The 441,908-nt window shown below is 40.7% G+C and overlaps 9 protein-coding genes, 1 long non-coding RNA gene and 7 other non-coding genes across 40 annotated transcripts; 12 read left to right on the plus strand and 5 right to left on the minus strand.

The window, feature by feature from the left end:
* Nucleotides 1–878: 878 nt before the first annotated feature.
* On the plus strand, nt 879–3,747 carry MRPS14 (mitochondrial ribosomal protein S14). The gene is made up of 3 exons (XM_062003834.1): nt 879–948; nt 1,369–1,527; nt 3,300–3,747. Exons 1-3 carry the CDS (start codon nt 904–906, stop codon nt 3,480–3,482), a joined length of 387 nt encoding a protein of 128 aa, XP_061859818.1. The 5' UTR covers nt 879–903; the 3' UTR covers nt 3,483–3,747.
* Nucleotides 3,748–4,944: 1,197 nt separating this feature from the next.
* CACYBP (calcyclin binding protein) lies at nt 4,945–10,534 on the minus strand. 2 transcript variants are annotated; one of them, XM_062003833.1, is made up of 6 exons: nt 10,443–10,534; nt 9,760–9,952; nt 8,997–9,093; nt 8,355–8,454; nt 6,981–7,075; nt 4,945–5,258 (listed from the first exon to the last, which is right to left on the minus strand). In XM_062003833.1, the coding sequence occupies exons 1-6, from the start codon at nt 10,461–10,463 to the stop codon at nt 5,099–5,101; spliced, it is 666 nt and encodes a 221-aa protein (XP_061859817.1). In that variant the 5' UTR covers nt 10,464–10,534; the 3' UTR covers nt 4,945–5,098. The 2 variants fall into 2 exon arrangements, with proteins under 2 accessions (XP_061859817.1, XP_010198456.1); XM_010200154.2 differs by lacking the exon at nt 10,443–10,534 and adding an exon at nt 10,076–10,254.
* Nucleotides 10,535–16,002: 5,468 nt separating this feature from the next.
* Nucleotides 16,003–273,391, minus strand: RABGAP1L (RAB GTPase activating protein 1 like). 11 transcript variants are annotated; one of them, XM_062004315.1, is made up of 28 exons: nt 273,119–273,391; nt 270,877–270,951; nt 266,988–267,094; nt 243,615–243,782; nt 242,155–242,347; nt 240,149–240,359; nt 238,347–238,521; nt 237,395–237,555; nt 236,482–236,592; nt 230,423–230,489; nt 228,963–229,065; nt 227,173–227,339; nt 222,698–222,842; nt 208,437–208,530; nt 202,887–203,037; nt 126,383–126,496; nt 115,837–115,911; nt 112,439–112,564; nt 110,982–111,125; nt 96,288–96,329; nt 75,236–75,364; nt 32,318–32,410; nt 25,109–25,219; nt 22,661–22,765; nt 20,024–20,107; nt 19,476–19,547; nt 17,954–18,151; nt 16,003–17,625 (listed from the first exon to the last, which is right to left on the minus strand). In XM_062004315.1, the coding sequence occupies exons 4-28, from the start codon at nt 243,747–243,749 to the stop codon at nt 17,476–17,478; spliced, it is 3,156 nt and encodes a 1,051-aa protein (XP_061860299.1). In that variant the 5' UTR covers nt 243,750–243,782; nt 266,988–267,094; nt 270,877–270,951; nt 273,119–273,391; the 3' UTR covers nt 16,003–17,475. The 11 variants fall into 11 exon arrangements, with proteins under 11 accessions (XP_061860299.1, XP_061860296.1, XP_061860297.1 ...); XM_062004312.1 differs by having other exon boundaries at nt 273,063–273,391; XM_062004313.1 differs by having other exon boundaries at nt 273,058–273,391.
* On the minus strand, nt 177,834–178,919 carry GPR52 (G protein-coupled receptor 52). The gene has a single exon (XM_010199793.2). The coding sequence runs from the start codon at nt 178,917–178,919 to the stop codon at nt 177,834–177,836; it is 1,086 nt and encodes a 361-aa protein (XP_010198095.1).
* On the plus strand, nt 273,178–348,497 carry RC3H1 (ring finger and CCCH-type domains 1). 2 transcript variants are annotated; one of them, XM_062004323.1, is made up of 25 exons: nt 273,178–273,366; nt 295,962–296,329; nt 303,214–303,334; nt 304,721–304,960; nt 305,937–306,112; nt 306,908–307,108; nt 308,274–308,406; nt 310,504–310,622; nt 312,612–312,724; nt 316,628–316,909; nt 317,273–317,484; nt 318,860–319,236; nt 320,227–320,358; nt 320,961–321,131; nt 323,431–323,641; nt 324,704–324,794; nt 324,911–325,046; nt 327,026–327,196; nt 327,793–327,908; nt 343,942–344,314; nt 346,294–346,509; nt 346,823–346,960; nt 347,045–347,438; nt 347,743–347,807; nt 348,018–348,497. In XM_062004323.1, the coding sequence occupies exons 2-25, from the start codon at nt 296,099–296,101 to the stop codon at nt 348,189–348,191; spliced, it is 4,593 nt and encodes a 1,530-aa protein (XP_061860307.1). In that variant the 5' UTR covers nt 273,178–273,366; nt 295,962–296,098; the 3' UTR covers nt 348,192–348,497. The 2 variants fall into 2 exon arrangements, with proteins under 2 accessions (XP_061860307.1, XP_010198844.1); XM_010200542.2 differs by lacking the exons at nt 273,178–273,366; nt 295,962–296,329; nt 303,214–303,334; ... (14 more) ...; nt 327,026–327,196; nt 327,793–327,908 and adding an exon at nt 340,745–340,771 and having other exon boundaries at nt 343,936–344,314.
* Nucleotides 348,498–350,098: 1,601 nt separating this feature from the next.
* Nucleotides 350,099–372,212, minus strand: ZBTB37 (zinc finger and BTB domain containing 37). 2 transcript variants are annotated; one of them, XM_062003271.1, is made up of 5 exons: nt 372,114–372,212; nt 369,958–370,071; nt 367,516–368,468; nt 366,027–366,126; nt 350,099–363,746 (listed from the first exon to the last, which is right to left on the minus strand). In XM_062003271.1, the coding sequence occupies exons 3-5, from the start codon at nt 368,436–368,438 to the stop codon at nt 363,258–363,260; spliced, it is 1,512 nt and encodes a 503-aa protein (XP_061859255.1). In that variant the 5' UTR covers nt 368,439–368,468; nt 369,958–370,071; nt 372,114–372,212; the 3' UTR covers nt 350,099–363,257. The 2 variants fall into 2 exon arrangements, with proteins under 2 accessions (XP_061859255.1, XP_061859256.1); XM_062003272.1 differs by lacking the exon at nt 372,114–372,212 and adding an exon at nt 371,784–371,832.
* Nucleotides 372,213–372,353: 141 nt separating this feature from the next.
* LOC133626240 (uncharacterized) lies at nt 372,354–379,464 on the plus strand. Of its 2 annotated transcripts, none has more exons than XR_009819378.1 (12): nt 372,354–372,442; nt 374,178–374,223; nt 374,763–374,800; nt 375,055–375,100; nt 375,491–375,522; nt 375,942–376,031; nt 376,624–376,649; nt 377,104–377,153; nt 377,878–377,925; nt 378,255–378,934; nt 379,132–379,175; nt 379,343–379,464. It is a non-coding gene; the product is annotated as an uncharacterized LOC133626240 (long non-coding RNA). The 2 variants fall into 2 exon arrangements; XR_009819377.1 differs by having other exon boundaries at nt 378,904–378,934.
* On the plus strand, nt 373,784–373,861 carry LOC133626323 (small nucleolar RNA SNORD74). The gene has a single exon (XR_009819411.1). It is a non-coding gene; the product is annotated as a small nucleolar RNA SNORD74 (small nucleolar RNA).
* LOC133626328 (small nucleolar RNA SNORD75) lies at nt 374,616–374,682 on the plus strand. Its single transcript, XR_009819416.1, has one exon. It is a non-coding gene; the product is annotated as a small nucleolar RNA SNORD75 (small nucleolar RNA).
* LOC133626314 (small nucleolar RNA SNORD24) lies at nt 374,904–374,985 on the plus strand. Its single transcript, XR_009819402.1, has one exon. It is a non-coding gene; the product is annotated as a small nucleolar RNA SNORD24 (small nucleolar RNA).
* LOC133626324 (small nucleolar RNA snR60/Z15/Z230/Z193/J17) lies at nt 375,328–375,408 on the plus strand. Its single transcript, XR_009819412.1, has one exon. It is a non-coding gene; the product is annotated as a small nucleolar RNA snR60/Z15/Z230/Z193/J17 (small nucleolar RNA).
* On the plus strand, nt 375,580–375,665 carry LOC133626325 (small nucleolar RNA snR60/Z15/Z230/Z193/J17). Its single transcript, XR_009819413.1, has one exon. It is a non-coding gene; the product is annotated as a small nucleolar RNA snR60/Z15/Z230/Z193/J17 (small nucleolar RNA).
* On the plus strand, nt 377,737–377,810 carry LOC133626315 (small nucleolar RNA SNORD79). Its single transcript, XR_009819403.1, has one exon. It is a non-coding gene; the product is annotated as a small nucleolar RNA SNORD79 (small nucleolar RNA).
* On the minus strand, nt 378,209–384,297 carry HEBP2 (heme binding protein 2). The gene is made up of 5 exons (XM_010204388.2): nt 384,237–384,297; nt 382,059–382,143; nt 381,601–381,736; nt 381,168–381,333; nt 378,209–380,624 (listed from the first exon to the last, which is right to left on the minus strand). The coding sequence occupies exons 2-5, from the start codon at nt 382,131–382,133 to the stop codon at nt 380,450–380,452; spliced, it is 552 nt and encodes a 183-aa protein (XP_010202690.1). The 5' UTR covers nt 382,134–382,143; nt 384,237–384,297; the 3' UTR covers nt 378,209–380,449.
* LOC133626321 (small nucleolar RNA SNORD47) lies at nt 378,986–379,061 on the plus strand. Its single transcript, XR_009819409.1, has one exon. It is a non-coding gene; the product is annotated as a small nucleolar RNA SNORD47 (small nucleolar RNA).
* A 6,150-nt stretch (nt 384,298–390,447) lies between the features above and the next one.
* NPL (N-acetylneuraminate pyruvate lyase) lies at nt 390,448–403,517 on the plus strand. Of its 9 annotated transcripts, none has more exons than XM_062004198.1 (12): nt 390,448–390,824; nt 392,805–392,873; nt 394,393–394,466; nt 395,571–395,658; nt 396,724–396,781; nt 396,867–396,942; nt 398,217–398,309; nt 399,103–399,251; nt 399,460–399,506; nt 400,295–400,379; nt 401,213–401,252; nt 402,619–403,517. In XM_062004198.1, the coding sequence occupies exons 2-12, from the start codon at nt 392,809–392,811 to the stop codon at nt 402,768–402,770; spliced, it is 927 nt and encodes a 308-aa protein (XP_061860182.1). In that variant the 5' UTR covers nt 390,448–390,824; nt 392,805–392,808; the 3' UTR covers nt 402,771–403,517. The 9 variants fall into 9 exon arrangements, with proteins under 9 accessions (XP_061860182.1, XP_061860179.1, XP_061860183.1 ...); XM_062004195.1 differs by lacking the exon at nt 390,448–390,824 and adding an exon at nt 391,603–391,667; XM_062004199.1 differs by lacking the exons at nt 390,448–390,824; nt 402,619–403,517 and adding exons at nt 391,603–391,667; nt 401,951–402,611.
* Nucleotides 403,518–405,602: 2,085 nt separating this feature from the next.
* On the plus strand, nt 405,603–436,462 carry DHX9 (DExH-box helicase 9). Of its 2 annotated transcripts, XM_062003953.1 has the most exons (28): nt 405,603–405,799; nt 407,595–407,735; nt 408,943–409,054; nt 409,324–409,436; nt 409,821–409,966; nt 413,280–413,326; nt 413,961–414,091; nt 414,669–414,758; nt 414,853–415,014; nt 416,288–416,365; nt 416,657–416,848; nt 417,545–417,686; nt 418,166–418,248; nt 419,478–419,634; nt 420,295–420,395; nt 421,150–421,363; nt 421,564–421,658; nt 421,824–421,897; nt 422,552–422,704; nt 424,336–424,496; nt 426,364–426,475; nt 426,922–427,083; nt 427,236–427,363; nt 428,463–428,692; nt 431,060–431,175; nt 432,020–432,220; nt 433,250–433,395; nt 436,248–436,462. In XM_062003953.1, exons 1-28 carry the CDS (start codon nt 405,689–405,691, stop codon nt 436,268–436,270), a joined length of 3,621 nt encoding a protein of 1,206 aa, XP_061859937.1. In that variant the 5' UTR covers nt 405,603–405,688; the 3' UTR covers nt 436,271–436,462. The 2 variants fall into 2 exon arrangements, with proteins under 2 accessions (XP_061859937.1, XP_061859938.1); XM_062003954.1 differs by lacking the exons at nt 405,603–405,799; nt 407,595–407,735; nt 408,943–409,054; nt 409,324–409,436; nt 409,821–409,966 and adding an exon at nt 412,198–412,284.
* The last annotated feature ends 5,446 nt before the right edge of the window (nt 436,463–441,908 follow it).

The following is a 441,908-nucleotide window of genomic DNA, read 5'->3' on the forward strand; positions in this document are numbered from 1 at the left end:
CTGCCTGGAGCAGTCTGGCAAGGCAGGCTTTGTCAAGGGAAGGAAGCTCAGCAGGACGCTTCCCAGCCCCGCCAGCCCCTATCTTGATCCCATCATCATGAACATAGATGTGGGAAGTGAAATGCTGAGGCCTGAGCAACAGGTCCCAAACCAAAGTTCACCTCTGGATGAATCTCTCAACCAGACGTTATATAAAAGCAGTAGCTGATCATTAGGGAAAGATACAGCTTAGATAAAGTATAATCATTAGCTAGGATACAGTTTCCAATCATTAGTGAAGGACGTCTATGCAAATGTGTAGAAATGGACTGTCATAGGCTTATTGTTGTGACTGGATGTGTTATCTCGTTTTCTGTAACAGTTTAAAGTAGACAATAAAGTAAAATCAATCCTTTCATTGGTGTCTGCATCCTTTCTGCCACCCCACAGGCACTCGGCAAAACATTAATTGGTGTCACAGACACCAATTCAAACAAAATGCCTTTTCTTAAATCTCAATGTGATAATAATATAAACCTCAGCTCAGGTGAAAATTCGCTGTGTTGGGAGTCACAAGAGGTGTGCTGCCTGCCAGGAGCCAAGGTCAGAGATGGGTTTCATGGGATATGATTCTAGAAGACAGAAGTGCCCATGAGAGCTGGTCAGTCTTCAAACACCACTTCCTTCAAGTCCAGGATCAGTGTGTCCCAATGCGCAAGAAAGGACGAAAAGGCGGAATTTACTGAGGGTGCACTCAATATCCTCATCTAGATCATTGACAAAGACCCCGGTCCCGCCCCGCAGCAGCTCCCGGCCGCACTAACGGGACGCTGCCCGAGCCCGGTCCCGCCCCGCAGCAGCTCCCGGCCGCGCCTCCCGGCAGGCCTAGGCGCATGCGCGGCCGCGCCGAGGCGCAGAGGCAAGATGTCGGCGTCCCTGCTGGCCTGGGCGGTGCGGGCCGCTCGGCAGGTGAACCCGGTTCCCTCCCGCCTCTCTTCCCCGTCGGGGCGCGTTCTGGCCGGCCGAGGCGGCGGGGAGCGGGCAGGGCCCGCCGGACGGGCTGTGGGGTTCGTCAGAACGCTGGCGGCGGCCGGCTCGGCCCGGCCTTAGCCCACACCCGAATGCCGCGTGAGCCCTCGGGGCCGCCGGCGGCGGGAAGAAGGCGGGTGTGGGGGTGTAAGGTCGGGTTGTTTGTACCTCCGATAGCCTGAATTCCCCGCTGTCTCCCTTTAACCTCGCTGGAGCCCAGGGTACAGTGAGCAGGAGCTACACTGCAAGGAAGTAATTTGAAACAGTCTGACAAAGACATTACGGGAAAGAATTCATACTTGAATTGGGCAAACTTTGCCTGTACATGGGCGTGTTATAAACGAATGTTTTTATAATTAGGTTCTGCCCTCACCCTGCACAAGGCAGGTGCGGAGCTACTATGTGGACTGGAGGATGCTGAGGGATGTCAAGAGAAGAAAGTTGGCATATGAGTATGCAGACGAGAGGCTGCGGATCAACGCCATCCGGAAGAACTCTCTCCTTCCCAAGGAGCTGCAGGTATGAGGCAGCTGTCCCCCAACGAGGACCAGGGCAGGGTTGGGTTGGAAGATCCTTAAAGGTCATCTCATTATAACCCCCTGCCATGGACAGGGACACCTTTCACTAGACCAGGTTGCCCCAAGCACCATCTAACCTGGCCCCAAACACTTCCAGGGATGGAGCATCCACAGCCTCTCTGGGTGGACTGTGCTAGTACTTCACCACCCTCACAGGGAAGAACTTCTAACATCTAATCTAAATCAAGTGTCTTTCAGTTTGAAGCCATTACCCCTTGTCCTGTTTTTGATGCTATCGGATATTTATAGTTTCCTAAATAAACTTTAGATTTTTTTTTCTTGTTTAAAAACCTGGAAGCCTGACCCAGCCAAAGCCACTGATTTGCTCAGTTCAAAATACACAATTTGATTCATTGCCTGAGCTACAAGCATGTAAAGGCTACATCAGATCTGAGTGTTAGAGCATTTCTTAAAAATGCAGATTCACTGCTGTGCTCTCAAGCCTTCCTTACTAAGCATGAAAAATATTTGCAAATGTCAGAAATATTGTTGTATGCATTTGATCTGACCATGCCTACTTGTCGCGAGATCTTGAAAGAAAGTGTACAAATCTGCTTTTACATACCAACTTTAACGTTCTTTTGGCAAGTCTAGTCTGTTTTGGATGTCCTTACACACACACACAAAAGAATATTGGCGTTGCTTTTAGTATTCCTCAGCTGCTTTTGTGAGCTTTTGAAGTCACTAAGTCATGGCAGCAGTTAGAATGAAGAAAGATTCCAGGAAAGTTCCTCCCCTACAAAATGTTATTTTGACTCCAAATGTAAAATCCTAAATATTAAGTTATGAGTTTTCTCTAAAAGCACAGGCTACTTTTGGAATAAAATCCTAGGAATTAAATAGGTCACAACATAGTACAAGTGTTTGGCTGTGCTAGGTAGAGGTACAGACAGAGCTACATACACAGATAAGACGTGCAACTGGACAAAAGAAATAACTGAAATAGATTTTGAAATCCTACTGACCTTGCTGTTAGGAAGCTTGAAGTCCTACTGCTGCTGTCTCAACACTGTCTTCCTTTGAAGGTGACCGTCCCTTTAGCAGATAGCCTTACGCTATTTTCAGCACTCTTGCAGCATCAGGGGAGTTTTTATTGTCCAGCCTTAGACCTTTTACTTTCCACTGTGATTTGCTGCCATGGCTAACACAGGATTCTAAGCCATTCTGTCCTTCAGAAAATATCATATTAGGAATGCTGCTGTGAGGGATGCTTAGCTGGCCTCAAGCGACTTCCTTCAGGCTCAGCTCACTCAGTCTTCTGACATTTCAATTGCTGCTGCCTGCTGCTTCCTGAAAACTGTTGAGCTCTCACATGTGGAAAGCCCTTTCCTAAGACTTCTCATTAGAACACAGATACTTTGTCATGTCCATCCCTTTCACTGGATGTGACCTGGGAAGGCAGTTAATAAGGAGCATCTATTTACATTCAGCTTAAAGGGCCAGCCCAGACCAAGTCAAGCAGCTTTTGACTAGCTGTAATTATTGTCTTTACGTTGTTCAGTCTCTGTAATGAGGTTAACTTTGGGGTCTCCCTGTGGATCATTTCACATTCACTAATAGGATGCCCAGAAAGAAAGCAGCAAGTTCCCTAGCAGATAGCAAAGCACACTCATGGGTGGTAGAGAGAAGCTTGCGATGGTCTACAAAAAACTAAGCCCCCCTCAAAATCCTGGGCAACAGAGATAAACTCTATGCTGAGGTCTTCTGTTTTAGGAAGTGGCTGATAAAGAGATTGCCAGCTTGCCCCGGGACAGCTGCCCTGTGAGGATCCGCAATCGCTGCATCCTGACGTCCCGCCCTCGAGGGGTGAAGCGGCGCTGGCGGCTCAGCAGGATCGTCTTCCGCCACTTCGCTGACCATGCTCAGATGTCTGGGATCCAAAGGGCCATGTGGTAGATGGCCACGTGGATATACATTCAGGCAGAAAAACAAAACTTGTGTGTTTGAGTAATTAAAGCTGTCTAGGAGTCCAGCAGCAGTATCAGACTCATAAGGGAAGGATGAGGAACCACACAACTTGCTTACTGGATTGTGAGTGCACTAAACTGCTCTGTGTGAAAGAAGTTCTGTTTTGAGGGGAAAAAAAAGTTACTACTTGATGGTTGCAGAACTGAGCTTTGTGATGTGGGCAACATTATAAATAAAGACATACAGCACAAGGCTCATTTAAGCAGTTTTTTTGCCACCGTGGTAATCCAGGTAAAAGCATAAATGAAATTGCACAACAGGGCAAAGCAGTATTCTGCCATGAACAAGGGTGAACATGAACTGAAAATAAGACAGCATCAAGTTTAGATACTTTTGCTATGCAAAATTAATATATGTACATTAACAAGCAGACCAAGTGGATAAAGGACTGATTAGAAAGTACAACGTGCTATTATTTATCTCCTACTTATAGTGCAGTGCTTAAAGAACAAGGTAGCAAGTAATTTCCTAGTTCAGACCGTAATGGGAGAGTAATGGAAGTCCTAAGGAAACATCAAACAGATCTGTCCTTGGGAAACACACAGGAGGAAGCAGGAAGGAAACACCAACACGCCTGCTGCTAAGCTCATGTTTGCCCTGCACTCTTCTTCACAGCAGGGCAGCAAAGGGGAAATGGCTGTTCTGTTCCCTCCATGGCTGAGGGGCTGCAGTGAACAGGCCATGTGAAACCATGCTACTTATCACCTGAGGGAAGGCACATGGGCAGCCAGCTTACAGCAGTACATTACCTCACATTGAGTCAAACTTGGGTATTGGGTATAGGCTGTCTCAATATACTTCTGTTACCTTAAAACCCTTCTAAGTTGGTAGGAAAAGTCTGAGTTCGTCTGTCTTTTCCTCATAAACTGCTAAAGCCAGGGCAAACTCCCTGTCCAGCGTCAGCAGCTTGTTGCCCTCCTGCAAATGATGCCACCTCAAAGACACCCCAAGAAGATCACAGTCACCATAGGCACTAAAGAACAGTTTTCCTTTGCAAAATTCCCAAGAGCTTAAACAGCCAGTAATTAATTTGTGAGAGTAATCATTAAATTTTAATACCACAGGATTAACACCACATTGTTTCTGCTAAGCTATGGAGTGCTTGAGATAATGGCTCCACATTCTTCATCCTTTGTCCCTTTGTGTTCAACACACTTCCCCACATCTCATCAAAAATCCACACCCTAAATTGAGAGCACATTAGCCCCAGCACCCAGATGGGTATGGCTGTCACTTGCAGCAGAGGTGTCTAGCTTAGCATTCCTTTTCTGTTAGAGTCTGTTCTCAGTTTCACAACACTGCATTCAACTGAGATGCTTTTTCAAGGAGGGGTAAGGATATACCTAAGCTCCACCCTTCAGGGAATGGTGAACCACTTGACTGAAGGAAATGCTTTACAAGCTATATTTTATTTAAATATTTTCTCCAACCTGAAATGGAAAGTGACCATCTTTACTTGGAAGAAGGTGGTGTAAACAATGATCTTTGCAGCACAGCGTGTCTCACATGGAAGATCAGTATTAAGGCGGCCCTTAAGAGTGCTTTCAAATATCCATTGGTATGTCCCCTTTGGATTGCTTTTCTCTGCTTTCAACCCAGGCCTTGTTGATGGTGCGCTTCATTTCATCATCCCCTTCTGCATACATCTTTTTTAAAAGGTTCATAAGCCCTTCACTAGGATCTGAGGTGTCGTAGGCAGCCTTCCTGCAAGTGAGACACACGAGAAGATCTGGTATAGCAAACAATTCTGTGCCAAAAAAATAAATACTAGCATTTGTTTCAAACATCCTGGTAACTGAGAATTTTGCTTTGGCAGAGTCTTCTGGCCCTGACAGTCTTTAGTCACATCTCAGTCAGCTCTGATGAGGGAGAATCTTAAAAGTAGTACGCTCAGACTAAGTGCAAGAAGTGTAGTATACGTAGAGCTGTCCCTCTAATGGTGATGGGAAGCATTCAGCAGTAAACGTGACCCTGGAAGCACCACCCAAAATTCATTTTAGGAAGGAGGAGTGGAATATAATAGACCTGGAAAGTGCCAGGATCTACTGCAAAGAGTGAATCAAAAGAGAAACACAGCCACACTGAGCTCTTTGAAATGGCTGCATTCACAACCTAAAAGGCATTTTCTGCTTCCCGTTTTTCACTTTATCCCCGAGCTTATCTCATTTTCAACACCTTCCATTACAAAGCAGTTTTGTCAATTGAAGTCAACTGACCACACGGGAAGCACCTGGGTACGAAGTGCCCCACATATCAGACCATACGTGACGTCCTCTCTGGCAAAACTGCCTCTCTGTCCTGTTCTCTCAATTCCTCTAGACAGTTCTGAAAAACATGCAGAGCAAAACAGATCGGCAGAGGGAGCAAGTTCCCCAAGCACGGAGCCAACCACTGGTCTCACAGCATGAGATGTAGCTCTGAAAGACCTTTTTTTTTTTTTCTGTCATCCTGTTAAATCGTCCACACTTGGAATATGGCAGCAATACTAATCCTGCCAGGCTGGGCAGTGTGCAGGACTTCTCTGCAACCTGTAGTAGTAAAGTCACCTTCTCTTCAACTCCAGTAATGTTATTTAAGAGAAGGTACTTTTGCTCTAAATTCAGGTATGGTGAGTTAGGGCTAATCAGGTTTAGGAAATCAACCTATAAGCCTACACAAAATGAACAGTTGTTGGCAGGCCTAACTTTCTCAGAAGTGTTCCTGCGCTTCAAGGCAGATATACACATTCTCTTCTGGATAAGAATGTACATGTGTATTGTTAAATAACAGAAAATTACTGTATGCTATACTTCATTTTACAGACACACACAGATGTCTCTTGTCCTCAGGCGTTTCCTGCTGCTATCTACCACCCTTACATATGCAGGGCCTAAGCTGCTTGTAAAATTGCTCCTAAGCACTTGAAATGCTATAAATTAGCTTGACACTTTGTCTAATGACCTGTTTTGCCAAAAGGACAGTGGGATTTTTGTGCAGGCATCTCACACACAGGTGACAAAGCAATAATTATTTCAACCAACACAGCTGCAGGGAATACATGTATTTCTGTATCATGGACACTTAAATAAAAAGTCAACCTCAGTACTGCAGTTTTTGCAGTAATTAGATAATTACTTTTAGCACTCTCACTGCAGGTCTTACCTATCTCATTTCCTATGATGCAGCCTTCCTCGCTTGCAATAGGACAGTAGAAGAGTGGCAAACAGCTACTCAAAGTTCATCTCTCTCTTCCACTACCAGTCCTACTAGTACTAAAAAAATCCCAACCTAATGATGCTCAAACACTTTAAGGGCTTGTCCCCAGCACAGTGATTCTCAGTCTGACTGCACAGTCGGTACCGTACAGATCTGAGCCTCCCAGCAGTGCAAATGTAATCTGGAGAACATGACATGAAAAATGAGAAGGGAGGTTGCAGAGATACTTACTCTTTTTCTTTGCTTTCTTTTTCCACTTGAGTGAGACAGTCCCATTTTTCCTCCCGCTTCTTCCTGCACATCACAAGGACCGTGTCTGTCTTGATCTGCATGGAGAACAGCAAGGCATGAATTCAGAATACTTCATAAAGGGATGCTAGTCACAACCACAATGAATAAGGTTAGCTGACAACCCAAACCTCTTTCTATACTTGCCAATTCCTGAAACATTTATCTCTGCTATTGATTATGACGTAGCATATAGAAATTATAGTATGTACTCAGCTTTGAGGTACAAAGTATTAACTTTGTTGTGGACAATTTAAGAGGCCTGATAACCATATCACTACTCCCATCTAGAGTACCAATGCAGAACATAGTACTGCAGTAACACTCTTCAGTGATTATCAAGAGGCTGAAAGTACCCAGGACTGTCGGGTAAAGGGTGGCTCTATTTACTCCTTCATGAACATCACATTCCAATAGCAACTCTCCCAATTTATTTCTCCAAGGAAAAAGAAACTAGTTTTAGGGCATTGCTTAATCTTGCAATATGTTTGCCAGTTATGAGAAAAGCCTGTTTAATTGCAACCCTGACCTAAATTTCGCAAAGAACTTCTGTGTGCCACAGCAGACAAGTGTCTGCTGGAACTTTGGCTTTGCTTAGCATGTGACCACTGCTTGCTCTTATGCTGTATTAAATCATCAGACCATCACCCTCATTTATTTCAGTTGTTTTAATTTTTCACTGTCCTAGTTTTAGAGCAATATCAGATTGAACCACCATTTCTTTACCTCTTATGTCACCAAGCACAATGCACAACTGCCCAGAACGCACACAAGGTATGTGAGACATCCCTAAGCCCAGAAAGGTGCTACAAGCAGCAGAGGATGGACACTACCACCAGTCACAGCCATCAGCAGTAAAGTGTCACTAGTGTTCAGTTGAGAAGCAATGCACTCCTATGAAAACAGAGCCTGTTCCAGACTTTGCTTTGGGTATTATGCCAACCTTACTCCCACGATTTTGGTCTGCTGACAAGTCTCTCAGACCTTAAAACTGCAAAGAATTTCTCAGAGGTATCTGAAAGAACAAGGATGCCAACGGATGTCTAGTGGAATTTTCTGGTTAATTACTTCTGAAATCCTCTTGGAGAGCTCTCAAAAAAAGCATACAATATCCAGACATGATCGTTCAAAATAGAAGCCTGTGGGTTCCAGATAAAAACTCCACAATTACAGATTAGTAAGAATCACACTCACAGTGAAAACAATTTACAGACAGAAAGTGAAAACTGAGGACCAAGTCTCTTGAATTAGAGTCAGGCAATGCACATGGTACTTTGTGAGGGACATACATCTCTCTAACAGCCACGGTGCACTGACCTTTCTAGAGCTGCCTTCCACAGAGATAGGTTTCAGGAGGTTGTTGAAGGTCATGGTGTAGTTCTTCCCATTCAGATTCTTCACTAGCAGATCAAACGACCTGGAACCACAAAGAGCAGGGAGAAAGGACACAAATATTTCAACAATTTTAAGACTACTGTGCCTCGAGACCCACAACATCTGAAAGGCTTTAGCAGGCATATTTCTTGCGAAAGCACGTCAACAGGCTTCAATTAGTTTCTTCCCAGGGCTCTCAAATCTTCAGTTGGATTTACTATTGAGGACTTATACTACTCACACTTCACAACAAATCTTTAGGGTTCCTTCTGTCTCCCTGATCTCCTACCACCTTGGACAGGCATCTTTACCTACGTACACTTCAGTTCTATCACCATCAAAAAATGGAGTTAACGTCCTGTCAAGCGTGAATGAAATGCAACAAGCACCAATATGTCTAAGGAGAACTACACTTAAGGGCACATGCTAAGTGCTACTGAAACCTAATACTGCTCAAGTTTAAAGAAAGAAAAAAAGGGGTGTTGAGTAAGGGCTGATCCAGAATAGAATTCAACACATTCCTGCATTTCAGATTGTTCTTCACACATCTCTGCGTTGTGGCATGGTGTCAACAAGATGACTCACCTCTCTGTGAAATTCACCTGCACGTTCTCGGGTGGAAGCTTCTGGACTCCACTTAAGGAGATGTAAATCTTAATAAACTTATCTGACTGATCCCAACCTGCAAGTGGGGAAAAAAAAAGATACAAAGTTTTTGCTTTCCTCCACAAACTTCATGCATTCTGATCCAGCTCCCTCTGCAAATCCCCTAGCAAATGAAGCAACCTTCAGAGGGATAAGGGAAAGGCATGAATTATTCAGGAATAACTTGAGAGCAACAGGAGGTCCTCAGATACAGCCCTGTTCCCCAGTTCCTGCAAATTCTGACACAAGCTGCATATCAGCTTGGGTAAAAAGCTACCCTGTCTGTGCAGAGGGAGTCAGAGGTAACCATCAACTTTTGCTGCAGTTTCCTTGACCCACTTTTTCCCCTATTCCCTACAACAACAAGTATAATTCCCTTGCCTTTCACCTATGTGGCAAGCAGAGAAACCAAATATCTCTCTCATGCCCATTAAGCACTAGGCAATGGAAAAACACTAGTTGTTACACCAGGGACCATTCATGCATCCCAGCAATACTGTCACACACACAGAATTAATGCACACTGTGGTTGGGGCTGCACAGTAGGCATTTAGTAGCTTTTAAAGTGGAGTCTCCAACACAAAACAAACACTTGAGAAGCCTTCTCTATAATACCAAATGGCAACCGTAACACTAATGCCATCTTGCCTTCTCTTCAGAGAGATGCCCGAATTCCAGTAACCATTCAGAAAAGGAATCCTACCATAATTGTTTATTTTCACCGTGTACCCTCCAAGGGACAACTTTTCTTCCTCTGCCACATCTTTTGGTTTTGGCGGAGGCTGATTCTTGATTTCTAGCTCTAGCTTTTGTTTCTCTGTCATCAGGACATCGCGAAGTCGCTTCCTCGTGGCTTTTGCAAGCAACTCTTTAACCTCCTCCAAATCTTTCTGTAACTGATTCAAAAACAGAAGACCACATGTACATATTAGACACAGTTCTTTTCATGCAAGGTTCACAGCCAAGCTCTTTCACTTATGATACTTTCAAATGTCCCAATGCAGCAGTTTCAGGTTTACCAAGTCGGTCATTTCCTTTCCCTCTACAGCCGGTGAAGCACGAAGCCGACTGTTCCTCCCTCCCAGGACGCCCATGTTTTACACTTCTCGACCCGTACAGATATCAAGGTCTAGGCTTCCATCTATTAAAACACAAGGGACGCCGACAAACGCCGGGCCGCTGGCACAGCTCCCGGCAGGTTCCGGTCGGTGCTAGGAGTGCAGAGCATCACGTCAGGCAGAAACACCCAAGCCTTCAGCAAACACTCCGGCGGCGCCCCCCGCCCCGCCCTGCCCTGCCCTGCCCCGCCCCGCCCCGCCGTGCCGTGCCCGGCCCGGCCGCGCTGGCCGAAGGCAGGGCTGCAGTGGGGGCCGCGGGGCCGCTCACCTCCTCGCGCGCGCCGGCCATGTCGCGTGCGGCGGCCCCGCCGGTCGCTCAGCGCCTCTCGCGGCCCGTCTCGAACCTTCCGGCCGCGCGCCCCGCCCACGCGCCGCGCCGCCGCGCGCCGCGGAAGTGACGTCACGCCGCCGCGCGTCGCCAGCGGAACGGCTGGTCGCGCGCGGCCCCCGGGGGCACCGGCGGCGTTGCTATGGCGACGCGCGGCCGCCGCTCGCCCTGCCGGGCCCAGCGCCGGCGCCGCGGGCTCTCCCGTCTCCCGTGGCGTCTGGGAGCCCGTGGCCTAGGCAGGCAGGTCTCCTGTGCCACCAGATTCCTTCGTATCGTGTTCTGGGCTCCCCAGTTCAAGAGAGACAGGGAACTTGTGCAGTGCAGGGCCACCAAGATGATCAGGGGACTGGAGCAGCTCCCTGATGAGGAGAGGCTGTGGGACCTGGGGCTGTTTAGCCTCGAAAAGAGAAGGCTCGGGAGGAGCTCATCAGCACATGTAAGTACCTAAAGGCCAGGTGTCAAGAGGTTGAGGTGGCAGTTTTTTCTGCAGTGCCCAGTGACAGGACAGGGGCTAAGGAGCACAAGAAGTTCCACTTTAACACAAAGGAAAACTTCATTCCTGTTCAGGTGAGGGAATCCTGGCTCTCCTCTGGAGGCTTCCAAACCTGCTTGGATGTATTCCTGTGCAACATTGACGGAGGTGAACTTGCTTTAGCAGGGGGTTGGACTGGATGATTTCTAGAGGTCCCTTCCAACCCTGACCGTTCTGTGGCTGCAATCATTACTCTTTTTATAAAGCAGTTGATTACTTTTGGCCACTGTAAATTCTGTTCAGTCTTATTCTTGCCAAGCTATGCTTAGTCATGAACGAGTTTCCAGTTTCTTACTTTTCCTTCTGCTCCCTGTTCCTTCAGGCACGCCGACTCAAGGCTCATTGCCATATTTCTCTTGTGTGCCCTAGGCAGACATGAAGTTCTCAACAATTGCTGTTGCCCTATTGCTATAGATCAACAATCTTTAAGAAAAACAGACTGGCACATGGAGCAGAGGATGAGCGTGACCCCTTAGCTCTCTAGCACAGCGCCTGCCTGTCAGGCTTGTGCAGGACAGGTTCCTCCTGGGGAACAAGGACACTGCCCTAACGAAGGGGCTGCAATTAGCAATGTGCATATTTTGGACAGCTAGTCTGTCAAGCCACAGTGTCCTAGTGCAGAAATGCTGCTTGAAAATTACCTGTCTCAGAAAACTTTGCACAGCAGCTGTTCAGCCTTGCCAACAGGTTTAAGCTGCTGCTTAAGTAAATGGCTTACATGAAAATAAGCACCTTATTCCCTTTTTGTTTGCATTTCCATTTATTTTACAAGGCATTGCTCACACAACAGTAACAAGGTACTGATCCAAACAATTCTGTAACAATTAAAAAAAGTAAACATTTGTTGTGACCATGTACATTGAATTGCACTTTTAAGAACAAGCATGACTCTTATATTTCCGTATTATACTTTACATAACACATGGATTTGTTACACAAGTATTGACAGTACCAAATTGTTCTCAGTTAAAATGTTACGTGACACACTTTTTTTTCCTGCCTCTTTGAGGATTTGCCAACGTGGGACACCAACCAGGTTAACAAATGCAACTCCAAATCTGGAAAACTTCATTGCAATGGAGTCAGCACTTTGAGGCTGCTCGATGTTTCCAATGTGCTGAAGTTAACCCACCTTGAGTGGCAGACACTGAGGGGTCTGGATCATGCTTGGTTAGACCCTTTTCTTCATTCATGTACCATCTTTCCCCAGTTCAGAGAAGCCAGAAAATCATCTTCCATGGGAAAACAACAATTCCCAAAGCTCGAGGGTGCTCCTGGTACAGCTTTTGAGGGTGGCAGCAGCAGCAGTGCAAAACCAGGGACTACTGGAAGGAGGGAACTGGGATCTGGAGAAAAATCTGAGAACACCCACTCTTGTTTGCATTGGTAGTACCATCCATATATTATATAAAATATGTAAATCTGAGAAACTGAAAGGAAATTAGTACAGTCCAGGATTCTGTTGGCATCAAATCACAAATTAAATTTATGATACCAAATCCTTTTGGTGTATTTATCCCCTTGTGATTCAGTTTCTTATATATTATTCTATATACAAGATAGAGTTTTCCAAAGATACATATATATTCCTTTACAGGTTAAATAAAAGCAAGCCCCACTGAATAAGAAAATAAGAGGAAGTAATGTCTTAATTCTCTACCCATATCTCTTTTTTTTTCCTTCTTTTTTTTTCAGGTAAAAACAGCATGAAATACATTCAGTAGCAAAGCAGTTGGAATCCAGGAGAAATGGAGAGCCCTCTATTCCTGGAGGATTTGCCTGTACGTGTTAAGTCACAATCCTGAAATAAATTATGTAGACTTCTGACTTGGGAAAGATAGGATCTTGATCAATGTCGAGCATTAGTTATCCACGTGCTAATTCTTTGGCTTTCCCCAAACCTATCTGTGGATTAGCCCACTTTTACAGGCTGCTGCGATGTAACGGAACTTGAGAGGTCTAACTCGAGCGCTTCCTTCCGCCTCCTCTTAATGTTATTACTCGGGAGGAGGTAATGGGACAGCGCTCGGTAGGATATTGGCATAACACAGGGAAATGTTATCGTTCAGGCCTTTGTGTTTGCAAGAACAACAGTGCCGCCTGCTGCCGCCTGCTCTCAGCGCCCCGGCGCGACCTGCCGGCTGCAGCCCGCGGCTTGTGCAAGAGCCCCCATCGCGGGTCCGGCCGGAGCAGAGGCGTCCCTGTCACCCACTGTCACCCAGAATAGGCCCTCGGAGGAATATCTCAGCCCTCACCTTCACGTGCTAAGGTTGTTCTCTCTAGCAGTTGGAAGAAAGCGTTGTAAGATAAGAGTGTTTCTGTTTGCAATGCCAAAGGCATTTGGGTTTATTAGATTATGCAGAAGAATGCCAATTATCCCTGAGTCTCACAGTGAATCAAAAGAAGAGGTATACATACTTCTCCCACACGTACAAGTAGTTTTATGGATTTCACTGCAACTATTTAATAGAAGGGAACAGCCCTACCTTTATCCTGTGGAGAAAGCATGACTTACATAGCTTCCAAGTTTTGATACTTCAGCACCAATAAATTCATATGTTTACTCCTGAATTGCCACATTCAGTCAGTGAGCAACATCACGACTCTGAAGGCACTGGGATGCCCTGTGCTTTGTCAGGGGGGCTGAACTCTTGCTGTTCTTGACTTTCTATCTCCCTCTCCCCTTCCAAATAGCTGGTTTTGAGTTGATGAAACAGATGAAAGCATCTATCTTAAATTTCAAGGGCCAATCAAGAGAAGTCCTTTCAAATGTCTAGCAAAGAATATGGGTGTAAGCTGCTTAAGGTAGCTGTAGCAGTGTAACTCAGCTGTCACCTGTGGTAACTAATGTTGCAAATAGGAATTAACAGGCAGGACAAGGATGTGCTTGGTGGCTGGCAGTACGGACTGTGTGGCTGACTACCTTTCCTGAGACTAGTTGTACTCAACATTAATGTCTACGGACTTTGGGGATTAATGCCACACATTGTATTTTCTATTTTATAGTTTTAAATTATCTCCAGGTACATTGAGATTTTGTTAAACTAAGTGAAATAACTCCTTTTACTTTAGAATACTGTTTAATTCACAAAGATAATACAAGACTAGTTCACAGATGTACCATCTAACTAAATCAGCCTTGCTTCATTTATCCTGTAAAGTGTAACAGTCAGAGCAAACCAACTTCTTTTTAAGGTGAAAAAACTACTTTTTTCTTCATTTTGGAAATCAGAATCCAACAAGAGAAAACAGTTGTACAAAAAAAGTTCTTTGGAGGCTTGTCCCTAACCAAAGTAGCAGCTTTATTTCAGAACTGTTCATTCTCAATGAAATTAAAAAACAAGATTTAGCTCCACGTATACAGTTATAAAATCCAAATTACTTTTAATGTGTTTGATGTGGCCACATAGTCTAATGCTGACTCAGGGGAAAAAATACGAATCACTCCAAACTCGGGAGCTGAGTTATCTGTTCCAGCACCACGTGAAAATAACAGCATCAGTGAGACTTCCATGAGGTCTCCTGCTGAAAGGCTCCAGGAGGAAGCAGCTTATCCCTGACAGGTCATTCCCTCTGGGGTATGTGTGTGCATAGCTCTGCCACACGCTGCTGAAAGGGCTAATGAAACCCCAAGTTTGTTTGCTCCCGGGAAGCCAAGTTTCCCCAACACCCTGTATGGCCAGCAGGTAGAATTTTAGCTTGCCTGGTTTAATCCTGCAGCCTGTCTCTGAAGGTAACTGTGCTTATGCACCGAGATAATCACACACAGCTATTTTCTTACTCTTTCAGTGCTTTTGAGAAGACAGAGTTTCCACATAAATATTACTTTTCCAAATGCCACAGGTACAATACCACCTTGGATCTACAGATGGAAGGTGAAAATTACTTACTGCCTTTATCTCATTGCCGAGATAGTGCTGCCATTGCCTTCTGAAGCATTTTTTTTCAGATATAAGCCAGCTTCCACCCTAGAAGGTTTCAAAATCATCACAGCTAGCAGACAGCAAACATGTTTTTGTCACAGAATCTCAACTTCCAAAGTCAAGAGAGCTGCCACACTGTGAAAGATGATGTGTCAGAGCTAGTTCCATGGCACGGGGTGAGCTTATTTAACAGTTCCTTTCTAATGAACTGGGAGAGTCCCATTTCCATGATCTGTTTGCACTCATCAGACCTTTGAGGTAATTGAACTCATTCACTTGGCAAAAGACTAACCTGGCTCAAGGGAATCCACCCACATTTTTCTTTTTTTGTTTTTAATCATCTCCAGCAAGTGCCATAACAAGGACAAGGGATATGACTGTACAACGGGGAGCTGGAGGGGTGAGATCTTTAAGCACCAGCTGTTACATCAACTCAGCTGCCCAGGCAATCAGACTCTTACCCAGTTTTTATTATTACTGCAGTTTTTCAATAAAGGGTTTAAATCCATTCTAAGTATGATTTAAGATAAATGAAATGAGAAATTTGGACACTCATCAAACCATCAGTGTCTTTCATTGACACAGCTCTCCCAAGTGTAACAATTCACCAGCTACTCTCAAATGTCACTTCCACTTCCTCTGTTGAATGTGAAGCAGATCTGGTAAGAGATTGACTAATGCTGGGTTTAGACAGCAGAGAGAATGGAAACATTTATGCAAATATTACTAAGCAAGAAAGTGACCCGAGAAAAAGATATCTGTTAATATTTGCAAAATAAATTCCTTCTGCTTCTCCACCCTCCTCTCACTGGATTAGTATTTCCAGACAATCACTGTTCTTGCAGGTACATTTTAAAATATTCTCATTTTTTCTTGCCCCTTAATCTTAGAAGAGAAAATTTTGTTGTCAGGACAGCGATTATAATTTGATCTCTACTTCAAATAGCTGTCTGCCTTTCAGGTTCATTCCTTTGGCACAGGTAACATTACATTTGTACTAGGCTGTTTAAAATAATTCACAATTATGCTTGACCACAAAGCACAAGAAGGGTATCATTAAATTTTATTGTACAAAACTGACAAGGTATGGCATTCCTTAGAATTAAAAACAAACCAAAAAGCAGAACTAGTATCCCTGGAACAATTTTGTCAATGGAACAATTAATACACAACCTTTAGTCCAGCAATGACATTTACCTGCAAGACCATCTTTAGACACGACAGGTGTGGTTAAAAAAATATTTCATCAGTTCAAGCAATAGTTTTAATTTTCCATGAAATAAGTATTTCTAAAAACATTTTATGTTCAATCAAAACAAAATGCTTTTGAATTCTTACCTTAAGAGATACAAAACAACCAGACAGGTCTGGGAATCATCAGAGAAGTGTACCCCACACGAGAGTCTAGGTTTTGTATTCAACTCCAAAATGCTTGTTTTTATAAAAATAAGTAATACCAATGTGGTGTTTCCTAACCAAATGCTCCTAGCAAACAGATCTTGCTTCTGTGATGTTTTATTCATCAGTGCAGCACAAGCCTTTGGGGTTTTTTGATGCCTCATTTCCGTGTCAAATCCCGACTCTGAATATAGACCCAGGGAAAGGTTTTCATTACTTTTATTCATAAAACCTACCCTTTTATTGCACAGGATTTACAAAAGGTCAAAACTATGCAAGGTCTTCACTTTGCTGCTCAGCAAAACCATCAAATAAATGCTGAATGGTCTTCCCTTTCTCCCAGTGGAAGGAATTATTTCTTGGAATTTGTAGCGGAAAGATGAAATTAAAAAAGAGAACTAGGTAACTTTATGTTAAATTCCAGTTCAGCCTTGAAACAACACTGCTACAAAGAACTGCACTACCTGCATTTCTGAAGGAAAAACAGAACTACGAGATTCTCAGGGAAGCTCACAAATTGTGCTGAGAGAGCACAAGCCGGTCTTTGCTCTGGCCTAAGCTTTACAGAAAGTGCTTCTCTGCAGGACACAGTCCTGAGATAAACTGTGATAAACTTCTGAGATGGTCCTGGGGCGGAAGTTATCCTAAACACCCGCACACACACACTAGTACTTATGACACTGTGCTTTCTACAAAGAGATTACGCTTTAGTATTTTACAGTTTCCATTCTCTCTCTTCCTCCAGAAGAAGAAAAAAACCTTCTATGCAAGATAAAAATAATTATGACTAATTAGTCATGTATTAAAGACCTAGTTTTGAAGTATTTATTTAACATCTAGTCATATAAAATAAAGTGTAAAAGTATGAAGGTATCAGAACGTGGCTTTCGGCAAGGCAGTTTGGGGAGTCAGAATTCAACATAAACCAGGAATTGCTTTTTCCCCCACCCCACCCCTTGGAAAAGGGTCACATCAGAATGAATGAAAAACACTGAAGAATTTCACTTCAAGCCTGCACTCCTGCCTTTTGTCCTTTCCCCAGGAGGAGAGATCACCGTGAGCACCCTGCCGGGTTTGAGCTGAGGTGGCGTTTGTGCTCGTGCAGCGGCTCTGGCCGGAGCTATGTGCTGCCCTCCTTGGCCGGCGGCGGCGGCTGCTGCGGCGGCTGCGTGCCTGTGGCCGTTTTGATAGAGTTCAGCGTTTTGCTAAACCAAGAGTTTTTGGCAGCTTGGATTTCATTCATAAGGGCTCCTCTCTGGTGCTCCAGCTCCTAAGAAAGCAGAATAGTCAGAACTGATGAATAACCACAATTCATTAAGAAAGCAAGCACCTTCAAACTCAGTCCCTGCGAACTGGCGTGTTCCTTGTAACTCCCCAGGCGCTGGGGAGAGAAGACACTGAGGAAACAGCAGAAGACATTTTGATATACAGATACAAACCTGTTTTCATTTTTTAGCACAGAAAATAATCCTGCAGGTTCCCACATACACAACTGGAAAGGTACAAACTCCATGGCAAACACTTTTCTTGGCATGATTTGGAATTATTTTGCACTGAGGTTAAGGAGCTTGTCCTGCTGTACTTGAGATTCCACGTACCTGAATTTTGCACTTGGCTTCCACGAGCTGCAGTTTGGTCTGTGCAAGTTCCAGCTCCATCTCTCTCAGCTGCTTCTTCAGTGCATCCTTCTCTTCATCTATTTCTACGCCTTTATTCTCTGTGCTCACAGCTGGCAGCTTCAGTGCCCCCTCCTTACTGAAAATCTCACTGCAGTGTTTGCAGGCCATCACTTTACCCTGAAATACCCAAAAAGCTCATTTTTAATCCACATTACAGGAGTTACTGGGCTTCCTGGAAGAGCCATTTTAATATTAGACTGCCTTTTGGTCACTAATCTCAAACTGCCTAGTATGGCAGTTTTCATATTTGACATGAAAAGAATTTGAGAGCTTCATGAACAATTTCCAGGGTATATTAATCGGTAAAAAATGCCTCAAATCTACTTAGTATGCTCTAAGCACAGAGACGTTTCACCTAGATCTGAATTACTCTAGCTCTCTTGGTACTAAAGCTTTGTAATATTTCACAGTATTTATGCCAGCACAATTCAGAAGAGTAAATGACACTCCAGGGACTTTTCATCTTTCATAAAAGCACTTGACCAAATTAATACAGATTGTCACATTTTAAAGAATGCCAGACAGCTTTTCTGTATTTCCAGCAGTGAGCAAGCAGCCTGTGCTCACTAGGAGGGGCCAACACTGGCCTCTGGGGCTTCTGAGCATGTAGGGGGTGGCTCTTTTTGGCAGCAAGGCCCGACACCCAAAATGAAGGTTCTCATGCTACCTGGAAAGGTTGGACAGTTACGCATGGCTGAAAATGTAGCACATCTGGTCTGGCTTGCACAAACTGAACAGGGATATTGAGTATTTTAGCAGATTATAGAAACATCAATCCTTTTTTCTTTTTTGTCAGTAACGTAAGAAGACACAGAAAGCAACAAATGTGTTTCAGTTTGAGTACTAAAGAAACAACTAGAAGCTACAGCAGAGGGAAAATCATGCTGCCTACTCAGTAATGACAAAAGCAGAGGGACAGAATTATTGACTGATTGGGAAAATTTCCCTCTAGTGCACATGTTCCTTGTGCTGGGGTTTAGAGGAGGGAGAGGAACTGCTCTGGAAGTGCTGGGGATGATGGCCCAAGCTGTGCCAATTAAACCAATTTTGCTTAAATTACAGAAACCTAAATACACACATACTGGGTCCAACATGGCCAGTTCTGACCCACCCCCACTGTGCACACTGGAGAAGGAACACATTTTCTCTTCTGGAGGGCCTGGGTTTGGGGTGGGTTTTGTTCATTTAACTGAAACATCGAAGTAAACAGTGTCTCTATATATGCACTTTGAGAGTTCCACCCTCTCTGATATAAAGAACTGTGAAAGGAAACAAACCCTTTTTGTTGTTCACATCTGATGAAAAAGGCATGTGGGGGTAATCAGTGCAGCTGGGTGGGCACAGCTGCTGTTACATTAAACTGCAATTCACATTTTGTTCTGTACCCCTGGCATTTGGCAGTACTTGTGTTAGAAACATCCCCTAGAGGCACCGTTCTCACCTTCACAACTTCCAGTTCATCTTTACTGGCTGCTTGTTGTTTTTCCAGCCTGGTACTCAGCTGGGAACAAATCTGGAGCAGAGAAAACAGTCTCTTAGCTAAAGTTTACTACACTAAAATATAATCTTTGCTTTTTAACAATCTTTTTTCTAGAGCCAACATTACTGCCTCACTCGGGTATATGCATTCCCCCTCAACTGCTGCTGCTAACGAGACTGAAGAAATGGCAGTGTTCAATACAGAACCTGCACACAGAGACTGGAACATTTTATGAGTTAATTGCTTTATATTGTTTACACTGCATCACGTCACAGAGTAAAGTACCCCACAGTACTACAGTTAGCTGAAAGACAGGTTACTCCTGATCCCTTAAATTAGGAGACTATTACAAAAACCAAATTTGGAAATCCAAAAAGATTTATGACAAATTGCAATGCTTGCTCTCCGAAAGCCTGAAAGGGTATTATAATAGTGTATCTTACTGTGAAAACTGAGCTCTCAGAACAGGCTGAAAGAAGAAACATGCAGAAGTGTCTCTAGAACAGTACCTGTTTGTACTCTGCAATAATGGCTGTGGTTTTCTTGATCTCAGATTCTGCCTTCTCTAGCTGCTTCCTGAAAACTTCCTTCAGCTAGGAATGGAAGGACAGGAGTTACACAGTACACTGAAAAAAGTTCTCAAAAGGGGTCACCAGACTGTTCTCTCAAAGCCATCCTGTGTTTACAACAGTTGTACAGCTGCTTCTTACCGAATTCCTGTTCTTCAGACAAGCACCTGATTTACTCAGTATACAAATACTGATCATACCTGGCTACAATCAAAAAGTCCATATTGCCATACAACATATCCCTGCTCAGAGTACTGTCCTGCAGGGCAACTCTCTTTCTCTGCATTAAATGACAGTACAATGTGGTCCAGAGAACATAAAGCAAGAGCATTGCTATTAAGTGAGTTTTACTGATTTTGGTTTTATATTACTACACATTGTCACAGTGGGTTTGGGCCGACAGATTTGTTTGGAGATGGAACAGGAAGAAGGATCTCTCAGCACCACTCTTGTCTCAGTAACACGAGAAAAAAAAGATCTATTTGGTCTGTGGCACTGCATTACAATACAGCCAACCCGTTCCTCTGTTGTTCAGAACCACTAAATTGTGAGAGCCTCCACTGCCAGTGGAGGAAAATGTCTCCACTGCTTTGTTTAGAGGAAAGAGAGAACTAGGCAACCTCCATTTTAGAGACACACAGAGAATTACTGTTCAATTCTTCTTCTGAAAAAGAGTATCTATAGATCATGAAAGGAAGGGATGGCCATTTGGGATGAATATAGGGCTGTTGCCAGAGGATGTAGGGAGGCAACCAGGAAAGCTAAAGCCTCATTGGAGTTGTAGCTTGCAAGGGAGGTCAAGGACAACAGGAAGGGCTTCTTCAAATACATCAAAGACAAAACTAACACTAGAGGCAACGTAGGCCCACTGCTGAATGAGACAGGTGCTCTGGTGACAGAGGCTACAGAGAAGGCAGAGTTACTGAATGCCTTCTTTGCCTCTGTCTATACTGCTGGAGACTGTCCTCAGGAGCCCCAGACTCCAGAGGAGGTCAGGTTAAAGAAGGACTTTTGTTTGGTTGATGAGGACTGGATTAAGAATCAGCTGAGCAGTATGGATGTACATAAATCCATGGGCCCCCATGGGATGCACCCACAAGTGCTAAGGGAGCTGGGGGAAGCCTATTATGGAGACGTAACCAGGTGGATAGATGGTGGTAGTGCAGTGGATGTGGTTTATCTTAATTTCAGTAAAGCATTTGACACCATCTCCCACAGCATCCTTGCAGCCAAACTGAGAAAGAGTGGGCTGGATGATCGGGTAGTGAGGTGGACTGTGAACTGGTTGAAGGGAAGAAGGCAGAGAGTTGTAATCAATGGGGCAGAGTAGTGTAGGGGAAAGTGACCTGGGGGTCTTGGTGGTCAGCAGGATGACCATGACACAGCAATGTGCCCTCATGGCCAAGAAGGCCAATGGCATCCTGGGGTGTATTAGAAGGGCTGTGGGCAGTAGGTTGAGAGAGGTTCTGCTCTTCCTCTACTCTGCCCTGGTGAGACCACATCTGGAATATTGTGTCCAGTTCTGGGCCCCTCAGTTCCAGAAGGTCAGGGAGCTGCTGCAGAGAGTTCAGCACAGGGCCACAAAGGTGATGAAGGGAGTGGAGCATCTCCCTTATGATGAAAGGCTGAGGGAGCTGGGGCTCTTCTTGGAGGAGACTGAGAGGTGATCTCATTAATGTTTACAAATACATAAAGGGTGGGTGTGAGGAGGATAGAGCCAGGCTGTCCTCAGTGATGGCCAATGATAGGACAAGGGGCAACAGGTACAAGCTGGAACACAAGAGGTTTCAAAGAAATACAAGGAAGAATTTCTTCCCTGTTCAGGTGAGGGAGCACTGGGACAGGCTGTCCAGATGGGTTGTAATGTCTCTTCTCTGGAGACATTCAAAACTCACCCAGAGAAGTTCTTGTGTGACCTACTGTGGCAGGGGGATTGGACTGGATGATCTTTTGAGGTCCTTTCCAACCCTTAAAATTCTGTGATTCAGTTGTCACACTCACAGTTATCAAATGGCACAAATAAAAATCAGAGTGTTGCTTTTGAAACATACTTTCATGTGTCAGCATCCAGCACATTGGATTAAAAAACTACAACTGATCACTCTGCAAAGGAGTATGAGACCAGGTCTAATCAGCAACATTCTCCCATCCCACAACTCTGCTCTGCTGTTGGTTCTGCCCTCAGACAGGAATGGTCATGGCTTTATTTCAGAGAACCAGAAGCTGGATCCAGAGTGGCCTCTGACAGGCAACAACTCTTCCAGCTCCTTGTTCAGGTAATTTAAAGAGGTCTGATCATGTCTCCTTAGTTACAATTGATCACCACCACTGAAAATTATTATTACAATACTGGAAAGAGGATAAGGTATGAAAAACTGAATATTCAGAGTTCAAGTAACGGAAAACACCAAAAAACACGCTTCTGTAAAAAAAAATTACCCTGGCACTGTAAATTTCTAATTGCTATGGCATTTTAAAGATAAAATCCTTTCTGAAGTGGCAACACATTCATGCTTTTCTGTATATCCTTTTGCTTGCATTTCCTTGCTCAATGGGAAAAGCTGCAGAATGCCTTACCTGAGCAGTTTCCTCTTCCTGCTTACGTTTCTCTTCCTCAGTCTCCACGAGCTTCTGTTTGGTCAGGAGAAGTTCCTTGTTCAAAACATCTGCTTTATCTTCAGCCTACAATTAGAAACTAGTGTAAAGCTGATGTTATCTCTGCCAGTACAAATGTATTGGTACACACAGGCTAGTGTTAATGCTGCAGATTCCGGTTCTGGCAGTGCCTTTTCCTGCCCTCTGATGGCTCACCTAACCTATTTTTTTAAATATGAAATTCCCTTTTCAAGTAGCTGTTTTCTAAGTTATTTCACTATGCTTCAACAACTGTGCAAAAGGACCCTTTTGCCAAACACCTACCTATGCCCAGATGGCAAGAAAGCACAGAGACCAATACAAGCCTGGCACCAACAGTGAGGTACAGACTATTTTTGCTGGGAACAATATCAGTCTAAGCAAGGGCAGCACAATTTAGCTCCTGTGTGACTTTAGATGACTCATTCTGGTTTTGTATGTGGAAATGGGAAACGTTAGGGGCCCACACTGTACCTTACACAGTGTTGGGGCAAAGACAAGAAGAGAGACAAATGGCATGACCACCAGATAAAATGGTTTATCAGTGCAAATGAGCATTGCCTGGAGAAACCTGATGCCCTTGTGTGCACTGGAGAATATGAATTGTCTCCTTTCTTGGAAGGGCTGAGCTTATGGTGAAACATGCCAGGAACATTTTGTTTTTGTGAGCACTGTCGGAGTGCCGGATCCCCAGGAGAGGAATGTATTTCCCAGCGCCTCGATACATTCCACTGACCTGCCCAGCTGGGAGACACATACTCCAGCCCAGCACAGCACCACACTTTCTGTGCAGTAAGGAGGGGATGCAACAGGCAAGGGCTGTGGTCAAAGAATACTTAGCTTGCTGAAAATACAACAACAGATAACAGACAGAACTCATCTCCCAGGTGCAGTTTGGTTTTTATTAGCCTGTCTGCCACAGCATTCATTATTAATGAGGGTGTTAGTGGCAACTGTGGGTAGCAGAAGCAGCTCCACAGGGCCACGACTGAAGAGGTGGATTGAGGGTTCCTGCATTGCTTAGTGTGTATGTGGCTGTATGGGAGAAAGGAAAACAAGCAGTGAAAGAATGGAAATTTTTTAAGATTGACATCTTGGAACAAAAGAACTGGAGGGTGAAAAGAATATTTTTGATGAAAGACCTGTTTAAGATATGCTATGAGAGAACTACAAATCTTTCCACCCTTTATGTGTTCTGTTTGTGTTCATTCCAGGTCCTCCAGGGGGCTGCAAGCAGTGTAAGGTATCTATCACCTGTGCTTGCAGATGAGGAGTGCAGTAGCACAGAGCTTTTGTTTCAGTGCCAGTGAACTAAGGTGGGGCTTGAGAGAACTTCACGGAGCCACCCTTGTCTACAGAAGGGCTGCTGAAATGCAGGAGGGCAAGGAATAGCACTGGAAAGGTATGTGAGTGGCAGCTTTGTCATCATACTTGAGAAAAAATAGGCAAGGGCAGCAGCAGACATAAAGCTGCTTTACATACAGCTACTCCCAGGAAAGAAAGCACCTCAACACATTGCTTCTGGCCTTCACACCAGGTTGCCTCTCTGTCATGTGAAGTGCATCTCTGCCAGTGTTTGCTCACCAAGGCGGCTCAGGTTTTTAGGATCCATTGGTCCAAATCAGCAGAGCCTGTCAAGGATCTGCCTACACAGAAATACAAGCTGCACAAATGTGGTCAATGATTTACAATTCTGAGGTTAGATAAAACCAAGTAACTGTGGGAAATCAAACCTGACAGTCCCTTTAAGGAAAAGATTTTACATTATAAAAGGGGCTGATCATGAGAGAGTATGGCCCTCCTTTATTCAGCACCTTAATAACAGCTGTTTCAGCATTCATTAATAGTACATAAAACACTCTAGAAAGAAGAGGGTTGGATGCATAGCTCTCCAACAGTCATCCCTGAGACAAAGGGCTCTGGATGCTGCTGCCCTCCATATTCCAGTCAAAAGCATCCAGAAGCCCTTCTAATTTTTGGTACCATGACACTTCATTATCTCTAAATTTTGCTGGCTGTTGCGAGAAACTGATCTGTGTAAAGTTGTAGATGTACTGCAAGGCAACTAACCTTGAAGTTACCCTTTTGAGGAGCATGTTGATACCTTTTTCAAGTAAATCTTTGTTACCTGCCTAAAGATTATGCCTTACATTTTCTAAACCAATCCACAGCAGAGAAGGTGCAGTGTAAGACACTCCTGTGAACCTGACAGTTGCATGCACGTGGAAATCCAGCTTTCTGACTGCAATTAAGAGCAAGGTTGTCAGGAAAATAAAAGCACAAATAATTACACTTCCCACGTTGTGTTCATGCTGGCACTTTAACACAAAGCAGGGCTCCTAGAACTGCCGTTACCAAGCCTGAGCTGGGACCCGTTTCTGCCAGCGTTACCTGGTCCAGGTCATTCCGTAAGGCAATTTTGCTTGTTACAAGCTCATGGGCGAGGTCATCGTTCTCCTGCTCCAGCCGCATGCTTGCTTCTTGCAGCCTGCGGTTCTCCCTCTGCAGACAGAAAGGAACAACCACAACAGGAAGTTAATCCTTATCAATATTAAAGAGCAATAAGAGAGTATATTGTGTGTGTAAGACACCAAGTAGGCAAGAGTGCACATTAAGACAGGACTGCTGCTCTGGGAAATAACAGTGAATTAAGCCAGCAGTGCAAATGCAGCGATTCCACTCACATCCCAATGGCTGGTTGTGATTTTAGGGTTTCTCTTTCAGAAATAAACACAGACCTCTCCACAAATGCACCTGGTTTCTGCTTGCTCATTGTCAAAAGAAATCAGGCAGATAAAACCCACCAGCAGCAGTGAACAGGGACCAACCAATTCAGAGACACTCATAGTAATGTTTCCAATTGAAAGTAGAAAGCTGTCCTGCTCCATTTCACAAAATTTTGTCTGCAGGAATCCATAAAATATTCTATTTTGTCCATGATGCAGTGCCAGCTTCCCACCTTCTGCAGGACCAGTAAAGAACAGCATTTAGCAGGGAATTCCCTCAGCCCATATGATCTGTATTTGTGCACTCTCGCTGCAACTTGTGCCCGTTGCACAAGACACCTGCTAGAAAGAAATGCCAGGTGGAGAGGGGCCTTCACTCCCTGAGCACAGGCCCAGGACTGGGCAGCACACGGCAGCACAGAAGGCAGAAGGTGGAGGCCTTGGGGCCAGGCCCACGCCGCACTGCGCTCCTGGCCCAGAGTGTTCCACCAGCAGGAACGACATGGAGAGTGCAGACTGGAGCACATAAGTACACAGGAGCAGGATGAACAATCATAATTCATGCCTTTTAAAAATCAGTTTCAGTGACTGTTCTAGGGCTGCAAAACAGAATCGCATTCAAAAGATGTATGTGGGTCAGTCCAAGAGTCCACCTCAAATACACATCTTCATCTTCAGAACACAGCCAGGTGGGACAGATAGAGATGCCCTCTATGGATTTTAAAAGAGTAAAAAACGTGCTGGCCCTCAGTCACACAATGGCCATATATCTTTCACAACAGAAAAGGCTGCAAAGGGACTCTGCACGCTATGGAAGCTGAAGGAAAAATATGTAATTCATACAGAAACTCATGGGTAGATGTAACAATAACCTACACGCTGAGACTTCACAAAGGACTTATGCTGACTAGAAAGCTATGTCCTGTTCTCCAAGAAAAAAAAAAAGGTGAATAAATATCTGCATTTAAGCCAGCAAAAAAATTCCACAAGTTGTTCCATGGATGCCCTCCTACAAAATGTGGTTTCTTTGCATAAGCATATTATCCACTCGCCTTCACTTCCACCTGCTCACCAGTTACACTCAGACATTTTTTTCTCTCCAAACTCACCACCATGAAACTGCAATTTTAATTTCTTTTGCAAGATCTTGCACTCTTGTCTTAAACAACAACAAAAAAAGAACTGCTACAGCTCTAAGAGGATGCTGAAAAAAGGCTCTTCTGTGTGGGAGCTTCCTCTGTGGCAGGAAGTAGAAGGTCTGCAAATACTCCCTCCTTAACATGACCCCATTGTGCAACTAGACTATGCACTGCCCTGCACAGGAAAATACATTTGTTTCCTTTCCAAAAGATTGTACTTTAAATAACTTGTTTTGTTACCGAAACTGTTAAGTAAAATACTTCTGTTTTAACATAGTTAAAACAACCACTGTCAAAAGACACATAACTCTGAGGATGTTTTTGATTTCAGCTGCACTCTATTCTGTCTGGGACAAGGAATCTTTAAAAGTAACATTCTTCTGTAAGGATAATATAAACTTTAAAGGGTAACATCAAATTGCAGTCTTTCATAATACTAATTTTTTAAGGCTCTAATGTGTCTTTACTTCTGTATTTTGCCTAGACTACCTTGAAAATGCTGATTTTTTTACAGACACAGCTCTGCCAGCCAGCAGCTGTGAGAAAGTGACCGGAGTTCACCTAAGAACTGGGACCAGCTCAGGACAGTATTGCTGTCAATACCTTCTCATAGGGATGCCGCTTAGAGGGAGAAACAAGCAAGTTCTTAAGACTTCCACAAAAGAAAGTTTGCTTTAACATTTTTGCTCTGCTTTTGCCAAAAGCTTCAGTGTCTGCAAAGCAAGCCACACAAGGTGAAGTTCAAGTTCCTGCTTTGCATTCGCAGGCAGGTGGGCAAGCAAGCCTGGTGGTTGGAAATGCGCTATCCTCCTCTTAAACTATGATTTACATGCCATGGATTAGGAAGTTAAAGATCTCTTACCTTGGTCATCCAGTCAATAGCTAAGAGCTGTTTTTATCTCATTCATCACACTTAATTTTGAGCTGAAAGTCTCCTACAGGGCCACCTGTACTCTTCCTTCCCACAGGGCAGTGTGCTCGATTAGGCAGTTTGTCTTCTCCAGCTCCTCCCCCCAGTCCTAGCAGTGACAAACTGCCTCCTTCCCCGGGAGGAAACTCTCACCCTGCTTCAGTCTAAATAAAACCTAACGTTACATAGTAAAAACAAAAATAGCAAATGGTGCTTTTCATATGCAGCAAGCTCAGCTCAAGGGCTCTGAAATACTCCCAGGGTTTTATAAAATACCACTTACAATGGTATGAAGTTCAACAGATGGAGCTGGTTTGCTGCAGCAGGACTCACACCACAAACAGCATTTTGTAACCTGGCATAAGCCAACTCGTCAGACCTGCTTGTTGCCCTTGTTGTAAATAGACAGCTTCCTGCTTTTTCTCTACACCATTGACACTGTACTGACTATGACAACAATTTCCTTCTCTCCAGCACTGCTCAGTGTCTATAGTCCCAAATTCCTCCTGGTTACAAAAGGCAGCTGGTGAACCCTAGTTAGCTTTTAAAAGGAGGATACTGCATTTCCAAAAGGGACAAACACTGCTGAAACATACAGACACAAATAAACTTACCTCCTGTAAAGTCACAGACCAAATACTGCTTTCAACCATGGGTGTACAGACAGTGAAAACAGGATATAAAATAATTTTTAATACCAGCAAAGACAGCTCCTCCCCTGGAAAAAATGTTTCTGATTCTTCAGTGGATTTTTGGTTCTGAGTTTTAAAGGGGATAAAATCCAGCTTCCATCACACACAGGACAGGAAGAAAAAGGCAAATGTGAAAGCCTCAGCTCAGGAAGGCTGAACTCCACCCCCTGCTCCCTTCCAGCGGGCCCCAAGGAGCAACTCCTACCAAGATTAGTGGTGATGATGCATCCTCTCTGTGCTGCTACTCAAGTGGGGTGGGACGAGTCACAAACCTTGTTAAGCAATTCAGCATCACATTTTCTGATGAGCCAACACCCAAACCCCAGATCTCTGGGCACAAACAGATCCTCAAGGGTGGAATGAAAACATGGGTTAAAATTCACTTTTCTGGATGTGAGTAAACCAAAGTCTTCCTAAGCCCCTCAGAAAGGGCTCTTGATTGCAGAGGAGCACCGAAGGAAACCCTGTGAACCTCCACCCAGAAACCCAAAAGGCTTTTACAGCAAACTATCCCAGAAAACCTCATATGGGAAGCATGGCAGATGCTCCTGGAGGTGGTCTGTGTTTTCTGTCTGTTGACTCTGACGAAGCATTCCCAAAAGCACCCCAGCACACTTTTAAAGAACGTACAAACAAACAACGACCCACGTCAAGCGTTATCTTACAGTTTTTCTCATGACAGTTACCATTCAGTTACCACAACTCTGAGTAAAAATTACCAGTGTGTTAATTTTTGCTTCCACTTCAAACATTCAAAAGGCTATTATGTCCAAATGAAACATTTATTCAGAGAGACAACTTTGTTGCACAATCAGGCCTACACAGGAAAAGGCCTTTCTACCCTCAGAACCCAACTATGTGTACAAGCAGGGTCTGCTTGTGGAACACCAGCCTTCCTTCCTCTGCTTATATCCTCTTTATGTTAGGCCAAGCAGTCCCAAACCCAACTGCAGCATTTTCTCAGCAAGTCAGCTGAAATCCTGTTACATGAGGTGTTCTCAAACACAGGAAAAACCCTCATAATATACATATATATAAAATATATAGAAAAATATCGATCTGAACTACATTGCTATTTTTTCTGCACATGCAACTCACTCTTCTGCCTGGCTTCTCTAGGGAATTTGTAATTTAACCAAGTCATGACGCTTAGTGATAAACAGCAATTTAGAACATACTTTTGTACTTGACAAAAATGTGAGTGATAATGTTACATGCAATGGAAAAAAGCAAATGAAAGGTGCCCATAAAAAAATCCACTTTTCCTAAATAATACTTGTAAATATAGAAGGAAAAAAAACCCCATTCACTATAATGGCACTATTTAATGCTGTCCTTTTGGCAAGTTGAACCACCATCAACACGTAAAACAGGGGCTGGGCTGGAACTCCAGTGGCACGGGAATTTAACCTGTCAAGTGAGTGGTTAAGGCAGGGCAGCCACTGCAAAGCCAGCCCTTGTCTGGAGGCTACAGAGGGTCCGTGGGTGCCTGGCTGCCCTTTGTCCTGGTGATGATGCACAGGGGCTTCATGCTGGGCAGCACACTAGGCCTCAGTGCTGGGGAGGACAGGCAGAAGTGTGCCATGTCCTCACGCTGCCCTGGCTGGGTCCTGGGCTCCACTGGATGCCCAGGAGGTTAGATCCACAGGCAATAGCTGGGCCCGCTCCCCTGAGCCGCCTCTGCACTGAGTGGACTGGGAGGAGGAGGAGGCAGTGCACTACAGCTGCTCCCACCCCAGCACAATGCACAGCATGTCTCCTACTCTCAACAGTCCATCAGGACAGCTCTACTGAGGGCCAGGTTACAGGCAGGTTACAAGCCATCCTTCATCACTGCCAACACAGTGTCTCTGTGGTGCTGACAAATTCCTGTTGGGATTAAAAACTGCAACACATTGCAAACAACAAAAACCCTAACACCTGTAACTAAAAACTATCAACAGACTGAAAGCCTTCTTGACCTAAAAGAGGAAGATTCTGCAGGGATCCCCAGTCCAGCGATCCCATCCAAAAAACACCCCACTCCTGGGCAGTAACCAAGATTTCATTTTATTCTGGGAAGGGAAACTGTAAAAATGCCAATGATGCAGGTCTTCAGGGCACAGCCCCCCTGGAGAACACACGGGGCTGGAGGGAGCTAACAACCACACTACAACACTGGTCAGCAGTGTAGCCACAGCCCTTTCCCAGACCAAGCACCGCTAGGCAGAGTCTAGCACTGATGCTGCCCAAATAAAACACATTTCTAAACACACAGGCTGCAACATGATCACTTAAGGGACAAGCGAAGTTAGCTGTCCTATTTCTGCCCATGAGGATCCACAGTTTGTGTCTCATGCTGCCCTTTGGAAACACTCTCGAAATGTTGATTCCTACCAGCCTCAGCTTGACACATCAATAACATCCAATAAGCAAGACAAGGAACAGAGAGCACTCACAAGCACTTCTCCAGGACACCCATCAGCTGAAGAATGTTTATAAACTTTGAACTCAATGTGCAACTAACCAGTTACAGGGACTCTAATCCCAGCATTACTAAGAGGATCAGACTCAATCGGGTTTAATAACAGCCAATCACACAGTGCATTGCAAAAACACAACCCAAAACCCCAGTCTGTGATCTCACTGTGATAGCGACTCACATAAACAGTGGCCAGAGAGTCACTTCCTATATCCTCACTTGCAGCTTGGAGATTGTGCTCTTCTCTGTCCATCGCCCAAGATTAACCAGTTAATATGCTTCTGCAAAGCTTTAAAGGGACCTTACTTATTTGCTAAGTCTATTTTAATTCCACAGTACTGTAAGTGCACCACTGGAAACATTTAGTCAGAAGGAAGTTGTGGGGTTTTTAAAATAGGTCATACTCACCAGTGGTTCTTGGCTGCCACAGCAGGCCCAGCTCTCACAAATAATCAAATCTGCGCCCTTTGACATTTCAAAATGCAACTTTTCACAGGTAAATACTTTTTCTTTAAAAAAACCTAAAAGTTTTCCTTCATCTGTACCCGTAACTCCATCTGGGCATAGTCTGTCACCACATTTTCATACTGTGGCTTTCTGGACATGCTGCACCTCCAGCTTTCCTTATGGACCACACAAACCTGTTGTACCCTGTGTGATTAACTACTACTCCACACTCCTAGGAGACTCCACACCAACTTAACATATGAAGGTACAATGAAGAACAGCAGAATAGGAATATGTAACAGTGTCAGTTCCCAGGTAACCCGGGCAATGGGCACCCAAGTGTTTCATCTCTGGCAGCTTCACCTAAAGAAAACTGGATTTTTCAAAACAGAGTAAGCAATAAATGGATCCTGAACGCTACGTGAAATATATTTCTAGAGGCAGAGCCTCCACCACACAAAAATCTATGGCAACAGAATGTAGCAGTGACAATAAAAGCAAATACACTGGAAAGACAAGCAACGGTGATCCAAAATGTTCTTTTTTGGTGAACTATCAAGCTGTCGTATCCATAACTGAACCTTCACTTCTCTGCTGCTTTGAAGCAGGATATTTATCACTATTAATTCTATTGCAGTAGTACCTTGGGGGCCGCAGGACGGCTCTGGGCCCAACCACAGTAGGCATTATATTATCAAAAAACTACTAACACTCGGTATAGACAGAGATGAATAACAAGGATCGTATCAGTCAAGGAAGAGTTCATCTTCCAAAAGTCTCTGTGGATGCCACTGCACACAGCTCGTGCTAGAACAATGTGTATTTTCTCCTTTTTGTGTCTGTAGCTGAGAATCACCCTTTGTTTCTGCGTCTCATGAAGATCTCCCGTAAAAGTGCAACAGCAGGAGAGTTACCTACAAACATATAAACTGAAAGAAGAAAAATATTACATGTAGCTACTTGCAGATGTCTTGAGAGTTACAATTTGTGACTGAAATATTCCTGGCAAAAACACTTAGTCCACATGTTCAAAGTGCTTGTCTGCGAACGGGGATGAATGTCACCTGCCACTTTGCTTGTCTGAGAAAGGGGATGAGTGTCACCTGCCACTTCACTTCCCTACAGTCAGCTCTGGCACATCCCTGAGTGGTGAGTGCTGCACTGTAACTGGCTCACTCCTCAAGGCCCTTGGGTAAAGAAACAGGCTCCTATATACCTCCCGTACCTTGTATCTGTCCATAGGGTCCTCCTGCTGCAGCTGACTCTCCCGCATGGTTTGGTACTCTCTCTCATATTTCTTCAGCTTTTTTGTTGGCACCTGTGGAACAGATTTGGAAAACATGCATTTAGAGATTAGAGGAACAGCGCAAAGGCTGACTGAAAACTCTCCTTGCAAACAGGAAGCCAAGCAAGCGCTGGAAAGCTGCTGCCAAATGAAGTCACTCCCTGTTGCCCCCCTTTTCCCTACTCAGCAAGCCATGTCAATTGCTTACTGACACACTGCACATCAACAGAAATCTGTGCCTACTGCTGTTAATTATTCAAATGTTTAAAGGAAAATAAAGTGAAGCAAAGACATTTCATTACGAGTAACATCAAGCAAAAAATAAAAAATCATGAGTAACAAGAAGTGAGAGAATGGGAGAGAGGAAAATGTGCTTTGATAGGTAGGATTCACCAGAACAGGAAATTGTTACAAGTGAGACTGGAAGACAGGAATGTTCATACGAAAGGACCAAACGATTCCTCTGAGTAATGGTTTTTATTACTAGAAGGGTATGAATGTCTAAATTACAGCTTGTGACCACCGCTCTCGTGCAGCCTGGCATCAGACTGCTCCTAGGCAAAAGTGGAGACGCTGCAGTGCTCGCTTCCAGCCGCAGCAGGGAAACAGTGAGGCAGCCACACAGGAACCACAAGCAGATCCGGTAAACAACCACACAGAAAGGTCAAGTCCCAGTCACCTCCATTCTGGCAAAATGCCGCTTCAACTTAAAAGATGGTACCCAAAAACCACTCGCGTGCTTTCAAAAAGCATGTGGAGACCCTCTGCTTTACTGTCACCTTTAAGTGGGCTCACAGTGCTATAGGAGTGATCCAGTCCTTCTCTGGAGACCTGTGATGGCACTGCTCTGCCCTCACAGCCCTGCTGAGTGCCTGCCAGGGAAACCCCTAACACCAGGTATCAGGAAATGTAGGCAGTCCCTGGGCTCATTACCTCTCTGTCCATTCCTCTGCCTGTATTTATTGTGTCTAGCTGGCTCTTGGTGTGAGGACGTGCCACTGTCACCTTGCCTTAGGGTGAAAAATTGCTGCCACTGAGCAGAGATATGTGTTTGCATGTAGTTTGGTGTTGTTTTCCCTTTATTGGTTTTCAGACCAGTACCACCTCCCTCTGCAGGATGAGAAGGGATCAAGCATGTCCTCACTGTCACTGCAGAGGCCGCTGGGAGGTGCAGGGAGAAAACGTGCAACTCAATCTGCAAAGCACAGATTTGCCCCCTGCAAAACACAGGAAGCGCTAACAAAGCAGCCCTAATGCCCACAACTACTGGTGAAATCTTAAACCAATCCCCATAAAGGAAGGAAAGAGAATAGGGTAAACACAAAAGCATGAGGCCCTTTGGACAAACATACAAGAGAATTTTGGTTGGATGACAGTAGTGCAAAACACAGAACAACACCCAGGATGCAAACCCAGCCCACTTGGTCTTCGCTCGTGGCTTGAAACTGTTACGACTACTTAATATTCAAGAATAAGAAATCATTTTCCTACAGTATCCTAAAAGAAGCAAAGCAATCCCAGAGTGAAAGCCTGGTCTGTTCCCTCCCTCCACGATGCTTACTGGGACCTATTCCAAGAAACAGAGCAAGGCTCCAAGGCTGGGTGCTGGGAGGACACCCTCCAAACCCAGTTCTGTGCTGTTGGAGGGTTTAGTGTGCTGGGAGGACACCCTCCAAACCCAGTTCTGTGCTGTTGCAGGGTTTAGTGTGCTGGGAGGACACCCTCCAAACCCAGTTCTGTGCTGTTGCAGGGTTTAGTGTGCTGGGAGGACACCCTCCAAACCCAGTTCTGTGCTGTTGCAGGGTTTTGTGCTCCGATACCAGCAGAAAATGAAGATAAATATGAGGGAGACATTTTGGTACAGTACAGAAAAAAGGTGTAACATAGGCATAACTTAGAAGATTATCTATTCAACCAAAGACTGTCCTGAATTTTTATGCTTTTCACCGAAACCTTTCAAGTACACCTAAGAACCAAGCCTCCCATCCACAGAGCCATGAGTACTTCAGTGAGAACCCCGCTGTCTGAAGGAACAGGAGACACAAGATAGATGTTTGTGTGTGTTAATAGGGAAAAAAAAAGAGTGGAAATCAAAGGTAAAAATTAGAGCGCCACAATCCTTTTTCCCCCTGAGCAGTTCCCTCACATGCAGGAGGGGCCCTTGTGCTAACACAAGTGGTGCTGGGGACAGCTCTGCTGACCACTACAGCAACCCACCAGCAGCTTCAGCATTTATCCCCCTTTTCCCTTCAAGCACAAGATTTGCTCAAATGATTTGTGAACAAAAATCGTACTTCTCTCTATGATCCAGAGAGAGGCAAAATAGAGCATAATGACCTGAGAGATCAAATGGGATCTAAAGCACCACTGTGACCCAAATGCCTACACCCAGCACTGTGCCACAGCTCTCCCTCCCCAGGCTGAGGCAGTGTGTGAAGAGATGACTGCTGCTCCTTAGCAACACAACCTCACGTGCCACAGCCAGCAGCACGCAGCTCTCCTTGCTCGGTTTTCAAACGGGGATTTTTTAAGCTGCCCAAGAACAGCTTTGTTCCTTTGGTTTCACCTTCTATTCTCTCTCGAGATGAGACAGAGTTTAACTTGCACAGAATCTATTTGGCCCTTAAGCAGTTGCCTCAAAAACACTAGAAACTAATCTGAATACATCAGATTAAGAACTGTATTATGGGCAGGGGAGAACAACAGTCAGTCATTTCATTTAACTCTGCCCTCCACTGTCTCCACAATCCCTGTTTCCAGTTGCTGACAATTCACAAACATTTCTTAATGTCTGGTTACTCTTCCACCAACTGTTCTTAGCTCCACCTTCTCCTTAACTTTCTTAAATGTTAATTCAAGGCTTGAGTAGGAGCACTCTTGGGTCCTCTGTGGCCCCCTCTCACCACTGCAGAGGCTCTCCATGGCCATGGATGAAGGGTAGTCCATGTGCCTGACATGCTCTCCAACAAGCAAGCACTTTCTTAGCAATATTGACAGCAAACAACACGTGCAACAGGGACGAATCACAAAGGATATAAGCATCAGGGTGTAAGAATTCTGTTGTAACACAGAAAGCAGTTTCTGCACTTTCTGAAAGAATATGGGCACTTGTGTGTGTTGGAATCTATTTATGTTACAACCCTGTCTTAATTGGAAAGCAGGACCTAAATGCAGTGGAAGTCTATCTCAAGGGGCTGGGGGGAGGAATTGCTAGTAAAAAAACCAGTCCATACTAATCCACTTATAAAATGGAAACCTAAGCAGGTATGCTTAGGAATTTTGGCAGGGACTATGCTTCACTGTTACTGTCTGTTCAGCCATGTTACTCAACAGAGCTGCAACATTTATTACAGCACTTTCTTTTTCCACATTAATAAGTGGGAAAAAAAATAAAGCCCATTTCCATATTCCCCAATTTAATTCCTCGGAACAGTTTGTAAATTCAACGTGAGAGTTCTCTGTAAGCCCTTTCATAAGCAAGCGCATAGTGCTAGCTGTGCTTTAGTCTTCATGTACTGCTCCTGAACAAAGCATTCTCATAAATCTCTGTTAAAGCTTCTGCAATATTGAGGAGCTCTTTCTTTAGCACCATGAAGTCTATGGGCTAGAACAGATGGCTATCAGATTTGGTAGACTCTTATGGTTTACAAACATTTCTCATCTGTTTATCTCAGTATCTTATCCCCTTGTTTTATTTTACTGCGTTCCAGCATAAAATCACATCACAACTAGTTGTACGTAGAGGAAAAGCCACACAGTGTCATAATAAAACACCTGTGCAGAACACAACAAGCAGAACCTTCTGAAAAAATCCAACCGACTGCTGCACTGAATGCCCGAAGGACTGATGGCAGCAGGGTGTATGTGGCAGGTGAGAAACAGAAATACTTTGCTTTTAGCTGCCCCACTGTTCAGACAGGACTGGGAAGATCTGCTTCACCTTCTCTGTCAGTCCTGGGCAGGGGCAGCCTGCTGAGCATGAGCAGCCACTCAGTTCCAGGAGACTTCTCCCTCATTCTGCCATTTCTTTAGCTCTTTACAGTCAGTTCAGCCTGACCTTGCTGGATTAATAAATCACATGTCTATGACTCCTTCCTCTGAAATGTTTTATTGCTCTAATGAAGCACACTCAGAGGAGGTAGCTATCATTATGTTCATTTGACAGCCAAGGAAATGGAAGCAGAGATGTAAAGTGATTTCCTGAATGTACTGAAGAGCTGATCCAGACAGAAAAAATCCTATTACCCAATTTGTAATTTCCAGCACCGCCATTAGATTCAGCAGAGTATCTCTTTCCCAGATTTCTACTTCGTTTCTCTATCTAGCACTGCATAAACACTCCAAAAACATACTGTCTCGTGACACTAACGATATAACCAACATTCTGTGATCTCTACACTCTTTAATGTTTTTTCCTTTCTAGTTCACACCTCAACAGGGAAGGAAAAAAAGGAAAAAAACCCATTAACAAAATGTGCAATGCTTTCCTTTTCCACTCTGAGGCAGGTGACTTAATTTTCCACTTCACTGGTGAGGGATTTGCTTAGTATTTCATGACCGAGGTGAAGGATTTGGATCCCTCCAAGTTACCCTCTGTGCTGATGACTGATCAGGGAGACTCCCAAGCTGGCTCTGGGCGAGCAGCGAAAGCAACCACAGCCACTGGCTGCAGCCCAGCTTCCCTTCCACCCATCCATCACGCACATCTCAGACTGCAACCCTCATCTTAGGCCCAGACTTTCCCCCTGCTGCAAAGCAGAACCATTCCCAAGCAGACAGGATAGCTATGAGTGCATCCTGGTGCTGAGGGGAGCAGCCGGAGCCCACTCAGCTGGGCTCAGCCCTTTGCCCAGCCAGTGGCACCAGCTGTGGGAGGCCCTCACAAACACCTCCACCTCTGCTCCTCTTGAGGTGATCCCATTTACGTTTCTGTGTACTTAATTTTCTTCACATTATGATTCAAAACAATATTAAAAGCAAGTTAATCTCAAAAGGCCACATGAAGACTGTAAGCTTGCAACAACTTTAGCAGAGTAGTGGCAACAAATTCCAGGCCACATGCATTGTTTTAGGTCACACTCAAAGCTGGGGTACCAAATTGTTCTAGGTAATACTTCATATGTGAAAGCCACTTTATCTGGGTTCAAGGAAGGATAATATAGCATCATTTAAACACTTTACTAGGCCAAATTAAGGCTTTAATGTAACAAAAACATAGAAAGAAATGAACTCAGTGCTCCACTGGTCTGTGCAGTCATTATTATGCATAACTGTATTGTGCTTTTCTTAAAATGCAGCTGTCAAAAGGCACAAAGATGAATCTTGCACTGTCTGTCACTGGGAATAAGATTCAGAAGGAGATAAGCAGTTCATTTTTCCTTTGAGAGGATGCAGTGATGGAAAAGAAAGAACACAACCCACAGGAACATGTTGACACAACAGACTGATCTCTCGGATTAGGCTTCAAAGGGAGCGAGTGGGATGTCCTATCTAGGTATTATGCAATACAATCTGAAAAACTGTATCTCCAATGACACATTAGCCACAAGTAGGAAAGCTGAGAGGGAAAAGGACAAATCAGAATTTCTCACAGAAGCCTATTTGTGCTGAATAGTCTGAAGAAAATGTGGCATTCATTTGCAGAAAAAAAAATGTGTCAGCTGCTACCTAAAATTCACAGGCTGGAACATGCATGAAGAATCCCTATGTCACCTTCTGTCACCACGTGGTGAAGGGATCGCTGATAACAACCAGTTTCTCCACGAGTTTGAAATCAAGGGGAACGGCCCTTACGAGTGTTTCACCGAGCTACAGCATCACATTCTGGACCCAGACATTCTCCCACTCTCCTCATCACTGCCTGGCTTTTGGGCAAGTGTGCGGCACAAAGCCCACGGTGCTTGGGCTGATGAGCCACCTTTCAGCTTTGTGGATAAAGGGAGGTCCTTAGTGCCATTGCTGTGCCAGAGCTCACATGTTGTATGCAGCACAGTGAAATCCCTGAATGTCAGATGCTATTTCATCCTCTTCAACAGGAAGGAGATGTTCCCTCAAATTCCTTGGAAACGTATGCTGTGTTGGAGAGGTTGTCTGCTTAATGCATGCCTGTCTGAATGTCTGCTGCAGAGCAGAATGTCTCTCCACCTGGTGTCTGGAAAAAATAACTCAGAAATGCTCTTTTTACATCAGCAAGGAAGCTTTCTCTGCACTAGCACACCCAAGTATCCCTTCCTTGCAGAGGCAGATTTTTTTTTCCTTCTACAAGTCACCTCGTTGCCAGCTCTGTAGGTGTAAGATCTCCTGAAGAGTCTTCATAACACCACCGATCCAATTTGAAAGCCAACTAGAGGCAAAGAAAACCAGTTTCACTGTGAAGTTATATTTTTATTGAATATTTCCACATCAGTCCATTATCAAAATATGAGACCCACAGAGGAATCTGTAACAAGAAGCGAAAGGCAGGTTGCAGCACTTATGAAGCATCTGCACAATTCACTGTGATTCAGAGTGGCAGTGGCCCGAGTCAGTGACGCTGGATGATTTCCAACACCAGATCCTTCTGTCAGATTTTAATCTCTACATTTCCATTCATCTAAACCCGCTGAGCCAGGCATAACATCTTATCCTTCCATAGCCCTGCTGTTTAAAGATCTGCTCAGTTAGCAATGCAGTTAACTAAGTATAAAAGAGTGAGCTGAGAACAAGAGATATTCAGTAAGCCTGAATATCACTGAATATCATCTAGCAAAACAGCAGCAACACAGGAAGAGAGAATAAAATCCAGATTCTCTGAACTGTATTCATCTGAATACCATACATGTACTTTTGCACTCACCACAGTGCTTGTGTTAGAGAAGCACATACATTGACTGCAGCAGAACCTGCACCTAGGATGTTCAAGGAAAGGACGCTCTTCCTTGTGGCAGACATTCTTCAGTCTTCCAAATTACTTTTCAGCATTCAAAAATTCATTTTCACTTGAGCTGTGGAGGGCTTATTATCCACTTCAACTCTTACTTGTTTCAACAAACAAAATAGAGGCATCCTGAGTGGCTTAAAAGCTGTGCTTGGAAATGGCTGGTTATTTTATACTCTTGCAGCTGATGTCTAGCACCTTATCCAGACAAAAAAACACATCCTCTCCCGTACACTGAGATGCACATTGAAAAGAAATTGCTATATCCCCTTTGTCAGCAAGCCTCCATTTTGCATTTCAGTTGTCTCTGGTCAACAGCAATACTGTGGTTAGGGATACCAATATGTGCAATATTCTAGATAGAAAGTACCTGCATAAAAGTTATTTTTATTATCCAACATAGAGGATGCCTGAACAATGAGAACTGCTACCAAAAAACTTTATATAGGCTAAATGAAACTACATATACATTCCAAGGCTACAAATTAAGATCCAGTAACTGGGGGAAACCAACACTGACCAGCCTTCTGGGACAAAGCCCTGCTGTGGATAACACAGTTACTGCACACAGCAGCAGAATTTACACATTGGTTTGTACTTCGTAACATTAACAGTTCCTAGTGATCTTGTCTGTCATACATATGTACACCTCTTGGTATACAGCATGTGGGGCTAAAGGCTTTATACAGCTGCTTGATGACTATGTAAAACCCCACCCTCAGCTCTCCCCCACTCAGGTCCATCGTTTATTTTGATCAGGATTGAACCTCTGCCCACAACAATCTTAGAGCTTTGGTTGCATTTCTTGACATCACAGCAAGAGGGGAGAGAAGGGCAAGCAGGAAGAAAAATACAGTCTTCACCACCATTCCCCCCAGTGATTTTCTTGCATCATTAGCAAAAATAAACAGGTTCTAGCTACACTGTGTTGGGGTTTGCTTTCCAACCTTGTTTATCCAGAAACTAACACAGACCTATCACATGATCACTCTCAAGGAAAATTGCCCACACAAGGCTAGCAGCTGATTGGTAACCATGTCAGAAATACTGGCATTATCAAGGCTGTAAAACCTGGCACATTGAACATATTTAGTCCACAGAGTCCACAGCTTTCAGCTAAAAAATCCCCTTCTGATACCTGCCACGGGACTGGTGAAAGCAGCTTTTTATCACATCATCTTCTGATTCTGCCGACATACTGAGCCACATCTCTCCTGTCCCAACGCGTACCCAGCATGAGATGAGAAAAAACTTCTGTTGTCCAAGATGGAGGCTGAGTGCACGTGAGGGATCACAGCTCTGACCACGTGCCTACGTAATCTATACTCCTCAGTAAAGAACCTGGCAGTATTCTTTGAGTTCTGGGTGTTAATGTTATTTTAGATCAATTCTGTGTCACAGTATCAAGAAAACTGCAATGCTGTCACACTTGAAATTGGCATCTTTAAAATCACTGTCAGGCTCCTCTGATGTGTGGTGAGGTCCTTCATGCTAAACCACCTTTCATTACATTTATAAATATTTCAAACCCAGCAGCTGCTCAGAGCAATTACTTTTTAGCGTGTTACTCCACTAGCAGAAAATAGTACCTCTTCTATATTAAAATTGAACCATTATATACTTAGATTTAGAGCTCCACAATCCCTGCTGTTATATCAAATACTTTTACCTGTATTTCAACAACTAACACAACATTTACCACATCTTTCCCAAAACTTTGCCTTTTTTTTCTCCTTGCTCCACAAAGACAACCGCTAAAACCCTAAACCAAAAATTCTTTAAAACATGCTTCAAGACTCCTTCAGCCCTTTGAAAATGCAAAAGGGACATTGCTTGCTTCTGAGGTATCAGAATGCTCCTGGAAGCACAGTACAGCATTTCAGTGCAGTAACTAATCCTTGCCCTGCTCTGTTCCCTCTCCAATCCTTCATCTGCTGAGGATTCCTCCATGCCTTTAATGAGGCTTCAGGTCTGGCCCCATTTGCACCTTTCAGCCTCTGTGGTACCTGCAAAATGCCCTGGCATGGAGCTGGCAGGTAACTGGAGGAAAGGCAGGCCAGGAGAGTTTGAAAGCACCACTCAGCTCACCACATTAGTGTGGTGTAAGCAGTTGCTGGAGAGTATCCATGGGGATGGGAAGGCACAGCAGCACTGCATGTCAGCCCCAGGAGATGGAAAGCAGGCGTACCAATTTGCAATCCTGAATACATGAGGCTGCTTTGGGATTGTTTTTTTTAAGCTTTCTGCAGTTTTCACAGCTCTGGTCCCACCATCACCACCAGCACTACCAGCTGAGTCTAACACTTCACCCATGTGCAAACCTGTGCCCATCCACGATTTCTAGGTGAGCCCTCATCAGGCTCATCAACTAATCTCAAGAGCACCTTAGGGCACTGATAAAGCAAGAAGTTTGCATCAGACAGGAGGGGTTGAGGGTAGATTTAATTTGGCCTTGCTGCCAACTTCAGCTGAGAAGCCAAGAGAAAGAGCTCCCACAGAGGGAGAACCACCAATTCTTGTGGAAAAGGAAGCCAGTTAATACTGGCAGCAACATCTGTCTCCCACCATTTTCACCCTCCAGAAGAAGCAATAGCACAGCAGCAGTAGAATACCAGCAAGCCTCTTTTTTACCCCCTAGGCTCTCTGTGCCAGGTCTGTCTATTCCACTTTCCACACAACAAGACTCTTAGTTTTGGGATAACTGAGTTCCTGTTAACCTGTTCCCATGTTGCCTGACCTGCTCTGGAAGCTCAGTCTGAGCATGGACAATCTGTGTGTGCATGTTGTTGCCTATGCACTTAGTATCTGTGATCTCTGAGGTTAAGGACAGACAAATGTGATATCTTACTTACACCACGATATCCTAACTTGGAATTACTTTGGTGTCTCTACCTTGTACCAAGAGTACAACACCTCATATTCGCCCAGAGCTTTGTCTTGACATAGCTAACATGCTACTCTGAAATCAAACCACATGGATTTGCCTTTGCACAAAAACCAAGCCTACAGCTTTAAAGATTCAGCCACCAGTGTAACCAGTGTTCCTGTCAACAAGAGGGATGGGTTTTTTTTGGTAAGTTCATGTTGACACAGCTAGAAGGAAGCAATAAAGAAAAAAATGGTACATTGAATGGTGCATGAAAGCACAAACTGAACAAGATAACAAACACTGAATTACAGTTTCCAACCTTGGCACTGTCTTTACACTAAATTCTTCTGAGAATTGGATTTAAAAAGAATTAAAATGTTGTAGGTAAAAAAGAGAGAACATTTTTAACTAATGTATTCACCTACACAAACTCTCTAATACATCTATTAATCAAGAAATCTGGCTTCTATGAAGAGATTATCTGCCCTTTCATCAAGATTTAACACTCCTTTCAAAGTTAATGAACATATTGACCCTGGAGACACCAATAGAACACCAATACAGATGCATACTTTGCACCTGCTATGATGACACATACAGCTATGGGGTTTGTGTATAGCTTTACTAAAATGTAATGTATTGTATTAATGGCAAGCTACAAGAAAAGACAAGAAAGCTGAAGGCTCAGGAATCAGATCTTTCATTTGACCCACTTCACTTTCTCATCTTAATATGACGACTACAGTATCTAACAGACTTGAAGGGGTTGCTTTAATCTCACCTGACCTACCTCACCTGTGGGGAGAGAAATAAATATTGCTTTATTGTAATTTAACCATTTCTGCAGTTAAATGTTGAAATATGGCCTTACAAAGTAACTCATCTTCTTTAATTGCAAAGGTTCACACTTATATCCAACACATTCAAGGTCATCAAAACTAAGGACCTAATGAAACAATAAAGTCAAGAAATTTACTTCCAATTTGTTCTCCCAAATGGGGTTGTAGTAATGACAGAAGCAGAGTTTCTCCAGTGCCCAGAAAAACCTCTATCAATTTTCCTGGAATTATTCTTAAGGAGAATAATGAGGAAGCTCCAAAATACTGAAGTGTATCATATTTTGAATGTCTCATCACAAAAATTCTGTTCTTATTTCTAACATGTCTATTTGAGACATTGCTTAAAAAATTCCTTCTTAATCCAATAGCAATAAGAGGGCAGCAAGAAGAAATGTTTTTAAGTGTGAAGAAAAGAGAAAATAAACAGAAAATAATACAGGTTGTTAATTAGGAACAAAGACAACAAGAACTAAAGTTAGTTGTAGGAGAAAGAAGTTTTAATACTTTCTTGAGCTTTGTTAGGCTGGAGTTGATTCCAGAGCATATTGAAAACAAGAGGATACCTAAGTGTTGTTCTTATGCATTAATAATTAGAGCTTAAAAATAATTACAGTGAGTCATAATTGTCCAGAAAATGGCTCAGCTCTGTTGGAAACAAGGCTGCAGATTTTTATGCAGAGCAGAAGTACCGACATAGCAAGCAGATGAGATCTCTGGTCCACCAGTGGTAATGTTCAATAAATCAAACAACAGAGATTCATTTAGACAAGAAAACATCCTGTATTACCAACATTTAAGAACCAAAGGCAAAACATCTGGATGACTTTGGTTAGCTGAAATCTAGAAACACCCACAAACACTCTGTAGAGCTGACAAGGATCTAACCAGTAACCAGTGTAGGAATGTAACTGGTTCCACATCAACACAACTTCATAAACTAAGCATCCCATCTTACTCTTTATTTGCAGGCCTGATTGATAAAAGTAGCTTTACAATTTTAACAGTCTCCTCTAGCACTGGATTCACCAGCACATGATAGAACTCCCTGCAGAGTATCTGATAGCCATAAAACATGAATTAACAAGCTTAGGAAATGGGTCAAAAAGCCATTGTCAAAGGGAATCATTATTCAATGACATTTTTCATTCGTCGTTAGTGACATTCTAAAGGGCATCTTCTGGGACTCATAAAAGCTTCAGCACTATCAAACCTTACATCAGTGCCTGGAAGTAAAAAATACAGTCCTGCTAATAAAATTTGCAGATGACACATGGATAGAAAGAGCAGTAACGATGACAGGCTTTAACCCTGGATTGTCACTGAGGCCAATTCTAGATACTGCATCCAGTCCTGGGAGATGCAGCTGTAGGATAAAAAAGTGAAGAGAATGCAGAGCAGAGCCACTGAACTGTTTTGTGCAGGGTGTAAATGCTTCAGAGCAGGAGGTATAAGAGCTCAAGCTCCAAATTTTGTACAAGAGGGCACATAGAGCTAAGCTGGTCACAGCATGTAAATAATTTCATGGGGATAAAATAAGCCAAGGCACAGGATGCTGTACTCTGGCATAAAACTCCATGCCAGATTCAAGACGGGAAGTTGACACCAGGATGAATCTGAATGAAAAATTAGAAACATATTTTGAACAGTGTCAGATTAGCAGATTGCCATGGAAAATGGTACCTTTCCCATCCCATTACATACAAATGAGAGCTGGATGCTTTTCCTGAAGAGCATGTAATAGTTTCTAATTTAAAAAATATGCTACTGCAATGAAGTTGGATGAAAGAGGATGCTTAGATAATTAAAAGATGAAGATCTGCCTAGCCTTAATCTCTGTAGGCAGTATGAACCACCTCTCCCACCCCTGTGCAACTGAGCCTCGTTGCCAAACACGGGCTACGCAGCAATGCTGCCAAACACAAAGCATTGAACAGCAACAGAAGCATGAGACCAACTGGCAGTGATGCAATACCCGAGAGCAGGGCTGGGTACATCAGCAGTACACCCAGGGAAAAACGGTCTTCAGAAGCTCAAATGCTGCCAGCTCTCCCTCACTGCAAGACTCTACATGAGGCAGAATTAAAAACTCATAGTGACTCAAATGTAGATTGGAAGGGCTCTCCAGTGAGTATATAGACCAACCTGCTGCCTCAACGTGCTGCTCATGGATGGAGATGGCAGGGCCTCCCTGGGCAGAATAGCTTTCCCTCATGCTGAGGCAGAATTCACTTTGCTGCACATCATGACCATTCCTTCCTGCCTTGTCACTCTGCACCTCTGAGCAGAGTTTGGCTCCATCCTCTCTAGGACCTTCTTCTAGGTGGCAGAAGACTGCAAATACATCCTTCCTGAGCTTTCTCTTCAGGCTAAGCTGTCCCCACACTCTCACCCCCCTCTCATGCCATTGACCTCCTGCCTTCCAGCAGCCCTCTGTTGGACTTGCTCTTGGCTCTGAATATCCCTTTCATCTGGGAGTGGGGGATCAAAACAGGACCCAGTGTGTGAGATGCAGCCTCAACACTGCTGGATGGAAGGGAACAGCCATTTCACCCAACATGCTGGCTGGGCTCCTGGCAACACCACCTCACGCACAGCCAGCCCTTGGCACTACAGGGGCACACTGCTCCCTCCTCTTGTCATCCACGACTCCCAGCTCCCTTTTTGCATTGATGCCATCAGAGATTTCATTCCCAGTCTGCACAGATGATGGAGTTATTCCTACACACAGGGAGGAACCCAAGGTTTTGCATTTGCCTTTGCTGACCCTCAGGAAGTTCTTATCAGCCCACCCCAGCTGATATTTCTCTGATCAGCAGACCTGCTTTCCCATACATCCACCACTTCTCCTCCTCTTTTTGCCACCTGAAAAACAGGTTGCATGCTCTTCTGGTGTGTAGGACTGAAGATGCTCAATAGTATCAACCTCACTATCAGTCCTCAAAAAACATTTAGTCTGCTGCCAGTCAGAAATCAACCCATTGAACACTATGCCCTGTGCTCCTGTCAGGCACTCCGTTTTTTACCCACTTTGCAGGTCACTGTCCTCTCTGGACCTCCTCAGTTTGGTTCCAACGGGAAATCAAGAGCCTAGAAATCATCATGGCAGAGTCTGCCAGTGTGTAACCAGAAATTACTTCTATGGAATGGCTGCTAATTCCTCCAACAGAGAGCTAAACACAACAAGGCAGGCAGGCAAATGAAAACACAATGAAGCTTTCCAGAAGAATGTCCTTCAGCTCTGGATTAAGAGGATTATACCACTCAGTATGCCATTTTTATAAGCCTTTGGGTCCAAGCTTTCTGCAGATAAGTTGAGAACTGAAATTCCTTAGAGGAAAGCTCCTGAATTCTTGCACAAACTACCCTGCAGTTCACTTTTATATGCTGCTTTGCATGCCTGGGAAAAGTAGTTCCTGAATAACTTAAAATCTCAAAAAGCAAGACCACACAGCAAAACAACCATGTGTCATGGTCACACTGCAATGTGACTAATTTTATTAAAATATATGCTGGAGGATTGCTGTTGTAGAGTGTCGCTTCAGAGCATATTTAACAAAACCTTATCTCACATCACGTGCATCCTGTTGAATTGTCCAGCCTTTCTGTGCACCAAAGCCACGCTACAGAAACACTGCTATGCTTTGCACTGCAAAAGTCACCTTTTCCATTGAAAGATACGACTAGAATTGATTGGACCTGCACAACAGTGGATAATTCTGATTCTCCTCATGAAGTTCATTACCTGTGTGGCACTGCACATGTCAGAAGGTTATGCAGGGCTGACTTTAAGCATCAGCAACCCACAAGGCTATCACCCAGGCCTGGTTTGGTTTCAGTATTAACCAGAGAGACTCCTGTGCGCCCTGACCTACTGCACAACACAAAGGAACTATAATGAGTTACCAGTTGCCAGACTCCTGGCAACTATAACAAAGTCATCCTGCCATCCAAACAGCAGCACAGGATGAAAGCCTTTAAAGAATTACTTTAAAACCTTTTCTCTGCACCCAGAGCAGCACACTAGAAACTCCTTTAAAAATACAAGAAACCCGGATTTTGCAAACAGAGGAATCACAGATTGCAAAAATACTTGTGCTAGTAACAGGAACCCTTAGAATAAACAAAAACTCTGTAAATTCCTTCTGCAGAATGTTACTTTATGTACAGTGTGTACCTTTGTGTAATCTGGTAAAATGACCGGTACAAAGTCTATAAGATTTGCCCCAACTTATTCTGATTGGCAGCATGTCCCAGGATTAAACACAGCAACAGGAGAACTGAAAGAAACCTTCTGAGTCATCAGGTCCCATTCTTTCATAGTGCAGGCTCCCACGCACTGTCTAATCCTATCATAAGCCTGGTAAGCTTCATCTCAAACCTCCTCAGGTTGTTTGCACCAACATTTGCTTAGATAATATACTTCAAACCCATTTAAAAGAGTAGTTAAGTATTTCTTATGCAAATCCTGCAAAAGCCACCTTTCCTAACTTATTTACTAGTACATAATGCAGTGGAACATGTTCATATTCTCTGATTCAGGAAAAAGCAGTTGGTAAGATCATGTGTTACATTCAAGTCAATCATTCAGATCTTATAAATAACAGTAATAATGATTTTCCTCCCACAGCTGTTGCACGTCTCTCTCTTTACCAGGAGATAAGCACGCACTTCATAGAGAATGTCGCTTCACGCTTTTTTTAATGTTATTTCATCTTATTTTCAGAGTGGTAAAAATCAGCTGGAGCTGTAATGTGCTGCTCCTGACACCAGTTTCTCCCCCCTCCAGTCACTCCCAGGTGATATGGAGGAATCTGGAGATACTTAACACACTGTTACTGTCACTCTGAAGCTATAGAAAAGTAAGAGTCCATCTCTCAGCCCATTTAAGCAGCACTTTTCAAATATTTGAATTGTAGAGTAAGCCATTCATGAAATGTTTTCTTATCACATGTATTTGACTTTAAACAACTGTAGTACTTGATGTAGAATATGCAAGCAGTTCAGGACAGGAGGCAGCCAGGACACCCCATTGTCATCATCATTTGCTTGGGAAAATTCAATAGAAGGGCCTCTCCCAGCTCCTCCTGGCAGGTACCTTCTCCATGGGCACCTGGCTACTGCAACACAGGTAACTGTCTGAAGTAAAGCTACTACTCTAGGCTTCTAGTTGAATTAATAAATGGTGCCATAGCAACCAGCTAAAGCAGAAAAAGAGGAAAAGTTGTGGCTGGACAACAAATTAATGTACATATTTAAATTATCCATCATGGAAATAAGATGCAACTCCGAATATGCTGGTGAAGTTGAAGCCTATTTGGAGCCCAATCTCCAATCAGATAATATAAAATAACATTGTTTTGTCTATACTAAATGTCCAGATTTATTAACTATGCTAATGGGCCTTGTAAATTCTAGCCTACAGAAGGCCAGGGACAGAAAAAGGCATCGTAATAAAGGGGCTTGGTTTAGATCCAGAGGTCTATGGGAGATGCAGAAGATGGATTCATGCCCCTGAGATTTCCTGAGTATGGTCAGGCAGAAAAACCCAAGCAGGAAACATGTGCAGAGGGGTTTTACATAAGATAACAATAAATTAAATTCCTCCTCTTCTTAGAACACCTCCTTTTGTCACAGCTTAGCAACTTACCTGGATACAAATACATGTACAGACAAAATCTGCAAACACAAATGCCTCATTAGATGGCTAAATCATTAGCCTGATTCACGTTCGGACTGAAACTTCACCTGTATTTTCTTTCAAGTTTAGCTCAACACCTCTATGTGCATTTTAATTTTCAGAGACTTCTTTTGACTGTTTCTCAGTGTCAGTGGACTGGCTCACATATGGGCTCATCTGTACGATGTGAACCCAAAGATGATCTTTGGCACCGAACTTCAGTCAAATGCAGCTCCTTCCAAGTGCTGGGAGCACCCTCCCATGAGGGAGGGAGATGACCACACTATACATGTCACTGACAAAGACACATGCTATTTATGAAAGTAGAAAGCAGTCATGGACCCAAAAAGTTTTTACAGATATTTATGCTGGTTTCAGAAGAACATATTGAAGCATTAGATCACCATTCCCACGAAAGAGGCAGATTGTTTCAGGTTTGGTGATGACAGTGACCTGCACCCCAGCTCCTTGGCATATGCTGAGCATCTGGCCTGAACTGAAAAGTGACATGCTAAGTCACAGAAAGCATTTACATCACTTAGTGCCCATTCCATGGTTAGACAAGTTCACTCATTTGCTGGTTCGATGATGATTGCAATATTATTTCAAATCTCTTGTTGTAACTATTATCTTACCGAGCAAATCACGTTCCTCTAAACTTAACAGTATCCCAGAACGATATTATTTTAATCATATCTTCTGAAATATGTTATTTTAATTTTGATGATGCATGACAGCAAATTCGTGGGAAAAAAAAGAAGTAGTAAAGAGAGAAACTAAATAAGAAACAGCTTTCAGTAGAAGGACTTAACTACAGGGCAGAGTATACCTTTAAGCATTACCAGCAAAGGAGCAAAAGCAACACCTACCACAGATTTGGGCTTGCTGACTGCCACCAGGTTGGCCAGAAAGTCTTCATCGCACAGCTGGCTAAAAACATGGGCATCGTAAGCCACCATTATGGAGATTTCTTCCATCATTTTGCCAGCAAGCTGCCGTTAGCGGCCAGAGCAGGTCGGCAACCCAAGGCTGAACCCTGGCTCAGTTCCGTGTCAGTTGTTCACACCCACTTGAAGAAACTAATGAGGAAGGAGTGTCCCGAGAGAATATACGACCCAGCAGATCGGCTGCCGTGGGGGTTTTCCTCTCCAGGGTGCCTTTTATTACCAGGAAACAGGTATGAAACACCTGCTCACACTCCCCAACACCTCGCTTGCAAAAGGTATTTGCTGAAGTTTGGTGAAAGCCAGGGAACCTGTTTGAATTCCAGTATTAAGGTGGAAGATGAAAAAGCAATAGCCAAACCAGATTAGTATTAAGCAAGAAAAGATCCGTCAGCGCTTGACAGCAGGATTGCAATCACTGTTTTCAAACTTTGTAGCAATTGTTTATTCTTTATATCCACTCTTCTCACACAAAAGCTGATATTCTTGTTAGCAGAGACTCACTTTCCAATGGATTGCTTCTTCAGGCTTATTTATAAATTCCCAGAGACAGATGTAATGATAATTTCTTTCAGCCAATACTTGGAATCTTCCACGAGTTTCTAAATCTCTCCTTTAAAATCTCTAAAACCACTCACTTTCGCTTTTACACAGACCTCAATTGCATTTGGTGCCAGGTAGATGCTTTGATTTTAGCAGGAAGAGGATAACATCAATCTTCCAACAAGAGTCCTTCAGTTTCCATTTGTAATACAGGGTACAACAGCCATGCACAATGTCATGAAGGCTCTAAGCTCTTCCTTGAATAAACTCACACCTCAACAAGTGAAATAAAATCTATTTATGCAATGGAAACTTTCCACAGTAGAGGGGTTTTTTAACCTGAATCTGGGACTAGTTTGCTTTTAATCAAGAAGTGATATGGTATCTCTTGTCTGCAAGTCAGCAGAGCTGCCTTCCAAATTGCTCCAGTTCCTTTATAGAGAAAAAAAGAACATAAGGAAAAAAATTGCAAAAATCATTAAAAAAAATCAATATCCTCAAAACTGCAAATCCAGAAAATAAGTGATCTGAAGAAACAAACTAAATATGCCATAAAGAAACTCCTTGCAGGAGGCTCAGGCAAGGTAAAACTCCTAACCAAATCAGCATTTCTGCATAGACTTATCCTCTGCATTTCTGTTTTCTCTGGAAGCCTTTTGTTCTTCCTGGTGGAAAACCATATCTGTTCAAGAAACATAAATTGTTTCAGCTGAGCATTCACCTCCAAAAAGAGCGTGTCCTGGATGCTGCAAATCTGGCAGATACTTCCAGTTCAGGTTGCCAGTATCATATGCTTATGCTCTCGCTTTCCAGAATAAACAGGGTCAGACCCACCTTGCTTCTCTCCTCTTCCTGTACTTCTCCTGGAGTATATTTATCAAAGATTATACAGGTATCTAAATAGCACCAGGTGCTACCTGAATTTGAATAGGAAACTTGAGCAACAGCAGTAGCGTATAGGATTAAACCCCCACATCTCTCTTGCACTTAAATAGGGAGGAAAATCGCATGTTATAGCTAGGAAACAGAGAGAGTTCTAATAGGCTTATGGCAAACAGAAAATGCAGCACTTGAGGTTAAATCCTTGAGACTAAAGCAGATTCTGATCACGCTTAACCCTTGCAGGAGAGATTTTTTTTTTCCCCTTGAAATGCACCTTTAGTGCAGTTTTAAAATGTTTTCTTCAAAGGCTTGCAGATTTTTCCCAACCAGTTCCCAGGGCAGAGATACTTCACATTCCGATCCTGAAGCGATATCCAGCTCACCAGCTCGCTCCCCTTGGCACCTCTACAAAAGCCATACCTTCTGTGCTAAATCCCGCTCAGGTTTGTTCCAAAGTGCTTTAAATGAGCGCTCCCCTCCTCGCTTTCGTGGCCTCACGGGCTGAGGTGGGTGGGTGGGTTTTTCTCTTGCAGCAAAAGTTCCAAGCGAGAGGCGAGGAGCGGCTGGCTGCTCCTTGGCTGCCTCGCAGGTGTGCTGACAAAGGCACCTGTTGTAAGAGGTGAAGGAAGGCCCTTCCCACAAGCCCTCCCGCCCCGCTGGCACCTGCTGCGGAGGCTCCCAACAGGGGCTGACATTACAGCAGTCCTGCAGGGGGAGAACAGGTGAGGTAACAACAAACCTTCACACGTTAGTGAGAGACCAACAATGCTGCAATAAGAGCAGGAGGGGGAGAATGCAAGTTATCAGACATACTCTGCAGCTGCAGCTCTCTGAATCCCTCCCCTGATTTAGCCAACAGGCATTTCTATTCATAAGGAATTATGGACCAGAACCTATACTGCATTCTCCTTTTTTTCATCTTAAACAGAAAGGTTATGCTGATTTAACAGCACTAAATCTACATATTACAGTAGCATTATTGGCTGAATAATTCTTCTCATATCGGTTCTTAACAGAGGGCTTGTCATTTTGGCATGTTCTAACTAGCAATTGCAAGAACCAACAATGGATTTTTGATGTTGGCTAACGTGTATCTTTCAAAAGGATGGTTTTCAGCCGTTGTTTCATGCTAATGGAACTGAACTGTCCACAAATCCCTATGAACCTGCCTTCTACATCCTTGTTAACAGTCCGAACCAGCACACAAAATTATGAGTATCAAGCCAGACTCAGGCAAATGCATTCACCCAGAGACAGTGGCAGCGTGCTCACAGCAGAGGAGATGGAAGGGAAAAGGCTGAGAGATGCCCTCCACCACCTCCTCAGGCCACACTACACACTCCTCCCATTATTTCAATACAGAGCATCCCCTCAGCCAGGGTTTCTGAGTGCTGAAGCAATGAATAACCCATCAAAAGACAATAAAGCCCTTGTAGTGCAGCTTCATATTTCTTTAAAGCAAACAGCGCTTCTCTGTGTAACGCCACATCTACCTTGCAGCAGCCTTCCTCAAACAACAGGAACACAGTCCCCTCCACAGCACAGTTTTGAAAGCATACCTCCAAAGCAGGAATTTTTGGAGAAGTAGTTCAACCAAGCAGTCAGGGTGACAGAAGAGAGACAGCAGAAGGACAGGTGAGCTGCAGAACACTGTTAACTAATTAAGGTAAGTAGCCCTAATTACGGTTGTTGGATGGATAATGCTGGTGGATAATAGAGGTGAATGGAAAATTCCTGAACTGAGCAAACCAGCTAGCTTAGCAAAGCAAAAAAATCCTGTTTGCTCCCAAGATAAATTCCCTCTCACTCCACCCCCAGGAATGTCTTGCTGCTATCTGACGGGGATAGGATCTTCTGATAGACAGGAAAGCGTTATGTATGTGAGGTATGCACAGCATCTTCCCCAGCAAAGCTCCCCCCCTGCCACCACATTTCTGAAACATAAAGGCTTTTTCTGTGATTTGCCTTTCAAGTATTAATGAATCTGGGAAGATCACAGCAGTCTTCAGATAAGGAAAGATAAAACTCCTTTCAGAGTATTTGGAATGGCATTTGGCAGCTTTCAAGATAAGTTTACAGGGTTTTTTCCCCCCAAATGGGAACAAATAACAGTAGTATTGAACTCTTTTCACAATTCCCTTACCCAGTAATGACCTGTAAGAACTGTTTGGTACACAACCAGCAAGTGAGAAACACCTGGTTAAGTGCTGTGAATCCCAAAGCATACCCCTTCTCACCCAAAAAAGGACATGGGGACTATCAGAACAGATGTTCCCCCTGCACAGCTGTGCCCAGCACTCATGGCCCTGCTGCTGCTCATCATAGAATCAGAGAATCATAGAATGGTAGGGGTTGGAAGGGACCTTTAGGGATCATCTAGTCCCTCTGCAGAAGCAGATCAACCTAGATTAAGTCACATAGGAACACGTCCAGGCGGGTCTTGAAGACCTCCAAGGAAGGAGACTCCACAACCCCTTTGGACAGCCTGTGCCAGGGCTCTCTCACCCCCACAGTAAAGTAGTTTTTCCTTATATTTAAATGGAACTTTTTGTGTTCCAGCTTCATCCCAAAACCATCCCTCAGGTTATCCCAGTGAAATAAGGAGCAAAGCACTTACTGCTGTGCTGCTGTTGCAGCCTTTGAGAAGGCTGCGATTTTAGTCATATCTCTGTTCCAGTTTCAGATGACAGAAGGTGAACATCTTTAGGTGTCGTTTTGGATTCCAAGTAGGTGCTGAATGCTAAGCCAGTGCTGGTAGGACTGTCCCATGGCATTTGAGAAAGGCAGTTGCCAGACTCTGGCTCATCTATGCTTCAGCAATTGCTCCTCCAAGTTTTATTTTTATTATTTAAAATGTCAAATAACATGGCCCTATTTTTTTTCCTTCCCCATATAAGTGGGTGTATGCACCTGTGTTTCTCCTAAAAATAATCCTCCAAATGTGTGGAAAAATCTGGGCTTGATGTGCTTTACAGCACATGTACTTATATGGGTAAATCCTCCCAGGGCACAGCATTCCCCTGATTTGAAAGAAGAGTGTAAACTCATTTATGCCATGCTGCTGGAGAAAGGGGAGGTTTCTCTGCCAGCGGTAGCAGAGGTCAGAGGGACAGGAATTGCTGAGGCAGAGGCATTCTGGTGACGCTGCTATCTGCTCCCCCTCCCTGTAAATGTGTAGCCCACCGTATGGGAAAGACTTCATTTTAAGGTGCCAGCTCTGCCTCTTGAATTATTTACTGTAAGCACAAATAATAGAGGATGGCAGTACTATTGCCCTGCTCTCCAAGTCTTATGGGAAAGCACGAACAGCAAAGTTGCTGCAAAAGCAGGTGGAACTTTCGCAAATGTATTCAGTGCTTTGTTATGGAATAAAAAGAAATTAGCAGAAAATACTTGAATTCCCCTCTTCCAGCCCCTGCCAAATCAGCTGCATGCCAGATAAAAAGCTAATCATGCTCCTGTGCAACAACTGCTGCGTAAGGATTTTCTTCCACAAAGTTCTTAGATGATCTTTAAAGCTCATGAAAAGAAGTTAAAACTTATTTATTAGCCTCACCTCTAAAACTATCAAGGGTCAAGAGCAGGCCAGCCAATAGCTCCTCAACCTGCGGAATGCCACTCCCTGTATCTTTAAAAGCATATTCCCAATTCATTTTGTTCCATGTATTTGTTCTGTTTCTCAAAGAGATGGTTATTAATGCCTACAATATTAAAGGGTTTGGGTTGAGTTTGCATTTCATTTCAGCTTTTACATTGCACTTGAAACTACAGCTAAAGAAGGGCACAAAGCTGCCTAAAACAATTCCACCCATTTTGATTTCTGAACACCATGTGAACCTGAAAAAGACTAAACAGCAGCACAGCTGGGATGCCAGCCTACAGGTACACATTCATTATTACTCACCTCACTCCATTCCGGATTATTTTGCAGCCTTTTAAATTAACTCACGACTCTCTCTTGCTGTGCTGTGCTGGCGCCACGGCAAAGCCCAAGAAAGGTCTGTGGCCACTCCCTCCACGTGAAGCCCCTGACAGAAGCCTCATGGAAAAAGTGAGACTTTTCCATGTGTAAACAGCACAACAGCAATGGCATTATTCCCAAAACAAAAACTAAATCCATGGTCTGATTGCTTGGAAGATGAGATAACATTTAATGAAGACTGAAAGGATGCAGGTGAATAGGAAATGGCAGACGGAGTCAGCTCAACTGGGATAAACCAGATGGATTAGTCCAAGTGTCCCAGTGGTTGGGGCTGAGAAGTTTTACTACCAGCTGCAGTTGAGAGTGAGGTATGCCTGAAATCACATTACTTCATACATTACACACTAAAAGTACAAACTTCTGATACTTTTCAGGAGAGCAGTGCATCCCACAATGCTGGAGTTACAAAGGAAAGCATTCACTTGGAGGTCAGAGCACTGTATGCAACCAAACATGTCCAGAAAACACCACTTGCTGGTATACGTTTATATCAAAGGTGATTAACAACAATCCGATACAGAAAGCATTTGACATGTGATCCATTTGCTGTGAAAGAGGGAAGGCAGCAAAGTCTCAATACCCCCCTAGACAAATTCGCCTGGAATCGGTACAGGTCAGCTTCAGAGAAGGGAAGCAGCTCAGGACTGTGCAAGCTGATCAGCCATACAAGACCACCAGCAGCAACCACTAATCTAAGCTTCACATAATCCTTTGCTGCCAAATCCCTGTTCAGCATCAGACAGTACAGTGAAAGGGAAATTCTGTTCTTGGAAGATGATTTGGGAGACAAACTATTTTAGTGCTTAACTGTGCTGATCTAGCCTCCTACTGTGAAAACTTTCATCCATGTTTAATGCTTCAATATACCACAATGAGAAAAGCTTCTGTATTTACAGATAATTTAAAGATTAACCTGTCTTGATTTGGCTGTTAATAAGCTTATTTTAAGAGCTTGAACGGTACGTGTGGAGAGGGAGAGAAAGTAAGTCCTTCCACGAGTTATCAAAGAGCTCTCTGTGAAAATGAGACCTGAGACCTGAGATATTTTCATATACTCTTCTATGCTCCTCATTTATCTTATTTGAACTTTATCTTGTATTTAAAATCTGAACCAGAGGTCTATTATTATATCTATGCAACTAAAAGAAGCGAGACATTCCTTAAAAAAAATAAAACCAAACAGAAAATGATCAGGAATTGGTGCAGCTTAGCACAGATGTCCACAGGGAAAGGGAACATTTTCTCCTGGTATCCGTGTGCTCAGGCTGGGCACAATGTGCTGCTCAAGCTGAAGTCAGGAGTTCTGCCATGTAAGGGCTGCGCTTCCTTGGAAGCTCCCTCCCTCCCTTCAACTGCTCCTGTTGACCCTCTCAAAGGGGTCCAAAAAAAGGGCTGTATTTAGAGAAACCTGAGCTGGAACTTCTAATATTTTCTTGATTCTTTTAGATAGGGGAAGTGTTTAATGCAAAAATTCCTTCTGCAAAGAATGCAAGGGAAATGCCTGCAGTGAATGAGAGATAATTTTTGCTTGATTTGAAGGAAAAAAACCTCACAACAGCAAACAAAGTAAAACAGAGGATGCAATAAAATTTAGGATGATTTGTAAAAAAACAGAAGCGTTTAAAAAGAGGTTTTTACCACCATCAAATTTGTCAACGTCTTTCCAAATCACACCTTTAATATTATCAACATAAATATTTTCGCTGTTTGGAAATTCAAACTCCTGAGCAAAGAAAGGGGAAAAAATATAGGAAAGTTGGCTTTATAACTATGAAAAAGTAAATATCACTCTTTTGCTTCTCAGTTTTAATGTTGGTCATGAATGACAAGGCAGGAGTTTCAGCTGACCATCCATCAATGTTTAGAAAACATAACATCTATCAAATTTCAGCTCTGTGTTTACAGTGCAAATTAATACAGGGGAAATCAGTGTCTGCATTTGTTCACACATTTGGAGACTACCAGAATAAGCCCTGGGGGTTCACTCTTTAGCCTACAACAACAGTGACCTGCACCATGGGTGCAAGCAAGATGCTGATCTGAAAATGAAGAAAAATAAACCAACTCAAAGTAATAACATGAAAAAGAAAAGCTATACTGCTGTCTACATGTGGATATTATATGTAATATTAATCCAGGTGACCCATGTAATGGTTTTAAAGGTTGTAGATATCCTTTTCCGATGCGTTTGTGGGAGAATAACTCAGTTTCTAACTACTCTTGTGACAGATTTGATCACCTTTCTCAGCCATATGATGGTTGTTCCTTGGAATGCCATGCAGTATTTTATTTTGATAGACAGATCTCACTGCGGAACTTTACAATAACCTGGAGAGCTAAACGTGGACTTAGCAGTACCTAAAGTGGAGTACCCCCAGTTCTAAGGGAGAGCAAAGTGAGTCACACAGGTGATTCTTGTAGTACAGTGTACCCCCGATGTTGCACAGTACTGACAGCTTGGGACTGAGACAGGCAGGATTGACCTGTCTTGGGAGGAAAAACTAAAACCAAAGGATAGGTTCCTTACCACTACTTAGGACTATGAAACTGAGAAAGACCAGAAACATGGGTTGGATTTTTCTTATCTCTCATAATGAAGAAAAGCAGCAGCAATGGAAAAGCTGGCTGTGAGCTAAAGCTGGAGCACCCGAACCATCTCAGTGCTTTTGGCCATCTGTTATCTGCAGTATGCTGCAAAACACTCAGGTTATTTTGTTGGGCAATACTGTATTTTTATTGGGTTTTTTTTTACATTTTTCTCCTGAGAATGTACAAACTGTGCTCCCTTTATCAGTACTGTTTGCATTCTTGTGCTCTCCTTGGATCTTTCAGAGTTAGGAAATTTCAAGGTGCAGACAGCTGTCTGGGTGCAACACCACAGCAGAGAGGACAAGAGGCAGGAGCACTAAGTAGTGAGCACGCATGGCCATAGGGCACTTAAGTCTCCTGCGATGCCTTTAGTAGCTCAGCTATACTGTATCTTTTCTCAGCACTGCAGACCCCCCAACATCTTGCCAGAGCTCTGAAACTTCAAGACCAAAAGCAGAGCACATCAGGTGGGTAGAGCCACAACATGAAGCACAGAGATCCTCACCCAGGCTAGCCATTTGCCTGCTTCTGGGTGTAGTTCAAGATGTTAATCACTATCTTCCACTTCCTAAACACCTGCAATCTTCCCATATGAAAGATCTTTTTCCTATCTTCAATCAATGAAATTAAGATCTGTTGACTCACTCTTGTTAAAAGGACTGGAAACAACTTCTCAGAGCAGTAGAAGTTAGCTCTGGGCATTTGAGCTGGTCCAAAGTCATATCTGTTTTGTTCCTACCTCAGCTGAAAGAATGCTTGAGATAACTTGACTACTCACCTGAGCTCTCTGTGAATAACAGCACCAAAATGTACACAATTAGCACAGACAGCACAGCTTGGCTCGTGAAATCTCAATCTGATATTAAATGTGCATGGAGCCCCAGGTCAGCAGAGATTTGACAAACAGCAGTCCTCTGGATGTACATAAAAACAGACATCTCAGTGACAGGTGTGTGTCATAAATGACAAAAAGACCAAGAGTTCATTTTCCAAACATTAGAACACAGAATGAGTGTGCCAAACCACTCTCAGAAATGTTTTAGTTTTCCAAAAGGATAATTGAATGCTTAAAGCAAATAAAGGGAACATTCAATTTGGACTTAAAACATCACCTTCCTCATCTCACTTTGATGGGAAAAAAATTCCATTTGGCCTTATGCACAACCCTCGTGCTGCAGGACTGCATGTACAAAACAAAGCACTGACGTGCTTCTCTGTTCTTCTCCAGAGAGGCTCAGGTAATGAATGGATCATCAAAGCAGACAAATGGCTTTTCTACCAAAAAGAAGTCTACAAAGGGAATTACAGCAGATAGACAAAAAAGTTGTCAGTCAGTAAAGCCAAAGGCAGTAAGGCAGGACCAAAAGGCTGTGGGAGAAGTAAGATGCTGAGACAGCTCATGAATATTTTGTCACTGCTTGCTGAAACAAAAAGGAAAGACATATAATAAGAAAAAGGGAGAAAAATAGTTTGGTACCTGTTTGTTCCAAATAAGTCTCTCCAGGATTCATCCCCCTCTTTCTCAAGCTATAGTATTCTGCTGGAGTAAAGATGCAAAGTACCCGAGCATGTGAGAGCATCTGGATTGCTTCTGAAGCCTTTATTGATGCGGGTGGCAATGCTTTCATCAAAGTTATCATTGCAGTCTAACACTGATGCTGACATGACCAACGCTAGGAGTGACTCAAATCAGTGGTCCTGATTTTTGCTTGGTCAGGAAGTTCTCTGGGTGACATGGCATGTAGCAGTGCACACAAAACACTTCCACCTTCCCTCATTTTGGGTGCACATCTAGAACAAATGGCACGGTAACAGCTTCACTATGCTTCTCCTCTAGCCACATGCAGCCACTACGAACACACTGCCAGTTTATCTATACATCAAACACTCCATAAGCAACCTGTTTCACTTGTTGATATAACTGAAGGCAAATCTGTGGCCTGGCTGGATCCCAACCCCACCCTATAAAAATGCAGTTGTTCCTGTAGAACTGCCTCCACAGCAGAGCTTTTCCCAGCACTGCTGGGCAGGTGAAGGGTAACTGTCTTTCCACTCTTTGCAGGTCTAGTTGGGCTACAAGAAGCGTGGAATGTGGACATAGCTGAAGTTAAAGCAGCCAGAAATGAAGTAAGCAGAAAAATGGCTTAAAACCCTTCTGTCCCTTTTTTCTCTTCCATCAAGGACTGTTGGGACCAAATAGATTCTGAGCTGCTCTCTCACACAGGGTACAGCAGTCCATGGCCAGCTACGCCTTGAAAATATACTTTCAGTGCACTTCTGTATGCCACTCCAGCTCAACAAATATCATGAGGAGTTTGCTGAGCTGGTGAACAGGAACACCAGTAAACACAGGGTAGAAGATGGTGTTGGAGAGAAGACAAACAGCTATGCAAGTAAAAAAACCCTGCTGCAACTTGCCTCTGCTTCTACATTATGGAAGAAATCTGTTTATCTACAGAAATAAATAAGATGTATAAGAAAATAAATAAGAAGAAGGGTGGGCTGCAGGAAAGCAGCTAGACATGGCCCCTTCAGTATTTTGGAGGTTGCTTAGCAACAGGCTGGCTGCTTCAGGGCTAAAGTAGCATGAAATTAGCGGCTTTTCAGCAAAAGACAAATTGAATGTAAAAACTAGGGAGGTGGCCTTTGAGTGGCAGCAAGGAGAACAGCATTAACTGGTGAATCTGATACGGTGGGCATCTCTCAGGAGCATTTCCTGAGTGCGGAGGCTGGAGGCAGGGAATCTTTAATTAGTGTGGCCACGGGGCTTTGTCCTGCCTGGGTACTAATAAATTCCACAGTGTGCCTGGCAAGTTAATAATTCAATCTTGACTAAAATTACTTCATGGGTTAATTACTTATTAACGATCTTAAATAGCTGAAACCCAATCATATCAGACTGCTCTTGCTATATTAGTGCCAGCTGACTATACACGATGTTTTCAGTTCAGAGTTATCTAACATATTTGCCTGTCATTTCAGGTCTAGGTTGTCTCAATGCCACTTCTGCATTCATTTAAGGAATTCGGTCTCTGTGACTCCTTCGAGTAACTGAATCTCAACAGCATATATCCCCTTGCTCTGGCCAAATAATTGCTCTACATCATATTACTTCTCTAGCCTTCTGGAACAGAATACAGAATCATTATATAGACAGCAGCTACAAGAGAGAACTGAGTCATGAGAACAGCAAGAACAACATGTGTACAGCTTGCATGGAAGACTTAAATGAGAGCTTTAAATGAAAGATTTTTTTCTGGGGCCACATTGTACCAGTGAATTGTTTTCCACTGCTAAATGTGTGTGGAGCTTGTCCCTGGCAGGCAGACACAAGCAGGGACCTGACCCGTATGGCACATAATCCATTGGAAGGTGGTGTAGGATGGTGGTCAGGTTGGGAGATGCTAAGTGGCTTGTCCTGGCATGAAAGCTGACAAGGAAAGGGTCCCTTTCCCTGCTTTTTTACATGCACACAGAGCAGCGATAACTTATCTTACTCCTTATTCACATAGCATCTTATATTTGTGTGGCACTTCAGAAACAGTGTAAGACCTAACCATAGACCTACATGTGAACCAAAGCTGCCTGGAGCAGGGAAACTTCTCACCTGCCTTTCATCCTCCTTTGTGCCCCAACACAGCTCTTAACCCTTCCTGTGACTGGGGTGGAGCATATACCAATTCCCTAGGCAGTAAATGATGTATCACAGAGAAGGTTGGCTTTTTTCAACCCTTATAATTTTCAAAATGATTTCTAGGTCCTTGGGGGCTTCACACAGAGATGACTTTGGCAATGGTTTGTTTTCCTGTTTGTCTGGGATTGAAAAGAAGCCAATCGAGGCTCATTGATGTGGCAAACACTTAGGCCAGATGCCCTCCATTTCCCTAATGAGCCCACTAAGTGAATCTATCAAAGGTGTAGCAAGAAGTCTTAGAGAAAAAGAGAGATAACTGCCTGTCCTGAGATAGTCCCCTACATGAACACATGAAAACAACCTACAGGCTACAACAGTTGATGCAGAACATTGTGATCCTGTTGCTGGAGAAGTCCATCCATCTAAAATACCTTGACATTTGTCCTTTTTTGCATGGCCAGAGCCAGCTGTGCCTGAGCATCCAGCTTCATTGTCTGCTTCAGCGTCTCCTCATCTGAACTGGAGATGATAAAATCCTGCTTTACAGACCTGCTGTGAGACATTCATCCCTGGGGTATTTGGAGAGTCAAGTGTCTGGTGAAACTGTAAGTGCTCCTTGTACTGAAGCAAAAGGAGTGACTGTAGGGCGATTGCCTTGGTTTAGGTCACAAGAACAACAGACTGTTATTGAAACAACAAAGACATTTTATTCCCTGTTATCCTACATGAGTCCTTGCAGGTGTGCATCCCAGGATTTAATGTCCCCAAAGAGATTTTAAAACACTGTTATATTAACCAAAATGTACTGGTAACAAACAGCAACTGGCTCACATCACTCTCCGCCACACCTTTTATTTCAAAGGTTAACTAGGACCCAATCCTGAACATTTTCCAGTGCTCAGCCCCATTTTATGGGGAAGTGGTATTGCTTAGAGGCTGGTATCTGTGTGCATTGCCCATTGAAGCTGGCTCACTAGTATATGCTGGGCTAAAGGTTCTGCAACACTGACAGGGCTACAGGCCTGGCACCATCAGTACCAGCAGCACAGGTCAGAAAGGTAAGTTACAGAGGGATTCATGCACAAGTGCTTCCTACCCTTCAGAAGACAGATAGTGGGGCAACTGCTTGGCAGTGACACAAACCAAGCACAGATGTAGAGCCAGGGGACATCATAAGTACTGGAAATTACCAGGGAGAAGAGATTTAATATGTGAAGGTGCAGACAGGCCTGAATCTTGTGTTCTGATCATGTATTAAGAATAGAAAAGGGAAGCTGGAAGAGCAAATTGCATCAGCAATACTTAGGAGGCTAAAAGAGAAAAAGTACTAAAGCACATGCTTATTTATCTTAAAATGTCACTCTCTGTCATCTGTCATAGCTTCCAGACTTTCAGAATTGAATTATACTGTAATTACTTCCTATTTGGACAAGGTCACAAAAACAAAAGCCCAATACTTTCCTGCATTACAGTCTGCTGTATGTTCTTTGCACTCCTGTAGCAGCCAAGTCTCCTTTATCTAATGTCAACAAATTTGCCTTCAGAATAAAGCGCTGGTTGAGGTCCATTAGTGTAGTGTGAGGCACATTAAAAAGTTAAGAGCCATCATTACTGATCTTTCTGAGAAGCCTCCCAGAGCACAGATGTCTTTATCCTCTTGCTAATCCTTAAAATTCACTTCGTATCATGAAAACAACAAAAAGGAAAACAAATACATAACTCAGACTCGCGTACCCTTCTGACGGGTGCTTGTTCTATCTGTGCTCTCATCATTGAGTAAGGACATATGAAATCCCTTACACTAGGGACTCAAAACCACTCCTCATTTTTTTCCACCTCTCCCCCAGCCTGCAAACTCCCATGCTGGTATATAATCTTGTGTAACATTCCTGCATGATGGATCAAAGGTTGAAAATCCACAAGGCATATAGGTAAACAGTTCCCTTGTTTATTCAGGCAGCCTGTCTGGAAGCACTGCTTGTGACCAAGTCCTTCTGCAAGACACTGTTGCTACTGACATTTTGTGGATGTTACAATAGAGAAATATGGCAGGAAAATAAAGAGGGACTCTGCTGTTCCAGGGGAGCTCTGGTTCCCAAGGAGACCCCATGTGAGCTCTCAGCCCAGGGCTGGATCTATAAATGTGCTGCTCATTTCCTGCTTGTTTCAGCCATTAGGGCCTCGGCCTGAGTCCGGAGGCGAAGCTCTTGATGGAGAGAGATGAATGGGGATGAGCAGAGCACAGCACAGTCTCTGGCAAGGCCCACAACCACCCAGCCTCCTAGTTCGCCTCAGCAGTTAGTGCTGTGCCTGTGATGACCCCTTTCACCTCAGGCTAGGAGACTTTCTGCTGTCAGAGGAGCAAGAGGATGTTTCCAAGGGCTGCCAAATCCCCTTCGCAGCCCTGCCCCTGAGCAGGAGTATTTTTGGCAATGTCCTGCAGTGCTTGGGTTTCCCGTGTTGGCTGAAGAAGATGGTTCAGAGCAAGAAATCACACTGTAAAACCAGATTTACCAGGGCTACAGAGACACTGCCTTTGCAAGAATTCCTTGACAAAACATGCTGCCCAAAAACACAAACTGGCCCAAGCAAGATGCTGCTTTCTTACTGCTTATTCTTCCTCCTCAGAAAGGAACACACCCTACTGCATGTTGAGCTTAGAAAAGGAAAAAAAAAAAACCAAACAAGTATTTTTGGAGGAAGTTCCTTGCAACAGAAACCTAAATTTCACTCTGTGTTACAAGAGCAAGAAGGGCCAACTCTGCCTCTGAGCTTCCTGTGCTATTAAAAGCAAACGGTAGATTGCAAAGTCACCAAAACCAACAGCCTGGCAATAATTTTTTTGGTGTCACTGACGGTGGGAAAAGAGCCCAAAGGGGGAAAATAGTTTCTCAGAAGGCGCAGGCGCTGTTGAAGGCAGCAGCTTGCACCAGGCTGCCTTTGGGAGAGCAGGAGTGCGTGAGCAAGCAGAACAAAGCACTCTCATTAGGCACTTAGGAATCAAAGCCCTGATCCATTTCCAATTTCTTCCACTGCTCTTGACTAGCTGAAGTATAATCAATATTCCCTACTGTGTAAAGATGGAGCATCCCAGGTGGCACAATCAGGTGGCTTACTCAGACTGCCATGAAATTGTTCCTCATGAGGACGGACGATAAGGTCATTGATCTTGTGCTCTAAGCTACGAGTTAACAAAAGGATTTCTGAGATTAAAAAGGAGCTGGCTCAGACTACCACTTGACTCTCCTAAGAGCTTTAGCTACAGTTTAATTTTTTCTTTTGGAAGTCAAAGCCTTAACCTCTGAGCCTCTCCAAGCCACACCATATTCACATTAGTGAAAGCAAAACTGTCTCTCTCCTGTGGGAAATGAGGGATGAGGATCCCCTCCATGCTGTTGCAGCTGGGCTTGAGGTCTGCTGATGCTGGAGAGTTTGCAGGTTTGTTGTCACAGCCTGTCTTTGGGCCTGAGCTGGGCACACACAATGGATTCATGCCTGTACTTCCAGATTTAAGAGAATATTTGTTATCCTAATTAATTACTCAGAGATGAGAGTTTCTGTTTTTTCATGGCTTTTGACTAACTTCACTTGCAGAATCAAGTTTTGGTCGAGAATTATTGTCAAGGAAATTTCATTAATTAAGCAAGAGAAGTTGAAAGAATAATAAACAGATACAATAACAAAATGAGGACTCAATCTTCATCTGATACTTGAACAATGGGATAGAAAAATGAGATACATGGTCAAGACTTTCCAGCAATCAGCCCCACAATTACACTTTTTACCTTTTTCCTATCCTTTTAATTTTTGTTGCAGAGAAAAGGAACATAAGGAAGTGAGAACAAAGAGGAGATGGAGCCTGGCATCCTTCTCACAGCTGCCACAGCTCATCGGTCTACTGTGGGGCTGCAGGTACACATCTGAAACAGCCATAAGTGTGACAGCAATGAACTGCAGACACAGGCTGACTGATGTGGCAATAGGTTGACACCTCTCTGCCCAGATGTTCAGAGTATTGCACGAAAAACAATCACTTACAGAGGAATTATTTCAGACTTAACAAACATGACACAGCCAAACACCACAGCACTACTGAAACATTTGTGAAAGAGTAAACTGGCACATTGTCATTCTTAAATAAAATGAAACACCTTTACAAATGGAGATAAATATACTAGGACATGAAACATACTAGGACATTTCTATATAGCACTTAACTGAATTGTCCAAAGCCTCTGGCATACAGCCATTCACATCTATTTGTGAGGCTGATGCAAATACAAACAAATTAAACAACATAAACAATTTAACCTTATGTTTACTACACTACTTGCTCTCCACAGGAGAAACAAAGCAATTAACTGCAGGAAGCAAGAGAATCCTGAAGCAAAGCAACAAGAAGAGCCTAGAAATGTGAATATAAAGCACCCAGCTAACCTTCTCCATCAGCTACATATTGCTCAGATAATAGTCAACTGCTCACTGAATTTAACTTTGAACAGTATCAATAATGGTTTGCAATGGAAAGTTATTAATAGGGACTTCACTTTTAAAAGCTACTGGCACTGCAGAGCTCTGCATTTCTAAATTGCATACAGCCATCTTTCTATACTTAGTTTTGTTTGTTCACTTATTTTCGAAGCAGAGAGATTCAACTGCAGGTGCCTGAGAAATCAGCCACCAGCAAAAAAACCAGGCATGAAGACACTGTCCCCAGTGTAATTTCTTTGTTTATTTGCAAAAGCTCTGGGAGTAGAAAACGGAACATTTTTTCCTTCTCCTCTCCTGTTACCTTTAACAGGTTAGCTTTAGGTATCAGTGTAGCATGGTGCTTCAGAATTTGTCACCTCATTTTATCTGTCAAAAAACAAATGAAATGAAACAAATGTCTGTTCCCAGCTGTTCTATGCACTACACAGAACAAGTCACTGTTTTTTCCCCAAGCCACTGTATGAAGTAGCCATTGCCTTTGGATTACCTGAGCTTTCTGTAATGTAGTCAGGATTTGTTTCCAATAAGTTAAGCTTTAAATTCTGTACATCTGTTGAAATGAAAAATCCACAGCATTTCTGAGAAAGGCACATATCAGAAAAGCTCATCAAATATGACACAAGGCAGTCTGATTTTTTTTTCCCAAATACAATCTCTTCCAAATGCATGTACTACAAGATTTCTAGGTGTAAGAATAAAATACCGTTCTCTTTGTATGCACTCAACTCCCAGGAGACAACAGAGCTTCTTACCCCACTGTTCAGAAGGAAGAAGACGGAGTTTCTTTCGTCACAGGAATTGATCTCTAAAGAAAACTGATGACACAATATTCTTCAGAGACATGCAGCTTCAAAAAGAGTACTCACAGTCAACAAAAAGCCTTAGGCTAGCAAGGGCTGCATCATCTTGGCCCCATGATCTTCTGCATGTAAAGAAACAGATTTCCTCCAAATTATTGCTATGCTACTTACTGCTGAGATGATGCCTGCTTGCTCACATCTGACTGCTTGAAAGAGGTCCAAGAGAAGCATAGATGAATTTTCACCTCCAGGGAAACTGGCTCCATCTTAAGCCTGAACACTTTTGTTGATGCTGAGGATAATATGAAGGAACGCTTCCTAGCCTACATTAACGTGGGACACAGAGCTCATTTCTACACATTTCTGCATCTGTACTTTTACCTACATGTCCTCCACAAAATGTGAAAGCCTGTGGTTTTGATTCTTTTAATTGTGGTCTGTTGATCCTGGGATACATTTATTCTTCCTCTACAGTGTCTTTTGCATCACAGAAGTGTATTCAATAGTGTATCATCTTACTGTGAGAACAAGAATTACTGCAAACCTGCCAGGCACCATCATCACAGTTTTCCTTCATAATTGAACTCAAGGCAATTCCTCAGAAAAATCAGTTACAAATTATTGGGTTTCTGTCCTTCAAAGGAAAACAAAGTTTAGACTTTCTCTTCTAAAGAACAGCTAAGATGACTACTATGCTGACAACAGTAACTATAGACATTCTGCTAGTGCTTGACATAACAGACCACAGGAGGTAGAAAACTCTCCATAGAATATTTCAAGATGCCACCTTACAGAAGGTTAGTCAATCCTCCAGCCAACCTGCATTTGAGATTCACAAGTGTCCAGCTCATCTTAGGAAAAATGTTCACTTCCTCTTGCTCACAGAGATGAGTTATTTTAGACATATCATTGCAAAAGATGGCAAAAGACAGAACTGTCAAACAGTGTGATTCCTTTACTCCTTCATCTATTGCTCTCTGCACTATTTTCAGAATCAAGGATGGAAAGGAGCTGTTTTTCATCCAGGAGGAAAGAGACAGATTTACAAAGCTTAAGCCAAAAGACCTTCCAAGTACATCTTCCTTCTTCCGTTCTGAACGGGAAAACATCTGTCGTCCTGGAAAGCTGTGACTCCTATGGCATGATGGTGAACAACACAGATTTACATGGTCTGCTGGACCACAGAGGAGTTTTCAGCTTCTTACCTTACCTTTCAGATCCTTCAGATCCCTCACTTTACTGAATGAAACCATTAACACGTTGGGCAAATTTCTTCATGATATATGCTGCAATACAATGGCTGGGGATACAAACAATGAATATTTCTATCCACTTTTCCACCTCAAACTTTTATAGTTCTTTAAAGATCCTTACCTTCAGCACCATTTTTGTGCTTCCATGAGTAAAAGTACATACACCAACTAATGGCTACTACAAGGACACTAATACATTTGCAACCACTCAGTTTGCAGACCTACTTTAGATGGTTAAAATGTGATTATATTTAACTTTTAATAATAAAAACCTATTCCTTCCCTGTGGATAAAAATTAACAATGTATCATTTCATTTACAATGCCAACTCAGCACAAATTGTAAAAATAACTTAAAAAGCCCCCCAAACCGAAAAGTTTTACTAATGCTTAAACTCTATGAAAATACAACCTCACTACTGTGCAACGTCTTCTCACTGAAAAGCCAGATGTGCAGAGTTCAAACAAATGCATATTTGTCCTTGCATAACAAGGACAAGTACGGGTCCTGCATCTGGGAAGGAACAACCCCATGCACCAGTACAGGCTGGGGGTCAAACTGCTGAAGAGCAGCTCTGCAGAGAGACCTGGGAGTGCTGGTTGATAATAAACTAAACATGAGCCAGCAATGTGCCCTCGTGGCCAAGAAGGCCAATGGCATCCTGGGATGCATCAAGAAGAGTGTGGCCAGCAGGTCAAGGGAGGTTCTGCTCCCCCTCTACTCTGCCTCTGCCCTGTCCATTTCTGGGCTCCTCAGCTCAAGAGGGACAGAGAACTGCTGGAGAGAGTCCAGCACAGGGCCACCAAGATGATCAAGGGTATGGAACATCTTTCATACAAGGAAAGGCTGCGGGAACTGGGGCTGTTTGGTCTGGAGAAGAGGAGACTGAGGGGAGATCTTATTAACATTTATAAATATCTAAAGGGTGGGTGTCAGGAGGTTGGGACATCCCTCTTTTCTATAGTAGCTAGTAACAGGACAAGGGGTAATGGGATAAAGCTGGAACACAAAAAGTTCCACTTAAACATAAGAAAAAACTATTTGACTGTTGAGGTGAGGGAGCCCTGGCACAGGCTGCCCAGAGGGGTTGTGGAGGCTCCTTCCTTGGAGGTCTTCAAGACCCACCTGGACATGTTCCTATGTGACCTGATCTAGGTGACCCTGCTTCTGCAGGGGGGTTGCACTAGATGATCTCTAAAGGTCCCTTTCAACCCCTACCATTCTGTGATTCTATGATTTCACAGCTGAAACTGCTTTTATAAATGCATGAAACCTTCTTCTACATTGTTAACACTTATTACCAAGATTATAATAATACTTAATGTCCAATTTCATTGTAGGCACTTTAATCTGATTTTCAGGTGCCAATTCTCTATGCTGCACTATAGCACAAAGCCAAACAGAACGAAGGAAGCTGAAGCTGAAAACAGAACAGGCATTAAAAAACATGACACTCCTTACAAGGACAATCGGATCCTGCACTTCAGAGATAACGGGGCAGACAGAATAAGAGGAATTGATCATTGGCTTTTAATAAGAAATCTCATACAGGCATGGCAGGGTTTTCTATGGATCTAAACACAATTTTTTTTCAATTTGGTTTGGTCTTTTGTTGAGAATTTGATAAATGAGCATTTTTTTCATGTCATATTGGAAGATTAACTAGATACATCATTGGTAGAAGCAAATGAACAAAAGGCTTGTGCAGCTTTGGGGCCTTTCTGTAGATATTTCCTTTGCTTTTCTGTTGCATTTGTGTTTGCCTTATCCCCTCTCATAATAGCACAAAACCCCAAGTATATGTATATAAGTACACATATATACATATAAACACAAAGAAAGAGAATGCCCTAGAGACAGGAGAGAGCAAGCAAGCTACCTTATTCCTTTCCATTGAAATACACATAAATCAATATATAATTCCCTGTTAAACCATGCCTGCAAAAAATTACTTCCAGATAAAACAGCAGCAGAAGTGTAAGTAACTCACATCAACAAGGTGTGAGCTTTAAAATAATGGCTTGAATTAAAAACATTTAAATAGTGACATTATTAAAGGAAACAGGTTTTAAAACTACACAAAGAACAATTCAGAAATGAGAAAAAGCTTAGCACAGCTCCTCCTACTTTGGTGTTTTCTTTTTGGCTGCGCTCTCCATGAGCCATACAAGGGGCTTCATGCAGGTCACAGCCGTGGGTGTCCCCAGGAGGGATCAGTACAGTGAGAGGAGACAAAAATCATGAGATCATTTAGCTTGGAAAAGACCATCACGTTCATCAAGTTCAACCGTTGATTAGCACTGCCGAGTTCACCACTAAACCACTTCTCTAAGCACCACATCTACACATTTTAAATACCCCAAGGTATGGTGTGTGTTTGCTTTGCATTGAAAAAGGCACAATTTTTTTCCCCAAGGACTTTTGCTCCTGTCACCTAAGGTGCTGAGAGCGGCAACCCTGTAAGACTGCTGGATCTGCTGGGATGCCTCATTCCCTCCAAGGAGGGCAGAGATTTACATGGTTAGGAAGAAGCTTCTCTCAAAAGAACTTCGATATACCAAGTCTTTCCTGCTAATGATGATGATGAAAGATGAGACAAGGAGTTGATTCCATTTTTACAGCTGTAATTGTTACTGTATACTCTAGGAGGAACATGCCCCTCTGTCCATAAAGGCCATTGCAAAATGAAAAGTATGGTCATTACAGACTAGAAAACTAACAAGAAACAAAGGAAGACAACTAGCTCTAAATTTTAGCTTTTTACTACATTTCATTAACCCTTAAATTAGCATCTGACACCCTGCCCCAAAAATTTATGTCTTTCTCTTCTGTTTGACTGCTTCGGAGCTGGGAAATTCGTGCAATGTTGGGCTTTATGTGTCCTAAGAGTCTCAGCAGGTGCCTTCATAGAGTCCGTCTCTTCCATCTGAATATATCTTCTACTCTACAGATTTTGGCTGTAATCCATCGGCCAGGTATTAACAGGACCCTAACTTTCAATACCTGCATGTAACATGCATATGACAAAACCAAAGGAAAGTTTCTTAAGCTGTATAATTTCATAGTACAAATTAGTTCAAAACATTCCTAGACCTTGGAACACTACCCAACAATCACCTGCTGGAAAACGTCACTATTATTTCTAATTCCACTGACTTTACTCACAGTGGTTTTTTTAACAGGGAAGTGACCGAAATTCAGAGCTGGTGAGTAATCACCATGGATAATCCTTCACTGAATGAGACATTCTCTACCACAGTTTATACATAATTTTCAATTAATAGGAGCTTTTTCCCCCCTTTCTATTTGTATTTGCAGAGCTGTTCTTGAGAGATTGATGCTAATTATTTTTTTTGTTGAAACCAGGATAATAAAACTATTTTCAATGCAGCATCTTCAAAATTGAAGGGTTAGATCCTGAACTTATGTGTTACACTTAAAAGATGTGAAATTGAGGAGAAAAAACATCAAGTACATTTTCATTTGCCTTCTCTAGAACAATGTCAGCTAGAGCTCAAGGGAGAAGCAGGAGTAACTAGAGATGTATTTTTATTACACATTAAACCCTTTGTTTGTTTTGCAGTAATGTGGGAACAACAACAACAAAAAGAAATACTGGAAAATATATAGTCAGACTATGAAACCTGGCCACATCATGATTCTATTGTCATGGTTTTATGCCCAAGTAATTAGCTTAGAAATCTAAAGGATAAACACCCTGGCACTTACTGTGGTATACTTACTCTAAAAACATCTCTAAAACTTTGACAGAAGTGAGAAGCAGCTGAAAGACACAGTGCCTCATTCATACAACAGAGAAAACCATGTTTAAGGGTTTTGTTTGGGTTTTTGTGAACAGAATAAGTTTTGCTGTGTTCAACAAGACAGACAACTGCTCTTCAGATAATCTCTGCACTCCCTGGACATTCTTCTAGTGATGATTATCAAGACTATAATTTCCTATTTGAGCATGTCAACTCCAGCAATTACTAGCTGGAGTTGTTTATAAATAAATACCATGACTGTAATATCTAATTATAGAATCATGAAACAGTTGAGGTTGGAAACTGACCTCTGGAAAACTTGTCTAAACCACTCCCTCGAAGCAGGGTTGCCCACAGCAGGGGGCACAGGGCCAGTTGCATTTTGAATATCTCCACAGATGGAGACTCCACAACCTCCCTGGGCAACCTGTCCTGTCTGATCACCCCTGAAGTTAATAAATAAATAAATAGTGTTTAAATAAATAAGTACTTTTATTTCCCTTCCTGTCTACTGCTTCTTATCTGTTCACTGGACATCACTGTGAAAAGCCTGGCTCCTTATTCTTTAGTTCCTCCCTTCAGGTATTTATATACATTGCTAAGATCCTCCCAAGTCTTCTCTGCTCCAGGCTGAACAGCTCCAGCTCTCTCAGCCTTTCCTCATGGGAGAGATGCTGCAGTCCCTTCACCATCTTCATGGCCCTTCACTGGATTTTCACCATTGTAGTTATGTCTTCTTCTTCTGGGCACACCAGGCATGAACAGGATCTCACCAGTGCTGAGTAGAGGTGAGGGATCACCTTCTTGCTCACCACACTCCTCCCAGTGCAGCCCAGGATATCCCTAGCCTTCTCTGCAAATAAAGGCTCACTATTGGCTCATGTTCAACCTGGTGCTCACCAGGACTCCCAGGTCCTTTTCTGCCAAGCAGGTGCAGGACTTCTCACTTTCCTCTGCTGAACTTCATAAGATTCTTGCTGGCCTGTTTCTCCAGCCTGTTGAGGTCCCTCTGGAGAGCTGCACACCCATCTGATACATGATCCACTCCTCCCAGCCCTGTGTCATCTGCAGGCTTTCTGACGGTGCTCCCCTCTCCATCATTTAGGTCATTAATAAAGAGACTAAGCAGCATCAGTCACAGTATCAGCCTCTGAGGTACCACACTAATGAGTGGCCTCCAGTTGGACGTTATACTGCTGATCACAACCATCTGAACCAGTAATTCAGACAGATTCCAATCCACTCACTGTCCGTTTATCTAGTCCATATTCATCATTTTGTCTAGAATGATGTCACAGGAGACAGTGTCTGTACTTGCTAGACTTGAGATAACATTCTCAGCTCTCCCCTCATCCACCAAGACAGTCATCTCATCAAAGAAGACTATTAGGTTGGCTAAGCATGATTTACCTTTCCTTAAGCCATGTTGATGACTTCTGATCACTTTCTTCATTACAAGGTAATTTTCTCTTCTGCTATCAAATATTTAATGCAGCATCTCCAGCCAGAGGTTACATTCCTGTGATTTAGATTTGGCTCTCAAAGGACATTCTAGTTGGCAAGAGTGAGAAAAGTTGATCCAAAGAAATAAAAACTGTGACTGTGAAGTCAGTTCAACAGTGTTTTCCCATCCTTGACAACCTCAGTTTCGGCCCTGAATTCTTCTCTCCCTCCACTCCAGTAATTCCTACTGGAATGGCTGTGGGAACTGGGGCTGTTTAGTCTGGAGGAGAACGAGGGGGGATCTCATTAATAGTTACAAATATCTAAATGATGAGTGTCAGGAGGTTGGGACGGCACTTTCTTCTATGGTATCTAGCAACAGGACAAGGGGTAATGGGATGAAGCTGGAACACAAAAAGTTCAACTTAAACATAAGAAAAAACTATTTCACAGTGAGGGTGAGGGAGCCCTGGCACAGGCTGCCCAGGGGAGCGTGGAGTCTCCTTCCTTGGAGGAGTTCAAGACCCACCTGGACATGTTCCTGTGCGACCTGATCTAGGTGACCCTGCTTCTGCAGGGGGGTTGGACTAGATGATCTCTAAAGGTCCCTTCCAACACCTACCATTCTATGATTCTAGGATTCTACAAGACCCCATGTACTTCTGTAAGATGCAGGAGAGTGCTTTGACGATGTCTGCTGCCCTCATCTGTGCTGGAATCCATAATATGTGAAATCCTGTGTATGCAGTGCGTTTGCTAGCAAATCCTTCAGCTGCCTTCCCATTCACATTGACAAACAGCTCAGAATTTTATTATCTGCTGTTAAAAGTCCCCATGTGTTGAACCCATAGGAGGCACTAAGTACTGAACATCTGCCCCAAATGCATTTCAAAATACTTTCCCAACAAGACACATTGTACACATAGACACCCAACACAAACCGAATAATTAATGAAAAATATCATCATGTGGCACACAAGACATTACAGAAGAAAACGAGAAAGGTAGGCCCAAGAAAACTCATAAATATTTCCTCCAAAAAGTACCACAAGGACTTCTAATCTCTCATCAGGAAAATACACACTGAGTAAACAATACAAAGATAATTTTATTGTACTTTGTGAGTCCATCAATTATTCAATTTCAAGAACTGAGCAAAAGACTAAACACTAAATATATTTTAGTGCCAAATGCCCTCTTTTGGTAGCAGAGCTCAGATCTCAAGTCCAATTTTAATAACACATTTGCACAGATCTTTTTTTCTGTCTGGAATAAATATTAGTGCAGCAAGCCCCACTCTTTCAAAGATCAAAGTTTCAACCAGTATGAGAAAAGACCTCCCTTAAAAAACTATTAAAATTGAGAAGCACAAAGTAGATTAATAAATGGATTGAGTGGTAGTTAGAGAAGTATTCTTTCTGATGGGATGTTCTCAGCTCAACACTGAGCCACATGAAACACACATTTCCCATCAGTGCTCCCACTGAAAAAAAATAACAAAAGCACTTTTTTTTCAAGATCAAATGATAAGCTCATCTATAGCCACACATACTCTAACAAAAAAACCCAGAGAAAACAGCAGACTTTTCAAATGAGAGTTTTATGAACCTCTGCAGCCTTTTTTGACAGACAGTTTCCATCCTCAAAAGTCAGGCTCCTCTAATTTGCCATCATTTGTTACAAGCCCAATACTTGTGCTCCAGACATTCAAAGCAGCCTGCCTTTTGACAGTACAGTCTTGGATAGGACAGAATATAAGAAGATGTTCTGCCTTGGTAAGCTTGATATACAAATAAAATGAAGTTTCTAACCCAATACAATTGTATCATCCACCGGTGCTCAGCAAACAAGTATCTTCAAGTTAAATAATACCTGAAATTTGGTTGTGAATCATACATTGGATTAACTGGTTTAGTGTCATCACTGTTCATAAATCAATGAATGAATTAGTGAGTTCTGTTAATTCAGTTTGTTAGATCATGCGTCAGTTTTCTATTTTAATTATTAGCTTGTACCAAAGCCAAAAAGAGGGAAAAGAGAAGCAATTTAATATAAAAGATGCATGTGTATAAATATAAAACAAAAAGTAAATTACAAAATTACAATTAGTTAATTACAAAAAGTAATTAACTAATGATTTCATTACTTTACTTTCCACACTCTACCAGCATCATACCTTGCTTTTCCCATAAAAGCCTTGGGTGAATGAAAGGAAATGAAGATTGTCCTTACCTTTATGTTGCAAGCTTGTTCCATCAGTCTTCTGGCGTTCTCTTCAGCTCTGTACCTCTTGGGCAACTGAACCCTGAAGAATTTTAAAGCTCCTTCAAAATCAGCTTGTAGAAGGTCTTCTTTTGAGGTCTGCAATTAAACACAGGGAATTACCGTAAACACCGAGACCATGCACTCATGCTCTTTTACTGGATTTGTCATTTACTGAGTGTATTCCAAACCACCAATATTACCATTAGTGCAAAAACATCCTCCTTGAAATCAGCTCTCTAACCCGCACCTCATAAAACAAAACCAAGGCTACAGCATGTCCAAGGGATCCCAGGCAGAGTGGCACAATCAGAAGACTGTAACACATTGATGTATGTGATCCCTCTACATCTGCAGGGTAAGAAAGGGATTCTGGTTCAGCCTGTCAGGATGTCACTCAGTGAGGTGAAAATCAAAACCCAAGCAAACAACAAAAGCCTATGAGAATTAATAATATTTTCTAGAGAGCTTGTGCATGAGACCATTGCAGATTTTCATATTGCTGCCCTAAAAAAGACAATGTATATATAGATACAAATGGCTGCAGACACGAATGGCAGAAGCAGAAATGTGTATGACTCATAAGAGGCATCAGCAAGTCAATGTGCAGAAGTCTGTAACACAATTTCTCAAGGAACACTGTGCCAGAAGATGTTTTACATGCTTATTTCTATATCTCGCATAATACTATATCTCTCAGCCTGGTATCAAGCCTAACAGGTCAGGGAACGTTAAACATTCAACATTAATCCAGTTCTGCTACTGATGGAGTAATGTGACTCACACGGACAAATGTATTCATCTCCAGATTCACCGAGAACCACACCACGAGATTTCACAGCTATGAAATACCAAGTCTTGGGATAGTACAAGTACCATCACCAGCATTTTCATGTCTGCATCTTCTTTCTCATGAGTAACACCCTTTGTCATTTTTGGCCTTGCTATATGCAGTAGGTATATTATCTATATATAGCTTCAAAGTTTGAGTCTTAACTATATTGTCATCCACTCTTTGTTGTCTCCAATTTCAGACATCTTTCCAGACAACACAATACAGCTAAACACATGAGATTTGGCTCTACACAGAGAGAACTGGGAGAAGCTGTGCAGTCTTTGATGTATTAGAGGTGAGGCTTGACTTCTCTTTGGTGTGAAACTGGTTTTAAATAAATAAAATGGAATATAATTATCACTACTGTGCTGAGAAAAAAAAAAAGACTTTTATTTAGGAATCCTCTCTACACACCATAGTAAGCAGCATCACTGTCCATCATGAGGAAAGGCTGTGGGACCTGGGACTATTTAGCCTAGAAAAGAGAAGACTAAGGGGGAACCTCAATAATTATTTAGAAGTACTTAAAGGGTGCATGTCACGATGATGGGGTGACACTTTTTTATGTTGTCTCCAGTGACAGGACAAGGGGTAAGGTGCACAAGCTGGAACACAAAAAGTTCCACTTAAACATGAGGAGAAACCTCATTGCTGCTCAGGTGAGGGAGCCCTGACACAGGCTGCCCAGGGAGGGTGTGGAGGCTCCTCTGGAAGTTTTCAAAGCCATCTGCATGTGTTCCTGTGTGACCTGATAGAGGGGAACCTGCTTTAGCAGGGTGCCGGGCTGGACGAGCTCTAGAGGTCCATTCCAACCCCCACCATTCTGTGGTTCTGTGATCACTAGCTCATTTACATGAAAATAATTACACCTTCTTTGTAAAAGCCTTTCTTGAAAGTATAAGATTTTGTTTCTCAAAGCAAACTGAACCTGAATATGGTGCTGCAGATACGAAACGGTACTGCTCAAACCTAGCTCAACATCTTCCCGATTTCTGCTGACAATGCTAGAGCTGCCTACCTGGAGGCTCTATCAAAACCAGCAATTTACTCAAACATTCTTTGGAAAGGAGGAAGCGAGAAAGGTTTTTGAAGGTATTTTAACCTGTGTACCAAACTTAGAATGACAACAGAAGTTAAGGGGGTATTTTCATGGTTACCTAGATTGAGCTCACACCAGGGGTGTGCCATCGATAACCTTCACTGCTCTGTGCCCAGTCTTTCACTCTGAAAACAGGCATGGCAATATCTCCTTTCATTTCCTCATTCTAAGCCTACAAGGACAAAATCTACATTGTCTGTACATGTCTACCTATCACTATATGTATTTTTGAGACTATTATACCGTATACCCTAATGGACACTTTGTAGCAGCAAAAGAGTGAGAAAACTCCAAATACAACTGGAGAGGCTTCAGTGGCTTCACTTCCCCATGACTGCAGCATTTTTAAAGCAGATAACTTTCTGACATTAAAATCCTTAGAGCTCTCTCAAGACCTAGTTGATTATTCCTTCATTGACAGCCAAGGAAGCTGCAGGGACACCAGAAAAGCTGCTGTAAGGATGCTGATGAGAAATGTTCAGCTTTATAAACGATCACATCTGATTCTGTACAGAAAATTTGGCAGGAGGACTGTTTGGCTGAGACTCAATCAGACAAGACCGATGTAGTGTCGACACAAAGCTGGTATAGTTGGGTATCTATCATGAATGGGAATCAGGCCCACTCATGATTGCAGCTATGGCCAATGCATCTTTGTCTTCTTCTTAACATCATATTTCTCCTGCTTGAGTTTTACTGAGGTTAGATATGCTTTTGCCACGCCTGAGACATGACCACCATTTCATATGCACAATGGGCCATACCTAAGCTTACCTGCAAGCTGCAGAGCGAGGTGGGAGCAGTCTGTCGCACAGGCAGCCCACAGCATCGCTGCCAAAACCTGTGCTGGCATCCCAGCCCCTCCTGGACAGAGTTCTGCTGGGTAATGTTAATCAAAGAGCAGTAAGTGGTTTGAAAACCAGCTTCCTTGAAAGCAACTTCTGTCCTTTTCTCTTGGTGATGTTGACAGTTGTGATCACTATACAATCAAAATCGATTTCCTGATTACACTGGAAATTTGCCTTCTCAGGAGAAAGCCTCTTCTGCCTCTCCAACCCCTTCCATTTCCTCACACTGTGTCCACTGCTCCCATCCTCTGAAACCTGGCCATAAACACAACTCCAACAACTTTAAAGGCACAGCAATCAAACTGTAAAACCCATTGTGCTGCTGTTCTTGGTTTTACACAGAAATTGCTCATAAATGGCAGTGCTGAAGGAGTAATCTCAAAGAGATGCTGGCTGGTGTATGCATCCAACAGAGTGGGAGGGTGTTTGCAATTCATTCTCCTGGACAGTTGCTCTCAGCACAAAACAAACATCAAATAAACTTTTTGCCAAAGTTTTAGTGTTCTCTAGGAGCTGAGCTATCCTAATTTGAAGCAAGTATTCTTCCTACAGGTCCTGAATCTACATAATAATTGATTTTGTATTTGTTATTCTTAAATTCACACAATGCAGTGAGAGCTTTGAATTATCTTTATTTTGAAAATCGGAGGAGGAAAAAAACCTAAAAAAGGCTCATAGTCAACAACTGAATTACCCTGCCAAACTTCAGAAAAGCACATGTGCCTACCCTTTTATGTCATTTAAAAACAAATAGGAAAAGACAGAGGCAAATACACCAGAAAAACAGCAATCACGTGTAAAACATTTAAAGTCATATTTAATTCCCCTAGACTTCCACTTGAACCACTATTGTAATCATACTTCATCAGCTCCTGAACAAATTACTCTTATCAAATTGTAATTTTTGAGAATTTTGAGTTCTGAACCCTGAAAAATCTTTAGCCAATGAAAATCCTGTAATAATAACGGTGAATCATGGATGTAACTTTCCTGACAGTTTGCCAAACTAAGCTTATAGTTACAAAAACTGACAAACCACCAAGTTGTATAGTTTGAGAAAATGAGTAGCAGATCCTACGTTTACTATGCTAAATATTGCAATGCCATTAATCTGATCAAAAAGTTACTTTCTTTACTGATTAAAAATAGGAACTAACAGAAAATCCATGTGTGTCTATATATATATATATGCAGATAAAAAAAAGTATATAGCACTGTTGGTATCATATGATTCACATTTCTTGACATTTTCTGATTTTAATCAATAAATCATAAGGACACCTCATGAACCTTTTGGCAGCTGTTTGACAGCAGAGGTTTGTAAATTCATTGCTTTATGTTACTCGACTTGTGGAACTCATCAACAACTTATTTCCCTAAACCATCTGGAAGAATAACGAGCCAATAATTACAGTTTGGCCAGTGCATTGCCATGACTGTGCAGTCAGGGACTCCAGGGCATTTTTTATTATTCTAGATGTTATTTTCAAATAATCATATTTAAAAAAAAAAAAAAAAAAAAAAATTACAAGCTAGCCAAAAGAGAGAAGTCATTAAGAGCTATGATCAAAAACCTCAATTTGCCTTTCAGGGTTTGACTAAATACAAGCAATTTCCCTCAGCAAGTTGGCTGATGACACCAAACTGGGAGGACTGGCTGATTCCCCAGAGGCTGTGCTGCCATTCAGCGGGGTCTTGACCGGCTTGAGAGTTGGGCAGAGAGGAACCTCACGAGGTTCAACAAGGACAAGTGCAGAGTCCTGCGTCTGGGAAGGAACAACCCCATGCACCAGTACAGGCTGGGAGTCGAACTGCTGAAGAGCAGCTCTGCAGAGAGACCTGGGAGTGCTGGTTGATAATAAACTAAACATGAGCCAGCAATGTGCCCTCGTGGCCAAGAAGGCCAATGGCATCCTGGGATGCATCAAGAAGAGTGTGGCCAGCAGGTCAAGGGAGGTTCTGCTCCCCCTCTACTCTGCCTCTGCCCTGTCCATTTCTGGGCTCCTCAGCTCAAGAGGGACAGGGAAGTGCTGGAGAGAGTCCAGCACAGGGCCACCAAGATGATCAAGGGTATAGAACATCTTTTATACGAGGAAAGGCTGCGGGAACTGGGGCTGTTTGGTCTGGAGAAGAGGAGACTGAGGGGAGATCTTATTAACATTTATAAATCTAAAGGGTGGGTGTCAGGAGGTTGGGACATCCCTCTTTTCTATAGTAGCTAGTAACAGGACAGAGGTAATGGGATGAAGCTGGAACACAAAAAGTTCCACTTAAACATAAGAAAAAACTGTTTCCCTGTGAGGTGAGGGAGCCCTGGCACAGGCTGCCCAGGGAGGGTGTGGAGGCTCCTTCCTTGGAGGTCTTCAAGACCCACCTGGACATGTTCCTATGTGACCTGATCTAGGTGACCCTGCTTCTGCAGGGGGGTTGCACTAGATGATCTCTAAAGGTCCCTTCTAACCCCTGCCATTCTATGAGTCTATGATTCTATGAAATAGGCCCTCAAATGTCCTTCCCACATCACTTAAGTATTTCAATATATTCATAAAATCTTCTAACATGGATTAGTTGGAACTAAGGGAAGCCCTTTCCCACAAGTATTAGGGAAGTTTTTAAATCTAAAGGTGAAGTTCTGGAAAACTGCAAATGCTCAAAAACCAGGAACTGAATTTGAGACTTAACTGATGTTAATTGTGATGTTAGTAGTACTTTCCCCAAAATATTTAGGGAAATGTGATTAAGGTAAAGGACAAAACCTTGGCTTTTTTTCTTTAATTTAATTTCTCTGTCTTCAATTATTAATTTTGCAGTCTCATTTATTACTGACTACATCAACTACAACTCCTGTTCCCACCTGGGAACTAATATAGCAGAAGAAATTTTGGGTCGGACACATTATACTTCCTTAATTTGATTTCTCTTCCTTCACAGAAAAAGATAAAAATTACTGATTTCCATATCATTCTATGACTACAACATATATATTTAGAATTTCAACAAAATGTCATTGAGCATAAACTGCCTGTTTTACACTTCAATAGACAAGTGTCAGGAACAAGGCTGAAAGGAATGTGGCCATGGTCTACTCCACTATTTTATTTGTTAATGGTAAATTCAAAATATTTACAAGTATCCTCACACTAATTTTTCAGAACCTTATATTTAATCTATAATACACATAGCTGTGGTTTTAAGATCTTCGAAGAAGATCCACACAGCAAAATCGAAGTACACAAGCTTTTTTTCCTAACCTCTTCCCCGGTAGCAACCAGACCGCAACACTGCGTGTTGCATGACCATGCAATGTGCTGCCCTGAAACCTGATAGGAGTTCAAGGACTCCAGCAGGATCACGTTGACCTTCTGTGGTGCCACAGAGCATGAGGGTGGGCAGACTTGGAATCTAGGCCTTGGAAAGCTACACTGCTACTGTTGTACTGGCACACACACTTCTAGCACAATACATCAAGACTCCTTTTACTGGCATTGCTTATGCCCAGTTCTTTACCATGAAAGCCATACTATCAAAACCATTTTTTTCCTAAATAAGATCTGTGCTTCTGCAAGACACTGTTGGGTACAAAAATGCTATGAAAAAAAATATAGCTTTGGTTTTGTGTGCCACAGGTTGGCATCCATAAATATGGCAATGATCCATATCGTTACTACACCCAGTAGTATCCCTCTGCTCAAAATCTCCCCACTGCTTTATATGCAGCTCTTGGCTTACAAAGGGAATGTTTGTTCAGCCACATAAAACACTGAGGAATGTGGACAAGCACAAACACACAATCTACTAGCTTCATCCACCCATAGTCATCCCAAGGAGGATAAGCCCACACAGGATTAGTGCTGTTTCACTTGCCCATTATTGCAGTTAGCTGATGCAGTGAGCAGGTGAGCTGAATTTTTCTAAGGCTGTAATAAAGGTTATAGATTATATTTCAGAACACTAGAATGGCACATATCCTGCCCATCCTAGGCATTTTTCCAAAAACCACATCCAAGGGAGAAGCTTATGCATGTAAAAAACAATCTAGTTCTTAATCTTATGAAAAATGGAGGTTTTGAAGTGTCTTCGGTTCTGAACCGTGTACAAATTCTTGGTCCTCAGAGATTTCTCATTTTACAGAAATCATCAGAAACACATCCTCTCCTCTATGGAAGTGGCATGTGTCAAAAGGGATAACTGTCAGAAGAGGAATATTTAGCTAATAAAACCTGACAGGAAATCGCATTGTCTCCACAACTCAAGAGTCTCTAATAACACCAGCATTATTTGTATTGGTTTGCCTCTTTTCCCCTTTGTCTTTCTTTTAAAATAAACAATATTAAGTCATTCAGCAAAGCTAAGCTACCTGGGTGATGAACTATGCTGAATTTCCTGGTATTCTCCATCTGGAGGGCCAAAGCCCAATGAAGTCATGTGAAAAAGAGCTTAGTGGTTCTGTCTCTGCTTTCCTTAGAGCTCGTCATAACACAATTCCAAATGATTTGGGAGTCCTTGCCCAAGAGAGGGTCAGCAGGATGGGATGGAGGACTGATAAGATACACTTGGAGATAAACTGGAATAATGCTTTCACACACAACAGGTTCAATCACACATCAACAGTCACTATACCCAGTTCTACTAGTGACTGCAGGAATGCAAATTCATCTGCACTTTACTAGCAATCAGAGACTTGGTGACTTGTTTTTACTTTTATTTAAAGCCTCACAGTGCAGGGACACACTGCTGCAATTAGTCTTTTTAAACACCAAACACCTTACAATATGCAGAGCATATGCACTTCTGTGAGTGTACTGCAGAACATGCAGACAGGTTTCAGTAGCCCAAAGAAAATGCTAGACAGGTCACTGCATGTAGCTACAATATGGGACCGAGCAGGGCATGGAAATAAAGGCATGGCACCATCCCACTAGAAAATGGGATGGAATCAGCAAAGAACTCTCTTCATATTCATCACATAAAAATGACATTCTGGAGTACAAGGCCATTGCTCTGTGTACATTTGAGATGCAGCCAGGTTTAATTACAATACCCCAGAGCAGACTCAGCCAGGATTAGGTACCAACTTCTGGATTTGCCACTATTTTGTGGGTATGAGTCTGCTTTGTACAGCAGCAGAAATGACAAAAGTGTACTTCTCTGTATTCTAACAGGCCACACCAATTTCAGGCCATTTCACATACAGACATGATTTCCTATGACAGATAAAAACAGCTTTAACTATTTCTTTCCCAGACAATTCTAACCATGCATTTTGAACTTTTCTACATTCTGCCAACTGCCTTTTGAAAATCAAACACATAAGCTGCAGAAAGCAAAAATACTTCAACATAGTTTGATTTTTTATGAATGCTTAAAACTAATCTTTGATGTCACGAGGATAAAATTTGAAATACCGAGTACTACAGCACTTTCCATCAGTATTTAGAAGCAGACCAGGCATGCTGTTTATTTGGAATCTTTACAGGAAGAACAAAAGCATTCATGGCTTTAGGAAAGATTTTTTTGTGAGGCAACCCTGTTTGTGAACCCTTTGGGGTAGGTAAGGAGTGGCACCAATGACTGTTAGCAGGACTAGTGTCCAGCCCTCCCGAGCTAACAGGAAAAAGAATGACTCTGTGCTTAAGAGATGGATTATGATTAGCCAAGAGGAAAAAAATAAGAGACCTCTCCTATCTCCATTCAGTGTCAAAAATCGGAGGGGGAGAGGGGGAGGGGGAGCAGGTTTGGGGAAGAAGATGGGAAATTCACAGTGAATTGATTTGAAGGAAATGTGATCTCACCGCAAGCAGCCGAGGCACAAACAGGCGATGCCCCATCCCCAGAAGTTCCAGCACCCGACATGCATACTCATTCACCAGCTTGCTCCTCTCGTCATGCATGTCCTGGGACTTTTTGACAGGTGGTGTGAGCTTGGCAGCTGGGGTTTTGCAAGGTACCCCTTCTTCCATGAGCAGTAAGTAGTAAGTATCCAGAGTGAGAAGAACAGGCTTTGAACCGCAATTTCAAGAGGTGCTAGCTGAGGAGAGCCAGGCTCAGGTCCTTGCAATGGGCTCGGCTGGCCGCCTACAGCAACGCCCCTCGCTTGCTCAGAAACAGAAAAGCATCTCTGCTAAGAATCAAGGAAAAATATGCTCCACCGTGCTGACTCAGCCAGAGTCCAAAGTAGATTTGAAAAACAAACCAGAGAAAACATGGATCTAAAAATACACCTAAAAAGCAAGGAAAATGGCAGAAAATGAGTGCAGGAAAGCTCGGACGGGAGAAAAGCAATGGAGAGCTTTCAGGACTCAGTGCCTGGAGATGTGTGTACCAGCAGACAGCAGCAGCAATAAGAGCAATAAAGCCAGGGCAGTCCTGAAGCTGCAAAGAGAAAAGGATGAGCTCATTGCAATCTCTGATTCGTGACAAGCGTGGCGGCTGCCGCTGCTGCCTCTCGCTGTGAATCAGTAATGAAGGGGTAGGCAAGGAGGGGGCTGGGAAGAGGAGGAGGGGGGTGAATGAGCATGCAGAGAGCCTCTCAGGGGAGAATGCCGTAATAAGAAGCCAATAGTGAGCGGCTGGACAACTGAGCTCCCCCCTTCCCCATCCACCTTAAATCAATTCAGCTGTGAGGGGCTTGGCTGTTGAATCTCAGGCTCATGGTATATGAACTGCATCCTCTAACAGTGGAGGGTTAGAAAGAAACTGGCCTGCCAGCCGATACAATGACTTGTATTCAGCTCTGCCCCTGAATGATGCAGATACAAAGTCAGCGCAACCCAGAGACAGGCAGGAGACCCTCAGCCCTCCTGGATGATAAATGGGAGAGGGGCAAGACGTCGTGATGGACTGCTGGTGAGGAGAGAGCAGCAGGCAGCTTCTGAGAAGCTAAGAAGCCATGGTCCATCTTTGCACAGCTTGTGCAGGATTGAATTAAATAATTTAAACAATGATAATTTCCAGTGCTGTGTTCTCAGGAGGCATTTCTAAATCTGGAAATGATGGACAGGAAGGGATTGATGTCAGAAGACGCATTTGAGTTGTTTCCAGAAATGAACTGCACATTTGTGAAGAGAATGCTATGATGTCACACCTTAAATTGCCTCGCATGGCTCCTATGCAGGCAAGAGGCCAGGTGCCTCTGCCATCTGGGTATGGCTTCATTTCAGAGGTCTGTGTTTTAGAAAGCACAGGGTTTATGCTGCTTTGTTTTTGAACTGCCGAATTCTAAAATGGGCTCTGTAATAGAACACTACATGTTTCTGATCAGAGTGGACAGTAATATTCCACACATAGAATAGAAATTTAAATTGGTGGTAATCTGAAATACTGTGAGGATCTCCATGGATCTAAAACACATTAATTGCAAATACTTCTGCCAACGCATATTGAAGCTCTAAAAATTGTCATGAAAAAACCATACTTACCTAATACACTAACGGCATGTAAAAATCTGTAGCATTATTACATTGACTTGAAATAATAAACACGTTCGTGAGCAGTTAATCTATTAAAATCATCTTAGGCTACCATGAACAAGCCTTGATAAGTGATGCAAAAAGCAGAGAAAATTAGAAAAATAAGTTTCTTGTATTCAGTCTGATACATGAACCATAGTGGACAGGATATTATTACCAAAAGTAGCCCCATCCACATGGGTCACCTTGGCTCACGGTGACACAGAAGCAGGTGAGGAAACAGTTAAAGCAGAACCAGCAGAAGTCATAGGTGAAAGATGACAGATGACAACGAGGCCTCAAGGATTAATCCTCTGGCGATATGGGGTTTAAATCAAGGACCAGCACATTTTGTGCAATGGTGATTAAGGTATTTAATACAGGTGATCTTCTGAAAGATGATTTAAGACCTGAGCTTGTGAAACACTTTCGCAGATGAAAATCTTCAGTATGGTCTGAAGAGTAGGGTTCTAAAGAGGCAGAGGCTACAGAATTTCTGTCTAGGCTGAGATTAGGGGGTTTACTGAGGTCCTTTTCAAGACAAGCCATGATTCACTTACCAAATAAGAAACTATAACCAACACATGTTGCATTCTAGTTTGTGATGATAGTGAAGACTGTGGTAAGAACTCGCCGATACTTTCCAAACTCCCTTTGCATGCAGTTCCAGAGATTCTGGTTTATTATCTAGTTTGTTTTTATGTCTATAAGTAGCCACCATAATGCCATGGATAACAGTTATCCATCACAGGTTAAATTATCATCCTACCAGACTGTATTGTAGGTTGAAAGGGTTTAAAGGAAAGGAAGTAGCTTTTCAATTTTTGTCCTGATTGTTTTAAAGACTTTCCATCTCATTTAAACACACACTGGTAAACGTGACATGCTACAAACATTAGGTTCAAACTCCTCCACGTGATTAAAAACCTTGCTCAAAACATTGAAGATGAAGAAAGAAGAGCATTTTAATGTGTGTATTGGGAAGCAAGTTACAGAACAGCCTAGAAGCACAGAGGTGAATGGGCAGAGTCATGGGTGACTTGTGGACTCCGTGTTTTTATACAGAGGATGGGTAATTCAGAGCACTGTCAGGTAAAAAGCCTTAAGTTCTTCCTTGCATAAATCAGGCTTATGCTAATAATAAGAGATAATTAATAAACAAATTGTGTTTCAAAGACTGTTCCTTCTCACTCTGGATACTTACTGCTCATGGAAGAAGTACCTTGCAAAACCCCAGCTGCCAATTATCTCTCATAATAAAATATGCTAAATAGCTAACTCTTATCCTTACAGAAATTCAGGCTTGGTTCATTTTGCTTAAGATGTAGACTCATGAAAAATGAAGTGATTATTACATAAGGTCTTTAATTCTAGAAAGCCATAATGGCTTATCTGTGCCATCAGATTACTGTCTTGCATTCTCCAGAACAGCCTGAAGTCAACTTAAAAACTCAAAATGGCCCAAAAGGTAGTAAGTTGCACACTAAGTAGGATGGCGTAGGGTAAACACATATTACTCATGCTTTGATTTCCATGTCGTAGACTGTCCGGTCTGTAAGTACATTTACATTCTGTTTCTGGCCTTTCTAGCTACGAAATGTCTGTTTGTTCACGTGGTACTGATGCAGTTCAGACCTGCTCAGAAGTGTACAGCTGAGGTCCACTGAGCTCATAAGTGGCTAATGGTAAAATATTCTCTAAGCAGACAAAACCATATGGAATATGACTTATTTCATCATCTATATTTTCTCAATTCTGTAGCTAGATACCAAGGACTTTGATGGGGAGTCCTTTGTCAGTCTCTGCATTTTAAAATAGACCACATTAGAAGAACATATGGAACAGTACAGAACATTAATATACATATGTATACACACACACACACACGTGTATATAAAAACTGTATGTAATATTTGGGAAAGGCTCATGGACATCCCTTTTTTCTATAGTAGACAGTAACAGGACAAGGGGTAATGGGATGAAGCTGGAACACAAAAAGTTCCACTTAAACATAAGAAAAAACTGTTTCACTGTGAGGTGAGGGAGCCCTGGCACAGGCTGCCCAGGGAGGGTGTGGAGGCTCCTTCCTTGGAGGTCTTCAAGACCCACCTGGACATGTTTCTATGCAACCTGATCTAGGTGACCCTGCTTCTGCCAGGGGATTGGATTAGATGATCTCTAAACGTCTCTTCCAACCCTACCATTCTATGATTCTATGCTTATATGGTTTTATGACAATCAAAGTGGGAGCTTTGTGCTTCTTAAACTGTTTTCCATGGGGAAAAAAAGAAATGTATCATCATGACTACTGTAGCTTCTATTTTTAGTATTTTGCCAAGCATGCATAAAACCTTAACACAAAGGCATTAGCTTTAGGTGTTCATACTGGTTTAGATCCCAGGTAACAGTGTTCCCACTTCTATGTTTAGCAAGGCATGACATTTTGCTGTAAAAACTGGCAACCTGACCACCCTGCATAATTTCAGAATTCTGACCCTATGTGAGCACTACAGATTTCTTTCTCCCTCTCTGCCTGCCCACGTTCTCCCTGTGTGAGAAGCCCAGCCTCCTGTGTCCTCCCTCTCCCCCAGGTCTTCCGGTGAAGCCCTTTGTCTTGTCTTCTATCCCATGCTTTGTGTTGACAAGAATAACAAATTTTTACAAGAATGTACTGAAAGGTCAGTACAGAGATAAACTAAACACTTTCATAATTGCTATATCACTTGCTGATTGATCAATGCCTATTTATGATGAACATCTCTTTCTTCTGTGTCAACTGTTACAAAATAAAAAGGGACTAAACTGCCTTTAACATTTTTAGTGGTAAAAATTACTGACTTTGAAAAACTAAATTCACTCTAATACTAGAGGAACAAAAAAGAAAGTTCTCTTTCAAGTTTATTCCTATAAAAGGGTAAGACAAATTCTGTACCAGAACAGTACTGAAAATTACATCGTGCCCACAATAAGAACGTCACCTCTTACCTTATCAGAAATTACTTAGTTCTTTCTGATCTTCAGGTCTAATTACAAGGGTGTAATCTGTATCTAGTGAAGTGTACATCTTTACCATCATTAGAAAGAACATGAGAAAACAATTAATTTCCATAGTAAGTTCCATCAGTGATCTGTGTTGGGTTATGTGCTGTCTGGCCTATTCTTAAATGGCTTGGGAAAAAGGGTGAATCATGAGGTGACAATATTTGCAAACACTACTCAATTATTCAGTTTTCCAGACAGGGGCTTACAGTAAAGAATTGCAGAAGGACTGTTAAGAGATTGAATGACTGGGCAACAGTATAGTAAATGAAAGTCAATGTGGATAAACATAAATTGATGCATATGGAGAAGAGTATCAATTTTAAATACAAATAATAGACTATGAGCTGACAATTGCTACTCAGAAATGAATCTTGGAGTCATTGTGGAAAATAGCAGCTCAGTGCACAGCAGAGGTCAACAAAATAAATCAAATGGTAGGAATTAATAGGAAAGGAATAGATACCTAAACAGAGAATGCTGTTATTCTACAGTATAACTCCATGATGCGTTTTCATCTTTGATATTATTCCTTACTTGGGGTCCTCCCATCTAAAAACGGAGATAATAGTATTTACAGAGAGAATAAACCTCATCTGAGTTTCCACATGAAGAGACAAAAAAAAGACTAAGATTACTATGTCTGGAAAATAGACAGTCAATGAAAGATATGTAGACTTGTAAAATCATGAGTTCTGTAGATAAAGTGAAGAGCTACCAATCGTCCAAAATGCCTTCTAAGACAGGAACTAGGGGCCTCACATGAAACTCATATGTGAGTTTCATCTTTCATCTTCAAAAAGACACCAGACAAACCCATGAAACAACAATTTGTACAGTATTATTAAATATTAGACACCACTTATTTCTCAGTCTCCAAGACACAAATTACCAGAGCAAAAGCCCAAAATGACTGCCCTGTTTTTACAGTCTTTCCCACGTATCCACTGTTGGTAATGAGATATTGAGGTACACAAGCCTACAAGTCTGATGTGGAATGACTTTTTATGGTTTTTATTTACATTAATTACATACTTAAGAAAAAAATTTCCCATAGAATCACGAGATCTGCTAGGTACACAAGACATTTACAGTACATTTAAATAGTAATAATAAAATAATAGTATCAAATAGCACCATACGTAGTCCTGGAAACAACATCTTCAGTTTCCAACATCCAGAAATTATGAACAGACAATATAATAGGGAGGTGTCATTGATCTATAAATCAAGGTTTAGTGCTGCTAAAAGAAATGCTTTCAGTCTTCTATTCCTTTAAAGAGAAAACATGTCTCCTCTTTCAAATTTCAAAACTTACAGTGAACATTCACCTAAGGGAAATTTAACTGATTTTAGGTGTGAGGAGAGGATCAAATGTGCTAAGAAAGTATCTCGTCAGGACAGGATAGATTTTTAGCATGAAGATAAATGGAGATACTCAAAAATAGAAAATTGCTTCTATTAAGGCTGGAAAATCAGTAGTCTGGAAGTTGAATGATTTTGGACATTTTCAGGTATGGATTTCTCTTTCTAAAGAGATAATCCCCAAGTTACCAAGTACTGAGTTTTTCGGTAGGAGGGAGTGGGTGGAATTCTTCAGCCCAGTAAAACCTACAGTTTAAGGACATTATCACTTTGGGAACTAGAAATATTATAACAATGATCCAAGAGCCTCTCAAAAACTGAATCTCTTGTCCTCTGCCAAATGGAGAAAAACTTGAAAACAGAACAGTTGATTCTGATCTCTAGCACCAAAGACTTAGGATGCTCATCTCTACCAGAAGCTTCAGCTTTTATCCTGGGATCAGTTACATAAAAAAGCTATTAAAAAAATGGAATAAAGAGTGCCTATGTTTGTTTAGATTTTATTTATGGACACTTCTGATTTTTCTTGAAAAGTGCCTTTTGAAGATTTAATGCATTTACAGAGTGGACTAAACCGGAACAACCAAACTCCAAACCACTTTATGTTGGAAAAGAACCTTTTATGCCACTTCATCCAAACTTTAGCTTAAAGCAGTGCCAAATTAAAAATCAGTTCAGGTTCCTCAAGCCATTGCAAAGTCTTGAGTGTTTTTATGCAGAGAGAGAATGAAATAGCCGTTTTATCTCTTGGATGCACTCAGTGCGCTTTCATGTGATACCTTTCAAAAGAATTGCCACAATTCATTGGTTAATTACCTACATTGACAATGTGAAAGTTTCACCTATAACAAGCACCTGTCCAGTTGTCATTGACATCCTCACAAGTTTAGCCACCAAGATTATACAAAATTTCAGTATCTTATTTTAGTAACATAGGGAGGAATTTGGTTGCTCATCTTAACTGTTCCCCTTCCACTGCTTGCATTCATCTGACAGATAACATTTATTTCATTACTTGCCATTATGACTTGAATCCTTTGGCTTTTCTTTTCTTTGTTTTCTCAAAAGGCTACACTACTTTTTAAACACTAACGCCCCAGGCTAGATAGTGGCAAGTGATAAAGGGAGCCACAATCTCAAGGCATGTCACACCAGTCACTTAGGTTTACACTGCAAGCCACGCAGCTCCCTGCAGGAACAGGTATAACTTACCTGTGAATCGCAGGATCTAAGGTGCACAAAAATGGATGACTGCTCTGGCTACCTTTGAGTATGTCTTCTTCTCATAAGAACAAATTTTTGAGCTACGTCTTTATCACAAAACAAAATTTCAGACCTGATTTTAAAGTTCTGGGTTGTTGCAAGTGGTAATTCAGAACATAAATGATGGACAAAATCTGAGACAGGTGTTGTGTAACCATGACACAGGTTAGGTCTGATGCCTATCCAAGAAAGATAATGTCTTGAAAGTAAAAAAAGACAATTCACTGTATGCTCATTAACAAGTAAGATGTTAATGCATACAGAAGTGCAGCATAATTTGATTAAAAATTTGTGCTCTTACATAAATCCATATCTATGGTACTTGAGGAACCCTCTGGTTAGTCATGAATAGTACTTCATATGAACATAAGAGAATAATATAACCTTCCTAGTTATCAGGTAAAGTAGATTTTTTTAGAAAAGAAATCAAACTACCAACAAACAAAACCTCACATTAATACAGAAAAAATGGAGAGATGTCTCTTAAAGATCCAGTCATTCACATGTTAAAAGACTGATAAAAAACTCAGATGTGGAAGAGAACTTCTAAGATGCTCTAGAGTTTAAGAATATTACTAATATTGGTTTATTGAATAAACAATATGAATGGTACCTATAAATAGGTACTATTAATAGGTATAGGTATAATAGGTATATAAATAGTACCTACTCGAAGGTGACAAATGTTAGTGTTGGTGCTGCTGGAGTGGGACTATTTAAGGTAATGGATAATGCTGATGACAAGAGCAGATGAGTGTAAAATGATCAGTAATACATTTAAACTGGAAAAGGAGCATTTTTTTGGGCTCCGGAGGTCCTTTTCAGTCCTGATACAGAGTGAAATAAAGGTAACAACCCTCCTGATCCAAGGTCATTTTTATCTTTTTTTCTCTGCAATCTAGGGAGCATCTGTATCAACTGCTTGAATTAACAGCATCATCTGCTCTCCCTGACATTGTAACTGGCATGCTTCTTCCTAAGCTTTTGAGCACAGACTGACATGACAAGTGTTGAGACCAAAAGGCAGCAACAGAAATAACCGAGAAATACAACTGTCTGGTTTATGGAATACAGTTATCACTCGATGACATGTAGTGAGAAGCAGTGTAAGAACTCAGAAGCACCATTAGGAATGCGGCTCGCATTTGCCTGTGTTGAAGGACGATAGGTAAAAGCACTGTTTTTAAGGTAATAGGTGTACTGAAGGGATTCTCTGCAAGATAATAATGCACTGGCTGGGAAACACAAGCACTAACAAACACATTGTTTCTCACTATCTTCTACCACTATACATTTCATTATACACCTTTCTGATCAAAACTCTGGCTTCCCTCTTGCCTTAAGCGACATGTTTTTGATGGTCACACAGATGAAAGCTCAACAATCTAAGTGTTGACCTTAAGTGCTGTTACAGAACAACAGAATCTCTGAATCATTTTGGTTGGAAAACATCTTTAAGATCAAGTCCAACCACTAACCTAACACTGCCAAGCCCATCACTAAACCATGGAGTAAATCCCACTCCATGAGCAGATGAACCCTCAAAAAGAAAGTTAGGATACTGTTTTAAAACCCTGTGGTTCACTGCTGTGTTTCTCATTAGCCTGTGCTCTTCCCTGCCTTTTCAGCACTTTATCTAGAGCCTCATTTCCCCGCAATCTGTAGTTTAATACTTGTCTCAGTTTGCTAATTCCAAAATAAAGAATACATTTACCTGTTTTTTTGTTAAAGTAGAAAAAGCACAAAAAGAAGATTAAGGAAATAACTGCTAAAATATTAAAATATGAAAGAAAGCTTATTATTCATCAGTGAAGATTTTGATGTTTAATTTGCAATTTCCAACAAGAAACTAACTAGTTGATGACCAAAGGGATCAGAAAATATGCTAGCACTGCAATGGTACATTTTCCTCTGTCATTCTCAATTAATGGTTTTCACTGGCATTTTTACAATGAAAATACTGTTGTTGTTTGATGAGTTGTTCCAAACCAGTTTTCTGCACTGCTTTTCAACACTAGGGTTCTTTTCACACCCCAGTGCTTCACTATATTTTCTGCTGCTCAGAAAATGAAAGGCAAGGGATTTGATTTTCTATCAGCTCAGCTTATTCAAGGTATTTCAGGTGCAGTCTCTGCGTGATGTAACTAAATGATTAATGTCAAACTATAAGACAGTGCCACCAGCTGGAGATGGGATGGCTGAGCACACTGTGGAGTGCACCAAAGGCACTGACAGGCCTTAGAAAGCATAACATTTGGATGCTGCAAAAATAAAAACCCAGACCCCATGATTTTCCTTTGATAAGACATCAGATTAATGCCCTATTACAAACTATGGCTTCCATAGCTAAGGAGATTTAATTCACTGGCTTTTCATTACTACAATCATAGAGCGTGGGAGAAGGAAAAGGAAAGGATTCCCCTTATGTCTTAAATACATGGTTTTTTTCCAAAGACTACCGCATCAAGATGGCTCGGGTAATTGGTCACAGAAGTAATCCTGACATTTCGAAACTAACAAGCGTTAACTCTGAATATTAGCAGCTGGTTGGAACAGTGAGAAACTGCAGTGAGTAAATGGCAGTTCAAGAGAAGGGCTTCTATTCTGGTGGTATTTAATGAGGGACTGTGAGGCACATGCTTCACAAAGAAGTAAGGAAAATGCCATTTACACAATAAAGACTCTGATATTTCACTGATGAAGGATTCCCTCATCCAAATAAAAAATAATCCAAAAGATTGCAGATGAGAAAACCATTACTTTGTTTTAAAAAGAACAAATTCTTAAGAGTTGTTTTCATTGGCTTCGGAATGGAAGTGAAGCAAGACCATAGAAACATACAGTTTTTAAAGTGGTTGTTCTGCAGCACACACACATTCAAGTTTCTGTAATTTAAAAAGACCAGTATACTAAACCACTTTGTTCCTAATGATTAGGAGAGATTATGAACACACTTGAATAGGAAAAAAATTACTTCACGTCTCAAAGTACAAAATTATTTTCTTCCCTAACAGAACTGCAAGCCCAGATAAAGCAAATCACATGCTAATTCAACTGTATATAACCATCAGCCCCATCTTGGTATCACTGTGGAACTGTGCTCTTATGTGTTTCTAACTTAGAATCCTACCCCACTCACCTATGTTTTCTTTGTACTTTACAGGTTTTGGCTGCAATACAGAATACTTTCTCAAGATAACACCTTCCTGACCATTTAGAGCCCCTTACTGCCAGAACAGGCAGAAACAGCGTACCATGGATATATGTAAGAAGAACTGCTATAAGCAGAATTAAAACCAATTGTGAAAACTCTTAAACTCAGAAAACAATTCTAGTGAGACTGACAAAATACTTTCTTGAATTTTCCATTTTCTGGAACTGCCAAAGGGAAATGTTCAGTTGTATCAGCAGCAGGCTGTGGATTATGTATCAAATGAAAAGACTGAGCACTTCCTGTTAAAATAAATGGGCTAATTATTCAACATCCCCCAAAAAATCCTTATTTGCAGTGTGATATCTGTGAGTTAAGGTTTTTAGTCCTGTCCAATGTTATCACATTTGCTGAACAGCTGTTCTGCTGCTAACTTCAGTTAAAGCACTCCCACTAGCAGCAGCAGGAAATATAAGGAAAACAGCCTGCTGGATGTATACCTATGGCCTCAAACACATCCTACATAACCAAACCAAACAAAGTTCTCATTTCCTGGAAACCCTGACAGTCATTTTCAGCTCAGTGCAACTCCTCCTCCTCTTTCTTCTTCAGTTTTAAGATCTACAAGCTTGTATCTCTACCTCTTTCTAGAACCTGTTCCCATTGCTACAGCAGCATACCTGTTGGGTGGCACTTGGATGCTTCCTTTCACTTCTCTACTATCTATTATGCCATAACCTACTAGATTTCCCTTTATTCATACTGGCCTTAAAAAACAGAAAATTAACAAGCCCCCACAGTTGCAAATAAAACATGAAACAGGAAGAAAAGTGCACACACTTCCCTCCCTGCTTTTTACAGATTTAGATTTGTGTAGGAGCACTTCCTTGGAAACGTACATTAAACAAATATTCTGTTTATAGGCGACTTCATTTAATACATATACTCACGTAGAAAGTCACACCACCATTTGACACATTAAGTGTGTAGGTGTAAAACAGAAGTTATTTTGGTCATTTCCTTACCATCATGCCACATACTATCTCATACTTACATTGCAGTACTTCACAAAAGTTACTTGACTTCAAGTGCAAACACAGGTTTTGAAATTTCCCACAGCTCTGTTCACAGCACCATATATATATATATATATATATTTTCCTGATGTGAGGCACTTTTGCTGTAGGACTTTGTGCCAGAGAAGTTGAATCTCTAATTATTCTTCCTTGAATAACTCAACTAGTAGCCGTTTGCCCTTTCTAGGTAAATGGTAAGGAGAAGATCCCAGAGAACTAGCAACAGTGTAATGATACTAGCCTGTGTCCACCTTATGGGGTGGTGGTGTTAGGAGTGACAGGCTGTTCTGAGTATTATTTGATGGGAATAGAATTTGAATTCAAAGGTGGCATTTCCACACCACGTGCCTGTATGTGGACTAGATTTGAACTAGTGACCTTGTGAAGGTCAGTCTGAGTTATATTACAGGCCAATGCCTTACTTCCAGGTTCATGTGTTTGTTTAGGTAAACTCTGCATCCAAGACAAAGATGGAACTTGCTCATGTTACAAAAGACTTCTGTTCCCCTCTTGATGTTACAAATACATTTGGTACCAAATAATATTCAATTGTATATTCCTTGAATATTTACATGAAAGAAGCCAGCCACAAAGTAAATACACTGTGAAATGAATCAGAACTGTTTTCTTAATAGTAATTATATGAGACATTTAAATCCTTATACTGCAGTCCTTGTTCCAGGAACTTTTTGACATGATTAAGTTTAGTACAACCAGATCTACCTTAAGTACAATTCCAAAGACACCTCTACCTCTACCCAAAGGAATGATATTTCTTCTCCAATCCCTTCTCCAGAAGTCCCACTATTATTGTCCATTAGATATGATACATTAAGCTACGAAAACATTCCAGACAGTTTAATATCATTTTTTTAAAGCCTTCTAATCAATGACTTACCTTTAAGAGAGCCAAGGCTACATGGAAGATTATGTTCATACCCTGAAAATAAGAAGAAAAAGGCTTCAATCAGTTCCACCACACAAATCTCTCTTCCCTGTTACTTATCATTATGTAGCGTCATAACTAGATGCTGCAGGTCTCTAGAGAATGCTTCCCTTTTCCCTGCTACACTTCAAAGTTCATCACAAAAGCTCCAAGGCACAATTTACAAACTCCTGGCTAGGGAAGATGACAGCTCGTTGGAGCTTTTGGAATTTCACTGTTCGATTTGTCAGGTGCTCCAGATGTGACAGGATATGCCTCAATCGTTTCAGTACCTGTCAGTGCTGGTTTTCATGAACAGCACAGAATATTGTGACGAGCAAGGCATCAAGAAAATGTAATAAATAATCTAGTTGATAGGATTTTTGCCAAGTAACTGAGTTTAGCTGTGATTATTGAGTACAATCTTTCATGCTCAATCTGTGAAAAACCTCAAAATAAACTAAAACCAACACCATAAGTACAAAATACACCAAAAGTCAAAACTATTTCAAAGGTAAGCAAACTGATATCTGTATCAAACAGTTGCTTTCTGGTTTGCAAAAGCTGGAAATAAAAGCACACAGAAATGTATTCAGTGAAAAATATAATGACAATATCCAATTATTCAAAAGAGCAAAGAAAGTAAACCCCACTCCCCTGACTGACGACAGAGGGGTAAAAAAGGCTGCATTTCTACTTATGCTGTATACAGAAAATAAGTATCATTCCTCCAGTTTTGTTCATGACCTTTTTAGTTCAATAACCAAGAGCTTGAGATTTTCACAGGGGGAAGGGGAACACATACCCTGAATGAGGCTGCCTTGGAGCAGCCAAACTGACGTTACTCCTGGGGTCCTGCTTGGAAAACTATCCAGGGGCAGCCCAGGCTAGAGGATACAAGACGACAGCCTTGCTAGCAGTGCACACATTGCCTCTCCCAATGGAAGAGGCTCTTCTGGCTGTAGCCTACATATCTTGATTATTTAAGATTATAGGTAGCTTTGTGTTCATCCAAATAGGAAAAATACCATATGCAATTCTCATTTGCTGTACTTTGTGTTCAGAGATTATATTTTGCTTGCTTGTTTAATGGTATGATAAATCTTTTCTTATAATGTCTTTCAGAGCTGCTGTCTAAAAATGTCTCAACAGATCTGCACACTGGTAATACTGTCACTGCAATACATACTGTTATGGGATAACAACAGGACTTTTTGTGAGGGAATCTCCTCAAATAAATTTCTGCTTCTACAATTGAGCATTTTTTCAGGCCTCTTCCCAAAACCTTAAGACCATGTTTCTACAAAAACTAGCTTTTATAAAAATCTGCAGAGACTGATTTTCAGAGACATTCTGAGGAAGAAATTGTGGGGTTTTTACATGGATACTATAGTGCCTTGAAGAGATGTTACCATTATGGGTCTTGGGAATGCTGTAACTTCAGATATAATGAATATTGCAACACTGTGAATTAACAATTCGATGCATAATCATTATGGTAACAAACTGATTCTTTCCACTAGAGGTCACAATTGTAGCAGAACTGAACCTTGCTTCATTATAGGAAACTCCTTCCAAACCAGATAACAAATACTCGAAGTACAACAACAGTTATTTTGCTTTTAATATTTCTTTTTAATGGAAAAAATGTCAGGCTGTGAATTTCAGTCTTGACACTGATAATACTAGAGCACCAACAGCAGTAAAATAAGTTCACTGTATTCTCAGTTTTATTCCAAATATCCATCTGAAGTGAACAGCAATTCCACACAGTCAAAACATAAAGGACTTTTATTTCCTAAGATTGGATTTGGTACGAACATACAAGCTACAAATGAGAGGTGCAACTAACAAGCCATCACAAACATTGTGTTTTCTTCTTAACTAACCGGTTGATCGGATTTTGTCGTGTTACAAGCAGGACTGTTATATGCCACTGTTGGATTACTGAGGGCTCAGTGTCCCTTGTGTTTTCTGATACTAACAAAAAAAAAAACCCACAAAAAGAAAAACAAACCAGCTTCATTCATTGTCGAAACATCTTCTTTTCTGACCTGCCTGAAACAATTTCCTGAATACAAACTGGTCAAACTCGCTCCTGGTACACCTCTTACATGCTACTCTTTCCATGGATAGCAAACGCAGAAGAAATAGATTTCCTCCTGCCTAGCTCTTTTCTAGCCCCCCCAGCCAAGGGGTGGCTCACAAGACTCTCCCATGTTACTTGAGATAAGCTGTTCAATGCACAAGGCACTGTAAAATCATAACACCTAAAGGATTTAAACCTTTGTATACAGCTGTTCTGAGCAGCATTGCACTACTCCTGGCAAGAGAAAAAAACCTGCACCCTTTCCTCAAAGGCAGAGGTAACTCCCAAACCAAGGCAGTATTTTAGACCTGTGGCATAAATCGCTGCAGTTTCACACTGAACTCTTCGGACCTGCTGGACTTGATGGATGAATATACCTCTTGACACCCGAGTGAATTGTAGATGGCATCCAGCAACCCACAATAAAGCTTCTACTCACGTTTGGATTTACAGGGAGATGCTTCAGATCTCAAATGTGGTGCTGTACCCACCCATTTTGGCAACACATTTTGTAATCACTGATCTAGACATTTTTTCCTAACTCATGCAAGGCTATTCTGACAAAGCCAAGTTTAATGATAATGATTATGAAAAAGAAAGCTCAGCTCATTTTTCCACAATCTCTTATTTAAAATCCTACTTCATTTACCGCACACTGATTTATAACATTCAGCTTAAACTTCTCTATCTATTCTGCAAGATGGACCAAAAATACCCGTGCACACCAGACATATAAATCACTGCTAGCAGTATCCCTCTAGTGACTTTGTAATGGAAACATGAAAGTACATGCAAATCACCCACAGGGGGAAAGAGAAGGGAGCCCATGTTAAATAAGCTTTGGATAATTACTTTTAAAAAGCAAAGGTCATATGATTAACTAGGCATTTGGAAATAAATATCATGCTTTAACATCCTGCAGATCTCAATGCTTAAAAGCAATTACAAATGTGAAAGTTGTTCATAATTACCTGAACACTTCTCCTTTTTAATATCCAATGGCCAAAACTTAAAATACTCACCATTAGTATACAAGAACTGTTGTAAGAGCATATGAATGGTTAGAGGCCTATCATCATGTCGTATTGCTTGTCAATTAATGTGGCTATTCTTTTGTTTTTCAATCTGAGAGGCTTTACTGCTAGTGAGTACATGAAGGAGGAGTGTGCAGACTGCACAGGTCACAGACATTAAGCTCACAGGCAAGGATCCCAGAAATGAAGCATGTGAATATTAACTACCCTTTCACAGAAGGCCAGCAGCTTCTGTGGCAGCCTGGCTCATCTGCACAGTTAAGCAGCTGCACAGCAAGTTATTTAAGAACCCTCTAAAGCTTGCGTAGAGGCCTAGAGTATTTTAAGAGACCTCATTAAACTCAGGAGTTTTGCAGTAGTAAGAAGACCATCTCAAAGCAGACAGCTCTTGACTATGTTGCAGTCAAGATGGTAAGATAAGGGTCAGGAGAGCTAAAATTTGAGAGTTTGTGCTATTGTACAGCCTCCTTACAGCTCCTGCTGACTGCCACACTGACCATTCTCTGCTTTGTGTGGCCAGCAGGTCAAGGGAGGTTCTGCTCACACTCTACTCTGCCCTGGTGAGGCCTCATCTGGAGTCCTGTGTCCAGTTCTGGGCTCCTCAGCTCAAAAGGGACAGGGAAGTGCTGGAGAGAGTCCAGCACAGGGCCACCAAGATGATCAGGGGTATAGAACATCTTTCATACAAGGAAAGGCTGCGGGAACTGGGGCTGTTTCGTCTGGAGAAGAGGAGACTGAGGGGAGATCTTATTGACACTTACAAATATCTAAAGGGTGGGTGTCAGGAGGTTGGGGCATCCCTTTTTTCTATAGTAGCCAGCAACAGGACAAGGGGTAATGGGATGAAGCTGGAACACAAAAAGTTCCATTTAAACATAAGAGAAAACTATTTGACTGTTGAGGTGAGGGAGCCCTGGCACAGGCTGCCCAGAGGGGTTGTGGAGGCTCCTTCCTTGGAGGTCTTCAAGACCCACCTGGACATGTTCCTATGTGACCTGATCTAGGTGACCCTGCTTCTGCAGGGGGGTTGGGCTAGATGATCTCTAAAGGTCCCTTCCAACCCCTACCATTCTATGATAGCACTTCCTCAAGAAGAAAAAGCACAGTTTCGCAGAAGAACACTTCATACCTAATACGATGATAATGCTGGGATGAACACTGACCATCTGGTAGGTCTCCATTTAACACATTGAGATTAAGTTTCATAGAATATTCTGCTGATCTGAATTATATGTCAAAAGATTGTGACTTTTTACAGAGATTGTAGGTAACATTATCATGGGCAGTAAAACTGTAAGTTTTGGATCCCACACTACAAGAAAACATGAGGTCCTGGAGCATATCCAAAGAAGGGAAATGAAGCTGGTGAAGGGTCTAGAGCACAAGTCCTTTGAGGAGTTGCTGAAGGAACTCCTTTAACCTGGAGAAAAGGAGACTGGGAGGAGACCTTATCAGCCTCTGCAATTACCTGAAAGGAAGCTGTAGTAAAGTGGGGATTGGTCTCTTCTCCCAAGTAAAAAGAAATAAGTCAAGAGGAAACGGCCTCGTTGCACCAGGGGAGGTTTGGATTGGATATTAAAAAAAAGACCTTCACTGAGAGGGGTGTTAGACGCTGTCCCAGGCTGCCCCAGGAGGTGGTGGAGTCCCTATCCCCAGAAATATTTAAAAGCCATGGAACTGAGGTGCTGAGGGACATGGTTTAGTGATGGGCTTGGCAGTGTGAGGTGAGTGGTTGGACTTGGTGATCTTGAAGGTCTTTTCCAACTGAAACAATTCTATGATTCTGTATCTCATGAGATTGTAAAAATGAAGCATTTAAACTGCAAATGATACACGTGCGGTGAAATGAAGACTGGCTTAAAGTAAGGAGAAATCTTATGTTAACTGTCTTCTAGCAAGAGATTTTCACAGCTCTTTAACTCTCTCTGAGGCCAAGATTCCTGCTGAAGACAGAAGCCTTCTTTGAGGTGTTCTCACGTTGGGTCCCTCTGCACTCTGAAACCAGATAACTTTTGACAGGGAAAGAGAATTGGGAATCAAGTAAAAACAGCCATGGCAAAGATCCAATTTTGTGGGATCCAGTTTGTATTCAATTAGATCTCTGTGACAGAAAGGATGTTTGTGGCTTCCTTTAAAAGGAAGGAGGCTCATCTGTCCATGTGCCCATTGAATCTACCCCAAGACCAGAGAAATGGAAGTTAAGGGGGGAACAAATTAACACTTGCTACTAGGCAAAGGTCAACAGGCATGTGTGAAGCTGATAGAAGGGTTAGGCCAAACAATTTAACCAGGCAGTTACTGGGCAACATTTGCATAGGGAACAACTTTGGAATTTATTTCCTGTTTTAAAGGTTCTCTTCAATGACAGGTGCCTTGAGAGAAGGTAGGCTGTATTAAATACTAGCATCTGTCCTTCTCCAACCCAGGCCACCTGACAGACTTTCCTCTAGTCACATGGCAATACCCTCTGTGTCATTTTCACAAACAATAGGAAGTGGATCTCTTTAAAAAAATAGGGATTTTTTTTTTTTATCAGTTTTATGGGCTTGTTCCTGGATATGCATGACATGGAGGAGGAAACAGTGAAGACACTGATACAATCTCCCCTAAGTTCAGCATGAGGTACAGAAGATAAATGTGAAAGTCAGCTGAGCACCTCCTTAAGCCAGAGAAGTCTCAAGCCGTGGGGAGATGGCATGCCACCAGGAGAACCAGTTAACCTGTGCCAGCTTTCTAATAACTGAATTTTACTTTTTTTTTTTAAAAAACAAAAACAAAGAGATTAGCTATTCAAATGAAATTAATTTGACATTGTTTTGTAATTCCAAAATGTTTCATAATTACGTGTTCAGTTGCACACTCTTTCAAAGGAGCTACAGAGGGTAATTGGGGTTACAAACTCTTAAAGGCAAATTAAAATTCTATTTATGTTTTGGATTGCTTCCAGAAAAACATTTGTTTGGCAACTCTAATATGTTGAGAATGCACAATACATTTTAGGAATGTTACAAACGTGTTTATTTTGCTGACAACATAAATATATGGTCTGAAGCTCAAATTTCTCTCTGTAACACAGACTTGGAGCATGCTCTGCAGGAATATGCACATTAACAGTTTTTCCTCTGATACAGTTTGTATTGCCTGTACATCTTGCCTGTACATTTATTCTAGCTCAATGACAACTGAGGGAAAGAAAGGTTAACTCTCATTCAAGTAAGGCACAGTATAAACCAGCAAGTTTTGATGAAAGCAACAGATGCAGCTTTTTTACTAAACAGTTACACTAGAGAGAAAAACAAAGAAAAAACCAAACTGCATAGAGATCTTACTGCTAATGTATGAGGTGCAGTCAACCTCTCACGCTGGGTTTCCCCCAGTGTCAACATATACGTTGCTTACCACAGTAACTCCCAACAGGGAACACTGTAACATGAGACAGAAGAAAAGAAATCTTCATCCTGATACTATGATGCTGTGAATAATAAATAAACACAATTAAAAAACACTTGACTGAATTATTAGATAAGCAGGAACCAAGGAGATGGTTAAAAGGGCACCATAGGATTCAGCATTTATTGTGCCACTTTTCTGTATTTTGCAGCATGAAAAGGTACATGATAAATACTATCAGGCAACCAGGAACCTGCATTAGTGTGATTTTGCATGAATGGTTGCTTGCTTGCTTGCTTTTAACAGAAATGAATGGGATCTAGAAGTGCTAAATATTTACATCTTTTGGGTGATTTTCACACAATTTGCTGCTTAGATGTTGCTATGGCTGAAGGTAAAGATTGCTATGAAATAAGCACTTTTTTCTCTTCAGCTTCTGTGACTGTTTTCAAAGAACAGAAATTACAGGCATGGAATTTTAAGTCATTTCCATGTATCATATTGGTCCCTGACACTGGTTATTTCTACAGTGGCATGTTGCTAATTCCCAGGCATCTAGTTATGGGCTGACAACACGCTTTGTCCATTTGCTTGACGAAGGTACGCATTAACAGTACTTTGCTGGTTTTCTGGGGTTTAGAGTGTTTTTAGACTTTCCCTCTTTCTGATCCTGATTAATATGAGGACAAAGAAAGGGGCCTGAATCTACACTAGGCATCAAGGGCCTTATCACATGTATGTAACAAGGAATCAACAGAGTCCTCATATCTCCGTAGGTAAGGCAGGTCTCTACTTCTCATATAGAAACAGGGAAGGCTGTTAGACATTCTCAGAGGAGCAGGAATCTTCAAGACATTAATCTTCTTGAGACAAGACAAGATGAGGAGTTCACAACATCTCTTTAAGGAGAGCTGTGTCTCCTTCCCCCTCTACATGTGGTCACACAATACAAAGACAAATGCATGCCCACATTACATCCATGTCCTGCTTTCCTGCACTCTATCTGATCTCCTTCCCAGCCTTCATTCATCTTCTTCCTTTCTCTGACACAACCCAGTCCTGGTCCTTGCCTCTGTACACCTTGACATTCATTTTCCCTTTCCAACAACTATTTGAATGCAAAGCTCATGTTTTGATTTCATGTACTTAGAAAATTCAGTACAGCCTGAAGTAAAGGGAAGTTTTTTGGCACAAGCAGACTGCGCTACCCTCCTCTTTAAAAACAGTCCCCAAATTAGCTTAGCTCCCTGGCTTTGTTCATGGAATAACACTGTCACATTTGTGATACTTTCCTTCAGTTATCTCTGAAACGTTTCTAAGGATTGCCAAGACTGCTTAGAATATGCTGCTATTCAAATACAGCAGATGGCACTGGTGTGAAGTAAGCACTTATGGAAATGTACTGTATTCCTAGAAAAACCAACCAAGTGAACATCAACTAGTAAGTGGCTAAAATATTTCATTAGCAATGGGGAAAGTAATTCAGAGACATATTGTGAAGTGGCATTAGATGTCGGTTCCCTCTATGGCACAAACTAGGTCATTCCATTAGGTCTCCGACTTTTGGTAACTTTCCACCTGCATTTTAGAACATCTGAAACAGAAACAGTCTCAACATTTTAGGACCACAACATTTATCAACATCACTGAAAAGGTACCTTCTGTTCACATAAGTTATCTTGAATTGCAGACTGTTGTGAGACTGTTCTTCCTTTGCTAATGCTGAGCATTTATCACCAGCCTTGTTATTCTGGGGATAAACAAGCTGCAGCTATGAATGGAAGATACATAAATTATGGATGTTCACAGGAACAGCTGGACAACATAGAGTAAAGGGTTATGCTAAACCCTGTGGCTCTTCAAGAACCAATTAGATGTACTCTATTAAAATACTCTTCTCCTCAGTCCAAGCTTGAATCACTGTATGTTCTGTGTAGCTTTAGAAGTGAATAAAATGTTTTGTCTTCCCCTGTCTCTGTGACAATACAAAACACGGTATTACATACCTCGAATATTTCCGCTGTTGATCGAATTTTTATACCCAAATATCTAATACGTCTTAAGACCTTCACTTTGAAGAGAATTTAAAATCACTGTCATCTGAACATTTTAAACACATATAAAAATTTTTTAAGTCCCTCATGCATCAAACACATAATCAAATACTACATCCTTTTATTTTCTTTCTACTTTAATTTCTGCTCTAGTAGTGAGAAAACCCCATAGTGGAATACAGCTGTAGTACATGAATTACACTGAAATTACTTTTAGCATAGATTTAAATAATTCATCTAATTACATAAAGCTAAACATCCAAGACAAAAAAACCTGAGCTAACTCCATTACAGACCTTGAGTTTTTGCAACATAAAAAGATTATGATGGCTGACATGTCAACAAAGGCTTGAATGTTGCAAACAAACAAACAAACGTTATCGCTGGACATGAATGTTCAAATTCTAGTCTTCTGCTTGGAGTTTGAGAGACAACGTATTCTCTCTCTTCTTCCATTAATTAAAAGCCCATTATAGCAGTCTCAGAAAAAAACTCTCTCCAGTCCTTTTACATGAAATAGCAGTGGCTGATAAAGACTGCAGAAAAGAGACCTAGCTCTCTAGCAGGCATCATGTGAAGAGCAATGGACAGGAGCGAAGAGACAGTCTAAATGTCAATGTCTCACCACCTGTATCCATAAGAAGGAAAATAAAGACACAGCCTCCCCCAGCCTTTCCCTACTCACAAGTAGGGAATTGACTTTACTTTTCTAAATAGTAGTGAAATAATCTAGGCAATTTCAGCACAGATCTAAACTTATTTAGAATTTAAGCCTAGCTTTTAATATGCTGTTACTAAAGGAGACTTTATGTCTATCAAGCCCAGTCTGCAGTTTCACAAGACTTATTAAAATATTCGTAACTGGAAGGGTTAACAAATGTAGATAACGTGTCAACAACAAATAATTCCAAAAAGTTCAATTCTTCTGCCCCTATAGATCTACAGAAGATAAACAACAGTGCATAATGTTTTATTTAATCCACATTTCACCTGAGTGCAGATTTACAGGGGAAGTGAGTTTGTTCCTGACTCAATTCCTGAGGAAGTTTAATAAATGAAAATGTTAATCTGTTCTTTCTCAACTCTGTTGAAGGAATCACAGAGGTACCTGACAGTGACAGATAAAAAATAGCAGGCTATTATGGTATCTACTACTCAGCTAGTACTAACACACAGAGACGACTGGTCTTATCATCTGAGTGATACCATACGGCGCAGTGTTTCCTGGAACATCCATTCTTCAGCAAGGCACATGTATAAGATAGAAATACAGATTCTTCTAAGATTTTCATTATTTAGATATGAAGCAGTGCTCCCAGGAATCACACCTGCACAACATGGTACCACCTTTTTCCTATCAATAGATGCGCATTCACAGAATCAGAAAAAAGCAGAGGTTGGACGGGACCTCTAGAGATCATCTATTCCAACCCACTACCAAAGCAGGTTCCCCTCAATCAAGGGGCACAGGAACATATCCAGGTGGGTTTGAAAACCTCTAGAGAAGAAGCCACCACACCCTCCCTGGGCAGCCTGTGCCAGGGCTCCCTCACCTCAACACCAAAGATGTTTCTCCTTATGTTCTAGTGGAACTTCCCGTGTTGCAGCTTGTGCCTGTTACCCCTTGTCCTGTCACTGGGCACCACAGAACAAAGACTGGCCCCATCCTCTCAACATTCACCCCTTAGGTATCTATAAGCATTGAGAAGGTCCCCTTTCAGTCTTCTCCAGGCTAACAGCATTACGCATTCACATTTTAGAAGATTTGTAAAAACATTCCTCAGTCTTCATTATCACAGATCATTTCTCAAAATTGATTATAAAAGCTATTTTATACAAAGTTCTGAAAGCAACAGTTGATATATAAATGCCAAGGAATGACGATATCTAGCTCTCAACTCCCACTCCTTCCACTGTGCTGCTGTGTGGTCCTGTGAAAGGCAGTTTCACTTCTTTGTTATCTGTGTTGGAAAGGACTACATTATTTCACATTCAAAACAGATAATCAGTTGCATCCCTTTCTGTTCAGTCTTGATTATGGAACAGTAGCACAGTAGTCAAACTATTAATTTTTCTAGCAAGATCACATAAGTGCCTAACAAGTGTTTAGCATCTAACATGACACTAAAATAAATATCTGTACCAGCCCAGAAAAGGCAGCATGTAGAAAGGTTTTTTGTATAGTCCATAAACAAAGAGAAGCATAATCCTTAAGTACTTCATATGCCCCAAAACTGCACATTAAAATACCCTGATTGATTTAAAATGGAGGTCTCCATCGGAGTTTCAAAATTCTAGGTTAATAATGGAATGACAGCTTGAGGTGTGACCCTCCTTTAGTTTTGGCAGTATGGTATATATCATAACCAGCTAAAGCATTTTCTTTTTTAAGCAGAAAAAAAGAAGAACATTTTTAAAATGCTTCTAAATTGCCTGCCAACTCGTCTGTTTGGGGTTTTTTTTCCTCTTCCAAATGTCTAATTAAGGTCACTGATTTGTTGCTTTTAAACCCCATATTTTAATTTTAAATTGAACATTTTAAAATATAAAATGAAGCTAAACATCAGCTCTTTGATATCCAATAGCATAACCCAGGTGCAGTTGTTGCACTGGGGACAGGTCTATGGAAGCAACACATGCTTTAGGTGAGTTGCTATCTCTGAGCATGACTTTAAAGAAATCATTTAAAACGGAACAAAAAAGAAACAGCAAAACAGAGACGGTTCACAAAGTGTTCAATAATAATACAATGTCATATTTGATAGATAAGACTGACAAGTCCAAATACAACTCTGAATTTCATCAAAGTTGCCCTTCAACGCAAACAAGAATAGCAAAAGGGGCAGAGACAAGTGAAGGTTGAAACAGGCAGCTGAACGGAATGTTGTAGGAAGATCTTCAGCTGATGCTGGCGTGTTAAAATATATCTACATAGCCAGGCTCAAAAACATGCAGTTTGCTCTTAAAAACATAAAAGCTTTCAACCAGATTAAGAAGGGTTTATGTGTTTATTACAGGCAGTCAAATGATTAAGCTTTCTAACATGTATCAAGGTACCTTGCCTGCAAACTCAAAATCTTCAAGTTACTGTCGTAGAAAAAACATTCCAAAATATTTCATTTCTAGATGAGGATGGGTGACAGGTTCTGTCCCAGAGTTATTGAGGCAATATTCTAATGTCACTGGAAATTTAGGCAATTTGGGGGTTGAATCATATCCTCAACAGCTGGGAGACAACTTTACTTTTAAAAAAAAGTCCTAAGAAAACAACAGGATAAAAGAACTCGATCACATGGCAAGTCCCCCGTTCACATGAATTTAAATGAAACAGTTTTTTCCATCAAGTCATATTTAATGTAAGAATGAAAAAAAGACCTCAACTGTAATGGCACTCACTTTGATGGGGTTTAAAAAAAATCTCCATAAAGCTGAATTCCCATCACAATTTCAGCTGCTTTTCCATAGGATATGGTCTTGTCCAGGAGCTCGACTCCCCAGCTCGTGCCACGGTTCCACCATGAATGCAAGGCAAGGAAATATGCCTCCCTGGTTAGCTGCAAACCTACAGGATTTCCAACAGGTATTTTTCCTTTCTAGATTGAGAGTTTAAGAATATCTATCCAGTCAGAGATAAAACCTAAAAAAAACCCCAATCTCATACAAATCCTCTTGACTGATGCATCTTTTTCATCCATAATTGAGACGTTTTCATGGGGACCAGAGACAGTCCCATGGAATATCAGCAGCACCATTCAGCAATGGCTTGAACTGGTTTTCTTCCTCAAATATTTTTATTTCATAAAAGAGTTGCACAGGATGTAAACATTTTGTCAATGACAGACAGAGATTTGGAGAAAGCACAGTAAGAAAGGAAGTCGAAGGCTATTTAAATTTCTTCTATATCTCTAACAAATTAATGAGAAAGCCAGAAGCTTGTTTGTAAAAACACTACACAGTTCGCTTCAAAGGCTTCTTCATTTTTTGAGGATTTTTATTTTTTGCAGAAGAGTATGTTCCACTGTTAGCAGCTGCAACTGGTTTTTTTTCCTTCCAGTTGCTGGAATTATGGGCATGCTGTTTCTTCAGAGATAAAGAACAATTTAATGCAGCCAAAACTTACTTTCTGACTGCTCCATTCCTCCTTCTGGAGGCTGACTGGACAGACAGCTTCACAAAATGATTTCAGCCCTTCATTAAAGAACAGTTTCTTATTCTGTCTATGGCCATATGTCTTCAGATTTTACTTTACTTCTATGATGGCCAACTAGACTTTTATTTTAATATTGTTTTAAATCTCTGCTCCTCCCACAAGTTCTCAGAAGTGCCTTTTACTTTAGACCGGTTGACTCATGAATCTTAGGAGCAGTTTTCTGATAGTCTATGCTGTTGCCTCAGTATGTTGCCCACACACTGCCCCACTGTTTCTCAAGATGTCTGTATGTATCTTTGCACTTGAAATAAGTTTCCTTACCATTTCTGGTTTATTTTTAGCTGTTGTAAAAGAGGCTTCTTTAGCTTTATGTGATTGCCCTCCACAAATGCTAACAAGCTTCCCTTTCTCTAGCAGTCTCAAGTGTTGCACTCTCTTGCTTTCTCCTTGGATTCTTTCACATTTTTTCCCAGAGTAATTCTTTCAGACAGTGTTGAGATAAACACTGACAGATGTGAGATGAATGCAAATGTTTTAAGATATGGGGTTTTTTTCATTCTGAATGTTAAACTTATGTTAACCATGAATAAAAGACTTCTTCAGCATATTTTATCATCAAGCTTAATATAATTAAAACCACAGGAACATCAGACAGGATGTAACTGTGCTGCTATCACAATAATCACCACCATGAAATGTACTTCTTGACAAATGATCTCTTAAAATGGTTATTTCTGAGTGCAGCACTACATCAAGATCAGAACGAAGTAATAAGCTGTACTGACAATGATCAAATCTACATCAGAAGCTCATTCTGAAAATTAACTCACTAACAGTTCAAAAGTCAACAAGGGATTGTGTTCATCTACTGCATGACCACAGAAGAGGAACAGAGAGCAGAATAAAATTGCAACCTTTGTGCTTTTTCTATTTGCTTACTTAAAGGAATCAAGACACCATGAAAGAAATAAAGCTCATATACTTATATGGAAATGTGAAATGACTTCACCATTATTACCTTTTGTACTCACTTGGATATCTGGCAGTATTAACCTACTTCTTTTTGATAAGTGAACACCAACATGCAGAAAAAATTATACTCTTAAGGAAAAAATACCGAGTTATGAGTCATGGACAATATCTGTTTAATAATGAATGCTATCAAGGCATGTGCAACAAGTCTGAAAATTCACAAGTAAAATATTTCACTTTGCATTTCAATTTCAATTTTATTTATCTTTTTTACATTTGTGACTCATTTAAATCAGAGAGGAAATCAGTGGCAGGTTCAAAACCAGGTTTAATTCCACAGATGCCCTGACTTCCCAGTGACAAAAGGAAGTACCAATGTTTTAACAAAATAAACATTCCAGACTATCCGTTCTGCCTGGGTTTTTTAGGGAAACTGCAGATTTATCTACAGTACAGAAACATACCATTTTATACCCAGAGTAAAGTATTCCTTATTAGAGTAAAAATGAAAAGAAAGAGCTTCATTTAATTGTGTTGTTTGGCACTTCTCATTATTTGTTAAATATCTGTCAGGTCATCAACACGACATGCAATATCCTTACTGTCTTCGGCACTTTCAACCAGACCATTAGGAGAGCTTTCCCTAAAAGCCTGCTAGGCTTTTACTACTAGGTATCTTCAAGAAATTAGAATTCCTATCTTTGAATAAATTATTTAACAATTTAAAATGAAGAACAGATGTGTGCATCAGATATTCTCAGTTAGATTGCTTACCAAAGAATGAGGCAATCCACAATTCTAATTTTAAAACCAAACCAGTGTTTTGCTGAACATCTTCTCTTCAATATAATGATGGTTTCTACATAATGTAGTTACACACATTTTGAGATTAAACAGCAAGTGACTCCAACAAAACAAAACAAAAGAAGAAACATTATTGGAGTGGAGGAAGGGTTTTCTGATTCAAGGGGTTTTTACCTCACAAAGTAGTAAGTCAATGATGTGGAAGACCATGCAGAGTGGAAACTTGGCAGTAAAAAGAGTGAGGAACCACTGGGATGCATACATATGAGCTTCCAAATTGAGGTCTGAGAAATGGCTATATAAGTCTGGTAACTGCTCCTAGAGTAAAGGAAAAAATAAACCGCTTCAGTATTACCCATTAATAGGAGTTCTACATCTACTCTGACAGTAAGTATCAGGTTGCTAAACACCAAAAAATACAACAAAGTGAAATCCTGGCTTATTCTGAGCAATAGAAATATATTTCTTCATAAATTTCAGTGCTCATGGTTACAGTTGTTAGTAGGATATGCACTGTGGATTCTATCACAGTATCAGGTAATGTACTGAGACTATGCTGAGACATTACAAAATCTTCAACAGTCGAAAGGCAAAGCAATTGTGAAATTGATGTCATGCACGGTGTATATTTTTAAGTTATTCTTTTGCTGTGTCTTACTTTAAACACTTCTGCTATAAAACCCAATGGAACAAGATCACCTTGCAGAGCTTGAAAGCAACAAAGCCTGCAACTCCATCAGACAAGTTTTCTAACTAGGACCACGTATATGCAACACAGAATAAGCACTGCTAATCTTACTGTACACTGATGATATATTCATGTCCAGGTAGTGAAGTAAATATCTTTGTTAACATATATAAATATTGAGAAGATCACATGCCAAAGCACCAAATTAATTAGTATGCAATTGTACTCTGTCAAGTAGGAAATATATACAATTTGACATCTGAAAAAAAAGATCATTAAATTAACGGTAGTCTGTTTGATCTCCCTCACAGAGGTATTAACTGACTTCATCAGCTATCTTCCTCTATGCTAACAGAAGCACAGGTCGAAGCTTAATGAACTGTTAGTAGCTCCTTATTAGTCAGAAAAACAATGTGCAAAACTTGCAGCTGTTTATTTACGTACAATTCCATCTGTTTATTGAAAACAGCAACATTTACAAAATTACCTAGACTCAATTTGTATTTCATAAGCACCAGGATGTCCTGATTGGCCTGACCTCTTATCATCAACACAATTCATAGAAAGTAGGACACCAGTGGTGGCAGTCCAAAAGATACTCTGGCCTTAACAGAACAGAGACACTCTCTCTAAGAAACATCACAAAAGAGGGAAGAGAGAGAGTAAGCAAACAGAGAAATAAAACCTCTCCAGATACCTGCTGCTCTGCTTGGATACAAACATTAGCAGCCAGACTGGTTTATGAAAGACAAAAGAAATGAGACATACATTTGACTCATGATGTTCAGATCCAGATAGTAAGCTTCCCTGCTTTGGTTCTATCCCAGCTCTAAAAGGAGAGGGATTTTATTGTCCAGTAGCTTACAGAAGCAAAGCTTTAATCTTTTCTTCATGCCAGTATTTCCATTTCTGAAAATTCAAGTATTTGTTACTCTGAGCCCACCTGTATTAACTTCTCCAGCTGGAAAAACTTGCAATGGAGATCTTCAAAGTTATTTCTGTAGAGGTCCCTCAAGCCATAGTCATACATTATTTTCACAAATACACAGAATGCCTGCTCCTCTGGCATCTGTTTGGAGAAACACACAAACATGATTTTAAAAACTGAGCTGAGGCTGGAAATGCCTTACACAAATACACACACTTAAATACCTTATGCATGATGAATTCAGAATCTGGGGTACATTAGAATTGTCAACAAAGCACTCAATGTAGAATTAAGCAACTAAAATCTCAAGGGGACTATCTTCCTTGTTGAGCACCTAGATTTGGCTCTGTAAGACCTTCTTAAAAGAAAATGTGAGATCATATCATAGGTAAGTAAACGTGAAAAAAAGGAAAGGAAAAGACATCTACTCACAATAGTGTTGTCTTTGTGAGAACAATGCCTACCTACACCATCCAAGCCCCAGGACATCAAACTCTCTGAAGTCAGCTTTCCCACGATGTATAAGGAAATTACAAATTCTGCCTTAAGAACCTACTTGTGAGCTCAGGAGGGCACATCTCATCTGTTAATATTGTGACTTTTTCAGGAGCCCTATCTCCATAATCTCTATTTCATTTTGACCAAAGTTTCTCATCCAACAAAGTTTTTGAGGTGGTATTAAAAAACAAACTATGTGAGTCACTCTAAGGTTACAGTGGTTGGCTTGAGCACACTAACTGGTGAATATGTGGGAAGCCCTGTGTTGTGAAACCTCCACTGACATCTCCCCCAGTCCCTCCATGCCTTCAGATAAAATAAAGATAAGATAGGCACAGAGTCACTGCAGACCCCAAATCACGTTTCAAATTGCATTAAAACCAATCTCTATTTTACAGGCACCAGATTGTAACAAATGAAAACAATAATTGAGTATCAAGAATGACCTTTTAGTATATCCATTCATTCAGCCACTTGCCAATACCTTATCAAATAGATGAAAGCTCAATATTTTCTTCAAAGAGAATTTTAGTGTCTTGATAGTTACCTCCAGGGCTTCATCTTTTATATTCAGCCTATGACTATGGCCTGTCTCCAAGGCCATGGGTAGACACTTTCACACATGATAAAGTAACCAGTTAGCATTGAGAACTGCCAGATCAGCTGCTAGGTACTTGTCCAGGCAAGTTTTGCCTAGGACAAGCTCTTAGGCATCTCAAAGCTCTTGATCACAATTTTATCTGGACAGAATGATCTCCAGTGACAGCAGATAAAAGCTGCAGACAAATTAAAGGGAAGAAACAGTTTTATCCTGACCAAAAGGTCTGAATCTGCTCTATAATAAGATCACTGCAAATTCCTTTTTTTTTTTTCTTTTTGATAAAGTAACAATTATTTCTAATAAAATGACAGATGCTCATGCACAAGCACACCTACCTTGCATGCTCAATCAGACACACGTGCACTGACAATCATTCCTCCCCCGAGACAGAGAGAGGGAGTGGGAACAGAAGTAAGTACTAGATCAAAGTCACTTGCTCTCAGTGGCTACAGGTTCTCCAATATTACCAACCCCAAGTATTTAAAATAAAAAAATCAAGTTTTCATTTCTGATTTTATTTAAGAAAATGACATATTTTTAGAATCTCCATTCTGATTTTTAGCATTTAGAGATTCATCCATTATTTTCTTTTCTTTGGAATAAAAAACCCCAGAAATTTATCATTTTTTACAGTGAAATGTTGGTTTTTCACATGGCAATGGCCCCAAAAAGCAGACATCAAGTAAAAACGAAGTCAAATACTGTGAGACTTACAGTAAAACAATAAGAGTTGGCAACACTGTCTCCCTGTGATTAGAAATTAATTGCTTGCCTTTGATGGGAATTTCATCAAAGCAGCAAAGTCACAAAAATCCAGGGTGGAGGTTCAGGCTACCCAACCATGCCTGAAAGATATCTACAATGAAGAGAAAGGATACCTTGTCCCGGAAAAAAAGGGAAAGGAAGTGGTCTAGAAATCCATGCAAAGGGGGAAGAGTTAGAGAGGGTCTTACAAGCATTCACGGCATACAGATTGGTTGGAGAATTTAAGAAAAACAAGAGTTGGAGGACATCCTGGGAAGCTCCCAACTTACATGAGCTCATTCAGACTGCTTCCCTTCCCCCCTTTTTCTGATTATTTCAGTTTAATATCCTATTATGAAAGCAAACGTTATTAAGGGCATATTAAAATGAGTGTAATTGCCATTTAGTATTCCCTGTGTACAGGGTAATTTCTTCTAACTCCAGAAACAACAGAAGAAGAGTTGAATCTCTAAAGTAATGACAGCATACAACTTAGTAAGAGGAGCTCAAGTATTAGTCAAATGTTAAGAATGTAACTCCCACTCATTTCTAAACAATTCTGGTACTGAAAATGGCTTATTCTTCCAGTGGAACTTAAAAATTCTTTGTTGGATAAAAAGTTAATTGCAAAATAACTCTTAGAGAATCTAATTTACAGTGTATATGGGACTGCAATAATGTGACTAATTCAGGTTTATCCTTAAAAACTCTAAAGCTTGTCTGTAACACTGTCACTTCGTATCATACTGCTTAAGTTTTCAAGGAGTCACAAATCTCACTAGGAATTACAAGTTAGATTAATTTGAATTTGAGTTCTAGATGTCTTAGGAAGCGTATGTGTAAAATACACACCACCAGTAATTGACTCAAAACCACAGTCTGAAATGTCTCACAACCATGATTAATAATTTACTAATTAAAGCCTGACAAAGCAGGGAAGAGCCTGAGTAAGGGTTGTTGTTGGGGTTTTGGGTAGTTCATTCAGATATTCTTTATGATACCCACACTACTTGAATCTGCTTGTTTTCCACTGATATATTAAAATCAAAACATCTTGCAAATATAAAAATTGTGCATCTATCTCTATACACACACATGTGCATATTTGCACAGTTTGTAGAGTATTTTGTTACAAGCTAAATTATTCAGCTTTGACTCAAAAGACAGTATAAAATACCCCTAGGAGAAAAAGTCTACTCAAAATAATGAGACTGCTTGTTCTGGTTAGCTGCTCTGAGAATATCTCCCAAAGTTAAATTACCCATAAACACAAAGGCAGTTCACCTACGTGACAACTAAATTAAAAGAAAAATCTTAATATGTAACAAATCAGTTTCAGGTTTTGACATAGAAGTACTTGACAATTTAATGGATTTCTCGTAGATAAAGGAAATCTACATTCATAAAGATTGAAGCTATTAGTCACTATTTGCCAAAAAGCAAAAAGAGGAAAATGAATACAGACAAATAAACAACAGTAAATATCTGTCAAATAGCATGTTACAGTACCACTGATTTTAATGCTGCTTTGGTTTGAAGGATCAAAGCTTTCATTTTGCAATTAACTCACATGAAGCAGAAGTACAGCTGCAAGGAAAGACTGTCCCTGGCAATAGCCAATGTCTTCATCGTAGACAGAGTATGCCTAGAAAAAATAAAAGTCAACATATATTTAAGATGCATGCTGGCATTTTGGAAACGTGATATCATCGTGCAGGATATGCTATACTATGAAGACTAAAATAATAAAGGGAGTGAAATAGCAACTGTTCTTGCACAGGCTTTCAGGGCACTGAAGAAAACCTCTAATCTTCCACAGATGCTGCATTTATAACATTTTTATTTTTTCAAACAGCATGAAAAGAGTTGGATGCAATTTCCCTTCACCTAAATCAAGAATAATTCTACTGAGGTCAGTAATGGTGTAACTCCAAGGATGTAATAAATATGCTATAAAAACCCAGTTAGTTTATGTTGTGGGGAGGGAGTTTGGTTGGTTTCGGAAAAACAAGTTCTGCCATAATGAAAATACAGAACACGAGACTAGTTGTTAGACAACCATCAAGAACTACCCTAGCCTGAAAGAACAGTTTTTCCATGTTATCATTCTCCTACGGTATGACTGATACACTACTTTTTCCTTATTCAAAAAAACCAAAACTAAAATAACCAACCTTTATTTCTCCCTTTTCTGAGACAAGAAGACAGATACTGTTTTTCAAGAGATGTCAGAGGATGTTAAGAATCTGAGGAAACTTGAGAAAGTATGAGCAGTAGGAAGGTTGATATGTGAGGGAGAGACATCCTGAGTAAATAAGCAAGGTACTAAGGTCACAGTCAGGGAAAAGAAAAGCACAAAGTTAGAGCTACGGGGAGGAAAAAAGTCACATGAATCAGAAACCCATTTTGCCCCCACACCGCCTCCAAGGCTGTTTACAGATGAGAACTGGAACACCATGCTTATCTCCTTTTTTTAAGTCTTGAATGAAATCAAGATTGCAGATTCACTGAAGAGAAGCACAGTGAGACTGCAAATAAACACCATCAGGTATCCTGGGGAACACAACCCACCTATCTCAATCCCACAATATTTTAAAAATGTCTGTCTCTTCAAAAGGTAATTTCTATGTGTAAAAAATCAGGTAAAGTAGGTAAGATGCCTGCATGGATGAAAGAACTTCTGGAACAACTGAAATGAAAGGAGGAAGGCGATGGAATGTGGAAAAAGAGCCTGGTCACTTAGAAAGAGTATAGGAACTTTGTCAGAGTATGTAGGGATGTAACAAGGAAAGCTAAGGCCACCTGGCAAGGGATGTAGAGGACAAGAAGGTCTTCAAGTATATATACAGCAAAAAGGAAGACCAGAGAGAATGTGAGCCTGCCACTGAACAAAGAGGGTGCCTTGGTAATGAAGGACGCAGAAAAGGCAGAGCTCCTGAATGCCTTCTTTGCTTCAGTCTTTACTGCTAAGGCCAGCCCTCAAGAAGTCCAGTTTATGGAAGACAAAAGTCCAACGAAAGGAAGACCTTCCCTTGGTTGAGGAGGGTTTAGTTAGGAATCTACTAGGCAAGTGGGACACCCACGAATCCATGGATCCTGATGGGATACACCCACGAGTGCTGAGGGAGCTGCTGATGTTATTGCTAAGCCACTCTCCATCATTTTTGAAGCACAAAGGAGGGGCCTGAGGACTGGAGAAAGGCCAGTGTCACTCCAGTCTTCAAAAAGGGCAGGAAGGAGGACCTTAGAAATTATGTAGAAATTGACACAGTCTCCTATAACATCCTAATAGGAAAGCTCAGGAAGGGATCCTTCTCTGGAGACATTCAAAACCTACCTGGATGAGTTCCTGTGTGACCTACTCTAGGTGGCTCTGCTCTGGCAGGGTGTTGGACTAGACAACCTTTTGAGGTCCCTCCCAACCCTTAAGATTCTGTCATTCTGTGAGTGGACTGAGAACTGGCTGAATAACAGAGCCCAGAGGGTAGTGATCAATGGCACAGAATCAACAGTATTAACACAATTGCAGATAATTTATCCCAGAAACATCAAAATGGACTCCAAAACATACTTAAAGTCTTAAAATCACCTTTCCTATTTCATTATGATTGCAAAAAACTAAACAAGAAATATTTATAAAGAATCCTGTACTGATTCCAGAAGCATTCTGTAAAGAATATAACCAAAGTATTCCATTAAGAATCACTGTTTATAAACAACTCATTCACACATTTCCTAATACATACATAGCTTTGTGAAAACCAGAACTGTGACTTACAGCTCTTTGCCATTTGTCTATAGTGCTTACCATTCTTTCAAAGTATGTTAGAAGGGATGAGTTAGAATCTGAGTGAAAATAATCCAAATACATTGCTCAGTTTTAGAGGCCAAGCAAATATAGGAAGACTAGTCCCATAAAGTATTGAAAAAAAAATTAACAAACCATTCCAATCTGCTTACTGGTTTAAAGTAGCCTTAGCCATAAAGGTAAAATAGAAAAAAATCACTCCAGAAGTGTACAATAGCAGATACAAAACTTTGAATAGGAAAAACCCCATGTTTTCTTAGAAAAAGTTAATGTAAAATTACTCTTTTGCTACTAAGCACTCGATTAACAGAAATTATTTTCAGTACTTAATGTAATATTGCATATGACTAATTAGAACCATCCACTGGTTAATCATCATCATCATGAGTCTTTATGCATTTGTTCCCCAAATCTATAGATGCTTTGTATTTTATTTCTATAGCATTCCTAAAAGAAGTATTATTTCTGCTTTTGAAAGGCCAGCCCTGCTTAAACAGATATGTAGAATTACAAGTAATAAATTTGATTTCTCTTTCCTTCATACTATATAACAACAGTTCTACTTTAACTTTAAAAAATCCAGACTGAAAAATCAATAGTAGATTATAAACGTGTGGGAACTCTGCTGGGAGAAGCATTATTAGCAATACAGCTAATAGTTTGCTGAAAACAGCAACAAATAAATCCAAACCAATCTAAAAATAACTAATGAGAAACCAACACACTGGAACAAACAAACTTCCTCCAAAACTAACAGAGATTAAAAAAAAAAATAAGGAAAGTTATAAGAAATAAAGAGATGCTCCTTTTGAGATTGTGAAAGAAGGTGAAATTATGGGAAAAGAGGGAAAACAGAGTTGCAAAAACATCCTCATTCTGCATGTTAAACATAAAAACATGAAAGAAAACCAAGAAATGTGCTATACTCAATCTCCTAAAGACATTAAAACTTGTAATAAATCTGTTTCAAACACATCCAGAGCAGGAAGTCAAAGCCTCTACTTGGAAAATATATGATCAAGGTAGAAAAGTTATATATAAACTATAGCAGAAAATCCACATGAAACTTTCCTTGTGTCTGCTTTATTACAGGAGAATCACAGGGGTTGTCATCCTGCTGGAATAATTTCTAACAGGGGATATGTGTTGAAGGATCTCTCTTCAACTGGATATTGGAAGAGATGATGGAAGGAATACAATGATTTTTTTTTAAGAACAGACAGTATTCACCCAAAAAAGCTTGGTGCAGTGGTGGGTAAACTGGTAAACAAATAGTTGACTGACTAAATCAAAAGAATAGATTACAAACTTGAAACATTTGCAAGAAGAGGTGATCCACAGGAACTTCACAAGAAGTACTGGATAATTTGTGTTTTTAAAAACAACAAAAAAGTGGACACAGATGTACAGAGGATATACAAGAGAAAAATGTCTCATAGTCCCAGTAAAATGATGTCATCTTTAACAATTCCTTGAAGCAACCAATAACTCTTAAAAAAACATACTAACTGCTCAGTCTGTTTGCTTTTTAAAATTAATTTCTACTCATTCCTTTCCCAAAATCTGATCTTCACGAGCAGCTGTTACTGGATACTTGGACATTCACTCAGTTCTGCGTGAGAATTAGATCAAACTGAGGAAGATTATGTTTTTAAGTCAAAGCATCATAATCTTGGCAAGTAAAGATTTATTTTTTAATGAAGTCTCTAAAAATCTACAAGATTTCATTGCATTTGCCCAAAGCAAAGAGATTTTTTTTTAAGCTTTATGCATATTACATTTCCAATTATACTTCTTTAGTTTTAAGTAAGCTATGGGACTTGATATTGCTGAAATATGATGTAATTAACCAAAATAACCTCAAAAATAAAGATGTTGCCTCCAGATACCACCATAGTAGATCTAAGATTAATTATTTAAGAAATATCCTTTTAAGGGACTGGGAACCGTTAAATTTTTCCACATGAAGTACAAAAGCAAAGTAAAATCCCAACCCTCTTATTGCCACTGCAGTCATTGTGACTTTGTAATTTAAGAGAATGGGATTTTTCCCATGACAGCCTGTGACAATGCTGCAGTCTTTTAAGTTATTGTTTTCTTAAGCTCTTGGGGAACTTCCAATCACAATTCTCCCGTTAACTGAGATTTTAAATATTCACTGTCTCATAAGTAGGACTTAATGAAGATTCTGACTTGAAGCTTATTTTCACTTTTTTTAACTAAATGAAGACCTCACCTGCAGAATTCAAACATCTTTTTAGTAGTTATCTGTCTTCTGAAGAACTGCTATGAAGATATTAGCACAATATCATTAGAAAGTAAATAATACGGAAGCAAGAGAGTCTCCTCAAATAAAGTCAGTGATAGAGAACCACCTGCACATTGGTGAAGCGAATGAAGAATCCAGAGATGGACAGAAATTCCTCTCTAAAATAATTAATGGAAGAAGTTCTCCCAAGATCACAATCTTGAGTAGACAAAAAGAAATCCAAGTAAGTAGTATTCAGAAGGCAAACAGAAAGGTTGCTGGTTTGAATTTAGAACTTCAGATCTGGGATTTCTGTAACTACTGTGCATGAGCCCCAGTAGTTTTAAAAAAAGAAGAATAGAGAGCGTGTCTCAAATTCCAGAATAAAATGGTTTTCACCATTTTGCATCCTAAGCATTAAAATGATTGCTTATCCTTGGTGAAGGTTCAAATGTACTTAACAAAATGCAAAGCACTAACTAGCACATACCAGCTTACATCACACTGCCAATTTGCCTTTTCCATAGTAACTCAATGACATTACATCAGAAACTAAAGAAAGCTCATAAAAAAATATTTCTTGAGCGTCTGCCGCATACGAAGACCTTACATTTCCAGAGCTTTCATTCCACTCCCAACACTCCACAGCAATGCAGAGGGAAAGGTATGAGCAGAGGCTCTACACATCTCCATCTCTCATCTGCAATAACGGTACATCTCCTGTTAGTAATAATGTTTCCTGGCACAGGAAACATTCGGTTCTCTGAGAAGCGACAGGCACGGTGGCACAATGCTTGTTAACAGCTCTATGAGATACTGGCACCTGTGTCCCAGGAAAAAATAATGTTCACAGGAACCAAATGCAAGGGGTTTTTTATGGGAGAAATAGAGGTTTGGTTTGCTCCCATAACTTACCTTTGTGTCACTACCAAAAGGATAGAAAAGATCAAGGGAATGTGCTAAATATTTGATATGGACATAGCTCTGTGCTGAAGTCTGTTTTAAGCAGAGTTAAAAGACCTAGTGTCTGAAAAACAGACTCTCTCGGGAAAACATTCACACTTTGATGCAGACTTCTCACGTAACAAAGTTTTTCTGACATGATTGATTGCTGAACAATTGTAGCGATAGTGTAATTTAAAACTCCATACCTAAATTTATTATAAGGCTAACAGTCTGAAAGTAATAATATTCCTATGACTGCAGCATTTAGGATGTATCACATTATACAAGGAACTTCTGTCTTAACTGAAAACTCTATTTTTAGAAATTAGTTACTCATTTGCCAAGTACCAGGGAGAGGCACGTGTACGTTATACAATATGCCTCCCCCAGAGCTATAAGGGCTGAGAGAATAAAGAAATCTTCATATTTATTCAGGCAGGCCTCCTTACTCTCTTTCCAGAATTCAAGATTCACAGTCCTGACCTTTTCACTAGTACAGTCTCAGCAGAAACCCCATATGCAAGAACAGTACTACTGCTTCCTCACTGAGTGAAGATGCACAGAGAAAGAACCTTATTAATATGGAAATGGCAGAAGGCAAGATAACAAAAATCCTTTGTATGAAATAAGACAACAATATTTACTAAAATTGCTCTTCAACCCAGGAGCAAAGAAAATAAACAACCAAAACTAGATGAAAAATAATTCTTAATTGATTCTGTTTGTGCTCCTGTGTTTACTCTAAAATTGGCAAATGGAATCCTATAGGAAGAAAGAGATTTGCTCTAAGACAAATAATTAAACCAAAGCGGACAAATATTGAAACTTCCCATTTGTCAATTTGAGAAGATACAAAGGACTGAAAAATGTGCAAAACTACGTGTAATCTGAGAAGAGTTGATCGTCTGAAAAAAAATGCTGCAATGAAATTGAAATGTAAAGAAAGAATGAAAGTTAGACAATCAGCTTACATGATGGCACCAAGCAGCAGTTCTGCCATGCTGAAGGATGAACCAAAGAGTAATCCATCATTTGCAGCTTATCACAGTACAGAAGCTACTGGTCACAAAAGAGCAACTCAAAGACATTTTCACTTTTCAATTACACAGAAAAGAAAGCCAAAACAACCATATTGGAGCTCACTCAGTATTAGCTTTGCTAGAAAAACTGTTTATCATTCCTCTACTAATGTGAGTACCAACAAACAGACAGACATTGGAACAGAGTGTTTTGTTTCAAAGTAATCCAGCTATCACACGAATCCTGCACAGAAAACCTTCCAGAAAATATGATTGGGATTAGGAAAAAATTACAAATTTAATCAATTAAGGAGATAAAATATTTAGCAACAAGATATATCACAATACAAATGACACACGTCATTCCATAATGCCTTTGTTTACTGGAAAATATTAACATCAACTTTGAACCTCTGAAAAGGAATTCAACCACTCTCAGAAAAACAGGGAAGCACTGTGTCTATTTTTCCAGTTTGCCCAGTAAGAACAGCCATCTAGCTAACCAAACTGATTTCTCTGCAACATATTCCTTTTCTCCTATTTAAAGTCACAGTGGCTGGCTGTCAAACAGGAGTTACTTTAATCAGAAAATTAGTGCAAACACATCTCATGTTCAGTTCTGCACTGCGTACACTCCAAACAGTTTAGAGGACTGTTTCTGCCAAGTGCTTTGATTCCCTGGAGCATTGAGCTGTTAACTACATATGCACGCATGGAAGTAGGTCGAGAGTACTATTCTGTCATGCATTGTAACACAGAGAATCAGCTCTTCAAATAGAGCTGGAATTCACACCGTATTTCAACAGAAAGCATGTAAGAAACAGAACTATTTCCCCAAAGATGTTTGCTCTGTGCAAATCTAGCTACTCTATGCAATGTCCTCAAGTGAAATCTCTGGTCTAGAATCAAGAACTCTTTTCATTCCTTATCACCATTGTCAGCCTTAAAGTTTATTTTTAGATACTTTGTCACATAAATGTTCTGCAACTGAAAAAGTTTCCATCTTTCCTGATTTCCTACTGTTCCGAAGGAGAGATTAAGAGATGGAACTAAAACTGACAGACCCGTTAAAATGAGGCAGTGAGCTTTTAATGGTTTTCCTTTTTATCTGACAGCTCAAATCATCTCTCATTTCAGTGGGGAATGAATAAAATGCTCTTCAGCCTTTTACCCTCCCACTTGAGGACAGACTTCTCTAGCCTTATTCAATAATCTCATTCTTCAAATATCTTGCCTTCATATTAGAAGAAGGGCATGAGTGCACAGGACCTCTCATGAAAGTTATTCTAGTACTATAAAGTAGCCATAATATTTCTTTCAATGTAGATTTTTTTCCCCCAATGGAATGATAAGTTTATAAGCAAATTAATTAGCTTTTAACAATATTTCTCTAAAATCCACCACATCAATCATAAACTCAAGGTCCAGTAAGACCCAAGAATAGACAGGTCAGCTGTAGAAGGGAGCTGGTTATTAAGAAAACAGTGCAAGGATGAAGGAAAAGTTGCTGCCTAGAAATCTACATAGCAGTTGCATCTGATCTCAATACTGGCAAGTAGGTAGAAACTGTCAAGAATAAAATCAGTACACTTATGAATAATTCATCATTGGAGATTGGATATGGCTGTTCTACCAGGAAAGGATGCTTCCCAAATCCTCCTCTGAACCCACGAGCACATAAAAGAATAAGGCAGTCAATAGAGTCTACTGAGATTTTTAGAAAACTTTCAGCAAGATCCCTTCCTAAAAGTTACTTAGGGAACTAAGCTGCCACAGAAGGTCCTCTTATGCATTCAAATAACTGATTAAAGGATAGAAATCAAAAGGTAGAAATAAACAGTCAGTTCTCACTCACAGAATGAAAGTGAGGTCACTCACTGAACCTTACAGAAAGACATACTAGGGCTGATGCTGTTGAAATTATTCACAAACCATACAGAAGGCATATAAATAGCACAGTAACAAAAGACTGCTGATGAGACAAAGCTGTTTGGAGCAGTAAATTTAAGGTAGGCTGCAAAGATGCTATGCAGAACGTGTTCTGATCAAGAGCAAGTAGTGAAATGGCAGAGGTCATTCAACTGTAGATAAATTCAAAATGCTTCACAGGAAAAGCAGTCTTCAACTTGATGTACACACTGACCAGTCTCTGATCTAGATGCTCCAAGAAAAGTGGATGAACTGTCTTTGCAGGAGCAGCAGAGGCCCTGAGAGCAGGGATGGCTCCTAGCTTTGGAAGACAAACAGATTTCTTTGCTTTTACTACAGAAAAGTTGTCAAGGTTTGACATAGCTTTCTCTGTGTAGCACCCTGCTAGACAGAGGATTCCTCTAAGTTGCTCCTAGTTCAGACAGATTCATTCTTTTACCTTCTCTTTATTAAATAGACTGAGATACTTATTCATGAAAAAGCTTTTCTTTAAAAAATATGTTCCCAAATCCTTTCATCAACCTCATGGAACTTACACAGATTCTTTCCAATATACAAGTAGTCACCTTTAATTCCAGATACAACAATCAAAAGTAGATGCAGCACTGTAAAATACTGAATTATTCCTTCTGGTCATTGTAGTCCTACACTGGTTCCACCTATCTATCCATCCATTAACACCTGGTTATTTACCATTCCTTTTTTTGCCTGTGTCATCAAAGTGTCTTTGTCAGAAATGATTTTTCTGTTTTCTTTTAGGTCACTAACCAGTGTCCAAGGATTTTTGTGATGCCTTGTTTGAAATATATTTATTCAGTGCTGATGCTCATTAATCTCCTAGCTAGACAGTTTTTAATTCTTTCATGTGAACCTTGTTCATGTTCTAACTTGTGCAGCATTTAAACATTTTTTGCCTGGGAGACTACAGAACTGCAATAAAATTACCTTCACCAATGAAAGCTGGATTTTTATTTTCTCCATTAGCTTGTCAAGATCTGCTTTCAGTAAACTCCTAGGCATTCATTATAATATACTTCTCACATTTAATTCTGGATAAGCTGAATGCTATTCCATCATTTTTCACTTAACTGATTGCAAACTGACAAGCCCACAATCACTTCCATTGTCCTAGTTATTCTTTTCAAAGACTGGCACGGGAGCTGTTTTCTTGTAGTCCTCTAGAGCTCCCTGAGATTAGTGAGAAATCAATATAATTGGCTCAAAGTTCTCTTTGCTTCTTTATTTTATTTTTTACTCCGAATTACTCATGACAATGAACTTCAATATATGTAACCTAAGCAGCTATATTTAACAGTCATCCAAATTATTGTTTGAATAGGAGTCTGTATCACCACAGAATCTGTCTGGAGAACAGGAATATGTATCATTATACCCCAAAGGCAGGACACTCTTTTCTACTTGTTATGACAACTCTATCGTTTCTGTCTATTAATCAACTGGAGGTGGAGTAACAAGGAAAAGGAAGTGGAAATGGCTTTGTCTAAGGCAATGATTTATTCTATATGTGGAAAACCAACTGCCAGAAACACAATAAAATCGGCAACTGATAGCCAGAGAACTACATATGTAGCTGCAATATTCTATATTTTGGATCTCTCTGGAGAAGTCTGTCCATACAAGCTGGACAAATCTGTGCATTTAGTACCTCAACTCCTCAACAATTTGGAAAAGAGTTTTCTTTGATCAGAGGCAATCCACGTAACGAGAGTGAGTAAAAAGCTATCCATACACATTGCTTGTGGAGAAGTCAGCTAACTTGCTCTTTAATTATCTACAGATATTCTTGCTTAAACTCATAGCAGAGCTTGCTCTGAGGGTTTCTCTTCGTCTGCAAACCTCTTTACTAGCAGAGCCAAAAAAGTTCTACTACACCACGTAGGTCTGAAGTGGACCTCTGATATCAAACTGCCCATGAGTAAAACTGGCTTCAGCCTCACTCTTCTCATGTGCACCTTAGGAGATATAAAATGTATGGTTATAAAAAGTACTTCAGGCTATCCAGTATTGCTACACTCTGCACAAGCAATCTAAATAAGGCTTTAAAATCTTATTGATTAGTGCCTTGGATCAGAACAGGGTTAGCAGGGTACAATACAATCACAGCAAAATATGGAACATACTTTAGAATTCAGAGTACTGACTGTACCTTACAGATTTTGTATAGAGATTCCTGGCCGTCTCCTTCTGTATCTTTGAAATAATCATGTGCTGGAAATGTACGATGAATATCTCGTGTAATGACACTTTCTTGAGCAGAATCCTGTTAAAAAAAAAAAAGAGAGAGAAAAATCCCAATGTATTAGCCCGATAACTGTGTAATTAAACATAACAGAATATAAAATTCAATGTGCTGTCAATGTGGATACATTAGATAACTGCTTCACTGACTCATCCTCCAAAAATGCTTTGAGAAGAAACTGAAAATCCTCCAGTCTCATATGCAGTAATAATTTGACAATTTAACAAGAGCAACGTGGCATGTTTTCTGTCCTTCAGGCTTACAGTTCAACTTTAAAATTCATAGAAAATGACTACTTATTTAATTGTAGGTGCATTTTCACCACAGAACATACACTTACTGTATTTCTCTGGGAGTAAAAAAAGAAAATTAGACTGTCTCTCTCGAAAGCTCAGAGGTATTAATTTGAAATGTATATCAATCTACCATAAAACCAGTGTTAATTACAAATCAAATTTATTACTCAGAAACATTCAAAGTTCACCAGTAAGTGGTCTTTAAAAGAACAAAACCAGATGAAGTACCAGAAAATGTTTTACTTTCAGGTAAATCTCCTATCTTTCCCGCTACCATTTCCAATCCAATTACAATTTTTACATTGACTAGAAACTAAGAATAGGTTGAGGTGCGTAAACACTGGTGTCAGATGCCATTTTAGAAGCCCAAAGATAATCTTGCCTGGTTTAGCAGCTGCTACTGCAGAAGGATACAAGTCTGCTGTAAGTGCTGCATCATCTCTGCAAGCTCCATGTGGATGATCTGCACATACAGAGGCAGCTAAAATGATACCAAATGCCCATGTTTAGGCAATTGAGTTGTTCCCTAGGCAAGTCTAGCTCTGTAACTAAAGAAACAATTCCTTACGATATTGCATTTCTATAAAAAGATTGAAATCACAGCAATCGGACCTGTGAAACAGCACTGCGTGTATGAGGAAGTGGTATCAAAATGTCAGAGCTGGAACTACAATAGTTAATCAATTATAGCCAGGTTCCAGTTACTCTCAGTGTGAGACACTATCTTTAGGTGGGCAATATCAAACAGTGCTTTTCTATATTACCATTGTAATCCTAAAGGAAAAAATATGGAATCCTCACCTGTGATTTAGAAAATAAGTTCTTTATAAATACTTCTACCTTGAAAACAAAATAAATAGAAAAGCTTCTAAACCCTCATATTGCATTTTGTAATCCAGGACTCTCTGTAGAAAGCTTCTTTACACCTTTGCTGGAGGTAGCAACCAGGTAATCTCCCGAATTTAGGTAAAATTTCAGTTTAGGCCCATAAAGTCCCTACAGTGAGTCTATGCCATGCAGTAATGCAGCTGTCTGCCTTAGGTGGAGGGGGTTGAGTCGCAAACCTGCAGCAATTCCCAGCTCCAGTTTCTTTTTGTGACCATCCATAAACAGTACACACAAAGACATCACCATGGGCTGTATCAGGCTATCCTAGAGAGCCAAATCCATCATTACAGTTCTACATTCACTTGCATAGCAGATAAGAAAATATCTATAGTCAAATTGTGCATAAACATGACTTTAATATGTTTTCTAACATCACTCGAGTACCACAAGGTAAGAAAGATGAAAAAAGGTTGTGTGGGATTGTTTTTCTTTAAATCTATCTTCTGTTTTCACCTGTTTTCTCATATCCTTCTCCCCATCCCTCCCTGCACCTGGCACAACCTTCCACCTTTTGAACACAGAAGTCTTTTTCCTCTCTCAAAACACTCCCTGAAGTTCATGGATTCTCCAAATTTTTGCTATCATTACTTTATCCATTTACTGTGTCATAATGTCCAGTGGTATCAACTGTTGCCTTCCCTTTGCTTGACAAAATCTTCTTTAGTATAAGACAGTAACATGATGAGTATTTTGTAAACAACACAGGCATATTGTTATGTGTTAAGAAAAGGAAACCTTAAAAAGTGAGGTGATTCTTTTATTATGCTAACTGTTACTGCTGGAGAAAATAAACCCCTCTTTGATGCTTTTACTCAGTTATCATTCTGATTTTTAGGACATCTAAGTATTGTGCACCTATTAGCAATCCAAACTAACCACATAGTCTAAATCACATGCAACAAAACACAAAATAATAATAAAAATCTAATAATAAGCAGTTCTCTAGTCAGATTTATTTAATGACTGTTTTCATTTACTTGGCTTTCAAACACAAGACAGGCTAAATAATTGCAGTATACCTCCCCAACTGACCTTACAATTTCATTATCTTGTGCCTTAAACAGCATTTAAGATCTACCCTTACAGGCAGCTAAAGAGTCCGTTATAAAAATGTTACTTTTTCAGCACAAATTTGAAAAGATCCAGACATTTTAAAGGAAGTTACAGGAAGGCCACCATGTCCAGCACATACATCACTTTTCTGTCAACCAGGGAGATAGATTGTGTTTGACTTCCCTGTATTTCTGTCTTTTCTTGAACTGAGGCCACCGTATGACTGAGCACGTAGAAGTTGACAAGGTAGATGTCTGAGGTAGGATCAAAAAAAATTTGTGTAAAGGCCTAAATGCAAGGTCACTTTTACTGAATTATAAGAGGCCTGAAGCAGAGTCTTTAAAAAACTAGAAGAAAATAATTAAATAGACCCCAAATAGAATTTAGGCTGAAAAGCAGGAGAATTAACTCCTTCTCAAAAGACAATATTCATCTGAAAGACACTAAATCCATAACTTGAAACAAGGAATTAGTCTAGAGTGAAGATCACTGTAGAACTATTCATAGAATCACAGAATGGAGGGGGTTGGAAGGGACCTCTAAAGATCATCTAGTCCAACTCCCTGCTAAAGCAGGTTCACCTAGATCAGGTCACACAGGAATATGTCCAGATGGGCTTGGAAACCTCCAGAGAATGAGACTCCACACCCTCCCTGAGCAGCCTGTACCAGGGCTCTCTGACCCCTACAGCAAAGAAGCTTTTCCTTGGGTTTAAGTGGAACTTTCCTGTGGTCCAGCTTGTGCCCGTTACCCCTTGTCCTGTCACTAGATACAACAATCGTTTCTTAAACATATATTAAAAACCCTTTGGTTTAAGCTTCTACCTTTTTCCAGATAAAGTTTGTTGATACCACAGTTCTCAGGAGTATCACAACAGAGAGGCTTACAGTTATCCTAATTTAGGTTTTCAGAGGATTTTTATTCTTCTGAAAGTCATGATTAGTTAACTTATTAGGAAAAAGAGCTAAGGTGAGAGGACTATCAAAGTCTTCAGAGTTCTAATGATCTTTCCCACTTCTGATAATAATTTCTATGCTGCCAACTAAGAGAAACAGTATTCTACTGAGGGAAAGAATTATCTTCCTATGTCAACTGTATGACAGCTGACATCTTACTGAACAAGCTCTCTACTTTGAGCCGTCTCCCTTTTAAAACAGCTAAACTTCTGCAGCTGTGAAGCAACTGTATTGGAAAACTGACTCCTTGACATTGCTGCCATTTTCAGCTATTAATATGCTGCCGAACGTGAACAATTGATGCTGGAAGGCAGATTGACATTGAAATATAGAAGAGAACAGAAAACTGTACATGTTAAACAGGTGTTAGCAGAAAATCAAGAGTACATAGGCACTCAAAATTAAGAAATAAAATATAGGGCAACCTTTCTGCATGGACATTAGGATTTTTTTTTTCAATTAGGAACACTTCACACACACTCCAGAAAGCATCTCTACTCATTTGTTGTCATGAGTGTATCCTTCAGGTGGTAAATTATGCATAGGGAATAGAAGAAGTTCCTGTAGGTAGAGCCTTGCTTCCTTTGTTGCAAGAACTGGAGGATAAGTATGATGAACCAGAAGAATGTATAAAGAAAGAAAACTCTTGAGGCATGACAGTACAATGCTCTGTTAAGGCTCATATCCTTTCCTCACTTCTGACTAAATTTTTTTACATGAAACCAGGCACATCTGTGACACAAAAAATCCCACGAGTAGTCATCTGAGTTTTCCTTACCATACAGCTGCCTGTATTACAGCTGTTGACTCAGTATGGAGAAACATAGAGTTACAGTTGCAACTAAAGGAATTCAAGAGTTTTATGTGAACACTAAACAAATAATAAACCAGGACACGGGTGTCTTAAATCTGGCATTCCAACTGAGCAGTACTCCTGACCTCCATCTCCTTGTGTTCCATTTCCCTGGTTAATAATAATTCCCCATCTCAGTAGGGTGTTATGAAAATCAATTAACATCTGAAGCACTGAAATACTATAGTGATGAGTCCTACAGAAATGCCAAAGAGGAAAACAGTAACTTCATCCTCAAATCCTGATCTGAATGCTATATAGTGAGGCACTATTCCTTACATACAGAACATCAAGAACACATCATTATGCATATGAGTAGGCAGTTTTCATATTGCACCAAACTTCCAAAGGCCTATCGTTAATCTTAAAGTCCTTCAAGTTTGGTTTTATCACGTTATCATGGCTTCGGCCCAGCTGGGCTCAAGGACAATTAGCCATTTGCTCACTCTCTCCCTCCACTGCCCATGGTGGGCTGGGGAAGAGAAAAGGTAACTGAGGGCCTCATGAAGATCTCCAAGGACAGGGAGGGCTCACTCACCATTTGTGGTCCTGGGCAAAACAGACAAGACTAAACTTGAGGAAGAAAAGGTATTAATCTGCCACCAACCGAAAGCATAACAAACAGAACACAACACACAGTGATGGCACAATGATGAAAACCATGACTAGCCCTTTCAGACCACCTTCTTCCCATCCCTTCCCTCTTCCTGGGCTGAGGCACCTGATTCTGGTATCTTTACCTTCTCCTTCCCTCAGTGGTGCAGGGGGTAGGGAATGGGGTTGCAGTCAGTCCTGTTTCAATGGCTCCTGCCACTCATTTCTCCTCAGGGGAGAAGGACTCCTCACCATCCCCCTGCTCTAGGATGGGTTTCTCACACAGCAGGCAGTCTTGCACAGACCTCTCAGCTGTTGGTCTGTCCTGAGGGCTGCAGCTCCTCACTAGCTCCTCTGTGCTGGTCTGCCCTGCAGCCGGCCCTCTTTTCAGCTCAGGCTGCACCATGGTTGCCTCCCCACAGAGTCTCTGGCTCCTCTGGGCACAGTCACCCCTCGACCATGGGGTCCTCCCGGAGCTCTTGGCAACTATCAGTCCTGTCATTGCCCTCCATAGGTTGCAGGGGCACAACTGCTCCCTCACCACAGGTGTTCCTCTTTCCATCCTCCTTCTCTGACTGTGGGGTCCACATGGCCACCTCCATCTTGTCCCACTCCTTATACCAGCTCCTCTTCCACTGCGGATTCCCCTTCTTAAACAGCGATCGCAGAGGCACCAGACTAGTCCAGCCAGGGACAGAGATGGGTCTAACTCAGAGCTGGGGGATGTTTCAAGATGTCCTTATGAGGGCAGCCCCCATCAGCCAGTATTAAGCAAGAGCAGCTCCACACAAACCCAAGACACACGTATGTTCATGTACAAAGCCAATATGATTTGTATGTGTTTGAGACTTGGTACATGTTCACCTGACTAGATCCATTTAAAAGGACTGCATCTCTGATCAGGTTGAAACAGCTAATTTTGCACCAAATTGTCCTGACCATGCTTCCTGTCTTCACTAGCTAAAAATAGGTAGAATCTAGAGTTCCAACAAAAGTATGAAAAGGAAGGAAAAAAAAATTCAGAACAGGCTTTCAACATCTAAAATTACTATGCCCTGGAAATCTGGTGTGTCATGCTCTTTCAGCATTAGATACTGAAACTTTTCTACACATTGTATGAAACGCAAAAGCTCCCAGTCTGCCACAGGTGTTCATCACTCTTGTTTAGCCAGAGATGTATGACTTGAAAACACACCACCTGATGACAGTACAAGTTAGAGGTGCCCTCATTAAATCCATGTCCCTTAACCTGAAGAGCTGTGAATTTCAATATTGACTTGCCAAGTGCATAGTATTTGACATTATGATATTGTTTCATTACCCTAAACATTTTGCTGAAGGAGTGGATTTTTTACATATTGCTTATTTTGTTCCTTAAAGTTCTTTGGGTCCTGTACAGTTCCACACATGGCAATATAAACAACAACTTTAAATTGTCTAAAACGCAATCACAAAAAAGGAGCAAATACAAAACACACAAAACACATGAAGTCGGTCAGTATGAGTTTGAAATGACATGCCTAACTGGCACGTAGCTTTGTCCCTTGTTATCAGTGATGTCCTCTCAAAGTCACACTTACAGTGAAACCTTACATCATGTTATGCCAGCATGATCAACCCCTTTCCTCTCATCATATTCTGCATGCATTATAACTCTCCAAGTGGAATATATGATCCAAGAAAATCCTCCCAATCAGTATTTGGGGAAAAAAAAGTCCTAAATCAATAGCTCTTCCTTTTAAAAATATTGAATAAAAGATGTTTGGCTTATGCTCAGTTCCTCTGTAGCACTTTTGTTACACATACCTTGTAGTTCGGCTCTTTTCTATAAATAGATTTTCTTTCAATCATCATCAGCTTTTATTCAGCTGAGAGCATGTAATACTCAAAGAGCACTAATTAAGAGAGAAATAGGAACTGAGAAAAAAACAGGATTATCCTTCAGAGACTTTTTTTTTAACAGTTACATATCAAGATATATAAAGAGACTATAATGTTTAGGTTAGTTCAGTAAATACACTGGTCAACTGAACTTTGCAAATTCTGGCTCACTATCATCTATATTTATTGCTGCTTGGGTAAAACTGCTTTCCACAAGCAGAAAGAAAGAACAGTCCCACTGGAGATGAGGCCAAACCAATAGTTCAAACCTGAGCTGTCCTGAGCTTCTGGCAGATCAAGCCTGAATCTAAATTTAGTGCCAAAGGCTCTCTTCTCTCACCAGCATAGTGTTTTGGATTACTAATATAGCTTTGTCCATGGAAGCAGACATCTTCTTTTATTAAATTATCTCCCGTTCTTCTCAATTTGTGCTTGATAAGATAGTGGGCAGCTGCTCATGCCTCAAATTTTGAGAATTCTCAAGACGGGATCATCAAGAAAGCATCTACAATATACCCCTTTGAGATGTGGAACACAAAATTACCAATTACTTTGAAATACACAATTCTCTAATTGTGAAAAAGCTTGCGGGCTGGGCCTCTAATGCTTTTAGTTACAGTACCACTGGGACTGGATTGATCAAGAGCTTGTTACAAACTGTTCTATTATTATGTATATGATCACCCATATGAGAGTCAAGGAAACGGAGAAGGATGCTCATTTTGAAAGGCTGTCCTTGCATTTCTTTCAACACTTAAGTCAATCTTAAGACTCCTTAGGACGAGGAGTCCTGGTAAAGACACACTGACAAACTGCCCAGCATGAGATTTTTAACCCTTCTAGAAGCTGGTGTTGATAGTTTTCAGCTGCAAGATGCTCCACAAGGTAGATCTGGATGACAGTGAATGACAACTCCAGGATTCTTGAAGAATGCATTGAAGAAAAAGGTAGTATTAGAATAATAAAAATACCTATGGAAATATCACTCAGTATGTAGCTATAAAAAATAAAGTGACATTGTTGCAGTCACTAGGTAAGGCAGAAACAACTCAGATGTTAACAGGGTTGAGCCATCAACCAGAAACAGAGCAGATGACGCTGTAAGAAATCACAGCGAAACTAGACTAGTCACAAAATGCTCAATTCTGCATCCACTCTTTTGTTCTGAAAAACAAAAATATCCATGATTTAACTATCTTGGTGGTTTCTTCTTTTCCTGTTCTGCACACCTTTCCTCTCTTATATGCTACTGACACATAATTTATTCTCCTTACTCTGCCATATCCCTTCTGAAAGATGTTGTCGAAAGAAAGACGCTGTTCGTGCTACTGGGCAAGAGATCAACTTTTGAATGCAATTTTTTGCCGTTGGCAATGTACACCGTGAATTCAGAGTTACTCTTAAACACTATCTTGAAGGCTCCTTGATCTCCCACAAGAGACAAGGCGCTCTGCACACAAGCAGATGGGGTTTGGCTTGGGTTTATTTTTCCGTATGATGTATAGTTGGCATGAAGGGCCTCACACATCTGTTTGCAGGTATCACTGTATTTCAATTTCCATTTTGTTGTGTTTGGGGCTTTACTTGGGTCACACCATCTTTAGCAGATATGATATGCAGCATTCCTTTAGTATACATTAGAGAATTTTTTAAGCATTAGTTTTTGGTCTCAGTTTTCTTCTTGTTTTTAATTCCTATTACTTCAGAAGGTTGACCTCTCCAGAGGGCATGAAGATACATTGGGTGAGGTAAAAAGCATGTTATTCAGTTTTACTCATCATCATTTCAACATTTTTTCTCTGAAATATGTATAGGCACTATCTCATAAACATGTAAATAAAAAGGTATTCCACAGACTTAACCATGTGGTGAGTTAATTTTGTCCAAGTTACTTCTGGTTTCCTAATTTTTAGGCTAGGTTTCTGATTATGTCTCCTTTGTTTAAGACACAACTGCATTTTGTAAAGGGTAGAAAAAATTATTTTTGTGATTAATCTGTACTTTGAAATTCAAATATTTCTGACTCTACCACTAACTCAATGTGAAATTGTTTACAGAAAATAGAAAAGGTGGTGTATTTGAATCCTTGACTCCTATTTACCTATTCTACAAAACTTACATTTGGAAAAAGTGCCTAGAAAGCTACACTACAAGAAGCAAAAGAGAAAAAATAGTTACTGCTTTTAAAAAATCTTTAAAAAGCTAACTTTTCTAAAAACCTGCATCTCAAAGGATTAGTCCCTGCAGCATCACTGATGAGGCAGTTTGTCCATTCAATGTTTCTTTCAATATATTTTTTCAAATTCTGAAATGAAATCTGCTTTTGGCAATCAAAAGATGACACGATCGAAGTAATCGGTTATTATGTTAGACAAGGTGTTGCTTTCCAGAGCTGGTTGACTTCTCCCAAGCTGCAAGTAACAGGACAAGAGATAACAGTCTCAAGTTGCACCAAGAGTGGTTAGATTAGATAATAGGAGAAATTTCTTCACACACAAGCTTGCTCAGGGAAGTGGTGGAGTTCCTGTCCCTGGAGGAACTCCAAAGCCATATATCTGTGGTGCTGAGGGACATGGTTTAGCAGTGGGCTTGGCAGTGCTGGACTAACAGTTAGACTCAATGATCTTAAGGGTCTTTTCCAACCTAAACAATTCTGTGGTTCTGTGACTGTTTGCCAGACAAGTGACTCCAGGTCTAAGAAAGTATTGTAACAAAATTCATAGGTACATAGGGCCTCCTAACACAATCTAACATTTAGCATCATTTTTTGGATGCTGGCAAAATGTTAATCTAAAGAGAAAATGCTTTAATATCATGTAAGCTTATCTGGTTCAGTGATGCTGATTTTTATCAAGAAGGAAATGCCCTGCAGCACTATACAGATAAAGATTTGTCAATACAATGATTTTAAAAGCTCCTTAAAGCCTCTAGTTGTTGAAATGCGCAGATTGTTTCTTCAAAAAGGAAACTTATATCCCTTGTTTTCTTAAACAATGGAGTTCTTCCAATAATCCAGACAGAAACACTTCAGCAAGACCTATGGTCAGCCGTAATGTTTATGGTAAGTGAAAAACACTAACTCAGTTACCTCCGAGATCCGCTCCCTGACAACAGTTACATTAAATCAAGCAATTGTTTGATATCCTGGCTGCTTTCGTTTTAGTACTTACCATGACAACATTGCCTTTACATTTTCTTTACTGTGAAGGCACCCTGTGATTTGGAACTATGTACCTTCTCGAACCACTCATCTTCCAGAACTACTAAGATCAACAAGCCCATTATAAAATAATCTTCTCTGTTCTTCATATAAGGAATCCAAAATCTGATAGGTTTTGTTGACTCTACAGCCCACAATATCACTCAGCACTGACATCAGACTGTAAGACCAAAGATTGTAACTTGTTAGAAGTCTGTACAGTAAAATCACTTTTCAAGATCTACAAGATCTTGAAGTCTTTACTTCAGCACCGGGAAATAGTGTATTGTAGAAGACAAAGGCTGGACATATGGTTATAGAAAAGGATAGAAACACAAGCACGTTGTTTTCACGCCTGCCTCAATTGTGGATGTAATGAACAGTGTGTATAATTTCTCGGCATCAAGTCCTTCATGGGTAAATCTAGAGTGATAATGTCCATGAATAAGCAATTAATGTGTGTCAAACACTTTTATAGCTAACATAGAAGTAATTATGGAGATGCTATAACATTGTATGAAAAGGAAAAGTTATATAAGGCTGGTATATCATTGCCCACAGTGTTTCAGTCTATTTTGTTGCTGTTTTTTAAATAAATTTATGAAACAAGTTCCATTTATCTATGATTTGGAAAACACTTGGTGTACATTTCCTCACTGGATCCTTCAGAGTGTATGAGACATTAAAGACAGCTGCTGAAACTGCAGTCATCCAGGTCTCTCTGAGCAACCATCACTGCCACTACAGGTGGCACGTACTGTGAATGCAGCTCTGGAATTTGCTGTAAGATAAATTGTAAACAGAAGCAATTTAGACATGTTGATATGGAGACACTACAAGGCTCCCTTAACCCTTTCCTCAAATCTTCTCCTTGTTACAAGAAGCAAAAGGGACTCTCACCTCCTAAAAATATTACCTATAGCTAAAAGTAGGCTTAAGCAGATGCTGCCTAGCCTTATGAGTTGTTGATACCTGAGCTGATTACTCAAAGTCTTTAATTAGATTAACTAATGAGGAAAAACACTGAAAGGAAGAGAATCACAAATATTTGAGGTGGGAAGGGACTTCTGTAGATCATCTGGTCCAACCTGCCTGCTCAAGCAGGACCACCTAGAGCTGTTTGCCCTGGACCATGCCCAGACAGCTTTTGGATGTCTCTAAGAGTGAAGAGTCCACAATCTCCGTCTCATCAGTATGTCTACCTCACACTGGGGAGCTCAGAATTCCCAGTACTCCAGATGTGGCCTCATCAGTGCTGAGCAAAGATCCCCTCCATCAGCCTGCTGGCAGCCCCCCTCCTAAGTTAGGAGGATGATGCCATTGCTTTCAATGCAGCAAGGGCTCAAGGTTGTCTCACAGTCAACCTTGTGTCCCCTAGACTCCCAGGCCTTTTTCTACAAAGCTGCATTCCAGACATTCAGTTTCTAGAGCAGTAGAAAGTCACACGTCAACAAGCTCATTATAGTGTCTCTGATTCTCAAGCAAAACCAGCATTTTCAGTATACAGAGATTTCTTATTTCAGTCTAACCTCTGAAGTCTCCCTCTTCCCAGCAGAGAGGCAGCAGTGTCACTGCAGCGTATGACAAAGGAAGGGCTGTGCTACAGAGCTCTGCATATAATTGGGACCTATGGGGTTGTCTGTGAATCATCAAAAGATGTTCAGTTTTTAGCTTTTGCCTATTGATCGAGTTTATTCCTGATGTTGAAAAACTGAGAGTCACCTTAAGTTTGGTGCCTCTTAGGATTCTGATCTACTACTACTACTCACATTAATAAGTACCTATCTAGTCAAGAGTACAGTCTGGTCAAGAGAGTGCAAAGACAGCACAATGCACAAAAATAAGCCTTAGTTTCAAATGTTAACAGCTTTCTATATGTTACTTTTTAGTGTATCTGGACATTTCTCAAGCACTACATACAGGCACTGTATAAGAATATATAGGCATTTCATATAAGAATAAACAGACTTCAGGGATAGTTCTCTCCTTCTCTCTCCTTGGAAGAAACCAAGGGAGCCTATGTTCACATCTCATTTAACGATTAGATTCAGTTATTCCAATTATTCTGATTCTGATGAGGAGGTTACAGATAATACTGTTGCTTCTCAACAATATCTTACCGAATGCTTTAATTTTCAAAAGTAACATACCAACAGAATTTCTGTCAATGTCTACGTCTACATTCTCCACGACAAAAGAAAAGTGATCTGTTTAAATATGCTAATTCTAAATGAACTGCCCTTCTTGGCACCCCTGGCATTTATGCCAATGAGCAATTCAAATGGGAAAATTGATGATATCCCATGCCATAAGAAACAAGAAATAATCATGAGACACATGAAAACAGCCACTTTCATCATCATAAGATGCAATTAACTTAGTTCATTATAAACCCTCAGGCATGGGAGAATAAAACAAAGTTACAATGATGAAATGAAAATAAACCATAGAGAAATTATAATCCTTTTATATAAAAGATATTACTGAAAAAATACCAGGAGAGAGCACTTGTTTTTAATGCTACAGAGGTACCTTTCACACATTTGCAGTCATAAGATGTCTCAGTTATGTTAAGGTTGACATTAAAAGCCAGAAACCATGTAACGTTTAAGTAAACCTAAACTGGTGAAGTTTGAACAACCACCACCCCCCAAGAAAACCCGCTGGACTGCACTCAAGTATATCTTCTTACAACATCTTCCAAGTGTCATCATCAATTAAACAGAATTTTGTAATTTGGAGGCTTTGTTTACCATGTTATTAGGTCATTACACTTAACACAAACATTACACTTAACACATTTTTAAAATAAGGTTGGATACACAGACAGTTAATTCTCACACACCAAGCTCTACTGCAAAGTGCCAAAACTCACCTACGAAAAACACAGATAATTAAACTGACTTAGTAACTTCTCTGTCACCATAATCTTTTCACCTCCAAGAACATCTAAAAAGATACTGTCAGAAGGCAGAAGCAGTAATCAAATGGGCATCCTGTAACCAGGTATGACAGAAAACTGGAAAGACACAAAAGGTGCCTCCCATAGGGCTCAGCAGGTCTGGCTGGAAAGGAAGGTATTTCAGACTTTGGAGGCCTTCTCAAAACTGCCAACAAAAATTACTCCTCATAAATCAAAACAGACTGAAGGAAGCTGCTATCTGCAAAGGCATCCCTGTGCAACTGCAAGCATGCTTTTGCTGTTTAAAGAAGGAAAACATATAGAGGCACAGTTACAGTAAAGTTATAACCTTGATTTAGCTTTTCCACCTCCTTTTGTTTTCCCTCTTTCCACACAAAATAGTTTTCACTATTGTTTTTTACTTCATCACATGTACATTTGCCCCAGTTGAAGAAGAGGCTCCAACTTGTAAAGTATCTGAGGTGGTTTAACCACAAATGTGGTTACAATAGGCTAGTCACCGGCAAAACAGGAAAAAAGTTCCATCAGACTCTCAGCATGCAAAAGGTTCAATGGACAATCAGCAGCAAGCAGTGACTGAAATAAAGGAGAGAGAAAAATCTAAAGTATGAGAAAGGGAAACAGAATTAATCAGAAGGCACAGAAATGATGACAAAAAGAGGTGGTGAAATGGAGAGGATAAAGAAGAAATAAAACAAGATTGCTTTTAGTTCTCATCGACTCATAAAAGGAAGCTATAAATCAAATATCTTATCTTAATTTAAATCCATGAAAATCAGTTTAAAAGAAAATCCAAATTAAGTTTTCTACTATGCAGGCTAAGGAATTCTATAAAATCTAGTTATGGCTGTCAGACAGATGAAAAGGGTTTCTTCCTTTTTGAGTATTAGCAGCACATACTAGACTATTAAAATGCTCTTAATGTCTCAAGAATTCTTGAACTTCCACAATACATAACTGATTTAGACTAAAATTGAAACTTCTTAAAGTAAAATTGCTTATATACTTTGGGCTTATTTAAGTGGATATTTGTTTTTTTAGATACTGCCATTCACTTCTTGTATTTAATTATCACAGCTAGAGAGAAAGACTGAAGGAAACATCACAGCTGCTGCAATACTCCCTAATCTGGATACATACAAGTATTACTGAAAAGAATATAGATAACAAGTGCCCAGTCTTGTTTCAGCACTCTTTCTAACAAGCATTACTGGATCTTGCATTATACTTCACCATCGTGACTCTTAATCGACACTTTCCAATCTCACTTATGTGTGATATCTTATCTGAGTGATAAGCTCACTCCTGCTCAACCTACAGTGCTGTAAGAGCATATTTACCACCATGTACAATTGTTAGCTTGCAAATGGAAGGAAATACTAATTGAAATATCTACTTAAAAGTGTATTAATGTGTATCAGAGATTATTGCAAATAAAGATAGCTTCTTACTACTTCCGAGTCTACCTTTCTATAATACCATGAATTCACTTATACATCCATTTCCATCTATTTATATGCAATATCCTTATTTCTATGTAGGTGATTTAAGAGTCACATAATACTAATATTTAATTCTATTTTAAGAGGGCATTTCTTCTAGAACACTTAGTAGCCTTTAGGTACTTATGGGTTTACAAATTAATACTCCACCATTTCTTCAGATCATATCGCTCATAAAATTAGATTCATCCCAGTTCTAGAGTGTTCAACATGGACAGATTGATCTAGAAGGTAAAAAGCAAATTATTACCCTTTCTTTTTTTTTTGCAAACTGGTATGTTTACTGTTTTAAAACTAAGTGCCATAGATGTTTATAAAAATTTTATGCACATAACATGGTCATAAGGTTGAAGAACATCACATGCTTCTCAAATACATTTCTTTTCAAAGTAAGAACTAAACAATAAGGACTAAATAATTTTATAAAGGTCTTCTTATTGCTGACAAATATAAACAATTTTGTATTAAAAAAAGAAGTACCATCAAACAAGACAGCTGATACCCTTTCCTTAAAATATGATGTGCATCTAAATTTAGAAAAAGCAGTTCCGTGTACCAAATTTGCAAAAACCAGATTCTTCTGACAGAGGTGATGGCAGAGAGAGTAAACCTTATCTTAGAAGTGCCTTCACTTCAGGTCAGGCAAAACCTGCAGAGGAGTTCAGATCAGTAGAGGAAGAACTCTGTCCTCAGTCAAGGAGGTCTCATGTTTAATATTGGCTTACTGAAGACAGCCAGTCTTGCTAACAGCTGCTAAAACTTTAGTTCATGTCTGTATATGTATTTTAAAACCCCAAATAATGGTAATAAGTCATTGTAAGAATCATAGAATCTTAAGGGTTAAAAGGGACGTCAAAAGATCATCTTGTCCAACTCCCCTGCCAGAGTAGGACCCCCTAGAGTAGGTCACACAGGAACTCATCCAGGTGGGTTTTGAATGTCTCCAGAGAAGGAGACTCCACAACTCATCTGGGCAGCCTGTTCCAGTGCTCTGACACCCTCACAGTAAAGAAGTTTTTCCTTGTGCTTCTTTGGAATCTCTTATGTTCCAGCTTATACCCATTGCCCCGTGTCCTCTCACTGGACATCACTGAGAATAGCCTGGCTCCATCCTCCTGACACCTGCCCTTTATGTATTTGTAAACATTAATGAGGTCACCTCTCAGTCTTCTCTTCCTCAAGCTCAAGAGCCTCAGCTCCCTCAGCCTTTCATCAGAAGGGAGATGCTCCACTCCATTCTCCATCTTTATGGCCTTGTGCTGAACTCTCTCAACAGCCACAACACAGCTATCCTACTACACTGCTGCAGCAAAATCTGAGATCTGGAGCCGAAGACTGATAAAGCTGCACAACCCTTTGTGAATAGCATCTGATTTTGCTGCCTCACTGAGGTATCTAGTGCTTTTGATGGTAAAAAGAGCATTCAGACAATGCCCTTAAGAATATACTTTAACTTTTGGTCAGCCTTGAAGGATGTTGGACTATATGACCATTGCAGGTTCCTTCCATGAGAACTACTCTATTGCATTTTATTATAAAACTTCAAAAACCTCCACTCCTCCCTCCTATCTCACAATTCTGGTCTAATATCTTAAGTATAGCAAATAGGCTTCCAAACCACAGAAAGCTATTGGAGGGCACATAGGCCATTACAAGCTCAGAGCAGTGTCAGAGAGACATTTTTATCAGCTTAGTGGAACACAAACTAACTCCCATTTAGAAAAAGAAAAAAAATTAGCATTTTTCTTTTGGGACATGCTAACTAGCATGGGGCAGCATTATGGGGAACATGCTTAATGTGGATTTTGGCATTGTAAAACCCCCTACACTGCTTTATAACTGTGGTCTAAAAGCCAGATGTACTTTATTTAGCAATCCATCTAAACAACTTTATTCATATTAAAAAAAAAAAAAAGATGAATTATCTTAACAGGCAGAACAAATGTTGATGAAGGCTTCAGCAATATTGAGTGTTACCAGAACATTCACCTTCTCAGAATCAAGACAGAAAAGTAAATCTGCTGTTACAGAAAAGTGGGTTACAGCCTCTCACGGAGAGACTAAGCAGAGGAAAAAATTAACATCCCACTACATAAATGTCTACCAAGATAGAATATAAAAGATGGAAATAATTGAAAATATATAAAACCAGATCTAAGCCTAAACAGAACATGGTACAAAGTTTTCCATGAAGTACCTGCAGCTTTCTCTGCAAAGAATCAGTAAGGGTAAACACAGATTGCTATTTATAGGCAAACGAAAAATGTGTGTTCAGGAAACACCTGGATTCTCTCACTTTTCAGTTCTGCTTACTAGTCTTCTACATGACAGCTGCCATTTTTCCAAGTTTTCTCATAATTGGAAATTATTTTATCTCCAAAGATTGCAGAAGTATTTGACTTGAGCATATTTTCTTGCAGAGCTATCAGAAAACTATGGTATCCTATTAATAATGAAAACAAACAGATTACAATGTATGTCTCAGAATAACGTAGGGAGCTATTCATATAAGAGATAATATTAGTTTGAAAATGGAAATAGCTTTTATCTGACTTTTTTTTAACCCCATTCAATCTCTCTGCACATTGTTGGTCTCAAAAACATGCAGTGTAACAGTGGCTTGACCAGCAGTTAAGAACATTAACGTTCACAGCCCACTATTCAGCTTTCCTTTGTGTTATATAGGAAAAGAGAAAATACAGAAGGTCAGCCTGAATATACATTTAAAAAATTATCTCTACAGTCTTCCTGCAGCTAAATTTGCTGTGTCCAATAGAGCAGTAAATAAATGACCTAAAGGTTCTGCCCAATCTGAGAAGCAGTGTCAGCTACATATCAAAAAAGAGAAATGTAAGTAACAGGAATTTTTAATAAAATGTGTGGGGAAGGTAAGGTTCCAGGTTTAAAACTCAAGGGAGTTATAAAACCTAATATATCATTATTGTAATTTTTAAGTCATCTCACGTTACTTCACAGACTCTACTGTTTAAAGAGCTCATCACAATCAAAGTGATGGGGAGAAAGAGAAAAGGTATGACACACATTAGCACTCCTGATTTCAGTCTCAAGGATAACAGAATCATAGTTGGAAAAGACCTTTAAGATCACCAAATCCAACCACTAACCTAACTCAACCACTAACTTGACTCAAGCTCAGAGAAGGGTAGATGGTCTTTCCACCTTTGATAGCACACACAAATATTGCAGGTTCACAACAACCAGGAGACACATTTACTCCACATATTTCCCAGATGACTTAACGATTATTCTTTCCTCTGCAAAGCACCAAAAACCAAACCATGATGATACAGTCATGAAGCAAAACTTTGGTTTTGAAGAAAAAGGACTGCAATGTGATAGCACCAATTGTTCCTAACTCTCAGGGCCATCATAAAATTAATCAATACACATTTTAGATTGTAATTACATTTGTGAGAAAATATTACTTACTGCAGGGAAAGTAAGTCAATCATAACTTAAAACATAAAAGTGCACATTATAAAAGTAAAGTATTTCTTTTCCAGACTGAAGGATGTTTTTACTTTCTCTTGCTTGTATGTCCTTTAACATATAAAACCAAACTAATATATAAAATACTAACTTAAAAGAAGTATTTGTCATTCTATTTGCAAATCACACAATCATCTATAATTTTTAGTCATCCTAGTTATGTCACGTATTGTAGCTTCATAGAAGAAATATACATAATGCATAAAACTTCAAACAAAATAGCTTTTGCTTTGGATTGTTTTTCCCAGTGCACCATTCCAAGAATGCAATCTAACACACTACAAAAGGGCAATACATTAAATTTGCAGAGGGGTCTTTTATTTGTCTTTGAAATTATTCATTATGAACAAATGCTCCAAGAGCAGATCGCCATCAATAATTGACAAATCATAGAAGGAAAGTTACAAGAGAGAAATAAATAGTACTGAGAAACCGCTGAAGAAAGATAAGGAAGAAAACACAAATGACACTGGTTTGGGTTTAGACAACGTTCCCTCTCCTCAATGACACTGTGATACTCACTGGGCGAAGAAATAAACCAGGCATGGTGTTGAGAGTTGGTAGAGGTCTCTACGTTCGTGAAATAGCAACAAACTGATAACTGACACAAAAATGTTGCAAAGTACACTGAACATACACTTTGAATACCAACTGAAGTGCATTATTTTCACTGCAGGTGCAAAGGAAATGCATTTATCAAAGGTATTTTTCACACTTATTTCCTAGTGGATTACCTAGAAACACATCAATGAGTTGTGGAGTCTTTTTTTGAGACGACAAGCACGTCTTTCTGGATCTTTGGAAAAAAAACCAACAAAATCCACCAAACAACAAAACTCCAAACTCTGAAGTATTTAATTGTTAAATCTGTGAGCCAATAATACTTCATGCTTCATTAGGCTTACTACTTATTTTACAGCTGGATCCCAGAGAGAGGCGAGAGAATCTCTTATTAATGGCCAGGCAGCAATTACAGCTTGAGCACTGTGAATACACAAGACTGCACAGCAGTTACCACCCATCACTTCAAAAGAGAAAGGGTGAAAACCAAGTAACAGATTTACACCAGCTAGCCAAAATAAAATGGAAGCAATAGCTTTTTTTGAGTCCAGGAATGGTCTAAAACAATTGTTTTTACCACTCGAGAGATACACCAAGGGACAATTTGAAGTCACTAAAGATATTGCTTGGGTTCTGTTGTTACTTTTTGTCAGCAAAACTACTAAATTTTTCCAATACTTCAAGGGATGTATGTAGCATTAATGGTGAAAAGTAATCTTTTTAGTTATAATTATATAATTGCCATTACAGACAGGTGGTGCATATCCAGCCTGTGTGGCCACTCACAAAGATTAGGGTCAATAACCTGTAGAAGCCTGTTTCATACCTCAGAACCAATTTTTTAAGGCCAAGTGACAGCAATTTAACCTTAAAAAGAAATTATAACCCCATTTGAAATTAAGGGTATCAAACACATTGAGCATCCCTTCAAGTCAAAGGGCATGTTAACCTCTACCTCAATTAATTATCCACTTCTAAACCAGTGTACCCCGGTATTACAGCAAACTAATCATACTGTGTGTGGCTTATGGCTGCAAGAGCTGTGTGCTGCTCCTCCCCCTTCAGCTATGCAGCCCCACACGCTCCCTTCAGCCAGCATTAGCACTTATCTGATCATATACCGAACTAATCTAGGCCACAGCTACCCCAGAGAAAAAGATATCATTAATTTCCATCCAGGTCAGCTCCCTGATGTCTCTTCCTGGCTGCTCGTTTGAGCTCCAGTGGCAGTGGAAAAGCAGAGGAGGTAGGAACGGTCAACTGGGGCAGGTGAGAGGTCAGGACTGCAGCTGCCCCGATTTACATCAGCTTAAGCTATCAAGGAACTCCCTTATCTATCAGCTTTTTGAAAATATTTCATGTAGGACAAAGTTTAAAGCTCCTTTGCAACTGGAAGCATTGGAAAGAACACTTAGCACAGAAGCTGCTTTTCGAAATGAGAAGTCTGGCAGGATCTGGCATGATTCATTAATAGGTTTGACAGAGAATCTCCCAGATTACTGCTGTATCTGTTATGTTCCTGTCTGTCACTTAAAAAATATAATCCAAAAAATTCCATTTTAAGAAGCCCTGTAGGAATGGACATCTGTAAACACTAGAGATCAGGTTTGCCTGCTGCTGATTACATCTAGTAAAAGTTGGTAACAAGTTTTACCTTCACCCACTGTTACCTGTAACAGCTCCTCTTTCACTAGTTCGCTCTTTACTCAGGAAAGTTGTCTACATCTCTAGCAATCAATACATTTTATTTTCTCCCTTTAAATAGTTTTGTATATATTTCACTACTATCTCAGACAGCGGTATTTCTAACGTATTTCTAAACGTAGTGGTAACATACTGTGGCATTTCTTAATTTTGAAAACACAGTGAAACCAACAACACACTTCAAGCTTTAAAAAATATTTACACGGTAACCAGATAGGCACGTAAGATCAAAACTTGTCCCAAAGACACTACTGCCAGGTAGCTGAAGCCAAAAATGAAAAGCTCAGCTACAAAGAAATGGAATCCAGCCAAGTTAATTTTGTATGAAACTACACAAAATAAGAGGGCAATACACCATGAGAGAATTGGATTTAAAATCTCTTATCTTTTCGGTGAAAGATGTACGATACTGACAGCACAGATGGCAGCGACTCAGTCCTGATCAAAACTAATGAAGTTGAACTTGATACACAACCCTTTAATGAGCGGAATGTATTTTGCTTTTCCCATCCCTTTGAAAGCTACTACACAGCAATGAAATCATTAAGCCAGCCCACTAAATGCACAATGTATTGTAATAGAGGTACTATTTTGTGAACACCTGAGGAAGCAGCAGCAAATTATGACATATATGGATATAATTTAATAGCAGGTGGTTTTTCTGTCCCAATATAAAGTCTAATTGGTATCATATACTACTAATCTTTAAAGGAAAGAGTCTTGTTCAGTTTTGTTATTTTGAAAAGAAACTTCACACAACAACATACACAAAAATATCCACTCATTAGCATTTAAACTCTTATATTCCACGTTCCCAGTAAAAATCATGGTAATGAATTAGATGACATTTCCCTTTACTAGCAGCTACAGCATTAAAATCTTGATGCTGGGTCAGGGAGAAACAAAGAAAACGTATGGAACAACTAAACAGACTTACCACATCTAGAGCACTGCGTCAGTGCTGCATTTAATTCAAAACTAAAATGTCTCTGCAATTATTGGGTTGTCTTTTGAACATAAAAATATAAAATACATCATAGCAAACAGTATTAACTACTCATAAGAAGACAGAATTAGTGTATGGCTTACAGTAAAAAACCCAAATGAAACCATACAAGAGATTTTGTCAGTTATGATGAAGAAAGAAAATCCACCTCCAGCACAGATCATACCCAGTGCATTATGCCTCCATTTCGAGTTATCGACAGTACCGTGACTCGAGTTCTGTTATTCTATGCAAACATGGCTGTCCTGTACGACGCACTGAGGGGGGATAAGTGAGGCTCTGGTGTGTGCTGTGTGGTCACAGCAGCACAGGGCCTGCACTGAGCCCCTAGCAAACATTTGTGTACCACCACGAAAACAGCAGTAACTAGAAGGTAAGTTTCCTTGGAAATTAAAAAACTCAAAATAATCTCTCCTTATTCTTCCTTTTCACAGATTCCTGTCAGCCCAAAGCCTGGATTTTCAGTATCACATGCATCTGATTGCACAAGTTCCACTGCTTCACTACAAAACATTGTCTACAGCTTTTGGTGTGAATGCCTTCAAACCCCTAACAACCATACATCTCTAAGTTAAGCACTGAAAAAACAATGTTTCACCCCATTTGATTAAAAAGAAATAAAGAAAAATCAAAAAATCAAATCAAACTTCATGATAAAAACCAGTAAAATGAGTAATATTTTTAAATCCTGCCCCACTGAATTCCTTCTGTGGAAAAAACACAAAGGTGGGAAATGCAGTACAAAAGATATTGCTGATATAATAAAATCATCCCTGTTTGCATTTTTATTAATTATTATCATAAACATATATTGTGCCTTGCAATTAAAATTCCGTGTGCCCGAGTTGCCATGGCAGCACAACTTCCACTGAACAATAAATTCTTCCAGCTCAGCCCCAACCAGTGCTACAAGGCTGCGAGGAAAGCTGCATTTGGAAGGTTTTGCAGGGCGACTGCTGGAGATGGGGCAGAAATCAAGAGGGGAAAAATAGCTTTCATTGTTTAGCAAATGCAGAAATCAATATGAAATGAGACTTCTGCATTTCCAGGGTGGCTGCTGTTGAATTCAAATTCTGAGGTGGTTTTTTGATTCCCCCTCCCTCCCTCAATTGTCTTCCTGGGCCCCTAATAGCTGAAAACAATCCTGTTAGACTATTTCAGCAGCGCTCACCTCGGGCAGCTTGGCCGAGGCTATAAATAGTGCCTGCTGCCATCTGCCATTCTATTCCTGTGCCGCCGGCGCTGCTGGCAGGGGCTCACGCCGCGCTGCCAGGCCTGCGGCTGGGGAGCCGGCAGCCGCGCGGAAGCAGAGTGCAAGACGCAGATAATGAGGTGAGGAATAAAAATGGTACCGCTGTAATTAACTGCTGGTTTGATATTCATTACTATAAAGAAATCAAATGAATGCTAAGAGAACCTTAGAAAGTATAATTAATAATACTGTGTACAGTCTGTCGGCACTTACTGTAACATTCAGACACAGTTCCTCACAGTAACAACATTCTTGCTTTCAGTTTCATTGAAATAGACAAAAATAAACCTCAAATATCAACTGCAATAGCCAAAAATAATCCAGCTGGGGAGCCAAATCAAACTTTCTGAATGAGTCAGCATCAAGAATGTGGAGTTAAGAGACTGGGGTTCGTACTTCCCTCCCAGACCCTCCATTCTGCCCAGCATGAGCAGACCAGTGCACAGGCACCACGCATAGACCCTATCAGTGCTGTTCCAAGACAGAAGAGCAACAAGAATTCACCTTTTAACTTCCAGAGTAATCCAGACAGCTCAGATTTTCAGAAGTGAAACATCATACTACTATTTTACTATTTTGTGTGAAAGTTGTTGAACTTTCACACAATGCCCACCACATGGCATGATGTAACCTCCATGAACACACATTACCAATGTGGTTGATAAATACCTGCTTTTCCCACAAAATAGATTTCAATGAAGTTGACTGCAAAATTGTTGTCTGGCACTGCCAAATAATGTTGCTAATTTGGGAAAGACATGGCATTGAATTTTTTTTTTCCTGACTAAATGCTCTAGGGCTTGATTCTGCTTTCACTCCGGTCAGAAGAACTGTTGCTGATCCGGCAGTGCTATGGCTTCATTGTTCTAAAATAAAAGTTATCTCTACATAAAGACTTTAACATCACTATTCAGAAGTTGTACACAATTCAGCAATGTTTCATATATTTATAAATATATACTTGTAGAGTTGTCATCAATAGACTGAGCCAACACATTTTGCTTATTTTTTTAAACAGTGTATTCTTGAGTACATTTGTTATATCCCACATATTTCGTTTCCCAGTACTATTAATGCTTTCAAAATAGAGCTCTTCTTTCCCTGCCTCTTCATGTGTATGTTGCATACAGCAGATCAAAGGAAGTGATCATTATTTTTCTGTACTCAGCACTTGTGAAACTGCATCTTGAATACTGTGTGTCCTGTGTCAAGCCTGTCAATACAAGTAAGGAGTGGAGAAGTCCACCAAGATGGCTTGAGGGCTGAACAACCTGACATGAGAAGAGGCCAGGGCTGCCTAGTTTAACCTGAGAAGGGGAAGGCTGAAGTGTAAGCTAATTGCAGTCTATTGAGAGGGAGGTTACAGGGAAGATGGAGGCAGATCACTACATTTTCCTATGATGTTCTGTATTCTATACTTTTAAAATAGCAAGGTCATTTCAGTCAAGAACTTTTTTTCTACAATGAGAGCATGCATTATTTGTATTAGTACACTGGTATTTCCTGTCATACAGCACGTTTTATTTGTCTATCTTTTTTTAATACAAAAATGGTTTGATATAAACCCTAACTGCATAGTCTTGTAATTTAGAAAAATATAACATAAACTGATAAGCTTATTTTGTTTACTAAGTCAAGATCTTTGAAGAGTTGAGTAATTTTATAGCCTGTATATAAAAGCCTCTAGCACTGCTCAAACCTACTTGTTAAGTGTTCTGCCATAAAATTAAGTAAAATTGTTACTAATATTATCCTAAAAAATCATGCTAATTGCATCATTTTATGACAATGCATGATAAACTCAATTTACCCTGCAATCTTACAGCTTTTTGGAATCTCTTTAGTTCTAAATGAAAGCTAGATTTCCAATATCTATAAAATTTATCAGATGCAGAATGATATTGGGAATTGGAAGCTTTGGACCTGTCCATGCTGGGACTCAAGTGCCAGATAAGTTACCATGAATTGCCAGCACACAAGGTATTGACACCAGCAACTTCTTGGTCACGGTTATGCTAACAGCACTGCCATGTCTCTCTAGGAAAGACAGGTGAGAATAAGGAAAGCTTACTTACTTCTCACTACTTTTCTTCGAGATGTGTTCTATATGCGTACACCCAGGCTATAACTTGATGGGACACTAGGAAGGCAGGGCACCAGGACAACAGGTTACCCAGACAGAATACAGAATCCCCTCTTGGAGGTGTCTAAGTCTTTGCTAGACCAAACTGTAATTGCCTTTGATTTAGTGATACCAACAGTCTTGCTCTGAGAGAAAGGTTTGACTAGACATCCCCTCCGCACTTCTGGCTGTTTCCTGGCTGGACCATTCAGGCATACAATGTGGCTTTTCCTGTCTCTGTTTCTATTTAGGATCTCTGTTATAAGGATTAGAGTTCTGCAAGAAGACTTGGAGAAGGGAAGAAGAAATTGGTAAATGAAGGTCCCACTCAGGAATTGGCTCCCATTTCTGGCTGAAAAATCACCTGCTGTGGTGACAATTTGTCCCACCTCAGCTATCTGGTTCAGAAGGATGGTATCTGGAGATCAATATTCTTTTACCTGACAGCAGCCATGAACTTACAAAGTTTTCCTGTTTCCATTGTGTGAGCATACACGAAGCCCGCTTCCATGCAAAGGAGCTTAGTTTGTGAGTGGAGTGAGGGACCTAGCAAATAGCAGTCACTTTAGTATCTACAGAGGAAGTCAGTAGGAGAAGACAGCAAATATTCACATTTACTTTTTACAAGGTAATCTTTCTGACAAGGTAATCTCTAATGTACTTTACCCCACGTACTGTTAACTTGTACACTCTTTGACACTTTAAATATCTACTTTTGCTTCACATGGGAATTCGCCTCAGCAGAGGAGCCAGTGAAAACAGGAACATTCATTCCTTCTTTCCAGGCAGATAGTTGAATTTTAGTTTCTCATAAGTGACTCCATCAATGATTTTGTTTCAATTATATGTTCAGACTGCCAAATTGGATAAAATGCATCCTTTGTGACATTTTCATCTCATCCCTGAAAAGATAAATTCACCTGCCTGAATAAGCAAAAAAAGAACAGAAGAGGTTTCTTCTAAGCACACAGAAATACTAATCCATGGCAAACCTGAGGCGCAATCAACATAACTTTAAAAAGATTCTTGGCGCTACAGAAATATACAGCCAAATTCTCCTGCAATTTTACAGTTCTTTGACTAAAACAGAATACAGAGTTGTTAAGCTCCTAATCTCTCCTTGAATGACCGATTATCTTTGTGCCCTGTGCTGGACTCACTTCAATATGCCCATGTCTCCCTTGTCCTGGGAGTCCAGCATTGGACACTGTGCCTTACAGGGAAGGATCTCCTCCATTTATCTGCCTAGAAGGTGAATCAGTCCTCAGTACTACTTGTAGACCTTCACAGTTACAGCTGGTTACCAATGCCTCCATAAAAGAATATCCATGTAGTGAGCTACAATAACCAGGAAAACATACACTTTCTTAGCCACTAATATTACAAGTATATACAGGAGCAGTTAATAAAGAGTCACTATTATTAACACATCACTCACTCTGGACAGTACATCTTCCAGAAATGCAACATTGCTATGAATGGTTAAAAGAGATCAAGCTCATAAACCAATACTCTTTGAAATAGCACATTCCTTTAGTAGTGTATATATTTAGAGGAGATTAGCAAAATTTCTTCCATTTCTGCAGCAGACAAGTTTCCATCACAGTGAAGATTCCAGGCCAGAAACTATGGTTTTGATTGTAAAACATTAAGCCTGAAGCACTACAGAAAAGCAGCAGAACAAAAGGTTTTTCTCACAACTCCTCATGCCTTAATTACCTTTATCAAATATCATCTGAGACAAGCTATTTTTAAATCCCTTCACTGATTCTGTAATTATACTAACTTAACACAGATTTTATTCTTCCCTACTTACACAGCTTTATCCTAAATAAAACTTAATATATTTATGTAGAAAGTACCATAGGACATTTACACACCAATCAATCTGAAAACAGTAACTTCCAGACAGAACTCTAGATTAAAGTTGTCAGTTAAACACAAATGCTATAGAAAGGCATCAGAAGTGATACACTGAAAAGATTTAGCACTACAAAACACTTCAAGTAACAGAGACAAGTGTTCCTTAAAAGGCTTGCTCTTCTGAGGTGGAAATACAATTTGTGACAATTTAACTACAAATTGACACGGTGTCATTTATTATTACTTATATGGTATCAGTTTTAATGCATCCATTGGGAGAAGAAAAACGAAAATCCCTGTTTATTTCTTACCATCACATTTTAAAAACATAGAAAATTGAATACTTTTACTGGATCATAATTATTAATAGTAAAACTTTCATTTTTACTTATCATCAATTTCTTAAGCAAGCTTCTTTACCTTTAGCTAAATCTAAATTGCGTTAAACAGTAGGCAAGCCTTTCTAGAGGCCCTACTCAAAAGGTGTCCAACACTGAAATAATTTCACTGAACTGATGAAAGAAATTTAGACCAATAAAAACCCACAAACCTCCACAAAAGGCAGGATGGATAGGCAAACTGTACACTTGGAAACTAATAAAATGTAGGAAAACAGCTCACTGGAAGAAAAGTTGCCCACTGACAACTGTGAGAAGCCCAGCAAAAAACTGACGTACCGGTTACATCAAACACTTCAAAAACTAATGCAGAGTAACTAGGCATACAGAGGGGAAATTATGATATTGCCGTGGAACATACACAAACAGCACTCTGAATTGGAACAGGAGTCAAAAATGTCTTTCCAAAATGTCCTTTTTCAGGAAAAAAATGACAAGGCTTCAGAGCCATGTTCGGGCTGGCTATAGCAAGGGAGGCAGAGCACACCCATCTTACATCTGCTGTCTGCCTTAAAGCTGGGACCTTGAGACATGAGAAAAATCTATTTAAATCCTTCTTAAACCAAGGACAAAATTTAATCTAATTCTTCCACCTTCTCCCCAGCCAGCATTCAAAGGGAGCTCTCTATAAGCTCTTTCTCAAACATTCAAAGAAAGCGAACTATCATCACAAGAGTGGTCAAATCATTGACATAGTAAGGGGCACTCCTCCAACAGAGGGAAAAAAAAATCAATATATAACCATGAAAAACTATTCATAATAAATCAAAATCTTGGTAGAAAGTCTATTAACACAAGGTTAAAAGGTGAAGAATACAAAGAAGGAGCAAAGATCTCCAAATACAGAAAATTCATGCTGTTTGATTTAAAAGGCTTCTCTTACACATTTTGAGGTACATCAATAAATGCTTTTTAGGAATATTCTTAGTATTGTGTAACTTTCACATATGTGTCAAGTCAAAATATAATGCATCTCTCCATTGTTCTGGAAGGAATGCTAAGTTTAGCTCAAATCCTGACAATATTTTTTAAAATACCTATTTTGTTCATTCTGTGTTCTTCTGCTTTGATAATAATTTCTTTTCATCTCTCCCTGACTCACACACTGAGGCGACCAAAGGAGAATGAACAAATAGAGGTGGGAGGAGAGTTGAGAAGTGGCATGGACTTGAAAAGCTTTGAATGCCTTCAATCATCTGGAAAATCACAAGTACCAACCTTTTAACTTCTGTAATTAAAGACTCATGACATGTAGTACTGAGCAGCTTTCAGCAGTTCACTACTTGGTACAATTACATTTTAATGTCTTTTCCTCATTTTTATGCTGCTTTGAGTTTCTAACAAAATATGTAAACAACTGTACTTTGAATTTCAGACTGGAAAATAGAACCTAACTTGCAGTTGTGAAGGGCAAGAAAAAACTGAAGGGAGGCATTAGAGAGAAGCCAGAGCTCTGCCACTCTTCAGCCTTGCTGACTTAAGACATTTACCTATTAGCTCCTGATGTAAAACTACATCTTGATTTTATACATGGAAGAAGTGACAGAAAAAACGATGTTGACACTTTCAAACAAAACAGAGCAGAAGTTGCATTTTACCCACAGAGAAGCCCAATGCATCAGCAGTGGCAGCATCCTTCGACACTGCCTCTAGGGCTGCCAATAGCTAGGTTCTTCTTCCAACAAAACATTGTGAAAGTACTGCAGCACTCATTCAGAACTTATTCACCTTGATCATCTCTTTAAAATACCATCAGAAAACAACATAATTTCTATTTTTATTAATCTTAGAACTATACTCTTAATGTTTTTTTAAAAAATAAAATTCCTGAGTGCATGTAGACTTGTAAAATATTGCTAGAATGCCCCCATGATAGGGGGTAGAAGCCATGAGCAGACAGAATCTTAACAAGGAGGAAAAGGAATATTCACCAATATGTCCACCATATTAAGTTCTTAACTGGTATTTGTTTCCAAATCTGTGGCAAGTACGATTTTAAGTTCTTGCTTCAAATATCTTTATACTCTCAATATTCTCACTAATTTTGGTAGCTATTGTCAGTGGGTATTTTAGAAGTACAATACATACTCCTCAGAAGGGAGATTACACGTCACCACTTGCTGTGACATATTCCATGCAAACCCACACCCACAAAGAATTGTATTAAATAATTGGTCACATTTCAAGAATAAGAACCTGATTTTGTAAGAACTAAAAATTGTTGAGCAGTCCCTACAATTAAAAGACAATAGCACGTACAATATCTGTATTTCAAACCTAAATTTAGATAAATATAAATTGGTATCTCCAAATCCAACACAGAAAATCTTAAAGAAATTATATGTCTCAAAGATACAATTTTTTTTTAAGAGAAAGAAGCAAAATACAAATTGGAAAAAAAATTGTTGAAGTTGAAATGCAGGAAAATAACATCATGTAGACAGAAGGCAAGGCTGGAAAATAAGGAGCTTGCAGGCTCCTTTTCTTCCAGGCTCTCTTTCTTCAAGGAGAAAGAGCAGTAATTATATCGCTGCTCAGGCCCAGGAGATGGGAATCAGGACAAAGAGAATGCATTTGAAAGTAATCCATGTCAGACCTGTTAATACCACAACATACATCTCTCTGACATTAAGAGAGACCAACAGACACAAATAAAGTGTGGACGGGAGATAATCTGTTTATATTTCTACTCTGCTTTTTAGTTAAGATTGGATTTTGTGACATGAAAGGGTTTACTGAAAGCTATATGCAAAGTTCTGCTATTTTTCAGTAATTATTTAAGACTTGTTGCAATTAAAGAGACAAAAATAGTGACTGATTATTTCTCCTGAAGAAGGCAGCATCCCTGTTGCTGTGAGCAAGGTTCCCCACCACTAAATGTTTAATCCTGTTTATCCTATGCAGATATGTTTAAGAAAATCAAATAGCTATTCACTTTTAACTTCAAAACCACCAATTTTATCAAGGTCTTATCAGTAAAAGTGTTCTTAAATGCTGAGACCTTGTGATTTCAAGGTCTTCTGTTATTTAATAAGAGTATCGTGTCCAGAATTGGTTTGGCTTGTAGATATAGCAAAATAACATCTCCATAGTCAGTTTGTACCTATTGAAATGAGTATGCAAATAAATTTATCCTTCCTGAAAAAACCCCCAAAACACTATTTCTACCTAAAAATCCAATAGCAGAAACAGCAAAAAGCCCTGTTCAAAGGACTGTAGACATGGAATTAGCTCTAGTAAATCCCACCAAGACAGATTTTTCCCACTCCCACACTAGGCATGAGGCTGACAAGTGGGATGAATTTTTTTTCAAAACAGTGAGGAGAGGAAAAAAGGTATTTTATAAGACTAAACAAACAAAACCAAAGGTCATTTTGTATCCTAACTCTGACCCGAATCTTGTCCTGCTGCTTCCCACCCCTTCCCTGCCTTTTTGGTTTTTTTAGGTTTGCGCCTCCTTGAAGGTTTCTAAACTTTTAAGTTTCAGTAATTTCTACCAATACTACCTCTCAGAAAATATAAATTTTAGAAAATCTATGGATTTTCTTAAAATCTAAGGAGTAAGGCAAGAGCCTGGGCTGGTAAGGAAGTTGTATGAAGTATATTAATTACATTTATTAGTACCTGTATGGTCTGGGAACTATGATATATACACTCAAGCAACAGAGACTGAATATGCAATGACTTGTACAGATGTAACTCAATTGATCTTTCACAAAAAAATAGAACAAATAGTTGGGGCTGAACATAAATATCGATGTTTAAACAGCAACGCTATGGTCCATGTTGGGTACTGTAACTGAGCAGATTATTGACCAAGAAAATATAGGTCTACATTTAGAAAACTGAAAAAAGTATCTGAAATTTTTCAGAACAGAAAATAATACTCAACTCAGTAACATCCATCATTATGTAAAGATTCAGGTTCAAGACACCTCTTACTTTAAACAGCAACCAAATCAACATGTTGTTATAATATACTATATAATATGACAAAATCATTTGCCTGTTTCTGTCCAGCTACTGAAAAACACTCAGTTTTAGACAGTCCATTACTCAAAAGCCACTTGCTTGCTATATGAAGTCTACTTCTTGTCTATCAAGGAGGCTCACTGAAATATTCTTGTGTTTCTGAATCCCCTATGTCAGTAATAAAAGAATCCTGACATTAGTAAATGCTATCTAGATCACAACTTATTCACACACAACATCAAGTAGGCAAAATTTAAGAAAAAAACCTACCAGAGCTTGCTGTATAAGCAACACTTCATACCTCCATCACAACAATCCTACTTCCACTCACCAATCAATTAATTTAAAAGTTTCCTTTCCTCACTGTTCCATATGAATCCCATTGCCAAACACCAATCCCCTCTGAGTAATGTAAATTCGCTTAGAACTGAGCCATGCACTTGGCAGGGCAGGGTTGATGCTGAGGTGGATGGCTGCAGGGTAAGAAGGAGGTGTAGGGCCAAGGAAGGACCACTGCCAGCCACAGCCTGGTGATGGGATTTCTGCCCCATTTACTGGACTCTGTGCGAGCAGCACAATCCTAAATGGAGCTCTGACTCATATAATCCCATTTATTGCATCCAGTTCTGGGCTCTCTCATTCAAGAGAGATAGGGAACTTCAGGAGAGAGTCCAGCACAAGGCTGTCAAGATGATCAGGGGACTGGAACATTTCTCTCAGGTGGAAAGGGGGCCTGTTCTATTTAACATCTTTATCAATGATCTGGATGAAATGCACCCTTCAGTAAGTTTGCTAATGACAACGAGCTGGGCAGGTGTGGAGATCTGCTTGAGGGCAGGAAGGCTCTTCAGAGGGACCTGGACAGGCTGTATAGATGGGCTGAGGCCAATTGTATGAGGTTCAACAAGGCCAAGTGCTGGGTCACACACTTGGGTCACAACAGCCCCACAGGCCTGGGGATGTGTAGCTGGAAAGCTGCCTGGAGGAAAAGGACCTGGGGGTGTTGATGAACAGCAGCTGAATGTGAGCCAGCAGTGTGCCCAGGTGGCCAAAAAGGCCAATGGCATCCTGGCTTGTATCAGAAATAGTGTGGCCAGCAAGTCAAGGAAGTGATTATTCCCCTAAACTCAGCACTGGTGAGACTGCATCTCCAGTACTGTGTTCAGTTCTGGGGCCCTCACTACAAGAAGGACACAGAGGTGCAAGAGCATGCCCAAAAATGGGCAACAAATCTGGTGAAGGGTCTGAAGAACAAATCTAATGAGGAGTGGCTGAGGGAACTGGGGTGTTTAGTCTGCAGAAGAGGAGGCTGAGGTGGTCACTCTCTACAACTACCTGAAAGGGAGCTGTAGTAAAGTGAGGTTCTGTCTCTTCTTTCCAGCAATGAATGACAGGACAAGAGAAAGTGGGCTCAAGTTGTGCCAGGGAAGGTTTAGGTTGGAGGCTGGGAGGAACTTCTTCACCAAGAGGGTTATTAAGCATGGGAACAGGCTGCCCAGGAAGGTGGTGAAGTCACCATCCCTGGGGATATTTATAAAGCTGAGGTGCTGAGGGATGTGGTTTAGTGATGGGCTTGGCAGTGTTAGGTTAGTGGTTGGGCTCAATGACCTTAAACATCATTTCCAATCAAGACAATTCTATGATTCTGTGAAAAGTTGAGACCTGGGGCTGTTTAGCCTGAAGAAGACCAAGAAGGAAGCTTATCAACACTTATAAATACCTAAAGGGCAAGTGTCGAGAGGATGGGTCCAGTCTTCTCCTGTGAGAAGGAGTCCTGGCACAGGCTGCCCTGTTAGGGTATGGAGTCTCCTTATCTGTAGGTTTTCAAATCTCCTTGGACACACTTTTGTGCAACCTGATCAAGGTGAACGTACTTTAGCAGAAGGATGGACTAGATAAACTAGTCCCTTCCAACCCCTACCATTGTGGGATTCTGTGCGATTCTGTGATTTCAGCGTCAATATGCTCAGCATAGACACATTAAGTTGTGCTCTAAGTCATCATTACTCTTGCATTTTGCCTTTTGGTTTTGATTTTAACACAAAATGCAGTTACTTTGCTAAGAAAAAAACCCCGGTCTTCCATGCAGCCGTCACAAAATATTTCCCTTGCTTCTTGGCATGATGGGAAACCAGAACTATAAAAAGAGCCATAGAACAAGGCTGGGAAGCAACTCAGTGAACATACAAGTAAAGGTTTTGACATAAATGGGAAATATGATGCTAACATCTATTAAGATATATGCAATCGTTTAACATTTAAGTTGTATATGTATATATATCACATTAGACACTAAAGGAAACTGCATAGCCTAAAAATTAAAAAGTAAACTATATTAACATTTCACTTCTGAGAAGAAAATGACTGACTTCAATTAAAACAAACTAGCACACTACATACCCACTTAGCATACAGAACATTATATATTGTCACTGGATTTGGAACATTTTATAGTAAAACCTTTCTTAAAAGCAGACAGGTGTCACTTCCACATAACTGTTGCTAAATCTCTTTGCAATAAGTACATGCATTAAATATGACCAATGGTAACTAGAATGAGTGTTACTTTTTTTAGATGGTGGCATCCAGAAGAAATAACTTTGTCTAATTCGCTTTTGCCTACACAGCACCTACACTGTTGAAAATTACAGAGGCAAAGAAACACTCCTGCCACACGGTACACCTGCAATCTAGACAAGAAATGAAGACAATAGACACTTCAGAGTCTGCTGACACTCTTATGGTGTAAATTGTAAACCGGTTTCTGATGAAAAATGAAGTTACTTTTAACAGTTAGTAAGGCGAAGTAATGAAATTAAGTAAGATAAGTTGAAATTGATTATTTTTGTTTTCCTGTCCCTCCTTAAGAAAATCAACTCTATACTACGCAAGCTTTTCCTTGTATTTTCTGGGCCAAACTACCTTGGATAAAGCACAGCCATCTATAGCCATCACCATGCCCTCCCTGTCTGTAGCAGCAGCGAGTCGAGTGCCCAGCACAGCTCAGCAGTATCCCAGATCAATCCATTGTCGTTGTAAAAAGGGAAAAGCGTGTGATGAGTGTGATAAAGGAGGCAGAGTCAACCAAACGATCTCACCAACTCCTTCAGACCTATCATCTATCAGGTATTTCCCCTTCACAGAACGACAAAATCAGGCTTTTGTAACATGAAGAACTATCAGATGGTTTGGGCTGTGCCTGTGCCTCCTCTTCTGCCTTCAGTCCCATGATTTTTTAAAACTGAAGGCATAATATGATCTAAATTTCTGTTCTGTATACTGTAAACCACTGCATCCAATGTTAAGACAGTAACATCCAGAGGGCAAGAAAATCCTTACATACTGCTTCAGACAAACACAGTCTATTAAACACTCCACTTCAAATACCTTTATTATCCTCATTCTACGTTTCTCAAACATGATGTTGAATTGGTTGACCAGGCTTTACCAAACTTCGCCTACCTACTCAAAACATGTTCTGTTTCAGTATCTTCAATACCTCTGACTAAACACTAGCACTGATAAAATTCATACACCATCTTGTCATTAAAAGCGTTCATGTGTATTGTTTCCATTTTAAATCTGCTTTTAAAAGTCTCATCACCATTCTGCAACCTCTTCTTTATCTTGTCATTTCTCCAGTATTTGTTGCAACAAATAACAAGCCCTGCTTTCAGTACCCAATTACAGGAACAATGTTATCCTGTAACTGCACACGACAGCTTTTCATTAAACTTGCTCTCACCAATACATCACTACTAGTGATGCATTAAAATGTATTTTTAGCCTCATTTCTTATGGAAATGAATCTTCCCCAACTTAACCCTGGGTTCCAGCTTTCCCTCAGTTTCTAACTCCTTTCAATATCCACAGGGACGGGTAACAGGAGGGGATTTTCACAGACACAAAAAGGAAAGGCACTTGATGCTTTTGTTACCTACATCATTATTTGTAGACAAACTGTTTCTGACCTGTAGGTCAGAAACAGAAATTACATCTAAACTAGCATTTTCATAAATCACGTTGTACAAATCGATACTGCCCAGCAGCAATTGCAAAGGTGTTGTATCTGTAAATAACCAGCTAGTTACAAAAAATACTTTAGTATTTCTTAAAGGTATTTGGGGGTTTTTAGGGGGCTGATCCTGAAGGCTTGAACAGAACAAGATTGAGAGATTAACATCCTTCAAAGAAATCTCTCATTTTAAATATTGGCCAAAGCATTCATTATTATGCAGACTTTTTTTTTAATATTTAGGTAACTCTGAACAAGTTGTTCTCACATAAACTACTTCTCTGTTGTTCACTTTGAGAAAAAGGATGTTTTTTCTTCTAAGATTGAAATTAGTTACACAAATAACACCTCAGTTTCTGCCACAAAGAGGACCACAACTGCACTTGATCCCCTGTCCAAAGATTTGTACTTTTTCTTTACTTTTGGGGTCAGCTCTGTTTTAATCATAATTTTTTAAAAAATCTGTTTGTCTCTTCCCTTGATAGTATCAAGCATTGGGTTGTTCTTTTGGGGAGGGAGGGACAGGCTGAGACCTTTGCTTCTACACAAATATAGAGGACAGTAAGATGTATGTAAGGGTATGTGATAACCGATTCTAAAAAATACAGCTTCATCTAGCTATGATGAAGAACCACACTTTTAGTTTCCCTGAAAAAAGCCTTCATTACACTATCGGTTTCAACTCCGTATGAGCTAGGAAAATAATAATACCGATTCTAGCAAAGCCCCTTTTCACCTAGTGCCCCATTAAACAAAGCACGTAACTCAGAGCTCACACAAAGGTTTCAGATTGTGTAGCTGGTGGGGACAATTTTAAGAACTGCAGTTCTAAAACATTTTTTTCTAAAATGTATTATTCATCTCAACAAAATCACATCCCTGGCCCGCTGAAGGCATTAGTTCATTCCTCAGACAATGGATACTGCTAACCACTGGTGCAATTTTGCCTTGCACTAAGAATTACCAGGAGTCAAGCAAATGAGGTGTTCCCAAACAAGTGCTTCAGCTGTTACTTTTCTAAATTAATTTTACAGTTATTAATGCCTAAATCAAGACAGTATATACAAACATAACATGGCCAGCTTCCAAGAAAATGCTTCTAACGTAATTGCTTTGTTACACAAACTATGGAACTGGAAAAAACCCACAGTGAAGGAATGGATGTTGTCTTCTTATTGGCATTAACATGGTAAAAAAAATTCTCTACTGGATGATGGAAAGCTATAGAAAACACAAACACCATTGATTCCAGCAGAAGAGAAATGTGATTTATTCTTACCCACTTGCTACTACCTAGCAGTATTTTAGAAAAACCTGATCTATCTCTTAGATGAAGAACAGCATAAGACACCCATTCTATCACCCATTCTGCCCACCGGTGATTCTTCACCAGAAGGATTGTTAAATACTGGCACAGGCTGCTCAGGGAGGTGGTAGAGTCACCATCCCTGGAGATATTTAAAAGATGCACAGATGAGGTGCTGAGGGACATGGTTTAGTGGTGGGCTTGGCAGTGTTAGCCTAGAGGTTGGACTCAATGTTCTTAAACATCTTTTCCAACCAAAATGGGTCTATGATTCTCTAATTCTACGGACAGAAGTGTGACTGTCAAGTTTAAGAGAGTAGCCCACCTCAAAAACAAATCTGACTGAAACACAGCCCAGCAAGATCACACTGTAGCAAGCATGCAATGGATGCTACCCACTGTGAAAGCAAAGGAAAACACAGACTGAAGCAAGTCGTTGTTTCATTTAATTTGTCCACACACTGTCCAACCTCTCATCTAAGTCTTTTACACAGTTAAAATCAAGGGTTTGAAGTACAACTCTGAATCTTTGAAATATGTTTTGATCAACAAAAACTTGGTTTGTAACTGCTCTCTATTAATCCATTAAATTTAACTCAGTATTTCCAACAGTGATATAACAATCAATTCCAGGAAGACAACTCAGCAATCAGAAACAAAGATGACCTAGGCTAAATATCTGTAATCCCTCACTTGGCTCAAAAAAAATATCCTAATGTAATAGGAATTAGAAGAAAAAAATCAAATTTCAAGTCTCAGTAAGTTTTCAGACTGTCTGTAGGGATTACTTACTTGTTTTAGTAACAAATTCACAGTTGTTGAGTTGCTTTACTAGGATTTTGGGTTGCTCAGCAATTCTGAAAAATCATAGGCCACAAATGAGTATTTAGGAACTTAACTTTAAATGTCCAAATTTTCAAGTCCCATTCTATCTCTTTCTCTTACACCTCAAAAAAGATCAAAATATGCAAAGCTCTAAAAGCCATGAGATGTAATTTTTGCTTCAAAAAGTCCTAGCTATTCTTGATTATTTGTTGTCTAATAGCAGTTTGAAAATGACCTTTAAATTTAAAGATTTTACCCTGTGGGTATCTACTGTATAATATTGAGATTTGGAAGATGGAGCACATGACAAGGAAACACTGATTTGTGGCTGGGTAGGAGCCTGAGAGCCTCCATTCAGTACACCATGGCTCACTCTAACAACTTCTCGGAGCAAGTATGATCATTGAAACTTAAAAAAAGAGTCCAAGTAGAAATCTGAATTAGTTTTGGACACAATGTATTAGAAATGGAGAGGATTGAGGATACTGATCAGTCAGGAAAAGGGAACCTCAGAAAGGCTGAGATAAACAAGGATATCAAAAAGTGTAAAATTAGCTAGAATTCATCTGAAGAGCTTCTGGTCCTATCTTAATAACTTCAACAGGGGCTTGTAGTGCTTAAAAAGAGTATTTTATAGAATATTTACACCTGGTGTCAGGATTGAATTAATATTACTTGCAGTTTAGGCAATATGAAGAGAACATAGATTTGAGAAAGTGAGAACACACTGGAACAGATGGAATTTGGACCACGGGTATTTTTTTAAAATAAAAAAGATAATGATGTGTAACTATGAGAAAAAGTAGCTGCTTAAGACCTCCACCATGATGGTGGTGAGGCACTGGCAGAGGTTACTCAGAAAGGCTGTGGATTCCCCATCCCTGAAAGTGTTCATGGCCAGACTGGATGGGGCTTAGACTAGCCTGGTCTAGTGGAAGGTGTCCCTGCCCATGGCAGAGGGGGTTGAACTATATGATGTATAAGGTCCCTTCCACCTGAAACCATTCCATGATTCTAAGAAAAGGAATTTTTAAAATGTTTTTTTGCTTTTCTAAGTAGTATTCCAGTTCATAGGTCTAAGAAAATGATTTTTGATAGAAAAAAAAAGAAATCAAAACTAGCAAAGCTAAGGATGGCCAACTAAGCTTCTTCCCTTTTACTTTACGTTCAGTCCTACTGAGAGAAAGAAATCAACTAATCAAATGTGTGAAAAAACATTGCTCCAGAAGAAAATATTTGATAACAACACAAGAAGAAACATCATCAAAAATAAGGCATAAGGTTTCAGGCAAAACCTTCTTAAAACACTTGCACTTTTCCAAAACTTCCCACACTGACTGCAGGAAATTAATGCTTTGTAGTATCATGCACATAAAAAATCACTGTCGCTGAATCCATCAGTGTTGAAGAAAGGCTTTGTTTGGCTCTGTTTGCTTCAAGGTTGCTGTAACATTTACTGGATTAGTTCCAAGTCTGGTCTGGAGTCCATCTCATAGACCCAGATGGTATCTCTGCATGTGACAGGGTGGGGAGGAAGAACATCCTTCTTGAATCTCAGCTGAGGAGCAGCTCAGATTTTATGTAAGATCAACACCAACTCTACACAGAATGCTTCACTCAAACAAACAAACAAACAAGCAACGGAATGACAGTGCCTTCAGGCCCATTCTCTGATCCGGGGAGAGTATTTAGGCCCATTTATAATCACATACCATATCACCAAAATATGTTTGGACTGTAACACAGGTAGTTTCTGCCTTGCTGGTAAGAAATTTAGTGTGTGGGCTCAAACAGTCGAGCATTCTCTAAGGGAATGTAACTCACAAGTATACACAGACTTCAGGCAATAATTTCATGAGCTCTGGGATGAGTTTTAGATTTGAAATGTCTAAACCCAGTACCGCAGAATGTCAAGTCAAAAAGACCTCAGAATGGATTCATGTCTTTTCCTAGACATAATTTCACCTCCTGTGGTATTATCTAACTAAAAATTAAATGAGTGTGAATTGAAAGCTGCCCATTTTACAGCCTGTAACTATACCTTTAACAAAAATGCAAGTCTTTAAAAACAAGAGACCAAGACAAAAATTAAAAGCAAAAAATATCTTTTCTATCACTGTCAGAAGTAAACTTATAATCAAGCTGGTTATCAAGCTACTAATCCATTATGAGAAGTAAACAACTGAGTCTAAACTTAATGTTAGGTACATTTTTCTAAGTGTTAACACTAAAATTAATATAAATATGTATTATTAGGGTTCAGATCCAAGATTTTGCTACCAATCTTGTCAGTCCCTTCTAAGAGGTTATAGTAGTTACTAAGACAGGATACAAATGCACTGGTAGAAAATATTAAATTCGCATTCTAAATTGAACTGTGAATTCATGGAACTCCAAAAATACTGAAATCTAAATATAACACAATGTATGCTAATAGTGCCCTCATTTGGAAAAAAAAACCAATTAATAAGAAAGCAGGTCAACTCAAGCACTGCTAGAGATGCTGTTGTGAAGAACCAGAAAGAACTGAAGAGACTGAATTGAGATAAATCATTTAGTCCAGTTATAACAGTATGAGACATAACCTGAACTTGATTGGTATGCCTGAGATTGTTGTGTTGCAGACAATGAAGTCTGAAGTGTGACTAACAACCTTCTGTGATGCAGAAAGTTTTCACAGGATGAACAAAGGCTTCTTGTAGCAGCAGTCAAGGAATCGTGGTCAGTATGTAACAGAAGTGCTACATAATGGTAAACAGCGAGACAGCCTGTTTTTGAAAGATTGCAGTCTTGCATAAATAGAAAAATATGGCTTTATTTAAATCAACCTGCAACAAACAAAACATACACACTCCCTACAGCACTTGAGATTTCAACTTTAATTTTGAATGTTTTAACACTGTCCAGTTTTTGTCCAGAATAACAGATGAGAGCAGCAAAAAGATTTAATCTTGATTCAACCTTAACCTTTAATCTAATCATAGAATGTTTTAATGCAAAAAATATTTACCTTCAAGGAAAAATGACCAATGCACTGTTAAATTAAAAAACCAAGAGCAATATAAACAGTGGGCAAGGGTGAAGCTCAACAAAGAAATTATAACAAAATTTAGCCAACTCTGTGGAGTTCAGAAACAGAAGTTCTCCAATAATATCCTTAAGTTACACTTTTTAAACTGTCGTGTGTCTGCCACAGCAATCTCTATTTAATGATTTTTAATAATGTAAACTAATACAGCATAATATTCTGATGAGTATTTTTACATACATGGAAAAACAATAAATCCTACCTGTCAATTTATTTATTTGGAAAACAGATTGAAAATATGAACTGTAACAGAGCAAACTGGAGCTAAGCATTCCTTCCCTTTTCTCTTTCTTGGTCTATGCTTTTTTAGCAGTATTTCTTAACAGAGATGGGAAATGTTTTCTGAACATATGGTAACATATTGTCTTCAGTTCAGCACACAAACACAGACTCATTTCATGTGAGCCTTCTTTCTTCATTAGTAATGCTTCTGCTGCAATGGAGATACTCATGAGTCACATAATGTACTTGCTGAAAAAAAACTTGCTTTCCTTATCACTGATATAGAAAACCGAGCTAAACTTCTTTAAAATTCCAAGGTTCCCCTGAAGTCAATGGGAATTCTGCTTGTAGCAAGGACGAATCAAAATGTATAAAATTAATAATACTAATGAACTACCATATTTAAAGGTTAAAAAAGGTCTTTTTGATTAAAATACTGTAAAGTTTTGACGACTTCTAGACTGCAAACATTGTTAAGAGGCATGTCTGAAATGCCTGCTAGTGCCCACACCTTCATTTTCCAGTATTTTAAATTACCAATGTAACATTTCCAATAACAGAAAAATAACCCAACCAAACTCACAGTAACCAAATATCCAATTGCAATTTCAGAATCTTCTGTACAAGCATATAGTTTTTTTAATAATAATTACTTTGTAAGGAAGAAAAATTAAAATACCCATAGTCTTGCTGGTTTCTGCAAGTTCACCTAAATTCTGCTGTAAGAAAATGAATAAGACATATTCAGTCATGAAAATAACTGAAATGCTGACATGCAAAGCTAAGGTTTTGTCTGACATTTCCCCATCTTTTCCACATGTAGAATCCATGACCAAGAGGAAAGGGTCTCAAGCTAGTGTGAAAATGCCATAGTGCATGGGACTGCAACACAGGAACATAAACTTGAGGACAGAGAATCCACTTCATGATTTAGCCACTTAAATACAAGGCCCAAGTACCTGGCAAAGGACCAGAATGCATCTTAAAGATTGTATTTTATTTACAGAACATAACTACTGATACTAGCTTTTAAAAAAATGAGAAAATGTTTAGAGGCAAACCAGTGTTAACTGATCTAATTGCAAAATGAACGGAGTGGCATTGGAACAGCTTTCCTCTGTAAAAAAAACTAACAAGAATATAGAGTTTTGGAGATGTACTGACAGGCAGAGCAAGCTACACATCCCTTCCAACTCTATAAATACATCAACCCCAGTTCTATGGAGATCTAGTTTGAATTCTGGTTTTATTTCTCAACAGATAACACATTATTTCAGAAAATATGTAACATGCTTCTGCTGAGTGGAACAACACAGATATACTCAATATTCATCACGGCTCATGAAGATACTTGCTTTGTTCAGTATGGGACATTGTTGTTAGCAGTTCCCAACAACTAACTGGTATTTTCTCAAGTATTTCTGCAATCACTAAGTTAAAAGAAAAGCTAAGTATGCTGTCAACCATAACAGGCTATCAGGAACATTTTCTCAAGGATTTAGTCTCTTCTTGAATACAATATTGCAGTCTCTGCAACTATTAGTGACCTCTGTATCTTTTATCCTCTCAGTATGACACTATAAGTTTGGACCTCTGCTGAACCAGCCGCATCTTGGGAGGGGGATCTGTCTTAGCCATGTATAGTGTAGGTACCCACACCTTTCCAGCATCACTTTTTATTAAAAAAAACCCCAAACATGGTATTTTAACAGGCTTAAGAAGCCTTTTTTGTTGTGGACTGCCTATAACAGCTTAGCTCTTAACTACTATAATTATTGGAAAAAAAGTTTATCTCCTAATAATTAATATCAGAACTAGCAATACAGTCTCCTTTGTTTGCGCTCTTCCAGAAGGCATTTTGCCTCAGTTGTGAGAAAAACTGAGCCCAGTTGATCATACTGACACTTCTGCTCTCACAGCCACTTTCTACACACACACACAAAAACACAGCCACAGACATTCATTTTCACTCACAATTTTATTCAGGAAAAAACTAATGAAGTAAATCATGCATTCTTTTCCTGACACACCAAATATGAAAAGAAATATCCAGAGTTAGTATATGAAAAGTAATAAAGATATGACAATTTAACAGAGCAGGAAGGTAAGAGCAGATGCTTTCAGTTGGCCCTTACTTCCTCCAGCATCGATACTGTCTGCAACAGCAACTAGTAACTAATGCCAAAGGGCAGGTGCAAGAACAGGACAAACATACTGTGACAATTCCTCCATCACATTCTCCCAGCCTCTAATAATGTGCAGTATACGGACTCCCAAACCAGAAGCATGATGACGGCATTTAATACACTATTGCTCTTTGAATTTCTCTGAGTTTATAACCTATGTCAGCTTTTGACATCCAGAATGTCTTTTGTCAATGGATTCCACAATTCACTATATGTGGCTACCTTGATTTTAATTCTTTTACACTGGAAAATTAACCATGAATAATTATATCCAATTCTCTCCATAACATTCATGAGCTTATAGACCTCTCATACTCCCTTGGACTTTAATCCTTTATTTTCTAGGTTGGAAAATCCTAGAGACTTCAATTCTCCCTTAGGAAAGAGCAGTTCCTTTGTCATTCCACAGAACTCCTTCTACCCATGCAGCTATGGACCATTCACTCTCAGGATTCAAGGTCCAGGCACATCATGTGATGTTAGTGATGCTTCCCAATAGTTTTCTTTATTTTTTATATAATTACTAATATCTTAATACTTCATGGTAATCCATGGCTCATTAAACTACTTTTGCCATAAGGTGACTCACAGTAACCCAAAATCAGCTTCCTGAAGGGAAACAGATACAATTAATTTTGTTATTGTATGAAAACTAAGGGCTGCTTTACTTCAGAATCAATATTTAGATTTAATCTCTTGAATTTCATCTACCACTTGAAATCCAAATCTTCCCCAAAAGAAATTATCAACAGCTATTCCTCACCTACATCACATTTCAAATCTCTTTTAACCAATGTAAAAACTTCTGTCTTGCTATAACTTCAAACAAAATCAATACCATCATCACAAGAGCACTTTGCTATGACTTTTATTTTTAAAATGCAGGCATTACTAATGCAGTGAAATTCATAAAATAAGATAATAATTGAAGCACAATCATATCAATCACCAACCATCACAGACATACTTTTCGCCTAGAAAACTTCTCAAGCCACAAAAAAACAGAAAAAAGGAGCTGCAAATGCACAGGGATACCACAGACAAAACTTCCAGTTGTACTTCAGCTATAACCCTCATACACTGCTGTTAGTGACAAAGGAAATACAATTGAGAGATAAGGTATCTCCATCAATCTCACCCAAAATACTGACTCACCAGCAAAACAGAAAGTCTTTAGTTAGCCACATTTACAAATAAAATCAGTGGCAAAATAACATTTCAGTCTAACAGAAAAGGTTGAAGAATCTGTCATCTGTCAATAAGGATTGTTGCCAAGACACCTGAAATCTAGTAAATAAGGTACAGAGACAGTTTGTTTTAGATACAATGAAATGCAGCCAAAATAGATGTAAGACTAGATGTAGTCCCCTTCAAGGACATTCAAGGTCTTTCTAATAGTCTCATAAAGGTTTTTACATGAGTCAAGTGGAAAACACATCTATGTAACAGCAAAATTGAATTTCAAATTGAAATTTCAAACCAAACTTTAAGGAAAAAAAAACCCAAAGTCAGAGATCAAGTAAAGCACAGCGAGCAAAGGCAAACAATCAATTGATTGCGAATTCCCAAGGTAAGAGATCACAGAAAAGATGGTCTCTGAAAGTCCTGAGTTGAAAAATGAAAATATCTTTAAAATCATTTAACTATGATAGCATGCAGTTACGCTTGTATTTATTACATTTCTTGCTTTTCTGTAGGTCATCTTCATATCACCTGGATGATACTATGTAGACAAGATTACAGAGAAAGTAGTTTTGGATAAAGGTTTTTCACGTATAGCCTGCATTTACCGGTTTGGCTTCAGCAATTTTAGCACACACTTCACACTTATCCAACTTCGGCCACAAAGTGGTCCCCAAAGCCCTTGGAGAAAAAGCTGCCACTGAAACCTTGCCGTTATACGACTGTTTACAATCCTTATGTGCTTATAGTTGCATTAACATTCACCATAAAAATTGTAGTGTCCAAAATCTATCTCATTATAATAAAATTCTCTTAGGAAGATCTTGTTCATCTATTGAGGGCATAGATAAAAACCAGATTAACCCACTCTTGACCTCACAAGTATTCATTATTTGTAGTATACAGATCTCTCTTCTTTTACTTACAACAAATTTCCTTACCATTAAAAACCCTAATAAATGAAGCTCTGCAAAAATCTTGCTGAGGCAGTTGAAGGCCTTATTGCTTTCAGCAGTCTATGCTACCCTTCTGTGGAGGATTAACTCCATGTAGTAAAGGTATAGGCAGAGGACATGCATATGCTTCAGCCACATCAGAATACTCTGCCGTGCAGCCCTAATCCATTGCTGAAAATGGGTTTGTGCTAAACTGCCACACTGACCTGAAACAACCAGGGGAAGAGGAGGTGAGGCAAGGCGCAAGCATGTTTCATTCTGCTGCTGGAACGGTAACAATTCAAACCACCACGGGTTTAGTCAGAGAACGTGAATCAGAGGATTAAATGGCACACTGTACCAAGAGAGAACTACACGAATCTCAGCAGGAAACAGGGGAGATGCATATATTCCAAAGGGACACAAAGGTTTTATATTTGAGAATCCTCATTTAAGCACAGATGGAAACAAGAAGATTGAGTAACACAGTGGCATTAAGGTAAATGACCAAAATAAGTAAATAGAGGCTACATGCTCGCAGTGTTTGCCCCCTGCAAAGCCACAACATCACCTAGGCTCAGCTGATAAAATAATTTCACGCAAAAGATGAGGAGCAGTTCATTTGAGGAACAGACAGCTCTTCTGCCTCACTACATAGTCCTATACTTGTTTTCCCACAATAAAACACCTGATGAGAACTGTATGTATGCTTTGATCACCTAAACCACCAAAACACTGTATGTTCAGCAAGCATCTTTTGTAGGTCAGGACAAATTTGCCTGATTACAGAAAATATCACTTGTCCATTCACAATTCTAAATTTAGATGTCACACAGTAAGAACTTTTAAATAATACATGCACAAGCACAAACAACACTGGAGAGACCATACAAAGTCTGGAAACTCTCACTTGGTACAATAATTTGAAGACTTTCCTGTCTATATCGTGTGGAGTTCAAAGTAGCACGTCCCACAAGTAACACATTTTTTGTTTGCTACTGGAGACATGCTATCAATTCTTTCCCAAACCACTATTCGTCATTTAAATATCTCATAAAACTGACGTATTGCATGACGAAAAATAAATTGTGTTTATTCAAATAACTCACAGAAGAAGGAAAAAAAGAGACAACAGGCAATACTTATTTAATTTAAAGAAAATAACAAAACAAAAAGCAATGCTGTCAAAATACAGAAGTGTCCTCACATGATTATCACTGACATCTCCGAGCTTCCCCTTCTCAAAACCTTGTGTTTTGTTGCTTTTTCTAATACTGCCAGTTTGTAAAATTGAGACTGTGAGCTTTGAGGCAGGGAGGAACATTGAATTAAAAAGCGAAACTCTTCTCCCTGGCAATCACTGCACTTAAAGTTTCATTATGGTCCAAATCACCTTTTCTTTGCTCAGATCAAGTCACACGATGACTAAAACGAACAGCCTTCAGCATTGCTGTCACATTCTTCTCAAGAGGGTTAAGTTTTGCAGCAGTTGGCATAAGACTGTGATCAAATCCTGAAGAGCTTCAGGCATTTTTACTGCCTGAAATTGCTTTTCCTAGCCTCCTGTCAGCAGAGCTGAAAGCACTAAGGTTTCCTTAGATTCATCCTAACTTTCACAGTATTTGGTCAAAGGAAAAATACTCAGAAATTATTCAGTATTGTCTCGAGGCTGCGCTGGGGTACAGAGTCATTAACAGCTTCTTCTGCATTCACATATTGTTCCTTTAGTAGCTAAATCTCATGGAACTCAGAGGCTTTTCTTAATATCAGATCAAGAAGGATTCATTTCATTTAAGAATGACTAGAAAAAATTGTGAGCAGGAAGCTAGTGTTAAATACCCTTCTAAAATGTTTTCACTCCACTAAGCTAAAACAATAGCATAGACTTTTGTTAACAATTACAAATGCTGATGGCTTGCAGAGATCTATGTATAAATTCTGTACCTTCTTTAAAAAAATACTTAAATATGTCTGTGTTTGGGGGGGGGGGATATTTTACTTGAACTTCATATTTGCTTTAGCAAAAGTCATGTAACCTTCAGCAAATAGTCTCTTTAAGCAATGTTCCAGGCAATGCTGCAAGTGATGGGAAAACACTACCTCAGTGATGCTTCCATTTCTGGAAAGCCCTAACATCTACTTAACAAAGTAATGTCTGCTTTTGCCATTCAGATGATATAAAGTATTTTAATCCAAAAAACACCTCAAAAATAAAGCTAATGAAGTTCTTATGTAGAACCATGCACCATACCATCCATAAAGCAGCCAAGGGAGATGGAGATAACGGGACAGGGACAAGGTCACAGGCTTCAGCTTAGCCTTTTGGTGACGGACAATAAAACTGAAAGAACTGCACATTAGTTGACCCAGAGGACAGGTGGGGAGGTCACTGCCACCGTCACTGGCATTCTGTCCCCCACCACTGCTGCCCTTGAGAACTTCTGGCACTACTCCTTGGCAAAGACACCTCCAGGAGCATCATGTTGCTAGGCATGTGGCAACTGGGTTTGAGATTTGTTAGAGGGATATTCTCCCCAAAAGCAGTGTCTTGGATTGACAGACACTGATTCAAACATCAGCATTTAAAAAAAACGTAATTTAAAAAGTAATGTATTTATTTGTTTGGCTAAAACTGTAATGTGCAAAGATAAAATAGCTTCACGTTGAGAATTGACTGTGAGACAGTATTAGATCTGATGCATTTCCTATCAACTCAATATCCTCTTGCAACAACTACATTTCATTTAAACTTATTTTTTCATATGCAAGATGAAACAGCTAATGAAATGACTAATCATTACATTGATATACTTTTCTCAATAGTCAATTTCTAATATTGACTGGTAAGTTATTTTAGCAAAAAAAAGGACACTATTAGTTTTGCCACTTGTGAAAATTAAGTATGTTTATGGGTATTCAGTTGTGAAACACTAATGAATTTTTAAAAAATCATAAAACCAGTATAAATGCTATTTTTAAAAAGAGGAGCTTCTAGCTCTTCATAAACTCTATGAAAGGTGACTCAATAAAACACTCCAGATTTGTCAGTAGAGGAAGCACAAAGATTCTGCACAAAAATAAACCTATCATGGTACCTCATGCCAAGTACATTTTTAAAAATGGATTCTTAAGCACAAACACAGGAGGGAGGAAAACTTACTATAGGAAAATAAGTAAACTTCTAAAAGACAGCATTGTGCTTCTCATCACTACAGTTTACTTTCCCTTTAAAAAACAGTGTTTTAAGAAGAAATTCATTTAGTTATTCCAGAAAATAAGTAAACACATAGAATTTAGTAAAAAAAAAAAAAAATTCCGGTAGTGCTTTTGCTGTCATTACACAGCTTTTTTAAACTTTTCCTTAGGCTGAAGAGGTTCCAATTACAGTAAGGCAATGACCTTGACATAGCCCTATTACACGACAAGCCTAAGTATTCAAGAGAAATGTAATGGCGCAACATAATCTACCTGCACAAAGGAGCTTTCTATATATTTATATAAATGTGTGTATATATATATGTTTATTATTGTTTTGCTTACCTATTAGACCTCTCTTCACTTTAAGCTTTTTATTCAGTACTTACATATGTTTTCTTCTCATAGCTATATTTTGGTTTTGTTTAGAAAAGGAACCTTAAGTTTTAGCAACTCCCTCAAGGTAACTGTATTTTCAGAGACTTTATTATTACCTGTATTATCAACAATTATGTCTTTCACGTTCTTTAATGCCTGGTTGCCAATCTACGAGGCATTACACAAATAATAAGAAACTTTAGGCATATAAAAGTGGGATATGTCCTCCAGGTGCCAACTTTAAAAGTCTCACTCATCAGATTTTCATATAAGAACATGAGACTTTATATAATGACAGAATGAAAATCAGAAGTGAGAGATTGGGTGACTGCAATTTCTATTGAATCTTTTTTAATCTATTAAAACATCCAGTCTTATAATTTTGGAGGAGAATGTAGCACCAGCTGGAATCCTGACAGCATTAGCAAAACAATAACAAACCTCCTTCAAATAAAAGTTTAAAGCATGTGTTTAGAAAACACTTTCAAAGAAATGAAACATACTTACTAAATTTAAAAATTCATGTGACTGACCACCAAGTCAAATTGTGCCATCTGGGAAACAGTAAGAAGAAATGCAGTATTTAACTCTTCTGAGGATGTTGAATTTGACAGATTCAGACTTCAATTTACAGAGAACAGGCTGACACGTGACTTGATGGCAGCTGACATTCAGTTTAGCTAATTAGCGTTCTTGCACCAACAGCTTTAAGCCAATGTTGCTGAAACAATCCAAAAAATCAAAAGGGTGAAGAACCTAGGAATCTACAATTTGCTTGCAAAGTACTGGATTTTTGCTATATCCTCTCTCTCCTATAACAGCCTGAGTAAAAATGAAGCCTTCAGTTCCACGTTACAACTCCATGAGCTTAACACCACACTAGAGAGAAAAGTATTGCTAACTCTGCCCTTCAGGGCAAGAAGCCAGTGGGCTGGTGAGTAAACCTGGTGCAGTAGCCTCTAAAGTGAAGCTCCCTTTCTGACCTACCGTTTGCAGGCAGCAAAGGTTCAAGTCACTGTACATCAGCTTCATTTGCTGAGGTTATACAAGCTGGGTTCAACTAAGGCACTACCAATACAAATGAGTTAGCTTGTGTATTTCTACATATTTGTAGTTACAGTACCGTACTAACAATATATCTACTGCCTCCAAACTATGTTTAGTAAAAATTAGTTCAACTTCAATCATTTTCTCGAATTTCAATGTTTCCTAAATTTTAGGAGGTCTCATAGAAACTTGCGACCAGGAATGCTAACAAAAACGAGTAAGCAGCCAGCTCTGGAGTACAAATATAAAACTACTTTATTGGTATGAAACCAGCCCTGTGAGTTGTGAGAAACAAGATATTTCATTGCTCTTCGTCTCTGTCTTGCATGCTGAGGATCTACTAAGCAGAAAACAATGATAAAATAATGACAAACCAAAATTAATCCAAGTCACGTTTGTAAGAACATGACAGGGTTATACAGCCTTATAAAACAGCACTCAGTCAAAAAGAGTCTTCTCAAAGAGCAATGTTTCAAAAGAAGGCAGTAGACACATTCCCGTAGACATGTAGCATTATGAGATATGTGCAAAGAATACAACTCATTTTTCCAGAGTATCTATTGGGGCTAATTGTCAGCAACAGCTCAGGTTAGCTGGAAGAATGTTTCAAGTCATATTTTGATATGCTTTAAAGATTGTGCAATGCTAGAAACCTGTATATAAATGTTTGAGACTCATCAGCTTTACAGTTTGGTTTTAAATTGTTCATTCTTGAGTCCTAACCCAAAGGAACTTTCACAGAGAACAGAGAATAACATCAGGGAACTAAAGCCAAGGCTGGTTTTGATATACATAATACTACTTTATTCCATTGTTTCAACTTTCTTACAGGTTTAAAAAGTGTACAGGGGTTCAGAACCACCTCAACAGAACAAGGAATACATAATTATGGGAGATCTAGGGTCAAACCACAAATGTGCAAGCGTGGTTGGCTTCCATTACAAAAGGTAATAGGCACAGTCTTTACATATGCATTTTGGTGAAAGAAGGAATAATAGTGCAGTGTTAAAAGGCACCAATAATCAATAATTGGGCCTTTTTTAAAAGCCAATAACCATCTAAGAAAATTACATTTGGTTCAAAATAATGATTTAAATATTTTATTGATTGGCATGCATCTGAACCCCTGGCAAGTTATTACAGAAACCTAATGTGCATCCTTGCCAAATAAAAAAGATTTCATCAGTGGACCTGAAAATCTGTTCAGTACAAAAAGGAAATACTGAAGCTCTTTGCCTGTATTTAACACTAAACAGTCTTGTTCACCTCCTCTGAGAACACTTGTCTAACAAACAGCTATTTAAAAAATGCACAGGAGTATTTCTCTGAAAGCAAGTGTCACTTTTAAAATCCTGTAGCATTGTCCTATTCCATGTGCTATGAAAAAACATTAGGCACAGACCACAATTTACGTTTTGTCTTAAAAAAATACAGTATGTGCAAGCTTGGTTCACACAACGGATTGACAGCTACAACAGTAAGCTATTTGGACTTCCCAAAGAAAAGGGCTAGTTCATTTTAATTTTCTAAGCAGTGATGCACACTGCTGTGTGCGGTTATCGTATTTGCATTAGGATTATCTGTGTAGCCAAGAAAGGAAAAGCTTTAGTACACCCTAAAGGACACTACATCGATACTGTGTGCTAATTCAACAGGATCAAGAGAATGAAAGATTGAAGAGGTCATTGTCCACAGGCAGCTGCAGTTGCGCAGCCAGCCAGGAAGGGCTATTGCTTTCTGCAGGAAGAATGGTGTGAAACTCAGTTTACCCCTTAGATGCCCTCAAACTAAACCACTGGGATGCAATGGAATCTAGTGATGTGCGGCATGGGGAAAAAAAGGGAAAGGAGAGGGAGAGTTTCTGTGAAAGTTGTACCAAAATGTGCCACTTTGTCCAAAAGCATCATGCCCAGTGTAGGTTTTATGCATTGCAGATCGGTTGTACAACTGAAAATTGTACAAGTTGTGAGCAGAGATAGAGCTGATTATTAATCTGCAGTATCTACTATAGTCCTCAGGTATATAATTTACGGATAGCCACTTACTGTGTTGTTGATGGTTTTCTCTTAAATATACATAAATTCAGAAGGCTACTGTATATTCTGACACAAAGTTAGTATGACAACTTTTCTACAAGGGGAAAAATATAAGGTAGTAACTAATTTATTTCAGGAGGAACCTCCTCTGACGTGGTAGTTATTTCATGCCCTTTGGAAGATTTTTAGTCCTGACTTTCTCCATCGTTTCTGTCGAAACATTCTCACAATTAATTGCACAAGAGCTATATTCAAGTTCAGTCATCCCTCTTCTAGCAGCCTTTTCCACAACCACTTTTAAACTCTAACATCCCAGCAAATTATTCAAGTAAACATTTCTCTCCTGGCAAGTTTCCTTACACAGCAAATACTATCAAAACTCCATGTTGGACGCCATGCGTCAGTTTTCTTTAAATGGAGCAGGAATTAGCCCGTTTTCTTGGTTTAGGGTCCCGCACATCCCTGTCTTTTAAACACATACAAGATGAACATATTGTCTCTGACAGTCTCCGCAGTCCCAGCCTGAAAACGCTGTTGGAGAGGCTATATATCACACAGTTGCAGAAACTATTGCTTATAGCAAGCCATGTTGTTAAGAAGGAAAGCGCTGGGTTCTCCAACACCCTAGAGCTCTCCAGCAGAAAGTACATGATATAGGGGAGCCACAGCACGTAGAACACACTGGTTATCCGAAACAAAACCATGGCATAGCGGCGATCGGGGCTGTGCCCAGTCTCCCCAGCAGCATCCACTTCGTGGCTAGGAAATCGAGCTCTCCGGTCATTTATCTCTTTGGTGTGCTGCCGGCAAATTTTGAAGATGTGGAAATAGGTGAAACATATGACAAAGGCAGCGGGAGCGTATAGTAAGCACACGATAAAGCCAGTAAAATAGGCATTAGTTAGCCAGGAGGTAGCACACCATTCAAAAATATCTCCATGGTAACCAGGTTTTCCCCAACCAAAAAAGGAAGGCAAGAAGATCAGACAAGAGTATATCCAGATCAAAATGATGCAGATTCTCAAACGACAAGGTGTGACCAGTTGGTTATAGGAGAGAGGCTTTGTTATAGCGAGATAGCGATCCACACTGATGCAAGCAAGACATGCCATAGATACGCTTTTTAGCACAGAGATGATATATCCAAAAACTTGACAAGTCAAGGACTCGTGGACACCTGTCGAGTAGTGGAGCAGTGACAAAGTAGGAACCAAGCAGCTAACTCCAACAAAGAGATCAGCATAGGCCATAGTCTGAATAAAATAGCTGGTGGTATAATGATGCAGAAGTGGAGCACAGTGAAAAACAAATATCACAGTTAAGTTACCCGCAATAATTAAAAACGTTAGCAAGACAATAACAACTGTCTCAAGGATACAGATGTCAACTGCATTGTAGTGACCAAATCCAAGAGGGCAGGACAGATGCTCAGATATGTTCATAACACTACTGCTCATATTCAGAGTCCTCCATTCAATCCATCGGGACTGGTTCATGTTTTGTGATTAGGGAACACTGCAAACTGAGCCTTAACGAGCAGATGACCTGCTCAATGGCAGCTAAACTCTGCTTCAGCGTCTCCCGTTCTCTCTTTGTAGATACGGCCAGTGCTTACATTTGGGAGGATTACAGTCCCATAGCTGTTGATGCCTCCTCAGCATCAGTGCATCACCTCTGGCACACCTTAGCTTTAAAGAAAGAAAGAAAGAAAGAAAGAAAGAAAGAAAGAAAAGAAAGAAAAAAAAAAAGCCAGAAAGAGAAAGGCCACTGATCAGCTCCTCCAGTGCTCTGGACCAATCTTTAGTAAACACAAGGCACTTCTAAAACAAGCAGGTACTGTGAAATACCAAAATAAAAAAGTGACAAAAGAGATACGTTCATTTATCTGGGAAGGAGAAGGGGGACTCTTTGACTGCTTATTTTCCTGAGAAGTCATTTACTTTGTAATATACTAGGTGATGGAGAAGATGGGAAGGAGGACCCTCAGTACAGCTCAGGTTTCCCAGCAGTTACTGGAGAGAATCTTTTTAATGTCTCAATTTAAATCACAGACTGACTGGAGAGTAAAGGAAAAAGTTCATCATCTAATGCTGTCTTTTTCTGGCTCCGTTCAGGAGACAGTGTTCCGTCTTATTCGTGCTATCCATTGGAAAAGTAAGGTAAAGATTTTTTTCAAGGTTAATTCCAATAGACTCACCACTGTTTGGGTATGAATAATGAATTTTATTTGGAGGGAGACGGTGGAGGAGGGACAAGGCAGATTTGTCCTCTGACTCCCAAGAAAGAAAACATACATCTCATACAATGAGGAAGATTGTATCTATTCAATAAAAATGAAAATAATTTAAGAATAGAATTTGGAGACTTATGTCAATATTAACAATTTCTTCAAACAGTTATAGTCCATTACAATTATTAATGCCAGAAGCATAATTCAAGGTTCCCACAGACAAAATAAATCCTCTTGAATTTAATTTCAGCCATGGTAATTTAAAATAATAATCTTTCGAAACTCTACCACATCTGCTACAGTGGATCAGCACCCAGAGTTCATAGGTATATCCATGATATTGCTCACCTCTGTAGCAACACCTGAATCATTTCACAAACCCCCATACAACGAGCACAGAAACTTCCATCTGCATTCTGCTGTGAAGCTAATGAAACGCTGATTTGACTAGAAAAGCTGCCATTATTTACTACTCCATTATTCTGTTATTCGGCTTTGTCTTCTATGTAGTTTTAGGGTTTCTATATGTATTAGATGGCCAGCATAATAAACAGTTGCTTTCTAAAATGTTCTTCTAATTGCAGGACGTTACCTTGTTCATTTTATTCGGAGTTACGGAGAATGCAAATGTTAAATGACAGCATCTTCTATGTTCAGTTTTAAGTAAATGCTTGATTAGTTCAGGAATCATTAGGCAGGTAATTAATTGTATACAATCTTGGTTTCTGAAAGGCCCCTAAAATGACAAAATCATCTTTAATCCTAGAGTTCCTGAGACTAGAAGACTGGCAGTGAGAATTAATGAATCCACAGAAAATGATCTCCAAGGTCATTCAGCTATTATGCTGGCATTTGCCTTAAGTCTCTTTAAAAGTACCAGAACCTCTTTGATGGTTTGAATAGTCCTTGCTGTTGTCTTCAGGAACTAGAAAAGAATTGTCAATGCTGGTGCAGCAGTTTGAGAGAAAGCATTCTTTCTGGAGTTAATTTCCTGCCGTTCATCGCCACGCCATACAGAAAGTCCTTCTGATTTTATAACATTCCAGAATATTTCCGGCTATTCGCTCCCTTCATCTATAAGCAACAGATCACGTATAAAATTAGAACTTTCCCTAATTCTTTGTTAAAGCAATATAGCAATCTGTCTCACCTACACGCATCCTTATCAGCCGCTACGGTGAACTGCTTGACAAGCCAGTCCTAGTTACTGTGGTGCAGCTACAGCGTCTGTCGCTACTGCTCTCCTTCCCCTTGAAATGAGTGCTTGCACCTGAGCCCGCTCCTCCTCCTCCTCCTCCCCCCCTCCCCTCCCCTCCCTTCTCCTCCTCCTCCTCCTCCCCCCGGCCGCTGCAGACGAGCCGGGCGCTGGAAAGGTGACTGGCTGCCCCGGCCCCCAGCCAATGGCCGCGCCGCGCCGCTGTCACTAGGTAACGGCGGCCGGGCCGGGCCGGGCCGGCGGCGCCCCCCGCAGCGCGGCGAGGAAGCCGAACGGAGCCCGAGCGGCGGGCAGCGGCGGCGCTGCGGCAGGGCCGCGGGGAGCGGCGGCGAGCGGCGGCGAGGCGCGGGCGGCCGCCCCGCCACGGCCCGCGGCTGCAGGGGCACAGCGGCGCAGGCGGAGAAGCCCCGGGAGCTGCTGCGGGGAGATGGCGCGGTCCGGGTCGGGACGGACATATGGCGCTGGAGACCGACGCGTTTAACGGCGGCCGGCTCCCGGATACGCGCCCAAAGCCCCGAACGTTTACAGCGGGTCCACCCAACTCATCCTTTACTGCGAGAAACAGATATAAATTTAGAAACCACCACCATCGTCGCCTAACTAAAAATGTTTAGTAAAAGTTCTTCTCAGATGACTAATTTTGCATGCATCTTTCATAAAGCGTCTGGAAATGTTTAGCTCGGTAAAATAGATGCTGTGGCTCAACACAAATTTTCCTGGTTTCCTTAAAAGAGAAAATTACAGTCTCTTAAAAATTAATTATTTGTCTACTTAAGGAAGATTTCTTTTCAAACTCATCTGCAACTGGTTTCAATACTGTACCAGCTTTTAATTGCTTCAAACGACTGCAAACAGTTTAAATACAAATACTGTGAATAACAATTTTTCCAAGCACAGACTTTCTAATGCAATTAAGAGACCTCTCTATCCATGCAAATGGATGCTGTTATTCCTCAATTAAGGACTCAGAACTTTGTTTACTTCATGCTTCCTAAAAATAAACCCAGTAGTAGAAAAGTACAATCAGCAAAGTTCTCTTCCATGGATATTCCATACACCCTTAGAGAAACAGCAAATTTAGATACCAAAAGACCAATCATAACACAGTATTTTGAGCTACAAATCAGAAAGACGTGTCAAGAATGTTATCATCTTAAATGACTTTTTAAGAAAGTCATTAGAAACTATGACTTTAATGCAGGACAAATGACAGGCAAGATTTTAAGAAGCTACTCTTAGGTTAACATCTCATATGTTGAGTACAGCCTGGAGCAGATATTCCAGGATGGATGACAAGTCTGTAGAAATGGGAAGCAGCATAAACTGCTGCAGTATGAGTGGTTTGTGATCATTCCAAATCTTCCCATCGAAGAACCGATGAAAAAATTAAAACCACTCCAATACCTCAGAACTGTACGGTTGTGACAACAGATTTAATGACTAAATTTAGTTCCCTTTAGTCTCCAAATACAGCTTTAAGCCACAGTTATCCATACCAAGGGCGAAACAATAGGAAGCAATGTTTATTCCTCCTCTCCCCACTCCTCTGGCGTGGGAAGAGAACAAACAGCGGTGTGCAGAGACATGGCAGCAACCAGTACTTCTCCCTCCCCTGCCTGGGCCGGTTCTTTGGTGGGCACCCGTGAAACAAAGGGCCAAAACATCTTAAAATGCATATTAGAAAGCCTCAAAGACACAAGCAGCACGTTAGAGAAGCAAAGGTAAAGCTTAAAATTAAATGACTCACAGAAACTATATGCTCAGTGCATCCTGCTCAATAGAGGTAACTACTGTAGCTTCCAAATGTTACAGTGACCACAGTTACCTCACTTGCAGGTCAAATGCAGCTGACACAAAACCACTGTGTGTGCAGAGCACTGAACTCAGCCAAATATTTCAGGTTCTGTGCAAAAAATGTGGATACTGCTAAGCAGGTAAGAGGCAACAGAAAAATCAATGGCAACCTCTGCTGGTTGGTTTTCAATGCAGGTAACATATTTCCTGTCAGAAATGATAATTAAAGGGATTTAGTGATTCAAAAGTAAAGAAGTTCGATTTCTTTCTTTCTGGAAATAAGAGCAGGGTTCCTTTTTTACCAAAAAAAAAAAAAAAAACAAAAAAAACCAAACAACCAAGCCAAAGGCACACTGCACACTGCCAGTGGCTTTATCACTTCAGCTCCTCCTGGAGCACAACACCCGGTGGCATTTTCTAAGCAGCAGCAGCACAAACTGCACGAGCCTGTGGCACAGACTAGGACTGTATTTTACGTACATTTGGAGGTAAGTGAAAATTAAAGCAGTAATCAGCCATGCTATTACAGACAGAGTTTTCTAACATGTGGCAATACTGGGATGGTACATCAGAGGCGGCATGTTAGAATGCTATACAGACAAAGTTTTCTGTCTGTAGATTAGAGAGATTCTGGCACAGTTTTAAACAAAATAGATTCAGGCTTTTTTAATTATTATTACTATTTGCATATAAAGAAAAGGAAGTGACCACAGCAGTATTGTACATGATGCGTAAACTTCGTAGCTGGTTACATACAACAGAAGGACTGAGCAGTCTTCTTCCAGCTGGATAGAAGGGGCCAGGTTGTGCTGGCTCCTGCCTGAGTGGTGAATATCTCCAGGGATGCAGTTTTCACAGTTGTGCGGGCTCCTGCTCAAACATTTGACCACTCTCACTGTAACTCCTATCAGATCAGAATTTTTCTAGTTGCTGTTTATCTTCGTTGTCACCACAGCTAAACACCCTTGGGCCAGTGGTAAAACCCCAAAAGTATTAGTTCTCAAGAAAACTACAGTATCTTGCAGCAAGTTTAAACCTATGAATATATATACCCTACCACTCTATGAAGATTTCTCCACCTGATACTCTGATTTATTAGTTTTGCTATCACAGATCATTTTCCTTCTCCCACCACGTGATCATGAAGGACACCATAAATCATTCTACAGTGCTATGGCTCACAGACCCCTGTGACTGCTAAAAAGATCAATTGTTACAAGTTACACAGCCATTTTTGAAATGCAGCTGCCCTTGTGGAGCACTTAACTCACTGTTACAAGACAAAATTATCCCCAGAGCCTACCTAATAATTTTCCACATTAGAGGCGAAACTGACTTTGATGGCAGCAACAGAGTAGACTTTGTAAAGTGGAGAAGATAGAAGGGGACAGTACAATTTGGAGTGGCATATGGGAGGAGTTCAGGTAAGAGGCTGGAAGGAAACAGCAGCTTTCTAAAAGGTCAAGGTATGTGAGGGATGTGGAAGAGAACTAATGATCCCTTTTCTTTTTACTGCTACTCCAGCAGACTCTGTTACAGTCTGCTCCTCTGCTGGACACACAGCCCCAGTTCTTTCCCAGTACTGTTTCTAGTAAAGCAAATATTAGCCAGTATCATAGAAACATTAGGTAATTAAGATGCTGCAATGCAGAAAAAGAAGTTGGCCACCACAGAAGAAATGGACATTCACAATTGCAAGTTTATTGTGCAGTACTTTCATGCTGTTATTTAACAATTTCACTGTTTGAAGTTTGAAACTTTTAAATCAGTTACTAACGTTATTCATGTATTTAATAAACATTAAGCAAGTCTTCAGAGTAAACAGCTACAATCTCCCTTTTAAAATTACTACCTGTGATATCATGGATTAAATAGTTGCTTTTCTGAAATTTACATTAAAGGACATTTTTCTTCAGGCAAGATTATATTGATGCTCCTATGACAAATGGAATTCACTTCACAAACTCAATTCAAAGCGACAAATACCATCCAACTTCTGTGCCTCAAATCAATAGAAATAAAACACCATGCAAGAAACTATCAAGAAGTGAATTTACTTCAGGGACATGCTGTGAAGTCTAATAAATGGTGATAATTAGCACTCTTCATTAATTAAACATAGCATTTGCTTTAAACAAACAACACTTAAACTACAGAAGGATGCTATTTACTAAATGACCACATACAATAGCAAATGCTCCAAAATGAATTACAATGGACAGTGGAAAAACAGGAAAAGTGTCTTAGGATCGTATTAAAAGCAAAAATTCAACACACGCTCTCAGACAATTTCAGGCATTTGCCACTGAAACTAATGGACCTGCTCTCAAACCAGCATGTTAAAAAAAAAAGTGTGTTGGCAAAAAAATGGAGACTTACTACCTGTCACTGCTCCAGGCATCACTCTGGAGGGCCCTGTTGTTTGCATTGCTTTTCCTTTAGCTCCTGCTTCTGATTAGGTGACTGATGTTTAGTTAGCAGTTTGTGAAAACATATAGACAGTCTAAAAAAACCATACGTTTTGTTGAAAATTGTCCCTCTACATTTTAAGTACCATAATAAACATATGTCCTATCCATGCAGCTGTGCTAACATAAAACACAGTCTCTATGCATGGAAGGACCATAGAGGGAACAGAAAGGAACAACCCATTAATGACACTGCTTTCAAGAGATTATTAGAATTTTCACCTGTCAAATCACAGGGCAAAAGACAGCAATCAAGAGAACTGCAAATGAAGAAACACTGAAATGCAGAGAAGAGTGTGAACAGTGAAGGCAGTATGACCCTTTCTTTTCCCCTGGGAATAATTTCTCATATTTTAACATAATACTTAAAATATCATTCTAATACTGCATTAATTTAAACTTTTTAAAGGCATGTTTTGACATAGTTGTGTTCTTCCTAATACTTTTGTCTATGTCAAGCCAGGAACTACAGTCCATAGACATAGGTATTCTAAAAGCATATCACAACTGGGCACCAAGGAAGTATATGTTCAAAAGGGTTCCTGCTGGCTTGGCAGGAGAATAAGCTCAGTCAGTATGAGTAATAATTCCATTGCAGCAGAGCTAGAATAATAGATTTACAGGCTACTCAGAAAAAAAAGCCAACTCCAAACACTACTTTGATTTTTCATATACTTGAAGCCAAAGAGTTCTCTGAAACTTCAGCATGATCTTTTAAAAGGCAACCAATTTTGATCTAATGAGTTTGAGTGATGAATAATTTATAGTCACCTTGATTAAGAAGCCAACTTCTAAGATCCATGCAAAAGCAACTACTAAGATACGAACAAAAGGATCAAAACCAAGTACATCTGCCAGTCTTTCAAAATCACGTTTGGATGCATCAAAGTGTAAAGTTTAAGTGCATGCAAAAGTAGCTTTAATTTTTCATTGCCTTTTAAAAGCAAAGAAAAGTGGTGTCCGATGTTAACTCTTTGAATCTACCCAAGATGATCACTCTTGTTTTATTGTCAAAGCATTCCTACTACTGTAGGACCAACCCTGAATGCACTTGCAAATCTATCTCCCTCTCAGCACCACACTTCTGAGCACAACAGCAAACTTGTACAGCAAAAATTCCTCACTGTAACCTTTGGCAATTTACTTTTAATCTGTGCTGACAGCTACAATACAGAGAGCCTTTGTGTGAGTAATTTATCTTTATCTCAGAAATACTTTAATATCTTCAGAATTACCTACTCCAACTGTCTTCCCTAAAAATTGTGAACTGGCACCTGCTCTTACCAAAAAAAAAAAAAAAAGACACCTGTCAGATGTGGACTCAAATCTACTTTTCATGGATGCACCTTAGGTTAAATGGCCACAGTCCATTCTCCCAGAGCATCTAGCCTAATCTGGATGGGCTGCCTGGAAACTCATGCCTAGTCACAGGGACAATTTAAGTTTCAATTTACATACAAAGGGCACATTCCACCATAAATTGTTTCTTTAGTAGATTGTTTTAAATAGGGCTTCCTCCAGATAAAAAGTGGCTCAGAAAACAACCAGACAACTAGGATCAATTAGAAGAAAAAAGTCATAGCTTCAAATGTTGCTGTAAATAATCAGGTAAGGACTACAGAGTCATTATTTTGGTACAAGATCTACTGAGGAGCTCGTGGTACTGAGCCCACATTTCAGATAGCAAATTCAACTCCATTATTGAGAACAGTAAAGCTGAAAACAATGAAAGCAAATTGGGAATTTTAGAAGACAAACAGTTTTAAACAAACCGTTACTCAGTATTACTATTCTACCACTTTTATGAAAAAATCCAAAACGGGAACATGGAAAAGATATGGCACAAAAACTATTTATAAACTCAAGCGTGGCACAATTTCTTTTTATGGATATTAAGCTCAGTTTCATTTAGACCAAATTTTTCTCCCAGCTGTAACTGCTGAAGAGGTATCACTTATATCCTCTTACAGCATGGAGTCTATATAGCACACACTTGCATCAATAACCATATATGAGAAAGGACCAGGAATAGCTTCCTACCATGAATGGCCTAGAGAGAAAATGTTGCAAATAGCAGCAGTTTAAGTAGACTTCTGGCTAACTCATAGACATGGAATCTGGCAATGATCAATGTCTGGAAAATGACACTGAGATCAGGAATTATCAATTTTTATTTTTTCTGCCCCAGAGTTAAAAATCAGCTAATTAAAATATATAAAATCATTTCACATCTGCTAGCTATCTTTCAAGATTAATAATATCTTAATACATTCAACTTCCAATAACTAGCGAGTTTTGTCTTAAATTACTTTGATTGTATTAGATAATGAGGACATTTATATTTATAGTTAGAAATTGGCACATGTAAAATGTTATGTGAACTGAGAAATTATGTTCTTTATTCAAAAAGAAATACCAAATCTGACATTATTTGCCATCTCTAAGAAAAAACTTTTAACAAACACATACCTTATCATACATTAAATAGAGAGATCTTCAAGTCCTTTTGGAAAGGACACTACCAGGGAATATGGAAGTCAATTCTATAGATTAAACTTCAGTCAAAGAATCACAGAATGATAGGGGTTGGAAGAGACCTCTAAAGATCATCATGTCCAACCCCTCCCCTCAGGTCCACCTAGACCAGGTCACACTAGAATACATCCAGGTGGGTTTTGAAAACCTCCACAGATTGAGACTACACATCCTCCCTGAGCAGCCTGTTCCAACTTCTTCCACCAATATTAAATTCACACATTTACCTTTCCCCTCTGCTCAAAATTATGGCTCAAAGCTAAATGTCATTCTCTTTATTCACATGCTTTTAAGAGACATCCCATGTAACTGCCCAAACTCAGCATATCACACACTGAACTAAAGACTGGCCTCTAACTAATTTGGCAGTATGTTTGGGAAGGGCCATTCATGTTACATGTGCATAGGATGCTGGTGGCTATAATTTTTATATGGCCACTAGAATGAATTTGGCTTGAAAAGGTACACAGCATGTTTCTTCCCAGCATGTCTGTAATGTCTGCTGCAGGAACAAACTGAGCATAATTTGTTCTCCTACTTTTAACAGAAGATAAAGAATGACATGACAAAAATGGAATTACTTGCTGCAAAACTTAAACAGGAATCTTTAAAGCAATCCTACAGTAAGGAAAAAGAAAACATCCAAACAAACAGAAAGAGGACAGCTTTCAATAGCATAAAGAAAAATGTTTCCCGTAGCAGCAGCAGTTGCCTGTATCTTATTTATAGTCATTCCATGTAACAAAATAAAGATATTGGAAATTACTCTCTAACAGCTATCATTTTCTAATACATTAACTATAACACATAAAAATGAAATCCCAACAGCAATTTTCTACAAAGGAAAGGCTTTAGACAGTGATTTGCATTCCTTTTTCTGCATAAGTTATGAAAACACTAGTAAAAAAACTGTCATGGAAGTGGAATAAGGTTAGCTTAAAAAATATATATTTCTTAGCTTATGTTCTAACTGAAGTGCTCACAGGGAAGCAGCTTTGCTACAATTCCTTTCCCTTCCCAAGAAGGTTCTTTATAAAACAAACTAAAAAAAAAAAAGTAAAAAAATGGTTGCATTCAAAAAGCTATATTTTATTGTTATGGCAACTGATGTGCTAAAAATAAAGAAATAAAGTTGTTATGGCAACTAGAATTTTAAAGGCAGTCAAAAGTAGAATAATCAAACATTCTGCTGGCTTAAAATGTAACGTCTATGACTCAATTTTCAGAAAGAGCTTCAGAGACAAGTAGCAGTTGGGGTGGATTTTTTTTTTTTGATTCTGCTTTGGAGATCACAATCAGTACAAGTTTCAGAGAACTCCACAGAGTACAAGGGAGGAAATCAAGGTGAACACAAAATTAGTCATGCATAATTCTCACGGTCAGTAGGAAGAAAACACATACCTTATGCCACTTAAAATATACCAACTTATTATTTAACAGGAATCGGACAGTATTCATGTCAGTCATCACAGTGATTGAAAGACATTATGTAACAAAACTACTTAATGATTAACTACTGAAAAGTTGGAGAATATCAAAATTAATTTGACTATAGCAGCAGAGTTCTGCCCCTGTATATGTAATGAATTATAAAGACAACTATAACTACAAGACCATAAGATGTTTAAATTTCTGATACATGCTTGATCATCATTACAGGGCTCCTAGCTACATAAGCACTTCCACAACAGTCTTACAGAACTCACTGTATCTCAGCCAACACTTCTTAAATTGTCAAAATTGCTACTTCTATTAAAAAAAAAAATAACAGAACTACATGCACTGTGATGTGACTAAATGCTCCAAAGCCCATACCCAGATAAGCCTTAATTAATACTAAGCAAAGTATTTAACAGATACTTCAGAGTATTATGACTAGAAACAGTAACTTATACTGGAAATATTTGCATTGCAACCATGTACATAGTATGTGCTAGCAACTCAGTGAAAGCTAATATTTCAGCACAGCGTGTCCCTTCTATTTTGTCTTCACTACAGTCAATCAAGGTTCCTACTACTGTTACTCATAATTCTTTTCTGATCCATATGGAAAGTCTCTCAGGCCAGCCCTGCCTTAAGGATGCAGGAGTAGGATGGTCACATATACAGATCAAAGTCAGGTTCCTCCTGTATTTGTGCTAAAGGGGAAAGAATCAGTTTAACTCCTTATCACAGCACAAAAAAATAAACAGATTTTTGGAAATTCAAACATTACATAGGAAAGTGCAGCAAGGTTAAACAAACAAATGTAAGTGTATTTTTGTAGTTTTGCTTCCCCAGCCTCAGTATTAATCCTTAAGGCTAGATAACACAGTCAATTCATTCCCTGTCAAGCATCACATGAAGTCACATGTATTTCTAGAGATGCAAATGATTTAGGGAAATTTGAACTAATGAATCTCTGACAAAGTCAACAGCTTCTGCAAACTAAACTCCATATAAACAGTCACTATATATAACTTTTCATCAGTCAGGATAAATCTAAAGACATAGGAATATCAAGGCTTTAAATGAAAGTTCTAGAAGTATTCTGTCTAATGCTTAGGGTAAAGGAGTCAGGCTGTGTATTTTCAAGGTTTGTTGCTGACTCAACCAGCTATTGGAAACCAAAGACATGCTGTTCTGAGCTTTCTATGAAATTAGCTCCCTCATTGTAGAATATTTTAAACTTAATCAAGTGTATGTTTTCCTGAAATGCAAGTCTTCAAGTTCAAAGAAAATGTGCAGCAATCCAAATATCATTCCACTTAAATGACAGCTATGTAAATCTACTGCTTATGTTCAACATCCAGGGGTCACATTTCTTGTTATATCGGGTTGAGTATTTCTGCACTGAATATGTATATTACAATATATATATATATAAAAATATTGTAAGAGTATCCCAAATGAATCTTTATTGTAACATTTGCAGACACATTTTATCCCAAACATAAGTTTATCTATTTTTGATTTTCCATAAAAGAAAAATTTGAGAGCAAGCATTTGCATAGAAAGGCAAAGGAAATCCTGGAAGGTGTGACAACAAAAACCAAAAGTGCTTTCTGAAATTATACTTACAAATTCATGAAAGAAAGGTGGCATCATTCTCAAAAGTACCTCCAAGTCCTTTGCCACACAGGTAACAAGAAGCAGATTTAATTAGACTGCAATATTACATTAATCTAACTAAGGCTATGTGAAGGCTGCCTCAAAAATGGTTTTACCCATCCCTCTTGCCCTACTCAAGCTACATGTCCCCCCCTCTCACACCACACTTATACATCTCATTGCTCTAACAGAGATTGGAGGAAGTAAGTTTTCTAAATAAAAATCTGCAAGTTACTATGAAGGATCAGCCCTGCAATCACTAGATAGAGTATACAAAAGAGATGGAATGCACAGTAAAAGAAACCTCTTCTGGCAACCACACAGCCTGAAACTGCACCCCTGGTATACGATGATTCCGGCTGGATATTGTACTATCTAGTAAAAAAAAAGTTGCATTTTGAAAGTGGATTGTTTTGACAGAATCTAGCTAAATGAAGTGAAAGCCCACATCGGCAATATTCGGTTGCCAGTTTTTAAAACAACTAATGAAAATTTACAATAAGAAAAAAAATTCTTAGCTGCCAAAATATTTGAGTATGTCCACAGAAACCTACAGAAAATATTATTAGAGTATATACACTAGCAGACTGCAACTGATCTCCTTTTAGTTAGCTTACTTCAGCAGCTGCAAATCTGCTTGATGATAAAGGAAATTACTCTTAATTGGTATGAACATACTCAACACTACAAAGGGAAAGAAAAATGTTTAGTATATATAGGTTGTACAGAAGGTCTACGGATGTCTCATCTCTTCTGAAGTGATTATTGTCAAATGTACTAAATCCTAGCTCGGTCCCTTAGAATATCACAAAGAACATATGGATATCATTGTCATTTGGGGTTTTAGCATAAAGAAGTCATACCTAAATTCAGGTAGCAAAAGGTATCAGAATTCACCCCTTCATTAAATTCCAGTTTGAACTTCAGTGATCTTTCATCTAAAATTCTCTTCTTCCTAACTGGCCTCTGCTTTCAAACAAAGGTTACATAACTGGCATTCAAGAGGCTGCAGTACTTAAGGGCTGGTGCTGTGAAGGTGAGAGGAAGAGATAAAACACTGTGCTTTGTATGTGACTGTAATAGAGCAGTTCGTATGATAGGAATTAGGTGATACTATCTGCATAGTGTCCAGGTTCTGGATATCAGAAGACTGCACTCAAAATCAGAGTAATTGGATTTTAAATGCCTTGCTTGTAAGGCTGACTAATTTCTGTTATTGCATGTGTAAATAAACCTTGAAGTTAATCTTTAAAAAGATTTCAGGCCACCTTCATTCTGATTTAGAAGTTGGAAGGCCATTTGTGCATCACTGAGTTGCCGAACTGCCACATTGGCATGGGCAAGAGGCTTGCATATGCAAATGGAATGACTATGTCTCTTGAAAATCTGAATGACTAGCTGTAATTTGTATTTAGCATGGTTTGTGTCTGAATTAAAGCTGAGGGCAGCTTCCTTGTAGATTCTGTTGTGTAATTTTGAAAGGTTGCTTCACACTGTCAGGAACTGCTCTCCCTAAAAGCCCAGTCTGGGGTCCTATACTTGCTTACACAGAAAACAAAGCACAAGGCAGTTTGTAAAATAAACAATATTTCCTGTGAGTATTTTATGAAAGGTAAAGAAAGAAATTTAAGAAATCATGAATACACTTATTTAAGGGAGCAAACCACCTTTTCCTGACTGTTAATTGCCGGTTTCAGTATGTTCATGTTTGAAGCTGGAAGAATTAAATTAAAAACGAGCTCTAAATGCTTAGAGAGGAACACTTAAGAATCAAAGGATCCCAAAGTATACTTCATATATAGCTTTTGAAAATTTCTCCCAAGAGCCACAGCTGGTGTTTAAAGTCTCTTAAAATGCCTTTGTTAACAACAGTACTGGTGATCAACATTTTTATTAAAGCACGTTTTACCATAGGAATGTGCAGCTAGGAATGGGCTTTGTTTGAAAGCAGAGGCCAGTCAGGAAGAAGAGAGTTTCGGATGAAAGAATATCAACAGAAGGTTGATTTTTACAAAAATAATAAAATAAACTCTCAGGAATTGCAGTTCTCTTACAGTGGCTCATATACATCACAATTTGCTTCATCTAACTAGTGTCCTATGCTGCAAGAGGGAGATGCATACACACAATGAATATGCATTACAGACAACACATGCTGCAGAGAACTTCAGAAATAGTCCAGTGTTACTCAGTGGAGCAGAATAAAGTTGTTTAAAACATTACCGTGGCTGCTGTTTCAGCCTTGACATCATTACTGGTACAAGAAAAATCAACACCTACTAACAAACCAATATTTAAATTCAACCAGGATACCTATTAATGTTTACCTAGGAAGGAGTATCATGGATTTTATGACAAGCTCTAAGGGTTCCAAGCACTTACCAGAACTATCAGCTACTACTGCACACTCTATTGTAAAGAAATAGCAAGGCACTGAGACATCCTCACTCCATCCTAACAAGCACTTTTAATTTGCATCAATATACATCTATCTGAAGGCTATGAGACTATTGAATTTTAACATCAATTCTGCCAGTAACCACCATTTAAACCTATTGAAGCCACAATACTTGTATTATCCACGGTTTTCTCATTTTGCTTGAAATGATGGGCAAGGACACTCCTCTGTTTTTTGCAGAAAATAGATTATCGATTCACAGTCAAAACAGAGGGTGGTCTCCAAGAGGGCAAATGCAAATCCTTCAGAAAAAATGTGTCAATTTATGTGACTTTTAGAGACAGTAGGTCATACAGTGCCCCAAGAGGTGTTGTGTTGTAAGTGTCATTTTACTTGCTAAAGTAAGTAGAGAGTATGGAGAAGAAATAGCAGGAAATCTCTTCATGTGGCAGAATTTCTTATAATTCTATGCAAGCCCTGAAAAAAATATTATTGGCGTTACTTTCCAGCTCAAATAACATACACAAAAATACAAATTAAGATGACATAAAAATAACTAATGGATGCTACTCCTTTTTTCCTGAAAAGAGCTGTCATTAAATTGAATTTATTCAAAGATGAAGAGTGAGCACAAGATTTTCCCTTTTGTGCACACAAAACTGAAAGATTTTCTCCAGACAAGCTCTAAATGAATCAAAACTTGACAAATTAAATTCACCTTAGGGACATTTTATTCTCGAGTTTGTAAGAGTAATATTAACATTTACTATGAAACTAGGTACCCTGGCACATTCATAATAAACTACACCTTTTATCTGAAGTCTGAATTTAATAAAGCTATTGAAAGAATTAAAATTTTGTCAACTTCTGCTCTTCAGGGGCAATATTTTTTCACTGATGTCTAATAAGTATTTTCAGTTCATATATACTTTATTATTCCACAGTATGCAGAGCCACTAAAACAGTTTAAACAAGGGGAAGACTAACTGTCAGCACTAACAGTTCAACTTATACCAAAAATGAGGCATCTCATCAGTCCAAACAGCATATGATCTAATTTTTCTCTACAAACAGTATTAAATTCCAAAAATATCAAGAATCTGCTTGGCATGAAATGAATTATCTCAGTTTAGCAGAAAAGTTAAGTAACAGTCACAGTCTCCTCACCCTTTGAGAAAAGGTAGAGAAAAGTAAAACTGAAGGCATTACCTATAGATACTGAATTTAAAAGAAATACAATACTGGAAAAGTTGTATATGCATCTCAAATTGATCAGTTCATCTAGAACTATTTTGCTTAATAACTATCCCATTCAGAAAGCAATAAAAGAGTTATCTCTCTTTTTAGTGGATCCTTATAAAATAGGATGTTTTACAATGGATAAGCATATAGCTATGCCATTATTAACATTTAATCTCTCTAAAAGTTAAGGGAGACTATTCTTAATTAGTAGACAGAACAAATGACAAGAAAACCACTAGAATGACAAAAATATAACAGACCAGCATTTCTGCAACTTTTAAACTATTATTGCTGTCAAATTTGTTCCGTGAGAAAAGGAATACTGTGTTTTGAATATTTGGAAGAACAAACTAGACAATACACCTTCTTCAAAGATTTCAGGATGCTTTCCTGCAAAAGGAGAGATCTTTATAATTTTCAGTAGACTACTGTGCCATAAGCACGTGACAGAAGAAAAGTCGACAGTCATACTGGTTTTGGCTGTGGCCCAGGCCAGAGGTGTATTTGGAAATAGGAGATTGCTTCAATGCATAGACACATTTTTTAAGAACTACTGCAAGAAGAAACCAGTTATGTTGCAGCCTGCTCTCAATGCTCTTGCACTGACTGTGACCACAGTGCTTACCAGAGAGAGCTCTGATGAAATGAGTTGCCTCCTACTATACTGGGCAGAGAATGTAGAAGTTATTCTTCACTATGTAAAAACATAAACTCCCTCATTTCAGTTAAACAAATGCAGCATTTTGAACACAAATATTTGCTACAGAAATACTCTAATGTTTCAGTCCATTAACCAACCTGCTATGGCAGCTGGTGAACAGTCATCTTTTTAATTAGACACTCTTACTGATTAATTAGTCTCAGAACACTGAGCAATGGAACCCTGCATAATGCCATTGGGACAAAAAATATTCCTTTTCCTACTGCTAACTTAATATCCTTTTGTATTGCTGCAAATAACAAGCTTGATTAATTTTCTACTCAAACTAAAATAGCCTTTCTAAATGTAGTGACTTTGTCCAGGTCAGGTTTTGGTAGTGGAGGGGCTACAGGGTTGGCTCCTTTAAACAAAGAGTTGCCAGAAGCTTCCTTTGTAACTGATAGGGCTAAGGCCAGTCAACTCTAAGGTGGTCCCACAGCTGACCAAGGCCTGGCCAACCAGTGATTGAGGTAACACCTCTGTGAACAATGTATTTGAGAAGGGGAAGAAGTTGCTGCACAGATGCTAAATGGCAGCGGCAGCAGCAGCAGAAGGGAGTGAGAATGTGAGAACAACATCTCTGGCGACAACAAGGTCAGTGAAGAAGGAAGAGGAAGAGGTGCTCAGGCACTGGAAGAAAGATTCCCCTTTGAACTGTGGTGAAGACCACAGTGAGGCATCTGTGCCCCTGCAGTCCACAGAGGCCACAGTGGAGGAGAGACCCACTCGCAGCCCATGGAGGAGCCCATGCCAATGCAAGTAAATGCTTGAAGGAGGCTGTGACTCCATGGGAAAGCCCACACTGGAGCAAGTCAAGGACCTGGGAGCCTGTGGGGTGAGAAGAGCCCCCGCCAGAGTAGATTCGCTGTCACGACTTGCGATCCTGTGAAGAACCCAGTAGTAAGTAGTAAGGACTGTTTTCACCATGGATGATCCACGCTGGGGCAGGGTGTGAAGAGCTGTCCCCGTGGGAGACACAGCTGAACTGTTTCAATCCATTTCACACAAAAACAAATTTTAAAAAAACTCAAACCCAAGAAGCATGGCATCAGGGCACCAGTTTCAAAGTCAACTGCACTTAATGCTATTTGCATAGATACAGTGGCTCATTTCTAACCTCCTCCACTTTCCTCTTACTATGTAAGCAAACCAGTGATAAAAATTAAAAAGCCAACTAAATATTAAGTGTGATGCAAAGAAGCAAATACCTTTTCTTGCTTGAGCACTTTTGATAATTTGAAAGCTTAAAAAGTAAATATATTTCTACATTAGGTTTACATAAAAGTCTGTTTTCAGTCTTTTGAGATGAGTTTGCAGACAGATGAACCAAGCAAAACAGATAATTAAAGTTAATTTAATGCATTGAAAACTGTGCTTAAAGCAGATGATGAAACTTCAACAATGGTACTTTCTATTTTTAGCTCCCTATTTCTAACTTTTAATTTTGGACAAGAGATTACATTTTTGGGGGAAGAGAGGATACAGACATTCATTTGTGGAACTACTCCTATGAAAAAGTGTCTGTTCCTGGAAAGTGCATATATTATTAGAGCTGTTAAAGAATTCAAGAGATTTTTTTGCTACTGCAGCTCCACTTTTTTCCGTAGCGGTTCATAGCAGAAGTGTTAAGACTGAGCTGATGACCAGCCAGTCAGAGACCTCAGGCAAAGCTACAGCACATCACCTCTGCCAACAGAAAACCAGGCTGGAAGCCAGAAACTCACTAACAATCAGGAAAGAGAGACAAAGGATAGCAATGACAGGCTGAAGATACTGAGCTTCTGTGAGAAAAGCCCACACCATGAAAACTGTTTGACTCCTAGAGAGTATCAAAAACTTCTGAAAAAACCCAGTTTGTTGTCACTGAGAGAAACCCAAGAAAAGCAGAGGTGACTTTGTAGCTAGAATCCCCTGTCGTCCACATCACACACAATTGAATCTGGCCAAGGCAGCTGGACACACGCACTGTAGGGCTTGTGACCACAAGGATACAAGAAAATTAATGGAAGACATGTATAAAGTGTAATTCCATCAGTGTGCACAGACTGCTTCCATTTGTCAACATTTACTGTTCTTTTCAGCAAACAAGTACTAAAGTTTAATTTTATATCCAGGCTGGCAAAACTTCAGAGGTCTCCAGAAATTTTAAACCTTAGCTTCAAGGTTTTTACCTTTTTGCTTTACAATGAGAGGATTGTCTTGTAGGAATCAGAAATAATACTACTGGTCCAAACAATGGATAAACTATGTATTATTAGCTCTAAAAAGATTAGCTTTCATCCATCCCAAACCCCAACACATTTGCTCTATCTTTTGCAGCAACTGAATGTACTTCCACGTAACTGGTCCCTACTGCTTGGGAATTATACCTCTGAGTGATTAATGCCAATTTCAAATTATATTACTGAGATCAACTGTTTTCATGATATGGCAGTATTTAATCCCCAAATCAATGCCTCTCATATTTGTTTCAGACTTTAGAAGAATTCTTCAGATTTTCACTCTTCGGTAGAGTGGCTTGAAATGTTATTGGTCCAGATGCAAAACACCATTACAGTCAGCAGACAGTGCTGTTTTTTGGCCAACTCTTCTGAAGTCTGACCCTTTAATTAGTTATTATCTCTAACTGTTATCGGCACATGCTCATACTGCCAAAAGAAATTACGAAAATAAACAATCTCTTTTTTTTTTCTCTTACAAGTTATTTAGAAGGACAACCATGTACTCTTTTTTTAAGACCTTCAACTCAGTTGCCAGCCATTTCAAAAATGGGCCTTCACATTCATATGCAAATTTTCAATGCTCTTGAGTAACATAATATTCCCAACAACTATCTGCAAGCAAGTTTCTTTTTCTGGTCATACTTGAAAAAGTAAGAAATCTAATTCAAGTTTTGTTTCCTTAAACCACAGCAGCAGCATTTAAGGGTAGTCTGCTGTTAAAATGAACTTTCTACATGGAGCTCATTTCTCAATGGAAATCACATTGTCAATTCCAAGTCTTTCATGAAGAAATGATACATGTAACAATCATAAATCCTACCTTAAAATGGTCCATCCAAAAGTTTTCAAACTACACAATGTGAATGATTGCTTTCTTTTTCTGCTTTCATTATTTTACTTATATAACTACATACAACCCCAGCAGGTGTTACTTTCTAAACGTAGAAAAAAAGACTAAAGTGTAATTTCAAGAGTAATTACTAACAGCACTACAAAACAGACACCCAGTCCATACTGCTGAAAAAGACAGGAAGAATCATCGCCCTACAAATTCACAAGTGAAAACACATACAAGAATGAGCAGAAAAACAGAACAGAAAAGCAAAATGTTCATACTAGGGAGCATAAGATGTAATAAATAAAACATCTGTCCCAATTCAGATGCAACTAGTATTCTACAGTAAGTGGCTTTAACTGCTGTCAAGCGACAGCAGATTTCTAACTTGCACATTGACATTGCCTGACACCTATTCTGACAGGGACAGAGAGGGGCAAGATGATGCATAATTATTGCTGAAGACAATTATTGGACACCTCAGTTGTAAACAGGGTAAACTGTGTCTTGCCACTGGTCAGTTTATTGGAGCTATAAATATATCTCATGATGGAAAAATTCATCTGAGTCTCTTAAGAGGAACCAGTGAAGCTGAACATGAAATAATGAATGAAGTGACCCCAGTCTGTGTATGTTTTTCTGTACTTATTCTTTGAACAAACTTACCTGACACGCTTTTGCAAAATCTCTGTATACAACACCAGTATTACCTCTTCATTAGCACCACATAAGCAGATTTTTCTCAGTGCTATTTGCCTTTGTCTTTTCCTTAAAATAAATAAATAAAAATAAATACACATTTATCCCTGCTGATGTATGTTTTATTTTCCCTTTCCTGCACTGTGCCCCATGCAGCAAGGCCAAAAGCTTATGGCATATGTGCCAAAAAGGTACAAAGAGATATTTTGATTGTCACACAGTACAGATTTACATGTATGTCAGGAACAAAGCAGCTGCCAAATCATACTCCTACTCTCTAAAATTGTATGCAAGACCTACTATTGTGCTCCAGTAAAAATTTTCTGAGAGGCTCACAGTAATCACCAAGATGGAACGCAGTGGGAGACATTAAGATAGCAAGATAGTGCTTGTCAGTAAGGAAGTATTTGTGAGAGCAAAAGTATTTTTTTTTTCTCTCCCTTCCCTCCTGGAACTCCAAATTCACATAGAGATGGGAAACATATTGACATATGAGTGCTCTGAAAAGGGAAAGGAAATACAGTTCACTATATCATTCTTGACAGACTACTGACCTCAAGTGCAGAGGACTAGAGGACATGCCTTTTGGAGAAAAAAAGTATGGCATTGATTTTTCTAAATAAGAAACAGATTTTACTTTCCTTTCTGTGATGAACTGAAACACTAAAACAAGCCCAAAATTATTCTCTCCTACAAACACATTGAATAAAACATTCCTCTAACTGAAAAACACTGCAGCAGATTTCAGAGCTCTGCATACAGATGGTTATATAGAGCGCAACATGCATATCAGATCCATTAAATTATGTGAATAATAGTGGGCCAATCTAACTTACTACTCCTGAACAAACTGCATGCAACTGGCACAGAACAACAAATGTGCCTATATCATGGCCTCTGAAGTAAATGGAAATGTTCAAAGTCTGCTATCATTCAGTTCATCACAAGGAACGTGGTTTTAGCCTGCCAATGATACAATTCCCAAACACTAGAAAGCACAGTTTTACCAGGAGTTAACAGGTAACACCATAGTAGTTTTAAAACTCCACTATTTAACATATTTAACTGTTTCCCAGAAGAGATAGTAATAAGTTAGGTATCATATGTTCAGCACTATTAATTCCAGCTATCGGGTTCACCTTTCAAGCTATGATACTAAAACGACAGTTTTCAAGATCTGTTCCTCAAGCTAAGCCTCTCAAATTTCCTTTAAACAAAATTTCCTTTATATCTTACACAACCAAAGAAAACACAAATGTCAAAGATGCTTTTAAAGTCAAGACTCATTCAAGAAAACTGTCTGTCATTTCTTACATTACTGGTAAATACTGGCTAACACTACATTAATTACTGCAGTACTCTATAGCATTGCTAGTTGAGCCGTATCACCAGACAACTACACCTATATAAATTACTTTTGTACAAATCCCTGGGTGCAGAGGCTTTTCCAGTGTGCCCTTGTTTTCACTGAGGTACTACAACTGGCAGTTTAGCCAGAGCGTGCAGGTAAGGCTGGATCACTGAAAAGGGGAAAGGCTGTTGCAGGCTCCTACGAAGGAGCTCGGAGACAGAGCAGCACGGGACAGTGTTTTGAAAGGTTCGAGGGACCTGAGCAGTAATAGTAAGCTGTTGAAGGGAGAGAGCTGTATCAGGGGGGAGAGTTTTACGAGGAGTTAAGTAGGCAGTGGGTCAAGTTCACAGATGTTACTACCACTTCCCAGTTCTTGTATCTCACAACACTGCCAACTCTAACCATCTGGCAATATCTTTGAGAAATAGAGTCAGGAATACACATGCTTACAGAATATTCTACTGCAGTAGTCAAGGCATCCACAAAAATGTCCAGCTTCCCAAAGTATCCTTAACCAAGAGAGAAATGTGAATCAGAATGACCAAAGTAGAAGGAGATAATGTATCTATGTAAACATATACATAAACTGAGTCAAGATGAAAGCTATGTATTTGATGAGAAGAATAAATAATTATGGAAACAATAAAGTACATGTGGTTGATACATTGCAATGGTAGTGTACGAACACCACCAGAAAAAGAAATCAGTTCTGCTTTTTCATACAGAAGATGCAAGTGAATAATCATTAATATGCAAATACCTTTGAAGCTTAACAGCCATATTATTATTGGCATACACACTACATAAAGCTTTCAAGATTCAGCGAATAAAATATACATGCCTTTATTGCACTCTCTCTTTCTCCAAAAATTAGCTTAATTCACATTGCCAACACACCAATATGAAACACAAAGAAGTTCTGTTCACAGACATGAGTATGAGATAAGAGGTCATTAAAAAAATTAGTTTACCGGTTTTTCCGGAGCACCCAATATTAACTGTTCCTAAAAATCACAGGATCTTAAGGGTTGGGACTTGGAAAGATCATCTAATCTAACACCACTGCCAGAGTAGGACCACCACTAGGTCACAAATGGGCCTTAACTTTGGTTTGGCAAAGACTCTCTCCCGTTCATTTATTTTTATGAATCCTTTCATACAATGTATGCCAAATGATGTGATCACCAGTAGTTATATACAGTTAGAAAGTTTGGAATTTCAGAATAAAAGTGATTTCATAAAATATAAATTCTGTAAATATAGATATATAAATTGTGTAATTGTATAAATTCTTCAGTTCAGAATAGTTTCATTTTCTAATCTATAATAGTGTAATATTTCATATGAACTACTGTATGCAATATCATCTTCCAAAATACCTGTCACTGAAATATTTTGTATCATGAAAAGGCCAAACGCAGCAAGGTATTTTTAAAGCACGAGGCCCCAGCGTCAAGATAAAGCTTGCATTTTAGAAGTTCTCCACTCCCTCCTCCGCTGTGAAACAAACATCTTCCCCGCTTTTGGAAAGCAAGAGCAAAATAATGGAGGTGGTTTTGATGCAACATACAGCTGACAGATGTCCTGTGAATGGTTTCTAAGGAAAATATAATCAAACTAAAACGTCAAAAAAAAAATTTACACTATCAAAACATCCTCGGTTATTAGTAAAGGAAGAAGGACATGAGGACAGCTCTGGCTCTGGGCACGCTTTTAAACTTTACAAACACAGTAGCTAGGTCAAATTAAGAGGACAAGTATCAAAAAGGTGCGACAGCATTATGAAAGGAAACTTCTACCAACATCATCTACCTCAGAACTTTTGTATGGACAGATGATTCATTCCCCAGATAACAAATTCAACACTTTGCATGAGCAACATAAAAATAATCTTGATCCATTTCTGCCATTATGACCATTTTTGAGACTGCCGTTTTCCTCAGAGTGTGTAACTGCCCCACAGTGGCAGGAATTGTAGGACCCCCAATGGTAATTCTACCTCCTGACACTGCACAGACTTTTTGCTACTACAACATTGTGGTTCTCAGTGTTTCAGTCACAACTACCGGCAGTCTGGAACATCTATGCAGACAACTTCTTAGAATGTTTACTGATTGCACTGGTGTCATTACGATATGGAATGGGAAAAGATTCCCAAAAGGATTCTCCTCTCAAATCCTCCATACAGTAAGACTGGCTGCCTGCTAGGTAAAAATGTTTTTAACATTCTTTTTTTTAAAAACAATCAATCAACCAACCAAACAACAAAATAAGAAATGACCAACTTTGTGAGGTTTCATTTGCTTTTCTTTTTTGAACTAAGAAAACAGACACTGTTGAAAAAACAAAGAGATGAATTTGAGTTTATATCCAAAAACCCAAACAGTTGAACAACAAGCTGATGTGCTTATTATCATCACAGCAAGCAAACAGAAAGCTAAATGTCAAGCATTACTACAGATATAGGTCAGTAATTTCTATTGTTAATGCCATTCAGCAGGTACCCGTGGCAGGAGGTAAAGACACCAAATCACAATTTCAGTTACTTAAAACAAGTCAAACTGTTTCGCTCTTTTGCTACTTTGCCACTGAATTAAACTACTGCTCAGCAGAATTCATTTCAACCAAAGAAAGATTAAAAAAATAAATAACAATAATAATAAAGTAAAAAAGAATCACTTACCATTGTGATGAGAACTCTGTATTTATCCAGCATGGCCTGGTTGTCATGGCATCCTGCCAGCAACTGCCAAACTTCTGCCCTTAGAGCTTCTGGAACACCACGTTTCACCAGGGTAGATAATCCATTTGGTCTCACAACAAGATTATTATGCCTGAGAAGTAGACAATTATTTGCCTATTACACTTCAACAGCAGGAGTAGAAATCAAGACGAAAAACGTTAAAAAGTTTGTAAATTTTCCAACATTATTCCGAAAAGCAGGGTCAGCAACTGGAAACAGCAACTTTTCTTCCACTGGTTAAGCTAATTAGCATTTGCCAGATAAGAAGCAAAAATTCTGAGAGGATTTACAGCAAGAACCAGTGACAAAATGTAATGATATCCAGATTCTCTAGGTGTAGAGAAATTAGTGAAAATTAAAGCAATGACCAATTGCAGAAATTGAACTAAACTGGCTAATGAAGAACAATTTGAAATGAAAGAGAAAACTATGCCACCCGTGGAGACAATTCAGTTTAAATACTTGTTCAACATATACATTCAGCTTAGGCTGAGAAGAGGAAATTAAAAAAAAACCTAAGCTGTACACAGAAATACATTTTGGAAGACACATAAAAGCCAGTTTCAAGAGTATCAGCATGAAGACTGAAGTTCCAGGCTTGCACTTCATGCCAAGAGCATGCTGCAAGTCCCACAAAGCAGTAATACATACCTTGGTAAAATCCCACCATTCCAAATAAATCTACCTATTAGCATGAGCTGGTTTTTTATTACTTGTAGACACACTAAGACATGTTGGAAGACACTTGCAGGAAGACTTTTTTTTTGTTTTCCAAAACTACCTAATGATGGCTACACAAGATGGTATATCAAACTATGAAAAGGCTATATTCTATGAAAAGGCTGGATACTGAAGGTGTGGTTTTCAAAATGAAGTGCCAAGGCCTGAGCAATAGGGCCCAAACCAAAGTGAGTCTCTAGATGAATCTCCCTGCCAAACGTTATTTTGTATAACATTTGTAGCTATTTAGCAGTAGTAGCTGATGATTAGTGAAAGATGCATGATCATTAGCAAGAGATGTAGCTTAGACAAAGTATAATTATTGAGGATAAAGTTTCTGATTGTTAGTGAAGCTAAAACGACTATGAGAATGTATTTATCGCTTTGATGTATCTACTTCTGCTTGTACAGAGGCTGGTGTTCAAGGCTCAGAAACCAGATGTTCAGTCTTTGTTGGAAGTACATGAAGAAGAACCAAGTAGATAAGGAATCTCCCTTGATTACATCTGGGGCCTTGGCCAAACTCCAGGTTGTATCTCAACAGAGAATGAAACCAGATGTTCTGCCAATGAAGTTATGTAAGATTGTTTATTCAACAATTTAAAAAGCAGGACCCTCTTGCACAACTTAGAAGACCTACCCTACGAGTGGATGCATTGCTGAGACAGGCTCTCCAAACCCTTGCTGCACCAGGGGCTACCCAGCAACTGCGGGTCTGGATGATGGTAATGTATCAATAAGGCAATTAGTGGTGTATCTTTCTTAATCACTACCATTGTAGTAATGATTAGGTACATTACCTTGCTTATGCTCTTTACTGCTTAGAAATAAGAGTACCATGAGCTTATTGTTGTAACTGAATGTATTATCTTATTTTCTGTAACATTTTAACGTAGACAGCAAAGTAAAATTAATCCTTTCATTGGTGTCTGGGTCCTGTCCATCACCCCTCATCATTTGGCAAAACACAAAACTACTCCGGTCACTGAGCCCATACATTCAGGATTAAAAAAAAACCCAACTGGACATGCACACTATTGAAAACTCTGCAATCACAGATGTTTAAAAATCCTTTTTGAGATAGTGTTTACTGATTAAACGTCACTGTGACTTATTATGGCAACTTTCATAGCAATGCAGGAGGAAGACTGTGTGAATTAACTTGTTACTCTTTCTAATGTAGGATGTGCTTTGCTTTGACCATTGTTCATTTGTTTTGACCATCGTTCTGTTTTTCATCTCTACTAGTACAAGAACAGTAAGAGTGGCAGTTTAGCCAAATGCTAGCAAGCTGTGATTAAATTAAATAACCTGCAATTTGACCCTCCACTTTAAGTAAATGTTTAGAGTACTTATTCTTTGAAACAGGTCATTAAGATGTGAGCAGTTTACCACTACTGCTTAAATTTAAAAGGTGTTCCAAATAAATTTCTTTTTCCTATTCTCTGAGGATGGTATCTCCATTTTTCCAAATAACTTCAGAATTTTTTTAAAAAGGTGTGATTATAAAATGCCCTTATTCTTTTAAACACAATAATTATTTTGACTTTTAAATAATGTAGTGCAATGTAAGTCATTCAGCCAAATTAAAACCCAACTAGTCCCTTTTCTCCTTTTCAGCACATTTTGCAGCAAGCCACATTAGACTAATGGTCTTGTGATGGGAAAAAGCCAGAAAGAACTATCAATATTTGCAGAAATATTAAAAGAACTAGACACCAGCAGCTACAATATTATGAAATGTACATCCAGGAATAAATAATGAACACACAAAAATCTTCAAGTTCAAGTGGAAATTAAGTGTTTATAGTCTACTTCAGATTAGTTTGGTTACTACATGGTTTTGGTCACATGTTATATGAGAAACACAGAAGGCTGCCTCTGAGGGCTTAGCAAGCAGATAAAAACTGCTGAAAAGGTTGATTCCCATAGAAACAGAACATGGATTTTTTTCAGCAATACCAAGAACATAATACGAATAGCTTATGGCAATAACTAACAGAGATTAACACCCTGTGCTGTAACACCATCCTTACTACTGAACATACTCATAATTGAGAACTAAGCAAGCTACAGAACACCAGATTTTACTGGAGTTTTCATATGTTTAGATAATTTTATGGTAGAGGTAATACCTCAGAGCAACATTAGTCTATGCAGTAAAGCATAACTTTTTAATTTATAATTTCTCTGTTTCTGAATATGTTTGGGAAACAGCTTCCCCATTAATAATCCTTGCTCTGTACTCTACAGTAATGAACAAATACATATTTTCTCCTTTCCATGGGTAGAAGTCCAAGCACCAGACACTCCTAAACGCTGACACCTGCTTGACCCTTCTATAACAGAAACATGTATAAGATGCAGGCTTGTCTTGTTCTACCCTCAGCCTTCAGCACTTGGGGAAAATGGGTCATTCATGGATGTAACAAATTAAAGATGTCATCAAAGTGCTCTAATTCTCCTGCATGAAGTTTTAAGTAATAATTTTAAAACATCAAAGAGCAAGGACACAGAACACTGATGCATAGACTTGACAAGTATTTCTCATCAAGGACTGTTATTGACCCTTACCACTTCTTCAGAAATAGTTAGGTACTCAGCTAAATTAACTCAGCTTGTAAAAAAACCTCCAATGTTAAGGATGTGATAAATAGTAAAATAAAAGATACTACATTACTTTTCACTTTTATTGTACCTTTTTAGTGAATTACCTTATTCCTGTTTATATATTTAAAAGGGATTCTTAGAGCAATGTTTCTGCTGGCTCAGTCCATTAGGTTACAGTGACATTTTAATGAAACGACAAGAAACAATTAAAGAAATGTTTCACCTAAGAGACAAATTGACATATCAGTTCTGCAAGGAGAAATGTTAATTTTTGTTTGTTTACTGTTTTTACAAGTGCACAGATTTTCCACTAGCATATGCTGCAGTTCTCAACACACTGAAAGATTTTATTTAAATCTACTTTTAGTTTTCAATTTGTTAACATTTTTCATCTGTTATTCTTTCCAAGTTTTGTTCTCAAGATGTAACATAATATTTTGAAGAATTCAAATATTTTATACACTTGAATTGATCTCGAAAGGTAACATTGCTTGAGACCTTACTAAAAAAATGTTTGTTATTGCTAGTCTTCAAGCTGGCTGGGATCTCTCATTTCTCATCCCATTTTTAAGTCATTTTAACTAAGGCGTTTTACCTACTAAATGATTCTCTGAGTTAAGGACTTAAGGATTCTCTGGTGAGGACTTCAAAAGCCTTAAAGAAGTAACAGTTGGTCACATAAAACTTGACAGAATGAGCTGTGGGCGGTTCTTTACTTCTGCACAGTTATCCAGGGGAGTCCAGGTATTCATCAAGGGTAAAAGTTAAAACTAAAAGAATCAATTGACAGATGACTTTAAAAAAAAAAAAAAAAGTAGTATCTTGCAACCCAAATACAGCATGGATTGAAACAAACCTGCCACACAGCTCTTTAAAGGCTCGGGATGGGCCTCCTCATTGGCCCTGAGGTGCCAGCTATAAACCTGCAAACCGCTTATGATTTCTCTCTTGAGATGTCCTGTAAAACCAGCAATAAAAGTGCTAAATAATTGTAGAGTAGATGTGGTTAAAGCCTTTTCAGGTGAGGAAAACACACTTGGCTATAGGGATCAACTGGCTTACACACATTTCCTCAGTATTTTTTTATTCAAAGGGTCCGTAGCCAGAATATTTGTCCAATCATTTCATTAAATATCTGTGCTTTCACGGAAACATCTTGCATTAAGATTAGCAACTTGGACAACCAAATAGTTAAAAACAAGCAGGAGGGAAGAGTTCCATTAAACTCCATAGTTGTGATGTCTCATTCAGTAACCTTTGCATGAAGTCTCCATTAAAGATAAGGCCAGCAGTAAGACATGGTATTTCTCTAAAGCTACAAAGTGGCTAAGTAAAGGAGGGAATTGCCTGAAAAATCCTCAAAAATGTTTTTCAGTTCTCTTTTTGCAGTTTGGAAATGGAAAGTGCCAATTCCAGATGAAGGGTGTCTGATTACTTTCATCTCAGGCAGCAGGAGCTATTACAAAAAGCAAATCAAGTACGTGGTTCTGGCATTTGCTCATATTACCAGTCTCTCAAAGGTAGCAAATACACAGACTTTTTTCCTCTCTTGTCAAAGTATCCACTGCTACTGAAGCACTTAATTAAACCACAGAAATAATGCTGTTGAGAATACAAGGTTACAAACATTCTTCACTCTCCAACAGAAACAGTTTCAGTGAGGATGAGTCTTTCTACAACTGCTTTTTGGGCGCTTACATACAGCAAAAGGGAAAAAAAAAAAAGCAAAATAAAGAAAAAAGAATGCTTCTAAACAAATCAATCGAATGTATGCCAGCAAGCACATATGCTTAGATGGGACAGATTGGAGTTGCTCTCTCTTCCATTCTAGCACTGAGAGGCACTGAGTTTTTTAAGAGCTTAACATTCAGCCCCAAGGAACATAGGCAGCCATAAAGCTCTTCATTTGAAGATTCACACCCACAGTGTGAGCATACACGTATCTCAAACACTGAGCAAGGCAAGGCTTTTGCCAATGCTGAGGAACTACAAGTTAAAATAAGAGGAATTATATAGGTTTAAAAAACACACCTCAATGTGTTTTGTATTTTAAACTGTGTAAGGTGAAGAATATCAAACCTCCTGCTCAAGAGCATATCATCTCACAAAACAAAGAAAAGATCGGTATTTAAAATCTAAATTAAAGAAATGAAGCATTACCATCTCCCCAGTAATTCTCCCCAGGAATACAAAATCTTCTCAGGACAATCCTTTGACACATCACCAGTGCCACTGGAGAGTTCATTATCACTCTCTGCAAAGAAAAAAAAAGAAAAAAAAAGAACAAAACAAGAAAACAAAAGCATGCACAGATTTACCAAAGAGAACAGACGTTAAGGGAGCATACATATAGGTCTCAGACAAATTCTTCTCACATATCAGTTTGAAAACCACAAAAAGACATAGAAAATATTAGTGGTACCATAAAGAATATTTAGCAGATTTGACAAAACACGTGTATTAATAAGTTATCATAAAATTTAAGAGAACAAGCCTAGGGAATAATTCATGGCACCGCTAGGAGAAAAAGGGCTGGGATACAGAAAAGCATTGTGTCAGAAACCATTCAGAGCTGTCAACTATCCATTTAACGAAACTTCACAAAGCAGTATCATCTAAAGTCACATCCACTCCAGACTTCCCACTAAAACCACTCTCTTTTAAAGCATAGCAGGTAACACTACTTCATGACACTGTATCCCTTAGGTACCATTCTGCTCTCATCTGCTATTCTGAGCTCCAGAAGCCTACTCAGAGCCACAAAATCATTTTTTTAACTGAATACAAGTTCATGGAAGAGCAGCAAAAATAACACTGATATTAAAGGTCATATTGCATGGAATGAAAAAAAACCTGCTTGAAATGGAAAAGAAACCTCATGAGTATGAAGAATAAATGACTTATGGAGAGATACATATCATTAAATGACCAATACATAAAACCAGAAGGGATAATGTGAGCCTAGGATAGTGTGCTCAAGTAACCATCCAATCCACATAACCATACATTTTCCAAGCATCTTCTGGATCTAAGCAAGCTGAACAGTCTAACTCTTTGGAGCAGCTCTGCATGTGACATGGTTCTGCAATTACTTGGACTTTTTCCAGTTGTATCTGAATAAAGTCCTGTCAAAAGTTAAGCATGAGTATAATTTCAGCCATCACAAACGTTGGCAGAGCTCAAATTCTCAGCACCTTTACTACGAAAGACATCCTGAAAAGAGATACTCCAACAGCCCCATTACCCTTAGAAGCCTCTGAAGCTATGGACTGTTTAGATGTAGAAAGGTCTCTGAGGTTGCTCTTTCCTATGAGGTGAGTCATCTCAAAGAAGGACTAAACCTGTATCTGCTCCTAAAACTCTTCGATACTCTCTTCAGCATAGCTCAGTCATATCTGGTTGCTGACCCAGTATCTTTAATTCCTCCGATGTATTAAGCACTTGACATCCAAATCCATGTAGACAACAGTAGTAGTTCAGGTAGAGGAGGACCTTAACTACTTCAACACAAGTACAAATATCCTCTTGAGTCTTCATCTTTGTCATTCTTACTGAAATTACATGTTTCTAATTTCAGCAACTGCCAAATACAAGTCATAAGTAAAAATATCATCAGCGTTTGAATTTGACAATGAACCGGGAGGACAAAGACTAGCATATACTGTACTTCAAAGATGAGTAGCAGCAAAAATGCTGTCCTGACAGAAGAGAAGCATATTCAAAATCTCTTTGTATTTCCAAATGAAGTTTAGAATAGTTAAACTCCTCACCTTGGAACCTGCTTGAACAGCTCTATAGATCTCCACCAAAGAAGACCAACCTGCTTGTAAATACTTGCCCTTAGAATTTTTAAAAAACAATTAACTTACGATAAATCTAAAGAAAACTTGATTTTAAGATTTCCCAACCTCTTGTACATATTCACTACATCTAGAGATGGAAATATGAAGATTTAAAAACCCCAAATTTATAATTTTAAATAAAATTAGATATCACTGTAAATGGTTTCCCAGTAATGGCAGGAACCCATTAAGTTCCAGTGAGAAAAATGCATTTGAAGACTCAAGTTTCCTTTCATTTTAAAATTACCACAAATATTGTAAAGGCAAATCTCTTCATTTACCACCCAGGTCTAGAAAGAAATAAAAAAGATTAAGTTAAAAAATAAAATGCATCACATTTTTTAAATTCTCTCCTCTCCTGATTTGCCTAACTGGATCAAAAAGATCGGTTATATCTGTTGCTCTCTGCTTCCTGGGGAAACAAGGAAAAAAAACTGCAATTGAGCATGTACTCTCTCTGAGTACATTGGCCATTCAGAGACACAAGGTGCATCTTAATGGTATTGGTACCTATGAAGAATCTCGAGAAACTTGGCTCACACCAGAAATCTATCATAAAGCACAATTTCAGAAAGGTTTCACACATTCAAGGTAAAGCAAGACAATTTGCTTTACACAAAATTCTGAAAGGAGAAACTGGAATTACTTTGGAGAGAATTAAGAGTTACAGGGTATCTCTAGAAGAGCTACTGATGAAAGCAAACAAATCTTGCAGTCTGAAACAAAATCTGATAAAGATGAATAAACCAAATCCCCAATCAGACTAAAACATTTAAAACTGAAGCTACACTGAATACTTCCAGGAACACAGCACAGTAATTATGCGATCCAAACCTGAGCTTGCCAAGGAATACTAACATCAGACAAAAGAAACAAACCCCTTCTTTTCTCATTGCACTGGTATTCTCTGCAAAATTCTTCGAAGGTCTTAAGGAGATCAGTGTTCCATAGCATATGTATTCCAGCAAGATGTATCACAAAGCTACAGTGCTTCAGCCCTGAAAATTCTTTCATCTAGAAAGCTTAACAGTATTTGGAATGTATTATTCAGTTATATGTCAAAAAATCACAGGCCTTAATTAGAAATGCCATATGCTTCCTTTCAAAAAACGCTAACGTCAAACTTCAAAATAGAACAGGGCAAAGGAGAGAGAATAAACAGCTTTCAAAATCTCTACTTTGCTTCCACTCTAAAGACTATTTAGATACTCCAACCTGTATAAGCACTTAATTTATACCTAAGAAAATAAAAAAGGCATGGAAGGGATATTTAACTAGAGATGTTCTTGGAGCGAGCTTTCATATACATTTTTTTCTATATTCTACAGCATCTATACACCAGTAACATTAGCCACACCATTATTTCATCCATCCTTATTCTGCAGGGAATGCTACATATCTCTGCTCTAAATGAACTGTGTACCTCTCCCTTCCTCTTTTATTTGCCCTCACCTCTCAGAGCCTCTCATCTGGACAATAAAATTGATGCCTCACCAGAATGGGAGAAGGTTGAGAGATGTCTCAAGGGAGCAAATGCAAGGAGCTGGATTGTAAATGTGCATATACACAAACAGCTTTTATGAATACCAACAAATAACAGTAAGCCTCTCCTTTTTTTGCCTGTTTTTCTTTCTACCTGCAGTGAGATTCACAAAATTCACAGAAACCCCACATTCTGTGTTTAAAGCAAGACTGAAGGATTATACTTCCACAGCAAACATGGCTCCGCATGGCTCATACATTCACAGAATACTTGGGGCTGGAAGAGAGCTCTGGAGATTATCTAGTCTGACCTCCCACTTCAAGTAGCTCTTGTTAGATCTGGTCAGGACTTGAGTGGGAAGGTAAGAATCCTGAACACTTTCAAGAAAGAAGGCTGCAGAATCTCTGTAGATAAACTACTTGGCCATACTCATAGTTTAAAACAAATTCACACATCAAAATCATCCTTTATCTAACCACAATTTCCCATGTTCCAACTTCTGTCTGGTGTCTGTTGCTTCCCAGTCTGTTATTATGCATCTCTGAGAAAAGAGTCTGACTCCATCTTCTGCGAGTCCTCCGATGTAGTAGTTGTAGACAGCAATAAGATTCTTCTCTGCACATTTTCCTCTGCAGCCTGAATCCAATTCTGTTCTCGTCCAACATGTGCTCCTGTCATCTGGCCAGTTGGGTGGCCTCTGCTGGACTTGCTCTGCTGTATTAACATCAGTCTTGTACCAGGGAGCCCCTAACTGGACCCAGTACTCCAAATGCTGTCTCACAGGTGCTGAACACAGGGGATGTATCACTTTCCTGGACCTGCTGGCTAGACTCCTGCTAATAAAGCCTGGAGTGTGTTTGGCTCTTTCCTGCAACTCACTTTTCACTGCTGACTCATTTTCAACTTTTTATCTGCTGGGATCTCCAGGTACATTTCTACAAAAGCCGCTTTCTATCTGGCTACTGTCCAAGCCTGTCTTTTCACACACAGTTATCGTATTACAGATACAGGACTTGGCATTTGCCTTTGTTGAACTTCATGAGGTCCTTGCCAGTGCATTTCTCCAGCCTGCCCAGGACCCTTTGAGTAGTCTGCCCTCCATCACTATCAACCACTTCCCCCAACTTGCTGTTGTCCACAAATCTGCTGAGACTGCACTTGGCCCTATAACACAGATAATTAACATAAAAAGAACACTTATCCCAATACAGATCCCTGAAAGATAATGCTACTTGCTGGTCACCAGCTGGACATTGCATTGTTGGTTGATTCTTTCATTTCATCAGTCCAGCAAGCCTTCCAAACACATTATTTTTCATTTATCTAGTCCCTATCTCATTGATTTAATGATAAGGCCACTATGGGACATGATGTTGGAGTCTCTCCTAAAAATCAAGGTACACAGCATCCACAGCCCATCCCTTGTCCACAGCAACAGTCACCTTGTCACAGAAAGTAATGAGTTTGGTCACAACAATTTGTCTTTCATAAATCTACGCTGGCTGTTTCCAGCAACCTTGTTTGTCCTTCACGTGTTTAGAAACTACTTTTGGGAGTACTTGTTCAATAATCAGTCCCATAGATTGAGGTTAGACTGACCTGGATCTTCCTTCTGGAGCAATGACATTTGCTTTCCTTCTTTTGGACATTTACCATTTGTATGAGAGAAACTTGGAAGCCTGTACAGATATCACTCAGGTTGGGGAAGGATTTCCTGATGACAGATTTTGCATACAGTCTGCTTTGTAAGCAAATCTACAGACAAACCTAAACATGTATAAAAAATGGTCTCTTTCAAAATTCTGTAGGGATATTCAAGAACAAATTAAAAAATGATTAATCTAACTGAGGACTGGCAGCCTATTGGATAGGTATAATTTTGTGCCTACTCCATTTAGAAACAGCCACTACAGAAATTTTGTGTTTCGTTTCGAGCAGACCATTCCGAATAGGTCACAGAGTTGTAATTTAAGTGCCCCAGCACTAACAGTTATTATGCAGCAACACTCAATCATAACTTTCCCTCCCTCCTTTAAAAATAGATGGCAACATACAAAAATATAATTGTTGGTACGAAAGACCCCTTAAAGCTTTAGCAGTAACTTGATCATGAAGTCTTTGTAACTGCTGAAATGCCAGACAACCACTCTATGCAGTAAAATGGCTGTACACGTTTGGAGCGCTTTAAAAACCCAAGAGGCTTGGACTGTCTCCCAGCATAGCAAAGAGAGTGATTAAGGTGAGCCTTATGACACAGCTTCACTAAGTTACCCAAGTTCGTTCTTTCTGAACCTCACTGAAGAGAACACAGATCTTAATCAGACAGACTCCTGCAGATATTTGTCTAACCTAACCCTATGAAAATTCAGTTAATTTTCTAAACAGTTCATTCCAACGACTTCATTACACTCGCTCTTGGACTGTATCTCTCAGTTGAAACCTAATCTTTCAACCTGCAAATTATCAATTACTTTTCTCCTAAACAAGAGTTGAGATGGAAAACAATTTTAGCATATCTTATTTCCAACATAATCTTTGTCTCTATTCTTTCTTCTCTGAAAACCTCTGTTTCTTTCCTCAAAGGACACATTCCCTACTCATTTCTGATTTTTTCCTCCAGCTGGTCTATATTTTTTCTTGATGAGCAGTGTTCAAACAAAATACTGAGGCATCAAGTGTTCCAAATAGAGTAATTACGCTCTCAGTAACTCTTTACTGTAAGTAAACACATCACAGGAAAAAAAATAAAACCAAACCACATACACACAGACATAAAATCTTGGCCTTTCTTCCCCCTCATTTATTTTGACAGCACAAGGCTTTTGAGTCCACAGAACAGAGAGCGCCCTTAGAGGATAACTCTAGCATCCACATCAGCACTGACAAGCTGTGCAAAGACTGTAACAAAATACTGTGAGAAAACAACTTAGAATAAAGTCAAATAACACAGATGTTCCTCTCTCTGATCAGGTACTTAATAGACTTTCAAACAAAAATAATCAGCTATGTTTATTGGTATTTTTCATTTTTGGCTTGAGGAAAGTTAGGAACTCTTACTCATGATAATAAAATTTAAGGTATTAAATATGTTTGCATCCTTTTAATCTCCTTGTTTTTCTAGGGAAAGAGGAGTGGGTTTTTTTTGTTTTGGGGTGGGTTATTTTCTTTAAAAATGGGCTTTTTTTTTACATCTTAAAAAAACTTCCTTTAAATAATACTCCCCTCATGCACCTTTAACACCAATTAGAGCACCATGGAGCTACTTTTCCAATAGGATCAGTTTTCTTTACAGGAACGTACTACATCACAAGGAATAGGACAATCCCTTAGAAGTCAAACTCATTTGCCAGTTAACAAAAAAAGTCAAATACGGCAGAAAACTGTATTGCTGTTTCTGAGAGTTTCAGCATTAAAGTAAATAAGTAAACTACATCCTAAAATGAGTAGAAATGTATGAATACAGCAGATAAAAATGAGCAGGTGGAATTTCAGGACTAATGTGAAGAGGGGAAAAAAGATTTTTAATGACTTTTAATTGAGAAGCTGTTACAAGTTAAATAAAGAGTAGGTGGAACTGCAAAATAATGTAGTTGGAGCAGCCTTAAGAAGAAGGAAATTAGGTCATGCAGATAGGTGGGAATAGAATTGGAACACTTCAAAAATGAAAAGTTTGATTTTATGTAGGAGAAGAACAAAAATGAAGGGGGAGCTGAAGTTGGCAGCATATTATCAGGGCAACAAGATATAGATGTTACTGACATGGAATCATTCCATACATGCTAGATAAAAGAGGATCGTGAGAAAGGCCGAAAAAAAAAAAAAAGGTAAGTTTCCTTTTATAAGGTAACAGGAAATTAGAGAGCATGAACTATAGTTTTGCAAGGAAAGGCAAGAGTGAAACAAAGTTTAGGCCGTTAAATTCATTCTAGTATTAAATAAGGTAGATTTTCAGAAAGTTCCAACGTTTTGGTGCATTACAAAGCATTTTGATAAACACAAAAAGATTTCAAAATGCCTTCCAAATGATGTATTTATGAAATTGAAATCCTTGGTGTATTTTCTAATTTTGAGGGAAAAGTAATTACCAGGAGTAGAAAAACAGGGATTTAGGAATATGAACAAAGATGACTTGCATTGAATTCGTGCTCACAAGAACCTTCTGTTTGTAAGTTACATACGTAACTTGAAGAAAAAATAATTTGGCAGCTACTGAAGTACATATAAAGACTGCAAAAACAAAAAAGAAAGATGCCTGAGTTTTTCACTAAATCAGTAATAGCAAGAAATAGTATTTTTATTCTTATTCCCTTTAAGAATTAGAAGATACACATTTTTAATTTTGAAACTTCGAGGAAAAGCCAATGCTGACAAATCTCAAAATACCTTGCAAACAGTTTGCAAACTGAAATTCCTTCTCTGTGTGACAGAAAATGTAGATCCCCAAAACCCCTACATTTGATAAACACTGAGAGAGAGCAGAATGGCAGGGGATTAGATGACGTCTTTCACTCACTGCATATGGTAATTGTTTTCACACATTATAAAGAAGTCTGTGCAAAATATCTCACAGGACCCATACTCCTACTTTGAAACAATCCTATTGGTTGTGCAAAATGGCTAGATAAATTGACTTTTTAATATAACAAAAGTTCTGCATTTAAAAGCATGTTTTACATCACAGAGTTCCTGCACAGGCCCTGCGTTACTGCCATATCCAAAAATAGTATTTTTTTTAACAGAATAATTTTATTTGAAGTCACAAAAATTGTAACTGTGCCTCCAAAGCTGAGTTTATAAACATGCATAAAGAGAGGATTCAGGATTCTACCCTTTTGTAGTGAACATACAAGTGAGACACCATGACATATCCAAATCTGATGTACAAATGCTTAAAGCTGAATAAAAGAGTGGAGAAAAATTATCGCCTTGGTTCGGTAGTTTTGCTCCCACACAGATGACAAAGCCAGCTAAATGCTGCAAAGTGGAGGTATTCTTGTAAATATAAACATCTTCCACATGTACTTGTGCTGCTGAAAACTGACATCTTTGAGAATACACAAAAAAATGAAATTTGAGATGTTGTCACAATTCTAAGCCAATGCAATTCTACACTCACTGTTGGGAAACTACAAATTCATAGATTAGTATCTACTGCCGTATTTGATATAATCAAATGCCAAAAAAACCCTAACTTTATAAACACATAACAATTATATATTGCCTGGCATTTACTTAGAGTGCCAAGGCAGTATGCAAGGCATTTTGAATATAAAATACTAAGTTTTAGCAAAATACTAGAAAGCTAAGGATCAAATCTAAAAGACACGAACCTCACTTTGAGGTTAAGAATTATTTGTCAAAAGTCAGTCTCCTCATAAATGTCTTTGTAATCAGTTTTATATAAAGGTGGTTAAAAAAGATTTTTTTTTTAATGCTATGAAATGTGAAATTATACAAGCATAGCAGTGGCAGCTTGAGGTCATACAGAACCATGGCACTCATGATTGAATCTGAGAAGATCTTCTAGCAATAGGAAGCTCTAATTCCCAAGAAGGCAACATGATTGTAAATGCTTTTTCAAAATTAACTTTCAAACTACCATACTGTTTATAGACAGACAAGGAAAAGACAACCACTACTACAATAAAACATCTAAAACATTCAAAATTATCAGAAATTCCTTCTAGACAAGATGCAAACAGCAATTTATGCTCATTTAATACTGAAAAATGTGTCTTTTGAACCACAATCTGAACTGATTTTATGGACGTTATATAAAGGACTGAAACCCAAAAAACAGATTTCACCTATGTACCCAAGGAACTGAAAACTCCCTTAATTTGAAACTAATTTTTCCTGTCATTCTGCAAGAATGAACCAAAATCATTGAGAGATTTCCTTGGAGTATTCATGAGCCACAGGCCAGAGTTACAGAATTCTATTTTGCCTTAACGTTCACCAAGTCAGCCTAAGCAACAGATTTTATCAAAGAATGAATCCCTACCTACAATGTGTTCCCAGATGCACCTTGCAAGAGTGTCTTGTGGACACTGGAGAGGAAGAGAGGTCTACAACAGGTCAGAGTAAGTCACAATCATTTCCTGAGGGTCTTGCCTGCAAATCTAGCTGACAAATGAACTCCAGCAGCAATCTGGGTTACAGGACAGAAATGAAGTTAAACCCCAGGCAGGGGACTTTCGCTACACTTCCATCTCCCTATAAAACCGGAACAGAAACAATCTCAAAATTCTCCAATTTTCCTTTTTACTTACAAGCCTGCAATTTCATTAAACATCTGCAACCCACAGAAGTGCTTTAGATTTAAAATATTTCAAACACTTGCCTTTTAACTGAAAGGCTATATTTGAATGAATCAATTTAAATAGAACTATAACAACAAGAACTGCAACCATTCAGGGACTATTAAAAAACAGCTTTCTGCACTCAGGATGGTTTTTTTAATATACAAAGGAAGGGATCGTGTTCCTTCTGGCAGCACAACAATAGCTGCACAAGTCAAATGAGTCCATTTATTCGATGATTTTATTATTTTTAGTAAGAAACATTAACTTGTATATATTAAAATAATTCAATGCAAAAGAATGGATAGCAGAGTTGATAGAATGACATCAGGCTCATCATGAATATCTTCTTTTCATCTGGAAGCTATAGGTCTGCCCTCTTCACAAGTGCTTCACTCATCTTTTACAGAACTGCAGCAAAGGTGTTCTTGTCTGAAGACTGACATTAGCCAAATGATCTCATAAATTTAGGATTTATTAAGTTTTAGTTCATTTGTGTGGACGTAGCAAAAAGTCTCCAGTACAGATTAGGACCGATCAACACTTCTTCTGTCTTGGATAAATATAACAAATAGTTCTTTTGAATTACATAAAGCTATTTTTAATTTGGATAAAAATGTAGAATTGACTATTTCCACACTACTAATGTCATTCTTCTAACTCAGTCATCCTCATTTGTTCCCACTATCCCTCATCGTTAAACCCCTATTTTATCACAAAATACTCTCAATAGCTCTACTGGCTCCTAAAACACCACCTCCTCTAGTCCTTTGCTTTTCTGAATCCTGAAAACAGCCTCTATCCTCCCACAACATTTGACACAGTGTCCTAATTTAGTCTGGCTGATCATCTCCGACCATTTAGTATTGCCCACTCATCTACTGTACGCACAACCTTTTTCTGATGTCTAATACATCACACTCAGATTTCTTTCAGGGTCCTCTATCCTTTCACTTCTTTTTTCATTGCCAAATTGCACCATTTCCACACTGGATTTCCATATCTCTTACATTAATTTTTCTATTGCATAATAGAATACTGCAACTAGAAGGAACACAGAAATAAAAATTTACCCTCTTGTTTTTTCTTCTCCTTTGCTGCTCTTTCTTTGTATTTGCATATAATTTCTTTTTTATAACTGCCAATAACTAAACACATTTCAGTGAAATTCTTTTTTGTTGAAGCCCACTGTTTCTTTGGATCAGTACCTACTACACTGTCAACTGCATCCCTGCTCACTTCCCAGGTGTCAGAAAAGTAGTGATCTAAACTATCAAGAAATCTATTGTTGTGGCAAACAAAACCACAAATCCAAACAGTACGTTCCTGCAAGTCATTTGAGAGCATTATAGAGGCAAACTACAACTTGCACTCAGAAACCGGGAAGGGGAGGGGGGGGAGTTGCATTTTGGTAGGCATGTTATCTTTTACCTATCATGAACTACCTGTTTCAGGGTGTCTGCTAAACATCTGTTGCCTACTCTGCAGGCATTTATGGTCTGGAAAAGGAGCTAGTAACCAGACACCTGGGATCACAGAAAACATTTAAAAAAAAAAAAAATCTTCAACCTAGGCACAATCAGTTTATTTTCTGTTTTTAAACCGAAGTGCTCACACTCACAGTGATCCTTAAGCTCCTAACAATATTCTGATTCAAGAAGAAACTCAAATGCAGTTATTTAGTATTCTCCTGAAGGGTTATACTACAGTTGAAATCTTCTTTTTATAAAATATTAGAGCCAAAGGAATTTCATATTTTCACGTGCATTCTAAGGACTGCTGCTAAAAGAAGCCAGTTTATTCTTTCTCTCATCTCCTTTCTTATTTGTTTCTAGAACTGCATTCACCTTGCAAATGCTTCTGGTGGAAAGCAATTTTCTCCAACTCTTATGCTCAGAAATGCAGTCAGACACTTCACCCTACCATAAAACAGCACTACAGTAAAAACGCTTTGTACAGCTTCATCTTTTCTGAATGCAGTATACAAACCATCGCTTCCATACACATTCTCTCGCAACGCTCCAAAAAGGAGAAAGATTAGTTCAACCAATTTTTCTCTGCACCTTGTTAGAAAGTTATACTCAAAATTCACAGTGAACTTTTCAGATTGATAAAAATTGATACTTAAATCCACTTGATTTGAAATCTTTCCAGAAAGTGTAAGAATTTACTCATAATATATTTTAATCTTTTCAAATTATATTCTGAATTTCATAGAAAACTTATCATGAAGTGTACTGTACATTCTTGGTTTTGACAAGAAATCATTCCTATTAATTATATTTTTTAAATTATTATCTCCAAAACAAGGAACCTCAGCTAACTGAGTAGACAGAAATTTCTATTACAATCTTATTTTTTTGAAAACTAACGTTGATGTGAAAGATCTCTAAAGAGCTGTTGCACAATCTTTGCAAAGATCTTAATTTGTTTATATAGCAGCTCCAATTAAAAATAAAGCTAAAATGAGAAAACAATATTAAAAGTTAAGAATGTTAATCAGGGAACAGAGATCTCAATTTTCTATACGCAGTTGCTCTATATGGAAAGGGACTATGCCCAACAGCAGTATAATAATTATTTGAAATCATTACGGTGGGGGAAGTAATGTTTGGCCCTTCATTAAAACAAAAAGAACACGAGTACTGAAAAAAATGCTGTCTTTGTTATGAACATCTTTATTCATATACTCATGACATGAGACATCTCACTGAGCTGTGTGTGCACACACAGAGTACACAGAATCAGGTAAGGTGCAAATGAGGCATGCATTCTTATACAAATCTAACTGCAATGTAGAGTGCTTTTGTAAACATTCTGTGAGCATGTAGGATATATATGAGGATATAGAAAAAAAATAATCCTCATTCTCTGCAATAGGAACACCAGCCTCTGGCCTATAAAAAAAGTAAAGTCCTTACAATGCCCTAGTCAGGTTGCAAGCAGAAAAAACTATATGGCCAGGTAGCTACCATCATTAACAAAGAAAAAAAAAAGCCTTCTTCCAAGGCTAAGACAAGACAATGTAAACTCAAGGGGTTTTTTTTTCCATCATCATAATTAGTACCCTGAAAAGAAAAAGAAAGAAAAAGAATGAAGAGATTTATTTAGAACAACTGCAAATGACTCATTTAACCTGAAGATCCACTAGGATAGATAACTTCTAGGCAGATAACTCTAAATGCAGTTTCCATGAGAACAGAGTCACATCATGATATTTTTAATGTCTTCTCTTCGGAAGTAATCTACATTTAAAATACGGAAACTAGCAATAAGAAGCTGAACCAAAGTTAAACTTCGGTTCATATCCCAGTGGAATACTTTTTAGTCTATAATAAAACAAAGTCATTCTATAATAGTACCAAGAGGACAATATCCACATTATTATTTCTGCTACATTAATCAAATTCTGTAACACTGCTTTACTTTTCCTAGTAAAAAGTAATATTAAAAAAATCAAAAAGTATTCAAGTAATTACTTAAATCGGATCCTATCAAACAAGCCCAGGAAACATTCTGGCTATACAACTCAAACATCCAGGAAGGAAAAGAACACCCAGAGATGTTGAACTATGCTACACTGAACCACGAGATACAAAGGTCAAATCTGGAATAATTCTTGCTATGAACAGTAAAGCAATCCCAAATACCAATTAAACTGAAAAACATCTTTGGAGGAAATAGTATTTTTACTATTTAGAAATGGTACTTGATACAAAGGAGGGAGAATAACAGTGATAATCAACTCCCACCCCACTCCCACCCAGGAATCAGATGGTTTTTCAGTTCACCAAAGAGCACTAGGTCATGGGTTCTACAAGCCTGGTGTCACCTGGGCTATGTGGGGCTATGCCTTTGCAACTGGAAGAGAGTATCCATGTAACTGCACCCGTCTGCTCCCAGCTGTTAATTCAGTATAACTCAGAACCCTGTGATTAACTAATATGCAACTACTTACCTATAAGTAAGAAGCAGGATGGAATTTTTCTGCTGTAGTGAGACTTTTAATAGTATTGACAGAACAGTGCCAGAAATCTGAACAATAACTTTGTGAAATGACTACAAGCTCTGGTAAGTCAGCTATCCAGATCAAAAAAGTCACACAGAAAGCCTATCCTGAATGCTTAACCCTCACAGTACAAAGAAACAATATTAGTCCAAGGGCCTTCAAGAAAATAACCAAAAACTGAACAAAAAAACACCAGTGGGAAAGACACTGAGGTACTGTTAGCTTTGGAAAGGCATGGAAATATAACGGATCTGTGAACAGCAGTATGATCCCCAACTGAATCAGGAGGTATTTTGATAGGCCCTAGTTATAAACAAGAAAAAACACACACAGCAGTTTGAGGGCAGGCAAATTCCAGGTATGAATCTATTTGGGATTTTTTATCTTTACAAACAGGCATTTAAAGCCCACCATTTCAAAGCCTATTTCAATATGCTGTCCTTTAGCAGCATATTCAAGACAAATGGCTTCTGATAGAAAAATAGTCTTCTAGAAAATGATTTCTATCTCGTTAGCAGAGCACAAGTGCATCAGCAACACATTCTGAAGCACACAGAAAACTGGACACGTGTTGCTTGCTGCTGCTCCTGAAAAAACTGCAAATAATGAGTTAGTAAAAATGCCAATACTAAACAATTGCTGCTAGTAGAACATTACGTGTAATCTTTTTGTCCAAAACAGTTGCATTTCTAACAGACACAAATAGGAAGAATGAAACGAGTAAATTAACAGCAGAAATATAATAGTACAATCTATGGGAATCGTAAGCGCTCATTTATTGTTACCTTCTTCTGCTTCATCCTCCAGGGATGACATAGGCCCTCCTCCACTTGTTGGGCTGACCAACTCTTCCTCTCTTGCAGATTCTCTTTGTAGACTAACAACTTCATAAATAGCATCCCCAGCACTTGCATGGTTTTTTCCTTCAGACTAAAGCAAAATACACCAATGAATTAGGTTCCCATTGTTGATAACCACAGTTCTAATAGTATGCCAAAATCAAAATCAAACACGTATAAACAAACTTCCTATCAGGGCTAAACAACAGTTTGGGTAAGACTCCCTCAGACTCCTTTGCAATGGTACATGTACACTGGCTGTAATTGACAGCTCTGTTTCTCTTTAAGTTTTATAGGTAGAACATATAAATAAAGCTGCCTTATTTCCCAAGCTGCCACTTAACAACCATTTGAGTATTGTTCAGAATGGCGATAAGAACCAGCTTGCCCATTTAAATAGCAATAGAAAGATGAGGTCAAAGAGAAACCACAGCAAAAGAAAACATAACTAACAGGAAAATATTGGAGTAACTGACATCACAGAAGCAAGAATTGAATGCCTGGAGGGGGGGAAATAATGGTAAGGGTTTTTAGTATGCAAAGACAACAGTAAAAAAGAAACAAAATCTCATGCTTTTTGAAAGCTGTGAATTGTGTAGTGTTTTACTCATTTAAAAAAAACAGCAAAAAATAATCTTTCTTCCAGTAAGCGGAATTTGTAATACACTCAAGAGAAAAATGTATTAGCAGACTAAGTGTTACTTATTTCTTACTTTCATATATGTGCATGTGTGTTTGTGTGTGCACATGTGTACAAATCATGAATATCTGTCAATCTATCAGTTTAATTAACTGGGAAATTTGAGTGTGGTATTTGTAATTATATATATTTGAGGTCAGAATATTTTCAGTGGTAATCATTTTGTTTTGTAAAAGCAGTTTTTCTTCCAAATCCATCCCTTTAGGAATCTGATAACTTGCAAAGCAAATTACCTCAAAGGTTGGAGGGCAGGGAGAAATTGTTTAATTTTCTTTTTATTTCAAGCTGGAAAAGTTCAGAGTTTAAAATAAGTCTTTTAACATTCAATGGATTTTTTACATGCGTAAAAGTTGCTTACATTTCAGGCACTGGACAGAAGATTACAAGTTTGAAAATAAAAGGAACGGTAGTTTCTCTTCTGAATTAAGAGTCGTGAACACAATTATTATTCAGTGACATGTAGTGATTAATATACTTGTGAGGAACTGTATAAAACCACAAACTAATGATTACATTAAATGAACCAGCCTAAAATGCTGTGCTATTTTGTCCTTTGTGCATCTTGCCTGATCAGTTAAAATAAGATTTTTTTTTTAACTTATTAAAAACATTAAATTAACCATGAAAAAGAAAATCACTGCAGTTACAGAATATTCAATTTGTTTAAAAAACATAATTATGATCAAGTCGGAAGACTCTGCAACACTTTGAAAGAGACAACACTTGAACTGCTGACCAGCATTTGCAATTTCAGCAAGCTGGTGAAATTATGCCAATGGGTAGCTTAAACGGGGACTTTTTGGACTGATATAGATGACTTTACTGAGAAAACTTTGCTCATGCATTTTAGATTAATCATTTAGATCCACTTCCTTTAAAGGTGATACTCCCTGGAAGCAGTGGCTCCACTTATCAGCCAGTTTTGCTGACTGAACTTCTCATGAAGTCAGCTTAATGAACTTCGGAGTGTGGGCATTAACACTGTACCCATGTTTTATAATGTTTAGCAAGATATTAGAGTCATTCTCCCTGGTTTATTCTCAGAGAATATCATTATCAAGTAATTATAAAGTACTCGCTTAAATCAATCAAGTATTGATGCACAAAGCATTATTAAGTATCGCTACTGACAGCTTTTATTTTTGAGGGAATAAGGCATGAGGTACTATGTAAGCTACAAAAATTACAAGGAAGTACAGATGGAAGGATCAAGATGTTAAATCACACAGCAACTCGCATTTATGCCATTCCATGTATCATACAACATCTCAGTCACCTCAGTTCAGACTCTTAAATTTGTCTGAATCATTCCTCGGAAGAGTTCTGCTTTTTTTCTGCCAATAGAGACCGGTCCCATCCACCCCTTGCAGGAAAAAGTAATTTCGTTCCTTGCTTCTTTTTGGAAGGTCAGTAATTGATGCTCCCTTACCAGAATGGGCACCTTGCTGAGTTAGTCCAAGTTTCCTGTTAAGGGCTCTGCATGCAAGTACTTAGAACTGGGCAGACTATGCATGAATTTCTTACCCACAGCCCCACACGCTGTATTTGCACAATGAATGACAGCATTACTGTCGTGATTTTACATCAGTGGGAAATTATATCACAGGGTTCATTGTCCCGCACAGAGAAGTTGTCTATTTTTGGAGCTCAGGCTTTTGATATTAACTTGTTGTAACGATTCCTAGAATCTACTTACACTCGACTGCTTTACCCAAAAGCTCACAAATGGCTGATCCAAATGCCACCTACAAAGTTATTTTCCAAGGAATAAGAGTGCCCTGAGGTACAATATCTTTTGCAAGTACTGTCATGAACAGCTATCGTAATACAAACTGTTCAACTGATAACTGGCTAAATAAAGACTTGCTATGAGTCAAACAGAGAGATCCTGTTATCAATAATGAGGACCTAATTTTGTAGTAAGATGACAAAAAATAAAAGAATTTCTTTCCCAAAAAATCTCCTCAGAATTCTACAGCAGGAAAAAATACATGTGTTTCTTCAGTTTGTCACATTATAAGGGGTGAGAAAGAAAAAAGAAAGTACTCATATTACATATTACAAATGATACAGCTGTAAGTGATTTGAAAGGAAAGCTTAACTGATTATAGATAAGTATCAAACAGCTGAGAATGTATTTTCAAATATATTTACTTCAAATTTAAAATGTAGATATTTTCAACATTTGCATATATCAGTTGGTTATCTCAGATTTTCTCAAATTTTAAGTTGCTATGCTAATCTCTAAAAGAAATACAGAAACAGCATTGCATGAGATTTATTTACTCACTACGTGTTAAACACAGTGGTACTTTTGCCATGTAATATCAACATAGGTGGTTTTTTTTCCCCAAGACCTATTACTGTACCATGTAGGAAGATGCCAACTCAAATATTCACATTAGGCTTAATAAAATTAAATTGGTGCTCTTTGTTTTCATTAGTCAAAGCCGATGGACCACTATATGCCAATGCAAATGGTACAGTTACCCTCTGCTATTTGCTTTTTGAACAAATACTGCAACATAGATCTTTAGGGGAAAACAACAGTCACTGCAGGAGGACGCTGCTGTGCATCATCCTGTAATGATAATGGGTAGACAGACATGCTCTCTGTACCTCACCCAGTGTCAAAAACAGCAGAGTATTTTGCTCAGTTTAGCATTCTGCTCAGTAGAGAACTACTCAACAAACATTACCAGATGAGACGGATTTCTCATCTCTCTGTGCTTGCTTGAAGAAAAGAGAAATGCACAGTAACCACATAAGCATGGACTGGAAAAGCTAACAGAGGGAATACACAGTAAACTTCAGTAAACTTCACCTTAACCACTTCTCCCACTCTGTAGAATCGAGCAATGTTTGTACAACTTGACTTAAAGACAAAGTCAACGGACTGCCAAATTGAAATACTTCAAAGAGTTGGCTTAAAATGGTTACTTCTTTACTGCTGTTTGAACATTTTACAAGATTACAATCACCATAAAGAAATCACACAAGCAATGCTGATTTAATAAATCACTGCAACAATAATGCTTTTAGCCTCACATTTCATAAAGGCCTGAGGCAGCAAAGGACAAGAACATAGTTCATTTTACAACATCATTAGCAACTACAAGGGTGAAAACATGGCAGCTTCTTCATGCAGCAGAACTTATTTCTCCAGACAATCTTCTTCCAAACTTCTTTTTTTGAAAACATGGAGAAATCCACTTTCTCATATACTTCAAAAAATCAATTGCAATACCCTAACTCTTTTCAAGTTTTGCATTAGGTCTTTGCTTTTAATGGATTATACTCTTACAGTCATCTACCTTCACATTTTGAACCTCAGCAGTCAGGATTTCCCTTTGTTATGTATCAGTTGATTTTACAGTGTCATTAATTTATTAAAGAGTCGTGTCCTGGTTTTACCAGTCAAATAGAGTTGCTTTAGATGTCCGCACTCAGGTTCAAATGGATGAAATTACAGAAAATTCAAGAGGTAGGTTCAGAATTGTTTCAGACCACAACCAATGACTCAGAAGTTGTTCTGATTCAGGTTACAAAGGAACTGAATGTTTATATATGCTACTCAACCATTATGCCTTTAAGTGTCTCAGAAACGAAAAGTTAGAAGAAACTGAGGTGCAAGTGCCATGCTACCTTTATAAAGGCTAAATTAAGACAAAACAAATGCTCCCAGCATCAACTTTTCTTTAAAGAAACAAAGATGTGTTACCGGTTTTAGCTTCATGTAAAACGTTTCTGTGAAGGTTTTCCTGCTGAAGTACCAGAAGCGTTCGTTGGCAGGGTACACACGCACAACAGTCTCCAGCAAAAAACGGACTGGCTCTACTACTTCAGTAACAACCATATCTACTGCCACAGTCATGAACACACGCTTATCTAAAACAGAAAAAGTCAGAGGCACAAAAATTAATCCAAGTTCAAATTTCTCAAAACAATCAACAGCAGAAGCAGACTTGTTCAAATTTAAATCCCCTTATTTATAATTACTGATTCTATTGCACCTATTTTACTTATCAGAGCTCTACACCCTACATAGAATGAGAGTACACATTAACCAGTGAACCAAGTTACTCTGATTTTTACAACAGAGACAGTATGTCTTTCTTTTAAAGACAGGAGCAAGATGTCATGCGAAGAAAATAGCATTACAATACATAATCCCTGTAAGAGAAAGGGAACGTGCACAGGATAAGGTCACATTTTAAAATGTAAACTTACTGCTGAGTGAATATATGCCCATATAGCAAATCAGTGTCAAGGATCTCCTACAGTATTCTTTTCTCTAAAACCTCTTGTAACACTAAGAAACACTCCAGATAATTTTTTTATGTCTATGCTCACACTCTCTCAGTTAAATGGACTCAAAACTTTTTACCCCTCCCTGTCTCACTCTCCGGGTCAGGCAGTCCTCACAGGAGCAGAATATATTTTTAAAGTAAAGTATAGATCAGTGATCTTAAACTGTAATAGCTACATCTGCCTGATATTGAAACATAACTCCAACTTTTTCAAGTAGAAGAGAATGCAGGATCAATTCAACAGTGAATGAGACTGAAAGAGTCCAAGGGTATCCTGCAGTTTTACAGTGCAAGAAAAGGTATGCTGCTTCTGGAAACATTCATCAGAGAGAAAGGCGGTAACTCTCATGTTGCATCACAATTGATATTTTTCTTGCAGAAAGCAGAGACATTTTTAAAATAACATTTAGAATCAGACATTATGGATCCCTAGGTTCCCTCGTCTTATTAGATCAGAGAGATGAGTGGGCATTTTAAAAAGTAAAAATCATAAATCCACAAATAACCCCAAAAAGCATCATAAACACCAAAGCCCCAAAACATGAAGTCATACTGTAAAACAGAAACCATGTCGAGCTGCACCGCTTAAGTTTTACCTATATGCTACTAGAAACAATGTGGTTTGAAAAATTCATCAGCCAGAACAGTCTCACTGGCAACATGTACTTGGATATGCCTTTAATCAACTGATGTGAGCTCTGCCTTGGCATAGGAAACAAACTCCAGATTTGCATTCAAACCTTTAACATCACATTAAAGAATATAAACTCTAGCAATAACTGTGCTATGTAATTAAGCAGTTCACCGCATCCCTTCCAGATGCCCCAAGATGAAGGGGATGTAATCAACCCACCTCAAAACTGAAAGAAAGAGATAAGCAATGTCTACTCTTCATACTGCTTTGCTGAGTACAGGAGGTGGAAAACAGTTTCTGTATGCTCAGCACTGAAAAGTCCCTATAACCAGGGAACAGGCACATAAGCCCTAAACACTGATTTCATGTCTCAAAATCAGCAACATGGAGTTCTGTGAACAACTATAAACATATTCAACATAGAAATACAAATATAGAGAAGTTCCTAGCCACAGACTCTTAGATCATGATGTATGTACTCAGACATGGCACCATGATTCCCAGAAGAAAATACATGAGCCAAACACCATGTTGGTTAAAACAAATTTACAAATCAGATTAAACTACCTTTAGGAGTTTCCTCATTAAGTACCAGAAACATGGGTGCATTAGGATTCCACATTCCAGTAATTACATACGCCTTCCCATCAGAACTCTTTCCCATGGATTCCTAAAAATAAAACCAAACAGGATTCTATTAAGAGTCATGGTTTGAGATCAAAGAGATTGAGCGTGGGGAGCAGTTCTAAGAACTGCAGAGTAAGACACTGTTCATTCTAGAGAATCTAAATAAACCTAAATACATAATGTAAATAAAGACTATTAAATAATGGATTAAGACATGTTTTAGGGAAAGGCGAGAGAAAGAAACATTAGGAGAAAAGAGAAACATTACATGAGAAACTGAAGACAAGACAGTTTATCAATGGGTTTTTTTAATGCTTATCATAAGCATGAAATAAGGGTGGGATGTCTGCCACTATTTTCTGAGCAGGTAAGATGGTTGTTAGGAGAGGATGAGTTACAAGACACTTCATAAAATTAAACTACTCAGACAGTATACAGAGAAATGATCCAGGAAAAAAAAAAAAACAACTAAAGAAAGCCAAAAAACAAAACAAAGCCAAAAAACCTTAACAGAGTAAGACAATTCCAGCCCAAGAGTCAGTCTGATTTTTCCCAATCCATCATTGTAGCCCTGACAGATTTTTCTGGCACAGACTTACATTCTCAGTATGCCAATGGACTGGAATTCCAGTCCATAGGAACTTGAGATTTTAAGAGCCAAATTTCAGGACAATATATAAATAAAGTCAAAGCAGACAAATATGATAAAATTACTACTAACAGCAGTGCCTCTGTATCTGGTCTTATGCTATACATTTGTTTCTTCTACAAATATAAAATAGAAAATTAAAATGAATGTTAACAAACCCAGAAAGAATGAGATAGTAGATACCAACAGGCAAGTAAAAGAGTCTGACAAGAGAACTAAATACCAATTCCAATCATCAACATAAGAGGAGAAATAGTATAGGCACAATTGGGAAAACTCTATAGCCACAGAATATCTGATTGGTTTAACTCAAGTGCTTCTTGACTGGAAAATCATTGTACCCTTATTCGTAGCATGAAATAAAATTGGTATCACAAAACATCGTGTTATTTGTAGTTCTCTTAGAAGCAACTCATAAGAAATTAAGATTGTAGAAGACAAAGTGAATCTTTCACTCTTAGCAAGAAATTTAATTAAAATGAAGCAAAGGCAAAATTTCCAGCACCTTGGAAAAATAAGACAAGTTCCCCAATGCAAATAATACAAAAAATTATATTCTCTTAAGTTTTTAGGCTACATACTTAATACAGAAAGCTTAGTTTTAACAGTTAGCTGTCAGTTAACAGATGCTTCACCAACTGAACAAAAACCAAAAACCAAACCAAACAGATAAAAGGTTGGTTTTGTTGAGTTGTTTTTTTCTTTTAATGATCTCTAGCTTACTAAACAGATTATTAGAGTTGAGTATTACCATATCTAGTAAATGCATATCACTGTTCTTCACATTTCGTCCAGGGCTTAGTAGCATTCCAAAGCATCTGCAAGGTTTATTTTAAAAAAAAAAAGAAAAGAAAAATATATTACATTTTCAAAAGACAAAAGTATTATCCTGAACATAATGGCACAGCCACCTACTGTTTCTAATTTAAAGAAAATCTTTCTTAGCAATTTTTTATTAGTGTTATGGCAACGCTCAGGAAATATCACAATACATATTATAGAAATAACAATGAAACTATTTTCCAGAATGAAGATGACAAAAATTACTGTCTGACCTGTGAGCATTCAATTATTCTTAAAGACAATTTTGAGTTTAAAGATACCAAAGATTCCTATCCATTAGAGATGGAGATTGGCAAGAAGAAATTCAGTCTCTCCTCAGTCCTCTCTAAAAATTGTTTTCATACAGTCATACAAAAAGTTACAAATTCATTCATTCTATCACTGGTGTAAAATAACATGCAGCATTATGGGCCCTTAAAAACATCATAATTTCCTCAATTTGTAGACTGACTTTAATCACAGAATCATAGAATCATAGAATAGTAGTGGTTGGAAAAGACCTTTAGAGACCATCCAGACCAACTCCCAGCTAAAGTAGGTCCATCTAGATCAGGTCACATAGGAATGTGTCCAGGCGGGTCTGAAAACTGCCAGAGAAGGAGCCTCCACACCCTCCCTGGGCAGCCTGTGCCAGGGCTCCCTCACCTCAACAGTGAAATAGTTTTTTCTTATGTTTAAACGGAGCTTTTTGTGTTCCAGCTTCATCCCATCAGCCCTTGTTCTGTCATCAGATACAACAAAAAAAAGTGATGCCCCAATCTCCTGACACCCACTATTCAGGTACGTGTAAGTATTCCCCTGCAGCCTCCTCTTCTCTAGACTAAACAGCCTCAGTTCCCACAGTCTTTCCTCATAAGGAAGAAGTTCTAGTCCCCTGATCATCTTGGTGGCCCTGTGCTGGACTCTCTCCAGAACTTCTCTGTCCCTCTTCAGCTGAGGAGCCCAGAACTGGACACAGGACTCCAGATGAGGCCTCACCAGGGCAGAGTAGAGGGGGAGCAGAACCTCCCTTGACCTGCTGGCCACACTGTTCTAGACGCATCCCAGGATGCCATTGGCCTTCTTGGCCACGAGGGCACATTGCTGGCTCATATTTAGTTTATTATCAATCAGGGCTCCCAGGTCTCTCTCTGCAGAGCTGCTCTTCAGCAGTTCGATCCCCAGCCTGTACTGGTGCATGGGGTGTTTCCTTCCCAGCTGCAGGACTCTGCACTTGTCCTTGTTGAACCTCATGAGGTTCCTCTCTGCCCAACTCTACAGTTGATTGAGATCCCGCTGAATGGCATCACAGCCTTCTGGGGAATCAGCCAGTCTTCCCAGTTTGGTGTCATCAGCCAACTTGCTGAGGGCACACTCTGTTCCCTCATCCAGGCTGTTGATGAAGATGTTGAACAAGACTGGCCCCAGAACCCATCCCTCTGGGCTCTGTCACTCAGCCAGCTCTTGATCCACCTCACTGTCCACTCATCCAAGCCACACTGTCTGAGCTTTCTGATGAGAATGTTATGGGAGACGGTGTCTAAAACTTTGCTGAAGTCAAGGTAGATGACATCTGCTGCTCTCCAGCCCGTTATATGCTCATAGAAGGCTATCAGTTTGGTCAAACAGGATTTCCCCTTGGTGAATCCATGTTGACTCTGCCTGATAATCATCTTTTCCTTCCTATGTTCAGTAATGACATTGAGGATTTATTTTTCAGAACTGAACTTCTGTATTATCCAGGGCCTTGAATTCCAGAATTCATGTCCCATCATTTAACAAGAAAGTGTTATTGATATTTTTAAGACTAAAAAAATAAAAAGTATTTTTAAAACATTCAGACTCTCAAACTTTCTGAATATTGAAGGCATAAATCCAGGTCTGAAGTTTCTGCAAATCATCTTTTATCTTTTTCTCCTTTGAACATACTCCAATATGAATAAAAAAAACCCCAAGCCCGAACAGAATTATGTGTTTGTAATGTAAAGCTGCAAGCTGTTCTGCACAGACTTTTAAAAATGCTACATCTCAAATGAGAAAAAAACCACCAAAACCCAAACACCTTAAAGGCAGTTGCATTATGAAAAATTATGGAAAATTGGGGTCATATTTCTGAGGGTTTTGCTTTGAGAATTTTTCTTCTGTACAGCTCAATTCTGTAATAATCAGACATACCACTTTTTATCACTGACTCCTAGAACAGGCTAAACTAGATGCAATCTCTATAAGCAATCTGATCCAAACCTCTACTCAAAAGAGGACCGAAGGCTTTGCCAAGTTCTGCACATCTCCAAGAACAGAGAATGAATCACCTCTTTTGGGAACGTGTTCCAAGCTCAGTTCCTTTTGTATTGACAACCACTGGTCTAGAAGCATAGAATGGTAGGGGTTGGAAGGGACCTTTAGAGATCATCTAGTCCAACCCTCTGCAGAAGCAGGGTCACCTAGATAAGGTCACATAGGAACATGTCCAGGTGGGTTTTGAAGACCTCCAAGGAAGGAGACTCCACAACCCTTCTGGGCAGCCTGTGCCAGGGCTCCCTCACTCTGACAGTGAAATAGTTTTTTCTTATGTTTAAGTGGAACTTTTTGTGTTCCAGTTTCATCCCACTACCCCTTGTCCTGTTACTATCTACTACCGAAAAAAGGGATGTCCCAACAGAACGTCCAGTGGAGTACGCTGTGTGCACTGACTAATCTGATTCATCTGACTCTGCATCTCCAAGAAAAGCCAGGTTCCATCTCCTCCGTACCCTTCCACCAAATACTTGAGTGTCACAGGAAGCATCCACAATTCCCATGTTCCCTAAATCTGAACAAAAATAGTTCTGCATCTGGGCAATCCACTTGTCCAAATGAAAATTTAGATTTTTCAGCAAATATAAATTGTAAGAGATAATTTGAACATACACAGGTTAGCAATGAAGACAGAATAGTTACCAGTTTTGAAGCAAACACACTGTATCCTGAACAGAGATATAACACTGTTAACTGTAAAAGTCTTGAGATACACAATTACTATACCATCTCACAAGCTTGCCTCTATTATGTTTGGGTATACAATTTTCATTCTTCATCTCATTACACTTAACTAGTAACTTACATCCACAATTGGATTTTTTCTTCTCCATACTTTTTCACTACTAGACTCTCAAAGTCCAAGTGGCAAATACAACAGTAGACAACAATTTTGATTTCTCTATGTAGTCATAATGCAGCATCACGTGAAGCAACCAAGGTAGTTAAAGTGCTAGGACTTGGACTTAACCACACCAGTAGGCTTCTCCATGGGACTAGGCAGAATATTACAGTAGACTGTTTTACTTTTTCTTCCTGGGGTAGAAATAACACTGTGAGGGCTATAATTTGCAGTAGTGCAGAGGTCACTAGCTTCTGGTATATCTGCTAAAGGAAACTGTAAAGCTGAGATTCAGAGGCAGGCAAAACACCTATGTTTTTCAAAGACAACAGCTCATAGATGCTAGCTTGTGCTGTGCATCTCTCAGATATACACAAGTTCTGACATGTGTCAGTACAAATTTTTTCAAAGTATGCTTCCAAAACAGTAGGAGTGACCTCTGCCTCTCACAGAAGCAGATACTTACGATGACTGGCAGCATCCTGCTACTAGAACAGTCAGGGCTTCTCACTAAGTTCAAAGAGCAGAATGAGTTCAGATGAGTTCAGAATCTTCACTTGCAGAGGAGCTAGATTTTATGCAAACAGTTGTCAACACATTCAGCCTCTGATTTGAGGAAGATGAACCCCATACCCAGGATTCAAAACGACCTTCATAGACTGGGCCTCAGTTTTGCCACTTTTGACATGCTGGGTTTCTTGCACTTAAAGCTGGCTAGCAAGAGCCTACGTGCAGGTACACCACTGTTTAAATTCAATCAGTTTCTAGACCTACAAAAAAACTCTGAAATTATTCTCATATTTATTTACATTTATATAAATACAAATGCTACGCACACGAGGCTGATAGTTAACATGATAACATGATAGTTAACATGATAACGTGATCTTTTAAGAGTTTCCAGTACTTCTGAGCAACCAATCAATATTCCATATATCAGTTCTAAGGACATCAGTCTAGATTTCAGCCTAAGCTATACCTGCATAACTTGGTATTTAACTGTTCCAGATGACTGGCAGCATGCTAGATTTAAATACTACTGTAATGAGAACAGAATAAATGATTTCTCAGAATGAAAGGCTATTCCACTCTTCGGAACAACTTGAACTGTGTATGTAACCGAGACTTGGTATCCAACACTGTGCCACTGAACCTATGCAGTGCTACACGACTCAAACCCGAGACGGGAACAAATATTATTTCTTTATCTGCTTTAGCCTAGATAAAACCAGGCAAAACCCTGGTCAAACAGGCCACAAAGGTAGAAGGAAAGGACGAAGGAACTCAACTGAGAGTAACTTACTCTATGAACCTCACCCAGTCATAGGCGCTATTTGAACACCAGAAGGTGGCAAATTTCTCGGAGTGACACCAGAGTTACTCTTCCCAGACCATGGAGAAAGATTCTTGAACTCTTTAAGATCAGAGACTAAATTTCTTGAGCAATAACATGTTTTCATATTACAATTTTCACCTAGACATACTTTTGAAGACATATTAAATTGCTTAGAAGCTTGCTGTCTGATGTAACCGGAATTGATCATTTATATCAGCTTTGAATTTTAATATCATGTACATAAAATGCCTTACAAGCCTGTGTGTGTCATGGCAACTAAAAAACTTTTAAGAGCAAAACTTCTGTTGATACAAGTAACATCCTAATTGAATATCCTAAACAACATCAAAATAAAACCTAATTTCTAAGGAAGGTATTTTGGGGTAAAAAAAACCAACAAATGCTGTCAAGAAATGCTTAAAAGATTTAATCATTTATTAACCAAATTCTGAAGCCAAAACTACTTAAATTCATTAAAAATATAGTATTTTTTTAAGCCAATAAGCAGAAAAAGCACAATTTTACAAAACAAAATAGTGATGATAACAAACTCTGCTATATATTCCTTATTTAAAAATCAAAATAAATTTTTAGACAAGAGCTTGAAAGCAAGCCAGGACATCAATCTGAGGGTTTGCGAGGGTTGTGGGGTTTTTCCCTTGATTCTTCTGTTGACCTGAATTCCCTTTTCACTAAAATTCAGTTCTGCTATTGTTACTCTTTTGGTAAGATTGCCATCTGGTGGTGTACACTATGTTTAAAAGTTGAGCTATTGAGAAGGAATTTCTTAACTTAATACTGTATCTACTACTACTGTAGTAATAAGAGTCTACTGTTAGCAAACATATTAACTACTGGTCATTCTTCACATGCATGTTTCTTCTGCAAATACTTTGTATAATAGTCAGGTTATGCTGTTCAAAAGAGATTCCCATCATGTAATTGCCAGGAAGAACAACACAGGTCATTAACCATTCCTGAGCTCTTCATCATCACTTGAAGATAAACATTAGAATCGTGTCGTAATAAAACTACAAAGGAATCCTACTCATCTTGAAGACTCTTCTAATGAGCATTCCAGTACCTTGACCTAACAGATTAATATGCTCTAAGGTTTAATATCACTCAGTCAACCTAACTTGATTACTTTTACAAACACTGAGATGCCAGTAGTGCAGAATTATAACAAACGCGTGCTTTTGCACTAATTCAGAACAACATAAAGCAAGCTCAAAAGCATTTGAATGTCAAAAACGCAATTAAAAGGCAAAAACCCACAAAAGTGTAGGCTGTTTCTTGGTTTCGCCTAAAAAAAAAAAAAAAAAAATCACACAAACACTTCAAAAGAAATTTAAAACCAAACTGCATACCTCTAAATTAATTATATTGTGTCACAATACTTTGTGTTATTGTTTTATTTCTTTCTGTCACATAACTTGCAAAGCCAGAGAAAATACACTAAATACTATTGTCTAAAAAAACCTAACCTGTGTGATTTTTATAAGAAACTTACCTTTCAATGGCCAATTCTTTGTTGGACAGTTGCTGAACTGTAATCACCACTTTCTTCTCAATTCCCTGTTTAAGCTTGAAATACAATTTCTCTCTGTCCTTTGGCACAGGGCTAAAGGAATAAAGAAATAAATTTTTGAGCAGAGCTATAGAACATTAACTGATAATACAGAAAAGAGAGGAGCAGCCCACTTAAATTGTTCATGGCCCAACTCATTTGAGAGACCTTCTCTTCCTTTATTCACAAAGTAATAAACCATCACTGAAAAAAACAGACTACAAGCTCACACTTAGTGTGTCAACTGTCTGAAGGATTTATCAGATAAACATCCAAAAATGCACAGAGTATTATTTTGGGTTTTTAAATGATATAAAATGATATAAAATATGCTATTATACTGCCTACAAAGCAAAAAAGAAATAGGACATTTTCACAAAATTAGCTTTTATTATCAATTCTTTCTTCCATTCAAAAAAGATCATGTAATCAATTGCTAGGCAAAGAATATCCTGTTCTCCTGTTCCCTGTAATGCTAGAGAACTTTAAATTTTCTAAATCTTCAATAAATTTTGAATTCTCTAGCTTATTTTCAAAAAAAAGAGACCACTAATTTTAACTGACGTTTTCAACAGATTTAGTATCTTTTCCATTTACACAGGCCTACCTTGATCACCCCTACCAGAAATCGTGTATTTTAAAGAAACTAACTTGAAAAAGATATCCTGATTTTTAATCTTTTTACAGAAAAGATACAGAGAAGAAAACTGTAAAAGCAAAGCAACAGCTTTATGAAAGTCTACTTATTAGAAGAGGTCAAATCAATTTTATTGCAACACAGTAGCTGTGCATTCTGTAAGCAGAGCTATGCTTTTTTTCAATAAGATTTCTACTCTTCCCTTTCCATTCAAATTACCTAAAATTTCCTTTTCCATCATCTTCTTTGACTTCTAAGGAAACACTGAAAGTGTACACATCACTATCTGGAGTTGGAAGAACAAAGTCCTTAACGTGATCAGATGCTTGCTTGGAAGAACGTTTGAATGCTGTGGAGAAACTATATAAAATTCGGCTGACCTGCAGAAAAGCAAAAGAATTAAAAGCTCCATCAAAAATAAATGAGAATTTTTAATGGAATATTGTGATGTGTTTTTGAAGGTCATAAAATTACTGTTACTTGCCTGCCTGCTATACTGAAAACAAAGTATGCCTCATGTAACACAAAACATTCAAATCTGGTGATTAATAACCAAGCAAATTCAGTAACAGCATCTCCTATTTCCATTCATAGCACATTCACTACTCATGTAATGTTCAGTAAACTGGAATATATTACAAGATTAGGAATCCAACTCATTAGAGGATCTGAATAATGTACTTTTCTGGTTGTGTATTTAACAACAAAACTTACAGCTTGTTTCTGCAGATGATTAAAAAAAAAATTTCTTCTTTTTCAACCTCTATTTTCCACCCTAGAAAACCCTTTTCTCACAAACTATCCCATAGTTCTTCCTAAAACATCTAAGGCAGTGTTTGTACAACAATTCTTCCTAACTCACAAGGTCTACACTGCAACTTTAGTCTGAAACGTACCCAAATGAGGCCTGAAAAACAGAATACTTGTCTTAACTTAGGTTTTCTAAATCTTCCCACTACAGTATTTTCTTTTATATATATATATAAAAAATATCTATAATAATAAATATATATATAATATATATAAAATTATTCATGTATGACTAGTTGCACATTCCATGAAACTCAGGTGTTGCCATATTTTTCAAGGCACTATTTTGACGTCTGAAATAACGTCTTAAAACACCATTTATGCCCTTTGTACTAGTCACTGAACAACATTTAATACTTACTGCCTCTTTAATCTCACAGGAGAAAACATGAAGCTGGAACTCTTCTGTTCCACAGCTGCTTTCAGTAAATGCAAAACAGTCACTCTCTGAAGTTCCATTTTGTCCACGCACACAAAACAACACCTTATAGATTGGAAAAGAGGCTATCTCCACATTGTTCAATTGATTAATTATTCTGTCAAGGAAAGGAATAGGGAAGATCAAAGGAAAAGGTCAGTAAAACAGGCAGGCCTACCTAAAAGGCTTTTCTGCAATTAGATAAACAAATAGCTAAACTGTAATTACTATTAAACTGAAGTACACAAGATGGGCAGTAGGGACAGAAATGTCAGGTTTTCCAAATTTAAGATCAGACATTTCTGTTTGTAACACTGGCTTAATTTCTTTTATATGCCATAATACAGACAAATAGAGCGCCTCTGAATTGTGCAATAACAATGACCAATGGTGCTCTGCAACTGTTTGCAAAAAACACAAGAGTAGAAACGTAAAAACAAGAGTAGTCATAAAAGTTCAACACTATTAAAACTTAAATTTCTGATTAAGAACACATTAAGAAACCATTACTATTCAGAATCTACAGGACTATTTGGTTTAGCAAATGCTGCTCAGAGCTGCTTGTGGCTCTCAGTCCTGCTTTTGCCCTCCACGGGTTGCAGGAGCACAGTCTGTGTTCTTGCTACGGGTTGCAGAGGGGTCTCCAGTCCAGCACTCCTCCTTCCTTCCTCCTTCTCTGACTGTGGGCTCCAGATGGTCATCTCCATCTTGTACCACTCTTACACCTCCTCCGAAGCACTTCAAATTCCCGTCCTCAATAGGAATTGCACTGGCAACAGATTGGCCCGGCTGGGCCAGAGGTGAGTCCGAACCTCAGAGCAAGGGGAAAGTCTGAGAATTCTTTATAGGGCCTACACTGTAGCCCTCTCTCCCTGTTACCAAGCAAAAGCAGCTCCTTGCAAAATCATGACATTATCATAAAAGTATGCAGTGTAATTTCCTTATTCAAATATTGCCATAATGTCAGATAAAATCTTAAACTTCATTCAAAGAGCAAAATTGAAGAAAATAATATGTGTTCAAAGATTCCTCTGTCTTTCTGTGTCAGATGACTGTCAATGTATAGGTGAAGCACAGGAAAGGAAATGTAATCATATCCTTCAGATATTTTCTGATCAGTTTCAATATAAAAATCAAAATCTTGAATATTGAGATAGTCTCAAATCTAGAAGTAGAGACTGATAGAGCTGCACCTTTAGTGTACCCTGATTAAGAACCCTCATTCTCTCATCACTAATTAAAAGACTCTTCTCACATGGGGCAAGGAAATGTTTTCCAGTATCTAGTATCCAGACACTATCAACATATGCATCATGAGGCAGACACAGGTGAGACTTGGCTTTAGCACAGCAATGTCTGCAGAGGCTAGCATCTCAAGTCCTCAACATATATGGAAGAGTCTAAACCTGAAACTTCTTCAGCTAACCCAAAGCCAGTAGGATTACAGATACAACAGACACATTGTTTTCCCTTTGCAATTTATCTCCTACTATCATATTTGGACAGAGATGCAGGCAGAAAAATCAGCTTTTATTGACACTACATGGTAGCTGCTACCACCAATAGTATGCAGTGGTGCATACTGCCTGTTAAATCTGACCATGCATTCTGTTGTTCAGAGGAATTCCTCAAAAATAGCTGTCTCCAGCAAGAACTTTAGGCACAAATACAGCAATTCTACTTCCCTGTCAGAATCTACCTTTTATGTATGTGTGCAAATAACAAAATAAATATTTGCACATTACCTTACAGAACCTTCTGGAATGTTCGGAACATAAAGCGTTACAGGTAAAGGGGCTTGACTGGAGGACTTCATGTTTGCCATAGCATGGAGAGCTTCCAGTTCATTTCGAGGGGCAGACACCTTTGTACAACCTAAATAAGTCAGTTTGTTAAACAGCACACTATCCTCTTCCAAAGGTTGACTGGCAGACAATGGCCTTGGTGCAGAGACTTCTGAAAAAGAAGAAATCACTTCTTTAACAATTTCTTTTTATTTTTACACATTGTTTTCTCAATGAGTTCCATGAAAAAATCTCCCACTTCTTCTGAGAACGGACATGGGAGTCAAAAGTACAACTCCAATAGTAAGGAATCCATTTGTCAGCTTTACAGTAAGTGTACTCTGTTCTAATGCCTACCTCCAAGTATGGCACAGGGACATACTATCTTTTGATTCTTCTTAGCAGTGCTAGAATACAATTTCTCTTTAAGCCCCAACTCCCAGATGTTCTTTAGTTTGTAGATGCTTCCTCCTAATTAGTACTCCATTCTGAATAAAGATGCTGCTAATTTTTGTCTCATATGTCTTTGCTGCTTGTGTATAATTACTAAATGTGGTTCACATCGCTAGGACAGGTACAATAACTGCATGAAACCATTAGAGAGCTGAAGAAAATAAAAAGACTATCTGCTTGTGTCTTTACTCAGCAGAAAAGTGTTCTTTTTCCACTGTCCCACTACTATGGACAGATTTGATCTTGAGGGAGCTTTGGGTACTTTTGCTATTATTGTTGGGTTTTTTTTTTTCCCCAAGGCATTTTGACATTTGAGAAATGAGAAGACAGCTGGAAGAAAATCTTAAGCATGGAGTCAGAATAACCTAGGTTGGAAAAGACCTCTAAAGGTCACCTTGCTTTAACTCCTGCTCAAAACCAGATCAAGTTAGATTAGGCCTAGTTTCAAAACTTGATCAGTTTACTCAGGGCCATGTCCAGCTGAGTTTTGCTGTCTCCAAAGAGACATTCCAGACCTCTCTAAGAAATCTGCCCTGTTATTTCTACTACTTATTACTATAGCTAATATTTCCATAATACTGAAACCATAAAGGTTGGAAAACAGAATTATTCCAGGAAGTGAATTCCAGCAGTTCTTTGTTCATTCCTGCTAAAGGTTCTGTTCTGTTTGAATCACGTCAAACTGGAAGCCAGTAAGGTAAGTTTCTCAAAAATACAACACACGTGTATATAAGAGAAGGCTGTTTCCATTATGCATAAACTGTCTGCCTTATTCTACCATAACAACTTTCTTTTTTTAAAAAACGGCTTCCCAAACAGATGCTGTGGGAATTATCTGCCACAATGGCACAGGAGTGCTCTGTGTACTACTGAAGGGAAAAATAATTCTTCTTCAAGGCCCACAAAAATAGCCACATTTTATTCCTAACATATATCTAAAACATACAATTAAACACATACAATATATTTTACATAAAATAGATACAGTTCATATTAGCTTTCATACACACAAAGCTTCTGGGTCTCCCTTTTTCCCCAAAAACTCAAATATCAGAATCATTCCCAGCAAATACCAAATCTAAAGCTGTCCTCACTGACACCTGGTGATAGAATCAGAGCTGAAAAGTTTATCCATTTGCTCAGAGTGTATTTCATTTGCAGGTAGTACTGTCAACGAACACTGCCCTGAAACTTCTCATACGCCATCAACAGCATCTCTATCTTAACTATACTCCATTCATCAAGTTATACAATACTTCAGACTAACTCATCTAGGGCTGGAGACAAAATGAAAACTATCTTGACCAAAATACAGCAGCACAGGGTATCAATCTGATGATAATCTCTTCCTGTCTATAATCATCAACTAACCAGAATAGGAGAGGAGGCCCCAGAGTATTCTTCGGTATGTAGTTTTGGAATGGAGCTTTATATTCATTTTAAGTTTAACTTGAAACTGCATAAAGAAAAAAGTTGCCACACAGGATTGAGGGGGGGAAGCACTTCAGCAATACCTGTAGTAGAAGGGTCTAAAACAAGGTGCAAAGATGGCTGAGTTGTTTGACCTGCTGTCATATCTCTAGCTGCCTGGCTGCTTGCATCACTGGAACCCTCTTGGAGAACAGTGAAATTGTTCTGGTCTTTTTCAGAATCCCTCAGTATCTCTTCCATTGCCTTCTCCAGCTGATCATCTCCATTTGAAAACACCTGTAAGTAGAAGGAGATGACACTTTTTTAAAGGTACTTCTGGTTTTACTTTCAGTATTCTTTTTCAAACACATAGTCTTATTGCAGAAGTTAAGAAACTTTGCTGAACAAGACAATACACTAAGAATCATCAAAATTAAAGAATCTATAATCCATATAATGGATGTATTCTCACTGCTACTCCAACAACTACCCATCTATAAACTACAGACTTCTCATTAAATAACAGGTTTGTGTGTTTAGATCCTCCATTCAGAACAAGGATCAACAGACTTTGTTGTGGATTAGTCTCACAGTTTACTCTATTGGTCATATCCAATCCCTTTCAGTTGTTTCACCAATTGTCCCACCCAGAGGAGACGTGCAAGTCTAAGGAAACAGCAAGAAAATGGCAAGACACATTCCCTAAGGGAAAAAAAAAAAAAAACACATAACCAAAACAGCCTTTTGAAAGCATTAGCTTTTGAGACAAAAAAAAAAAAAATCCCATGGTCAACAATAAAGTTGCATTATGGATTCTACTTCCAGTTTACCTTTCTCTTTACAGTTATTGTACTGGGTTACTGCTTGGACTCGATGATTTCCAAGGTCTTTTCCAACCTTTATAATTCTGTGATTCTATAATTACTAAAGATGCAGCTAGTGTTTAATACAGACAGAAATAACGGGTTGTAAATAACTTCTGAACAAGTATGCAAAGACAGACTAAGAAGTTACTGTTATTTCAAGGGGAACAAGTTCCTATTGTTGCAAACAGACTAAAAACCAGTAAATCAGCTACTGCAACTCAACTTGCAATTCACCAATTGGTTGTTGCGCAAATACTAAAATATTCTGCCACTTAGAGGTGGAAAGTTTTCAGAAAAGGTCTTAGTCATGCCTAAAGTAGCATTAAACAGGAAAACTAAATGAACAACCAATACCATCCATGGCTCATTTCCCTACAGCCTAATTACATTATTTTAAGACAACAACATTCAGAGTCTCTGATCTATAAATAAATAATATTTCCCAAGCTTTAAGCTGAAGCTCATTCTCTGAAATGAGCTTTAGTCTTCTACTAATGTATAAAAGGACAGAATATTAACAAACCTGATCCCTGAAGAAGTTATTAAAAGAAAAACTGAACTGCCACTTTTGGACGGATTTGCTTAAATTGAGCTCTAAGAGTCTTCTCATGCATATACAAGTATAATTCAATACTGAAAAGAAGTTGCAGTCTTTTGATCAATACAAATCATATTACACATTTAAAGTAAATGTAAACCTTTAGCTGAGGTTTTTCTTCTTTTCCAGGGGTGTCCTCAGATTGCTGATGAACCAGGACAAATTCTTTATTTATTAACGTGGATACAGTTTCAGGAATCCTGCTGCCTTTGCTAAATGATGATCTGACTTCCATCTCAAGTCAGTATTCCCCTCCTGCCACAAGAACCTAGCAAAGAAGGAAAAACATTAAAGAAATAGTTTGGAAGCTTTAAATAATATGCTAATAGGTGTAGTATGAAGTTACTAATCTTCCCTTGCCCAACAGCAAAAAGTAACACTAGAAACAAAAAAGATGGGTAAAATAATGGTCAGTGTCTATATTACAACTTGATAAAAAAACTACAGAATAAAAACTATTCCAAGCACTTCAGAATGAGGACAGCTGCTGTAGGTAGACATCAAATAAAGACAGTATCACCTGCATGAATTCAGAATGTCTTCCCCCATTCCTAAAGGAATGAAGAGCTAGAATAAAAATCACTGTATATTAGACATTTTATATTTTAAATGGATCTATGTTTTCTATTGTTTGTGTCTGAAAACAGATTTTTTTTCATACAGACTTTATCAACAGTGTACATCTCCAGTTATGGTTTCTTTCCATTTCAGTTTACTGAAAAATTTCTGTCTGATTGCTGGGATTTCCTGCCCTTAAAACTCAGAGTTCGGAAATGTCACGTATAGCACAGGGGAAACAAATTGCTACTGTCATCTTTGCAAGTCTGGGAAGTGCCCAAAGAGGAGTAGCTGGAGCCAACAGCTATGGTGGCTGGTAAACAAGGACAAGTTTAGCTTGACAGCAGTACCAAGGTGCAGAATCTCACCACACTTGCTTCTCAAGCAAAGCTCCAAAGCAATAAGTGATCAAGAAAAGAATGCAAATTTAGGTCTAGCTTTAAGGAACCACAAAAACGGAACTAAAAAAAACCCAAGACATGCATGTCCTCCACTGTTCTGCACAGGTGTTACTTAACATGCCAGCCACAAGAGGCAGGTCAGTAACCTTGGACAGAAGAAAAAAAAAAAAACAAGTGTGAGAACTAAACTATTACCAATACAAAAATACTTTGTATGCCTTTTGAAACAGTCATTATGGTTTTGCTCTTTCAAAGACTTGGCTTATCATAACCCTTTATACATGCAACACCTGAAAACAATTTTCCTTCTCCCTGACCTAGACATCATTTTACACATCAACTTGGTGAGACTATTATCTATAGAAATCCCAAAGTAACTAACAAACTCAAGTTCTTCAGAGAACTCCATAAAAACTTGTTAGAATATTCACATATTCACATTACAAAAAAGCCACTAAACAACAGTCATAACATTCAGACAGCAATTACAAATTTGGATTAGCATCTTAGTGCTCTCTGTTCTCTTTCTCCATACTAAGCACAAACACATAGGCATGAGTATTTTTCAGACAGATTATGTAATCTGAGCCCCACCCTAGCCTAGTTAATGGATTCACTGCTAGAATAAGTTCTGTTTCTTTTTTTTCATCATTACTTTCAAGACCTTTCTGGCAAAAGAAAGGTAAAGTTCTAATATACAAGGTTTTTCATATGTTACAAACAGTTTATTAACTTTATGTATTTTTTAACAAATGTCATGTTGTAAAAATGTTCCTGAAGAGTTTGTGTGTTACTTGCAACAAACAGCTCAAGTCTAGCTCAAAATTAATTTCAAAGTAAATTCTCAATATAAAAGTGAAGGACACGTTCCTGTGCAGCCTGATCTAGAGGGATTTGCTTTGGCAGGGGGGTTGGACTAGATGATCTCCATAGGTCCCTTCCAATCCCTACCATCCTATGATTCTATCACTATGGAACTCTTTGAAGGCAAAGAAAGGAGATAAAATCATGCTCCCCAAGTACAGCATATTATGAGTAATCATTATCTCTGCAGTTACACCATCATGGATGACTGTCAGCCACAGCAGAAGCAAAGATCTCGTCTATCAAAAGCTTCTCTGTACCACTCCATATCTACTAGTGCGAGGCTTACTGAAGATGGCAAAGATGAAGCTCCACCACTTCTTCTAGCACATTTACAGAAGAAAGGGAGAGATCATAAGATATGCCATTTTGAGTAACTTCTGTGGTTTAGTCTACGTTTATTTTTTGTGCTTACTTACCAAAAAATAACACAAGAACTCCAACATGAAATGGTTCTACTCTACTAATTTAATAATTAATATAATAATAATTAATAATTAAGACAAATGCAAGTTGCTAACATTGGCATATCAACAGCTCTTTTGGCAGCAAAGAAATGACAGGCACATTGTGAACTAGGAAAAGGGATTTTGTAGCAATATTTTAATAATAAAACCAGGGAAAATGTAACATTTGTAAAGTCAGAGAAAATTACAATAATGCAGCTAGAAAAACATACTGATGGACAAAATATCTGTTCTTGCCCTGTGTGGATAAAGGCAGCTTAACAGAAATCCTACTTCCCGAAATTTTATCTGAAATTTTATAAACATTAGAAGTCTACAAGCAGCTTTTTATTCAGATGAGACACTTGAAAGCATACCACATACATTCTTGCAATTACATTTGAGTTGCAAGGCCTTTAATGTCCGTAAGAGTATACTCCAAGCTGGTCTTTACAAGCAGCTTAAAGCACCACGTTCCGCGCAGACACATACCTTTCTCCATACCTTCTATGTTAGTTGATAAATTACCATTCCAGTCTTTCATTATAATCTACTCCAACATGCTGTCAGTGTTATCCACATGAATGCCCTCTATTCCATTTCAGTCAAAACAATGCCACATTAGTTTCAGTTTAGTAGCAAAACACAAGTGCGAACAGGTCCAACACGAATCAAATGCAGTTCTACACTCTCTTGCTCACGCAGATACAGACACAAGAACAAGTCTACAAACTGCTCAGATCTTCTGCTAAGACTACCTAATTAATAGCAGTGCTCTACATTGTTCCTGGAAAATCTGTATTAAAAATGAAATCACCAAGTGAACAGACTGTTCATTTCCTCTCCCATTCTAGACACATGCTATTTAGAAAACAAAAGCTTTATACTGGCACTGGCTGCCTAGATGAGTAGTGGAGTCTCCTTCTCTGGAGGTCTTGAAAATCCACTTGGACACGTTCCTGTGCGACCTGATCTAGGTGGATATGCTTTGGCAGAGAGGTTGGACTAAATGATCTCTCAAGGTCCCTTCCAACACCTACTGTTCTATGATTCAATGACCTTACGAATATTTTATGATAAATCTTTGAATTTAATGCCAGAGAGAAACAAAGGAGCAAAAATCATGTTCAAATAATTTTTTCCAATTCAACAACTTCAGTAAAGTTCATGTCAGAGTTTAAGAACTGAGTCTCATGAAGACCATTGAGTTTTACACCATCTGAAGTACTAAGCTATTCAGAGCTTAGGGGAAAAAGTTTCTTTTTTTACACTATAAAGTCACATAACCTAATACTTCAGATGAGCATTTATGAAGAAAAACAATAAAAATAATAAAAACTTACTCTAAAAGAATCATGCATTAAGGTTATTTGGAGAAGGGAAGAAGTAGAACATCTGAAGGAGGTTTTTTTCTATGCTTTAATAACAAGAAGTCACCTGCATTCTGGACTTTCCAGTCACCTCCAGTCAGTAGATGGTTATGCCATGTATGTTTTGACATGACCTTTAGTCCTATTGAGGACTTACTCTTTTTACTTTTTGTAGGAAAAAGGGGAGTTCAAGTGTTTAAGTCCATGAGTAAAGAGCCAATGACACTACCATCCAGTAGAGATGTACAAAAAATAAGAACAGGTCCCTTCTACTAAACTCTTACATAAGTCTCATTTACTTGATTGTCCTTTTTGGATGAAAAGTTTAAAGTAAAGAATACCAGAATTTACTCTTGACTGCATTAGAGCATACAGACAGTTGTACAGTCTACAATCAGGTTAAGCTTACTTCTTGAAGTTAAGAGCAAACTGAATGCTGGCTCACAATAGTGACAAAGGAGCTTTAGCTTTATCAGTTTAAAGGATCCTGGGTAGTCACCAGCAGAGAGGGGCTGACAGGAAAGTCATCAAATACAATGCACTTCAGCTACTTTTGCTTGAGTCCAGCAGCTTTAAGCTGCTAGTGCAGTTTAGCTCCAAATAAGCAAATATGGCAAAGGTGTGAATAACACCTTCTGTTTCAGCCAACACTGCTCCAAAGACTGAAACTTCAGACCAGATGGTAACTTCTCAAACTACCAGAGCAAAGAGCTCTTCCAATGAAGCCTTCAGAAAAATGACAACAAATGCTGCTTTGAAACTTCTCTTCAAAGTAAGAAACATTGGGAAGTATCTACTACTACTGCTAGGGAGTAATTTCTACAAAAGTATCTCGAACATGCACGCTTTTTCCTACAGAGAAGATAATTTTTCCTCCACATTCGGGTGACTAATAAAACACACATACCCCAAATAAGACACTGGGAAATACTACCCATTTTCAGACCTACAGCTCCTCAAGGGCATCTTGCAACTTTTATGAAAGAGAAGGTCCAATACAGCTATGTAGAGATTCACTATCTGCTAACACGCATCTGATGTACAAACGCATACTGAAAAGCATGGTTTATTCCAATTTTTTTGAGCTGCACAATATAGTGCATGACAGTAAAAAGAGCATTAAGTTAACCAAACTTGAAACCACAGGCACAGGGTGACTCATATTTCTAGTTGACTGAAGTGATGTGGTCAGATTCCAACTGGACAGACATCGACATGAACATATGTATCATGGAATGTCTTGATCACAGCATCTTACTTTCCAGAACATGTCAAAGTGATGTGTTACCATAGTTCTCAATCTGATGCACTTGCTAACATTGAGTCATACCTTCCACATAAAACTAATAAATGTTTCACATACACAAAGCTTTCAATGAAAAAGCATTGAAAAGGTAAAGAGTCTTTAAAAATTCCTTATAATACTGTATGCTGAAGCAGTACAAAATCCTTCCATCAAATTCCTTTAGCTATTGATTGAGTGGACATATATGAAAAAAAAAAATACCAGATGTCATGAAATTTATTTGTTTACATCTCACTGACAACAACAGCACTTCAATTTTATCCTTAATCTCAACTGCTCTTTGAGTAACATTTATATAAGAAGCTAAGTCTCTGTATTCATGCTAACTACTGTTTTATTACCCATACATTGCTTCCCTATGTCTTATCTCTGGCAGTGAAAGACTATTTAAAGCACATATAGAAAAAACAATTTCCTGGAAAGCAATGTTAAGGTCAAAAGTATTTCCAAAGGAAAAGAAACACTTTTTTTTTTTTTTTTTTAATCCCACAACTAGAAAGAAGTAACCACATATTTTGGCAACACTGTCTCCTCTGTGAAAGCAAACATCTATTATGCAGGCAATAGCAAATAATTAGTCTGCTCATGGACAACAACTGTTTCTAATTGTTGTACCAAGTGCCTAGATACGGAGGTTTTGCAGACTGTTTTTACACGTCAATCTGATAAATTATTGTTTCTTGGTTAAGAAAACAGAATCAAAAGAGAACTAGGTAAACAAGAAAATATTTGTCATCCTTCAAAAATATACTACATCCATATTTTCTCAGATAAATTCTAACATCACATTATTATTACTGAGACATTTGTTACAAAGGAGAGAAAATACCTTTCCTGGTTTGAATCTCCGGATACACATAAATCTCTGAACGACTTAAATACTACAAAGACTCATAGCTTGGAGTCACTCAGGGAAAAATACTGGGTTTATCTTAACTTCAAGATGATCAGAGTGAAGAACCCTTCTAGAAAAATGGTAGGCATGTGGTTGGTCCTTAACTGGAATGTGACTTGGGCAAGGAAACTGCTGACATATACAGCCAAGCAAAGAACCACCATCTCTCCTTTTCAGCAGAAATCATCGCACGAAGTCAAAAACATGAAAATGACAAGTAAATTTAAAAACAGAACAAATCCTCATCTGAGCCCCTAGAGTTTACATATTTGGTGGAAGAAGCATTGCGAACACTAGATGAAGTATCCATCCAGCTAAGGCCATCAGGTAAGCTACTTGCTACAAAGATAGTCTCCTACCAAGCTGAGTACTATGATTTTTTTTTTTTTTCAGTTTTAGCAAACGGGAGTCATGGAGGACAAACAACACCCTAGACAACACACAGTTAAAAGGTTGGAGGATTTTAACAATTTAGCATTTTAATATTTAAACAAGTATTCGGGCCTGTGATTTGTCCAAACACAGAAGTCAGTGTGTAAAAGACATCAGCTGAAGAACAGATTACACTAGCATGCATGTCTCTTGGTGATACATACTAATTGAGGCTCTTTACAAGTACTATCAACATGAGAAAAAAAAAAAAAAGCAGCCAACCCACCACAAAAACCAAATCACACTTATATGTAAAGTTCTGGCAAACAAGTTTACTTGTTAGCTTACCAGAACCTCAACTAGCTTAAGAGCAGTAGCTTTCTGCCTCAAGGAAAAAGCAAATAATGCAAATAAAGCAACTCTAGTGTACCTTCATGTTAGTTTCCTGTCATCAACTAAACACCAACACTTGAGCTTCTTCAACCAGTAATTATTTTTTAACCTTGGAAAATATAAAGTAGCAACAAAGAATATCCAGTTTGTAATAGCTGGAGTCTGACAAACATGAGTTTCCTTTTTTTTTTTCTCCTCACTGCTACATGATGTTTGGAGTCAGTATTCAAACCGAAACCCAGCATCAGCAGATTACTGACCCTTACGGGCCATTGAACAAAAATACAACCACCTATACTTTGGAGGAAAGCAGTAGCATAAGACTATCATTGTTTTCAAGAGATTATTTCATGGTTTATTCCTTAATAGCAAAAATAACAGTGTTGGTCTAATTTGGAACACACTCTCTGCATTAAATACATTGAATATTTCAACCAGGTATTTTCTCCGCAAGCTATTATTTCCAGTAAGAACGACACTATGTAAAACGAAAGACCATCTGGAAGAGCAGTGTGATACAATGGAGCAGTGATTCTGCATGCCAACCCTTCCCCTTGCCAAACCAGTGCCTTATACAGTGTCACTTCTGACATTCACCAAGCATAAAAGGAATCTTGAGTCATACCCACTGAATCACAGAATGGTAGGGGTTGGAAGGGACCTTTAGAGATCATCTGGTCCAACTCTCAGCTAAAGCAGGTCCACCTAGATCAGGTCACATAGGACGCACGCAGGCAGGTTTTGAAGACCTCCATGGAAAGAGCCTCCACACCCTCCCTGGGCAGCCTGGCCAGGGGCTCCCTCATCTCAACAGTCAAATAGTTTTTTCTTATGTTTAAATGGAACTTTTTGTCTTCCAGCTTCATCCCATTACCCCTTGTCCTGTTGCTAGATACCATTGCAAAAAGGAATTCCCCAACCTCCTGACACTCATCATTTAGATACTTCATAGAATCATAGAGAATCATAGAATGGCAGGGGTTGGAATATTTGTAAACATTAACGAGATCTCCTCTCAGTCTCCTCTTTTCTAGATTAAACAGCCCCAGTTCCTGCAGCTTTTCCTCATATTAAAGATGCTCCATTCCCCTGATCATCTTCATGGCCCTGCACTGGCCTCTCTCCAGCAGTTCCCTGTCCCTCTTCAGCTGAGGAGCCCAGAACTGGACACAGGACTCCAGATGAGGCCTCACTAGGGCAGAGTAGAGGGGGAGCAGAACCTCCCTCGACCTGCTGCCCACACTCTTCTAGATGCATCCCAGGATGCCATTGGCCTTCTTGGCCACGAGGGCACACTGCTGGCTCATGTTCAGTTTATTATCAACCAGGACTCCCAGGTCTCTCTCTGCAGAGCTGCTCTCCAGCAGGTCAATCCCTACTGCCTTCAGAGTTAGGAAAAGCTTTGTTCCTCATAGCAAGAATTATAAGTTGGGACAACTGTTATCTTGAGATTTTCAAGATGCATTTTCGGAATACCAGATTTTGTAGATCTAACATGAAATCACAATGTTTTGTTCTTAACCACAGAAGCTACCTTCTGTGTTACCACCACTGACAGTGAGATTTCAATTCCTTGTATCTCTCAAAAGCTGTTAAACTGCAGTCAGTCCAGCACAGGACTGTGGTATGGACAAAATGATGTTTCATACTTTCTTCTGATCTCGTTTGTGTTAGATATTTCTCTTAACCTTAAATTCTTCATTCCAGTAGTTGTCAAAGGCAATCTTGAGTTGTAAGGGAACAACCATACCAGGCTTTTTTTTTAATTATACAGTTGCAGATTTTACAAAATTGCAAGACTGTGAGTTTTGATTTCTACTGATTTTGTAGCTAAATCATACAGTTTCAACAGCGCACCTGATACTTTATGAGGAAGTAAAATATCCCAAGCCAAGATCTTCAAACGGCACTTAAAAATTTAAATATTTAGATGTAACATGAAAATGCCAAGAGATAAATACCAGATATTTAAAAGGCCAAGACTAACTGAAAGTGAAACCTCCCGAACGTAAACTACTTGAAACTGAGAAATATAGAAAAGTAGACATGACAATTAAAAGCCCCAGAAAATTACTCTCTTTTTAAGTATTATCTCTCCTATGCATGATGATATGCAGTGGTTCATCTAGCATTCTAATTTTTATTTGAGTAGTAAATTCTGAACACCCTCTGCATGCCAGAACTAATCTGTTGGTACTCCACATTCCTAGAGCAAGTTTTTATAACTCTATTCCACAATACAGCTCTGTTGCTAATTTCAAAGGCCTTGACAGGTTTTAGTAAACAGAGAATGGAAATTTGTAAAAGATGATAAAGCTGTTTCCTTAATAGAAAAATGAAGAACAGGTTGATAAGAACAAGTCAGTATGTAATCAGATATACCTGCTGCTAATACATCAACCAATACCCCCTAATCAGTTTAGAATAAAAAATGTTAAGACTTTCCTTCACTTTCTGCTTTTTCCATTTCAAGTCTGAAGAATAAAAGCAATTTGCTCATCTCATCAATCAAGAGGAGAAAAACAAGGTTTGCCCTTGACATGTGTATCACAAGTTTTCCGCAAACAGGGAGGACACCAAGGAATAATGCATGTCTTCCTTAACTGTAATAGAACTTTGGTTTTTTTAATGGCAGTATGTTCTTTAAGAAGATCTCTCTGCATGATCAACTCCACTAATCAATTCCAAATCCATAATGTAATTCAAGGAAGAACTATGGCTTGGAAAGGCAGTACAAAAACATCAACTAACCCCTATACAAAAGCCTGTTCATTCAGTTAAATTACTAAGAATATTTTATAGATCTCACAAAAAAAAAAAAAAAACAACCTGACATAAAGGAAATATCCTTAAAAGCTGTAAGATCAAATATGTGGAAAAGAAACCTACACAAAACTGCTTCTGTTGCATTACCTGAAGTTACCTTCAAATTCCAACCCAAGAACAGCACACATGTGTTTATGTGTACAAATAATCTCAAACTGGCAGATTTCATCTGACTTTGGTTTTCAGAAGATGCTCTGCTTAATATTCCTCCAAAACATTTTTTCACATCAAGCCCTGGAAAGCTTAAGTACTTCTTAAGCTCACTATCACCTCCACAGAGTGCCTGAAAAGGGGAATGGGAAAGAGAACAGACGTGTTCCTTTTCCGAGACACATTTTCCCTTCCTTTCATTCCAGACATTCAGTATAATCAGAACTTATGTTTCCTACCAAAGGATAAAACAAAACCCCTAACTTACAAAACAAAAAATAATTCAAGTCTATGTAATCAAAAGAGAGGTAGGATCTTTTGATCACTCTGTTTTACATTCTTTTTAGATCCTTGTTATGGTGAAACTATCACTGGGCTCAAAGAAAAAAAAAAAAAAAGATTTGTAAAAAATAAATAAATTCAGCCTCTTGCACAGATCTTGTGCACCTTGTTTATTAAATTACTCTGATTATTTTTGGTTGCAGTCAGCTAATCTAAAATATAAAATTCTCAGAAACATGACGTATGAAAGGCCATGTTCTACTAAGCAGCTTTATAAGCACATCCTTTTCACAACAGTATCTTCAGCACAGTGCCTTGGTCTCCATTAAGGGTGAATGTTTAGCTATAAAGTCCCTAAACACAGGTCGAGGCACCAAAATGCAAAACACACCACGGCTACCCCAACCAGCCACAGAATCACAAAGTTATAATGGGTGACACTGGTACTCCCAGAGGCAAATCCCGGAAGAATCAATCCCTTTACAATACAGGGAATCCAAACTCAAAATACAAAGTGCAACCTAGAAGAGTCCCAGCACTTCATCACACATCCAGGTCTAAGATAAGTCTTCAACAAGTCCAACAATGCACCTCAGCCCTAACTGTGCAAAACTGAAAGTCAGCTGTTCAGAAGGTCCAGTAAAACAGATAGTAACAGACACACATTGACATAGTGTAAGAATGTCATTATGGCTCCTCACGTGAATTTTCTAGGAAACGCACAGAATGCACAGTATCTTATTTAAGTATAAAAACAACCCTACAAAGTACTTTTGCAAGCTTCTTTTAAGAGAGTTCATACTTTTGTAAAGTATAAATGTAACTCCACTTGAATACTCTACTACTGTAGTAGAAATCCTCTCAGAACTCCTAATTATGATAAAAAACTCGTTTCTTGTCCAAATGGATACCAAAAATCTATTTACACAGAAAAGCTAGACAGCACCTGAGCCTGTAACAGAGGCTTTATCTTAGTTGAGTCCACTGAAGTGTACTGGCAGGTATTGCCACACTTACACCAGACACCAGTTAAGACTGCAGGTGTCAAGCACCGGCAGAGAAAGCACTTAGGAACTTTGTTTCTAACTGTTTGGAAAGACTATAACTCAACAACTCCCTCACTTTTTTTTCTTGAATAACTGATACACATAGAACCCAAAGAAAACTGAATCAAATGAATGCATGAAATAAATGACTCCCTCACTACTCACTAAAAATGGTTCAACTTCCAAAATTTTGGTTTATTCCTCTGATTTCTAAAACAGATTTATGCGTCAACAGAAAAACATAAATTCCAACTGAAAGCACCTATGTACATTGTGTTAAATATTTATTCAACTATCTTGCTGCTAGATATCAACATCTTTTTATCTACAATGCACAGAAAAGGGAAAGGCATACGTTGAAGATACACATTTGTACACACATATAATTATTTTAGTTAGAAAAAAAAAATAGAGGAGTGGTCCATTTTTCTCATTGTTGTGTCTCCTCGACACCACAGTACAAATTGCACTCTACATTTTAGACAGAACTACTTACTCTCTTATCACAAGAGCTTGGCAGTGCTTACCGTTCGGTTATGAGGAACTGAAATCTTTCATTCAGACTTCTCCTTCTGAGGTTAGAATCATTTACTAATTAAGATTTCAAAAAAGTTATTTTCAAAGTTTTACAGATTTCTAGATATGAAAGAGTAAAAGGAAACAGTTTTGATCAGGAACACAGAGAAGCAGGGAGAGGCTGCCCACGATGAACACAGAGACACAGCCTGTACATCTAAGGATGGCATTAGGAAAAATCAATACCCCACTGGAGCTAAAACTTAGAAGGAATGAAAGGCAACAAGGACGGACTCCTCCGTCAGCAGTAAAAGAAGGGCTAAGGAAGAAGTGCACTCTCTGCTCAGTGGGACTGCATATCTGGTAACAAATTACATGGCAAACGTTGACGCGCTTGATACCTTTCTGCCCCAGTTTTCACTGGTATGGTCTGCCCTCAAATCTTCAGACCACTGAGACCAGTAGCAGAGTCTGATGAAGTAAAAAATTGCCTCCTAAAGAGGGAGATGGAGTTTAGAAGCACTTCAGAAAATTGGAAACACAAAAGTCTGTGAGACCAGATGGGATACATCAGAGTCCCAAGTGAGCTGGCCAATGTCACTGAGATGCCAGAGTTTACCACTTTTTGAAAGGCCATGAGACTGGAGGAGGCTTTTTATGACTAGAAAAAAAGGCAAATATCACACCTAACTTCAAGAAGAGCAAGGAGAATCCAGGCAACAACAGATCAGACAGCCTAACTAACCTAAGTCCATGAGAGGATTACAGAGCGCAGGGCCTTACTCATCTTTCAGAGTAATCTATTTACCTAGGCAGGTTTTGGAAACCAATATATTAATTTAGGTACTGTTTTCAGTCACACATACACACCTACCAAACTAGCTTCACAAAGTCCCTTCTTGGAACATTTTTTATACCAAAATCAAATAAACAGCTTTAAAACCACAGAAGTACTTTTTAAAAATCTATACAAAGATCTTATTTATTTTTAAAGTTAAGAATACAGAAAAAGGGGAAATACACTGATTCAAATTTTCAGATATATCAGGCTTTGCTTATGAATCAGGACTCTGACAGAGAAGAAAGAATCCCTTTAACAATCTGAGTGACAATAATGGCTCCTTTAACAGCTGTACCAGTGTAACAAAGCCAGATGGAGGCTGGAACAAACTGCCTAAGATATGAATTTAAAAAAAAAACACCTTATGAAAACACACTTGAAAACACCTCAATCTCTACTAAAAGGATGCCTCTATGAAGCTTGATGTTAATACTTGAAATGTACATTTTAATATCCACTTAGAAGGTCAAGGTTAAAATTCATGTGGACAAACTGAGAGCTGTTACAGGAAAGATAGTACAGCTAATGATCAAAAGAGAAAAGAAATATTCAGTGTTGCACTTCTCCACATTGTTGCATCCATTTGTTTGAGTGCTGCTGCTTTCAATATCAAGATAAAAAAAAACCAATATAATGTATTCTGCAGGGAGGTTGGACTAGATGATCTCTAAACGTCCCTTCCAACCCTACCATTCTATGATTCTATGATCAGTCCATCAGGTATATAAAAAAGGTATATTCCAAACACAAATCAAACTGGAAATCAGATGGTGTGTAACTACTAGGTTCAGTCAAGTTTGAAATAGCCTTCCAATTATAGCAAAGTTAATAACAATATCCAAATTGATTATTTTTAAATCAGAGATTTACAAAAGTCCCTCTCTAACAATATCCAGATTGTTTCTTGAAATGAACGAATAAAAAAAAAATGTTTAGAGTAAAGGAAGGATGAGCAAAAGATAACACAGGATAAAAAGCACAGCTACTTCTGTGGACACATGAAAGAAAAATGGAGATGGAGGGGTGGCTCTTAAAAAGCAGCAGTCCATTTAATGTTGTTGAAAGTAAATTAAAGTGACAAATGACATCATGGCTTTATAAGTTATGTCAGGCACTACTAACAGAAGAAAAAGCTTCTTCCACTCTTACTATCATTTGCTACCTTCACCACAAGTAGCATAAGCCAATCAAAAGCACAGGGTACCTCATTTTAAGCAGTAGTGCCTTTTTATATTAATGCAGTGATCATAAAATCATGACCCAGACAAGTGCATCACCCATCACAACTTATGTGAGTTGATCAAGACTGCAGTTACACTCTCCTCCCTACCAACACACTTTTTCCTCCTCTGGACTGAGGCAACGTTTGTATGACCAGGTCAAAGAGCTCGTTCGGGAAGTTGTTCTAACCAAAAAATAACTGACGGAAGACAAAAAGAAATAAAGTCCCATTGATGACACAGGGGAAGGAGCAGTCATCATCTTCAAATGCTAGGCTGCAGACACCTGGTACTTGTTTCCACAGAAAGATGCATTATGGCCTGGATCTCTTTGCAAACCCCTTACTAACATTAATAAATCTTAATCTGAGAATCACTTTTTAAAAGGCTGAATGTTATTTTTAACCCAGCAATGCATTTTACTGCAACCATCTTAAAGAACACAGTACAGAGTACTTACTATAATGCTCCAATTTAGCCTCAGCTCTTACAACACTGCAGTTAACTTGTTCTTACTGTAACTGCATTTTCTCTTCAACTTTAAACTGCAAAATAACTTCTTAATTAGTATCATTGATATCATCTAACCCACATAAACACTACTGGCTACAATCCTACTTAAAACCTAGACAATGGCATATCTTGCAGAACTAATCTTATATCTCCGGTAAATCTTCCTAAGACCTGGAATATGAGTCCATCTGAGGAGCACTCAGCAATTTGGTCAAATAAAGCCATAGTACCTTTCCTGAACTTAAAGGGATAAGAAAATGTTTCCTGTAACATCACTGAGATCTCTCTTTGGAGACAAAAAAGAGCAGCTGCCCTTCTCCAAAGTTTTATTTGAAGTCACTTACATGGATGCAAGACTGCAGCTTGACTGTGAAAGAGAAAATCAGCACTTACTGGAGCAACCTATTCATTGCTGGATTTGTTTCTGTTCTTCTAAAGAAATCTTTTCATTTCCCTCTTACACAAAAGAACAGATGCATGTATACAGCTATGAAATGTGGCAAGTTTTTATTTATTTACAACACTATCAAAACCAAGCAATCTTAACAACACAGCTTTGTGAGACAGACAGTAAGAGCAAAGTATAAGCCATCCTTCAGAAATGTTCAAATGAGCAGAGCTGCTAAGTCCATTTCGTTCAGAATCCCATACCTACTTCAGATGGTTTCAGCAGGTTTTGAAGTACTCTATCTAAAAACAATGATTTTTGTACTGGATTACAGTTAAAGAGGTCTTAAGTGCGAAAAGAGGTGTGGAAAAATAAATTTTAAAAGAGAAAATTTATTAAACAAAAAAATCAAACAAAACCCCCAAACACACATAGAAACAAAACAAACAAACAAAACAACGAGAATCAACCTAAGCCATGTAGACAGCAGGGGTTCAGGACAGTAGCTTACTAGTTTTGACTCGTGGGAAGTGACTTCACTCTTCCCAAGGAGAAGGAAGATTAACACTTCCACAGCCTTCTCCCTTCTCTCAGCTCGAAAACAACTTTATTACTAAATCCCCCCCGTTTCCTTCAGCTCTGCTCCTCTCCAAGCGGCATTACCCCAGCGCCCAACCGCGCACAGGAATTCCCCTTCACATACACACAAGCACAAGAAAATACGAAGAAGCGGCCCCATGCCCCGATCAGACACGCACCCCGTGCCTCCTCTTTCCTCCGCCGCCGGGAGGGGCCGGGGCAGGCGGCTCCAGGGGCCGCGTACCCGGCCCAGAGGAGGCGGCCGTGCCGACGGGGCCCGCCGAAGGAGGAAGCCACCTCGGGTCACAGAGCACTGTCAGCCCGTGACACGAAACGGTGGGGCGGGCCGGTGCGTTTCTTCCCCCCTCCCTCGCTGTTTCTCTTCAGGGAGCTACGACGTTTCCCACCTTTCCCCCCTCCACCATCCCCTCAGATCGGCGAAGGAGGCCCAAGACAACGACCCCTCTCTCACCGGTGGCAGCCGGGCCGTCCTCCCCGCTCTGACGCTTTCTCCAGCCCGTCCTCCGCCACCGGCGCCCTGCGCAGAGGAGCGGGAGGCCGGGCGAGAAGGACTCAGCGGGCCGCGCAGACGCCTCAGGGCCGGGCCAGCGTCGTCCACATTCCGGCGGCGGGTGGATGGCGGAGCGGGCGGGGGCGCGCGCGCGCACCGCTCCCCGCCCCCTGCCCGCTGACACGGCGCGAGCGCCGGCACGGAGGGTGGCCGGGCGCTGCGCGGGGCGCCCCCGGCCGATCCCTGCTGCCACCGCAGCCCCTCCGGCGGCAGCTCGGGCCAGGCTGCCGGCATGGGAGAGGGGTCTGATGGCTGAGAGGCACTCGGCGTGCGAGCGGCGGCGGGTGCGAGCTGCCCTGAATGAGGCCGCCTGTGCCGGTCCCGCGGCCGGCCTCAGGGCGCTGGCTGGTCGTCGAGGTTCGAAGTCAGCCCTCGGGTTCAGAACGGGTACGCGGCTGGAAAACGCTTCTCTTCAGCTCTTCAGAAACAAGCCTGCGCGCCAAAAGGCTGACGCCAAAACCTGTCAAAACTCTTCACCGTAGCTGAAGAGCAATGGAAGTGACCTACAAATCGTGGTAGTCTTAAAAATAAATAAAACACACCCCACACACAAAAAACACAACCAAACTTTTTTACGTTTGCCTTTTGATTTTGTACCCGTCTCACCAAACGGTAGTTGTGTTTGATTATCAACAGTGGTTTTGTATAATTAAAACAAATATTTAATATTTAAACAGTAAATAAATGTGTACGTTTAAGTAAATACCAGCATTGTTTGTGTTTAAATAAAATGTGTTTAAATAATAAGAGGTTGTCATGTTGGTTTCTTTTTTTTGTCTTATATGTGAAACAAATTACATTTAAATTAACCACAAAATTTATACAGCTTCTCTTTTCTTTCCATTTCAGATGTGGATCAGGAAAACCAGGAATGTCAGACCACAGCCATCAATCAAATTGCATTGCTGTAGAAAAGTCAGCAGGCCGTGTCTAGCTCTCATCACCGGGGTCAAGAGCTATTGTACATTGTGCACCTCACACTGACAGCAAGAGAGCAGGTCTGCTCCCCCAGCTTACAGCTAGTTGAAGGACAATTCCTTGTAGCAGCAAATCCACAGAAGTCTGAGATTGGAGATCTTTTCAACGTACTGTAAGAGCACAGCTACTGCAAGTCGATACGTCCAAGTGTTTAATTTCCTGTAACGTTCATTTGTATGCTGTAAGAAAAGCAAGGGGTATTCTGACTATGGGAACTGGCAGAGGGATGGTTTATTTGTTACATGGGCTTTCTGCATTGCAATGCTGTAACAGACCAATCTCCAAGCTGGCAAGGGGAGCAGAGACAAAGGAGCATTTCCCAGAGAAAAGAAAAGCAGGAGTATTGGGCCAGTTGTGTGCTGTGCCAGTCCCCCACTTTGTTGTTGGTACTATTACATATCTTCCCTAGTTGTCTGCAGCTGGTGTAAATTAATTTATCTTCAGATTATTTTTAGCACACCATAGGGTTCAGATGAACCACAAAAGCGTGGGGAAAGAAGAAAAATTAAGGAGGAGGAGTGGAACTGAATATTTTACTGAACATTACAATAGAGGAATAATAAGAAAGAAGTTTCCTCGGCATCGTACTCAGCTGCTGCATGTTTATGTAAGTATATGGATAATAACCACCAGGAACTGTAAATTGTAAATAAACTGGTGATTATTATGGAAATGTATACCTTGTTCAGGGAACACAGGTAGGAGAGAAGAATGTAAGGTATAGAGCTAGTAAAAATATTTGAATAATGGCAAAAAGGCAAAGAAGAGTGTCACAGCAGAGACCCATTAGCAACCCACAGACAAAAAAGATCAAGGATATGGTACTTCAATTTGAATGGAATCATCCAAAGCACAGAATCCGGTGATAGCACGACTTGCAAAATACCTGCTTGGAAAGGGATTTGTGAGACAGCGGTCATTAAGTAAGCTAATGACTCTTCCAAGATGGAAAACCAAACCACCAGACTTCTACAAAACAGGTTTCAGTAAACACACCATGTGAATGCCAAACCACCCTGTAGCCACTCTAAGTAAGAGTGCATGCTGCTAAGTTTGCTGTTTCCTACAGAATCAACATGAAGGGTGCAACCAGACCATCAAAGCTGTAGAAGGCCAGTTAGAAAGAGAAGAGGCTGGCTAAACCAGCCATTGTAATGGCTCACACCTTTTGGAAAAAAAAGCAGAATCTAGGTTAAATGATTAAAACTGACAACAAAGTGATTGTTGTGATGTGCAGGGAAAATCTCAAAAGGCTAACATAAAAAGTGAGCTAAAACCATCAAAGAGCAATAGAGCATACCAACAAAAAGATGTTGTGAAAGATCACTAGGGAAAAACTGACTTGCATTTGAGTGGGTGAGAAAACTGTTAGCAACTCAAGTAAGGAAGACAGAAGCCTAATTTTTTTTTTTGCTTTGTTAACCATAATGTCAGCTACTGTCACGTGGCTTACGTAGTCAACATTAGCAATGTAAAAACAAATGATGAAGCTAAACTAAGGAAAAAAGCAGAATCTGTTCAAGTAAGATGCTTACAAAGGTCATGCACCAGAAAAGTTTCAGGCAACATATTTAGTGAAATGGCTACACAATCTCAAAGCTATTAGCAACTACCTTTAAGAGCTCAGAGGATCTAGGAGACAAGGAAAAAGGAAATAGTACCTATGTTAAAAAATAAAGATAAGGATCGGCATTGGATGCTAGTCAGCATTACTTTGCATCAGACAAATACTGGAAAAAATTAAGGCCTTGGATAATAAAAGTAGTAATAATCAACAGTAACACCTCCAAACCAAATAATAGAATCTTGACTTCAGCCAGGCTTCTGGTGCTATACCATCTAATAATTCTCATAAGGAGGACAGAGGAGCATTGGCTACACAAAACTTATGTGAAATGGCTAGAAAATGGCACTTGAAAGTAGTGTCAAGTGATTCACAATCACATTTATAGCAAGATCTCCAGATGCTTACAGCCTGAGTCCTGAACTGCCTCTATGATGCAATAGGACAGAGAATATTTTTATCATATTTGTGGAGGTTACACTATTTGATGAGAGCTGCAAACATTTAGGAAGATGTAATTAGAATTGAACAAATCATGACGAGTTGTAACAAAGACCTGAAGTAAATTGAATGGAATTCAGAAAGGTGAGCAACTATGATGTATAGCTGGGAACAATTGACTGCAAAAATGTAATCTGGAGACAAGCTGGCTAAGCAGTTAACTTTAGTCTTGGTTCATAGCAGTTCACGAATCGAAAATGAACCAACAGCAATCTGGTGTTGCAAAAAGTCTGACTGCTTTTCTGAAATGTAGAAAGAGACTGTCATACAAAGAGCAAAATAATCCTCTCACCCCAGTGATCTCAAAAAGGCTTTTGGTGAAGAACAGGTCTCAGTTTTGGGCATCTCCTTTCAATTAGAGATCTCCCTCTATAGAGAATTTGACCTCAAGTCATCCTCAAGTATGACTTACAGAAATTCAATTGCACATCTGAAAAGTCAGAGATATAAAATATGAGGATTTGTGTAAAGAAAGCAGTCCGTATGGATACAAGAGAAATGAATGCACATACCAGCCCATCTGTTTGAGAATGGATTTTTTTTTCTGCATAATGAGCTTTGAAGCTAAAATACAACATGAGGGGTTTTTTTGTATCTCTAAATCCTTGTATCCTTAGTATCTTAAAGTGTGATAAAAATCCTTAAGATACAAAACATCACACATTGGGAAATAAAAATACCTTCTTCTAAAATCCACTAAGAAAAAAGATCAGTGCCAGGCCTCTCCTTCATTATCCACTACGGGGAGCTGAAGTGTAATATTGCCGATGATGATAAAGGAATACAGTTATGCACTTAATTGGAGCTATAAAGTCCACATGTATTAATTTCCACAACCTGACCTCTATAGAGCTCACATATAAATATTTGTCTTGATAAAGGGAATTTCACTTAACCTTCTCTGAGGGATAATGGAAAGCCAAGGTCATCCAGTCTGTGCTCAGAATGGGCATCTCTCCCAATCAGACACCTGTCTGTATCAGAAACCAGGGAACTACTGGGTCTGTGGGAGAGGTCTGAAAACAAGCTGGAGGAATAATTCCTATTTAGGAGATAATTGGGCCTATCTCCATAAACTGTAGGAACAAAGTAAATAGTTCAAAATAAAAAGACCAAAATTGGGGGCAGAAATGCTAGGAAAACATATTTACACATCTATTTCAGAATATACTACCGTGCAACTTTTATGGATGGAACGGTCCCAGCAATGTTTGGTATGTTTGTATCATTCTTGTTTAATCAGAATTTCCAAAATATAAATTAAACTTTAATGGCTGTCTGTAACTGATCCTGCTGTGGCCTCTCTAGCTCACAGCTTGGGTGCTAGTGTTATCCCAGGGACCTTGCCTCAGGTCTTTACAGTACGATTAAACCTGATATATTGATCTTACTGCTGGAATAAGCTTTAAAATCCAGAAAAGCAAGTGACTTTTTGCAGCTTTAGAACTAACAGCACTAGAAGGAAATCCTTAGGAACGGCTCATGCAGTGACACTTCACTAGGGAGGTTTGATGCCCTTAAAATCATAGTGCTAGTGCACAAATGCCCTTCAACAAGTAATTAATCAGTACCTAAGCTTCATGGGAAGCATTTAGGTTTTTTGAATACTTATAGAGACTTTCTAGATAAACTGTGGTGAAGTTTGATGCATTAAAGACGTTCAGCACATTTCAAATACTCTAGTTAAAGTGACACAGCTCTAAACAAACACACTGTTCACATGACCAAGAACACAATATAGATAATGTATTTTATAATGTGATCGTTAGTTTCCCATATTTGGTCGTTCAATAGTACAGAAATGAGTTTAGAAGTTATTTCTGACAGAGCAAATCGATAAGAATCTGACAATGGCTGCAACTGAAGCAGTAGCTTATTTTTAGGAGTGTTAAGTGGGAGAAAATACAGAAAATTTTGTTTCTAGTTTTTAAGATGAATATGTGGCCTTTGTGTTAGGTTACAGCTATAAACTGAATTTCCAAATTCTTTCACCTCTAGCTGCCTCAAAAACGGTATTATTCTATTTTACAGAAACGAAACTGACATCTATACTACCCACAGTCACTCGGAAGTGAGAAGTAATAGAATTTAGTCTTAGATTCCTAATGAACAACTACAAACTATCTTGACATTTTAATGAGATAGTACATAAGTGCACAAGCACAAAAATAAATTTTAAGTAAAAGTGAGATTCATTGTTACTCTTCTTATTAGTGCTATATTTCAATGGGATTTGGTACGGTCCTTTTGTATGTTGCCGATTTACAAATTTAGGGCTTAATTTACATTTTGCATGCTTCATGTAGCAAACAATGCAGTTACTCTTTAGAACATTAATACATCATAGACTTGATATGAGAACAGAAATATCAAAACCTACGAGCAATTATTGACAAAAGACCTCTGTAACTTTATTAAATTATTAATCCAGAGAAGCAATAGGAGGAAATGAGACAGCTTAAATGAGAAAGAGCATTATATCAATTTTGTGAATTTAGATACAGTTGAGTGGTTGAGAACCATTTGAAAACGCTACCTAGAAGGACTCCTGTGGTATAAAACTGCAGAATTCTATAATTTTTGTTACGAGTGCAAAATCCTTTCTGCTGAGATTCTAAAAGTTAAAATAAGAGCAACAATCCTTCGTAGCTACACTTTTCGGAGCTGTGATCTGTAGTGTGCATGACATAGCTGAAGACATCTGCAGAACACCATGAACATATACAAACCTTTTGCTGCCTGTCAACATGTCCTGTGCCAGTGTGATGAGAAACAATCTCCATCTCTCACTAGGCTGCACAGAAGATTGTTGTAGCTGTTGGGTTCCAAGTGGGAATAAGGTTTCCTCTCACTTTTAAATTTCTCATAATTAATTTATTCTTTTACTGTCTTTCATCCAATTGTAGAAATGTATGTCTACATATAGGACTGCAAGCATGCACAGGCAGGGTGCCAGTCCTTTCTGTGGTTTGCAAAAGAGCGACTGCGCTGCTCATGGCCTACTTGGCCCTGTAATGTCTGAACTGATGGCCAGGCTTCAAACGGCATTTATCAGCTGGGGAGCTCAGCTCAGTACATGGTTGGTAAAAGGAAAGATGCATCCTTTGCCTTTTTTTGTAGTGAGGAATGGAACAGAATAAATACCAAGGAAAAAGAATTTGATGAGCTCAGATTTGATAGCAGAATCTGAGATAAAGGGTCATTTTTACACTTTAAAGTATCTCAGGGTGTGTTTTTCTGAAATGGGGCTGGAAAAAATTAGGTCATTTAAATGCAAAAGCTGATAAGGATTATATTGAACTTCTATAGACCTGCTGTGCCACCTAAGTTATCACATCACTGTGTATGCAAGACAAATTCACTTGACAATGTAGGTTTTACAGAGCTTTTATCACTATGACTTTCCATCTTTCTCTGTGTATGGCATTATGAAAAAAACCAATTGGGTTTAAATCTGTATCAAAATTACCAAGTCATTAAACAGAGTAGGAGGAAGCAAGATTAATTTTCTTTATCTATTTTGGGTAAATGTTGCATGCGTTACACATAGTGCACAACTGAACACCAGAGGTGCTCACTCACATACTGTAACCACTTACATATTAGTCAATTAATGTTGAGTATAGTTGCACTTTCCTTGAGTTGCTCAAGTGATTATAGCTCTCTATCAAAAAAATTAAAATCTTTTACAAGGTTCGGTACTTAGAATAGTTCAAATACTCACATTTCATGCTGCTGAGTTAGAAGACCTTTATCTTGATTTAGGTATAAGAAACAGAAATGGTAAGTGCAAAAATGTGTCACAGGAAATGCTACCATCCCCTCACCAAGTTCACAGACGTACACTGAATGTATCTATACATATTCATATATATTAAAACATACAGCCATACCCATATAAACACTCTCTATATTGCACACATTCTCTGATCCAGATATCTAGAACACCTCTGTTGCTACATCTATGCTCTCCTGCTTTTAAAACCAAGTATGCCAAAGTCCCTGTGCTTTGATCTCTTTCAAAAATGCAAGATGTGCCTAAAAGCTGATTTAAAACACTGCTTCCATGACTTAACCTTAGCAAAGCTTCTGTAACTTCAGGCCCTTCACTGGTAAACTGCAATTGGTAGGGAAGCCCTACAAAAGTGGAAGGACTGAAAAGGAAATCCGTCTTTACACAGTGCAAAAGGCAGAAGGGAAATAAAGCCTTCCTTATTGCCATCACATCTCTACTGAACTGTGTTTGTATCTATTATGGGAACTTCTGACCTTCAAAGCAATCACATCATCTGCAAGTTCTGAAGAATAAGAAAACTGGAAGTTGTACAAAACACTGTTTTCTGTGGAAAATATCCATCACTTGGCTGTTAGTAAGATCTGATGCCTAAACAGACAGCTGGGCAGCATTGGCTATGGGATTCAGGGTTAACAGGGTGCAGATCTCCTTCAGGCTTCAGAGAGAAGCTGAAAAATTAAAAGCAACTCAGTAGTTCTAGTTTGATGAAATAATAGATTACTGTGATAGAGAACTTGCTAAAATGTGACACACAATAATTTACTATGCTAAACTTCAGCTCAGTATTTAATAACCATGTAGAATTACAAGGATTGGTCACAGACTTCAGGTGGGTGTGGTGGCTGCAACTCAATTTTCTTTCCACCTTGACCGATGAGAAAGGTTAACAATAATAGAAATGGTCCCTCTCACTGAGGAGTTAAATTATCCTTTCATGTAACTTTACCCAGAAGTAACTCCATAGGCTGAAGGGGTGCAGAGCCCCTTCTCAAGTTACTGGTTGTATAAACTGTATCTAGGGCCAATTGCCTGTTCATAATCTTATGAATTTGTAAAATAGACTAGGTTATGGTTTTATCTCCTGCTAATAAACTTACTTGGGCTGACACATCAGTTCCAGGGAGTGGCATTCGTCTCTGAACAGTATTTTGTAAGGAGACAGTTTGGGTGGTGAGGTCTTTGCCAAGATTCATGAAGGCTAAAGCTAGAGAGTGCAAGACACAGTTATTTATTTGGTGGTGGCATAAATTCCTGGTGCAAACCAATTCTTCAACACTGTCTGGGCTAGCACAGCAGTACCAAAATGTTCTGTGTTTCCTGCAGCAACTGAATTGCTGGAATGGTATCTAACAGCTTTTTAAGACTACAGTAAGGAAACAGAGGAAACTTAGAATATGGTGCTGAAAAGAAATTTAGAAGTGGAAGAGGAAAATCTCAGCAAAAGCATATGTTTTGCATGTGTGAGGATTAGCCTATTGACATAGACATGATACGCTGAACTTGGTAAAAGAATAAAATAAATTACCATACAGCTATGATCTCTGACAAGTAACAGTCTACTTAAATGTAATATGTTTCCATTGAAAATGATCTTCCTGTAAACTGCTTGTAAAGCACATACTGCTATATACATGTTATAAAACCAATTTTTGTTTACACATCTCATCTCAATAAACACCGAGGATGAAGTGTAACAACGCCCCTCTGCAATTACCTCAACAATAGACTTTTTAAAAACTACCAGGATTGAGATCTGAATAAGCAGCAGCTACTTGAGAGCAACATTAACATAAAACCACCTAAACCTGCTTTATGCAGTTATTCATATGCTAGGATTAGCTAAGGCTGGTTCTTTACTTTTATTTTCCTTTGGGAACCAATCATCCCATTTGTTGGACGATTCACTGAGGAAGTCTTGCATCAGGTGTTCCCAAACTGAGGCAGTACAAAACTTTGAGTCTTTACAGGTGATACTAAGCAAGGATAACTCCAGGAAATCATCAGCATGTTTTCTTTTACTGCAGAAATGTGACATGACTATAGAGATGTAAGACCCACTTCTTACTTGTAGTAAGAATGCTCTACCTGAGAAACTTGGATAGTGACCCAGATAGCAGTTTAGTCATAATGCAATTACTGTAACTTGCACAAGTGTGGAGGATGCATAAGGCCTAGTGGTTGGAACAGGAGATTAGACCATGAGGTTTATTCCACTGTTTGCTATGTGAACCTAAAAAGTTGCTTAATCTCTACAGTTTAGCTTCCCCTGCAAAGTGAGAGTAAAGCTGTGGTTTTGCGAGAAGCTAAACAAAGGTACTGACTTGCTGCAGAAAACCCTTGCTGACTCTATTGCTCTGTCTTTTCATTTCCCCACAGTTTTACAGTACATGAGGAAATCTGCCAGAAAAGAACAAACTACATTGCTAATTTGGGTGAGTCTCAGTTTTGTGTAGGCATAAAAGCTGAAATTCTTATTAAATGCCATTTTCTTAATTCTTTATCATCTCAACTCGTATATTACTAAGTGCAATAAAAGGCTGTTGTAAAATGTAGTGCAATGATGTTATGAAGGAAAAGAACAAATTTCAACATAAGTACTACTGGAGGAAGGAAAGTAGATACAGGGTTGTACTTCCTGTTAAGAGACAACAGAAGAGGAAATAAATCAAGAAAGTGCAGTGCAAGATAAAGATGTGGCAGCATATGGCACTTGACAAAGGGGTTCGGGACTCTTCTGAAAGGGGATTCAGAAGCCAAACAGATGGTTATTGCAGCAGAGGGCACCAGAACAACAAGTATGTGGTAGTGACTTCAACTTGCTTTACCCAGTGAGTCCACACACTTGTTCTGCTGAAAATTCTTGTACTTGGTAACACTGGAAAACTTATGTCACGCTTAGAGAAGCTGCTGAAGGACACTGGAAGATCTGTGAGTAAAGCAAACCAAGCAATAACAGGTAACCAACAAAGCAGTCAGGACAATTGGTAGCACATGCTACTAAGCATGTTGCATCTCAAAATGTCAGTGGGACAGAAGGATAATGGGATGGCACAGTTAAGTGAAACTTCTACTGAGAAATTATCAAAGGCAAGTTTCTTACTTATCATTTCTTCTTTTTTTTTCACAGCAGCTGAAGCCATGGGGTATATTTAGGTAGATTTTTTGCATTTCTATTAGCCTGGAAACACAGACTCTAAAAACCACACTGATATTCCACATATCTACTGTGTATGGCATCAAAAAGCTGCAAAAACTTTTACAAGTATTTAAACTAAAGTGATAATATTTGGTGGGTTATATAGTATTGCTTGCTTGTGCAAAATGAATGGTTGAGAGAAAAGCATTAATGGAGGCTACTAATTTTATATTTCTGCTCTTTCACATTCCTGTATACCACTCAGGTTTCTGTTGTATTGAGGAAATCTGAACCTTAGATGTTGTGTTTGAGATACTGAGCATATCCTTCCACAGTAGAAAGCTTTGTTTTGCTATCATATTATTATTATTTTAAAATAAGCATATATAACCAAACTAAAATAAAAATCTCATCTGAATTACGCTTGCTTGTATGATATTCAACACACTCATTTTAATAAGTATTGGGGTTTTCTGCAATCATTATGTTGGGCAGATATGCTTCAGTCTTCTGATTTTGTCAGTGGAATTTTATCTAAGTGCAAGAAGTTTAGGTTCTGTTAACATGATGGTCAAGCACCAGCATGTTAGCTAAAGGTTTAGCGCGAAAGTGCTAAAGGTTTTCTTTTTTGCTATCTTTGGGTTTCTATGATATATGCAAGAATCTTTACTTGTGAAATAACAAGGAAATTTTTTTTAAATGCTTGCAGCCAGTTGGAAAATCTATTTAATTCTTACCTTTCATTCTGATATCACAGGTTTCAAAATGAGAAATTTTCCATTATTATCAGCTTTACAGGTCACATAGATAACTAAAATAGCAAACTGAAACATTGTCAACATGTTAAAAAAATCTTTTTATGAAGACAGTTGCCTGTTACCACAGTTTTAGATGAGTTTATAGAATGAGTAATATAAAATTTGAATAATCAGATGATTATACACTGATATTTTACTTATTTTTCTCAGTTTTATGGGCTAATATAGGGCTTATTTTCTAATGTATAATCTGAAGAGCATTACTAGGGTAAATCCTAGAACCATGCCTACCCATTATCCCCTTTTGGAAGGCAAAAATAGAGAAAGAAGGAATGGAAAATCAAGACAATATGTTGTAAAGCCGACCTAATTCCTGTGGGTTTTTAAGGATGTAAAAAAGAGAACAATATAATTAACTGGAAACAAATTACAGCAGATTTGATGACACATAAAAACAGTGATCTTAAAAGCAAATACCATTTTGTGTTTCATATGCTAATGCAGTGTGTCATGCAGGAAGAAATGCTGGATAACTGGAAAGATAAGACATTAAAAACAATCTAGGTACCTAGTGGGATTAGTTCTCAAAGAGAGAACAAGCTCATCTGCAGATCTCAGAAATTCTACAATCCAGAATATAGAATAGTCATAAGAAGAGTTTCACTCTGATGGACATCTAAAATGGCTTTTGAGATTTAGTCATCCTTACAATATTACTTAATAGGAACCATAGGTCATTTCAGATCCCACTTCTTTAAATTTAAACAATGTGTTTCACTGTGGTAAAGCTACAATGTCATACTGAAAATTGTTGTTAACAAGTAAATGCTAACAGAATTAAATGCTGAGGGAAAACATAAGCCACCTGAAAATGCAAACCTTTCAACAATATAGGAACCATGTATAGGAACCAAGTATAGAAAGTAGTAAAAGTCTCCAGATTGGAGAATTAAAAACCAGCCTGAACAAGACACAAGAGTGATGTACTGTGTATAATCACCTGCCATAAACAAGGAAGTAAGACAATGTGCTCAAGCCTTGACCATTTTGACTTTCCCATCACTTCAAACAAAGGTTTCAGAGAACACTTACCATTTTAGCTTCTGTGTCTGAACAGACTAAAAACTTCAATAAGTTTCAGATTTCTAGCAGAGCATTTTGGAGAATCTGAAAAAAAAAAAAAGCAATTGCTCATTGAAAAACTTTCTGTGGTATGTACAGTTCTAAATTAGAATAATAAGATTAATATGGTAATTAAATTCATCTAGAATAACGTGCAGAGATATTACTTAGCAGTTCATTTCCAAGACGCAGGACTAATTAGATAGGAGTATAATGATTTAGATTGGGTTTGGTTTTTTTTTTTTAAACAAACTATGGTGCAATTTGCCAATTGGTTTTAAGAAAGATTGTTTCAGGACACAGATTCTTACATAATTTATACAGTCATTAAGAACAAGTGGTATTTATGTTCCACTGAGGCATTGTAGGAAGTATTACAATGCTGATACAATGATGAAAATACAATAATGTACTAATCTGTGAGCATCCCCAATTTCCGAATCTGTTATTCTTGACTAAATCATTCATAGATATTTTTCTTCTGTAATGACTGTACTAAGGATTCTGACACTTACAAACATTGATTTAGCTTTCTGTTTGTACACTTCCAAATCCTTCCTGTCAATCTCCTCAGAAATAACAATAAACCATCCATAATGGTTTTGCACTTTCATGCTAAACTTCCTAGAGTTCTTTTGTAATGTCTCTGTAAATATTTTAGCCTTGACATAAGATCCCAAATGCCCATGAATATGGCAAGAAAATTGTTTTCAGAAATTTATTTAATAACTGTACATAATATTATTTTATTCAAGCACTAATCCTTGATAAGCATTAAGCTTAATTGTTCTGGTGGAAAAGACTAAATAGCAGAGACTTATGTATTTATTTATAGCAAAACTGAGAGAAATAATACATGTAGCTACTATCACATTTCTTGTAAAGGTAACATGAAAATCTGTCTGTAATCAATACAAGAATCGAAAATAGGAGCTGAAGGTTAAACTCTTCCTATGTAGACTTTTATCTCATGTTCACAAGTTCAGCATTGTTATTTGTTTCCATGTTTCTCTCTGCATATTGTGACCCAGCTTCCTTTTGCAGCTTGCTGTCTCAAGCCCCTGGCTCAGAGCCTGGTTCCTTCTGACCTGACATCAGATAGTTTTAAAGGTATGTCAAGGTCATGTAGCCCTCTGCAGTTCGGATGTTGAACTGATAAAACCATGCATACCTCTTATAGTGTTACAAAGTATTTAGAAATGCAGTGAGTCTGTAAGTGGTATCCTGTGGAATGGCCTCACACCAGCATTGATCCTGCAGAGCCTCTGGGCATACATGGGATAAAATATCTGGGGACCACCAAATGCAATTTTTGTTAGTAAATTTGGATACTTTTCATAGTATTTTAACACCATAGTTCATGCTTTCATATAATGGGAGTCAATTCAATGCACCTTTGAAATATCCTGATACTAAATTAATAGTTCTTAAAGCATTTAAAAACTATCAGTATATGCTAACTAAATGCAGCAAGTCACCATGAATACTTGATATGACTTTAAGATTTCTTCCTGCAGTTCAGATAGTGTGATACATGAAGGCTTGGTGGGGCCTCAAAACATCCTATCTGTAGCGCTGGTTGAGGCTGAGGATGAATTGTGTCCTGCAGCAAAGCAAGCTACAGATGAAGCTTCTCCAGCAGCAAGCCCATCTTTCTGTTTTCCCATGGGTCTGGTGGGCCAACTAATAAAGTCTTTGCCCTGCACAGCAACCTAAGATGAACCAGCATTCGTGTTCTTTTCCTTCAAAGTAAGAAAATAAATCACCCCCAAAGCATTAAGGTTTGATGGCATAAAGCAATCACAGTGGGGAAGAAAAAAGGAACCTCAGTATACCCCGAACAGAGGAAGGCGCAGCTGCCGTGGGCACTGCAGGGGACAGAAAATGGCGGGCTACGGCCTTGCTTGGGAGGCTCCGAGCACGCAGAGGCCTCGGGCTATACTTTGCGTAAGAAGCGCCACAACCTCGACCCCGCAAGACTCGCTGCGGCTGCTACAACGGCTGACGACGACAGGATTAGATACGAGAGCAAAAATGCCCACCGAAAAGGCAAGGGAGAGTAACAGGGAGCTGTTCCACCCCTGACAAAAACAAATGACACCCTCCCTGCCGTGGATGCCAGCACCCCCGCCCATCAACTCAGCTCCTCACCCTACCGAGCTTCTACGATCCTGGGGGCCGTGACTCGGCTTTTTCCCTTAGTCCTGCCCACCTTGGCCGGGAGGGCGGGTGCAGGAAGGGGCGGGCGGTAGCGGCGAGGCGGTGCAGGCAGGGAAGCGGTGAGGGGAGGCAGCCGACGCACAAGATGGCCGCTGCTGCAGCGGCGGCGGAGGGGTGGCCGGTGACGGCAGTTAGGGGGCCCCGAGGCCTGCGGAGGCTAGAGAAGCAGGGCGCTGTGGCTGCCCCCGTGTGCCGTAGCTGAGGGGGCCGGTGGCCGCTGCGGGGAGCCCGGCCCGTTTGGTGAGTACGCTTTCTTCTCTGTCCTCCGCTGCTGGGCTCAGTTGTGGGAAGCAGAGAGCCTAGGGTGCGGGGAACAATGGGGCTGGCCTCAGGGGCGCGGGTGTAGGCAGGAGGGCCTTGTCGTCGTCCCCCCTACTTCCTGGGGAAGGGAGGCGGAGGGGGGCGGGCGCTGCGCTTTCCCGTGGGGCCTCTGCCGCTGTCTGCCTACCTAGGCCTTAGGCTCCTGCCGGGCTCGATTTCCGAGCGCCCCGGGTAGAGAGGGAGGGAAGGATTGAACTGCGGAGGCCGCCGTTCCCGGTGCGAGGGTAGCGGAGGGGGCGGGTAGGGCCCAGAGATTGTGTCTGGCCTGGGGGGTGGGGAGAGTCGGCATCGCCTCGGGCTACGACGGCGAAGGGACAAACGGCTTTTGTGTGTGGCCTGCGTCTGTTGTTGTTTTTCCAGGGGCTCTGCGTGCCTGGAAAGAAGAGAAAATTCATCCTTGTGTCGCACTCGACACAATTAAGCGCACAACAGTGTGTGTGCGGGAGGAAATAAGGCTAGAGTCCCCCGCGTCTTCCCGCAGTCGGTGTGGGGGGACACCGGGTTGTCGCTCTTTTGTCTGTGGTGCCTGAGGGAAGAGCGAGGTGGCCCCTATCCTCCCTGTGCGTGGAGACAAACCGTGTTAAAACCGAACAGAAACTTCGCTTACTTTCACTAGTTTCGTACCCAGGCGTTGAGTGAGCTGACGGATTAAGAGGGCGAGGATGGGTAGGGTTTCTCGTCGGGAGTGTGGTGTTGGTACAGCTGCATTTTAATGTGCTTTGGTGTTTGGGAATGCTCTGGTGTCAGTTTTTGTCCACAAAAGCCTTTGTGACGCCTTTGCTGTTTTAAGACAGGGAATTAGTGCTTTTTGATTTTGTTTTTTCCAGGAACTGGGAATGTTCCATTTTCTCTTTAATGTATGTATGCCTTTTTTCCTCAGAGTAGCTCTCTTTTTAAAAAAATCAGTAAAGTATGTCTGAAAAATCTTCTGTCTCTCTGGTGATACTTGTTGGTTTCTGTGTGTTTCTACTATATTGAAAATGGCCAAAGTGGAATTAAAAAAAAAAAAAGGCAAAAATAATTACAAGGTTCAAAGTAACCTGGACGGACTGTTGCAGAGCTGCTTTAATCATTGTAACTGGTTTAGCAATGCTATCCTCTAATGACTCTACTTGGAAGAGAAATGCAGTTTTAAAATTCAGCATTTATCTATTCGTGTCATAGCTATAGAGTTGTTAGATAACATAGCAATGCTGTGAAGCAGAAATCAGTGTCTTCCTAAACTTGCCATTTTTACCTCTTTCAGGCTTATAAAGATGTGGAGAGCATTAATTTTGTCAACTCTAAATGTCTGTATTTCTGTGTTTGAAGTCAGTGAAGCTAATGAGAGACTTCATAGTTGTATAAATAACTCACTGTTCCTAGGAGGGGAATGTGACTTATTAATGGTTTCTAAGCTCCAGCAGTAGTACCGTAGGTTTTTCAGTCCATTAATACACAATACCGATATGCGATTGTGGTTTCCACTGACATAAATAGAAGCAGACGTTATCAGTTAGACACCTTTTCTTTTCCTGAAATAGTTTATTGCTTTACCTTCCTGTCCTAGAAAAGGTCTTGTCAAAACAGACAACTTGACAGGCTGCTTTGAGGGAAATATAGAAAGGCAAGTACCATCAGTGCAGTCTGTTTTGACAACCAGTTACTTGAGTGGTGTGCTTGTCAATCACTTCTGAGCAGCAGTAACCTTAATGGAGATGAGTGGGAAGTTACTTGTATGTTTTCTGTTGTTTTTTGGGGGAGATTTTTTTTATTTTTTGTCAGTTTGGTATCCAAACTACCTTAGTTTAAAGCAAACTATTTTTGAAAATAACAATGAGATTACTGTAGGCTGGTAATGATTTTTAAAACAAATGTTCCAATGAGCAGATGAATGTATGAATCCAGAAATTGCATATGTTAGTATGTCAGGGTTTAAGTTAGAGACATTTTAAGGCATGTGTATTATTATATAAAAGTTATCATGCTAAAACAGAGGAACAAAAATTGACAGGATTGCTTTTGGAAACTTCTGCCATGTTGCCAGTGATTCACTGGCAATCTGGGTGGAAACTGTTACCAATCTTGTTGAATTAAACTTTGCAGAAGCTGACATTTAGTGAACACATATATTAAAATATTGACTTAATTTCTTTATATGTTGTTCAGAGGTCTTGGATGATGGTGGTCACATGGTCACCTTTAACTATGATGGCAAAGATTTCTTGTACCATTTTACTTGGGGTCTATATCTCATAACTAAGCAGTGGTGTAAAAGGGTGTTTCATGATACTTAGAGAACTCACTCTTCCCATTGTGTAATATGTAATAATGGGAAGGATAATTATCTTTCTTTATTCCACCCAAGAAATCATGTGGTTTACATGCTGTTTATCTGGAAAAAAAGATGCTTCATCCATTTTAAAGGACTTGAAGAATTGTAGTTTTCAAACAGTATGAATGTAAAGCTGATGTAGAAGGAAATAACTTGCTAGTGTTTACACTCCAAAACACCCTGTGTGTCTCAACATGGCTATACAGCAGCCACTGTAAGGTACATTTTAAGCAGGTGACTTTTTACAAAACTTTTTACTTGTTTGCAAAACATGCTTATTATTTGGTTTTGTTTTCCCAGTGGATAATTTTGCAGATGAAGCTGTGGTTTTGTGGTTCTTCTTGCACCCTGCAGTAAGTGTGGTTGTTTGCTTGAACATCCCAAGTAATATTGTATGTTGGGCCAAACTCCCACCCCCCTGATTCAAAATACAGGAGAGAGAATGTGTAGGGGAATCTGTAGTTTGAAGTTAATGCCTTGGGCTGTACTTGGCAATGAATATGAAACCATTCTCATCCAGGAATAAAGACATAATACCTTTTTTATTATATAAGTGTCCTGCACCAGCTGAAATTTCAGTGTGACCTTCAGGATTCTGCGTAGACTGTTACAGTAATGCAGTCTGAAGTCTATGGACTCATGATAACTGAGAAAGAAAACCACAAATATTTACTTACATTGCGTTACTTTCCTTTCTGTACAGAGATATTCTGCAGTGCATGCTGAATTAAGTGCAGTTCCCATCACTTAATTTGACCACTTGTTTTTCTTGAGAAGTGTGTTTCTTGATGGTTATCTTTTACATCAGTTTCATTTTCTTTCTTATCAATACGGTAAAAGTTGAAATGATACTGGATTTCAAAGGGCTAGCTAATTAATTTCTAATGACTTTTTTAATTTGTGGAAATGCATAATGAACAAGAAGGTACTACAGTCCTATAATCTTACTGTAAATAGATTTTTCTGAAAAAAGACATCTTGGTTAGAGTGCTTGAGGAAATTGCTATCAGGCACTAATGGTAAAGCTACATGTGCACTACTAGCTGTGGAAAGCAGATACATACGTGATAAAAATAGAAAAATGTCTAGATAATTTTTGCAAGTACGGTATGAAGCCGTACTGATGTGCAGTGCTCTATGTTGGAATTTGTGGAGGAGTATGTTTCTCATTGTGGTGAGAAGGAAGGCAGCTACATGTGGTCTGGGGCAACTTTCAGCAGGTGGAGATGACTTACATACAAAAAAGCAACATACTGCAGAAATCTTATGCAGCCAGACCTTGAACAATTTGCGGAAGGATAAGCAGAGTAACTATGAGTAGGTATTACTGTTACATTTAAGAAAGTAACCCCTTGGCTCTGGCTCAAGCTGGAACTTGATGTGAGACATTGTTGCATTATGCAGATGAAAAATGCCATGTTGTCTATTTAGCAGCATCTCCTGAGCACCAGCCATTGTCATTTGGAAAATCTAAATACTTTAACATTCATTCACATAGGAAAAGGACATGGACAACCTTTGCAGACTTTGTTACATTAAAGATTCAGTTTAGCATGCTGTTTGTCTGGTTTTTCAAAAAGAGAAAAGAATAAAAAAGGGGATGGGTCAGAGGGAAAGGATCTCAGAAAGCATAAAGACCACATGTAGAATAATATTGAAAATCTATCATTTAATTGTGTGCTTTTACCTATTTTGTACAATCACAGAATATTAAGGGTTGAAAGGGACCTTGAAAGATCATCTTCCAGCCCCCTTGCCAGAGTAGGACCACCTAGAGTAGTTCACACAGGAACTCCTTCAGGTGGGTCTTGAATGCTTCCAGAGAAGGAGACTCCACAACCCACTGGGCAGCTATGTTGTTTAAAAAAATAACATTTTCAGGAACATGGAGAAAAATCTTTGTGTTGGGAGATGGCTGGGAGAAGGAGAGAGGAGGCAAGGGAAGAGGATTGTTTCAACAGGCAAAAGAATTAAATTTTTTCCTGATTTGCATAGTAAGAAATGGAGGGGCTGCAGTTAAACTGAGAATAGTGCGAGTTTGGCTGAAGGAAGAAACAGATCTCTCATTTACTTCCCTTAGGTTGTGGCAGAGGTTGCTATGTAATTTGAGACAAAGAATGCAGAAGAGAGTAATTGTGTCAGAGAAGTAATACTGTGGTAAGGTGATTCTGGAGTTCAGCATTACAAAAGCTGGAGGATTTATTGACAGTTACTCATTCCAACCTTGAAGTCAATACAATAGCCTTGACACTTTCATCTTGTATAGATCCCTCTTAGAACTTGTTTCTTTAAAGAAGACTTGCAAACCTTTTTTTTTTTTAAATCCTTCCCATTAAGCATTATTTCTCTTTTGCACAAATGTTTTGGAGTTTTAGGGGTGCATTATACGTTAATCTAAGGCTTTTGTGGTACTGCTTAATCTATAAGCAACTGAAGAAACAAAGCATATGGAGTAGCTCAAGTAACTGCAAAGTGCTAATCTAGGAGTATCTAGATCTTGCAAGTGGTTCCTAATTTCTTTTGGCTCGTTTTTTATTTTAACAATGAGACTCTGGTTTGTCTTATCCCTCTACTATGTCAGTTTAATGAATGTTTTTAAAATAGTCTAATTAGCTACTGTTTAAAAGCAGACTTATTTTTAACATAAAATCTGGGCATGTCACAGTTTTTCATGCTGTGTCCATGTTTATCAGACTCTTTCGGGGTAAGCTTTGAAGATTGAGATATGGTGGTAATAATTTTTAGCAATTACTTTGTTGAAATGCTGAGCAAGTTGGAAGGTTTTTCAATTACAACTTTTAACTTTCCTACTATTTTGAAAGGAGATTTCTACTAGTGTAGCAGGAATCTCATCTCTTTACTATGTATTGAAAGTCTTCAGGAACCTGCAACTGATTATTTTTCATAAATTGCGGTAGATATTGTTCGTGTCTAACTCCAATTGCCATCTTTTGAGCAAAGGGAATGAGGTTCAGGGAAGGTATTACAAAGGGAATGTAAATGAAATTCATATTGATGGGGGTGATCTCAATTACCTGCTTATTAATAAACCAGTTTCTGTGGAATACTCCCAGTGTTCAGTAGCATTTCACCTTCTCTGTGCTTTGTTTTTGTAGTAAACATTCATACTGACATAGCACAGTACTTTTTGTAGCAGTTTGACTTGAATGAGTCGATCTTCCATGTTTTGCTGTAGTGACTGTGTAATACAAATGCCCTTCAGAAGTGAGCAAAATAAAACTTTACTGTCAACTTCAAAAAGTCAACTTTACTGTTGACTTTTCTTGTCACATTCTATCAGTTTGTTCTCCCCCTTCTGGCTTTTGTTATCAGTTTAGAATGCGAGTCCTTCAGGTACTTATTTTACGATAGGAACTGTACAAACAAATGAAAGTGTTAAGACTTATCCATTGTTTATATCTGCTGAATCTGGTACTCACAGTACAGTAAGACTAGAAGTGGTTTGTGTCCTTTCTAATTTGATGCCAAGGTGCAAGAATCGAAGGAGAGACCTTGAAGTTAATGGCCACTAAATTTGAAAGAAATACTAGAAAGGGAGTCTGATTGGCTTATGTGGTATTCTGAAATTATAATGTGCTGCATAAGTATGACCTTATGACCATTAATAATTTTGGCAATTGTGCAGGCCTAATGACAATTGAATCTCATGTTTCTGAGTGGAAGCTGTTTTCTGGGAGGCTCAGTACAAAATTTTACCCTGCTTTTACAAGTGAACATTGTGCAGATGAAGTATTGAAAAGTATGCTCATGAGTGAAGTGAAGCAATCGTCCCTGTTCATGATGTTTCTCAATTTAAAATTTACGTTTAATTTTACAAAAGACAAACCTGGGTTTTGTGCCATGGTGAAGTGTTCCCAGTGGTTTGAGGAGATACAAAACAGCAAAATGCTGTATTGCTTTAGAGAGGAAGAATGGAAGAAAGAGAAGGGTACTGTGAAGCAAGTCTCAACCTTCAACCCTGTATAAATGAAAAATCTTAATTTATATATACCTTACTTTTTATTTCTTGAGGTCTTCTAGAGTAGTGAAGAAGTCTATATTTTACATGGTGTTTGGGGAATTGTTTTAGCTATGTCTGACAAGCAAGGTGTTTGCATGGAAGGTGCCAAATTGACAAAGTACATTGTTGTAAACTACCAATTAATCAGATTCACAAGATCTGGATAAATATTTTTTATTATAATACTGAAATTGTTATTGATCACCTACATTGTTACTTATTAGTGTAAGAATAAACATTAATATTCCAAAATGTTTGAAAGTTGGAAAAGGACTATCTCTTAGCAGCTCCAGAAGAACAGTAAGTCTTACATTGTAAAGAAAATGTGGATTTTGTTTCAAAAATAGATCAAAACAGAGCTATTTCTCATGAACTACTAAAGCAATTACAAAGAAAATACCTCTCTTCTATGTATCTTTCCAGACTTTAAATTACTTTTCTGTAAGCAGTCTTTATTTCTTTGCTAGCTAAAATGCACTGTTTTCTTGTAAGCTGTTTTTTTTTCCCTGGTTCGCTGTGTATCTTTCACCTCTCCCGTTCCCTTTAATGACACCTCTCCTGTTCTCTTTAATGGTCTTTTGTTCTCTGGTATTAGCTACTTTCCTTCTAACTTTTTTGGGATTGGTTTGTTTCTTTGTTTTTAATTTTAACATTGCTCTCGTATGAGCCAAACTCAATTCAACTAGCTGATGCAGATAACAGAAGGCATATTGCCTATTAATTTCATTGCTTTGACAAATCAGACCTGCAGGATGGGTTGTTTGGGTAATGTAGCAACTGTGGGACTCTTTGTTCTTGGAGTTTACTGGGGATTATCAAAATGTCACTGCTTCCTCTGGAACTGGTGAGAAGTTAGGGAGCATTGTTCATAGTGCACTCCCTTGTGACTACTTTGGCCGTTGTTGCAAATTTGAGAAGAGAAAGATAAAAATAATTTGGGCTAAACTGGCTTTATGGAATGGACCGGGTAAGTTAAACCAGAGGCTACGAATCAGACTGTTCTTCCTGTTTATGACTCATTCTCCTGTTTAACTGCGTGAAAAGGCCTCCTGTAGAATTAATTAAAAACTAGATCTTGGTAGTGCTAGAAAATTCTTAGTTAAAATAGTGAGGTTTAATTTTAATCTTCCTTATTAAACCAGGCCTTAGTGATGGAAGACAGGATATTGTAAATTTATTGTAAACAATTTGTACAGCTAAATGGAAGGAAAATGTAATTCAGCAAAGTGAGAATTAGTTAAACTTTGGTTGCTTGGAATAGTCCAGACTATTTTAAACTATTTTGTTGCCAGCTGTTGTTGGGTTCCACAGAAAACATGTGAGCTGTCAGAGTTGTCTTGTGGACTTACTAATGCTTGTGTGCATTGTTAGTCTCTTGTGTTTGTGTTATTCATTAAATCATGTTGTAACTTATGTCTGAAGACATTGATTCTGTGATACCTCTTTATGCTTTTTATGTACTGTGTTATACTTTGTTGTACTTTTTTTTTCCTAACTTGAAGATGACCTCATGATACCCTCTGTTTTTATCTTCTCATTCATCTATTCTGTTTGTCAAGTTTAAGTATGTATTTTAAGGGAAACAAATAATTTGTTTTGCCTTGGTAATTGTGACTCCATGCAGAGAAAAAGTGCTCAAAGCAAGGATTGATGTGGCGTGTTTGGAAATTCTTTAAATCCTTTGATGTCGTTACTTACCCTGAGTAAGAGGCTGCCTATTGGTAACAGCAGGTGACTGGAGGTATCTGGAAAAATCTTGATCTGACTTGTGTCAGAATGTGTTGGGAAATGTAGCTTTTCAGTTTTGTCTTCAGTGATGCTGCATAGCATTTTACTGATGGCTTGATGCAGTCATGAAAGTTCGGTCAGAATCTAAGATACTTCTTATTTGTATTAATAAAGCAATAAAGTGAAAATCTGTGGATAGAGCTCTCCTAAATACCAGAAAGCAAAAAGGCAAAGCACAGTTGTGACTTCCCAAACTTAAGTACCTGTAATGTACCATTATTCTTTCAGCCTCAGCAGATTTCTGGTTAGAGCAAAAGAGATCTTGGTAGTGGAGACTTGCCAGCTTTGTGGCTGAAAAGCAAAACAAATTTCACAGGTTATACTTTTACTAAATTTATTCCTTTTCTCTAATTATTACCAGAGTGAAGAAAACTTCTTACTAAGCACTGTAATTTTTGCAGAATATATTCCTGTGGGAGGAAAAAATAATACTTGGCAAAATATTAATCTCTCCTAAATGTGTGATGTTATGTCTCTTTTCTGTAACATTTGTGAAAAGGAATGAATAAAAATAGGACTAACAAGATGACATAAAAACTGACAAATTCTTTTCAGGGTCCTTTTTTTAAGCACATATCAGGTGTATTGGCAAATAATCAGTGGTTATTCCACAATAAGTGTCAAAGTCACTGCACTGTATTTTGTAGAAATCAAATATTTCTCCCTGGTTTCCTGATTTTGAAGATTTACGTGACTTTCTGCAAGCAGAGAGATCTGTACTTAGCTTTTCTGGTCACTCCTTTATGTCAAACGTTTTGAAGAAAATAGCACAAACAAGGATTGGGTGGGGATGTCTCTAGGTGTGTTTCTGATGAGGAATTACATGATGGTAGGCATTTTTATGTGGGTTTTCAGCTTTGTTAAACCAGTTTAGAACAACTTGGGCTCTCTCAAGCTGAAGTTTTGACATGATGTAGGTGGTTTCAGGATATATCAGGAAGAAAAGTGTCCACAGAAATAGTTGGTATCGGTAAGGTAAATGATACATTGGTATTTGAGGATGTAATGGTTTGGCTATCACATTAGGCATTGCACTGTGAGAACGGGGTGTGGTGTCAGTATTACTCACTAGGTATTAAAACAATAATAGGCATATTCTCTTTTATGTAAAATCTGAAGGGAAAAAAACCCCCACGTTCTACTGTGTCTTCTGTGTGTAATATATTAATGCACCTGATACATAAAAATGTTCAGGTCCCCCTTTCCTAGGACAGGGGAAAAAGAAAACCTTAGACCAGTTCATTTGCAAGTTCATATGACAGTGTTTGGGAGCCTTCAGGAAGGGGAAAGGACAGGAGTCCTTTCATTCAAGCATATCTGATAGGTTCAGAAGTTAACTTAATTAGTACAGCTTTTGAGAAGTGGGAATAAAATCCATCATGGTGATGTGACAAACTGGTATGTGAGGTGTCATTACAGAGTGAAAACTGACTATAAACTGGTGAAAATCCAATCACTGCAGTAAATACAGTTAAAAACTTTCTTCCTGTTACATTTTGTATCTTAAATAAAATAATGCCTAATGCATTCATGAAGGCTTCAATAGTGCTGTTACAGGTGGCTTTGGCTTACAGATGTTAAGAAATTTCTTAAGTGCTTGTCGTTCAGTTTTACCTGCCATTGCTTTTATTCCAGAAATGGTGTGGCAAAATAAAGGAATGTGGAAAGGGATATTAACTGAACGGATGGTATTTCAGTGCCTAGTTTTTCATTGCTATGCCTTATCATAGCTTTAGACACCTGCTATTTTATCAGAAACTTACACAATGCAAGACAGAGGGAATTTAAGTGGTAGTCTTGCTGTTGCCTATACAAGACTTGCCTGTCACTTACCCTGGCTTGATCTACAGCAATGGAGTTGTGATTGTCAGCTAAGTACATCCATTCTATTTCAAGATTCTGGAAGAAGGAAATTTGAGAGATTTAGCTTTATGTAGTCCAGATCTGTAATATTTAAAACATATATCAGATTTACTGGAATAGGTAGTATTGTAGTCGGGGTGCATGAAGGGTCAAATGCTTGTAGTCTCATAGCGGTCTGTGATGGTGTGCCTGTTAAAAACTCTTGGTGGACTGTGACTACTTCAAGAAGGCAATTGTTAATGGAAGTTAAAGCACCCAATTAAATAAAAAGCTACTTGACTGTGCAACTACTCTTGTTTTTTTTCTGAATATCATCCAGTGCTTTGTTTTTCAATAGTGAGGCCTAATCTTGTGTGAGTAAGGTTTGTTAACAGAAGTTTACCCTTGTGAAATTGTAGTGTACGTCAGCATACTGTGAGGAACTAGGTACTTTTTACTAATAAAACTCTAGCAATAGAGGTTCTCCAATGCGTTTTTTACTTTTCATTGTTTGTTGCAGATACTGCTATAATAGTTGTAATGATTAACTGTTAAGACTTGCATTAATAACTGACAAGAATTTTCTTCATGGACTGCTCCACGTAGAAAAAGTTTAATGCAAAGTAAGCAGTAAATAAGAACTTTCTTTGAGAAGACAATATGTCATGTCTGGAATAGAACTGTTTCTTAAAAGACTGGAGAAGCAAAATTCATCCAATTGATAGTGAATTTTCAATAGGTAACTTCCTGGGATTATGTTTTTCCTTCTTGCTTGGATGAGTTTCAAGTTACGTAACTTTAAACTTGTATAACTACAATTCTAATTCAAAACCTGATGTAAAATACTTTCTCATTTGAGCTTGTGCTTCTGACAGAAATAAATATACCTCTTATCCATTACAGGTAGGAGGATCAATGGGATATTGGAGGTTTTAATTTTTTTCTTGTACACAACTGTCTTGCATTATTTGCTATAGTAATAATAAAAAATAATAAATAAAACAGCTTTCATTTTTGTGGTTAAGCTCTGAGGTGTATGTTATTGGTTAAGAATGTTTAATGCAAACCCTGAGACTTGAGCCTTTTGTTTCCACTCACTAAAACCACGAGTACTGTTTTTAATGATCTTATAAAGCTGTAAAGAAAAGACGCTGTTTTTATAAATCTGGAAGGTGAGACCAAAGCAACAAAATATTTGTTTTGGTGAGGGTTTTTTCCATATAATTGAAGGTTGCATGAAAAGTCTCTTTCAAAAGGAGTACCTTGCCCCAGGCTATTTCTGGCCTCTGGATCTCCTCTTTTTAGTAGTGTTAGGAATTGAATCACTGAGTGCCAGTAGCGTTTAAAGCAAATGAGGCTCAATTACATTCTGAGTCAGAAGTACCTGAATTAACCTACTTTTCAGCAACAGTTGTGTGACCTCTCTTACTGATATTTAAAGACTTTAAGCCTTGTGTGAATTGTAATTTAACACTACTTAAAAGTGATGAACAGGTTTGTCAGTACTGAATAGTGTTTGGATTGCTTCAACAAAACCGTGCTCGGAGGTGTGGAGAAAATCTTGAACAGTATGTTGACTAATTTTTTTTTTTTTAATGCAACTGTTAAAATAAAGCTGAAACTCTCCAGGCTTGGTGCCATTTCTGCAAGAAACTGCCTTAACCTTGGATGACTCCAGGGCTTTAGTGTAGACTAGCTTATGTTATTAAAACACAATTGCAGCCTATGTCATGGAAACAAGTAAAATAGTCATCTGTGAAACTTTTGTTCTTAATATTCCTGCTGGTATTACCAGTGAAGCTAGTGCAGGAGTAGCCAGAAGAGATATCTGGCTCAGTTTGGTCCCTGTAAGCTATTTTTGTCGGCTGTTGTATCATTTACATGATTGCTTCTTTGTTTGCAACTCTGGTTCTAGGAGCAGTAAGAAAACTGAAGAGTTATGGACAGTTACTTCATTATTTCAGCTTCTTTAGACAGCACTTTGCTCAGTGCTGTAGCCACGATGAGCTGAAAGAGTGATTTTTTTTTTTTTTACTGTATTTGTGACATGCACTGTCAAGAAACATTGGCTAAATGTATCTGTGAAGCATTATTTTTGGAACAGATAATTTTTAGGTGGATTTAGTATAAAGGAACAATTCCTGGGGCTGTTCTTGAGCTCCTTACTCTGTTTCACCTACTCTCATCATGCCAAATGTAGCGTAGTCATCCTCATTGTTAGGGTTGCTTAATAGCATGTAAATGTGTGGTTGAAATTGAGCCAATACTTTAGAGATGGCTTCCATTCATGAAGACATACTTAAAAATCTGTGTTGCCCTGGTTGTAACAAAATAAGCTGCTTGTGAAACATGATAAATATACATTGATGCTGAAAGACTGTCTTGAAGTTTTCATCTTCTGTGCTTCCCTCATGCTTTCACTCTGTTTCTGGGACTGCTTGAACATTTAACATATCTGGAGCAGCTTTTAGAGCCTTTTTGCAGCTAACATGGGAAGGAAGGAATTTAGTTTTGAAAGGCTTAGGTCCTTAGTGTAGCTGATGCTTGTCAGATCTAAAGCTGGTATGGACTGCTGGGGAGAGGTCAGTGCTGCCTTTCTAAGAAGCAATTCTGACTTGCCCCTACTGCAAATCAGGCATGAAACAGCACTGAAACCGCCAAAAAGCTGAAGTTTCATCATCTACCATCATTGGTGGTAGAATGAAAACATAATGTCTCGGTCCTCAGGAGGATAAGATGGTTAAACCATGTGAGTTTGTGGTAAGCAATGCAGGTTATTGTCTGTGGTCTTGGTAGAGATGAGATGCTCTTGCTGTGGTATCAAATCTGGAGTGTCATGGTAGGTAGTGGCTATTAAAGATATCTTTGTCATGATAATTTTAATGAAGAGGAATATAACAAAGAGAGAGAAATAAAACCCAAGAGACATAAAAAAAATTAGTGGTACCCAATGCAATTGCTCTCCATCCACTGACAATGCAGTGATCTGCCTCTCCCCACCGACTCCCTCAAGTTGATATACTAGACATGATGTCCTATGGTATGGAATAGCCTTGTGGCCAGTTTGGGTAAGCTGTCCTGGGCCTCTTCATCTCAGCTTCTTGTATACCTCCTTGCTGCCAGAGCATGGGAAGCTGAATAGCCCTTCACTTAGGATAAGCACTATTTAGCAACAACTGGGAAAAGTCTGTGTTGTCAGCATTACTCTCACAATGCTGGATTCAGTGTATCAGCTAATAAGAAAAAAATGAACTCTATCCCAGCTGAAAATAGTTCAGAGAGAAATGAGGAAAATGTAGTTTATATTCTATTAGAAAGTCCATAGTCTGCCTACCGCCACTTTTTGGAAGTGGTTCTAAGTACTGCAGTGTTGTGGTAAGCTGAAGAGTGTTGTCAGCTGTTTTCACACGTGCATCTTTTATCTGAAGTTGATAATGCCATAGAGTTTCTTACTAATGTAAAAATGCCATCACATGGTGGACTTGAATGGGTGCCTGAAGGAGAGGAAATGAATTGTTGAAGCTAATATGATTTAAGAAATATTTCTCAGTGTTTGAGAGAAGAGTGTAACAAGGTATAGAATTATCATAAGGCTCACGGAGTTAATTTATTTTTGTTATAATGAACTGCTATGATGAACTGTGTGCCTGCAAACTAGGTGCTCCACTGCCTTTTGAAATAACATTACAGTAGTCCAGAGATTTAGTGTACAACATGTAATAAGAGATTCCCTTCTTGTGCTTTAGGTTTAAAATGAGCTAATGAATTAAAAAAACAGACAAGCAACTACAGCAGTAGTTTTGTTTAAAAATTCATTAGTTGTTTTCACTGCTCTTGGATCACTTTTCGCTTTTAATAAAGGATCTTTTTGATGTTGTAAGTGCAGCCTTCCAAAATAAATAGCTTTGAAGGTGAATAGAAAAACTGAAGCTTTATTAGAGACTAATGTTGTGTAAACAGTTAATTGCATGAAGCTGTTTGACATCTATTTTTGAAAAGGGGACAGCATCTACTGAGTGACAAGAAAAACCACCTCCAAAGCAAAGAATTTGAAAGGGGGCAGGAAGAGCACCAAAGAGGGAGTTCTGAAACAAAGATTTCAAATGGACATGTAAGATATTTGTTTCTTGCATACTTGTAAAGTTTGGAGTAAAACTGTAATTTGCATCTTATTTTCAGTGACTCCTTGAAATAGAAGCCTATTCCTATGCTTGGAAGTAGCAGGTGTATTAACTTAAAACTGCTTTCATACTACATTTCAACATTTCTGTACTGTGGATATAAGAGGTTTGATGTTTCTTAAATCTAGTAGATAGTCTGAAAAGAAATAAAACCATTTTTGTTAGAGTGGATAATGTACTGCTAACTCTTGAACATAAGGGGAAGGCAGTGGGGAGGAACTTCAGACTGCTGCTCTATTCCAGCCTTGTGAATCTTAACAGCGAGTGTCTCTGGACAGACTTATTTTTTCCCCATGTCTGTCCCATTTTTTTGCATTGCAATGGTAATGTTATTTTAGCTGCGGTGCTGCTGACATCAGAGGAGAATTGTAGCTACTGAATCAAGCTGGAAGAGAATCTCTTACTGGGGAGTGAGTGGCAAGCCACACTCATTTTTTTGTTAGGTTGGGGTTGTTTTATGATTTCTCTTTCATTGTGTTGTGCCGGGTCTTAACTAAATGATTCATTTCTACTTATCTCAGTTCTGAGAAACAGTAAAGGCATTGCAGTGCCAACAAGGTCCTTCTCCCTACTTCTCATTGCTTTTCCCTCTTGGAAGTTTTCTGCTTAGATTAGATGAGTCTTTTGTGTGGCAGATTTGTTCCCCCGTTTCAGTTAAAGTGACGTATTGGTTGTGTAGTTGGTGTCCACCCACGTTTCTACCCACCTGTAATAAAGACATACCTTTTAAAACTACTTGTCAGCCAAGGTGCTGTTATGCAAACAGTTCAGCTGGAATATCTTGGAAAGTAAAGAGTATGGAAGAGTAGTGACTTCTGTAGCTGACACCAAGAGGTACAATGAGTCTCAGCTCTTGAATCTGAACACTTATAAGCTTGTCCTGTTTATCTTTACTATGTTTTCTTCAATGCATGATGTGATGGCAAGCACTAGCAAATCTGGAAGTTATGATGTTTTTGTTTTTTAAACTAGACAAACAAAACTTTATTGCAATACAGGCTTTTGTATAAACTCTAAAAAACTGTCATAGGAGAAATTAGTCCTCTTGGACACACAATCTTTAATCTGTTGTTTGTTTTGTTTTGGGTTTTTTTTTTCTGGTATGAGTAAGGAATTGATCTCTCAACTTCCCCAGTAATTTGGAAAAGGCCTGACACGTCAGAAGATAGTTCTTCAGGGGCATATTAATTGCTTGATCATCAGCTCTAGCTTTGAAATTTGTAGCTGTTGCAATTTGTCTTATTTAGTTGTTCAGAAAGCAATTGTTCAAACATGAACTTGCTTCTGGGAAATGCAAGTGATTTGCCTCCCTCCTCATGAGCAGGTTTGATAGCTCTTGAGTATTTGACTAATTGAACCAAAATATCACTACTGCAACTTAAGGTGGATATTTTGAATGCTTTCTGCCTTTCTTCTGTTAATCTATTTGGTTCTTCCTTGATTTTCTTTTGTTTTAATCCTAATCTAATCATTCTATTACTGCTATAGTTGTTTGCATTGATAAATGCAATACTTAATTTGAAATGAAGGAACTGTGTTCTAGACATGCTCATTCACTAATAACTGTCTGGACTTAATCAGCTATGGGCTTGGGAGTCCTTAGGATTGCAAGAAACTTTTTCCTAGGTAATAGATGATGAAACCATTCACTATTATAAGTTAAACACTTAATATATTATATTGTATGTTCAGTCTTACTCCATTTTTTCCCTTTAAACACTGGATAAATAATTTTATTCAACAGTTTTCCATTCTATAGTAAGACATTAGCTCTTACTTCACAGGATGTTATGAAGCTTATGTCATTGTAAATTGTAAATGTCATTGTAGATCCATTGTTGGGGAGATACTGTGGTAGAGTTGTGATGGTGGTGGTTGATTGGTTTGTTGTTTGTGTTTGTTTGTTTCCATTGTATTGTTACAAGTCATGAAACTTGAAATGAGGGCTAATGTCCTTAACTGGCTTCATTTTTCTAAGCTGCTTTAGAGACTACTAAATAAGAGACTTTTGCATCAAAGTAGATAAACTTCCTTTTTAACAGTCAGGATAAAAACTACTGAGGATAAAAGAAAACCTTGAATCTGATTTAACTGAGCTTCAGTGAATTTGGGACAGAATTTTTATGGTGTTCATGATTTTATCTCTTTTTTTCTTTTCGAAATCTTCTTCTCTTTCAAGACTTCTTACACGTTCACTGAAGCCTGTTAATGTTTGTGCAGTTTTGAAAGAAGGATGAGAACACGTTGCAAACTTCCAAGATTTGCTATTGGGTGGGAATCTCTTGTTGTAGAACTCTGTCTTCTGGGCAAGTGTTGAGCTGTGTTGGGGAGTGTGCCTAGAGCGTGCCTTAAAGTAGGCATGCGCAGAGGAGGAATGAGGAAGTGAAGCATTTGCCGTCACTTAATGGTGTACAGAGAAGTTTCAGAGAGCAAAGAGGAGGGGAAAAAAAGAATCTATCAGAAATACTATTCTGGGCTTATTTTATGTGTTGTTCATGGAGCTCTACAGGCAGAGGTAAGAAGCTTTTTCTTCTGTTTACTCTTCTCTGATCAGGCATGGGTTTTCTCTCGCTTTTTAATTCTTGTCAGAGGTTTTTCTATGGAGCTGCATATAGAAAAGAGAGCTAGTATGATTTATCCTCTTCTGTGACCTGTGAGGCTGGCAGTGTGGGGTGTTTGTGCGTACGGCTTCAGCATGCCTTTTGAGAGCAAAGAGTTGAGTCTTTATAAAAAAACATATTACTTTTGACTTGTCAGGGTTTCCTGTGGGTAGTCAGGTCAGTTTTTCCCTAAAATGAAATTCGGGACTTTTTGAAGTATTAGATTCTCCACTTCTCAGGCAAGAAAAGAAAGACACTTAAGTGTTCTCAGAAATGCTGTTGCAGAAGTGCATTGGAGTAGAAAATTTACTTAAATAGGTCATATGAAGCACTGGTGACATTTATTGGTGTCTGTTTGGCACTAGGCAAATATGGAGCAGTTCAGTTGTTTGTTAGGATTGCACTTTGAATATCTGGTTATCCTATTAGCTAGGAATTGTCAATTTTATTTAGGTTGTTGATGTATTTTTAATCTCTGTTGCCAGAAGTTTTAAAGTAGTTAATGTGTCATCAAACCAGTCTCACAGGAGAGAGAGAGCTGCATCTTTTGCTAGGTTACTTGTTCTCAGAAATGTGTCTGTAAGTACTGAGGAGTAAGAGTCTCTAAAAAGTAATAAAAATGGTATTTTTGTTATTAGATTAAATTCTAGACTAGTCAAGAGCTGTATTTGTATGAGCAAGATGGTTGGCAAGCCTCAGTTTGTTTTGGCAGTGAGGAGCTGCTACAGTGTTAAGCTTTGCACTAAATAGGCACACGTCTGTGTTCCCTAACTGCTACAGGAAGTTCTACTTGTTTCTGATTAAGACTCAGCAAAAATGAAATGGCTTCAGGACTAATATAAAAACAGACAATAAAATAGCATTTATTCAGAATTTTGACGATGCTATTGTTTGGGGGAAAAAGCTTAGTGAAACACCATGGAAAGCAAGCAATGCTGTTTAAGAGCTGTGTATACTGAAATGGCAGAAACTGAGTGGAGGGTGCCCCATAGGTGTGCTGAGTCATCTGCCTTAAACTGTAACATGACTTACTGTGGACTGACTGCGGCTGGGAAAGATCAGGGCTAACTTGTGCATGACAAAGGGGCACGTGATACCTCTGTACTAGTACACGTTGAGTCCAAATAACGTGGCTGGGAGAGACCTCGGTATCTGTGTGGAAGGACTTGGAGAATCAAGTAATTTAAAGGGGATGAACTTAAACTGAAAGCAGGAGAGTTTTCTTCTATGTCATCCTGTTTGAAACTTGATGCCAGTGGATATTAGTAAAAAGTGTCTTGCATTTTGAAAACATCTTGGGAGTTGAACCTGCAAAGCTCTCAAGGTATTTGTGGAAGGATTTGGCCACCATAGACATAACACAGCTTTGACAGGAGACGCTATTACCCCTGTGTCATGCAGAGTAAGGAATATGATAAAGCATTGAGCAGTTGTCCCAATGGTTTATAGAATGATCCTGTCTTTCTTTGAAGCACTGGCAGGGTCCCAGAGGACATAGGTCGCTGATCTGATTACAGTGTGACATTTCCAGTCTGGGTTGAAGGATGGAATTTCAAGGATTTTTTGGGGGATGGGGGAGGGCCTAGAATAGAGGAGAAACCTGTTCAGGTTCTTCTAGCTGTGGATAAAAGCAGCTTATGCAGGACTAAACAGGAGGCGACGACTTTCCTGCAGGTATTTTATATTTTCAAATCAGAAGCAATGGAATAAATCTGCTTCTGCTCACAGCGTACTATTTGAGGACTATGTCTTGGGTCATCTTCATCCTTAAATACATCTTCTTGTCTTCCAGTTTATGCACTCAGGATGTGGCTTTTTGTGGCTTTTTGTTTTCTTCGGATTTGACATATCTTTTTTCTCAGTCATAGGCAAAGAAGTGTTGGAAGCTAACAAGTGTGAAATACATAGTGAATTGAGAGCATGGGTTAATATTGTGGGGAGGGGGATTTTAATAGATATGTCTTTTATAAAAAAAGGTATGCATTCTTTGCATTTTGCTCCCCTCTGGCATAATGCTGGAGAGAGACATTTAAAAACCTGAAGTGTTGTGTGTGAAAGTGTGAATATGCTTTTCCTATCTTATCTGTACAAGGAAGTATTCTTTCTGTAGTGATGGTAGTTCTGATACCTGTCTGTGATAATGAAACTCTTGTTTCCATCATTTTATTGCTGTTTGTAATCTCTCCTGCTTAAAGTAGCTCTTTGAAGCGAGAGGATATCTTGTTTGCAGTTATTTCCAAGGTTGTAGCAGGTCACAAACCTTGTGACAAGATGCACATCACTTCCAGCTTTACTTGTTATGTATCTACCTCATCTCTACACTTTGTACCTGGCAGAGATTTATGTTGTATCTCAGTGCTTGACTTTGCTTCTGCGTCTGAAGATACAAGATCCAGCAGGAAAACTGGACCATATCTGTGGAAAGCTGTGGCAGCAGCAGCAGTATTTGGTGTGGTGCCAGCCTGGATGCATGCAGCTTGCAAACTGTGATGCCATTCCCCTCTTATGCAGGCCTGGAAGAATTCTGTGCTGATCTGCTTGGGAGATTGGTTAGCATAGCAGGGTTTGTGGCTCAAACGCCTATGCTCTTCACCTGTGTGGAAAAGGTTGACTGGCTCAAGCCAGTTAGTCATCTGTTCTAGCAGTTAGACTGGGCTGAAATAGATGATTTCCTGAGTTTCTGCCAACCATATTTATGTCAGTGATATCTGTGGTCTTTGGTGTTTAGGCACCAGTACAGATCCATGGTGCCAAGTGCAGTCTGGTGAAATGAGAGGCAGGAGAGAAGTCTATCTTGGGTAAGGGGGAACTGTCACCCACAGGTGACATTCACCTCTGGTGATTACATATCCACAGTCAGGGCTGTGCATTCTACATTTGTATGTAATGTGCCCTTCTATTCAGGCAATTCTGTGCCAGGCTTGGGCTCATTAGGGCTCTTCAGAGAGTTGTGTGTGGGTGAAGTTTGCTTCTGTTTACTTCTGTTTTTTGAGACCTGCCTTGATAAGGGATCAGAGATGCTGCTAATTATTCCCTCCCTAGACTCCCCAAACTTCTCTGTTAACTGTTGCAGTTAAAAGAGGTTGTGTTTATTTACATTGGCCAGTTGTCTGGAGTGGCAAGAGGTACAGGTAGAAACAATATATATCTGCTTGTTTTGTTGGGTTTTTTTAACTGGTTAATTCATCTAGAAGTTGTGGTCACGTCCTCTTTTTCAGTTCAGAGCCTGAGATGGTGGAGTCTCTGTGTGTACATTTACTTTTTTAGTACGGATGATACAGCTTCGTGTTACCTTCTGATTTTTTTATTTCCTCAGTTAGTAAGAAACTGCTGTTTTCCTTAATGGTTGGTTAATAATCAAGCTTCAAATAGACTCTTCAAATTGTTTCTGAAGTGTAGATGTGTGTTGGTGGATATTTTAATTCCAGTGAGGTGTAAAGGAAGCAATATGATTCAGCTCTTAATTTTTGAACCTCAAATGGCATTTCACAGCACTGCAGTACACGCACTAGGTTTATCAAGCCTGTGAAATGCTTTTTGCAGAAGGATTTTTGTGGAGTTTCAAGGAAATTTCAAATAGAGATTTGGTTTGTAAAGGATAATTCTTGTTGGGGTACTTGTTACCAAGGTTTACTTAAAAATATATAAGAGAAGAGGGGAAGACTTGGAAATAAATTTTCTGGATCTTTTAGGCAATTAGCTGAATCAAGTATCTTACAAGTATAAATGTGTCATCATAACCCCACTGAAAACAATAGTAATGGGAATATTTTGTCTGTTTACTGACAAGATGGAAAGAATTATTTATTCACTATTAAAGAGGTCGTTTGAGGAAGGGGAGAGGGCACATCCAACAGCCTTGGTGGATCTTTTGATTGTGCAGTGGTGGTGTTAGGATTAACCACATACAGTACCTATTCCTCAGTACCTCCCTGTCTGGGTAGTATTGATTTCTTATTGATCCTGTGCTGACTGGTAAACAATGACTCTGTAGAACTGTCCCTCTTATGAAGTAATTTTTCTTTTATTAGCTGAAGAATTAAGCTTCAATATTTTCTTGATTAAGCATGGTTAAAAGCTTAACTAGTAACTTCATTGTTTGCCTTGGCAAAATCATTTTAGCAGTGAACAACATTGCACTAAATTCTGGAACAAAGACCTGGGGCTTTTCACAGTCTCTGTTTTAGCATTAGACTTTTGTTACTGTTTTAAAACATTTTGATTCTGAACTGTACAAGTCCCAACTTGAAGATTCTTTCTTTGCCTTTACTTAGAATGCAGATTTTTATTTTAATTTTGAGGTGGTGGTTGTTTTTAAGCTAAGGTTTTATAACAGATTGCTGGTTTGCTTATATAATAACTTTCAATCTGAACAGATATTAGCAAGTGCTCCTTCATATGAAACCTAAGCCAGTGGAACATGGGAATGTGAAACTAACACTTTTGGGTGGTTGGGGTGGATTTTTATTGTTGTTTTGCTGCCAAAAAATTTACTACCAAACCTATTTGGTAGTAAATCTGTGACCTGTACTGTTTTGGAGTTGTTTGGAGATTTTCTGCTAAATTCTCTGGTGATATACAGCCAGATATCAGTTTGGTTTTTTAATTGCAAGTTTTCCTTTTGATAATGATCCTTTTCATATCACTTCATCTGTCTACTCTTATATACACATGCAGATTTCTGCTTTTATTTCATTTTTTTTATCTCAAAGGGATGTCTTATCTTCCATTCCCTTCTAATTAGTAATGCTTGATCCTCTTGGTATTTTGCTTCTAAGTGCCAAGTAATGAAGACCTCCCAGGTTCTCCTCTATTGTAGTGTTTCAGTTATTTCTGAATGTGTTAAAATTTTGCTTTCTCCATGACTATAATGTCTAAGTAGGCAATTAATCATATAAATCAAGCTTAGAAAAGAGTCCTTGAGAAATAATTGTCATTCTTCCAGTCCAAAGTGACTTCTAGAAATTTTCTTCCCTCTTCTGAGGGATAGAGCTGTTTGGTGGGCAGACTGATGGCAATTAGTGTTGCTGAATTACACACAGCAATGCATGGAAATTCCCAGGGTAACAGAGATATGACCAACTAAGTCTTTGTGGTTTGGTGCTGCTCTGTACAGACCAGCTTGTATGAAGGTGCTGGAGTAGCAGTATGTGGTATTCCTTAGCAATGTGTGAGCTGTATTGCACCCAGATGGTGTCTGACTGTACCCTGAGCCATTCATCCATTTCTTCTTGAGGCTATGGCAGCTCAGATGTTTCTGCAGAGTCATTGTGTGCCAATCCAGAGGCCGTTGAAGTCAGAAGAAAGCTTGTTTTGTGGCAGAGGCTTTGGATGAAGCCTCGTCTAAGCAAAACTAGTTAAAGCTCCCAGTAAATACCATAAAAATTGTTTTAGTTGAATAAGCATAACAGCACTTCAAAAATTGCCTTTTTAATTAAAATCTAGTTGATGTTAATGAGCTCATTTGTAGAGAAATAAGAGAACATAAAACCAAAAAACTAATTGGTCTTAACTTCAATAAGATAGATAACTATCTTTATTTTTCTTTTTTTTTTAAGTTGCATAACAGTAGAAAGGGTTTTAAGCGTCTTTTCCAGTGCCAGAGACTAGCTGGAATTAAAACAAGTCATGACTTAATCTTCTATTTAATGTTAGAACTGCACCTCAGGTTCAGCCATACCCCTGCAAGTATTATTTACTTAGCACAAAGGATTTCATGTGCCTGGTCCAGTAGAGAATGCTAACTTTTTGTTTCTGTTTTCTTTTAGGTTATGTTTCACACTATGTGCTGACTGTCTGTACTTACAGAAGATATTTAAAAACAAACAGACTTTTTCTTCAAAGATTTTGATTCCAGTGGAATCTGTGCTTTAGATTTTTGTCTTGTCAATTAACTCGTGAAGCAATGCCTGTACAAGCTCCACAATGGACGGATTTTCTCTCCTGCCCGATTTGCACACAGACTTTCGATGAAACAATCCGGAAGCCAATCAGCTTGGGTTGTGGCCACACTGTCTGCAAGATGTGCCTCAACAAGCTCCACCGTAAGGCGTGCCCTTTTGACCAGACCACTATCAATATGGACATCGAACTCCTTCCTGTGAACTCAGCCTTGCTGCAGCTAGTGGGCGCTCAGGTATCACTGCTTTTGTTTTTTAAACAAAAAAAGAAGTTTCTATGTTGTTTTCCTTTTTCTTTTTGGAGGACAAGTCATGAATAAAGAGTATGACTGTTAATGCTGTGTGGAGTAGGCATCTATGTTTTTGTAGACTGACTTGGATGAACACAGGTCTTAGACCTTTGGCATACTGTATAGAGGTGTAGTAGAGATTTTGATTCTACTGGCCTGTAGGTGATTTTTGTGTTCCATCTAATTTAGTGTAACCTTGGGCTGTCAATAGAACAGGTTGGATCTGTTCCCATCCTTCTTTTCCTAACTCGTATCTAGCCATGCTTTGCCAAAAGGATGGATTGGATCAGTGAGATTATCTGGTGGGAAGCTGTGCACCTGTGGTGGTTACTTGCTTTACCATATTCATCCTATAATTAGTTGTCCTAAAAGCAGGAGAGAATAAGAAGAGAGGCAGACCCCTCTGATGGCAGCCTTTTTATTGTCTTATGTTTAATTTTGATAAACTGTGCTCTGGAAATGTAATGTCCTGAGCTGACAAGTTGATTGAAATCCATGTTAGGTGAATGGGTGAAGCCTGACTGAGACTCCCCTTTCTGCTGGAATGAGTACTCCTGAGGTCAGCTGAACTGGTGATCTAATGGGGATGAGTACTCCAGCGGCACTGATACTGATGGCAGCCTGAGGAAAGGGGCAGGGATGTGTGGAAAGCAGGATCACTTGATCAGTTGCAGCACAGACTTAAATTTGTCATAAGCTTATCATGGTTAGATCACAGGTAGTTTCCTATGACCCATACCTCCAAAGGCTGGACAGGGTTGTGGATTTGGAGAGGAGGTACAAGCATGTGTAACTTGCAGATGAAGAAAAAAATGTAGATGGGATGCAATTACCATAGAGGTGTTATTGTTTTGCTTTGTGCTGCTTCTCTGCCTGGACTCAGCAGAGTTGGAGATAGCAGAAAATTCCTTCAGGGAAAAGCTGTGTTTTGGAGGAAGTTTAAAAGATGTGTAAGAAAGAAAGATACTCTTGTGATGTTTTTATTAGCTACTGAGGCCTAGAGATCCAGGCCTGCTTTTGTTACTTCTTTTCTTTGGCGTATGAAGTAGTACAGCTTTGTTGTTTGTTTTGTGGTGTAGAAATTGTATCAGAAGTTTTAAAATTGGCTTGTGTTTCATCTGTGCTGAGTGACTCATCCTGCACTGGAGGAGAGGGCCATAAGACTGTGTGCTTCCATTTCAGAGGTACGCAGATGCCACCTCACTCACTATCTTTGAAGAGCTTACAAGCAGTGTGAAACCTGTGGGTGATTACATAAATATTGTCATTTTCTGTCTCCCTTTTCTTCCTCTCTAGAGTTTATAGAGTAGTTCCCACTGTATCCAAATATCCACATTTATGATAGATGTCTTTTTCTTTCTGCATGTTTTCAGTTGTTTTGTTAAGCTTTGTGAGAAGCTATATGATAGCTTTACCTTGATCTTTACCTGAATTAAAATTTCCATAAAAACAAGATTCTCTGGAATGAGATGGAAAATCATCCTGCCTCTGTTGCAGGTAATTGAGAATTTTATTCTGGTTTTACTAATTAGCCAATCAGAGTTTTCTCACATCCATGTGTGTGAGACATGAAGGAAGAGTGGCTTTATGATAGTATTGTGTTTGTCTTGAGAGTGCTCTGAACTCTAGTTTTAGACTTCAAAGTAATGACTTAAATTTTGTACTGCTTTTTGTATTCTAAAGTTTTAAGTAATAAAGATTCATAGGACCTTGTTTCATGGTGATCTTGAAGTTGCAAATGACACCAAAAGAGACAATATTCCCTTCCCTTACTACTTTGCCACTCATTCCTGCATATGTGCTACTCGATGCATTATGATAATTAAACAATAATTGGTCATCTTAGCTGAGGTTTTGTTACTGGCAAACTTTTCCTGTAGTTAAAATTTGCACTACCTTCCCCCAGCTCCTAATTTCAATGGGCATGTGAATGAAATCGGTTTTCAGTATAACTGACCCTCCTTTCTCTTACCCTTCCTGGTACCTGTTATAGTGTTTACCAGACTATGGAGTACTAGAAAATAAGTACAGGACTTTGCTGTGAAGGATAGGAAAATAGTTGCTATTTTCCACCACTGTCCCTAAGGCCTTTTAAAATATATATATTTTTATTTTAAAAGACTTGATGAAGGAAGAAACTGCAGTAATTTTGAACTCTATCCTGTTAAGAAGGGGGACTCTTGGGTACATAGCAACAAAAATGATCTGCAAGCAGGAAGCCAGCTTCCGAAGCAGGAGTAATATCATCAACTTCAGTGAAACAAAACCCATTTTCTTGTTCCACTTCTTGGTTTAGTTTCAGGAGAGTGTACATGTCACTAACATCCCCTGTTCTCCAACAAACCTCTGTACACCTTAACCTGAGTCCATGGAGATGTGTAATACATTTTAAAAAATGATAAATTCCAAAAAACAGGTTTCATTTCAGAAATAAACACAGTACAACACAAATAAAGCTTTTATATGGGGGATAAAAACCTTCTCTTTGGGGAGACTTCTGAGAAAAATCACACTTTTATAAGTGTTAAGAGCTTTTTTGAAGACAAAGGAGGAAACCAGGTAGTTTGAAAAAGCAAATCTATGCTGCTGTGACTGGCAATAATGGTAGCATTCAAGGGCAAGCTACACTGCTTGGCTTTTGCGCAGGTACCATGAGTGAAATAAGCAGGACTGTACTTCTGGGGAAGATGTACTCAACTTGTCACCCAGTCAGCTGGGAAAGCAATAACCTATTTCTGACAGGAGCACTCTCTGTGTAGGTTTTGTCACTTTAATGATAAAAAGAGTTTGTTTCGTACTTGAATTACAGGCTGCTTCTCAGTTGTCCCTCCTTCAACCCCTTTTCCAGAAATACAAACTGTTGCCCAAGTTATATCCACCCTTGATGTGAAAATAAACTGACACAGAGACTCAAATTCCCGTTCCCACTTTGTAGCATAGTACACGTTAAACCAGTTACAGGGTCTTCTCTGGAGGACAGCGCTCAAGCAGTTCAGCCCACATGTAGATAAGTTCAGCTATAAGGTGATGGTGGTGGGAAGAACAGATTGTAAGGGGAGAATGAGAATTATTATTTCTGGGAGAGCTGGAAATAGCCGAGCACCTAAGTAACAGCTAAGCATATTTTGAAGGAAGGGAGGCACAGCGTCCTTGAACACAAATCAAAAAGGGGATACTTTACTTTTTTTAAACTTCTTGAGTAAAGAAATCCTTTAAGCCAGTCTCTATAGAAATGAGGTTTTGAGTTTTACTGTTCAGACTTCACATATTACTCACTATGTGCAACTATTTTAAACATTCAGCAGGCCAGTATTTTGAAGATGCATAATCGTGGATCTGTCATCTAATCTCTTTCCTCCTGTCTTTTTAACACATGAAACAGCAATGTACACGTTCCAAACAGGTGACATGAAGTGGCAAAAATTCCTGTGGTGCTTTAATTTCTTTCGTAGTCTGCTACTGGACATGATAAATACAATTGTAGGCGTGAGGCAATGGAATCATGTATGACAAGAGAACGGGTGGAGTGATCTGAACTCAGAGCCCTTTCAAAAGGGGAAGATTACCATTGCAGAGATATTAGCAGCATGTTTGATAGTTTTTTTGTAACTTGGTGGAATGAGGTGCTTCAGAAAAAGAATTGCCTATGAAGAAGTTGCACTTAGTGTTTTGTTTGGGTTTTGGCAGGAAGCAAATAATCTATTTGTAGAGGAGAAAAAAAGTATTGTGGGAAACAGTTTTCAAGCCAGACAAAAAGGAGTTTGGTCTGTTTAACATGTTCTTATTTTGTGCAATTAGATGTCTAATGGTAATTAGTGACAACTCAGCTGACATCCTTCATCAAATTATGCTTAAATCACCAATTCAAAATCACAGCCTGGTATGAGTGTGGTGCTTTAGCATTCTTTTCCACTCCCCTTCCTCATGCCATCATAGCCTGCCTCTTCCCACAGCCACAAATAGTCAAGCTGATGGGCAGCATTCCACTGCCAGGCTACTGCTGTCATTGCCAAGGCAGATGCAGGCAAAACAATCACAAATTTGCAGTAATTAAACATCTGAGATTATTTTTCCTGTCTTGTTCTAGTCTCCCTTGGGAGGTGTTTTATTATATTATGTAAATATATTTGCAGTGAAAACTGATAAGGGTGTGGTGTCTGAGAGAATGGAATATTGGCTGAGGATGAAAATTATGAACTCACTCTGCAGGGCCTCTATTTTGAGGCTTTCAAGAGGCACGATAAACAAAAGTGACCACAGGGTCTCGCATGCTGCTGAAAGGATATTTTATGAAGGGGAAGTGAGAATGCTTTGGAGTAGAATTATTTCTTAATTGTTCCTCAGCAATTCCATGACAAAGCCAAAACTAAAATTCAGGTCTCCTGTGACTTTTATGAATCATGTCATCACCATTTTTCTCTTGGTAGATGCTGTTTTAAAATCATTCTAACCCTAAAATATTTTTAAGAGTCTTGAAAGTGCATATAATAGAAACAGCAAAAGGACAAGTTATTTGTAAGTTTTACTGACATGCATCACATGAGTGAAGGTGAAGTGTGTGGGGAGAAACATTCTCTTGTCCTGAAGCCTCCTTAAACTGCAAAGTAAGCATCTTGTTTTATTGTGAAGTACTGCACTTGCTCCATCTTAAGATGAAAGTTAAACTGTGATCTTTCAAGCTCGTTTTGCAAACAGTACAGTTTTGTAGAGCTTTTAGATGTTTACACTGAAGCTTCCCTTGCAAGGACGAGAAAGGGAAATGATCTGCAGGTACAGTGTGAAATAGCTTGGTAAACTCTTCAAAGTTGCTCTATGCCAGCGTTTTCCTGGAGTAGGGGAAAGCTTTCTTTCAGCAGCCAGACAGCCCTTGTGTCTCGTGGGTGGAGTTGTGCTGTGTATGGCATTCCAAACCGCTGCTGTGAATGTGTGCTAAACCTGCCTTAATTCAAGCTGGAAATTCAGGCCTGAACGCGGCTTCCTGCCCTGTGTCTCTTCCAAACCCTCTTTGTGTACTGGGTAGTGTTTGTGTTGCCACCAGTGCCAGCTGGTGTAAATAGGAATTTGCACAAAATAGATTACAACAGTAAATAGGACATAGACTATACGACTATACCATTCTATGTAGTCTATCTTGGCACAAATGCATGAGATGCACATTGTTTGATCAGTAAGCCAGTTCTGCTTGTGTAATCCCAGACAGAGGCAGACTGCTAAAATGGCAGTGGTTTGGAGAAAGAGATGGAGTATTCTGTTAATACTCATTTCTCAAGGCTCAAGAACCAATCCAGCTGAGGCTGTTGCTACTGTTATGGCTGATCACTGTAGGACACAGTTGCAAAATCTCCTTTGCTGGAAGCTTTCTTGCTTGTAGGAAAAAAAAAACCCAAACCAACAAACCACAAAACCAGAACACTCCAAACAAACACCACCCCATCCCCAAAATTAAAACACCTCAAAAACTACTTAACTGCAGTCTATGAACACCATCCAGGCTAATCTTGATGTTCTACAGCTAAGTTCTTATTTTGCAATGTGTGTCAAACAACTTGGCATGCACAGTTGTCTAATTCTGTAGAAGTATGGTTATATGATTGAAACCAATTGCTTTTTATTGAAATTGGTAGGAAATCTCCTGCCCACTTCAGTGGTGGCAGCCATATATGTGTGTGTATATATATATTTCGTGTAAATTCACGGCTGCCATCATAACGCTACTCTTTACAGGGCTGGGTTGCACATGGGTTAGTGGGTTTTAACTGTCCTTAATTCAAGCATTAAAGGCTTGTGCTTTTAGGTTTGAGGGCCTGAGTTGGTATTTGTAAGCAGCTACATGGGATTAGCATGCTGATATTGCTGTTTGGATAGTCATTGCCTTGGAAATAGAAGTTGAGGTCTGACATCTGCTTGCATTTCAATAGCATGTGCAAGAAGTGCTTGTTTCATCATCTCAAACTCCAGTTCTCTATACTATGATTTATTGATTGCTGGATAGTGATATCGGGAAACATTATTACAGTGCTGTACTATACTGCACCTTCAAGTTTGTTTAAAACTCAAAGAATTTAACTGGAGGAAAACAAAACCAAAATTATAACTTTATGGAAGGAGTGGGTGCAACATCTCTTTGGAAAATCCTGATTTCTAATGAATGCCTAGATTTAGTAGTAAATGCCACAACAACAAAACCCCCCAAACAAAACCCCAGGAATGTAGCTGGCCTATGTTGCCAGATTAATACTTGCAAGAGTGTGTTAATGTGCACTGTATAGGATAAATTGTTCTTGGTGTTTGGTAATTTGATCTAGTCAGAATATGCTCCAAGTATATTTGCTGCTATGTCTTTCTCCCACTAATCCAAGAAGCTCCAGTCCCTTATCCCTGGATGGTTTTAGAGCTGTGAGGCCCCAGATGTGGTTGCTAGGATTTGTCTTAATTTGTTCTGATTTTTTTTGGTCATACAGCTTTGGGGATGTCTCAATATGTGTGTGATTTCAGCCAAAGTTTTACAGTTATAAGAAATGATATGTTGCTCATGGATTTTTTTTTTTTTTTTTTTTTTTTGTCATGGAATAAGCCAACTGCTTCTAGTTCCTGTCAGCCACTAAATAGAAGTCTACTATATGTAAATTCTTTAAAGTTTTTTCTTCATTTCCATTTATGTTTTGGTATGCTGTTTGTTCATTAAAGAAGCTGAAAAATTGCGTAGTACTACAGAAAAAACATAGAAAGGGAACAAAACAGGAAATGCTTGATACTAACAAGTGTTTGTAACTGTGACTGCTGCTTTACTGATGCATCTTCATCAGATGTACATGTTATCTTTCTTTCAGGTTCCTGAGCAGCAGCCGATTACTTTATGTAGTGGAGCTGAAGATACCAAGCATTATGAAGAGGGCAAGAAATGTGTGGAAGAATTGGCATTGTACCTCAAACCACTCAGCAGCGCAAGAGGTAATGCCTGTGTTGTTTACTTTGAAAATGAAAGCTGGAAACAAATAAGATACAAAAGAAACTATCCAAATGATTAGTTAGTCTGTTTGAAAAGTGGATATAAACCTAGTTTAAAAACAAACTGAAACAAGCTTTCTGAGCTTTAAGGTTATGTCTTCGCAGCAGCCATGTGTGTGGTGGAATTTAAAGGCATTGTGTCAAAAACAATACTTAGAAAAGGCTGAGGTAGTAGGCTGAGGTATTTGGGCACAGCTGAGAAACCCCTTCAGACTAAGTCAAAGTAGATAAATCGGCCTTTTTTTGAGTCATGCTTTGCTTTGAGATAATTGTAGTAATGCAGCTTGTTTGTGGAGAAGGAATAAACTGAAATAAGACAGTTACTGCAGATAGAATATTTAAGAGAAATAACTACTACTGTTTGTAAAAGATGTTTAATAAGAGCTGGACCCATCAGAGTAATTTTAAGTTAGCAAAACTACTGGATTCAAGAGTATAGATTTTATCTACATGACATGTGGTGGACTTGGAAAATGTCAACTCTATTAGTAGAGGTGAGCATCATGTGCATCAGGCTTCCAAAAACTAATCTTTACATCTCAAGCTCTTCTGCTGGTACAGTGTGAGAGCAGTATCACACTTGAGTAGTAGTGACTCAGTGAACAAGCTGCATGCTGTGGAATAAACTCTGTAAAGCAGCCATATGTCTAGCAAGTTGCTTGTTCCTTTAACCTAGTTTACGTTTCTCCCAGCACATTTGTGAACAAGTTCTTGCACATCACAGTTTTTAACTTGATATAAGTTCAATTTGGCTAGGCCAACAGTTGAGACAAGAAGCAAATGTCTTTTTTGAATATAAAGACAAAGAAGGCAGTGATACCTGAAGGCCATGAATAAAGGAAAGACTGTGTTATAGTCCTACACTTGAGGAGACACCTGGCAATCTGTATGAGATGGTCAAGGACAGACTACCAGCACGGAGAGAGAGTTCATTAAAGGTTCTACTTTATTAGAGTGCCAAATCAGTCAATAACAAAACTTAAACCTGGGGGAAAACTGACTCCCAGCTTTTAATGCTGAGTAAAATAAACTGACAAAAATGGGCTCTTGATGTGCCTTCTCTAGTGTTGAGTTTAACAAAGTTGTCATGAGGAGAACTGTATTTGCACTTCACCAGTACCATGATTGAAGGGCTGGAGTAAGGAGATACAAAGTAGTTTATATTATTGTCTGCTTCATTTTGTTTTGAAGGTGTGGGTCTTAACAGTACTACACAGAGCATGCTAAGTCGTCCCATGCAAAGGAAACTTGTGACATTAGTTCACTGCCAGTTAGTGGAAGGAGATACAAAGTAGTTTATATTATTGTCTGCTTCATTTTGTTTTGAAGGTGTGGGTCTTAACAGTACTACACAGAGCATGCTAAGTCGTCCCATGCAAAGGAAACTTGTGACATTAGTTCACTGCCAGTTAGTGGAAGAAGAAGGGCGGATCAGAGCCATGCGTGCAGCACGGTCGCTTGGTGAAAGAACAGTCACAGAGCTTATTCTTCAACATCAAAATCCTCAGCAGCTCTCTTCCAACCTTTGGGCTGCAGTGAGAGCCAGAGGCTGCCAGTTCCTTGGACCAGGTAGGTAACATCACAGTACTACTGCTGTGCTAGAAGCAGTTTAGAATTGAGGAGAATGGGTGTCAAATTGCCTGAGTGATTTTATTAGGCAGTGGCTTAATTTCTTAACAGTAGTTTTTCTGAATTAATAACCTATGTATTGGGCTGCTGTCATGGACGTTGTCACATTTTTAGTGCTTTTACAGGTCTTCTGTAAAATTCAGAATATTGTGTCTCCTTTTGTTCTTGTCATAAGGTAAAATAATAGGAAGTAGTTTCTCACTGTTCTTTGAAGAAGTAGGACTTCTAGAAAAGAAGATTATTAGAAGTAGCTAGATGTGGCTTATTTTCCTTCTCTAGCATAATAAACATACAAAACAATTGTGGGGAGAAATCTGTTACGTTTGGAGCGTGTGTAAGCATTTTCAAGACACATACTTAAAAATTAAATTCCTTTCCATAGAATGATTTAGTAGCCAGTCAATTTTGCTTAAAAAGAGTTAATGAAGTCTTATTACTGAACATGTAGACTTTGCTTGTTGAGGAAAAACAATGCCTTTAAATATGAAGCCAATTTCTTAAAATCAAGAAAGAAAAAGAAAAGCAGCTTTTCCCCACCAAAACAAATGAAAGACAATTAACTTTGGGATGCCAACTATCCTCAAGGAAGAGAGGCTTGTTGCCTAGTAAGATATGTGGTGCTGCAGCACCGAATTTATCAGTGTGGACACTAGTTGCACTCTTACCTGCATAGGAACCAACCTTGCTCTTCCTCAGACTATCAGCTTTTTCATCTGTGGGATATAGGCAATAAATTTTGAAAACTCTTAATAACCAAGAGAGACTCAGATGATAGATAGGAAGACTCCTTTATTCCTGTCTGACACCCAAAATAGAACAAATAATTAATGTCCCCCACTTGTCAGGAAACAAGAAACTGCAGAACTCTTGACTTCTCTCATCCTTTTCCTCTTCTTTCTATATTGCCCACCACCAGCAATGCAAGAGGAGGCTTTAAAGCTGGTTCTTCTAGCGCTGGAAGATGGATCTGCACTGTCACGGAAGGTCTTGGTTCTCTTTGTGGTTCAGAGGCTGGAACCGCGATTTCCTCAGGCTTCTAAAACTAGCATTGGGCATGTTGTCCAGCTTCTTTATAGAGCCTCATGCTTCAAGGTACGAAGAACATTCTGATAGAAGATTTCATAATGCTATGAAAACTGTTGTTTTTTACTTATAATTTTAATTTCCATGCAATATCAAATGTGCCTAAAATGTGTAGTTACAGAAAGTATTGCTCAGTAAGTCACACCTGCTTTTAGAGAGTTCTCTGTCATCCAGCTGTGATGACAATGCAGGCTGAAACTGCAGCTGTAAGCTGTGAAGCTGGGTTTTGATTCTCTTCAGGTTACATAGGTTTATAGTAACAAAGCATGTATGCAAGTCGGTGTAATTTAACTCTGAGTTTAAAAGAGACTTAAAGCTGGAAAATTCCCAGTTCTGTTAATTGAGTGGTGATATGGTTAGAAACAAAGAAATAGGAGGCTCTGGATATCAGAATTGTATACACGAGACTTAAGCTGCTTATTGTACTATACAGTATTTTATGGTCCATTCTTAGGTTCTCAAATGTCATTCACTGCTGCTAAGTGAGGAGAAAAATACTTTGTACCCTCAAACAAAATTCTGCAGTACAAACAAAATACCTTGAGTGGAGAGGTAGTGCTGCCGTTTAGGAAGTGTGAGGTTTCCACTAAGATCTGGGTCAGGGTCTGAGTAAGTTATGTTTGGTATCCATTTCAACAGAGGTTCCTATTTATGAATTGCAAGCTGTCTAGTTCATTGCATAGTGTTTCAGTTCAGTTGAGTTTGAAGAACTTAGTTACTGGGTGAAGATTTCATTTGCCTTAGACTTGCCATAATTCCTGGCTTATCCTGCTTAATTATTTTTGGCTTGGTTTTCCCCACTAGGTGACAAAGCGAGATGAGGATTCCTCCCTTATGCAACTGAAGGAGGAATTTCGGACTTACGAAGCTCTGAGAAGGGAACATGATTCCCAGATAGTTCAAATAGCTATGGAAGCAGGTTTACGCATTGCACCAGATCAGTGGTCCTCTCTGTTATACGGAGACCAGTCTCACAAATCTCACATGCAGTCGATCATTGACAAGGTAAAGCCACCTAAAATCAGCCCAGTCTGTCTTGTTTGTAACCATGGTAGACTTAAATGCTTGTAATGTGAATTTACAAATAATGCCCATGTGCACTCGCCTTACCCATTAATTATTTGCCCAGTTATTTAAAAACCCGTTATGGCCTGGATAATTAGAATATATGTATTTGTAACCTAATAAACCCCGCTCCCTCTTCCATCCTGCCATCTCTTTCTACTTTATCTCTTTCTGCAGATAGGGAGACACTAAAGGTTAGCTACACAGCTGGGATGTGTCCTTTCTGAACAGCTGATATTTGCCAATGGAGTAACAGAGGTTAATGGTTCTTGTTTCCAGGCAGGAAGTTAGTCCATAAGTTGAAAGAGTCAATCCCCTAGTCTATACTAGAAGTAGGTAAGAGAGATGGGAGCACGTTTCTGAAATAGTCGTTTGACCTCTGGAAATACCCAGAGGTCATTTGTTTAAGGGATATATAGGATAACTGGGCTTTTAAATGAGGCAATTTGATATGAGTCCTCCAACTGGGAAAAACAGAACATTATTGAACAGTTACAAAAGCTGTGAAACAATTGTTTTGGCAGTGTGCAGGAGAATTAGTTTCAAGATCAGCCTGCTGTGTATTTATGCTTTTGCTCATCTTTTAAGTTGTCCTGCCAGATATGTCCTGAAGCATCTAGGTAGAATTGAAGGATTTTAACTACTGAAATTTTGTGATGTTACTAAATGGAATGTTGCTAGCTGTCTTTGTGTTTCAACCATTTTTCTCTTTGTCTGTTGTGCTCATTTTAAAGCAGGATGCAAAACTGTTGGTTTGAGAATTGGAGATATTAGACTCTTCAAAAAACTAAATTAAATTATGTCAGATATTCTGTATTTTCTGGGTGCCACCACAACATGGAAAAGAAATAGGTTGCATTGCTAGAAATAATACCAGCCTTCGTTTTGTCTATTTTGAGCTCTACTGTAACCTGCAGTATCGAAGAGCTGTGTGTTCTTAGTGCTGGAGAAGGAATTTAATAGCAGTGCTGACTGAAATGGGCTTGTGCAAAAAACATTTTACTTGGGTTTTTGAAGACAGCTCTTGTGAGCTTGTGGAGCAACCTTCAGAAACCATGAGAGATTGCTTTGCCTGTAGAAAGTTAATTATTATAATTTTTTTAAGTTGCAGACCCCAGCCTCATTTGCACAGAGTGTTCAGGAATTAACTATTGCTCTTCAGAGGACTGGAGATCCAGCTAACCTGAATCGTCTTCGACCTCACCTAGAGCTCCTGGCAAATATTGATCCCAGTCCAGGTAGGTCTGGATGTTTTATGAAAACTTTCATCTTACGGTTTAGCAAGAGGAGCTTAAGACTATTGAAAGAATGAAAGCTATTCAAGTGAAAGGAAACATCCTCTAACTCTAAAACTTAAGATTCTTGAGTGGTAACCAGTCTGGGAACAGCGATAACCTGTGTGAGAAGCTGAACTATTCAGAAGCTAAAATAGTTTCAGAAGTATGACAGGAGTAATTTCACCACTTCTCTTGAGAGAACTTCCTTGTTGACAGCACTGATGAGGATGCTGAGTACATGTAATCCTGTGAGATTACATGGTGTACACTTGATATTGGGCAATGCTAACTAGGGGGAGCAGCAGCAGTCTGAACTTCCTTCTTTTACCTTTTTTGCTACACATGCTGCTGTTTGAAACCAGATTTGCGAAGCAACAGGGAGGTTAGTATAACCACTGTGCTCAATGCAGAGCCTTAGCTATCACTCTGAGATACCTTTTTCTCTCCAGTTCTTCACCGGAGCAAATAATTTGTTCACAAACTAGGCTAAATCTCCAGGAAACCACTCAACACATTAAAGACTTCCATTAATTTACCTAAAAACTGTACATCTTTTTCTTTGTTCTAGAAATTATGTGTGTTAGATTTTGATCTGAGGTCTCTGGTGGGTGGATATTGCTCTCTGAGGACTCTCTTCGGGGCACCTTGAAATCATAAGGCATCTTCTGTGTAAATTCTTTTGCATTGCAGAGTAGAATTTTGACAGAATGGACAGAAGCTGGACAAAAGTCAGTCTAGAAAATAAAATTTTTAGCCTAGGAAATGTAGTGGGTTTCTTGAGAATAAGTAAATCTGCAAAGGTATGAAAGACACTCTGGGAGGAAGAAGTTGGTTGCAAAGGATATAACTGGGAAATAGTCTAAGCTGTTGACAGAGGAGAGAAAGATGGAAACTGTTGAAAAAGTCAGCAGCTCTGTGAGGATAAGCTGCCTGAGAGAGAAGGGACAGAACAGGGTGCTATGGCTGAAGTTTTATACCTTATAGTATCTGTAAAATCAATGTTAATATCAAAGTAATGTGAAGGCCTAAATTATGACTGCAGGAGATGAAAAGTTGTAGGTCTTAGTTTCTGTTTATTTAAACAAATAAACTTGCCTTTCAAATGAGGACCAGTTGCACTTCACAGTTAAAGGAAATGCAGTGCTTTCTTCCCAAATCTCTCACTATAACAAGTCAGGCATGAAACTGTGTCTGTAGTGCAAATTTGTTAGCCAAATGTGATACGGAAAGTGGAAAAACTAATAGCCTCACTCAGTTTCAGTAGATGAGTCTCATCTTTATGTTTCTGTTCTGTGCTGTTGAGTGGCTTTCCTGCTGTTCTGTAGGTATGATGAAGTTCCTCTGGAAGAATTTAGTCCTTGTGGGTGGAACAGAATGTAATTGTGCTAAACACCTTGAAAGGTGCATAGTGAAGCACTTTGAGGTCCTCTGTTTTGCAGCAGAGCATGTAGGCACACAATGGGAGTGTCATCTGCTGGAACAGATTAAATGATTAGAGAAGTAAATTGGCTAGAAAGAACAAGTGCCCCTATAGAATTAAGGCTGTACAATTTATTCATGCTGCTCTATGTTACATGATGGTCTCCTACGTAGATTTGCCTTAGGATGTTTTACAATGTGAGGCATCAATTTCTGTTGCTGCCCAGTGACTCTGCCTTGTGCGATCTAGGTCAGAGACGATTTTACCTATAGGAGACTGAGTGCAAGGAAGTATTTTGCAGCACTATTCATTATGTGCACTGTTTGTACAACACATGTACTCTGGAGTTCTTGTGGGATACAAAAGTTTTGGTAAAAGGAACTAATTTGACATGCTTATTATAGTTTTGCTGACTCATTAGGTATTTTATGTGGTTCAATCTAGAGTCTATAAATAGCTTTATTCTTTAAGTGGTATATATCCCTGAGTTAAGGTGTTAAATGCTTTTTATGTAATTACATATTTTTCTGATAAAATCGTTTTGGTACTCTAGTGAAATTTTGTGATATCTTTGTACCTGGTTTTGGAAAATCCTTCTGACTTTTCTTTTTACATTCTGTTTGCCGTCAATGCAATAGATGCTCCACCTCCGACATGGGAACAACTGGAAAATGGACTAGTTGCTGTGAGGACTGTGGTTCATGGCTTAGTTGATTATATCCAGAATCACAGCAAGAAAGGAACGGACCAGCAACAGGTAAAAGCTAAACCATTTAGGAAATACTTGCCCCCAAATTTTATTTGCTATATCCAATAGTAAAGGTTTACTAATATCACCTAGAGAGATTTGGTTTGATGAGGAACTGATGAAAAATAGCACTGCATCATATTCATCAAAAAAGAAACAAGAAAGGAAGAAAATCTCAGACCCAAAGCAACACACTTCCACACACTCCCTGCATCCTCCCTGACAAATAGTTGTTGGTGTTAATTTACACAGCTTACTAGGATGAAAAGAATATCCTCTGGTCTATCTGCAGCCTTAGGGAAATGCATAAACAACCCTCCTGACTAGGGGGTGAGGAAGAGAAGCCAGAGTGCCTAGCACTCTGACGTTTGAATTTCTTGGGTTTGTTGTACTGTGACACATTTCAGCCTGATAGCTCCGTGTTGATGTATGCTTCATGTTCTGCGAAGTGTAAAACTTTGGGAAGACTTTGTATGAAGGTATCTGCCAGGTTCCTGAAAAAAAACCTTTTTGTTTTGGAAGCAAAATGATGTTGAAAGAGATATTTATATCTATATCTATATATGTTTGTCTTGCCTTGGTCATTATCACAGGTACCTTTTGATCTCATTGCATTATATAGCTAAGTTGATAAAAATGCTAGCTGCTGCTGAACGGAGCTGTCACACATTTCCACTCCCTCCCTTACTCTGGCACATCTTCTTGGAGAGCTGGTTTGGGGAGCTGAACTAGCAGAGGGATTATCTGTACTAAAAAAAAAAAGGTGGGGGAGGGGTAGACAAAAAAATCAGAGTGAATTATTTCTACTGTTTTATCTTTTTGCATTGCTGGGATGCCGGGTGAGCACTGTTAGCAGCAAAAAGAAAAGCAGTAGGCATACACAAGTGAAAAATGGACTGGGAAACACAATGAAGGCTTTTGTTCTGGTGAAACCATTGGCTGGACCTGGTACATGTTGTGCTGCTTGGAAGGGAACCCAGAGCTTCCCAAGTGGGAAAGAGTATTGGGCCAAGCTTTGCTCTCTGGCAGCAGTGGTCAGCAGAAGGCTGTGCAGCTCTGAACACCCTACCTAAATTCCCCCCTTTGTTTTTTTTTACTACATTAGACAGGAAAAAAAAATCAGTTTGTAAATGACTTCTTACAGATTGATGTATTTTGGCTGAGTTTCTCAAAAAGCTAGAGTTTACTTTTACAGATCTTTCTCTCAGTGAGGACACTAGTGTGGTATTTCTCCCTCTGATATAATTCTGCCATAAAAACTGTAGGAACTTAAATGACTTTGAGACCACTTCTGGCCTCTCAATTTATTTAAAGACTGGCAAATGAGAACATTCAGACAACAAGATTGCAGTAAGTAGTTGTTTCTTGGGAAATTTAACAAAGGAAAACACAGAAGACAACCCATACCTTGCTGATCTGTATAGGAGTAATACTGCATCCTCAACAATCAACATAAATAATTATCTTAGATAGTGAAGAGATTTTTTAATCTGAAAGGAGGTAGAAGGGAAGTTGATGAAATTGAACTCTTATATAGATCAAAGGGATACTCAAATGCCATTTTAGGATAACAGAAGGCAATGGAAAAGTAACTGACTAAATTGTGTTTATTTTCAGTCTACCACAAAGCTTGATGAATATTTGGCAGTTTCTGGTGAAGCATGGTAAATTTTTTCGACCTCTATTAGTTTTCTCCACTTAACTATGTTTTGAAACATGCAACTGTGTTCCAATCAAGCTCAAGTAAGGAAATTGACTAAGAATGTTTTAAAAATCTGATTGTGACTTAGGTGTCAAAATATCTACTCTCAAGTCTACTAGTTCTGTTGAAGAACCAAACACAAGCGCTGCTCCAGTCATTTGTTTCACATTAGGTACTTCTGGAACATGTAAATTGAAGGAAATAGCAACAGTCAAGTATCAGGCTTTTAATAAGAGTATATAGTGATTTCTTGGTTAAGTGCACTTTGATTCAAGTATCTCACCTGGTTTCTTTAGCCTCCTCAGCACAGCAAGTACAAGACATATATGTGCCGAGACATGAAACAGAGAGGAGGATGCCCCCGAGGGGCCAGCTGCACCTTTGCACATTCACAAGAGGAGCTAGAAAAGTAAGTATACTTCTTCTAGTAGAAGTCAGTCCAATCTCTGTTCCACCTTATCCATAAGAGTTACTTATCATATCTAGAAATGAGGAGAGGCTCACATTAGCAAGAAATAACATGAAAAACTTGTACCAGAAATTCTTCGGTTTTGGAACTTTTGATTCTTTAATCTAGACTTTGCTTTGTTCAGCAGTAAAGCACCTCTGAAAATGTGATGTTCTCACAAGTATTACTTGAGGTTTTGGAGTTGGGCTTTTATTTCTTAAGTGTGACTAAACATGTTGTTTGACTGCATCCATTAGGATTATTTATTCATGTGTTCTCATCTTCCCTTTGTATTCAGGTAGGTTGCTGGCAGTTTTCCAGCTATAGGAGTTCTCTTGTTCATCTGTGCTGCTTGGACTGTCCAGAGAGCTAAAAATGAGCATTGCAAGTTTTCGTTCTGCAACAGATTGCACATTCTTAAAGTGATTAAAGCTGTTGTTGAAGAACTAAAAATGGTCATATGAAGCCTACAGTAAATAAGCTACATTTCTTACAAATTTAGAGAGGGCACTCTGTTATCCAAGAGCAAGATGCTGCTGTTCTGAAGGTTTTTTCAATTTAAGTAAAATGGATTACTTAAGAAATAAATACAATGCATTTTATGCAGTATATACAACTTGTTACTTGTGTTTTGGGCTAAAATAATTCACGTTGTTCCAAGAAAAGGTGTTTGGGTTTTTTTTTAACAAAAAGAAAGCTCCAAAGACTTGGAAATGGTATACAGTCTTTTTTTTCCTTAATCTAAAACTTGAGGCATTCATATGACAGTCCATTGACTGCATAGCCAGCATACAGTGAAAAACAGGGAGGAAAAAAAAGAAAAGAGCACGTGGTGTTAGAATGACAAAGGCAGTTATTCAAATGGACAGAGAATAGGACTTTCATACTTGTGCTCTACAAAAACAATTGGGTTTTTCCCTATCTTGATGTTAAGAAAATGGAGATTGGTAGTGCTGGTTTGGATGCTTAACAAAGTTGATGAGTCAGTATCTCTGAGCTAGGTCTGTGTATCAAGGACTATTGGTCTGCTTTGAAGGCAGAAGAGGCCTGTTTTACCTATAGTGGTTGTGGGGTGAAGTGAAAGCTTGTTCTGTTTCATATTGCAGAATTTTCTGTAGGTGGTTATAAACTTTGAGTTCTGATTCTTCCTTGTACATTTTATCTTTGCTTCATTCCTTTGAGTACACATTTCTTTACTGTTCCTCCTTTAAAATTGTTTAGTAAAAATAATATGTTGCTACTGCTGTGGAGTTCCATATCTCTCTCTATAGCTTTTAAGTTTGTAGGAAGGTTATGGGCAAGTAAGTGGTAGGCGCCTTATTTAGAAAATTATAATCTAGACTTGCTTAAACAGCAGCTGATTTCCCTCTTGGCACGGGACAAGGATCCAGTGTGTGTAGGCAAGTATTAAACTTTTCTGGAGTTATTTTTGTCCTGCCCGTGTGGAGACTGAAAGATTAATAAAACAGTACAGGAAAACCCAGAGGACAGCACTATGCAACTCATTCTAAGTGTTTCATTATGGAGGCTGCTATAGAAATTCTTGGTGTCACCTTTGATTGAGTGGATATCTATACATTTGCACATGTCTCTTGGACATACTCTTGTGTTCTACTTGAATGGGCAGGGACGGCCAGTCGTCCTCATCTTTCAAGTTGTATGCAAGCCGTTTGAGAGGAGCCGTCAGACACTGTACTTGTAAGAGACCTGGTGGAAGGCAAGTGTCCAGAAGTAATTGGCAGGGAGAAGATTAAATTGGTTTCCCAACATCCCGTTGTTACTCATTTGGATATTGAACGGGTTGTTAAAGTAGAGCCATAATTCCAGCCTAGGGACCTCACTTCTGCTTACCTGTTTGTGTCCAGCTGACTTGTATGACTGACTTGAGATGCTAGAATGACTTCTGAGCAGCAGATCTTTAGAAAGCTTCCTATCTTAAGTGCCTTTACTGTGGTGATAGCCTGATTTGTTTACTCCCTCTTAATGCATTCTGAATGATTCCCACTGTCAACACTATGTAGCTTCAATCGGTAGTTTGATTATGTGGGTAATGATTAATCCAGGCAAAGGAAATTGGGATGTTGATGAAGAGTTAGAATAGACTAGAAGATAGTGAGCTCCTACAGATGAACAACTCAAGTCTGTATAGCAAGATTTCACTTTGTTTGCCTCTATACTCAGTTGCATCTAAAAAAGAAAACAACCCCCAGCAGCTCATCTTTTTTGCCTCTGTGGTTAACAAGGTGGTGAGTCAGTATTAGTTTTTTTGCCTCTGTTGCATTGCTGTTAATGCTGTGCATCTGGACAAATGTAAAGCTGACCTGCACATAGAGTAATAGAGTATAACTGCCCCCATTTTTTTTCTGCATTAATATATGTACCTTCCTAGTAGTGTTACCATCTTACTTTGCTTATTAGATGCAAAAATGCTGAAACCATCTTGCATAGGAAATAGCCTCTTACTCTGCAGTATGAACAGCAGGAACACTCAAGCCTGCAAATATGTCCTTCTACTTGCATTCAGGTGTCTAAGCTAATGGCAGGATATTTAATGGTGACCCTCAACTCTGGAATTTCCTCTCTTAGTTGGTCCAGTACTGTCAGTCTGCTGATTTTCTTTTCTTTTGGTGATACATTAGTTAAAAGGCTCATGTTTGTTCAGACATACCAGAAGCAGTTAATTTTTGAAATTACAGTGTGTTCATAGAGTTGTTACCTCTGCAGTCATTTAATTTGAGACAACATAAAAAATGTAATCTGCGTATTGGTATGGTAATATAAATCTTAATCTGTGCTGTGAAAGGTGTCTCGTGGCTCAAGGCTTATTTTATTGTTGGACGAATGGGTGCAAAAGAGAATCTGTTCATCTTTTGGCACTTCAGTCTTCTGCTATTAGTTTCTTCTCTGAATAAAATAGACTTGATTAGTCTGTGATTCTTAATCTGAAGCTTCTGTTAATATAGGTAGTGTTTGGAGATGTTGGGTTTGCTTCTGTGCAGTTGAAATGTTTACATGTACTGAAAATAAGATTTGAAACTTGCTGCGTGAAATTCAGCTGTGAATTCTTGGTGCACTTGTGAAAAATCCATCCTTCTTGTTCTAATTGGAACTGCTGTTAGTTCAAATAGAAGTGAAGCTGCTTATTATAAATTTCTCTCAGCCCTTAGGAAACTTGAATTAAAATTTGAAGCTCTCAACAGCATCTGGGTTTGAAAAATCATAGAATCATAGAATGGTAGGGTTGGAAGGGACCTTTAGAGATCATCTAGTCCAACTCCCCTGCAGAAGCAGGTTCACCTAGATCAGGTCGCATAGGAACATGTCCAGGCGGGTCTTGAAGACCTCCAAGGAAGGAAACTCCACAACCCCTCTGGGCAGCCTGTGCCAGGGCTCCCTCACCCTCACAGTGAAGTAGTTTTTTCTTATGTTTAAGTGGAACTTTTTGTGTTCCAGCTTTATCCCATTACCCCTTGTCCTGTTACTAGCTACTATAGAAAAGAGGGATGTCCCAACCTCCTGACACCCACCCTTTAGATATTTATAAATGTTAATAAGATCTTCCCTCAGTCTCCTCTTCTCCAGACTAAACAGCCCCAGTTCCCACAGCCTTTCCTCGTATGAAAGATGTTCTATACCCTTGATCATCTTGGTGGCCCTGTGCTGGACTCTCTCCAGCAGTTCCCTGTCCCTTTTGAGCTGAGGAGCCCAGAACTGGACACAGGACTCCAGATGAGGCCTCACCAGGGCAGAATAGAGGGGGAGCAGAACCTCCCTCGACCTGCTGGCCACACTCTTCTTGATGCATCCCAGGATGTCATTGGCCTTCTTGAAAATGCAACTTTCTTTTTTTTTTTTCCCCTGCAGATTCCGTAAGATGAACAAGCGTCTGGTTCCCAGAAGACCCCTGAGTGCCTCCCTGAACCAGCTGAATGAGGTGGGCCTGCCTTCAGGAGCTATCATCTCAGAGGATGGGGGAGTGGACTTGCCCAACAGGAAAACTTCTGCTCTGCCAAATGGAATTGTGTCAACAGGCAGCACCGTGACGCAACTTATTTCTAGAGGGACTGACTCTGGTTATGAAACTGCTCTGAAGCCAGGGAAGATGGACCATCTGAGCAGCAGTGCCCCTGGATCCCCTCCTGACTTGTATGGATCTTTTTAACTGTTGTTCATAGTGTCATGTGTGTAAATATGCAGTCAAAACCAAGTAAACCTATTCTCCAGAAAAGAAACTGGGTGTGCTTTTTTGGTGTGCTTTTTTGGTGTGCTTTTTTGGTGTGCTTTTTTGGTGTGCTTTTTTGGTGTGCTTTTTTGGTGTGCTTTTTTGGTGTGCTTTTTTGGTGTGCTTTTTTGGTTAAATAGAGTAAAAAACTAAAGCTGAAACTCTCAACTGCATTGAAGAAGGTGATACAAGCCTTCAGAAGGTGGAATGTAGACAAAGAACAATGTTATAAAGCACGGTGTGCTATCTCAGCCCTTAATAAACAGTGCTATTTTTCTGCTTTTTAGGTTGGAATCTGTCCCGAAGATTCCTGCCTTACCAGTGAACCCTCATCCTGTGCCTCCTCGGGCACCAGCAGATCTGCCTTCAGTGTCCGTCAGCAAGCAGTTGCAAATGGTACCACGAGGGTCTCAGTTATATAATACTCAGCAAGCAGATATGTTTTATCAAGATCCTAGAGGAGCTGCCCCACCATTTGAGCCAGCACCTTACCAACAAGGTAAGTTTGAGACCAAGTTCTATGTATTTTATCTTCATACAGATTTTATTCTTTCTTCCCACTCTGGCATTTGCTGAAGCTCTTAAGTTGTGGTTCTCTTGTGTATTTCATGGACTATAGGCATTAATGTAGTGGTGGCATAATAAAACAGCTGACAAGCTTTCTATGTCTTGACTGAGGACTTAAATGCAAGTGAAAACAGGTTTGTATCCATCCAGGGTGGCAAATCCTTCTTACTTCAGTTCTTCCCAACTGAGCTAGATCAGGTGTCTGGTAAACCTTAATTCATTTTGGCTTGGGCAAAATGGAAATGAATCTTTAACCAGTGGAGAGGGTTATGCTTTATACCTCTGTCCTTGATGAAAAGTGTGTGTTTCAGAAATGTCTGCACATGTGTGTTTTGGGTAGACAGGTGAAATTAGAGAAGGACTGGACACCGAAAAAACCCACCATCATAAACAGAAGAAATGAGGAAAAGTTCTAAGTATAAAGATATGGAGGAATGACAAAGTTAATATGAAAGTAAAATAAGGAATGAAAGGCTGAAGGAAGTGGAAAGTTGAAAAAGCCCTAGAAAGGAAGGAGAGAGGGAGATCACTTCTGAGCAAGCTGCAAAACATTTTGAAGACAAAAACCTTACATTTGTTTAGTGTGTGCAAATTAAGATCTGAGTTGTCCACCAAATGTGATGGAGGCTTTCTTAACAGTGTGCACAGTCATGCATATTGTTAAATTATCCAGACATTCCAGATAGATTATTAAAATCTTCATGTAACAAGGAGATGTGATCTTAGAAGTCTTTGGTGATTCACATTATTGCAATTTCCTTCGGCTGTTCAAGAGATAGAACAAATCTTTAAATTCTAATTAATCTGAGTTTCTTCACACAGGCAGTAGCTCTGATATACTAGAACAAATTGAATTTTAATTGCATGGATAAAGACGTAAGGTAAACTTGAGATAAATTTTTAGGTCTTGTCTAGCTAAAATCGTTCATATTGATCTGCAGAGACATTCTAATGAATTACTTCTGTTTGGCATGCTAGCAGGACTTCTGTGGCACCTGTGGTGGCCTCAGTCTTAATGTCTTCTCCAGCTACTGTAACCGTTACACCTTGCTAATATCATATTTAAATAATTAAAGCTGTGTCACTTGAGCTTTGGATCAGCTTTTACTTTTTCAAGGTTGTCTGTGGTTAATTGTTGAGCAGAAATACTGTTTAGGTGGTGGGGCAAAAATCAGATGTGAATTAATTTCTATCATTCTTTGTGTGATACTTGTACCCTGGAGTATATGAAACAATTGATTTTTCTGGACAGTTTTGATAATCACTGTCTGTATGTGTTTATGTGTCTTTCTCTTGCCTTATTTCAGGAGTTTACTATCCCAGTCAGTCCATATCTCGCTTTGTGCGACCTCCTCCGTCAGCTCCTGAACCTGGTCCACCCTACTTAGACCATTACCCACCCTACCTTCAGGATCGAGTGGTGAGCCCGCAGTACACACAGCCACAGCAGTACCCTCCAATGGGACAGCCCATATACCCGCCACACTACGACAGCCGCCGCGTCTATCCCCCTGTCCAGCCCTATCAGCGAGAGGAGATTGTCCGAGGAAGCCCTGTACCCATTGAAATTCCACAAGCAGCTGTACCTTCCTACGTACCTGAATCCAGAGACAGATACCAGCAAACAGAGAGCTATTGCCCAGTGACTCCACATCTCAGTCAGATCAGACCTTCATGCCACAGGGTATGGGTTTTATTTTGTGTTCGTATAGTTGATTGAGAGATAATACGAGCCACTTGAAGATGAAGGTTTTTACAGTAAGGTGATTGTTTTTGTGAGGAATTAGAAGTTTGAACTTTAAGAAAGGTGACATTTGATAAAGCTGATAAACTGGAAGGCAGTTTGGTTACTGGTCAGCTCTGTAATTATAATGACATTAATATGTAAAAGAGTGGGCTGCTACTTAATGCTCAAGGTAGAAAAGCATAATTCGGTACAGAAGTCTTGTATGGCCCTGACTTTGTTGGGAGAGATGAGACTGGAGTGGAACACTTTCTTGTGCAGATGACATACAGTGTGTCCAAACAGTCTCTTGATGAAGGAACTAAAAATTCTGCTCTTTAAACTTTCTCTACTCAAAGATTGCGAACTGGAAGGTCTTGATAGTAGAATTGTACAAACTTGTATTGGTAAATCACCAGCTGGAATTGAGTCCTGTAGAACAGTTGGTCTTACGTAGCTGTCATTTAAAGGCTCTGAATCATATTGCTGAGTCCAAGAAACATCTTTAATGTAATTTATGGAGTCACCATTTTTCAGTTCAACACATTTGTGGGATCTTTAGCTCTATTGCAAAATGAATAATCAACAGAGGTGACTAGGTTTATGGGCAGTGTTCTACTACCCTCCTACATATGACCAAAATGAGGGCTTGCCCTGCTGGAACGTGTTTCAGTGGAAGGTTTGCCAATTTGGGACATAGTCTGGCTGAGCTATCTAAGAGTCAAAAGATTAGTAGTTTTAAAGATAGAAACACTGTGTTAGTCGAGGATCTAATTAGTTGTAGGTAACATTCCTTGCCTTTGGGGTGTCTCTGGCTGGTGTGGGAATGTGTCTGTCCTGTATTAAATATGACTTCAACACAGTGATTGCTGTAATGATCCTGTCTATTCACTGTCTTTTCCTTTTCTTACAGTTGCCATATTTTGTTATGTATTTCTCTCTTCATTTCAGCCTCATCCCAGCCTGGACGAACTTCACCGACGAAGGAAAGAGATCATGGCCCAGCTAGAAGAGAGGAAGGTGATTTCTCCACCTCCTTTTGCACCATCACCAACCTTGCCTCATCCATTTCATTCAGAGGAGGTAAGCGTATTTTGACAAAAACGTGAAGTATTAAGCATGTTTTAAAAAGTACTTTGGAGCTTGTATGTGCTGATGTATGATAACAAGAAAACTAAACCAGTACAATGCTGGCATGTGTTGGGAAGAAGTCAATTTTGTGCTTCGGGTGGAAAGCCCTTATAGTACAATCTTCAGTCTCTCGATTAGCTGTTGTTTCTCTTATCTGCCACCAATCCTAAGCTATCTTCTTTTGTTGCAACCAAGATAATTAGTTTTGAGCCATTACTAACTGAAGTAGGCAATCTTCATCGTTACTGGACTTTGCTTCATTTGCTCCTGACATGTTTAGGATTAAGTAACAACTTGATAGAGGTTTACTTTTTTTAACTAAGGTCAAAATACCACTTTCATACTGGCCGAGTGAACAGTCAGCACTGGGAGTATAGCCAGATGATGAGAATTTTACACATTTCATGCTAGCTGTGGCCCAATTCCAAGTTGTGGTGGATCTAGGGGGGCGGGGCAGGGGGGAAATCCTGGTAGTGTTTTTCGTCAAGTTCACTGCTGTTTAACTAAGTAGTAGTGGCTGTGAAATTGCTTCTTCCCTTCACTTACAGAACCAGATTTTTGTTTTTGTACAGTACTTGGATGAAGACCTGAAAGTATCTGGGAAATACAAAGGAAATGACTACAGCCAATACTCTCCCTGGTCCTGTGACACCATCGGCTCCTACATTGGAACCAAAGATGCAAAACCCAAAGATGTTGTGGCAGCAAGGAGTGTGGAGATGGCGGTATGTAGGGATTAGGAGAGCATAGAAGAAGAGTTGATGCTTTTGTGGGTTGGGAGGGACTTACTCATTTGCTTTCCAGGAAGATGTCAGTGCTTGTATTTAAGCCCAAAAGTGCATTACAGTCAAAGAATGCATTTGCAGGTGTACAGAGTGCTTTATTTTCAAAGTTAGAACAGTCCTACATCTGCATAGCTGTGTTTAAAATTCTTCATATAGCTACAGGTTAACCACTCTGTTCTGAAGCCATTAGCAAGAGATACTTTCCCATGATTTTTCACTTAACTTGGAATCCAAAAAGGACTCTGTACTGACAGCTTGTTAATTAAACTTGTCCATCTATTGCTTCCTGACAGAGGGAGATGCTGTAACTTAACTTTGTGCTATTCATTTCTTTTGAGCTGATTGTTATAGCTCTTAACAATGTTACTAGCTTTTCCTTGAGGGACTTTCTGTGGTTTATGACCACAAGAAAACCCAGAACTTGTGCAAAGCTTCTGAGAAACAAATTCATAACATAATACTAGGCTGATTCTTCTTGAGGACACTTTCTAACTGTGCTGGTTCAATCCTTCCCTGAAGCTATGAGTGGCTGGCTGTGATCTTAACTTTGTGCTGCTGCATTTTTGCTAGGTCAGTGTTGCAAAAAGGAAGGGGCTACTAAGGTGTCATTTCTGGGAGTCATGAGTGTAGAAGAAAAGAAATAGAATTCTGAAATACTATACCACTCTTCTGTATCTTCCTAACTTTTAAGCAGCACTCAACAGTAAGTACACTGATAGCCTATGCAGGTAGGAAGACATTCAAATCTTTCAAGAAAAAGGACTGTTCAGTCTGAAGGACTATTTTAGAGATGTATGTCTTTTTCTCCTTCACCTCCTTCCTGCAAAAGTGTTCTATCATCTTTTTTTCATGTATTATCACTGTCATGGTGACCTTTCTTTGGACAAGGAGGAGAGGGGGAAAAAGTTTCTGTCTAGAGTTTATTTTTTGTAGAGCAGTGCTCACCTGTTGCAACCACTTGACTAAATCAGGATTCTTCTCTCCAGCTGCTTCTCTTTGCCCACAGACAGGTTTCCCTGTTTCCCTTCTGCCTCATTGTAATTAAATACATCTGGTTTCAGTCCACTGAATTGCTTTCCTGTAAGACCTCAAAAGTAGTGTGTGGAATGGGAGCAAAAGAAATGCTTTCTCCTGTAAAAAGCAGGGCAGGAAAAGGCATTTCATCTGTAGCTTTGGGGTTTTTGCATGTCCTTTTCTCTGTGTTCTACTCAGTGTGCTTGCCTTGAGTCATAACACTAGCATGTTTGACCCGGTAAGTGCAGAAGTTACTCAGAAGTTACTCTGCTTATTGCTGTCCCAAGAGGCGGTGTTCAGGAACCCACAAACAGCTCTGGCTTTTAAGTTACTTGCTCCATATGATCTCTGCCATTACTGGCCTGACTTGATCTCAAGAAAAGCTGTGTTAAAAATCTTTCTGATTATCTGCTACTTCTTCTTTCAAGTAAGAGAAGTCAAATTTAGTTATCCTGCTGAATCAAGCTTGTTTTCTGTGCACATCTTTTCCTTTGAGACTGCTTGGCAAAGTTCTTTGAGTAGAGAAAACACAATCTGTTTGTTTACAGACCCGTTTGAGCCTGAAGCTGAGACAGAAACCAGGATGTTCCAAACACTACTACTATTTAATGAAAAATATGCCTGAAAAGATGTGCTAGACAGATCCAAGTAGAGTCACAGAATCATTTAGGTTGGAAAAGACCTCTTAAGATGGAGTCCAACCATTAACCCAGAATTGCCACATCCACAACTAAGCCATTTAAGTGCCACATCTACATGTCTTTTCATCCAGGAAATAATTCCCATTTTAAGTCATCTGCAGGCTGTTAGATTATATGGTCTTAACACTGGGCTTCAGAGGAGTTTCGTTTGGGCTCTGGAAGGAGTATGTATCCCTTAGAGATGCCCACTGATCTCATCTTTGATTTTATAATGGAGTCTTTTTTTAAATTTATTTATTTCCTGTTACACTTTGCCTTAATTTTCTTGTGCTGTTGCTCCCTTTTCTTGTATTTGTAATTAATCATGAAACTGTTTCTCAGTGGTAGTAACGGTCGTCTTAAGTTAGACCATTAAAGAGACATCAACTGACAGTGGAGTTATAAACTTCAGAATACTTAAAGGATGAATTGAATAGAGAATACCAGAGAGACTTACATTACTGGTACCAGTTTGATTTTAAAATGAGTGTGGTTTTGTTAATTTCTGAATAATTTTTTGACTGCCTTTTGCATATCTTGTCTAGAACGTGGATAGTAAAGCCATGCGTGACCAGCGATTAGACATGCAGCGAAGAGCAGCAGAAACTGGTGATGATGACCTCATTCCATTTGGAGACCGACCAACTGTGTCGAGATTTGGGGCTATCTCTCGTACTTCCAAAGCGATGTACCAGAATTCTGGCCCCATGCAGGCCATGGCAGTTCAGGGAGCTACCACCAAATCAATCATTTCAGGTACAGTGTATGCTCTGGGATTTTGCTGGCTGCTGATATTTCCTTAGTGCTACAAAGTAGTACAAGTTTAAGAAAGCCCTGGTAAACTCATCTTAGAAATATTCATGAGATGTATGTTATGCCACTAAAAATAACCTTAGGTAGAGCTACACTGAGAAGCCTGAAGCTGCCACTACTTCCTGTTCCACAGAAAGGTTTGTGCACATGTGATATATGCATTTGATTTGTTGCTGTTTGGAAAAAACTGTTTTGCTCTGCTCATCCCTGTGAGATGAGGCTTCTTTTAAAACTGTTGTAGCAGAATCTAGAAGCTTACTGCTTTCTCAAATATATAATGCAAAACCATCCCCCCAAAGTACTGTACTGCACTTCTACTTTGCAAGCTTAACACAACCATTGTCTTGTGTACTGTTAGGCAAAGCAAATGTATAGGAATAGTTTTATTTTCTACATCATCTGTTTTCTAATCACATGTACCGTGTGGCTGTGTATCTTACTCTCAAAGATGGCCTGTTTCTTGAGGTGTGCTCAATAACCTTAAGAAAAGACTTAATTAAATCCCCTGAACTTCCTTCTATTTTTTTTCAGGAGTTAACTGCTGGAAACTAAACCAACTCATTTGCTTCATTCAAGCAGTAACTTTGAAAGCTTCTCTAAAAGCTTAATCTTCAAGCTGGTGTTAACTAAGTATCTTAGAATTATCAGTGAACTTTCAAGTCTTTAAGAACTTTAGAAGTAAAAATAGTTGCTCTTAAAGCAGCTGTAAGTTTGGTTTTGTGTCTCCATCTCCCTGAGTGTCTGAAGTCCTTCATGATTTCTGACTCTGGAAGGCTTATACAAGTCTTACTGGACGTGTAGGAGGGATCGTCATGCGTTAGGCACATGAGACCAGTCACATGGAGTATTTCTGTCCTTTCAGCAGAAGAAATGTTACACTTCCACGCTCTTGGAGGACTGACCTTTCTGGTTATTCTCAAATGTCTCTCTGGTTCTGGTTGTTGGCTGAATAGTTAGGATAGTTTCAAAGTCATATGACATGGTTTTCTTTCTGTTCACTGGCAGACTATAATCCTTATGGAACTCACGGTGGCTGGGGAGGCTCTCCGTATTCTCCTCATCAAAATATACCTTCTCAGGGACGTTTCAATGACAGGTAGGACTGCTTTATTTTTTCTTGTTTCTAATTTTTCTTGATCTATTTTAATTCTGTGCCACTTGAGTAAAACTGTTTCTGGAAATCTCCTTATTTTTGCCTTTCTGATCCCAAAGGGAGAGGCTCTCCATATCAGATGTGGCTGGTCATGGGAAACAGTTGCCCTCAGTTGAACGAGAGCAGCAGCTGCGCATGGAGCTGCAGCAAGTAGACCATCAGATTAGCCAGCAGACACAAATGCGGGGACTAGAGGTTGGTACCAGCATTCAGAAGAGTGCTGAGAGGTGGTATGGAGAGAGATGAAGCTAGTAAAGCTGCTTTTTATGTGTCAGTCTTTCTCTGACTGAATGATATTTAAAGCAATATTTGATTCTTGTGATGCAAGGCATCAGAACTATGGTACAAGTGTAAACCTTTCTGCTTAGCAGTGGCAGCTTCTCTGCACTTCATGTGCAAGTCACACCATACTTGAATCTGTACCGTGTGCTCATTCATGTGTGCTTCGATTCTCTCTCACTTACTTCCCCTCTGCTCACCTTTCTACTCAGAGGCAAACTTGTAGTGTAGACACCTGTATCTCTTGACTTTACTGCTATTGAAAATGTCTAATTTGTATGTATGGAAGCTATGACCTTCATCTGTTTCATGTTTGGCTTTGTGTTGTACCTGTTTCTGCCTAAGTAGCGCAAGCCACAAGAGACAAGAAAATATTCAGCTTGAAAAATTAAAGCTTAATGTAGAAGAGCTGTAGTCACTTGCAGTAGGAGGAAAGATGAGAGACTGTCTAAAGGAATCAATGAGGTTAAAGCTTTGTATTTTTTGAGATGCAAACGGAGCAATATCAAAGCATAATGAGAGAAATGTTTTAGCAAAGCTTTAGTTACCTTTTTTTCCCTTCCTCTTAATAAAAAATTAGTAAATATTTACCAGAAAGCTCTTCTAGGTACCTCAACAACTATTCATATTAGTGTTTTCCCAGAAGGAGCTGCTGCAAGGAGTGCATGGTAACTTCTTCTGAAGTTATGGTTACCTGTGAACAGGTGCTCAAGAGGAAGTTTATTGCAGATTATTTATAAGACCTCATAATTTTAATATTGCAACAGCAGTTAGGAGTATATGCATTTCTTAGTTACTTGAAATATAACTTGGGTTCTTGTGATCTTGTTGGGGAACAAGAGAAAACATTTTAAATCTTGCATGTCTGCCTTTGTCATAATAGAAGAGTATTGGAAAGTTGCAAAACCCATAAGTGGCCTGCATCTCCTGCTCATTATTATTGTGATTGTGTCAGTGTTAAATCCTATGGGGGATGGACTTAGATGATCTCTAAAGGTCCTTTCCAACCCCTACCATTCTATGATTCTATGTGGTTGAATTTTGAGCCTTAATTGTTAATATAATTCAAATTTGTCAGAACACAAAGCTTTCAGCTTATCTCTTGTGTTCAAAGCTGCAAGTAAATATTTGAAATCCAGGAGGCTTTATTGATTTACCTGTTACAAGGTTGTAGCAAATGCTTAATTCAATTAAAACATGAAGAACTATATTATTTTTGCTTTCTTCTCAAATGAGCACTTCTGCATCAACACCAGATAGTTGTTTGGTTGTGTGGAGTAGTAAATATTATGTTTAAATGCACACACTTACAGAACTGCCTCTCAAGTATTGGGAGCTTTTCTGGAGTGGCTGACCTGGCTACTGCTTTTACTTGAGTGATAGTAACTTCCAACTTGCCCCTCTCTGTTCCTATGCTTCCTAAGGTGGATCAGTAGAGCGCTATATGTTGGCATCCACATCTCTCAAGACATTGTATGGGATTTAGTAATAATGCTGGCTCTACTGTAGAACTTACTTCATTTTGCAGTAGCAGAATTTATTACCAGATTTGCTTATCTGTTGACTTTTGCTCAACAAATAGCACACAAAAAGAGTAGTATTTTTGTTCATGTGCTTAATTTTTGGTTTGAGAAGAGTGGTACAGGAGGGAAAACCATGCAAATTTACTACAATAAAAGGTATTTAACACTGCTTATTTAAAAGAGATAAGACTTGTCTGTATGTAAAAAAATACTTGCATTGGAAGTTATAGGAATTTGGGACCCTGTTAAACATGGAGAGAGAAGGCCTTAGTTTTGCAAATAAGCAATGCTCTAGAATTATGGCCTAGAGCTCTTTTTGTGCTTGGTGTGTTGTGTGCTCAGTTACGTATGTGCTTGGCTTTATGCATTTAGGCTGTTAGTAACAGGCTGCTGTTGCAGAGGGAGCTGACTACTCTGGCAGGCCAACCGCAGCCCCCACCCCCACCTCCCAAGTGGCCTGGGATGATCTCAAGTGAACAGCTGAGCTTGGAACTACACCAGGTGGAAAGGGAAATTGGGAAGAGAACCCGTGAGCTGAGCATGGTGAGTGCCATGGGAGTGGGAGGCAGAGACGTGGAGTGGAGAGCTGTGTAACTAGCTGCAGCCTTTTCACTCCAGCAAAAAAGCTCTCTGCTGGATGGCCACAGCTGGAGTCATCCTGCTCCCTCTTCACTGTATTCTTCAAAACCCTCAGAATTTTTTTACTGTTCTTCATGAAGAATTTGACCTCTAGATACTTTAAAACACTGTTATTTTGTCACCATTTGGAAATTTGGGGCACTAAAGTTTTTGAAAAGTATGAATCATCTCCAAGGTCACTGTGCCATGAGTTGTATGAGCCGATTTAATGTAGAAAACGTCATCTGCAGGTACAGCCTAGCATCCAGAAGTCTGTGTGCTGTTGAAGTCTATGGTCTTTGGTGTTTGTTACAAGAATCATCCCTTCCTTTCAGGAAATAACTGTGTCTTGAGGATGAGTGTATCTTACTGAGTCTGTTTTCTTGTCTCATGGCTTTTGCGGGTTACAATGTATGACTCAAACTTACAGGCCTTCATCATTGGTCTCAAAGGATCAAGTTGCAAATTCTTTTAATGCAATGTTAAGGTTTTTTCTTCTTTTTTTTTTTCTTTTTTTAAAGGAGAACCAGTCGTCACTGGATATAAAAAATAAACTGGGCACCACTAAACAGACAGAAAATGGACAATTAGAACCACAAAGCAAGGTTCCAGCTGAGGACCTCGCACTGACGTTCAGGTAACATGGGTCTTAACCTTTCTTTGTATAACAGGGGAATGACTTAATCAGGGTGACTCTCAAGAGCAATTCCTCTTGCCACACATTGGCTCTGATATGGAAGCATCTACTAGGAAAAGATGATACAAATCAAGTTTTTATAATGCCAGCATGAATTAAGGGCCATTTCACATGTTGAGTAGGTGAGTGGAATTAGACTGTGTATTGCAATTCTTCTGGTGTGTTAATTAATACTTGTTAAGACCACAAGTGTGTCTAGTCAATATTGGATGATTAATAGGGAAGAGCAGGAGGTAAACAACCATTAAAAAAACCCCTTTTATCTGCTGTTTTAGTTTGAAAGAAAAGAAATATTCCAAATGTGAGAGGAAAGTTATTCTGTCCTGCTAAGGTTTGTGATGTGGATGTTGTCTAGGAAGGTATGTTACTTCAAAACAAAGTTCTCTTTGTAGGCAGTAATCTTTATCTGTATAGATGCTGGGATTGATTTCAGTTCATATTTTACAGTCAGTTGAAATGAGGTGTTGGCTGGGAATGCTGGAAATCTACACAGCAAACATTTTCAGATGTCTGCAAGCATCTGTGTATTCAAACTAATACTTTGAGCACAGAAGCTCAGATGTTTTGTTACGTTTACGTAACTTGATGCAAGCAGGTTGGAATCTGGGTATCAATCCATAACTGTATTTATGCAGAAAATTTATCCCTCTCAGTTGGTTATGAAGTCTGCACTTTCTTCAGTTCTGCACTCATTAGATTGAGGCCTCCAGACCAGAAACTAATTTCTCTATGTGAAACTTTGAAAGTATTGAAATTGAAAGAGCCTTTTATTGTTATTAAAAGAAATAAGATCAGTGATTGAGATAAGTTAAGTACTCTGGAATGTGTGCATTGCACAGAATAATATTGTACATCTTTTGGCATATACTGAAATACTTTGCAAAACATACCTAAAAAGATACAGTCTTATTGGTTTTTAATTACTCTTAACTTAGTTCTTCCTCTTCTGACAAATATCTGCAACATACCAGATAACCTGTTTGTTACACAAGTAAAGTCTTGACAGGTGTTCACAACTTTTGTTTGAAGTGCTACAGCAACACATAATTCTTTTCACTTAAAATGAACGAAAAATCTCAGTAATTGCATCTTTTCACCCCCTCCCCCGTCTCTTGTGCTTGCTTTCTGCAGTGATGTTCCAAACGGATCAGCTTTGACACAAGAGAACATAGGCCTGTTGTCAAACAAGACGGCATCTCTCAACCTGTCAGAAGACCCAGAGGGAGGAGGAGAAAGCCACGACTCCCAGAGAGCGGGAGTTACACCCACGTCTGCTCCATGAAGCGAGCCCAGCGCACCCCAGTTGCTTTTGCTGGGGTGTTGGTAGCTTCCGTCACGTTTTTTTCAGGGGTGATTGGAGAAACCCAGGAGCAACGGCAGTAGCAGAGAAGCAGGTCCAGAGGCAATGTGCACAAACACAACTACTAGAAACAAATCCTGCACATAGTTCACATTAACGCATTTTTTAATTAAAAAAAAATGAAAATTAGCAGTATCTGCAAGCAATTCAAATTAAATTTGTTTTTGTTCTGTGAATGAACTTTATTTTAATAACTTTGGACGCCTTGGATCCCAGGGCTTAAAAAAAAAAAGATATTATATATATACTCTGTTTGATTAATTGTATGATCTTAATGAAGTAGGTTTTTTTCTTTTGTTTTGGTATTATTACATACCCAGTGCATAGTTCCTTATCACCATAATTTCTCAATGACTGAAACAACCTGGCCACTTCCTTGTATGTTTTAAGGGTAAACAAGGAGTGAGGGTTGGAGAGTGGCTGTGAATTGTAGTGTCAAAAGATGTGCAGCAAACTTGATTCTTAAACCAATTCGTTCCATTATGCCTAGGAACCAAACTCTAGCTTGTGTGAGACTTCTTGGTTAAATTATTTAAGTTTGATCTACAAGAGACAGAACCTTTGCAGTGCAGCAGGTATGGTCATTACTGTGTGTCTCAGCACAGCGTGTGTAATCAAATAACAAAGCAAATGTCCAATATACATTGTATTAATTGAAGGTTGCTGGCCTTTGTTTTCTATTGGGACTAAAGAAATGAGCAGAATGCAGACCAGTCTATACTGCGGGTATTTCTGAAGCTGGTTAGCTGAGACTTTGGTAGAGGGTCTTTGCTAACCAGTGAAGGCTGTGCCACTGTGACCAAGGCACAGTCTCTAGTCATAGAAAGTAGAGAGAACATGAGGTTATGGAGTTACTGGAAGGATGTTAACTGCTGATGGACTGGGGAACCATTTTAGCTCATCCAGCCTTGGCTGTTTTGGTTTTTTTTATCCCTTCTCACCATGCCTTGAGAATGAGCTTACCCAAAGTCCATACAATTAAGTTGATGCAGAGAGTCTTATTGGCTTCCCTGCCTTTTGAAATAGGTCTTGCATATGTGCCGCCTTGTTAGCAATTCTTGCCTTTGTTTTTTCTTAATTGCTGTTTAATTAGTATTAAAACCAAAATTTCTCTGTAACCTGATGGGTTTTTTCATCTTCCTTTTCTTCAGTAATACATCAGTTATTTACTTGTAATACTGTTATGAGGGCTGTGTACTGAAGGAGTCCAGCATCTTTGATTTGTGCACATCAGTGATGGCCATCTTTAAAACACAGAGGGGAATTTTAATTTCTTTTTCAAGTTGGCATTGTTTAAGGTCTGTGTGCACTAGTATTTGGCACCTGAGAATCCGTCTGCAGCTTGTCTGCCACTGCTGCAGTGAGTCCTTGCCAGGCTCCCCTTTCTTAGGGTAGAAGTTGGATCAAAATGACCACTTAAGGTGCAAGAAGTACTGAAAAGCAAATTTTTGCTTGATAAATCCAATGTGCTACTTCTCCAAGTAGGTGCTTTGTAAGCATATGTTGGAGAACCAGTAAGCTGTTCTAGATGTTTTCTTTTAAAGAAATAAAAAGGTTTTGTTCTGGCTGCGCATGTTATGACACTTTTGACGTGCACCAAGGTGACACCCTGTGTACGAAGAGCTCTGTGGAGAATGATTTTTCAAGAGCTGCTCCCTCTGCACCTTCTTGGCCTGTTCTCATTTTTTTCTTTCTGGATTAGACTACTAAATTGGAAAGCACTGGTTATGTAATAAATTACTGCATTGCTTTGGTTGGGTAAAGCAAGAGTTAATAAATTTTCTTGGTTTTTAGTTTTTTCCTTAACTTTAACTCCTGCTGAGGTCATAGCAACCTTGGGCTAAGCTTTGCATTCATCATACTGTTAAATAAAACAAAATGGGGGGGTGGGAGGGGATACAGTCCCACTATTGCCTACCAGTAGGAGAGTCCAAACAGAAGACTCTTTTGAGTAGCAATTATTTAATTTGCCCAGTCAAGGCACCGCGTTTATATACTATTTCACATTGAATTTGATTATGCCCTACAGACCTGGCTGGTCAAGGATTTGATACACATATTGGCTTGGGATTCGAGCTTTCTTTTTTATTTAAATAAAAATTTATATATAAATATATATATACATATATACATAGTTATATCTGTATATATATTGGGTATGGTTTAAGAATTGTTTCGCATGAGTGCAGCTGTTGTGATCAAATGTCTGGGAGGTAGAAGCACTGAATGAAAATAAAGGCATTTTTCAGCGCAAACACCCACACTTTCCATATGTCTTCACACGGGTTTATTTCGCTCCTAGTTGATCTTTGCCCTCTTTAATTGCCAAGAGTAGTTTTGAAGCTTACTCTTAATTTTTTTTTCTGACCCCTCTTAACTTTTGGCAAAGAACCATCTTTGCACTAGAAGAGCTTCATCCACACCTTGCCCCTATCCATCCTTACCTTCTACTTGGCCAAACGTTCCAGCCACTCCCCTTCGAGCCGAGCAGAACTAGGCTGATGCAGTTTTGAGCCTGTCAGGTCTGTTCCTCCCTTCTCTGCTCTGGGCATGCTGATGATTGAGTTTCCCTGGCAGCCTGCTCACAAGTCAACTGACACAGGCACCACACCATGCCCTCTTCTCCCATCCCTCAGTGCAGAATACACTGTCAGGTCAGCTGCCGCCTTGGGTTTAATTAGTATACTTCCTCCTGTTGTGTCTTTATTAACACAGGGAGCTCTCTTTAGTTAGCATAATTAGTGCAATATTCTAATCTAGGAGGACAAGCCCAGCATCTGCCTTTTTTTGACTGCAGTAATTCTTTATGTAAAATGATGTTTCAAAGACAGTTGTAATAGGTTTGAATTTACAGATTCGTCTTTCAACAGTAGGAAGAAAATCTGGAGGGGCAAAAACTTTTTACCTTTTATTGCTTGTGCCAGATGGTTTCCTTGCCAGGTTAGGGATTAATGGGGTGGGTTTTTTTTCGCCACTTTTGCTCCTGGGAAGAGTTCTCCAGTAAGAGCTGTTTTAAGTTACTGGCCTTTGTATGGTGAATGCTTCCAAAACCTGTGGGTTAGAAGGGAGACCTTACTGTTGTTTTTTCTCCAGCTCTCTGTGCTGTACTTTGTGCGTAGTGTCCTTGTTGTGATCAGTGTGTCCAGGTGAATGGCCCGTTTGCCTGGTATTATAGTTTGGCTTGTTCAATAGTGTGTTTAATATCTACTAAGAATATTGATTTCTGGACTTGGTTTTTTCCCCTCCTCCTCTTTGTCCTTTTTCTGCTTTTTTTTTTTCAGTTTACTCAATTAAACAGGAAAAACGGCAAATTGTTGCAGCACATGCTTTTAAGTCTGTACCTAAAATTTTCCCTTTTTGAGGAGAAGAATGCTAGCAGAACTGGGAGGACAGATAGCTCTACATATAGCTGAAGCATTGATGGTTACAGCAAATAAGCAGGGAATGAACAGTTTGTATCCTGCTGCATTCATTTCTGTAGCCTGTCATTGTCACAGTCGTACAGGAATGCTGTTCACCTTGGTGAACTTGGTCTCAGCTAAGAAAGTGGTTTAGTTCCTTCTGTTTGAGCAAGAAGAAACAGTATGAGGATGTTGTTTGGGCACTACTGCATCATTTGATAGGCAGATTAGATTTTTGACAACTTCAGACCCTTATTGATACCTGAATTTCAGCCTCAGCATGGACAAACTCCCCAGAATAGGAAGCTTCAAGTCTTAGGTTAAGCTTTAGTATGTCAGTGATTCAGTCTGTGTAGAAACTGTATTTGAGTTTTCTGCAGTGTTGTTTTCCTCCTCCTTCTGTCAATATCTCTTCTTTACCTGTTGCCTAGTTGTCTTTTCTTAACAGGAGAAACTTCCACTTCTTCTGCCCCTCTTGTGTACTGTCGTATCCTGTTCCATTTCAGAGTAGGACTTTTCATTTAGATCAAAGTACTTTTTAAACTTGCAGCACCATTATTTCCTTTCTTCTCAATTTCTTCTCTGACTAGTTTCTTCTGAGCCTTCTTCTCTCCCTTTTGTTCATACCTACCTTCCTTTCCTTCTGTGGCTTGTCCATTCACCCTCCCTGATTGTGTAACAGTGACAGCTTGCTGCCTCAAAACAGAGCATTCAAATGAATTCGCTTAGCCAATAACTTCTGTGAAGTTGCCTTTTCTAATGGTGTTATTACTCAGTGATGCACAAATGTGATATTGCCCCTACTGGTAGGCAAACGGGGGATCTGTATAAACATGGTAAACTGCTGTTTAAAGGAGAGCCAAAGACTTGTGCTTTACACTTTTGGTTTTTTTCCTGGTGTAGCCATTTTGATTGTCAAATCTTTGTAGGGTTTTGTGAGTTGACTGTATTATCCTAATAACGATTTGCAGAAGTTAATGATTGTCAAGCCTTACCCATGCACTGAATTGTGGAAAAGCATTCCATTTAGTCGTACGATTTGTAATGTACTGAGATGTACCTGGGGTATTCTGAGATGTTTTCAGTCTCTCATGCACTCTCTTGGCTGACAGAATGGCTCATTTAGAGAGGGAAAAGGAACAACGAAATTTGATATAATCAAATAAGCCTTGTCTTTAAGTGTTTAAATTGAGTACTGATATAAAATTTCTTCCGTTACAGTAAAGATAAATCTGTCTTGCAAATGTGACTAAGCCCATTGGAACTGAAAACACTTGTCAAACTGTAGCATTACATTAAATTAGATGTGGAAGAAGCAAACTTGTATGATATTGTCTCTTGACAGCACAAATAGAGTGAGGCGGGGCAACATCTGTATTAGAAAGGATGAGAGGCGAGGCTTTTTATCCATAATCAAGAAAGCCACTTGCATTTCCTGTAACTTAAACTCTTGCAGACTTATTAAGGTTTTTAGGTTCAGAGAGAAATCTGCAAGTCAGGGTAGCATAAACCTTCATTTCCATTACCATTTTCATGTATAACTCTGAGCTTGCAATGATGCAGACTTACAGGATAGTTATCTGAAGAACCCCAATACAGAGTATCTTTGGTTGACAAGCTATTTCAGACCCATTTTTATGGTCCAAGAAATTCAGTGCTAATCAGGAGGCTCAAGAGCAGGAGCACCATCTCATCTTTTCTATTCTAGAATGGAGGGGGAGGGGAAGGCGGTGAAAGGTGCCACATAAGCATTGTGCTTGTCTGCGTGTGTATGAAGACATTTCTGTAGTCCTAGAATAGGTAAAAGGAACACAGAGCAAGCCTGGGCCATGACGTTACTTTCATACTCAAATTTTGTCATCATTGCTTTTGCAAAACACACACTTCCTGTTTCTATCTCTTAATTTTGGTAGCAGTGATTTAAAAAGAGAAAAAAAAAAGTCAGTGTATCAGGAGCATAACTTTTTATATCCACTAAATCAAGTCCCGTGGATGAAAATAAGGAAGCAAAAGTTTTCGAGTTGTCTTATGGTATCATTTGGACACAAACTGGAAACACATCTGCCTTGCTTTAGTAAATGTAATCTCTGAATTTGAGGGAGTGGAACAGCTCTTGTGAGCCACCTTTTAGATATGGCCTTGATAGTAACAGTTGAGTGGCTGTTATTTGTGGTACACCAGCATCCAGATTGTGTTTCGCAAATTGATTAGTCTTGGATCAAATATCATCTGAAATGTCAAGCTTCACTGGGGGTTCTCTTTTCCATACTCAGCTGTTATCAACTGCATCATCTTCCATTGAAATGCCAAGGGGATGAAAGAGGCTAGGATAAGTTAGTTCAATGTACACAACGTAAGTAAGTGAATTTTGGGAATGTCATCCCAGCACAGTGTCCTTATACAGTTAACACATGGTCTTTGTTCTTGTGTAAGAAGAAGAATGTAACTACTTAGTGTTGTCACAGTCTTGGAGGCACTTCTTGTGATGCAGGTAGAGCCTTGGTTAGCAGGGAAAGGAGAACAACCTTAATATTGATTTTCTTTTTTTGTTATCATTTGATTTCCCAAGGGCAAGTGTTGTGTCATGCTGTGGAAGCCCTGGGAACACTATGGTAAGCAAAGAGGGTGCACCTTTTTCTGAAATTTCCCAATACAAAGAGCGTGTGGGAATGTGGGTTTGTCTGCACTGGATGAATCCCAGTCATCTGTGACCACAGTCATCAAAATTGGATGCCTAGCTTAGTAATCTAAATAATTAACTCATCTTTCCCAGGCAATCTTTGCAATCCCAGTATGTTTGTGTATGATTTTAAGTGCAAATTGCTAGGTGTTTGGCATTGGGGAAAGTTGATGCCTAGCTTCATCCAGCAAGGTGGTTGTCTTTGGATCTACGAGTTGGATGTTTTCATATGCCAGGAAACAACCAATTCTAAGATCTGAAAGTTTTAGGAAAACACAATTTTTCAAATCCAAGTTGATATGACATTGTTGGGACAGATGGAAGCAACAGGTGATGTGGCGTCTCTGAGACTAACAAGTGTTTGGAGATGATGGAATTGCACATGAGATGTATGTGGGAAAAAATATATCTGTAAGCAAAAACAAAAATCTTGTGGAGTATTTGATGTTTAAGAAATGATTTGCTTCTTTGTAGTGTTTAAAAGGTTTATTAATAGTTTTATGGCAGACAGTACTCACAAGTCTTTGGCATCCAAACCAGATTGTGTATTGGATGGATCCCACAACTGGATGTGTGCACTGACCTCTTTATTTCTATCCTTTTAGAAAGAAACTTGATAGCAGCATTTTACAAGTGTATAAAGCAACCTGAGACATAAGAAATCCGGTTCGGGTCAGAACTGCTGCACAGTTCACAATTGGTACCTTTAATCTGCAGCCTCTCTTCAGTGAAGCTGCACTAACATGGACAAGTCTTGCACAGCCAATGACTTTCTATGTTTTTCTCATTTTAAGAGTTCTCATTACCCCTTTGGCCTCTGCTTGCTGTGTAAGCAGCCCCCCGTGCTAAGAGGAGCTTTCCTTAAATTCAGATTAGCAACTGTGCTGTAGCTTGATTGGTTTTCCCTGTTTTCTGTAACTGGTAGCATAGCATCGAGCTCTTTCCCCACTGTATTGGTTGCTACGCGGAGGAAGAGGAGAGGCAAGACATGCCTGGGAGGAGGGAGAAAGAATTATGAGTTCTTCTACGTGACAGCTCCTGCCCCATCTTTGAAATCAGCTACTTCCAGTTGTGGGATTTCTCTGTAGATTACTCTCTCCTGTTTTTTGTAAGCCTAGTTTCCTTTGAGCTCCTTAGTTCTGTACAAGTCTCCTGGAGACATTCTGCAGTCATTATCACCTTTTTGGGTGGAGTTTATTTTTTTGTTTGGTTGGTTTTTGAATAACTTTTTAACATTGGTGCATATATGCTTGGGATAGAGCTCATGTAATTTTCCAATCGTATTGATTGTATGTGATTGTGCCCTGCAGAGGTATATTTAACAAAAAAATAAAAGAATAGTCTAGGTAATAAAGGAGACCATGAGATTTGTTGAGTCAGGTTACAAACTGTTTCTTTATTTAGGATCCTGGATAAGGAAAAATTCCCTGTCTGCTGTTCTCATAAACCAATGCTGAACAAGTTGTCATGAATTCTCTCTTTCTGTTTGAACTGGTTCTTTTCTTGCGTCTCCTTCTGCCATTTTCTTCCTTTCCTCCTTCTCTTCCCCATCAAAAAAAAACAAAACCCCTCAGGAGCCTTTATAGGAATGTCTGGCTCTGGGTTGATATTGTGAATATTTGTTGTTTGTATCTTTCAAAACATTTTTAATAGGAGTAGAGATTAAGTAGAACGTGTGAGAAGAATTCCATAAACTGAATTCTTTGCAAGTTCAGGGAAACTTTGGAGTCTTGTACATACAGACCTGGTCATGAGGGGGACCTTCGGAGGCACACAAGGCATTCAAACCTCTGTCCTTGAAAGGTTAGATGCTTTACTGCCTTGGGAAAAATGAGAAGACGAAAGGAGCAGACGAAAGAGTTTACTATATCCAATTCTCTGTGTCTTTCCTCCTGCAGTATACTTTGTTTAAAAAGTTAAGCCTTCTAAATATTATGCTGAAGTGAGACAGAGTGGATTGAAGGAGGCAAAAGGCAAGAGGATCCAGAGATCTGAAATCTTTTGTCTCCTTTAAGTCTCTCTTAAAACTACAGAGCCAACACAGTCACTTTTGTATTAAAGAACAAGAAGATGGAGACCTATTGTGTGTACATGGTGGTTATATAGAAGAAACCATATGTTGAAATGCTAACTGTTCTTCCCTTTTCACCTTGCTTTTCTCTCTCTCAAAGCTGACTCAACCTCACCTTGCTTTCATATATTGTCTAAGGGTCCTCTGAGTTGCAGATTCAACAACAAAAAAAAAGAGTGGAAAGGTTGGAGATTCACTATTTGGTTTGTAAATAGATGGAAGTGTCTACAAGGTCTTATCTGCTTTTCTGTCAGCATTTATATTAAATGATGAATTAATGGAGAACACTTTGAAATATCTCTCATTTTCTGTCTGGAATGAATGTGCATTCTTCTGAATTCTGTGTGAGGTGCAACACTGTGTAAGACTTTCTCCAGGTCAATGTATGTTTGTCTTCTGCTGGGCTGGAGCATAAGAGATGCCAAATAGCAGAGAAGCCATGTTTGTGTAGAGGTAGAGTCAGAAGAGACCAGACCTGACCTCCAGAGTGGCCACAGTTTTGCTAATTTGCTGCATAGTCTGCTTTGTGGGTTTCTCTTCTCGTGTCTTTTTATGGACTTTAGCAAGTCCATAGCTGGCTATAAATCTGAGATGTGCTGAACATGAGATGTTCTGATACAGAATAAGCTGCTGCTTTGCTGAAAAACTGTTCCTTCACCTATTCCAGGGCAAGCACAGCCTCTGTCCTGGGAGGTTAAGCACATGCATTACTTCTATCTTTACTTCTGAGCCCAGGCACCGTGGCTTTTAAAGATATGAAGTGCTATGGAGAATCAGATCCCCATGGAAGGGAGCAGTTCCCTGCATCGAGAAGGCTTTGGGGAAACTTGGTGGGTTTTGTACGTAGAAAAGAGGGGAGGCTGGGTTCAAGTGGATGGTAGCTGCTTCCCTTTGGGTATGGATACCAGGTTAGAGGGATCAGAAAAAGGCTCATCCAGAGCATGGGATTTCATAATCCCATCTTGCTCTGCAAGTGTATTTGTCTTCCTCCCTCAGCAGTGAGCACCTAAAGCACAAACAAAAATCTAAGCAGGTTTGGGTTCCTGCTCACCACTCAAGGCTGTTTCTTTCCAGCTTCTCAAAAAACAGGCAATTCAGAGGGCAGTGCAAGCATGTTGAGAAAACACACTGTCTCTCTGGTGCTGTAAACTGCTTTGAGCTCTTTAAAGAGCAGGGAGCAGAGCTTGTGCTCTTTCTCCAGAGACACCAGGCAGAGATGTGCTGTATCCCACAGCTCAGTGGGTGCTTGCGGAAGGCAGTAGCACCCTGAAGCCAAGAGGTCCCCTGTCCTGATGGGGATGTCTTGAGTTATTTCTGTGACCACCTTCCCCATAACTGCAAACTCTGACTCCCTGTCTTCTGGACTGTGAATGTGGGAGAGACGAAAACTGCTGCATGATGCTCAGTCTCTCTTGCCCCAGGCTGCCAGGCTTAGAGCTTTGGTACTTGATTGTTTTGAGCTGCTGATCGTGGCCTTGGACCTTTGAAAAACAGTCTCTCTGCTGGAACAAACAAGGCAGCAAACAATTTGTGCTGTCACACTTGTCATTTTGGATGCTTCTGTAGGTCTAGTTCTGCTCAGGCCTGACTGATGGGTTGTTGCTTTGAAACACTTGCAAGCTGCATCAAAATATGAAATTTACCCAACTACCCTAGAGGGTATGGCGTGGGCAACTTACAGATCCCTTCAGCCCTGCAGGGTCGATTCTGGGATGAATCTTGCTGTTCATCTGGCCACTGTTAGATAAAGCACTTCTATGCTGTTTGAGGCACTGGGCCCCCTGCAGTGAAGCCATGGTGCAGTCACAGAACCAGCATGTACTGTGTCACTGACAGGAGTTCATTCACCTTAGCTTAAGCTACATGGGATGTGCAAGACAAAATAGGTGTTTGCTCTGGGTTTTACTGCTTTAAACTCCCTTAGAGTGTTGGCTGGATTAAATGCTATGCTTGGATGGTTGCTACACTCAGCTGGGTGTGGAGGATCCCTAAATCACCCTGAACACCCTGGGACCTGCAGGCTTGGGAGTTACCTTGGGAAATTTAAACCAGCAGCCCCTTGGAGCAGCAAGGTGCAGTATGTGAGTGCTTCCTTCCTCATCGAGGACATTTACCTCCTGCAGCAGATTACAAATGGTTAACCTGCAGGTTACTCACCCACTCATGGTGGGTCTGGCCTGATCTGCCATGAGGCAGAGAGCAACTCTGAGGAGCTCGTGAGGAGTTTGTGTGTGTTACTGGTCGGTGGTCAGAGTCAGTGGTGCTGCTTTTGTGCTTGCTTTTGATGATCTGCCTGATTACAGAACTAATGAGAGAACAAGAGTGATATTATGTTGGGCAGAGGTAGTTTAAGGGTGAAACTTATGGCCCCAGGCTATGGAGGGAAACCCACGAAAGCAAAGCTGGGTCCCAGAGCATGTCATCCTTTCATTTATTTCCACAATCTGTCTTGGTATAGTAAGGTCTTCTACTTCCCTCAAGCCAGTTTACAGCTGCATTTTCCCTTACGACCTTTGCTCTTACTGGAGGACAGTAAAAGGGCAGCTTTAGTATGTGCTGAGCCAGGCAACTCCTGGGGTTTGATGTTCAGGAGGTGAATTTGTAGATGGGAAATTGTGTTGCTCAGTCCTGCTCCCAACACTGTTATATGGTGGGCTGAAGGTGAGGAGGATGCTCAGCTTTCATCCTCAGCTTTCCAGCTGTGCAAGTGAAAAGGTGAGTGTATTTAAGAGGGGAAGTATTTGCAACTGCAGAGTGTGAAATGGGGCAATTTCTCTCAACTTGTGCCTATTTGGGAACGTAGGGATGACAGCTTGGGACACAGAAACACTTTGCTGAGCTACAGAATGCCAAAGTGGGATTTATAAATACCTTAGATCGTGACATTTTTACTTGATCTCTTGAAAGTTTTGGGGGTTGTTTGTTTGGGGTTCTTTTTTTCCATGGCATAAGCAGTTAATTTTCTGCTGGCAAGAAATGAAGGCATCTGGCATTTGGCTGGGGTAGGTGGTCGAACTTTCCCTTGTCAGATTGAACTTTAAAACCTCTTTCAAACTAAACATTGCTTTTTTTTTCCTGCTCTTTGCTTAACCTTCTGCAGCTGGTCATCAGCCTTTGGCCTCAGCATCCTACCCCCCTCCCACCCTCCCCTGCTTTGGTCTCGGCTCTGCTTGAGCACAGAAATCCATCAGGGAAACTGCTGTGACTGGTTTGGGTTCAGGCGAGCCTGCCTGTCCTCTTAACAATTTGCAGTCACATCCTAAAAGCAGAAGGCTGGAGGTACAGGGGCAGGTAAGAGAAACGAATTCCACTAGTCCTCCATTCTTAATTAGTTCCTTGTGACAGGTTTGTTTTGATTCTCTTTGTAGCAGTCTGTGAATTGTAGCTGCTGCCAGTGGCCTTTTCACTGTGAGCATGGGCCAGAGGAGCTGTTTGAGGGGGCCCTCCCATCGCAGCTCTCACGAAGGCTCACTTCTGCACAGCTCTTAAAGTGTCATGCTTGTCTTTTATCCCCAGGCGGTAGCAACGCTTCATGGTGTGGAGAGCAGTTCTCTAGAGGTCAGGTTGTCCTGAGTAATGCCTGCTCCCTTGCCTGGCTGTACAAGAGCACTGCTGGTTTTCTTTGCCTCCAGGTTTTGGGGTGTGAGGGGAAGGCTTTTATGCTCAAGATCCCCTTTCAGTCTTGGACTGCTTTAAGCTACTGCTGGGCTCTCGAGCACACCGCATGGGTGCTGTGGGGCATTGCATGGAGGGCTGCTGTGGCGTGAGCTGCGGGCCTGCAGCCCGGGTGCCCATCTGTGCAGTGATGAAGCAGCGGGGCAGGCATGGCCTGTGCTGGCCGGAGCCCAGTGCTGCTGCGGGATCAGGGACTTTACGCTTCCACGGAGCTTTCTGGTTTTGAGCTGAATCAGCAACTTGTTTATTGGCTTGCCACACTTCTTACAGGGGTGAAACAGAAGAGCCTTTTCTAATGTGTACATTCTTCAGTGCCAGTGGCCCCTTTTGGGCAGTGATGTTGTGGTGATACTTTTGAGATCCGTCCAGGATGAAAGCAGTTGACATACGGAGTGTGTGACAGTGCTGGAAGGGAAAAGGGAGTGTTGAAGAGTTGCAGGGGGAGAAGGGAGTGCTTTTCAGCCAAATGTTAGGGGGAAGAGCTGGCCTAAGAAGTAGCAAAGGCTCTTGTCTGTAAAGAGACAAGACTGGACACACATTAGGGGGCCAAGCGGCTGAGAAACTTTTTTTAAGGTGTCCTGTATCTCCTCTAAGGTAATAGAGTCAGGACCTTACTGTGAAGTAGAAACAGGGAGTCTCCCATTTAATCAGAACAGGATGATAATATGGTGTTCTCCCCACTCTTGTGCCTTGGGTTTTCAGTGTGAGATTAGCAGCACTGTGTGTGAGGACAGGCACAAGGACTTGCCTCAGGCTTGACAGAAGCAGGCAGCTGTGCTTGCACAGGCAGGCTAGCACATGCCTTTCCCAGGAGGTGAGCAGAGTGACGGGGCAAGGGACTGCAGCGAGGTGTCCCTTTCTGCAGTGGGACCACAGGCACGTCAGTGCTGCTGGAGCCAGGGGGAATGAAGCGTGGGCAAGGGAGGGCTGCTGGCAGGAAGCCCCGGGGCACTCTGGCCCTGGCCCCAGGACTGTGGAGCACAGCAGTGTGCCTGCCTTGTTGCTGCCTCATTTTTCCTGTAGGAGCTAAAGGTTCGGAAGAGCAGTGCTTCCTGGAGTGCTCTCAATTGTCTCAGTATTTTTCCTTTCTCTTGCCCTCTTGCTCCCAGTGTTGTTTTTTTTTGTTTCTGTATTTGATTGACTTCCTCCCCTTCTAGGTTTTCTACTCTTTGTAGTGTTGCATCTATGGTAAACCTTCTGAAAGATAATCTGTGCCCCTGGCCTGGGCAAGTATGTCTGGTTTTGTATGTTTTCTTGCAGTACTTGTTGCTATGCTCTTAGCCTCTGCCAGAGAGACCCCTTGAGGCTTGATATAGTCTTGGTGCCAAATGAGGTAATTTCTGCTGTTGTGGAGGAACTGGAGCTGAGATGAAGTCATTGCCCAAGAGCCTGGGGAGGGGGTTGTGAAAGAACCCAGAGGTCTCCTTCATCCCAGATTGACCACTTCAGCTGCTCCAGTTTTCCTGCTCCAGGTCGTTGGCCCACCAGTGCTGGCAAGACCACAGACATGGAGGTCACCAGTGCTGCACGTAGCCAGCCTTTAACTGAGTTGCTCTGGAAGCAGTGTGTGGTAGCTGTGGCAGTGAGTGCCTGGGGGCAGGCACAGACCCACCCAACTTACACATATCTTAGAAAATAGTCTTCCAGGGCAGGCAAGTCCCAGGCAGGCTGCCAGCCCTTTCCAGTAGTTGTTTCCCAAGCTGTTGTGGCTGCGGTCCTGAGCTTCCTCCCACGGGGTAAGTGAACAAACCCAACACAGAGTCATGCAAAGGGCATCTGGAAACCACAGTGTGCAGGAAATCTCACGTGCCACCTCCTCAGTCCTAGGATGGCTGCTGAGGCATTGCCACCCGAGCTGATTGGACGTGTAGACTCTTTAGCAAAAGTGGAAAATAGAAATCACCTCTGCCCTAATGGGAGTGTTTTTCCGAGACCTGCTTTTGCTAGACCGTGGTTATTAACCTTAGCCTAACCTCCTCAGGTACTAGGGACAGTCAGCCTGCACTGAGGTGCTGTCAGCTTTGGGCAGGAACAGCTGTGGTGCTCCAGCCATACCACACATGCTTATAAAATACACTCTGTATGGATTAAAGTTGCACAATGCTTGGAGGGATCCACCTCCCTGGAGACTTATCCCTTACCACTTCTTTGCTGGCGCTTTTCCTGTGTCAGTAACTGTAGTGCAAAGCAGAGGTGAGCCTGAAAGCACAGGCAGTAACTGAAAGGGCCGGAGGAGCTCAGGCAAGGAGAGAAGAGACACCAGGAACAAGGGAAGGAGACGGCCAAAACCGTTTTGTCCAAGGCCAACTGCTCTGTGGAGGCTGGGGTGTACCTGAAGGATCTCCCCATGAGGGAGGCAGGCAGGACGATGCAGAAGCAGAGATACTTCTGGGCTGCAGATCAGGGCAGCTGGGTGGGTGTGATGGCTCTGTGCTGGCTCAGGTCACAGGCAGGCCTGGGGAAGTGCTTTGTCTTTCTACAAGCTTGCTAGGCCCAAGCCTGCTGCTGAAAACAGAGGCTCTGGGAGAGCACAGCTTTCAGCGTATTGCTTGTGCAAGTGGCGTGTGCTGAAGGGGGGTGTGTGTGCTGAGGGGGGTGTGTGTGTGCTGGTGGGATGGGCCTGGCCTCCTGGTTTACCCTGCAGCCACAGGACAGAAGGATGGTTGGACAGGACTGTGGGGCTCCTGTCACTTTACTGGCTGAAGCTGGGGCCCGCAGGCTGCGGTGCCAGCGTAGCTTTTCTGCACAGGCCAGCGTGTCATCAGCTCTTCTGTTTCTAGTTCCAGGACAATGCATCTTTTTGTGGTGTGTCTCTTCAGTGTCTGGGGTCTGGCTGCCCCAGTCATGGTGGAAGACATCTGCACCGCAAAGCCACGTGACATCCCGGTGAATCCCATCTGCATCTACCGCAACCCTGAGAAGAAGCTACAGGAGAGTGAGGGGCAAGAGCCAGAGAAGGGCAAGCTCCCGGGCTCTACCAACCCCCGGGTCTGGGAGCTCTCCAAGGCCAACTCACGCTTTGCTGTTGTCTTCTACAAGTACTTGGCTGACTCCAAGGACAACGGGGAAAACATCTTCATGTCACCCCTCAGCATTTCTACAGCCTTTGCCATGACCAAGCTCGGAGCTTGTGGTAGCACCCTCCAACAGCTCATGGAGGTCAGTGGCACTTCAGCAGCCTTTTCCTGCAGCTCTCACCAGGGTCTGACTGACAGCCAAGGGGATAGTGGCTGACTGCTGCTAAAGGGCTCTCTGGGTCAGGCCTTGGGAAGGGGGCTTCTGCTTAAACGAGCTCCTGGGAAGGATGTGCCAGGCTGCTTGTTCTCTGCAGTGGTTTAGATCCCATCTCTTTCCTTGGACTCCCTTTTTTGATCCATCACTCGGAGTGGATTTCTTGGGTTCGAGAGGTTAATTTTCATCTGAAGGAAAGGAAGCCTCTCTGCAGGTGAGGGAAGGGAATGGGAAGAGTTTGTTTCTTGCGGACTGGGCAAGCACATAGCTGGGCAGGTAGCCTCTTCTCATGCAAAAAGCAGGAAAAGCTATGACATCAGGTCCCATCAGGAAAGGCTCTTTTTCACATTCCCTCCCACTCCCTTTGGACAAAAGACATGGGACATACATGAGACACCCTGCAGTGTCTGGGCTACCATCCTGCTACCAGCTCTGCTACCCTGCAGGAGCATCAGGAGCAAGAGGAGCCCTCAGCCAGGTCTAAACAACTTCTGACTGCTTGTGTTGAGCAGTATTAGTGCAGCATACTGAGGGCCTGGGCTTCCCAGGCTAGGGAGCCTGATCTCAGGGAGCTTTTTGCTCCAACCATGGCTCCTGAGCTCTGAGAGGGCTCCAGTCCTGGACTGAGAGAGGGGTGATCCTGAGTTCTGGCTTCTGCAGGACCAATTATCTCCCTGTCTGTCCAAGCACCCTTCTCACTGTCAGACCCACTCACCTGACAGCTGTGTCTGCCACGTGGGGTTTGGTACTGCCTGTACCTCCCTTGTAGATGGGAATCCACAGAGCATTCCTCCCTGTACTGAGGAGATGTGACTCAACCTGCTCCACTTGCCACCACTGCCACTGTCCTTACAGATTCTGCCTGTGGAGCAAGTAATTTTGGAGTCTTCTGCCTTTATCCACACTCTCTGGGCAGAGAAGAGCACTGAACCATAGCAAAATCTTCCCTTGTGCCTTCCTCTCTGGGCAGCCCTTCCCACTGGAAGGGTGACACTTCTCTCACTGAACCACCCAGGATGAAGAGCTGCACTCCAAATTCCCCCTTCTCCCTACAAAAGGGCCCGTAATACCACCTCTGCCTTGTAGAAAATGGTGCTAGAGATCTGGATGTTTGCATGGAGCAACATGCAGGGTCAGGGGTTCTCTGTGCCTCCAAGTCCTGAGACTGGATAGCAGCAGACAAACCCTAACTGTTCTTCCAGCTGGCAACTAGAAGCAGGTAAGAGAAAATTCCCTGTGCTGCCGAAATCTGCCCTCAAAACGATTGCTACATACTCCCATTCCCTGCAAAAATAGAGAAAACAAACCAGAATTAGTCACCAGGCCATGAGAATTGCTCCTGGGAAGGAGCAGCCTTCGGCATGGTCACTGGAGGAGAGTGTAGCACAAACCCTGTGTGTCCTGCTGTGACCTGCACTGACCCGAGAGCTGCTCCTGGCACCATCAGTGAGGTGCCTGGCTCGTGGGAAGCTCTCGCTGGGGGCTGGCAGGGGGCTATGAGCACTGAATTGTAAAGGCACAGGCGGGTGGTGTGCCAGCAGCTGCAGGGTAAGGGGCCTCTGAGCATGAGCTGGAGGCCTCTCTTGGGTAAGGTGTTGGGTCAAAGACAGAAGCTGCAACGAGTCAGCATGTGGAGAGCAAAGAAGCCAGAGTGAGGAAGAGGAGCAGTACCCCTGCGTGCTGAGCAGAGGCTGAGCCTCTGTTTTGGACTCACCAAAACTAGGTCTTGAGATGGTGATGTGTTGCTCTCATGTAGATCCGAGTTCCACTTTAGAGACATTGAGTGTGAAGCCCTGAGGGCCTGCCAAGTTCTTAGCTCCAGGATTTAGGCCGTTGAGCAGCAGGCAAAGGCTGTGGGAGTGCAAGAGCCTGCTCGTGGACTCCTTGCCCCTCTTTGGCTCCTCCAGGTCTTCCGGTTTGACACCATTTCAGAGAAGACATCTGATCAGATCCACTTCTTCTTCGCCAAGCTGAACTGCAGGCTGTACAAGAAAGCCAACAAATCCTCAGAGCTGGTGTCAGCCAACCGCCTCTTTGGGGAGAAATCTCTGATCTTTAACGAGACTTACCAGAACATCAGTGAAATCGTTTATGGAGCAAAGCTCTGGCCCTTGAACTTCAAAGTGAGTTTGAACTACTCTGGGGTTCTTAATTTCTGTTTTTTAATTGTTTCCCCCTCCTGTCTTTCTGGTTTTTGCTGCATCCCTGTTTTCTGCTTACAAGGAGTGGCCTGCTCTGGGCTTTTGGGACATGGGTGAGGGCAGGAGGGAGGATGGGATGCAGCTGCTCCTCTCCCAGCCCACCGTAACCACAGCATTTCCCCACTCCTCATTTCTGAGGAGCTATAGCACTACACAGTTAATCCATCTCTGGCAGAAGAGACACAAAGAGTTATTTAAAACCCTTGTGCTAACCTTTTTTGGCCTCTTCCCTCAGGAGAAGCCAGAACTTTCCAGGAACATCATTAATGAGTGGGTGGCTAATAAGACAGAGAGGCGCATTACAGAAGTGATCCCTGAAAGAGGAATTGATGATCTCACTGTTTTGGTCCTGGTCAACACCATTTATTTTAAGGTATGACTAACAAAGCTGGGGGAGTAGCCCATTTCCCCAGGGGGAACACAATATTCACGCTTGTCCTCCTCTTCTCCCTTTTAGGGACACTGGAAATCGCAGTTCCCAGCTCCAAACACAAAACTGGATTTATTTCACAAAGCCAACGGTGAGACCTGCAAAGTACCAATTATGTACCAAGAGTCCAAATTCCACCACGCCTTCATCCCCGAGGACAAAGTGCAGGTGCTGGAGCTGCCTTACAAAGGGGATGATATCACGATGGTTCTGGTCCTGCCCAACGCTGGGACATCCTTGGTGGAGGTGGAGCGGGACCTGACATCAGAGAAGCTGCAGGACTGGATAGACTCCATGACAGAGATGTCTCTCTTTGTCTACCTCCCTCGCTTCCGCATCGAAGACAGCTTCAGTGTCAAGGAGAAGCTGAGAAAGATGGGGCTGGAAGATCTCTTCAGTCCAGAAAATGCCAGACTCCCAGGTCAGATATTGACAGGGTGGTGCAGGGCTGTAAGTGCAACAGCATGTGAGGAACGAGAACGTAAAAGCTTTTAGATGTCGCTGCAGTCAACGATAGACTCTGGTCAAGACCTGTCATGGACACATAGCCCTGCTCTGCACTGGGGACATGGGAGTTAAGCAGTCAGTTGCAGTCAGGGGAGGATTTTATTGTCTCAGGGCAGAGCTGCCTTCTGCTCGATTGCAGGTCGTGGAGGGGAAGGTGTGTTCTCTCTGGAGCTGCTGTCTAAACCCATCGTTTTAGCTTTCTCCCTTTTGTATTTCAGGTATCGTTGCAGAAGGCCGTACAGACCTCTATGTGTCAGAGGCTTTCCACAAAGCCTTCCTCGAGGTAAGCCTTGTTTTGTCTCAGGAGTGTCTTCCTCTTGCTTTTAATGCTTCACATTTTTAAAAACAAAACCAGCTCCGAACCCATCGTGATCACTTCCCCTGATCTGTGGCTCTGAGGGGAGATTGGAGCTTGGCACCCTCCTTCCATGGAGAAGAGTGAGCTCTCTGCATACTGCCCTTATTTTAGTCTCCTCTCTCTTTGGGTTGGTAGGTGAATGAAGAAGGCAGTGAGGCATCAGCTGCTACGGCTGTCACCGTCTCTGGCCGTTCCTTCCCCATGAACAGAATCATCTTCAATGCCAACAGGCCCTTCCTGCTCTTCATCCGGGAAGCCGCCCTCAACACCATCATCTTCATGGGTAGAATAGCTGCCCCTTGCTCCTAACAGGGCTCTCGGGGCCTCGCTTCTCCCTCCTGCAAACAGGGCAGTTGGGCATAGCCCCAGGCCTGGGCTGCCCCTGGGGTGGTTGGCCTTAGGTTGGGTGCAAGCTGCAGGGAGGGACTGTACCCAGCTGGGCTGTTACCACTCTGAGGGGGCTCAGAGGGCACCTCACCTGCTCCATCCTTCGTTCAAAGGGAAGCTGTATTTTCCTCTGGCACCAGTGATTTTGTGGCACCCAAAGCCGAGTCCAGCATTGCTGTCATTCTTATGTCCCAGCTCTTACCTTTCAGGTCTCAAACTAACTCTGATCTCCTGGTTGATTAAAAACCTGTAGACATCTCTGAATGGACAGTTTTCACTAAGTCACTTCCTAGACTTATTTAAACTTTTGCAGCCACTGGGCCCTGCCCTGCACTCCCCAGTCCTAGCTGAACAACCCCAGGTTGGAGCGGGCAGTGCAATGGCATCTGGTGCCCAGGTCAGGACCATCTTCACCCAGCTCTGCCTGGGAGAGCTGGTATATGTGGAAGAGCTGCCCAGCAAAGGACCCCTGCTTGCCCACAGCTCTGGCTGTGCCCAGTGTGTCCCAGTGCTGCGCAGCTGCTGGCAAAAACCTTCTGCAGCCAAGGTGGTGATTCTGGGGGCACTTGGGAGCTGTGACAATGCTCACAATGCTCACAGGGAAGGTCACCAGTGTCTGTAACTGTTAAAAATCTGCAGTTTCACCTGTTAGTTTACTGCTGGAGCTGAGGCCTTCTGGCCTGCTGCCATGCCACGTGTGTTCCAGACCTCTGGTCCATGCAGGGTGACCTTGCTGCTGCAGGACTTCTGCCAGGGTGGTCAAGATGTGGAAGAACACAGGGTGAGCTTTCCTATATGATTGCTGTGTTTGGGGCAGTTGCGTAAAACAGAAGGGCAGTGGAAGTGGGGCCTTCCCGAAACGTTGTGTGCAGACAGAAAGCTGCTTCAACCCCAGCAGAGGTCGTACCCCAGTGTGCAATTCACTCTGGATTTTGAGGCACCAGTGAAACATCTACCTTTATAAAAGCTTCCTCTCGGCAGCAGTTCCCCCAGCAATCCCAGCAGTTAACTTGGGTGTGCCAGTCTGTGATGGAGCTGGTCCCTAAAGGTGTTTGCTCACTCTGTCTTGGGTTTTGGAAGCAGTTTTGAGTTTGGCAAGCCTCTCCCATTCCCTGGTAGGGAGGTTTGAGCACCTGCATTTATTGCTTGTGGTGTGTGGTTTGGTGTGTGGCTTTCAGTGCCCTACACATAAAAGAAATGTGTAAGGCCCTGGTCCTTTGTGTGCTGACACGTTTTCCTGGAGCAGTACCTTGGAGACACTGTGTGGGTAACAGAAGCCAGGCCATGGAAGAAAAGGGGCAATGTTTTGGAAATCATTGTGTTCAGAAAGCAGCTTTTCCTCTCTCTCTCCTACTCCAGTGGCTTCTCTTGCTGTGTCCTGTCTTCTGCTTGTTCTCCTCACTGTGCAGCTGTGGAAACACAATCCCCTCCTGTAACTGCTGCCTCTGCCCTGGGGCTCTGGGGGAAACGGGGCGGGGGGACCGTGCAAGAGGAGGCCTGAGGCTGCCTGTGCCTCCTGAGCCTGGCACCCAACCCAACTGCTGCCCTGGCCTGCAGCACTCTGAAGGACCCTCCTGCTGCCCCAGCCCCAGGCCCTGCACTGGCAGCAGCGGCAGCATGGTGCCTTCTCCACCTGGTGAGACCAAACAGGGCTGAGCCTGCACCAGCAGTGACAGAAAGCTCCTAAAACCCCAAAGCTGGGGTTGGTGAGGATGCCAGGCAGAGATGGGTGGCACGGCCCTGCCTCTCCCCCGCTGCCATGCCGGGGGCTGCACTGAGCTGGGCCTGGGCAGATCAGTCGGAGCAGCCAGCTACACACCACAGACAAGGATGTGAGTATTAAACCATTTAATTCTCAAACCACTCACATGCATAATGTTCTTTTACACAGTGTTAAAAGAAAGAGGAAAATGCGATGTTTTCGTTTAATACAAACAGAATTTCAAGTATACATTTATAGAATGTTCAGATTCCTACCCAAGTTGCTAAGTTTTCATTCACATTGTTCTTAAAGCTGTCCAACGAGAGCGCTTGTTGCTAAACTGCTTTCAGGGCCATGGCCCCGTCCCCCCTTCCCCGGCAGGATGTCACCCCTGCCCCAGCGCCGCTGCCCCTGCCCCGCTCCAGCAGCGCTGGCACTCCCCGCACGGCCGGGCGCCCCTCCACAGGGCTTCTGCCTGCCAGCTCCCACTGCAGGGGGGAAGGAGAAGCGGTGGTGGAGGGTCAGCTTGGGAACAGCTTGTAAAACCATCGAGGAACACTCGGCTATCCACAAGTTACCTGCAGAGGGATCCCGCTTCAACCACCTGCAGCCTACTGTGAGCACTGACTGGGTTTTTGTCTTGAAGTAAGGATTGCAACCAAAATTAATTTAGTAAGAAAAAAACTGAGAGAATAATTAGTACAGCAGGAACTTTTAACTGTGAAAGTAAGTTGTGTTAGGACACCTGTCTGAGAAAGTTTGATTGATAGGGTAACAGTTGGAGGTGACAGCACAACTCTTACAAATGGGTACTCTGCGCCTCAGCCCAGAGCAGAATCAATGTGGGACAGGCAAACTTGGCTTTAAAAAATCAAATACTGAACTGACTGGGGCTCCACATCACGAGGGAAACAAAAACGCCCCCAACCCCAGCACCGGCGTCGCGCTGGCTCTGCTCGCTGGACTCGGCTCAGTGCCGCGCCAGGGCCGCTGCCTGCCGTGTGCCGGGGCTGGAACCCTCCTCCGAGCCCAGGGGAGTTCTTGGCCGACTGCAGAGGCACGGGGGCAGGCGGCCGCGGAACGTGCCGTGCCGCGGCGGGAGCGGGAGGTAGAGCTGCGGCGGGGCCGGCTCGGGCTGGCGAGGGGCCGCTGCCGCTGTGTCGAACGCCGGCGCTGCCGTACGCGGCTGAGGAGTTAAAGTGCATTTCTTCAGGAAAGGGGGGAATCTCCTTTTTTGTTGGGGTTTTTTGTTGTTTTTTTTCTCTTTTTTTTTTTTCTTTTCATTTTTCTTTTTTTAAGAGGAACCTATGTAAAGTGCTGTTCTAGTTTGGAAAGGGACTCTCTTTAGAAAAAATGGCACCTTTTCACACCAGAGATCTGCTCTGTGTGTGTGTATAAATCTGCAGAGTCAGATCTGCTGACTAAGGACCCACATATAAAAGTGTTCTTTATTTTATTGCTTCTGTTTTGACTGCTGCCTGCTCGCTTGGAGGCAGGAGGGAGACGGACTCTCCCCTGCGCTGCCCCCCGCGCCGCTATCCTGCGCGGGACGCCGAGCCCGGTCTCGCAGCGCCGGCAGCAGCCTCTGGCCCGGGACGGTTCCTTCCCCCGCAGAAGCCGCGACGTGGCGAGTGTGCCCCGAGCCGCCGCAGCCCCAGAGCCAGCCTGCGGCGGCCACGGCGAGGAACGGGCGGCGGAGCGGGAACAGGGACCCCAAAGGCTGCTGCCCCCCGCTCCTGCCTGATGCCATTTTCATAGAGTCACTTTACAGAGCAGACCTGCATTTCTGAAACACAGAGGTAAGGAAAACAAATCTGTTCGAAGTGAAAGCTTTGCTGATAAGAGTGTGTAGCGTGGTAACCTCAGCACTCCGAGAGAGAGAGGTAGTTACTGTCCTGTGAATCTTCTGCTGCTCGACGCAACTCAATGTCTGGAAAGACTGCTCAAAAGAAACCAAAAGGAAAGGAAAAATATCCTGTGCTCTTCATTAAAAGTTATCCCAGTTAAATCTTCCCGTTGAAGATGTACTTGACTATTCCCTCTATGAGGCTTTAATGTTTTAGAAGTTGATTGTCAGTTTAGTTCATTACGAAATCAAATTTGATTAGCAAATGGCTACACGAAGTCACTGACGCTGTGAACTCTGGCACCACACGCTGGGTGGCTCTGCAGCAAGTGCTCCGTCCCAGCTCCCCTTTGGGGTGGCTGCTCAGCTGAACAGGGTGCTCGGTCCTGGCTCCTCTGCTCCAGTGACAGTGCAGGACAGCGTTTCACGCTCTGAGCAGTTGTAATGGGAAGGTTGTAAAGAGCTACAGGTGTCGTATTCACAGTGTTGTACAGGAAAGATGGGGGGGATGCTGGGGAAAGGAGGGGGCAGAGGGCAGCTCTGGAGACTGCTGGGGCACCGCTCCCAGGAGCTGCAGCTAGTGTTTAAGATACCAGAGGCTATGGGGAAAACCACATCCCTTCCCTTTTCAGACAAAAGCAGGACTTTGAATAGCTGTCTCATTTCTATGACCTAAGCTCTGACACAGTCTTCTCTTGTCCTCTGCTGCACCTCTGTGGGTCACAGTGTGAGGAATACGTTACCACAAGAACATACAGCTGTGCATTTTTTCCCTTCCTAAAACAGCTTCTAAAAGAGCTTATTCAGAAAAGCCACCAAGAAGGATTACTCCTGCACCCCTTGGCCTGTCTGGACTGTCAGCAACTCCACATACACAAACACAAAGAAACAGGTATTACTGAATGACAGCACTCCTCTCACTTCACAATACTGCCCATACTTTGCCCTGCAACAACATAACCCTGGAAGCTGTGGCAGCTTCCTGCCAGGCAAGCACCTCAGAGGAGACAAAAGGATTTAGTCGTAAGCAAACTGTTCTCCATCCCAAATTCACCTGCAATCCAGACAGGCTCCTTTGCCCAGCACAACCCTGGCTTAGGAAACCTCCCAACACGTGGGAAAAGTACCTGCAAGTCACCTACACGCTTCTTCCCTTCAGCTCCACCAGAGCTCCAGTTGGCCCTCGGGCTGTGACCACCCCCTGAAGGCAGATGAGTGAACAAACCTCCCTGTGTTTTCAGGACCCTGCCTGGGGCCTGCCTTTGACTCTGGCAGGGGTGCAGCCCATGGGCCTCACTCAGGCTGTCTGCAGGAGCACAGCCAACAACCTCCACCACAAAACACCACCTTCCTTCTCCCCTTGCCTTCATCCCTAGTCCCAGCTGCTGCCTCTCCATGCCAAAAGTCAATTCAGGTACTAATTTCCATGCTATGGAGCATTAAACAAAAGCCTCACAGTAACCTGTACAGTTTCCTTAGACATGTAAACTCTAAGCCAATAACACCCCGGGAGCCTGAATGTCCTTATCCAAGCAACACACTGACACAGCCATGAGCCAATGGGCTGGGGCAAACCTCTCAGTCTCTAGAAACAGCTTTTAGACTTGACCAAAAGTAGAAGCAGTGAAGTCACATCACCAGGTTCAACCTCATTTCTGAGAGGTTCCTCAGCTGCAGTTTTGTGATTCCTACCCTCATCTGATCTGAGTCATTTCAATTGCATTTGTCTCCCTTTATGCTGCTACCTTCTGCATTTTACAACCAGCAGTCAAGGTAACCAATTTAGCTTCATTTCCTTGTTTCTAATTAGATTCACAGCTTCATAGCCAATAGCATTGGGTCTGACTGCAAAGATAAAAGGAAAGTTTCAATAAATAAGCTTCACTGCATTATAAACCCAAGGAAGGTGTCTGACCATAGATCTGAGGGGGAGGGGGTGAAGTACATTGACAAAAGCTCAGTAAAGCTGGAGGCTTAACATAGCTACCAGTCAGCAAAAAGTGAACACATTTATTGTGGCAGCACTGCCTTAGCTAACTGCAGTGAAATGATACATCAGGATAAATCAGATTAAACAAGGAACTTGCACAGCAGTGTTTAACAGATACCTGAATATGTTTCAAAAGCTTAACTGATATGAACTAGGAAGCCCATTAAAGCTGCCCAATTTTACATGGTAATACTAAAAAAAAAGTAACAAAACTGCAGCTTGGCAGAGTCTAATGGAAACAGGAGCCTGGAGGCTGCACTCAGCCATAGGGAGCTGCTGGACTTCTCCGGGGAGCGTGGCAAACAGGATCCCTGCTCCTGGATTCATCACTCACGAACGAGAAAGGTGGAAATGTGGTGGTAGGATACAACTGCTGCGCCACAGCCTCTCTGCCACAGCCCTTCCACTGTGGCCCCTCTGTGTATTTCTCAGTGCAAACCTGCACCCAGATCAGGGAGTTCAAAGGCTACCACTTTCCCTTGCCCAGATTGCTGAAAGGGCCCAAAACAAGGCTCTGAATAGACAGCCCAGACCCACAGGCCCACTCCACCACCCTGCCACAGGCAGGTTTAACTCCTCATTCACAAAAGCCTTAGCATACAATCACAGAATTGTTTTGGTTGGAAAAGAAGACCTTTAAGATCATCGATTCTAATCACTAAACCATGTCCCTCAGCATCTCATCTACATGGCTTTTAAATGTCTCCAGGGGTGGTGACTCCTCCACCTTCCTGGGAAGTCCAACTACTTTTTGGTTCGGAAGGTGCACAATTCCTCTCCTAAGGTTCCCCGACTGGCTCCTGACCCACCACCTCAGTGCTGGCCGCATTCCTGAAGGTGAAGGCACCAGAGCCTCTTGTTTGCTCCCAAAGTGAGGAGCTGAAGTGCTCATGTGATGGGAAGCCGAGAGGAAAACAGCCAAAGAAAACTCACTCTGTGCTAACCTGGAAGGGCCCAGCGGGCACCCATGCCCCATGACTCGATCCATGCTGCAACAGAGCCTGGCTCTCCACAAAGGCCCTTCCTCATCCCTCCCAATCTCTGTGGCTGCAAAAACCCTGTGCTATAAACATCACAGCCACAGGTTATAAACATTCTGTGATCTGTGCAGTCCTAGAAAATCCTATCCATAGATATTGTAGAAATTGTTCTTGGATCCCAAATTGACACTGGACGAGAATTGAACTGAAGAGATCTAAGGGATCTAAGATCTTTCAACATCTCCATGAAAACAATTAAAGCTTTAGAACAAAAAGAACAAAAAGAAGCACTTTTGGTCTGTACCAAAAGGCCATCAGAATGTTATAAAGACAGCCAGCAGCATGCATTCACAGCCCCCTTACTCAGGCCAAAGGAATCTGATGTGACAGATGATGTGATGATGTGACACGTACAGCAGGCGGCACGGAAGGGGCCTGGTACTTGACCTGCAGTGCCTGGTGACTGCAATTAGGAACAGATCAGTTTAGAGTGTTTTTATATTCACCAGATCTAGTAGCTAAAAACTGCAGGGCATGTGGCTGGCAGAGCTCTTGCTACACACCATGAGCTGCGAGTATTTAATGAACTTACTTGATCAACCATCACCCTGCTCAGCAAAAGGATGCAAGAAACCCTTTCCTGAAAAATAGCTGAGGAGCAGGGGCAAGCAGAGCTGCTGCCAGGCCTGTGCAAGATTGTTAAGAGGTGAATCTTTTCTTAGTGTTTGCTAATTCCTTAGAAAGGCAATTAGTCCCTGGCACAGAAGAACCAGCAAGATTTTACCTCTAAACTAATTTTTCCTTCCCACTGGTGACAGCAGAACAGGCACCTCCACCGAAGTTACTAAAGAAAACTCCAACACCCCCAGACATCAGTAAATAGCAACGGCTGGTTTTCTAAAACTATAAATTAGACACTAAATACATCAGTGTCTGGTTTTGTGCCTTTCTCTCCAGCTCCCAGTCCTGCCAGACTACAGTCTGGTTTGATGTCTTCTCCCTCTTTACATCTAGGCTTGCCAGAACATACTTGTTTTCCTACAGAACAGCTAAGTACCATAAAAACCCCTACGATTTCCAGGCCTTCAGAGGGCCCTGATCCTCCTTCATGGGTTGCTGGAACTGCTCCAACAGCACAGACGAGCCACAGCCCAGGAGTACCCAGTGTGGTGGCTGCTGAGCTCCATCTCAACAAACACCTCAGCTCTGACCTTCCCTCCATCCTGGAACAGTGAGCCAAAGGGGACGCAGGCAGAAGTAGTGCCAGCACCAAGACAGCCTGTCCAGTCTTTTCTAGGCTTATTTACAAAAACTCATCCAAACTCTGCATTCATAAGGCAGGACCATGTGGAATCACTTTAGATTCACGTTACAGCACATACAGCAAACCTGCACCTAAATTCCTGACTCGTTTTTCCCTTGCAAGGGATTTCCGTGAGGCATTCTAGTAGGCAAGTCCTCATGCTTCCTCAAAGCATCCCAATTCAAGAGGCAGGCCAGATGCCCCAGGTTTGTGGCCAGCTGGCACAGTGGGGTGGCAGAGACTCCAAAGGGATTCTGCTGGAAAAGTCCAGCAGCAGGAACACAGCTGAATCGGGCTTTTAAGGTGCTCATTCCAACGATGGAGGGAACCAAGCTCCCTGCAGGCCTGTTCTACGTGGCAGTGCCGAGGTGCCTCGCACCAACAGCAGCACATCTCAGTCCAGATCTGAGAGAAAAGAGCCTAGAAGCACACAGTGCTGCCTGACATCACTCCTCATCTCCATCAGACGCCCTGCCGTCCTGCTCTTGCAGCAGCTCCTCCAATACCAAGTGATACTGGATGAGAAAAGAAATGAGTGGTTTAAGATGAGAACCCACCCTGCCTCTCCACCATCAAACTTTACCCAGCAAGCCTGAAATCCTCCCAAGGCTGCAAATCTCTTGGATGCAGCAGCACAAGTTCTTAAGTAATTCGTATCCATATTTTTGTCAACAAAGACCTTTCAGAGCTCCCCTCTAAGAAGGTTCCTCCTGTTTCCAAGACACATCATTTCACAAGCTGTAATACTTTGGCTTACAACTGGATTAAAATATAAATTAAATAAGAATAATGCTAAATGAGTTTATATTGAAACACTTTATATATGTATACATATATATGTATATACAGGTATGTGTGTGTGCACTCCCTAATGACAGCTAGAGGAAGCAAAAGTCATTCTCCAGAGGCTTCTACTCTTCCAACTAGCATGGTCAACTTATCCATTGCAACAATTCCCTGTGCATAAAAGCTAACGAAGCACTGGAAGGCGGCGCTGGTGAACAGATGGATCACACAGACGTTCAGGAACAGAAAGACAATAAATTAAAAGAAGCAGTAGTAACTTGTTCACAGTTGGGATGAGGATAATGTTATAGGAAACCTGAATTTTCTACAGTTCCTGGGAATAAAATGTCTCTGAAGATGACAGTTGGGTATATTGTAGTAAGTGCTAAAAGCAAAGATGTGATCTTACACAAAGAAATGGTAGAAACCTTATGAATTCTCTCCCAGCAGACTAAACTCCAGTACCATCAGGTTCAGCAGGAAGATTTCCAATACCAGGATTCAGCCTGGTGATGCCTCTTGCATCACTGCCTCCAGCCCAGCAGCAGACATCTTCACAAGTAGGAAGATTCCTTGACGTCAACTCAATCCTACTTCCAAAAGAAAATGCTCCCAAGTCCTTCCTTGATTCTACTTCTCTTCCAACTATCATCCCTAACATCACACTCAGTCTCTCCTAGTCCCAGCCTCCGTGTTTTCCTACGTTTCACAAGAGAAAGCCTTTCAGCGATAATACAAAGACAGGTGGAAACATTTTGGAGATGGTAGGACACTTCAGATAACTTTATAAACCCACTCAAGTGGGTTCCAGATTAGGAATAACCTACATTTCTAATCAGACTAACTGCAGCAAAGCTTTGGTCTGCTGCATTTTATCAAAAGAAGAAAGAACAAAAAGACCCAAACAAATCTACTCCAAATCTACTCTATTCCAAAATGTCCTGGTAGACATTAGTTTCAAGCAGCAGCCAGTAGTGTTTGCATAGTTCTAGCTTTTATTTGGTTACAAATATATATCTATATAAATGCACATACATATATATGTATGTATTTTCTATTAAAATATCCTTTGAATGACAATGATAAAGATACCTAGCTCCTCTTTAGGACCTTCCACTGAACATGTCAAAACTCTGTGCATGGATCTCACCTGGTGATGGGAGTGATGCTCATCTTGGAGAACCCTGTTACCTTGAGCCGAGGCTACGTCAGCAGCAGCTCCAGCGAAAGCCCCCAGCCTTGCTGACTGTAGTCCTGGCTATGGGCTCGGCTCCCAGGGCAAACTCAGAGCCCAAACTCTTGACAAAAATTAGCTGAATTACAGCTCCTTGACTTCTCCCATCCCCCAAATATTTCTAGTTTGGCAAGAACAGCACCTGGTGTCACTGATGTGCAGAAACACTTGGATGCTGGTACAGCTCAGTTGGCAGGCACGTCATGGATCAAAGGGGAGAACGTTACCAATTTAAATCAGAAGTATAAGGGGTGGTAATTTTTGTTGGCTTTAAAGATGTATGACTTGGTCTACCTCACAAGCTACCTTCCACTCAAAGAAGCTGCACCTTTTCAGCTGTCTTTCTATTTATACCACGGGTTCTGCAGGAGAGATGAAGTCAGCAGCAAATAAAAGCTACAACTCTGCTCTTGCAAATGTGTCATCAGGGCTGAATCACCCAAAGGCAGCAGAAGGACTCTGCTTGAAGCCCGCACTGCTTAGAACCGGGCAGCACGCTTCTAAGTGAAATTACTACCGCATAGAGGCGTGGGACAGCCTGCCCTGGAAAGCAAAGTCACCTAGCTGTCACAAAACAAGGGCAGGACGAGCAGGGAGCTCTGCCCCCTTGATTTCTTTCAGCCTCAGTCTCGCAGAGGGCTCAATTCCTGGCTCGGTGCCCTTCCCACAGAGCCTGCCCCGCTGTGCCTTCCAGCAGGATCACAGCTTCCTCCAAATGCAGTTCCAGCCTGAAGAGCTGTCAGATGGGAACAGAGTCAGTCGCTACTGACCTCGGCTGGATTTACAACAGCAGCAGAGACAAAAAACTCTTTCTATTCTTCCTGCCCTTCATCCACCCAAATTTCTGCAAGTTTAAATTACACAGATCACAGCTTGAAAATATTATAAGGAAGATACTGGTAAGTCAAAGGACCGAACCTTTTGGCTGGACAATGCCAGGAGGACAAGCGAGGGATTGCCCATCTGCATTAGCTGCCCTGACTCCTCCCAGGCTCACATCCCTGCAGCTTACTGAGTGGCTCTAAGTGTGTTCTCAGCCTCCTGTTACAGACTCACCTTTGACAAAGCCTCCTCCTTCATCCCTCTCTAGCTGCTGGAAATAGGAAAAGACCTTCTGCTTTTTCCCCTCTCCCACGTTCACATCAGTCATCCTCCTGAGAGGAAGAGTTTCAGCTTTTCCCCAAAGCAGCAGCACAGTATTAACACAATCTCGTTATTTTCACAGCTGTTCACAGGGAACTTGGCAGCAGCAAGGAACAGCCACAGCAACCAGCACATCACTCTGCTGTGACCTGGCACTGGGGCCTTTCTGCAGGCTCAAGGAGATAACCACAATGCTTCACATTTGGAAAGTTTCTCTGCTGCAGCAAAGAACAACAAAATGCATTCTCCCTCTGAGCAAGAAAACTGCAGAACCAGAGCGTGTTCCCGCCGCTGCCTGAGGCAGGCAAACCAACGGGTCAGTAAGCCCGAACTCCAGAGCGGACAGAAATGTTACGTACAGAGGTATTAAAACATGACAGAGTTCTCTTCACATCCTCCTGAAATCACAGTTGAAATCACAGTTTTGGCAGAGGGGGAAAAGCTGCAGCTAGACATGGAAATGCAAAGCCGTGCCTCAACCCACCACAGAAGCATTTGCACTTGGAAAGTTGGCATCTGATTCTCCACGGCTTTGGTGCAACTGTCAAGAGCTACACAGCTTGCCAACGGAGAGGCAACGGAAGATGGCATCACTGTTACGGAAAGCAGCTCCAAGTAGCTATGCCACTGCCAGAAAATTCACATGAGGTTTATTCCATACCGTAATATGACCTCCAACCCCTTTTTTATCTCGAACCTCGGCCTTAGCTGCACTGCAGAAGACAACCACTGAAAGAAATGTTTAAGAAACGATTCCTTCTGAACAGGTTTCATCTTGTAGTGCAGATGGGCCTAAACTGCTTTCAGCGCTATTTGAGAAAATGTCAGAGATACGACGATTCCCACACATACATACACATACACATCCATTAAATGTACAGAAATAATATTAAAATGATTCCCACTACCATACCTTATACTGACTCTAGCTACAAGCTATAAACTTCACCTCAGTGAGGCCCGGGCAAGAATATTGGCTCTTTTGCATGCAATCAGAAATGATCGGTTTATACAGTGGCAACCTCTGCACCAAAAAGAACAAAAAAAAAGGAAACAAACCAAAATCAACCATAAAAGAGGAAAAAAGAAAAACCCTAAACCCTTTCACAAGCTTTGTTTTCAGACCAGCCCAGTACTACATGAAGGACCAATGTCACGGTTTTCACCAGGCCAACTGAAAGTAGTGAGTCAGCAGGCCAGGACGCGCGGCCGGCGCCTGGGCTGTTTGGATGCTCCTCCGTTCACAGTATCGATACAGTAAAACCAAAACCTGCTTAGGAAGCTCCTGGCTACGCCATCTGGATGCAGGCCTTCACCATTGCATGCAGGCCTTCACCACTGAACGCCATCCCTTCACCACTGAACGCCATCCTTTCATCGCTACGCTTGGATGGATCGGTTGCCATCTGTTTCAGAAACGCGTTGCTTGTCTAGCAGTTACTGCACCTTCACCCTTCTCTTCACAGCAAGCTTAGCAGGGAAACTTTCCCACTATTTTCATATATAATATATGTATATAAATAACTTTATGTTTTTATAGTTTGGTAGTATTCTTTTAAAAGTTCTATTTTAAAACACTTAAAAATCTCGTAAGCAACTAAAAGTAACTTTTGATGCTCTCTGGTGTGAACAGGAGAGGATTTCAAAGTTTTTAACTTTTTTTGTCTTTTAGATTTTTGGTAACTTGGAAAGCTATGACTAAAGCAGCATACTCAGCACATCTCTGCTCCCCAGCACCTCCATTGCAACGAAACCTACCTCAGCCACCCTCTCATCTCTCGTCTTCTGCCACTGCTCTCTGGCAATCTTACTGTTTCGGTACAATCCTGTTTGACCTTTGACAGGAAACCCCGTGGGGGCTGGTCCCTCGGGTGGCTGCTTAGAAAATCATTCATTATGTGATGATGCACTTAACAGGGGAAGAGGAAGAAGGGACTGAAGGAAAACATCACTTTTCCTGGCTGAAATGATCAATGAAATTGTACTCTGCAGGTGCTCATCTGGGAACACCTGCAAAGGTTCCTCTCAGGAGCACATCCCCGTTACACGCTATCCTGGCTCCAAGGCCTTCCCTTCCCTAGACACACAAAAACCCATTAGAGCCACGTCTGCTTTTTGAGAGACATGGGAGGAACAGTGAGACCTCTTGCTTATAAAAGAGAGAAATATATGTAGTGAGGCTTTATGTACATCACTCCTCCCCAAACTTCCCTCGAAAGGGGCAGGAAGTTGATCCCAAGTCCCACTTTGCAGGTGGGGAAAGTGAGGGATGGAGGTGATTCCATGTGCCCAAAACTGTCAGCCTGGAGGGCAAACTTTACCTTCACTTGGCACATCTCCTGCCCGCCAGGCCTATGCTCTAACCTCTCGCCCGGCTTTCTCTGCCAAAGCAAGATGAAGTGTATTTCTTTTGCGATGTCTCCTTGTTCCTCTCATCACCTCAAGGATCAGAACTTCATCCATCCTTACTGTACATGTTTTACATCCTCAAGAGAACTCCTTCAACCCAATGTCCTCTCCCAAACCCAATCCATGCAACCTGTCGTTCATTTTCCCCCTCCACCGTGAACAACTTGGCATCAGAAGTAGAGAAAACTCTTATAGTATTGCATATTTTTTAGAAGACTTCTTCAAAAGATGTCAAGATATTTGCACTTATCTACCTGTCCCATGCTTTTCTGTTTATGAAACACGTAAGCACGTGCAAACACCTACAATATACAAGGCAGGCATGTCTCTCTGGGCTTGCTTAACTTGCTCTGAACATCAGAGCTGCTTAGAATACAAAAAGTTTAAGTCCATGCAAGGGGACCAAGTTGTGATTGCTCTAGGAACCATTCACTTTTAAGTTTCCTGAACCTGAACTGTTATGAGGAAATAAAGTAGGGTTTGTTTTTGTTTTTTTTTTTGTTTTTGCATTTCATTGATTAAAAAAGTTATCAAACTAGTTTGTAGAAACACGTTTAAAAGCAACCACCCACGATTGCTGCGCCGGGACGACGGTATTTCAGTACTCCATATTGCTGTTAGAAAAGATCAAGTGCCTGTCAAGGGGGGAGCAGGGGTGAGGGACGACTTTGGTAGCCAGCCTCTAACTCCACAATTCAGTCAGTCCAGAAAAAAACTCCTTCCTAACGCTTGGCAACACCTGAAGCACAGCAGCACACCCCTCAGGACATCAAGAGCGCTCGGAACTCACCAGATCAGCAACAGCAACGGATAACCTCCTCCGGCCCTTCTCCCAACGCCAACCTCGCAGCTGCTCAATCTCACCTTCAGGAGCTGGAGCGTTTCAAACGTGGCTGACCTCTAGAATCCCGCTCTACAGCCGTGCCCGCTTGGAACAGGGGGCGTCGCGGCCGCACGCCTGGCACGGGCAAGCCAAAAGCCCTAAAATAATAGTTTAGGTAAAAAGGTAAAAAGAGACACACCAGAACTAAGACAGGGATAAATACACTCAGGCAAGGCGGGTTCCACCAGGACAGTCTTTGTGTTTTCTGGAACGTGGCAACTCCCTGGGGAAGGGAGGAAGGCAATGGCCCCTCACCCCTGCTCTCCCCTTGAGCTGGACCGGCAGAGGGGGTGAGGAGCAGCCCTGCAGGTGAGGCTCAGCGGAGCACCGCCGGCGGGACCGAGCTGCCGGGCCAAAGCGCCGCCCGGGAACACAAATGGCTGCTCGTCCCAGGTCGCTACAGAACAGTAAAAAAATTTAAAATCCTGTTGATCCCTGAATAAGAAGTTGATTGACACAGTTGTTTTGTTTTTCTCCAAGAGGAGGAGGAACAAGGGAGAAAAACTTTAAACACTCTACGTGTGTTTGTGTGGGTGTGAGAGAGAGAGAGAGAGAGAGGAAGATTTTTCTATTTTGGCAACATCTTGGGGTTTTTTTTCTGTCCGGTGGTGGCATTGCACTAATCACAGTACCAGCCTGCCAGGTTGGTGCTGACTCTTTAGAGCTGAAAATGGGAAGATGGTCCTTTCTCCCCAGACTCTGCAGCTGTGTTTCAATCTGGCCCAGTTGTGGACACAGATCCCTGCGCCGTCTCCCCAACAGCCACAGCCTCCTCCTGTGGAGGAGATTCCTCCTCCGCCTGCCCCCGGGATGTGACGGTGGTCTCGGGAGAGATGCTGTGGGGCCCCTCCAGAGGCAAACAGCCAGGGTGGTTCTTGCGAAAGTGCTGGTTGAGGATGGCCTGGAAAGGGAAGCTTTTACCGCAGACGTGGCAGTGGAAGGGCTTGTTGCCCGTGTGCTTGCGGATGTGATACTCCAGCTGATCCTTGCGCGTGTACTTCTTCCCACACATGCGGCACACAAAAGGCGTGATGCCCATGTGGAGACGCATGTGCCGGTCCAGGCTGCCCTTCTGGTTGAAGGATTTGGCGCAGTAAATACAAGTGAGCCGTGGGTTGTACCGGAACCAGCGCTCTGAAACCTCCTGTTCCCGCAGATATTCCACGTAACCGCTCACTCCCAGCATGGCCGATTCCTCCCCCTGCCAAGGAAACACCAGAGATTTAAACAACAGCCTGAAACAAACTGCAGGAGAGAAGATCGAGGCCCCAGTCCAGCCAGTAAAGCACTGAAGCATGTGCCAAACCTCGAAATCAGCAGCACTAATGTCTTCAACCTCAAGCACACATTTAAGTGCTTAACTGGAGCCTTGGGGCTGAAGACAAATGAGCAATCAATTAGAAACCTCTGCTACGGCGGCTCCTTCTGCCAAGTCACTCGCTATATCCGGGGCAGACAAGACAGCCCTTGTTGGGAGGACGTGTAGCCACCGGCTGAGTTGCAGAGCAAACGTGTCAATGCATGTCACTTTTTGCAAAACCTTGGGCCAGTTTGATTGAAATACTGTATACCACAATCTCTTTTACTGACTAAAGGTTAAAAAAAATGAAGCCAATTGAGGGGCTTGCAGTAAAAGGAAAGTGGAATAAACTACAAATCATATCTGAAACTCTTCAGGTGTCATTTCATACAGGCAATTTTCAGGATTTGTTTTGTAATGACTCACCTTTGCCTATGTGGCTGTGTGACCCCTCCCAGCACCGCGGTGCTGCAGGGGAGGCTCAGCAGCACAGAGAGCTCACACGCCTGACCCGAGTCACACAGCAAGGACTAGCTGGCTCCTCATTATTCTCTGAAGCCAGAAAGACAAACAGCCAAGAGTAACCCTGAACTGCCTGCTTGGGCTCTAGGACAGCTGCTCCGAACGTGCACAGTCAGTCTCCTGCATGCCCCTGTGCTGCAAGATGTGGTATTTGCACTCTCAACTCTTAGGCTGTTTCTCACTGATGCCAAACATGGACAAGCAACCAGTGTAACAGCAGGAAGGCCTCTCCTCTGGCAACCAGGGCTGTGCACATGTGAGCAGCAGCAGAACTCTGCCAGGTGTGGTTGGATCCAGCTGTACAAGCACCAGTATGCTGCTCAGGACTAAAGGTGATGCACAAAGCCATGGTACTTTCTTTCCCCTCTACCACTGCCACCAGGCAGGGATCACAGGCAGACTAGTTTTAGCATTGATATGGCAATACCAGAAGAGTGGAAGGTGGTGATGCTTCCCCATGTATGTGGCAGCCTGTGATTTTACAGATGAGGCCATGTCCTGACAGAGAGAAATAATAGCAGCTTTTCTGTGCACAGAGCTAAAATGGCTTTGCATGTCACATTTGCCCTGGAGGGTTAGTTTGACCTGAAATTTTCTAGATGTATTCTGAGGACATAAACCAAAGAATTGGCAAAATAGGAACAGAAAAGGCTATATTTTGTTTTATGGAAGTGTATTACAAATTTAGCAGATAGCAATCATGATTTTTCCCCCTCTTGCCTCAGCCCTTGGTCTGACTCTAGAGCTTGATTTTTACTGACTAAAGGTTAAAAAAAACCAGAAGCCAATTGAGGGGCTTGCAGTAAAAGGAAAGTGGAATAAACTACAAATCATATCTGAAACTCTTCAGGTGTCATTTCATACAGGCATTTTTCAGGATTTGTTTTGTAATGACTCATGTTTGCCTACGTGGCTGTGTGACCCCTCCCAGCACCGCGGTGCTGCAGGGGAGGCTCAGCAGCACAGAGAGCTCACATGCCTGACCTGAGTCACACACATACCTGCACCCTACAGCCCGCTGCTCTCCTGCATTTCTGTGTATCCCTCCTTCCTACCTCAAGATTGTGCCCATAGCACAAGAAAGCAGAGAGTTCTGAGCTACTTTACGTTCCAAACTCTGCTCTACAATGCAGTCCCTTGGGGACAAGACAGAGACCTCTGTACAAGTCCTTTGACACTCCACACAATAGGTTTGCTGGTGTAGTGCCTGGTGGGCTTTTTGGAATGGTTTTGGGACTAGCACAGAAAAGTTCAGCTGCTGTCACCCCTCAGTCTTCCACAGAAGCCAATTAACACCTCCTCCCTCAGCTCAGGCATTTGCTGGCAGTGTTTTAAGGCAGATCCAGCTGTGGAGGCAAATCGGGTTTCTCCTCAGGAGCTGGTGGCCTGCCAGAACAAGGGCTGGTATTTATGCCCTCAGACAATGAAACTCCTCGTGTTTTCCAGACATCTGGCCAAAATCCCAAATAGCCAAACTGAGTTTTCAATCATATACCATGGGCATACATTCTCAGTGTGAGAAACTAAACCCTTTGCAACAACGAAGGGTCTTTGTTTCACCCACAGCGTTGCTTGCACATATATTATACACTTCATCACAACACAGCCCCCTTCACCTTCAATGCCAACACGTACTTGCAAACTCCTTGATCTGCCTACCTGGGAACTGGGCTGCTTGGGCTCATCCATCCGCCCGGGAGACTCGCTTTTTGATCTGTACCGCTCAGTCACAGCAACCATGCTGCCAGAAGGGCTAAATCTGTGGGGTGGGGGAAGAGTGTAAACGGAGTTTTTAATGGGCATCAGGTCACTATAGTGTTTACAACAACGGGTGAGCAATAGAGGCACCTGTATAGCATCTCTTCATCCTCACCAGCTAACACACAGGAGGCGGGACAGCGCAAGTATAAAGGAAAAACCAAGTCACACTGGTCTGTGCTTTCAGCCTTACATCTGAAAAATAAAACTGAGTCATTTGGCTTCCAATTCAGTAACAGCTTTTTGGGTGCTATTGCAGGTAAACCAGTATGGGCCCAACAACTCAGGAACTGCACAGCTGGAGAAAAAAATCATTTCTCCAAGGGCACCTCTCCTCCACCACCCTCGCCCTCCCTTTTTCCAGTGTGAAACAAAAATGATGTGAAGGATTCCAGGTAGGAAACAGCAGTTACTGAATGCAGTGCAAAAACAGAAGGTCGAGGCTAGCTGATCTGTGGCAGAGTTTAAGAACTAGGAGAGGATCTCCCTTCCAAGGGCCAGCTCAAGATCATTCTCATTGATTCATTTATTAAGCAACAAGTGACAGAATACCCACTGCCTTCCAGGTAGCTGTTCCCTCAAGGGACCAAAGGGATTGAGCTAGAAAAGAGGCAGACGTGAAGAGAAAATCCACAGATACGACCCCCCCAGACACAACAAATCTGCCCTTTATCAGATCCATTCTTTGGCCTGAGCTGAGGGCAATAAAACAAATGCTGGAGGGGAGAGGAAGCAGATGGATGGAGAATCAAAACACAGCAGATTTCACCACCTGTTTTCAAGAAAGGCTTCTCTTCTTTCATACAAATCAAAACATCAGCAGAGGCCGATGGGCTCTTCAGACACTTCAGAACATGTAAACCCAGGACCCAGTGCTGTCCTGGACCACCAGGAAGATAATTTCCTCTCGACCTACAGTTGATGGCTGGCTTGCTTCTCAGACAGAGCCATCCCCCAGCTTTTCAGGCCAGAAGGCATCACTGCAGTGACACTTTGTGTAATGTATTGTAAGTAGCCTCATTAATTCCGATGCTGAGCGAGACTTCTACCGAGACTGAACTGCAATATCTTCTTTAGGCCAAAACCCCACCTCAGCTGAACACCGAGAGATAGAGATTGCAACCTATGCACTTCCAAGGGCTAATAATTAATTTCCCAAGACAGCCTGTACCTGAAGATCCCAGTCTCATCACTACCCAGCCAAAACAGTATAACCCAAACTAGATATGTTTCCTAACACCAGGAAAAAAATTCCTTCAGTGCTTATGCTTAAGATGGCCACAGGAAATAGAAGGGGAAAGCATTCCAAAGCAACCAGCTCAGCCAAGTGAAAATCTTGCACAATCTCCTCTTACAGCCAAGGTCAGTAATTAAGTTTAAGAAAACTTACCTGTCAATCTCACTGCTGGTTGGCCTGACCACTTTGGCCCCAGAGGACCCTAACGCGTAAGCCTCTTGACCCATCGACCCGTGGCCTGTGGTGTCGATCACCATAGCAGTGACCTCCTCAGCGCTGCTCCCATCTTCTCCTGATGGCTGATGCTCTGCCCCAAGCCACTCCTCCAGGTTCTCTGTTTTAATGCGTACTCCCCCCAGCACGCGGATGTCGTCATCGTTCCGTCCCCCGTGGTCTCCCAGGCCCGTCTCGACGTACCACTGTCCCGCCCTGTTAATCCGTAGGATGGGCTCCCTGCTTTCCACGTCTGAACTCTGCTCAATGATCTGGGGGCTGGTGGATTCCTCGGGCGGGCTCAGCTCCCGAATGTCCAGCACCGTGCTGACCTGGCCCAGGCGACTCCCCTTCGGGTTGTTGTGGCGCGGGCTCAGAGAACGGTTCAGATTTGGCGTCACGCGGTGAGACTCTGGTGGTCTTTCCTGATGTTTTGTCCTGGTCTGGCTCAATTCAGCTTCTACTTCTGCCACATTGATTTTGAAATGAATTCCCTCAAGAATCTGCGTGCATTTGTCTATGATGTGCTGCATCTGCAAGAAACTAGCAGCCGTCAGGTAACTGATGATGTCAGCCAGCTGCAGGCATATCCTACCGGTGTAACAAAAGGAAAGGAGCTGCTCGAAAACAGAAGGGTTCTTGATGACAGAAATGGAAACGGTGCTCATCTCGTTCAAGGACATGTGGTCGCGGAAGTAGGGTGAGCTGGCGGCCAGCACCACCTTGTGAGCGCGGAAAGCCTGCCCCTGGACGTTGACCACAATGTCACATAGGCGACCCTGCATGCGTAGCTGATTCAGGTGGCTCAGGACAGAATTACTGAAGTCAGGAATCTCCAGCTGAATGTTTCCACTCCTCTCCATGGCTGTCCCAGTTGCAGGTGCACGACCTTACTGAAAAGGGAGGCAAAAATACCATTGTTAAGGGAACTAGTTTATCACTTGCATTTAAAACAATTTTTCACCTACTTTCATGCAGTTTGAAATACTGGATGTTTGAAAGAAGTCTCTCACCATCTAATTTACGAGTGCCTCAAAGCAGTTCTCTGATCTTTATGTGCTATACACCACCTTTGCTATACACCAAGTTAAACCAGACCCCCATTCCCTGTGGCTGAAATGCTCCAAACACTTCGTTCTGTCAGCCTCAATAAAAGCACATTTGCATTGTCAAAAGAACATTAAAAATGGTTCAGGTACTAAAAATAGGCAACTGATTGCATAATGGATTAAAATACTTAGCACTTGTACCTCCTAAGCACTTTGAAAAAGGAAAGTAATATTGTTATCCTTTCTTTGTAGAACAGGAATCAGGAAGGAGACACTGGGACCTAAATCATCCTGAGAGACTTTTCAAAAGCTGACCGGCACACATTTGACCTCCAGGCATCTTAAGTACATCGTTAATCCCATGATATTCATCATATGTTGCGTGTCTAACACATGGCAGAAAACACACAGGAGAAGGGTGAAAGAAAAAGCACAGAATCCAGCTGAAAACACCGACTGACCAGAACCACCACCAGGCATGAGTGACCCCAGCAGAAGGAGTTGGCTCTGGTGTACTTTGAGATACTGCACACAGCAAAAGACAACTCAGGAACAATGGAGATTAACACACTCGCTCTTCTAGTTGCCCTTCCATAATTCATTTTTCCTATAATCATCACATTTCAGTTTGGCCAAGTTTGAAATAGAGCCCTGACCATATATGGTAAAAATTCAGAATGAGCCAAAATTAGATGTAAACTTGCCCCAAGAGATGAAAGAAAACAGAAAAAAGGAAAGTAAAGAAGTTTGTTAAAGACCACTCCTGGCATGAACAGCTTCCAAGCTGGGTGGCATCTGAAGCGTTGATTAAGCAGAGTGCTGCAGATATCAAAACAATGCCAGGCAGGCCGGGAATACCGAGAGGCTCCCAGTGCACACTCTGAGCAACCTCTGAGGCGCAGGGGCCAGCATACAGCAGAGCATGCGTGTGCCTTCCAAGGGCTGCTGCTTCCATCTAACTGCTGAACACTGCAGGACGGTACACGCTCCTATGCACAAGCAGACTTTGTGCAAACTTGGCAAAGTATGTAACTAAAGCTGAAGCTGCAGGACAGCCTGTCAATCTGGCCAAGCCGGGCAAAGAGACGATTAAATGGCCAGTTGGCTGCGTGTCTCTGGGCTGAGGAGATCGGGGCACAGAGAACGTCACAAGGCGCAGCTTCAACAGCGCCAGGTTCGAGAGGCTTCTTCTCCCCTTCCCCTATCTTTAGAAGAAAACAATAAGCCCCACAGAAGCTGAGGAGCTACAGCACACAGCTCCATGTCAGCGCATCGTTAAGGGTGGAACTCTGAATGCACATAACCAGGTGAACTAGAAAATCCCATGTCTTACCTGTAACGTTCCGAGTGACATGCGAAGGGGAAGAAACGGGGGTGGTATCTTGCTGCTTTCCTTTTCTTTTTGCTTCTGATGTAGTAAGGTCTGAAAACTTTTTGCCCCCTTCCCCTTGAGCAGGAAAAAGAAAAGAAAGAAAAAATGTAGCAGGGAGGAACTGGGTTCTCCCGAGCACAACCAAGACCTTCAAGCTTCGCAGTGCTTTGTTTTGCTGGAGGATACTGCAGTAGGATTAGCTAACCCTGACGTGAAATCCTGTCCTACCCCAAACCACGGAGAATCTTTATCAAATTGATCTTTCCCCCACTATCTGCTCAGTGTTTGTCCTGGAGAGATGGTCATTAAAATAAAACTTGGAAGTGCAAATAAGAGTGGGAATGACTTCCTCAGGTTCAGGGGCTGGTACCTCTGGCACTAGCTCTGCAGCATTTAAACCAACCCAGGGTTTTCCTCAAATGAGCCAGCTGTGTCATTTATACCATGAGGAACACTTATGCAGCCTAAAACACAGCCAGCAGACATTTGCAGGACCCAGGAGTGTGATCTCATCATCTCCCCAAACCATCACTTTGTAAATCCCAAAGCATTCTCTTAAAGGAGGTGAGTAAAGGCAAGGGACGTGGGCAGCCTTGGCAAGGTGAAACACCCCTGCAAGGCACGGAGGTGAGGCTGGAGGCAGAGGGTGATCCCTTTTTTCTCAGGGGGTCAGCTCAGGATGCACCAGAAGAGAAGGGAAAAAATAATAATTGGATCTTAACTGCTGAATGTGGCTGTGTACAGCCCTGGCCAAAAGTCAGCTGCTCCCAGGGGAGCCCAGAAAACCATTTGCAAGCTTCTTCTCTGAAGGCAGGGAAAAGTCCATCTACTGCTGCTGGCAGGAGAAAGGGGCCCAGGTAGCTTCCTCACGTCGGTGTGCAGGAAGTGGCATTTTACAACACACTTTGGGGACAACCTGAGTCAGAGGCTGGCAAGGGGAAATCTCTGGTTTTGGTTCAAACTGCTCTTGTCAGAAGATGATTTCTGTCCTGCTGGGTAAGGAGTCTACCATAAGCTTCTGCATTCAGCTGGCAGTGCAATGATGTCTCAACTTTTGCCTTTCCTGGTGCTGGCCTATAATTTCATCATCTCAGCCTTTACCCACAGGGCGAGTGGGATCTCCCATTGAGAAGTGCTCTTCACAGAGAACATACTGAGACACTTCTCTGTCTTTTATATAACTTGAAGGCTTAGACCTGAGGCTTAGACTCATTTTTGTCAGAAAATGCCTTTTCACCCTGTAAGGCAAGTGCAATTACCAAACCCAGGAAAAGTCCTCACTCCAGCTGGCCCTCATTAAAGAGCTAGGACAGACCATCGGCAGCAGATGATGCTCACTCTGAACATACATGTCAGAAGGCTGTCAAACTGTTTAGAAGAGGCGGAATGGAAAACTCTCGGTATTTGGAGAAGAGATTTACCATGTCTAGTCAACTTGACTATTTTCAAATTACGACGGGACCTTACCCAATGGTAATTACCCAACGTTAATTCCAAATGAAGATGAGAGGTGCTGCCTCTCTCACCCTTCCCCGCCTCAGCTCGAAGCGTCAATGTCACAGTATTGAGTTTTTCCCCAACTAAACCACTCGCAAGCAACGGCTCCGGGCCTTTGCTCCCGGTATGAGGCGAGTACGGTTCATTTTTAGCCCTGACAGCTGCAGCGAGGCGCCTGAAAACCCGAAGCGAAGGGGTTGCGTGGAGGAGCCATACCGACATCCACCCTCTGCTCACCCCGGGGGACAAATCCACCCCACGCCGTCCCGCCCGGAGCTCTGAAAACGCACCGCTCTCCCTCCTGCGGCGGACAACACCGGCCAGAGAAGCCGGGCCAAGGGGCCGCGGGGCCTCCGGCGAGAGGCCGTCCCGTCCCGTCCCGTCCCGTCCGGCAGCGGCCCCGCGGGACGGGCGGGCGGGTGCGCCCCGCGGCCCTGAGGAGAGGAGGGGCGGAGGGGCGGTGGCGGGGCGCGACCGCCCTCCCCGGCCCCCTGCGCCGGCCCCCGCGGGCGTGACGGCGCCTCACGGGCGGGGCGGACCCAAGCCTCCCCCCGCCCCGCCCCGCCCGGCCCCGCCCGGCCCCGCCCGGCCCGCCGGGCCCGCGCCGCGCCGGTCCCTACCTGGCGGGGGTGGGAAGGGCCCGCAGCACCGTCCCGGAAGCGAAACCCCCCGAGTGGGCCGCACCCCGGAAGAAAATTGCCGCCCGTGAGGCGGTGGCGCGCATCGCAGCCGGCCCCGCCGCGCCGCCCCCGCGCCGCGCCGTGCCGCCCCCGCCACGCCCCCGCCACGCCCCCGCCACGCCCCCGCCACGCCGCGAAGGGCGGGCACACGCGGCCCCCGCCCCGCTCGCGCCGCCGGCGCCGTCGCTATATAACGCGCGCGCAGGCCTGTCCTCAGCCTTTCTGCCTGTGGTGGTGCTGCGTTGCGGTCGTCTACTGCGGCCCTACGGGTGAGTGGCGTGGGGATGGCGGTTCCCGCCCGGCGTGGGCCCGCGCCGCTCCGTGGCACTGTGTGGAGGCGCTGCGGGTGGGGATGAGTCCCCGATGGGCCCTGGCGGGGAAGGATGGAGGTGGATTGGGTCGCCGAGGCCCAGTTTGCAGCCTAGGCCGCTGAGGTGTCCTGAGGGGACTCCGCCTCGTGGCGGCCGTGGGGGATAGATAGTAGTGGCTTCCCCAGGAGCTCAGGTAGCAGAGGGGCCTCGTGGAGCCTCCGCACAGGCTGAAGGAAGGGGAGGCCAGCGCAGGCCTCGTGGAGGTGGCGGATCCGTGAAGCTTTAGCCTTGAGGCCTGTCATCCCGCAGTGCCGTGGGAAGGCCGGGACTGCGGCCTTGGTGAGAGCGCGGCAGAGAGGCTGAGCTAGTGGCCTGGCGTCGGCTCTGATGGGCTGAGGGAGGGCTGGGGGGTGCCTCGTGAGAAGAGAGATTATGTGTGCCTTGCGGGTCTCGCCTGGAAGCCCTCCTTCCATGGGAAATGCTCCTGGAAAATCGCAGATGGCATGTGCCCGCTGCAGATGCAAATGTTTATTTTCCAACTCTGCACTTAAATTAAAGCTTGGAAGTAGGTTCCAGACTAGAGGCAAGAGACCTTTTGTTGGGGAGAGGAGAGGTTGTCCCCTGCACAAAAGGCTTGTTACCAAGTGAAGAGACAGCCTTGCTTTTGGTATTTTGTTTTAGACTTTATTTTTTAATAGCAAAGATGAAGCTGAATGTTGGCTGGTGTGTGTGCAGCTGGTTGTGAAATGCCTGAAACAATGAGGTTGTTGAGATAAAAAAACCTGAAACTTCAAACAATGGGTGATAAGAGTATCTCAACCTACAAGAAGTAGCTCAAGACTTTGCAAGTGGGCAAAAGGTTACTAAATAAGGAATAAAGGCTAAAAGCTCACCCAGAGGACAACCATGAAAATACCAGCAGCGATTTCTACAACCATCAAGGACCACTGAAAGAGATCTTTACCAGCTCAATGTGCACTTGTACTGACTGTATAGATATGATACTTACCAGAAAGTAGAATAAATGTGTATAATAGATCTGGGAAATTCAATGCATACGTATGTAATGGGGTAATAGAAGGTTTAGCTGATTAAACACAAGGCATGCATGCTAGGAAGAACTCTTCCCCTATGCATCCGATGCCTTCTGAGACTTACAACAAAATGTTAAAAGATTCTTTAAATGACCCATTATTATGGTAGCACCTGTATGATGTGCTCTGGGTCCAGGGTTAGCTTTCTACAGCCTTAAAGGCCCCATGATAACAAAGTAGTTTGATAGCTCGCTTGGACATTCACATGCCTGCACATGATGAAAACTATGTTGGTAGGGACATCTGAAAGGGTGATGAATGCCAACATATCTGAGCTGGGCATGGAGTAGTGTGTAGGTGTGTGTCTGATATTGGCTGAAACACCATATGGGCCTTTCCGAGCAGTCATGATTAAGTTAATGGTTGCAGGACTGACTCAGTGCTTATATAAGGGAAGCTGTAGAAAATTCAAAGTTCTGTCCTTAAGATACAGGCTAGCAAGCACCTGTGGCCTTGTCTTTTCAAAGGGCTGCAGTAGATTGCATCAGGGTAAAACTTAAGGAGTATCGATTTCTATTTTACTTGGAATTTTCAAGAGTATCTGTAAAGGTGTTTGTTCTTAGAATAAGAAAAACTAACAGATGCTTTCTTGTTTTCAGTTTAAGATGCATCAGTTACACTTTCCCTCTTACAACTTCAAAACAGGTAAGTGTTGCTTCTAAAGTAAGGAGTTTAAATGGAGAAACAATATGGAGGCCTACTTAGAGCAACTAGCCTGGGGTTCACTTGCATCAAGAAGTGAGAGCACCAGTGTTTGTAATCTTGTAATTGCCTGTGGTGACTCTTCAGGCACTTCTCACTCTTTTATTGCGAAAAGTCACTGGTTTCTTTTTACTGGAAAGTGGATGTAAAGCTCCTGTTGTTTCTGAACCACTAGTCATCCTGTAACCAGACAGCAGTAGTACCATAAATCTCTTTTTTCCTTTATTACTACTGTTTTGCCATCCACTGCAATAATTTGTTGTTTAAAGAAAAATAAGTGATGCATGTTTCAAAAAGAATCTGTTCTGTCAGGATTGATGTTAACTAAAGCAGAGAGCCTATGATGGTTTCAGTATAAGAGTAGTGGACAGAAGTGATTTCTGAAAACTCTGTGCTGAGGCTTTTTTCTGTGCTTAATGTCACTGCTGGAGATACTTCCTTTGTATTTCTCCAAGTGTCTGAAACTCTGGTATCTATTCCAGGTCTGCCACTGAATATGGAAACTTGCTGCTGCTTCAAGGTAAAAAGTACATTCAAAATTCAACGTAAAATGAGGCTTAGTGTTCATCTAGGCAATGTCTTTTGTAGTCAGCCTTTTTGCTTGAGCTAAATTTTCCCTCCAGTGCCACAATGATGACACTTATTTGCTACTCTTGACCAAGAGAGTGATGAGCACTTTTACCACCATGTTTTTTCTCTGAGGCACGAGAAGTTAGAATTCTTCTTGGTGTTCTGCCTTCTGAATATACTGTTCATAAGCATTTTTTCTTACAGGTTTCAAATTGTGCATTTAGAAGACTTTCAGAAGAAACCTTACCTGGTGAGAAATATGTAGCCTGTGTAGGGGTTTCTGTCACGGAGCTACTAAAACACAGCAGTGGGAAGGGTGGGATGTGTAAAATAAAGTGCTTTGGGATTCATTTTCACTAACATGCACAAACAATCAATACTTTGTAGTAGTCCAAAAACAAAGTGTTTTTTCTTTCTTTATATATATTTTACTTTGAGAACTTGAGGTTTTCAAAGCTTGGTAGTGTTTTTCCAAAGCAGATACAGTGATGATGGCATAGTTCAGCAGAATATCCTGTGACGAACACTTCTGTCTTTCGCTCCTATCTGATGTATCTGTCTCTTGTGATTGATTGTGAGGAATTGTAGGCTTGGCTGTGAAGGCAGAGGGAGTCTGACTTTCTTTTATCTCTTGTTGCAGGTGCTGGAAGATGAAACTATAAGCTGTGCAAGGTAAATACTGTATTGTCTGCATATGTAAAAATGAACTTGTATCTCTGATGGGTGAGAAGGTTGTGCGTGATGACTGCATAGTTCAGCAGATGACCCATGGTGATCATGCTGTTACTGTCTTTCGCTCCTGTCTGATGCAGCTTTCTGAAACTTAAGCTGTTAGCCTTGTTATAGGGAAAGCTGAGGGTGAAATGCTCCTTTCTTTTGCCCTTTGAATGTGTTTTAAAAATTTGTCTTGGAGGATCAGTAAATGGGCTAAAGACTGAATTTTTATTCAGTAGAACGGATAGGATAGAGTAGGCTATACTGTGAAATTCATTATGAATACGGCAGATGAAATTCACTATTTCAGGAACACAAAGTCTTGGTTGGTCAGGTGTTACTACTACAAGTTTTAAAAGTGCTTTGTTGTTTTGCAGGCTACCCTGGACACAGGAGAGCTCTGCCTGCAGAGTGAGAATGTATTTCACCTGCTACTGATGTTGAAGACAAAGCCTTCCTAATTGAAGGTAACTGGAAAACCTTTTTTTTTGATAGATGCTACATTTGTGCTGCATTTGAGCTTGGGTGTTTGCTTCTGGCAACAAAAAGGGTCTGCAAATGAATCCATTTAGTTTCTGAAATATCTGAAGCTAAGATACTAGTACCCTAAGTGTGCCTTCAGGTCTTCCCAATAAAAAAAAATGCTTCACAATAAAAGCATTACAATTGTTTTGTGATGTTGAAGATTTCTGGAATGTCTGTTGAGACTAAGTACTTTGAATGGTGAACTGTGAATGAGCTCTGAAATGCTTTTCCTGGTTCAGGCCAGCTTGCATATTTACACAAAGTTCATGTCACTGAACTCTGCAATTTAGAGGTTTGCTCCTTTCTGGAGTTCCCACAGTTGAGGAATTGTAGTCTCAGGAGTGCTGGGAGATAGCTTTAGTCCATCTTGTGATGCAATGGGAGTGTTGCAGCATACTGTAGATGATGTTGAATCAGGTCTCTGATCCCATGAGGATAAAACTTGACAAAACGCTGATACAGTATGTCACTGGAACTGTTCTTGTGCTAAAACTTTCTGCTGGACTCTGTCTAATAGGAACTCTTCCTTTGCAGGCTTCCAAAGTGTTTCTCATTGTGATGTAAGTACTTGTTTTAACTTTGCAAATATTAGCATTATGTAATATGCCTAGAAGTGAAGTATTTAACTGCACATAACTGGGGGGGAGGTGCTAAGAGGCAGTATTGGCTGCTGCTTGCATCTTGGCCAAAATAGGAGAATACTTAAGGGGAGAACTGCTGGATAAGGCACAGCCTTGACTGGCTTGTTTGTGCTAAACACTTCACTCTGTTTGTGAGCTCATGTCATGACTCTGATAGCATAATTTGTGTATTTGCACTCCTCCCCTTTGCAATCTAGCCTAAAGCAGATAGCTGATCAGTGACTGACCATGAGTTGCCTGTGTGATGAGATGTGACTACCTTGACTTCAATCATGGAGGTCTGCAATTAGCTCTATCTGATGTCAGGCACCTGACTAGGTTTCATCCTCATGTGCTCACTTGTGCTCTGTCCTAATGCTTTGCTTTTTTCCAGGGCTGGTGCCCTGCATCTGTGAAGCTCTGCAGTTGGTGCTACCATCAGAGGTAAGCTTCCAGCAGATGCATGTGACTGGTCAGAGCTATGTGATAGTGATGGGTAAGTTGCTAGATGCTGCCCTCTAGAATTGCAGCGTAGCTGTGGCAGGAGGTTCACTGAGGCTTTTCTTACCTCTGCCAATAGATAACAGGTTACCAGAAACCTGCTGGCTGCAAGGTGCTAGGGACTGAATCTCATAATTTGTTACCATGTACAGTGATGGTTGTAACAATGAACAAACAAAGGAGTTGTATGGACAAGTTGAAATATGAAACTGCCTTGGACTACCAAAGTTTGTAATTGATAAGAAAATAAATGGTAACCTGGCACTGCAGAGCTTGTGCTGACCAAAGCCAGTGTGGTTATTTGGTATTTTAACTTTCTGATGGTTCAATTAAGGATTGGGCTTTGCAGGAAGTAGCACTTGATCTTAACAGCTGAAGTTACATGGTACATGATTTGGCTCAGTGGCTAAATGTGAGCTTTTACATGATGTGAATGAAGATGTGGTTGGGGTAAGGTCTGAAGTGCTCAGGTCAGGTCCTCTAAGGCAAAACAGAAGTAACAAAACATTAAGCTTCTCTAAGCCTGTACTGTTTGTGATGATTAAAGCAATGGGAATCTCTCTGAATGAGGCTGAGGAGGACTCTTGCACTGAAACAGTACCCACATTGAAACTAATTCTTGGAAGCACTGCCAAGGAGAGTGTGTTAATAGTTTCACTTGTTACAGAGCAAAGCGTGTGGGGAGTTTGTGTGAGAAACAAGACTCATATCTGAGGTAAGCAATAGAGTACAGGAGGTTTAATAATTGTCTTTGTGCTAAATGCCTAGATAGCAGTGCCTAAAATTAGTCCTAAAAAATAGGCCTAATTTGCCTTTATTGTGTATTCATTTTCCTACTCTTGGCTACTGTGAGAATAAAGATGATGTGCTTGAAGCAAGAATGCACTTCTGTGTGGTTCTGAATTTGACTTAAAAAGGAAAGGCTCTTTCTGAGTAGATACTCAGTTTCTGAACTGTAGTCAATGGTAAACTTTGTATGAACAGAAAATGTGACTTTAGTTCTGAAAACAGGTTTTTTTTTCCTTGCCGAATGTCTTTGCACAGTGGGAATACTAAAGGAGCCGAATCGGTGACAACCACATAGCCAGTACAGTGTTGATTTACTAGAGCAGAATGATCAACAGCAAACATAACTCATATAACTCTTATCTAATCTTTCTGGCTGTGCATAAGACTACACTCTTGAAGAAAACGGGAGAACACCAACCCAATATGCTGTGGCTGTCACTGTTGGGTAACTTTTGCTCATGCAGTTACATTGGCTCTATGCAAATGTAGGATCCAAGTTCTAGATAATTGCTGTACAAACTTGTTTCCTCCAGCAGACTGGTTTTCACTCTTAAATTAAAACAAATTTTTTGGGATGATTTCTGTGGGACTTGTGTTTTAGGTATCAAAACTTGCAGAATACAATTTTGTGTTGGGAGGTACAGTATCACAAAGCAAATAATACCTTTTTGCTTTTCCCCAGATTCTCCCAATGTTAGTAACTCTGTATTTCCAGTTCAGTTAGTATTAGCAAGCTGTGTGTATTGTGTTTGGGTACTGGAAGCTGAAGTCCTTGTCAGTTGCCAGCTGAAATGCAGCCTCCTTGTAAGCAAAATTGAGTTTGGTAAAGAGAATTTCATAGCTAAGTAATAAAACTTGCATACAGTGGTTTTATTATTCTGAAGCCCCTTTTTTTCTTTCTCAGGAAAGGATTGTACTGTCTGCAGCCTCAATGGGTAAGACCACACAGCAGATGGTTTCTGTTAAAAACTTGTGGGAATATTTGTAGCCACTGATGAAATTTGATTCTGCCAAATGAATTACTGTGATATTACCATTTCCGTTCCACTTTTCTCTGAGGTTACAAAGCTGCTGTGGAGCTTTTTAGCAGTTATGCTATTGCATAAGTTAATGATGGTTTTTCTTGCTTTAGGTGAGGACTCAAGTTTGAAACTACTGCATGAAGAAACCAAGAAGGTGAGTGCAGCTGTAGTAATGATGTTTATTTGGCGGAACAAATGATGATAACCTTAGCTTGAACTCTCTCACTGAACAGAGATGAAAACCTAAGGTCTGAATTGTTCCCAGCAAGCTTCTTGTGTTGGTCTGATGCCTTATAATCGTTCTTATGTCTGTTTTAATAGGTGGAGGATTGCAGAATAATGGGTTCCACTTGGCATGAACAGCATTAAAAAAGCCAAGGGTTGGGTTTTTTTACCACACTGGTAAAGTACTGATTGGAACTAATAAAAATTTGTAAACTATGTGTTGCTGTGAACTGCTTTCTGACTGGAATAGCTTACTGAAAAACAGCTTTAGGCTTCAAATACTTGATGTAGAGCAGGGTCTGAACTAGTTTAAATGCTAGTCCTGCAAGTGTCTTAACTTGGGTGTCAGTGCGAGTGTACAGACTGCATTTGACCTGAGTGATATTAAGATTTGGACAAAGCTATATGATTAAGGTAGTAATTAGTGTGTTGTAGGTGAGATCTAAATACTGCTACTAGTATAATTGCTCCTAAAATTGCAGGCCACCAGTAAGTCTGGCACTATGTGTTGAAGCGCAGATGTGCACAGAATAAGCATGCAGTTTGCACAGTTAATCCTTTTGCACTGGACTCAGTCTAACCTGGTCACTGGCATTGGTCTGGAGCAAGGCAGTGTCGGGCCTCCGTGAAGAAACAACAGTTGAGTGGAGAGGTGGGGGATTTTGGCAATACTAGTTTTTAAAAAAGGTTGCTATATATTGTGGTGCTGGGGCCTGCTAAAGCGTTGCTGCTACTCTAAGCTCATTAATGGTCTGTTTCATCTCTGGAAAACTAGTTTCCTTTGTATTTCTGTTGTCTTGGGAGTGGTATCAGTGTAGGAAAAATTGGCTCTGTGAAGGACTCCTCCGTAACACTTGAGCTATTGCTGTAGCACTTCTAATGAGAAGTATAACTAGATATCCAAACTGTTCTGCAGGAATATTTTCAGATGATTGGTGATCCCTAGAACCCTTCATTAACAGTAATAGGTTTGTCATCTCTCCTACTCCAGCTGGTACAATCTACTTGAATTCAAGTTAGAAATTGCAGAAAGGGCTCAAATATTTTTAGCCAGAAAAGTATTTCATTCTCTAGAAAACAAATTGGACATGATCATGTGCCCATGTGCAAATTAAATTTCTTCTGCACTAAAGCAAAAGCCATTAATGTGATCTGTTTCCATCCAGAGCTGATTAGTAGCCTCTCAGTATTCCCCTCCACATTTTACTTCTTAAAATACCACACTTCGTTGTGCCTGTTGAAGAGCTTGAAGGGACTGTCATAGCCTGCAGTATAAAAGAAATCTTCATGGAATGATTGCCCACTGTTTCTTAAGGTTCTGGCCAAGACTTCAGCTTCTTCAGCATATTTCTCTGGGGAGGCAAATCCACCGAAGGACCTGGTAGAAGTGAAAAAGGGGAGGAGTGTTAATAGAGTTTAAGGCCCTACTTTTTGTTTTCACAAAAGGATTATCTCAGACTCGCATATGGTGTTGGAGTGCTTCTGATGCAATTTGTAGTTATTAGGTAAAATAACCATACGCACCCTGACAGCTTATTCTGCTGGTGTGTGCCATTTTAAAGGTGGGATTTAAAACTCATGGATTGCTTGCCATTCTGAGAGCATTAGCTTACATAGATTGTTGCCTGTGATTTTTAAGACCCGCAGAGAGGGCAAGTGTGGCTTTTAAGTACTTTCACTGTAGCAAAGAACTGCTGCACAGGTTCTGTGGGAGGTTGGGACTATTAAATAAAGGAAGCTGGAAGAATGTCATGTGGATGTTCTGTAGTACAGAAAGTGTCCAAGAGAAATGAAGACTTTTAAATGCTCAGGCTCTGCCAAACAAGCCTCTGAACAGCAGGATTTACCCACAGTTATAAATTGTCTGTGAGGAAGTAGTCATGAGTCTGAAGCCCTTTTCAGCTGTGCTGGTGCTACTCACCGGACAAAGATGGCTGCTGCCTTCCGCTCTTCAATGAACACATCTGAGTCGGAGGGCTGGGGGGGAGAGTCCTGATGCTCAAAGGGCACAAAGAAAGAGACCTTGAAGTCTGCACAGTCGGATTTTATCAGGCATGTCACTGGTACAGTCATATCAATCTTCATTTCTAGAAGGGAAAGAAAAGGGTCTTCAGCATGCAAAGAGAGTGCCTGAATGCTGCTGTAAAGGGTGATGCTGATTTATCCTTCAGGTGGGAACCAAAGCAGCCTTGGGGATAATAGCCTAATGGTGTCACATGGGTGTTAGGCCAGGAAAGGGAACCTGCTGTGTCCCACAGCTCATCTGTCTTGCACTGCTTGGCTTATTTCCTGTTTGTTATTTGTGGAGTTGAATATTTCAATTAGAATGGTAGTTCAAAAGCAGCACATTGTACCTTTGTTGTTTTTCCCTTGGATGTAGTGGAAGAGCTTCCAGAAGCCCTGGCGCATGGCCTCCTTCTGGGTTTCTCCCCTAATGACTGTGCTGACCCACTTGGCTGTCTCGTACTGACGCAGCTCGTAATCCTTGGCCTGAAAGGTAGCAAAAATTGCTGTAACCATGGGAACCATTACAGATGACACATTAACAGCTATTTCTTTTTCCAAATGGGTATAAAAATGTGATTATGAGAATACTGGGCCACCCCTTTGCTGCACGCTCTCTGTGTACCCCCAATATCAAACTGATGCTTCATTTGCCAAGGCCATACTCTTCTGCTTTAGGCTGAGCTCCTCTCTGCCTCAGCAGTTAGGTATGAACGATGTCTCTAGCAACTTCTGAGCTCCTCCATGCTCCTGGGAGTGAGAATCCCAAAGCCACCTTGGCTCTGTTCCCCTGACCTATAGCAGTTACCATTGTCTCTGCTGAGCTCCACCGAGGGGACTGCAGATCCAGGGACAGAAATGTTTGCTTGAAGGATTTGATCATCTTGTCGGAGCTGAAAGGCAGACACAGTTCATTGGCCTCTGTTCAATCAGTACAGTATAAAGGGGGCAAATGACTAGGGCTTTCCTGCCTAATGTTTCACTTGTCCTTGAGACTGAAAGGCCTGGATCCTACTGCTTATATATAAGAGCTGAACTAACAGAGAACCAGGACCAAGAAGCTGCCTCTAAGCTGCTGTGGGGATTGTTCATCTTCCAGGATATGCTGCCTTTGCTTCTCCATGAAGTGAAGGCACTTCCTGTCTGACAATAAGAAGGCTGCAATTTTGCATGTGGCAGTTCTGTCGAAATCTGGAAGTAAAGGGACTTGAGGACCCCCTGTGCACCTGGATGGAAAAGTATTGATGGTGATTCATGGGTACTCTGGTACTGGCTGTGCCTTTATTTCTATTTGTCCTCTTACAGTAGCTGATGCCTTCCTTAAGGCCTTTAGTGCAGAGCCTTGGGGATAGATGAGATTTGCTGTTTTATGGCTGTATAGCTGGAAAAAGCTGAAAACATAGAAACACTCAGTTTCCTCTCCATGTCCCAAAGTAAAGCAAGTGAACCCAAAAATCACTGTTGAAATGATCACATTTTCTTAAAAGTCTTGAGATTTTAGGAGACTTCATTTGTGATTTTTTTTTTGCTCAGTACTCAGCAGATGGTAGTGTCTAACCTACATCCTGAGAAAGTCTGTTTATATTACAATGTCCTTTGCGCTACACGTTGTAAAGGCAAAGTTACTTCAGAAATTGTCTTGATTTTTAGATCATAGTATATTGTCTTCTCAGAGCACTGGGTGCACCCAAGAAGAAGCCACTGCTTTGTAATTTGTCATTCATGATTTTTTTTTCCATGGGCTGTTACTGTTAAAGTTGCACTGATGCAATTCATAGTATGTCCCACCGCTGGTGGTAAAGTCTTCAAGGTGTGTCATCTTAAACACAACACTGGGAATTGTTCGTTTTATGAAATCAAGACCTGCCTTGTGGTGCCTGACCACCATCTTACCTGTTTCCATTTTCTTGGGAAATACAGAGTACTGTTGAATACTATGAATTCCCCTTCTGTGCCCTGGTTTAGAGGTGACTACGGGAGGTTTTCTCTTTAGGATCTATGAGGCTGAAAAGCTTTTATAAACAAAAACAAGCCCACTCTGTTGGCACTGATTTAGAATCCCTAAGTAGGGTACAGAGCACTCGTGTTGAGCTTTTTCTGGCAGCTCCTTCAGTAGTCACTGTAGAGTAAGGGAGGACCAGAGAGCCATGTAGCAGGAGACTGTTGCGAGCAGTTAGAAGCGCAGGCACTGTCCCCTTCCCCATCCCAACCTGAAGATACGCCACCTTTAGCAGTCTAGCAGAAGGACTAGTCACCAGAGACTGCTACAAATTCCCAAGCTGGACATTTGTACTCTTAACACATTTTTGCCAATAGTATTTACAAATCATCAAAGCATAACAGTAAAGCAGGAGTTCAGTCATTTTATTAGAAGCAAATGCAAGCAACTATGCTGAAATTCCCTACCGTGATTTATTTTATTGATTACCGTTTCAAAGGCAAAGGAGAAGCTGCTTTGCTGTCACTTCACTATTTCTCCTTGCAACAACTTGGCACAATGCATTACTCCTTTTCATGTGCTTCCCTAGATATGTTAGAAAGCAGAGAAGTGTTCTCTGGTTCAACACATGCTGTTGTAGCAGCTGCTGTATGAGCTGGCTTATCTCTGTACTTGCCTATTCCAGCCCCATCCCAACATGCATTTTTTTAACTGCTAGTTCCATATCTCATGCCTTTCGAAACCTTGTGGCCAGTACTGTCAGTGACTGTGTACAAAATATTTCTGAATTACATCAAACAATGCTTTTTAGGGGAGGAAGACAAAGAGTAATCCTCTAATTTTTAGCTGTATGGGAAAGCTTAGCTTTGAGATTTTCATCTGTCTATATCAATATTGCCGATGGATATCTAGGCTTTTTCTACAGCTGTTAGTACACGGGCTGCAGGGACAGAAAGCAGAGCAGGCATCTTTGCAGGTTATACAGCCAGAATGTGCCATTCCTCAAGCTGCTCATTGTTTTAGGAAAGTGGAGAAAGACACACTTACGGTTCAGAGCATCCTTGTCCCTCTGGCTTTTGCTGTCTCTCCTGCTGAGGCTGCACAGACCCGAGCAATGCTGCGTGTCTGTGTTTATTTGAGTTCCACCAAACCCCGCCCATGCTGGAGGGAGATGCTGTTATGAAAACCAGAAGGTTGTAGCCTTCTCCTCCTCAGGGTCTCACTGGAGAGCTCCCACGCAAATGCCAAAAGCCCCACCTACTGCTCACGAGAAAACATTGGGTCCAGTGTGTGATCTGGCTCTATAAACAGTTTTGCACCCTTGTGTAACTTCCCCTGGTTTGCGTGGCTTTGTGCCTACTTAAGTGGAGTCAGAATCAGTGGCAGGTTTTGTGCTCTCAGGAGAAACAATTTCACCTAAATAATATTGCCCCCAGACTCAGATTATGTGAGAGTGATGGCACAGAATGACAGTTGTTCCTTTTGCCCCATGGGGTGAAATGGGGTGAAACTAAACTAAGGCCATCTTCATGAGATTTCTGCTGGCACGTTATGAAAGACAGTCAGTGTACTATACTGGCTATCTGGTTTGAGTGGTATTTGAAACTAATCAGCCCCCTTAGCCCTTGGATGTCTGCACAAAGAAGTTATACAAAGCTATTGTGAAATTCTGTCCTGCTCATAATACAAATAGTAAAGCTGGACTCCGTGTTTAACCAGCTGCAGCTCCAAACATATTTAGGTGCCAGCACAATAGGGCAGATTAAACTTCACAGTTCGAGTTCTGGGAACACTTCCCATGTTTGTCATGGTTTGTCCAAATTCCTTGCAGACAAATTCAGCTAAGTTGTCATGGTTTGTCCAAATTCCTTGCAGACAAATTCAGCTAAGCCCTCTGGGGCATTGGAAATCCATAGCTGAGAATGACTTTTAACAGGAAAAAACACTTTGCTTATAGAGAATTTAATTAGGATGCTGTATGATATTTTCCTATTTTGAAAGGGGGAATAAAAAAAGAAAACCAAACCTTGGCAAACAGCAATTGCAAAATTCACTCTGAAGCCACAAAGCTCTTGAGAGCTGCAGTAGTGGGGTGATGTAAAGAGTGGCTTACCAGAACATGCTGAGGCCTGAAATGCAGAAGCAGTTCTCTGCACGCTATGTGCTTTTATGGAACAAACTTTCTCTCAATTATAACTGTGTTCCTCTTGGGTCAAACAAGAGAATCAGGAGGTGGGTTTGGAGAAGCAGGAGGTGCTCTTTCATGGAGCTACAGGCATGCAAAGGCACATGCTTGTGTAAGATTAGCTGTTACATTACTCTGTCACATTACTCTGTCACCCTAATGTTCCTGTCAAGTGTGTACCAGTAATTATTTTCTCCACAGCAGAGAAGGCCATGTAAAAGCTATACCCAGCCACAAGCATTTGGCAATTCTCAACACATTTACCCCAACCACAAACACAAAGCAGTATTGCCTTGAAGGGGGGGCAATTAATCTGTAGATAAACACAAGCCCACTGTGGAGTCTCATTCTGTTTCTGAAGTAGTGAGGCCCAGAACAAATCCCCAGTCAGTTTGTATGTGTCCAGCTGATGTCCCCGACAAAGAGCTAACTGTTCATGGTGGAGCAGCTCGAGAACAATCGTCAGTGTTTTCCCCAGAGGTTGTTTTCCAGCACTCTTGTTTTTCACATATACATTGAGAGAACATGTCAACAGTTGGCAGGGGTGGTAGTGCAGGCATGAGGACATGTGTTCTGTACAAAAGTATATACATACCCAACCTGTTTATAATTAGAGGGATGGGGAAGGGATTGTGATGAATGCTGACACAGTCTCACTGGTACCTCTTAGGGGAAAATCCAAGTATGCTAGCTCTGTACCCCTCACCCTTTACACAGGGAAATAATGTGAAAGAACTGTTACAGCACCTTGAGGTCCCAGTAGTTTGCAGAACATATATCAGGGAAGTTCAACAGCATAACATATCCTGCTAGTTTGCCTGTCTATTGCATAGGGAAAAGCAAAACTGAGTGGTAATAAAGGCTGATACTTCTTATACCATATACCTCTTCGGCAAAGAGTTGCTGCCTGCAGAGGAGCTCTAAATGTACTAATTAAATAGGGAGTAATTTAGTCTCAAAGGTAGCTTGACACCTGTGTTTAATATTATATATGTATGTCTGGGACTTGGCTGGTATTTTCTAGAATAGCTGATAAAGCAGTGTTTTCTGTACTGTTGCCTTAAGCTCAAGAAGCAGAGATGAGAGCAGAAGCACGTAAAAGCATGCGCTTTGTAGCTTAACTTTGCCGTTTTCAGCAGATGCCTCTGCATGGAACACCATAATGAACTTGTACTAAGTCCTGGTTTTCAGGCTAGCAGCTGAAAGCTGAAGCCTGTGATACAACTGCTTGTGATTTCCATTTTTTCCTCTCTATAGGCTCTATCTATAACAAGCCCAGACAAGACTTTAAGCGACATGCTGTAAAACAAAACTGCTTACATCTGCTCTGTGATAATATTACAATAGCTGCAGTCAAATTCATGTGAGTGTGTTATAAGTTGCCTTTATCCCTAGAGGCAAGCACAGACTGAGTCATTTCCACTGGCCTGATTGTGTCAGGACTGGAGAGCCCGGGAAAAAAATGTTTGGTTAATTATAACTTTGAGTCATGTTCTTGTAACTGACAAGTCTGTAACATAATATGAAAAAAACTGTGTGTGAGGGACAGAGAGATGCCTGTGTCTACAGTCTGGCCACTCACAGGTGCTCTTGACCCAAATGCTCCAGGCAGTTTTGCATTTCTGCCTAAGCCTGTCAGAGCATCAGTTTGCCTTGTATTTGATTTAAAAGAACTCAGGCTCTTCACATATATATGGCATTTCTTTTGCAAACACACACTTACCAGATGATGCAGAAGCCCTTGCTTCACAGCACAGAAGCTGAGCATGTGACATTACTGCAGTTAGTGTAAGTAACAGACCAGAGCAGTGGAAGTGGTTTTATGTGTTGTTGATGAACCGTGATTTTATGCAAATTCATCTTCCCAAAAGAAGCCTCTTATTTCCTTACTCTAAAGAAAGAAGCCACCTTCTAGCAAATTCCATGTTACATCTTATTCTCACTTGCATCAAGAAAAATGCAGAAGCATAAGCATACCATCTAAAAAAGCAGCTGAATATACTGTAGGACTGTTCCAAGGAGATTCCATATTATCCCTTGCAAACCCTGGAAATGAAATCTCTGCCATAACGCTAATGAGATGGTGTTTAGACCTTATGCTCCAACTTCTGCATTTTATATCAGCACACCAATTTGTTACTGTTGGGTTGGCCTTCTGCCAAAACTCATTCATGGATATATGGATTTTGTCCATCCACTTTTTGCCTGATTCCAGACAATTAGGTACAAGTGACAAACTAAATGATCGCATCACCCTGCTACCATGAACAGCTTGACAGCATTATCTAAAATCCTGTTAAATGAGTGTCTCCCTGTTAGCAGCTTGCTTCATCAGAGATTGCATGGAACTGACTGGCCTTGACCAAATAAAAGGCCTCCTACATCCAAGACCGCTCCAGAGCACTCCTGAGTTGGCATTTTCAAAGGTTTCTCTGCTGGAGGTCATATTTTGGAGTCACTGTAGCTTTAGAGAATTAATCTTCAATTAATCCTTCTTTCCCACTGCTACGAAAAGCCTTCCTAAACCACCTTCTCTTGTATCTGTAGAGCCTAGAGAGAGACTGGAATTTTTCTGAGCTTCATATACTGCTTTATTCACTTGGCTTCTTTCCAAAACAAGGATTATTTTAATATAGATCTGTTTAATGATCTAGCTATCAGCTGAACCCAACAAACATTAATCCTTAAGTACATCTACAGGAAACCTGCAGTGCTCTCTGAGTGCTGGAAGGAGAGGAAGTAAATTCAGCTGCCCCTAGAAATTCATCCACATTCTGCTGCTGACAGATGGTTCTCAGAAAAACAACACGAAACAAGGTGAATTTTTATTTTCAAGATTGAGAACATGTCATTCAAGGAAACAGGATTAAGGTCACCTAACATAACAGATTGCTAGAAAAAGCCTTGATGTGTGTCTATCCTATTGCTCTTTTTGCCCTGTTAAATGATATTTAACAATGACTGAAGCTATAGTCAAAGGTGAGAGAGAGTACATCTTTGCAAATATAACTGAATAGAAAGGAATCAGGCATCAATCATCTGAGAACATTACCTCTAATCTACTTGAATATGCTCTGAGGTACCCTGAACCCCTCTAAAATTCCACCAGAGAGCTACAAAAACCTCTGATGAGCTCTAAAAGGGCTATAATTATACACCCTAAATTACACCTTTTAAAATCATTTAACTGATCCTAAAACACTGTTGGGTGCCATTAAACCATATGGACTTCTTTAAACAGCTCCAGAACACTTCTAAAATGCACTACACTGCTCTACAACCTGTCGAAACAGCTCTAAAACTCTCCTAAACAGCTTTAAGCAGCAATTGAGAAGCCATAAATTCCTCTGTATCATCCATTCTACATCTCTGAAAATACTCTAAACAATTGTCTCAAATTCCTCCACACTGCTTCAAGCATCAGTAAAATGCTTCAAAGTAGATCTCAAACCCCTCTGAGTCTCCCTGCAATTGCTCCACACTGCTCTGAGTTGATCTGCCTCCTCTAAAATGCCTATAAACAGTTCTAAGCAGCTCTGGAGTCCTGTAAAGTGTACCAAAACTCCTGTAAAGCACTCTAAAGAACCGTGAACTATACCTCTTCTAAACCTCTTCAAAAAAATCTCAGAGCACCTCTGAACTAGCCTAAAGCTCCTGCTATAAACAGCACTGTGTCTCTAAATACATCTAAAACGCTTCTGAATCTGTACTGTACAACTCTAAACTTCTCTACACAGCCCCAAACCCCTTCTAGACTAATCTGTGACTCCTACAAAATGTTTTAAGCAGCTCTAAACCACTTGAAGCTACTGTAAAACTTCTGTCATATGCTGTCAACATCATGAAGTAGCTCTAAAACTCTCTTAAAATATTCAGATAATCTTTTGAATGTTCTCTACATGGCTCTACAGAATGCTATAATTGTCTCCCAAAATCCACTCTTCTGCTTAACTTCTTCATTAATGACCAGAATGATGGAGCAGGGAGTACCCTCAGCAAATTTGCAGAGAGGTCTTGGCAGGCTGGAGAAATGGACTGCCAGGAACCTCAGGAACTTCAACAGAAGCGCCACATCTGGCAAGAGAAGAGAAAGCCCATGCACCAGTATACAGACTGGGGGCCACAGCTTGGGTAAAGAGGACCTGGGGATCCTTGTGGACAAGCAGAATGTGAGCCAGCAGTGCCAGCACGTTGAGGGAAGTCATCCTTCCCCTCTGCTCAGCGCTGCTGAGACAGATCCATCTGGAGTGTTGGGCTCTCCAGTAAAGGAAAGGCAGAGACTCCCCAGAGTGAATCCAATGAAGGGCCTTGAAGATGACTGTGGGACTGGAGAAAGCTAAGAGAGCTGGGACTCTTCAGCCTGGAGAAAGAGAAGTTAGTCATAGGAGTGGAAGAGCATAGGGAAGAGGGGATTTCTGGAAAAAATGAGATTGGCCTCAAAGAAAACTACATGTGCTTTGTGAGAACCTGTTAATAAAGCCAAAGACCAGAGAAAGTGACCTCTGCATGTGAACAGCCCACAACGAGCATATTTTGGAGTGGAGGAGAAATACCACAAACCCAAACTCCTGAGATTATTATATGAATGCATGAAAAATGTGCTCCCAGAGCACACAACAACAGGGAATTGTTCTCTCCACTGCGGGTACAGGATGCTCTCAAAACACGCCCTAATGGCAGCTCTGAAAGTACACACTGAAGGCAGAGTGTTTTGTTGCTCCTGCTTTATGGATAGGTGTAGAAAACCCAAATGATGTTCCTCAGGCAGCAGACCAAGCCCACAGGAGAGGACAGCTGCCTTGGGACGTATTCAAGAAACACCTATTGATATCTGTTTGGTGGTCAATCCCTATGCACTCTATTACGGCCTTTCATAGCCTGTTTTCTTCAGAGTCTGTTAAATGTCAGCCACAAACCTGTACAAGGCACTCACTTGTCTTAAGAGGTGCTGGTGGTCTGCTGGTCCCATCTGGTGTCTGGTGGTCTGCTGGTTTGAACATGGGACCAGCTGCATTTGTGGTGGGATGGAGGAGAATTATGCTGTGCACAGCTGCCTTTCTGCCAGGAGCCCAGACTCTGCACTGCACATGGTGCACATCTGGTAAAACCACATGTTGGAGAAGAAAACAGGAGCCATATGCACTGCATGTGAGCAGTGGTTTTAGCTCCCCATGGGACATTGTTTTCTGCTTGCTTGCCATGATGTGACCTCCATTTGCCTTTCTCACACAGCGACATGAACCCTCCCAGCTTCCCATGCCATGTGTCCCAGAGCCCAGGCACTGCACTGTGTTGAGAGTGCTTCCAGCTCCACAGTGGGACAAGGAACAGGCAGGAGATGAGGAAACACAACTGAAGCCTTTCCTGATTGAAGTTCTCTCCTGCAGCTCCTGCAACTTGAGCTGCACCCAGGTGGTGGAGCTGTACACCGTGGGGCCAAAATAAAGCAGGTTTCTCCCTTCTCATTTCTATGCATCTCATGGCTTTTAGTATATAGCATCATTTTTCCACCGTATGTTATTGATTTGGGTTTCTCTTACCCAAATAATGATAATTTGTTAAAGAACTGCAAATGAGAGGCATGGAGTAACAGGAGTTCTCCATTGGAGACAATTATTATCTATAGGGCTCACAGCTCGCTAACCAGGACAAGGAGCTAAATACCACCTCTGCTTTACAAAGGGAGACTACAGCACAGTGAGCAATGATCTTTTGGCTTCCTTCATGCCACAACTTTTAAATGTGATGATGTGTACAGATTTGAGATCCTGAGGGTGAAAGCACACATTTGTCACTTAAGAGCAATGCAGAGATGTAAGATGAGTTGGAACGATGTTAAATTTGGGGAGTGCATGGGATTTGATTATATGATCATGATAATATTTTGATGATTACCGTTAAATTACTGAGCTGTAGTTCTAGGTTTCATCTCAGCTGCACTTTTGTTTTTGTCTTGGAACAGAGAAAAGGTGAAATTCAACTAATTCTTCTGGAAAAAATTAATCCTTTAGTCTGAGATGCTCTTTATTGCAGTTCCTGTGCCTTTTTGAGCTTTTGACATGCCCTCTGGTGCTTGTCCCCTTTATAACAAGGTAGTGTTGAGTTTGCTTCCTAACCTCAACAAGCCTTTTGAAATCCTTCTCGTTCAATAACACTGAACTGCAGAAAAGGTGTTTTCTTTCTCTTACACCATGCAGTGGATATGTCTCCCTAGCAAGTGGCTCCAGGAGAGCATTTAAGGCTGCTAATCACAGCAGGAGCATGAACTTCTCTCCTTTGTGGCTCCAGAGCATGTAAGTAGATAGTGCTCAGGAGAGCCAAGTCACTTCAGGCAAGCAAGTTTCCAGTTTACAGCCAGGCTGAAATACCCAGTGTTTTCAGCCATCAACAAAAAGATATCCCCTTTTTTTACAACACTGACTAATGCCTGGGCAGAAATCCTCGCTGAAATTCAGAGAGCTGTTAACGAGAGCCTTCCAGTCTCCCGGCCTGGAGCCGGGCTGCGGGCCGGCTTGGCTCGGCAGGCGCCGTTCCTCCAGCAAAGCCCGCGGGAAGGCCCGGCGGCCCCTCAGCCGAGCAGCCAGGTCTCTTCCCTCTCCACCCTGGTAGTTATTTTTTTAAGAGTGTCTTTAAAAAAAAAGCAAACTCAAAGTTTGCAAGCAGCGATGAATAATCCAGCAAGCCTCAGGTGTTAAACGTAACGTGTGGAGCCTAGCTTGCGGCAGAGCGCGCCGACCGGTGCCGGAGGAAGCCGGGGCGGGCAGCAGGGCGATGCTGCGTCGCGACTCGTCAGGTGACGCCGGCTCCTCCCGCTGGCTCGGCGGCCGTGTCCCAGCGCGGCGGCTCGGCGCGGAGCCTGCCGCAGCCCCGCCGGGCCCGCTCCCCGGTTCACGGCCGCCCGGCCGGAGCAAGCGGCCGGGGGGGCCGGCCCGGAGGCGCCGCGGAGCCGGGCCGGCGGCGCGAGGTGAGGTGAGGGTGAGGAAAGTGCGGGAGAGCTTTAGGCCTCTGCCCCGCGAGGCTGCCGCCCCCCGCACTGCCCGGGGCCGCGGCCGCAGCCGCCCGGGTTGACAGGCCACTCGGCCGCGGCGGGAGCTGAGGGCTGCGGGGCTGTCAGCGTGAGGCGGCCCCGCTGCAGGGAAGGGGTTATCTGAAAAACTCTTCCAGGCTGCCAGGAGTTAGTAGTTACGTGCTAGACCGCATGTGGGAAAGGAAAGGTCTGTGAAATGCTGCTCCCAGTCCTGCTCTGGGTAGTGCTGGCTGCAATGAGCCACTCTTTCAACAACAACGAAAAGACCATTCTCTCTCTCCAAAATGAACAGCCTTGCAAAGGCTGCTTCTTTGAGCTTTGCCTGTTTTGTTTTGCTGTTAACAGAAGCTGAACACTTCAGTAAAGATGATAATCGGTTTTCACCTCTTTCCCTTCCAAACAGCTCAATGACACCCAAAAGGAAGTTACAGGGACTTGTAGCTGCTACAATCACTCCAATGACTCCTGATGGGTGAGTTGTCAAAGTTGCTCTGATGACTGTTACCTTAGACCCTTGTTCTCCTTTATTGTTTGGAACTGATCAGTTTTGTTTGTTTATTTGTTTGTTTATTTTTAATCATACCTCTGATGGGATGAGGAAACCACTAGGTTGGTCCCACTAGGAGTACAGTGGGATCCTGTCGCTTCTGCACCCTCCTGTTGCCCAGCAAGTGCTGAAGATCTGGGTTTGGAGGGTTTGAATAAGTCTCTTTTTCTGCTGCTTTTGTAGGTACAAATTAAATCATAATAAGATTGTGCATGTAGAGTATCACAGTCTTTTCAGGTTTGTTAAGGAAAATCCCACTCTTAGTTAAAAAGAGAGCTCAAAAATGATTGTCAGTCTGCAGGCCTTTTAGACTTTAGCTAACTCATGCATGCATTCATCTGTATGTCTGTGTGCATGGAATTAGTCTAAAGCAGAAGAAAATGTTGCAAGGACTGCACAGTTCTGAAAATAACATCAAATCAAAAGTTGAAATTTGGCCTTCCTCAAAGCAGTGATGTCCATCTTGATGTTGCAAAAGAGTTATGCAGAGTCAGCAAAGGACCCTGAGTTTCTCTGATCGGGAATGTATCAAGATCTGTATGTGTTTTTGAAGGAGCTGGTGGAGATTTGCTAGTCCAGTCCTCTGAAAGCAAGCCTTTGCTTTTGAAAAGTGCTGTGAAGCATGGTACTGTCTGAGTCAGGGAGCTCATTTGCATTGCAGTCACTACTTCATTTCTTGCTTAAAAGGAATATTCAAATTCAGTGCAACACAGTATTTGGATAGTGACCTGGGCCTGCAGCCTGGAATGCCTGGCCCATGTAAAATATGTTCTGTCAAAGCAGCTACGAAATTTTGGGTGATATGTGAGCCCAGTCAAGGTCTCAGAATTGACTTCCAGACTGTAAGGTTGGTCTGTATGTTTAACAGAGGAAAACAGTGTGGAAATACAATATGCTGATACACAGAATAAGTTTGTCCTGCACAGAAGATAAAATTGGAATTACATTTCCCATGTTTGTAAGGGAAGTCTGTTGCTTTCTTCATCCTTTAATGAGAGAGCGAGGTCAAAGTCACTTCCAGCAGATGCCATTTCACGATCTGTGTCCAGCAGTTACACTTACAGTTTAACTATTTGCCAGCACTTTGTGCTCTCAAGTGGACTCCTCTTTCCCTCAACAGTTGAAAAGGTTTGAGTGCTTCTTGTTCCCTTATCTCCTCCAAAAGGTCTGTTGCTCTGTCAAGCCTGCAGCGATTGAGAGGCAAGATTGGAACAGTGAACTGCTTATTAGGAGTAAGAGAAATGCCAAGAAAGAATTTAGAATTGAGCTGTTGCCTGAAATGTTAAATTCATGCTGAGGGTATTGTACCTTGGGGTAATCTATTTATACAAATGCAAGGCTTCAAAAATGTATATCTTTTTGTTTTCGTCATAGTTTCTTAATCTCTAAGTTTAAGATGCCTGTGACTGGATAATGGTGATTGCTGTGGTTCCTTTTGTTCCAGACAAATTAACCTTTCTGTGATCCATCAATATGTGGATTATCTGGTGAATGAGCAGAACGTGAAGAATGTATTTGGTAAGCGGTTTTTTGACAGAAACTGTGTTAGACCCCTTTTTCCAGGGTGGGAGTCCTATGATATCTTGACTGATAAAAGCAGTAGTAGGAGGGAATGTAGATGCAGGGTCATCCTAGACATTTATATTCAACAGTAGAGAGTGAGAGCAATGCTTATGGCATCTACTTTTCCCCACACTCCATTTCTGTTTGGGATAAAATAAGTATTGCTTTCACACAGTGATGTTCCCAGACGTGAATGGATAATGCTATATTGGCAAAGAAGACCCCACTGAATGATTCTCCCCTTTGCTTGTACAAGATACAATAATCTAAGAAACATCAGCTCAGGAGTCCAGGGAGTTCAGTGGGCTCCTAAAAGCCAAACAGGCTTCTTAAGGAGTCCTGTGTAGCATTGGGTGATACCGAGGTAGGCACTGCTCCTATCTCTGCTCTGCCTCTCTCTTGAGGCCTGCTGCAGGGGAAGCAGGGTGGCTGTACAGAGCATACAGCATCTGCTAAACCACTTTCATTCACAGCCTGCCATGGTAAACTGTTCAAAACTTCAGTGACTGCCAAGATGCAGAGCAGAAGGTAACAGCAACTTCAGCTATCCCAGCTTAATCTGTTATGTGTTACTGAACATACTGACATCTTGTCATTTTCCTGGGGTGCTTTAGTCTAGGTAGGACACATGGTTTGACTCATGACAAAGACACCAAATTTCAGGTCAAGCTGTTTCCTTGGGGTGGAGGAGAGGGAGTCACCCTCCCTGGCTAGGGGGGCCTCCCTTCTTGTACTCATCATTGCCTGACTCACCTCTAAGAGAGTCTGCTGAGGAGGAGATGCTGGGGTGAAGTTTCCCAGTTTCAGCAGCTGATTCTGCCTTCCTCCTTCCCAAAGCTACTGATCCTGAGACACTCAGGTTTCTAGTGTCAGCGTTTAGTGATGATAACACTGCAGACCCCATCCAGATGGTGGTGCAGACCATTGGTATCTTAAAATGAGTTGGAGGTGAAATATTTCAATTGAATATCATCAGAAGTTTCAGTTCTTGTCTTCAGTAAACCCAATGCATATAGGTGAGGCCACAGCAAGTGCGTTTGTTGTGTTGTGTTGAAATAGTGAATGGTACCACGGGAGAAGGACTGTCCCTCAGCATCCAGGAGAGGAAGCAGCTGGCAGAAGAATGGGTGTGCCAAGGACAAAACAAGTAAGTAGCTGAGAGGGTTCCAGTCTCCAGATACAGGCATGCCTAGTGGCAAAGCCACATCTGCTGATGGCTTTTAGGGGATTGGTATTTTTTGTTTGTTTAGCTTTGTTCCCTAACTCCTTAATCATAGAATCTGTGATTTTGTTACTGCCAGTTAGCTGGTGTCCATTTCTGCTGTTTATAAGAGTCATTCTTTTTGTAGAGGGACAAAAAAAGGCTCAGGAGATAAAAAGAGCTTTTTGCTTACATTTCTTCTCAAGAATAAACAATCTGCCTATTTATGACCTGTGAGCATTTCTGAACCTTTTAATATATTAAGTGATTTGGTATGGAGGAAGCTGAGGTGTCGAGTGTTTAACTGCTTCCCTAAGGGTGCAAAATCAGTGGCAGAAGAAGAAATTCAATCCATTCTTCATCTCTTTTACCTGTCATGGTCTTGTGTCACTAACAGCTGCCACCTTCTTAGTTGCTTTGTCAGAGGATGTGTAGAAGTGGAGGTATTTTGGGTCAGAAGGATAGTGAGCAGAAATCAACTTGGTGTGAAGGCTCCCAGGCTGTGTGGGTTCAAAGCAGAAACAGCAATGGGACTGAGAGACTGGAAACTGGGAGATTCCCTTGTCAGAAGGAGACAAGCAGTCAAAGGTGCTGCTGTGAGGCTGAACTCCTTTGGTAGTTCTGTGGAGAAATAGCTTTAGAAAGCAAAGATATGCTTTCATATACTTGGTTTTTTCTTAAACCCCTAAGTGTCTTAATTTCGACTCCCTCATAAAATGCTAAGATCTGTTGCTCCAGACAGCCTTGCAAATACAACAACAAGGAATCACACATGATTCAGATTTGCAAATGTATTTTCTTTCTTCCACCACCAGCTGCTTGCCACTGTCAGCATTTCCTCTGTGTGTCTGCTCGTTGGGTCAGCGCAGGTTCAAATCCTCTCTGGGTTTAATCTATCTCAGTGAGCTTTTTGTTCTGTGGCTCCCTGGGCTGAAGAGAGTCATTTGGCAGCCTGGTATTTCTCACCATTACAGAAACATCCCCAAACCTTCTCAATTTGTTTTCATGCAGACTGGATCACGTGATCATTCATGTGGGAGCACTGAGTCTGCCAGAATCCCAGGAGCTGGTAAGTATTCAATAGATTCTTTTTCACTATGTGTGTGCTATAAAGTAGATGTACCTTCAGGTACTTTCCATTCTGTCTTTTATAGGCAAGACATGCAGCAGCCATAGGTGCTAGTGGTATTGCTGCAATAGCTCCCTCCTTCTTCAAACCCACAAACAAAGGTGAGTAGATGTGATTGCCAAACTTGCTGAGGCCTTCGATGTTGCCCTCCAAACCTTCATCATGGATAAAGGATTAATGCCATCTTCTTTCTTTGGGAAATAGTCTGGTGATAACGTTTCACACCTGTTATGTCTGGTGCCATGCAAAAGCAAAACCTAGAAGCAGCATTTTTTAAATGCGGGAGATACCAGAATTTTCCCAATAAGAAGTGAGAAGGATGTCTTTTGGGATGTATTTTGTTAGCCTCTTGTAAAAAGAAGAGTTGCTTATGGAAAGAGTAGTTAACTAGTCTGTCTTCTGAATAGATAGTATGGAGTTCCTGCTTGATCTGAACCACAGTAGGAAGCAATTGGTTCCATACTGACCCTTGCTGGATGCTGACCAAGTTGATAAACTGCTGCTCACACAGGTGTGCCTCTTGTCACTGGGGTGATCACATGTGGCTCTGTGCACCTCAGAAGCAATACATTGAGTGTTTTGCCTTTAATATAACAAACATAAAAGAACCACGTGAAGTGGAGGCTTGTAAAGAAATGTTAAAAGCAGTCTAAATGAATTATGAATTGAAATCTCTATATGAAAGCATCAGAAGAAACCAGAGTGGTTTGTCAGAACAGGTGATGTTGATAGCCAAGGACACAGACAGTGGTAATCAAACCAGTAAGCACAGAACAACATCACAAAGATCATCACAACACCTCACTGGTAGTAGTAGGATGACAGTGAGATCTCAGCATGTTGTTTTTTGCCATTCCTCTTCCTGCTGTGCCAATGGGAAGATTGCCTAAGACCTGTGAAGGATGCAGTGAACAAAATTCTCACAAAGAATGTGAACCATAATAACTCTTTGATTCCTAAAATGGTACCAAAAAAGTTGTCCAAAAGCCTGTTCATCACCACCATCACCCTAGGAAGGTGAATGTGAACTTAATCCCTTCTCCCCTATGTTACACACAAGTGCTTCTGGTGAGACCGCTTTGGCACGCTTGTCCTGTGTGTGTGAGAGCATGGATGAGTTACCCGTGTAAGAGAATGAGTGTGAGTTACTGAAATGGGTTTGGTTTAAAATAGTCTTTGTCTTCTCTGAAGTCTTCTGCTGAGTTTTGTTACTCTGATTTTTGTTTGATGTGTGAAGGTTTTTCTATGACTCGCTGCGTACGGTACCCAAGCTGTAGATGGCCTCTGCACACACCCTGGCTGCTGTGAATCTGAACCGCCTTTCAGTGTGGATGGTCTCCTTCTCTTATGGGAGTACTTGGTTGTTTTCTTCTAGATGAACTGATTGCCTTCTTACAGAAGATTGCATCTGAAGCCCCTGCAGTTCCATTTTATTATTATCACATTCCTTCACTGACAGGTGTGAAGAGTAAGTAATGCTTTGTCAGCTCTTCCTCAGCACATAGGCTCATAGCAACCCAAGTAATCCTAGTGACTGGGGTGATTAGTCTACCAGTAATATGTAGCTTCTGCATCTTTAACATCCAAGCTGTAGTGGAAAGGATCCTTTCTGAAAATGGGAGGTGAATCCAAGACTGGAATATACATTGAATTCCTCTTCTTGGGAAAAAGTTGTGACTTATGAGTACTGCACAGCTGGTATGGAGGAGGTGATGCGGCCCATGGCATTGCAGTTAGGGTGGATCAGGATAGGCAGTTGCCTTGGATAACCACAACTGAATCTTGGTTTTTTACCAGATACTTAGCATTGTGCACACTGGCTGCGTAGTCCTGTTTGCTAGTAAATTACATGTGAAACCGCAGTGCTGCTCAAGCCTTATTATTTAGGAGATAAATGAGGAATAGAATACTGACTGGTTACTGCTCTAGACATCAGGTTATGTGATGTTTCTGGATGTATGAATTCAGATTAATTCTTAAATATATTGTTGCCAGTTAATTCCTAAACTTTCAGTTATCCTGTGTTTTTTTCCCTCTTGATCTGGTAAAAACAGTGCTTCAGAGAGAGAATCTTTCATATAACTCTGGGAAATAATGAGCCTAAAGTTGTCTTACTCATTGTTTTAGAGCTGTAGAGTTTACCAGACTTAGGCCAAAAATGAACAACTTGTAAAACAGTAAGTCTCCCTCTTGGGGACAAGACAGGGAAGTGTCACAGAACAGATGTGTGTTTCTTCATGAGAGACTGCTGTTCTGCACAGTTCGTGTTGAAGAGTTGCTGGATGGAATTAAAGAGCGGATCCCCACCTTCCAGGGCGTGAAGTTCAGTGACACAGACCTCTTGGACCTTGCACAGTGTATAAACAAGAATGAGAGAGAACAGTTTGCATTTCTTTATGGGGTGGATGAGGTAAGAGGCTCCTCTTAAAAATTACTTTTTCTATGGCATTCTATCACTTCAGTCTTGGGCAAAATAAAGTAACGCTGGATGTTCAGTACCAGGTAGTTTTGCTGTTCCCTCCCACGACTTTTTTTTTTTTTGCTTCCTTTATTTCATTATGTGAAGTAAAAAATCTCTTGTGTTGTTTTTTTTTTTCCTTCCTCCCACCCCAAACTAGCAACTGTTGAGTGCACTGGCAGTAGGGGCAAGTGGAGCAGTTGGAAGGTCAGTATGACTTGGATTCCTTCTCCTCAACACACACTGTACTGTTTTATCTTCCACTACCTATGCAATGTAACTGTGTTCTGTCACTGCCATGGAAGGTGTTGCAGGATACGGCTGTACAGCAGCAACCAGACAGATAAAGTATCTCCTGTGCTAGCAGTGGGACAGTCATGTACCCTGGGATCCCGTATTATATTCATTTGGGTGATTATTGGTGCAATACTGTAAGCTGACTCAAAGGTTTCAACAGATTTCTTTATCCTCATGGCAACTTTTTCAAATAGAGAATCACTTTTATCTTTGTTATGTGGGTAAGGAACAAAACCCCAGAGAAGTTTAAGTTGTTAATTCACATGAGAAGTCTGTGAGAAAAAGGACTCTGCCGAGTTGAATTTCCTATTTATCTTCTGCCCCTCATACCAGGCTGAATTACTGTGTGGTATCTGTGTTCCTGTGTACATGATCCATTAGAGGAATGAGCAATTGGAAGATTAAGGGATTGACTTTCTGTATTGCCTAACTACATCTTATTATTTTTAATTTTGAAAATCGGTTCCATTTGGAAAGAACTGGGGAGAGAAATCTGCTTCCTAAACTCTTCCATAGGGCTTGGCATACCAGGTGCATGATAGTAGAAACTGCACATAGATTGCACGAATCTCTGTCGTAATAATGGCATTCTTATAATGACAACAGCAAAAGCCTGTGGATGCTGCTTCTGTTCTAGTGATTCTAAGCTCTGCCTTGGCATTTACTGATTCTATTCATGGTTTGGGCTTTTTTGGCAGTACCTATAACTATTTGGGCCGAAAAACCAACCTAATGTTGCAGGCCTTTGCAAAGCCAGACCTCCTGTTGGCACGGAAGTATCAGGTACAGTGCTTTCTCTGTCCCCATTAGCAGAGGCCTTCCTTCTCCTCTAGCTTTCCTGGGGTTTTCTCATCCACCTCCTGAGGCAGCTTTATTAGGACAAACTTCTTTCAACTTCAGCCCCGCTGCTTGTTATTCATCTCTCATTACCATTTTTATCAGTCTTTACTAAATTTTAACCAAGAACTGCCTTACTTTATCCTTCAGCTCTCTGATCTCATCTGTGCAGAGTGAGCCTGGCCCTTTTCCTTGAACAAGCCCACAATGGCCAAGCCCCTTGACTAGGGATATTTTGGGGATATCTTACATGATGCAGGGCAGAAGGCTACCCCAAATCAGCTCTGTCTTCATCCCCCCTTGGGCTTGGGCAGCTTGAAGATTTGTGAGGAGTTCTGAGCCATTTGGTATACAATCTATACCCAGTGTTTTTATGGGATGTGTGAGACATCCTTCTTTACCTTAAAAAATAAGTAGCTGTGAGATAAAAGTCTAAAAGAAGTCTGAAAGATGATCTGCCCTGGCAAATCTCTTCACTAGGCAGCAGACATTCAGATTTATAAAACTTTAGAACCTGATGTGAGACTTGGCAGTGTTCTTGGACTTCTTGTAGTGAGGGATGGCTTGAACATGAGTGATAGAGGGGGTGATTGTTTTCTTACATCCCTCCCCTGTTCCACTAGAATTCAATTACTATTTCTCATAGACTGGCCAGGAGACCAAGACCTTTGCTCAAAGCTGTGCAACAATTGTATACAAAGTCAGTATTGTGATAGCTCTAGATGCTTTGACATCTTAACATTTGAAGGAGTTAATAAACTATCATCTGTCTCTTCTAGTTTCTCACTGGGGAATTTCTCAACTTTGTCATCAAACTAGGTAAGTCCTATGCTGCCCATTTCCCTTGTCATACCTAAAAGTGTAGTCTTGGTGTTCCAGAAATTCTCATATTGCTGTACCCTCAGAACTTCCTTCCTGAAAGACTCTGCAGTAAGAAAATGTTGTATGTGCTGTTTCCTGAGTTAGTAGCAGCTGTGGGAGCTCAACAAAGGAGCAGCTGTGGGAGCTGACCAAGCATCACTGATAGATTCCACTCTCACTTCCTTCCTTCTGTGAACTCTCACTGCTTTAAAGCTGTGACTCTCTGATTTACCTTTTTTTTTAAAATCCTGACTTTCTGTGTGTGATTGGGTTTTTTTTTGTTCTGTCTCCCAAAGGTCATTTCTAGCTTTGTTTCTACACTAATTTTTCTAAAATGTTAGGAAAGTACCTCGATACTTGTCTCTCCTTCCTTGCTATAGTTTGTGACTCTGTTCAAGGCTGTATGAGGCCAAAGCATTTTATAATTGAATGACTTTCAAGAAGCAAAATCAAGTTTGATTTTTAGTTGCTTTTTGTATTAAATCAGGTAGGGAGACTGAATCAGATGTTTTGTCTTTTTTACTTAATGAAGAAAATTGTTTGGTGTGGTTTTGCTATACATGTGAAAGTCCCAATGAATTCAGCTGAGCTTTAGTGCTTGGTTGCTTTTCTTGGGTTAAAAGTCAGAGGAAATGCATTGTTATTTAGCCTTATAGGTAAAGAGGCACATACCAAATTTCCCAAGGTGCACAAGAAGACTCGAGCTATGGACAGAGAGACCTCCTGAAGTTTCCTGTGGTGGTTTAAGCTGGTACCCTATGTCATTGTCACATGCCAGCAGGATGTTGCCACTCTCAGGGCTTGGCTTTCTGTGAGTCTGCATTCGGGGATGGCTTTGAGGCTGCAAACACTGGGTTGCTGTGATGCTGAGTTGAATGGGGTAGCTCAGCCTACCAGTGAGGGAAGGTTTGAAGTGTCCTGGTTTTTTTCTTGTTTTACTTGGAGAGGACTCACATTGTCTTCTTTGCTGTCAGGCTGTGTGTCAATACATTTTGGTAAGGAGGAAGGAGCAGCCCTGATTACCTGTAAAACTGACACAGTTGTTTTAAAGTGTATATCTAAGAATATCCTCTGCCTGTTATCTTTAGGAGGGAAACAATATTGCTATATAAATAAATAAGTAAATGTAATTTTTCTGCAATGTCTTTGCTGTCTGCAAGCATGATTGTCTCAGTTACACTGTTCTCACTTCAAAGGAGTGCTTCAAGCCTGGTTTGGACCAGGTTACACAGCTACTCTACTGCTGCTTTTATGGACACTTTTATAGAGACTGCTTTAAGCAAAACAATCTGTAAGTGACCTGATTTTGCTTTTGTCCACCCAGGTTTTGGTGTTGCACAGACTAAAGCTGTAATGACTTTTGTTTCTGGCATTCCTATGGGACCTCCACGGCTTCCACTTGTTGATGCCTCTGAGGAGTTCATCATCAAGGCCAAAGCCAAGCTGGAAAACATTGTGTGGCCTGATGGCAACTGATGTCCACGTCTATGTTGACCTGGAAGTGGAAGCTTCTTTTCTGGGCTTTGCTGCCACTTAGCATATGCCCCACATGATGGGCTACAATTTCTTTCAGGGAATTAGCAATATGCCTGAGGCTTTTCCTGTTAGGGCTGGCTTTGGTGATGTACATGAAGTCATCTTTTTATGTAACCTTACTCCCCTGGAGCTCTACACATCCCAGGACTAGCTAATGTCTTTTAATAGAAAATTTTAAAAGCAAACTTCCCCCAGTGTAAGGATCCTGACTCCTTTGGTCTAGAAAGGAGGAGGATCTATTTCCACCCTCTCTCCCACTCCATCATACTTTGTCCTTTCCCTTCATGAGCATTTCAGGTGCTACAATGGGTTTTTAAACATTGGTCTGACACCATTTGGGTGCTGAGGCTTGTATTTTACTGTTTATCACTAAGTCATTGAGACACTGATTATACATAGAAAATCCTGAGTTTGTCTGATCTCGTCTTTGTACATCTTAATGAAAAAAATTAAAAACTCTTTATGTGTCATGGTTTAGGCCTCAAGTACCGAAGAGGCTGAGAATTGCCTAAGGGCAGGGAGAGCTTAATTGCCGCTTAAGGTTCAGGACAAAACAGACCAGGCTACTCGGCTTGGGGAAGAAAACAGAAAATAATTTAATGCAACATCAACTAAAATATAACCGTAAAACCCCAAACATAACCAAAATAAAACACAGAGTAATACAACAATGAAGTGTCTGACCAGACTTTTTAAGAACACTTTGCCACCCCTCCCCTCTTCCCGGGCTCAGAGCCCTGATCCCGGTGTTTTTACCTCATCCTCCCCGAACGGTTTGGGGGGGCAGGCAGTGGAGGTCTCAGTCAGTCTGCTCCCAATAGCTTCTGCCGTCTGTCCCTCCTCAGGACAGGTGAACTCTGCGCCCATCCTCCCTGCAAGTCCGTGGGGTAACTCACACGCATGGCAGCCCCGCACGGGCTGCTCCGACGCGCACTTATTCCAAAGGCTGCAGCTCCTCTCTGCCTCTCGTGTGGGGCTGCTCTGCGGCGTGCAGGCTCTCCAGCACGGCCTGGGCCATGGCCCCTCCCCACACAGTCCCTCGCCCGTCTGGGCTCACTCACACGGAGCTGCTGGCAACTCTCAGTCCTGCCATGGATCTCCATAGGTTACAGGGGCACAGCTTGCATTCTCGCCACAGCTTGCAGAGGGGTCTCTGGTCTATTGCTTCTCCTTCCTTCCTCCTTCGCTGACTGAAGGGTCCACGCAGTCACCTCTATCTTGTATCACTCATACACCTGCTAGCACTTCAAATTCCTGTCCCTAAATAGTGATGGCAGAGGTGCCAGATTGGCCCAGCTGGTCTGGAGATGGATGTGAACCCAGGAGCCAGGGGAGAGTCCAAAAACTGTTTACTGGGTCTTCACTGCAACCCACTGCCCCTTACTAAGCAAAAGCTGCTCCTTGCTAAACCAGAACATTATGCAACAGAAAGCTTTTGGCTCTCTAATAAGCAAATATTTCTCCATATTTTTCCTTACCACAAAAATAAAGTCACAGTTGAACTCTATGTCTCTACTGCAGTGCAGAATACTGCCTTGCATGTTGGCAAGTCACCTACTCTCAGATTAAAAGGTGCTCTTTTGCACCCTGGACTTGACCCCTGTCTACTAGCTTGAACTCTTCTTATCTGACAGTATGTGTAGCTGACATACGTGCCCACTGCTTCTTGGCATATACATACCTCTTGCCACCACTCCTGCATGCAAAAATGATTGCATGGGATGGCTGGAAGGTGAGAAGGTAGGGGAAAGGGCAGAGGCACATTGTTAACTTTTCCTAACACAAGCACTGATTGACAAATATACAATAATAAAAGCTTCTTTTCCTCCTGCAACCCCAGCCTTGAATTTGTAAGACATTTTAAGAGAGCTTTTCTGACAGGTAAGGGGAAGAGAGTGACATCAGCCCTGAGTGCTGTGGGTCGTAAGAGAAGCGTTTGAGAGCATTGGGGTTATTTAGTTTGGAGGAGGCTGAGGGGAGATCATTCTCTACCAGTCCTTCACAGGAGGTTGAGGTGGAGGTTGGTCTCTTATCCCAAGCTACAAGTGACAAGACAAGAGGAAAGGTCCTCAAGTTGCTACTAGGGGATGATTTCTTCACTGAAAGGGCTGTCAAGCCCTGGTGCAGGCTGCCCAGGACAGTGGTGGAATCCCCATCCCTGATGCTATTTAAAACGTATACATGAGGTGCTGAGGGACATGGTTTAGTGGTGGATGTGGCAGTGCTGGACTAGCGGTTGGGCTGTGTTTCAAAGGTCTTTTCCAGCTGAAGGGATTCTGATTCTGCATGTGAGAGGCTCACTATACACCATCTGTGTCGCAGGCCACAGAAATTAATTGCTAGGCCTTTTCAAAAAATCAATCTTAACGCTGCCAACAGTAGTTGTGAACCGAGTCTTTCAGGACAGGGCACAGGCCCGTGGTGCGCAGATACCGTGAACCCTCCTCACAGGCCCCAGTTACTCGCTCCGATCTGCACCCTGACAACGCTGCGAGCGCTCCGTGCCGCCGAAGCGCCACCCCGGCCACGAAGAGGAGGAAAGCGGCCTGCGGCATAGCTGCCTGCTCCCGCGCCGGCGCTCCGGGTGACGGCACGTGTGGGCCCGGCCCCCCTGCACCGCCCGGCCCCCCTGCACCGCCCGGCCCCCCTGCACCGCCCGGCCCCCCTGCACCGCCCGGCCCCCCTGCACCGCCCGGCCCCCCTATACGGCCCGGCCCCCCTGCACCGCCCGGCCCGGCCCCCGGCCGCCGCCGCGCAGGCGCAGCTGCCGCTGTGACGGGCGGTGCTGCCCGGCGCTAGGCCGGGTTTGGAGCAGCGGGTGGGCCCTTGCTGGATGGTGTTTCTTGGTCCCCGGAGCCATGGGGGACGTCAAGAACTACCTGTACGCCTGGTGCGGCAAAAGGAGGGTTGTGCCGGCGTACGAGATCCGTGCTGCCGGCGGCCGGAGCCGGCAGACCTTCCTCTGCGAGGTACGGGCCCTCGCCGGCCCGTTCGGGGAGGGCCGTGGGCTCGGGGGGCTGCCGGTGGGCTCGGGGGGCTGCCGGTGGGCTCTGGGGGCTGCCGGGGAGGTTTTAGGGGCTATCTTGGGGCCTCTGGGTGAAGCCGGGGGCTCTGGGGGCTGCCGGCCATTGGAAGCCAAGGATTCAGAGAGCACTTGGGGAGGGCAGGTGATGGAAGACTTAGCCATTTTGCAGCCAAGTGTCCAGGCTTCATGTGCATGGTGTAAAATGCATCTAGTGGATTTGTGAGAGTAAAGCAACCCTGTACAGTGTTCTTACCGTGAAAGGGAATCGATTCTCCTGAGGGGTGTATGTGTTTACAGCACGTGTATGACCCTTCTGGGCAGTGAAGATAGTGAGTGGTACTGTGTGTAACCTTCGTGGAGATCTCTGTTCCTCTGTTGAATGTGAATTGAGAGGTATTAAGGAATTCCTGTTGGATTGGCTGCTGGCCTGTGTACTGCTGAAATAGTACCCTGCTCCTGGCTCCAGATACTGTGTGTGTGCCAACGGAGAGCTTTGGATTCAGGTTGGCCCTGAGGAGGAGCTGATGCCAAGTGCGAGGCCATGTCCAGAATGGGTTAGTTCGTGAGCAATGCACTTGAACACCTTGAATTTGTCATTGTACCCTTTCTCCCCATTCGTCTTCCACAGCAATATGAAAACTGAGAAGCACAGTGATATTAAACCCATTTTAAACGTATTATAACCAAGAATGAGCATTACTCAGATGAAGTGGTTGTGTGGACAGTTGTTCTAGTTTTGTATGTTGGTGCCCCGTGAGCATAAGTAGAAACTTAACAGATAAGAAGATAGGCCTCTTTTGCTAATTTTCACAGTTGGCATGATGGTTTTGAATCCAATATGGTTACTATTTGCTTGGTGAATCCTGATAGACTGATAGTCTGTTCAAAGTGGTAGCTCATTGTTTGGAGCTTGTTAAACAAAATACTAGTGGAATGTGTTGTTTGAGGAGAAAATGAATATTGGCTTCTGGTATGATACAGCACTGAAAGAAAACGCAGTCTGGCATCAGGGGTACAAAAAACTGTGGTTGTGATTAGCTGGAATGTTACATGCAAGTCTGCTTGGTTTTTTTTTAAGAATTAACTTTAGTGAAAGGCTGAAGTTAGCAGAGGGAAGAGTGGAAATCAGAAGTGGTCTGATTGCCGAAGTGGTCTACCCAAGAGAAGGTGAAATGGAGTTGCTGACTGTAAAAGGACAATAATTGTTTCATATGAAGGGCAACATTTGCAGAAAAGCAAGTGTAGAGTATTTGGTTAGTCTGAATGTTGAATAAAATTCCTGTGATCTAATTTTGCAGCAGCTAGCAGGATGTAACATTGCTGCTCTAAAGCTTGGCTTGAAGTTTGGGAAATACATTGCATTATAACTGTAATAATGTGGAGCTGTGGCAGAGGAGACACGAGCTCACTCCCATCCTTGTTGTCTGGGAGTTTGGGATTAAGGCTGAAGAACATCAACCTGGGCAGAGTTTGCTGCTGTGTATTGGCACTATCACACCCTACGCAGATACATTTCCTTCAAGAAAGTTTTGGGAAACACTTGTGCTCTCTGAGAATGGCCTGTGAGTGTTTTCCTTTAGTAGGCATTCAAAACCAACAGAAATATCCGTAGAGATATGTAGCAATACTCCGTAGTAATATTTCTCCTGTACTCATTAGCTACAGAAAGTTGATGTTTTGTTATTACTGGTATTACCCTTTCCCCTGTACGTGCCACAGATGTGTGTTTTTACTTGCAGGTTCGAGTGGAAGGCTTTAACTATGTTGGCATGGGCAATTCCACTAACAAGAAAGATGCACAGAGCAACGCCGCTCGAGACTTTGTCAACTACTTAATTCGGGTGAATGAAATGAAAAGAGATGAAGTTCCTGCTTTTGGAGTAAGCTGCTCTTTCTCCTTATCTAACCTTTAACTGCAACGCTCTGCATCTGGGTGCATTTCATGCCTGGAGTTCAGTCTGGCGTCCGTGTGCAGTGAAGAACACGGACGTGCAGGGCTTCTGCTGGCAGTGCTGGGAAGCTGGAGCGCCTGCAGTGAATCTTGTAGAGTGGGTTGGTAAAAACCAGCTGCCTGTTGATCTGCGTAACTGGGTGGGGGGTTAGGGGGAATTCAGATTTGATGTAACGTGCAGCCTGACACCTGTCACAAGGAATTGTTTTAAATGCAATAATATATGTAATTTACATGTAATAATATATGATACTGTGTACTTAAAAAAGCCCAGACATGTTAACTAGACATTGAAAATTTGGTGTTTTTTAATTATAAAGGCTGTTAACTCTTCACGTGGGAAACAGGATCGCAACTTTTTGTGATGTTTCATGAACCATGCAGGTATCAGTAATGACTATCACATAAAAGCTGAGGAGTGTAACTCTACGGCCATTTTAGAGAACAATACATTGAACATGAAGCTACATGTTATAGGTCAGGAGGGAAGAGTCTTTTTCTAGTGCCTTGTTAAGGCTATATCTGTAAGTTCTAGAATTTGATCAGTGGAAGGAGTGTCCCTGCCTTGTGAGTTGAGGTGAAGCCCTGTAGTAACAGGATCTATATTGTCCCAGTTAGTTTCATGGCATTGTGGTGTGCTGCGTGGCTGGGCCCTAAATAGAGATAGCGTGTTCTGTGTTTTGAATAAAGCAGAGGTAGAGGGATCAGTTAGCTAAACATACCCATCTCAGAATAGGAAGAATGCAAATAGGAATGACTAACAACAATTCTGTCATTTCCTAAAGGTATTTATGTTTTCTTACAGCATTTTTGTGTATGTTCGTAAAGGGTTTTTTGGGTTGCCTTGGATGGATGCTAGGGAACAGTATCTGTTATTTTTTTCCCTTGGTGACAAAACAGTTGATAGTATAATTGCAGAACTTCAGTAAGTCGGGGCTGCTTGTTGGCTGGAAATCCTTTTACAGAACGACCACAAAAAGTCAAATATTCAGCAATTGTGCTCCTTTCTGTTTTTACAAGGACGTCACTGTTTGGGGCAACTATTGCATAATGATGCATACTGAACAGTCTTCTAGCTCAAAAAAAACCCTACTCTATACCAATAGACTGATATTTCCTTTTGTTCTCTCTTGTAGCCAGCAGTTGGTGATACCCCTGATGCACATGAAGCAGACAAAGATGCTACTGCATCCAGTTCGACTTTGGGTGGACCACTTCCTCCACATTTGATTATAAAGGCTGAAATAAGTAAGATTATGAAACACATAATTTATATGTACATGAATGTAATAGATACATATAGATTTGAGTGGCTTTTTTATCCTCTCAAATAACATAACTCTTCAGATAGAAGACAGTCATTCCAGTTTTGAGGCAGAGTTGTGAATGACTGCATCTGAGTGACTGGTCATATCCTGTCAAGATTGCTGGACAATACCTGTCTGTTAATATTAAGAACCTGTTTTGAGGGAGTAATTTTGGTTTTGTTCTGTGGGGTTTTTTTCCCTATGTGGTAGGCAACGGCCCAGGCACAGCAGCTGCAGACTCTGGTAATCGTGGAGCAGAATGGGATCGGGGTGCAAACTTGAAGGATTACTATTCAAGGAAAGAAGAGCAAGAAATGCAGGCAGTAAGTCATATCAGGGACTTCTCCTTTAGTGCTTAAAGAGGTATCTTTACCTTCCTTTAACTTGTTGGCATTTATAACCAAGCTTGCTGTTTTCACTTCAGGTTTTGCAGTTGGTTTTAAGGTTGGCAGGTTTACTTGCTGACTTTGAACAAAGGTAACTTGCTTAAGCTAAGAACAAATTAAATCACTGTGGATACTGTGGATATCCAGTTGTTTCTGTAGCCAGTTTGCTGTGAAAATAAGGAAATCCTGAGGACTTTCTAGCATTTTTTGTAGTGTCTTGATTATTTTATAACATTTAAACGAGTCAAAGACTACTTGTAAGAATGCTTAAAACTGAAATGTGTTAGAAACTTGTAAGTGATACTTTTTTCCCCGTATTAGACCTCAGAGTCGGAAGTGGACTTGAATGCCGATCTTCATGGGAATTGGACCTTGGAAAATGCCAAGGCACGCCTGAACCAGTTTTTCCAAAAGGAGAAGATTCAGGAAGAATATAAATACACTGAAATGGGGCCTGATCACAACAGGTTTGGTAGCTTTAGTCATCTTCTGCGTATGAAGGGTTTGGAATATTTTTGATGACAGTGGCTAATCACACTTACCTGCAGTGCTCCATGGTGCCATTTGAGAGTGGTCTTCTCTGCCGGAATCAACAACATCCCCAAGTCATGAAGTGGGGCTGATGAGCCTTAATGCCACGATCTGAGCGACCGAAGAAGTTTCCATCTGATCTTTTTCATGAATGTGCAGATTTAAGAATGATTGCTGTGCTTTAGCTGACTGTTGAGGTGTCAGTTTGAATGCAAAGGTGCTCAATTGCTTGCAGTAATTGTGAGACTGTAGTTGCCTTGTACATTTTGAGTAAATTTTAAATAAGCTTACATTTGCTTATGTAGAAATGTGCTTTAAGGACATTTTATTTATATTTTCATTACAATTAACTTTGTTTTGGCAGTGGAATCTTCTACTGGAAAAATTAGTTTGTCTGAATCTCCCCATAGGAGCTTTGAGGGTCTTAATTTTCATCTGGAACCAGCTGAGAATTCCTTTTTTTTTTTTTACTTTCTGCCTGTTCTGTCAGAAAATTCACATGTGCTTCTCTCAAATGAAAGTAACACATAACAGACTGTGCATAAAGAATTGATGGGTTTCCTTTCCCTTTTTTTTTTATTAACTCTTCTTTGGAACAGTCTTTACAAATCATCAAAACTCCAGGACACTGTATTATTTCTTGTGGAATATGGTTTTATTTTGTGGTCAGAGGCAGTGCTGCTTCAAATACTGCTGGATTCTTGTTGCTTTTTTTGGGTTGGCTGTTGGGGTATTTTTGCATTATATTAATTTGTTTTCTATGAGAAGTTTGGTTTTCTTTTTATAGCAAGACAAATGAATTTTCTTATTACAGTCTTCCATGAGAGTCTCACTTAGAGGACTTCTGGTATTCTTTTGTTGTTAAGCCTTACAAGCATTTAGAACATCTCAAGTATGTGTATTGGTGTCAGAAAGCTCTAGATTCTCATTGAAAACATGTCTTCAAGTTGCTCATCTCCATTTATGCTTTCAGGCAAGGCCATTTCTTTCCCTTAAACGAGCAACATAACACATCACTTTGTGCAGTACAAGGAATTTTAAATATGTGTGTTGCAGCTGTAGTTCTTGAGCACTTCTCTTATTCTGTTAGTTGCAGATTGTTTGTGCAGCTCATTTTGTTACACTTTCTGCAGGTAAAATCATTAAACACTGGGTATTTAAATGCACATGATCTTGAGCAGAATGAGGTGGCCACTGATGACAGTATGTTTCTCAGCCTGCTGATTGTGCTTCTGGAGAATGTTACAGAATCTTCTGTTTACTACATCCAGGAAAGTTTGTGGGAATTGCCCTGGATGTAGTGACAGAAGGGGGAGCTAACTATCTACTGCAACGAACTGGATAGGCATGAAACAATCCTTATGCGTTCTAGTGCTAATTACGAGAGAGCAAACTATTGGATATAATCCTTTTGATATGTATAGCAGGAGAGGAATAATTTGACGTGGTTTTGAAGCCTAGAAGATAGTAATATGGTTTGGTTTTAATTTAAGAAATACCAGTTGCCATGTATGCTACCAATCCATTTATTTTTTTTTTATGACAGAAGTGTCAGCCTTGCTCTTGGAGGTTTTTAAAGGAGACGGAGCAGTGGCACAGGCTGCCCACAGGGGTTGTGGAGGCTCCTTCTTTGGAGGTCTTCAAGACCCACCTGGACATGTTCCTATGCGACCTGATCTAGGTGACCCTGCTTCTGCAGGGGGGTTGGACTAGATGATCTCTAAAGGTCCCTTCTAACCCCTGCCATTCTGTGATTCTATGAAACATTTTTTTATTGCCAATTCATCATAGTCACATGGGATAAGAACTTAATAATAGCTGGACAATTTGGATTTGGAAACCTTGTTCTAATTATGCCAGGAGAGTATACATTGTAAATATAAACATGACTCTCCTCATGCAAAGAGCGTGACCTAAATATTAAGGGATGGGATGTGGCTTTTCTCTCTTGGGATTCCATTAGTAGCGTGGGATGCCTTTGCCTCCTTATGTTCCTGCTGAGGACGGTAGCAGCGAGTGACACCAAAGACCTGTGTGTGTTCACACAGAGGCTGCTGAGGCTGTGCTAAAGAATTATGTGGGTTCTTCTGCATACTGATTTCTGGTGTTGCTGTTCTCCCCTTAGGTGGAGGAGAATGAGATTGAATGCTGACTATAGGCCTGGCTGAGAAACATACTGTCATCGGTGCCTTAGTTGGCTGTTGTGTCCCTGAAAGCCAGTGGCCTTCGACCCATGAAGCCACTGTGCCTGAAGGTCAGTTCACTGGTAGTACAGGAAGGAGTTCTAACTTGAAAATTAAATCCCTCACTTAACCTTTGTTTGTTTGTTTGTTTACGGCAAGAAATGAAGGACACGGATGCAAGGCTCTGCTTGCAGCTGTGGAAGTACCAAGGCATGGTTTTCAAAGAGATTCTCAGTCTGATAAAGCCCAGTCATACAATTTGAACCACTTTTACCAGTTTAAATCCTGTCTTTAAGAATTTGGCTTTAATTTTTAACCTACGCAAATACATGCTTTTGGTTTGTGGATCTTGATTTCCATTATCCTCTGTTGACATAGGGCTTTCTTATTTGTTTTAATCCTGAAGTAATATACCAGTTGACCTTTAAATAATTTGGTTACATGTAGACTAGACAAATTCTTACATTTGCTGCACAGTTACTTTCCACTGTATGCTGTTCCCAGAGCATGACAATAAGAACTTTGTGAAATTTCAAGTATTCTGTCTCCTTCTGTGCTGATCTGTTCAATAGTCTTTGACAAAATGACCTGATTTAGTGTTATCTGTGGTCTGAGCTGGCCAAAAGTGTGGCAGAAGCCCCAGGGTAGTTGTCTTAAGTGTTCTGTCTGATTTCATAAACTGTTAGTATAACATGGGATAGAGCTAATGGTACAGTGAGATGCACATGAATATTACATGAACATGCTATCTGCTTTATAATTGTTGCCTTAAATTTAGACAGCTCAGAATATATTTTCTAACGATATGGCTCTAAATTTCAGTGCTGAGTGGTGGCATTTACAGGACTTTTCTGAACAAATCTACTAATTCTGTTGATGGCAAGTCTGTTACCTACTAACGTGGGGTTAAAGGGACTAAAAGCAGTATTATTTTAACTTGGCTTTTGATGATTTGAAAGTTTATGACTGAGGACACAGAGATCTGTGCCTAGAAAAATCAGTAAGTGTGGGTATTTTTGTATTGTCAGCTGTTGATAATTATACCTTTGTTTTCTTTCTCTTCCAGGAGCTTTATTGCTGAAATGAATGTTTACGTGAAGCAGCTGGGCAGAAGTAAGTGTTCCTGTTTGGTTTTTATCTTAGCAAGAGATGGGTGTTGGCACAGAAGAATAGGTCGTACTCCTGGGCAGAAACTAGTACAGTTATGTGTTGAAACTTCACTTTTGGAAACAACTCCATGTTTGTTTCTTGACATTAAATCTTTTTTTCTGTATACTGTGCTTGTTGCCTTCTACTTCTTGTCCATTATGTGGTTCCACTAATCTTTTTTCTTAGCACAAAGAAATGCTTGTGAGATATGGTAGGTTTTGTCTTTATTACTTGATCTTCATATGCCTGAGAAATGCAGGTGTATGATATTCCCAGGCAATAGGTGTGCTGTCCATAGCATACCCATTTCCACAGAGCTTGCTTTGAAACTTGTATGATGTTGCTGAGTGGTGTAAGGTAATCGTACTTCCTTACGCACATGCAGAAAAACCTTCCAGGAGGTCCCCAGGAAATCAATAAGTAACGTTACACAGCTAGTGTGAGTCAGCTGATGAAGGAACATTGTACAGCTCTGGATTTATGAAGATTTGAGGCTTAAGTCTGTGTGAATAGTCAGAAAGTCCCTTTCAGAGTAGTACCTTGCGTGGAAACTGTTTGACTTGTTAGCCACTACAGCTCTGACCTTTGTGTGCTGCAGGGATTTTCAGTCGTGAGCATGGATCAAACAAGAAGCTGGCAGCACAGTCCTGTGCCCTTTCCCTGGTTAGACAGCTCTACCACCTTGGTGTCATAGAACCTTATTCTGGACAGACAAAGAAAAAAGAATCGGTGAGTTTGGTAAAAGGTCAGAAATTGTTGCTTTCATTGTAATAACTCAAGTACTCTTTTACAAAGATTAATGAATTCGAGTTTGCTCTCCATATTTAACAGCCTACTAGTTAATAATAGTTGTTATTCTTCAGAATAGCAACCGTTTCTGATCTGGCCAGAGGTTTGTATCAGAATGTGAGTGGTGCACATTCTATACTGTAAAACTAGTTTTACAGAATATTAAGTGAAATAAGATTTGTAACAAGTGCTGTTTATGCTACATACATTTCTTGATTATTTGCTTTATTTCTCTGGCACGTTAGCATTTTTTTGCTATTCAGTTACAAGTTTGGGAGTGTTTTCCTCTGAAATTAAACTTACATATTGAAAACTGTTCTTCAGACTTTACTTGGATGAGAAGTCAGCAAAATGTTTCAAGAATGTGAATTTTGAACTTTTGATACTGTTTGGCTTTGTTTCACCATATTTGATGGTTCAGTATACTCTCTAGCAGCTTCCAGTTCTGGCTTCTGTTGTCTTTTTGTGTCTATCAACAATCACTAGTTTTGTTAAGCAATTTTTAAACGTTTACTAGGTGGAACCCTATGAGGTGTCACTGTCTCCTGACTTAGAAAATCAGCTGCAAAAGACTGTACGGGAGCTGTCTCTGGAGATTGTGCCTTTGGTGAGTGTGTGTCCAGATACTTCAGCCCTTAACACTAGGCCTGCTCATCTAGTACATTAATTTTTCTTTGCCTGCTTTGCTTTTGGATTTCTAGCCTGAAGATCCCAGTAATCCAGTTCTGATTAATGTTGGGAAGTTGGCCCATTTTGAACCGTCGCAGAGACAAAATCATATGGGAGTTGTTCCATGGTCACCACCTCATTCCAACTGGAACCCTTGGACTGGCTGCAATATTGATGAGGGTCCCCTGGCAAATGTAAGATTAGTTAAAAAAATGTTTTATTGTTTGTTTCCCTCATGCTTCTGGAAATTTTGAATGCTTCTTTTCCTCAAGAATTAAAGTATGAGCTATTCCAAAGGAGACAACAGTCCACTGATAAAATATCTTCCCTTCTTGCCCTGGAGTCTTTTCATTGGTAGGAGTTCCTTGTATTTGCTTCATGTTTTAGTAGGTTCTTGAGCAGCAGTGTCTTGGATGTCCCAGTTCTTTCCTTTGTTTCATTTTTTGCCTGCTATTGTGCAGCCCATACAAAGTGCTAATTGAAATTTGAAGGTAAGCTTATGGACGTGTCATTAATAATTTGCCAGCCTGTATTTCCATGCTAGGACTCTTTAAGCTGGTGTCACTACACAGTCAGCCCACTTGCCTTTTTTTTTGCCATTTCCAATCTCACCACAGAACAAATGAAAAGCAGCAATGTGGCATGATAAAATGAGGAAGAGGGAAATAAATATTAACTCACCAACTTCAGAAGTGTAATTTGGCTACTGATGTAACTTGATCAGAAAAGACTCTTGGGACAGAAATTTCAGTTTCCTTCAACAGGGAGCCGTAATACCAAAATAATAATTTAATACAGGTTCTTTCCATACATGACATTAATTTAATATTGATCATTATATTAGTGATCTTAAAAATCTGGAACTATGTAAGTTTAAGCGTTGCTGCTTAAACTCCATAATATATTTATGGACATTGCAAATTGAGCTGGCTTCAAGTCTTACTATGATGTGCTAGTTGTGAAGCTAACTGACTTTCAGTAAAAGCCTCTGATAACAAATCAGAATTTATTTAGAATTCATTCATAGTTGAAATACAAGAGTTACCTGATGAATTTCCCTCTCTGCTTACTTTCCCTTTTCAGCTACAGTTCTGTGTGTCGTCATGTGTTATTTCATTCCTCACATTAAAAACTCCTGTCTGAATTATCATCTAAGTATCTCATTGTCTCAGTGCTCAACAGACTGTTTCTCAAGTGGTTGAAGTGTTTACCTTTCAATGATCATTCTGTTTCAGTCTTTTGGATCTTTCTTAGAAACTTCTCTGAGGATGGTTGTTTAATTTTAACACACTGGACTGAATGAAATAGAATAGCTCATAGGCATAATTGGTTTCATGGACTATGTAGGAAATGATCCTTTACTGATATTTCAAATTGTTACATTGGTGTAACTGGTTTTATATTGAACTCATGATACAAAGAAGCAGAGGGGTGAAAAAGCCTCTTAAAAATGTTTTGTCTTTATAGCTCACTCCAGAGCAAATAAGCATGGATTTGAAAAGTGATTTCATGTACCGTTTGGAGCAGGATGAAGATTTACAAAGGGTGAGTGTGCTTCCTATGATGTGGCCTGTTTGCACCAGTCTCTTTCCCAGAAGTTGAACAGATGCAAAGTGTGGAGACTGGAGGTCACTCAGTTTTCAGAAGGCTGGATGTTACATTGAGATGGATGTGGGGATATGTTGCACCATGTAAGGAAACAAATACAAACTGTAGTTTGTTCTTAAACGACTTTTCCTTTGTGTAAGTGAAACCTGTGTAGAAGAGGGGGGCAAAGTATGGATGTAGAGCAGAACAGGTTGATTTTTGGAAATGTGCTCAATTTTTTTTTTCCAGATCCAACAAGAGAGAGAGACTTTGCCTGTGAAGAATTTTGAAAGTGAAATTCTAGATGCAATCCATCACAATTCTGTTGTTGTAATTCGTGGTGCCACCGGTTGTGGAAAAACCACACAAGTGCCACAGTACATCCTGGATGAATACATCAGAACCAACAGAGCTGCAGAGTGCAACATCGTAGTTACACAGGTGAGGATTATGTTACAAATGCAGCCACTTCAGTTTTGCGATCAGATGCCTTCCCTGGAGGTCTGCAGATATGTAAGGCACTGGATTTATTTAGTATTCCCCCCACCCTGCCCCAGTTGCATTGCTTGAGTGGGGACATAGGCATGCTCCACTAATTCTTAGTGAGCCTGTAGCTAGTGATGAGGGATGTGGGATTGCCCCTAGCCCCTTGAGTAGGCAGGAGGAGGCAGAGCCTCCAGCCTCCTAGAAATCACTTATTAAAATGTTCTGAGAAATGTGATTATGGTTACAGGAGATCATTGGTAAAAGGGTTTCCTTAGTACTACATGTAGAAGAAACCCCAGCATCGTGTGTCTTTCTAGTGTGGAGTATTAGTCTTTCTGGTGTCTACAACTGGGATAATCTGGCTTGTACCTTGCTTAGGTGGAAACTTATTGGCAGACCAAGGGGAAACAATTTGGCAAATGCCAGCTGGCAGTTCCTGTATGTCTTTATATCCCTCCTCTGTAATTTTATGTGCAGAATGAACCATTTCAGAAGAAAAATCCTGCTGTTAGAGATAATACTCTTTAATGACTGCTTTGGAAGGAAGTCTTAGGATAGGACACCTATAGCTTTTGCAACTTTCACATTTTCAGTGATGTTCTGATAAACTTTGAAAACCTCAGCATTAAGGAAACCTTTTTCCTCCCTCAGCCTCGGAGGATCAGTGCAGTTTCTGTGGCAGAGCGTGTGTCCTATGAGAGAGGAGAAGAACCTGGGCACAGCTGTGGGTACAGTGTGCGGTTTGAATCAGTGCTGCCTCGGCCACATGCCAGTGTGATGTTCTGCACTGTAGGTCTGTATTGTTCTGTTTGTATTTGCAGCTTATTAGTGACAGGTGTGAAATCTTAGTTAACAGCAAAAGCAGAAACATGGTTTGATTTAAAATTTACAATAAGGTTTAACAGATGAAAAAGGCAGGGGTTTTTTTTCTATAAAGTAAGTTTGAAATTATTGTTCAGAGGTATGATAATACAGGTCTAATACCACACAGAAATAATCTCTTGAATAGATAAAATTGCTGTATATTGAATGGCATTAAAAGACAGAAGAGGAAGCAATACTGGCTGGGGAAGAAGAGTCTTTCTGGTTATAATACTTCATACCCTCACCATTGCTTGTACAAATGCAAACATGGCAGTTAGGGAATTGTAAAAGTTGGCTGTACACTTCTTGATTTTTAAACCAGTGCAACTGCTCTTGATGAAGTGGTGGGGCTGGGGGACAGATTGAGATGTTACTTTCATGAGCATTTAATTACTTTGTCTGTTTAAGGTGTTCTTCTGAGAAAAGTGGAGGCTGGAATCCGTGGCATTAGTCATGTTATTGTTGATGAGATCCATGAAAGAGACATCAATGTGAGTTACCTGATGCCTACAATGCTATTTCTCTGTATGCTTCTATTTAAATTTTGCTACGTACTCTTGTGTGATAGCTGACACAGGAAACCAGTGCATCTCACTAAATGTGAAATACGTGAGTTTTCCATCTTCAACATGATCATTAGAAACTGTTCTCTTAATTACTTCTTACCTGATTAGAAAGACTTGGCCTTCCTTGCCACCCTCTCTCTTTTTTTCCTGTAAGGATTTCCTTCTATGTCTCGGTCCTCTGCAAAATAGAACACCAAACAAAGGAGCGTGCAAACCTTCCTTGTGCTACTGTTACTGTAACAGAACAGCACTGGTATTTACAGAAGCTGCCATCATTTAGATTTGGGTTTAACAAGAAGAAAAATGTAACAAGCTGACAATAGAATTAGGGGAGGGATTGTATGTAATTTAAGTAATTTAAGTTTTCTGTCGCATTGATTCTTCCATGTTGTTTTCAGCTTTGCCACACAAAGAGTGAGAGAAACTGCTAAGTTCTGACATGATGTGTAAGCTTGTTTTGACAGAACTTGGGGGCTCATTTAGATGGAATTGCAATGCAGATTTTTCTGATGCGTCTCTTCATCTATTAATATGAAGATTACTTAATCTGAAAATAATAATATTAATATGAAAATATCTATTTTATCATCAATTTGTAATGTAATATATAAAAATATATATATATTAATAATGTAAAAGACAAGTTTTGAAATTTTGAATTAGATTGGTCTTTTATTTGTTGAATCAAGGGCCCTGCCAAACTGTATGGCAAAAGGAAATCAATGTCATGTTCAAACAACAAAACTATCGAATTCGTCCCACAACTTCATGAATCAGTCCGATTTATTTTGTGGGCTATGATTACTTGCTTTATATGTAAAGCAAGTTTCAAAAGACCTTAGGTTGTAGTGTATTGTTAGCAGGGAAGCAAACTCTCTGAATGCTTTTCTTTAGTTTGTTTCATTCTGATGAAAGAATAAACCTTCTTTACACTGTAAATCCTAAAATTCACTTAATCCAGGAACTGCAATATTTTCAAAATAAAGCACTGGCCACTGTTTCTAGTTATAGAACATTTTGCGGTGCTGGTTACTTCTCTTGTAAGCTCTTGCTCGGTAAATGTGTATGTCTGTGTCATTCCTTGTGGTCTCTTGGGAAGATCTATGTTTTATGGGTAGGAAATGTAATTAAGCTTTTATTCTCTTTTTGTGCAGACTGACTTCCTTTTGGTGGTGCTGAGAGATGTAGTTCAGGCATACCCAGAAATCAGGGTTATCCTCATGTCTGCCACCATTGATACTAGTATGTTTTGTGAATACTTCTTCAACTGTCCTATCATTGAAGTCTTTGGTAGAACCTTTCCTGTCCAAGGTAAATCATTGGTTGCACTTTCAGGAACTTCATTAATTCTCATTTTGTCAGTCAAATGCTTTGGGGTTAATGGGGCCAGCACCATACATGTGTCTTTTGGATTGTTATGTCTCAGATGTGGCTTACCCTGGGCAAAGGAGTCAGTAACAGTAAACTGTTTCTTTTAAAAACACAAACAAATGAACAAAAAATAGTACCACCACCCCAACAGCCCCCAAAAATAAAACCCTACAACATCTTCCCCTTACCACACCCAAAAGCACCACCACTTGGGGTAGTTTCCATAAGAGGAGAGAGTAATAGTCCAACTGTGGTGTTTCTAGTAATTTCTCTGTGATGTTAGAAATAACAGAAATAGCTTTAAATAAGCCAGTATTAAACAACAACAAAAAAACCCCACTAATAAAAAAACCCCAAAGCCAAACACCCAGTAAAAAACCATGTGTAAGTGTATTGAATGGAGGAATAATCATTGGAATAGCCTGGGAATAATTCTCATAGCCTAGCTGACAGCCAAGGAATTTTCTCCCAGTCTTGACTTCATACTCAGAAACATCACAGTTATGTTGGGAGAATTTTGAGATGATAAATACAGTTGTGTTCCCTTACAGAGATTTTAAGTGGTCAATCTTGATAACTCATGCTTGCCTGTCCTTGCAGATTATTTTCTGGAAGATTGCATTCAGATGACTAAGTTCATTCCTCCACCAAAGGAAAAGAAGAAAAAAGAGAAGGATGAGGAAAGTTATGAAGATGATGATGTATGTTTCACTTTTTTAATATGAAAAATCAAGTGCTAGTTAGGACTGCAGTTTGGGTGTAATTCATTTGACACTTGTTGAACATTTTTAGTAGCTTTTGTACTTTTAATATCCGAGATTGCTCTTAACTTCAGAAATGGAATTGAATTTTCTCACTGAAAGAAATTGAAGATTTTTTGTTGTTGTTGTTGAAGCTAAAAGTCTCACGTTGTGTCAGCCTGGTTCTCTGTAAAGGCAGAACTGAAATGCTTTTAAAAGTGGAAAGATTGGTGACCTTAGAAGAAGAAATCAACACAGAAATATGAGCCTTGGGGGTACCTTTTCTGCATGCAAATGTAGATTCTCTCCTTCTCTTGATACTATTGTCAAGAACCCATCACATTCATGTCACAGCTTTTAATGTGTAGTCCTGAGGTTATTGTTTAGTTTGGTTATTTGAAGTTTAAAAAAGTTGGTGGGGTGGGTTTTTTTGAGATAAAAACTCCTCCTTATGACTTTTTCCCATTTATCTGAACGGCACTTAGATTCATTTGATAGCTTCTCCTGCAGATTTGTACAGAGTTATAATGTAATTCCATTGCATTATATTAGAAAGCTGAGGAAGCAGGACTTGAAGTGCTTGTTCTGAGCCATTGTGTGAGCTGTGCCTGTGACAGCCCTCACCCTCATCATCCCACGTGCCTCATTTTCCTGTTTGCCTGGCCAGCCAGTGTCCACATTTAAATGATTTCTTCTGTGGTATTTTTTTTCCTAGACCAATTGCAACCTTATTTGCAGTGATGAATATGGCCCAGAAACAAAGCACTCCTTGGCTCAGCTGAATGAGAAGGAAACTTCCTTTGAACTCATTGAGGCCCTGCTGATTTATATCAAGACTCTGAATGTCCCAGGAGCTGTACTTGTTTTTTTGCCTGGCTGGAACTTGATTTATACACTGCAGAAGCATCTAGAAATGAGTCCACGCTTTGGTACAAGCAACTGTGTTCTATTATATTTCACCTTTTCCAAAGGAAACTGTTGACTGTGTAGAGATGAGAGCTGGATGAGCAGTTTAGGGAGCTGGATTAATTTGTCATGAGAACGAATGGGATGAAATGATCATTTTGTGCAACAAAGAAATGAGATTCATGTAGTAGTAGTTACTGACCTTCTTGTATTCCTATTGTAGGAGGCAACCAGTACAGGATTTTACCTCTGCATTCGCAAATTCCTCTGGAGGAGCAACGTCGAGTGTTCGATCCTGTGCCTGCTGGAGTAACCAAAGTATGAGAGCCTTCTCTGTCTGGAGTGGAACATGCTTTGTTCCCTTGTGCTTTTGTGGAATGTGTTGCAGACTTTTTGTGTAGTAGTTACATAGTTTATCTTGCTGACCATCCTTAACTTCTTCAGACCAAATACATTTCAGTGTGCATTTCCTGTTTTTTCTAGGTTATTTTATCGACCAGCATTGCTGAGACTAGCATTACCATCAATGATGTGGTCTATGTTATAGACTCTTGCAAGTGAGTTCATGAAGCAACTTTTTATGTTGTAAATCCTATTCTTTGTAATGCAAAAAAAAGGTTTTCCGAACACAGAGAACTGCCTTGTGTTCCCATAGTCACAGAGCTCGATTTTAAGACTCTTTAACTTGCTCAAGACAAATTTGCAGTGTCTTAAGCCCTTAACACAGATACAGACCACACAGTGGCATTTCAGTGGGCTGGGTTTGGTGGGCTGCATTCACATTGGCACAGCTCACATGAGGTGCCACTGGGTCTCCAGGCATATTGGAGAGATGTTACCTGCCAATGGATATTGCAAACCCTCAGCTGAGGGAGAAGAGGAAGATTTCTGTGGTCTGTTACAGATCCCGTCTCGCTATGTGTGTTCTTGGAACAAACTGCACATGGGGATCTGATTAATTGCATGAGAATTTTAAGCCTCTGAGACAATTGTGAAAGCTTCATTCTGTGTATAGCTTGAGGCACTGCTTTATAAAGAGTATGATCCTTTAGCTTCCAGATAGATGCTGAATTAGCCAAAGCTTAGCAGGTCAAACAGGGGTGGTTTACTTCTTAAAAGCAGTGTGGCTGCAGGGGATGAAATAATTGATTTAGCAGGACATAAGATGGAGAATATTTGATCATAAATGTTTTATTTTTGTTCTCTAACAGACAAAAAGTGAAGCTGTTCACCACTCATAACAACATGACAAACTATGCCACAGTCTGGGCATCGAAAACTAATTTGGAGCAGCGGAAGGGAAGAGCCGGACGTGTGCGTGCAGGGTTTTGTTTCCATCTGTGCAGCAGAGCTCGCTTTGAAAGGTGAGGCTGTGCCCTTTAGAAGTCAAATAACCTCAGAGACTTCTCTCAGAACTGTTACCTGCTACTTTTGATCAAACTGGAAGGATAATTTCAGAAAGCACAGGGAGGAGATGCATGAAGTTAGTTCACATTGAATGTCTCTGTTCTTTCACTTAAAAAGAATGTACTTATATTTGTATGTTTAACCTGTAGTGTCAGATGCATAAACAATTCGTGATTTTACTATTAAGAACTTCACTGCAACCTAGAGAACCTCTCAGGAGAAAAAGAATACTGCTTGTATTAGGTAAGGCAGAGAAGAGCTTTGTAATGAGGATAAGACTCTGGTCTGCCTTCAGACACTCTGGACACCCATCATCTTCACAAAACAGGCAATTTTGTCATGAAAGTGACATAAAAAGCTGTGATGACAAATGCTCATTTTCCCTCCATCCCCATTCTGTGGCCGGGAAGCCTTTTCAGCACCTTTCCTACTGCTGCAACTTTTGACCTCTTCTATGTGCCAAACTGTTTCTCAGTTACTAGAGCCATGGACATCTTTTGGCTGGTTGCAGAAGTCTACACAGCTGTTACACTCAGTGTTTGATCTCTCTCGTGGAAGTCTCAGTACCCCTTTCTGAGACAGCCATTAGAGCATAGCTGTGTTTTGATGTTCAGCTTGTAACTTCTGAAAACATTAGTTGATCAAAAGCTTTCCTTAAATTGTTCAAATTTAATTAGATCTGCTGTTTAGTAGAGTGGAGTGACTTTTAACTTACAGTTTTTGACACTGAACTGATTTTAGGCTACTGAAGTAGTCATGAGACTTATGACTTGAAGGTTACCTTCCTTGAAAGAATATGAAAACAAAATACACTAGCTCCATGGTGCCTAGAAAAGAAAAAGTGTTAGTGGCCTTGTGCAGATAATCTTTTGAGAGATACTATCTAAATCTGGTGTCATGCTGAATCTGAGTGTCAGTTTAAGATGTTTTGAAACCTGTTCTAGCTGTCTGTGGCTCAGCGTCGTCATTCCTAGGAGTTCACGTTTTAACCAGATAGCTAAAGAATCACTAACAATACTGTAACAAAGACCTAAGAGCTCTGTCCATTTCCATCAGGTCTCTAAAATATGTCATTGTCTTAATAATGAAAGTGGAAACATTCAGGAGAAGTCAGGTGGTTTGGAGTTGGTAGAGCAGTGCTTATCTGTAAGGCAGGCTGAAAGCAGGTTGTCTCAGGAGAGGAAGACCTTCCTTAGCAATGTGGGAGATAATTGTGAGGGACCAAGTGTGGGGCTAGAGACAGCCGTGCTGCAAGTCAGGCTTCAGCCATGCAGACTCCGCGTGTGGTCAGCTCATGCTAGAAAGCCCTCCGAATGGGGTTGATGTGAGAGCCAGACTCTCAGGGTATTTCCATTGTACCTTTGCCCTTAGGTGAGAATTGAGAAGCTTGGAGGATAAATACTGGTAGAAGAGCCTGAGTTACAGGAGCAAAATGAGATCTGGTGGGTTGGCTGGGAGGCAGTATTTGCTTTGAAGGGCCATAGCTTGTGCTGATGGAGGCTGGTGCACGATGGAGGCTGGTGCACGATGGTGAGGGAAGCCTGCATTCAGAAAAATGTGGGCTCTTTTTGTTCTCTTCTCCTTCCAGACTTCAGACTCATATGACACCTGAAATGTTTCGAACACCACTTCATGAAATTGCTTTGAGCATCAAATTGCTGCGACTGGGTGGAATTGGTCAGTTTTTGGCCAAAGCGATTGAACCACCACCTTTGGATGCGGTGATTGAAGCAGAACGCACGCTGAGAGGTATTGCCGCTTGTCCACCAGACTTGGCGTTAACGAAGCTGACTCTGAGTGACTTCCCGTGTGTAATCCTCACTCACAAACTGCTTTCACATCTCTGGTCAGATTGTTTGTGTAGTAGCATGCTGTCTAAAACAGCAAGGTGTTTCCCGGATGCGTTGTGTGGGTGGCAGTGTCTTTTGCAGCTGAAGAAATACTTGGATTCCCAAGTGGAGTGTCATTCCTTTAAGAAACTTGAGCCTTCAAACGTAAGACTTGTTTTGTTATTTTACCAGTGACTTCTGCTGGCTTCCAGCTTCCTGTTTTCCAGCTGTGGCACTGCCGTGTGTGGCATAGACTCAGTCCAGTGCCTAAAGCGGTTCTAAAAGCACTGAAAAAGAGAAGTTAGTAATTTATTGTACAATTACTACTTTGTACAGTTTGCTGACCCAAGATCTCAACATCTCATTGAGTCATTAAATCCCCAGCTTATGATTATACAAGCATCAGTATCCTTCTAAAACAGGAGAAACTGAGGTGGGGGTTGAGCTGTCTCTGCAGTTCCTTCAAGGAACTAACTAGAGTAAAGCTCAGCAAGGAGGAACATGCAATTCATGCTTTAGATTTAAAGCATAAGTCTCAGACCTCGGCACACTTTGCAAAGGTCACTAAGTAAGCACTTGTTAAAATTTCTAAGTAGTGTAATAACTCAGTGTTGATTGTTATGAAGAAGTTGTGTGATGATCCTATGGTGTTTGTAGACAGGAGACCAGAATGAATAACATAGCTAAGGATATGTATTCTGGTCTAATGACTTTCTGATCTACAAATTGTTAGTGCTTTCCTTACACTGCAGAGAAGAAATGCATAGCTAGGGAGGGAAGAAAGCAAACATTTTCAGCTTTAACACCAAGGAGATGTTTCTCCAGGTGCCTGAGTTTCCTGGATGCCCTGTGGGTTTTTTGTTTTCAGTGCATGGGTGCTACTAGGATGTGCTGAGGATGGCAAGACACACTATTTAAAATACTTTTTAGGCTTTTCAGTTCTGTAGACACCAGGAATAAGTCTTGATTGTGAGAGTCCTTTATTTGTTCACTTTCCCATTTAATTACTGAGGCTATAAAGGTTTTCTTAACAAATGTAAAGTTTTTGCTTATGTTGAAGTATCCCAAAGTAGTCTGTAAATAGACTGTGTGAACTGTAAGTTGGTGTTTGTCATTTCTATCTTTAAAAACTCTTCTAAGAGTTTTTCTTGTTTTTCTTTGTTGTGCAAACTTCAAGTTTTATGAAGTAGAGTTTAACAGTTATGGCCATGTGGCTAGAAAGACGAGGCTCCTGAGACCCTGCAGCTTGTAGAGCCAGCAGCCCCTTGTTTGCCTGATTATTGACAGTGGGTTGATAGCTTCAAGGATGAGCTCAGGTGCTAATTTTTTTAGTAATGGAAGGAAAGAAAGGCCTTGAGGAAGAGAGAGTTCATGTTGTTCTCTCAGATGAAGAGGAGGTTGTGTGGTTTGGCAGTTGCAGTGAAGACTCTGCAGTTGGTTGTGATAGGGCTGCTGTGACTTTGGTGAGGCAGAAATTAGGTTAAATTAATGAGATCAAATATAGAGATTTGAAAGAACTGTAATAGTGGTTTGTACAGAAGCAAGCTAAAAAGAAATGGAAAAATGTGTTTGTGGATTACAGTAATGATTTTAATTGTGGAGGAGTTAGTAAAACATCTGTGAAGTGAAGGTGGAATTTGTTTCTTTGACCTCAGACCAATTTTGTAAACTAAATTCAACATGTAAGTGGGATTCTACTTAAACACAGTTATTAAAGTTCTGGTTTTCTTACGTAAGGATTTCTGGGGTTAGCTAACCGTCTTTGATAATAAGAGACCTTGTTTCAGATCTTGATGCCCTGGATTCCAATGATGAGTTGACACCTCTTGGAAGAATCCTGGCCAAACTTCCCATTGAGCCTCGTCTTGGCAAGATGATGATAATGGGCTGTATTTTTTAGTAAGTTGAATAGTCTTGGTGACGTTTTTGTTGTTTCTCTGAGTTCCTGAGCCTCTAGACATGCACTGTACAAGAGAAAAAGCAATACATCTAGATGAGCAATACATGGTACAGCTGGATATGGGGAAACTGAGTATTCATAAGAGCAGAGGATAAATAACTTAGGAAATTCAGAGTGAACTGCAAAGGACTGGTAGAGGCTGATACTGGTGAATTAAGAGTGGGATCTGAAATGCTGAAGTCTAGCAGTGAGCTAGAAGTGGGGAGATGTGGAATTTGACACCTATATAAGAAGAAAAATGAATCCCCACGTTTTGCTTTAGCAGAAATAAAGATCTGTTATTTGTAATTGTGATGGCTGTAGGGTCCTTTTCACCAGAAGATGATGGTGTATGGAATATTTGTGAATAAAGCCGATCCTGAGACCTTTTTGTGGCTTCTTTCAGTGTGGGAGATGCTATTTGTACCATCTCTGCAGCCACCTGTTTCCCTGAACCTTTCATCAACGAAGGCAAACGCCTGGGTTACATCCATAGGAATTTTGCTGGGAACAGGTTTTCAGATCATGTTGCTTTACTCTCTGTCTTCCAAGCCTGGGATGATGCAAGGTATGTTGTCTTGGCCCGAAACTTGATGAGAAGTTGTGTAACAGTGAGCAGTTTTGTGACCAGACTATGTATGTCAGTGAGCTCTCTGACAGCTAGACTGTCACACTGCTCCTTTCCTTGAACAGATTTCTAATTCACTGTTTGTTTTATAGAATGGGTGGTGAAGAAGCAGAGAAGAGATTTTGTGAACACAAGAGACTGAGCATGGCCACTCTTAGAATGACTTGGGAAGCAAAAGTTCAGCTGAAAGATATACTTATTAGTTCTGGCTTCCCTGAAGGTGATTCTGCTTGGACATAGTAATTTAATGATTGCATCTTCCTTCTGAGATGAGAAATAAACCCACAGAGGCTTATATGGATTTGCCTTAAAGCTGTTCTGCTTTTACAGCTGTGTTCAGATTAAACTTTAGCGCTGTCTAATTCTCTTGTATTTGTCTAAACCAGAGAGGTTGTGGTGGCTGTGGTGCAACATAGGGAGATTTTGGAGACTGGGATTAGGGCTGCAGGGTTAAAAATCTATTAAGCAGTTGTCTTCAGAGAATTACCACTCTGATTTTCTTTCCCCTTGACTTGTTGCATCTCCAAATTCTGCTGCACTGTGCTTCCCCCTGTCCTTTTCATTAGCTTTAGTGGGGAGTCTTTGTGATCTAAACAGTGTGCTTTGTGCCCTAAGATTTTCTGGATTTGTTGTGCCCTACGATTTTCTGGGTTTGTGCTATGGGAGGGATGTGCAGTAGTGTGACATATTACTCAATTTTCTACAGAACAAAACCAAACCAAAAAAAAAATCTTGAAGTTGAGCAGGTTCTGAATTTGCCTGATGTTCCTGAGGAGCTTGCTCAGTGAAATGGCATTGCTGGCTGCATTCAGCAGATGTTCCTCTCCCTTTTTTTTTATTTCTTAAATTCCTTTAGTTTTTTTCTCTCATGCTGTTAGGATCATTGCTGCATTTATCCTTAACTTTATTTCTGGGCAAGATGACCTGAAAACAAGCCACCGGAGGCTCTGGGGAGGTTTGTAACAAACTAATGAAAACATCCATTCTGGCCTCCCCCAAAAGATCTGTCTCCAAAACAAATGGCAGTAAACACACTGTGGTACAGCACATTCTGAGCAAACCCCTCTTTCCTTGTTTTTGAAGAGCTTTGGGAGTGAAAAATATGCCTTTGTAGTGGTATTTTTCAGCTTTTTTGCTCTCCATGAATAAATTGAACACGAAACTGAAATGCTGCAGAGTGCAGAGGTCATTTGAAAATAGATGTACATCTACCAGTTGATTGAATCAGAAAATGCATTGATCCAGGATCCTAAACAACTCTGCTGTGCTGTCCTACATGACCTGTGGATTCAAGCCAGTCTTCTGTTCTCTGTCAACAGAATGTTTGATGACTCAACCGTTCAACAACACTGGACCAGATAACAATCTGGATGTTGTAATCTCCCTGCTTGCTTTTGGGGTCTACCCCAATGTCTGCTACCACAAGGAGAAGAGGAAAATTCTTACCACTGAGGGGCACAACGCACTCATCCATAAGTCATCAGTCAACTGCCCTTTCAGCAGCCAGGACATCAAGTATCCATCACCCTTTTTTGTTTTTGGAGAAAAGGTAAAGACTTCAAGTTTGTTTGTGATGATGTGCTGCCAGGTTGTCTTAAGAGAGTCTTTTGGGTAGAGAAGCCATAAGAAAAAAACAACACTCTGCAATGTTTGGCTTGGTTTTAGGGGAGTTTGTTTGTTGTTTTGTTGGTTTTTTTCACAAAGTGGTCACAGTCTCACTCAGTAACTTCCAGTCAACCAAATTCAGTAGAAGTGGACCAGTATAGAAAGTTCCTGTGAGTTTTGCAAAAACAGGTCATAGAGAAGGATCATGGAATCATCATAGAATGGTTTGAGTTGGAAGGGACCCTTAGAGATCACCTCATTCCAACCTTCTGCCATGGGCAGGGACGTGTTCCACTAGACCAAGTTGCTCAAAGCCCCGTCTAAATCCACCTTCCACCAGTCTGAAGCCGTTACCCTTTGTCCTGTTGGAAATCGGAAGCCTTATCTTTAAGAGATTGCATTAGGAGCTCTACCATGCAAACTAGGCACTGGAGAATATTTGCCTGTAGCACTTCTACTCCTTAGAAATCCAGAAAGAAAAGAGGAGAACATGTCATACGGCAGTGGGGTGCTCCCTTTCTGGCATGTAGGTAGTTTGTCATCTCCTGAGGACAACTCCTGTTTCTCAAGCAGCTCGTAAAACCCGTGAGATGCTTTCCTCAGGGTTTCAATGACCTTTTCTTCTATCCCCCTTGTTTTCTTTGCTCAGCTCATGCACTGAAGGCCCTGCATGCTCCCCTGTGCTCCAATGATGGCCGTGACCATCTGCTCCTTCTTACCCTTCTTTCAAGGAGAGCAGATGAGGACAATGCCTCTGTGTAGGACAGCTGGGAGATGGTCCTTCGGGCTGCCAGCCTGCTTGTGCTGCCTCTGCACTGTGAGGGGAGGCCCTGAGCATTGTTACCCCTTATTGAAACCAGCTGTGCACACCACCAGGGTTCCTTCTGCCTGGGATGTGCTATGAAGATGTTTTTTAGCATAATCATCCAATTAACAAAGCCTCATAAGATCTTACAGCAGAGGTGATGCTGTAGGGGTTTCTTTTTTGTCACCTTGTCTACACTGGTTAGTCTGGAACTACAGTTTATTTGCGCTGGTTTTTATATCCTTGGTCCTTTTTGCTGACATGCAACTTCTTTTAATAATGGCAGATAAAACACCTCATTAATAATAAATGGAGTTTTGACTCCTTTGGGTACTGGCTGGAGACTCAGTTTGATACTCTGGATCTCCATGTGTGTAGTCCAGAGCTGTGGTGAGGCTTCACCTCTCCTTCACCCTTTATGTCAGGATCCCAACCGGGTCAGACCTTTGATCAGTCTCAACTATCTCTGTCAACTGAGCTCCCCTAAAAACACCAGAAGACTTTTTTGAACTCAAAAAGCTGTGCTTTATTAACCCAAAATACACGTGGACAACTAAGAGTGACTACGGCAGTAGCTTACGAGTGGCTAAGGCAGCACCTGGGTGAGGAAAGGATTTATATACTATTCTCTCCTTACCTATTATGTACCTGCTAAAAGGAAGTTTCTCTGAGATCTGGTTGTCTTTTTCCTGCTGCATTTGGCAGTCTGTCTCTGACCTGCCAGTTCAGTGTTCCATGCACTGGCTATTTTGCTGCCACAATTTCCATTCTGGAAGTTTCTCTCCTTTGAGCATTTTTGGTAACTTCCAGGCAGGAACAAATCTCCTCCTTGAGGGCAAACAAGTACAACATATTCTGCCCATCACATTCTTGTGTGAAAGAAGGGAAGGAGAGAGGCAACTGCCAGGGTGAGAAGCTGAAATCCCAAGTACTGCTCTTCAGGTCCTCTTCAAAATGAAGGGCAGTAACCCGTGTAGTCAGCACCATTATCTCTGGCTCAGGTCAGACAGCTCGGTGGTGTCCAAGTGCTCACTTCAAGTACAAGCTTAACATGGTGTTTGTACACAATGACGAAGTGGCTGGTTGTATGGCTGTGTAGCAACTTCCAAATGAGCTGTGGCTAGGACCCTTCTAAAGAAGCACGACGAGCTTTTTGTTACAGCCCTAGCAATGCAGAAGATGGCGGATAATTCAGCTGTGCCTTGGTCATTTTGAGGTTAGCAAAGCATGAGACAGCCCTTGCAAAAATATCAGCTGCATAATTGCAGACATGAGGTCATGGAAAAATTAATATTTTTAAATGACAGGTAGTTTATGGTGTGTTTTTCACACCAGCCAGTGTTGAATCCCTGCAAAACATCTGTCCAGCATTCAGGTTGGCATGTGCGTGTGCTGCTGTGATTTCCTAATGCTCTACCTTGGTTTTTGGGGTGGTGTTTGTACAGAACTCCCTGGCTTCCATGGCCAATTTCCATTTCAAGAGTTGTGTTGCTCTTCCACCTGCAGATTCGAACCAGAGCCATCTCTGCCAAAGCAATGACCATGGTGAGCCCGCTGCAGCTGCTTCTCTTTGCCTCCAAGAAGGTGCTGTCGGATGGCGAGCTCGTCCTGATAGATGACTGGTAAGGACCTCCTTGGTGCTTCTGATGCTCAGGGCTATGAAACACAGCTGCTAGCATGGGCATGAACCTCTCTGTAGGAACCCTATAGTAAGCCCTGCACTACAGGTGAATCGTGGAGGCTTCGTTTCTGGTGAGGAAGGGAGGGCTTTATACTGGCAGCACTGCTTCATACAGACTGGCTGCTTAAATTAAAACACAACACTAAGCAGCTTCCTTAAAAAAATGGGGTTTTTTTCTCTTTAACTGGAACACGAATAAAAGGAACTATGTATTTTGGACCTCCTCTTCAGACAGAGGCTGAGGAAGACTGGTTTTTAAGTCTTGGAAAAACACCTTGAGGAGAGAGCTGTTCAGGATTTGCTGATTGCTCCGGCAGCATTCATTTTATGGCCATGACCAAATACCATCTGGATGCTGTTTTTTCTGCCCCTTAGTCAGTAAAATGGAAATGAAGGCTTGTTTAAGCTTAATGAACTCACTTTTTTGAGCGTGGCTTGGAGCTTTCAAAATCTTGAGGAGCCTCCTGCTTTTAGTTTGCTTTATACTTCTGTGTTGTTCTGGTGTGAAGCTAGGAGTTAAGTATTGGTGTTATCTGAGTATGATAAATCCCAGGAGTGAACTTAAATGGAAAGATGGTTATGTTTTAACAAGGTTGAATTTTGGAGGTCTTGCAAATTAGTCTTCTGAATTTCATGTCCCTTCATTGACAAATTAGAATGTCAAAGGTGGGAATACAGATTTCTGGCTCAGTAGGCTCAACAAAAAGCCACTCTGCAGAACATCTTCTGTAAGAGCTTCTTTCCTACAAGTTGTGATATATCTAACACAATTCTTTGGGCTCTAGGATCAAGCTGAGGATGCCCCACAACTCTGCTGCCTGCATCACTGCCCTGCGTGCAGCCATGGAGGCTCTGGTTGTGGAAGTGACCAAAGATCCCGAGATCATCCGGCAGCTGGACCCGGCGAATGAGCGGATGCTGAACGCCATCCGGCAGCTCTCCAGGCCGGCAGCCGCAGGCATCAGCCTCCTCGGTGCCAGTGCCAGGTCAGCCCAGCTGCCCCCAGCACAGTGGGAGCCTGAACAGGGCAGGACATAGCTTGGCTCCTTCTCTGCACAGTGGCTGCAGAAGCTTAGAGCTAAAATCACCAGGAGAGTCTTGTCCTGTGTGGACAGGAGCTTCAGGCTGTTTCCCAGTCAGTAATCTGGGTGCATGTAAATTGTCATGTTCCAAGTGAAAGAGCTTATTCAGATGATGTGTTAGGAAGAGGGTGGTGGGACTCTGGGACAGGCTGCCCAGAGAGGTGGTGGAAGAGTTCAGGGCCAGGTTGGATGGGGCTTAGAGCAGCCTGCTGTAGCGGAAGATGTCCCTGTACGTGATGGGGGAGATGTAAAGTGATGAGCTCTACAGTCCCTTCCAACCCAAACCATTCTATGATCCTGTGGACAGATCAGCTTCCACAGGAATGCCAAGCAGCTCTAAGGAATAAAAGCTCCCATCACCTTTTCCAAAGCACAACAACTTTTAAAGAAAAGATAATCCAAATTAATTTTGAGCAAACCTACTCCTCTCTCTCTCTAGAAATAAATACTTGGCTGTGCTTGCAGCCCTTCAGTGCCCCTTGTTTTCATGCCTTGCTTTTGAAGCAAAAAGAATGAAAACACCAGCGAGCTGTTAGTTATTTAGTTTCATCCTTAAATTACAGCTTCAATACACACTTCACTGTGTGTTGTAAGGAGCAAACTTAAGGTCACTGTGTTGTCATAACAAGGAATAGGGCTCCCTACATGTTCCTGTGAGCTGGAGAACGGATATTGAGGGGAAAACTTTCTATCCCAGGTGTAGACCCGGCTGAGATCCAGGGGAAGGGCTGCTTATGTGGCAGGGAGGCTGCTCCCAGCTTCTCTTTACTGAAGTGGAAAAGGTGCAGTAATTCCAACTGTAGCTCAAACACTGTTTTCTGTTAACAAAATAGAGGTAGCTTAACCCAGTATCCTGGGCACTAGTTGTTCTTGTGATGCTTAAAAAAGGTGCATGCATCAGGTACAGAATGACGGGATGTTTCTCTTTGCCAGGTGTGGGGATGGTCCCCGGCCCCCCAAAATGCCTCGCTACGACAACGGAGGCGGCTTCAGAGGCTGGGGGGGCCACGGGCGCGGCTCCGGCTACAGAGGCAGAGGCTACGGCGGCTGGCGCTCGGGGGGAGGAGGAGGATACCGAGGTAGCCCAGGGGGAGGCTATGGAGGTGGGGGTGGCTATCGAGGGGGAGGCTATGGAGGTGGGGGTGGCTATGGAGGGGGAGGGTATGGAGGAGCAGGCAGCAGCTACCGAGGAGGCTGCAGGGATGCGGGGAGGGGCAGTTGGTAGTTACAGAGGCGTGGTGTCGTCCTTCTGCTCCAGAAGTGTGTTCCTCTCCCCAGTCGCTTTCTTGCTGTTAGCAGTCTGTTTGCCTTTTCCATTCCTTAGTACAGCTCTGTAATATATTGTGCCCTTAGATAATTTACTGATAGCTGTATGACTTCACTCTTAATAAAGAGTTTGTTTTTAACGACTTACATGCTATACATTTCATTTTGGATCTGGGTTTAGAGTTTGAAGCCATCGTTTTTAGTTTGGGTTGTATAGGAGATATAAGGCATTCTGAGGAAACCTTTTCAGTGTCTAAAACCTTTCTCTGACAAATTTAAAATTACAGAACTTTGGGCTGAGTGGTGATTTTTCTTTATCTAATAAACTCTGCAACTAGACCTTGCTACAGTGGTTTTCTGTCTCTGCCAGGCACCACTTGGTTCCTTTGCAGCCAGACAGCTGTATTATCACTCCCAGCACAACAGCTGGGGAACCTTTCTGTTGATCCAGGTAAAACAGGAACCTGGAATACCCTTTTGCAAGCCTGATGTGACACTGCTTGTCTCTGCAGAACCTGGAGCCACCTCAGAAGTGTGAACTGTGCTCTTCGTCTAGGCAGTGTTCATTTAAGTTGCTACTCTGAAGTAGTCACATGTCCCTTAGACATTGTGTTATCTCAGATCTGTTACCAACACAAACTTGGAAACATGAAGCAGATGTCCAATGGTTGTAAAGGGAACTATACTTCCTAATGTCAATATCAAGCCTTCGGGTTTTACATATGACCTATGTTAAAGCTTTACAATTCCCTTTAGCTCTTCCTGGTCTTCTAAATAAGTCAGCATTTAAATAGGGGATGGGAGTGATGGGGGCAAGGTGAGCACAGCTCAGAGGGGAGAGCAGAGACTGTTCAGCACTGCCACGGTCGGTACATGTGGTGAAACAGCTGGAGCTACTGGGGAGTGCTCAGATGAACCCCAGTGAGCTTGGCCTCCCCTGGCAGAGCAGCCCTGCTGGTGTTTCCACGCCTGAGGCCTGTTATCTAGGTTAAGGTTTTATTGCTCTGATCAGGTCTTGACATGGAGTAAGGCCCTTTGCAGCAGCCTTCTTTCAACTACATCATTATCATTAGCTTTTCCTTGCTTGTACTGTAGTGTTGGGAGGTGGAGGAGTAGGATACCAGGGATTATCGAGTACAGTATCCGTAGATACTGGTTAAAAATGGTTTTACTGGGGCTACTTTGTTAAATCCTAGCTCAAGAAATTCCCTTTTAGAGTGAAGTCGATGTTTCTCAAGTCTGCTTACAAAAATGATTCTGGTTTGTAGCTGTAGAGCTGTTGTGTACCATTACTGGCCCAGGCCATGAATTGTTACCTTGACACTGGTGCCAGCCTGGCTGCAGTGTGAGCTCTCCCAGCCTCTGGTACTTTGTTAAGTGTCTGAGGTGGCTGTGCTGCTTGGGCACAGCTTAACACCAGGGCCCTCCTCACTAACAATGAAGTTACATCTAATTTTATGTTGCTTCTAAGAACTGTTAGAATCACTGGGCGCTTGAGGGTACAGCCAGGTGTAGTAACACAAGAAATGGTGTAGGTCACAGGGCTAGGGCAGGAGCTGCTGGCAGGATGGAGCTTGTGAGGTGGCAGCCAGTCCCCGGGACTGCTCAGGTCACGGGTTGTGGGGAGGGAAGGAGCTGTGAAGTATTCAGCATCTACAAATTACAGCTTTGTTGGTTTTGTCTATGCGCTAATGTTTTTCCTATTAAGGAGTGTCAAGCATGAAAGCACTGCTTAAGAATATTCAGTCTGGTTTTTAGTACCATCAGGGCCAGTTAAGAGGGGAACAGTAATCCTTGCCTATGCTCCCCGTGCCAGAAATGAACAGCACAGTCTAAACAAGTCCTGATGTGCTAATGAGGAGCTTAAACAGCCTGGGTACAGAAAACTGGAAATGAACCTGAAGCAACAGGCATGTGTTCACAGTAAAAACTGAGCTTGTGATGAGTTTACTGTGTCAGTAAATTGATCCGTGTTTTGCTTCAAAAAGCCAGCTTGTCAGAGCTGTGCAGCAAAATTAATCATCTGATATTCAAGAAGAGTAAACTCTCTGAGCTCCAAGAGTCTCTCTGTGATGGTCAGAGAAGCCTCAGTGAGTGCAGATGCCAGTTCCTTCACACCTTTGTACACAATTTGCTGAAGTCACCTGGCCAGATTCAGCAGCCACAACACCCTTGATTGTGTTCTCTGCTTTTGGTTAGGTTTGTACCTGAGCAGGGAACTTCTCTTTCAAGCGATGGCCTTGACTGCACCAGCACAGTAACCTCTTCCCTTGGTTTTCCCTTTTGTGCTCAGCTGCTCAGCCTGCCTGCTTGCCTCATCCACATCCTCCAAAGAAGGTTTAGCTTTGTGAAATGTCAAGGCTCTGGGCTTTGCCACACATTTGGAAACCAGTGCTGAAGTCCAAACACAGCTCTTCCGGTGTAGCTGCTTTGAGAATGTTTGTTTGGCAAAGTAATGCCTGTAGGGCTAAAACTGCCTTTGATGGAGTTGAAGCATCACATCACCCAGATCACCATCTCATGATATGTTTATTGTTGGTTTAATTCTGTGCTTTCTTACATAGGAACTTGGCTTTGTTCTGTGCTCCCATAAGTGATATTCCTGAGGGTGTTTTCTACATCCATCTTCTATTTGTCCTCCGCTTTCTGCTTCTTCCCTCCACAGGTCTGACTGATTCTGGGCTTTAGTAGCAAGAAAGAATTCGAGGATTTAGAATGATCCAAACTCTGCACAGTGGGAACTGTATAGCAGTGGCCTGTCAGATGCTCTTGAAGCAGAAGCCTTCTCAGAGGACCTCCCAGTGATGTCATATTTTCCAAGGCACCATTGTAAACTTAGTTTTTAAAAAATCTTTGAGTGACTTGGAAATCAGGCACTGTCTGAAGAGTCAGCTTGGCTGGTGTCACATGAGCAACTGCAGCAGGAGGGAGGGTTTGACTTAGGAGCTCTTTTCTCTTAATGCAAACTGAATTTAAGGAACCAGGGTGGAAGAAAGAACCCATAAACACCAGGTTCTGATCAGAGCTCAGAAGTCTCAGGACAACCAAAGACCATGGATACAAAAGTCAGCATTAAAACAGGTTGTTATCCGATACAGAGACACATAATGGTAAAAGGCAAAAAAAGTCTTTACTGTGCCAGACACCAAACAGAATATTTTACCCAATATACTTCTGCCCTGCTACCCTTCTTAAAATATAAAGTACCTCTGGTGCTGAGCACTTCTGGTACATAATCACTCCAGTCATAATGACGTGTTAAGGAATTCATATGGTCATTTACACGAGACAAGTGGTTTTTCTCCCTGACCCTGCCAGATTTCCCATGCAACTCCAGAGAGAAGAATTGATCCAGTTTCCCATTAATGGCACGTTCTTTGTCTCCTGTGTAAGGCATCTGCATGTTACCTGGCCATTGAGAACTGCCCTTTTGAGGTACTTACAAATTGCTAAATGATCTGGAAGCCCATCCCCAGACTCTTTAACTGAAACAATCTCTTTTTTTTCCCCCTCTGAACAGTTTTTAATTTAACCCTTACCTCTAGAGGGGTGCCAAAAGCACCCTGCTGGCTAGAAGTGGTGAAATAATGCATTCAGCAGTGAACCACTGACTTGAAGGCTATTCAGAGCTGGTGCTGGAAATGTTAAATACATATAGCGTTGGCTTCACTGTGAACATTTATTTACAGTGAAATGGGTCAGATGAGGATGGTACTAAATGAGCTGGGCATTCAGCTGGTACTGCTCAGACTCTGCATTAAACAAAGCAGACATCCTCTTAAAAATGCAGTTCTTTTTATGGAAACATGCTATGGAACTGGCTTTAAAGTAGGCAAGGTGAGGATGGGTAGCTGGCTGCTTGGTTGCAGACTAATCAAACTCATCAAAAATTACCTGGAAGCAGTTTTACCAGGTCTGAGAAGAGTTTCAGAAATACAGGGAGGGAAGGAGTGGGCATGTGACCCCAGGAGCCTCAGGAGGAGGCTCCAAAGTAGCACATGGTCATGCCTGACTTCTGCAGGGCATTAGGGCAGCTGTATGGGTACCTGTTCTTAGTTTCTAAATGATGTTAAAACCTTGACCTCATTTATTGCAGCCCAGTTAGAGTGTGACTCTCCACACATGCTCTCTTGGGATACAGTGTAGTCCTGCAGCTGCTGATTCATTAGCACAGAGCAGCCCTTCACCAAATCCCAACCAAGGCAGAACTGCTAGAAACTTGAATTTCTCCTGTTCAGCAGCTTTCCAGGAAAGAGCAACATCAGGAGTTTGACTTTTCTCCTAATGATGGCATTACAAGTGTTAGAAGCATCAAGACAAAACATATGAAATTTGTCACTTACAGCCATGGCACTTGTTAACAAAATGTAATTTTTGAAGGATAACAAGCATTAAATGAACCTTGGGATAGTTCTTTCTTTTCTTTCCTTCCTATCTTTTGTCCTGAATTGTCAAGTAGTTGGTGCCCCAGGAGGGTTGCTGCAGGTGTAGGTCCCCTGTACCTTCAGCACTTCACTTTTTCTGTCATTCATAAGCTGCTCTACTGCAGGTTCTTCTTTAAGGTTACTTTGGTAACTAATCCATTCCAAACAAGATTTTTATAAGTTTCCAGGTGTTTTTGTTTTTGAATGGTGAGCCACTGCAGCACTTGCTGTTCCTCCACCAGAGCTCCCTTTCTCTCACAACTTTCACCGTCCTCCCAGCCCCTCCAAACGATGCCACTGATGAAGGTAAAAGCTGTCTTCATCTTAGGCTGTGTGAGTGGGTACAGCAGCAGCAGACAGCAAGAAAAAGTTGTTTGGTTGTCTGTTTTTTAAACTGACACATAAAAGCTTGCAAATAATTTTCTTTATATGGAAAGATGGCACAAAATTGCTTTAGATGGGATTGAATTCTGGTGTAATTTTCATTTCTGAGGGAGGAGGGGAAGAGTAGGAAGCATTCCAGGGCAGTAACAGCCATCTGTTCTGCTGCAGAATGTAACGGTGAGCATACAAAATGAGCAAAGCTTGCTTAAAGAACAGAAGTTGAGATCAGCAGCGTTATTATTTGGTTCAAGGCATCTCCCAAATGCATCTCTGCAGAGAGATAAGGCTGAAGGAAATGGGAACATGTAAACACATTGCAAAATCAACTCTGTCAGCAGAAGGAAAGGGCTGCTAAACTCATAATACAACAACTGATCCCAGCAATGGACACAGCTCAGTTCTTTTCTTAGGAAAAGCCAAATTGGAAGATTTCTAGTGCATCCCTGACTGTGAAACAATGTTAGACTTGTAGATATTTAGAATGCTTCCATGCCTCTAAACAAACAAATCCAAAAGGCTCTGGACCTTGCACAGAATTATGCAGGAAAGGCAGAATGTGTATTTTAAGACAGAAGTTTTCAAGGGTTAAAGGTCTTGAGACTCATGTGAACAACCAGTCTCAAACTCGATAGAACAAATCTAAATGAATCAGCAAAGTACTTCCAGTTTTCTAGTTTGACTTGAATCTCCCAAGAGCCAGGAGAGAGCTTTGGCCTGGCTTGCTCACACACATACCACACACATCCAAACAACTTGGATCAGCTGGGACAACAGATGAGCAGTAGCACTGGTGTTTACTATGTGACCTTTTACAGCTGCCATAAAATGGTTCATCCTCTTCCCTTGGGGCTGATGCAGACATTTGGTTTGGCTAGTGGAGCTGGCAGGCTACTCACAGGACTAGCCAGAGGCTCAGCAAAGCTTCTGGAACGGTGTTTGGCTTCACTCATCGCTTGGGCAAGGCAGCAATCTGCCACAAAAGAGGAGAAAAAGAAGGAGGATTAAAACCAAAATGACACCTTTGTCTGTTGAGGCCTGTTGTACTGGGGAAGAAGAGCTGAGCTTATATGAGCCCAACAAAAGCCAGGCAGCTCTGCCATGCTGGTAAAGATAACAACGAGCAAGGAATGAGATACCCAGTTTAAGCCATGCTGACCCAAAAGAACAGACCAAAAAGAGACACCAGCAGGTTGGCATCCTCAACCTGCAGCAGCCCTTCCCACAGCAGAGACAAAAAGTGCTGGCTGAAGAGCTCGCTAAGGGGCTTGCAACTCTTTCAGTGCTGGAAGGGCCATCAGCCTTGGAGCATCTCTGAGGCAGCATTTAGCATGGAACTTTGCTTCCAAAGAGTTTTTCACAAGAGTGCCTGTGTCCACATGATTGCAGTGGTAAGGGTTCCCACAGCATCTGCAGGAAGACGTGGATATTGGGTGGAAATTGAAGGTGTGACACACGTCGTTCTTGGGTTTAGGTATATTAGGATAAATTATGCAGAAAGATGTGCCTCTGCATGTGTTAATGACTGCAGCAAAACAGATGACCATCATCATCAGACAGTGGCAGAACCAGAGCTGGACCGTAGCTTTAATAGCAGTTTGCTCCGAATAGTCACCCTGAACAGCCCCAAAGCAGCAACAGTCTTCTCACTGACAGTAAATGCATTAATAAAGCTGGAAGAGGCCACCTCATGTGGGATGAGCAGCAGTCACTGCATTGGTTTGGAAGCAGATCCTGTGTGCCTGCTCTTGGCAATAGCACAGAAACCTCTCAACATCCTGAAGACCATTTACAGGTATGATATTTTTAGTAGTAGTAAAAAGAAAGTCTTCAACAGAACCATGTTCAGCGTGTTCCTCTGATTCGTGCTCGTGCACCCTCACCTGCTCTGCTGTTAAGGGACTTTGCAATTTCTGAAGTAGACTGTAAGAGAAAATGAGAAAAACAAAGCCAAACCATTAGGAGAAAAGTCTGCTTACAAATTACAGCCTGCCATTTGATAATTGTTATTCGAAGGGTGAGGCACCAAAAACAAAGCAAAACAAATCAGCAGCTAAATGTGAAAGCTTGTTCATGTTTGCAGACTCTGGAGAGCTTCAGATGAAGATTTCTTTTTCTTTCCTCATTCAGGACAAAATCTAAGACTAATTTTTTCAAAACTCTAGAAGAGTTTTGTCCTTTAGTGCTCCAAATTGCATTTACTCAACAAAGTTTTCAAACAACTTAGTCTTAACTTTTTTTCCAAAGCAACCTCTCAGAGATCCCAGCTCCCAGCTTTAGAAGTGTCCCTTCACCACCCAGAACAGTGTTGCAACAGTCTAATCTCCCCAAGTGGGGCTCAATTACAACAATCATCAGGATCCATAACAGTGTTGCCTACTTGACATTTTTCATAGAATCATAGAATGGTAGGGTTGGAAGGGACCTTTAGAGATCATCTAGTCCAACCCCCCTGCAGAAGCAGGGTCACCTAGATCAGGTCACATAGGAACATGTCCAGGTGGGTCTTGATGACCTCCAAGGAAGGAGCCTCCACAACCCCTCTGGGCAGCCTGTGCCAGGGCTCCCTCACCTCACAGTGAAATAGTTTTTCTTATGTTCAAGTGGAACTTTTTGTGTTCCAGCTTCATCCCATTACTCCTTGTCCTGTTACTAGCTACTATAGAAAAGAGGGATGTCCCAACCTCCTGACACCCACCCTTTAGATATTTATAAATGTTACTAAGATCACCCCTCAGTCTCCTCTTCTCCAGACTAAACAGCCCCAGTTCCCACAGCCTTTCCTTGTATGAAAGATGTTCCATACCCCTGATCATCTTGGTGGCCCTGTGCTGGACTCTCTCCAGCACTCCCCTGTCCCTCTTGAGCTGAGGAGCCCAGAACTGGACACAGGACTCCAGGTGAGGCCTCACCAGGGCAGAGTAGAGGGGGAGAAGAACCTCCCTTGACCAAAAAGTTGTTTTAAAATATCCAGTCTGCTCTCAAGAGAAATTGCTATAGCTTTAATGATGCCATGCACTGGGAACAGGAAGGCAACAAGGAACAGTGCCTCTGGAAGCACCAGGAATAAGGTGGGAGGAGGACACACAGCTTGAGCAAGGAGACCAAGTAGCAGGGATTCCTGTGTAGCCAATGGTGGGGCAACTAGGAACTGACAGACATTTCTACATGAAGTCAAGTCAGACAGGGAAGCTTCCTAGCAGTGTGATGTGGATTTACTCAAAATAGTTGTTCCATCTTACTGCATTTTAGATTTGGGTTTTGGATGTGATTCCTCTCGTGCCATTGCCAGAACAAGCTCCAGTTCCTCCACAACATTATCCATCAGTTCTCTTGGTGTATTTTCAAAATGGGAGGAAAAAGGTTCAGCAGAAGATACTAAGGCTTTGAGCTGAAAGGATGAACTCATTTAGACAAAAGGCTACGTAATTCCAGTGCCTCTTTACATGGGCGTCAACACTAGAGACAGACGTAGCTGTACAATCCTGCGATTCAGCTCCCAATGCTGCTTAAACAAATGG

Source organism: Colius striatus, chromosome 10 (assembly GCF_028858725.1).
Source record: "Colius striatus isolate bColStr4 chromosome 10, bColStr4.1.hap1, whole genome shotgun sequence".
Classification (NCBI taxonomy): Eukaryota; Metazoa; Chordata; class Aves; order Coliiformes; family Coliidae; genus Colius; species Colius striatus.

Excerpts from the sequence above, each read along its gene's own strand:
- MRPS14 (XM_062003834.1), top strand. The coding sequence starts at position 904 with ATGTCGGCGTCCCTGCTGGCCTGGGCGGTGCGGGCCGCTCGGCAG. Across the intron at positions 949-1,368 it reads CGGTGCGGGCCGCTCGGCAG|GTTCTGCCCTCACCCTGCAC; the intron begins GTGAACCCGGTT and ends TTTTATAATTAG. Across the intron at positions 1,528-3,299 it reads TCCTTCCCAAGGAGCTGCAG|GAAGTGGCTGATAAAGAGAT; the intron begins GTATGAGGCAGC and ends CTTCTGTTTTAG.
- CACYBP (XM_010200154.2), bottom strand. The coding sequence starts at position 10,150 with ATGGGCGTCCTGGGAGGGAGGAACAGTCGGCTTCGTGCTTCACCGGCT. Across the intron at positions 9,953-10,075 it reads GAAAGGAAATGACCGACTTG|TTACAGAAAGATTTGGAGGA; the intron begins GTAAACCTGAAA and ends TTTTTGAATCAG. Across the intron at positions 8,455-8,996 it reads CAGGTGAATTTCACAGAGAG|GTCGTTTGATCTGCTAGTGA; the intron begins GTGAGTCATCTT and ends TTGTGGTTCCAG.
- GPR52 (XM_010199793.2), bottom strand. The coding sequence starts at position 178,919 with ATGAACCAGTCCCGATGGATTGAATGGAGGACTCTGAATATGAGCAGT.
- RABGAP1L (XM_062004315.1), bottom strand. The coding sequence starts at position 243,749 with ATGGAAGTCAGATCATCATTTAGCAAAGGCAGCAGGATTCCTGAAACT. Across the intron at positions 111,126-112,438 it reads AGCTGGAGAAGTTAATACAG|GAGCAGTTACCAGACTTATA; the intron begins GTGGGCTCAGAG and ends CCTTTACTCTAG. Across the intron at positions 18,152-19,475 it reads ATGAACTGGAAGTTGTGAAG|GGTAAAGTGATGGCCTGCAA; the intron begins GTGAGAACGGTG and ends TGGGTATTTCAG.
- RC3H1 (XM_062004323.1), top strand. The coding sequence starts at position 296,099 with ATGCCTGTACAAGCTCCACAATGGACGGATTTTCTCTCCTGCCCGATT. Across the intron at positions 304,961-305,936 it reads CTGCCAGTTCCTTGGACCAG|CAATGCAAGAGGAGGCTTTA; the intron begins GTAGGTAACATC and ends GCCCACCACCAG. Across the intron at positions 347,439-347,742 it reads AGAAAATGCCAGACTCCCAG|GTATCGTTGCAGAAGGCCGT; the intron begins GTCAGATATTGA and ends TTTGTATTTCAG.
- ZBTB37 (XM_062003271.1), bottom strand. The coding sequence starts at position 368,438 with ATGGAGAGGAGTGGAAACATTCAGCTGGAGATTCCTGACTTCAGTAAT. Across the intron at positions 366,127-367,515 it reads ACCAGCAGTGAGATTGACAG|ATTTAGCCCTTCTGGCAGCA; the intron begins GTAAGTTTTCTT and ends CCCACCCCACAG. Across the intron at positions 363,747-366,026 it reads CCAAGCAGCCCAGTTCCCAG|GGGGAGGAATCGGCCATGCT; the intron begins GTAGGCAGATCA and ends TTTCCTTGGCAG.
- HEBP2 (XM_010204388.2), bottom strand. The coding sequence starts at position 382,133 with ATGATCAAATCCTTCAAGCAAACATTTCTGTCCCTGGATCTGCAGTCC. Across the intron at positions 381,737-382,058 it reads GGAGCTCAGCAGAGACAATG|GCCAAGGATTACGAGCTGCG; the intron begins GTAACTGCTATA and ends GCTACCTTTCAG. Across the intron at positions 381,334-381,600 it reads CCAAGGGAAAAACAACAAAG|AAATGAAGATTGATATGACT; the intron begins GTACAATGTGCT and ends TTTCCCTTCTAG.
- NPL (XM_062004195.1), top strand. The coding sequence starts at position 391,636 with ATGAACTTCTCTCCTTTGTGGCTCCAGAGCAT. Across the intron at positions 398,310-399,102 it reads TTCACTGACAGGTGTGAAGA|TTCGTGTTGAAGAGTTGCTG; the intron begins GTAAGTAATGCT and ends TGTTCTGCACAG. Across the intron at positions 401,253-402,618 it reads CAACTTTGTCATCAAACTAG|GTTTTGGTGTTGCACAGACT; the intron begins GTAAGTCCTATG and ends TTGTCCACCCAG.
- DHX9 (XM_062003953.1), top strand. The coding sequence starts at position 405,689 with ATGGGGGACGTCAAGAACTACCTGTACGCCTGGTGCGGCAAAAGGAGG. Across the intron at positions 421,659-421,823 it reads TGCCTGCTGGAGTAACCAAA|GTTATTTTATCGACCAGCAT; the intron begins GTATGAGAGCCT and ends TGTTTTTTCTAG. Across the intron at positions 427,084-427,235 it reads CAAGCCTGGGATGATGCAAG|AATGGGTGGTGAAGAAGCAG; the intron begins GTATGTTGTCTT and ends TTTGTTTTATAG.